The 576716-nt window shown below is 40.4% G+C and overlaps 23 protein-coding genes and 5 long non-coding RNA genes across 55 annotated transcripts in view; 16 read left to right on the top strand and 12 right to left on the bottom strand.

Annotated features, from left to right (window-relative positions):
* The window catches only part of ank1b (ankyrin 1, erythrocytic b), a 63223-nt gene extending 32253 nt beyond the window's left edge, over positions 1–30970 (top strand). For 2 of the 9 annotated variants that reach the window (XM_051072842.1, XM_051072840.1), the window contains exons 6-39: positions 166–351; positions 679–777; positions 995–1093; positions 1244–1342; positions 1785–1982; positions 2243–2341; positions 2689–2787; positions 3374–3472; positions 3681–3878; positions 4027–4125; positions 4722–4919; positions 5093–5191; positions 5591–5689; positions 5905–6003; positions 6889–6981; positions 7198–7270; positions 7462–7482; positions 8880–9003; positions 9133–9196; positions 9555–9667; positions 10762–10986; positions 11330–11484; positions 11681–11892; positions 12633–12837; positions 13028–13124; positions 13254–13482; positions 14092–14220; positions 15680–15799; positions 16241–16325; positions 17496–17570; positions 17662–17793; positions 18045–18203; positions 24061–24712; positions 24849–25470. In XM_051072842.1, the coding sequence (XP_050928799.1) occupies positions 166–351; positions 679–777; positions 995–1093; positions 1244–1342; positions 1785–1982; positions 2243–2341; positions 2689–2787; positions 3374–3472; positions 3681–3878; positions 4027–4125; positions 4722–4919; positions 5093–5191; positions 5591–5689; positions 5905–6003; positions 6889–6981; positions 7198–7270; positions 7462–7482; positions 8880–9003; positions 9133–9196; positions 9555–9667; positions 10762–10986; positions 11330–11484; positions 11681–11892; positions 12633–12837; positions 13028–13124; positions 13254–13482; positions 14092–14220; positions 15680–15799; positions 16241–16325; positions 17496–17570; positions 17662–17793; positions 18045–18203; positions 24061–24712; positions 24849–25203 (5088 nt within the window). In that variant the 3' untranslated portion in view covers positions 25204–25470. The other 7 variants (XM_051072843.1, XM_018680654.2, XM_018680656.2 and 4 more) reach the window with 7 other exon arrangements.
* Positions 30971–31924: 954 nt separating this feature from the next.
* Positions 31925–35073, top strand: LOC108886048 (eukaryotic translation initiation factor 4E-binding protein 1). The gene is made up of 3 exons (XM_018680663.2): positions 31925–32199; positions 34388–34585; positions 34670–35073. The coding sequence occupies exons 1-3, from the start codon at positions 32064–32066 to the stop codon at positions 34699–34701; spliced, it is 366 nt and encodes a 121-aa protein (XP_018536179.1). The 5' UTR covers positions 31925–32063; the 3' UTR covers positions 34702–35073.
* A 155-nt stretch (positions 35074–35228) lies between these two features.
* On the bottom strand, positions 35229–37119 carry LOC108886046 (nodal homolog 2-A-like). Its single transcript, XM_018680661.2, is given in 4 exon segments — positions 35229–36100; positions 36211–36628; positions 36630–36796; positions 36798–37119. Coding segments are annotated over 4 exon segments (969 nt in total). The 5' UTR covers positions 37029–37119; the 3' UTR covers positions 35229–35947.
* Positions 37120–42338: 5219 nt separating this feature from the next.
* On the top strand, positions 42339–59445 carry si:dkey-88l16.3 (low-density lipoprotein receptor-related protein 2). 3 transcript variants are annotated; one of them, XM_018680652.2, is made up of 37 exons: positions 42339–42466; positions 42984–43153; positions 43457–43625; positions 43755–43977; positions 44172–44291; positions 44505–44723; positions 44898–45206; positions 45329–45547; positions 45796–45942; positions 46074–46322; positions 46409–46639; positions 46769–47017; positions 47123–47323; positions 47434–47700; positions 47899–48114; positions 48274–48474; positions 48674–48796; positions 49209–49376; positions 49473–49688; positions 49796–50025; positions 50143–50272; positions 50499–50692; positions 50846–51032; positions 51254–51466; positions 51842–52025; positions 52119–52293; positions 52402–52566; positions 52768–53022; positions 53195–53422; positions 53551–53685; positions 54151–54352; positions 54446–54571; positions 54825–54932; positions 57374–57610; positions 57843–58146; positions 58451–58547; positions 59194–59445. In XM_018680652.2, the coding sequence occupies exons 2-37, from the start codon at positions 43023–43025 to the stop codon at positions 59281–59283; spliced, it is 6918 nt and encodes a 2305-aa protein (XP_018536168.1). In that variant the 5' UTR covers positions 42339–42466; positions 42984–43022; the 3' UTR covers positions 59284–59445. The 3 variants fall into 3 exon arrangements, with proteins under 3 accessions (XP_018536168.1, XP_018536167.1, XP_018536169.1); XM_018680651.2 differs by having other exon boundaries at positions 52092–52293; XM_018680653.2 differs by lacking the exon at positions 44505–44723 and having other exon boundaries at positions 52092–52293.
* A 3048-nt stretch (positions 59446–62493) lies between these two features.
* On the top strand, positions 62494–70346 carry LOC108886049 (tomoregulin-1). 7 transcript variants are annotated; one of them, XM_051072847.1, is made up of 4 exons: positions 62494–62929; positions 64444–64773; positions 65600–65669; positions 67939–70346. In XM_051072847.1, exons 1-3 carry the CDS (start codon positions 62907–62909, stop codon positions 65640–65642), a joined length of 396 nt encoding a protein of 131 aa, XP_050928804.1. In that variant the 5' UTR covers positions 62494–62906; the 3' UTR covers positions 65643–65669; positions 67939–70346. The 7 variants fall into 7 exon arrangements, 4 of the variants coding, with proteins under 4 accessions (XP_050928804.1, XP_050928802.1, XP_050928801.1 ...); XM_051072845.1 differs by lacking the exon at positions 67939–70346 and adding an exon at positions 65882–67446 and having other exon boundaries at positions 62495–62929; XM_051072844.1 differs by lacking the exon at positions 67939–70346 and adding an exon at positions 65849–67446 and having other exon boundaries at positions 62508–62929.
* Positions 69472–71282, bottom strand: LOC108886047 (claudin-23-like). Its single transcript, XM_018680662.2, is given in 2 exon segments — positions 69472–70429; positions 70431–71282. Coding segments are annotated over 2 exon segments (825 nt in total). The 5' UTR covers positions 71178–71282; the 3' UTR covers positions 69472–70351.
* Positions 71283–74420: 3138 nt separating this feature from the next.
* On the top strand, positions 74421–154034 carry tnksa (tankyrase, TRF1-interacting ankyrin-related ADP-ribose polymerase a). Its single transcript, XM_051072804.1, has 30 exons — positions 74421–76138; positions 77638–77753; positions 79667–79775; positions 86469–86565; positions 104596–104768; positions 104977–105013; positions 108177–108252; positions 121490–121584; positions 122161–122227; positions 122423–122609; positions 126231–126352; positions 126460–126551; positions 126841–126919; positions 128357–128528; positions 129394–129473; positions 133311–133456; positions 133680–133845; positions 138453–138672; positions 140375–140484; positions 141771–141959; positions 142848–142928; positions 143256–143442; positions 143595–143674; positions 145539–145659; positions 146249–146346; positions 147399–147473; positions 147895–148000; positions 148975–149161; positions 149752–149908; positions 150083–154034. The coding sequence occupies exons 1-30, from the start codon at positions 75493–75495 to the stop codon at positions 150167–150169; spliced, it is 4158 nt and encodes a 1385-aa protein (XP_050928761.1). The 5' UTR covers positions 74421–75492; the 3' UTR covers positions 150170–154034.
* A 635-nt stretch (positions 154035–154669) lies between these two features.
* On the top strand, positions 154670–161349 carry LOC127142799 (uncharacterized). Its single transcript, XR_007813855.1, has 5 exons — positions 154670–154836; positions 155442–155893; positions 157744–158422; positions 159008–159686; positions 160073–161349. It is a non-coding gene; the product is annotated as an uncharacterized LOC127142799 (long non-coding RNA).
* Positions 161350–161369: 20 nt separating this feature from the next.
* LOC127142798 (uncharacterized) lies at positions 161370–170289 on the top strand. The gene is made up of 3 exons (XR_007813854.1): positions 161370–165125; positions 166245–168823; positions 168971–170289. It is a non-coding gene; the product is annotated as an uncharacterized LOC127142798 (long non-coding RNA).
* A 1422-nt stretch (positions 170290–171711) lies between these two features.
* Positions 171712–175350, bottom strand: LOC127142778 (uncharacterized). The gene is made up of 3 exons (XR_007813827.1): positions 175166–175350; positions 174579–174637; positions 171712–173503 (listed from the first exon to the last, which is right to left on the bottom strand). It is a non-coding gene; the product is annotated as an uncharacterized LOC127142778 (long non-coding RNA).
* Positions 175351–176496: 1146 nt separating this feature from the next.
* Positions 176497–185949, bottom strand: dusp4 (dual specificity phosphatase 4). Its single transcript, XM_018680650.2, has 4 exons — positions 185304–185949; positions 183848–183975; positions 181666–181885; positions 176497–179670 (listed from the first exon to the last, which is right to left on the bottom strand). The coding sequence occupies exons 1-4, from the start codon at positions 185671–185673 to the stop codon at positions 179282–179284; spliced, it is 1107 nt and encodes a 368-aa protein (XP_018536166.1). The 5' UTR covers positions 185674–185949; the 3' UTR covers positions 176497–179281.
* A 16857-nt stretch (positions 185950–202806) lies between these two features.
* On the bottom strand, positions 202807–221663 carry LOC108886041 (putative cytochrome P450 120). The gene is given in 12 exon segments (XM_018680649.2): positions 202807–204162; positions 207971–208058; positions 214515–214642; positions 217230–217340; positions 217543–217687; positions 218400–218523; positions 218885–218930; positions 218932–219025; positions 219176–219211; positions 219699–219783; positions 220045–220122; positions 221212–221663. Coding segments are annotated over 12 exon segments (1287 nt in total). The 5' UTR covers positions 221402–221663; the 3' UTR covers positions 202807–204000.
* Positions 221664–224096: 2433 nt separating this feature from the next.
* Positions 224097–263302, top strand: si:dkey-247m21.3 (5-hydroxytryptamine receptor 4). The gene is made up of 7 exons (XM_018680648.2): positions 224097–224238; positions 237437–237518; positions 237638–237814; positions 238275–238475; positions 238997–239150; positions 240807–241471; positions 261000–263302. Exons 2-7 carry the CDS (start codon positions 237496–237498, stop codon positions 261091–261093), a joined length of 1314 nt encoding a protein of 437 aa, XP_018536164.1. The 5' UTR covers positions 224097–224238; positions 237437–237495; the 3' UTR covers positions 261094–263302.
* Positions 263303–267467: 4165 nt separating this feature from the next.
* slc26a1 (solute carrier family 26 member 1) lies at positions 267468–280934 on the top strand. Of its 2 annotated transcripts, none has more exons than XM_018680647.1 (8): positions 267468–267607; positions 274810–275293; positions 275385–275591; positions 275742–275988; positions 276195–276426; positions 276861–277044; positions 277512–277799; positions 278000–280934. In XM_018680647.1, the coding sequence occupies exons 2-8, from the start codon at positions 274886–274888 to the stop codon at positions 278570–278572; spliced, it is 2139 nt and encodes a 712-aa protein (XP_018536163.1). In that variant the 5' UTR covers positions 267468–267607; positions 274810–274885; the 3' UTR covers positions 278573–280934. The 2 variants fall into 2 exon arrangements, with proteins under 2 accessions (XP_018536163.1, XP_018536162.1); XM_018680646.2 differs by lacking the exon at positions 267468–267607 and adding an exon at positions 269960–270219.
* A 1588-nt stretch (positions 280935–282522) lies between these two features.
* Positions 282523–288125, bottom strand: LOC108886038 (progestin and adipoQ receptor family member 3). 2 transcript variants are annotated; one of them, XM_018680644.2, is made up of 7 exons: positions 287939–288125; positions 287189–287436; positions 286853–287015; positions 285626–285781; positions 285295–285492; positions 285113–285203; positions 282523–284597 (listed from the first exon to the last, which is right to left on the bottom strand). In XM_018680644.2, the coding sequence occupies exons 2-7, from the start codon at positions 287383–287385 to the stop codon at positions 284452–284454; spliced, it is 951 nt and encodes a 316-aa protein (XP_018536160.1). In that variant the 5' UTR covers positions 287386–287436; positions 287939–288125; the 3' UTR covers positions 282523–284451. The 2 variants fall into 2 exon arrangements, with proteins under 2 accessions (XP_018536160.1, XP_018536161.1); XM_018680645.2 differs by having other exon boundaries at positions 287189–287401.
* A 2498-nt stretch (positions 288126–290623) lies between these two features.
* Positions 290624–300312, top strand: LOC108886036 (anthrax toxin receptor 2). 2 transcript variants are annotated; one of them, XM_051072833.1, is made up of 15 exons: positions 290624–290931; positions 291557–291628; positions 292729–292800; positions 292994–293180; positions 293719–293787; positions 294988–295068; positions 295176–295236; positions 295352–295447; positions 296125–296194; positions 297521–297599; positions 297691–297786; positions 297963–298016; positions 298903–298998; positions 299205–299378; positions 299533–300312. In XM_051072833.1, exons 1-15 carry the CDS (start codon positions 290807–290809, stop codon positions 299635–299637), a joined length of 1437 nt encoding a protein of 478 aa, XP_050928790.1. In that variant the 5' UTR covers positions 290624–290806; the 3' UTR covers positions 299638–300312. The 2 variants fall into 2 exon arrangements, with proteins under 2 accessions (XP_050928790.1, XP_050928792.1); XM_051072835.1 differs by lacking the exon at positions 290624–290931 and having other exon boundaries at positions 291567–291628; positions 292912–293180.
* A 300-nt stretch (positions 300313–300612) lies between these two features.
* LOC108886034 (ras-GEF domain-containing family member 1B-B) lies at positions 300613–314466 on the bottom strand. Its single transcript, XM_018680639.2, has 14 exons — positions 314219–314466; positions 307479–308030; positions 307205–307327; positions 306610–306747; positions 305932–306147; positions 305333–305407; positions 303827–303919; positions 303609–303711; positions 303167–303246; positions 302877–302972; positions 302681–302776; positions 302243–302366; positions 302063–302135; positions 300613–301951 (listed from the first exon to the last, which is right to left on the bottom strand). The coding sequence occupies exons 2-14, from the start codon at positions 308022–308024 to the stop codon at positions 301918–301920; spliced, it is 1797 nt and encodes a 598-aa protein (XP_018536155.1). The 5' UTR covers positions 308025–308030; positions 314219–314466; the 3' UTR covers positions 300613–301917.
* Positions 314467–314677: 211 nt separating this feature from the next.
* Positions 314678–351092, top strand: LOC108886033 (chondroitin sulfate proteoglycan 4-like). Its single transcript, XM_051072832.1, is given in 25 exon segments — positions 314678–314751; positions 315195–315263; positions 320428–320563; positions 337633–337796; positions 338516–339622; positions 339758–340168; positions 340260–340381; positions 340876–340984; positions 341287–342615; positions 342796–342888; positions 342999–343496; positions 343681–343803; positions 344036–344218; positions 344339–344521; positions 344692–344868; positions 345148–345216; positions 345219–345348; positions 345537–345668; positions 346303–346478; positions 346586–346781; positions 346930–347101; positions 347186–347567; positions 347687–347839; positions 348219–348800; positions 348967–351092. Coding segments are annotated over 21 exon segments (7347 nt in total). The 5' UTR covers positions 314678–314751; positions 315195–315263; positions 320428–320563; positions 337633–337796; positions 338516–338596; the 3' UTR covers positions 350068–351092.
* Positions 351093–351907: 815 nt separating this feature from the next.
* LOC108886032 (sorting nexin-18) lies at positions 351908–361252 on the bottom strand. Its single transcript, XM_018680637.2, has 4 exons — positions 359955–361252; positions 359221–359514; positions 358011–358393; positions 351908–354394 (listed from the first exon to the last, which is right to left on the bottom strand). The coding sequence occupies exons 1-4, from the start codon at positions 360722–360724 to the stop codon at positions 354171–354173; spliced, it is 1671 nt and encodes a 556-aa protein (XP_018536153.1). The 5' UTR covers positions 360725–361252; the 3' UTR covers positions 351908–354170.
* A 793-nt stretch (positions 361253–362045) lies between these two features.
* Positions 362046–366183, top strand: LOC108886029 (uncharacterized). Its single transcript, XM_018680630.2, has 6 exons — positions 362046–362353; positions 363250–363558; positions 363899–364397; positions 364523–364702; positions 364937–365128; positions 365252–366183. Exons 2-6 carry the CDS (start codon positions 363259–363261, stop codon positions 365557–365559), a joined length of 1479 nt encoding a protein of 492 aa, XP_018536146.1. The 5' UTR covers positions 362046–362353; positions 363250–363258; the 3' UTR covers positions 365560–366183.
* Positions 366184–366307: 124 nt separating this feature from the next.
* Positions 366308–368227, bottom strand: inip (ints3 and nabp interacting protein). The gene is made up of 4 exons (XM_018680634.2): positions 367878–368227; positions 367406–367502; positions 367022–367109; positions 366308–366835 (listed from the first exon to the last, which is right to left on the bottom strand). Exons 1-4 carry the CDS (start codon positions 367900–367902, stop codon positions 366737–366739), a joined length of 309 nt encoding a protein of 102 aa, XP_018536150.1. The 5' UTR covers positions 367903–368227; the 3' UTR covers positions 366308–366736.
* A 791-nt stretch (positions 368228–369018) lies between these two features.
* snx30 (sorting nexin family member 30) lies at positions 369019–383031 on the top strand. The gene is made up of 9 exons (XM_018680633.2): positions 369019–369317; positions 372147–372362; positions 373346–373456; positions 373581–373739; positions 374504–374693; positions 375988–376187; positions 376538–376627; positions 377072–377224; positions 377992–383031. The coding sequence occupies exons 1-9, from the start codon at positions 369183–369185 to the stop codon at positions 378067–378069; spliced, it is 1332 nt and encodes a 443-aa protein (XP_018536149.1). The 5' UTR covers positions 369019–369182; the 3' UTR covers positions 378070–383031.
* A 1150-nt stretch (positions 383032–384181) lies between these two features.
* LOC108886026 (thymic stromal cotransporter homolog) lies at positions 384182–390594 on the bottom strand. Of its 2 annotated transcripts, XM_018680628.2 has the most exons (7): positions 389792–390577; positions 389146–389316; positions 388736–388954; positions 388418–388589; positions 386664–386747; positions 384874–385030; positions 384182–384711 (listed from the first exon to the last, which is right to left on the bottom strand). In XM_018680628.2, exons 1-7 carry the CDS (start codon positions 390263–390265, stop codon positions 384645–384647), a joined length of 1344 nt encoding a protein of 447 aa, XP_018536144.1. In that variant the 5' UTR covers positions 390266–390577; the 3' UTR covers positions 384182–384644. The 2 variants fall into 2 exon arrangements, with proteins under 2 accessions (XP_018536144.1, XP_050928788.1); XM_051072831.1 differs by lacking the exon at positions 386664–386747 and having other exon boundaries at positions 389792–390594.
* LOC127142797 (uncharacterized) lies at positions 386684–388455 on the top strand. Its single transcript, XR_007813853.1, has 3 exons — positions 386684–386734; positions 388069–388205; positions 388359–388455. It is a non-coding gene; the product is annotated as an uncharacterized LOC127142797 (long non-coding RNA).
* A 421-nt stretch (positions 390595–391015) lies between the features above and the next one.
* LOC108886025 (A-kinase anchor protein 2) lies at positions 391016–466885 on the bottom strand. 5 transcript variants are annotated; one of them, XM_051072829.1, is made up of 17 exons: positions 466610–466885; positions 457755–457806; positions 447467–447547; positions 442086–442207; positions 430614–430728; positions 429923–429944; positions 428976–429077; positions 426746–427573; positions 419275–419360; positions 400232–400453; positions 399730–400092; positions 399079–399177; positions 398884–398985; positions 397303–398752; positions 396751–396929; positions 395965–396003; positions 391016–394605 (listed from the first exon to the last, which is right to left on the bottom strand). In XM_051072829.1, exons 1-17 carry the CDS (start codon positions 466651–466653, stop codon positions 394426–394428), a joined length of 4086 nt encoding a protein of 1361 aa, XP_050928786.1. In that variant the 5' UTR covers positions 466654–466885; the 3' UTR covers positions 391016–394425. The 5 variants fall into 5 exon arrangements, with proteins under 5 accessions (XP_050928786.1, XP_050928784.1, XP_050928785.1 ...); XM_051072827.1 differs by having other exon boundaries at positions 428952–429077; positions 466610–466884; XM_051072828.1 differs by lacking the exon at positions 466610–466885 and adding an exon at positions 458029–458095 and having other exon boundaries at positions 428952–429077.
* On the top strand, positions 416830–442077 carry LOC108886028 (uncharacterized). Of its 3 annotated transcripts, none has more exons than XR_001961338.2 (7): positions 416830–417306; positions 417452–417554; positions 421323–421415; positions 433542–433631; positions 434570–434730; positions 435170–435248; positions 440892–442077. It is a non-coding gene; the product is annotated as an uncharacterized LOC108886028 (long non-coding RNA). The 3 variants fall into 3 exon arrangements; XR_001961340.2 differs by lacking the exon at positions 440892–442077 and adding an exon at positions 438076–439334; XR_001961339.2 differs by lacking the exon at positions 433542–433631.
* Positions 466886–489347: 22462 nt separating the features above from the next.
* Positions 489348–533021, top strand: plppr1 (phospholipid phosphatase related 1). Of its 2 annotated transcripts, none has more exons than XM_018680624.2 (8): positions 489348–489713; positions 503129–503238; positions 513409–513597; positions 520870–521002; positions 524409–524659; positions 526358–526534; positions 530831–530962; positions 531343–533021. In XM_018680624.2, exons 2-8 carry the CDS (start codon positions 503179–503181, stop codon positions 531346–531348), a joined length of 948 nt encoding a protein of 315 aa, XP_018536140.1. In that variant the 5' UTR covers positions 489348–489713; positions 503129–503178; the 3' UTR covers positions 531349–533021. The 2 variants fall into 2 exon arrangements, with proteins under 2 accessions (XP_018536140.1, XP_018536139.1); XM_018680623.2 differs by having other exon boundaries at positions 489350–489713; positions 531588–533021.
* Positions 533022–535245: 2224 nt separating this feature from the next.
* On the bottom strand, positions 535246–575979 carry grin3a (glutamate receptor, ionotropic, N-methyl-D-aspartate 3A). Its single transcript, XM_018680622.2, has 10 exons — positions 574577–575979; positions 566217–566962; positions 554898–555567; positions 553945–554328; positions 553268–553413; positions 550235–550350; positions 549248–549399; positions 545531–545692; positions 545098–545168; positions 535246–537266 (listed from the first exon to the last, which is right to left on the bottom strand). Exons 1-10 carry the CDS (start codon positions 575336–575338, stop codon positions 536690–536692), a joined length of 3786 nt encoding a protein of 1261 aa, XP_018536138.1. The 5' UTR covers positions 575339–575979; the 3' UTR covers positions 535246–536689.
* Positions 575980–576716: the final 737 nt, after the last annotated feature.

The following is a 576716-nucleotide window of genomic DNA, read 5'->3' as shown; positions in this document are numbered from 1 at the left end:
TGAGTACAAATAATATATGACTAAATGTCTTTCACTGTAGCTCATGGAAATATTATTCTGCATGGTTTTGTAATTACTTTGGCCCTTTTCCTACCCTCTTCTCTATTCCTCCTTTTGACCTTCCACCATTTCTCAATCTCTTTCACTCATCCTCTCCCTTCTCAGGATGGCTTCACTCCCCTGGCCGTAGCCCTTCAGCAGGGCCACGAAAATGTTGTGGCACTGCTCATAAACTATGGCACCAAGGGCAAGGTTCGCCTCCCAGCACTACACATCGCTGCACGAAACGATGACACGCGCACTGCCGCAGTGCTCCTACAGAATGATCCAAACCCTGACGTACTCAGCAAGGTATGCACTCTATTTTTGTGTATATGGGTGCAATGGTTTACTTAATGTATTTTGACAATGCTGTCAACCAAAAAGAAAAGAAGAAGAAAAAGATTGCATGTGCAGAAAGAAAAACAGATTAACAGTGATGTGCTTCTATGAATGAAAAGAAAATTTTAAATAAAGCACACCATTACAAAATAGTTTGAGGTATTGTCTTACTGTTCTATCTCTGTTCCCTCATGTCCCAAACATGAACTTTGTTTTTTAATCGTGATATGAATAGATAGCAATCATCTGTATTTACACTCTTGTTGGCACTCTCCCTTTGTGTCTCTTTCTCTGTAGACTGGTTTCACACCTCTCCATATTGCAGCCCACTATGAGAATATGAGCGTAGCCCAGCTGCTCCTTAACAGAGGAGCCAATGTAAACTTCACACCCAAGGTCAGTTAAGGAGGAAGGATCAAAAATGACGCCTTAAAAGAGTAATGAATGGGGTTCAAACATTGTTTGTGGAGGAATGATATAAATAGAATCTGTATTTTCCCTATACATGTAGTTGTTTAATAGAACAGCTTCCATTATACTTTTGTCATATTTTCAACAACTACAAGTGATGATGAATTTTAGAACCAACTTATTTTTTCCTCTGCTCCTGTAGAATGGCATCACACCCCTTCATATAGCCTCCAGGAGGGGCAATGTGATGATGGTCAGACTACTGCTGGACAGAGGAGCACAGATTGATGCCAAAACAAAGGTAATGTATGGCTTTTTGTTACTTAATGCATGCTTAATTCTTCTCAGTATCTGTGTAGTTTCCCTCTTCTGTTATGCTCCTTGCTGATTTCTCTTGTGTCGTTTAACACCTCTCCAATTACTCTCCCTCCTCTCCTCCCTCTCTCTGTAGGATGAGCTGACTCCTCTCCACTGTGCAGCCAGGAATGGTCATGTTCGCATTATTGAGATCCTTCTGGAACATGGTGCTCCTATCCAGGCAAAAACCAAGGTAGATGACTCTAATGAAATACAGGAATCAAAGTGGCTGTCTTTTAGCCGTCACTACTGTGAATGTGGAGTATTTTGAAGTAAATCTACTGTGGGAATCTCATGAGTATTTCTGTTCTCAAGGCCATTAGAAAATTAGCATATAAATCAACTTGCTATAGACATGTTGCCTACAATTTAATCCAACTTTGGATAATTAACATGAACCAAGATGCCTGACACATTGGTCTGTTTACTGAGCATTTTAAATCTGAGCCTCATCTCGTCTGAGGGCTCATGACCATAAGAAACTGAATCTTATTGGCAGTGTGCTACATACAGCGTGATACATGTACAGGACCTTATTTTGGCAAGATTTACAAATCTATCTCCAGCTCTTTTTCACTTTTCATTTTCTCTCCCCTTTTCCTTCCTCTCTGTGTCCTCATCTCTGTTTCCTGCAGAATGGTCTGTCCCCCATCCACATGGCAGCCCAGGGGGATCACATGGACTGTGTCAGGCAGCTACTGCAATACAACGCCGAGATTGATGATATTACGCTGGATCATTTAACCCCTCTTCATGTAGCAGCCCACTGTGGTCACCATCGCATGGCAAAAGTCCTACTGGACAAAGGGGCCAAAGCAAATGCACGAGCTCTGGTGAATAACTGCCTCTTTAATTGACTTGCAGTACAAATATACAGGTTACTACTCTTTGCAGTACTGTATTTGATATTCACCATCATTGTGCAGTCAAATGTGAAATTAATATAACTCTGTAAATTTCAATAAAATTTATTTCTGAAACAATTACAGTATAGTCAGAACCTTCAGTATATAACAAAAAACTTGAACTCAAAAGGCCTCTGGACTGTACATATGTGTAGTCTAGTTGTGAACTATTTTCTCTGTGTCTCCAGAATGGCTTCACACCTCTCCATATTGCTTGCAAGAAGAACCACATGCGGTCCATGGACCTGCTGCTTAAGCACTCTGCCTCCTTAGAAGCTGTCACAGAGGTGAGATGATATGACAAAGGATCTGAAGGAATCTGAAAATGAATAAACATCCACTCCTCTGGTGTTAAGAAGAGTTTTGTAAGAAGCATCTGGTGGTTTTAGTTACTGCTTCTTATCTTGTCTATGTTTAAGATCAGTCAATGGCAGGACACATATGGTGCTGTATTTTAAAACTGCTATTTCCCCTGTCAGATGTCAGTGTCATCTGTCTTAAAGTTTCAAAACTGCCTGTTTGATTGACTGCCAGTCAGTCAGATGTTGCTAATGAACTAGATGTAACTTGATGTCTCTGTAATGCATTCATATTCACCTCTGATGCTCCTCTCTGTCTGTTTTTGTGTGTGCAGTCTGGTCTTACTCCTCTTCATGTAGCAGCATTCATGGGCCATCTGAACATAGTGAAGAACCTGCTCCAAAGAGGGGCTTCACCTAATGCTTCCAATGTGGTGAGAACCCCTGTTTTCTTCCCAAAACTAAATAAGCCCATAATTTTTCTTTTAGATCACTTTCCAACATTGCCTATTCAATGAATTATCAGCACTTGTTATCAATTTTAAAGTCCGTTACAAAAGGTTCTCTCTCTCTCGAAAGAGTGGATTCCACACTGGATTCAATAATTAATTACAGGAAAAGATTAATTTTGTAGGTCATAAATTCAACAATTTGCCATAGATTCTTCAAGGTTCTTTTTCACCACCACAGAAAGTCAGCGCTGTTAAAAATGATAGCTTTAATTATTTCTGGATTACTGAAATTAATAGACTGATGTGAACTATGGGTTCTTGTATGAACAGGGTGGATTTAAAACTGGTCAAAAAGTTCTACAACTGATAATAAATAAACATTAAAACAACAAATTTTGTTTTTTCTTTTTAAGTTAGAATAACAGTACCTGAGAGGACAAACTGAACCTCTCAATGCTGAGCAAATATACAGTAACGGATGAATGAATTGAAAATCTCAGTCACATACATTCAGCTGACATTCTAGTATGTAAACTGAGTGAGTTGTTGCTGTGTTTACCCACACCAGAAAGTGGAGACTCCCCTCCACATGGCCTCCAGAGCAGGACACTGTGAAGTTGCTCAGTTCTTGCTGCAGAACGCAGCGCAAGTGGATGCCAAGGCAAAGGTATGAGTTATGTAGTCTTACTTCACTCATCACAACCTGAAACAAACTGTGTTTGTATATTTTATTGCTATTGAGTATTTCTTGTTAAATAAAGTTAAATAAATCTCATGTACTTATTAAAGTTAGCATACATCTGCAGCAGATTCGGTGGGGATAGTTGGCAAGTAGTGTCAAAGTTGATGTCTTTCTCCTTGTCGCCTGTGTCCAGGATGACCAGACACCTCTACACTGTGCAGCCCGTATGGGCCACAAAGAGCTTGTCAAGCTGCTCCTTGAGCACAAGGCCAACCCCGACTCAGCTACAACTGCAGGCCATACGCCCTTACACATCGCTGCGCGTGAAGGACATGTCCACACCATTCGAATACTGTTGGATGCTGGAGCTCAGCAAATCAAGATGACAAAGGTAGAGTAGAAGCTATGGCAAAGGAAAAACGTTTTAAGAAAGTAGTATGGGTTCAGCTTCTAAACTATATGAGAATGATGTAAAATGGAAAGTACATGTAGCAGATGTATGACAAACAGCTCTCTGTGGTTTTCTTTCTTTTGAGCAGAAAGGCTTCACTCCCCTCCATGTGGCCTCTAAATATGGAAAGGTGGATGTGGCAGAACTACTTCTGGAGAGAGGAGCCAACCCTAACGCAGCTGGGAAGGTGAGACAATCTGTGCTTCCCTGTAGTTCAGATCCCTGAAGTACACACAGACAACGAGGCACTCTTTACAAGGCTGTGAGAAGCAATTCAGCCAGAAGTGTGACCTCATAGACATGATTTTAGTACATCAGCTGATTGATTATCATCATATGTGTTTCATATATATATGTTTCTGTGTGTTTTTTGTGTATGTCTGTGGGTTTATATATGTGCACATGTGTATATGTGTGTGTGTTTAACAGAATGGTCTGACACCCCTTCATGTGGCCGTCCATCACAACAACCTGGATGTTGTTAAACTTCTGGTCAGCAAGGGAGGATCTGCACACAGCACTGCTCGAGTAAGATGCTCACATATGTGTGTACTTACACAGGCAGGCCAACACAGCATGCTAACCCATCACTGACACAAATACCAAAACAGGTCAAATGAGTGTGTGGTACTCAAACATACAGTAATTTACATGACAGTCTTTGTACTCTAAAGCACTCTCTCATGACAGTTCAAATTTGAATCTAAAATTGGACAAGACGAATATTAAGAAAAGCGTTGCCCACTCTGGTCTGTGTGTGTATGTCCTTGTTTCTCCTTACAGAATGGCTACACTCCCCTGCACATAGCAGCCAAGCAGAACCAGATGGAGGTGGCCAGTTGTCTGCTGCAGAATGGGGCTTCACCCAATGCCGAGTCCCTCCAAGGCATCACGCCCCTACACCTGGCTTCACAGGAGGGACGACCTGACATGGTGGCTCTGCTCATCTCCAAACAGGCCAATGTTAATCTGGGAAACAAGGTATAATATTAGAATGGATCAAAACCCATCAGTCTCAGAGAGAGTGACTTTTCATTATATACATAGTTTTTCATAGTTTTTCATCATACATAGTTTTTCACCTTCAAATATGATTGTAAGATTTTTGGGGGAAAAATGTATCATTGATCCTGGTGATTCTTTCTGCCTTTTAGAATGGACTGACCCCTCTGCATCTTGTGGCCCAGGAGGGTCATGTGGGCATCGCTGACACATTGGTCAAACAGGGAGCTTCTGTGTATGCTGCTTCACGGGTAAGTTACACCATCACCACTGGTTAAAAAAATGATAAAATAAGTCATTGTGAGTGTTATTAGGTAAGATGAGCTAAAAGGTGTCACTGAATTTGCTCAGTCCACTTTTCTGATGGAAATGTTTAATCTCAAGCTTTGACTGCATGACAAGTTAATGACTATAGATATTTCATTTAAACATGTGGCTTTGTCACACCAGCTAATCCTTTTTTAAGACATCAAATATATGTAAAATCTATCAAATATCTTTAAGACAACATTTGCCATCCTTTTTACAGTTGTGCATGCTCATGTTTGCAAGAGTTTACACATGTCTTCACAAGATCCAAGCTGCCTGTTAGGAGGCATCAATGAAGCTACTGAGCAACAGCCAGCTGTTTCTCTTTCTCCTCACCTCAGATGGGCTACACACCCCTTCATGTGGCCTGTCACTATGGCAACATCAAGATGGTGAAGTTCCTTCTGCAGCAGCAGGCTCATGTAAACAGCAAGACAAGGGTAACCTATCTAAATCTCAGTTGACTTATACTGTATATGACTATATATGACTTGTGCTCCATATGGGCCTTTTGACTAGCTGTGTATTTTTGTTTGTTTGTTTAACCACCAGTAATTAGTTCAGCTGTATGACCAAATTGGCTGGAGCATTAGATGCCAAAATCATTACTGTGTTTCTTGTTTTTCCTGACCATCCTCCCTCTTTATATCCCCAGATGGGCTACACACCTCTACACCAGGCAGCTCAGCAGGGCCATACTGATATTGTCACCCTGTTGTTGAAACACGGAGCCCAGCCCAATGAGATTACTTCGGTGAGACACTTTTAGGAATACCTTACCCTGTCTCCTGTTATAACCTTCTTCTCAACACTGGGCTTTCCCTCTGACTGGCACTCTGAATTCTCTGGGGAAACTATGTGTCCTATAGATAACATGAAAACAAAGGAGTCTTTGAAGGCATCTCTCTGAGACAGCATCTACTTTCTGGTCACTCCTATCACACATTACATGACGTGATTCAAATGGCTTCATGGACACAATTTACTAAAACCAATCAAAGATACAGTTCAAGCTACTGGTGTACGAAGCCACATTCATATGACGGCTATCAGGGTATTTCCTTTTGCCTCTGACAATATTGACTGCCTCCTACATATTCTAAAGGGAGAAGGTCAATATACTTCCCACTGTTATAGCCTTGTGCTGTGATACATTTTGTGCAAGTGCATCCCCTTGTCTCCAGTCACCATTCATCCCTCTATGCTGATGATACTTTATTATATCTTTGTAATGTGTATAATTTTCTCCTGTTTATATAAGGTATATTTTTGACTTAAGTAATATATTGCTAATTCCAAATTTAAAGAAATCACCTTTCCATAGCTCTAATTACATAAAATACTCTGTAGCAGTGTTTTCTCATTAAAAATGACATATGTACACTGTATCTACATTTATTTGCATTTTATTATAATGGTCTGTATATTTTTTCACTTTGTGTTTTGTGTCTGCATTTTGAGAAACACTTAATCTGTAAAAATGACAGCTGCTGTGAAAGCGTTTATCATTGTCGAATACTTTCTACTAAAGGAATGAAATGGTGTTATATTTTTACTATAAACAGAGAATCACATTATCAATAATTAATCAAATCAATGGAAATATTTTGCGTGATATTTCTTGTCTTTCTCTGTGTAGAATGGGACATCTCCCCTGGGCATTGCAAAGCGGCTGGGTTACATCTCTGTCATTGACGTGCTGAAGCTGGTTACCGAGGAGTCTGTCTCCGCGGTGAGCAACACATCATGCGTTGTTCACATGGTTACAACAAAGCATGCAAATAAGTAGTCTTGACACACCATAAGTCAGATGTTCAATAAGATAATTTCCTTGTCTTGATCAGGTTCAGCTCCCTCACCAGTTTTCAAAACAATTCAGCATTTCCCATCTGTTCCTCTCTCTTTCTTCTCCACCTCTCTGCTTCCTCTTGCAACCTGCTCTACACAGATCACTACAGAGAAGCATCGGATGAGTTTTCCTGAGACAGTGGATGAGATTTTGGATGTTTCAGAGGATGAAGGTAGGCTATCTGATTTCATTATGTTGAACAGAAAACTACAGCTTTGATAATCCATTTTCAGCTCTGATTCTCTGTTTTGGTAGAAGACGACTGTTTGGGAGGTACACTAACATATCGAAGTACCACAATGAATTTAAATATATATATATATATATGGCTGTTTATAACACCCTTTTCCATTTGTTTTGTAGGGGTTGCCCAGCTAACGTTAGGTAGGATTGTGTCTGTATCTCTGCCTTGTCCGGTCCGGTGGCTAGTAAATTTGTGCCTTCATTGCAATTGTACTTTCTCATTTTCTCTGTGTGTCACTAATTGTCTCTCTAATCAGTTCTTCTGAGTCTGCTCTCAACTCCAGCCCTGTTTGCGTTTTTCTATCTTTATCTCCTCTTTATCTCCTCTCGCTCGGAGATTTATTTAAAAAAATTTGTCTGTTTTTCATCAGCATGTAGTCACGACATTTTCCTTTTTTACCAGCATTCAATGCACATGTGTTCGTGGACTCATTATTGACAGAACTCCAGTATTTCTGCATTTAAAAGACAAACGGCTTCCTTCCAATTCAGCATCACAATCACTTCTGCCTTTTACAGCCTAATTGATCAATAAGCTGATTACACACACGCTGTGCCCCAGCTGTGACACACTCCTGTAAACAACACACACAGGTGCTGTGTATGCAGTTATCTTTCTGCTTTAAAGAAATTAGGAATTAAATCAAATCACTGTAATTTTAACAACTAATTTTGAAAGCATTCACATGCAAGCTTCATTTTTAATCAGTTTTGTTTGTGTGGCTCTTGTTTAATTGTGTTGCCTCTTCCTTCTTCACCATTTTTTGGTTTAATTGTACAGCTTGTACTAATGTCTGTAAACAGCTCTGTTTTTTGAAGTGATTTGTGGTTTACTATTGTTGTTCTGATCATTATTTCAATATCATTCCTCCTTAATAATTGAGGTATTTTCTCCTACACAGAAACAACCATCACCACATGTGATTTCATCTTTAATGGGCATGCTCACTAAAAAAGCTGTCACCAGGTGCCTTGCAGTTTGCCGTCCATGCAGTCCTATACTGTGTTAATATTCACTGTCTTACCAATCTTCTTCTTTCACTCCTTTGGTTTCCATTGGCTCTAGTTGTTGTTGGTTTGACCATTTGACCATTGCTTGGACTAAATATATCTGAAATTGCTTTGTGGCCATTTTTTCTGTGGTTTCGTGAAGGTGAAAGGATGGGAAGTATGGTGGTGTAACAATTAACTAATTCCACCAAAGGAGAAGTGATTTAAGTGTGACATTATTTTGATTCAAGTGGAGAGATCAGCTGGCAGTTCAAGATACTGTCACTCATTAAAAAAATGCTGAAACAAGTCAAAATGCACTGAGGAAAAAAAATAATTCCATTGGCAGATTATATTAATGAAACATTTTACATCTGAGTGGAAGAACTTGAGAGTTGAGTTCAGCATCATTTTGCCCTGTATTCCCCTGGTCTTGTCCTTCTCTCTCTTAATTCTTTATGTGCTCTTTGCAACCCGTTCTTTGCCAGTCTTCGTTTTTTTCTCTTTCCTCCTTTTCCACATCAGTGACCTCTTTATTTTGCCCACAGGAGACGAGTTGCTCGGGATGGATGGAGCACGCTACTTAAAGCTTGATGATTTCAAGGACCAGGACGATGACTTCCTCTCCCCTAAGAAGACTCTAAGAGACTTTGAGGGTGGCATGGGTACCACGTAAGTGTACTAGCTGATGATGGGATAGGGGGTGGGGGGTCCACAGGTAGTAGTAGACCTGGCTCTTTACTCTTATGTGGAGCACACATTGTCTCCTACCTCATATTATTCTCACTACTTCTGCCACAGGCCGTATTCTCCAGCTATTCCCAGAATCCCTTGTGTGTCCCCAGAGACAGTTCTGCTGGATCAGGTGGGTTTAACTCATAATGTTTTGAACATGCATTACATTTTGGGCACTTTATTGTAATGAGGGTAGATATTTTCTTTCTAATATTAAAAGGTATTATGATATTTTTGTTTCTTTTAGCTTATCTTCTCTTTTTTACTCTGCCTGTTTCTCTCTGTAACTGTCTCTCTTCTCTCTCACTCTTCTCATTGTGCTGTATTCTTTTATATCACCTTTTCTCTCTCTCTCCTCGTCTCTGTCTGCCTCTTTTCTGTCGTTCCCTCCCGCTTCTCTCTGTCTTAATCTTCTCAGTCATGGTTATTTTACTGCCTCTCAGTTTTTCACTGCCTTTTCTCTTTTTTTTCTCCCTCTCTGACCTCAGCACACTCCCATTCCCCTGCCAAAGGAGTATGATGAAGACTCTCTTATCCCGAGTAGTCCTGCTACAGAGACCTCAGACAATGTCAGCCCCGTGGCCAGCCCTATTCATACGGGGTAAGCTAATAAAACACTTCACCGCATGTCAATCCTCATCTCTTATTTTACTTATGTTAAATTGTGATATTCGTTGATGCTGCTTGTCAGGCTTATCGTAAAGACAGGATTTTGGCAGATGTGGTGAGATTACCAGTATTATAAATGTATTCTAGAAGTACAGCACACATACAATGGTACTGGATATTGGACAAAGGAGAAGGGGAAGTCAAAAAATACTCTGAATTTAAGTTCATGTGTATTGTGGGTATTGTTTGGGCATTTGGCAATCTTGGAAGGTCTTGTTAGCATGACTGACAATTCATAACACAAAACCACAAATCTCTTAGGAGGGAAGGCAATTTCAAAATCCCTCATTCAAGAAGTTTGGCTGCTTAGTTAATGCTGCACTTGGCAGAATCATAGGAATGTTTTTATTAGATTTAACCCGGGATTTATATTGTAAATTGGACGATACATAAATGATATATGTTGAGGATCATAAACTGTTGGCTGATCCCTGTTAGGCTTTGTTTATATTGTTACTGCATACAGCACCTGTGATTAAGATATTGTGACAGGCTTCATAAGGTTAATGCAGCATAATGTCACTTTATTATTAAGTCTGCTTAGTTCTAATTTATGCAGAGCACCATGAGTCAGCATTTGAAAAGCAGAATATGAAGTGAGGGTGTATGTGGGGGAAAAAGATGAACTCATAAGAGTCACCCTGATCAAACAGCAAGGGTCTCTCTTTTTTTTTTTTTTTTTTTTTAAAGATCTTTTCCTGTCTTTCTTGCTGCACTTTGTGGCCACTCCAAATGGCCTTTCGTCCCTCTGCCTTATTGAGACAATCAAAAAAGAACGGCACCAGCACAGAGAATTGGTGTCTCCTTTATGAACCACTCTGCATAAAAGCATAAACAGACAAAGACTAGATCAATTCAAAACATCGCAAAAAAATACACAAATGAGTAGTCCTTTCCTGTTTCATTCAATGGGTTTCACTTAGGAAAAGCCATTATTCGTTTTTTTTAATGTAGTGTTCCTGTCCTGTGTTATTTCCTGTGAGCTGGACTTGTTATTAAATCACCATGTCACTGTACGACCATTAGCTTCCTAGTGAGTTTCATGGTGGATGCTCGAGGAGGCTCCATGCGAGGCAGCAGACACCACGGCTTACGGGTTATCATTCCTCCTCGAACCTGTGCTGCACCGACACGCATTACCTGCCGTCTGGTCAAACCTCAGAAATTGACCACACCTCCTCCGCTGGTGGAGGGGGAGGGGCTTGCTAGCCGTATCATCTCCCTAGGGCCGTCCAGTATGCAGTTCCTTGGGTGAGTCAACTTTATAGTTAGTCTATTTACTGTAGTTATTCATCTTTAGAATGCATGGATTGGTAATTTGTCAAGCATGGAGGACAAGCACTTTTTTTTTCACTTTTTCTACATGACTTATGGCTTGATTATTGTGCCATCTAGTGTACATTCTCATTCATCTACATATCTCATGGAGAGATTGTAAATTATGGCATAATTTAACAATAACAGAACAAAACTGGAACTGGATATTCTTGGCTTAAAAAACATTTTTTATATCACAAACTCCATGATGCAGTGCAAGCCTGAAATCAGGATCAAAACCAGATTTTTATGCACGCTGTCTTTGTTTCTTCCACAGGCCTGTAATTGTGGAAATCCCTCACTTTGCCTCACTGGGCCGAGGAGACCGAGAGCTCGTGGTCCTCCGCAGTGAAAATGGCTCAGTCTGGAAGGAACATCGCAATCGCTATGGCGATGAAGTGTTGGAAACTATTCTGAATGGCATGGATGAAGGTCAGTGTGATGGTAATGGGTGTAACGCTCTGTTAGACCTTGCACGGTTGCAAATAAGTCAGTCTTAGTCTTAATGAACCACCCTGGACTTAAAGAACAAGGACACAGGGAGGGGATGTTTTTTTATAGAAAGGTTCTGTAAGCAGTATCTGTCCTTTCTTTCTCTTTCTTCCTGTTCACTCCTTACCATCTGTAGACCTGGAGAGTCAAGAGGAGCTTGAGAAGAAGAGAATCCGTCGGATTATCTCCACTGACTTTCCCCTCTACTTTGCCGTGGTCTCCCGCATTCAGCAGGAGAGTGATCTGATTGGTCCTGAGGGTGGCCGGCTGACCAGTAAGCTGGTGCCCCATGTTGAGGCCATCTTCCCTGAGACAGCAGTCACCAAAAGAGTGAGACTAGGACTGCAGGTAAGAAGAAAAGTCAAAAAATAATAGTAGAAATACAGTAGATATGAGTGAGCAAGAAAGTTGAAAAGAGTCAACAAACTAAGAAAACAGAGAGGTAAGGGAACAGAAGATTTGATTTTTCTCTCATCCAGACCTCCACAGACACGCATATGGGAAGCTGGCAAACACTCATGTTCTCGTCTCATCTCGTTTCACACAACACCTCTGCTCGGCTTTGTTTTCCATGACAGAAAGATTACGGCGGATTATGGGTTCCAAATTTCAGTTTTTCTTTTGGTCACTTCAGTGTACATTGTTTACGTTGTCTGTCACACCACTGATTTATCACGGCACTGATGCTATTTAAGGAAACTGCATGGGTCCAAGTTTTGCTTTGCCTTATGCTCTGTTTATGTTTTCCTTTTATCCAGCCATTCATCACTCCTCAGTTCCCTGATTTAAGTTGTGAGCCACACTGACCGAGCTGATGCACTGATCTGAGTTGGGTCAGGTGTGAAATATGAATTGGTTGCATGTGTGAGTATGGCTGTGAGTTTGGTGTTTCTGTCTACTGCACATGTGTTTCCTGCCTTTTTACTATCCTTCTGGATCACTTTAAGTCAACTTTTATATTGTGTTTGTGTGTGAGTTTAGCTCTCACATATTTATACCCCAGCCTTCTGTTCAACTCTGTATCCATTATTCTGTCTTTTTGGCATTTTCCTGCTCAACAACCTTTTCCTTTACCACTTCCACTTCAGGCACAGCCAATCCCTGATGAATTGCTGACGCGACAGCTTGGTAACCAGGCGACCTTCAGCCCAGTGGTTACCATCGAGCCCCGCCGACGCAAGTTCCACCGCCCAATCGGATTACGCATCCCACTGCCACCATCCTGGAGAGAGAGTCCTCGGGATGCTGGGGAGGGTGATACTACCAGCTTGCGCCTCCTCTGCAGTGTCATTGGTACGATCCACTTAGAAGTTGATCAAGTAGACAATAAGTTTGCCTGCTTCCTCTGTAAAAGAATGACTTTTGTGCTTGTTTGAATTTTATGGATATTTACAAATAAAATGTGCTGTAAAAATCTGTATTCAGGCATCTGTTACCTTGTTTATCAGGGCATGAATGACACAGTATGGTTGTTGTGTCTCAGGTGGAACAGCACCAGCTCAGTGGGAGGACATCACTGGAACCACAAAGCTGATGTACGCCAATAACTGTGCCAATTTTACCACCAATGTCTCTGCAAGGTGAGCACCTCAGCAGTAATCAAGACAAATTTATTGCCAGTCAGCTGTCCTTCCCCGCTCTCTTGCCCACATCTGCATTTTAATCAAGTTTCTATCTGCCTATGCTCTCTTTTCTTCGACTTTGCCCAGATTCTGGCTGGCAGACTGTCCACGCACGGCAGAGGCAGTGACCTTTGCCAATTTGCTGTACCGGGAGCTAATGTCCGTGCCGTACATGGCCAAGTTTGTTATTTTCGCCAAGATGAATGAAGCACGTGAGGGACGCTTGCGTTGTTACTGCATGACAGATGACAAGATGGACAAAACTCTGGAGCTGCACGAAAACTTCACTGAAGTGGCCCGCAGTCGAGATATTGAGGTCAGCTCTGGAGGAAAGGAAAATGTTGCCAAGTTCACAATAAGGGAAAGCTGATAAGGAGATCAGTATGGGTTATGGGAACCTCAAACATGTTTCCTGGTTGTTACCCACTTTTGAGCAGTGGGCTCTTGTTTCTAGTGAATTCTTTATATCATCTATCAGTTTGATAGCAGCTACTTAAAAGTATGCATTAGAAAGCATTAGAAGATGATTATTCTGGTAAATTTCATGGGAAAAACTATTGAAATATTATATTGTAAAAACAGGAAAATTATAGGTATGTTTAAAAATAAGAAATGCAGCCAGTAGGTCAGTAACAGTGTTAGAGAAGAAGTGCACTCAGTTTTTTCTTTTTGTCATGATAAGAAAGATGGTTTACATCACTGCTGGCTTTGCTGGCATTGTTCCCAAAGCCTGCCCATTGTCGAGAGTATAATCCTGCAGGTGCAGTGTTTGCTGCTTTGCAGAGGAGTAGGAGTTAGTGTCTTTTTCAAAGATGTTATGATATCAATCCACACTGTGGCTGTTTTACATGGGTCAAATCATTCTCACATGATCTCTTGGTGTACTTATCTTGTCACCCTTAACAATTTGTGACACTTTCTACAGCTGATGGAGGGCATGCCGTTGCACCTGGAGTGTTCCGGGAACCTAGTGCCCATCAGGAAGGCCACCCAGCAGCCTCGCAGCTTCAGCTTCCAGGCCTTCAGAGATAACAGACTGCCCGTCTCTGTCAAGGTCTGTTTCCATCCAACTGTTCATATGCCTGCTTCTCTATCACTTGCTACGTATTCATACAGCGTTGTGGTTTTGTTTTTTTCAGTTGTTGAGTTCAGTGTGTCAAGGATCCTTTCACCAGTTAGTCAGTTACCCTCCTGAGTACTCACCTGCTGATCACCCAGACAACCTGTTCACATGGTGGTTTTTTTGTGTCTGTTTGCCTTTCACTGTGATATCTGTGAGCTAGACTTTTCAGTTCGTCTCACCATTAGCATGTCAAAGTTCAGATAACAGTGCAGGGCTGCGTTCCCTCTGCAGTCACTCAGCACTACAGAAACACCACACTAAGAAAGTGAAATATACACCAGTTAGTTGCATAATAACAGAATTTAACCCAAATACTAAGTCCAACCTTAAGCTTTAAGAAAAATATCACTTACAACTCGTTCACTCATTACATGTGTACACCAATCAGTCCCTTTGTTTTTGTGGTTGTCAAGCCATTTTTTATTTCTAAACAAGATTATAATTGTCCAAATTTGTACCTGATTTCTAATATAATGTTACAGTGTTTTTTTATGTGTGTTCCTTTGGTTACAGATGCATCACTGTAAAATTTGTCCTTCTCTCTGATCATGATTGTCAGTCATTTTTGTTATTTCAAGCCCTTCTCTTACACAGATTACTGTTTTTCATACTGTGTGTCTATATGTACGTGCTCCATCATGTGTGTTTTGTAATTACATTTATGTAATTTTTTCATTTGTTTGTTCAGTTATTTTGTTTAGCACTTCATCTATTTGTCTGTCAGTGCCTTTCTGTCCATGTGTCAGTGTAACACACACTACTGTTCAGCATCAGCTAGATGAATACTTTGATAAATATCTTTTCGTTATGATGTAGCCAAGCAACAAACAACTTACCTATCTACCTGTCGACTCTCTCGGGTAACTGTTTGCATGTCCTGTGACTCCCTCACTTTCTTTGCCTGCCTTCCTATCTTGCGGCCTTGCCTGTCTGTATGTGTCTGTCTCACTGTCTCTCTTTCTCTCTCTCACGGTCACTCTGTAACTGTCTGGTCTGACAGACGTCCAGGTAAAATGTGCAGGTAAATCTCTCCCTCTCGCCTGCCTGTGGACTGCTTCCATCCCTGTTTCCCCCTGCTTCTCGTCCCATGTTACTGCGCCACATGCTCGAGACATGGTGGAAGGATCTAATACCTGTTTTAATCTGTTTTTTTCCTCCTCTTCCTCGCTCTTGCTCTTTCATTCTCTTCCTTTCTGTCTTTTAATCTGCCTGTTCCTTTCACTTTATTCTCCTCCTCTCTCCATCTCCTCCAAACTCCTTTTTCTCCACTCTCGCCCTTCTCTCTTCCATTCCTCTGTATGCTTTCTCTTTTTTCCTCTATTTCCTCTTTCCGCATTCTCCCTCTTCTACTTTTCTCTTCCTCTCTCCATCTGTCCTTTCTTTATGTCAGGTCAGAGATAGCAACAAGGATGCCACTGGGTTTTTATCCTTTCTCCGGAAGTGCACCAAGTACGAGGACACACAGCATGTACTGTGTAACCTTAACATATCCATGCCACCTTGTGTCAAGGTAAGGACGTTTTTGCAAACACACCCACCGCAAGCACACGTGCACAAACTTTTGTGCTTGAATTTCTCTAGACGTCCATTTGCTTGATGAGACAGATGTCTGGCTACGTGACATTCTTCGAATAAGAAGTCAGTTTTTCTAAAGTTGTTCTATAAGGTTTAACACAATAGCTGATGTCATCATTTGTTGGGCTTTAGTTAGCCATTGCTTGTTGCGCCTGATTGGCTGGAATACAGTAAGACTATATATTCTGCTTATTATTAATGGAGAACCTCTTTTGATAATGTGACTTATCTTAGGTTGAAAATGTGTATAATATCTAGTAATCTCTAGTTTCAAATAAATTGAAAGGGATTCTTTTAGATAATTACTGCCAAAACTGCATATATACAGTCCATTTTAACATGTGATTCAAAAATTGTTGTTTTTATAAATGTTTAGGTTGTTGGAAGTGAGGAGCGCAGGAGAACTCTAACCCCTCTTGCCCTGAGAGAACGCTACAGTGCGCTGAACGAGCCTGGCGTGGGTGAGTCCTTCACTGCCTGACCCTCTGCCCTCTCCCAATATAAATACAGCGGAGATGGGCACTGAATGTTGCACTGCCCCCTTCTACCCACAACCCTCTGCTTCCCACTCTACCCTCTCTATTTTCCCCTATCTGTCTCGCGTGCACGCATGGCACAAAGACTGAGCCTTGGATGCAATGCACTGCTCTACAGTATGCCCCAGAGTTCTTTGCAGTGCAGTTAGAGGAAATCGTATTGAATGCGCGACTAAAAGACAAGCGGCATTCCCCAACATGACCCAAAATGGCTCCATGGCACATGGCAAATTAGCCTCTTCTTTTCTCAGTGTCCTGGTAGCTATGACGACTGATGAATGACTCCTGTGATTGGTTTTGCATGGCGCTGGTGACTCCACTGCGATTTCCAATGGCATGGCAGCAGAAACTGTTAGCATTAGCACTGTAGCTTAGCACTGGGAATGGGCAGGACCTCGCAGTGGAGCTAGACAGAGGAGCCCTTATACTGGCCTATGTTAAATGAAAAGAGTCAAGATGGCCGTTCTGGTCGGTTTAAATGGTGCTGATAGTGGGTGGGGCTTAAGGGGAAAGGTCTTTTCTGTCTATCAAGTACACAGCGCTGCTACATTGCACCTCAGTCCCTCTGTAATGGTTACTGAATGCTACTTTGACTGGTGGGACTAGCACCTGAATGAACCCCAATTATTTCTAACCTCCCCTGCCCATATGGTGTGCTAACCATGAGGATTATATGGGGTGCGTACTGATTATTTCCCTCAACAGAGCAATGCTTTTGTCAAGGTAAGTATTGGTATTAACAGTTATAATAGCAACACAGAGAATTAACTGAAACCAAAAGGGAAAGTGAAAAAAATCTAGTTACAGTTGCCTTTAGTATTTGATTAACATACCAGTCAATTACACATATTTGGATGGTCCAAGGCTGATATGATCTACCTACTAAGTCCAACACTCATGACTACTTCCACACAACATTTTACCACCAAATTATAGTAACTTAAATATCAGCTGAATTGTCCAAATAAAATGTGGCTTAGATCAGTCTTAGAGTCAGAGTTACAATCTCCTCAGTTCAGTAAATGTACACATACTTCTCCTGGGGAATCTGGCTTTGTGTGCAGTTTCTAAACTTGCTGTGTTTCTTCTCTTTAGCCACAGTAAATGCCATGGAGAGGACTGAGATCAAAATCAACATCATATCTGAACAGCTGGGTTTGAGCTGGGCAGGTTAGTCACTTTAAATATAGAAATATCTACTGTATCTGTCTTTCTGTTCTTATATGTATCTCTTGAACTACTTGCCTTGTTGTCTTGGCAGAGTTGGCACGAGAGCTTCAGTTTGGCGTGGATGACATCAATAGAATCCGTGTGGAGAATCCCAATTCACTGCTGGACCAGAGCTCTGCCCTGCTCAACCTCTGGGCCAGCAGAGAGGGCAAAAGAGCCAAGAGTAAGCCCAGTACAACTTTATATCTCTTAGAAATGTTGTAGCATTTGTTTATCAAGACATACAAACTGCTGCAAGTCCCAGATGTTTTGACTATTTAATTGTCAGATTAACAATATTTTTGGAATACTCTATAACTTCCCATTTTCTTTACTTTTTTTGTATGCTTCTCCCTTTGTGTACTCGTGCACAATCTCTCCTCCGTTTCTGTTTTTCTGTCCCCCTTCTCAACCCTTGACATGTTTCCCTCTCAGTGGAAAGCCTCTACACTGCCCTGAAGAACATCGACCGTGCAGACATTGTAACATCTCTGGAGGGTCAGGCTCCGCAGCCACTGCCCGGTTCTTCGGAGGAGGGCGCCTGTCGACTCAGTGACCGCGACTCCACCCTACTGTCCCCCAGTGTCCTCAATGGTAAGACACACCAACATATCAAACATCACACACTCATACAAGACATGCAAAAATCAAATCAGAATACTTATCAATGAGCAATAAATTGACCCACCTAAAGTGGAGTCTTCCTCATTCAAGATATGCGACAAAAAGAATTTGATTGTTAATAAAGTTTTGAGAGGGAACACAAAATATAATAAAAATGAAGTGAATACTCAGGATATTCATGGTGAGACTCAGTTTGATAATTGTCCCATGATGATCTGTCACAGTCAGAAATGGAGGGTTTACAGGAATATCCTGCTCAAGCAGAATCTGAAGGAAAATTTATGGCAACTTCGTTAGAAGAAAATTCACTTAATGAATTAACTTCTCCTTGTTTTTTTTAAATCACTATCATTCTGTCTGTATTTCAGTTCATCCTTAAGGGTTTATTTACTCAAATTCTTTCTCAAACAGATGTGTTAGTCATGACAGTTAGAATAGTCAACACTACTAAAAATCTGAGACAAAATTCTTCAGCACAACAAGGTGAGCTGTTGTTCTCATTTACTTTCCACCTCTGAAAACCTCCCTGCCTTCCTTGAGTCTGGGTAACAGCCATTTTACCTTGTCTCTCTTGCTCCACAAGAGATCACGGACACAAGGCCATCGCGCCTAGTGCACAAGCCTCGAGTTATTAGACCCCCGTTTTACAGAAGGGGTAAGTTGAAGGGAACCTGGGCTGCATGGTGGTTTGCTGCTCATGTACATGATGATAATGATGATGATGATGATGAATCTCAAATCATATTTTTGAGGTCTGAGGAATGGTGTCATTCTCCCACCATGAACCCAGCCTTTTGCAGCATGCAGTAAGGGCACTGGGGCACAAGTCTTTTTGTTTGTTTTGTTTGGTTTTTTTTTTCAGTTACAGTTTTTCACACCTCATATTTGAGCCCTGAACATGATGGTTTCTTATTCTTCTTACTTAATATGAGAAACGAGGATAACTCCCTTTCACCTTTACTGATTAAAAGCAAACAACTCAACACTTAACATAGCAATAATTCCTGATTTTTAACTCTGGATGTTTGGGATTGTTAGATTACATATGTGTGTATGTGTGGCTGTGTGCCACGTACGTGTGTGTGTGTGTGTGTGTGTGTGTGTGTGTGTGTGTGTCTGGGATGGATACACTAGTCAAAAGTGGCACCAGTACACAGATGATAGTGTGCTCTGGGCCGTCATACCTTGTTTCTATTCCTCCCTCTTTCTTTCTGTCTGTCTTTCTCTTTCTTTCCTTGAGAAGAAGACAGAATTACCTGTCCATTTATGCTTGACCAACAGCAGACATTGTCACCTAACTGCAATGTTCTGGTGGCTGTGAAATTTTGTCTTTTGCTCAGGACAATCTCTCTCTCCCTCTCTCTCTGCCCTTCTTTCGGTCTTTCTCTGAACCTATGACATGTCATATCTGCTGCCCAGCCGCCCTGCTCCCCCTCCTCCCCCCTTCTCCTGCTCTTCTTCCTCACAGCTCTTCCTGTCCGACCTCTGACCTCATATGACCTCATGTTGACCTCTGGGCCTCCTCTTCTCTTGTCATCTTATTTTCCCGCGCTCCTCCCTCGTTTCAGTCGAGCGGGGGACCCTCTCTCCTCCTCTCTCAATCCAGCTCTGTGTGTGTACTACAGTTTGTGCACGTGCATGCTGCATGCTTTGCCGTTACAGTATCTGTTTGTGTGTGAGTTTGTGTGTGTGTGTGTTTCAACCCTGGGATGCAGTGAATTATTATTGTTAGTATTCAAAGAAAGCCAAGGAAAAGACTTTATTTAGCTCAGCTTGCAAGGACTTATGTGTATGAATATTTTGTTTTTACACAAGAAGTGTTTGAATTGCCTTGCAAGATAAACTAGATTCAGTGTAATACATAAAAAAATAAATAAATAAAATACATTATAGCCAGATCCACATGAGATGATTTTTGTCTGTACAGTGAAAGGGATGTGTGTGTGCAGTGTCTTGAACAATATAAAGTTTGCTATTTTTGATTATGACATCTTTATGTGCATGGCATGCTTTCAATGTATGAAGTTTCCTTCACAGTGTAAAATGTTTTCTCTGTTCAATGGGTGTATTTCAGTCTTGTTTTTAAATGCTATATTAACAAACAAATGTTTTCTTTTTCTTTTCTTGTAAAATAAATGGTGTGTTCTTTTTTGTTTGTTTTTTTGTGCTACGCTGTAACACATACTCAGCTGCGTAGCACATAAATGTTCAATGCACAATGTTGCTGTGACATTGTGTCTTTCATTCGTGGGCAAAATACGTTAACTGTAAATTATTAACGTTTGATAACTAAGTATGATTTTGTGTAGTGTGTACACATTTTTCCTTAAATAAGAAGTGTATTGTGTAATTGTGTTGCAATTGGCATGTATATAAGAGCAAAAGAAAAATTCACTTTAGACCAATTTACTAATTTACATTCAAATATTTAATGGTTTTCCTAAACTACATTTTGCCCAAGTCTGATGACGAACTCATTGTCAACATTGTCTGAACGTTATCTGCCAGCAGGGATATTGCTGTGAGGTGTGTTTGTGTATCAGTTTGGGTGTGTGTGATTATTTCTGTACATTTAAGCCTCACTTGTGAGCCAAAACTGTGTGTCCTCATCTGTATTTTAATACGAGTGCAGTATTGTGTGTTTGTGTTTATATATGTGTGTGTACATGTGTGTGTGTACAGTGGCAAAGTGAGTAGCGTGCTGTGCAGTGTGTTGTCTTTTGTGTGTCTTTCTTGTGCCATGACAATCTCTGTGGAGTTTATTTGAGCTTCACTACATCCTGTGCCTTTGACACTTTGTGTGTGTGTTTGTGTTTAAATAGAAGGAGTGAAGGGAAAGGCTAACCCAGATTCATCTAACATCATCCTAACTCTCATTCTAATTCTGACTCATTCCTCCCTGCTCACCTCATTCTGACGCCACCTCTCATCATCCTGGCCCTGTACCATCCCAGAAACACACACACACACACACACACATGCATACCCACACTACGGTCCATTAGCGCATAAACTCTGAGAGACAGTTACTGACACAGTAAAGAGGTATTTCACCCATTAAAACATGCTATTTCTTACTGTCCAGAGCTGTTATAGGCTAGAATAAGTTTCCGTTTTTAGACAGTATATTTTTGGTAGCTCAGTGTGCTGGTAAAATTTAAATTATCCTCACTGATTATTTTGACCCTGAGGAATAGAAAATACTCTTAAAGGCAGGTCAGGTAAGGTAGACTTTGCTGCATTGTTATTTCCTGCTCATTGCTGCACCATAATAACTTACTGGATATTTTTATAATGGGTTGTTTGTGCTGAAATCTGAAATCTGAAAAAACAGTACATCAACCTTTCTGAGGAGCTCACTAGAGAACTAACTTCCAGGTTGATCATTCATCATCAGGTTAAGTATTTTCCATTCAGTAAATGTACTGGTAGATATCACTTAATAAAAGTGAGCCTTTTTTGTAAATATAGTTTTAAGTCTAATCATATTTTTTTAAAATCCATTATCAAGGTTAAATAATCAGTTAACGTGATTGTGAAATAAAGTTGCCGTTGTGCTGCCTCAGTGCGACACAGTCATAGGAAGTTGAATTGATTCCCTCAAGCAAATCCCCTTAACCTCCCTTTTTTCTGTCTGATCCATCAGGTACATTAGAAATATTATAAGCAATATTTGACATGATAAATTTGTAAAACCTGCTCAGAAAGTTGAAACTGAAACCTCACACTGTACATTGGGTTGCTTTTTCTCAGCCACAATACTATACAGCCTCTACTTCGTATTCAGATTTTTGTTGTTTTAATCTGCCAGTTTGATTCTCTGTGCTTAACTGAAATATTTTCTGCAGGACTGCACTGCAAATGTGAACACACCCTAACTTAAATTAACTTACATTTTGGGTGAAGTACTCCTTTACTGTTCAATTTCACTGAATTTCATTCATCTGAACTCATTAATGAAACATTTCAGTTGCAGTATTGATTAATCATGCAATCCAAATCTGTCACATGCACCAAAATGTATTATTTTTCTTCCAAATATCGCCTTATAGATACACTTATAGAAAACATTTGTAGTGAATTAGTTTAAATATTAAATATGTGTAGTATTTATTTTAAATGGATACTAAAAATAAATGAGTTTAAAAAAATGATTCAGACAACAACCTAAATTACATTAGAACTAAATATAAGCATCAAATTGTATGGACTAAACTGAAAATGAATATAGCTTTTGATGAATATGAAATATATTATTAATATACAGCATACTTACTTGCCCCTGGAATAAATATTATTAGGAATAATAGACAATTATTAGTATATATAATGTGTCTTTGTGTATTATACAGTGTTTGTGTATGTCCTTGTGTATTTTCTTAGCGTTTTCCCATTGAATAATGTCTCAGTTATGGAACCATGGTAGACCCAAAAAATATTGTCTAGTACCCCATGTTATTCTGCATTAAGTGACAAATAAAGTGTGTGTTGAATCAATTTTTAAAAACACACATCATTGTAATTTAGTCATTTAAATTCTATTCATCAACAACTACCTCAACCTTATAAAGAGACTCAGCAGAATAAAACTAAATAATACATACTGCAACTAGGTGATGATCAATTGAGACCAACTTCCGTTACCAGATGCAAATCAATTATAAAAAATTAAAAAAAAATACTTAAATCTAATAGTTTGTCTAATGTGTATGCGTTTGTATGTGTATGAGTGTGTGTGTGTGCACAGTGATCTTAATTTGGATGCCTGGGATGCAGACGTACAACAGCATGACACTGATGTGCAGCTACAGGAGAATGTGAGAGCGACAGTAACTTGCAATTTCTTCTGCAAGATGCTGCTGACTCCCACCCAGTGGCCTGTAACAAGGGTTGGAACGATAATAGAGACGTGTCTGTAAAGCTTTGATGTATCACACTTGTTGGGATCTAAATTTCTAGAATAGCAACCAGCACCCCAGACTGATTAGTTACAAATATACCCCAAATATAGAAAATACCCTTTAAATATTGCAGTGGCATTAATAAAAGTAAAATAGAATTGAAAAAAATCTGTCTTTTAGGGATTGGCTGCAGCTCTAATGAGCTCCATTTATGATGGGGACACTGGAATCTGGAAATCTAAATTGGAAAATTTTCTCTCAGATTTTACTGAGATGTCAAAGGGGAAGATAAGAATACCTGAAAAACCACTTTTGTGTTAAATCTATATCGTGCCAACCCCACAAATCAAAGTATTACTCCAGACCTTTTTTTCTCTCATCAAGAAACACAATGTATTTCCTTCCTGTATTTCACTTTATTACATGGAGACAAACTAGAGCCCTGCATCATTCACCTCACACACAGTGGATGACACACCAAGCCCCTTTATCCCTCACCCCACTCATATGGCTGTGTCCCAATGACAAAAACCTGAAGTGCCTCATTTGCATCAAAATCAGTCCAAATATTTTTTATACCAAGAAAGACAATGTTTTATTGTTTGCAATAATGTTATTGTGTTCTGCCTTGTAAAGTGAAAGTAATATAAAGCATATTGGCCAGGATTTATTCAGGGTCTTTCTTATCACACTGAATAAAATTAGTTGAAGGATGTCTTAATCCTAAATTAGTGGTCCAAACTTTAGGTGTTTGATAAAGACCAACTCTATTCTTTTTCCTGGTATATTGGGACAGGGCTGAGCCCCACTGTTTCCCATATAGGGTGGAGAAACAGTTGACCCACCACCCCACTCCCCCTTCCTCCCCCTGGCTGTGCCTGCGTGGTGTTAGTCTTTCTCTTGTCTCGCCCCTGTCTTCCCTCCAGGTTATGGGCTGGTGCAGGAAGAGCTTCTGTCCCCAGCCTCCATGCAGTACAGCTTGCCCTCTCCACTGGGCGTGGAGCCCTACTGGCAAGAAGTGTCCAGCCTCGAGTGCGCCCCCATCGCCACCACAGAGGAAGACACGTTAATGGAGATGTCGGACGTTCAGGTGTGGCCAGCAGGGGTCAGCCCCTCGCTGGTCACGGTGGAGGACTCGTCGCTAGAGGGCAGCAGTCGCGCCGATGACTCAGAGGGCGCCACGCTCTCCCTCCCTTGCAGCTTGGGTCGCCCGAGCAGCGGAGCCAGCGGGGCCAGCGGCTCCATTATGGAGCTGGAGGAGGAGGAGGAGGAGGAGGAGGAGGAAGGGGAGGTTGAGGAGGAGGAGGTGCCACCAGAGCTGGCAAGTGTGCTGGCAGAAAGAGACAGGGTGAGGGCCAGTGGTGCTGTTCCTAAGGTCAACCTAAATGGCCAGCTTGGAGGTCAGAGGTCAGATGGGAGGAGAGGGGAAGCCCTCGCAGCAGGAGGTGGAGCAAAAGGAGGAGGTGCAGGGCTGGGTTCAGTGGAAGGGATTTCTGTTGTTGCAGGCCAGCAGGTGTATGCCCATCGGTGTGAGATGTCGGGACTGAGTCGGGCTGCAGAACACAATGGAGACAACCGGTACGTCGGCTTTAACCGTGACTTCACTGTGTGTTGTTTCTCGCTGTCTGTAGTCAACTGGTCATCAACATATCTACTATATCACTGTCTCTCTCCTTTTCTTCCCTTTTTGCCTTATCTGGGTTTTGCCCTGCAGGATGGTGGGAGGCGGAGCATTTCAACCCTATCTACCAGACAAGGACTCCCTGCAGGGCTGGGTGGGCTCAGTGTCTTCGGGACGGGACGGCAGCGTGCCAGGCTTGCGCGTGGCCCAGGAGGCTCTGCTGACTCCGGTGTGTGACACGGGTTACTCTCATGTGCTGCGTGGGCGCCTCCTGCAGGGCACGCAGCCCTTTGACAAGGGGCTGGGCTTCTCTCACCAGGAAGCGGGCCAACATGCTTGGGAACAGGAGCAGAGGCGGGTCCAGGTCAGGTTGCTAAACGCCGACGACCCGCCGCTTTCCTGCGCCCGGAGAGGAAACTTTTTTGTCCATCCCTTTTATCTTTTTTGAATGATCAGATGGGAAGACAAGCCATTCAGTTTGATTTTTTTGCTCACGACCATCAACAGTTTTTAGTCTCACTTAACAACAATCATCAAAATTGATCATTTTGATGAGGTCACAGAACCGGACTAAAATGATGTGTTGTGTGGTGCAACACATGGGAAATATCTGCCATGACAGATGATTTTTGCTTTTGTCTTACATTCTGATTGCAAACAATTTATTATTGTAGCAATATGAATATTGTGAATTTATATTTATATTTAAATGGTTATTTTCATACAGAGAGAAGAGAAAGAAGACTATTCTGCTGAGCCGCAGTTTGTTGATGAACACGGAAGCGTACTCGCCAGAAGGGTGAGTCGGTTGTGTTTTCATCATTTACACTGAGTCATATTCACGCGCAAACACTATACTCAAGCAGGCAGCATTTTCCTGTGAATCAGTCACATAGCCTGGTGCAAAGGGTGGGAAATTAACGACAGCCATTAGCCAAATGTTGGTTGTCCCCATCAGCAGATGTGACAACAAACCAGCCATGATTCAGAGATCATTTACATCCATTATTTAAAAACTGCAACATTTCCTTGCAGAAAATAATAAGTGTTAGTAGAAAACTTAGACATTACCTCATTACCATTTTTAATTTTGATTGGCTGATGGATTACTGGATGTAAAAGAGTAACAGCTGGTGAATTCTGGGATTGCAGCAAGCCGTTGTGGCTGGCCGGTGGACAGACGAGTTAGTTTCCCGCTCTGGATACATGTAGAGGCTAATTGGTCCAAGTGTTGTTTCCTTCCCTCCTCCCTCCCTCCTTGCTCCAGGTGGGGGTGGATGTGAGAAAGGGCGCTCAGTCAGTGCAGCGCACCAGTCTGCGGAGAGTTAAACACTGAAATACACATACTACCCAGTCCTCCAGGTACGGGACACACGACAAGCACTTGCGCATCCCAGTGCTTGGATAGAAGCCACTATGGCAACATACTGGACTCTGTTAGAGCCTCATTGTCTCTCACATGCTGTTCTGTTCAATTCATGTTCAAAATTAGACGCCTAAATTTGGCATTCAGTACACTTTGATAATGTTTTCTGGACGGCCAAAGCAGCATAGCCTTTGTTTTTTGTGCTGATGGCATCTCTCTGTTTTTGTAGGACCGGAAAGCCACTGCCAAAACATCCTGCACAAAAACACAACAAGACCGCAGAAGAAAATGAGCAAGGGAGGAGAGGAAGACTGAGACAAAGACTAAGAAGTTCAAACTACAAAATGACAAACACAGAATCATCCTCAACATGTGACCCATGGAGAATCACAAAACAAAAGAAGAGGAGGAAAAAAAAGAGGAGTTCAACTTGTAGTTTTCTAACATTTGTAAAGAAAAATATCAACTAGACTAAGGCATGATGATTCATTTTTTCTACAAAACAACATAAATGTCAGTAAAATAACCAAGAAAAAAAGTGCAACAAAAAGTGCTTCCTGTGAACTGTAATCGCATGATGACTGCTGGTGCATGCCCTTTGACCTTTTGAACTGTCATTATCTACAAACTGAAGGGGTACAAGGTACGGGGCTGGTCCACATGTGGGTCACGGGCCATTTTAAGGACCTTATCCCCCCTCCCCCTCATCTGGAGTGGTTTGTGTCTGCAAGTGAGAGTACAATAACACTACAGCCAAAAAAAAGTCCCTCAATGGATGGTTCTGTATACAGCTAAGCCTCTGCTGAGCCTACCAATGCTTCTTTCACTGGACCCTTTTCCCCTATTATTCTCAATGTGATATATGCACTCTATGCTACGTGGACATGTGTCGGTGTGTGTATGTGTGCGTATGTGCGCGTGTATTCTTCTCTACCGCATGTGTTTCTTGCTTCTGGCTTGGCGCTGAGCCCTGCCCCATGATTGGCTTATTGCCCCTGTGATGTCACGGCGCGCTCAGTTGCTGGAATGAGAAAGCCGCTGTGCTCCCCTGCTCGTGAGTGTTCTTGTCTGCGTGTGCTGACGTCTCTCTTTTTTTTTTCTTTGTGGATGAAGCTCGCCTCTCGTTATTGGTTTCTTTGGGACCTGTCCACCTCAGTTCTGAGCAATGTTTGACTTCAGTACGGAACTGAATCTCTTTCAATCCCTCGTGTTTTCAAAATGTGTTTTTCAGACAATGGGAATGTTTCCTTTGGAAAGGGGGTTGGTTGCTTGATTGCATTGTGCAGTAGCTCTGCAACACAAAGATTGACTTTTTCCTCCCTCGTGACCTTTTCTACCTTCTTCCGCCATTTCTCCCAGTAGCGCGCATCATCTTGATCCACAATCTTTATCAGTAGCCTCAGTCAATATGCAGTAAAATCACAGGCCGCTCCATCAGCATCTATAGCTCCTTCATCTAATGTTTAAAACTTTGTGTGCTCCCTCTTCTATCTGTTTGCAACGGCTGTAGCGCCTCACTGTCGTATTTCGGTTCATTCATTTGAAACTAAGTGAATGAAATGGCGAAACATGGAGGATCTGATTCATGTGAGGATATAGTGTTTTGGAGGATTTCTAGCAAGTCTAAAATAGCGTTACGCTACAACATGGGATTGTGAAAGGAACTGCGCAACAAGGACAGACAGGTAGCACTGTGATTGTCTTATTAACACTGACCCCAGACTCGTGAACTGTGAAGACACAAAAACATTCATATATACAAACAAAAGCACACCTACACCCAATGCATATACACACACTTAATAAGAAACACATTACATTATTGAGTAATTATTGCCTGGTCAAAGTGTGAGGTAATTTTTGGAGTATGCCACAGCAATAATACTGAACAACAACACAGAAGACGGAAGCCGGGGAGGGGGGGTTGGGGGGTGTGTATATCTACATGAAGGATTTGATACCGAAAGGTTTAAATGACTGAACTCCTCAGTGAAGACAGAAACTCCATCTGGACAAACAACATTCGAGTTTGGCATTGGACAGCTGTGCTGTACCTGGCTGGTTTTCCACCGACCTTGACGTGAATGAGTCAGAGAGGACTCACTGATGCAAGATCAGATGACTCAGCTGTAGCAGTGTGGGAATGCAGAGGCCTGAGAGGGATTGCTTGTTTTTCAGCACTTAACGTAGCAAAATAAAAACCAGGATATGTTAACTTAATACACTGATACCTATTATGGAGTCTGCTGCTGCCGTGAGGTGGAAACCACCACACTCCACTTTCTTTTTGTGAGTAATTTAAGTTGTAGTTGTTAGTGTTTCACTCATTTCACTGGCACCACTGTAAACCACCTATTTTTCTCTTCATCTCTGAAACACTTACTTTATGCAGAGACCTGGTGGCAGCACTATGAAGGGGTCATATCATCGTAGCACACATTTTCCTGGAAATCAAAACACAATAGTTATCCCATAAGTACTGTAAATGCTACTGTAGCCTGAATGAGTGAAACACTGAGTGAGTGAATGAATGAACACATTAGTTACACATCACATACATGCACATATTTTCCATGTCCAGTTCATGCACATGAGAGCCTCATCTGATATAGCACATGTTTATTACATATCACTTGTTTTCCACTGTTACTCCACTCAGGTTTTCAGTTCTGCTCGGTCAGAATCAAAATGTTTTTGTTTGTTTTTTTTTTTAAAGTTGTGATTCCTCCTCTCAAAGACGGGTGCGGGACACAAAGTGAGGGCTTCAATTAGAATTCGGTGTCGGGGTGGGATGGGGATGCACGGGGGGGTTTTGGTGGATGTGTGAAGCAGGGTGGTTTGTGTGTGAGTGTGTGTGTGTGTGTGGTTTGGAGTTCTTTGATTCCAAAAGACCAAAAAGTACACAGAGTATTGAGTGTGTGGTCAGTATACTCAACTCTGTGCCCTGTACATGCAACATCTGTGCCCCACCCCTGTTGGTTGTGTTTATCCTAAATCATTTTTACCAGTGATAAACAAAAACAAACCAAAAAGGTACCGGTGAAGCATTACTCTCTCTACAAAAAACACACCAAGCTAAACAAGAAATTTTGATTAATTTAAAACTAATTTCCTGTCTTTGTTTGCAGTGATCTGTGGGCGTCTAGACAAAACACAGTCAGTGTTTGATTTCAGTTACCTTTTTAGACCTGAACTGTAATCTTACCAAATCAGCTGTTCCCATTAAGTCAAGCCTTTAATTCTCATCTTTGGATGCACCCACCATGGGGTGCAAACAAGACATCCTCTCTTTGTATTGACAGTGTGTCTAATCTTTTAAACTGGTGCGACTGATGCAGTTTATAGCTTTTGGATGAAGGAGAGTGTGACTCTCTCGGTCACTAAAGTGTCGCACTCTCCCCTGACATATTAGTTAGTCCTTACTTGAAGTCTTGTACTGTATCAGCACAAGAGAGGTTGGAATGAGACATGTTAAAGAGAGTAAACTACTTAATCTTGCGTTAAAATAATAATCCTTAAGACTGTCAGTTTTGATTTAACCCCATTTTTGATACTCTTAAAAGTTTTTTTTCCCAGGAACAGCCATTTTACAAATGTGAAATTTGTCTCCTTGTACAGTAATAACTCTCATTGTGGGTGGCAGAGTCCGCCTTTCCCACATGGGATTTAGATTGTGTACCGGTGTGTGAAGGATTCACTGGAGAAGTAATACTGAATGTGACGTAGAAGACAAAAATCAATGTGCTACCATCAACAAAAATGTCTGGAGGTGCAGATTAGAGAAAATATAATTTAGCTGTTACACAGATAATTAAATGTGGCTAGGTTTCTGAGTGTAGTCTGAGGGGTTTGGACCTGAATATTCTTTAAATCTTGGTTACAGGCCTGTTAAAGCTGCCTGTGGTTCGTACGCAACATCTCAAACCTGTATTATTAAAACCGCCAGTACCCACAGGTGACACCAGATTCATCACCAAAATCTTAAGGACTATAATTTAAACTTTAAGTCATAATCCTCTTGTTTAGCTTACAGTTAAAAGACCAGATGTTGATCAGTTTTAAATCCAAAAGTAATTTGCACTTGAACACTAATGTATTAACAGTTTTATGTAAATCTGTTTCCACTCTGAGGTGGATTTTTACAAGTATTATTTGGATTTGCAGTGTGAATTAAACTAGTCAGTGAACCTCGGTACTTGGATAAATTTAACTCCACCATGTTTCTGTTTTATGAACAGTACGTAAGTGTGTGTGTATGCTTGTGTGCGCGTGTGACCGTGCTTGGTTCTATACTTAGTTGGATCAGGGGAAGAAGAGAGAGAAAGTTTTTACCGGGCATGTGACTTGAGAGGACGTGTAACCTAACGACGATGTATTTTAAAAAAAGAGTATTGTAAAATTTTAACTGTTGCAAAGAATAGAGATCACCTATACTCCTTTAGAATGGATACATGACAATGTAAACGCAATATCATATTACTCTATCCTAAGGAATGCAACTGCGCACATGCACAAAAAAAGATGTTTTTATGAAAATATATGTATAAATATATGACAAAATATATTTAATTAGAATGCTATGCACCCTCATAGAGTTGTTATGGATGTTCTTTAAGCATTATCTAGACTAGGCCGACACCCATATCATGGGGAATGTAGAGGCTTTGTAGCTATGACCACTTGTCTTCTTTTCTTTTGTATTGTCCTGGAGAGAGGACAAACAAACGTGAATATGTATACAAGCCTTTCAATCAGAATCATTCTGACATGACAATATGTATAGATCATCTTACCCTGTACACCAGCTCAAACCATTTACAAGAATTAATAAACAAAGATGTGACATAAATGGTGTGTCTTCTGTTCATAAAAAGTCAAATTGGCGCTGGCTTTTTGTTCAAATACTCCCACATGAGCTGCTGTTAATCCAGGTATAAATCTGAAAATGGACTATACCTCATGTAATATGCCTTTTCAGTAATGCTTAATTTTACCTGTCCAGGAAAATTAAGTACAAGGAAGTTTCCTGAAAAGAATCCATTTAAACCCAAGTAAATAGTAACTCATCATAATTAATTAATGGAAATGCTCAGAGTAAAACTATTTAATTAGAGCTGCAACTGCAACAAGATTAGTTTCATTATCAGTTAACCTGCTAATTACTTTCTTGATTGATGAATAGTTTGGTCCATAAACTAATAGTTTTTCTGTTGATCAACTGCATTTTTTCTGCTCTAGTTGTGTTTATAAGCAGTTTTTGGTCACCATATTTTATTTAAAAACGTATAGATGCTGAAATGTGTGCTTGCCTTGAGACAGTTTTCCCAGTTTTGCATTTGCACCTGAGTTAAAGACTCAGATTACTAGATTAGATTACACTGTAGAGTGCTCACAATGGAAGTGAGCCAAATGAGCTCTGTGTTGTCTTTTCCAGGTAATTTATTATTAATCTACTGTTGCGTATCAAGTTATAGGAAAATATGGAGCTCATAAAATAAAGTTTTAACCATCATCTTCTTAATAATAACAGTAATTCTAATGTGTCCTCTAATTTTGCAAATTTGTTTGTAAATATGTAAAAATGTGTTTGAATATTTGTGATCAGTCAAACTGATTTATTCTTTACTTTAGTCTAATTCTTCTTTTATGCTAAGTCTTACCTGTAGTTGGCAGAGCAGCCTGCAGATCAGGAAAAACTACAACTTCCACTCTCTGTGACGCCCCCTGCTTTCAGCCAATCACTGCTCTCCGCTTCACGTGTTGTTTTGTAGGAAGTCCCAGGGTTGTTTTGGATTTGTTCGCACCACGTGGAAGCACAAGGTAACTTTTTTCCCCCCCTGTGGCCTGGCTGTTGTAGCTTCATAGTGCGTCCTCCGCCGCTGTCAGTGACACAACAAGCAACTTTTCCACCTCTCGTCAGTCCACCCGGTGTTTGTGACAAGATGTCAGCGGGAGGTCAGACCACCAGGAGCCGGGAAATCCCAGCCGTGAGACGGATCGCCATCCACGACGCTGCCCACATGCCCCAGGACTACTCCACGACCCCCGGAGGGACTCTGTTCAGCACCACGCCTGGAGGTCAGTAGGAAACTATAAAACACAAGGACAAGGAAAAGTCCTGTAAAATGAGAAGGCACAGTTTAAAAGGGACACTGAAAGGGTAAATTAGAGGAGGGGAAACCTGAGGGAAAATTTACAAGCACACCATGTTGATTTGAAGACAGGCAGTAAGTTATTATAACACAGAAAACCAGACAGATGCCTAGTCCACATTAAATGCACTCTTATCATCCGTACGTTTGCTTTGGTATATCCATTGAAGTGGGTGGGTTGTAAATAAAAAGGATCACACGTTAGTTTATGGGTTTATAACACTAAAAAACAAATACATAGTGAGTAGCAGCCATGCAAACAGCTGAGTGTAAACACTCCTGAAAGCCAGACTATAGGTCTCTTCCACAGCTCTGCCATGCTTTTCTGTTAATATTTGATGGTGTCAGTGCTTTTTGATGTGAGTTCTTTGCACCCTTATCCTGCAGTCTGTGGCTTTCACAGACCTCTCACTGACCATAAGATTGTTTTCTCTCATGTACATTGCATAGACTCTTCTTCAAGCTCATACATGAAGTCACTGTTTTGCCTGCATGGCTTTCCTTCATACAGTCCGAGGCATGTCACTCTCTCCCTGTTTTTGACTTCCATTAACACACCAGTGGAGTGCAAAACATGCATTAACTGTATCTTCTCCACACTAACTTCATGCAGATGTGTTTCTTCATTTACACAGAGCACACAGACATGATTAATTAATTTCAACATAATTTCATGTATGTTTGTCGACCTGCTTCCCTTACTGAACACTCCTGCAGGTGATAGATCTGATGATCACAGGATCAGACACTCTCTACATGCTGCACAAAGTTTAACTGATTTGAGTTTTATTACTAGTCATCTGTGGACAGCAGATGTCTGACTGTCCTGTAGCTTTATATTACTTACACAATCAGTGACTGTATGGTCAAATATAGGAGTGTACTCACTCATATCCTATTTATAGTCTACTTATTCCAGCATGCTGTTGTTGAGCGGCAGCAACATGTTTACTAGATGTGGGCTACTCTCTGTCACAGTGGGTAGATTGAAGTGGAATAAGGAAACTGATAATTGCCTTTATTTTGTTTTTATTTTCTCACATACCAAACACTATTTTTCCTTTCCACACCAAACAAAAGTTAAAAAAAAAAAAAAAAAAGTAAATTGCACACTGTGAAAACACAAATGAACAATGTGGATGATCCAGAAAGTTTAAAAGTTGTGAAAAAGTCATTTTAAAAGGTTTCATTTTATTTCGTCAACATTGAAGAAGCACAGATAGGATGTACAAATCATGTCATTAGTGCCAGTTCCAGTCTCATCAGCACACTCACACAGTTGTTTTCTACAAGTTGTGAGGCCTTGGGAAATCTTCAGTATGGTGATAAAGGTGCAGAGGAAACTGTTTTCCCTCTGCGGTTGTGAGAAAGTTGATGCAGAGCGCACATGTCTCTCTAATGACTGATACTGTGTTCTGTAACATTAACCAGGTGGGACAGATTTACACAGATAAAACAGAACTGGGTCACTGAAGGTGCATTGACGTCACCGATGTGGACAACAACAAAAAAAACAGGCCGTTGGTCATGGGCATGTGTAGGCATGTATACAGTGTAGTGAAGAGACACGGGGAGTTACTGTACTCACTGGGTGTAGGAGTAGTAAAAAAGTGTATTTTTATTTTATTTTATATTGTTAGTTTATCATTTTCAGCTTGTTACGGGCTAGCTACTGTTTTTCTTTTTTAATTTTAAGTCTCCTGAATAATGAGGAGATGTTTCATATATATGAATATATAATTTAATTTTAATTTTATTTTTTAATTTTATTTTATTTTACTTATTTTCTATTGTCAATCCTGTTCAGTTAGTCACAAGTGTTAAATGTTACAGGAGCTACTGAATATTTTATTTTATTTTATTTTATGTTTTTCAGCGAGATACATGGATTTAATGTCAAGATTAGCTGCTGAATTTTAATTTATCTTCTTTTAATTTAGTATACATTTAAGACCAGTTGACACAGCCCAAACAAAAAGTTGAGCATTATCAGTTGGTCAATGGTCAGATCAATGGGTCACCTGAAATTTCACTATCCTGTTTGTTTTGTGAAGCCACACACTGACCATTAGCAAAGAGTTAACTTCAGTTACCGTTGCTGCTGCAACCTGCAGGTACCAGAATCATCTACGACAGGAAGTTCCTCCTGCAGTGTCGGACGTCTCCTCTGACCCGTACGCCTCCCAACCTGCCTGACATCCCAGGAGTCACCAGGCCGCTCAAACCCAACGACTCTGCTGACGTAAACCAGCCCGAACAGACACCGAGCACTAACACTGACCACAACCTGCACACAGAGGAGGAGAGCGCAGGTAATGTCAAAGAAAGAGATGAGCTGCATCCCTTCATGCATTTCCAGCAATCATGTTTTTCCCTCAACGTCTGTTTTTTTCTAGGAGAAGATGCCCAGTTTGAAATGGACATCTGAAGAGAGGCAGCAACGAGGATAAAAATAATTTTTGACATGTTCATTGTTTTCGTTTACTGGGATAAATCAGTAGAATTGAGAAGCCTAATCTTACTAAGCTGTGTAATCTTTCAGATTTGTTCTGAAAACAAGATGGTGTTTTTTGTTTTGTTTTTTTGTAAAACCTAATATGTGTTTAAATATCAGACTCTTATCAAACAACACTAACTGATGCATAAAAGTGTTTCCTCACTTTGTTTGACATATTTGACAAGTAAGTCAAAGTTTTGCTAAAATTAAACTCTTAATATTTTATGTGTTAGACATTTGACAACTTAAAAAACATGTATTTGAAATGGTCAATGTTATACAAATAAAAAACTGATATTATGAGCTGTGCTTTGTAAAGTTACCAGTTAGTTTGATGTATGTAGACAGTCCCATGGGGTTACATAGAAAAGCTCAGGGAAGTGACTGTTAGCTTCTCGTTAACAAAAACAAGTTCATTAGATGTACATTGGCCAAACCAACCTTTTCATCTTCATCCTTTAAGTCTAACTGAAAAACATTATTTGAAAATGCTTAAAAAAAAACATGACACAATTTTTATATCTGTCTAAAATTAATAGTCAGGTGCCTGTGTTTAAACTCATAAAAAACACTGAACACTTACTTCTAGATAAGAAATAATTTATTGTATTACTGTACATAGTAAACATACAAATGGGTCAATATGACCCAAACATCTTAATAAAGTTAAAGCGCTTACACCATTCTGACATCTACATTTGTCATGTCTATGACATTAAAAATGTCAGTCTTTCAACCATAAAAAAACAGCTTGTACATAAGACCTCTTGTGTACAGCTGCTTATGAATCTTCTATAGTGCTTCAGTCAGTGACCATGTTGTGCTATTTTGTTGATCTTGACCAGATCAGTCCTCATAATCTTGAATTACATCTGATTCACTTGCAATCCAAGGCACAACTTAGGTCACCTAATGTTCTACAAAAAGTACTAACAATGTATAACACTAATTTAGAGAGCAGTGTGCAGGATATACAGTAGTTCCCTTCTTGAAAGTCCTGCATCGCAGCAGCAGCCTCTGTCCCAGTGTCAAACTCTCTGTCAAGTGCCTGTGGACATGAATCCACTTTGTGCCTCTGAGTAGCTCAGTTCTGTGGCTGTAGACTCCTCTGGGCCTGCGGCTCAGCAGCTACAGTCCAGTGACTCCAACCTTTTTAAAAGGTTTGCAAGTCTTGTCCTCAGTGGCAGCCGCACTCCTCCACCACCATGTTCTCGTGATGCCTCATGACCATCTTTCCGTTCTCGTAGTACAACATAGAAAGTGGTGCCAGGCGTGTCGGCACACAGGACAGGCATGGCACCTTGTCTGGGTGGTGAAGCTTCAGTAGGCTCTGGAGAAGAGAAGAAAATGGCTGATTAGAACAAATCTGTCCAAATAGAGTTTTATAATAGGTATACACAGTAAAAGTAGTTTGTCTCAGTGATAAAATTTCAGTCTTACCTGCATGTATGCATGGTTGGTTGGGGTGAAGGTCTCGTCTACTGGTGTAGGACAGCTCCCCTCACAGCGATAGGCATTGTAGCGTTTCGGATAAACAATCCACTCGCTCCAGCCGAGCTTCTCAAAGTCCACCCACATGTCCACCTTCCTGCAGAGAGGACCCTTCCTCTCCTCCTCTGTAGGCTTCTCAGCAGGAGCAGCTGCTGCCACCCTCCGCCTCTGCTGCTGGGTCTGGTGGTGCCTCTTGGCCCTGTGGCTCCTCGCCCTGGAGCTCAAGCCGGCTGTCGCCCGCTCCCTGTCCAGGCTGACGTACTTGGAGTGCTCGGCTGTGCGGATGAGCGTCTGCGTTCGCTGGCTCTGCCTTGAGAAGACCACCATCATGACCCGGTCGGCTGTGAGGTGTTGGACCCCTCTCCTGCTCTCCGTCCTCATCTCTCACCTCAGCCTCGTCCTCCTCCTCCATCACCCTCTGGGCGGGGTGCTCCTGCTGCAGCCATCGGCGCAGCACCTCCGTCATGTTGAACACCTTCCAGGATGAGGGGGACACCATCGCACTGGGGTAAACTTTCAGGCGGCCCAGGAACAGTCCTGTTCTCTGGGCACTGCGTGCTGGAGCACTGGTCCCTGTGGGAGTGGTAGATATCAACTGAGGCTCGGGAGGACTCTGTGAAAGCGGGAAGGCGGATGCGGAGCTCGACCAGCTGGACGTTGTCGCTTGCAGATATGGAGGACATGTCAAAGGTGACAGACCACCTCTTGCCAATCTGACGGCAGCCTGAAAAACACAGGAGTAAAGAAAACTGGTTAGAATTATTCATGACTTGAATAAGAGATAGAAAGCTAATACACACAAATATTTGCCAGGAAGACCAATATCTTATGTATTTATCATCACAGCTTTTATGCCCAGGTGGGGGTTGCATAAGTGCTAAAATATCATCATGCACAGTTTGATCAGACAATTGATTAAATTATGGTGAGTGAAATAAATCAACACACATCCACATTGTGTAGATGAGTGTCAGAGAAAACCTTTAAGAACATACTGCTAGAGGGACTTGCTATGGCAATGTTTTCATGATGACGTTTTAAGTGTACACTCCTTTAAAACTGAACGAGATATAGAGTACTAATCCACACTATGTTTTAAATACAATAGCATTTAGCTTATGTGCACTGCATGTCATTTTAGGTGAATACTGTTAAGCCGTACTACCAAAACTCTATTCAAAAAATGTCTAATTTTTCTGTAATGTTGACTACTCACTTTTAGCGACAAGGCTGATCACGGAGTCCGAGTCGTGCAGACCGGGGTTGTCCTCCATCCTGGTTTGGCTCACACTGGCAGCCGGGATCCTGGCCCGGTCCTCGGTCAGCATGGTCCGGTAGAGCTGCATCATGTAGAGGGGCAGCCTGCCGGTCTGCTGCCGCTGCACGTTGCGTCTGGAGGACATCCCACGGAGCAGCGCGTCAGGGGTGCATCCTCGGGAATGGCTGACCCAGAACCAAATCCACCAGGAGAAGAAGTGCAAAAGAGAAATCTAGTCCCTTCATAATTCCCCGCTGTGATGTTGTCTCTTCCAGAGGTAAATGCCCGAATGCTCCAGGTGGGATCCAGGGTCTGAGTTTTATAGTCACACACCTCTCTTCTGACGTCCTTTGAAGAGATCTGTCAATCCGTGGATGGTTGAAAGGCGTGTGTGATCCACGGGAGCTCTCAAAGACTTTAATGTGACAAGGTCGTTGTGTATCGAAACCAATTGGTCTTTGTAGTGTCAGAGGTGTGAAACTGTGTAAGTCCACCACTCTGATTGTTGTTGTTTTGTATATTAGAGATGCCTTTGATAAGAAGCCATGACAATAATATTAGTTAAGGAGATTACGAAAGGCACAACTGCGCTGTGATTAATGGAGAAGCAATGTGGGAGTTAATCAGAAAATCACTTTCTGTGGTGCAGGTCGTGACCTGTTACAGAGCCTGTTGGCACTCAATGAGGAAAAATAACAGGCCTCAAGAGGGCACGTTAAGGTCAACTCCAATGCAGCTTCTCAATATTTTTCAAGCTGGATTTTGCTTGAATTTGACTGCATGTTTTATTACTTTTGAATCAGAGAACATCAGAAACTTACAGATTCAAGATTCAATTCAAGAAACTTTATTTATCCCGAGGGAAATTGCTGGAAATGACAGAAGTTTAATACCGCCATGTTAAGTCTATTTCTTATAGTCCCAGTGCTGAATATAAATAAGTAGAATATAGCATTGAGGTGTTGCTAAACTAAATGTGATTACGTTTTATCCAAATATAACAACAATAATAAAGTCCTATTTTAAAAAAATAATTGAACAGGAGAATATTTGAACATTTGAATGAATATGTCATTAATAAATAAAGACCAAATAAAAGATCACCAATTAATAGAAATAATGGGAAAAACTTCAGGATATTCTTTAAAAACTGGACATTTCCTCCGTAAATGACCTGTTTTGTTTGTTTGTTTAAGGAAATCGTACAATAATATGGAATAGAAACTAGTTTCAACTATTTTAAACATAGATATTTACAAATCTTTGGGTGAGTTGTATGAATGCACAGTCTTGGACACCTCGGATGAAAAGATCATACTTTACAGCACATGTGTCCAAAAACTGCAGTGATAATTGACAGCAGCATTAACGGCACATTAATGACGTCAGAGACTTGCCGGCTGATCGTTGCCCATTCATAAAACAAACTGCACACTTTAATTCAAAAGGCAGAAGAAAGAGCTGATGGCAAATTAAAAAGCTTTGATTCTGTTTGATGAGCATGATGTGTGAAAAGAATAAATACTGAAGAAAATGGTGCCTTTAGTATTGAATTGGTCTTAGTTCTTTGAAATTTCTTTCTTGTCATATCATCAAACAGACTTTAGTTTTAAACTGTAATTTGGTGCATGTTTTGGGAGTTTTGGGTGAAAGTTTTAAACAAAATGAAAAACGTTTTTGGATACTGTTACTAGATAAACAAAATGTCATCGCTTACAACGACAAATAAATAAATGAAATACAATGAAATGCAAAAATACTGTGTAAATTCACTCACAGTTAAGTTACTTTCCATAGAATTTCTTTTATCTAGTTTTGATATTTGGTAACTTCTGAAGTTACTGATGATTCGTTAAAAATCGCACGCGCACCTGCAGGCGTGAGAGCTGATTAAAGCGTTTCCTCTTAGATGACGCTGTTTGTCCCGACGAGCCGCGCGGGCCGACATGGACGTTCACCAGTTCGTTTGTTTGATTTTTCTGGCAGGTCTGAGAATTTCTGGAGGTAACGACGCTTTAACAATTTATTTTCAAGTCATTTGTGTGACTTTATCCAAACTGTCCGAGTGTATCTGTGTGCACACGTGTTCATTGTCATCTAAATGATACGCTGGGCTGTATGGACATTTTGTTTAGATATAAATATGAACGAGGCAATATGGCGGTCACTCTTCAGTCCCGTGGGTTCAGGGACTTCAGTCCAGACATGCAGATGTTAAGGCCTACAAGCTTTATTGAGATTTTAATGTAGTCAGACAGTTTTACCACAAGTGAATCAGTCTTTCTATGGATTTTCAGAATAAAAAAACTAAATGTTGCCCGTACTTTTTAAATGTATGTGTCTGTGGGCTTCTTTAGCTTCTTACCTCTCTTGGAGTTCTTCACTGGCACAGTTGTGAAGGAAGACAGGCTATGTCATAATTGCATCCTTTTCTGTTCTGTTGCATTTCTTATTATTTCTGCATCAGCGCCTCATATGTTTTCAGACACAGCTCCTTAAATCCCCGAACCTTAAAAATGTATAATTTCAGTGACCATTCAGCTTGTCTGATAAAATCAACTCTTTAATCTAAAATTGTCTAATTTTAGACTATTTGTCTGGTCAGTGACAGGCTTGTCATTATTCCAAGCTTCCATCTTATTTTTTGTTTATGCTTTGTCATACTATCTTCCCTTCTCTCTCTCTTTCTCTGTATGTTTGTAGCCCAGCTATTAGGATGCCATCAAGGCCAGTGGCAGTGTGATGATGGAAACTGCATCCCTAATAAATGGAGATGTGATGGAGATGGAGACTGTCTGGATGGATCAGATGAAATGGACTGCACGGGTAGGTATACTTCCTGGTCCTCTACAAAAATATTTCTGGCATTACTACACCATCCAAATTAAAACAACTTGTAATTGATTCAGCAACCATTATAGCAGATAAAATGGGATTCATCTGCCGCCTGTTAAGTTAAAATATAGGCTGTATTGAGTCACGGGTAAATTTGAATGAATGACAAAATGAAATCTGAATCTTCAGTGCGTTTTTGTCCAGTGAATTCATTCTTTTATTATGGCAATTTCCTCTCTCGGTGACTTGTTTCTTTCCTCCAGCACCGCCAGGCTCCCCTGATTGTCCACAAGGCCAGTTTCCTTGTATGGATTCTGTCGGCTGTGTTGATGTGTCGGCCCGCTGTGATGGACAAAACCAGTGTCCCACTGGCTCCGATGAGGAGAACTGTACAGCCATTTTTGGCTGTTTGGACTCGGACTGGACCTGCCGAAACCACATGTGCATCCCCACAGGGCTGCGCTGCAACGGCCTGAACGACTGCACGGACAACTCTGACGAAGAGGACTGTGGTGAGACAGATGAGCGGGTTGAATGCTGTGCTACAGGAGTCTGAGTGTGTGAAGCATGTGTTGACAATATGTGACTCTGTGTCAAAAGATAGAAGACACAAGTAGGTGGCCCCCAACAGATGGAAAAGGTAGGGAAACAATTGAATTAAAGGTAAAATGCAGATTGTCCGTCCTTATACAGGTCTGTGTGGTGAGGATAGTATACAGTGTCCTGACGGGACATGTCTGTCTCCTGAAAAGAGGTGTGATGGTCAGGTCCACTGCTCAGATGGTAGCGACGAGCCTGTAACCTGCGGTAAGTTTGAGAGTGATGGAAAATGCTGCAATAAACTACCTGACACTGCTGCAGCTGATGCTTATCAATCTTAAGAAATGTGATACAATAAAATGCTTCCTGAGTACAGATTTCTGTCATGCTGAGCTGTTTCATGCTTCACATTGTGTGCTTCACTCTTGCAGGTCGTATTTGCTCTATGAACAACGGCGGCTGTAGCCATGTGTGTGTTGATGAGCCCTGGGGCGCTCTGTGTGCCTGTCCTGTTGGATACAAGCTGTCTGCCAATGGAGCAATCTGTGAAGGTGTGGGGGGCATGAAAATAACACCCCATTTTCTTATAATTCTATTGAGGGGGTAACTTTTTTTTTTTTTTAGCTTTTTTTTTGTAGCTGTGTACTGTCTGTTTCCAAGTCATCGCAAGTCTGTTTTTGATGAGCTAAAACCCATTTTCCCTCCCCAGATTTAGATGAATGTGCCCCATCTTCTTCTCCCTGTATGCATCACTGCACTAACACTATTGGATCCTACTATTGCCATTGCAGAGAGGGCTTCAAACTGAGTGGGAGCTCCACATGTCTAGCAACAGGTAACGAGGCAGTCCACGACATTGTTTGTACCAACTAAATCACCGAGTACTACAAGACAGGATGTTTTCTGACACACTGAACAACATATTAGTGCAAATCAAATGCTGGTTAAGTGTAAGAGCTGGTCATAAGCTTAACTGTACAATGTGAATCTACTCTGGATTTAGTTTCACTCTTTGAAAACATCAAACACAAGGTGTACAAAAGGTAATAATTGATATGTTAATAGACTAATGATGTGGCCGAGTAGGTGACAAAAGCAAGAAAAATAACTTCAAAAAGATCAAAGATGGAACTTGTAATTTAAGCAATTGAGGCGTTTACGTAAAAATGGGAATTGCCGCCTTAAATCTTACTGTTAAAAGGATTATAAAATTGGTAAATATTAAATGCGGTGCAGGTCATCCAGGTTATTATATGAAGTTACTTCCCCACGTCAGTAATGAAAGCATACAGCTAGTCGAACTTACTCCAATTTAAACATCAGCGCTAACTGCACCCTTGTGTCCAATTCTTTACATATGCACAGGTAACTCTGCCAGACTGCTGACAGTGCAGAGGAGATCTATAGGACTGTTGAATGTGAACTCTCAACAGTTTGAAGTCATACAGACCATGGTGTTTGACCCTCCAGTGGCCCTGACGTTTGACATCGCCCACGGGTGGATCTTCTGGGCCGACAGCCATGGCAGAATTTACAGGAGTGATGGACGCCAACACTGGACGACCTATACTGGTCAGTCATATTCTAGTTTTCAATGGTATTTCAGTGATGCAGCTGGCTGTGTATATTTATATTACTATGACAAGTGGTGTTCTCAAACCACAGGTTGTGAACCGCTGGTCTGATACAGTAGTTGGCTGATCAGTTGTTTTTGCAACATTTGGATGTTAAAGCTGCACTGGATTTTCATGTCATAGAAAGAAGTTGTCTATAAGTTTCTTTGTCCACAGAAACTGACAAATCAAAACTTAAGAGAGGAATACAAAGGAATTCAGATTTGAGCTACAACCCTTCAGTGGTGGCACTCTTCTGTATTTTATCCATCTCATCTAACCTATCATTTTTGAACATGATACCTTTAGCACAATTTTTAAAAGCTCCAGACTGTGATTGTTGTACAGTGTAGATTTAACAATTGTCCGCGTTCCAGTTGTGGCTCATAATGTAATCCAATTGGTTCACATTAAAATTCAGACCCCAACTGCAGAAGAAACATTCCTAAACTAAACTCCCCCTAATTTTTTAATAGGGGAGCCTGGAATCAAGGGTCTAGCTTGTGATTGGCTGAATGGATACCTTTACTGGACCAATCAGAAGACAGGAGTCAATCTACATGCATTCAGCTGATGGGAACAGTTACACTACACTGCTGAGCAAAAACATCAGGCCATCAGATTTGGTGCTTGTACCTGTGGAGAGGTATGCTTAAGTTTTACTCCTCTGTTACACAGGATTTAAATTTAATGTAATGTAATTTAAGATATTTTGTTAAAAGGGGAGTTGCTTTGCCAAAGGTTAATTATGCCCTCACAGAATGTTAAATTAATTTCCTCTCAGCTTCTCAAGTTAAATATTTTTCCTCATATTTATGGAAAATAAATGAGTTTTACAGTTGTATTGAAATGTTTAATTTTACGGACTCTGCACATGAAAATCCAGCCATCATGGAGAGACGATACACTGGGTAGTGCGTATTTAAATTCACTGGCCTTTGTCTCCTAGCTTGATGTTCTGGATCAATGCCGGCCCAGGTGACAGGGTGACAATAGAGAGATCATGGATGGATGGGTCAGACAGAAGCTCTCTGACAGTCCTCACAGCTCAGTCTGCCCACAGCCTCTCTGCTGACGTGGCTGCCAGGAGGCTGTATTGGATCAGTGACTTCAAGAGGGTGTGTTGAGGAACATTGAGAAACATAAACACAGTGGAGTATAGGAGTATTTTACAGTCTGAATTAATTTTGGAAACCGTTTGTTTTTTGTTACCCTTCATGCAGTAACAATGAGTTTGTTTTATTCAGTCTATAGAGACAGTGAAGGTGGATGGGACTGGCCGTTACTCCTTCACAGGACTGTTCAACAGGAGACCAGCTTTCAGCCTGGCTGTTTTTGAAAGTTTGTTCTACTGGATTGATGACAAAGGACTGTGGCAGGTTCCACCGAACCAACCAAACCAGAGGAAATTTCTTTGGAAAGCTGAACTGCCACTGTTAACTGTTTACCATGAGCTACAGCAGCCTCAAGGTACCTCTTGGATTCTTTCTCCTTCTGAATCTCCATTTATGCTTGAGGTTGAGGGCACAGATACATTCATTTTACAATAAAACCAGTTTTCTAAGAGTATTCACTCTGTCTTAGTGGAGTCTTGTGTATAGATTACAAGTACAGAAATAACTTGCTCACATTTCAAAATATCTCATCTTGCTGTCATCAATCAGGTTCTTCTGCATGTACAAAGACTCCATGCCACCTCTGTCAGCTAACAAAAGGAAACCCTGTCGGATTCACCTGTGCTTGTCCAAACTCCAAAGTACTGTTGGTTGATGGGACATGTGAATGTATGTTTACATACTTTAATGTGTCTTTCATAGTAGCTCAGAAAGTTCGTATAAGCCTTGGTTGTAAAATATATTATCTGCGCTCAAAGATTTTGTGGTGTTGCCCCTGGTACAGAATGTCTCTTGCCATTATGGGATTAATATACTGTATGTAATCTGCAGTCCTGTGATAAGGTGCCATTAAAATCTTTTTTTTTTTTTTTTGTTCCACAGACCCAAGATATGTATATGCTACCATTTCAAACATCACCCTGATTGAGTTTGCAGGCAAAGAGTCCACTATAACCCAGTTGTTTACCACTGATGATGGCATCTTGTCATTTTATCTGGACTGGTACAGAGACTGGCTGTACTGGGCCAACCAAACTGGCCATATCCAACGCACCAGTCTCAGCCAGGTCAAGACTGAGGTGGTTCTAACACCTTTGCCAGGTCTGTGCTTTAAGTTTTTCATGGTTTGTACTGATTTGGATGGCAAAAGTAGTATCATTGGGAAATCAGTTGGAAAAGCTCGATCTATAATGAAAATAATCATTAGTCTCAGCTCTGTTTGATAGACAGCTGACAATGTTTTCTATTGACTCACCTTTTTTGTTTTCTTGTTAGTTTGTCTGATAAAAGTAGACCCGAGGAGTGGGATCCTTTATTGGGTGTCATGTGACCAAAACAACATCGGCAGCACCACAGCTGACAGTCATTACCCAAGGCAGCTTTACCACACGGCAAAAGAGATTCAAGACTTTTATCTGGACTGGCTGAGAGGGGAGATCCTCTGGCTGGAGGAAGAACGAATCTTCACCATGAGCATGATGGGAGGCAAAGCCATAGAACTGCTGCAGTTAGCAGGAGGAGTCAGAGGGAACATCGCTTTTGACCTCAGGGCCAGTAGTCTACTCTGGAACTCAAAGAGGGCAGGTTGGTTACTTCCACAGATCAGTGACTCATTGACTTCAGTTAATTTCCCAAAATATACAAAATCTTTGAGTGCGTCTTTTTATGACAGACCTGTAGAATTTTGGTTCTTGCACCTTTTACAGGCCTGACAACAATGAGTTTGCTGCGAGACAGAAGCCATCAAGCTGGAAAAAGGTGGAACATTTCAGGCTCTGTTGTAGCTGCCTTTGAGCCCTTCCTGTTGTCCCTTTCTGATGATGTCATGACTCTGTGGGATCGGCGTGATGGGAGACCCATCCAAGATGTGACTGTGAGAGGTCACGTGTTCAATGTGATCGCTGCACTTGGGAACGTTCATACAGGTCAGACTAGGTTAATCTGTCGCAGAGGAAAAACATGAATACATGTTTTATTTATTTATTTTTTGTCTTTGTGTACATCCATGTTGGCTGTCATGGCTCATGTTATTATAAGTTCTTTTATTTTAAAACGCAATGCACATTTATATGAAAAGCCACAGATGTTTTTACTTTGGCATACTTCTTAATTTTAATCTTATCTTATTTATATATAATAGAAATCTTATTTCTGTTACAATAACTTTCCATAGTTCCCAGTGCTTCAGTCTGCAATGAATCATCTGTTCTGTGCCGACGCTCATCAGTCTGCCTCTCAAAAGGCCAGCTGTGTGATGGTACAAAGGACTGCCCTGAAGGAGATGATGAGGAATTTTGTGTCACCACATGTCCATCTAAAGGTAAAGTCTAAATATACATACTTGTTATAAATGACAATGCATATCAGTTGTAAACATATTCACTGATAATCTGAGTTTTTTAGTCATGAGAATTTGTAATACCATTTTTCTGCTTTAACTGTTAATCTCAGATGATTTTAAGTGCAAGGACAGCAGAAGTTGTATCGCCAGGAATCTCATTTGTGACGGTCGCTCTCATTGTCACGATGGCTCAGACGAAGTGGACTGTCCAATTGTAGCTCCTCCCACAGTTAGGGCAAATGTCCTGAAGTGTCGCAAGGGCTTGAGGCCATGTGCAGACGGCACAGAGTGTGTTTTATACAGCCACGTGTGTGACGGAGAGAATGACTGTAAGGATGGATCAGATGAACTGGGGTGTGGTGAGTTTCTAAAGACAGAATCTCTTGGGGCATTTTCAGTCAAGTTAATAATAATTTAACCCAACTATGTGATTCTTGTCTTCAAGATGCCACAGCACAGACCATGACTCCAACTAGACCTAATAATGATTCATCAGCTGAAATGCCTCCTCCTACCCCACCACCTGCTCCAATCCTGCCAGCCTGCAGCAGCCCGTCTGTGCTCTGTCCTTCTTCTGTTCAGATCTGCATTTCTCCGAGCCAGTTTTGCAACGGCCGTAAAGAATGTCCTGATGGCTTTGATGAAAAGAACTGCGTGAAAAGATGTCCCTCGAAAAGTAAGCCACAAATCTGGAGTTTTATTTCCAAATTTTATATATTATCATGGTTTCAAAACTTATTTTAGGAATTAAGCAAATGTCCTAAAACTTGGGAAGAAAAATAAATTTCTAACAATTTTTTGGCAGATGATTTTCGCTGCAAAGACCGCCGGAGCTGCGTCTCAAAGAGCCTTGTTTGTGATGGTCGCTCTCATTGCCACGATGGCTCAGACGAGGTTGACTGTCCAAGTGTAGCTGCTCCTGCAGCTCGGGCAAACATCCTGAAGTGTCGCATGGGCTCCAGACTTTGCAGAGATGGGGCCGAATGTGTCCTCTTTAGTCACGTTTGTGATGGAGAGCGAGACTGTCGGGACGGGTCAGATGAAGAAGGATGTGGTGGGTTATTGTAGGATTTAATTTTTTATTTTTTTTGGCAGTTGTTTTAAAATGTAACTTCTAACTTCACTGACTCGTGTGTTCACCAAATTTTATATGCTGCAGAGATTGAAAATCTCAGTTTAATTGAATCCCCTTCACCTGTCAAACCCACAACTCAACCTCCAACCAAGCCGTCCTGTACCAGTCCTTCAGTTCTCTGTCCAGATTCATCTTTATGCGTCAGCCCAACACAGATATGTGATGGAAAGAAAGACTGTCCTGATGGATTTGATGAGAACTGTGTGAAAAAATGCTCTTCCAATAGTAAGTTATGAGGTTATGGATTGATTGAGACAGACACTGGAAAACTGGACAGTTATATTTGTTACATTATTTTGTATTATGTTTTATATGTTAAATGATTTCCTCCTCAGCTGACTTTCTCTGCAAGGACCGTCTGAGCTGCATCTCAAAGAGTCTGGTTTGTGACGGTCGCTCTCATTGCCACGATGGCTCAGACGAGGTTGACTGTCCAAGTGTAGCTGCTCCTGCAGTTCGGGCTAATGTCCTAAAGTGCCGTATGGGCTCAAGGCCATGTAATGATGGCACCGAGTGTGTTTTATACAACCACATATGTGACGGAGAGAAGGACTGTATGGACGGATCTGATGAACAGGGATGCCCAGAAACCTGCAAGCAAGGTTGTTTCATTTAAAACATTTTCTTTCAACTGTTGCATAAAAGCAATGTTATTTTAACCCATTATGTAGATACATGACATAATGAAAATGAAGTACAGACTTTCTGAACACACTGTATTGTAAATAAGTACTTTGGGACTTAGCTGTATTGCTGTTTTATTGAAATTGTCATACTTTATTAATTGTACTCCATCATAGGTGAGTTTCAGTGCTCCCACGGGAAGATGTGCATCCCTGCAGCTCAGGTGTGTGATGGGAAGTCACAGTGCCAGGACCGGTCTGATGAATTGGACTGCTGGGAACGAACCAAGAGCTGCGAGCATCATTGCACCGACGGCAAGCGCTGCATCCCAAAGAAATTCCTGTGCGATGGAGAGAGAGACTGCCTCGATGGCACGGATGAGGTGGGCTGCGGTAAGTCTTCATAAATAATTTTCCAGCATTGATTCATCATTTATAGATTAATTTGGTTATGTTAGTTCTACCACCTATAGATGTTTGGAAGCTTGTATGTATAATGGAATAAAAGAGACCTAATAAAACACTGTCATTAACTCTCATTCTAACACTTAGTTTTCACCTCTCCCGACCCTGTTACTGCTATGACAACAACCGAGCCTCCTGCCCTCACTTCTGCATCAGCTTGCATCACTCCATCAGTCCTCTGCCCAGGTTCATCACTGTGCATCTCTCAAAATCAGCTGTGTGATGGACAAAGAGATTGCCCTGATGGATTTGATGAAAATGACTGTGTAGTCCAGTGTAAAAACCAAGGTAAACCTGAGTCCAGAGATTACCTTCATGCAAAAGTAGCTGCACTCCACCTACCCAACATAGCATCAGCTCGCTGTGATTGTTGACTTTTGATGAAACTTGATGAAATACTTGGATTTCAGGGTAGTTATAAAATTTTCACAGTACTTGTATCTCAATATTAACTCCTCATATTGACAACTTTCTCCCTGCGCATCAGGCGACTTCTTGTGCAGTGACCGGAGGAAGTGTGTGTCCAAGATGGAAGTGTGCGATGGTCGTGCCCACTGTCCCGATGGCTCAGATGAGAGGCAGTGTCAATTAGCAGATTCTTCTCCTCCCTGTAAGAAAACAAGAAAAATACAGTACAAATGCAAAAGATAAATAGCAAGAACTTGTTAGTTATCCACCACAGCAGTTGTAGGCATTGCAGTTGTACAAACATAACACACCCTATTAAGTACACACTTCTACCAACCATCCACCTCAAGTCTTCATGACAACCAAATTGCACATGTTAATAACACAACAGAACACCATAGAAACCCTCAATGCTGCAGCAACTGCCCAGAATACCATAGCCACCACCTAGCTACAGCACAGCCACCACCAAGTAACACCTTAACAACCTACACACAAACTAACCTTTCAATTATCCTCAGCCAGGAAATATACATAATTTAACTGCCCAGCTCTCATAATCTAACCTAACTGTTCTCATAATCCATTAAATTCATAACTTCCTCTCTGTCAAGCCTCCCTCAATGTGCTCAACGTCAGATCAGCCCCTCTGAGGTGCCGCAAAGGTTTCAAGCCATGTAAAGACGGTCTGGAGTGTGTTATGTACAGCCACGTGTGTGATGGAGAGCAGGACTGCCAGGATGGATCAGATGAAGAAGGATGCGCAGCTCAATGCAAAGAAGGTTTGTTTTGGATCATTGGAAATCTGTGAGAGACAGATTTGAAAAATGGCACTTTTGTGTCGACAACATGTGAGATGTTTCTTGGCTCTTCGCCAGGGGAGTTCCAGTGTTCTCATGGGAATAGATGCATTCCAGCAGAGCAGGTGTGTGACGGGCAGTACAACTGCCAGGACCGATCTGATGAAATGGACTGCTCAAAGCTGAGCGAGGGCTGCCATCAGCGCTGTGATAACAACACTCGCTGTATACCAGAGACCTTCCTGTGTGATGGTGAGAGAGACTGTGTTGATGGGTCAGATGAGGAGAAGTGCGGTAGGTGACTTTGAACGTTAATTTTTACAGCAGCTTGGCTCAAGACACACAGAAACCATGTCTACAATCATCAGATGATATCCTTATTCTGTTTCCTCTCTTTCCAGGTTTGGTGGCTTGTGCGATTAACCAGTATCGCTGTGCCAGCGGCCAGTGTGTGTCTGAGGCTCTGAGATGTGACGGCTATGCCGACTGCGGTGATCACTCCGATGAGATGGACTGCACAAGACCCCCGCGCTGCCCGGCGCAGCTCCGATGTCCATACAGCCATGAGTGCTTGCAGAAAGAGTGGCTCTGTGATGGCGAGGACGACTGCAAAGACGGGTCAGACGAGAAGGTAAGGAAGGACGGATAATGTGATGATGTATTACTGAATATTTGCTTGCAAAAAGAAAGAATGAAGGGAATACTTTGTTAGTATCGGATGTAACTTGGTCTCCTCATTTGTATCCAGAACTGTGCAACACCACCAGCAAAGTGCAGGGAATATCAGTGGCAGTGTGGAGACAGCAGCCAGTGCATCCCTCTGTCCTGGAGGTGTGATGGAAAAAAGGACTGTCACAACGGTGTGGATGAAGACAAATGTGAGCATTCGCAGATATTCACTGCTCAGCACAAGTTGTGCTCATTCTCTGTTTCAAACACTTTTGTTGTCACACATCACTGGGTGCATACATACCCTTGTTTTTCTTTTCTGAGTGTATAAAATAAACAGGAAGGGGAAGGCAGGAAATACTTTTCAATACATGAGAATGTATTTTAATCAATGTAGAGCACATCTGAAGCAGCCCTATGTTTCTGCTCTCACAGGCAGCCAGAGAGAATGCCCCTCTCACCTTTACCAGTGTGGCAGTGGTGAGTGTGTGAACCCTGGGCTGGTGTGTAACGGCTTGACCAACTGTGCTGACAGTTCAGATGAGGGCCCAGGATGCTCTCAACGCAACTGCTCCAGCCCATCACCTCCTCCATGTGACCACCACTGTGTCAGCACCCCAAATGGACCAGTAAATACATATCTGCACACACAGCAAATACATATCTGCTTATTTTCTGTCCGAGGTTATTAGCATTGCTTTGCCCCAGATTTGCAAGAATGTCGATGTATACCAAGCTTATTCCTGTCTGGCTTGAAAAAACCTTTTCCCTCTTTTTTGCAGAGGTGTTACTGTGCTGCAGGTTTCAGACTACGGTCCAGCGCTGTGTCCTGTGTGGACATTGATGAGTGCAATGTAACACCCAGTGCCATATGCAAACACGCCTGCCTCAACACCCGTGGGTCCTACGTCTGTCATTGCCACCCTGGGTTCTACTTGGAGCCTGACAACAAAAGCTGCAAGTCGAAAGGTACTGCTGGCACTTTTTTGACTACCAGATTGGTTTCCATTCATTTTGATACAGTATAAATCATCAGTATGTCAGCTTACAAGTATTATACGATGATCACTGAGTTCTGTGGGTATTTTTTGTGTGCGTGTGTTTGTTTTGCCAAACTTCTGCCATGTTGTGGTACTGCATTTGTCACTCCCGGTGCTGTTTTCATACTGTGGTCATGTTTCCATCTCTAGACGAGCCTTTGCTTCTGGCGTCTGTGCAGTCAGAGCTGTTACTACTTGGAGTCCATAGCGGCACCTTGCGTCTTCTCTCCTCTGCCACCCGGCCGGTCTTCTCACTGGATTACCACTGGGCACTACACAGAGTTTACTGGCTGAGCCCAAACTATCAGAGCATACGCTGGGCTGACATAAAAGACTCAAATAACAAAGGGACACTTATCAAAGGTACAGCTGTCAGAGGAACACCACAGTTGTCTAGTCGACTGTGTGAAAGGATTTAAAAGACCCTTTTTTTAAGCTGACATTTTGACATGTGATATCAGGAAAAACATGTATAAGTGATAAAGTGAAAATTTAGATAACCTAGATTTAGATAACCTAGTTCCTGGGTTATTTGAAACATTCGATTGAACTGAGCCATTGTTAACAAAATTAGTTTCTAGTTGCTCTGACAAGTGCAGAAAATGACAAAATGTCTACTGTGAATAGGGTCTGTAAACTCATGAAATGAATTCACTGAATTGAACCCACTCCACAAATCCATTATAGGAGTTTGGACTATGACCTGAATTTATATTACTCAAATGAAATCTGTTACAGGAGTGAAGTCAGATTTTATCGCAGTGGACTGGATCGGTAAAAACCTGTACTGGGTGGACGGACTCGTTGGCCAGATTCTGGCTGTGAAGCTCAGCAACACCACAGTGAGATCTCAGGACTACACCGTGGTCCTGGGTGAAGATCTGGAGCAGCCAAGCTCATTGGTTTTGCTGCCCCACAGAGGGTAAGATGCTCAGTCTGGTTATATATAAAATATGTATATATGATCTTTAATAATCAACATTTTCAGTTTGATGCTGTGGTCTGAGATTGGCAGCACCCCTCAGATCGAGCAGTCTGGCATGGATGGTTCAAAGAGGAAAGTGGTGGTGAGCCGAGGCTTGAGCTGGCCTGTCAGTTTGGCCTATGACCTCCTGGACAACAGGGTGTACTGGGCCGATGAGAAGCTGCGCTACATCGGCTCAGCCTCTCTGGATGGAGACAACGTCAAGGTAAAGAGATATTTGAATGATTAAATGTAGAGATACTTCAAATAGTGGGATAGCAGCTTATCTAGCATCATTATTAAACTGTGACCGTGATACCCTTCTCTTCACTAGATACTCCAGCTAGCTGAAACTCCAAGCCCTTTCTCTGTGGCGGTCTTCAATGACAGAGTCTTCTGGTCCGACACAAAGAGGAGAACCATACGCTCAGCTGATAAGAACACAGGAAAAGATCAGATGGTTCTTCTGAAGAGACCAGGACAGCCATTCGGTCTGAAAGTGAGCATTTAGCTTCTTACTGTGTGGTAATCACTCCCAAACAGCTCTGAGTTATTTAAACATTCATTTTGTAAAGCTGCGTATATCGCTGTTACCTAGAACCATGAAATTCTGAGAGGTCAAATCAAGTTTTTATTTTTTTTATTTTTTTTTTTTTTTTGGACAGGTGAACATTTATATGTATGCTTCCTCTATCCCCAGCTGATGCATGCCCTTTCCCAGCCAGCGATATCTAACCCCTGTGATGAACTGCAGTGCTCCCATCTCTGCCTGCTGGCCCCACCAGCAAGGGGCAGATCTGGTGCACCAGGGTCACCGGGAGCTCCGGTGGTGAAGGGGCTTACGGCTGTTTGTCGATGTCCAAAGGGGCTGCTGCTTTCCAAGGACAAGATCACCTGCTCTCTGCCCACAGAGTCCAGTTTCATCCTGCTTTTGTCTCATACAACAGTCTATCAGGTGAACTGTTTCATTGCAGTGTCAAGCCTGCAGACCTTCATCCCTGCCAAACATGCTTTAGAAACTGAAGTTCTCCTTTCTGATTGAGACTTTTTGATCAATACATTTTTTTTCATCTTTTGTCTAACTCTTGTTGTTTTACCCCTTTTTTATTTTGCCCTCCTACTACTAGATTCATTTGCAATCCATACATCGAGACGGTGTCACTCTTAAAAAAATGCCAAACGGTCGAGCCTTAGCCCTTCCTGGAGTAACTGAGGCCTCGATGCTTGACGTGTCCATTGAGGAGCTTTCTCTGTATGTGGCTGATGCAGGACAAGGATCTGTAGATGTGCTGAAACTGAGCACCTCTAAGTCGAGACAGGGGCTGAGACCTGCTGGACAAATCCTAAAGCTGAAGGTTGGTTTAAAAGGAAATGGCTTAGATGGTTTAAAAAATGTTAAAGCCAGCGGTGTTCCAGTTAAAAAAATAAAGTCACTCCCTGGTGAAATTCAAATTCTGTTAACTGAACTTCTCTGTTCCACAAGGATGACTCAGTCACAGCTCTAGCAGTTGACTGGGTGTCCTCCAACCTCTACTGGAGCAGCACCCAGAGGCCTGATCTACACGTGACCTCCCGCTATCACAGCTACACCACCTCACTGCTGCAGGGATCGCTGAAGGTGAAGCTGACAGCTGCACTGCTCGTCTACCGCTTACATTTCTATGGCTCCTTCCTTCTTACATAAATTTACTTTTACTGTAAATCTGGCTACAGCTTATCTTAGCACCCCAGCTGTGGGTTTTTACTTTCTTCTCTTGTGGGCAGTCCTGATCTCACAACAACTTCATAGTAATTTTTATTCTGAGCTATCCTGCACATACTTGTCATAGGAGTCAGATAGTCTTCATAAATAAAAGAATGTGTAGTCAAGTATAAAATGTCTTGGTCAAGAGACGAGCATAGTTGGATGTTATCTGCAGACTTTGACTAACATCAAAACAAAGGTATTTCTCAGCTTCCTTAGTAGTGTTCTGTTAATGTAAGAAAAGTCAGCAGAGGTATCCATGAGAAGAACAAAATCCCCTCCTTTTCTGCTGCTGACCTTTCTTTTACCTTTCTGTAAAAGTACATTTTGTCCTTCCAGGGCACATCATCCATCGCGCTGCATCCTCCCTCAGGACGACTTTGCTACACAGCAATAGTTGTGGCAGGAAGGAAGAGCCAGACAGAGGTGAACTGTGCCTGGATGGATGGCCGTAACAAAGCAGTGCTGTGGCGGAAGTCGAGCATCCCCACCTCGCTGGCCTTTTCCAACAAAGGAACCATGATCTACTGGGCTGACGCTGGTTAGGAGCTAAGCATCTCATGTACTTGATAAGATAATTTTTTTTTTTTTTTTTACTTGTATGTTTGTACCTGCCTAATTTCTCTTCTCTTAGGTGAGGGAGTAATTAGCTCTATTGGAGTGGATGGATCAGGTTATAAACAGTACAAAACAGGACCAGGTCTGCTCATCTCCTGCACACGCACTGAGAACATCCTACTCTGGGTCACCATGGACAAAGGTCAGTACTTTTTGTTTTTAATTGGTGTATTACTGGTGTATTCTCTCTCTTCCACTCCAACAGTCTGTTCAATCCTGCTTCTGGAGTTCAATTTCTCATCTTTCATCATTTGTCTTTTTCCTCCTCAGGCAGCAGATGGCATCATAGACTAATGTAACAATGAATTATTCAGTCACCTTATTCTTACCAGTCCGTGCTGTTAGACAGTAGCTGCACTGTTTAAAAAAAAATGACTTTTTTTGTTTCTTTGTAGATGTAACCAAACTGTGGTTCACTGACGGGCTCCAGCCTAAACAACTGTGGTTTGAGACAAAGACCAGTGTGGTGGAAGTCAGAGCCTACAGCAACGACACCCAGTCTGGTAGGTATCTGCTTAGTGTGTCTCTATATTGTGGAGAGAGGTTTTCAAAGTGCTTCACAATATACTAAACATGTTAATTTGAACAGTTCTGGCAACAGGGGAAGTATGACCTAAATCCAGATGGTCTGACACAGCAGGCTGAGTAAAAAGCAGTTTACTTGGGCAGTAGGGCTACAGTCTGCAACAGGGAGGCATGTAGAGTCAGGCAAACACCTGCGACGGAACAGGAAATAACACCTTTCAGTCACAATAATGTAAAATAACATAAAGCAAAATAATACACTTCAAATAAGGAAGTGCAAAGGAACACATAATAAACAGACTCTTCAGTATCAAAAACGTGTCTGACTTTACTATTCAGGCTATTGTGGATTTCAGGTGTTTGCTCATATGAGGTTCAACAGAGATCGGTGAAACACCTTTGGGCTAAATCCAGCTGAACTTGAACGGTAGTTTAGAAAAAAAGAGTTAATTTTAAAACTGGAGTTTAATCGAAATAGAAACCAAGCTCCTCAGTGATAGGATCTCATTTCTTTGGATTACAAGTAAAATGCTTGCAGTTGCAGTTTGTAGGAGACTTCAGAACATTAACAGAAAAAAGCATTGCGGTAAACTTAACAAGATGTAAAAGCATTTCATGGATACAAATGCATTTTTGGGACTTGTAAATAAGGAAGCATGACTGCACAAGTTTACATGCTCACTTGCCAAAGTTGATATCACAGTCAAGACCATGCCTAATGTCTGTTAACTAGGACAGTTGTTTTACCAGAACCAAAAGTAAAATTTTGGAAATCTTTAATTTTAGTGATTTTAAAAAAAAAAAAAAAAAAAAAAAAACATAACCTGTGCTGGCCTCAAAGAGCATCATAGAGCCGATGGTCAGGACACCCACAAGTCCTGTCTATAGATAATGAGAAACAAGCTACTTTAATGCTTACGTTGTATGCAACCTATCAACCACAGTGCTGATTTACCAGCAGTTGGTGCAATAATTTCCCAGCCATGATGTGGACATTCTGTTGGATTAAAAGCAAACTGTGTGGTTGGTGAAGTTGTGAAAGTGGCCTGTCAATGCAGTCAATTCATGCATTAATTCCTGCCCAGGTTTGTAATGCTAACCAACAGGCTTGCAGTACACCATCAGCTTAATTTGTTAAACAGCAGCCAAACCAGTTTGTTAGTCATCGTCATCATCAAGAAGTGCACATTTTCACCTCAACTTTGCATTCTGTTTCCTACTGAAGAAAGCAGATAAAAAGAGTTATCGGACACCCTGGGCAGAATGAAAAGACTCACTTAGGCTCAGTTTGAGTTGAATAGTTGAATAGATGGCAGAGTGATGTGATACCTGCAGGGAGATGGGACTTGGCAAGCTGTGAGATCAGAAGCCTGTTACTCTTTGCTGCAGTGGGAAAGACTGATGATGAATGGAGCGTCTAACATTCTCACACACTCGGACACTGTTCCCCCTCACTCATTCTCTTCACCTGTTTCACACTCTAGCAGTATAAATATATGCAAAAGTGGTGCTTCAAAGCAGAGCTTGTCTTTAATGTTAGCTAACACTATATACTGTATGCAGGCACATCTATTTAATGAAGGTTCTAGCTACCAAATATGTTTTCCTTCTAATCACTTTTCTGTATAAAACCAGATAGTGTTAGAAATACAAATGCCAATAGAAGCCACATAAAAACCATGTACAAGACATGTACATATGAGGACTTCTAATACATGTGCATGTTCATTTGCACACACACAGAGGCCCAATTCCCCCTTTCACAATACACAATTATGCACTGGCAGATGCTGACACACCTCTCTTTCACATTATTTGGACACTATCCAGACTCGTTTTTTCTGCCTGCGACCAGAAGTGTTCTTACAGTGCTAAAGCAGATCGTCATTATACACAGCAAGGAGGCCCTGATTTGTGTAAGAGGTGTGGCTGTTAAATAAGAGACAAGACTGGGCTTATGCAAGTTGAACCAGCACTGGTCTCATTTTATAGCCACACCTCATATATAGCCATAACAGACTGATCTGGTCTACCCTATTGTTGTTCCCACATCACTGTATGATACAACCAACCTAATGTAGACATAAGGGAACCTGTTTACCCACAATAAAACATTTCTATGTATAAATATATAAACCCCAGGAAGACTAGCAACCACAAAAGCTAATGAGGATCCTATAAGAAAATAAATGATAAATGCTGTTGACACTTTGAGACCTGTGTTACTTACTTAGAAAGCGGCAAATAAAACCGTACCCACATTTCTATATCAAGCCAGATGAAGGTTACAATGAATATTTCAGACCCTGGTAATTGCCCATGCACCTACCTTAAATAATTTTGATGCCTATTCTTTATTTTATGTACCAAAAGTATTGACCCTTAACTTCCTCTCTTCCTCTTTACCGATCTTCTTCAGGAATGAATAGCTGCTCCAGCAACAACGGTGACTGTGCCCATCTGTGCCTGCCCTATCCCGGAGGTCGGACATGTAAATGTGGGCATGCCTTCCACAGCATCAATGGCACTTCCTGCTCCCCTCTGCCTGACTGCCCCGCTGAAGAACAGTCCTGCTTTGATGGAAGCAAGTGTATCAGCAGTGGCAAGTTCTGTGACGGACAAGTGGACTGTCCAGACCAGTCTGACGAACAGGACTGTGAGTTTTCAACCAAATGGAGAAGAAAATGACAAAGCACATTAGGTTATCTCGCCTTTGACATCTGTGGTGACTTAGTCAGTCAGGAACCCTATCAGCCCCCTGCAGATTTTAGATAATATTCAAAGCTTGCTTGCTTACTTGTCATAGATCACGACCAGTAATGGTAGTACATTTTTAATAATATGAGGCCCTCCTAGTGCATGATCACCAACCTTGATTTGCTCCTCAGGTCCAAACACAGACAAAGCTGATGATGGACATCTTCCCCAGTCTTCCTCCTCATCTCACCCAAACAGCCAAAAAGACTCTGTTCTTGGAGTTAAAAAAGACTCTATATCCTGTGACTTCCAACACTGCAACGGTCACGGCAGCTGCATCACAGAAGGCAAAGTCACTCGCTGCCAGTGTATGGCTGGCTACAAGGGGGAGTTTTGCCAAGAGACAGAAACTGGACAAAGCCATGTGGCTGTCATCCTGGGTGTCTTCTGCCTCATTGCTGCATTGATGTCTGCTGCTTTTATCTTTGCCAAAAGGTATAGACAGTGATAGTGTTTTCTTTTGTACCCTGGCCAGAGGAATTTGCTTTGAAAATGAGTGGCGACCGGAAAAGCATCTAGCGAGATTGTTTTTCTCTCCTGCTGCAGCAACTAATTTCACTGATTGACACAGAGGACAAATTAAATACTGAAGTCAGTTGCTATAGTGTTAGGTTGGAATTAAAACCTAAATAGACTCTTGTACCTCTACACAACTTCAGAACTACTTCTTCTACAAAACTTGGTGACCTATGTATGAGAATAAAATAAATATTTGTCTTGTGTACCTTTGTTTCAACAGGAGAGCCTGGGCATCCATCAGAAACAGATCCACAGAGAAAGAAACTCTTATGGCCAACATGGGACTGCCTTGTGAACACTACGATTCAGACTCGGAGGTAAATACATGTGCATAAATGAGCAGAGATATCTCTGTGTTTATTTTAAGAAAATGAGCCCTGCATGTGGCCTATTTACCTGCTGAACCAGCTGCTCAGTTTGACAACTGAATGACCAGTTTACTCCTGAAATACTGGTCATTATGACATTTAGCCATAAAGATGGAATCAAAATAGGATTCAATTTTAGTGCATTTGATTGAAAAACAACTATTGGTTTGAGTGTAAAAGTTAATTCTTGATCCTTGAAATTGTAGATTTAAGTATACAGAATGCTATTTTAATTTAGACCTATTCAGTTTTCTTTGAATTCTTTAAAGTGACTCAAATTTCCTTTAAAACTGGGAAAAGGACAGCTGAATGCAAGTTTATGAAATAAGTCATCCCTTGAGTCTTAATTGTAGAATTACGGAGTATTTTCCTGTACTTCAATAACAATAAAGGATTATCAGGATATAATGTAATAAATATATTTTATTTTTGTGTTTAAGATTTCTACGCCCTTTTAATGAGAAATATTTCAGATTCTCCTCCTAATCTAATTGTGGTACATTAGTTGGTGATTTCCGAACATTTTTGCTTTTTTTTTTTTTTTTTTTTTTAATATATTACATGAAGAAATTTCTGATCTTTTCTTCTCCCTCAGGAGCTGGAGTCCCCTGTAGACATAAAGAACCCAGCACTTGCTTTAAAGTCTCTCCAGGCTAAATACACTTCTGCATTTGCTGAAATGTGAAAACTTGGTGTCCAGAAAACACCTGGTGGCCAATGCTGGGATTATTACATTACATTGAATCCAATGTCACAAGTAATATTTGAGGATGCATTTCATGGGTCCTGAATATCAACATGCTGATGCAGACTGTTTTGTAATAAACGTGATATAAGACGAACCGATGATCAGACTCTGTTTTAAATTCTCTCTGTCAGTGATAATAACATCTGAGGATGGTCACTAATGAGCAGCTGCATGACATATTATAAGGAACGTTTTCCTTATTGATTTAAGACCAGTTTAATAAAAAGGGTAGATTGCATAGAGGAGGTGTTTAAATAGGTAAACTCAGGTGAAATGGACTGATTTGACTCATCAGTTTTTACTGAACAATCCAACATATTAGAATCGACAAACGTAGAGTAACAACAGAACTAAGGACTTGACACATACGAGACTTACAGCAGACAGAATGTCATCATGTCTAATCCCTGCACACTTGCTTTGTCTGCCACTGTTTAGATCCTCTGTTGTTACTTCAAGTTTCTCTAGCACCTGTATTTGTGTGTGTATTGTATATCCTCCTAATACAGCTGTGGTGACACTGATGCAGTGTTGTCTGTCTACCAGCTGTTAAATGTGTGACTGTGTGTGACGGTCTGTGTAAAGGTCTGTCATATACACCTCTTCAAACATCCCCTAAGCAGGAAGGAAGGATGCCTCATGACTCAGTCTGCAAGTTGACAGTTACTTTTAGCAGATGAGCCTAGTTTAGCTCAATGGATTGACTCTCAAAAGCAGAGAAATGCTATATACCATCCCAAAGTCACGGTTTAATACTTGTGCGCTTGTTAACCTTGCATTATCATTTTCTTTCCTTTCAATTAAAGTGCACTGCTGAAGTGCTGTCACACTTCTCTGTCAGTCTGTATCCTTTTTGTAAACCGATAGCAATTTCTACCAAAAATTTCCTTGTTGCATTCTCGTTCCTGTTTTTCCTCCTACTTGTTCCACAGAAACATATTTGGCATTAAAGGTCCCTTTGTTTATGTACTTCCACCTGTATCAGGTATCACCAGACTGGTGTCAGAGATGGAAAGGACATGTGCATGCATGTTTTTACCACTGTATTTGTGACAGTATCGCATTACAGGCAAAACAAGCGAGATAAAATGAAACTGGATGTAAAAATGACTTGATCTTCACCAGCACCTTCACCTGATACGTTTTCTTGACCCAAAAATGGATGGTAATCTTGTTGAACAAATGTATAGCTACAATTCAGTGAGCCCTTAAGTGAAAATAAGTCCCTATTTTTCACCTATTCTACCACCTAATTCTATCCTACCGGGGGGGCTAATCTCAAATGCCCATTCTGCTGAATTAATGTCATTCCATAAATTGTTACCTGCTGTTGATCTCATAAATGTTATCTTTGTTAGGCTTTTGGCAGACATGCATTATGGATTTCAAAATGTCGTACAATAGCTCACCTTTTCCTTAGACCGTCAGATAAAAAAATGCAACTGCTTCCAGGTCACATGGCTGACAGTGAATATCATGAGAGGTAACTGTATTGACTGTAGGCATTTAACATTACACATACACCTAATATATCAGTAACAAATTTTACTGAAAGAGTGATCACCCACTGTCCTTGAGGTCTTGTTGGAAGATTCCAAGGCGTTCCCAGGATAGATTGGATATCTAATCCCTCCAGCATGTTCTTGTCTGCCTTGTGTTCTCCTCCCAGTTACTTATATAGGAAGCATGTGGAGAGGCATTATGACCAGATGCCTCAGTGTAAGTGTCAAATGTTCTAAATGTTTAAGGGGTCTTTATAAATCTTAAGTATGTAGGTATCAGGTAAAAACAGGTAATGAATATTTTGACCTTATGTTTTGTCACTATATGAATTAACATGCACTCATTAAGTTTCTCGATTGCATGAGCTGAGCAGAGTACACAGTTATGCTGCAATAACCACATGGTGATGACTGTGATTTGTGCTGACTAACACATAAGTACCAGTCACTGAGCAGTTACAGTAACAAAGCACAGCATGTAAACAAAAAATGAAACGGCCTACTCTGAAAGATAGCAAAACATTTTGACAGTAATTTTTATTTATTTTGTCATGTATGAATTATTGAAAAAGATGTACCTGTATTGATGAGAGGAGAGATGGAGGGGTGTGGACGGGGGGGAGGTGGTTGTGTTGTTCTCCTTGGGGCTGGTGGGAAGAGATGGACTGTGGCTGCCAGGCCCCTGTCTTGTGGTGTTGCAGGGGGGCACGCAGGAGGAGGGGGTAGCCAAGGTAACAGGGTCACTGGAGAAGGTTTAGGGAAGTTCAGACTGTGTGACTTGTGACTCAAACCTGCTCAAAAACTGGTGTAACTAGTTTACGCTTCCAATGGTCCCCTCTGAGTTTTTCATGCCAGTAATTCTCCTCACTCCTCATGCAATAATATGTTTCAATCATGGGAGATTTACAGGTAATGTCATTTTAATTTGTCACCAGGTCTAGCTTACCTAAGTAACAGGCCCTGAAGGTAAGTGATGTTTTTGTAATTATTTTATTTTATTTTATTTTATTTTATTTTAAGAAAGCATTGGTTTTTAAATTAAAGTTAGGGGATCACTATAGTCATTACAATTCACTCCTGAGGGACAGGGCCCCATCTCATGGCCGCACTCTGAGCCACAATCTCTCAATCTGATGCTAAAGCCTTATGCTGCTAAAACTGGAAATTTCCTATCCTACCCAAAAGTATTATTTTTTCCCATCCAATCCACTAGGACAAATTTTTTGACAATTACGCAGCAGATGTATTGTGTTGCATGTTACATAGGCATCTCAGTTTTGCCTGTCTGAGTCTTGTTCCAACTTGCCTTCCCGTCCTCCCATCCCCCACTGTCTAGCAAACACACCTCCTGTTTTTCTGTTTAATAGTCCTCAGGTAAGAGGGGGTATCTGTGTGAACATGTGTGTTGTTTAGTCTTTAGCTCTCAGGATTTTTACACATTTTGAATTTACTTTTCTTTGTCATATTTTATTTGGTGTTATCCCTCATGCGGCATCCCATGAGCCTGAAAGGTGCCACCCACCTGAAGTTTACTTTTCCCATGGATGCCAGAGCATTGACTTTTGTGAGTCAGCGATTGACTGAAGCATGTAATTACTCAGCACCCTTCTGAAATGTAAAGTTGCTACATCACTATCAGGGAACTTTGATGTAAACAGGCGCGTGTGTTTGACTAAGCCTATTCAAAGATAAAGCAGTGGGAGGAGGAGGTGATTTTGTATGTGTGTGTTTATGGGGGAAAAAAACAGGCAGGTATTCACAAGTCTCAGTTTTCTTCCTCTTCCCTCCTTCCCTTTGTGGCAGATTCCCTCAGTGGAAGAGGAACTTCACATTCATTTTCAAGGAACCAGGAGCTTCAGCACACATACACCGACGCCTGGTTAACCCTACAACTAAAAATTTAAACTCCACAGTCTACAGTCTATTCCAGGATACTGGGACTTCAGTATTTGCTTTTGTGAGTAGATGGCTTTCATTTCGTCGTATTTTGCTCTTTCATTATATGCCTGCCCTGAAGCCAGTTTTAAACACAATCCCACTGTATGGATGGAAACCTAAATGATGAGATGCTTCGAGAAGAGGTATAACTTCAACACCACTACTAAGATGTTTGGATAACTGTTAGCAGTAGACAGTCTTTTATCTTAAATCTTTGCAGTGGCTTTTCCACACTGATATATTCTGTAGGCGGTGGCGACACAGCACTTTGTTTAGAGGTTTAGCATGGCTGACAGTGGAGTTAGGACATGTTCTGAATTTCACTGATAAGATGAGAATTATCAGCAAGACTTTATGTTATCGATAGCATGTTCATCTTTTAGGCTACTCTATCTACTATGTTAGTGATATTTGTTTTATTAACTGTTTGAGGTTTAGGTTTTTTCTAAAATATCCTGAGTGAGTCTCTGTGAGCTTAATGTTGCTGCTGTTGAAATCAGTATATGTGGAGATGTTAGGAAGAGTACTTACATGCATTTCTCATGTGGGAATTTTGTCATAAAATCTGCAATCCTTAAAAATGTTTCTACTATTGTGTGCCTGCATGCTGTTATGCTTTTTTTAAGGTAGTGATCATTTGTATATGATGATTTAAAAGTAAAATATGTTTGAGGGCGGGCTGCCACACTGCAAGCAGCTCAGGGTTGCGCATATGGGAAATGACATTTCTTTGTAAAAAAAATACACTGTGTATATATCAACTCCTATTTGCCCTACTTACACTCAGTATCTTGTTTCGTTTTCAGTTTTGTTGTTCTTGTTTAATCGGTGTAAAATCAGAAACGTAAAGACAAGACTTTGTGCTATTAAATATGTCAGCTTTTTGCGATGATTAAAAGGAATCGTGGATTTTACATGTAATCTGAATGGGATCCATTTTAATTAAATTTTAAAAGATTATAGACAGATAGATTATAGACAGATAGATTATAAACTGTCCCCGTCATATATGATATGTTTACCATATTCTTTACTGCAAATAGAGCTTGAAATTCTCTTTTTCTACAAGGGGTCTGAAGGCAGAATAGTCTTAAAATGTTAGTTTATGCTTTATGCACAACATACTGCAGACTATTTAATATATATAAAAGGTGTAAAAGGTGCAACATACCAAATTAATATTGGGGAGGGGGCATAGTCATGAAATGTGATTCATTCTGCACATAAGTGAATAAACATGTTCAGATAAAAAAAAAAACAGTCCAACCAGACATGGATAGAGTAGGCCAGTAGGCCAGCCAGTAACACAGTGAGAGCTCACAATGTTATGTCTGACAACATGTGCCAAACCCACTAAGCATGAAAGGCATTTCACCTACAGGATGTTTGCAATGCTTCTTTTGGAAGAGTGTGATAGGTACAGCGTAATGTGTTCCATTTATGATACATATACAAAGAAAATGGAAAAACTGGATGTTGCAGTGCAGAATCAAACAGACATGTCTGACTGATCCTGACCTCAGGACATCTATTTGAGTTATCCCACAGAAAACGCTCTATGCCCTCTCTTTGTCAGGTTTACTTATTGTCTTTTAGGTGTGTCCTGTCTATCCATTCATGTCTCTCCTCTCCTATTCTCCCTCCACTCCCTTACCAGTTCAGCATTTCCTTCCTTCCCTCCTTCCATCCCCTCTTCTGTGATGACCACCCCTTTCCCTCTTCCCCAACCAAGAGGCATCGACCACAGTCTGCCAACCTGCGGAGAGTCTCAGTGCAATGGCCACGGTACCTGTGAGATTCCTCCGGGCGGTGGTAGCGCGCTGGTGTGTAACTGCGAACTGGGCTACCGGGGTGAATCCTGTGAGGAAACGGTCAATGGGGCGTTAAGTTTACCACTGACACTAAGTGTGCTGGGCGTCATCATTGGGCTGGTGATCCTGGCTTTCATCGTTGCCAAAGTGCGACAGAGGCAGAAGAAGAATCGCAGGTACTGAAACAAATCAGGAGTAACATAAACAGGGTGTTTTATGTTTTTCTGTTCAATTTATTGTTCTTGAGGGAATAGGTAATTGTTTATTTGCTTGGGATGAGTGGGATGAGCAGAATGACATCAGTCTCATTTCTTTGCATTAAATTCAGCTCGAGGTCACAGTTAGTCTATCTTAGCATAAAGACCAAAGACTAAAGACTTATTTTAAAAAGGGGGGGAAATATCTAATTCAAAACCAAAATCTGTGATTGCTGAGCATATCAGGCAACCTGTGCTACAGCTTGAGATTTTAGTTGATGTACTTTAGACTGAGCTAAGCTAATTTGCCTTCTGAAATGTAATAACTATTCATTTTAACACTCAATGTCTGAGAACTCTTTCCTGGCAAACAAGATGTGCCTGAAAATGACCTATCTTTGTCACAAACCACCAGTTTTGTGACAAAGAGAGAAAGGAGAACAGGGTAATAGTCACCTCAGCCAAACAGACAGGACTGAGCAGCAAAAACTTCAAACATAAAATCCAAAGAAAAAGATGTCTCAGTCTTGCCCAGTGTTTTGATGACAGGTGGTCATTTTGTCCCCATTGTGTAAATAAACTGTAATGAAGGATTTTGTTCAGATTTATAAACATGTCATCTCTCCTGAACTGAAAATGATAGACCAGCAACAAAGGCAGCTGTTCAAAACCACCCAAAGTGTTCAGTAGAGGCCTGTCAGAGAATGTTTGGAGTGTCTATTGGACAGTGTCTGTATTTATTAACTGGAAGTTACATTAACACAAGATGAGAGACTAATTGTATGTTTTTGTCTGTCGTCAACAGGAGAACTGAGGCAGAAAAATTTGGCTACAATATTGCTGTGTAATGAGGAGAAATCTCCATTGTATCTGAGGTAAGGATATGGCTACACATAATAGTTATTTATTTATTTTCCATGTTTTCCACTGAGCGGAAAAACAAAAACAGGCACCCAGTGTTGGAGTCCAACATAGGCCAGAAATCTTTCTTTACCAAAAAAAAAAAAAAAAAAGAATAAAAGATAAAAGTAATTACTCTCTTATTCTCATTTAGGTCAACTATCCTTCCATACGCTTTCCTCTGCAGTGAACTCTTGCAAAAATGGAATCACATCTACTCCACTAATGTGTCCAGTAATGCCTGACTTTTGACTAGTACTGTATGACACCAAGCTGATGAACTTGGCTGACGGGAGTGGATGACTGACATATAGCATGTTTGCATTTGATATTTGTGGTTATGTTTAGACATTCACGGCACATTTTTAATGAAAGTGCTTTTGTTACCTAAACCCTAACCACAGATGAGACTCTGGTCCCCTGCTGTTAATAATTGTAGTGCTTTGGTCTTTTGCAGCCCCTGAACATGAGCCAGTTTCCTACCAAATGTATTTGCTGTTGCAGTTTTGTTAGTTAAGTTTAAGATTGATGACCACTCAAATCTATTTTGATAGAAAAGAACCTCCATGCCTATGTAGATATCTCAAAATCAAAGGTCACAGTGGTCATTCTATCTCAGATTTACAGGGTGATCAAGTTACTCTACTTGATGCCAATATTATGCTTTTTGTGTTGTATCATCTATTTATTTTGTACACTACTGACTGAATTATTGTGCCTTTTTTGTAATACATGTGATAACAGCAGGCTTTAGCTAGACTCATAACCGTTTTTTATTATCTTATTTTTCTTCTGTGTTGCTGAATTGCACCATTTGTATTTAAACTGACTAAGTGGTTGAACAATTGATCATTCTACTCTGAAGTGATGAGTCAGAATGACAAAGACAATATTCTTTAATGAGTTTTGTAATTATCTGCCACATTTATTTGAGAGAATGACAACAGTAAAAACCAAACCATCAGTAAAAGAGGAAAACATTGAGTGTTAATTTTCATTGCTACTAATAAACACAACATTTGGCATGACATTCTGTCATATAAGACTGTAGGTACAGACATAACTTACCATCACTGATCCTGAAATAAAAATGTTTTTTTAAGTGCACTGACCAAGAGAAAAGACAGTGCTCTCTTTTTGAACTCTGTCAACCACCCGAAACCAAAACGTGTGCGCACACCTTTTCGGATCCTGTTTTACTTCATTTTAAAATTCCTCTGCTGTCATGGATGTTTGGCACAGTGTAGTTTGAATGGTAAGCCGGGCTGTTTTAATCATCTGTTGGCTTGATTATTCTTTATAAATAGATGGTATTTTATTTTTAGGTACTTTAGGCACTTTTGTTACTATGTCTACTGCTGCTGGATATTTATCTCGTTAGAATGATGGATGGATGGATGTTGAACCAACTTTGCAAATGTGGAGCAAGTCTGGGGAAAAACTGATTTCTGTATCCACTTCCGTTCAACAATGTCTGTTGTTTTAGTCTATTTCATTGACATGTATACCTTTTAAATTTATAGTCAGAAGACAATATTGCTTCACTGCTGTTAACCTGCTCTTCAGCATTTTGAATAAGTAAGTCACTGCAGCTGTATTAAATGTATTCAAAATATATGACCATAATACCTCCGTATGCTCTCCAGCTTTCAAATAAAATATACAAAAACCCCAACAAGCTAGTGATTTATATGTAACTACTGTATAAATGCAACATATGTGTTTAAATAAAGCTAGTTACTGACATGGTAAGGTTTGGTTTCTTTTGGTCAGTGCCTCAGGTAAGGATTTTGCAGGTTATTGCAAGAAAAGTAAAGAATGTTTTCTTAGTATCATGAATTATCTGGAGATCTGTTGTATTTTACTCATTTGTTATTGTTAGCAGCCGTGCTGGCTGTTAACTTGCCACAGGTATATTGTCTTCTACAATTATTTTAATGTCTATTTTTTAAGTTTACTATGAACATTTGACATGTTGATAGTAAGTATATTTTATGTCATCAAAAATAATAGTAATAACGATCATCCAGGGTAATTGGTTTGTCACTTGAAAATCATTAGTAAGTTGTTATAATGTTCTTATAGGCCGTCGTAAGGTGTCAGTGTGTATTAACAGTGAAAACAGAGAGTTGTCAGTCTGTGTGTGTTGTGCATACACCAAAACATGAACTGCTACCTGTTTAAACTCTGTTTGGGATCCAGTGACATGGTCGTGTGAGTTTCAGTGTTTACTAAACCCAACAGGAACCAGGACAAGGAATGACTGATCTGCAATCATGCGAGATGGCCAGATACCAGTATTTGTTACGTGAGAAAATGTGTATCTGCTTCAACAAGGAACAGGAAGGATCTGCCATGAGGGTGACACCATGTCAACACCTGTTCTGATACAAAGTGATATACAGGTCTGAGGATGCAGTAATTTGATGTGTGAATAAGAGCCTGAGTGTAATGAAAAGGTGTCATGCAGAGTATTATTTTTTAATAATGAAGATTTGTAGCCATTCGGGAGGATGAGACTATAAATAAAAAACATATTTCATTTGTCACACCCTAAACGCAGCATCTATCATAACCCCACCTATGCTCAACCGTCATATTGTGAGTCAATGCATTTTATGTGCAGTTGTGTGAACGTGGGAAATACACATCTTGAAATCATCCTTTGGCAACTGGCTCAAATTCAGAAATCAGTAAATACATCTTTTTGTCTTGGCGAGGGTGTGAAAGAGTAGATTAAGACTAATATGAACTGCACCTGGCTTACTGCCATTACTTCCCCTGTGTTTATAGTCAGTGGTAATATATTCAGTGCACATACTGATACCTTATCACGTGCTGAGAAGCAGAATGATTCTGAGGTATCCCAGTTTATTTCTTAATTTGCCAGTAGAGGCAGTAGCAACCTATTGTCACTCAAAGACCTGACTCATCTGCTGAAAACAATAAACTCTGATTATTTGACTTGTTGCATCATTCTCCAGTAGCTGCAGCTTTTTCCATTCCATATTTATTTCCATCTGTTGGAGCTGTTGCACTCACATGGCAGTGTCAGTGCTTTGCTGTAGAGTCTGAGCCTCAGAAAGCATAAAAACTGCCAACCTTTGCTTTAAGAAGTCTTACTCTACATTCTAGCTCAACAGTCATTGGCTGTGGTGTGTAACAGGTCCTGCAGGGAGAACTGCATTATGATTTCTTGGAGGCCAGTTTAACTACAAAAGACTTACCAGAAGGACAATTGTTCACTACAGTGTCGCCTTGTTTGAGATGTTAAGCCAGTCTAAACAGAAGATGTAATGTTGTTAGGCAAGACACCATCCTCTCAAACCGGTCAGGCTACATTGTCTGTATACTTATGAAGTTAAGACTGAGCAGACTGGGTGGCAAAGAAAGAAAAACATCACTTTATATTGTAGTCTGACTATATGTGTGTTTGAATAGTGTCCATAATGACCTGTCTCCTTTCTTATATCAATGAATCTCCAGGTGTGGCAGAGCAGGATGCCATCACATATTGTATGGTTAGAGATGATAAAACCTGTGACCTTGTGTCTCAAAAATATGAAGTTATTAAATGCCTGCACTAGAGGCAACATTTTGTGTTTGCATTAGTCTGTATACTTTCAGTCACTGTGTCCTAACTGACTTTCCCTGCAGCACAACCACACACCCTTCTGCAGTAGATTCTGAAATCTTTAGTTAGTTTACTTTTCACCCTTGCCTCCACCCCAAAAAAGGAAAGAGGTGCATTAAGGAAAGAGACTCATCAGTCATCTGTTATTCAGAAACACAGTGCACATTTAATAAAACAGCACTTGTATCACAGAGCAATGAGGACAATATTGATCAACTCAGCATACTTCTCAACAGGCTTCACTGTCCTACAATGTTGTAAAGTGCATAAGAATACAGTATTTACATATAATTAGGGGGGAAAAGGGGATTTATGCATTAGCCAATGAACAGAGAAAAAAAGCATCCTTAAAAATGAGGGCTATTTACAAATGGAGTTCAGCAATATTTGCAGAATGTAACAGACAGCCATGGCAATCTTTTGCTTCGCATCTTATTTTCTTGAGGTTTACAAAACAGTGTCTCTTCATGACATCACTTTTAAACACAGGATCCTTCACTTTTCCACACTTCCTTCACAGCAATCTCTTTCCACTGTAATATCCATCTCTACCTTCATGACAGTAACTGTGCAGCTTGAGGCTCACGTCTGTAATGTATTGCAGTGATGTTCCAATTAATCATAATCAAGCTAAGCCCATAATGAGTCTCATCTGTAGCCACATTTAACACTTAATAGTGAGTTTAGAGCTATTTTATAATATTTAAGGTGTTTGATTTCTTGATACCACTGAAATATTTCTTTATGGTCTTTATGGTGACTGTACTTTATGGTATATGTTTTAGTTATTACTACAATATTATAGATGGTGCAGTTTTGCTGTAATCATTTAGAATATTGTTTTACCACAGTGGTCTCATTTATTTCCTAATGTTATAAAGTCATGTTGTAATTACTGTAATTGCTTCTTCCTGAAATATTTTCCACTCTCAGTTTCTTTTGCTAATGGACATGTCCATCTTCACGTTGTTTTCCTTTTCTAATTGGTTCTTCTTGTGTCTCCAGATGTGGGACATGTGCTTCTCATAGGTCTGCATCATAGGGTCTGCCGCTGTAGGAGGTGTTCACTGACCGGGCTGCGGGACTCTTGGCCCTGGGGAAAGGACACATCATCATCCATGGAGTCCTTGGAGTACGGGACGCTACTGGTGGTGCTCCTGGCCCGGTTCAGGCTCGGCACGCTGCTTCTAGGCGGCGGTTTCTGGTGGGTGAACCTGGTGCCAGTGACCTCCTCGACCCGCCTCTCCCCTCTGTTCTTTCCTCCGCAGCAGCGGCAGATGCCGATGAACATGACGAAGCCGCCCAGGACTTCGAATATCCCGCCGATGTAGCCCAGAACGATGCAGTAACCCACGCGCACGTCCACGAGCGGGGACACCGACGTGACTTCGGTGAGGATGTGGGTGTACCAGGCGATGGGTATGATGGTCATGACGCCCGAGAGAAAGATCAACAGTCCGCCCAGGCCGGCCACCGTCCAGTTAGGACTGTCTTTCCAGCACCGGACCCCCGGGATGGCCACGGCCAGCCCGAGTATTGTCACGATGAGGGATGCTACCATCAAACCCTGGGCGACCTCGATGATCTGGTTGCCAAAGTACGTGGAGTCATTCAGGCCGCACGCCGGTCTCGAGGAGGTTGTGGTGGTCCTGCAGATGTCCCAGATGCCTTGCTCTATGAACTCCTCGGTCGGGGTGTTGGGGATGTTGTGGAGGGTCCTCCAGTTTGGGGCCACCGTGGCGGTCAAGTCCAGGACCCAACCGCAGGGAGCCATGACCATCCCGAAGATCAGGATCCCCGGGGTGCGCAAGGATAACCGGACCCACTCCTGCGTTGATCGCCCCGGCATGATTGCTGCTGCTGCTGCGGCTGTTGTTGTTGTGATGTGTGTTCTCTTACTCTCAAACTTAATGTAGTAATTCAGACTGGAGCGGTCGAGTTTTGACAGCCCCAACAGCTGCTCTTAAAAAACAAGTCCGACTGAAACTTGCGAGTGGGCGGGGCTTTAGCCTTACCTGTCTGCCTCAGCTCCCAAATGGGACAGGTGTGGCGCGCCGTGCGCAGCCGGGGTGAGACCTGCAAAGGCAAAGACGGGGGTAGAGGGGAGTTTCGACGAGGCTGTTATCATGCAAATGTGAGATACTTGATGAAGAAGAGAAAGATCTGGACTAAGTTTTTTTTAGTTCTAGTCGTAGAATACTGTTTAATAACTTAGTCTAAAAGCCATGACTCCACTGAAATGAGTATGAGTATGTCTGCACATAGAAAACAGGCTACCACATAAACCAACAAAATACATGTTTACAGCGGTTTTTCTGACAGATTTTATTGACAGACCACAACATATTTGGATTTAGAGCTTGAAAACAGCTAATCTAGACACGTATGAAGAAGCACACATTTGAGCACAGAGGCTTGTGGGTAATTAATAAAACTTTAATAACCTCTTATTAGACCTCTTACTGGTGTTTCAGCTCAGGAGAATATGCAGTAGTAGCTACTACTCTCGGAGACTGAACTACTTTCTTATTTTGAAGAACTTCATCACAACCAGGTTTAGTAGAGCAAGCCAGACTCAGAGATTTGAACACACCACTGGCGAGCTGTGTGTGAACCATTTTTGATAAGAATGTAGTTCTGCAGGAATCTTCTGACAATAGCTCAAATACCTTTCTGCCTCTTCGTCTCTCTCTGTTTCCTCCCTCATTCTATGAATCTCTATCTGCATATTTGTCTGTTTCTGTTTATCGCTTCTAGGTTTCCCCTCAAGTCCCATGAAAGTGCACAGATTCACAAGTGCTAATAAAGTCTCTTCAGAGTCTCTTCAGAGAGTAAAGATCACGGTGCTCATTAATGATTTTCAATCATGAATCCCAGTTGAGAGCGAGACTCTCACCGTGCCATCGACTTTATCCATCCCACAGGAAAGTGGTTGGGTTTCGGAGGAATTGAGAACAGCTGATTATAATCCCTGAGCCTTATTGTTTAAAGTGACCACTTCTCAGCTTCTAGTGGTCATCGTTCATCATCTCCCCAACAGATTTCCAATGTGACATGTTTTTTTGATTAACTGCTACGCATGAAAGTCACCAAAATAGACACTCCAATGATTTTATTTGAAAAACGAACAAATAATGAGTTGCTTCTTGCAGTGGGAAGGGATGAAACATTGATTTCATAGCATTTACATGCATTACACTGGCAACTGCACCCTCAGTTTAGTTACCAGTGTGTTTTTTCATTTTTTTGTGTATTTTTTCCTTGTAGAAGTTAAGGACACAAAATACTTTGACTGAGAAAATTCAAGCAATCAAGTCTTAGGTTCTTGAAGTTGCTAGGATGGTTTTGTTTTTGTTATGAGAATTGTTTTTTCAGGCCTGGTTTGATCTTTGACATGCTAAGAACGGTTAGAGGAGGTATGAGAGGTATGTCAACCAACCAACCCAAAAGAACGTTTGCATTCTCATCCCCTGACTCCACAGTCTAATTTTATCTCTTCTACAAGCTGAATCACTGTTGTAGCAGCTGTCACAAGTGATCAGCTGGTGGCTGATGTGCACTGATATGTAAACCACAGATCAGTCCTGAAAATATATTTTTGTGTTTAATTGTTAGTTTGGTGCTGATATTACCACCACACCAACCACAGCGCTATGACTACCACAACCACCATTATTACTGCCATTACCTCTATGGCCTAGATGTATTTTATGGTTAAATGAATTATATTATTGGTGTCCCAAAGCATCAGATGAACATATTGTGCCTGTGGTAGTTTATGGGATTCATGATGACATCCACTGAACAATCAGTTGAGCCAAAGTCCCATCTTTGGAAATACTAAATTCAAGATTCTTAAAGTGGTTTGTCTCCTCCCTTATAATGTCTCTGGTTATGCCTTCAAGCAGAGATGTTGACTTTCAAAACTCACCTTCCAACCTGCAGTCAAAACAAAACTTTCTCAGTCATTAGAACTTAAGCATAAGCACTCTCTAGAAAAAATACTGTCAACAGTTTTCCAAGTTCCTTTAAGAGGCTTAACTTTTCTTTATCATTAACCTTTAAAATAAAATAAATGGTAAAATAATACTCTTGTTCTGTTTGTTTGGATGTATTGTTTTAAATTTTTTCTAGACAGTTTGGAAAATCAGTTTGTGCATCTTAAAAGGGTATGAAAAATGGTAAAAGGGTCTATGCTATTTAACTGCATCCTTAGTGACATATCAATATTCTTGTTATAGTTGTTTTAGGTTGTTTATGCCGTTGTTGGACATATTGTTGTCTCAAAGTTTTCTTTGTCTCTCTTGGCCATTCTTGAAAGAGAAAATATCAATCTCAATGAGACTTTTTAGTTTTTTAGTTTTCTCCGTTCCTGTTTTTTTTCTTCACAGTGTCACAGTGATACAGCACCTTTTTTATGTAATCTACTTCAAGAGTTTCATTCATCATGGCATTTATATCGCAGATCACGTCACAATTCATTGCATAATGCATTTACAAGGTACTATGATTGGTGGGTATGATTTGTGGAAACAAACACTTGTACCACTGACACGCAGTAATAGATTCCTCAAGCAATTCTCATCCTTTAGTTCTTTGTCTCATTATCAACCGATGTATGCGCATGTGATCAGTTTGAAATGAAGTATAGAACTGACCCCTTTACCCAGAAGGCTCAGGGTTTAATCAAGTTCACAAAGATAATAAATAAAAATATTATTATTATTATTAAAATAAATGTAAAATTTTGAAATTTTAATCTACAGTGCTATTGACTGTGGGTGCTGAACTTGTTCTTGTACACATGTCCCATATCATTCTTTATCTACTTTATCTACTCTCTAGCATTTATTCAGTCAGTCATCAATGAGAAGGCCCTTAGTTTGAATCACAGCCATCTCTACAGAGTTGTGAAGGTTTTCGTCTGGGTGCTCAGGTTTCCCTCTACAGTTCAAAAACGTGCAGCTCAGGTGAGTTTCAAACTCAACAATTTGTGAGTGAATTTGGAGGAAAAAAAAAGTTCTGTTCAGACAAATTTTCTGCCACACATATGTGGACATACCTGGGGTCTCAGAATGAGTGCTCTCTGAATGGAAGTTTACAGCTTGGATTCCTACTGAAGCCAGAGACTTAGGGTGAAGCTTTAGAAGAGCAGAGGTGAACAAAACCAGTGTGGTCAGAGTGTTATAGCCTGAGTCACCTGTCAATCAATCAAACACACCTTTCTTTAAACATTTAGATTGTTTATTAATTAAAATAATATATGTATTTTGGGCTAATATTTGCATGAGGATAAGTGCACATTTTATCTATACCGTATTGTATAGTTTGTCAGCCATGCCTTTATAATGTTGTATAAAATCTCCACTAAAATATTGATTGTCATGTAAGCCAGAACACATACACAATGTATTGTATGTTCATATATCCTGTAATTACATCTTTTTACAATATACAAAATATTCTTTGTCTTAAGCCTCGGTTGTATGACAGTTCAAGTTTCTGTACTCATTCATTACAAATGGTCTCCACTAGATGGCAATGTTGTTTTCAGTCATCTCATCAAATACATCATAATAGGCTACAATGATTCCCCATATATTAACATTAATATCCATTCTCTCTTTTTGTCCTTCATCCAGATTAGTCCAGATTAGACATTTTTGGTGTATGTGATATCTTAAAAAATATTCATAACTTTAATAATTTTTTTTGTGTCTGCAAAGTAATAACTAGTTCAAAATTCACTGTCCTGAGCCCGTGTGAGTTTACATTCTTACTACTTTGGTGGTGCGGGTTTACTCTGAGTGGTCTGGTTTCTCCCACATTACTCAAAAAACTTGCAGCAACTGGGCAGTGTAATGATAAATAAATCAAATCATTACTTAAAAAAATGCTTTCCTTATAATTTATTGTCAGATCTGTAAATATACCACTCAGACTAGATGAATTAACAGTGTTCTGTTGCAACAGAACAGCACCTGTGCACCAATATATAGACTATGTAAGGACTTTTTACTTGTAGGTAATGTAACAAGTAGATCAAATTATATCACCACTAAGTACCCCTAACCCAGCCACATTAAAACTAGTTCCCAGTTTTAATGTTGTGGCTGAATGGTGTATAGTCTATGTAGGAGTCCCGTCATTTCCCTTTAAGCTTTATGGAGCCCTTATCGAGGAAACAGTCCAGCAAACGTAATCCCTGTAAACCCAAGCGGAAGTTTGGCTTTCCCTGGCAGGAAATTGTCAGCAGTGTTTTTGTTGCTAGTGGGGACTGTTGTGTTGTGAAAATGGCGACCCCTCGTCGCTCCTCTCAGCAGCAACAGCCAAGCTCCCTGCTGTCCTCCCCGCCCCGCGGCTCCTCTGTTCCCGTCACCCCTCCTGGCTCTCCGCCGGCATCCACCGACGATGCCAGCCCACTTTCCCACGGAGCCGCGATGGAGAACGCGGCTGACGGCGAGGCAACTCCGGCCTCTCCCACCTCCACTTCTCCAGCTCTGGCCCTCAACGCCAGTACCAGCAGCAGCAGCAGTAGCACCACTAGCAGCAGCGCTAGCTCCCCGACCACCACCGAGGGTAGCGGAACCAGCCCTGGCTCCACGCCCGACTCAGGCAGCGGCAACCCGGGCAGTAGCAGTGGCAGCGGCGGCGGTGGAAACGGTGGTGGTGCAAACGGGGCTTTCAGGGAGCTGTTTGAAGCCTGTCGAAACGGGGATGTTTCGAGGGTGAAGAAACTCGTGGATGCGGTGAATGTGAACGCCAAAGACATGGCAGGACGCAAATCGACACCCCTGCATTTCGCTGCAGGTAACCATAACAAAAATAACATCTTAAACAAGCTGCAGTCCCTTTTTCAGACTGTTTGTACAGCTGGGGAGCTGCGTTCAGGGGGTGGGAGTGACGAGAAAGAAGCTAATAAACATTGCTCTCAAGCCGAGAAGAGCTATCAGCTGTATGGTTTACCACAAGAAGTTTTCAGGATGATACAGGCAGGCAAAAATCAAAACAACAGATCTGAAATCCACCAATATTTATAATCACAGTTACTCTGATGGACCCACTTATTTCGCCCAAGAACAGTTACCACTGGTCTGACGTATCTCCCTTGTGTGGCATTATGATTTATTATAATTTTAAGCACATACCTGTTTATTTCAGCCCTTAAAAGCAATTTCCCACCCCCCTTTCCAATTTTGAAGTTTCAAATATTGCTGGAACAAGGTACAAATATAATTAAGTCATAATGACTATGAAGATAACACAGTCTGGCTTTGAACAGCTTTGGGGATATTGTACTGTAACCTGTTTGGGACCAAGGCAGACCTGCTGACTGTGCTTCTTGTTTTCTTATTTCCAACAGTGTAGAGGAAAGCATCTTTTGCATTGCTACCTTCCAGTGTTATTACAGATCAGAGCAGTTTGTCGATTTGAGTCACTGGTGCTGCTGTCACTCTGTGATTTTGTTCCCTTTTGTGAAAAAATGAAAACACTAGCAGATGGAAAGATGATTTCCATATCATTTGTTGAAAGTTTTGAAATTATCGTAAAAGTTTTACAACAACAAAACAACAAATTAGGCAGGGGGCTGACCTCTCAGTCTGAGTTTCTCTCCATAAGAGTCATTAGACATTTTGTTGTACCAGTTTATTAGAATAGGATAGACGCAACAACAGACGTGTCGACGTATGGTGTGTATTGAGTCTGCATCAGGTGAAGGCTTTTATATCAGCCAATGAAATTTGCTGAAATTGTTTCAGATAGTTTGCACACGCACCTGCAATAAAGCAACTTAGGCTTATCTATGAATATGACATAACTAATACTATATGCAAACATAATGCCTAAACTATGCCTCTATCAAAATGGAGTGTATTTATAAAGAGAAGACTGCCCGTGTTCACTGCACCTCTTCTGTTTAAGACTTGACTCTTTTTAATTCTGTCATCAGTGCAGACAAAAAAGACTTTAAAATCACACACGCACACGTGCACACACACACACACACACACACACACACACACACACACACTCAGCTGCCTTCCATCACAGGCCTTCCTAATCCCCAGCAGCTTGGACAAGAACAGATTCTCACGACTCCCACAACACATTTGTAGTGAAGACATAACAAGCTTCACACAAGAACAGCACTTTCCCAAACAGCTGTTACAATTGTCTTCCAAAACAAATAAAACAAAAGTAAAAATAGAAATAAGCCCAAAAGACACATTTGAATTAATAATTGATTCTTATCATGAAGTTAAACATGACATAAAACAAACATTTATCTCTCTCTGCTTGTGTCTCAGGTTTTGGGCGGAAAGATGTGGTGGACCACCTCCTTCAGACAGGCGCTAATGTGCATGCCCGGGATGACGGGGGTCTGATCCCGCTTCACAATGCCTGCTCATTTGGTCACTCTGAGGTGAGACCCAACCCAGGGGACTTTCCAGTGTGACTGTTTGTTGATTCTGTCATATTTGTGTTCAAGATGGATTATTTTGTCACTGTTTTTCCTTCTGTGCTGTAGTGATTGAGGCAAAGCCCCAGAGAAAGCAAAAGATCATGCTGTCTAAACATGCAAATCTGCTCCAGGTGTCTGTGAACTATCATGTGCTGCACAGTTGGCCTTAGAGATCACATTGAAAAAACCTCAGCAATTGTTTCCGTTGCTACTTTCATGCTGTGGTCACCCCTCCTGCCTGATGATGTTTTGGATTATCTGTGACAGATGTGCTAAAGCTTTTTTGTCCTCCTGACCATTAACCACAGTGATCAATCTAGTGTTTACACTTGTTTGTAGAGGCTCTTACAGCTTTGTTAGAGAGCGCTTTGTAACATTGTCAGAAAAGTGCTGTGCCAATGCAGCTGTATGATCACAATGATGATTAGCATTGTGAAGAGAGTGAAGAACACTGTCCAAACTGAAACCGGTCACTCAGCAACTACACAGCTGAACTTCTGAAGGAGATTGTTTGCCTTACTTTTATGGGTTTTTTAAAAAGTGCAATTTGAACACTTTAGCCCAAAGTGTAGTGAGTGGCAATGTGAAGTTAGGTGTGGAGGGCCTGGGTCTCAGACTGCAGAGAGTCTCTGCTGGTAAATGGATGATTAAACCCTTCAAGTTGGGAGTAAGTTGCTGCCTGAAGTACAGGCCAGGAGTAACTGGGCTTTTTTTACACGAGTGACGGTAAGAGGGAGTTTAAGATTGTCAGGCTAGTTAGCATTAACAGCTGTTTAAACACCAGTCTAGAAGAAATGTTGAGGGTTGATTATCAAACTTCATTCCTTTACTCACCAAGAGCTGTCTCCAGCAGTGAAAAGCAACACTGGTGTTAACTCTCGTTTTGCTTCTATTTTTTATCACTTTTCTTCTACTGACTTTAACATGCTAACCAGCTAGCCCTGAAGCTCTTTGCAAGTGCTATCAGCAAGATACAGTCTTCGGTTGCAGAGAAAAGTAAATGCTAATATTGGCTATGCAGTAATAACAAAACTTCATACTTACTTCATACTTATTTCATACTTACATATAGTAACCTTAAATATTGAAAGTTCACACTGAATACTTGGTGTGATTCTTTGTCTTGTAAACTTAATCTTCAATCAGATATTCCACTTTTTAAATCAGGAATCAGGTTTATGGAGTGTATTTTACTATATGAGGCCAAAATATACCTATTGCTGCTTTTGTCTAGGCAACATTTAACACTAAAGCATTGACAAGAATATTTTGTTTAGTTAAAATAGTTTTTGTAGAATAAGAAGGTTTATATTCCTCAAAAAATAATTAACAAAAATATCATTTTGGTATCCACTCCATACCAAACTAGAGTGGCAGTAGAGTGCATAACTCTGCCAAGGCCAAACAATCCTACACATGTCTGTCTATCATTTATAATAGAAAAATAAAAGGAAAAGGAAGTAGTTTGATAATCTAAATGACTTATTTGTCATATCAGCCCCATCAGTGGATCCACACCAATATTTAATGGGTTCCTCCCACATGCCCCATCCCTCCACCAAGTTTGGTGCAAATTGGTTCAGTACTTTTTGTGTAATTCTCCCGACAAATAAACAGACATAGGTAAAAACCTTTGTGGTGAGGGTAAATATAGACACTGGTATCTAAGAAGTTCAAATTAGTGTTAGCTGAACTGATATGCTTCACACCATGCCTCAATATAACTGTTTATTATTTGATAAAGGTTAACTGGCCTGAGAAGCATCTGAGGTTTGATACGTGTGTGTGTATATATATATATATATATATATATATATGTTTTTGACAAATGCTGTAAGGTGTAAATGCAGATGTTTCTCATATGTTGTTTGCAGGTGGTGTCCTTGTTGCTTTGTCAGGGGGCCGACCCAAACGCTCGAGACAACTGGAACTACACACCGTTGCATGAAGCTGCCATCAAGGGCAAGATAGATGTCTGTATAGGTGAGTACACAAAAACACACACTATAAATATTGTGGGCCATGTAAACATATATGTGTAGTATGTATTAACTATCTTTATCTTGCACATGATTTGCAAGATGTCTGATGATACTGTGAGTGTCAGTATGTTTATAGTTATTGGTTCCTCCTTAACATTGCTAAATGTTTTATCATTTGTGGGTGTAATGGATTTGCAAATATATAGATATTAAACTCTGTATTGGTTTTGAAGTCAAGTTTGTTTTTGTGTGTACCATTTTTTACCTCCACCACCCAAAATCGCAACCTGGTGTTCTGTATAATCACGCGGTAATTTTAGAAACCTTAATAAACCACCCACAGACTGTATGCTATTATTTTCCATTAAGCATAAAGCAGCAAATAACATGTAAATTGCAATTACAGTGTTACTGCTTATTCTTAAGCCCACACAGGGGACAAAAGAGCATTGATTTCTTTGTCCTTATAATATATGAGCCCCAGCAAACTGAGTTTTAATTTAAAAAGTGAAACAACTCCACAGGCTCGATTCAGAAAGAACATCAGGAGCAGCAGAAGCTAATCTTTAAAGGTGAACTGAGGAATAGAGTGCGGCTGTGTCACTTATCCCAGGGGGAAAATCTGAAGTAGACAAGATGCATGAAAACCGTCTGAGCTGTAGGACAATGTTTACGATCTTAATGGAAAAGCATTGCTCAATATGAGCAGTAATAACAAAAGACTGCAATGATAGTCGGCGTCACCCTGCTTGGAGTGCTGAGAGCAACAGGGAGGAAAAGTTGCGTCAGTCATTTTTATTTCGACAATACCTGCTGCAGAATGTCTGGGCCCCGAATGACTGCATAGCAGCAGGGGGCTTTATGGAGCTCTGATGATCACTGTGCACAAATTTCATCCTTTTGTCAGGGCTTGGAGCAGTTATGGATTTATCAATAATTATGAATGACACTGAAATTGAGGTGAAAGAGCTAATCTTTGTTGTCGTAGTTGTAGACAGAAATGTGCATAAATTGATTTTGCCTTCATTCATTAATTCTTGCCGTTGATTTTGACATGAAAAGCAGCTGAAAAGAACATTTTAGAAATAAGCCAGACAATCTAGAGATATCTGAAACTTAACTTTGAACTCAGACACAGCATGATACAAAGACTACACAATACAAAGAAAAGATTTAACTCAGAATATATAATGACATGCTGTGTTATGACCAGCTCTAAAACATTTCTGGGTTCATAAATTTATTCACAGTGTCGGATTTAACAGTCAGACTGCTGTGTGCAAAACCAAATCTCTCAGTTGGTTTGTTTTAGCTCTGTAACTGCTTTTAACCTTACAGTGAACCCCATGCAAGAACCACTTGTAAGGAAAGATTTTGTAAGGGGAAATTGTGGCAGTCACCAATTCTCTCATACGTATAATTTTTCTCTGAGGGTCAAACGCTATTCACAAGAATATTGTGGTTTACAGACTTGTGGTTTACAGATAGTCTGCCTCTCTTCTCCACAGTGGGCAAAAAAACACTTGCTGGACTCAAGAATTTTAGTGCCTTAGTTCATCATCTATGGAAATTTACTGATAAATTAATAACAACTTTTCTCAAGTTCAGGATTTTATAGGAATATCAGCATAGCAAATTATACATTTTCATATTATTCTCTTGTCCATTTCTCTGAATGTTACATCCCATTGACTGCCTCCCATCATAGTCATGGACCACTTTGGCTTAGAAAGATGTGTTTCTATGTGGCATCTAACTTAATATCAAACCTCTTTATTTCTGTCACAGTAAAGCACTGATGTGATGACACATGGTTAGCAGCTGTATTCATATTTTTCAATTGTTTCAGATCCTCTAAGGCCACTGCGGACACTAAAGTGATACTGAATTCCTCTACTGATTGCCTACTTGAAACTCCTCATTTTCATGAACAAAACTTGCTCATAATTGGAGTGGAACAGGCAGCTATAGACAGAATAAGGGGCGTTTATTTAGGAGCATTAATCGGGCCTGAAATGAGCAATTTATCTCAAATTTGTGCAGTTTGATAAATCTTATTCGGAACACCAGTGTGAGCAAACCTCCTAGAAAAAAGGTGAGATTGAGGAAAAAACATTCCTGCGTGCAGCCCATTGTCTTTAAGTTACAATGACCAGGCTTTGGAAGGAGCAGAGGTCATGCAGAGGATGTGTCTCCTGCCAGCATTTTTTCCAAACACTCCGCTGATTGTTTTTGAGGCCACACTTAATTTAGCTGTGCTCTCCAATGTAATGGTGACTGACATGGACAACTCGAACCGTTGTTATACACTGCTCCTTTTGGTAGCAAGCATGACTGTGTGCTGTCATGTCGGACCGCTTCTGCTCCCAGAAAATACAGTTTAATAACATTTTGCGAGGCAAGAGGATGATAAATATGTTATTTCCCACCGGCTCAAAAGGTAGATAGTTTCAGGCCACGTTACCAATTTGTAGGATAATTTGAAAAGCCGACACCCTCGCTGCTCCCATCCTCTAAAGTCACACATACTTCTTTGCCTGGCCTCTGGCACAAAGAGAAACTTCAATACAAATTTCCACTTATTATTATTCTCAAGTCCTGGATGTGAGCGTCCTTGACTGCAGAAGCAAGGGGACATTTCTCTGCATTACCATGAGAAAACTGACAAAACATAAAGCAGGCTTAATGTCCCACCTTTACAGATTATCTGTCTTAGGCAAGTTTGTGTATGTGCAGGTTTTCATATTGAAATGAGTGGCATCTAATGGCTGCCTGGGATGTAGGAAGAGTCTAAAAAATATGGGGTACGTTGATTATGTTTACGGCTGGGTATCGTTCAAAAATTTTCAAAACCAGTACCGATACCTTGACTTCGATACTGGTTCCTGAACGATTTTCAATACCAATTTTATCAAATCAGTTCTAACAAAAAAATTTACATTACACATTATGGTACAAATCTTTTTTCCAGCATTTTTCCACTCAAAGCAGTTTTCTTGCATAAAAAATACACAATTAATAATTTTCAGTGCAAAAGAACAAGTGACAAGTCAGTGTCTAATGCTCACTGCTGCATATTAAGGACCTTTAAATCTTCGTGCAGTTGAACACGGAGCCACTTTCTGCGTGTAAATTGATTCTGTGCACGTTCAAATGCTTCATCAGATTGGTCGTGTTGCTGGCCTTAGCAACGGTGTCCTTTTTGCAAATACTGCATCGTGCACTATTGGCATCAGTCCTGCTAAAATGAAGACACACATTTGACCTTGGTTGCAATTTTTTAACTGCTTTGACACACATACACACACACACTATAGTTCACAACACAGATACACGTGAACCCTGTCTGTGTGTCCGTGCGTTGAAATATTACTTAAAAATACTGCTCAGTATTATGATCGCAACATGGTAATGCTGTATTCATCTCTCTTTCTTTTTCATTTTTTAAAATCTATTTTCAACAAGGTTCTCTGAATTAATTCTACCAGGGCGTTGACATAATGATTTGCTTTGAGGGCTGAAAATCAGCACTCATCTAGTTACCAGATGTAGGTGTGTGCTTATCCAGTCCATAAAGCTTTTAAACAGTTGTCTAAAGCCAGTGTCTTAACATTTTGGGTAAGGTTAAACCCTTCAGATGGACCTCCACAATCACAAACATCAGCTGTGTTTTTCCAGACAGTATTATATAGGTTTAATCACAGCTTAAGTTTGTTTTGTTTGAGGTGAACCACAGAAGAAAAGACTGGCTTTGCTGCATTTTCATGTCTGCTTTGCAGTCCTCACTGCACAAATCAAAGCATGTAAACAAAAGTCACAACCTCCTCCAGTGGCTTGTTTATTGGACAGAGTTTTGGAAGGCTGTCATCCTGCCAGGTTGGAGATTTGGCAGCTGAATGAGAGTCAAATCAGCTCTGATTCGACTGTAACTACAGCTCAGAATGATGGACGCTCTGCTCCCTCTTCTCTGGTGTTCAGACAACTCGAGTAAGAGATGAATCTCTCATTACCGGACCTGCATCTTTTCAAGCTCAAGGTCTGGAGAAAATCTCATCAACAAACTTGGCATAAGAAGATCTCGAAAATCCTAAGGCAGCCGTACGATGGCTCTGAGTTTCAAAAAGACAGCCTCCATAAATTGCAGTTCAGTACACAATTTAACTGCATCCACAGTTCTCCTCAGTGTAATTTTCATGGTTATGGATGTATAAATGACCTATGAATAAATAATAGAATAATAGCCTGATCATCACATGGCACGTAAACGCCAGTTTTACATGTTGTATATTCGTGGCTACATGGATTCAGACAGTGCTCTGCAGCTCTGCTCAGTTTTTACCAACAGTGACAGCACACGAAAGGGAGTTCCTCTTATTATGTAAGGTGGAGGTTTGACTTTTGCCATGTCAGCGCCTAAAGCTCTTTGCCTAAATGTTAACTTGTGCAAAATGCCACCTAAAAATATCAAAATGTAAATTTAGACCAGCTAAAAAGCCATGCTCATTCCTCGTCACAGAAAGGCTTTTACTGTGAAGCAGCTGCAGGAAGCGTCAGTACTGCTTACACTGCACCTGCTGTTTGACTTGTTGTCTGCTGCTGTCATTCCTCAGCAGCACTTCATACCCATGATGTGATTTTTGTTTTTCTCCCTCTTTCCCAATTCAGCTTACATGCTACAAACCACACTTCAGATCAGACAGGGTGAAAAAAATCCAGATATCTCCGCGTTCATCACAGTTTCATCCTGATTGGACGTGGACATTGCAGATAGTCATAAGATAACTGTTGCAAGTCTGCCACTGTCCTGAAAATTAATCCTGTCTAAAAAGGGATTTAGGTTGTCCAGAGAAGGCTTTTGCAGGTATTACAGACAAGCCGTGGGCATTAGGGACTGAACCGAAATCTGAAAATTAGAAGTTGACTATTGCAAATGAATCAGAAACAGTGCAAACTGCAGAACAAGATTTGTGAACTATTTCAACTGGTATGTACACAAGTTTGTGGTGCTATGACAATATGGCTGTATCTTTATTCTCTCGCTGTTGGGTATCAGTATCAGTGTGTGTGTGCGTGAGAGATGGTTTGTGTGTGGGGGGGATTGGTGCAGAGCTAAATCATATTTTTGTTCAGGGGTGAGTGGGTGACTAAGGTCTGCATCAGTGCAGGCAGAGAAACACACACACACACACACACACAGGTGCACATACGTACACACAGGGCTACACACATGCCTGGTTATCTTCTGTTCTTCTGTTTGTTGGGTTTCAGCAGCGTAGTTTCAAGTGTACATAAGTCAAAGGGCATGTGCACTGGGAGCTGCTCAGCAATCACAATAGTGGGAAGTGAGACCGAGAGGAAGGCAGGCAGAGTGGTGACATTAGTGCCCTCAAAAGAGCTCATTTACCAAAAAACTGAGCGCAGTCAGAGTTTGTAATTCAGCTCATACCTGTTTGGTAGTCGCATGACTCTCTCCTCTCTCATCTCCTCTCTCTTTTCCTATTTTCTTCTCTCTCTTCTCTTTTCTTTTTCCTGCTCTCTTTTCTCCTCTTCATCTCTTTTCCTATTCCCTTTTCTGCCTCTCTTCTCTTCTTTCCTGCCCTCTCCTTTCCTTTTATTTCTTTTCCTTTCTCTTTCCCTTTCCTTTCCTAATTTTTTCTCTCCTCTTTTCTTCTTCTCTTTCCTCTCCATTCCTCTCCTTTCCTTTCCCTTTGCTTTCCTTTCCTATTCAGTCTTTTCATCCTCTCGTCTCTCCTTCACCTCCCTTCTCTTCTCTCCTGCCCTCTCCTCTCCTTTCATCCCTCCTCTCCTCTCCTCTACTCTCCTCTCCTCTGTTTTTACTACTCCCTGCTCTCTCTCTCTCCCTCTTGTCTCTCTTTCACACAAGCCAACACTCTTGTTTTGTTTTGCTCTCCCTCCCCTCTTTTCATCCTCTACCTCTCCCATCCTCTCTGACTCTCGCTCCCTCACTCGCCCCACCATCCCATCCTTCTCCCCTCCTCTCCTCACTCATCTTGCTCTCCGCTGCATCGCTCAGTCAGTCGGAGAGGCGAGAGTCTCTCCACTCGCACTGCCTGCCCGCCTCGTCGCTGCTGCTGCTGCCGCCGCTGCTGCTGCCGCTACCTGGATTAGCTGTAGCTTCCTCGTCTCTCTCTCTCCCTTCCTCACTCATTTTTATTTATCCTCTCAGCTTAACCACAGCCTTCCCTCCCTCACCCATGGAAGTGTGATGTGTTTTGTAGCTGGTCACGTAGCCCTTCTGTAAGCTCCTCTGTTTCTCTGGCGGTGTGGTCCAGCAGAGCTTTTCGCTGTTCTTGTTGTGACATGTCTGTTTACATCAGCAGCATGGCTCGCAGGGCAGGGGCAGCCAGGGGCAGCCAAGGGAGCAGCGCTAGCAACAGAGGAGGAGCAGCTGGAGGAGGAGGAGGAGGAGAAAAATGTGAAGCAGAACTTGCAGAAGGGCTGCCAGGAGAGCCAGGAGAGAGAGCCAGAGGAGGAGGAACGGGGGGGATAGCAGAGGACCAAGTGGGAGAAAAAGGTCCGGGAAGAGCAGTTTACGGAGCAGGATGTGGTTCAGTAGCAGCAGCGGGAGGAGGAGCAGGAGGAGGAGGAGGACTGGGAGGAGGTGTGTGTCGGGGAGTTTGTATGTCAGTCCAAGAGCTCAGCTACTGTCTGTGTCTGCCCTGTTGTTGTACAGTGTTACTGCAGCATGGAGCCGACCCCAACATCCGCAACACCGACGGCAAGTCCGCCCTGGACCTGGCAGAACCCTCCGCTAAGGCCTGTGCTCACAGGTCAGTTTCTTGCCCGTGTTAAGGCTGAAAACACATTTCAGTGTGTCTGTCTTTCTGTCTGTCTTACTATGCAGATTGTGTGTGTTTGTTTATATCTTCTCAGTTTCCTGTTTGCTTTTTTCCCTCCTTCTGCCCTCTCCTCTAAGTCTGCACATTTCCACTGCTGCTTCAACGTTCACATTTTGTCCACAACTTTCAAACCATCATCCGTTCCCTCATTTTGTTGAAGGCTGCAGGCGGCATCAGCTTTTTTTTCTGTCCATCTATCACCCTCTTATTTTGCAAGGCTGTGCCGCTCATGTGCTCACCGCCCTTGTTATTCAGTCCTCTCTTCCAAGGCTGTACGCACATCGGTCACTTCATCACGTTTTCTGCTCCGCGGCCCTAATCAGCGGCCAGAAGTGTTTGGCTCTCTGCTTTCTTTTCTGACTCCTCTGGCTGAGGCTGCACTCATTGATCAGCTACTCAATAAAGTAACTCTCTGTGTTGGATTTTGATTTACTTTCCTGTATTTTCCTTCCTCGCTTCCTTTTTTTGCCTCCTACACTCCTGTCCTGTCTCGCTGACAAATAGAGGTATATTCAAAACAGTGACACAGCAGATCTTTACTGAGCAGTGTTTTGTGTAATACAGCACAATTCTGCAAACAATGAAAATATATTTAAATGCAGTTTGAGACTTCAGGAACCACACATCTCCCACCTCATCCATCAGGTACTGCTGTGGCCTCATGAGAGTCGGGGAAAGCTTTTATCATCATAATCACCATTACCATCATCATTATTCTCCCACCTGGGTCTAACTGATGTGGGACTTTGAGGGCCAGAATTAGTATTTGTAGACCTAAGTCACTGAAATCTACTTGCATTCAAAGGATATAGATTTCCCCCTTTTCATCCCAAAATACTCAGCGTTTCCCCACCATAAAACAGTAGACAGACGAGCCCACAAGCGGAAAAAAAAATCCTTAAACTCATAGGGAGAGTTTTAGTGGCCAATGTGGGATGCTAAAAGTTTGCAGTGAGACTCAGACTAATTTACTGGTTTCTTTCATTGTTACGAGCTCTTAAAGGCAGCAGGACTCATTATACCTATTCATTGGCGGAGGGACCACTGGGACACAGTTACAACTTTTAAATGAGGAGCTAATTAAAAATATATGTCTTTTAAATAAATTATTTTTCGTGTATTTTTTTTGCAGTTTCTCCTTAATTAGACTGAATGTACAGAGAACCTTTTTTTGCAGGTTTTTGCAGGCTGAATTTGCTTCATGTTTTTCATCTTTCTTCTTCACAAATCAGCACTTCTCATCTTTACACTGTTGATGAACTTCTCTGTGTTATATTGTACGTGCATGTGCTGGCTGATGAGTTGTGAGCCATTTTTGTTCAAATGGCAAAGGTTGAAAGAGACAGTTCTTATTGAACTAAATTAGTCTTGTGTTTTTTGTTTGCAGTTGTGGTCGAGTAAAGAGAAATTTAAATTCAAAAATCTCTCTTTTTGTGTTCACTGTGTGCTCACTTTCTCTCTGGGTATCGACGCTGGCTCCAAATCAGTTTTCACAGCACCACTTCTGTGTTTACACTGGGTTACATCATCAATTCCCCTTGTTTGGCCTCTGTGGCAAATGAGATAAACCTCGAGATAAGTGAGACAGTGAGGGGCTGTGGAGTGTCAAAATATGAGGGAGAATTTCACCGCGAGTCACCTTGTGAAAAATTATTGTCCCTGCCAGCTAAGATTGAAAGGATGTTGTTCAGTGCCAGCATTATTGAACATTGCCGTGTGTGTTGCAGTTAGCCCCTTCGCCCCATTTCAGTATCAGCCCTGATACAAGTTTAACAATGGGGTTGTTGGGGAAGTGCAATTTATGAGCAGTAAAACTAAAAGATTTAGCAGAGGAGTAATTTAATTGCTCTCAGTCTATATGTGATAGAAAATCAAACATTTTACTCTTAATCAAATGTGTGTGAGTGAGTGTGTGTGTAATGACTCAAAGCGGCTAATGGTGTAAACAACAAGCTAACTGCGACAGCCTCAAATACAGCACTGCTTTACAACTTGGAGTATATTCAGTGCAGCTTTGTTGTTTGTTTATTGGCATGGGCACACAAGCTGAGGTGGTGACAGGGGGTGGGGTTTGGCAGGATGGGGTAGGATGGAGTTGCAGAGGGATAGATTGAGTCAGAGACACTGTGTGAGGTGTTTTGATCTATGGGAATTCAGTTATTGTAATTTTGCCTGATCATTTGACCCATTTAGTCAGTTTAGTTTAGTTTCAGCAGCTGCAGAGTCTGTGACACACTGCTCGTGGACACAATCAAGGTACTTAAGCTACTTCTTTGAATCATAACTCAATCAAATAAAATCAGTATGACTCACACTTTTCAAGGATATTATTATGGCTAATGTCCACTGTGGATAAATGTCCACTGATCCACTTCGTTGCCAGACATCGTCCAAAAAAGCCACTCATAACTCTAGAACTTTCCTGAAAAACATCACATTTTTAAGTTCTTCAGTATCTAAGTAACTCAGTGATAGTTGTCAGTACATCAGTGGTTACACTGCAAACAGGAACTACTAATAGCTAACTTGTCAGAGGTTTGATGGTGACAGAGTTCACCAATATAAATAAATATAAGCTTAAAAAACAGGGTACAGTTTTGCAATTCTTTTCTGAGGAGCCACAATATGAGACTTATTACCTCAGTTTTAGAACAGCCACATGCAGCCATACAGACAGGACTAATGTGCGAAGAAATCTACAATTTAAACCAGCAACTATGATGCAGAATCTCATTTTGCACTTTTTTTCTAATCCTGCGAGAGCCCACTGAAATCAGGTTTAGTGTGCAGCACACATCACATTCATTTATAAGACAGGGTTTTTCCTGGCTCACAGTGAGGCTGAGGGCATATCTCACCAGTGACCTACTGAACCATGATTTATTTTTAAAATGGAAATTAATTTTAATCAGAAGCCTAGTCCAAAAATTTCATACCTATATAATAAAGAAGGGTGATTTGGTCTTAAAATAGGTTTTAATTTATATAAAATATCAGCTATAATTGACATTTTTCACAGCAGACGTTTTAACTTGTCATAGCAGAGAAAGCGCAGATATAATTAATATCATTAATGACTGTTCTCTTCCATTTAGGTGATTTATTAAGCCATGTCAGGGAGCTAGCATGCACAACACTATGATCCTGGAACTGGATTGACTAACTAGAATGTTTAAAAAGGCCCATTAGAGGGTCACAAAATGCTAAATACAGATAGAGAATAGTGCTTAAAACATACAAAATATCACCGAATACTCATTGTCTCACTTGGCTCCAGAGAGAGCAGATGGGTGTGTTTTGAAATTTTAATGAATAAGACAACAATAAGACATTTACATGAGGAGCAAAATGTTCTCTCCCTGTTTGCAGCATCTGCTGTTTCCACAGGCACCCACCGATGCATTCAGGTGAAAATTAGCAGTTAACAGCAAAACTAGTTGATCCATAACACCAGCACTCTGACTCTGACTCTCTGCTCCATTGTTGGCCCCTTTCCCCTGCAATGGCTTTTCCGCATTGTGTGGCTCAGATTTACCACATCTTGTTAGTAACATGAATTATGCTTTTAATGGCCTTCACTAATTATCTAAACTGTCATCCTGTCTCATTCTCCTTTCACCTAGTGCCACCCTGGAGTGATTCTGCTGTTGTAATCACTGTTGCGAGTGATGCAGTTAATGCAGTGCTCTCATAGATGCATTCGCCTGTATGGTGAGGTTATGGTAAAGGAGGCATAGAATTTGAGCAAATTCTCTTTACAGGTAAAAACCTTTCAAGGGCGTTTATGAGCATATCCAATTACCTGTGTGTGTGTATATTTGTAGCCTCTGTATACCTTTTAACACACAGCATGAGTCTTATCCTTCCTATCCTATATGTTATGTGTCTGTGATTTAGAGGTTCTGCTCTATTCCTCATCTCTGCCGCAAGCCAGCACAGCTTTCAGCTTCAGTCTGCGGTGATGGAAGTTTATATTGACCCATAAATTAGCTCTACTGCTCTGCCACATCCAACAAACTGCTCGCAGAAATGACTCTGTTCCCTGTTAGCTGGGGATGTGACAAGGAAAGACAGAGAAAATCTGTTTTTTTTCAGCCCGCTTCAAACACCTGTCACACTGATCCCATATTTGAATTTTGTTTGTTTTAGTGTCTTGTGAAGCTGTCCATCATACAGTTTGTTGTCCTGATCATGGCGAACAAGAATAGGGCAGAACCGTGTTGATTGTCAGGTCTTTGTTCAGCTTACTGTACTCACCTCACTCAAGTGCTCCCCAGATACGTACACACACAACCAGCAAATCCTGCAGGTTGTTGCTATACTGTGTTGCAAACACAAGACACCACTATTCACACTACACCAGGGGGCAGACTCACATCCACAACTGCACTTCTACATAGTGAATTTGATGACAAAGGCCTAGGCGGTGTGCTTCTCAACGTTGCTTGCAGAAGGACAATGGATGGATGCTATATATAGCATTACTGGTTGGGTGTGTTTTCAGACAGATTATGCCTTTGCATTGGACTCGATGACAGGCTTCATCCAGGCTTCATCCAAATTAGTATGTATAGTAGCACCTGTTAGAACCTGCCTGTGCAGTATCTGTCACTCAACAAATAAGCAATTAAATTTGATAGAAATTCATTAAAAAATACAGGAAGTAAAACTCTCCATTCTGTCTTATAGTGTAAAAGCATAGAGAACTGCAAGTTAATTATATTGTTCCTTATCAGGTTACAAAGGAAGGCATGGACAGATTTGCTATGAGATTAGCCTATCACTAAATGGTCAGGGGCTCCTAGGGCTAAATTTGGACAGCCTGCGCTACACAATGGTTATCAGATGTTGGAGCGAGCCTGGTGCATTTAGACCTGAACTGTAGTCCTGAGTAAATGGCTAAGGAATGCTAGACACCTTTGCATCTGTGATCAAACAAAGTCAGGTTCAGAACAACCTCGAGGCAGTGCTCTCTATCATGAACTGAATGAGAATATGAATTTTTGGAAGCCGGTATAATCAATTATGCACAACATGCTCATATGCAGGTAGTATTTTGATGGACAAACAATTTCACAGAATTCTTTTAAAACCAGTATACAGTGGACTTCAAGGGAGACAATGTGGCGATATTTTGTCTTTCAGAAGTTACATAGTCTGGCTTTAGATCTAACTTTCTCTTAAATTTTACTGTCTACATTCACTCTGCTAATAAACACAGTAATGTTGTGTAACAGTGTTTGAACAGTCACCTCATGTACTGTGTCTCACTCCAGCATCTCCTCTCATCTGGAAATACATTAAAATAATGAAACACGACACCTTTGAAATGCTGTTACCTAATTACTTAAACTGTCTTCGCACTGAGTCATGTTTGTTTGGTTGGGAATCTGTGAAGCCTTCATATCAGCAAACCCAATTGGTGTTTTGATATGTGCTGCTTTAGATCTTCTCTTGAAAGCCACTAGAAAAGGCACGACTTACCTCCACGCATTTGTTGCACAGTTCACTTGATCTTACTGACCAAACACACCAAATCTTATACACATTTATACCAACTTTAAGTAAGTTAATGCAAGCTTAAGCGAAAGCTAAGTGACCATTTTCACTCAAAAAATGTTGTATGTATACATTTTAGAATTCAGACCATTGGTCACAAGAGACATATGTCCTCACTGTCCTCCATAATGTACCAGCTGAATCTCCAAATCCCCATTTTCAAGCACAGTTATGGCCCCTTGATAATCCACGTTGACCCAACTGCCAACGCAGGTTTTTCCAAGGTTCTTGCACCAATGTGTGAGTCTTATTCAAAGCCTGAGGTATCCCTTTAGCAGACTGCAGATAAGTAATTGAGAGAATCATGTGGTAATGATGTGAAAAGCCCCAGAAGACCTAACTTAGGAAACAAAAGGATCACCACAAGGATTTTTCTTTACATCCATCTTTCCTGTCATTGGTGATTGATCTTCCTCTGGCCGGAAAGCAGTGATTAGGACACTTTCATCAAGTTGTGTCTGCCCTTGACGACTCTTTCTCGTCTCCCCTCATCTCTCCATCGCCTAGTTTCTTCACTCCTCAATTATAGCGTTGTTTAATGAGCTTGCAAATACAGCATGTACTCCATCCACCCCTCATCCTTACACCCGCCTCAGTGTCGCTCTCTTTCCCTTTGACACATCATCTGTACTTCTTGTCCTCTTGCCCCCTGCTGTCTCTCACCCGTCTCAAGCTCTGCACCAATCAAGCTCTCCATCTTTTCCTTTCTGACATTTATCATCTATTCTCTTTCTGGTCTCCTCACTTGAAATGTCTGACTCAATGCCTCAACCTCTGTAAATCTCTGACAGTAACGTAATGCCCATAGTATATCAGTTTATGAACTACACATGGATAAGCTTTTGATGCATCAGACATCAAAAAGGTAAAGGTTGCTGATCAACATCAAAAACATAATCAACTAATCCTTAGGACTAAAGCTGTTCGTCCACAAAATTTCAGCTAAATACTTTAAGATCTTACTAACAAATAGACTGGTGAAACATAAGCTCTAAGTAACGTCTCTGTTCGAAGTAATACATGTGGTAATCTCTCTGAGATGGTTTTAATTTCCTCTGGTTTTAAGCTCTCATCGTTGATTTTGCCTGCGTCTTTGGTGTTAAGCTCTTACAGCTTTGTTTGTTTTACGTCTCAAAAAAAGGAAGCAAACTATGTTCAGACTTTTCTATATATGTGTATATGAAAAACTATTGACTGTTTTGAAGAAAAATACCTGTAGAGGAAGAGGAGGTTTTGTATTGTTGATGCCGTTACTTCAGCCTCGGGCTAGATGACGGAACGAGTGACAGATGTGTGGGTTTGAACTTTGAGCCACTGAGGAGGAGGATGGCGAGAATTAACAGTACACTTATTGCACAGAGGTAAAAAGACAAAAACATATTTTGTTGAGACTGAAAATGCTTTTTAAAGTATTGACAACTTTAATATGTGAAACAAAGAATATAGCAGGAAAAACTGAGACAGAGAGGAATAGGTGGGATTTTTTCTCAGTTTAGCATGTTAGCATTAGCTCAGTTGTTAGAGTTGGCACGCTAACATTTACTAATTAGCACTAAATCAGAGTACAGCTGAGGCTGATGGAAACAGCTAGTGAATACAATTACAGCTGCGACTAATGATAAAGAAAGTTTTTAATCTGTCAGTTGACATCTTCAAATTGCTTGTTTTGTTTGACCAACAGTTGAAAATCCAAAGATAATCAGTTTACAATGATATAAAACAAAGAAACTCAGCAAATACTCACATCTGAGAAGCTGCAATGAGCAAATGTTTGGATTTTGCTTGATATCTAATTTGTCTTTGTTAATAAATTGTTCGATGCTGTCACAATATATTTTCAGCCTGAACGTGTCAATAAAAAAGTGGCTTGTCAACAGTTTTGCCGCCAATGATGTTCCTTTTGTGTACTCCAAATTTGTGAATAAAGAAGGCTGCATTCCTCTGCTGCTTTGGAGTGAGGAATGGGACAAAGGTATGAAAACTCACTTAGGCATTGTATGGGGCAGCAGGTATGATGTTGACTCTGTTTGTCTTCAATGCATGTCGCATCATTTACCCTGCTGTAAACCTACTTTAGAAATTGGAGTTTGAAATGTCTTTCTGAAAGCCTCTAGCTTAGGACAGTTAATAGAGAAGGAAAGAAAAGAATGATTATTCATTCACTCCTGTAGACATTATTGCTGCATAATAAAAAGGAGAGAGAGAAACACTGGAAGGAATAAATAGAGACTGAAGAGAGACGAAAGCACAGAGAGTGAGAGGCAGAGTCCATTAGCTGCTATTAATTACCTCTGATTGGTATTCACAGACTGGCTGCTTCTGAGCCTCAGAGAGATCAATTCTCTACCCTGGACCTCGGTCAACACACGCATACTTCACACTCCACACACACACACACACACACACACACACACACACACACACACACACTTGCTTATTCCTTTGGCCTCTCTTGTTTTAACTCTTACTCACACTTTTACACACAAACTTAACTTCTCCGGCCTTCGAAGGAGTGTTGACATTTGTTCCAGCATACAAACTTGCTGCAGCATTGAAATGACATATGTAAGCAGAGTAACATTAGGACAACATCTCTTAACGAGTTGGCTTCATTCATGTCTCCTAGTTTGAGTACCCACCAGGCTGAGGGATAGCCAATTTGGCATCCAGTATCAGGTTTCATATTCGGCAAGTTGTCAGAAGTGTCATTAAAAATCAATGTTGCCCCTTTGATATGAAGCTGCAAGATCACCTCCCTTTAATTACCCTTCTGTGCTCTTGACCTTGTCTGGGATGTACCCAGCATTGTCAAACATGGTTTATGTTTTCACAGCAGGGGTTCTCTTGAGTACGGTGAAATGAGCTGAATTGTCACTTGAAGGAAATCACTGCAGATAATCTGACAGAAGTGCTGACTAGCAGGCACCTGGACAAAGTTTCCGATGTTGTGTCTCACTGTCGTTCATGCTAACGCTGCTCATTCAAGCTGAAAAAGGAAGCCTGACAACTCTCTTGCTTATTTCACATCGATGCAGTTAAATTCCGGTGTGAGCATCAGTATGAGTCCTTTGTACAGCAGGTGGGATATGTCAAGATGTGTGCTCTAAATTGGTATTGACAAAACAAGACTTCAACTTTTTGCAGTTAAAATTGATCTGATCTGAGGGGATGGATTTAAGGCCACCTCCAGTGCCACTGTAAAGACAGCCTTTGATCCTGCTTTCTCTTTTTATTGTTTTTGATGCAAATGCGCCCACACACATGCTCTGTATGGGTCAGAAGGTCCAAGGCAATATCTTTGTGACCTTTTACCAGACTGCTGCTGATAGACAGGTGAGTAAAGGTCCAAGATTCAGCTGTTGGTCCAAACAATGGGCCATAGGCTATATATATATATATAGAAAGTATGATACAGATAAGTGAACTGAAATTGCAGAAGTTTTTTGTTAACAAAAGTGTGCTTAAATCCACAGAAGCAGCTGAGAATAGATGAAGAACATTTCTAAGTGGACACTGTAAATAAATTGATAAATGTGAGTTATATATACTCTCTCTTCCCCATTATCGTCCCTTGATGAATTCTATTACTTTTACGAAATGCCCCACAGAAATCAATTGTCTCATCCATTGAATTCTGCAAAGCGCACTTGAATATTTTCAGCTTTAGATGCTAAGCAATTTCCTGAATTGAGTAAAAAAAAGCATTAGTCTTACTTAAGTCAACATGTGGCCACACAGTCAGATTAAAAACTTAGGACTCGAGGGCTGACTGGAGCAGAACTTGACCAGAGAGATTCTTAAGAGTGTATTTTATTGTCAGGGACGGATTATGAGACAGTGGGCCCCGGGGCAAAGACATGTAAAAGGCCCCGACTGAAAGTGAGAAAACAAACATTGCCAAGTAATTTGCAGTTGTTTTATGGCAGGCTTTGTGCCTTTTTGTGGCAATTTTTTTGTGGCACTTTGTAGTCATTTTGTATCCCTTTGTTATCATTTTGTATCTCTTTGTAGTCATTTTGCATCTCTTTGTTGTTACTTCATATGTTTTTGTAGTAGTTTTGTGTCTCTTTGTAGTCATTTTGCATCTCTTTATGGTAGTTCTGAGGAAGCTTTGTAGCTTTGTAGTTGCTTTGAGACTCTTTGTGGTTATTTTGTGTCTCTGTGGAATTTTTGCTTCATATTCCAGTTATTTTATGTGTTTTTGAGCTTATTTTAATTGACTTTTAAAAAAGAAACCCCTGACTGCTTGGACCCCTGGGCCTTTGTCTGTTTGGCCTGTTCAGTAATAGCATCTATGACAATACGCCTTCTCTCTGTGGTGTAAGTTTTCAGCTCCACCTCCAGTTGTACATTGGATCTCTCCATTGTCTCCAGTCTGTCATGAAGGCAGAGTGTGGAGAGCTTGAAGAGGCTGAGTGATGAAATGTAGAATTAAACAACTTTGAGCAAGTTTTATTTTTTATTTTTTTGGTCAAGAATCTCCCCTGTCATCTTGTCATAGTTAGCTTTTCATCCCCAGGAATGAGTTACAGACAGCAATAATAGGCTGTCACTGACAAAGAAACTGTGGCAGCAAGGATATGCTGATATGAAAGGGACGGGGGGAAAAAATGAATCCACTGAGAATAAAATGCCTTTCAATCGTTTTTGTACGGTATCCCTGTCGTCTTGTCATAAGTGGAACTGGTACTAATCAGATTTTTTTCACTGCCTGACAGGTTTTCATCCCTTGGAATCAATTAGGGTTTGTGTCCATCCTCTGTTACTTTTCAAGCTAGCAGTACTCAGCAGCTTTGGGAAGCACTTGTCCCTGTCCTGCTTTTGCTGTGTGACTAGTAAAAAAAAGAAAAAAAAAACTGTTTGAACTGTAGTGTACTCAAACTGAAATTGTGTGTGAGTGTTTCCATTAAAAGAAGTGTTCTTGCCATGCTGTGTTGAAGACGTGCTGTCAGCAAGCACTTCCACTCTATTGTAAATAAAAAGAAAAAGAAATTGTTGCTTTGAAGAGAGGTCTGTAGTGGGCAGGCTGCTTTAACATAGCAGAAAATTAGCCAGTGCATTCTCACAAGAGCTTGCGGAAAATGATGAGAGATTTAAGAGAGCGAGGGATGTTTGGAGGGCTGGGAGATGGAGAGCGAGTCAATGAATAAGGGGAGGGGGAAGAGAAAGAGCCGGGGTCGGAGAGAACAAGGAGGAGAGCGCGAAGGAAGTGGATAGATGTTGAAGGAGGCAGCAAGTACAGTGAATGGAAGGCAGGAGAGAGAAAGAGTGAAGGGGAAAAGATGAAGATGCTGACTGGCTTTGGTGTGAGACGAACAGAGAGATGAGTTGATGCGACATCAAGTGAATGCAGAGAAACTGAGAGAGAGGGATGAGAGCCCTGATCGCTGTGTATGTTAATGGCCTAATCATGAAGACAAAGAACTGCTGTAGCTGCTCTGAAGGCTTCATCCTACTAATGCAGCAGGGGCAAAGGCAATCTTGCCCCTGTGTGCACCTTTGAGTGTGTGTCTGTGTGTGTGTGAGTGTGTGAAAGAGAGAAAGTGAATTCCTGTGGCTGCAAGGCTAAGCATGTAGCTTTCTTCCCTTATCAGTGACATGCTCATTGATTACCATGATGACTGCTGTTCGATTGGTCCCCAGTGATGAATGAGCCTGAGCCCTATTTCCCCTCAGACTTATACACTTAGAGACACACGCACACACACACCACACACACACACACACACACACTTGAGGATCGCCACATGATTCTGCTTTGCTGTCTTCTAATCTAAAAAACGATAAAATGACCTAGCAAGAGAAACAAAACAAAGTGACTGTTTCTTTTATTTTTTATTTTGTGTGTGTGTGTGTGTGTGTGTGTGTGATGCACTTCCAAGGTTCCCTCACCCCCATTTGAGCCATTTTCCTGCAGCTGAAATTGCCTAGTTTTCCACATGGCTGCACAGCTCCACAACACTGAGTGAGGTAGTGAAGGCAGTCGCCAACTCTGAGAGTAGACTGACAGAATTTGGCTAATGAACTTTAAAAAAAAAAGAGGAATGGAATGGGGAAAAAAGTAAGAAAGCAAGAGCACTCTAATCTGTTTCTTTTACACACTCATATACTCAAAAACAAAATGCTTGAAATGTGTGCATATCAAGTGAGTGTCAGTACTCCAAAATGCAAAAAAATGTGAATATCTTCTTTGAAATCAAACAGATTCTAGTCTGGTTTGCCTTGCAGGAATTTTTTAATCCTTTATACTTTCACAAGTGAATCTTTACTAATCACTGAGGAGCACAAAATAACTAAACGAAGCAGCTTATCCTCAGGAAATGAGCAGTTTTACACTCAAAGAATACTTTGTGCAGAGCAAGCAAACTTATACAATTAAAAAGGAGAAAAATGATTTTAATATTCAGTAACAAAACTGCAGAGATCATACCGTGTTAAAACAATACTGATCAAAGTTACAATATATCTGTCGAACAGTGCAGTAATATGTTTTCATAATCTATCATGAGTCATCGTGTAAAGCAGTCTGGACCAGCCTGTGTGCTTGGCAGACTGCTGAGGATCAGATGCAGAGGAATGAGGTGACTGCAGTCCGTTTTGCTTCTTGTCTGTTAGTTGCGTGACTCCGCTGTTTTGTGTGCCTCACTCAGGACAAACACATGATCTAATCTCATCTATATTAATTTATCTGCAGCTAATGTTTTTGTTGTTGTTGTTGTTTTGTATCATTTTGCTCTTGAAGGGGAGTGGGTGTACTTTGTATCTGTTTAACAAACAGCAAAGAGCATCCATGCTTACATGGTGTGGCTTTTCAGGCATGCTAACTTGTTTTCTGACGCCGTCACAGATTAGCTTTTTTTTGGTTTTGGGTTGTTTTTTTAATGCTATTGAGGAGAAGTGTCTCACAGCTGTCACGGATATTGTTGCTCTAGCTGTTAGAGAAATAAGGTTGTGGAAGGAAAAATTCAAAATGTGGTTTAAAATCAGACGCCCCTGAGCAAGGCACTTAACACACTTAAAACTATTTTGGACATTTACTAAGAAGAAAATTAGAGTTGTAGGAAGATTTTGTCAGATGTTCCACTTAAGGTCTTAAAGAAATCATTGCAAATCAAAGCAAAGTAAGATCCAGAATCCTCTTGTAGAGTGATGCAGAGCAGTGTTATTACTCTAAATAATGACTGTTTCTTATCTTTTTTCTGTAATTTCTTTTTTGCACTGCTTTGCAAACAAAAACAGACTGAGTATATAGAAGAGAGATGAGCATATAGTGTATCTAACAAACCACAATTTTTGTGCAGAGACATCAATGAACCTCATTACATTCATAAAAAATAGGGGCTGTAATTTTGTTTTGAAGGTCTTCAGTCTTGACAATCACACACATGTAACCAAAATAATTTCACCATCACTTCCCACGGTGGTAATAACACAAAAATTTTGCTGGGTCGACATGTCTAACAGGAGAGAACATATTTCAAAGCTACAATAAAACACTGGCATTGATGAAAACCCAACTGAGTGCACCCCAGTTCACCTCCAGCTACTCCCACAGTAAATGGTAATTGCCCTGAATGATCGGAGTGAAAAACACAGTTTAAACAAAGTGATTTGGCTGTGCCCACTCAAGGGCACAGACAGACACACACACACACACACTGACGTATCATGATAAATTACGAAACAGTTTGTCCTCTGGTTTAGAGAAGCATACGCTGACAAACACATCCAGATTCTTATGTTTACCGAACACAGCATAGTGGGAGAGGGTGGAGTGGGTGGTCAAAAAACACAATTAATCCAGAGCAGTTCTCTTTGGTGCACTGTGTGAAACAATTAATCACACAGTTTAAGTGGTGAGTGTGTGTGAAGTAAGCCTAGCCAGCCAGCAAAGGGCCCGAACACCCTCTTTTATAATTTCCGTTCACCTCCCATTTTTTTTTTTTCTTCCCCTCTGATTGGTCTCAGTGCGCAGATCCACTTACAACCTCAGCAGTTGCGACCTTGCTGAGGTTATAAGTGGATCGCTCAACTCCTGACTCAAAGCCAGTTGTTGTATAACGGCGGATAAACTGCTTCTACAATAAATGATATTTGATTTAAACACACAGCAACACACACGCACACGAACAGACAGCTGGGCACTGAGGCGACTCATGGTCCAGTCAGCATCAGTCAGCATCATCTTTGCTTGTACAACCACTTAGTACACACACAGACACACACACACACACAGGATACTGGGTCCTTGCTGCATGGTCAAGATATATATAGGATTGTGATTGTCTGACATTAACTTGTCCTCACCTGTGCACGACCCTGGATTCACACAAATGCATGTGCATACACACACACACGAACACGCACACATACCCGCATGCAAAGAAATGCATGCTTTCAAGCATACAATTGGAATTCAAACAGTGATCGTCAAGTGTCTCCTGCACTCTGCCAAGGGAGTGACACAGAGACACAAACACACACACACACACACTCACACACACACACACACACACACACACACACACACACACACACATACACATAATATCATCATTCAGGAGGCAGCTAGCCTGTCCCGAGCTTTAACCTGTCCTTGTCTCTTCTGTTTGGAGTCAGCAGGATTGTCGACACCACACTCACACTTACAAACACACACACACACACACACTGTCAGACTTGGATGTATTCATACATATTTTAATACATACATCATCCTCTGTCTTGCACCACATAGCTGTAAGAAATGTGCCACTTTTTGAAATAAATGGGTCCAAGCACTGGTATCTGTTGCCACTATTTGAATTGATATTTTCCTGTAAATATGTGACCGTCCCAGTCATCCCATTCTTGTAAAATAAGGTAGAATTTGGTGGTTAAAGGTCAAAGGTCAAGGTGTATCACATCACAAGAGTTTGTACGCTAATTATAAATTTATTATGATATTGTATTGTATGTCCAAAAGGTCAAAGGTCAGCTTCAGTGTGACATCATGGCGTTCTGCAAAAAAACTTTTCTGGCCATTATTCAATACCATAACTCAGGAACAGAAGGGGAGATAATGACCAACTTGACTGGTTGGTGGAGACATGGAGCATGGCTATGAATTCTGTTTCATTTGTTATATAACTATTTGTGTTTTTTGATTTTTTAAAAGTATTTTTTGGGGCTTTTTTGCCTTTATTTATAGGACAGTGAGAGAGAGACAGGAAACAGGGAGAGAGTGGGTAATGACATGCAGTAAAGGTCTGGCCGGATCAGGAGTCGAACCGGGGTCCGCCTGCTCAGACTAGTAGGGTCTACATAGTACGCACCCTAACTGTTCGGCTATGAGGGTGCCCCATGGTTTTTGTTTTTTTTGTATGTGAACAGTATGATTTCGGACACCACCTTTGAACATTTCCTAGATGGTTGCTAGGTTGTTCTGCTTGGTTTTTAGGGTGTCTCCAGGTGATTTTGAATTTTGTAGAGGTCTCCTCATGTTTGTTCAGAAAGTTGAAAGTGTGGTGATTCTTGAAGGGAGCTTCAAAGTTTCAAATGTGAAAGGATGCATGACTTCAAAGTGCAGGTGTGAGCTTTCCTCACTAGCCTTTATTTTAAGTCTCAATGGCAAAGAAAAATGGAAATTAGAATTATATGAAAGCTGATCACTACCAAAAGGAAGAGGTGTTGTCAATTATGCTTTGGTGTGTGTGGAGTAAAGTGGCAGCAGGTTTACATCTAACCTGTCCTCATCTTTGCTTGGCATGTAGGCGACCAATTAAAACTGCTGAATCACAGTTGGTTTTAATCACTTTAGCTCTCAAAACATGAAAAATATTGGAAGCAAACTGTTGCCAAGCAAAAATTATATTTTGTACTGACTGCTTCATTTTTTTATGCCTTCATTTGTACTCTATGTATGACAGAGTGCTCTGCTAAACATAACGATACAGAATATGTTTTCATTCAGGTGTCAGTTTCACTTGAATTGAATTAGGAGACTGAGTCATTACTCAGAACTCAAAACAGAAACATTTGACAACATTTGAGACTTTAAATGAAAGAGGCATTTGATGTAAACTGCATGTTGGGAGGGAGAAAATTCTGGGATATCAGTTACATGTTTTGCTGCTGATGTTAAGAACAACACTAGTGCAGAGAGAGGTTAATATTGCTGATGACTTCACCCACTCTGTAACAGATAACAAAAAAGACTTGGAGCTAAAAGCTTTAACGCTTGATTTTAAACCAATAAAGTTCAAAGTGCGATGACCCGTTTTGAGTCTGAATGAAGTTTAAAGTGTGACAGATTTGTATAAGACTTCAAGCAGGGGCGTGTTTGAGCTTTTCTCACAACTTTTTTCCCATTTTCTCTACAGGAAAAAACAATTTCACATTTCTATGAATTAGAAGATCAGTACTAAAAGTAATATCACAGTTGGATGTATTTTATGTGTGTGGTGCTAAAACTTTGAGAGATGTAGTCCAGTAAAAAGTGGTGTTATAAAGACATATTAAATATGAAAGGTCATTTTATGTGATGCCCAGCAAGCTCTTAAATGGTGGTGATAATAATGATCATCATAATAATAATGATAATATAATACAGCCAGCTGTAAGGACAGCTGTATAATAGAAAAATGATTCTGTCTAAGCAAATAAATTGGCTCAAAACTACAGCATCTAATTTAGTTTCTTGATTTCTCTCTGTACGATTCTCTCTTTTCCCTTTGTATTCATATTTTTCTATCTCTCTGCCTCACTCCGCCCTTCCCTGTCTCCCCCTTTCTTCCTCCCCTGACTGTTCCGCCTTAGCCTCCCTAACACCAATTATACTGTGTCAAATCCATGCATGTCAGTTTCCAGATCCCTAATCATCCCTTCTCTCTTTCATCTGCAAATCCTTTGTTCCTCCCTCCTCCCCCTTTTCCCTTCTCTGTAACCTTTCTTCTTCGTTCCTCACCCTACCCCACCCCTCCGTCTGCTCCATGTACACACAGCCCGTCCTCCTTATCCTCTTTCCATTTATCTGTATCGCATTTACCTCTCCATCTTCCTTTGATTTTTTTTTTATTCTTTAATTTCCAATTTCAATTTTATACCTCTGTCTTCCTCTCAAGTCCCTTTCAGAGATGAACTTGGTTGTGTAAATGTGCTGGCAATTTTCCATATTGGTTTTCATGTCTGAATAAGCCCTCAAGTCACTTTTCAGTAGAAGTCACAAGGCAGTCTTCCTATAGGTAGGACCGTGGCATGCTGTTTTCAATAAAAGAGGATGTTTACCTTGATGATATGTTGGAGGTGTGCTGGGGTGCACAAACAGCAGTAAGAGTGTGTCACCTGCAGCTCATTATGGCTTTGTGTCTTCTTCTTCTTTCTTCTATTCCTCCCTGATCTGCTGACCACATATTACAGAGTATGTCCATGATATGTTGTGTATGCCACGTTTTTTTTTTTTTTTTTTTTTTTTTTAACCAAAAATAGCATTCCTAACTAGGTACCACAATTGCACCTATAGCTTCTTCACAATAAAAGCCTTCCTCTGGTTTGCTAGAAAAAAAAAATTATGTGAAGTAGCACTGGGCTAAACAAGACCTGTGGAAAAAAAAGGCAGTGTGATATTTCCAGCCTGAATAGGGTTGATCTGATGGTAAAGTAACAGAGCAACATAATTCATATTTTTAATGAATGTTTTTTTATTTATAGTAGGTGTTTATATTATATAGATGTAATTATTAACATTAGCCATATTTTACAATCAGATGTTGGTCATTTCCATATATATATATGGAAATGATAAAATGTGCATTACAAACTTGATGTGTGGTGTTTGAAAAAAGTGGTAACATAGGAGGTATTTTGACACAGGAAAGAGAGAGTGGAGCTTAGATTGTTTTGAATTATATTTTAGATCTAAATATAAAGTGCACTTAAAAAATTACTAGTGGATTACCACACCAGACTGATCAGGATTTTTATATGGTTCATAATACATTTTATTTCACATTTTCTTTAATACTGATTCTATGCTTTGAATGCCAAACAGCCATCACTTAAACAGAGAGATAAACACAGCAATGTTACAGTTTCCATGCCTGAAAAGGGCTCATGTGTCCCCCACCCCTGTCTGTTTCCCAGGCAGAGAAAACACATATGGGAAGGTGTGTGTGTTGTGACTGTAGTAGCAGGGGGGCAGGGCTAAGAGAGGGAGAGAGCTGGAGAGAGGGCGAGGGAGGTAGGGGGAGGGGTTTGTTTATTTCTGTTGTGTTTTTTTTTTTTTTTTTTTTTTTTTTTTTATGGTAGCTGCGCCTCCTGAGTCCACAGGGGAAAAAGAAGCAGGGAGACAGACAGAGCAGAGAGAGAGAGAGAGAGAGAGAGAGAGAGAGAGAGATGATGGAGAATGAGGAAAGATGGTTAGCAATATGAACGACCGCCACGAGACAGGAGACAAACGCGGCTAGGGAGAGAGGGATGGACGGACGCACGGATGGATAGAGGCAGAGCGCGTGTCAGTCCGCCGCTCGTCGCCCAAACAATGAACGTGCTGTGGTCGCTGCCGGCAACGCATCGTCACGGCAACCGGAGCCAGAGGGGTGCGCACTGAGCGAGAATGGCAGAGAGGGGGAGGAAAGAGAGAAAGAGAGATGGTGTCTTCCCCCAACAGATAGATCCTTCCTGTGTTTGTGTGTGTCTTTACATGTGTGTGTGGTTGCTTTCTCTCCTTGATCATGTGTGTATGTGTGTGGTCGGTGTGTGTGAGCGGCCAGTTGTCTGACACTATGATCTTCTGTAACCATCTAGGTGAATACAAGAAGGATGAGCTGCTGGAGGCGGCGAGGTGAGTGCCAGACTCTGCATGCTCTTTGTTTTCATTTCCTCTCTTTCTCTCCTTTTTTTTCTCGCCTTATGCTTTTTCCTGCTTTGTGACATCCTGTCATGTTTTCATCCTCTGTTCTTTCTCCTCTTCCATGTTCACCTGCTCTTCCTCTTCACTCATCTCCTTGTCTCCTTTTTCCCATGTTTCATCTCATTTCCTCTATTTTTGGTTGTTTTCTCCTTTTTCTCCTCCCTCCTCTGTTTTCCCCTATGTTCCTGTTCCCTCGTTTCATATTATTCCCTTTTCTTGTTTCATTCCTCCTCTTCCTCTCCTCTCTCATCCACTTATGTTTTCTGTTTCCGGTCCTTGTTTTTTATCCTGTCTTCTCTTGTTTTCTCTTCCCTCTCAGCTCCTCTTGTGTTTCCTGTCTATTCCTCTCATACTTCCCCTTGTTTCCTCTTTTTGATTCTTCCTCTTCTCTCGTCTCCTGTGTTTTTTTTCTCCTTTCATGTTTCTGTTTTTTTTCATTTCCTCTTCTCTCTTGCTTCCTTCTTTCATTTCCTTTTCTTCTCCTCTTCCTCCCCCTTCCCTTTTATTTGATTTCTTCAATTTTCCTCCTGACTTCCATTCAATCATTTTTCCACACTGTCCATGTGTGGCAGACTGTTTATCACTTGTTCTTTCTTTCCCTCCATCACAACCACTACACACACGCACACGCACACACACACACACATGCACACACACACACACACACACACACACACACACACACATACATACACATACATACACATACACACCCTCACACACTCAGCTCCTACGCTAGACAGGTGTTTCAGATCCAGAGAGCTCAGTGCATGTGGGCCAGGATACTTGTGCATTATTTTGGAGGCATGTTATGGTTGCAGGCAGTGCATGTGGGCAATGTGTTTGCATGTACATGTTAGTGCGTGCGTGTGTTTCCATCTCTTGCACATGGAAACAGCATAGCTTTCATTTGGGATTGTGTGTGGGTGGCTGAGCGCTCAATGCCTCAACAGCCTCACTCACTCCCAGCAACCCCACCCACCCCCACCCCACCCCACCCTAACCCCCCCATCTCTTTTCCAGGCACACTCACACACACACATGCAAGGAAGCAGCTGGCCTAGCATCGCAGTACCCCAGTGTATTATGGGGTCAGCAGGCTGTTTAAGTGTGAGCTGTGAACCCAGTGTGCCTCTCTCACAGCTGAGCCACTAACTGGCTCATCACCAATGTCATTTTCAGAAGCATATCTTTTTCTTTTTTTTTTTACTTTCAGTGTTGTGTTTGGTCAAATAACTCCCACGCATGACTTATGGGATATTGTTGTTTCTCTGCTTCTTTTTTTTTCACTTTTTATTTGTGGCCCAGATTGCATCCTTGCACACTGGTATTGAAGGAAAAATAAGTAGAGTTGGTAAAATGGCTCTACACAGTCTGGGAGTAGTGCAGTGTGCATGTACAGCTTCTCCTTAATTAGAGGTAACTGCAGAGGTGAGGTTAGATCTTTCTCCCGCATCCTATTTGTTTAATGTTTTCACTGACATTAATACATTTTTTGGCTGTTAGGGGCAACGCAGCATCCTGTCTACACAACACTGACATTAATAGCATTGTTGGCTGTTAAGCTGCTAAATGCTGCACAGTGTTTTCCAGCTAGTTGCTAAATTTGTTGTTCTGCTTTTTGACGCTGGGCAGGTAGTGTACAGTGGGGTTTATCTGAGATTTTTCACACAAAAAGAACCTGACTTTGTCTGGAAAGCACACTGGATGAGAGCAGTGATAGTGAACCGAAACAGTTATTTAGGGGCCTGTAAAACCAAAAACAGCAAGCTGAAAGATATTAAAGTGCAGTTTTTGATTCTAATTCCTCACTGTGAGCGACCTCTTTCATATAACGTGAAGTAATTTGATCCATTTAAATGTAAATGTTAAGTGGCCACTATACTGTTGTGTATCTTTGCTACTTTCATAGCATTAAACAAGCAGCTGAAGTTATTTCGAGGGCTTTGAGATAAGATGGAAGCTTAGATGTAAGAAGCAGTGAAGCTGCATTTGCATTTACAGAGTTTCACAGAAATGCATGTGATAAATATTAGCTAAATATTCAGGCACGGTTGTGATTGCTGTCCTTTCTGGGTCACTCTAGACCATTTGCATGAGATCAGACCTGCCTTTAGAGCATTAACAACAAAAAGATTATGATTAGAACCATTATTCCATTAAACAGACACGTACAAACACACATACAATGCCATGTCCCTCTCCCCTGTTAAATCCTTGGTATGTTGTTTGCATCAAAATGAAGGCTCTCTTGTTTTTGGTACCAGCAGTGGGAACTGGCTAGTTGAGCAAAAGAAAAGGAAAAGAAGAAGAGGAGTAAAAGGAAGATGCTGAGCAGTGGGTGCAAAGGTGGAGAGGGAGAAGTTGTGGGTGGAGAGCAGGGTAAAGGTGGACAGCTTGGACGAAAAGAGAGTGAGAGGGGGAACAAGAGATAATGGTGTCCAGAGAGTTGGAGAAAAAACCCTGTAAGAACCAGAGGGGAGAGTGAGAGTTCAAACCGGGAGAAGGAGAGGATGTGAATATCCTTTTTGGACGGAGAGTGAAAGATATAGAAACAAAGAGAAGGAAGGAGAGGCCCAACACAGAAAAACAAAAGTAAAGAGAGAGAGGGAGAGGAGGGGAACATAGAAGAATAGAAGAATAATCCTTTTCTTTCCATCTGACAGCTTCTTCCTTTATGGCTGTCACGGGGATGATGGTTGGATAGGCCGCTGCCTTGGCAACACTTCCCGGTGGTCATCCAATGCCAGGGCCGCAAGCCTAAGAACCAGGAAACACTGATCAACAACATAAACAAAACTTTAACTCCTCTGTAGCTAGACTAAATGGTCTTCTCTATCAGATTCTTTTTAGCTTCTTGCAGTCAGGTTTACAAGAAAACACACACACACATCCTTCCATCCATCCCCCAAACATTTCTTAATGTCGGTGTGTTTCTGCAGATGAAATTTCTCTGTCTTCTCCCTTCAGTCTCAAGCTTCTTATCTCATTCTCCCTCATTTTCTCCCCCACACTATCCTGCTGAGGAACAGTGCTAATCCTCTATGGTGGCGGATGTTTTCTGTCTAATGTGTTTGTGTGTGTACATTCGCAGGAGTGGGAACGAGGAGAAGCTAATGGCTTTGCTCACTCCGCTCAACGTCAACTGCCATGCAAGCGACGGCCGCAAGGTAAGAGCAAAGACACGCACATATACCCCCCCCAAACACACACCCACACACACAGTAATGCAGTAACAAGCTCATCACTGGCATTTTCTTTGTGACTGCACCTCAGGAAAGACAACAGGGTTACAATGCCATCCAACTGGTGCTTTAAGGTTTTTATTTTTTATTTTTTTATATTTCAACCAGGAAACTGAAACATTATTATAACATTATTGGCAGCTGTGGGCCTTGGTTGTATCAAATAATCCGAGCACTCTCCAGCAGGCAGTAGCAGCCTTTCTTGTCTGTCAGTCATTAAAATGAATAGATGAAGACACAAACCCTTCAGTGAATAAATTAGCACTCATGCTGAACAATAGCTGTTCATAGCAACACATAAAGACAATGTCAGACTCAGGGATGGCTGTTTTACTGTCCCTGAAACCAAAAGAAAAAGGAAAAACTGAATTTTAAGTGTTTGTTTTTCTGCTTTTTAAATAGATGGAGGAATATACAAAAGTTGGAGATGCTCTTCCCCAGTAAACGTTTAATAATTTATTAAGATGACTTTGTTTTGAATAGTGAGAGGAGCTGACAACATGTCAGAAAGCAAGTGTGTTCAATGATCATAGTGAACAGTTATAATACAGAGAACTGAGTGTGGCATTTCCTTTGAAAGAAGTACAGGATAGCACTATCATCTGTACTGAGGTTCTCTCTTTAGTTAGCCCCCAAATGCTTGGTTGCATATTTTAATAATTTCTGCATAACATTCTTGATTAATTGAGCAACTATCAAAGTAAAAACAAACTCTACATGAGGCATGTATAGGTGAGGTGCTAGGAAGTATGTGACTTCACCTTTTTCCACTTAAGTCATGCCCACTTCAAACCAGTAAAAAGGAAAAAACACATATCTGTCATGTGAAATAACCAAAGCTGTTGGCAGAAAGTGCTGTGTTCATGTGGGAGCCTGTCACTCAGAATAATAAGCTGATTGAGAAAAATGTTTTCAGGACCTGTAAGTTGGCTAAATCTACTTTGAGAATTGTGTTGTTTTTGTCAGTGAATTGGTTTCACACAAGTGCATTACCATGTCTAAGAGCTCACTCAAGTGATAACCTGAAACCGCTAGTGCACATAATGAAGATAAGCAACACCCTGCTTAGCGTCATGTGTGAGTCCACACCCTCCAGGAGCAGCACTGGGCTGTGAGGCATGGTTAGTGCAGTGGCTGCAGTTTGAATCGCTGGGCATGCGGGACCAAAAATACTCTTTTCCATATACAGTTTTTAACAGGGTGAATTAATTTTTCTGAGCATCATTGCTCGTTATCGCAGTCTGAGGCATTAGGTCAAATAGAAATTGAATTAACTTTGATTAGAATAAATGATCATCTTGGAACAGTTCTCTTAGTGCATCTGTGGTGGTGCCAGGGAAAGCCTGCTTAATTAAGAGCCACTCAAGTGTGGGTTCATTTCCGGTGGTGTGATGTGAAAAGCGGAACATATTGAAAGTGATTTAGTGAACTAGAATGAGTTCAATTTCCAGCTCCTCTGTGTTCCTTGTGCTGGTCACGTCCATATTATGTGGAGTGTGTAACCTTATTGTAATTACCTGTATTCCAAACCAGCAATAAAAACAAAGTTAGATCAGTGTATAACAGTGAACTAATGTTTCAGTTGCAAGTTAATGCTGGTCTCATTAGGTTGCAGAGTGTGGAGTGAGACTTAAAGTCCTCAGAAAATGCTGGGCATGCTAAATGAAGTGCCAGGTAACACCAAAAGTACACTGGCCGACAGAGAAAAATGCTGTATTACACCCTGTTCACTTAATAGAAATTATTTTGTGATCACAGCATCGCTTCATGTGTCCTCAGGGAGTCCTGAGCCTCGGGGTTGAGCTCTGCTGTGTTGCAGCAATATGCCTGGCTTGAGACTGATTAGTCCTTTGGATGAATGACTGGAGGAAAAAAATACTCTAGTTTTGTACTTTCTATCTTTAGTTGAAGTAGTCCCCGAAGTCTTCCACACCACTGTTTTCCAACCTGACAGAATCAAAGACTGCTGCTGACCCTGTTTTTCCTCAAGAGGCGAGCGAGAGTGAAGCTTCACTCTGCTGTGGCAATTTTCCAAACACGTTTTGGGACCCTCTCGAGTTCTTGTGAGAGTCTCTTGGGGCTTAAGTCTAAAATATTATTCTTGTCAGAGCAGAAAGGCTTCTGAAGCATCATTTGAGATTCTCATGTGATACTAAAACTCTCAATTAAAAACCCAAATTGGTGACATTCATTCAGAGTGACCTATTGAATGGTGGAGGGCACTTGTAGTTATAATGAGCAGGCTGTTTAATCTAGGTGATCTGATTGGTGGAAGACAGAAAACACAGATTGCTGTAATTTATTGGTCACTAAAGCAGAGCCCACTGTATTTTATGGGTTGCTATGACAACTACGGGGACAACCAGGGAACCAGAGGGAGAGTACTCTTGGTAACTGTCATATAAATGCTATAACAGGCTTGAGGAGGCTTTTTCCTATAATTACAGGCACTTCAGAGTTGTTGATGATGCTCAGCTGCAGCTTGTATCCATCATATCACCGTCATACCCGTAATTGTGAAAGAACATCTTCTAGCTATTATCTGTGCAGGTGGCCTGCCGGGGATGTGATACCCCGAGGGAAAACCGTGTAATTTGAAATTCTATGGAGATGCAGGGGACAAACACAAGAGATCATTGAGAAGCATTGAAATTTAATGGTTCGTAATTAGATGAATGCGACCGTGTCCAGAATATAAAAACTATGTTCAGACATTTTCTGAAATGACCTCTCCCACACACATCTGTATTTGTAATGCTCTTTAATTGCTCAGACTGAAAGCAGTCACGCACAGTAGATGGAATATATTTTCACGCCAGTGCAGTTTCATTCTCGTTATGGTCTTAGAGTAATTTAATGGGGTGATGGGGATTTACTTTCCCACCGCTAACAGAAATTATTGAGTGACTTCTGCTTAATAACTGTAGATATTAGGTGAAACTGAGGGACAACAAAACTTTTTTTACTTGTCATCATTGCTCTGTCTCCAAAGCAGCTAAAGCAAAGCGGCCTACTGGAATAACACGAATAACAAGACTCAAACACACATACAAAGACAAACACAAACAACATGTAAATCTTTAATATGCTGACAATAATCTGATTTACGCTATAAACTAGCTGAGTGCGTACCAATTAAAGTTAGCCACAGACCTAATTGTGGATTTTATTTATGGGCGTTATATTAGAGATGCGATCAAAAAGTTCCAAGACTATTCCCGTCGCAAACTAACAGAGCACAGCACGGTGATGAGCATGCAGCAGCTGCAAGCAATAGCTTTGGGACCTGTGTTATTGGGAGTCTGCAAAGATCTCCATCATCAGGTCTGGGATGACCCAACCTTTATGTCGAGGATCATCACCAGTGACAAAAATTAGGTTTATGGCTACGACCCAGAGACCAAACAGCAGGCTTCACAGTGGAAGACAGAAGAAGGCGTGCGAGATCAGGAACGCGACCAAGAGCATGCTTGTCGTTTTCAGATTCAGATTAAATTTGTGCAGCAGTGCAGGTAATCAAATGTAGACACACACTCCCGTGAACAACTACTTGACTGTTGGCTGGCACACCGAGCATCTCTCAGATGATACACAGACAAATCGTCATGAGGACACCAATAATAATCACGGACGAAACAGAGCATGGCAGAATCCTAATGATTGATAATAATGATGCCTCCCTTAAAATTAGACAAGAGCCCCTTCCTTCTCTTTCTGTCTTTCCCTCTCCTCCTCCTCCTCTTCCTTCTCTCTTTCATTTTAATTAGAAAGGGCACAGGCTCTCTGTCTCTCCCTCCTCAGCCACACACACACGTACACATACATACTCGCACAAACAAACACAGATCTGGAGCATAAATGTTGATTACAGAGGCCTCTTTGGTGAATTGAAACACTCTGCTTGGACACAGCATACACAGGAGGACAGAGGGGAAGCAAATAAGATGGAGAAAGTGAGTGAGAATCGTGGACTATTTGGCCAAGGGTACGTGGACACCCTTGACCACATAGGTTTGAACTGGAACAGTTTTTTTCTTGTTTCTGCGTGGGAGCAAATTGCCACAGCCAGATTCCAAAATCTTGCAGGAGAAACCTTTCCAGAAGAGCAGAGACTGTTTTAAAGCAGCATATTACTGCCATTTGGTTTTGGAATGAGATGTTCAACAATCACAGAGTATATGGGTAGATTTTTGAGGTGTCCACATATATCTGGCAATGTAGTGTATCTAGCCTTATTTTGGGAAACTTATTTTCCCTCCACAGCTCTAATTCTAGTAAGAGCTTCTTGTTTCTACCACACTACTCTATAGTACAGGCACCAGCAGTACACCAGTGAACTCTGTGTGTGTGTGTGTGTGTGTGTGTGTGTGTGTATGTGTGTGTGTGTGTGTGTGTGTTTGTGTGCATATGAGAGTGTGTGCACACACTCTCAGATGATTGAGAGCCCGTCAGAGTGGGATATTATTAACACAGCTGAGTGGAGAGTGTTATCAAGCTGCCTCTATTGAAACCTACCGCTTACTCCCACACACACACGTAGACACACACTGGTTGCGGACTGCACATGCACATACACACTTACCCCTGCAGACATTGCTTCCTCAGGGAAAAGGCCCGTGCTTTGTGACTACCCACTGCAGACACACATGCATGCACCACGCACATTAATTTGTTTTTCCCCCTTTTTTTTAATTTTCAATCTTCGCTTCTTATATGCTTCAGCTAAACTGAGTGTCAGTAGCTGTGCAGGAAACTCAGTTTTCTGTTCATTTTTCAGAAAACACATTTCATGTTTTTGGACTCCGTTGAGCTCCGTCTGTTGTTAATGTGTGTTTGCGTTTGATTGTGTATGTGTGTGTGTTTGTGAATATTGTGAATTTTTGGATCTATATCTTACCAGTGAGAATCATTGCACCCACTCATGTCCTAGCTGGCACAGACATCAAAGAACCAGACAACTGGAGAGCAAGACCAAGATTCAGATTCACAGAGAGAGAGAGAGAGAGGAAAGAGAAGGGATGAAGACTTTCATTGAAGCCTTGTTTAAATGTTGATTATGGGATCTTACCCTGTTGAGGGCTCCAGGCTGACTGACAGTATTCATCATTTCTGTATGTTAAAAAACAAGTATCTCCAAAAGTGAACTTTTCAGAAAGAGAATGTATTTGACCTTAAGTGTTTTTTTCTGGTGTTCGAAGACAACATTATATTTCAGCTTGACAAGTAAATTACTGGAGAATTAGTGCCACCAGTAGTGGCTGGAATCATGCATGAATTTGCATTTTTTTTTGCTCATTTTCTCAAAATTTGTTTCTACATTTGGTTGGAAGTCCTCCTACACACACACACACACACACAGACACACACGCACACACATAAATAAATCTGGACTTGTCAGTTCTCTGGGCATACATGGAAATACATATATAAGTGTCTGCCAAATAGGAAAATGGAGTTGGACTAAAAATAAACTTTGCTAGTGGTGAATAATGGAAAAATGTGAAGCTTCATATTTCCTTTTACAATCCACTGCATTAATTGAACTAACCCATTTTTCATCATGTATTCAACTTGTCTTTCTTTATATTGTCAGTTTTAGGCACTATTACAACTATTACAAAGTTGAAAGCACTCTGCTGAAATCTAAGGTCTGCTAGTGCTTTTACTGTACAATCGAACAAGATTCTTTTCATTCCAGCGCTGTCGTCTCTGTATTGAAAAATGTGCCAACTTGCCCAAAAACTCTCCTCCAACATTAAGCTCTCATTTGTAGGTCTCCTCTGGGATCCTGATGAGTCCGCAGATCAGAATTGAGGCCATCGTGCCTCTTGTCTTTGGCGGAAGTTTGCTCATGTTTACAAATCCAGGCGAACGTGTACAAGGTCGTAAGAATGCCTGTGAATTCTGCTTGACAGGAGATTTTTCACAGCCGAGTCGGTGCGTTTGTAAATGTAATCTGATGCCCTGTCTGAGAGAGATTACACTTCCGCTTCTGTGAAACACAGAATGAATATATCCAGAGGCATTTGTTAACTGTTCAGGTGGCAGATGACAAATAGGGTAAGGAAAAGTTTTAATAAACTTTTGTCAGTGACAAATTTAACCTCTTGCTCCCATGTAAGCCCATGGCATGCTGTTGTTGGAGGAAGATGTATGCAGTTACTGCTCGCTGGTTCACTGGTAGTTTATCACAAAGATTCAGATGTCACAATCTTTGGCTACAAAACCAAAAAAACATTGACTCAAGTGCTGAAATTACAGTTAATTTAAAATCTTCTACCTTGGAACACCTGCTGTAGTTCAGCTGTGAATAATATTGTGATTTAGTAACCTTCCAGTTATATGTATGTTTTATAGCTGAAAATTCCCACTTTTCCTTACAAAATTATACCACATATAAACATCTATATATCTTAAACTGTAGCAGAATGGCTAAAATAAACACCAGAACAACAGTTATGCAGCACCGCGATCTGTTTGCAGCTGAAATGCGTTGAAACAAGTTTTTTTTTTTTTTTTTTTTTCAATTTAGATGGTGGTTAGCAAGTTAACATTTTAACTTGTAGTTTACAGTGCCTTTTTATCTATAGAGACAGGCATTTCAGAGAGTCACACATAGTCCAGAAAGCATCTGAAAAGATTAGTTTTTGCATATAGATCTTTTGTGTAGCCCAAGTTAACTTCCATAGTTGTCTGGATAAACACTGACAGTCAGTCCAGCATCTTTAGGAACAATATTCCTATATGGCAATTAATGTTCTTGGCATCAGCTGCTCATGTGCGCCTGGCTATTAACAGTCATCTTCATGCACCTGTACAGGACATTACAGCCAAACACCTTTCAGTTATCACTCTGCTGATATAAATGCTGCCTTGCTGCCACAGCTCTTTCTCTCTCCACCTCCCTAACCTCCCTCCTTTTGTGCTATTTTTGGTATCGTTGATTTAATGTTTACATGTGTGTTTATAAATGGGGGATTAGTTTTCCCAGAAAGAATCCTCATTGCCGCTCAGATTTCTGTGAGAGCTCCATCAAAAAGCAGAGCCTTCTCTGCCAAATCTAACTGTTCAACCATGTGCTATAAATGCAGAATTCCTTGACACAAGTGTCTGTGATTTAAACACAATTTATTTGCGATAAACACAATCTTTCCCTAATCTTAACCACACTCTAGTTGCTATATGTGGATATTACAAGATTTAAAAAAACCAAAAACAAAAAACATTGGTTTTCAACATAATAATGAGATTGAACATTTGTACTTTGTACTACTGATAAGAATGCACATTCTTTTGGGATATGAGATTTTCTTAACTGAGCAACACACAAACAACAGTAGATACCTAGAAATAAATATATAATCTACAAGTCTATCTGAGATTGAAAGTAAGAAGGACACTTTCTGTTGTTTCCAGGGAGTGTTTTCCTGAAGTTCTACTTTTTCAGCTGCTGGGCTTTAAACTTTCCTTGGAGCCCTCAGCTCCTTGGAAAAGTCAGTGTTTATAGCCGGGAGGCAGAGCACATAGACAGGTGATGGCTGAGATATCAGTGTGTGTGTTACTGTGTGTCTGACTGTGCGAGTGTGCATGGAAAGTATAAGATGAGAAGACTTGCTGTAGGTTATTTATCTTACAAGCTGTTGGCGGGGCTGAGCTGTCAGCATACTGTGTATGTATGTGTGTGTGTGTGTGTGTGTGTGTGTGTGTGTGTGTGTGTGTGTGTGTGTGTGTCAGTCAGTGAGAGGAATAACACATACATGTGTGCGTCAACCTGCTGATGTGCAGCCCTGACCAGAGCACTGGGACAGCCGTAAGCCTTGATATTACACTTTTAATTTTAACATAAATATTTTAATTTACTCTATTTTTAGTTTTAATGATTTTTGATTAACATTAATTACTTTTTAACCTTCTCTTTCAATGTATAATGAGGAAAGTCTTTTAGTTTAATTAGTCACAAGGACCACATGCGGTGAATGATGTGCAAGTGTACAGATCGATTTTGATCAGTCTTGTGGTTCAAGATATCTTTTCAAGAGTGCAAGAAAATGTGTTATGTTAATGTTACTGGTTCTACACAGTGTAATCAGACTTAATTAATATAAGTACAGAAGTAAAATAAAGTATTTTAAAACATCTAGAGAAGCAGTGTCTAGTTTAAAAGTAGTTTAGAAGTTATATTTGAACATTGAGACACAGAATGACTGGATTGCGTCATCCAGGTCGTAAAACTGAAGACATCATTAAGTTGTATAATGAAATTCAGCCCTCAGAAACAACCTAGTGGATTGTTTTAGTTTGAGTTTGACACACAAAAATGCTCTCAGGCTTATTAGTCTGTAGCATGAATTCAAGACAGTGTTATTCCTTCATACAGGCTTTTAGCAACGGATGTTAGTAACTTTTTATCCATTACCAGTATTAGAATACCCATCCACATGTCAATAATGTATATGACAGCTATTATTCAGCATGTCATTATCATGTCTAAAGAATTTCTAGAATCTATTTCTACAGTTATGAGCAGTTAAGTGACCAATGAAGTGGTCTTGGATTAAGTGAATTATCTCACCCTGCTGGCAGAATATATTTATATATATCTTTTGTTTCAAGACCGTGTGAGGTTAAATGATTTGGTTTTATTAGCAGTGGGAGTGTAGCAGGTCTGGAACCTGCAGGGCAGAGTTAAGGAATAATATCAGAGCTTCACACACACACACACACACACACACACACACACACACACACACACACACACTCATTCAAACGACACCAAACAAAATGGTCCAAATGTTGCCCACCCTCCCAGATAGATCATGTCTCATTGCTATGGCAACTGCTGACAGCTAGCAGTCACCGTTGTCATGGGAACAACTTGACAGCCTCGTAAAGAGAGAGAGGAGGGATGTAAGAAAGGTTAAAGGAAAATGGAAACAAAGAAGGGACTAACACAGCAGCAGATTACACACCCCACGTGTTTTTAAACGGAATGTTACATCAAAATGTGTGATTTGTAGTTTCAATAATCTGACTTTGAGACAGTTGTCTTCACTGTTAGATGATCAAATGGGCAAAACCTAGTTAATAGTGTAGTGTGTGCACTTCGAATTTGCAGCTACCATTCAGATGCATGTTTCTATTGAGGGGGAAGGGATCGATAAAATAAAGATAAATGCCACCAAGGGAAGAAAGATTAATATTTTCCATCTAAGCTTGAACATGCTCTCCGCATCTCTCCTCGCTTCCTGCTTCATTCATTTTCCTTCCATATTTCCCTCTTTCATCTTCTTCCCCTCCTCCACTCCTGACTCCCCTCCACCTCACAAAAAGGCTTTTAGATGATTAAAACACAACAGAGTGGGTTTTTTTTATTGCTATTGTTCACTTCTGTTCTGCCTCTTTAAGTGCCGATTGCATCTGTTTGAAATATAGTCTACTAGATTTTTCACTCCAGCGCAACATATTTCATCAAGTCTCGGAGGACTTTATGTAGAGAAAAACAGGAAAAACAAATGTTGAAGGTCACCAAACATAATCTACATCTAGCTACTAACTGGGTCTAACTAATCAACAGTCTCAAAAAACGTTAAATGGCAGTACAAAACCTCACAGGCAGGAAAAACCAAAAACCCTTGCTTAGATATTACAAATACAATTAAATAAAAATAATTATGACAGGCTTTAAAAAACACATTTACAATCCTACAATCTAAGGGAATATTCCATCATTTTGTGAAATACTCTAATTAGGTTCCTTGCCAAGAATTAGATGACAAGATTGGATACCACTCTCATGTTTGTGCTCTAAATATTGAGCTAAATATAAAGCACTAAATATAAAGCTTCATCAGAGACAGGAACAGTTAGCATATCTTAGCGTAAAGAGAGCTAATGTGGCTCCAAAGTTAAATAAAAATCTGTGTAACAGCAATTCTGAAGTTCACTAATTCTATGTAGCTTAACTTTATATATAGGACACATAGCTAAAACATGTAGTGACAGTGCCATAAGCCTGTAAATAAAGAGTGAAAACTAAGCACAAACAGCCCAAGGTTAAAAGTGTTTTGAGTGTTTGAGACTAAATGCTCTCATCCTCACATCTCTTTGTATCTTCAATGCACACTTCACTTGTGTATGCCAGAATACACTGGAGAACTGTCATTTCAAGTAATTGTGTAAACAGCCTAATTTGACCTTCACCTCCCTCACAGTTTTGGCACTGGCAGAAATGTTGTGCTTGTTTTGTTCACTGCACTGTTGCCTTTTTAATTTTTTTTTATTAAAGAGCATTCATTAGAAAAAATATTTACTGTAAGGACTAGCATGTGGTAAAAAAACAAAAAAAAACAAAAACCTCTCGCTTCATAAAATGGCAGTTTGGAGAACAGAAAAAAGAACAGGCTGGAGTAGAGAATAGTTGGAGAATACCTCATGGTGTAGGATGGGTCAGATAGATGATAAATGGGTGATGCCTTTGATTATTAGCACTACTGGCTTGTGGCTGCTGAGGTCAGAGGATCACAATAAAAGTTTCAGCTGGAGCTGCAATTTTATGACTTGACCCCAAATAAGCTTCTCTGTGGAGAATCCAATACAAGACCTACTGAGGCAGTGATGATGTTTATGAGTGGCAGTGATCTCTCTCTATCTCACACACACACACACACACACACACACACACACACACACACACACACACACAAATACGTACATACCCATTCCACACACAGGGTTGACAGATTGAGGAGGTGGAGCTTAAACTACCCAGTCTGACCCTGGCAACGAGATCATGGTGATGCAACAGTACATGCATGTGTGTGTGTGGCGTGCATGTGCAAGGCCTAAGTGATGACTCACTAGTAGCTAGCGGTTTAAGATGTACTCAGGACCTGATTAATGCTTTACACATTAGTGTTTTTTTTCTCTTTATTTATATTCACAACAATTTGGAATAACAAGTACACAGGCACAGACACACACACACACACACAGAACGACATTGCATAATTTAAAATGAGGGTGATGACTGTGTACCATGTACTGCTTCTTCCAAATGCTGCTGTCACATCCTGTAAATACAAGTGAACCATCTGTCCACCCAGCTCTGCCTCTCCGCCTTGCTGCTGCTGCTGCTTCTCAGCTGAGCTCCTGAGCGAGCAGCAGAGATAACCAAAGATGATCTGTTTTGCAAGATCTCCTCTGAAGTCTGAGCGAAATGGGACGTGGAGCTAAATTTTCAAAAACCACTCAGTTGCAACTGCTATTGGTATTTTTCTGACCTAAGTTAAAAAATGTTTCCGTCTTTAATAACAGAGATCCTGTGTTAGTGGATCCATGTAACCTTTTGAAATCATGCCGCATAATTTACACAGTGGGCAGCCAGCAGTGAGAATGAAGCATTTTCTTCACTTGATTTGTGAGAAACCAATTGACAACAAAAAAGAAGCTCCACTTTCAAAGCCAGTGTTATTATTTTTTGTTTCCATGGTTTGGTATCATAGTTTGCCAGAATATTTTTGTTGTTTGCTTAAAGCTGGCTTGCTCAGCTCAGGTTGATGCACTGTTTCAGCGTTTTACTTGGCTTGTTGGATGGAGATCATACTGATTTTTTGTTGTAAAATCTGGGTTAAGTGTGCCACTCGTCACCCCGCCTGAACATCTGAACCCCATCAACAGAAATCACAACACCTGGTCCTCTTCTCTAAGCACCTTCCCCTCACTTTCCCATTGACGTTATCAGCCTGCCGCCATCCCGCAGTCATGAGTTGCTGTTCAGTGACAGCAGAATCACCTGCATTACTACAGTATGTTATGACCATATGCTTGATTAGGAGGAATCTTAGCACTCTGTGAAAGGCCCACTCCGGTAGAGTTCTGGATTAAAGTAAAGATTAAAAAAATGAAAATCAATCTCTGTCAAAGTGATGGAAAGGGGAAAGTGTTGAGAAAAAAGGGAGCAGCTCATGAGCCAAAGCATACCACCTTATCTGTCACACACTCTGGTGGTTCTGTTATGGCTTGGGCATGTATAGCTGCCAGTGATACTGGCATTTATTGATGATTTCACTGTTGATGGAAGTAACTGGATGAACGCAGAGGTATACAGGAATGTACTGTGCATTCAGATTCAGCCAAACACATCAGACCTCATTGGATGACATTTCATCGTTCAGAAGGACAACAATCCTAAACCTATGGCCAAAGCAACCAAAGAGCTTTTCAGGAGGGAGTGGTGAAACTTCCTCGACTGGACACTGAGTCAGTCACCTGAGCTTGATCCAATTAAGCTGCATGTCTATGGGTATAAGACTTAAGACAGTCATTGACTGCAGTTTTCTTAGAAATATCAAATTGCCAATTTTGTTGGACTTGTGTCTTCATTTGTCCAATACTTTTGAATCCCTAACCTTTGGACTCTACGTGTGAAAAGGGCTACAACTCCCACACAGTTGTTTTGATTGACTTGGAATGTAAATGTAGTATCCATTATTTTATTTCAGTGAATTTTATTGTATTGAATCTGCTGAATTACAGTCCTGGACAGTACATGACCCATATGGCATGTGTGAAAAGGACTCTTCAGGCATTAATGCAACTGCTTGCTTTGTGTAGTGGCTTTAATCCCAGTCCTATTCATAGTTTGATCTCTTTCTATTGATCAAGTTCAATAAGACTGAATAATGGGAACATTCTCGCCACAGTAGAATTTCTTCACCAGTCTGGGTGTCACTCTAGCTTGGAGGAAGAATGGACTCTGCTGAGACCATATAGAGAAAAACAGTGCAGGGCTGAGGACTTCTCATCTCAGTCACATCTTAAAGCACTCAGAACTGCAGCTTTTCATCAGTTTTATGGAGGAAGTGGAGTCGGGCTTTGTCACTGTAGACTGATTCAGGAGTGGAAAAGTCCATTTCTTCCCAGAGAGTCCCACCTTTAGAAATGTTCGTCTATCTGTTGCCCAGCAAAAACCTGAATGTGTACATCCTCAACACACTCTTTGTATACATGGCTGATGATGAAATCATGATGATAGGTTGTCATGCTGTAGAGAGAAGATGTGGGCTAACATTTACTTTATTTTTCTGTCTTTTCTTTTCTTCCCACTCTCTGCCTCCTCTTGCTCTCATTATCTCTGTCTGTCTGTTTTTTTCTGCCTCTCCAGTCCACCCCGCTCCACCTGGCGGCAGGATACAACAGGGTGAGGATAGTTCAGCTGCTACTACAGCATGGAGCAGATGTTCACGCCAAGGACAAGGGGTACGTACAAGTAAATAAAAGTAAATTAAAAAGAAGAGTTTAAATGGAGGGAACTTTGGCTGTATTAGCGTTTGCTCTTAGACAAATTATAATACCTAACATTTCAGTGTCAGTAACCTCACAACAAGGTTGGACAGGAGTCTTTTTAAGTAAATTATTATAGGGTGGACAGTGCTCGCCATCACTGAGACATCATCCTTCTATTATTCAAACAGGAAAAAACATGGCTGCCACTCTGATAATGATGTCAGATTTCTCCTAGATCAAAATTGCTTTCTGAATAAATTCTAGGCAAAAGTAGGCCACGCACTTACTGAGGTAAGTGCGGTTGGTCCATGCCCGCCACTTAGTTCCAGACTGACGGACTACATTCAAACTTTGTACAGACATTCATGGACTTTTGTCAAGTGTCTCTGTGTGGATGACATTTGTAGTTTTGAGATAAATACTTTTAACAGTTATTGGAAGATTTGTTACATTCTGCTAGTGTGGTGCAGCCACGCTACCAGACTTTTAGTCTTGTTACATTGTTTTTTTATTGAACTGAAGACATTCTTGTGTTTTTGTCCCTTCCAGTGGCCTGGTGCCTCTACATAATGCCTGCTCTTATGGACACTATGAAGTTACTGAGCTTCTGCTAAAGGTATACAACCACGCACGTAATTAAAGCAGTGGAACGGATCCTTAATTGGTATGATTATATTTTTTGCTTACAACAAAAATGGAAATCCCAAGCAAAGATGTCCAGCTGTCTAAATCCCTTCCCTTATTCAAAATCAATTTAAAAAATGCTCTCTTTCTCTCTGCTCCAGCTTCTGAACCTATTTTTTTCTTTCAGCATGGAGCATGCGTTAATGCCATGGACCTGTGGCAGTTCACCCCGCTTCACGAAGCGGCGTCTAAAAATCGAGTGGAGGTCTGCTCCCTGCTGCTGAGCCACGGGGCCGATCCGACCCTGCTCAACTGCCACAGCAAGAGCTCTGTGGACATGGCACCCACTCCTGAGCTGAAGGAGAGACTTACATGTGAGTGTGGCACTTACATAAACTGCAGCTGCAGTGTACCGCACTTCTAAATGTGTCATGGTGCTGAATTAATGAATAGGTTGTTTTAGGAGGGGTGTATTTACACCAGTCATGTTCGGAGCAGTTGATTTGAATTCATTTAAGCTCTGAGACAGTTAAAATGGGAAGATCTCAGTCTTTTGAAAAGAGAGCTGTTGTTTTTTGAAGCAGAAAACAAGGAATTATCGGTGTGAAGAGAGACAGATGCCAGCATCTGATAACCAGCAGATCTACATGCTTGGAAGGCTTAAGCAGAACAAAATAGTCTCAAAAAGTCTCAACTGATGCTTATATTGAATTGTTTCCTCGTGTGTACTTAACCTTCTGAAACAGCATGGAAGAAGAGAGCATTTCTAACTGCTTAGAGCTGCAACAAGATGTTTGGTTCTTCCAAAATGTCTAATCTGAAAACCTTTTTTATCAAGTAAATGTCATTTTGCAGTTTCTCAAATGTGAAAATTGGTTTCACAGTCTGATGTTGTGAATACATAAAATCCTTAGCCCTCAAATATTATACAACCCACACTTTTTCAAATGTAATTTTCAGAGCAAAACAGTATAGTCTTCTATTTGGGCCAATATGTCATTATCAATACTATCAGTAAAAGAAACCCAGCCAGGACCCAGCCAGGACCCACCCATCTGCAAAGAATACTTCGAAATGTATGTAAAAATGCATGTAGTCATATACACTAGAATGAATACACACGTACATGTACATATTTTGTAGTGCATTTTTTTCTTCTTTCTGACAATCAGAAAATCCATATCAATTATTTTCACACATGACTACAAGTGAGTCGCATTTCTAGCTCCTGCCTTTGAATTTCATTCATAGGAGCACTGCACCTTCACCTGAGAATGCGAGGATCGAGCGGTTTTTCATTTCTTTCCACCGTAGATATCCTTGAACAACTATGCTTCCGCTCCGTTTTGATTTAAAGTTGATTCAGATTGGCACAAGATGTATTTTCAAGTATTTCAGTCTATCTAAAGTATTGATACGCTCTTCTCTAGTGTTGCATTTTGGGATACTGGTTTTGTTTTCTTAGTTTAGAACATACAAGTCATACGTACACAAAAACTGTACATCCACATGCATGTAAACTTTGAATTGAGCATTCAGGGGTTCATGATATGTTAATTAAACAGAACATACGTTAATTAAACAGTAAGAGCAGTATAATTAAATAGATTTTCTCAGAACAGGAGCATTTTCTTTATGTCTGCAGCCACCGCAGAGTCAAACCAGACAAGATAAGTTTGTCTTTGTCTGTGCCAGAAAGCACCCTGCAACTCTCTGGAAGTTAATTAGTGAGTCAGCTCTCTCTCTGCTGCACTTGTTGCTTTATCTTTGTAATGAAGCAGATCAAAACAAAAATCAAATGCTACATGAATCATAAGCCATCTTAAGTTTATGTACTACTGCGCAATAATTATTCCTGTTAGTTGTTAGTTTTCTGATGAGGGTGTGTTGCTGATAACATGTCTCAGTGGGACATTTGCAGCAGTAATGACTCATTACAGGAATACAAACCTAAAATTGAGGGTGTTTGAGTTCATTTCTTTCATTGCTATTTTGAAAAGTATTTTGTATAGTGCTCATCAAATTGGTATGTTTTCTGTTGTTGAGATGAGGCAGGTAGCTGGTGAAAGGGCGGTTTCTACCTAGTTGGAAAATGGTCTATGGGGTGTGTGTCCCTACAGTATTGTATGATGTAGCAATAGATCTCAGGAGTTCAGATACAATTCTGTGCCATTGCCTTTATCTTTTCCTGGAAGAAATCGTTACCCAACCATTACAGACTGAAAAATACGTACCCTGACATTAAGCCTCCTATTGGCCTGAATACAAAGGTGGAAAACAAGTTTTTTTGTTGACAATAGAACATTGATCTATAAAAATCTCTGTCAAGTTTTCTCTGGTGACCAAGACAAAAGAAAAAGGAGTTTAAAGTAACCAGCTTTAAATCAGAGTGAGTTAAGTATAGTGGCTTTTCAAAGCAATAGTTTGACATTCTAGAAAATACAATTATTTGCCTTCCTGCTGTGAGGTTGCCAGGCAACCAGCTCCAAGGCCAGGGAGTGCCCACTTAAAAAAATAGTCCAGAATATAACTCGCTGTAAAACAAAAACTCTTCATTTTTACATTTTGTTTTTTGTAAGGATTAAACAAACGAGATACAGATGAATTAGTGAGCGTTAGAGGTGCTGGAAGGCTGATTCCGTTCACCTTTGAAAAGAGTCTGGCCTCCATTTCCAGTCTTTATGCTAAGCTAAGTTAAACATGTAATGGCCCTACAGTAGCTGACGGTTATGAGAGTGGTATCAATCTTCAGTTATCATCATACAACAACAGGTAGACCTTTCAAAAAAGTCCCATCTGACACTGCATTATGACAATAATGGACCAATAATACCATAACTTAAAAATCAGCTGATGTTCATCTGAAAAGTGTTATACTGGTGCTGAAAGTCAGCTTCTCTGCATCTTGAGATGAAAGCAAAACATCATCTGCATTTAATGTAAAAAAAAAATCCTTAATAAGGATAAATAATCAAAACATAATTATAAAATATTTATATTATAAAATCAAAAATAGTTCAAATCAATGTAGAATATAGGACATTAGTAACACGTGCCTCTAAACATGCTAAACCACCAGTTTTTGTCTTATTATCCTTATAAACTTCATTTTGTTATTATTTGATTAAACCATATACTACCAGGACAAAACCTGAACTCACTGTGCATGTAAAACTTAATTCTGTTTCTGTTTAACAAAAATTTAGTTCATTTTTTCATTTCTTTTCACATTTTTTCCAAATTGTTCTATTTATCTCTGGAAAAACTGGATACTACTACTAACCTCTTCTGGCCTCAGATAGTTCTTCAAATGAAACAAACCCTGGAAGGAAAAATAACTTTTCAGCTGAACTGCACACAATCTGTGTCCATTACGAGGGCTTTAACCTGCAATAGGGGTTCACAAGTAAACGTTGCTTTATTTAATGGGGTCACAGTGGTAAAAATGACTTTCTCATATAAAATAAACTGTAGAAGCTGCTTCTGTTTCCCATTTATCACCTGTTTCGTCGTTGATTCTGACCCTTCAGTCTCGTGACTACATTTCCCAGAGGATGTGACATCTGTGGCACTCTTACCATTTGTCTAAATGACTGATTATAAATGCATGAATGCTGTTGCACTGTCAGTAGACAGACTTGAACAGGCTCCTTTTATGCTGCCCAAAATGCCTCTGAAGCAAAATAGTTTGTTGTTTGTAATTTTCAGTCCCTGGGGGATAATCACTTGCTTCCGCTCCAGCTCCAGCACACACTGTTGCATCACGTGTTATTAGCTCTCTGGTAAAAACTTTGAAGTAATCTTAATGAAGTACTGGTATGCTGCAGGGCCATTGTGAAATAACATATTGTTATAGTTGAGTGAGAACCTTGTAACTCCAGTTTTTGGTCATGTTTTCCATTCGTTTGAAGAACCGGATGCTCCTCTGTGGGTTTAGATATTTTTGCAACCTGTCAAGAAAAACTCACAGTTTGTTTATGTGTGTGTGTGTTCAGATGAGTTTAAGGGCCACTCGCTGCTTCAAGCTGCTCGAGAAGCTGACATGGCCAAGGCTAAGAAGACCCTGGCACTGGAGATCATCAACTTCAAACACCCCCACACACATGAGACCGCACTGGTGAGATAAACACACAAACATTGTAAAACATGCACAGATGTCACTTGTGCAGAGATAATAAATACAATGTTTCTGTGTGGTTGTGTGTGTGTGTGTGTGTGTGTCAGCATTGTGCAGTAGCATCACCTCACCCCAAAAGGAAACAGGTGACGGAGCTGCTGTTGAGGAAAGGCGCCAACGTCAATGAGAAGAATAAAGAGTGAGTACTGTTTTTGCACAAAGTGAGATCGTCATTCACATTTGCATACAAACAAAACACTGTCAATGAAATGATATAACATACATGTTGATTAAAGGCTAATATCAGCTATTTTGGATTAATAAGCAGTAGGAGTGTAATGGTTAGACAAGTCCCAGGTTTGTCTGTAATGCTGCTTGTTTCATAATGAGTTATTTCTTGATAAAATGTAGAAAAACAAAGCCATAAATGAGATGAAGCAACACTAATAATATATTCCCTTGTCTCTCCTCTCTCTCCCTTTCTGTAGTTTCATGACTCCTCTCCATGTGGCAGCAGAGCGGGCTCATAATGACATTATGGAGGTGCTACAGAAACATGGTGCCAAGGTAAACCACAGCCATTTATCATCTGTCATTTCCTTCATTTTTATCTTGTCCATCTATTTATCTCCTCTTTACTTCCACCATAATCCTTAAATATTATGTAAATCTGCGTTTTACATTTTTCACAGCTTCACTGCTCATCAGCATCTCTGCACATGCATACAAATCAGAATGTTTTTATTTTGTCTTTTGTTTTTTTATTCTGCTGTGTATGTGTCCATGTAATGTAATGTAATGGCTGGAAATGTTTCTGCAATGTGAAACATCCGCATTAAGCATCAGGTCTTTTGTGTCAGATCCTCAGCGTTAGAGAGCGAGGGTTTATTTTTAGAGCTGCCATATTGGTCTGATATTCAACAGATATACAAGGTGAACAAGAACGAGACCCTGGGTTTTCAGTGAAAGTAGTGACTCATCGTGTTTAGGTTACTGGAAAAATTTGTTCTTTTGCCCTTACTGTGCTATGACTGTTGATACTGACGCATGTAAGTGTGCACATCATGCACGTAGCATAACCACAGCAAACCCACTGTAACCTGTGTATGATCTAATATCTAAACCCATTATATATATCATTATATAACCCATTTATAACATTATACCTGGTTGTATTAGGCCATTGTATGCAGTATTATAACTTAATGATCAGGACTGCTTTATGGCTATATTGAATTTCCATAATATATTTGAATCACTATGATGAGGTACCTTGATTTGTAAGGTAATTTGTTGGATTAAGCAAAAACATTCTTCTCTGTTTATTTTACTCATAATCAGTTTCTTAATTGATTTTCCACCAGATTTATTGCATTATGATATACAACACATCAGTATCACATGTAAAATCTCACATACTTTGATAGAGGATTCACTCCTACCTAATCTCAATAATTCCAAACATGATCATGAAACTAATTATTTGTAATGTAAAGGCTAAATGTAATGAGCTCTATAGTATTAAAGAATAATCAGCATCTACCAGGATCATATCATACATTTGTACTAAGGCTGTCACACAGCACTCGATGAATTAAAAGTTGTTTTTGGTTGGTTTGCTCACATCAGACGTGCTCTGTTGTGTAATTGGTTATCTTATAATAAAAAAGTTGGGGTTCAATGTAGAAAGAAATTAAAGTATGAAGAAGATCATAACAGTTTTTTTGGTGATCAGTGTCTCAGATCAGAGCATCATCCAGATGTAAACTTATAATTACACAACAAAAAATTGCAGGAAATCCTTACCTGAATCAGACGTACTGTAGATGAGGTATGAGACAACATTTCATCATCACAGATAATGATAATGTAACAGATAATAACAGACTTTAACATTTCCAAAGGTGATTATTTTTATTTATTTTTTTGAAGCAGTTTAGGGAACAAATGTAGTAACTGAAGGTCCACTCAAGAGTTGTTATGCTAAGCTGTCTGTGTTGGCAGGTGAACGCCCTGGACACCCTGGGTCAGACGGCGTTGCACCGCGCTGCGCTCGCCGGCCATCTTCAGACCTGCAGGCTGTTGCTAGGATACGGGGCAGACGCCTCACTGGTGTCACTGCAGGGCTTCACTGCTGCTCAAATGGGAAATGAAGCTGTTCAGCAAATACTCAACGGTATGCCACCCTTTATCTGTGTGAGTGGGTGACTGAGCGGGTGTGCAGATGTGTAGGTGCTGTGTTTTTGTTGCTATGCAGTAGCTGGCAACAGAGAGATTAACTGGTTGCTTTTTAAAGGTCAGTATTGATATTTTCAGACTGAAGGTGCAGATAGGTAAATAGTTCTTAAAGACATGTACTGTTCAGTGGTAGAGGAAATTCCACAGAGCATCACTGCAGAATTTCCATTTTAAAGATGCCCTGTGGAGTTTTCTGCACAGAATCTAAACAAACAAAAAGAAGTTTTGTTTATGTGCTTCTCACCAGAACACACTGTGTGTATCTTTGAAGTCTAACAAATGTGTTGGAAGGATTTCCTGCTTCGTAAAGCCTTTGCTGAACAGATTTTTTTAACATTCTGAAAACCTGCCTGTGAATATTCTCATTCATCCAGGTCATAGTTATCTCAAGGAAAGTTTTAATCGAACGCTAACTGGACTTAGTTATAGTCTAGAAGATGTTCAGCCTCTCATTCAAGAGGCTTCATCAGTTCGTGTTCGCAGCTGACCAGGCTGGGACTGGACTGGAACTGGTCCAATTCTGAAAACCTGCATTTTTTTTTTTTTAACATCTTCTTGAAAAATCTGCAAAATGGCAGCTGTAACTGCACATAACTTCTGAACATTGCAGCAGTGGAGGAACCTCTAGCATATCTGCAGCAATTCACTTGACTGGCTTAAATGAATTCAGCCTAATGTCACCTTTTCCCTTCAACTCCATGTCTTTGTGGAGGATAAATTCACTTTCACTGTCATTCTGTAACTTTTACCAATGTTCGTTCAAAGTTTTTCTAATCCGCGTTTCTCCTTGTACTGCTCTGTAGAGAACGTCCCGGTGAGAAACTCGGATGTGGACTACAGACTTCTGGAAGCTGCTAAAGCCGGAGACCTGGACACTGTCAAGGTGATTTGCTCGTATTTCACAGTTGACATCATACTTTACTTGAGGGTTCAGGATTTCATGAATATGAGCAAGTGGTCTCTGTTATATAAATTAGATTGTTCTCTTCACACACAGTGGTAATCTTGGTAAAGATAATCCAGATAAACCTCATGTCTCAGTCTACAGCTGAAGCATTAGATAGGATATATTATATCTCTCTTCAAACCAGTCTCTCAGTCCAGCAATGTAACAAATCCTTTAAAACTTTATGTCCAAATTAATGCATGGGTCTAACCATTAAATACATCAGTTTGCTTTAGGGGTTGCAGGTTGTTACAGGGTTAGATGAGAAAAAGCAGATAATGCATTCTCTAAACAATCCATATTACCCTAATTTGAAAAATGGAAATGGACATGACCTCAGTAGCCTCAGTGTGTGTGTATTGACATCTATCCTGGGAAGTAATTTGCACTGAGTGAGCAGAAATCTTTTATAATTACCTCATTAAGATTTGGAAATAATGTCTTGTCTGGGAAAATGTGTGCGTAACTTGACCAGCAGCATAATTGAAAATTGAGTTTTATAAAAAAACCCAATATGCCTTAACTGACACTGCACAGGTTATACAGGTTATATCTTGTTGAGCTCAGTGGCTAATAAGAAAAACAAGATTAATAAGTTAATATGTTGTCCTTAAATCTGTACTAACCCGATTGTTTAATCAGCAATTTGTTTATGAATAAGTGAAGCAGTGATACACAACAGATTCTTTATTTTGAAATTAAAATGGAACAAAATGTCTTGACCTTTTCACTGCTCTTGTTGCTCTTATGATAGATATTGTTGTTGTGAATCAAATGTTTTCAGTTCGAGTCTGTGTTGTTGTTGTTCTCATTGATTTTGGTGAAAAATCATTATCCTCGTAAAAGGCCACATTCCCAATCTCACAAGATTTTCCTACCATAACACTATAATCACAGTTCTCTTCTGCAGCTTATTGCTCTGCCACAGATAGTTTGATTTAGTTTGATCGCAGTTTGATTTGCACTGGGGCCCACTCATGTTAAAAATGTAGGCGCTCATCACACACTGTAATATGCTTCGGACAAAACCACCCACTAAATGTCAGAACCTGGCAACATTCGGTAAAGTGTTTGACAGAAGTCTTTGGTGTCGAGTGAAACTCTGTGTGTCTTTACCAGCGGAGACAGACAGTTACGGGTTATCCAGATGAAGAGGATCTGTCAGTGTCTGAAGTGTGATGTTTTGGCAGGTTGGCAAGGGATGTTAGCAGAATAGACAATGATCCCTGGTCTGGCTTTCTCTCAGTCTCTTTTTTTAACCCGAGGCACAGATGCGTTCATGTGCTGATTGACGTTTTTAAGAAGTAACACGTTTTGCACCACCGTTATGCATTTCTTGGCTGATTCCTGTCATCTGTTCAAATGTTGATGAGGTTCAGACTGTGACTGTTTGAAAGATGGTCACTACAGACTACTGGTCAAAGATGATAAAGAAGATAAAGTGCTCTGCTAGTAATTGCCCCACAGTAGCTACTAGTATTCAGACCCCTTCACTTTTTGCAAATTAATAATACTCTATAAAGGCAAAGTTAAAATATTTATTATTATATTATTATTATTATTATAAATGTTCCACATATTTCTAAAACTGAAGACTACAAATTTGAAAATAGAAGAAAAAGTCTGGGGTTTAAGTGATATTACCAGGCTTCTGTGGCCTGCTTGAAGCTAGCAGCTCAAGGCTACATTAGCTGCTTCTCCCATAATACACCTGAATCTGCAAACACACTGTCAGCAGTCAAGCTGCATTTTGGATAACGTGCCAGGTTTTGACAAGGAAGTAGAATGTGTGGAATAAAATGAAGATATCTTTGGTTCTGCTGCATCATTTTTTGGAGCAGGATTTTCTGAGCAGGTGGATATGGAAATCTTTTGCTATAAACTACTATAATTTAAATGTAGCTGTTGAAAGTTACTTCTCTTCAGGACTAGTTTAGGGCTGCAACTAACTGTTACTGTTACTATTGACTAATCTGCCGATTACTGCATGTGATGATCTCCCACAGTTCAACACTCCCAACAGTCAAAAACACAAAGATATTCAGTTTATTAGCATGTAAAAAAACCCCATCAAATCCTAACTTTTGAAGAGCTGGAAACAGAAAATGTTTCTGTATCCATCTTCATCATTTTCTACTGACTCTGGCAGACTACAGTTGCCAGAGACTACAGTTTGAAAAGCTTTTTTTGGAAACCCAGCTCTCATAAATAGCAGCTGAAGTGAGGGATAATGGCTTTAGATTGAGGAATAAGTCTGCCAGCAGGATGTTTCAATTTACGTCCTGTAGAATAAGATCCTAGAGGGTAGAAGGTGGAAGAAAACTTTGAAATAAAATTTCCCTCTCTGTTTCCTTGCAGCACTGAACAAAGGTGTAATTGGGTCTGAAATAACACAAAAGTAGCACTGTTATTTTCTGTGAACAGCGGGGCAGCAGGTGTCGGTCGCAGTTCAGCAGACGTACATTCCTTTTTTTATTTTGCTCCAGTTATTAACTTCAATATTGTTGCTGTTGCTCCCTAAAACCCTTTTTTCCACATATTTCATTCCACAGACATATTTTTCATCATAAAACATGGCGGGTGGGCAGAGGAATAGTATTACTCCTTTCGCTATTTTTGTTTCTCCTCTCTTGCTGTCTCTGAGGCACTGTTTGTCTTGTTTGATGTTTTGGCTGTGTTTTTAAGAGAATAAAAAAATTAAGTTAGTTAACGAATTTGAGCATCAAAGACATGACTGTGTCTGTATCAGCTAAAGCAGATTTAAAAAACATAGACCATGTATATCCTTACCATCCTTATCATTGGCATTTAAGTTATGAAACCTAAAAGCCTCATTCTCAACCTCTTTGAAAAAAAAGTGTTTAAGTATTTTAATTTTGCCAGTTTCAAACCACTTCTGGTGTTCCTTATAGTTTCGCTCTGAATATCTATCATGCACAGTTCAAATGCCATAGCACAAAATATTACATAAACATAAGTTAAACCAGACTCCTGTCACGTACAATTGTAGAATGTATATCATGTTCACCATCTTAGCTTAATATGTTAGCATGCAAACACTGGCCAGTTAACACAAAATACAGCTGAGGCTGACAGGAACATCATTATTTAAAGTATTTCATCATAAACCAAAGTGTTGACTTCATAATGACACAAAATGAAATCACCACAGTTATTAAAATTCACCGTGAGGGCAGGGCATGAATTTCAGAAGCAGATTTCATGCCAGTCCATCCAGTAGTTTTGGAAACTGCTTACTAAAACTAAAAAAGCTGAGATATTTCCATCTGGATCAGATTCTTTCAGGGTAAATCTCAAGTTATTAACATGATGAGAAAATGGCACAAAATGTTTTAAGCAAAGGACAACAGTGACACCAGCTTAAAAGAAAAATAAGAAAAACAAGACTGAAGCTGCAAAACTGAAGGCAGAGGAACAAACAAAGAACAAACTGTTTTTCTATCAGTTACTTTTTTCTTCTTTCAATTGTGAGATCTTGATTATTTATCACAACTGAAAAAGACCATCTTTCTTTCCTCATTGTACTTGATGAAAACCTGGACTGATCTTTAAATCAGAACTTTCCACAGATGAAATGTGTTCAGCTAAATTATAGAGAGAATAATGAAAATACATCTTGGCTGCAATTGCTGCATGAAATTTCATACAGCTTAGATCATAGATTTATCTCTTTGTGTCTCATTGATTAATCAGGTGTTCAAGTTGCAAACAGACTGAATTTTTTCCTTCTTTGTCTCTCTCTCGTCTCTTCAGTCACTGTGTACAGCTCAGAATGTGAATTGCAGAGATCTGGAGGGACGGCACTCCACTCCTCTTCACTTTGCTGCTGGCTACAACAGAGTATCGGTGGTGGAGTACCTCCTGCACCACGGGGCCGATGTGCACGCGAAGGACAAAGGGTGCGGCACTATAAGTCTAAAAGTTGTGGTTAATTAGAAAAATTTTAGATTAAGATTAGTTTTAGAAAAACTAATACAGGCTTATTTACCAAATTTTGGTTTACATCACAGATTAGAAACCCACAGAAAAGGTTATGGAGGGTAATCATTTTAAATAAATTCTGATCCAATAATTTCTGAAAACAAGTTCTGTGTGTTTGTAATTGTTGGTTTCTCTTTCTAGCGGCCTGGTTCCCCTCCATAATGCCTGTTCGTACGGTCACTATGAGGTGGCCGAGCTGCTGGTCAGACACGGAGCCTCAGTGAATGTTGCCGACTTGTGGAAGTTCACACCGCTCCATGAAGCTGCTGCCAAGGGCAAATATGAGATCTGCAAACTGCTGCTCAAGGTTAGACCTGCATGGACCTCTCTGTCTTAATTTTCAGTACCATGACTGCATGTAGAGCTGAAGCAATTGAGCAATCAATAAATTGATTAACCACAAATTATTTGTGGACTGTTATAATTAATATAATTATATGAAATCATTACAATTTTTACAATTTTTAAATCATCTGAGTCACTTTTAAAAAAAGCTTTGCTGGCCGCTCTTCCCTAATGTGTGACTTTGTGCTTGTAAACTGAATATCTTTGACTTGAGTTTAATCAGCAGTATGGACTGGAGTTAGATATAATTACACGCGAAACAGAGGCACTTTCTCTGAAATAACAGAAAACAGAATGATTTCATCAGCCAATCAGAATAGAGTATTCAGTCAAAGGTATGAATTGTGATAAACCCTGACCAATCACATTCAAGGCTGAAAATATCTGTTGTGTAATACCTGATCGTCACATCTCTTTGGGTCTAAATGAGTCCTGTGAAATATTGCAGTTTCACAGCTGAATGTGTTTTTGTTTCTCCAATCATAAACACCTCCAGACAAGGTTACATCACCACTGTCTTGTTGCCATATGGGGCTGCATAAATTAATACTAGATCAACACTGCTGAATTCACATGCGCGCACACACACATGAGCACACACAGCAAACCAAACACACATCAGCAGCAGTGCTGCTTGAAGAGATGATTTAGAGTTAATTTACTGTCATTTCACAGCAAAATTAAGTTTGGCACAGCCTGTATTAGATGCACTGAGGAAAATAAAACCACATAATAATAAAACTTTAAATACTCACATGATGAAAATATAATAAAAGACATGATAAAAATAAGCAAGAAGCAGTTTGTACAAGGACAAGGAGAGAGGTAAAGGTTGTAGCTCACCGTCAGTTCAGTTTTGCAGTAAACAATGTTGAGTGAACTGTCATGTGAGCGTGGAGTGGTGAACAAAACAAAGAGAAATCAGCAGTGAATTAGTGCAACCAGAGAAATTATAGTGAGATTGACAAGGTCAGGCTGGCAAAGTAGTGAAAAAAACAGCACTGCACGCAACAGTTCACAGCAGTTACCACTTTGAGACTAACTGTAATTGCACAGTGCTGGTGAAGTAAACTAGTGATGATGCAGTGGGTGTGTATGGATGTGGTGGATGGTGCAGTAGAGTTGCACGGATGACAGTTATGGTTGATGGGAAGTGGGCAGCAAGGGGGGTGGGCAGTGTTGAGGAAGGTGACAGCTCTGGGGAAAAGGCTGTTTTCTCTGTCTGACTGGGCTCTGTATCACTTTGCAGAAAGTTGGGGAGCAAACATGCACTGGCTGGTGTGGCGTGAGTGATTTCCCAGAGGCAGCGAGTGCTGTAAATAATATTTTAATGCTGGAAGTACAAGTGATTTACTGCCGAATAAAATGCCAATTCTGATAACAAGTAATTGCTGAAGTCATTTATCAAGAAAAAAATGCCAAACATTTGCTGGTTCCAGCTTCTAAAAAGTGAGAATTTCATGCCTCTCTCTGTTATGTCATTGTTAATTAAATATCTTTGGGTTTTGGGCTGTTGGACAGACAAAATAAGCAATTAAAGAATGTCATTTCTGGCTCAGGGAAATTGTGAGGGATTTTTTTCTAATACTTATAACATTTTTTGGACAAAACAACTCTTGATTAATTGAAAAACAAATGAGATTAATCTTCAGTATAATGAAAACAATCATCAGTTGTCCCATAGTGACTGTCAGCACCGTACCATGTTATTTAGTATAGTAGTCTTTAAACTCAGGACCTTGTCCGCCTCATCTCTTGGTCCATACCTTATCTGATGTTTGGGGCTTAGTTGCAGATAGAGCACCACTATACCAGGTTTTAAATGTACCCTTTGCCGGCTGATTAACTGCTGATAGAGATTGGTCTGAAGACAGTTGTATCATCTGCATACTTGATGACTTTGTTAGCTTTGAATGTGAAGAGTGAGAGGAGAAGAGGACCCAGAACATAGCCATGTGGTACTCCAGTGTTTAAAGTCATATAAGAGAAGGAGTGGTTTCCAAACCTGATAGTCCATCTGTGGTCTGCTTGTTATTAAAAGTCCAAAATCCAAGTAGCTCAAATTATGGAGACGATCTTGCTCAGAATAGGTAAAATGAGGTAAATTCTATTACTCAACATTCTATTATAATGTGTGAAAGACATGTGAAATGCTTGCAACCATGGACCTGACTGCTCCATAGAGAAACTAAAAACGATTCACAGCGGGGGAAAGAGGGTTGTTTCCATTTGTCACTTGACTGTGACTGTGGGGGTGAGTGCCACATGGCAACAGTTGTTCAGACTATTAACAGTTGACATTTTTGGCAGTGGAGTACTGCACGTGAGTTACAAATTAAGGAAACACTTACATAAGTGAGCAGAGAAAGGAATGGGATCAGTGAATGGTTTGATGAGTATGAAAATCTTGTGCATCATACGTTATGATCTTTGTAATCATCAGATTTCAAGCCAGTTGAGGGAGACTTTGCACTAGTGACATCATTAAAACACCAACAAAGACTTTTAAAATCTATGTTAAGAAACACAGAAGCCCTACAAAGACACTTTTTGAGTTTTTTTTCTCCCTTTAATTTGTCATCCATCTGTAGTTGCTAACTTGAGGCAAGTGGGGACTTGTACAGTAGATGCCGTCAGACACCATCTGCCTCAGTGGCTTTGTCAGTGTGCATCCAACATAAGGCTAGCGAATTTATAACAAGTGATTGTTCATCCTCGGTGATGGAGTCGTTTTTTTTTTTTTTTCCTTTCACAGGCCTTAAGGCTGTTGTTTTTCCCATTCTGTATTATGGAAGGACTGTTAATAGCTGTCGCCATTAGCCTTACCATATCCCTATGCAGCAGTTGATGTTGAATAAAAAAGATGAAACATACTCCTCAATATCAGTGTGTGAGCCATGTGTAGCTTCGTGTGCAGATAAATGCTAGTCAGTGCTCTCAAAACAGTCCTGGAGTTCAGAGATACAGTAGCTCCCTCAGGCCACACTTTCACAGATCTGATGGTTGGTTCAGCTCTTGCAGTAAGAGGTCTGGAGGCAGGGGTTAGAAACACAGACAGATGATCGATTGTCCAAGGTGGTGATGGTGGTTGTGGTTGGAAAACTGTCATGCTGGTTGGATTTTAAGCTTGCAGTTCATGTGTGCACACGGCGGCGTCCTCCATTTCCCCTTTTAACACACAAGCACACAGAAACACACATGCACACAAGTAACAGAGTGTTCCCGCACTTTGGTGTTAATCTGCCATGGCCTCGGGATGAAACTGTTCTCTCTTTTTGGATAATCTATTCCAGAGTCCAGCAGTAGGTTTTCCTTTGTCTTCTCTGTTTGTTGTCAACTTTCTATTGTCCCATTTTTTCTGTTGGATTTGTGCTCAGAATAAAACTGTGCTGCATTTGCCCCCAGTGCTCTGATATTCTGTAAGGATAATGTGAGGGCTACAAAATGCATATTAGCATTTTCTTTGTCAAGGAAGAAGTGTGAGAACATAATGAATTTCCTCTTAATTAAAGTGGAATCTGTCTTGTTAGCACTTGGCATGAAACGTGTGAGCTCAAATGACTTGCGATCTTAGTGGGATGTCTGGGAGTGACGCATCATCGTCTTGCAAGAAACCAACTCTCAATCAAGCAGTTTCTGTAGATGAAATTTGAGCTTTTTATTTTTATATTTCATGGTGGCTGTCACCATTCATGATAAATACCCAGCTCCTTTTGTGGTTTTTTCCTCTCTGGCTGACTGCTGCAAATGGAAAATTTCTCATGAAGTGAATATAGGCTGAACTCAACAGAGGACTATAAAAACCAACATTTATTTATATGTAAATGTACCCAATTATTTCTATTCTAATTTTCCTGGATAGCGAATTAATTACAGTGAGAATGTGATTACAGCAGCAGCAAAGAGATAATAGAAATGGAGAAGTAGGACAGGAAAATCTCACCGCCGATAGGTTCAAAAAAACCTATCCATATGGCCATGAGAGATGTATAATGGACATTTCCAGGCCAGCAGTGGATTCCTCTGGGAGTGGTCTCACTACATCCAAGTTTAATGAGCGGATTTCAAAACTTACAATGAAATGACAAGTTAAAACCGTAACCTAGGAGACAGTTGAGCGATGAAAATGTCTGTTTCCCTCCCCAATCTCCCGGGTGTGTGGTGTTTTCCACTTCACTGGATGTCCTGTCCTCACCTCTCTACCTCCCTGCGTCTCTCCTCTCTCTTCTGCTCTCTGGTGAATTACCTTCATCCTCCGCTCATTCGTCAGTTGTCATCATCTTGAAACTCCTCCACCGGGGTTCGAACGATTAGGGATTTTGGGGACTGATACTTTTTAGATTGAAGTTAATGATAGCTAATATTTTATTCTGACAGTCGGTGTCCTGAAATTTTTTCGCCTTTTGACTTGGCATTTCACAGAAAAGAACTTTGAGATGGATTAACTTCTGCAAACACTGTCAATAATATAGATGTTTGTGTGCATGAACACCCACAGCAGGTAAATATTCCTTTAACATATCTGCCTGTTTTTAACTCCCTTTCCTTTCCGGCCTCCTCTCTCTCCAGCATGGAGCGGACCCCACCAAGAAGAACCGAGACGGGAACACACCCCTGGACTTAGTGAAGGATGGGGACACCGACATCCAGGACCTGCTGAGAGGAGACGCCGCGCTGCTGGACGCCGCCAAGAAAGGCTGCCTGGCCAGGGTGCAGAAGTTATGCAGCCCCGACAACATCAACTGCCGGGATACGCAGGGACGCAACTCTACCCCGCTGCACTTGGCAGGTAAGTAAGCCTGCAGAAACACAAAACACAAAGCTGCACAGACACATCCACGCATTCACAGCCCATTTTAATAAGTCAACACCTCCCCAACTATGTAAAGCTAACTTTGCAGACACATTAAAATGAAGGCTAAAGCCTGAGGTTTTTAAATGCTGTTTGGCTGAAGTTGGCAGGATTTAAGAGACTTTGGACATGGTATATTTGCTGGTGCCAATCACTCTGGTTGCAGTATCTCAGTAAAAGCCGACCTTTTGGGATTTTGGCTCAGTGCAGTGCCAAGAACAAGGCAAATAACACCCAGACAGCTAGTAAGTCTTGAGGGCAAAAACACCTTGTTCATAGACAGACATGCTGGGACAACTTAAATAATAATTCTAGATGGCAATTCACTGAATCAACACTGCACTTAGGAATTTATATCATTGTGCATAAATGATAAATAAATAATAAAATAATGACCATGCATCTCTCACAAAGTTTATACAGTTTTAAAGTCCCAATAGCAGAGATAACGTAGGTCCTCAAAGGTACAGACAAACACATACATACACACACACACACACAAACACACACTCCTGTATTTATTCTGGATCTGTAATCATGTTAACATCAGCTTCAGGGAGAACAAGAGATACATCATTCTGCTGTAGCAGCTCACAGTTGTAAACACACACAAACACACAAAAATCCATAATGAGATTCACAAACACTGTGCTCATACAATCACCGATAAAAATACACAACACTTGTCTCTCTGTACAAACCACAGACTGTGGGCTGTAGATGCAAAACACAAAAGGGAAGGACGTTTATATGCGTTCTTTTACCACAATAAAGAAAGGTTACATTAACACGATACAATCACTTCTTCAAATGATATTGAAAGAATTCTATATTTATAAGTCGATATTATGTTTATAACCACCTGCTTTCCTTATAATCTCTTGTCAAGATTCTTAGAATGTGTTGTGACAAACACTGACAGTAAGAGCATGAATGTTACATATGTAAACCACAGGTTTCTGTGACAACAGCATGAATGGTACAAACTAATTTCACTTGTTTTTCACATGAAAAGTTTTCTTACAGTTTGCTAACAGCTGGCCTAAGGCTGTGGTCAGGTATTGTCTTATAGTTTTACTGTAAAAGAGGTCTCTCCCTATGGGAAAAGTTATTCACAAGGAGGGAATACTTTGTCTTTCTTGCAACATAATTGTCGTCCTTTTCTGGTGGGGAAGACTGATTTGCCTTTGTGTCCTTATGAGCATTTTTAGTGTATTTATAGAGAATTTCTTAACCAGACTGGGCTTTTGTATAATGATAATGTATATCTTAATTAGAAAATGTTTTTCTAGCAAGTGTGGCACTTTTAAAGTTAAGAAACTGCTGAAAAACACTTTGAAGGGCTGTGCGAATTTTTTATTTTCTTCATAGATATGACCACTTAGACACACACCCACGCACCCTCTGCCTTGATGTACTTGCTTGTAAAAGGAAAAGATGATTATACGCTGCCACGCTGCAGCGGATGTAGGCTGATATGTCTCTCTCTCTTTCTCCTTCGTTCCCTCTCTCTCATTACCTGACTACGTTTTTGTTTCTCCTCTTCTCCTCCATGTGCCGGTCTCTATCTCTCCTCTGTTGTTTTTCTTTCTGTTCTGCTGTGTTTTCCATACAACCCAACCCACACACCGCTCTCTAGCTGGCTATAACAACTTGGAGGTAGCAGAGTATCTGTTGGAACATGGAGCTGATGTGAATGCACAGGACAAAGGAGGGCTTATACCTTTACACAATGCTGCTTCATATGGGGTAAGACACACACACACACACACACACACAGACATATGTATACACACACTGCAGACTTGAGTTCAGCTCAGAGCTGCTGCGCTTATTATTTTTGATAACAAGATGCAACTCCTGTCCAATAAAAGTATGAACTCAGTATCTCTTAAACTTACTGTAATGTTAAAATAATCAGACGCTTAAAGCAATCACTTGATTGATTCACAATTGATTAACAATCAATTCATGGGCTGATGTGAAGATTTGCTGATTTTCTCTCAACTATAAATTGAACTGTACGATAGTAAAGTGAATATTTGGGTTTTTGAATTTGAACATGTCACCTTGGGGCTCTATTTTTCACTATACTCTGGAATTTTATAGACTAAATGATTAATCAGAAAAAATACAATTGACTATTTGACTTCCTTTCAGTTGTTTTCTCTCATTGTGCTCCCTGCGAATGCTGCTTCTTCTTTTTGGCGACCTTTAGAAATCCTTATTTGAGCCTTTAAATCCATATCAATGTGTGATAAATGTGACAGAATTTTATTTTGTAGCTTACATCCACACATATATTTGTAATGGGATTTGAAAACTGCGCCGCTATGCAGCTTTTTGCTTTTCACAGCCCAGTAAATGTCTGCAGATATCTGATATGGGACAGCAAGGAGTCAAGGACTTTAATTATTTTTACTCTGTTATCCCATTTCAATGATTATTATGGTCAAAATAATAACATGTCTCTGAAGAAGTGCATGTATGTGATTTTTCCTTCATCTGAAGTCTCTGGTTGTCTCAGAGTCACACACTGCTTATAGCTAGGCAGCATTCAGCTACTGAAAGAGTCATGAAACACATGTCTGAATGAAAACTTGATGAGCTCTGCATTTTGGGGGCCTGCACACACACACACAGAGACACACACAAATTTAGCATCCCCCACTGTCACCCAGAAACAAGCTACATTGTGTTTGACGTTAAGACAAGAGCTGGAGACAGCTGATGAGGGAAAAGAACAGGAAGAGACAGAAAGGAAGGACCGGCGGGAACACAGGAATCATGACGGAGTTAATAATTCACACAATTTCTGTTCCAGAGAATCCCACATAATACATTTCTTCTGATCACGATTTTTATAGCACTCATTTATCACACTTCACACATTTGTTCTGGTGAAGTGCTTTTATTGCTGTTGTCTTTTTTCCCCCCTCCTCCCTCCTCTCACTACTTCCTCTCCTCTCTGCGTGGGTCATCACCACCTCCACACTCTTCCTCTCCTTCACGTCTGCCTCCTCTCCTCCGACCAGCACGTGGACATAGCCGCCCTGCTGATCAAGTACAACACATGCGTCAACGCCACAGACAAGTGGGCGTTTACACCCCTTCACGAAGCGGCCCAGAAGGGGCGGACTCAGCTGTGTGCTCTTCTATTGGCCCATGGAGCCGATCCCACCATGAAGAACCAGGAGGGACAGACGCCGCTGGATTTGGCAACGGTAAGCAAAAGGCTTTCTCGGAAATCTTTCGCACTGGCGGTCCTCATTTCTTCACACTGCTTATATATGGTTCCCTTGAACTACTGTTTGATTCAGACAGTGGAACACCATGAGGAAAGTTAAGTGGTAATGCAGGCAGCTTCCTAACTCCTTGCACCCTAATGAGGCTTCCTAATAGGGTTTCTTGTTTGACTGTAGGCATCATAGTTTGAGAGTCTTGCCTAGAAAACAACACATCATTGTAGCTGATGAGCACAGGAAGCAAAAAGCAGCTTATAATTCTACCATTAGCACTACCATTAAATGGAACAAAAATACTTCAGTTTTCTCCTTTTCCTTGTTGACTATGATAATATATGTTATGTAACAGATGGGGTGAATAATGTGCAGACATAAAATTTATTGATCATCCAACTAATCCTAAACCAGGCACTGCTAGGGCATTCCCCAGAACAACCTTTATAATCAGACTATTTCTTCATAATGCATGACGGCCTGAGGAACCACTGAATGCTTGACTTCAAAGCCAGCAAAACTCAAGCCTCTTACATTTGCATCCTGGTGTGACTACCAGATGGTTTGTTGGATTGGCTCAGGGTCAGAGAGGATGGTAGCTAGCAGGGGTTAAGTTTGAAAGACCAAAGACTTAAAATTGCTGTTGTCTAAATAACGTATGAGCAAATGTGCTAGGTGACTTTCAGAGTTACTTGCTATCAAATTCTTTCATTTCAAACACTAACCTTATGTGTGCAAAAGTATTGTATGGAAAGGTACAAGCAAAAAGTGAATTAATAGTTTTAGGTGCAAATAATAGAATCATACATAGAACACATAAACAGTACATCTGCCTAAATCTAGTCTTTCTGTCTGACTCTTTGTCTGTTGCAGGCTGATGATATCAGAGCATTGTTAATTGACGCCATGCCACCAGATGCCCTGCCAAGCTGTTTAAAACCGCAGGCTACTGTGGTAAGAATCCTCACACTCTTAATACAAGCACTGCATGTACAGAGAGTGTTCAGCTGAAACATTTCCTGTGGTGGCCAAATTATAAACAAAACATTTAGTTTGAGAGCTTAATTATTTGAGTTTACATGAAAGCAGTTGAATCCTTAAGGTGAAAAAGATGCACCTGTCATTTGAAGTGTTACAACTTCTTGAAAACAGTTTAGCTGACACCTGACAAGCTAGTAAGATAGTTGAAGTGTGTGCACTTTGAAGTAAAATAAGTGTTTGTGTTAGGAAAAAGTGTAGAGTTTTACCTTTTAAACTGAGTCTTTTCTCTCCCACTCTCAGGTGAGTGCAAGTGTGGTGAGTACAGGTGCGTCAGGGGGCGTGGTCATCTCTCCCTCTCCATCCCCATCCTGCCTGTCTGCAGCTAGCAGCATAGACAACCTGACCACGCCCCTCAGTGACATCACGGTGGCAGGGGCCACTGGAACCGCAGATGGCGCGTCAGGGTCCGACAGAAAGGAAGGGGAGAGTACGTCTATACACGTGTTGTGTCTTAAATCAGTGTCTGGTTCTTTTTGAAATGAGAAAAAACCTGTTAAGATGTTGTGGATGTTGTTAATGTAAATATGTGAAACAGCTGATGGTCCTCCGATAACTCTGCCGATGTTACTGTGTCTGCAGCTCTGCTCGACATGACCATCAACCAGTTCTTGAAGAGCCTGGGGCTGGAACACCTCCGAGACATCTTCCAGCGGGAACAGGTACACACACATACACACACTCAGGGAAAGGTGTGACAAAATGAAGGGGTAGAGAGCGAGATTTGCAAATTAAAATTGCAACTAAATATCCAACTTTGTTGCAATATTTTGAGGCTGAAGTTCTTCTGGGGGTACATCTTAATACAACCTCATTTTAAACTCATTTATCACCCTTGTTTTTGCTCCATTCTATATTTCTTATGTCAGTTTTTCTTTTGTAAATGTTAGTTTTAGAAAAGCATAACAAAAAGGAGACATATACAGAATTAGTTAGAGTTGGAAGTACTGTAGACAGAAAGGTTAGAGAGAAGAGAGAACAAGGAAGAAAGATAAAGAGAAACACAGAGAGGCTTGAGGAGAGAGATGGAGAAAATAGAAAAACAGAGAATCAAGGAGACAGATGGGGTGACAGAGGAGAAAACAGACAGGGAGAGAGACAGAAATAGAAAGAGAAACTGAAAGGTGACAGCTGGCAAAAGGCTAAGCATAGAAGGCAGTGTGGGAGCAATACGGAGAGTGTGTGTGTGAATGAGAGTGAGATATGCGTGTGTGTGTTACATTTATTATTGGTCCCAAATGAGAAGCAGTCCTTCACTAATATTCAGATTAAGAGTGAGATAAAGGTGAGAGTCAGCTAGGTGCCAATAGAAAAGTACATTTCTATTTCAGAATAACATTAACGGGGCCTCAGTTACAGAGAAACATATAGAAATTCCACTGATATCACATTATCCCATAGTCTATTTAACATATTTGATTAGTATGAAATCAAACTTTTACTCATCATGTGTCAAAGCTGTAATGGAAATTACCATTTTGCACATTATTGAGCTAAAACTAAATACAAGAAGCACTCAACCTATTTTATCCTTAATCATTTTTAACTTGTATCAACTTTATGCTCAAAGTGTGAATAATCCTCTCCCCTCTGTATAGCCTCACTGGTGTTGTTCTAGAAGAGAATTAATAGAAAAGTTTAACTTGTTTAATGCAAAATATAGCTGGTTCATTTAGCCTGTTATTGCGAACTCAGTCGTAACACAACTCTTGGAGGAATTAGTAGAAGTTATTTAGATAGATGTTTGAGTCAAACACTGTTCCACTGAGACAGATTGCTCTGATGCTGCTTAGGTGAAACTAAGATGTCAGCATGAAGCATCAGCCAGGCTGATGTGTCACTTGTATTAGGTGTTTCAGGTGGCTGCACCACACTGGGTGTGACATTAACTGTTAGAGGTACAGGCTTCTGCAGAAATGGGGAAAAAAAAAACTTGTGAAAAAGTTTTCATGTCTGCTGTGATTCCTGAAACACAGGGGCTTTTAGTATGGGTGTTTAGGCTGTGATGATTTACACCTGTAACAGTGATCACAGCAATACAGAGGGAAGTAGGCAAAGATTACCATTTGAAGAGCGGAGTTATCTCTGCCTCCAGCGTGAATCTCATCTGTGTTCTCCCTGAGCAAACTCACCATTATCAATTTGCATTTCAATAGCTTGATTACTGTCATCTATTCATTGACCTTTTCTTCAAGCTGCTTCTGTCTTACTCTCATGAATATTTGTCAGACCTGTTGTCTCTGCAATATGGCTTAGATCATCAGACTCATTATTATTGATTGTTTACAATTTTGATGATCAGTTGTAGTGTGACCTGCTGTTGTCACCATTAAGCTGTGCTGTTAAACCTGCGCAGAGTTCTACAGTTAAATACGGTACAGCAACATTTGATGTAGTTCACAGATGTATCATTACAAGTATGGCTAGAGTAGTGATTGCACATTATGATTATGATGTGCTATTTTCTCACCACTTTATATTCTTTTGGCAGCAGACTGACGTGACTTGTTTGTTGTTTCTGGGCAGATTTCGCTGGATGTGTTGGCAGACATGGGTCACGAGGAGCTGAAAGAGATCGGCATCAACGCTTACGGTCACAGACACAAACTCATCAAGGGCATCGAGAGGCTGCTGGGAGGCCAGCAAGGTCAGGAAGCACAAACACACACGTACTTCTGTATTTATGAGGACACTCATTGATATAATGCATTCCCTAGCCCCTTACCCCGACCATCACAACTAAAGGCCTGACCACAACCCTAGCTGCAACCTAATTCCAATGCAACACACAATATGCCTTCTTATTTTTTACAATCTTCTGCATGTTAGTACACCGCTGCGCATCCCTGTGTGTGTAACAGACAGAGTGTACGCGCTTTGTGCTCCCTCCTACGTAGGTGCATATTAGTGTTGTGATAGGCCCTTTCTTCACTTTCTGCTGCCTTAAAATAGCAATATGCAAACGATGCACCTGACCACACCTTATTTTAAGACCAACATACCCACGTGTGTTCAAATGGGCATAAGTGTATTTGCTATTGAAATAAAGCGGATGGGAAAATGACAGCCGCATCAGAGTGAGAGATGCATCACACTTGGCAACATGCTTACATAACAAATCAACCAAATGTGGCTTTACTATGATTTCAAATTGTCATATACGACCTGGACTCTTGAAAGGTCAGTGGCATCATGTATTCTTTCCTTGGAATTCCTTTCAAAATGTGTGTTTACAGGTGCAAACCCATACCTGACGTTCCACTGCTCCAGCCAGGGGACAGTGCTGATCGACCTGGCACCGGACGATAAGGAGTTCCAGTCTGTGGAGGAGGAAGTACGCAAACACACTTTTACACACACATAAAACACATAGAAGCTACATACATCTAGATAATGGTGTTTATTTTTTTCCCTCAGCGCCTGCATAAAATTAAAAAAGTTATGTCATAATTTTACTTTTATGCATGTTCACTGGCCAAGGCTGCACCACACTGTCCCTATAGCACAGCAACAGACTGTACAAAGCAGCTCCATATTAGTGTAACTGCTCTGCTCACTGTATTGTTCCTGTAAATGAAAGCGGTAACTGAAGGAGACAGAAGATATGTGTGTGAATGAGTTTCAAATTAATGAGGGCCATCAGATGTTAACAGAAATTTAACAGGTAATTTAAACTGGAATTTTTTACTTGAGAGTTTGAAAAATGACTGACACAAGGTCTCTCTAGTCTCTCGATAATAGCAGGAAACATAGGTTAACTGCATTTGCCTATGCACACAAGAATTTTATTTTATAGCGGTAATTCAGTCATTAGGAGATAAGGTGATTTGTGAAGACAGTAATCACTTCATCCCATCACAGCAACATTTCTTCAAACAGCTCAATCATTTTGTAAACCAGATGCAGCAGTTCATTCTTTATCACTGCTGATGCTTCACTTTTGCAGTTGCATTGCTCTAAATTTCCCACAGGCATCGTGGAGGTTTCTCCTCTGATAGAATGAGCTGCTGCTTCACTTTATCACTGACAAAACAGCTTTTGTAATGCATATCTTTGTGCACATCAGTAGTAGCTGAAACGCCAGATATCAGTCTTCTCAGAATTGAGAAAAAAACAATTTAAAAACTAGTTTGAAGTTAGAATTGTTCACCAAGGTGGTCAGTGGATATCACTTGCACATTTTTCCCTGAGCTGCTGAGGTACAAAATGACTCATTAATTCTGCCTATGCTATCCAGGGAGGTGTATGAATAACACATTAAGATCAGCATATATGGAAACTGGCCTTGCATTAGCATTTTTCATCCCACACATTTACCCTTTTAACTTTTAAAAGTTTTGCATGTGTGTGTAATTTTGATTGTCCTCTGACTGATTTCCTCCTCAGCTGCAGAGCACTATCAGAGAACACCGCGATGGAGGCAACGCAGGCGGAGTCTTCAGCCGGTACAACATCATCAAGGTGTGTGCTCAAAAGACAGGAACACCATCACTGCAGCTCAGAATAACATGAAGAGACTCATATCATATATTCATAACAGTTTCATCAAACAAAAGAGCATAAATACTCAGTGCAAAATTTAATAATCATTCCTGCACTTATTTACTGTAGTTATATCCTCAGCCTGACTTTATTAAATGGAAATTATTTGAAGTGTTTCTTTTCTGTTCTAGTGATTTTTACATTTCACCTTGTTGATATCACTTTTGGACGTCACTACAAACAAATTTACTTGCAAGTTATCAGCATTTCCTCTCAGCAAAGAACTGGATCATTTGTCAGCTTTAAATACAGCGTCTTATTTGACTTTTGCAAACTAATTTTAATTCTTAATTCACTCTTCATTCCTCCCCCGTTCCTCCTCTCCTCCCTCTGACTACAGATACAGAAGGTGGTGAATAAGAAGCTAAGGGAGAGATACGCACACAGACAAAAGGAAATTGCGGATGAGAATCACAACCACCACAACGAGCGCATGCTCTTTCATGGTAAATACCCATCATATACAGTTCACATCCAATGCTGTCACCATTTAGGTATACAGTATATTAAGTAGCATCAATTCTTGTTGTTTTCTTGACTCTGGCACTTTAGCTTAAGCTTGTCAGTCTTTGCACAGTCACATGTGACAGTTTCTTTTGGCTTTCTCACCCGTAAAACTACAGTAAAATCAAATTATTTCCGAGTGGGAGATGCAGAGGACAGATGTCACAAGACTAACTACGATTTGTCCAACCTAGTGACAGTTTTCCTCTTTGTTAAGTTTTGATCACATCTCCCCTGCAGCTTCAGTCATTTCCTCTTAGTTGACACAAGCTAAACGCAGCTTGCACTTTTGCTTTAAGATGCAACCATTCGTATGCTCTGAGATGAACTCCGCTTTGTGCCACAATGTTTTCCTTCCTGTGGCTTGACCGTAAGCTTGAACGAATCACATTAATCTTCCATGTTCCCTTTAAACCACAAGGCCCATTCAGGACACAGCCCCTCAGGACTGCAACCAGGTTCTGTTTCTTTACTTTAAACACTGTGGAGCAGAAAATCTCTGGAAGTTGTCTGGTTTTTCTGTGATGCCTGAAACCGTGCGTCTGCCACCAACGATCATATTATGTATACTAAATCTCTTAGATCATGGGTTTCCCAGAATAACAATGAGTCAAACAGTATCTGAATTTCTCTAACTTGTCTGCATTCTTTATTCTTGTGCTTCATTTTAGCTTCGCAGTCTGGAGAATTGAGCTTTTTGGACTGTTTCTGAAAGGGGGACATTTACCAGTTGCAGGGGATAGTGAGCATAGACATCACATCATAAGAGAAACTATGCTTTTATGCTAATTTTCTCAACAGGGTTGTCAGAAAAAGGAATGATACTTTGTTTAGAAGCTAGGCAGTCTCTTCTACAGGTTTTTAGAGTGAAATGCAAAACGGTCTTTTCTCACTTTTTACAAATTTTTCCTGCCAGGTTCTCCGTTCATCAACGCCATCATCCATAAGGGCTTTGATGAGCGCCACGCCTACATTGGCGGCATGTTTGGTGCCGGCATTTATTTTGCTGAGAACTCCTCCAAAAGCAATCAGTACGTGTATGGGATTGGTGGAGGCACGGGATGTCCCACCCACAAAGACCGCTCCTGCTACGTGTGCCACAGGTGAGGCGTTTTATTAGTTTAGGTTACATTTATTTTTCCTACCAGTGTGCAGTGATCCAGCATGCACAAACCATGACTACAGAACTAGCTCTTTTAAATGGAATACAGTCATTTTTAATGTCATCAGTAACAACCTGTGCCTTTCCTGATATGACGCACCGAATAGGTCTGTTGTAAGCAGGTATTGAGCAAGTACTGTAATTCAATCATACAGCAAAAGTGACAACAGTTAATTTAGATTTTGTTATTTATACAGACTCACTTGATTTTTAAATGTGCTTTTAATGGACTCTAGTCTCCCATGATGCACTGCACAAAGAAAAAAAAAAGCTTTTTTTACTTACATAGCATTTGTATTCCAAAGTCACTGTTTCATTGACATCTGTCAGCGCTCGTGTCGTTTTCCTCTTAATACAAAACAGTAAAGCGCATAGATTTCCTGTACACCAACTGCAAAAATACTAGTTTTACTTTAAGTAACAATAACTGAATAAAACAAATTGATTTTTGTGTGTGTGACATCTGCTTTTGTCTTTTTATGTGACCTTACCATTAACAGCATTGATCTGTTTGCGTCCTTCTGTTTACAGGCAGATGCTGTTCTGCAGAGTGACACTGGGTAAGTCATTTCTTCAATTCAGCGCGATGAAAATGGCCCACGCCCCCCCGGGACACCACTCCGTTATAGGTCGACCCAGCGTCAATGGACTGGCGTACGCAGAGTACGTCATCTACAGAGGAGAGCAGGTCAGCGCACGCACACAATTTTTCGTGACTAGAAAATGTTTATTCTTATCTGTGAAACACCTTCTGTTTTATTGTTGTATGAAATAAGAGGTGCAGAATTTTTCACAAATTAATCTCTGGATATGTGTTAAAATGAATGACACTGGAAGTAAGTCTGACATGTTTGTTTTCCAGGCTTACCCAGAGTACTTGATCACCTACCAGATCGTGAAGCCGGAGAGTCTGGCCACGCCTGCCGCCACAGCCGAGCAGAAGTCCTAAAATAAAAAGGCCACACCGCAGAGGACTAGACGCGCGCTCTGAGAGGACTTGAGCTGAACTAGAAGGTGTTTCAGACCTCTGACCCAAAATTAAAGTCGCCAGAGCTGAAATTGAGGTGGGAGTGGTGGAGTATCGACCAGGCAAGGAGGGCGGACGGTACTCTGAAGCAGACGTGGACATGTCTGAACAGAGGAAGAGAGAGAGGATGAGGAGGAAGTGTCTTTGAGTTCTGGGTAGGATACATGCACAGTCCAAAGCTGCAGACAGCCAAAAAATCCATCAGGCTCTGTAATTAATTGGATCTAATTTTGCAGGAGAAAATGCAAATGGTTCGATCAATGTGTTTGGAAGTATACCCGTAAGCTAATTTTTAAATTCGCAGGCCTGTGCCTTGATCCTAAAAACAATTAAGAGAGCAATTAGAACCGGACACAGTCCAAAGCAAAACAAACACCCCTGATTTTGTACCTTTGCACAGCTCATGTATTCTACCCCCAGTTCTAATGTGTTGTTTTGATATCGTGTCCTCTTTCGGCTTTGTGCATCATCCACAGCAACAAAATAACACCCCGAGGCCACTTCCAGAAACAGCGACTGTCATGCTGAGAGAACAGAAATCCAGCACATTTCATTTTCACCAATGAGGCTCATGTACGCAAGACACAGCCCTCTTTGTTCGCTCATATCCCTCCTGCTGTAAGCAAAAGACGAAACAATGAAACAAGCGTGAACACGGAGGAGTAAGAGAGATTACTGTGGACAAATACCCAGAAGTCAATAAGCAGAAAAACAAACAGGAGACCACAATCTTTCCACAGCAGGACCATCTTCTACAGCCACCAGTCACACTGACCCAGTTCATACCTGTACAGTGAAGAGGTTTTTGGGTTAACTAGGCCAGAAAAATCCACATTTTGGCAGAACTGAGTTGTGACAAGCGAGCAGCAAGCACAATAGCTGAGTATAATAGGCTGAGACACCTGTCAATCAAGCCAACATGCCCTAAACACACCACTCTCTGAGCCTTAATTTCCTGTTAACAAAACAGACATTTAAATTTGCCAGCAGTACACATGAAAAAAAGAAACTTGTATTACTCCACAGAATTTGGAGGTTTATCAATTCAGTTTAATATAAACATGCTGATGCTGCTTGTTTTAGCCCAGCTCTGATTAAGCCAGTTCAGACTCCTTTATCAAAACCAGGAGGACCACAAGGGACCAGACTGTGACACTGTTACATGTACATGCATAAACTTGTGTACACTAATACGCTTGATTCACACTTCTTCTCTTCATTAGTGTTACAGCTCACTAAAAGCTGCACTTAGCAACTCAAACTACGACAAAAACCTTATGGAGAGTTGGTTAAGTACATGTCCCTGAGCTTATGTTCACCAACACAGATCTCTTGTACCAGAAGAACTTAAAAAGAAATTAAACTACAGCACTGAGTACAGCCTTCTCAAGATGGAGCGCTTGGTTTCAGTTACCTTAAGAAATAATTTGGGGACAAATGTTGGGCTTTTGATGAAAGGTCTAAAGCTCCACCTTGTGATTGATCCTGGTTTTGTCCAGTGCAGCTTAACATTCACAGCTCTCTGCTGCTACACCTGTGTGCCACTCATGTACATTTACACCTGAAGCATCTTTTCTTCCTGTGTTTTCTTTTAGAAGAACCCACATTTTCTCTTGAGTTGTTGTTTACATGAACCTGCTGCCTTCTGGCCCCTCTCCTCTCTACCTGTAACTGTTGCCCCCTAGTGGTGCAAAAGAGGAACTGCTGGCTCCCAGTATTGCGTTGGAGAGTGCATACTATATGTACAGTATTATATACAGTATCAGGAGGGCATTTATGTAGGGGTTAATTTCTACACAGTACTATTTATTTGTGTTTTGCTGACACATATTCCATTTTTTCCTTGTGTTTCCTCCTTTTCTGGAGTCATCTTTGTTCTCCTGAGTTTACACTCCTCAAACATTAAGAAAATGTGAAGTGAGCCTTGTCACTGTATCTTAGCGAGCTGTTCAGAGGTCTAGTCACAGGCTGCATAGAGATATTTACATAACCAGAAATCTGCAGGTTGACTTAAATTGAGGATAATGGATCTGTTGTACATAAAGATCACTCATTTATCGTGGCACACTTCAGTGTACAACAGACAACGGCAAGATTAACAAGATTAACTCCTCACACTTTGTACTGTAAGCTTGAACCGATTTTTTTCTTTAACTACACTGACCATGTTTTTCTGATGATAGTTTTATTATTTATTATTCTTATTTTAATTAATGACACTGTACGCTTCACAGGACCACGCACAAGTTAAGCTTCTTTCTCACTGATCACATCAGATCAAGTCAAAGAATGCTGAAAGTCTTGGAAATTCCTTGAAACTACATGGAATGGATAAGAAAATGGCCTTAAAAGTTTTTGAAAATAAAAGCATTGCCTTGAAACCATTTGGAAACTCAAAATGGAGTTTTCCCAAATCACACAGTAGCAAAAGAGAGATAGCTGGTTTATATCTGCTCGTCAAAAGATTTTTTAGACATCAGCTCTGTTTTAATTTGAACACAAAAGACTGACAAAGCTGCTCTGACATTTGATTCCTCTCTATCCCGACATTACAGTGTCAAACTCAGATTTCAGCTGATTTGCACTTTTAATGGAAGGTGAAGATGACGTTGGTCTGAGCCAAGTCCAGACAAACATTAAATCCTTGTTAGAGTGTAGACTGAGCCTAAAATCTTCATTTCAATGAACATAGGGTGTCAGCTCAATGTAGCTGTCATCAGACTGATAAACTAAACATTTTTGTCAGACTGTTTTCAAGCTGTGACGTTTTCACATCAGCATTTTTTTTTCCTCCATTTTGCAGCTCCCACATTCAATAGCAATATTTCATCCCAATAGCAATGGATGATAATAGAAATTATTTGTGCAGCTTCATATTTCAGCAAATTACAAAGTGATTCATTGCAGGGGAACTGGAAAGGAAATGAATTGAAACTGAAAAATTAAACGAATGAGCAGACAGAACAACAACTGTTGAGTAAAGCAGACATGAGAGAAATTAAAAATCTTGAAATTATGATGTAATGCCATGAAGTTTTCAAAAGGGAATATTAGAGAGTTGCAGCACTGGGACACAACACAGTATGTGACCCTATATGAGTTTTTTTTTTTTTTTTTTCAAAATACACAGATCTCAATTTATAAAGCTCAGACCAGCTAGAGTTCAACATTTCCCTGTTTCAATACCTACTGTCATCTCTGATTAGTCTCCGCACTGGAACAGAGGTTTCAGATGAAGTGGCAGCATCACTGTCAGCTCTCTTAGCACAGACAGAGCAGGTGGCGTTTATGTTGTTGACCTCATTAAGGTCAGCCGCACTGTATGATTTATTAGAGCCGTGGGCTTTGTTTTAAATGAGACTGTAAATAAACTAACTCCAGATGGGCCTTTTAATGGGTCTTTTATGGATGATTTTGAGTTTATTTTCTTGTTTTTCCCCCCTTTGAAAGACTTTTCAAAGACTTTTTTATGTGATAACTATTTGAATTGTGTTTTAGCTGGTCTGTCTCTACTTATCTGTGTCAAGAGCCAGTCGGCCATCTTTTTGTAAATAGTTTCAAGAGTGTGTGCGTGTGCTGGTGTGTGTTCAATCAGTTCATGTCTCACCTTCTGACCTGCCTTCTACCAAAAGCCACAAGTTTAATTAACACATTTTCTCATCAGTTGTGTTTGACCTCCTGTTGTACAGATGGTTGTACAGAGCTGCTGACCAGCTAACACGTGGAACAGAGAAACCCCTCACTCTTGAACAGAAGAAAATCCTTAATAAAAGAACTTAATAAAGTGTCTTTTGGTTTTTCTTTCATTTTTCACACAGTATGAGATTCTGATTTTGTGTTTTAGCGTTGCATGTATCAGTCACTCGTCAGCCTTTGTTCTCAAACATTTTTCTATTAGCCTTGTAAGGATTCACTGATCTAACACTGCAGGTGATTTTTCATAACTCAACCGTTTTCTGTAGGGTATTTTAAATTCATAGGGTCACCTGATATGTGATAGTTTATGTGTGCAGTGTCTTATCTTTTTATATACAGTCTATGGTGACTTAAGTTCATTAAACCTCTCATCTGTTCACATTATTTATTCAAGGCTTAAACTGTCTCAGTGTGGTAAATCCTCATCACGTAGATCATGGATGGAGTTGCAGTACCTCCACCTGAAATTCCCGGGGATGCTGATCATGTTCTCCCCAGGCGCCAGTGGAAGACTGTAAAATAACTGTTAGTAACTGTTAAATAATAAAGAGTAAAAAAAATACATATGGTGGATGATTTATAAGACCAATCAGAGGAGGTTGCTAGGCGAACTAGAATGTCCCAGCCAATCACCGTTTTTCTGCCATGTTAACTGACGTATGTCGTATTTGTTCGCGACGTGTCTCGTAATTGGCTACGACCTTCCGAGCGAAAAGAGGCGGAGAAAGGAAGTTCGAAAACAGATTTAAACTAAGTTTCAATGGCTGCTCTTGTTTGCCAGTACTGTGAGCAGGCGTTGTTGCAGAAGAGTTTGGGATGCTAAAACAACCTCTGGAGCTGTTTTTTGTCGAACACGAGTGAGACTGGACGCTTAGCATGCCTGCAGCGCAAAGGTAGGAGAAGCAGTTAGCGGCTAGCGTTAGTATTATCATTTTGCGCCAGTGCCTGGCCTTCCACCCTAGGTGTTAGCATTAGCATATGTGATGAGCGTTAGCGGCGAACGTTAGCATTAGCCCTATCCATTAATACTTTATCTTTGGGGCTTTTTCTTTTTTGACGTTTTTATTTGCGTGGGTTAAAGTGTGAGTGTGTTGCTGTAACTAAGGCGTTCGCGACATGAGTTATAGAGGGTGTTAACTCTTTAGTAGTCATTTTGTTTACAACTCAGTTTGCATCTCTTTACAATTACTTTCCAGACATTTTATTGCTTCTTTGTAACGCTGTGCTCCATCTGAATTTATAATTTGTCGAATAGACTCAAACCATTAATGAAGTTTATTTACATAGTTCAGTAAGCACATTTCAAAGAAAAGGAGGAATTTAAGGATAAAATGAAAATATGTCATTGTATAGTAAGGCGTAAACATGTTTTGTTAAATGCTCTGGTTCAGCTGTAATGTTGAATGTTTTTCTGTTTTCATTGTTGAACTGTTGATAAGAAATAGGTAGTAGTGTATTGATCATTTTCCTTTGTATGTTTCTCTTTGATTTCCTCCAGGTGTCACCACATCATCCACCGCATCGTCCACGAGATCGCAGAGACATGATCCATGATCGGAGAGACATTGTTGAGGATGAGGGAGACATCGTCCACGATCAGAGACATTGTCCGTGATCGCAGAGACCTTGTCAAAGATGAGAGAGACGTTGTCCATGATCAGAGACATTGCTCCATGCTTCGTAGAGCTCTGCGCAAGAATCGGTAGAGACACTGTGGTTCCTCGATTCGACGGCATGACCGCGATCATGGAGATATTTGTCGATGATCACAGAGACGCCGTCTATGATCTCAGAGACATCGTCCACGATCACAAAGACATTGTTCATGATCACAGAGACTTTGTCCATAATCTCAGAGACATTGTCCGCGATCACAGGGATGTAGTCCACGATCGCAGAGAACCATCGTACAATGAAGAAGTTCTTTGAAACCAGGACAGAGGCCTCCAGGTAATTCACGAACAGATTCACATCAACTGTCCAACACAGAGCACTGACATTATTCAGTATTCAGTAAATCAGAAAAGTATAATAATAGAACTAATCTGCGATATAAAAGTAATGTATAAGTAATCTTTATTAATGGAAGTAATGTAAAAGTAATTAGCAGTATCAGAAGTAGTAATGAAATAAATCACAGTAGTAAGACATCAAAAACTGTCAAAAGTCATAATGTAGTAAGACATAAAAAAATGTTATAGTAGGGTGTCTAGATGGTACTCAGCACCAGGCAACAGTGGCAAGAAAAAACTTCCTTTAAGAGGCAGAAACCTTGAACAGAACCAGAGTCGGGGTGGGTGGCCATCTGCCTCGACTGGTTGGGTAGTGAAGTATCAAAAATGTTGTGAAAATATCATAGTATAGTGAGGCATGACAATGTCTTAGTATTACAAGGCATAAACATGTTTTGTTAAACGCTCTGGTTCAGCTGTAATGCTGAATGTTTTTCTGTTTTCATTGTTGAACTGTTGATAAGAAATAGGTAGTAGTGTATTGATCATTTTCCTTTGTATGTTTCTCTTTGATTTCCTCCAGGTGTCACCACATCATTCACCGCATCGTCCACGATCGTAGAGACGTTGTCCATGATCGGAGAGACATTGTTGAGGATGAGGGAGACATCGTCTACGATCAGAGACATTGTCCATGACTCGTGGTGACTTGGTCCCCGATTAGTCGGCATTGCCGGCGTTCAGAGAGACATTGTTGATGATCGCAGAGACTTTGTCCATAATCTCAGAGACATTGTCCGCGATCGCAGTGGGGTCGTCCACGATCACAGAGACGTCGTCCACGATCGCAGAGACATGATCCATGATCGGAGAGACATTGTTGAGGATGAGGGAGACATCGTCCACGATCAGAGACATTGTCCGTGATCGCAGAGACCTTGTCAAAGATGAGAGAGACGTTGTCCATGATCAGAGACATTGCTCCATGCTTCGTAGAGCTCTGCGCAAGAATCGGTAGAGACACTGTGGTTCCTCGATTCGACGGCATGACCGCGATCATGGAGATATTTGTCGATGATCACAGAGACGCCGTCTATGATCTCAGAGACATCGTCCACGATCACAAAGACATTGTTCATGATCACAGAGACTTTGTCCATAATCTCAGAGACATTGTCCGCGATCACAGGGATGTAGTCCACGATCGCAGAGAACCATCGTACAATGAGGAAGTTCTTTGAAACCAAGGACAGAGGCCTCCAGGTAATTCACAAACAGATTCACATCAACTTTCCAACACAGAGCACTGACATTGTTCAGTATTCAGTAAATCAGAAAAGTATAATAATAGAACTAATCTGCAATATAAAAGTAATGTATAAGTAATCTTTATTAATGGAAGTAATGTAAAAGTAATTAGCAGTATCAGAAGTAGTAATGAAATAAATCACAGTAGTAAGACATCAAAAACTGTCAAAAGTCATAATGTAGTAAGACATAAAAAAATGTTATAGTAGGGTGTCTAGATGGTACTCAGCACCAGGCAACAGTGGCAAGAAAAAACTTCCTTTAAGAGGCAGAAACCTTGAACAGAACCAGAGTCGGGGTGGGTGGCCATCTGCCTCGACTGGTTGGGTAGTGAAGTATCAAAAATGTTGTGAAAATATCATAGTATAGTGAGGCATGACAATGTCTTAGTATTACAAGGCATAAACATGTTTTGTTAAACGCTCTGGTTCAGCTGTAATGCTGAATGTTTTTCTGTTTTCATTGTTGAACTGTTGATAAGAAATAGGTAGTAGTGTATTGATCATTTTCCTTTGTATGTTTCTCTTTGATTTCCTCCAGGTGTCACCACATCATCCACCGCATCGTCCACGATCGTAGAGACGTTGTCCATGATCGGAGAGACATTGTTGAGGATGAGGGAGACATCGTCTACGATCAGAGACATTGTCCATGACTCGTGGTGACTTGGTCCCCGATTAGTCGGCATTGCCGGCGTTCAGAGAGACATTGTTGATGATCGCAGAGACTTTGTCCATAATCTCAGAGACATTGTCCGCGATCGCAGTGGGGTCGTCCACGATCACAGAGACGTCGTCCACGATCGCAGAGACATGATCCATGATCGGAGAGACATTGTTGAGGATGAGGGAGACATCGTCCACGATCAGAGACATTGTCCGTGATCGCAGAGACCTTGTCAAAGATGAGAGAGACGTTGTCCATGATCAGAGACATTGCTCCATGCTTCGTAGAGCTCTGCGCAAGAATCGGTAGAGACACTGTGGTTCCTCGATTCGACGGCATGACCGCGATCATGGAGATATTTGTCGATGATCACAGAGACGCCGTCTATGATCTCAGAGACATCGTCCACGATCACAAAGACATTGTTCATGATCACAGAGACTTTGTCCATAATCTCAGAGACATTGTCCGCGATCACAGGGATGTAGTCCACGATCGCAGAGAACCATCGTACAATGAAGAAGTTCTTTGAAACCAGGACAGAGGCCTCCAGGTAATTCACAAACAGATTCACATCAACTTTCCAACACAGAGCACTGACATTGTTCAGTATTCAGTAAATCAGAAAAGTATAATAATAGAACTAATCTGCAATATAAAAGTAATGTATAAGTAATCTTTATTAATGGAAGTAATGTAAAAGTAATTAGCAGTATCAGAAGTAGTAATGAAATAAATCACAGTAGTAAGACATCAAAAACTGTCAAAAGTCATAATGTAGTAAGACATAAAAAAATGTTATAGTAGGGTGTCTAGATGGTACTCAGCACCAGGCAACAGTGGCAAGAAAAAACTTCCTTTAAGAGGCAGAAACCTTGAACAGAACCAGAGTCGGGGTGGGTGGCCATCTGCCTCGACTGGTTGGGTAGTGAAGTATCAAAAATGTTGTGAAAATATCATAGTATAGTGAGGCATGACAATGTCTTAGTATTACAAGGCATAAACATGTTTTGTTAAACGCTCTGGTTCAGCTGTAATGCTGAATGTTTTTCTGTTTTCATTGTTGAACTGTTGATAAGAAATAGGTAGTAGTGTATTGATCATTTTCCTTTGTATGTTTCTCTTTGATTTCCTCCAGGTGTCACCACATCATCCACCGCATCGTCCACGATCGTAGAGACGTTGTCCATGATCGGAGAGACATTGTTGAGGATGAGGGAGACATCGTCTACGATCAGAGACATTGTCCATGACTCGTGGTGACTTGGTCCCCGATTAGTCGGCATTGCCGGCGTTCAGAGAGACATTGTTGATGATCGCAGAGACTTTGTCCATAATCTCAGAGACATTGTCCGCGATCGCAGTGGGGTCGTCCACGATCACAGAGACGTCGTCCACGATCGCAGAGACATGATCCATGATCGGAGAGACATTGTTGAGGATGAGGGAGACATCGTCCACGATCAGAGACATTGTCCGTGATCGCAGAGACCTTGTCAAAGATGAGAGAGACGTTGTCCATGATCAGAGACATTGCTCCATGCTTCGTAGAGCTCTGCGCAAGAATCGGTAGAGACACTGTGGTTCCTCGATTCGACGGCATGACCGCGATCATGGAGATATTTGTCGATGATCACAGAGACGCCGTCTATGATCTCAGAGACATCGTCCACGATCACAAAGACATTGTCCATGATCACAGAGACTTTGTCCATAATCTCAGAGACATTGTCCGCGATCACAAGGATGTAGTCCACGATCGCAGAGAACCATCGTACAACGAAGAAGTTCTTTGAGACCAGGACAGAGGCCTCCAGGTAATTCACAAACAGATTCACATCAACTGTCCAACACAGAGCACTGACATTGTTCAGTATTCAGTAAATCAGACATTAAATTGTTTATGCTCAGTATTTGATCTTCGGTCTGAATGATTTATAATTTTAAAAAAAAAATAGACTTAGTCCATTAATGTTAATGTAAATAACATACAGTTTATTTACATAGTTCATGTAAGAACAGTAAAGGAGGAATGTAACGATAAAATTAAAATGTCAAAACATGTCATTTCATAATAAGACAATGTGTTGTCAAATGTTCTGGTTCAACTGTAATGTTGAATATTTATCTGTTTTCATGGTTAAACTGTTGTGAGGAATAGGTAGTAGTGTATTGATCATTTTCCTTTGTATGTGTCTCTTAGATTTCCTTGAGGTGTCACCACTTGGCCCACAACATTGTCCACGAATGCAGAGACATCATCCATGATCGGAGAAATATCCTTGGGGATGAGGGAGACATTGTCCATGAAAAAATGAAAACATCAAAAAATTTCATAGTATAGTAAGGAGTCAGAAATCATCAAAAAAATGTCACAGTAAAGTAAGGCGTCAGAAATCATCAAAAAACTTCACAGTAAAGTGTCAAAAATGGTCAGAAAATGTCATAGTAATGTGTCAGAAACCATCAAAAAATATAGTATAGCAAGGCTTCAAAAACTATCAAAAATGTCATAGTATATAAGGCGTAAAAAATTGTCAAAAAATGTCACAGTAAAGTAAGGCATCAGAAATCATCAAAAAATGTCAGTAAAGTAAGGCGTCAGAAATGATCAAAAATGTCATAATATACTAATGCGTCAAAAATGGTCAAAAAATGTCATGGTATAGCAAGGCATCAAAAACCATCAAAAATGTCATAGTATACTAAGGTGTCAGAAATGATCAAAAACTGTAATGGTGTAGTAAGGCATGAAAAATGGTCCAAAAATGCTATAGTATAGAAAGGTGTCAAAAACCATCAAAAATGTCATAGTATACTAAGGCGTCAAAAAATGTCATAGTATACTAAGGCGTCAAAAAATGTCATGGTATAGCAAGGCGTCAAAAACCATCAAAAATGTCATAGTATACTAAGGCGTCAGAAATTATCAAAAACTGTCATAGTATTGTAATGTGTCAAAAACCATCAAAAATATAGTATAGCAAGGCATCAAAAAGATCAGATCAGATATGTCATAGTATACTAAGGCATCAAAAATGGTCAAAAAATGTCACAGTAAAGTAAGGTGTCAAAAACCATCAAAAATGTCACAGTAAAGTAAGGTGTCAGAAATCAGCAAAAAATGTCCCAGTAAAGTAAGGTGTCAAAAATGGTCAAAAAATGTCATAGTATAGTAATGTGTCAAAACCCATCAAAAAATATAGTACAGCAAGGCATCAAAAATGTCATAGTATACTAAGGAGTAAAAAATGGTCAAAAAATGTCACAGTAAAGTAAGGCGTCAGAAATGATCAAAAATGTCATAATATACTAATGCGTCAAAAATGGTCAAAAAATGTCATGGTATAGCAAGGCATCAAAAACCATCAAAAATGTCATAGTATACTAAGGTGTCAGAAATGATCAAAAACTGTCATGGTGTAGTAAGGCATGAAAAATGGTCCAAAAATGCTATAGTATAGAAAGGTGTCAAAAACCATCAAAATAGTATACTAAGGCGTCAAAAAATGTCATAGTATACTAAGGCGTCAAAAAATGTCATGGTATAGCAAGGCGTCAAAAACCATCAAAAATGTCATAGTATACTAAGGCGTCAGAAATTATCAAAAACTGTCATAGTATTGTAATGTGTCAAAAACCATCAAAAATATAGTATAGCAAGGCATCAAAAAGATCAGATCAGATATGTCATAGTATACTAAGGCATCAAAAATGGTCAAAAAATGTCACAGTAAAGTAAGGTGTCAAAAACCATCAAAAATGTCACAGTAAAGTAAGGTGTCAGAAATCAGCAAAAAATGTCCCAGTAAAGTAAGGTGTCAAAAATGGTCAAAAAATGTCATAGTATAGTAATGTGTCAAAACCCATCAAAAAATATAGTACAGCAAGGCATCAAAAATGTCATAGTATACTAAGGAGTAAAAAATGGTCAAAAAATGTCACAGTAAAGTAAGGCGTCAGAAATGATCAAAAATGTCATAATATACTAATGCGTCAAAAATGGTCAAAAAATGTCATGGTATAGCAAGGCATCAAAAACCATCAAAAATGTCATAGTATACTAAGGTGTCAGAAATGATCAAAAACTGTCATGGTGTAGTAAGGCATGAAAAATGGTCCAAAAATGCTATAGTATAGAAAGGTGTCAAAAACCATCAAAAATGTCATAGTATACTAAGGCGTCAAAAAATGTCATAGTATACTAAGGCGTCAAAAAATGTCATGGTATAGCAAGGCGTCAAAAACCATCAAAAATGTCATAGTATACTAAGGCGTCAGAAATTATCAAAAACTGTCATAGTATTGTAATGTGTCAAAAACCATCAAAAATATAGTATAGCAAGGCATCAAAAAGATCAGATCAGATATGTCATAGTATACTAAGGCATCAAAAATGGTCAAAAAATGTCACAGTAAAGTAAGGTGTCAAAAACCATCAAAAATGTCACAGTAAAGTAAGGTGTCAGAAATCAGCAAAAAATGTCCCAGTAAAGTAAGGTGTCAAAAATGGTCAAAAAATGTCATAGTATAGTAATGTGTCAAAACCCATCAAAAAATATAGTACAGCAAGGCATCAAAAATGTCATAGTATACTAAGGAGTAAAAAATGGTCAAAAAATGTCACAGTAAAGTAAGGCGTCAGAAATGATCAAAAATGTCATAATATACTAATGCGTCAAAAATGGTCAAAAAATGTCATGGTATAGCAAGGCATCAAAAACCATCAAAAATGTCATAGTATACTAAGGTGTCAGAAATGATCAAAAACTGTCATGGTGTAGTAAGGCATGAAAAATGGTCCAAAAATGCTATAGTATAGAAAGGTGTCAAAAACCATCAAAAATGTCATAGTATACTAAGGCGTCAAAAAATGTCATAGTATACTAAGGCGTCAAAAAATGTCATGGTATAGCAAGGCGTCAAAAACCATCAAAAATGTCATAGTATACTAAGGCGTCAGAAATTATCAAAAACTGTCATAGTATTGTAATGTGTCAAAAACCATCAAAAATATAGTATAGCAAGGCATCAAAAAGATCAGATCAGATATGTCATAGTATACTAAGGCATCAAAAATGGTCAAAAAATGTCACAGTAAAGTAAGGTGTCAAAAACCATCAAAAATGTCACAGTAAAGTAAGGTGTCAGAAATCAGCAAAAAATGTCCCAGTAAAGTAAGGTGTCAAAAATGGTCAAAAAATGTCATAGTATAGTAATGTGTCAAAACCCATCAAAAAATATAGTACAGCAAGGCATCAAAAATGTCATAGTATACTAAGGAGTAAAAAATGGTCAAAAAATGTCACAGTAAAGTAAGGCGTCAGAAATGATCAAAAATGTCATAATATACTAATGCGTCAAAAATGGTCAAAAAATGTCATGGTATAGCAAGGCATCAAAAACCATCAAAAATGTCATAGTATACTAAGGTGTCAGAAATGATCAAAAACTGTCATGGTGTAGTAAGGCATGAAAAATGGTCCAAAAATGCTATAGTATAGAAAGGTGTCAAAAACCATCAAAAATGTTATAGTATACTAAGGCGTCAAAAAATGTCATAGTATACTAAGGCGTCAAAAAATGTCATGGTATAGCAAGGCGTCAAAAACCATCAAAAATGTCATAGTATACTAAGGCGTCAGAAATTATCAAAAACTGTCATAGTATTGTAATGTGTCAAAAACCATCAAAAATATAGTATAGCAAGGCATCAAAAAGATCAGATCAGATATGTCATAGTATACTAAGGCATCAAAAATGGTCAAAAAATGTCACAGTAAAGTAAGGTGTCAAAAACCATCAAAAATGTCACAGTAAAGTAAGGTGTCAGAAATCAGCAAAAAATGTCCCAGTAAAGTAAGGTGTCAAAAATGGTCAAAAAATGTCATAGTATAGTAATGTGTCAAAACCCATCAAAAAATATAGTACAGCAAGGCATCAAAAATGTCATAGTATACTAAGGAGTAAAAAATGGTCAAAAAATGTCACAGTAAAGTAAGGCGTCAGAAATGATCAAAAATGTCATAATATACTAATGCGTCAAAAATGGTCAAAAAATGTCATGGTATAGCAAGGCATCAAAAACCATCAAAAATGTCATAGTATACTAAGGTGTCAGAAATGATCAAAAACTGTCATGGTGTAGTAAGGCATGAAAAATGGTCCAAAAATGCTATAGTATAGAAAGGTGTCAAAAACCATCAAAAATGTTATAGTATACTAAGGCGTCAAAAAATGTCATAGTATACTAAGGCGTCAAAAAATGTCATGGTATAGCAAGGCGTCAAAAACCATCAAAAATGTCATAGTATACTAAGGCGTCAGAAATTATCAAAAACTGTCATAGTATTGTAATGTGTCAAAAACCATCAAAAATATAGTATAGCAAGGCATCAAAAAGATCAGATCAGATATGTCATAGTATACTAAGGCATCAAAAATGGTCAAAAAATGTCACAGTAAAGTAAGGTGTCAAAAACCATCAAAAATGTCACAGTAAAGTAAGGTGTCAGAAATCAGCAAAAAATGTCCCAGTAAAGTAAGGTGTCAAAAATGGTCAAAAAATGTCATAGTATAGTAATGTGTCAAAACCCATCAAAAAATATAGTACAGCAAGGCATCAAAAATGTCATAGTATACTAAGGAGTAAAAAATGGTCAAAAAATGTCACAGTAAAGTAAGGCGTCAGAAATGATCAAAAATGTCATAATATACTAATGCGTCAAAAATGGTCAAAAAATGTCATGGTATAGCAAGGCATCAAAAACCATCAAAAATGTCATAGTATACTAAGGTGTCAGAAATGATCAAAAACTGTCATGGTGTAGTAAGGCATGAAAAATGGTCCAAAAATGCTATAGTATAGAAAGGTGTCAAAAACCATCAAAAATGTCATAGTATACTAAGGCGTCAAAAAATGTCATAGTATACTAAGGCGTCAAAAAATGTCATAGTATACTAAGGCGTCAAAAAATGTCATGGTATAGCAAGGCGTCAAAAACCATCAAAAATGTCATAGTATACTAAGGCGTCAGAAATTATCAAAAACTGTCATAGTATTGTAATGTGTCAAAAACCATCAAAAATATAGTATAGCAAGGCATCAAAAAGATCAGATCAGATATGTCATAGTATACTAAGGCATCAAAAATGGTCAAAAAATGTCACAGTAAAGTAAGGTGTCAAAAACCATCAAAAATGTCACAGTAAAGTAAGGTGTCAGAAATCAGCAAAAAATGTCCCAGTAAAGTAAGGTGTCAAAAAATGTCATAGTATAGTAATGTGTCAAAACCCATCAAAAAATATAGTACAGCAAGGCATCAAAAATGTCATAGTATACTAAGGAGTAAAAAATGGTCAAAAAATGTCACAGTAAAGTAAGGCGTCAGAAATGATCAAAAATGTCATAATATACTAATGCGTCAAAAATGGTCAAAAAATGTCATGGTATAGCAAGGCATCAAAAACCATCAAAAATGTCATAGTATACTAAGGTGTCAGCAATCATCAAGAAATGTCACAGTAAGGTGTCAAAAATGGTCAAAAAATGTCATGGTATAGCAAGGCATAAAAAATGGTCAGAAAATGTCATAGTAATGTGTCAGAAACCATCAAAAAATATAGTATAGCAAGGCATCAAAAACTATCAAAAATGTCATAGTATATAAGGCGTAAAAAATTGTCAAAAAATGTCACAGTAAAGTAAGGCGTCAGAAATCATAAAAAAATGTCAGTAAAGTAAGGCGTCAGAAATGATCAAAAACTGTCATAGTATTGTAAGGTGTCAAAAATGGTCAAAAATTGTCATGGTATAGTAAGGCATGAAAAATGGTCCAAAAATGTTATAGTATAGAAAGGTGTCAAAAACCATCAAAAATGTCATAATATACTAATGCGACAAAAATGGTCAAAAAATGTCATGGTATAGCAAGGCATCAAAAACCATCAAAAATGTCATAGTATACTAAGGTGTCAGAAATGATCAAAAACTGTCATGGTGTAGTAAGGCATGAAAAATGGTCCAAAAATGTTATAGTATAGAAAGGTGTCAAAAACCATCAAAAATGTCATAGTATACTAAGGCGTCAAAAAATGTCATAGTATACTAAGGCGTCAAAAACCATCAAAAATGTCATAGTATACTAAGGCGTCAGAAATTATCAAAAACTGTCATAGTATTGTAAGGTGTCAAAAACCATCAAAAATATAGTATAGCAAGGCATCAAAAAGATCAGATCAGATATGTCATAGTATACTAAGGCATCAAAAATGGTCAAAAAATGTCACAGTAAAGTAAGGTGTCAAAAACCATCGAAAATGTCACAGTAAAGTAAGGTGTCAGAAATCAGCAAAAAATTTCCCAGTAAAGTAAGGTGTCAAAAATGGTCAAAAAATGTCATAGTATAGTAATGTGTCAAAACCCATCAAAAAATATAGTACAGCAAGGCATCAAAAATGTCATAGTATACTAAGGAGTAAAAAATGGTCAAAAAATGTCACAGTAAAGTAAGGCGTCAGAAATGATCAAAAATGTCATAATATACTAATGCGTCAAAAATGGTCAAAAAATGTCATGGTATAGCAAGGCATCAAAAACCATCAAAAATGTCATAGTATACTAAGGTGTCAGCAATCATCAAGAAATGTCACAGTAAGGTGTCAAAAATGGTCAAAAAATGTCATGGTATAGCAAGGCATAAAAAATGGTCAGAAAATGTCATAGTAATGTGTCAGAAACCATCAAAAAATATAGTATAGCAAGGCATCAAAAACTATCAAAAATGTCATAGTATATAAGGCGTAAAAAATTGTCAAAAAATGTCACAGTAAAGTAAGGCGTCAGAAATCATAAAAAAATGTCAGTAAAGTAAGGCGTCAGAAATGATCAAAAACTGTCATAGTATTGTAAGGTGTCAAAAATGGTCAAAAATTGTCATGGTATAGTAAGGCATGAAAAATGGTCCAAAAATGTTATAGTATAGAAAGGTGTCAAAAACCATCAAAAATGTCATAATATACTAATGCGACAAAAATGGTCAAAAAATGTCATGGTATAGCAAGGCATCAAAAACCATCAAAAATGTCATAGTATACTAAGGTGTCAGAAATGATCAAAAACTGTCATGGTGTAGTAAGGCATGAAAAATGGTCCAAAAATGTTATAGTATAGAAAGGTGTCAAAAACCATCAAAAATGTCATAGTATACTAAGGCGTCAAAAAATGTCATAGTATACTAAGGCGTCAAAAACCATCAAAAATGTCATAGTATACTAAGGCGTCAGAAATTATCAAAAACTGTCATAGTATTGTAAGGTGTCAAAAACCATCAAAAATATAGTATAGCAAGGCATCAAAAAGATCAGATCAGATATGTCATAGTATACTAAGGCATCAAAAATGGTCAAAAAATGTCACAGTAAAGTAAGGTGTCAAAAACCATCAAAAATGTCACAGTAAAGTAAGGTGTCAGAAATCAGCAAAAAATGTCCCAGTAAAGTAAGGTGTCAAAAATGGTCAAAAAATGTCATAGTATAGTAATGTGTCAAAACCCATCAAAAAATATAGTACAGCAAGGCATCAAAAATGTCATAGTATACTAAGGAGTAAAAAATGGTCAAAAAATGTCACAGTAAAGTAAGGCGTCAGAAATGATCAAAAATGTCATAATATACTAATGCGTCAAAAATGGTCAAAAAATGTCATGGTATAGCAAGGCATCAAAAACCATCAAAAATGTCATAGTATACTAAGGTGTCAGCAATCATCAAGAAATGTCACAGTAAGGTGTCAAAAATGGTCAAAAAATGTCATGGTATAGCAAGGCATAAAAAATGGTCAGAAAATGTCATAGTAATGTGTCAGAAACCATCAAAAAATATAGTATAGCAAGGCTTCAAAAACTATCAAAAATGTCATAGTATATAAGGCGTAAAAATTGTCAAAAAATGTCACAGTAAAGTAAGGCGTCAGAAATCATCAAAAAATGTCAGTAAAGTAAGGCGTCAGAAATCATAAAAAAATGTCACAGTAAAGTAAGGCGTCAGAAATGATCAAAAACTGTCATAGTATTGTAAGGTGTCAAAAATGGTCAAAAATTGTCATGGTATAGTAAGGCATGAAAAATGGTCCAAAAATGTTATAGTATAGAAAGGTGTCAAAAACCATCAAAAATGTCATAATATACTAATGCGACAAAAATGGTCAAAAAATGTCATGGTATAGCAAGGCATCAAAAACCATCAAAAATGTCATAGTATACTAAGGTGTCAGAAATGATCAAAAACTGTCATGGTGTAGTAAGGCATGAAAAATGGTCCAAAAATGTTATAGTATAGAAAGGTGTCAAAAACCATCAAAAATGTCATAGTATACTAAGGCGTCAAAAAATGTCATAGTATACTAAGGCGTCAAAAACCATCAAAAATGTCATAGTATACTAAGGCGTCAGAAATTATCAAAAACTGTCATAGTATTGTAAGGTGTCAAAAACCATCAAAAATATAGTATAGCAAGGCATCAAAAAGATCAGATCAGATATGTCATAGTATACTAAGGCATCAAAAATGGTCAAAAAATGTCACAGTAAAGTAAGGTGTCAAAACCCATCAAAAAATATAGTACAGCAAGGCATCAAAAATGTCATAGTATACTAAGGAGTAAAAAATGGTCAAAAAATGTCACAGTAAAGTAAGGCGTCAGAAATGATCAAAAATGTCATAATATACTAATGCGTCAAAAATGGTCAAAAAATGTCACAGTAAAGTAAGGCATCAAAAACCATCAAAAATGTCATAGTATACTAAGGTGTCAGCAATCATCAAGAAATGTCACAGTAAGGTGTCAAAAATGGTCCAAAAATGTCACAGTAAAGTAAGGCATCAGAAATCAGCAAAAAATGTCACAGTAAAGTAAGGTGTCAAAAATGGTCAAAAACTGTCATAGTAAAGTAAGGTGTCAGAAATCAGCAAAAAATTTCACAGTAAAGTGTCAAAAATGGTCAAAAAATGTCACAGTAAAGTAAGGCGTCAGAAATCATCAAAAAATGTCACAGTAAAGTAAGGTGTCAAAAATGGTCAAAAACTGTCATAGTAAAGTAAGGCGTCAGAAATCAGCAAAAAATTTCACAGTAAAGTGTCAAAAATGGTCAAAAAATGTCATAGTATAGTAATGTGTCAAAACCCATCAAAAATGTCATAGTATACTAAGGCGTAAATAATTGTCAAAAAATGTCACAGTATAGCAAGGCAAGAATGGTCAAAAAATGTCATAGCATAGTACGGCATGAAAAATGGTTTAAAAAAAAAGGTCATAGAAAGGTCAGAAATCAAAAAATGTCACGTAAAGTAAGGTGTCAAAAATGGTCAAAAAATGTCAGTATAGAAAGGTGTCAAAAACCATAAAAAATGTCATAGTATACTAAGGCGTCAGAAATAATCAAAAACTGTCATAGTATTGTAAGGTGTCAAAACCCATCAAAAAATATAGTATAGCAAGGCATCAAAAAATTGTCAAAAAATGTCACAGTAAAGTAAGGTGTCAGAAATCAGCAAAAAATTTCACAGTAAAGTAAGGTGTCAAAAATGGTCAAAAAATGTCATGGTATAGCAGGGCATAAAAAATGGTCAGAAAATGTCAGTGTACTAAGGTGTCAGAAATGATCAAAAAATGTCATAGTATAGAAAGGCGTCAAAAACCATAAAAAATGTCATAGTATACTAAGGCGTCAGAAATCATCAAAAAATGTCACAGTAAAGTAAGGCATCAGAAATCATCAAAAAATTTCACAGTAAAGTTAAGGTGTCAAAAATGGTCAAAATATGTCACAGTATAGCAAGGAATGAATAATGGTTAAAAATTGTCATAGTACAATAAGGCGGTTAACTAAAGTAGTTAAATGTTCTTTAAGATGTTCTTTAGGAAGAAATGTATTATTAATTTGATTTAGCATAATACTTGAGCTTTGTTGTTGTGTATGTTTACAGTCAGGTTACTGATTAATCCTGGCTTGTTCACACTAGTTGCATGCACTAGATAACCTCTAGTTGCATGCACTAGATAACCTCTAGTGCATGCAACTAGAGAACCTCCCTCTTTAACCTGCCACCTTCTTGCCTGCCTCCTTTGTTAACCTAATCCATATGCCATGAACTATTTTAAAGTAGTCATCTTACCTTTGTTTTCTACAGACATGTATATTTTCACACCACCTTTTTGTGTTTATCATTTCATTTTGGTATTTTGCTGTTTCAAACTGTAATATCAGTACTCAAATTCTCTCAAGTCTGTTAGTATGTAAATAGTCTTGTACATACTGTTATTATGTTACTGTTACATATTGCTTTTGCTATATTGTCATATATTATCTTGTTTTACATATTGATGTGTGTGATGTGTGTTTATAGCATGCCTTTTTCTGTTTTTGCTGCTGCAATGTTGTGAATTTCCCTGCTGTGTGACTAATAAAGTATTATCTTCAAATAAATGCTTCTCAACAATGAATATTTGGCTGGCCTGTTTAATATGGCATGAAAGTAAATAGTTTTATCTGAATTAAGCCATTTATAACCAGAGAATAAGGTTAGGGTTGCAGTTTTTAGCCCCTTTTAGGCAGAGGTTAGGGTTATGGCTTTTAGCCACTTGTAGCTGGAGGTTAGGGTTAGGGTTAGGATTAGGGTTACAGCTTTCAGTCAAAGGTTAGGGTTAGGGTTAGGGTTACAGCTTTTAGTCAAAGGTTAGGGTTAGGGTTAGGGTTACAGCTTTTAGTCAAAGGTTAGGGTTAGGGTTAAGGTTACAGCTTTTAGCCACAGTTAGCCAAAGGGTTTAGGGTTAGGGTTATGGTTACAGCTTTTAGTCAAAGGTTAGGGTTAGGGTTAGGGTTACAGTTTTTAGTCAAAGGTTAGGGTTAGAGTTAAGGTTACAGCTTTTAACCACAGTTAGCCAAAGGGTTAGGGTTAGGGTTACAGCTTTTAGTCAAAGGTTAGGGTTAGAGTTAAGGTTACAGCTTTTAACCACAGTCAGCCAAAGGTTTAGGGTTAGGGTTACAGCTTTTAGTCAAAGGTTAGGGTTAGAGTTAAGGTTACAGCTTTTAGCCACAGTTAGCCAAAGGGTTAGGGTTAGGGTTACAGCTTTTAGTCAAAGGTTAGGGTTAGGGTTAGGGTTACAGCTTTTAGTCAAAGGTTAGGGTTAGAGTTAAGGTTACAGCTTTTAACCACAGTTAGCCAAAGGGTTAGGGTTAGGGTTACAGCTTTTAGTCAAAGGTTAGGGTTAGAATTAAGGTTACAGCTTTTAGCCACAGTTAGCCAAAGGGTTCGGGTTAGGGTTAGGGTTACAGCTTTTAGTCAAAGGTTAGGGTTAGGGTTAGGGTTAGAGCTTTTAGTCAAAGGTTAGGGTTAGGGTTAGGGTTAGAGCTTTTAGTCAAAGGTTAGGGTTAGAATTAAGGTTACAGCTTTTAGCCACAGTTAGCCAAAGGGTTCGGGTTAGGGTTAGGGTTACAGCTTTTAGTCAAAGGTTAGGGTTAGGGTTAGGGTTAGAGCTTTTAGTCAAAGGTTAGGGTTAGAGTTAAGGTTACAGCTTTTAGCCAAAGTTAGCCAAAGTGTTCGGGTTAGGGTTAGGGTTACAACTTTTAGCCAGACATTAGGGTTAGGGTTATGGCTTTGAGCCCCTTTTAACTGAGGGTTAGGGTTACGGCTTTTAGCCACTTAAAGCTGGAGGTTAGGGTTAGGGTTACAGGTTTTATCCACTGTTATCCAGAGGTTAGGGTTAGGGTTAAAGCTTTAGAGTTCTAGCCTCAGTTATACATTTTAACTACAAACTGCAACTAGAGAATATTAAATAAATATTTCTGCATTGCAAAATAATTTTTGTGTAATTAGTTTAAAAATAAAGAAACCCAACTCAAAAGTTAAGCTAGAAGACTTTACTGATTCTGTTCTAGATAATATTCAACAAAGCACAGCAAATGACAGATGTTTGAACACTGGGAGACACTTATTCTCTCAACCGACAATTAACGTAGTTATGAGCACATATAGTGATGTGCTTATTGAAGACTTGGGACATTTCTAAAGAACAAATGCCACTATTACTACATACAACTTTGCATATTCTTGCTTGTAATATTACAAATTACCTCTTACATTTGAAAGACACTGATATTTTCTGACATTGACCACACAGTATACAATGACATTTTTGACAACTTACTAAATGTCACTAAAAATGTGGTAAAAAATGTCATTCAATCATCAAAAAATGTCAAAGTATAGTAAGCCATCAAAATGGTCAACAAATGTCATGGTGTAGTAAGGTGTCAAAAACCATCAAAAAAATGTCATAGCATAGTAAAGTGTCAAAAATCATAAAAATTGTCACAGTATACTATGGCATAAAAAATGTCATAAAAATGTCATAATATAGTATGACATCAAAAATGTGGGTAAAATGTCATAGTATAGTATGGCGTCAAAAATGTGGTAAAAATGTCACAGTATAGTATGGCACTAAAAATGTGGTAAAAATATAATAGTACGCTGTCAAATGTGGTAAAAATGTCATCATATAGTATGGCATCAAAAATGTGAGTAAAATGTCATAGTATAGTAAGCCATCAAAAATGTGGTTAAAATGTCATTGTATAGTAAGGCGTCAAAAATCATCAAAAAATGTCATTGTATAGTAAGGCGTCAAAAATCATCAAAAAATGTCATAGTAGTAAGGCGCCAAAAATGGTCAAAAAATGTCAAGTTGTTGTAAGGTGTATAGTATGACGTCAAAAATGTTGTAAAATTATTATAGTATAGTGCACTGTCAAAAATGTGGTAAAAATGTCATGATATAGTATGACGTCAAAAATGTGGGTAACATGTCATAGTATAGTAAGGCGTCAAAAATCATCAAAAATGTCAGTGTAGTAAGGCGTCAAAAATGGTCAAAAAGTGTCATGGTGTAGTAAGGTGTCAAACACCATCATAAAATGTCATAGAAACACATCAAAAACCATCAAAAAATGTCACAGTATAGTAAGGCATCAAAAATGTCATGGTATAGCAAGGTGTCAAAAATGGTCAGAAAATGTCATGGTATGTAGTAAAGTCATGATGTAGTAAGGCATGAAGAATGGTCAAAAAATATCATTGTGTAGTATGGTGTCAAAAATGTGGGTAAAATGTCATAATATGATGTCAAAAATGTGGTAAAAATGTCACAGTATAGTATGGCGTCAAAAATATCATTGTATAGTATGCCATCAAAAATACTGAATGTAAATGTAAATAGTTTTACATTATTATTACTACAGATTACTTATACATTATGAAGATTCTCTGCGATTGTGGAGGATGTCATTCTGTGATAGTGGGCGATGTCTCTGCGATCGTGGATTACATCTCCTTGATAATGGACAATGTCTCTGCAATCATAGACGATGTCTTTGTGATCGTGGACGGTGTCTCTGTGATCATCAACAATGTCTCTCTGAATGCAGATGATGCTGTCAAATTGGGGAACTCCATCTTTACTGACTTTTGCACATCTCTGCAAGTCATGGACAATGTCTCTGATCGTGGACAACGTCTCTCTCATCTTTGACAAGGTCTCTGATCGTGTATGATGTCGTGGACAAAGTGGTGACACCTGGAGGAAATCAAAGCAAAACATACAAAAGGGAAATGATCAATACACTACTACCTATTGAAGAAGCCTGAAGAAGCAACAACAAATAAAAAAGTAAAATGATTGTTCATTGTGTGTCTATCAACACTGAAGCGATTATGAATGCTACTGTGAACTGCTCAACAATAATAAATGCCACTAGTTAAGTCAATTTTGAATGCAGGATTTTAACTTCTCTTGTTTATCACACTTCAGTAAAAAGTCTGAGTATTTCTTCCACCACAGACGGTCACGTACAGAATCATTATTACACCTCTCAACATTCTACTTATTAACACATATTTAAAATGTTTTTCTTTTGTGTTACGATTGGTCTTAAAAGCACCTTATGTGAAAAATTTAAGTAAATAAGTGTAGAACTGGTTGTTATAAACTGAAAAGGTGTTTTTAAAATCATCCTCTGACAAACAATTAAAATGAACACACTTATGAACAACTCACTCCAGTATTTTATTTGTAGAATTGATATTGTTTTAGACAATGCAGTCTAATGTGTCTAGCACATACAAAGAATTAAGAATTTCCGATCATGTATAATCAAACTGAAGTTAAGATATTTTTCAATCCCATTCTGACTGATCTTTAATAATATCGATCCAAGAAAGAAAATTTGGCATTTGTTGGTTCTGATGTATGTATTATTCTTTGGTAAGAAAGTGAGGAGAGCTACAGTCAATTTGTCCACAGACAAAACACTGACAACTATTCTAATAGATATTTTTTTACAAGAAGATTGTAAAATATTCGCTTCAAGACAGAGGCTTGAGAGGTGAGAATTTAATATACTGCTGATTGAGCAAAACATCTGAAAACGTCACCTTGAGCTCTGAGCAATTACAGTAGTATTTTTTTCTAATTTAATAGATACAATTAATCAATTCTTATTATATACAGTACTATATTCATGAAATACCAAGGTCTGAGCTGGGATTTACCCAGTGACATTAAACAAAAAAACAGAAAGCAATTATTGACTTTGGTAATTCAGCTCATCAACAAATATTTTTCAGACTGGGTAAATTTTCTGGACACATACCTGTTGGTCTGTAAGGTGATGCCGGTGTCTCTGTCCAAGCAGCAGCAGAATTACAACACCTGAAAACAGTGATTAACTACTTAATACAAAATAGCAATGTAAACTTTTAACCACTAAAACCCACACAGTGTAGGAGGACACGACAGTGAAAACACTAAAGCCATGACGATTAAAAATAAAACTTGACTGACCTAAAAGAGAAAGCAATGTGAAGAAAATCTAAAGGCATATATTTGGCTTTAAAAGCTTAAATTTTGGTGTAATGATTCCTAATTGTAATCTCAGTTCATACATATTTCATCAAGTTTTCTTAAGAATAGTGTTAAAATCTAATCTCATCTCGTTCTCGCGAACCCAGTAGTCTTTACAGGTGTAAAGCAGCAAGGTAAAGCCAAATGCAATATAATACAAAATGACCACAAATGGACACAAACCAATAACAACGACACGATTGACCGGAAATACAAAGTTACAAAGAGATGCAAACGTTAGTAAAGTGATTGTGAACAAATACAGTCAAACGATGTTGTTAAGTGAAAGGGCTAAAGCTAATGCTCGCCGCTAGCTAGTTCGCTCCTTAGCCTTACCCTCGCGCCGCAGGTGTATTCAGCGTCTATCCTCACTCGTGTTTGAGGGAAAAAAAGCAGCTCCAAAGCTTGTTTTAACATCCAGGCTTCTTCACTACGAAAGTTTTCTAATAGTACTGACAAACCGAGGAAACGGTTCAAACGCTGGTCTTAATCTGCTTTGCAACCTCGTTTCTCCGCCTCTCTAAGCTCCTCCCAGAACGTCATGACGACACACGTGGCAAATGACAACACGCACAAGCCAACAACTGCAGAAAAAACGCCAATTGCCAGGTGATTCTATTCCACCTAGCAACAGTCTCTGATTGGAGCGGGTGGGGGTAATACCGAGAGACACATATAAAATTGTTGACAGAACACCTCCAAATTTTTAAGTCATTTACCGTATATGTGATAGTTATGTGATCTCTGCAATGTCTTATCTTTTTATATACAGTCTATGGTGATGTAAGTTCATTAAACCCGTCATCTGTTCAAAACAACCACATTTGTTTATTTATTCAAGGCTTAAACTGTCTCAGTGTGGTAAATCCTCATCATGTAGAAGATCATGGATGGAACTGGTCGTGGTAATGCAGTGGGACCTGCAGTGCCTCCACCTGAAGTTCAGAGGGATGTCTTTCATCTTCTCCTCCATTGTCCATAGGCGCCAGTTAAACACATTGAGCAAAAAAGTATAGTTGAGACCCTAAAATCACACTTTTTCCCACTTTTTCGTCACACGCACCAGGCGAGCAATTCTGATAGGACTGAATGGGTTCCATTTTCGATCCGGTATCCAGCTCTAATAGTACATCCATGGGATAGTTATTTGATTGGTTGCTATTTGCGTTCTCACTGCTAGATGCCACTAATTCCCCACACTGCTCCTTTAACCTGCAACCTCCAAGTTCCCAAACTAGTATCTTCACAGCCTGTGCAATTTGAGCTGATACATATTTCCACCACTAGATGGTGGTGCAAGCTTACACTTTATTTCTGTGGGAAAAAGAGTTAAAAAAAAAAAAAAAAAAAAGATTTTTAAAACACAAGTTGAGTTGTGAAGTGAATTTTGTGAACAAATAATACACATGCTGTTAACATCCCCTACTTTATCTTACTTTAAAGGACTTATGTGACTGTATGACTGTAGAGGATTTTTCTGTTCCTAGACCTACTAACTTAACTAAATACTGGGATCAAAGCTATATGCTGCATCTATGCTGAACATAATTTATCTGATTTTAATTTCTAAATGATAGCTCTTCATCAAGCTTGAGTTTGTATCATCATTAATGCTGTATACTGTGTTTATTCAGTTCCACATACTGTTATAAAAAGGCACATACAACTTAATTAAGAACATTGTTTATTCAACAGTGGATCTTCAGTAATAAATAAATGCACAGATCATTCATTCCACAATAAAATTGAGGGAAAATTGTTTTTTATATAAATGTCCAAGTGGAGAATTGATATTGCCATGATGGGTAAACCAGACCAGACAGAGAGACAATCAAGACAGATGGACTAACACAGAGAGGCAGACACACTGACAGACAGACATGTACAGACCACACAGATGTGTACAAAGTATTGCGTTTTTCACTGATTGGCTCTCTTCTCTTTCTCGCTCCCTCTTTTTCTCTCTCTGTCTCTCTCACCATGGACAGAATGTCTTTATGCAAAGTCTAGTCAGTCTAGCAAACATGATTTGCAAATCAATCATAAATTATAAATACAGTATTGCATCACTTCAAAGTGCTACAGAGATAGGTGCCGACAATCTTCAAAAACAGAAAAAGGTTTGTTTTCTTTGAAACCCAGTGTGTGTGTGTGTGTGTGTGTGTATTTGCGAATCTGCCCGTGTGTTGTTGTGTATACATCAGGACTAGGGTACAAAAGCAACCGTGGTAAGACTTTGTGCCTTTGGATGTCTAGCACAGAGTGTAGAGCTCAGCCTGGTCAAAAGCACAAGCAATACAAACATTGTCTCAAATTGTGTTAATGTGAATGTTTTTTTTTTTTTTCATATGGATTGTTAGTACAGTATTGCATGACATCAAAGTGCTATGAAGAGAACTGTGGACAATCTTCAAAAACACAGAAGAGTTACGGTTGTTGTGTGTGTAAAAGATACACGTTGAACGTTTGGGACAACTTTTTAGCTTAAAATCCTTTTCTAACTTGTGTCACAAGTTACAACACTGAGGATCCCTAATGTTTCTCAAGTTGAGTGTAAAAGGGCCCACTTTCGGAGGCTCTGTTGTTAAAAAATCTAGGATGGACCTGTTAAAACATCAAAAGATATCTATGAGAGAAAGTATTGCCATCCAATTTTCTCCAATTAAAAATGTCAGGGTATCTATTTTAAATGATTCGGAACCCAAAATAGTTCCAGGAATATTTCTGTAATGTGTTCAAAGTAACCTGAGTTCTTCACAAATGCAATTTTTCAAATCTAATTTTACCTTAACATGTACAGCATATACACTGTGTGTGTGTGTGTGTGTGTGTGTGTGTGTGTGTGTGTGTGTGTTAGAGAGAGAGTAATGATGAAGAGAGAAGCTTTTGCTCATTTGACATTGTGGAATAAGAGTCTGTGCTGCACTGCTGAAAAGACATTCAGCTATCTGCTTTCTAGCAGCTAAGAAAAAAGTTGTCCCTGGCAAATCCAGGGACGCCTAAATCCATGGAATACCTTTATGTACAAGGCACAAACACCTCAAGGGACCATTTGCTGGCCATGCACATTTTAGCCCATTATCTAAAAAAGAATTTACCATTTTCCAAAGTGTCCAATGAGAGCCAGTGTATTCAGTTCATTTGAGTATACTATGAAAATAAACTTGCAGGAAGGAACTGAAGCCAGTGTTCTCAAAATTGTGTGCTTTGGAAAATGGTCAACAGTAAAGAATACATGATTTAAAATGAGTTCAAATGTACAAAGGTATCAGCATGGTCTTTTAAGTGGCTGTCTCACAGGGCCAGTGCGCTCTAAAATTTGCTCTCTGATCTAACAGAAAAGTCCAGTAAAACACAATGAAAATGTCCTGGACACAATACATTTTCTTACGACTTTTTTCTTTCAGCCCTTTTCATCCAAAACAACCTTTTTTATGATGTAGCAAAGGGAGTTTCCTAGAGTGTTTATCAGGGGCCTGCGGAGGGGTTTCCCAGTCCATTTGCAAGGGCCCTGGCCTTTATTTGGCATCTTATTTTATTTATTTAGCCTCTTCAGCAAAGAGATGAGGAGCGGAGGAGAAGGGGGTGGATGGGGTGAAGATGAGAGGCAGAGATGAGAAGAGGAGTAGGAGGAAAGGATGGAGGAATATAAAAGGATAAAAAGGGGATGAGAGGGGAGGAAGGTGTGTGTATGTGGGGAGGGAGAGGGGGAGAGAGAGAAAGAGAGAGAGAGGAAGAGGACGTATGAAAGACAGGAAGCTCCGGTCGGATTGCCGGCAGAGCACCTGTCACTGAAGAGGCTCCTGCTTTCTATCAGCGTCTCCTCCCCTCTTTTTTCCATCCATCTCTTTTGTCTGGCAACAGGAGAGACACCCAAAGGGGAAAGAGCGGGTGCTTAAAATTCCTCCTTCCTTCCTGTGTCCATCTCCTCTCCTAAAGACCTGTCGTCTCCATAGCAACAGATCCTGTCTTCATACTGAGCTTATTCAGTTGGTAGTCATGAATGTGTGTGTGTGTGTGTGTGAGGCAGAGAGAGAGAAAAAGAGAGTGTTTGCTGCTGCTCATGCCTCTCTGTGTCTGTGTGCCTCCGTGTGTGTTGTTGTTGTTGTTTTTTGTCAAGGAAGAAGGTGTATCTTCAGTAAACACCAGTCCAACACTCAGTCCGAACTCGTTTACTGAAACAAGTTTTGAAAGCCAGTTCATTTTTGGTCAGTTTGAATAAATCTCGTGTTAAAATGGAAGGAGCGTTGGCTGGTTTCTGAACTTTAAAAAAAGTTTTTTTTTCTTTGAGTTTTGAATCAGGCACCATGACGCTTCTCACCTCCCCACCCAGGAAGCATGTACACACCGCAGCTGTCAGTAAGAATGACAGCTCCTCCAGCCAATGCCAGCGTACTCTGTGCTCAGATAGTTTGTTTTTTTTTTTTGGGGGGTGCTGCGATTGGCTATCCATCAGCAGCCAGGTGAGGTTGTGATCGGGCTATGGTGCAGGTAGGCCGGGTTCACCACAGAGACTGGGAAGTTGAAAATGAACGGAGAGGTGGGTGTGGCCGTCGTCGAGGTGGTGGTCGATGACGACTTGGGTCCGAGGAGCGGACTTGCCGTGGCGGCGGCCTCGGCAGCGCAGGAGGTGGCAAGGAGCTGCGACTCAAACTGCAACAGCTGGCCCATGAAGCTGAAGTTGGGGGAGATGATGCTGCGGCGCCGGCGCACAAACTCGAAGGCTTCGTCCAGACGCACACGCTTTCTCTTCATCAGGTAGGCCAGGCAGATTGTGGCGGAGCGGGAGATGCCTGCTTGACAGTGGACAAGCACTCGCCCACTGGAGTCCCGTACTGAGTCTAAGGAGAGAGGGGGGTCAGAGGTCAAAGGTCTGTTCTTTTTTCTACCCTGACTTCATTAAGATATCTCAACATCTATTGATTGGCACCACATTTTGTACAGACATTCATTATCCCCAGAGGATGTACTGTTAATGACTTTGGTGATCCCCTGGATTTTCCTCTAGCACCACCATGAGGTTAACATTTGTGGTTTTGAATTAAATCTCTCAACAACAAGTAAATGGATTAATGTGAACTTTGGTTCAGACATTCATGTCCTCCTCAGGATGAACTGTACCCACCAGTTCATCACTGTGATTCTTAACCATCACCCTAAATATCACATCCATCCTAAATAAACACAACAGATGTACAGTAATGCTTCGCCTCAAACTCCTTTCATTTCCTCTCCTCCACACTTTTATGCCTTCCTTCCCCTCTCTGTACAGTCATATTGGTAACTAACCTCAAAGTGAGAAAGCAGCAAATCACATTTAACTGAGACATGCAAGTGCAAAAAATTGTCGTCAGCCCCTCTTTCACACTTCCTCCCCTGTCCTATTTCTGTCTCTGCCTCTTTCACTATGTTTAGACGCACACTATTACTTGACGTGACTGTGAATAACCAGATTTAGGTAATAGTTTGATTAAAGCGTTTGCAGTAACTCAGTTTTCTGAGCATCCGCAGTTTGCCATGATTAGTTGGAAAGAACTGGTAATGTCCAGACGCATGTGTGGCAGCCTGCAGGAAATTAGAAGCACACAACGTGAAGAAGATAAAAGACTTAATTTATTGTTTTCTCATGTTGAAGAAATTAATCTAATTTCCACCAGTTCTGGCTGATGTTTAAATATAAAATTACTGCGCTAAGTCCAGTTCACTTCATGACTGTTCTGGCAAAATAACACAAGATCAAGGAATGTTTACTGCCATTTCTATAAGCTTCTAGCTTGATTGCTAGCAGGCACATCCCCCATTTCTCACTCTTTGTGTCTTGCTATGTTTTTCAGATGTCTGTATTTTTTCTCTCTCAATCTCTCACTTTCTCACACACATACACATACACATACACACACACACACACACACACACCACACACACAGATTTAAGGTAACTCCACCATAGCGTCTGTTCACCCGGTAACAGTGGATGAGTCAGACTCTAGTCCCACAGCAGCTAACTATGACGCATACCAGTACCTACACACACATCAGAGCACACGCTCACTAACATACACTCACAGCACTGAAACCACAGCATGGACATGAAAGCAAAAGCAAAGCTAACACTTGCCTATATTTTATACACAAACACATATCTGAAATCATGCTGCAGAGAGATGATTGATTAGAATATTTTATCCTTTTGAATGCAATCAATTCTTTCTCCCACAGCGTATTATGTCATATTGGTCTATAATAGATTAATTTGATTAGATTTCGGTAGGTTTTTTTCTTTAATTTTCTGTCTCTGCAAAATCCACCGATTGACAAAGGGCGGCTTGGAAATAATCATTTGCGACAAATTCCATTGAATAAATGTCTTGATTTGTCGTCATCGGCCTGAAAGCTTTTTCCAGTGCAGCTCTTTTCTGGGAATAATTCTCAGATGCCAGACGTGAAGTGATACACTTTACATTTCCGGTTGGTTTGAGATTAATAGAAGAAGAGGACTGTTTAGTTAAACATGAGCAGTGAAGAGCCACTATGGCTGAAACTCAGACTGCATCAACAGAAAATCCAAAGGAAGAAAAGACATCACAGTCCCACTCACTCTGTTTTACTGACAGGTGATTCAGTTTAGTTGTGTCTTATGTCAAGACCTACAATTGATCAGATTGAGAATCAAATTGTGATGTGGATTTTTCCAATAGACACACCATTAATTAAATGGGGAAAATCTGCAGAACAAACCCCATAGAGCATTAAACATGCTGTAGCTTGAGGGAAACAAATTTTACGTGTATTTTCTACCATCAAATAAACACGCATCACACACAGTTACTCACTGACCTATGAACTCGATAGCCTCCAGGAACCAGCAGCTGATGTCTTCTTTATGGTTGTCCTCCACAGGGATACATTTGTACTGGTACGCACCCTCGAAGTGGTTGGGACAGTCGGCCGACACGTTCAGCAAGGCAGAGATTCCTATGGCGTCCAAAACCTCCTTCTTTGAGGCGTGGAGGGCACTGCCAAGGTAGAGGAACGGGAGGATCTCAACTGGGCCGCCCTGGATAAAGGACAGATGGGAGGATGATCATCAATTAAATATTTCTTTATAGCTCAGTCATGAAGCGATAGATTTATTGTTCTGGGGAAGTTTGTTCATAATTAATTGAATCATTTAGTGAGTCTCCATTTGCTTGGAGAGCAATGTTGGCGAGAATTTCCTCAAATGAAAAATGGCTTACATGATAAGACAAAGAATTCACTGTGTCACTGTTCAGCGGAGGCCAGATGACTTCAGTATAAGCATGACCTCGCTTAAATATTTTGCTAATCACATTAGCCACACTTATCATCAGACAGGGGTAGCTTATTAACTGTGTAATTAATACAGAGTCATTTGATATGGGCCATTTAGTTTGTTAGTTTCTGTTTCAAGCCAAGTCATTTCCACATGTGGAAACACACTGAGCAGGGTGAACATGCTCCAACCACAGAGTTCAGTGGAAATATTAGTGTGTTTTTGGTTTATCTTGGTGATCTGCATTCACCAGTCTCTCATGCTTCAGTGAGGGAACCTTGTCACACATTAGCAAGTTCTTCAGTGAAAAATATGCTCCATAGCAAGGTTTCCTCAGAACGTCAGTTCTACTAAAGAACATACTGGAGTTATGAACATGGCATTGACCATTAATTGCAGCAGACTATCATCAACCCTGCCATCATCAAATATTTATGCACACATCACACATTTATAAAATATTCTAGTCTGTAATCCTAGTGTTTATGTGTGTTAATGCTATAATGGGCCAGTTTCTGTTTATTTTGAATCATATCTCAAAGTATATCCTAATGTAAGAGTGAAAGTATTGTTTTCTCTTTCACTAGATCTGGGAGGTCAGGCAGTTGGCAGTCTATACCGGTAGTGAGACTTATTGACGAGGGCTGTGTCTGTTTATGTCACTGCCGCTGACGACCTCAGTACTGCCACAGCGTCAGGAAATGATCAATACTTCTAAGAGATGTAATGTGAGGAGGGGCGGGTGGAGGGCGAGAGGGAAAAATACAAGAGAGGTACTAAACTGGCTTTTACCCAGTCCATCATATCAATATACTGCAACAGGAAGCTACAGCGTTCCATGAATTAAAACTCCACCTGACAGTGTGGCCGGGACTATCAAGCATTTTTTTCTATGAAAACATACAGAGGCCCGATTGTCTGTGTCTCTCTCCTCATGTGTTCCCGGGGGAATTAAACCCCAACCACATGTGACTTTGAGCGTTGCATAAAATCTGCAGGGCTCAAGCATCAGATCACTGACCAACGAAACGAGGCCACCCGGGTCACAGGAAGTGACGAAGAGGTAAATCAGAGGTGAACTATCATGAGACAAATTAGTAAATTAAACAAAAAAAAAATTCTCTAGTATGGCCTAGAGACTGAAAAAACAAGTTTGAAAGTACATATTCGTTGGTTTAAATCCCCAGACTGGATGAGAAATGTGGTTGAATGAATGTGGCAAAGTGAACAACAGTTGAGTTCCACTGAGCAGGGCAAATAACCTCCAGTGTTTGCACCTAGGAACTCTATGTACAAGTGTGTGAAACTGAAGGCAACTTTTACAGCATAAAAAAAACAATTAATCAATTAGCTGACAGGACATTAATAAATGTAAATACTTATAACAGAATATCACTTTTAATCTTTTTTTATCAAGTATAAATAAAATAACATAAAAAACTGCTTGCTGTTTTTCTGTGAAATATTATAAACTGAGTGCAAGTTCAAGACATTGTTATGTGGTCTGGTGGCTCATGACAGGCTTTTGTGATTATTTTATGAATGAAAACACTCATTATTTGCAGTTTTAACAATTAGCTGTACTCAGAAGCTGCTTACACCTGACCTACATTAGTTTGACAACAGTGGATGTTAATCATGCTTTTCTCTTTTCAGTCTGAGAAGCTGGGTAAACTTTGAGTACATGTGGGTCTGCCCCTTGTCTGTGCCATGTCATGCTTTTACCTGGTCGTGGTGTGGTGTCCCACAGGATGAGCAGGCAGAGTCGATGCTGGACTGGCTGGTGAGGGACGGTAAGGATTTGGTCTTTAAGCAAAACTCTGGGTATTCTGTGAAAAACCTGTCGTATCCACCTGTGAAAAAAAGAGACATCACAATCAAACAGGATGTATCACAAGCAGAGTTTTACTTTAGGAAAATGACTGTAGGATGCAGTACATGCGTGACATTAAATCTACTCTACTGAGAACCACTGCTCCAGGAACATTGCAGAAACACAGAAAACACACCACTTGAAGCATACTTAAGGACAAAAGAAGCATGGCAGCCCCCATTTAACATTTCAGCACAATCTGCACCAGGATTTTCTCCTCTGCATCCAGTGAGTCTGACATAAAGTCTATTAAACCGACCCCTGACCTACTCTGTCCTGTGTCTACTGATACAATTTCATCATCTGTTTGCTTTTTTTATACATCTGCAGGCTGACCACTGCTCTCTGAACCTCAGGGATCAAATCAGATTAACTGGGAAATGTCATCTTTATAAGCTACATACATACACTCCTGCACTTCAAGGCGCCTGCGTCATTAGGATGCACAAAAAAGAATGCGCCACAGCTTGCAGCTTGCAGCAAGCTTTGGTTTTCAGATTTGCTGTGGTCTAAATATAGTCTGGTGGGGTAAAATCGAGTTGTTGATTTTAGATTTTACAGCTTCCCAACAGTGATTTACCCCCCATCCCCTGAGACAGACTCTCTCTGAAATGATCATGTGTGTTCTGCGAGTCCCTCCAGTTAGAGGTGGCTTCTACGCATCAGCATTACCTCATTCACTCAGCTCACGGCCATTGGTCTGTGTGTGAATGTGTGTAGCCGTGAGTGACTGAGTGAGTGTGTGTATTGTAAAAAAAAAATTAAAAAAAATAAATAAATAAATAAAGCATAAAAATAGAGCAGGCACAGTCAGCAGGATGTTTCACTCTCTGGTTTATAGGCTAATGATCAGCTACAAAAACAATATTCAGTATCTTTATGGAGGCAGTAAAATAATATTATGTTAGTTAAAAATGAAATGACCAAGTAAACGCTTATTCAAGAGAAAAAAATTACAACAATAGTTAGAGGGGAAAAAATGACTGAAAGATTGTATTGTAGGCTGGTGCTCCCCAATCTAAAGGCTGAACCCAGTAATAAAAGAAATGATTGGCATTACCAAGAAACTGTTGCACTTAAATTGTATTTTTTATAATTTCTAGTTTTCTTACTGTCTAAAATTAAGGTTGGATACAAGAATAAACCGCAGAGCATCAGTAACATTGCGGTTCAATTCTTCAATGGACCTGCTGAGGCTGATTGATGAAATTTTATGACCATATTGGTGCTACTCATTGTGTGTTTCACTGTTACATGCAGCAGCTGACCCATATAAAGGTTAAATGTAATAATGAGACATTTATTTACCTTTCAGCAGGTATATGTGTGTGTCGGAGGAGTCCCTGCACAGCGCGTTGAGCACCAGGGTGACGGTGCTGTCCTCCTTCACCGTCTCGGAGTCCGGCGTCCTCTCGTCGTACAACACCACGGCGGAGTACATCCCGGAGCGGAGGCGGCCCCGCACCTCCTCGTCTCCGGCCAGTACCTGGTCCAGGCTGAGCACGGAGCCCTTGGCTCTGCGGCGCACGATGGTGTTGCAGCGGGCGTTGACCGCGCCGCGGATGTGCCCCGCGCTGAAGGCGAGGAAAGAGCGGCAGTCCAGCAGCAGGCACTTGGCGCTGTCGTCCTTCAGGAGCCGTTTCAGCACCGTGCAGTCCATCTCGCACAGCTCCTCCATCGCACGTCGTTTCAGGTTTCGTGTGTAAGCTTCACTGTCGCTAATCTCCCCCGTCTCTCTCTCTCTCCCAATCTCTCTATCTGTTCCCCCACCGCCTTCCAAACCCGGAGTAGGCGCACGGTGGATTCCCTCTGCGCCTCTCCTCTACCCGCGCATCATCTCGCGCATTGTAACCGCACTACTCTTCACGCACAGTACGGTCATGTCTTTCTTTCCCCCTGTCTCTCTCGGAGTGTTTCTCCTCAGGATTGTTTCGCTTTTTTCTTTTTTTTTTTTTATGAATGGGTGCATGGCGTCACGGCGGAGGTGACGTCAACTGACTGCAGCCTATCGAAAAGCGTCCAGTTTCCCGTCCCATTTCCTCCTCTGCCGTTCATTCATAAAAAAAAGAGAAAAAACAGATATGTTTTTTTTCTCAATGAAACGGGGGGCGATGTGGATGGAGATTAGACTCTTATGACAAAATAAACAGTATTCAGACCCAGTTTCAAAACCAGAATTTAAAAAGGCCAGAGCTCAGTGTTCTTTGTTTTGTATATATTTGGAGGAACATATTATTAACAGAGATGCTCAACTGACTTTTTTATTCATATTTTATAGTAATTGCCTAGATTCAAGGCTTTAATATCATATAATATATAAAAATATAATATCAATTCATTATAAAAGTCGAGCAAAGGTCTATCTAATGTGAGAAATTGATTGTATATGTTGAAACCACCGAGAATTAAAATGCATACATGCAGCGATATGCCTCATTGAGTGTTTTGTTTTCATTCCCACAAATGTTCTATATATTCAGTGTCACCACTCTCATTAAACCCACCAACATTTTCCAGTAAAATAAACTCTCACAAACTAACAGTATGCTACCTACCCTGCACCAATGGGCAGACAGAGGGTTAGCAAAACTAGCTTGTGAAGGAACAAAAGTGTAGCAGCTTAAGTAGCCAACCAGATATTTATCTCAAGGTTTTGGAAACAAAGTTAAAATAACAGTGAATATTGTACTTATAGTTGTCATTTGGCCAGAAATACAAGTGAAAATGAATGCTAATGGTGATTTGTTTCCACTGGATGTGAAATTAGGTAGCTGTTTGCTAACATTTTAGCCATAGCAAAAGTTGAGCAATGCAGCTTTAAGGTCATCAACTTGTCATTTGAACTAAATGACAGAAATTGCATTTTAATTTTAAGCTTTGATGGGACTATTTGATATTTTCTTCAAAGTTTAACACTCTAAATAACTTCTCATGTAAATAATTTCAGTCTGACTGTGGTGTAATGTGCTGAAAATGCACTGGACTGCATGTGGGTGTGCTTACGTATGTGTGCACACGTACATAAATCTGCGTGTGTATATGTCGGAGTGTGCATCTGTGTGTGTGTGTGTGGGAGTGTAATCCTACAAGCGGAAATGTAATTTGCATCTTCTATTGCACAGCCTTGGCGAGCGTGCTCAGGTATTTGCATGTTGATCTCATTTCCATGGCTACGAGAGGAAAGAGAGCAGCGCGGCAGTGGATGAGAGGAGGGAAACGCAGACACCCTGACACAAACAGACTGTGGCTGCAAAATAGGCAGACGCTCCAGCTGAAAGAGACATACAGATAAACAGACTATAACAACAGATCATTTTAATATTGTATAATTCTCAGATATATCTATTATGAATGGGTTTATGTGGGAAGACTTGTGCGTATGAGCATATGGGTAGGCAATACATGTGCATAGGGATTTGTGTTTGTTTGGCTGTTGTTATGCTCCACTCTAAAATATTGCATGTCTGATTTATTTTTAATGAATATCCCAAGGTGTAACTCATGTAATACGAGTATGATCTGACAGCAGTGCTGAAATGATACTTGTAAGCAGACGATCAGTATCAGTATCTTGTTTGTTTCCAAGCAGCCTGAACTCATGGAAACCTCTGTTCATGTCATGTTTTCTGTCTGACATGGTACATAAATGCTACTGTCTAGACTCAACAGTAAACAAATGCCAAACCTCTGTAGAGGAAATGTGGCAGACAGCTCATGGTTATAAGGCAAGAATATACATTTGTAGGTATATTTGTATTTGTCATTCAAATGACATGAAGAAAAATTCAATTTTTGTACAATATAATACAAGATGTTTTCATAGAATACATTTTACTTGGTGTTACTGGCCATGAATATATATTGTTATAACACATTTATCTTCACTTTCAAAGGGTCACCCGAACAATTTAGTACTGCACTTCCATAAAATAGCTGGACATGCAAGAGCCAGATTTAAAAACAGAATGCTCATAAAAACACCAGAATTCTGCATTTTCCATAATGCAGCTCAATAGCATCTTTCATTAGATCTTTGCCCTACAAAATCAGTGGAATGATTTTACATGATATGCAAAGGACAAAGCAGCAACTTCATCGCCTCTTGATAAAGAATTGACAGTCGAAATTTTCTCAGGTGTTCTCAGTTGTGAACTGGCGACTGCAAGGCCACAGTATATTTCATCATTCTCATCAAACTATGTGGAAGCATCTGCATTTATTTGTCCACCATTGTTTGTCTACTCATTTATTCAGGTTTTTTCTTTAATTTGTCACCTGTCAGAGGAGGTTTTGTATAGCCATGCGGTCCAGATCACACAGGAGAAATGCATGTGTGCATGGGAATGTGTGTCGTGTTTGCGATGTGTGACAGAGGCATTGCAGCAAAAACAAGTCATGAATGAAAGGATCTTGAACGATAAGAGAAAGAGGTGAGAGAGAGTGAGATGGAGGATGGAAGACGAGACAGGGACAGGCAGAGCAGAGGAGGAAGAGGAGGAAGAGATGAAGGATGTGAAGGATGACAGATGGGGAGCTGGGGAGAGGGATGGATAAAAAAAAAGACGATTTATTGTGCTGGATTGCAGCCTCTACAGCCCCTTATTAACACACACACACTACTCCGCATTACTACCAACCCCAAACAATGGCTCGCACAGGCGGGATGGTGCTGCTGCCGTAGCAACAAGGGAGCGGTGTGGGAGGGCGGAGACAGCAGGCAGGGGGGCTGCGAGGGGATTGGCTGGGAAGAGACGCTGTGCTGATGTCATCCCTCCCTCCCTCTGGTCTCCCCTGTCCATCCATTCATCCCCTCACATCCCTCGCCCACATGTCGTCATCCATCAATACAGTGGTTGAGCAAAAGAGAGAGAGAGGGATTTTTCACATGTCGGTGATGGTAAGTATCTTTCTCCCTCCTCCTTTTTTTTTACTCCCTCACTCAGCCTCATTTGTCGAACTCCTTCACCCTCATATTCCTCTTTCTGTAATGTTGTCAGTTTTTATTTTTGTTTATTTACAGGTACTGTACATATTACAGTATACATACATTGCATAGTACCCATACAATTAAGCATACTTAATACTTATTACTTAATAAATAATAAAAAGGGAATATTAATATTAATATTAATGTGCATGCTGTGTAACTGTAGTATGTACGTAATAGTAGTTCATAAGGCAGGGTCATGAAAACCCCAACACACCAGAAAAGACAACACACATACAGATGTGTATGAGTGTGTATGCATGTGAGAAGCATGTGTATACACACTCTAAATCTGTCCCGCTCTCTAATCCCATAATCCAGTGGTTAAGCCATGACTGAGTGCCGCTACGTTTTCATGAATGAGTTTGTGTCATTTGTCATGTGTTTATGTGAGTGTGTCAATGACAGAGGGAGAGAGAGAGAGTTATGTGAGTGAAAGTAAAAGGGAGAATTGAAATATGACAGAAAAAAGAGGAGACAGAGACGCTGTGGGGAGAGAGAGAGCAGAAAAAAATAAACAAAAAAAGGTAGAGAGATGAAGAGGGTGAAGGCTAGAGACAGGGTGAGTCGGTCAGTGGGGGTTGTTACCCTGTTTGGAGCAAATCCATTTTTTCTCATTTTGCATATGCTGATGCTCCTGCAATGCAAAGATGAGCTCTTGTGGCTGGCAAGAAGGTTAATTTTTCCACCGGGATGATCATATCTTAGCTCTTTGGGTGAAATAAAAACAGTAATAAAACACATTTGTCAGTGCTACAGTATTTGGGTTGTGGGTCCAGTGCATCAAATGGACAAACAACAAACTGTTTGACCCTGCTATTGTAGTATTATCTGTTTTTAGTCTTTAAAAAAAGTGACAGATGGAAAACTCTTCAACAGGAGTCTCCAAAATGCAACACACATTCAATTCATTCAAGTAGCAATGTGCCTTTCCAGAAACAGTGTCCCAGTTACTTGAGATAGTGACTATCTGCATGGCTTGATGAGGCTGAGTGAGATTTGAGATGAACTACATGGGTTTTTGTTGGCACAGTGCCCTATGTTGCAAAGCGATGTGTACTTGCAACCCCTTGTCACTGAATCTGTGTCAGAGTAAAGTCCGGGCAATGTTTTGATTTCTTAGCAGATGACAACAGGCGTTGCTTTGACTTCTGCCAACTTTAAAATGGAGTTTAACACGAAGGCACTGGGGCGATGCCATGTTTGTCCAGAGCTGTTTGTTGAGACTGTGTGGGTTAATGAGTAATAAAGCTAACGGGTCACCAACTGCTAAGCCCCCATTTCAATGGATCAACTCACAAAACACACACACACACACACACACACACACACACACAGATGCAAGGTCACTGCACTGAATCCCTTCTTGTCTGGCCCTCACATGCTAACCTGCTGAACCTGAGGCTGCAGACACACTGTCAGCACACACCCACGTGCCCTATTGCCTGTTTACTTCCACTCATCATTGTGAATGTGAATTGTAAGCTCTTTATTTGATCGTTGTGTTGCCTACTTCCTCCTCAGCCAAGTGCAAACACTTTACTATTTGATAAGCCATGACTTCTGACACGAATGAGCTTCAGCTTGCAGGGAATGTAAGTTTATTTTTCAGTTTTAACTGTTATTTAACTATGAGAGTTGCTGTTCACAATAACCAATGCAGTCTAATAAAAAATGTACATTACATAAAACAAATCCTTGTTTGTCATGGAGGATTGCATGGACGGCAGCATGACATTTTTAGCCGAAATTCTAGCAAATACACCTAAAGTAAAAGTGACATAACAGTGTAAATAATTTTTTTTCCCCCCTTCTGCCTCCATCTCTTTCTCTTTCACACACTTACAAAAAAGCCAACCATTTATTCAACAGTCAAATCTCTCTAGGTGTTTTGAATAGTCAAATCAGCACATGATAAAACACTGAGATCATATTCAAAGCTATTCATATTTTACTCAAACATCTGCAACCCCGGGGCAAATGTGCAGCCAAACAGTCCTGTTACGGCTACAATGTTGAAACTTTTCAAACTGTGCAGCTAATACAAATATTGTTTTAGTTAATGAGAACAGGAGAGAATTCATGATCATAGCTCAGAGGAAGCTATGGTTTTCTTCCTGTCATAAATACTGTCTCGCAGCTTGGGCACGGGTCCAGACTGCTTGTGTTTTTTTAATATTTCACAGTCTGGGTAATATCCACAGGCTGGTGCTGAGGGGTTTACAGGCAGCAGGCATGCCAAAGAGAAAGGTGAAGGTAAGCAGTCATCATATTTGGAAGATGTGATGACATAAAACAGTGCCCAGCAGCAGTTTGCATCACTTATTGTTAACACTAAAACTATGGTACGGTCACACCAGACACTGGCACAGCAAAATTCATCCGCACGTTTTTGTGAAATATGTGGCTCTGGAAGATTGATCACGTAGCTATATCTTGCAGAGCTGGCAACAAGCTAAACACTAACACACTAGCTAGCTGTGGGATCACCTGCCATTGTTTAACAGCATGAATGAAGCGTGTTAAAACTTAAAAAAAAACTGAAAAAAGCACAGATTTACCTAATCCACTAGAAATAATTGATTTTGCTGCTAAAAAACAAATCCTGACTGAGGATTTCATAGTTCATGCATGAAAGGGTTAATGAGCTCTTTTTAAACACAAGTTTAATTGTTTTTTTCCTTTGAAAATTATTTCCATAGTATTTGCATCAGCGGCTCAGCTCCTCTCAGTGTTTGTGAATGAATGACTATGAATGAAGACTGTCAGGAGGATTATCTGCAGGTCAAACACAGGCAAGACTAAAGCACAACTTGTGCGTGTGTTTGTCTGACATGTGGTAGTGGAAGCAGGACAGTCACAAGGATTAAAGACAGGAAACAGACGAGTTGAGTGCCTCTCCACATCTGTACACAAACACACGCGCGCTGCTGGTTGTTAGTTATCTGTACATTCAATTTATGAATCTGGATGCAAAAACTGTATATTTTACTTTTGATAACATGCACCCAGACAGTCAAACACACACACACACAGAAACCCGGCACTGCACTCTCTCCGTCATCTTATGTGGCAGAGGTGCGTCTGACCTGACACATGTTGACGTCATCAATCTGTCATGTTTCTTGTTTGAGAAACTGTGACAGAGCCAGGAACTGCGGTTACTACGGCAACAAGTGGGGCAAATATGACTGGTGACGACAGGTATAGACAAGCACACGTGCGCACACACACATACACACAAGCAAACAAACACATACGCTATTCTCACAGCATGTATGTATATGTAAAAAAGGATAAACCATACTGAACTCGTGTTGACCTGTGTCTCGCAATTTTTGTGTTCATTTTCCCAGAAAACAACATGAAGGGCAGCTGACCAGTGATGGGGGGGTATAAGAGGAGGAGGGGGGAGGAGAGGAAGACAGGAGATGAATGGGGGAGGAGCGACAGGAAGCAGTGTGTCCTTGTTAATGTGACATGGTCACATTTAAGTGATTGAATTTCCTCTCTCACTGTGTGTGTGTGTGTCTGTGTGTCTGTGTGTTTGTGTGCGAGTGTATAGCCATGAGTCAATTGCCCAATTGCTTGACAGCCAACATGGCAAGAGTTACACAACACACAACTGAAACATTTCCCTCCTCTGTGCCCGCTGGAGGCAAAATGAAACGCGGGGCTTGAGGTGTTATCACAATCTTCCACAGTACTACGCAGATGAATCATATTACAGTATGTACTGTGTGTTGTAATATTTGACTAACTCTCTCTTCCTGCCTGCCTCCTGCTCTCATGTCATACTCAGCTGCAACCATATATGAAGAGTCAAGATTAACTCTAAGATGTGCACTGTCACCAATCTTTCACTTAAAGCTTGTGAAGCTTCATGGAGGATCCTGAGCTATAAAAGCATGTATATGGTTAATGTACCTAAATCTGCTCAGTGGGTTGAATGTCTTGTCTCTTTTCAGCAGGATTACTTGTTTTACTATTTTACACCTGTCTGGACCTTACATTTCCCATTAGTAAATAGATAAGAGATTACCATTTGCTCATCTTTTGTCCATGATTAGTAAAAAAAAACTCTGTCTGCACATAGACATTATCATGTCAGAAGATCAGCTAAGCAATTTGTTGAATCCAGTGTGCCAAGTAGAATCATGCTAGTTGGTAAACAGCAATGGACTTATAATATTACATAACATTCATAACACATTCACTGAATCCAGTAGAATGTTCATTCCAGCAGAAACCTGCAGCAAAATTTGCCTCATAGAGTTCCTTACCAAATTAATGAAATTATTGCCTGAACACGCGTCATGGTGGACCAAACAAAGATCAATACAATTTTTACCTATGTTTTCCTCAAAATAATTGCAGATTTGACAATTCGTTCACATTAGTTGCTCATGTTGTCTAAGGAGCCATGCATTTGAGAGCAAGAGCTGCCATCCACTGCGAAGGGGCAAGAAGCTGCACAGTTTCAAGCCTACTGGCAGTGTGTGTGATTCTCGGGACATAGTTTTAGTTTAGTATTTTTTAAAAATAACTGCATCACATCTCATTGAGGACCTTAAAGCTAATCAATAGAATGACAGATAAAAACAATATAATGACCAGAATGTTTCAGTCAGAATAGTTACTTTAAAGATAAAAAATAAATGAGTGAGAGGGACAAAACAATGTGAGCTAACCCTGGTTATGGAAAAATACCCCCCCCCCCTCATTTGCTCAGCCCTTGCTCTTCTCACATGATACAAGCCTTGGATCAGCAGAGAACTTTCAATCTATACTGGATCCTCACTTAGATGGGTGTGTTTCTACATTTAAAAAATCATGCCTAGTGCAATGTCAAATGGTGCGAGGCGGGTTGGAAAATTGGACTTGAAGCTGGATGATAACAAGTTTGAATCCAAGGCACAATAAAAATACTCCGAGAAGACGGAGGCGAGAGCTGCACTCTCATGACTCTGATGCTAGCATTTTATTTTTAATTCTATGAATCAGTGTTTGAGCACATACTGCCTTCTTCAGGAGAGAAAAAACCCACGGTAGTGCATAGGGCAGGTGATTCAAATATACATACTGGGATGACATTTCCATCTCTAGGAAACAGCAACAAGCCAGCCTCTATGTGGATTATGCAAAAACTCACATCTTCAGTCCTATGAACATGTGTTTAATCAGTGTTATCAGTTGGAGAAAGTTGATTTATCACATCTTCAGAATGTTTCAGGTGATTTCTAGCTTCCTCTTCACATAACATTAAGTATTATATGTTTGTCAGTTTGCAGTTTTATTTGTCTTTTTAACCACACTGGCAGTGTGGCTCCAGGGATGGGAGGGTTGGTCGGTTTAACACTGGCGCACACTGAAATATCGCAACAGCTATTGGATGGATTGCCATGAAATTTGGATATATCTTTAATATTTTTTTTCTTCCAGTCTTTCTTCCAAACATTTGCAAAAGAATGACATTTCCATCAACCGCAGCTGTATTTCGTATTTCATGATAATTAGCAAATGTTAGCTAAACTAGTGAATATGGTAAATATCATACATCCAGGAGATTGTTAGCCAGGAAAAAAACAAGGTATGAAAACTGATGCCAAAAAAAACAACAAGCTGTGGCTTAACTAGCAGGTTATGACTACTTCCTGGCTAGGGGCAGCTTATGCAAAGCTAAGCTAAGCTTAATATTTAACCAGATATGAGTGTGGTCATTATTCTCATCTATAAATAGTTTAAGATTTTCCAAAATGTAGAACTATTCCTATAAATTTGAAGGAACTGGATTTTACTGTCAAGGAGCATACTGCACTTGTTGAGTCAACAGTTCCTCAGTGAATAAAGGTCAAATTGCTCCTCGCTGTCACAGGTTACAGCAACGTCACATTGTCTTGAAATCACATTCTTGTCCTGTTTAATCTAATTGTACACTTCTGCCATAATAACTTCCAACCAGACCACTAAATATCATTATATTTAAGATGTGAGGGTCGAGTCACATTTACTGGACCTCTCAGCTAATCTCATTGTGTTGTGGCTGATATGACATGATATTTTGCTCTTTTAAAGAACACTGCATTATCCACATTGACTTTGCCATACCCATTGTCTGTTTATGCTGCAAGCAATACTGCCCGTGGCCTTTGCTTTAACACACAGCCTAAAAATAACCGCCCCTTGGTAAAGAGTGACTTTTGGGCAATAAGATAGCTTGAGTGATTTTATTTTTTAAAGAGGGCTGTATTATCCATATCAAATATGTCCCACTAACCAGCCCCCATTCTAGCTGCAGGGGAAATGCCTCTTCCTTCAAAATGTTTCCAGTATATTATGCCTCAAGTCTGTCACACGCTTGTCTCAGCATTGCACTTCAATGGAAGTGGACCTTGTGGTTGCCAGGAAACACTTGATAATATTTTGGGCCATGTGTATCTTTTGTTGTCCTCTGCTGGGAAAATTATCCATCATCACTGCACTTGAAGTTCACTTTGTTTATCACACTCTGGAAAACAATACAGTGGACAGTCTTTTAATACCTATTACATCTTCAGATCCTGAAACTATCTAAACCCCAAGAGGAGGGTAAAACACTGGAAAGTTCACTGGAACTGACAGTCCTAACTCCTACTCAGTCCATCAGCCAAACACAGAACTCATTCTTCAGTTCCTAAGAAAACGTGTTTAGTTTTTTTTTTTTTTGGCATGGAAGTGTCTGGACTGAGAGAATTTCGCTGTAACTCCCCATGTTCTAGCTGCTGTTATCTTCTCTAATTGTGCAAAGACAAACATCTCCTACACTCCCACTGGGATAGGTTCTGAGGGAAAAATCACAGCATGGAGGATGCAGGGACGTAGCACTGAACTGAGACAACACTTTTTTTTACAAGAGGTAATTTTGGCTATAAATGAACTCACATTTATAGCAATCAACCCCCATCCTATCATTATCATTATCATTATCATTATCCATCATCAAAAAGTTTTTACATGTTTTTCTGAATTGCAAAATACAATGATTCACACAATTTGAATGTACTGTTTCCTACTGGGATTACATTCATAGCTGTTTATCTGCTCCAATTTAGGAATCTAGTTAAACGTGTGCACTTATACTGCTCCAGTTATCATTACAGTTTGATTATACAGTATAATCCCATGTCTCTATATTCCTGCTCAATCACTCCCACAGTTCACCCATACACTCACTCATCTCTGTGTCTTCTCCTCTGTGGGAGGTCAATGGTTGTGTTCACCCCATGTGTTTGATATCAGCTGCCGGAAAGTTTTAAAGGTAAAGATTGCAGCGTACTCAAAATGATGCATGACTATGACAAAAAATTATGCATCTGAATTCTATTAAATTAGTATATCTAAAATTATACCATCTGAAACTTATTACTTAACATATTTGAGTTCTTGGAACTAATACTAAATACCAACTTGGTTGCTTACTTATATGGATGAACAGCTAAATTCACTGTGTACATCATGGTCAGGAGTGAAAGCAGGACTATTAGAAAAGTGGCCTGACATCTTAATTCAAACTATGTGAGCACAGCTAAAGCTGTAAAAGAAACAGACCTGCTATTGTTGTCTCTATATCTCAGCGTGTTGAACGCCAGCTTTCCTAACAGCTGAGGATAAACATGCTTTTCACAGAGCTCTGTAACACCAAGCAAACAGCACTGATTGAGGGTAAGAATGCTGTGTGTCTGGACGGTGGCCTAGTTTGGCCGCTTGCTCATGGTGTGTCTGCACAAGTGTGCATGATAGGGACTAAACAAGATTTACGATATTTTTTTCTGGAAGGGTTGAGTGGAGGTTAGTTATCCACGCTGACAGCTAAACAGTTGTAAAATACAAGAAGTGTGTGACACTACATCATGTGCTAAATGAGAGAAATCAGTTTCCTGTATTAGGGATATGCTCCAGTCAAAAATATTTGATACTGATGTCAATATAACTGAGTAACAAAAGTTTGATTTAAACCAGGAACAATCTCATCAAACAGTAAGTATACATGATGAAAAACCTAACCAAGTATTCACACTTTACAATATCTGAAAAACTGAATACAACTGAATCAGTATTTAAAAAGCATTGAGGTTGGATACCCAGTATTACTCAACAGGTAAAATTACACAGTAACCTTGTCTTCTAGAAACTATGTTTATGTACAACTATCCTGCAGCAAATATGTTTTGTAGGAAATGTTTTTCCTACATCACAGGGTTTACACCAGAGTCCCGTCTGTGGTTGAGTTTTAACCAACAAAAACACTCTGGGTAAGGTTAGAGAAAGGTCATGGTTTTGGTTAAATGTAACTAAATGTGAAGTGTCTGACGTCAGCGTGAACGTTTTCTGTGTTAAACCAGACCACAATCTTTCCCCGAACTTAGCCAAGTGCTTGAGTAGCTAAACAATCCTTTAGTTACTATGGATACTGCACTGCAAGATGATACACTTTGGTGGGGAAAAAAGCTGTCTGATATTTGTGATTTGTCAAATACATAAATTAAAAGTACATAACCTTGTTACTGTATCAGAAAACACAATTTTAAAGTTAAAATTACATTTTCTACAAAAGGATGTACTTAGAGACACAGCTACAAACTATTTGTTGCTTGGAGATATTTACCATCACACATGCTCAATGAAATCCTAACACTGAGCCCACATTCAGTGAAGCTTTCATTTTTCTGTAGTTGCCTTGTATTTGATCAAAACCAAAACTCTATCTTGCCCAAACATTTAGCAAATTTGCTTCAATGCTGTGGTATTCACACTTTACAATATCAAAACTGAATTCAACTGAATCAGTATTTAAAAGGCATTGAGGTTGGATACCCAGCATTACCCAACAGGTAAAATTACACTTGTCTCCTAGAAACTATGTTTATGTACAACTATCCTGCAACAGCAAATATGTTTTGTAGGAAACGTTTTTCCTAACTGAGCCCCACTAAGCGATCATACCACCTTAAGGATAGATAAGGCTGCTAATATTCTATACTTTTCTTGTTGCCAATAACTCCAATGAAAATACCATAAACCAACAATGTGTTGGTTCATTTCTCAATGTCTCTACATTGTCTGTAGCACTCAGCCCCGAGACAATTGGTTCCTACTGAGGACATACAGTACATCTTTAAAATCAAGCCTTAAAAGTAAAACATCTGTCATCTGGAAGAAACTGAGAAGCAGTTCAGATTAATAGCTACTGGTAAGTTCAGTCCAAAATACAGCTGTTAAATGTCAGCCTTTAGATTTTGATTCCAGCTGAACTTTTCTTTTTAACCTCCCTTTTCCTCCCCTCCCTAACACACCTTCTTTCCTCTCCTCTGCTCTGACCTCTCCCCTCCTCTCATTCCTTCCATCCATTCTCCCTCTCATTGCCTTTCCCTTCCTATTCCACCTCTTCCTCTTCTTCTTCTTCCAGAGCAGACGTCACCGGAGACAGAGCCATTACCCCAGCAGCTAAAAACAGGTCAAGTGTTGTTCCGTGATGTTGAAATTGATGACTGCAGTCCCAAAGAGTGGAGAGGTGCGTGTGTGTATGTATGAGAGACAGAGGAGGAGGAAGAGTGGTTGGGAGTGTTTAAAAGACAGAGTGAGAGTATGTCAATGGCAGAGGGAGGAGGGAGTTTGAAGTGGGATACGCTTATTCAACTGCACTCCCTAACCACTCATCTGGCTCCCCTGTTTCCTCTCCATCTCTCTCAGATTACAATTGCAACATAATGGAACAACACTTGATTTAAATTTTGAAATTATAATGAGAGTCAGAAGAGGATGACAGCTAGTCCTGAAATAGTCTTTGTGCGTAGTGAGCTGTTGAGTTATTTCAGGGTCAGAAGCACCCCGGTGATGATAAGACATTTAAGAGGACTGAAAGAGGCAGTCACATTTGTTTTACTTAACCTTAATAATTTCAGTGGGGTTATTTTTACTCTGTGTGATTAAAACATTTGAGTGTTTGATTTAATATATTCTGAATCAAGAACATTAGAGCTTCTCATTTACATTGTTTTACAGTCAGCCACACTCTCTTTTAAGAGAGTTATTGTAAGATATACAGCATTTCCAATAGGAAACAACGGTGTGTTACCATACTTTCACCCAGTGAGTACTCACATATTCATGTTTCTTGCTGTAAGAGGCCACTGATTAGTACAAAACAGCTGAGAAAATGACTTTGGTAATGTAGAGTACAGAAAACATGAGGGAAAAACACAGGTGAGCTGATGGTGTGAGTTTTTTGTTGTTGTTTTCTTTTAAGCCATGCTAGAGATATAGCTCTACAGATGGCAGTGTAGTTGGCTGGTCTTATCTCATTAATTAGTGGATGGATTGCATTAAAATTTAATACACAATTTCATTTCCCTGCCACAATTTGATGCCATTTGCTAGAATTTTTTTATTTGTCTAATATTTTGTTTTATGACCAAATACCTGAAAAAAAAAGACATTCTCCTCAGCCTCAGCTGTAATTTGTGAGCTAATTAGCAAATGTTGGCATGCTAACATGCTAAACTAAGATGGTGAACATGGAAAATACCATCAGTATGTTGGCATGCTGACTTGAACTATGACTACACAGCCTCCCTTAATTGAAAAAATAAAAATAAAATATTTTTCCTTTCTTATTTCAACAATTAATTTAGGCCATACAGTCTAAATTCACACATGAAGCCTTTCACTCTGACTTAATCTGTGCTGTCAACTGAGGACATGAATATAGATTGTGGGCTGCGTCTGCACATCCATCAACTTCCTCAACAAGTCACAGGAAGTAAATCAATATTCTATGGAACTGAGTGACCTGAAACTCAACTGATGTTACAGTGTAACCGACAACGCTCTGACCACTTTGCAGCCTCTCACGCTTACATCAGAAGATAGAGGCCCACTTAATGCAACAAATGATTATATACTTATATTTGGCGGGGTGCTCTGTTCCCAAGGGCTCCCTGGCGAATCTGAGCAGCAACGTGCAGTTCAGCAACAGAGGGAAGATAAATGAAACAATTAAACAGTGCTTTATGGCACCTCAGTGACTAATGGCTTTTCCTTCCTGCCTGTCTGAGCACAGACAAACACAGTAGTAAGCAGCAAAGAGTGTGTGTGTGTGTGTGTGCTGCACTGACAGGCACATGCTTGCGTGTTTATGTGAGTGCCTATGTGTGTTTCTGTGTGTTTTTGTGACGCCTGAGGTTTGTTGCAGGAATTCAATTGCCGGATAGTCAAACACTTGTAGACATCAAAACAATGAGAGGGAGACCAACTGATATGAAGGCAACATCAAGTCTGTGGCTGTACAGTTCTGTGAATGATCTGGGAACTATGCATAAGAAGGCTACAAATGCTAAACCACTCTCCCAAACAGAGAAGATCTAATCATACTGAAGTGGACTAAGGGACTAGGCCTCACCTAAACCGATAACATGAGAGCATCAGTGTAAGGAATTTATCAAACGATTGTGACGCCTGTCAGGTCATCACAACAAGAGGTTCTGAGGCCAGCAAACTGTTGAGTGTTTTATATCTCATCTCAAGACCTACCATTTTTTTCAAAGGCATTTTATTTACTTGCTTACTTGTGTTTACAGTGACTACTATCTGTGTGTGTGCCAGCATGAGTGTGTGGCACTTGTAGGGGGTGGGGTTTTCCTGTCTTCCTGCTGTATACTCCCGTTGAAGGCCGACAGTCCACTGGGAGTGGACAGATAGGACAGTGATGTGGTAATTAGCTCTGCTCATTAAAACTGACCCCAGGCTTTGTTCTGCCATCTGGACACAGTGCCCTGCCTCCTGTTAAGCATGTGTGTGTCAGTATATGAGGGTGAGTGACATGATTTACTTCTTTCTCATGAGCCTGGATGGAAAATGACCCCACTTGTAGTGTATGGTTTGTATCTCTGGTTATTCTGCATCTATTGATCTGTGCCTTCACATCATGTGGCAGACATATTGGAAATCCTCTGTCCTTGGAATAGAACAAGAGGACACAGTAGAAGGTTGTAGCATTACTTAACTTTTACTGTGTTCGTCTCAACACCACTTGTTTCAACCTTTCACGTGTTATCTGTGACTGTATTGTGAATATGATTTTACCTCACACATCAAACTGTTAAAATCCTCTAGTTACATGTGCAATCACGAACACTATCAGCTATATTAAATGAAGGACCTTGTGCACATAATGAGCTCCAGTTACATCTGAATGAGCTGCATTTGGTTGTAATCCATATGAGAAAAAATGTGTGCCACCTCATTCCTGAGATTCATTAAAATTGCGTTCACGAGAGCCAGTTCACAAGGGCATTGTTTGAGGTTGCACAGTCAAGTGATTTTTAAATTATGTGTTAAAATGAGTGGAATGCAATGAATGTGCCACAGGAAATGCTGATCTGTCTATCAGGTGACGTAAAGGTCTTGGGGTTGAATTCCTGCAACTGGCAACAAGTCCAAATTATATCAATGCTTTATGTGTGAAGTGTGCAGAGAGAGAAATACAGTGGTTATCAGTGGTAGGAGCATATTCTGCATGTTTTAGACTATTTAACCTATTAACCTATATTTCTCACTTTGTGGTTTGTTTCTGTACAATATGAAAATAAATTTGCAGAGTCTACAAAAAGATTATAATAAATAAAACACATTAAAGTATACGTGATTCTTAGATAATGTTAATCCAAGGAGTAAAACATAAAAAAAACATATTAATTATATAGCTTTAAAAAGTAAATGACATGAAAAACACAATAAATATAACAGAGTCAAGTGTCCTTTTGCATAAGAGGATTCAGTCTAAATGCTCTCGCCTGTCATAAATTGTTGTGAGTAGGAGCATCAGCTAATGGACAAGTGTGGGGAGAGGAGTGAGTCATACCACCCTGTTCACAAGAACCCCATTTTCCACCAGATCCTGTGTGAATTATGTCTGCAAGTGTGTGCGCCTGTCTGTGTGTGAGAGAGAGGAACAGAGGAACACAGACAACTGAAGGAGACAAGTGAGAAATGTTGGCAGCATAGTTCAGTGTGTATAGGATGGAATATAGTTGAGTGTGTGTGTGTGTGTGTGAGAGAGAGAGAGAGAAAGAGAGAGAAAGAGCAGCATAGAGAACAGTAGGTTTGTTGAGCAGCTCTCCGCAGGACAAGAGCGTCTCTGAGACACATGCCTATAGCTGATTATGCAGACTGCAGTCAGCATAGTGCACATTTTATACATGTCACACACCAGGGTTTATTCATAATGTAGCTGAACACGTTCTAGTTCAGATTGAACGTATTTCTGTTTTTAAAAAATAAAGAAAATAGTCTGAGGCATGGATACGTTTGAAAACCATATAAAATGCTGCATCAATATATTGTATATTGCATGTGTACATTTTAAAATACATTATTATTATTATTAAGATATGTATTCCATGTTTATTACTATACTATTTTACTGAAGAATACTACTCTAGTATATCTTACGATGAGCTTTAAATTTTCTCTCTTATCTACAGCATTGGTGAGAGCAATTAGAGAATCATCACTTGTTATGGATATGAACAGTTCAACAAAAGAGGGATTTTTTTCTTTGTCTGATTTGTCATTTGAAGGACGTTACGAGGCCTGGAGAGGTGGAATACCTCCGATTTCTCTAAGTAGGAACCCTTTGCACTATAACACCAAAAATCTTACCAAACCCCAAACCAAAAACAAGGCTTGGACTCCTCGGGAAAAGGAATCGCTAGCGTTCAAAATTACAGAATATTTCACCTGTAAATTTTATGAGATAAAGCAAGTCAAGAAGCTAAAATGAAACACTCCAATTTTGACAGTTTTTACTTAAAACTTAAAATAAGAATGTAGCATGATAGGTGAGATGTCATACAGTCTTAAAAACATTACTTGTAGTTTATACACGGGCTCATACACATGAAAGACATTTAAAACTTAAAACATTAAAATGGCTATGCAAGACAAATATATAATTACATATACAACAGAATATGTGCTACACTTTTTATTACTAAATAAGAAAACTAATTTTCAACAGTGTAGCAGGCAGAGAATAAGTCTAGTTAGGTTTATGATTCTTGTGCTAAAAACCATTCAAGTTAGCCAGGTTATTTAAGATGTAGACGTGTGCTCTCAAACGCCCTCTGGCATCATTTACATGTGATTCAGATGGTGTGCGCATCACTGTCGACTGAACGCGTACAAAAATAACCAGGTTAGTGTGTGTATGTGTGTGAGAAAGAGAGAGAGAGACTTGCATACTAAAAGGAGGCAAGTCAGTGTCGGTATGACGAACTGTTGCTAAGCAGTGGTGGTTGCTAGGTGGTGGACGGGGGGGGGGGTTGCAGTCAGTGATGGAATCTGAGGGCTTACCTCTGTGTTTGTGTGTGCACGTGTGTGTGTTCCCTCGGGTTTACTTGGTTTAAACACTGATACTGCAGTGTGGAGGGGGGAAAAAAGCAATTTCTACTTTATAAACACTGTAGTTTTGGAGGTATTTCAAATTTTCTCACACCAATCACCACCATAAAAAACATGAAAAAGGAAGGTGTATCTAAATTCAACCTTGACGCAATGTCTGATGTATAAGACATGTTATTTCAATTAAATTTAATGAGGCAAAGAGTTTTGTGTTTGGTGATTTTTTAAAACTGTAATATACAGTATGACTCATTAAAAAGAAAAGAAGAAATGTTGTCTAGCAGTGTCAGATTCAACAATGGAAGAATGAGTCATTTGTTTTGTCTTCTGTTGCAGATTCATCAAAGAAAGCTGCAGAATATCTGGCAGAGGAACACAGAGAGCGAAAACCAGCACACTCACTCGGCTTTCCCCAGGACGATTCCTGTATTATATGCAGCAGGGGAAAGCCTCACAGATTGATGGCTTCCCTCTCAGTGTGTATATAGAGCAGATATATTCTGGCTTTTTCAGTTTGTTTTCTTTTCTTCTTTTTTCCCAATTTATCAGTAAGTACATCACTAAATATCCTGTGCGTCCCTAGCTGGTGTCACTCTTGTCAGATCTGGTCTGATCCAGTCGGGTGAAAGACATGGTGGGGGGGTTGCTGGGGCGAGACACAGGCAGCCATTTGTACTCAAGGTCCTGTGATGGAGGGTCCAAACACCAGTCGTAGTGCTTTAACAGGTACATGCACGCTTCCTGGCAGCAAAATACACACAAAACAAACAACCCCTTTTTTTCTGAATATGTTGTATTTTCAGTATCTTCGCTGCATCGACATAAACAGAACTTACTTTCTGCCTGACAGATGATATTTTGAGTTAAGAGCAGTGGGGGTGTAAGTTAATTTTACAGCAGAGCAAAAACAAAATGTTAAACTAGAGGGCACTTGGCAGAGCGCGAGCCTCCACCAACGCTGGATAGGTCTCCAACTTGCAAAGCTACAGCCTCCATAACACTTTACGTCTGTTTGTACGTTGTTTTCCAGATTTGGAAATAGCAATGCAACGCAACACCTTTTAGAAGCCAGGCTGAAATGGAACATTGGGTTCTTTGGATTTGGTAGGGGGTGGTAATGACTCAAATTATAAACAATTCTTAGATTTACACACACAAAAAATCTTAAAGTTGATCACTAATTTTTAAAAATTATTCATATCTGTGTTTTGGTAGGGTTCAGTGTATGCAAATCTCATTTTGTGCCAAAGTGTCACCGATAAAAAACTGAACCACGGCACCATAAGACATGAGAATCCTGATCCTCTGTTCTATTTCATTCTCCATACTGAAGTGCAGAGAGAGCTCCATGGCTGGTGATGTCATAACCAGCACCCCCCATTGGCTGGTGCTAAGCCACTGAGCCGACCAATTGCATCCACCAGTAATGGCTGGTTGCCCCACCTCCCTCCCACTTTATGAATGAAGATTTCCCTGATAGAAGGGGAGGAGCAGGATGAATGAACAGGGAAGGAGGAATGGGAGGGAAGAAGTGAGCGAAAAGAGGATGGATGATGAAGGTGGGGTTTGGGGGTGGAGGAGGGGATCGGGGAAGGATGAAGCGAAGAGGCGATGAGTCACATCTCTGACCTAGATCCCTGCGGTCTACTTTTTACTCTGGTCACGCCCTCCTGTGTGTGTGGGTGTGTGTGTGTGTGTGTGTGTGTGTGTGTGTGTGTGGTGGCATGTGGAAGTGGTCAGCCTGCTGAGAGCCAATCACACACGCTTTAAACGGCCAAATGGCAGTAAAATTACAACCCAATCACAGTTTACAGGCCCAGTTCCTGGTTAACCCTTGACCTAACCTACTTGTTCTGGTTGTATGAGCCCACTCATTTGTAGGTAGGCATATTTTAGATGGTAAATGCCCCTTTCCTAATGTGGGTATACACCATTCTATATACCACTACACCTCTACTATTTCCTATGCAAAGAGGGATTATTACATTAAATATAGTTGCAGTTTTCTTTACTAGATCCTTCTCTAAATTCAACCTGCAAGGTGTTATCAAAAGTGATTAATTAATGTGCACCCACTGCTATGAATTGCTATCACTGTGGTACATCACAGGTTAATGAATTTCAACCTTGATTACAGCTCTCTCACTGACTATATAATGGAAAAAAATATGTATTTGAAAAGGGAAGATGACTACCCATTGTCCACTTGGAGAGCAAGAGTATGAGAGCAATGTTGTGCCTAGATTATCCCATTCAGACCATTCGCTTATGCAATAAAAAAACAAAAAAACAAGCACCCTCTGGCTATCTAGAGTAAGTAATCCAGTTTTAAATAATGAGATATGATTGTCCCGCTGAACAATGAGGAGCGCTGAACGAGGAGAGAGCAGATAATTAAACCACTGTGAACATTTCACCTGAGCTCCATTCAATCAAGCCTAACATTTACAATGAGTCATGAGAGTGTGTGTGTGAGTGTGTGTGTGTGTGTGTATGTAGGATTGAGTCATCCCTCACTGTTGCATTTTGGATAGCTTGCAGTAACACCCCCATCCATATTACGTGTCTAGCCTATGCATGTGTTGCTGTTTTTGCTCTTTAATAATCTGTGATGAAAAACATACATATCCTGTCTTAGTGATCTGACCACAGAAGGTTGATGAGTTAGTTAACAGTCTGACTCAACGGATGTGGACTGCTGAGATAAGCCTCTTATTGGCTGACTAGTGCAATCTGCTTCCTTCCTGCTGCTCTCTTGTCTGGTTTTTCTTGCTACGTTCATTGAGAAACAATGAAGCAGCTGACCTGGCAATGAATGAAATCATTCAAACAAGACTGTAACTCAGTGGCTCAAAATAAAACAGAACTACATTTTCTTTTTGTGTATTTCAAATGTTTGACTGCAGAAAACAGCTGTCATTGTTAAATCATTGAGGTAAACATAGTCTACGAGTATGATGTAAAATGCATGTTCTTCCTAAACACCTCTTGCAAAAAGCAATTGTCAATTTACAGCTTAGCAACCATAACTAGGCACAACCAAACTTTGGATTTTTCCACAAAAGTGTAAGAAATCAATTGAACAGTGTATCTGCCCAATGTAAGCTGCTAACATTAGCATGTCCGGCTAACTAGCATGTGCATGTTACATGTAAAAAAAAAAAAAAAAAAACCTTTGTCAATGACAGCACATCAACTTCGTAGTAAAATTTCCCCAAAATGTGGAAGCTGGTCTGTTATATCAGAGTGTAGGCTAACATTTTCAGCTCTGTCCTTCCCTTTTTTGGATTGAGGAAATTTTACACCCCATCAGCCGCAGCCAAACCAGCAACCATTGTAACTTCAGCCAGTCAGCCATCTGCTGAAAATGAGAAGCCTTCTTTTGTCTACCTCTTTCTAAAAGTAAGGACTCACTGTTGCAAAAATTACCAAAGATTTTGAAAGGTAAAGCTTCAACTTAGCTGCCACACTAAACTGTATATGTGTCGTGCAAGAAAAGAAAAAAGGAGGTAATATTCAGTCCCATTATCAGAAGTTTTTAAGCTGCACAGGATTTGGCTGTGAATCCTGAAATTCAGAGGGGATCCTTCCAACCCAGTTCCACAGACTTCTGTTTAAAACCTTGGGGATCCATCGGCCCACAGTGGTTGTTTTCATGTTGGTGTCACCCCTGCTCTCCCCAGTGTCAAGGCTCACAACACATACATACACACTTGAGCATAAACACACCTGTTTCCAGAGAGAACACCCATGCATGGGAAATAAAGCTCTCTCCTTCCTGTTGTCACACCTGTATCACACCTGTCTTGTTGCTCTCCATAGGCTGTGCATGTATCTCTGTGTGTGTCTGTCTACATGTCTCCTGAGTATATACGCAGTGGTGGCTATGGTGAATGTTGCCCGTGGGGAAGGGCAGATGGTTTAAATGGGACAATCTGTACCTGGACTCTCTGTCCGATATCTCTAATGAACACACACACACAGCCAAGCATTTCATCATTCCCATGAGCAGTGCTCTATTTACTGAATGGTTGGGGGATGGTTCACCTCTCTCTCTGTCACCACTGGCTTCTCTCTTATTTCATTCAGTGGGCATTAAGCTTTGAAACTCTGAACTAAGACTCAGGATACAGGATTTATATTTTCAAACATGATAAACTTCACTCACTAATGAAAATGCAGCTTTTTAGGGAATTCTCAAGTTGGCAAGTCTGATTAAAAGTGCAGGTGAGGCGAGTTTAGTTATATTGGTGCAATTGCAGATAAATGAGGACAACCTAACTGGCTGATGGGTGATACTGATAATGCTCTGTGCTATTGCAAATTTTGACCATAAAATTTCCATCAACAGTAGTTCAGTAGACTTCCCTTGAAATTTGACCCAGCAGCGCAAAATGACAAATGCAGAGCTGAGGCTTCTTCTTAGTGTCAGTGTCTCTGGCTAAAAGAACATTCACTAAATACAACAGAAAGTTGCATTTAAAAGAATCCTTTCCTTGAGTCAATCCTATGTATGTATTTATGCATGTTTGTGTGTGACGGTGTTCACCTTAAGGAAGACATCGGTAAGTTTTGATCCAATGCAGCTCCTGGGTCCGCTGCCAAAGGAACACAGGAAGTGCTCCTGCCCTGCATTCCTGCACATACAAAAACACAGTGACATGGTTTCTCAAAAATGCATGTGTGCAAAGAAATCAGAGATGCAGAAATTAATAATCTGACAAAGCTTCAAGAGTTATAGGACCACCAAACATTTGATCTCTATCTGGCACTTGATTTTTTTAAATTATTTTCTACAATTCAGAGCACTCAAGCCAGCATTGGTTAACAGGACTGGATTCCATTCACAGTCATTCGCTCAGCAGAATAATGAGCACTTCATGCTTCTGTTAAGAGCATCTAACAAAACTGAAAGAAGGTGTTGTTATCCACAGGACTGTCAGATGTGAGATCATATGATGATGGCATGATAGGCTGACTTCACTCCAGATGGTCTCTCAATCAATGGTAGGACCCTAGTGGTAACCAGTGGTTAGTAAATCTTGTTCACCGTGGTAAGGGAGGACATGTTCCCCAAAGTAAACAACTCATCCCCTAAATGTTTTTGTAAAGAAACAAAAGTTATATTTACATTCAGTGTTTCTCACCACCTGGCAACAAACATGTGCACCATGCATGTTAAAAACAAAATGGAGACCAACATTACTCCACAAAGGTACAAGTGATCAAAATCTGCGCAGGTCACCTTTAAGGTTCAGAGTTAAAAGATTCTGAAGAGAAACGAAAATGAGTGTGAAGCTGCACAATAAGGCAACATGAACACAAATAAGTGCCACAACTTGACACCTTGTCTGTAACTTCCCGGTGTAACTCCTCTCTAACTATATCTAAAATAAAGAGATGCTGGACGGTTCCAGTCGGCAGGTTTGTCAACAGCCTGCTGATGCAGGCCATCCCTCCCCTCTCTCACCACTAATGCATCCTGTCTTCCTGAAACCTGAGCTCTGATTAAAGGCAAACAGGAAGCATTAGTGGGGTGTATAGTCTGGGTCCAGTGCATGTAAGAGGGTTTGTGTGTGTGTCAGTCAGAGAAGCATAGAGAGAGGGAATATTAGTGTTCTCTGCAGCATCTGTCTAATGGTTTAATGTACTATTAGGGCCCATCCTGAAACAGTAAGACGTGCAGTGCACAATGCAGTCTTGTATCACCGAGGCACACAGAGAGAGGAAGTCCTACCAAGCAGTCAAGTGTAAGGTTATATCAAATATGCCGCGTGGATGGGAAGTGAATTGGAAAGTATAATCTATTGTACTGTATAATTAATTTTTCTTCTATAAAATGGAATGAGAGCACAGTCTGAAAAGTCAAGACTGAACTCTGAGGCCAAGACAACATGAAAATCATACAATTCACTATTAGCTTGAATGGAGGGCTTCAGAAAGACGTGCAGATATTTTTCAGGTTGTTGAACTGAAGAAAATGTTTTAGCGATCTAAAGCATCAATGGTAAATGTCTGGTGTTTGTGTCAGCACAAGGCCTTTTTGGAGCTCCAGCATTTAGCAGTCAGAAAGGAAGAAATGGAGCTGAGAAGACAAACAGCTACACTCAGAGTAGCAAAAACTAGACCTGAGTGAAATGCACCTAACAAGCCAAGTTGTTTTGAATACATGTAATTGATGGACTTGCTAGTTTTACTTGTCAAAAATATGACAAAATAACTTCTTGAATGCTTTGAGCTAGTTCCCAGGTTTGTTTAGCAATTCAAATAGGTCTGGTCTGTCAACTGACAGCTGATTACTGGTTAGCTGGTTAAAGAAACAACTGACCAATCAGATTCTACAAACTGAGATTAGCTTGATGGCTAGTTACTTTTCTAGTTATATATCTACTTCACTACACTCATGAAAAATAGTGAAAGAAAAAGTGTGAATTGGATGAGATCAGTGCAGCTGTGCAAATGGTTTACAGAAATAAAAACTCTTAAATTGTCAGATTTTGATATTTATCAGATCAGCAGAAAATAATTTAGTTAATGCTCATAGCACCTGCTAGTACCTCTTTATCAGCTGCAAATGATGTCAGTATCACTTGCAATTGATTGGTCAGGACAAAACAAAACAAGCCCTGCTCCCAGTAAGATATCAGGCTACTTGAACATTATGTCAGGCTGACTGAATGGAGTGAAATGAAATGTCTGGTCAGTCTGATTACCAGGCTTGCTTTGAGCATCAAAGCTGTTACTGTGAGGGGATCCTCAGTTCATAAATATGTTCACAGTTTGGGGCACCAGACAAGAGGGGCACTTCCTGTTTTTAGGCTAGCAACACAACACGCTGCAGTAGCTCTGATGTTTATCTGTTTGGTAGCATTTCCGATTAATTTCTCTACAGCCAGAGCCTGTGTGGGCGTTTGGCTCATAGGATGTTAACTTGCTAGGTCTACTATTTGCTTCCAAGTGGAAAGGCACACAGACACACACACAGGCTGGTGATATGTACTAAGATGCACACTGTGGGTAATATATACAACAATTGCACAGAAACACACATGCACAAACAGACAGTGGTTAGACTATAGTTATTGTAGGTTGGCTTGTTATGTAACAGGACTGCAGTCATTAAATTAAACAGCCAGGTGGCAAGGAAGGGAGCCAGGCAACTATCAAGGCTGACAGGAAAACAGTCTCCAGGAGGACTGACAGATGGAGAAGCAGAGAAAGAAGCAGGTATAGGAGGAAAGAGAAACAGACTGGAAGATAAGTGGAAGGTTGGAGGAGATTCAGCAAACACAAAGAGACAACAGCTAATTTATTCATCCTGAGGGAAATTCACTAGATTGAGCAGCAATTAAGAGACATAACTAGTATTCACATACTACTGTAACTCTTAAAGAAAATCAAAAATTTGAATGCCCTTCTACAGTTAACCTCTCAACCCCAAGTCCATTGTTTCCCAGTGAAGACATTAATCTTTAAAAATGTAGTATACTGTATAGTTTCAGTTTTAAAAATGCTAAATCATTTTTAAAACTTCTAGGTTTTATTTCATATGATGCCAGTGCTCAATCAACCAATGCAATGGAGTGGTTCATTTTTAAGCTCTACTGCATGGCACAGATGAATAAGCTATGTCAGGCTTTGGCTTCACTGACAATAGTTGTCAGTTAGATAAAGTGACTGTTGGTTTCGATTTTTAATGGCATATAACATTACCAGACTTATCATTTAATGTTCAGAATCCTCATGTGCTTTAATTCTGGCTGTCTTTGACCTTGGCTGAGCTGGCCACTTTCTTAGGAACATCTCTGTACATTTTTATGATGCATTTTCTACATTTTACATCATATCGTCTCAAGGAAAATCTCCTCTGACTCATTCCTTAACCCCATCCCATCCAGGGTGTACCCACACACACACACACACACACACACACAGACAGAAAGCACAGAGGGAATCCCCATTGGTAAAAATGGGTGTGAGGTGGCCAGTTACCATGGTAGCAGCTACCTGTCTATTCATTCATAGATTTCTCTTCTTCAGCTGAGTGCTGTGTTGCTTTTACACACGCTTCAGAAAATTCTGAATGACATCCAATACTATGTTAACACTGTGTTCTGCATAAGTGAGATCATAAAAAACAAATTGTTGAAGTCATATTTTTTCTTTCTTTTTTCTCAGTTTATTTTAGTTTGAATGGGAACTCATGTTCAATAATATTCTTTGCAAGTGATTATAGTGACTAAGATTTGCTTGAGATAGACTTTACAAATCCACAAGGCCATCTGGTAGATGCTGTAGGGAAAATATATATTGTAAATATATATATATAAATAATGTAAATATATGTTGTATAATAATGTTTGCAACAAAAAAAGCTTAACCAAAGAAAATGTCCATGCTTGTTGGCTGTCTCTGACTCTTATTTATCTTCACTGACTTAAACTGTGAAGTTCCAGTAAAAGGGTTTTTTTCTAATGGTGGTTGTATTTAACTGATAAATGGGAAACCCCAAACAAAAAGAGGACATTTCCTGTTTTTGTTCTGAGAGTTACACACACGAGCAAAAAAACAAAAAACAAAAGATCTTCTCTGACTCATTTTTCTATATCTCATCCCACTCCACAGGGCATCATTCTTCCCTTACCCTGCTCACACACACACAAACAAACACACACACACACACACACACACACACACACACACACACACACACACACACAGAGAGAGAATTGGTAAAGATGGTGTCAGGTGACCAGTTTCCATGACAGCAGCTACCTACATACATACATTCATAAATATTTTCCCCTTCTCTGCTTTGTCATCTGAATGAAGGAACATGAATGAGAATAAACAGGTGAATAGAGGAAGTGAGCGAATAGAAAAACAGTCGACTGAGAGAGTGAATGACTGAAGGAGCCAGAGCAGGTTTCATTTCACTGGAGCAGGTAGCAGGCAGAGAGTGAGGGATGAGAACGAAGGATGCTGACCCACAGCTTTTCTTCAACCGCCTCTTTGTGCAGCTCTAGTTGTGTGCAGAGGACCTTTCACCCCCTCAAATGTAATCTTTATGACTGTCTGTGGCTGTATGAGTGAGAGTGATCAGTTCAGATTTGAGGACTTAGGCGTTAGTAATCTATCTGCATCAGTTGCTATGGTAACAATGTAGGCGTGTGTACGTACAGAATGATTTTCCAATACAGAATCATAAATCAAGCTACAGTCTAGACCCCAGACAAAGTAGATTACTAGACTGCCATGTATGGAAGGATCAATATGGCAAAATGAATGAGTGACTGTCTATCTATCTATCTATCTGTCTATCATAATACATGATTTGGGACATTGCCACTCTGCTTCATATTGTTTTGATCTGAACCTCATCTGTTATTTTAATCTCCTAATGCATGGGGAAAAAAAACAGATGCTGTGTTCAGCCAACATCCAAGTGTGTTTGCAGTCAGTAAAACCCATGGTTATAGTATGTCTGTTTCATCACAGGACAGCTGGATTAGATTGCACCAGCTAAATCTGCTAAATCTAATTACTATATTTGTGCATAAAGTCCTTCCTTGGTTCTTAATAACTATTGTCTAGTTTTTAAACTAGTGATTTACTAAATTGGGTCGCAGCATGAAAACTTAAGAAAGCTAATGTAGTCACGCCAACCAGTCGAACACAGTGTAACACAATCTGTGACTTCCAAGAATAACTACCTAAACTGCCATATAAATTGTTTGTACCTACCCTCTGATACCACCCCTAGGAGCATGAATTAGTGTCTATACCGGCAGCAGGAGATAAGCCGCGGATAAACTCAATGTAAAATCAATGTAAATTTCCTTCCCTTCTCTTTTCCTCACCACAAACTCCTTTAGAGATCATCCATCTTACAGAAATCTGTTCATTACTTGCATGGCCATCCATCCATACACATCAATATAAACTCATCCATCACATTCTCTTTCTTCTCTTCTCCCCAGCTTAACCCCTTTTATTTTTCAGTTCTTTATGTAGTATAGTGAACATTAATGAAAAATACTGTATTTTTCTTCTTTTTTTGGTTTTTATGAAAATGGGTTTTCATGACGCATTTCCTCAATCCTTAATGTGTCACGGCACTGAAAGCTTCCTCCCTATCACTCCCTCTAATGGTCAGTGTGTTTGTGTGTTTGAGTGTATCTGTGTGCGTGTCTGTGTGTGACACGACAGTTAACCACAGTGTAAGTAAGCAAGTAAGGTGTCACGGGTTCATGTCCCAGGAACAGTAAATGGGAAAATCTCTCAGAAAAAGAACCTGCATCATGATGATGTGTTTTTTTAAATCACACTTTGTTGACCTATTTTATCAGCCAAGAAAGTTCAGCTTTGAGAAACTCCTTCTTTCATTTTCACTTAATGACTTCCTATTTTATGAATATTTTCCCTTCAGCTGTGGTTTAGATGTGTAGGTCAATACAACAGCGTCAGTTGCAGGAAAGCAACAACGAATGGCAAAATGCTGTCGATTGAACAATCCCCTTTTCGGTCACTTTTTGCAGCGTGTAAGAATCCTACATGCTGCATGTTGGGTTGTGGTAACATTAAGACATGCTGACCACAGATGGATAAAACGTCAACCCACACAGTCTAGGTCAGAGGGTTCATTTACTGCTGGGAATTGGGTTGCAAAACATTCCCCACAGCCTTTGCACAAATACATGAACAAAAACACATAGACACTCATACACAAGTACATGCATATACTGCACATGTACATACATCTCCTCAAGTCATTTGAAAAACTTGGCTTTTAACTGCACTTTTTTGATTGTTCTCTTTCTTCCATTTGCCTTTGAATTACTCCCATTTTTTTTTTTTTTGGTATGTTTTGCTCTTCTTGTCTTTAGAGTTCTTTTTACATTATATGAGAAGCCCCACTTTTCATTGACAAACTCTGGGTCCTGCTTCATTTTCCAATTCATTTTCTTTGTATCTAATTTAATCCTAAACATAGCCCCTGTGCTTTAAAGAGGAAGCACATGGGATACTTTGGTCTATTTTCTGAAACAAGTCCTGAGCTTTCTCGGCAGAAAGACCAAATCTGACATCCTCACCTTCCGTTCCACCTCTCTGGCAGGAAGTCATCTGGCTGCTGGAACACCTCTGGATCACGGTGGACAGCGTGGCTGATGTAGATGGCACCGTAACCCTTTGAGACCTGAAACCCTGCGAGGGTGGAGTCCTACGCGTGCGCACACACACACACACACACACACACACCACACACACACACACACACACACACACACACACACACACACAGGATGGGACATCACATTATTACAGTCATGTCACCATGAGAGTTCACATACATACACGTACTGTTCATTTCCAACAGGATTAAAGGAGGATTATACTGCTCACTGGGCTGAGCTTGGCGTTCGCCTTCAATTTTCAAACTGGAAATTCATACAAATGCTGCCTCACATCTGATACACCCATGTATTTTAACTGTTGAACAGGAGTTTGAGGGTGGCACTGCACACCACCTGCACTGAAAGTCAACTGGGAGCAATTGAAATGACAGCATTGTAGGAACATGCCGTGAATGTCCTTTTGAACCAAAATGAATGGGAGACATTTTTTACCCTAATGTTTTGCTTGAGTGAAAACTATGACTACCCTCTAAACAAAATTTCCTGAGCTGCCTTTCCTGGTGAAAGGAGCCACCTTGGGGCAAAAAGACCACTTACCCAATTGCTGTTCTTTTAATTCACCTTTTCACTACATCCATTAGTGGCTGCGCTAATGGACTGCCAGAGAACACAATCACTGTTTCTCTTTCCTCCACCCTCTCTCTCATTTTTCTCTCTGCCTCTCTCTACTGGAGTGGAAAATCTTATACAGATCTCTTTCTTCCTCACACTTCTCGCTGAAGAGATATGAGTCTCTCAGACACTCAAACACATTCAAGTTGCTAAAACTAGTGCATATCTTTGTTCCACCTGATGGAGCTTCAACTTTTTCCACCTGATTGTGAATACTAATAATCTCTCTCTTTCTTACACACCTTCCTGCACACATAAACATCTCATTAACTCTTTTCAGGCCAGATCCACTACTTCTCTATTGCTTAGTGTTTCTGAGGTTATACAAGAGGAATGGCCGGGAAAGGATTGTGGCAGTGGCAATATATCACCAATTAACTGTAAGTAGTCTTCAAAAGAGCTACTTTTGTACTTTTGGAGGCACCATAGATATTCTAGTACTCTTTCTTCCCCTGCTGACGGCCAGTCCATCTGCACTTACACTTGTTTGTTAATTTTTTGTTGCCCTAGTTTTATATCTCGACCTTTATGGACTTCACAAATCTTACGAAATGCACCTAATTCTCTAAAACCCCACACGTCATGAACCCACTGAGGCCATCGGGAATCAAAGTGCACTGGCGCATTTCCTAGAAGTGAAAAATGACTTTCCACTTGGCTTGGCGGCATCACCAGCACACATCACCCCCCACCCTCCTGCCACCACCACCAACACCGACCCCCACCTCCCTCCCTCCCTTCCTTCCGGCGGAGCGGAGTCAATCAATCACAGAGATGGATCAATGCCTCTGATTGGGCTGTTGCGTAAGGCTGTTTGATGAGGTCACAATGATCAAAGAGAGCTGGTGCAGTGGGAGGCGGAGACGACTAAACACCTCGCTCTCAGAGTTAGCAGCTAGCCAATTTAAAAGATGGGATTTTGATCAAAAGTGTGATTCTATTGGTTGGCAGTGCTGATGTCATACCAGTGTATAGAATAACAGCAATAATTGTAATGAATGAAATGTATATAGTACACAAATTAACACAACAACACAGGTTATACCAGAGTAGAATATTTAACAGTGCAACAATTTTGAAAAAAAAGAGGGTGTACAAAATAACAGAAACACATTCTAACGCAATGACACAGCTGTGCAGTAAAATCCAGTTCAATGAAACTCACAATTTTTAGCTTTCAGGCAGTGACTGTCTGGCCTCCTTGCACCGAACTATACTAGTAGTATTCAATGTAATAAAACTCACTTGTTGTTCTGTCTCAACAAAACTCTTAAATGCTGCAAGAAGAAAAGTCTCAAAACTAAAGAGGCTGTTGAAGGATACCCACTGACACAAGCTGAAAGGTACTTCATGCAAAATGACAAACCTCAAAATGACCATGTAAGACTGCCCTAAATGGTATTTACTGCAGCGCTAACATGCGCTCTAAAATGACCCTGTTATTTTGTCCTGCCTCTATAGGTCTTGGCACTGCACAGTAACAAAGTACCAGAGAGAGGAGCTGACAGTGAGAGTGACAGTGTCATCTACTAAGATCTGTCGCCATCTAGTGGAAGAGAGTGCAACACGCAAAACAGAAAAACAAAATCTTGGACCACTGCAGAAGCATAAATATATATGTCCCATAGCTGCATAAACTAAATCCTGAGCTAAACGAGTAGTAGGATTTATTCACTGCATTTCCTATTGTAAACTGAACCAAAAACAGCTGTCATGTTGTCTTATTAGATGGGTTGTGCTTTAGTTCTCTTCTCTTGCTCTTATTTTGGCTCTTTATGATGCTATTTATATTTTTTTCTACTTTTGTACTGATTGTTGAGATGTTCTGGACAACTGCATCTGCTACAGGTCAGAAATATGATGCATAAAATCAGACATGTTTGATCTGGTGCAAAATTTGAGTCCTCAACTCCCACACACTTTATGATACATTTGCTGGCAGACCAATGCAGACCCTCAAATGAATAGGACAGGTTTCTGTCCTCAGCTTAGCTGTCCTACCTGATCGGCTATTCTGCGTCCACCGATGAAAGGAGGCCAAAGTCTCTGCACCTCCAGCAGCACTCTGTGCAGGTAATCAGGGTCTTCTCTCGCTCGCTGACGTGCCTCCTCCTGAACACGGAGATGGATTTGACTGAGTCTTAATTCAATTCAAAGGAATTCCAGAAGACAACAATCAAAAGACCTACAAAGCCCATGTGGACCTTGGATCACGCAAAGTTTGTGTGTTTCTGTTTACAGGTCAAAAATTTCAGCCATATCTTGTCGTCTTTTTATCCTGTCAACCTGGACACTTCTGTCTGTATCTGCATACCTGTTCGTTTCCACCGAGCGCCAGCGTGAAGGAGGTGAGCAGCGACGCCAGAGCTTTGGGGATCAGAGCGGAGATGAACAGCAGGAGATGCTGAGAGGCAGCACTGGAGTCGGGCAGTGGCAAAGAGCCGAGAGAGCCGACGAAACTAAGAGAAGGAAAAGAGAATTTCATGCATGAGAATGGCAGTGCAACGATGAAGAGCTGTCACTGTTTTCAGTGGATAATGTCATTGTATTTGCTAAGAACCCACGTGTCTGAGAAAGAACTAGACACATTGCCATAAAAAAATCTGCAAATTTCTGCCTGATCTGGATTCAATTAGTATTGTTTTTTTTATCTCTAAAAACCCTGACCTTACTAATACAGTTTGAGAGAGTAGCAAAAGAAGGAAAAGATCAGTAATTCAGTACATTTTCAGGTACCTTATGTTTAGCACATTTCATACCAAAAAAAAAGCAAAAACAAACTGGAAATCCAGAAGTTGGAGTACTGAAAAAGAGAATGGAAACTTTTCACACCATTTGGCATTGTGGAATTATATATTCATAAAAAGTTGTAATTGATGAAGACATATTTCATCTTGCCTCTCTTTCAGAGGTTCATTTAAAACTTGCACAACAATTTCATGGAAACATAACTACTGGTATTTGCAATCTCCAGAAAGCACAAACTGAGAGGGAGAAGCAGAATTTTTGTCAGTACAAAAAGTCTGTGTGTGTGTGTTTGTGCGTGTGTGTGTGTGTGTGTGTGTGCAAGGGGAACTCATAAAGAGAGAACAAAAGAGAGAAGGAGGATGCAAGAGAGTGAGAGAGGAAGAAGAGAAGTAGAGAGATTCAGAGAGACAAGCGCAGTCTCACCCCCGTGTGTCGTTCTCCAGCTTGTCTTTGATGATGTCCATCAGTTTGTCTCTGGCGTCCAGAGCGGTGGAGAAACCCGACGACCACAGAGGAACCTTCACGTTCACCGGAGCTGAGATCAGGCCTGCGGGGGCAGAAAACACAAAAAAAGATGGCCACAAACACAGAGGGGAATATTTACTGACCTGAAACTAAATGGGAAGTGGTAATTTTTGCAATGCCATATTGCAGAACAAGAACACTGACTTACTAAACAAGTCTGCAACAGACAGATTTTGAGAGTGATACCAATGCTGCATTTTGACAAAAGTCATATTCATCATCCACTTACAGAGCAGTTTGTTTGAACGTAACTGACAGTTGCATAAAGAAAAATGCTCAGTATGCACACATCCATACTTGGTGGTATATTTGCAAAAAAACTAATGGTTGTGTGCTGTGGTTTTTCTGTGTTATGTGTATACAGCATATCTGTGTGTCCCTACCATGCCAGTGCTGGGTGCAGAGCTGCATGATTTCCTGGAACAGTTCCAGGCTGCTCCTCTGCTCGTACGTTCAGAAAAAGGCCCAAAACCAACTCCGTCCCCAGGTGCTTGAAGATGGAGTAGACACACTCTGGCTGCCCACTACACATAAGTGGATTAGACAGTTGGATTAGACAGTTGCTTACATTACTTTTACTGCACTAAAACAAGTACTCTGTAATGTAAGTACTCTGTAATGCAAATGTGAAGTAATGAATGAATATGTGCTCTGAGTGCTGGAGGTATACATACCTGAGAGAGAGGTCCTTCAGACAGCGCACACATACACTGTAGAGAGAAAGAAAAACACAGTTTTCTCATTTCAAGGTAACTGTAAGGGGAGTCTAAATATGTCCTGGAAGCTAATTTTACTACATTATGTACATTAAAACAATATGTTAAGCTAAATCACCACATTACAAACAGACAGGGGTTAATTTCATTCATTCGTTTGCTCAAGAGACCTTTGACACGGATGGACACACTACAACTGTTGCAGCAATAAAAGCCCCGCAGTTGCGTCACAAATGTCCTTGCGGTCATCACAGACAACAAGAGGCTGGACACAAATAATGTCTAAATATACAACCTGACTTTTTCAAGAGATCAGTCCATTTAAACTCAACACTGGAAGATGAAACCACATCACTCTCCAGGTCATAAAAACATGAATGTCAACACCATCAAAGGCATCCCCAGCAACAGAATATGAATTTATATATTTATGATATGAATTTATGCTGAAGCACTGTTCCAATAACATTTCTTTCCGTACCTGGTGATATAATCACTTGACGATTCCAAACAACTTCCTGTAAACAGGCTGGTGAGGGACAGACGGAGAAGACATGCCTCCTCACCTGAAACACACAGAGACACGTTACTCATATCTATACCTGCAGATCTGAATTTAAGCACATTTTTACAATTATGATCTTGTATACATCACATGTTACATCAGTGTAAAGTATGTATTGCAGTGAGCTTTGCTTTAAAAATGACTTAAACAACTATCAAGGCTGCTGTTGATTCATTTTCTTCATTTCAATTCATTTGATTGAGTAAGAGCCAACTTAGAAGCTCAGTTTTGTGGTATTTGTGGGGTTGTTGTGTGTGTTTACCATTGGAGGTGACGACGGTGTCACCGTACATGTTGGTCATCAAGTCAGTCGGATCCTTCAGAAACACATTGGTCTTCTCTGAAACACACCAAATTACCTGATTACATACACACACACACACATATATGCATACTGTTCACACCCTTCACACAATCAAACACACAATGTCCATGTTTGGTTTGATTCTGTCTGCAGGTGTGTGTTAACAAAATGACAGGATCCACTAATGCACAAGAAAATGAGGTTCTTTCTTCTGTTGGAAATATTTGCAGTTTGTGTAAATATGAGCCGATATTACTTCTAACACCACATTTTCCTGTTCACAAATATTGTAATATAAAATAAGATATATATATATAAGATCCTGATCTAAATCTGGAAACTTATCTCACTTTATTGTATTTAGGTAAAATTGATGATGCATTGAGGAGTTTTTATATATATTTACATGAATTATTATTCTGTCATATTAATTTAATGTATTGTCTCATTTAACCTCCTATTTTATTCCCTTTTACATCCCTAGATGATTTTCTATAGTTGTTCCATAACTTCTTTTAAGATGTATAACTTATGTTATTAGGAAAATATCTTTTATAACTTATATGTTTATACTGTACACGATAGTTGTTAAAAGACACAAATTTTACTATGTTAAGGACGACGTAACATAATAAGACTACAGTAAAACTCCATGTCAGCTACATCCCCCTCCTCCCCCCTCTCCAGCACCATCACGAGTCTCTCCCATGACAGATCACACTAATCCATGAGTGAATTTTATTCCATATAGAGGATTTTTTTTTCCTTTTGTTCCTTTGTTTCCCGAGAGCAAACTCTGACTCAGTCCCATGGCTGAGGAGACAAAGAAATGAACACGCGCGCTACTTTCGCTGTGTTACCTGTGTAATAATGACACCAACAGGTAGCATAACAGCTAATAAAGCTAAATATATCTCACTGAGCTATCACTCAGATTATAATGTGTAGTTCGGCAAAGGTATATTACTAACATGGTGAAGTGTTTTTCTCACCGGGAGCAAAAGTTTTACCTTAACTGAACTCTGAGATGCAGGTGCACACCTGAGGCGTGCGCACGCACTCTCTCTCACACACACACACACACACACACACGTGTATACAAACAGTCGTACACAGTGAACATACCACACAGCAGCTCTCTCATCCCCTGCGCAGAGCAGATGAAGGCGGTCGGTCTGTTCAGCAGGCGGCACAGAAACACTCTGCTCCGGTGTTTCTCAATCCTCTGCCGGTAGAAACTCACCGGGTCCCGGTAGAAGTCCAGCGACTTGTCCCCAAGCACCGACACACCTGCATTTCCTGGTAGTTTAGACATTCAGGGCCGAGGCTGAGGACACGGTATCGCCGCGTTTGTTTGTCAATAGCTTGCAAAGTGGATGTTGAAACAAACGTTTACTCAAACAACAGTGACTCTAAACTTTATTAAGACTCAGTTCAGGTTCAGATTTAATCCTGCTGTCATCGACTGTTAATCCTTTTAATCCGAGGGGCGGTGAATGAGCGACCTGTGTGTCAAATAACTGCTATCTCATTGTTATCACTGTTTTCTCTGAGGTAACCCAAAGTATCCAGCTACACCGGAGAGTGCTGAGTTCATGTGCTGTCGGGAATTTAGGGTTACTATTACTCTCTGTTAGTACTTCTGCTGCTACTTCACTGCCACAACTGGATCGCCTCCATAACATATATGATACCCCTACATGTTCAGTCTTAAGTGATTTTCAGCCGCTTAATTGTCATTTGCACCCAAACCAGTTAACAGGACTTTCCAAATGATTTTTGGTAACACCATGAAGTTGGCGTTTGTGGTTTCAGGCTATATTTATTTCAGTATTAAATTATTAACCCATCATAATTAATTTAGTATTTTATTTACTACTGATAAAACTAACGGTTTCCTTTTCTTTTCTTGTTTTTGGCAAAAAGTAAACAGTCAGAGAGCCTCTGCATTGCCCAACTGACATGTTAAAATTGAACCTTAAAGTCTGCATGTCTCCATGGCTTTGATGCACTTAAATATGGTCCTTTACAAACATCTAGTGGTTGTGATACACATCTGCAGGTAATTTTGGTCAGTATTACAATACTGCTGTGTAATTTGTTTCCACAATACAGTTAATTCATCATAGTGGTAGAAACTGAAATGTTGGCTATGGTGTCATTACAAATGGTACTGTATTGTAGGATATATCCATCATATTATCAGGACCCTCCTCAAGTGATACAGTTTTGTCAGGAGTATGGAAGAGGAGAGTGATGCAGATGATGAGGATGGAGTAAATGAGGGACTGTGTACAGGAAGAGACAGATGGATTGAGGATGCAGATGAACAAGCTGGAGATAGCAAGTTATGTGGGAGAGATTCAGAGGAAGATAATCATATGTCAGATGAACCAGGTTTGAGGCCCGCAAAAAATAACTGATATGGACAGGGAGACTATTGTTAGGACATTGGTCACAGCTCTCTGTCAGAGAGTCCTATGTTATAGATGTAACACTGCACTTGGCATCAAGGAATTCACCTTTCAGGGGTAAAACCAAAGATGTAGTTGACATCAACAATGGTAATGTCCTCACACACTAGAGGTTGTTTCATTATGATCCACTGGTGAATGAGTATAAAAAATCAGGGACAAAAAAGAGGAAGCAGGCTGACACGTTATCTGAGCTCTGACATTCACAATGAATTCACTGAATTATGTGGCAGAGGAGTTTCGAAAAGAATTCTAAGAAAAAGCGAGGATGCCATTTATTATTTCAGACATTTATCACACTGAGCAGAATGTTGTGCTCATACATTAAGTTACAACAAAGGAACAGATGACTGGGAAATCACTGAACTGGTTTCTTGAATTCAAGGACTTTAACAAAAAGACAGGAAGTGAGACAGCAGAGATGATTGAAAATATGCATCATGGCCAAGGGATAGACATTGGGGACTGCAGATGGCAGGGAAAACACGTCAGGGAAAGTAAGGGGAGTCCAAGTGCACAGTCTCACCAGTGACGCCAGATCAGATAAAGTCATTACTGTGCCAAACACTGATCATGAAGTATTCCAGAGATCTTATGCCTGAATTGCGAAATGAAGTAAGACACATGATCACTGTATATGCTGTTTTATGTATATTTTGCACACTGCCTATGTCTGCAGCTGGTGGTGAGAGAGCTTTCAGTAAGTTAAAAACTATTGAGGACCACTATGTCCTTGGACAGGCTTTGCAGTGTTGCCATGCTGTTCACTGAAAGTTACTTGGCTACAAACCAGGACTCCAGAGACTTGATCAGTGACTTTGCTGGCAAGAGGGCTCAGTGTTGAGCTCTTGGTTAGTGGGACTGAGTAAGAGCCCGGCTGATAAATGTTAAATGGCATGGCTATGGGTACTGGATCATATGATGCACGCAGTTTGGGAAAAATTTGCCATTTAAATTACATTTGAACTGTACAAGATGGCCTTTAGCACAATTCTTCTAGAAGGGTGTCAGTGCATCAAATAGTGAATTTCACCACGTGCAGAATTTTGCATGCATTTCTGTACAGTATTAAATTTTTAGGGTCGGTGTGGCCTGTAGTGGTGGGGCACTGTATGATATCTTTTAATGCGGCCCTAAATCCCTTTAGTGCCCCTTTATTCAGATTACTATACAGTCATCAAAGTGGTATCAATCTTCAACTCTCAGCAAGAAAGTGTATTTTTCCTTTAATGTTACAAGAGGTAGGCCATTTTGTAAGTACTGCAAACAACTCGCATATGATATTCCATATTTGAGCTTCTCAGAGCAGAAAAAAATGTAAAGCATTTTATGCTACCAGCCCATGCCAGTACATGTCTTCTCTGTATTGTTTGCATGGCACTGTGTCAGGCATCACAGCTGTATGTCCTACAGCTGGATCTCCTTCTCCTCATTGCATTTATGCAGCCACAGGATGGCGGCACAGATCACCTCTCTCTCTCTCTCTCTCTCTCTCTCTCTCTCACGTTCTCTCTCTCTCTCTATCAATGGCAGCAGGCGGACTGTAGCCTGGTGTCACTCATCTGCAGCTCATGCAGATCGGATCGATTTTTTTCTTCATTTCAGCCGGAATATGAGAGACACCACCATGCACTGGAGCGTCCTGATCGGAGGAACGGAGGCGTGGAGCCCGACACAGGTGAGTAGGTTACTTGGATTGTTTCTTTTCTTCTTTTTAATTTTTATTTGAAAGTTTGACAGAGATAGGGAAGAAGGGTAAGAGAAATGCTTGTAAGAGTAATTTCAATTTTTAGGATGTTACAGAGATGTTTTGCTGCGACAAGTGCAACTCAATTACTGTCCAGAAGAAAAACTCGATCAGACAGTTTTTTTTTTGTCTCTTTTTACATGTGAGACAATTTATTGTGTTTTATCGCCCACTAAGAGTTATTCATTTTTCCGTACCCACATAACAGTACGTTATTTACTGATTTCTTAATCAGGCTGCAATTATCACATGAAATGTGCTTTAGGTGTGGATAATGTTAATGTGACCATTCATTACTTGAGTCATTAGTAACTTTATTCATCGGTATTTGTTACACAGTTTTGTAGTTTGAACCACAAAGGATGAACATCTACATCTGATGGTCATTATAAGGCAAAGGCATTAGGTTATATATTTCAGCTTCATTTACTACACATTAGTTTGATACTATCACTATGTAAACTATGAATCAACCTCTTAAAGAGGTATGATAATCCATTTTCTTTTACTATTTACCATTTATTATTTTCATTGAATCACAAAAAAGTCAGTCTCCAGCAGCCACCTTTATGCAGACAGACATATAGTGTGCAGGTATATTTTGAAAATGTTATACACAGTGGATACATTAAGGTTTGCTTTAACAAAGAAAAAAAAAGTTGTACACAAGAGGAGAAGTTAATGCACTACAGAGAACTTGTTTCATATTTTGCACATTACGAGAAACCTAGCCCCAGAATAAGTGTTTAAACTGTAGTTGAACTCCCTTTGGCCCAGAAATGTCTTATCACTTGTTTTATGACTTGACTTCTATCACCGGAGTCAGAGGTGTGCCCATCTGACAGTGTGAATGGGTAAACATATGACAAGTGTAGCTGGAGTTTTTACGTCATCAGACTTTTTCCCCCCTCTCAGTGCACCTTGAAAGCAGGTGGATTTGTGCCAGAATTCCCCACTCTGCTTCTACAGCATTCCTAGGTCTTTGTTTTAGCCTGATGAGACATCCAGAAAAAGATTACTGGGAGCTTGTTTCACATCAGTATCTCTAAAAAAAAAAAAAATGTTTGCTGGCTGTCAGGACACATGAAAAGGTCTGCTGTTGTTGTTCAATTACCCCGAACACAAAGAAGTGATGGCTGACATTTCATCGCAGACGCGTTGCAATTTCTCCTTTGTTACATTATTACAGTATAGTTTGTCCATTAGAAATATGACCCACACGCACACCTGTAACTGTATCCACACAGAAGTTCATGTGCACACACACACACACACACACACACACACACACACACATACATGCACATGCAATCTGTTGTTAATGCAAAAGCACTTCAGTAGTGTAGGCGGCTGCTGCTGCTGTATATTTGGCTGTATTAAACTTTTAATTGATTGTAAACATTGTAGTAGTGCAGTACAGTAAGATAAGTTGTCTGATCCACTGTAGATTGTACTGTTTACACTATGTGAGCATGTGAGTGTGTGTGTTTGTGTGCAAGAAAAAGAGATAGGGATGAAAAATGATAAGTTGTGTGTGAAGTTGAAAGGTTGCAATTTCAAAAGAAACCTCAAGCAATCATGGAAAAATACCCATTACAGTTCCCCAGAGTTCAGTGTTATGTTCAACTGTCTTAATTTGACCAACAGTCCAAAACACAAAGGTATTTTGTTTGATGATATGATGATAAAGTTGAAGAATGCAGAATGCAGAACATTCTCACATTTTCTTGGTTAATGAGTGAAAATAATTTTCTATTATCTAATCTATCAATCTACTAATCACCTAATTCAACTTATTGTTTCAGCTCCAAGACTGACACTCATATATTGAGGTATTCTAATAAGTAAGGGTGAAGAAATCAGGCGGGAAATGCACATTCATCTTCAACTCTGATGATGAGTGTTCACACTTTTTAAAATTCTTAACCTTAACCATAAGTACTTAACCATGTTTTTATCATTTATTTATTTCTGAATATTAATGGAAATTCTAATCACACATTATGGGGTTATTTCATGAGATTTCATGAGACCAGCATGTTGTTTTCATGAAGACTGCAGCAAGTTTTTGATAAAGGAGGTATTTGGCTGGTGAACTGGCAGAGGTGGACAGTGGATTTCAGGTCTCATTCACTGATCTGCACTTGAAATATTTCCCATTTTTCAGTGGCGTAATCAAACATGATCAAAATGGAATAGTTGCCCAACAAGACAACCGTGATAACCCAGAGCCCGCTCCTGTTCTGATCGTTTGCCCAGCGGTCTTTGCTAAAGCACAGAGTATTACAGATATTAAGAAGGGATGACTTATATTTAGTTAGACTGGTGCGTGTCTAAGCTATCACACGGGATGCAACATTTTCAAACAAAGCCGAGGCAGTGGTGTCATCCAAAAACAATTCCCTTGTCCACTGTTTAAATCCCCTCTCTCATAAATCAACTTCATTGCTTTCCCTTGTCGTGGCTCCTATTCTCAGGAAATCTTGTCCAAACCAGGATGAGCTTGCCAGCATCTTTTGGCACATCCACAATATGTACGAAACATATTACATGGAGTCCACACTGTATAATCCTTTAAACACACAGCATTGGTCCAATTCAGCATTTAAAATAAGAACCGACAGATCCTCATCACTCATCCTCTCTTAAGTTGTTTCCCAGGAATAAATAGTTTCAATCCTGTAACCTCTGGCAGCATCTGGGAAGAAGACAAAATAAATAAAAGGCAATTTGTAAAAATGAGCAGTCATGGTGATTTATTATTATTAGATATTTTATTGCATGAAAGTTTGAATCTGGATAAGTATTAAATCTGATTTTGATTATCTTTGAAGAAAATAAGCACTCGTGCCTCATCCAGAAATTGAAACCCCCGAGTAGGGCGTTATTCCAACACTGGCCAGTAGCCACGAGCAGACTGATAGCCCTGGCCAGTTCCCAGGTATGAGCATGTGTAAATGAATCAGGCAGGTGAAACAAACTGGTGCTGAGAGACTGTGAGTGTACTCGAGTAACCTGCCCCTGGCAAACTGAGTTAAGACAGTGTGTTAGTCACAGCAAAAAAAGTGATTTTTTGGGGGTGGGGGGTCAGCCCTGGTTTCTGCCTTTACCAGAAACAGTTAACTTCTTGTCCCTGCTATAGCCTACTGTGCTGTCCTTATTAGCCACTCCCTGTAGACATTTAGGAGAGAGCAGCCGCCTTCGGGCTAATTTTAGGCCATCTGTACCAACGCCAACTCATTAGCCTGATTCCCAGGGCCAGCCAAGCCTTATTCATTATCACTGTCACCTCACTCAAAGCAACATATTTGTCTATACTTTTTGCCTCTTGGTTATCTAAAGAGATACGCTATCATATGGGCAGTAGTAAATTCAACATGGTGTAGTCAACACTGATATAAGCTCTTTGTTTTGGTCCTACTGCTGACACAGTATGGAAGTTCTTTTTATTTTTTTCTGCTTTATATTTGTAGTCATTCGTAGCTGTTTATTTCTGTTCAATATGAAAACCGGATACATGACAGACAGCTACTAATACACCATGTTTAGGGGGAATTGCTTCTCATAAGAGTGATACAACGTACAACTAAGATGATTAGCCAGTTAATCAATCAATAACAGTATCAGTGGTCTAACAACCATTAGGTGATTATTGTCAATCAAGAAAGACATTCACCTTCCTATATCTTTTGTCATTGTGGAGTACATCTGAGTTTTGGACCACTGTTTGAACAAAACAAGAAAGTTTATGACATTGCCTGAGGCTCTGAGAAACTGTGATGGGCAATTTTGGGGCAAGTTTTTATAGACTTTTTTCTTAAGTTACTTTAAAAAGTTAGTTTTAATACAAGACATGTCCATTTGCACATTGAAAAGGATTGTCATCACTGTAACTGTTCCTCTTGTCTGTACTTGTCATAAAGGAATCCCTTCCTAATGTGATTTCAGTGTAACTGATCTTTCAAACTTAGTCTTTTTAGTCTCGTTGTGTCCACTCTACCCTTTGGAAAACACAGCTTTTCACACAAACCAATTAAAAAAACAGTGCACTCATTGTCTTAAGAGGTGAGTAGACATTTCTGTAACTTCAGAGAGCCAGTGAGTGTAGCCTTCAAATTCTCAAGGTGAATATCTGCTTAAGAAGTGTCAGGCATTCTGGTTACCTTCTGAAGCATGAACTGAACCTCCTACTATCAGAAAATCACCAAGCTACTTCCTTGTCTGTTGATCTTCAGCTGTCACACTCCGATGATATTCCGTCTCCCTCTGACATTCTCTGATTTCCTCCTGATTTTCCAGCACAAAGCTGGGTTTCCCTTAAACAGGGCTCAGTGGAGAGCACTGAATGCCAAAATGTATCTAAGCAGTGAGCATGGCAAAAATATCTCACATACCAAACAACAAACACAAAGCTCCAGCTCCTCTGGAGCATCTAAAACTTAATCAGCTGTCGTCACTGTTACATAAGTGAAACCTAAACTGTGGTGGGCTATCCCACCACATAGATTATCTGTTGGTATATTTATCTTTTATTGCAGCTAGAATTAAATTTCAGGCTTACACTGGAAATTCCCAAATCATTGTTGACTATCTATTTCTGGACTACAAGTTACTTAGTGAGCAAGTAAAGGCAGGACAGGGCAGGGATTCTTCTCTAGTGGAACAAGTAAGATTTTTCTTTTTTGCCAGGTACATGAGTTGAATGGGACCATTTATTCTGTGAGATGAGGTAAAGTAACCCAGACACAGTTTGTTGCACACCCATCTCTTCACTGGTGTGGAGAAAAACTTGTAGATAACACATTTCAGTTAAATATTATCACAGTAAAATTTTTGTGGAACAAAAACTTTATGTGGACCAGCAGACTATTATTTAAATAAAGTGACTTATTTATATTGAAAAGGAGGCCAGGCAAAGCATCAAGTTAAACATTATACATCTGTGAGCAAGTGATAGAGGGACAACATTTTATATTTCTGCTGCTTTTATTACTTTGATTGTTTAATTTGGCATAATGCTTTATAGGAAGAAACTTTTTGTTGTTCTTTTTTCTTTTTTATTAGACGGCACATAATTGTTTCCTTGAATGTATTTTAAGCCTGATTTCCCGGCAGAGTGTGCACAGAAAGAGATATTGATGTGGACAGTGGTACCATGAGAAAGTGGAAAACTGATCAGTGCTAACTAAATCCATGGGGAGGCACACAGTGTGTGATTGCCCTGGGTAGATGCTTTATTTCCACAGCCTGCTTGTCTTTTGCATTTGCTTGTGTGTGTGCTTTCATGCACATGTTTGTGCACTGGTCACTTTATTCCTCAGTCATTCTCCCTTTACCGCCTTCATCCAGTGAGCTGGCACTCTTATTTTGACGAGCCCAGTGCGCTCAATTACCTGCTCACAACCCATTACCCTCACCCACGCAGCTTTATCCAGAAGACACGCTCCGTCCTCTCTGGGTTGCGTCTCTCTCCAGTCATGAGTGCAGCAGGCCAGTGTGTGATTTAGTGTATCCCTGTGAGCGCGTAGAAAAGTCAGTGCCTCTACACTGAGGAGGTAATTAGGAAAAATGAGGGGGTTTTTGAATATTCAGTAATTGTATGTGACACTATTGATTTGAGGATATGGTTGAGGTTTTGTTCAACCTTGTCTACAGATGTGTTGACGTGGCTTTTCGAGAATATTCTTTATTGTTTATTTTGCTCCCCCATTAGATGTTACCTAGGCAACAATTGCTCTTCCTGGGGTCCACATTAAGAAAATACAATTTAATCACATGCAGTCATGTTCACAAACAACAAAAGACTGTAGCTGAATAAGAATTTATGTCTGCGTATCAAAATTTAGAATAGCTTTGCTCCAGTGCTTAAAACTGTAAATAGTTTTATAAAGAATCATGGAATGGAAGACTTATTAGTAGTATTAATATTCTCTGTCCCATTAGTGTTATCAGTCTTCAAACTTGAATGTGAAGTGTTTTCTCTCTCCAGATGTTACCTGGTTAGATGCTTGTCACACAGACTGGTAGTTTATAAAAACCCTCCAGATTAACTGACATGTTTGGACATCACATGCAACATCTGCAGAACCTACGCGGTGTCAAAAAGACACAAAGACAACTTCCCTCCCCGTACATTAGACCCTGGCTTGAGATAATGAGTTAACTCTCAGCAGACCTTGTCCAGCAGGATCTGTCATTACAGCAACTACTAAGGTTGTGAGTTCAAGGTACACACTGCTGTCACCGCAGAAACATCCTCTTGTCCTGCACCAATAGATAAATTGTCTTTGTGAGGAGTGCAGCGAGGTTAGTCCATCGAGTAGTCTTCTTCAAGCGTAGTACCACTAGTGCTGAACAACAAAGATGGAGAGAGGGTTTTAGGTTTTGGCAGGCTTTAGTGACATTCTGTACACTCTAAATGCTCTTTCCACCACAGACTCAAGAATTGAATGTGTTTTGGTCGAGAGTTTAGTGTTATGTGGAGGCCTTTTCCGACCCAACCAGAAAGAGTGTCTGTGTGTACTGTACTGTATGTGTGTGCTGGTGTTATGGCTGCTTCTGGTGGTGAGAGGTTATTTCATGGTCTTGATAGGCGTCCCAAACCAATTCGTTCTTGAGCAAACTTTACACGTTTGTCAGTTCTCCAATTCTATATTTACTGCTGCTGTCAGTTAACATAATACTGTAGAATTAAAACTTCTTGGCTCAGTGTGGTGTGTATGTGTGTGTGAAACCGGATGGTGGGTTTTTTTTTTTTTCTTCTTCTGGCTGATCATTACTGACTGAAACTGACAGGGGTTCTGCTTTCTGTTTTGTACTCTTTAAGTTCTGAGGTCATAAAAAAAATAGTAGCAAAAATATATTCATCATCTTCCTACAAGTTCCATATCAATTGAGATGAACTCACCAGTGTGTGATATATCTGTTTTCATTCTGTTCATCAAAGTGTGGAAAAATAGAAGTGGTGACAGTCTGATCCCACTGAGCATCAACAGTGAACTGGGAGGAAAGTTTAGGATTTAGGGATGCTAAAAATTTACATTCTGAATAGTTCTTCAGTTCCCCATTTGTTTGTCTGTACATGTTTTGCAATTCTAAGTAACAAGTGAAAATAGGTGGCAGTATCTGTAGTTGATTTGGTGATACGTGGTTTCTCCTTTGACTTTCCTCACAGTAAACGACCAGTTATAACAGCAACCTGATGTGCTAAATTTGAACTTGTGCAAGCTATGAGGATGGCTATCTAAAGACAAACATAATTCTTAGGCACAAGCACACCGGCCTTTTGTGTAAGGCTCAGAGTGCATTCATTTGAAAAAAGAGGTTTAACGTTCAGTGTTGGTTTGCATATGAGTAAACAACACCTCCACCAATGAGTCCTCATCATATCGTTCATTAACATTTAGCAAATGTGTAAAGATGCGCTCCAAAAACACTGAGAGACCCAAGAGAAAAAGCATAAGGGCCTCTCTTCAGTGCCAGCACTCAGCAAGAGATTTATTGTATAAGAGACAGAGAGTCCAATTTATGCACCCACAATAGCATCAAAGTACACCTGAATGCAACACAGCTGCACCAAACCACTTATTTTCCTGACTGCCTGGTTCTTACTGTGCTGTTGCTGTCGCTCTTGCCACCTGTACACACCACATCCATGCAATATACAGTAGGACAAGTAGGAATGAAGTAGAAGTGTACTGGTTTTGGGACAGTGGACCAGAACAAATGAAAATAACAATCCATGTAAGTGCTGTTAGTATGTTTTCCCTTTAAAGGATAATGCTGGTGAAATTCATAAGTTTTGTTATTGTTATTAAAAAATAAACTGAAAAGACCAAAATCCAAACAGAACTAGTCAATTTCTTTATACCTTATCACCTCCTTAGTCTCTTGCCCAAAGTCCATTGGTCAACATGTACATTTTTAAAAACAGGTCATGAATATATACTTATATTTTTAAAATATAGGCTATATCATTTCATAAAACAACTAGGTGCTGTAGACTTTAGCAGACACTGCTCAAAGAAAAGTAGTGTGCATTTGTTGGGGATTACTTTCAGCGACAGATTAATAAACATTTGATGCTCTAGTTAGTATTTTGAGCACCAGGGACTGATATTTGGACAGCAGTGGTGTTCCATGGAACAGAGAAATAAGCTACATCAGGCTTTTGCTACACAGGCAGTTCTTAGTAGGATCAATTCATCTGAAGCTTTTCATGGGATTTACTGTCACATAAAGATAAATAGAATATCCCCAGACCTATCTTTTAATCTAACACTAATCAGCAGCTACATCACACTACACACACACTTTACAGCATGAGAGCATCTGTCCCAGCAGTAGAGCCAGTCTTCCTTATTCAAACATTTAAAATTACAGGAGGATAGGCTGCAGAACATGATACCTCTCAGTCTCCTTGGCAACGGTACCAGAGACTCCTCCTCCACATACAAACAAACAAATGTGCATGTAAGCACAAACACACATGCACACACACACAGGCACGCACACGGTTCAGCCCTCTCACAATCTGAGGTGTGAGATTATGTGAGAAGTATTTACTTCCCACCTGACAAAAAAACAAGTGAGCGGGGAGTTAAAGAGCATTTAATTTGCTGCATTTGTTGTGCTAACAGTGATATAATGACCACAGCACATTAGTGTAATCAAATTTATATGATTTCCAACTTTTAGAGTTTTGTTACTTTACAAATGACCTCTGCATACCCTTCTGGGTACGTTGTCAAGAGTCAGCACATTGCCAATTGGTCTTGTTAAGATTTGTGTACACATAATGGAAAAATCATTGTTTATGTAGTGTGGAATTTTGCTGTGTGTGTGTGTGTGTGTGTGTGTGGAGGTTCTTGTGTGTGGTGGAGAGTGCATTTTTTTGTAAGTCATATTTCATAGTCAGTGCTAAAAGCAGTGCCAGAAATTGAATAGAAACAGGATTACAGAGGAGGACTAAAATGAGCAAAATCAGAAGGACTTAAATAACAAAATACAATTTCAGAAAGGAAGATTCCATGCCCTGATCACATGACACATTTCTTGTGAGTTTGAGACTGTTATACTGTAAGTAAAAAAAGTCCCTTGACAAACTTCACATAATTCAAAACAATTTGTCCACCTTCTCCTCTTCATGGTTGTCAGCATTATCTTTTGCAGTGTCCCTCAGCTGCTTCTAAATCCTATTATTTGAATCACTAAGGTGTGCATTTTCAATTACACACTTTTATACCTTTGATCAGCACCTGTTGTCACCGACTGTCCGCAGAAACCGAGTGACATAGTAGCTGCGGAAGTCAGGGCTAATCTGATTATGATGTGATAACATCCAGAGGAAACTACAGTTTTCTAGTGACAGAAACCCAAACTTTGACACAAATAAAGCCGAGCCAGGTTTTCAGATGTGCATCAGGTAGGCAGATTGTGCAGCCCGGTAGATCAGAAAGTTTTCCAGATGGTGACTGAGCTTCGTCTAATTACAGCTCACATCAGATGAGTCAGTCAGTCCTCCTACATCGTCTGTCTGCATGCTTGTTTTTGTTTATCAGTCAGTACCTGCTTATCTATCTATCTATCTATCTATCTAAACAGTCATATTGATGTGTTAATGTCTTGACTTGAATTTTAACTTATCTATGTTACTCATCTTGCTCCTCAGGACGTGATGTAGTTTATATTGCTGATGGCAGGTGGCAATGTCAGTCTGTCAGTCCATCCACTACTTAGTTCCAGATTGAAATATCTCAACAACTATTCTAAGGACTGGCATGCAATTTGGTACAGAAGCTCATGATCCAGATACGCTCCATCCTGATGACTTTGGTGATCCCCTGACTTTTCATCTAGCGCCACCATGATGCTCACAATTGTGGCCATAGCTGTACTTTGTTTAGTGCTGTTAGCATGCTAGCACGCTAAACTAAGATGGTGAACATAGTAAACATTATACCTGCTGAACATCAGCACGTAAACATTGTCTCTGTGAGCATGTTGCTAACATTAACATGTAGCTCAAAGTTCATACAGCCTCATAGAGCTGCTAGCATGGCTGTAGAGTCTTGTTTCTCTTATTTACTGACATGATGCACAATTTAGCATTAGTGCTCTGAGCAATAATTTTGTCATTAGGAATGATGATTAAAAAAAAAAATAGAATTATAATAAACTTTTTGAATAGTAATGATAACAACTGTGGGCTACATAGCAAATAAAAATAGACAAAAAAAGCAGTCTATTCTCTCCTTGCCCACTGCTCTGTGGAGTTCATTCTGTTCAGTTCAGCTCCGTGTCAGTCAGATGTGAAATGGACACGATGAGCTGTGAAAACACACCTCCCTGGACGCACATCACACAAGAAAACCACAGCAACCTGAAATATTGCTCCTCTCCCTCCTCGCTCTCTCTTTCTTTCTCTCCTGCTTTTTTCCCCCCTTCCTTAGAAAATCATATTGAGCAAATATTTTCTCATTCCTAAGAGTCTGATGTGTGAGTAACCAAGTGAGCAACGAGGGTGGGTGGTGTTAGTTTTGTTGTTCAGTGATGATTTTTTTGTGTGAGTGTGTGTGTGAAAGAGAGACATAAAAATGATAATACTGATTGCAATTTCCTCTACAAACTATTTAAGATGTAAACAGTAATCAGTGAGTTTTTTTGAAACTGGGTATTGTAATGAGAATGCAAGGCTGAATCCAATTTGTGCACCATTGTTGAGCTGAATGATTCCTCCAGCAACTTGATATTTAATTATATTTACTGTGTGTGCAATTAGTGTGTTTTTTGTCCCAGTTGTGGATGAATTACTGAACAGGCACAGGCCAAGATGCCTATAGGGTCAGGAGCCCCTGAAGTTATCACCTGAATATGCAGCTCTGCTCAGCTTCATAGAGCTTTATAGTAAGTTTCAGCTCATTGTTCAGCTGTCTACAACTGCTTGGTTCACTGTTTGGATATTGTTAGGATGTTTTTCCATACAAGACATTCATGGAATTTTCGATGTTTAGGCTGTTTATTTTTCAGTAAATCTGGTCAATGGGAATCACTGCAATTCAGAAATCATAAAACATCTGTGTGAGTACTCGACCACCAAACACGATGGTGGAGCTTTAATGCAATTATACCCAGGGGCTCTATCATTTTCCAATCTGCCCATAGTCCACATCTGTTCAGAAAAGGAACATAGTGTTTTACTGGCCCTTGTAAGTACAGATGGTATGTATGCTCTTCAGCCAAGTACAATGAGGCTTTGGTGTAATCTATCAGCGTTGCGTTATCTCTCTGCTGTCCTCAAGAAAATGGACCCACTGATGAAAAACACCCTGAATTTTCCTCGTCACTTATGTTTTGATTTCAGTTTTAGCTTGAGTGGTAGTAATTTTGTTGGGGGAAAAAAGCGCCACTTATTTTCACTGCCCAGTAAATGTTATGTAGATATCAAAGACACAATGTCTGGACAAGTCAGAACTGGCTATAGATCAGGCATTCTCAGTTCTTTTGGTGCTGGGGACCACCAAACAAATCACGACCAGTCTCGCGGACCAGCACTGTAACTACATTTATTCTGAACTGAGATAAGTCAAATCTTTCTGTGCCAAGATTCAGTCTAGTGAATGATGGATGCTTACAGATTGAAAAAAAGTGAGGAAAAACTAACATCATAGCCTTATACCTGGACAAGATGATACGCAGAAGTGACAAACTGTAAATGGTGACCTGTCTGCAGGAAGTAAGTGTTGTTGGCAGGCTCGCCAGTTGTCACAGTCTGTCAGGCGATGATATTGACCCTTAAGTGCGATAAGACCAGACAGCTGTCATAAAAAAGGAGAGAGACGCAGCAGATGTTGTAATAGGTACTTAAAGCTGATAAGGCATCTACAGTATTGTACTGATGACAGCCTCTCTGTTGGTTCTCAAGAGCAGATACTAAAGATACCTATTTTTAGCAATGTGAGCAGCATGGCTCTCAGGCTGTTGCTCCACCATTACTACTTGAAAAATGAAAGCTATTCCTATCAGCCCTAGCTATCTTTTGTGTGTAGTGCTAATTAGCTAATGTTAGCATGCTGATGATGTCATGGCATCTGATATGCTTCTTCATTGGATATTCTTTTGCAGCTTGTATTTGGGCTTTGTATTTGGGGCTTGTATCTGGGTCTAGTGAATAGGAAAAAAATAGCACTCAGTCCACACAGTGGAAGAAGGGCGGTGGTAACGAACAGCAAGGGGAATATATCATCAAAACTGCTAGAGAAAGAAATAAATTATGATTTATCTTCAGCTTTTTACACACATACCACATTACAGGGAAAGCAAAGATGTTGAAAAGATATAGTTTAGTTCTTTTTTGGTTGATTTTTGGAGCATCCACTGATACTCTTAGACTTATTTAGACAGCTGTAATTAGGCAAACAAAGACATATGAGCTTATATGTACTGATCTGAATCCAAAGGTATTAATTTGACAGAAACAAAGATGGTAAAAGGTAGTCCAGGTGGACAGTAACCCAGAGTTCATACTTCAACCTCTATCATCTGTTTGTAAACTAATTCTCCTCTTGTTACCTCAGGCAGTGTGGTAAAAATAAATATGTTTACCTTATTTACCAGGTTAAATATGGGCCACAGGGTCAGACAGACTGACCTTCAACAGGGAGACTCTGCTGAGTTGCTACCAGCCCCAGAGGTGCTGTTCAGGAACTGATATCTGACCTTTGATCTCCCTTGACAGGAGAATAAGAAAGGAGAATTTCTCTTGTGGTACTCACTAAAGCATGGTATTATTATTGCTTCACAAAGACAAACTAACATGCTGATGGAATCTGGCAGACACAGCTGCTGCCTGCTGCAGCCTATTTGCCCTAGAAATATCACACACTTATAAGCCAGTTACTTATTTGAGGCACAAATATCACATTTTTGGTGCTGGATGGACAAACAACAAGAAATCCAAGCAGATGACATGCGCAAGCTTGCTACTATTTTCAGAAAAATGCAGACTTATTGCAAGAGCCAAGACCATTACATCATGTGTGTGTGTGTGTGTGTGTGTGTGTCTGTGTGTGTGTGTGTGTGTGTGTGTGTGTGTGTCTGTGTGTGTGTTTGTGTCTGTGTGTGTCGACAGGGCCAGAGCATGGGGTGATGTGGACTCTCCTCCGCTGACCTCAGTGCAGATGACCAGTGATGGCCACAGCATCACCTCAACAGTAAGTCATAAATTCTGGTGCTCTCTTGTCATTTTGGAAGGCATGAAAAAACAGCCAATATCATTTGGTATGAGACAAAGCTGAGTTTTTTGTGTGTTTGTTTTAATGTTGTACTGCAGTTTGTTGGATGACGTAATAAACACAGGACAACAACAACAGGAACAACAGCAGCAGCAGGAATTCCTGAGCTCATTGGAGACGATTGTCCTCACCATCTTCCTCGCCATCATTATTATCATGACGGTGTTCGGCAACCTGCTGGTCATGGTGGCGCTCTGCAAGGACAGACATTTACGGTGAGTCTATATATCCTCCTTTCACTACTAGCGGCAATAACAGTGGTCCATTCTGGCTTAAAGCCCAACACAATGAGAAGGGTCTATCTGCAACTGTCAGAATCTGTGCAACACACCTAGCATCAAGGTTCCCCCTAAGTTGACAAAGGACGACTACATGTTCACTGCCATGGAACACCTGTCTTATGCAGATTTCAAATCTGTCTGTACCTGCCTGTAAGGTGAGAAACTGATCTATAAAGTTGCAGTAACAGCCAACAATACTCAGTTGTGAGATCATCTCAGTTATGAGATGAGAACAGCAAAAAGAAGAGACAAAGACTGGGCAAAAACCTAGAATCTTAAGTGAAAAATATGATGTTTTAAAAATTTTATTCAGTTATCGAAGCAGTTTGCAAGGCACTTGCACTTTTAGAGATAATCTCTCGATTCTAACTTCTCTCCTCTCCTCTCCTCTCAGGAAGAAGAAGACCAACTACTTCATAGTGTCACTTGCGTTTGCCGACTTGCTGGTTGCACTGGTCGTGATGCCCTTTGCTGCGATTGAGTTGACCACTGGCCAGTGGCGGTATGGAGAGATCTTCTGCCTCGTCCGAACATCTCTGGACGTCCTGTTAACTACGGCATCCATCCTGCATCTCTGCTGCATTGCACTGGACAGGTTTGTGTGTTTTGTGTGTGTGTGTGTGTGTGTGTGACAGAGAGATGACAGGGATTTTAACCTCATTTCAGGGCTTTGATAAACTACCTTTCTTTCAGACATGCATATCAGACTCTAAGGTGCATACTTGAAACCTAAAATCACAGTCAGTCTATACATAAGTCCAAGAACCTGCAAATTAATACAATGAAAATACAATCCTTTTCCCAAAGTTTATTTTTATAGCCCAATATAACATACTGTTCTTATCGGAACTCAGGCTTTCTAAGAAAAAAAATGGATGGGGGCACTTATTTGCATTGGTTATCCAAATAAATTCTGTGTTTAAGATGTCATATATGACAAATGAGACTGAAAGAGATCATGATCTGATGCTATTTGAAGGGTCAGTTCTTAAGGTGACGAGATTCATTTTGCATCAAAACAGTTTTGATGTCTGTTTTTGTGTTTACAGTATATGGAGTATTACTTCAAAAACTGTACACAGTAGTGTGTGTGTGTGTGTGTGTATGTAATTCCAGGTATTACGCAATCTGCTGCCAGCCGCTGGTCTACAGACACAAGATGACCCCAGTGAGAGTGGCAGTGATGCTCAGCGGCTGCTGGCTCATCCCCACATTCATCTCCTTCTTACCCATCATGCAAAGCTGGAATGCCATTGGCATCGAGGATATTGTGAGTCCTTAGTAGCTAAGATCAGAAACTAAGGAGGGGGCTAGTAATGAGCTTGGTTACATTATTAGTATCAAAAATTAGATTTACAATCCTTCATCAACAAAATGTATAGTATATTTTAACAAAGTATCCCACTGAAGAGTTCATATACCTCCCTCAAATGCCTGAAGAGAGAGATGTTCTTTCTGTGAGGGCAAACACAGCAGAAACCTTTCCAACCTAATATTCTCTGTTTCTAATAACGTCTCCAATCCCTTGAACAATGACACGGTAATGCAGTGATCACAAAACAATCCCAGTCCCTGTGGAGGCTCTCTTGCTGCAAGCAAAGACAGCACTTCAACAAGCATTTTCTGCTGGTAGGGATATGTTTTGGCGTGAGGTTATTTCAGACCTGCCTTGAAATGAGCTGCAGGACTCCCAGAGGCAAACGGGGGATAGATGAATGTATTCAGCCTCACTTAATGAAACACACGGCTCTTTTCTCTGTCTTTCAGTCAGGCAGCATCCAAACAACAATCTTTTTTTAATAGCCGGCTTGAAGTGATATGTCACAGACAAAATTGCAAAGGACTTGAAATGACCTATGTCTGCACATTTAGGCCAGGTTTTAGTTTCTTTTTGTTTAGTAATGTTTGCCTCCACTTCAGTCACTCATTTTCTTTCAAAAATGTCTGCACTCTTGTTCTGCCCCAAAAAGGAATTGTTTGAAACTCAAACTTCTTCTCACTGCAGCTGTCACAAAGCCACAAGAACCGATTAAATAACATTAAATAATGTGGCACAATATGTCTGCTTGGTCTGAACTGTGTCTGCTCCTTTCTCACAAATGAAAGAATGAGGCGCCACACTCCTGGTGACACAGTGATTTGGAACTGAGGAGTCTCCGCCCTCTCTTTTCCTTACACCTAGAAGCATTTAATCTGTGTAATATAGATAGTTTTTAGATGCTTTTCAGTTAGGATTTCACTTTACTCCATTACTCAAAATATCCAATTTATGACCACGCAGAGCTTAGAGGGTAGTTCAACAGTACCCAAGCCCAACTACTATACAAGGGGATGAGAATAAATTCGCTTCTCAGCTTGAGGCATTTCTCTACCTGCATGATTTTCAATTTATTCTGACCTACTCATATTTTAAATTGAGGTCAAATATATAGGCAGCTTGCCAGATAGGCTAAACCTCTTTTTTGCAGTAAAAGAACTTATAAAACATTATAATATATACATGTTATTACAGTATTCATAACACTGTTTAACATATTGCCTCTTTCTATAGCCTAGCATAGCAGGTAGCCTCACCAGAGCTCAAAAATATGCCTAAAATATGCCATGTTTAATTCATACACTAGCACAAAAGTAAACATGACTTTTACTGTTGTGCTAGCTGCTACCTTCACTTACAGTGTTTATGCTAAGCTAGGCTAACCACCTCCCGCCTTGAGCTCCACATTTAAGAACTCTGACTCTGGGAAAGAAGGTGCGTTTCCCAAAATCTTTAACTTTATTTATTTCCTTAAGTTGAGGTCATGAATGATAGTGATGAAATGAGGTAACATAGACAAGCTTAATGTCTAATTCTGACCTTGGTGTATTTTTGATCAATATAAGTTTTTTTTTCTATTTTTGTGTCTGCATCTCTTCTCCCTCCCAGATTGAGGAGAGGCGAGCCTTGACTGGAGGGTCCAACGACACAAGCTGCGTGTTTCTGGTCAACCAGCCTTACGCCCTCATCTGTTCTGCAGTGGCCTTCTACGTCCCATTGGCCCTCATGGTCCTGGCCTACCAACGCATCTACGTCACTGCCATGACCCACGTACGACAGATCGAGACACTGCAGCGCGCCGGCTCTGCTCCCGTTACCGGAACTGCTCCGGTCATCACTGTGAGGTCCTCCACTTCCTCAGATCCCTCAGAGCACTACCGCCTTAGGACAACAATGACTTCCTCCTCCTCAGAGCAGGCCCCTATAGTAAATAGCCGCATGCGCGTTGAGACTAAAGCGGCAAAGACACTGGCAATTATAATGGGTTGTTTCTGCCTATGCTGGGCACCATTCTTCATCACCAACGTGGTGGACCCCTTCATTCACTACTCAGTGCCCTGGCAGTTGTGGACAGCCTGGCTGTGGCTCGGGTACATTAACTCAGGGCTGAACCCGTTCCTGTATGCCTTTCTGAACCGGGCGTTTCGGAGGGCGTTTCTGGTGATCCTCTGCTGTGGGGATGAGCGGTATGCACGGCAGGGGAGCTGCTCCTACAGACAAACCCACCGAGCGTGTTCTGCCGCGTCGGTCAACGGGACGTCTATGGCACTGAGGTAAAGTAAAGTAAAGTCACAGTCACATTTGCACCAATTTTTGTCAACATTTGCTCCATCTTTCCTTCAATTTCATGAAGCCAGTGAGGCTGATAATTTTTTTTCCTATCATAGTTTGAGTTCCAGTTGGGTTTGGCACACTCACAGATAAAGTCAGTCTCTTGACTTTGCATGGTAGATATAGGATTGTGTAATATTACACTCGAAAATGACACTGTACCTTAAATCTGGTGTGAAGTTCAGTAAATGCATGTGTGAGTATAGGGATGTAAATAGGTCTGAGAGAGTGTGTATGTGTGTGTTGTCCTCCTGTTAAAAGTCCAGTCAAAGGAGAAAACAAGGCCTCGGGCAGGAAACCAGCCCCATTTATCTCTCCCTGCAAAGAGAGATGGATGTACACCACCTTCTTGTCAGGGTCGACTGAGTGCCAGTGGCTTATTAGAAAGTCTTTTTTCCTTGTATTTTGATTGTCTTTGGTGCACTTCACCATTAAGTGAGAAGAGGGCAGTAGATCTGACCCCTACATGTTCCTTTGTCTTCCAGTTTGAAACCACAACAAGATTTTGTTTTGTTGCTCTGTTCCTCTGGAAATTGAGAATTTTGAAGTCTCATTAATGTAACCAGGGAACTGCATTTACAAATCACTACTAGGTGGCATTCTGTATACATTACTGATTTGCTGCATATATTAGTTTGCTGCCTTCTTCAAGGCTATAACTGACTAAATATAATTAATTCCTGCATCAAGTAGATCATAATGCCTATTGGTGTACATCACTACCAGCAGCAAGAGAAAATATCATGACTTGGTGCTACCATCATCTTCTTTGAATTAAGTAATTATTTTTAATTTAGGCCATGTGTCACGCCCTAATGTGTAAATAATAGATGTGAACATGCTGTGGCTGCTCCAGAAATAAATGTTCATTATGGCAAAGCAGCTGTGGTTCTCTGCAAATGGAACATTTTACTAGAAAAAAGAAAACTGTCCTGGACTTAAACTTGAAAATGAACGAAAATGAATTTAATAGTCAAATCAGTTACAGTTTTGTTGTGTGTATGAACTCCTACTATGGATATGAAGTCTGCTTGTGAGCTGCGATAGAAAACATTTCTTTCTGTCTCATCTCCCTTCAGGAAACATGAGGTAATATATGTTTTAAAGATAACACTCAGGCTGTGATCCAGAATTTGACATACACACAGCATGTTTTTGAAAACATTCAGATTATTTTCTATTATTATCTTAAACTGTGAGCCTGAACAGTAATAAGGACCAGTTGTAGCTGGGTGAGATGGTAAATGAAGAAATAAGGCAACACAGACAGGAACTTGATATTTAGTTTAGCAATTTAGGTAGCACTCTGATTAAGTAGTGACTTGAAACTAAAGTCTTAATATATTTTAATTAGGCTTTTGTTGTAATGATGCATTTTTTATCCAAGCTTGCTCTAGTGATAGCAGCGTCAGCCTGTTAATCCACCACTTTGGATCAGACTGAAATATGTCAACACTTATAACTATTATTAACTGCTATTTAATTTGTTGAGACATCATTTTTCCCTACATACTGGATAAGTTTGGTTTATCACTTCCAAAAAGTGCTGACATTCCCATAACTGTACCCTGTGTTTAGTGTATTCCAGTCAGCTTTAGCTATGCTCTGTGTTTAGTGCTTATTAGCAAGTGTTAGAATGCTAAAACACTGAACTAACATGTTGAACATTACCTGGTAAATATCTGATCTCAGGTACTATTCCATTATTATCCAGTATTATCCCTGATGTTCAACTTTATTGTCTCTGTATTTGATGTCTTTGTAAAGCCCTCAGTAAAAAAAACAAACAAACAAAAAAAAAAAAACTGACCCACTTTTACTAAATGCTTGTTAGCTTGAAAGCAAACCTTTGCTTCTAAAGCTATGAATCATCTTAAGTCATTTGTCCATGGAGTAGTGAGTTGTTATTTGGAGCCCTGAGTCATCTGAAGTGTTTAAAGAGTAATATGAAGTTCAGGAAGAATGGATAGAATTTTTCCAAATTTGTCTTTTTTACAGATTGGTATTTTTAATGTATGTATAATATCACATACTAGTCCAAGAGTTTTTGTTTTTTTTTCCTTTTGGTTACAGCAGGGTCTCTGTTGACGTTAATGGCGGTGATTTAGTTGACGTCTGTGTTTGTGCTCTCAGCTCCTTCGAGTGGGGAGGATGATGGAGGAGGTGACCTGCTTGTGTCTGCACTGTTTAATTTAAACACAAGTACTTCGCCACCGGAGAGATACAAAGGCAATCATACACACACTTTACACACACATACATGGACACACAGCTGACAAATTAATTCATACAAAATATGTACAAGCTAAGGTATGTGAGAGAGATTGTTATTTTTTTCAGGCTCATGTACACATGACACGTGTGCAGTATATACCCTTAACATTATATATACATTGAGTGATTTCTACAAAGCAATTAGCTGTTCTTTCCTTGTTCTATGGTGCATGTGCATGCGTGTGTCTGTAGTTTGTAGAAAAGACAAGTTGACCTGATATCACCGCTCCAGTCGTAGTGGTTTTTGTTGTAATGTGTGTATAGTCTGTGTGCATTTTTCCGGGGTTTCTGTCCGTGTGTGTAGGAAACAGAAAGGCAAACAGTGTTAACTCCAATCTGATGTCCTCTCTTAAAATCTGTTGGACAGAAAACAGACTCAGACAATCAGATTACAGCCGGCAGGATACTGGAAACTGAAATTACTGGAGGAATCCTGTCGAATTATTTTGTCAGAGAGCTCGAGGCGTTCAGGCGACGTCTGTGGGCGGTGTGGATGGTGTATGTGTTTGTGTGGGGGTTTCTCTGCAGTGTGATTTTTCAAAGTTACAAACAAGTGTCGTCTGTCTCTTCATTATTGTTGTGTGAATATGTTTGTGTACATGCAGGCCAATTTGTTGGACTGATACAAAGCAGATTTGTTTTTTAAATGATCGTGATAATGTTTCTGTATGTTTTAGGCCTGAAACTAAACTGCATATACTTTACATTGAAATGCATAGTTTTAAAAAGTATATGTTTTTAGAATGGCTTTCCTGCTTTCAGTCAACCATTTCTTGTTTTCTCTGCCACTTTTCTCATACTGTAATCTGTGGTGGTTAGTGCCACTGTTTTTCATTTTCTTTGCTGGAGCTTGAAAGGGTAGTTTGTCCACTTTAATCCTTGGTCAAGTGATTTTACTGAAAATATCTGAAAACAGTAACTGCCCACAGTGGAAGAAAAAGTCAACACAGTAATCTGGAACACTGGAAAATAGTCAGCAGCATATAATATTTGAATTAATAGGCAAATACACACAAAACAACCAGTCTGGTCGTATAAGATGAAAATGGATGCAAAGCTGCTCTTCCTGGGGTGACCCCATAGCCAAATTGTTGGGGCATATACTACATGGGTGCAAATAATCTGAGTAGTGGGTCCATTTTAATTTGTCATTGCAAATTAAAACTGGCTAGAACTTATTGATCTTTGACCTCTTTTTTTTTGATAAACCAATACGTTTTTCAATTATTTCATTGTGAATTCCTACTCTGCTGACAAAGTATGGTCATGAAAGAAACAGCATTAATGTGATCTTTCTCCACGATGAAAATCCTGAGGCCATTCTCCTGAGTGGTCCTAACAACAAACAGACAAACACACATGCACACACGCTGTAGACACACACAGTTCCAACAGTGGATAGTAGACACTTGTTTGTGATTAGAGTCATAACAAAGACCCTGTGTTGTGCCCACTGGTAAAGAAAGTAGAAAAGGCATCTAGGCTATCTCAAACAGTTTAAAGCTGTTGTGTAAATATGGCCACGTCCCTTGTGTCCTTGTGTTATTCCAGGCAGAAGATACTGTACAACTTTGTTTTACAGTATTTACACACACATATATACACATTTATATGGATCAGACAAACTGACCAACTGATAGTCAAGGGTCGTTTCATATTGAGAGTGGAATCAATCTTTACATCGAATTTCTGCAGTGATGTTTTCATTCTTTTATCTTTATCTTGTGTTAAATGTCACATGGAAACGTCAAGGTCATGATAAGCATCTGTCCTTTATGCTAATGCTACTGAGGCAGTGACCAGATTCAACACAAGAACTGTAGAATTAGACAAAAACAAACAAACAAAAAAAACAACAACAATACAGAAACACAGTGGTGGATTCTGTCTACATTTGCTTTTTCTACAGTGATGACTCCACTCATCCAAAGTTTAATCTCTCCTCATGTCCTCTGTAGTTTCTCTGTGATTATCTCTGCTCTGTCATCTTCCACCTCTTCCCAAGCAGCTGACATCAGTACCTACTGTAAAACAGCGTGGGCTGAATGTGTGAGCTTGAACTCAAAAATAAAAGTATGGGCGTGAGTTTAACAAAAGAGTGAAATGTGTAATGTGAAAGAGTTTCATGTGCACGGAGATTACAAATTAGCGGCCTGTACCTTTTATGGACAATTACCTATATAAGTACAGTGTAGTTAAACATTTAAGGGTAGTCAAAGTGCTATTATGAAAATTTGTTCCCCCCCCCCAAGGGTCATATGTCTGGTGAGAAAAATAACACGCTACAGCTCAGAATGTCAAACTCTTCCTGTAACAGTTAATCAGGTTCAGTGTGATCTGGCCTGAGTTCACCTTCAGCCCTGCACATTTGAGATCCACAAGTCCTGTTGAATTCGATAAATACAGCCAAGCAGTGGTGTACAATCAGCTGTGATTGTTATGTGATGCAGATTTCTGGCATAAATGCCAAAGCAAAGCACAGCTGTTAAGTGATTTGTAACCAGGAGAATTTGAAATCTCTATGGTTGGTGGGTGGCTCTTCAGGTTCAAGCAATTGTTTCTGTTTTTTTTCCATTCTGAATGCTTCTGTATTTTGATTGTTGAGATAAGATGTAACTTTCAGCTCCATGTAGGGAAATTCAGTCTGTGCATGAGGATTCAGCATTAGAAGAAAATAAATGAGCAGCGAGTGCAAACATGCAATGTAAAATAGCTGTAGAAATGCTACTGTTAGAAAATCAGGAACCTATTAAACACTTTGTGGATGATTGCTGGGTTATATTAAAGGGGTACTCCACCATTTTTTCACTGGCTAAGAGGAGAACTGCTGTGCGTGTTAAAACAAATACACTGTATAATGTCTCAGAGATAGTGATGTCATCAGGGTTATTTCAGCTTGGGCTTGGAGACTGCGATATTTAACAGAAAAGCTGTGTTAAAGACTTAAAGTTTGAGGGATGCAGGCAGGGAGCAAGAGGATGCTACCAAGTTGCATGATGGGATGGACCCATGGTTCTTGGGGCCTGGCCCATTCCAGGGACTAAAGATTATGGTATTTTGGCCTCTGTGGCTTTGATTTTCACCATTTTTTCCTCCCAGGTTTCATAGTTTTATAGAAATACAATACTAAGTCCAGTGCAGGACCCCTTTAATCTGTTAATAGTAATTGTAGATCATGTGATTGATAAGAGACAGAGAAGTTTTGGGCAAGTCATGTCACAAATCTTCATAAGCAAATTGCAGGTCAATTTGAACTCTCCCAGGACTTGAAGTCTTAGCTTTTGAAATTAACATTTATTTGGTTAATTTACTCCTCACATCATCAGGAGAGTTTGACAGTTCAGTTCAGTTTCATTAGTCATATGCAGGTTAATGCCAGGTCAACAGTATAATGAAATGTGCTGGACGAGAAACCAGACCAGAGACCGTATTTGTTGCAAGATGCTAGAGAAGAACAGCCTCAAAAATCAAAAACTACCCAAACCTTGGTGACTATCTCTGCAAGCTTCAGCTCCTCCTGCTCAGATTATGGTTGAACAGGCTGTATCACTTTCTGCAGGTGTGTAAATGTATGAATGAGAAACAGGCCACTGGTGGAAAAAAGCTTGTTTTATCGACCACAGACACTTAGTTTAGACAGACAGGCCAGAGAAGTGTAAACACTCCACTCTGTGATTTATTATGAGACCTGTATGATTTATTATTGTTTGATTGAAACCTAAAATTCTCCAGCTGCTCCTCTCTGTTCTCTCTCTCTGTTTTTTTTTCTCTCAGATTTTTATCTTTTGTTTCTTTGATTCTTTTTTTGTTGAACACTGGTGTGAAATGTTTGTCTTGTTTCTATAATCACCTTTCTTTTCTCTCCATTTCCAGTCTGCTACTTGCCCTCTCTTTACCAATGTGCTTGTGATTATCTTAAAAAAAAAAATCAGATGGAAAGATTTTTTTAAAGATGATTTCTGGTATTTTTGCCAAATTGAGACAATACGTAAGGAAGAGAAAGAGAGGGATTATGTGCAGTAAAGGTCTCTGTTGATCACTGGCTCTCCAGGGTGTCCCTACCTTTCTTCCGTTCTTTCTGATGATGTTTATCATACATTTTTTAGAATAAAAGACCAAAGAAAGGAAAGAAATTGAGAGAATAAAACTTGAAAAACTGTCACATCTGAATAATAATGAATAAGCAACATAATCAAAATGCCAAAACCCAGACTGTTGTCCTGATTGCTTCCTGTTCCACTGCTGTCACACCTCCTCCTTCCTCCGTTTTTTACTTGGTTTGGGTGTTCTGAACTCATCTGTGATCCTAAATGAAACTCATCTCTCCCGCAGTCTCTCCATCCAGCTATGGCTTCACTCTCCTCTGTAATACAAACATAGTTTCCTTGGTGACAAATTGAACCACGAGAATGGACCCACCTGGACAAATCAGCTCTTTGAAATTCAATTAAGGTGGTCTATTTTCTGAGAGGGACAAAAGCCTTGCTTTGTTTCTCGTCCTTAAATATGATTTTGGGCATTGAGGACCTTCTGTGTGATATTTCGCTGACTTGAAACTCAGACTCAGTTTAGCATTTACTGTAGTCAGGCTTTCAAACAAGAGCTGGATTTGTTTTAAAATAATTTATGATACATTAAAATGCGACAGCACAGTACTGTATATTACAGACAACATGCACACTCAGGCTACTGTCTTTATTTCCTCTTAACCTAGGGATTGTTTCATTGCAGTCTTCAAAATCAGGGCAGGAACAAGAGGGAGCCAGATCTCCTGCAGAACTTCACCTCAGATGACTGTTGGCCTGACGGAGTGCCACTGCTAAAAAAAAACGACCAGGAAAATAAGCCCTAACTTTATTTCAGCGTTAAAACATTACAATTGAACTTTGCATCAGATCTCTTGCCAGGGCTCTGATGGGGCTTCTGAGGACTCATGCTATCACAGTTTCCCATCATTCTGTGAGAAGACTCAATCTCTATTCTGAATTGCTAAAGCTGGTTCACTCTACACCTTTCCCAGTTCATGTCACCAACAGCACGAGTGTGATCACACCTGCAAACAGTCCAAACCGTTCTGGGAATGTTGGCTTCGTTGCATTTCGTGCTGCGTTTGTTTCAATTATTTCCTGTCATTTTTGTTGATCTCGTTACTGCTTTTAATTTTCGTGAACATCAGAGTCGGAAACTTGCTGGAAACAATTCCCATATGTCCCAATAGAGTATATGTCCAACTTTACAACAGTGCAATTGAGTTTTAGTGGTGACGTAGTTGCCAGAAGTCTCTGGTCAATCTTTAACTGCTGACCTTGTTTTAGCTTCAGGTGAATCACATACTTTCATTTCTCAGTCTGCCCAAAAGAGAGAAAAATAACCGACTCATGTCTAATGCAGATGATAGAAAGGCTCAGTTTAAATCTGACATAAACACAGGCAGTGGGCATACATTGTGCAGGGTTGATATTAAATTTGGGGATGAGGTTCAGGCATTCTTAGGATTTGTTTGTTCATTTATTGTCACTGTTCTGATCATGTGTTTTTACTTTAAACTCCATCTGCAGAGCAAATTTCCCCCCAAAGGAGCAATGGAGGTTTAATTCAGTTCAACTCAGTTAAATTGTTTTCTAGGAAACTGTTTGGATGTCGTGTTCTCAGTTAGAGCTTCGGTAGCCTCTCCCTGCACGCCAAACATTAAATATGACTTTACTGCCCCTCGTTGCGTGATGAACTATAAACTGTTGCTATCTGAGTGTATGTGTGTGTGTATATGAGGGATGTCTGGTAGTCCATTGCTGTGTTTTATAGGTCGTAAAATGTACAGTTAGATAAATGATGGGGAAGAAATTGCTCTGAGAAAGAGAAACTCAATCTAAAGGGCACAGCGGTGAAACACAAGTTCAGTAATAAGGACATGATGGCAGGGATTGCGTGTTTAAATTTTACATATGACACTTTTCCCTGGATTTCTCACCAAAAGTTACATTTCATTTCGTGAGTGGTTAAGCGAGTGGAGAAGGGAGCACGGAGACTAAGTACACTGGGAGAGGGTAGACACAGGTGCAACACATTAGGGCGGGGCAAACAATCACAGCAGCTGGAAACACACAAGGGCAGGAAGCAGGATCTGAAATGAGAGGGTAGGTCACTGATACCAAAATAAAACAGGAAATACTGCAAACAGTGAAAATAAATGAAACCTGAAGTGTGTTGTTTTCATTTGCCTAGCCATACCCAAATCTTGGCTCTATTTCATTTGCCATGGACTTATTTTATGAATAATTTTCATACTTTATGCCTCCCCTAAAGTTTTAATCTCAATAAAATGTTTAATGATTCGACTGTAACCACCAGGCTGACAGCAACCTACATGTGAGGAGATGCAGACCCGAGGGACTGAGGGCAAGGCCAGACAGGGTCATTTCAGAGATTTGATTAGCATGTGTCATACTTCATTCATTACACTTCCTCAGTATCAGGATGCATACACTGTTCAATGTTCTCAAGTTTGTTTTGTTTATTTGTAGGGGGAAGTTGGACGACATATGTTTGCCACAGCCTGTTTCTCACACCACTACACACATTCACACGGCCCTCTGCCACCCAGCCACTGAGATGCTCGACTCTCGCGGTCACGAGTTCTGCTAAAATGCACATTAGGACAGAAAGAGTACTTCTTGTTTACCTTCCTCTTCCAGATTCTCTACTGCCTGTGTGCAATTTTCTGCGTGATGTAAGCCCTCCAATGAACCAGGCATTTATAGAGATTTTGTTAAAAAAAAAAAAAAAAAAAAAAAAAAAAATTGTTTTGCCCTGAGTGTTTTTATACTTTTGTGTTTCCTTAGCAACGGTGAGCAGGTAGGAGAAATTGGTGAACAGTTTTTCTGAACTCCCAGGTTAGTCATCAAACAAGTCACAGACTGATTTCACTCTAATGTACTTGACAGATGAGACAGAATTACATCTGACAGCCTTTAATTCTAAAAAGATTTATGTCTTTGGGGAAAAATGTCTGTATGTTTAAAGAAAAAATAAAAACTGAGACCAATACGACATCTGGAATGTAAAGAACCATCATCATACCATCAGCCATTGTTTCTAGAATAGACAGTGGTTGTTTTCAAATAATGGTTAATTCATATGTAGTGTGACAAAACCTCATTTATTCAGTCATGGTTGCTAGGTTGATATTTCTGTGTTTAAGTCTGATTTACAGCTTCTGCACATGTTTTTGGCCCTATTAGCTTTTATTTCATCATGTTCCACTCAGATAAGAGAAGGTGTGCTGTGTATCTGGCATTGTACAAAGTATGCCAAATGCCATTTTTTCTGGGTCTATCTCCTGAGAAGTCTCATGAATATGACAACTCTCTCTTTTTTTGCCTTGTGAAACTGGGGTTTCAGAAACCAGTGACCTTCAGATACTCAGATAGATCAGGATTCCATCAGATATTAGTTTGATGCAGCCTGTCTGCAGAGAGCGTGAATGCATCCTAAGATGGAACAATGGAAGATGATGGGCAGCTTGAAGCGAGGCGTCTCCTTCGTTGTCAGATCTGCCATAATCTATCAGTGCTGATGTTCTTCTGCCGCTTTCAAGAAAGATTTTGGCTGCAAACAGCTTCCAACTGTTTCAGCTTTTGCCAAAAGATTGAATCTGGACTGTGTTGTTTTTCATATTTAAGTTATAGCAACTGACATGATTGCCTGTGTTTGCAATTGTATGTGTGTTTGATTGATGGAAACGTAGTTGGGTGTTTTTTGTCATCCAGGTCATGGTTATCCAAGAAGGGTTGAATCAAGTGCCAACTGAACCTTGTTTTCAGATACTTGAAGACATTTCACCTCTGATCCAAGAGATTTCTCTAGTTCTGACTGACTAGGGATTCCCAACCAGGTCTGTGGGGCCATTAGGTTTTTACCTGAAACTTCCCACCAGTCTGAACTGAAGAGGCATCTACAACCAAGTCCAGTTGGCTCTCGATTCAGCCCTTCTGAGGCGTACAGTAGTGATTGCCCAGTCGTTCTGTGGTCCTCAGAGCTTGGTCCAACATTACTGGTGCAGCCAGATAAAACTCTGGGCTAGGCTGCATGTCGATCACCTCATAATTGAGTTTTATTAAATAAAAACAGCCGTCACTTGCGGGTATAAATAGATAGAGCGATTGGATTTCTGAATCATTGAGAAAGACTGACTAAACCTCAGATGGAGGAGCTTCGTGGCAAAGACAGAATGGCTTTTCACTATTATACTTTATGGACTAAAGACAAGAAAAAAAAAAGAAGAAAAAAAAAGGCACTGGTATTTCTCCTCTAATACCAATGCTGTTACTCAAACTCGGGGTATCAGGGTATCAAGTACTCCTGTCTGACTCTTGTCTGATCCAACACCAGAGCTGTCTTTTCCCCAAATTTAAAGTCTGAAAAATGTGTCTTTGCTGCATGAAACTGGTTGGGAACTCACAATTTACATAAGAATTTATGTCAATGAACCTCACGATAAGTGAAGATCTCAGGCTTGTGCATATTTTAATTACAACTTTCCAGACAGTTTATGAGACTGTGTCATTACACTACATCAACCTTGGTTAAATTTGTACTGTATCCTGGCCATCATGTTCATCTTGTTTAATGCATGTGACGCACATGGTTCATGCCTTAGGATTACTTACAAACAGCACTGAGCTGCTGTGAGTCATTAGTGATCAGAGCCAATACTGCACTCACTGTCCTCTGTTTGTTCACAGAACAGCTGAGAGAAGAGGAGACATACGGCCTCATTACATGCCTCTGTAACACTTTCAGTTAGTATTTATGAGCAGCACTGTGTATAACCACCAAATAAAAGGTTCACACACTACAATGTAGATGTCAATTCACCAGTTATGGGTTCAAATTGTTGACAAATACATTAATAAACACTTACAATTACATAATAGACTTTATCATTATAGACATGACAAAAACAAGAAATATAGCAGCCAACTCTGAATAAACATCTAGGCGTCCTTGAATGCACCGCAAATAAAACCCTAGGTGATGTTCATTTTGCCAGATTGAAGTCTTTGTAAAAGTTTGTTTTCTAGTAGAAAATCAGTCTCATCGTTAATCTTAAACTAGTGCAGAAAATAGTTAATTAATAGTCAACAGTGATCACCCTTTACTTAATGAAGTAAAAAAAAAAAAAAAAAAGTACAATACCACTGGTACAGGCTTTGAGGTTTGGTACATTTTACTGAAATTATAGTAAATAAGTTTGAAATATAGAATATGGAGACAACACAAACCTAAAAACAGGACCAGAGAAGATTTGCCTATATCATATTCACTAATAATTTGCCATGAGTTAAAGTTAACATGAGGATAAAGTTAGGTTCAATGCGTGGACAAGATTTCATCTAAGAAAAGGGATATGATGTTAAACTATGCAAATAAGAGGCAATCGATCTTTCATTTTGATGCCACACACACTTAGACATATGCAAACATACAGACATACATAGTCTAAAATAGAAGCAGCATCTCTATCTGGTAGCCCATCTTTGAGCAGGAAGTGAGCTGGTTTAACTTCAATGGGACAGGGGGAGATCAGGTCCAAACCTCAGTGAGATGAAATCATTTTCATTCTTCTCTAACAAAACAAGCTCTGTTTGGAGAAAGGAAGGGATTTTCTTTGTTTTCTTAAAGCCAGCGCTCAGTATATATGATGGGAGTCTGCACAGGCACACAGAGACAGCACTGGAGTCTAGTGTTGTGGAGAAAATTAATATAACATCCATTATAAGAAATTCAATATTGGCATATAGCACAAGCAGGACCACACTAAATAATTAAACTGATCTCATCCCAGTGAACTGTGTAGCCATATGAAGTATGATTTTAACTTTTTTTTGTTGTTCTCATTTTTCAAGATTTACTCAGATTTAGGAGTATCATTTCAGCATTGTGTGACATGAGTGATCAAATCATAAAGCACCAGATATTATGATGCAAATGAAAATGGTATGTTATGCATGCAACAAAGACTGTGCTTATCATAAGCTCTGTTGTGGTCTCAGCTCACTGCATGTTTTTTTTTTTTTCTTCAAAGTGGCTGCACATTCACCCGCAGCAAAACACCAGAAAGCCAAACATGCAACACAGAGGATTTTCTGTCCTAGAAACCCAGTTCACGCTCATAAAGGGGCCACAGGACACCAGTGAGGCGTTTGTGGGGCAGAATTTGTTCTCTGAAGTGCCACAGCTTTTAATATTTAAGCCATCTGAATGTAGTCTTAGTGAAGATTCAACACCTGCGTTCACATTTGTCACTGTGTCTTCTGTGTTTTTCATTTCAGAGAGGCAAAGACACTCCAGTTGAGCGTCTCGGGTTTCTCAGAACACAGTTTGATGTTAGAGGACGAATGAATCTGGCTCAGGAACCTTGTTATCTCTTGAGATGTGAAGTTAATGAGCTTCAGGTATGAGGCGCCACACATAATAACACTAAACTGATTAAACTACAATCATAATCACTTTTTATTTTGGGATTTTCTCATTTGTTTGTGGACTGTGTGAATGCTCAGTCCACCCAGAGCTTTTTGATTAACTATAGTGCACTGTACATTCATAAGCTGGTGCTCTGTTGCGTCTTTTGATGTTCCACTGTGTGGTGTTTGATTCTGTTTAGTCCCGGAGAAATATGATAGCCTTCAATTCGGAATGACACTGGGTTTTGATACAAATATCTGCCTCCGAAATTAGATGGACCTGGATGCAAGAAGCAGATCTTATGCATTCACCGCCAGGTGTGAAAACAAATGTCAGGGAGGAGGGAGCCATATTGTTTCTAAAAGCCTGTGATGTATTATTAATCTGGTTGAGTGGCCAATATGATATTCATAATCTTACATGTCAAAACAAAAACAAATCAGACTTACAAATGACAGGGTGATACCTGGCACAAATGTCTTTTTGTTTACCATGGGAAAAGCTGAGTGGTCACACTTCTGCTTCCTGTTTCTGTGTTTAGGTATTTGTTGTGCTCACGAGATCACATGTCAGCACAGTTCAGGTCAGTTCAGGTGCTCCTAAATCATAAAAACCACATCTAGCCAGTCATAAACACAGACTGATCAAGCAACCCAGCAGCAGAGCTGTATCATTCACAAGTTGGATTTTGGGTCCCAAGTTGCATCCTTTGATTTCCAGTTGTTCTGTCCAACATATTTGTTGCACTAGAAACACTGAAGCCTTACTGGCCCAGATTCTGGGGTATCAGAATGAATTCACACTGCCAACTAGCTGATGAATTTCCCTCGAGTACTGGAGCTGTCCAAGCAATGCTCTAGTCTGTACTTGTTGTTCTCTTTCTATGTGTGCATGGAGGTGTGTGAAGATAGGAAAAACTCTTGGTTATTTATTTAATTGAATAAAAGTAAGAGCTAGTTTGGCATTAGTCAGTTTGTGTGTGACCCCATGTGTTCAGGCTGAAACTCCCAAAATGGTCGTAGCGATGTGAAGTGTACACAGTTTGCAGTTAATGGGCTAAAATGTGTTATTCATCAGTATGGCTTTCCAAGAAGAATTCCAGACAGTAGTAAGTGAATGAAGAAAGAGTAAAACCAGCTCCACCAATATTATGTGACCAACTTGTCAAGGGATCTGTAACTGTGACCCTTCGGTCACAGGCATGCTTGTACCATTCAGGCTAGTACCGCCACCACATCTCGCCGCCCTGCTCCTCAGTGTTCCTGTGGGAAAACATGCCTTATCATCCCTCCCCATCAGTGCTTCCTCACTCCTTCCAGCTCTGAAATCAAGGAGATAAGAGTGAAATTTGATTATTTAATGTCCCTGAAAAGATATCAACGCAAAATTAAAGGAACACAAACCTCTCATCTATCTCATGTCGATCTCTCTTAAGGTCACGTTACGGATCAGATGATGTTTTCGCCCCAGTGACTTGCAGGATAATGAAGTTGTTTTGCGCCTGAGAGGGAGTCAGGGAATTTTTGTAATTGAGAGTAATGCACGAAGTGGAAATATGTAAGGCTGCCTGAAGTATGATTTTTCATTCTGACAGCAACAGTAGGATTGTACCAAAGATTTTTACCCTCGCAAAAGACATGCATTTTATCTGTATTTTTCGACATGGACTGTGACAATGTAATGACAATGTTTTGTCATTAAATTTATTGTAATGATGTTTCATGTTTTCTTAAAAAATGCAAAACTGTTTTTTGGAGTCAAATCCACATATCATTGGAAAGGAGAAAAAGGACTGCTTCCCATCAGAAAACAATAAATAGCCTCAAGCAGTAAAAACTGTTGACACCACACAGCCAGAGGTAGCAGAAACGGCCAACATACACAAACAACTGCATAAACAAAAAATAGAACAACAAATATCGTTTTCAAACCTCATTTGAAATGTCTGCTGTCAGTTAAAATCCTCCTCTTTCCCAAAAAAGAACTAAAATCCTTTAAGAATCAGATCATGGAGGCCAAATTTCCTCCTTTCTCACGATCTGATCGTGGAGCTTTTTGATGTGTGTTTTGATCCACTGTTTCAATTTGTCAGACTGGAATTCAGCCACAGATCAAACTAACTGACAGATAAGCGCAAATCTGGCAGTATATAGATGCCAGATGCAGTTATGAACAGTAAGCTAAATATATGACCTGTACTGGGCTGTTTTTAACTTGCCTTTTTGTCTGCGAGCTGCTACATGGGAAATCATACATTTCCACTGAAAGATCTTGAGTTTGTGGATTAAAGAAAATATAACATATGAATGCTTTTAATAGTACTGAAATGTAGTTGGGTGGTATTATTTTTTAATATCTTTCTTTTTTTTTTTTAAGAAAAAAATTGTAGTGACAAATACATTTTGTTTGATGTAGGTTCTTCGCAATAAAAGCCACCACTTATTGTGTTAGTGTAATACAACTCTGATACAGCTGTGAGTGAGTGAATAGTGATTCAATTCATAAGATAAATTTATGTTTGGTTAACATGCTGTTGCGTTTTTATCTAAATCCCTTTTATATGTAAGAACAGTTTAAATACAGTGCAGAGATGGCAGACTCCGCCACTCAGGCACAAGGAAAATTACTATGTACAGAGGTAATGTGAAGACATCAAAGGGCCATTGCTGAAAAATGCAGACCATAAATAGTGTCAGAAATGGGTGTCACGTACAGGGAGACCCGATAGCCAAATGTTTAGGGTGCATAACTTTTGGGTCCTCAGCAGTCACTGGTTTGACTCCAAACTGGTCGGACTGTTTTCTTCTCTCTTTCCCCACCTTTCATATGAAATAAAGGCATAAAAATGCCCGAGCCAAGAGTTTCAAGTCATGAAAGTCTTGAGTTTAAAATTTCAGTATACATCAGTTCTGCTGTTCTCTTCCCTGTGGTTCAGTTAAGGTCCATTTACCGCTTATAAACTCAGAATAGAAACAAACATTTTCCACATATTTAAAACTTCCCATGAGACGAATTAGTAAAATACTACAAGATGTTTCTCTTCTCTCTCCCTCTCTCTCCCTCTCTGAGCATGCATTTTCACTGTTCTCTACAAGTTTTTCATTTTTATCATAATTGACAGCTGACACAGCATCATAAAATGTTTCACTGCCCACAAAGTACACAAAATGATGGAAAATAACCAAAATGCTCATGTGCTGCAAGAGAAGTCCTTCTCACCTTTTCCTCTTTTTTTCCTACTTGGACAGTGAAAAAGCAGACAGAGAGACAGATTAGAGGAGACACAGGAGGGAAAGCTCTGGTGGGAGTTAACCACTAAACTATCTCTGGACTAAAGTGTTAGCCCTGCAGTTTCATGAAAGTGATGTTATAAGATCTGATTCAACTTGTGGGAAAGTTCCAATACTCTCTTCCCCCATTTTTTTTTTTTTCAAACCTGGGAATGTTGTGGGGGGAAAAATAGCTGTTTCAGTGTTTTTAATGGTACAGATGAGACTTGTCAAATTAAAGCCACAATGCCTGTGGTTAAAAGCTGTTACACTCAATGTCCAAGAGACATGTACCATGCACTGGACTTATATATTTAGTGTGCAAGTATCATATATCAGCTGATATATGTAGTCAAAACATCTGCCCCAGCCTTACGGGTAAGATTTAAGGATAACATGTTCCTGTTTTGATTATGAACAGTACCATATATGTAGGTCCAGCAAAGTGACCTGTACCTCAACTGAATGTGAATTAATTTGAGGTGATAAGAACTATGAACAACATCTTTGTTCTAGCAGTTCTGTGATGCTGTTTTGGTGAAGCTGTACATGTCAATTTAGATGTGAATCAGTCTTAAGCTGCAGGATGAAACTGAATCCAAAGTGCCCCCAAAGGTTAAGGGAAGTATTAATCTGATGATGCTAAATGTAACCATGTATTTGTTTATGACTGAATTAATGCAGGTTTCGTCTTAATCCAACGCAAAGTTGATGCATGTAGTTTTCACATAATGCCATCCATGGGGTCAGATCTCTGGGATAAGCAGAGTTTTGCTCTGCCTTATAAAGAGCAATACATGAAAAAATACAATTGGAAGAGGATCTATTTAAGGATTTCTGCATGACAATTCAATTAAAATAAACTCAATAAACTTCTAATCTTCCTCAAGGCAGTAGGAACAGCTGTTGCTGGCAGAGGTTTGCTGTTGACTTGAGACTTGAGGTTCCAAAGAGAAGCTGCTGCCACCACTATCGTTCAATTTTTTCAGACCACTACGCACAATAACACAAGTTGAATACTTATGCAGATACCCTGTGTACCGAAGATAGTATGTATGCATTTTGTGAGACATTCAATCTCAGGAACTGTTTTGATTTCATGTTTTTAGGTTGGCTATGTAACATCCATCCAGGGAAGACTGATGATGTTTATTAATGTGGACTGTCTGTGTTAAATAACCCCATAAATAATAGATGTAGGATACTTTTGTATGTAATAACCAGGATATGGACATATCTGGGTTTATGTAACTTGGATTTGCAAACACATGAATCAAGAGTGAAAATAAAGTTTAGATGATCACCTCTCCACCTGCAAGAAATGTTAAGTTCAAACCCAATTGTCTCATAAATATCAGTGAATGAGCAACTCAAAGCATGATTACCATTTTTATTGGTATGTTTAGTCAGCTCAAAGCACTTGAAGTTCAGAGAAAGACTGTTGTGGTGAGATGCGTTGACTCTTTCCAGTTTCCAAACATTTTGTCTAATCAACCAGTCCTGGTCTGTATTCTCAGCAGTCCACCTCATGCTCCTCTTTCCTCTCAGTGTGTAAGAACTTAGGACTAAATGGAATGGGATGGAATTGGAACAAAATATTACCAGGGTGCAAAATACATTTCCCCCAAAAACATATTTGTCAATGCAAATTTGTTGTGTATAACTGCGTTTCATCCCGGGCAGCGTTGGATTTTTGTGGGGAGATTTCTGACTTCAGACTCATTCCATATGTGTTTGTAATTGCCTGTTTCCCTGAATTTCCTCTTCAGTATTTCGGGGTGGTATTGTCTAATACTGATCCCTCCTTCTGGCTGGTGGATGTTGGGAATCTTATCTGCGACTGTCTGACGGACGGATGGACAGAGAGGCAGAGCTGTGTTTGGACAGTAAACAGACTCCCTGTACAGAAAACACACCAAACAGAGGAGCAGAAGTTACAGAACATTTCTGTTTATCTTTCCCCCATTGCCTCTTCACCCTGGACATGCCTCCACATCAGACTGTGTGTGTGTGTGAGAGAGAGTGGGTGGCCATTGTAGTAAATGATCTAATAACAATTTGCCAATCAAAGGGACTTACCAGAAGGAATCCACCCGGACTTCCGTTTAGGTGTGTGTTTGCTTGTGTGTGTTTCCTGTTAGTCCCTTTGCTAGTGAGTTGCCTCAGTCTTCTCACGACATAAAAGATGACAAAATTCCTCCAGGGTTAAGGACTTTTTGCCATTGCAAGCAGAGTGTAAATTGGAATGAATGTTAATTTTCAGTTTAACCTTTAAGACACACTATTGGAAAAGGCTCATTACCCATCATACTCTCAGTGGAACGCTGAAATTGTTTGCTCTTTACAGCAACAGCAAGACACTGAAAAACATTTTGCAGTGAACGGGGCTGCATGTCAAAAGTCGTTCCTGTAACTATGAGGAATTTAAACCTCAGCATTTTAAGGGTTTTGTAAACCTTCCACGTATGTTTCTCTAAATGAAGTTCAGCCTTGCGTAAAAATGTATTTGGAGGAGGACGTAGTTTAATTCAGTTTAAAATGGAACATACCCACTCATTACATTGCATAACCATGTTTACACAGCAACATAACAGCTGCTAAGAGTTGAACAACAAAATAACTCCAGGTATGGTTTTAAAAATGAAGAGGTTTTGGCCTTATTTTAGCTGCAGAGGGCAGAAAAGAGAATTAATTATGGGCAATGGTAGATTTACAGTGATTTCCTTTTGTTTAACCTCTGTCTTATCTTTAGTATCAGTTTGATGTATCTGTGATGCCTAATTCAAGTTTATAAAAGACAAAGACAATGTGTAATTTCTGCATTGTTTTTGCACATCACGATTTCTGTTATGTGTCTCTGCCATATTTGGAAACAGTAAAACTGTCATTGCTGTCAGAACATCATGAACAAACATCTATAAATAAATTAATTTTGCTGCTGTTTTCTTGAGCTCCATCTAGTTGGTTGTAAACAGACCAGTGAAAATATACTATACGCCCACTAAATCATTAAATATTTTCATCTTTGCTATGTTATGTGTTTTCATATTTAAAATTTGTACTTTAAATAAACTATCAAATGCCAGATTCTCCTTTTGCCACTTTAAACCATTGTCATCTCCTTGAATCCTTCAGAACGGGTCACCTTTTTTCTTCTGTCTCCCTCCTCCTCCCTCTTTGCAGAGGACTTTGCCACCTACTTTGAGAAAAATGTTGAAAGTGGTTCCCAGTCAGTCTTTTCTCATTTCCCATGCCTCTTCCCTCGTCAATTCCCACTGACCCTGCCACAGAAAGCCATCTTCTCCGCCTGTTCCCGCCAGCAGAGCCATGTCTGCTTTGACCTTAACCTTTTCTCCTAACCTTTATTTTTTTACAATACCAATCAAATCTTTGTTTTTTTGTTTTTTTCTCTTACTTGATTGTTTGCTAAAGTTTACAAAGGATGTCTCTGTCTCTCTTTCAGATTGTCCTTCCTGCCAAATCGGAGCTACAGTGACAACGGGCGGACGATACTGGCCAATGAGCAGGAGTCCCAGGACTCTCTTGGACCACTATGAGGAAGACTTAACAGTTACAGAGCTGTGATATAACCAGCTGATGTGGAGGACCTTTTGAGTTCTTGGCCTCTTTATTCTCAACAGTCTGCTGTGACCTGAACTGACTGGTCCATTTATGAAGATGTTGTCTTACCTGGACATTCACTCTGTGACCCAGCCTCATTGTTTCATGTGACTTTATATGTGCACTGATGCTGTCCGGGGTAATTCAATGGTTAGAGGCACTACTGCTGATGTTGGGGACTTTGAAGGTGTCCTTGTGCCCATGAACTGAAAAACACTGCCAGTTTGTTCCCTGATCTGCTCACATTCTAAACTAAAAAGTTATTCTCAGTCCAACATCTGGATCATAGGACCTAAAGATCAAGTCAGGGCTCCAGACATTAGAGCAAACTGCTTTTAAACCCTGGCCAACAAGATGACAGAAGCAAGGGGTCTCCTCTGCGCTTCAACCTCTCTGATGACATTCCATCAGTGTAAAACTGGCTTCCTTTTTGCGAAGGAAAAACAAGGCATAACACAGCAAAGTGTCGGCTGGTCACACAGGTGACTGCAGGTCTTTTAGATTAAAGATATTGTATTGTATACTTAGCCTTTACTAGCATCAACTGTCTTTAATTGAACTCTTCAACAAAGACAGCACTCTGAAACTGCTGGTTGCAACATAAAAAAAATGACATATTTATTTGTATCCATCAATCCCTATTCAGTTTTGAAACAGCTGTAAACAAAAAACCAAAGACTGAGGATGAGGATTTTTTCCTCACAGGTAGGCATTTTGTGATGAAATACAGCACAATTTAAATGGTTTGTTTAAGTTGCGATAAAATACTAACTAACATTATCTTTTTATGGCACATAAAATATTATTGCACTTAACCTGTGTGGTTTAAAGTTTCAAATCTGTTGCACCTCTGACCACATCCAAAAATAATATGGTGTTGTAGTGCAGCTCTACTTCACTGCAGCAAGGTAGAAATTTTAATTTGCCAGTGTGAAAATTAATGTTTATGGACACCATTATCATCATCCTGCAAGAAGCAACAGTGGCATATGTATGTTACTTTATTGTAAAGTAAAGAGATGAGAAGATGTTGTTCCAAAGCACTGAACATACATTCAAACATACACACTGTACATGTATCTCAAAAAGTAAACATGTAGAATCTGAGAGAGAAAAAAATGTTTTCTGATTAAAAGTTTGTGAAATGAGTGTCCAGTGTCTTTAAATGCAGTAAAGTGCATGAGGGTCAAATGATTCTTTCTCTTCCCACACTGTGGAGACTGAACCAACATTCACCTGTGTTTGACCTGAAAGCCCCTGAAAACTTTATTTGTTATTAAGTGCTTGACATTTAATCAGAAGCATTAACATTCAGTTCTTATGATTAAATAATCAACAATGAAGGTTTTTTTCATTAGGGCTGTGTGGGTGTGGTTTGATCAGATTTGACTGACTGTGGCCTGGCAAGATGAGCAAACAACCCATCAACTGTCACCAAATTTGGAATCAGATGTTCCTAAACTCTGATTGGTGCATGGAAGTACATTGGATCATGATTTTTCAGTTAAGAAAGGCACACACAAAAACAGAAGTCTCTTAAGTGAAATAAGCTGCTCTAACTTTGGCAGATGTTGTGTGTTCATGTAGGATCTCATCACTCATAGTAAGAAACAGATTGAGAAAAAAGCTTTTCGGGGTTTTTAATCCTGAGATTAAGCTTGTCAGATGTAACAGGTTGTACTGATAACAGATCCACTGAAGGAAGAACGGATCATCTACACTTACTGACCTGTTTTCAAGCTGCACCAAGAGACATTTGACCGCTAGAGGGCAGAAAAGCACCAAAACAAACTCACAGAAACACAGCCCTGTCACAAGACTAATGCAAGTTGTATTTCTGGCCACATGATGAGGGAAAATCCAGCATCTTCTCTGCTTTAAGATCTGATTTGGTCTCCACCAACACCTGAGAAAAATCACACGGGTGACCTCTTCACATTAGTCTGAGTCTAATATCTGCATTTTTATGCATTTCTGCATATTAATTCATCTTTTTTTAATGTTCAAGGCACAACATTGGCAGTCCAGCTTTGAAGATGAAGACCTAAATGAATGTCTTGTTACCACATGACAACTTTTAATAGTCCACCATGCCCTGTATGTCGTGTTTCTTGTATGTGATAGACATGATAAATAAACACAGAACTAGACCATGTTTGGTGTTAACTGATTCATTTGTGGGCCGTCCCGGACATTTTAGAGATTTTAGGTTATACCCTTTAAGACTAAATAAACCATTGGACGCTGGAAAAAGCCATTTTGAATAAGCAGTTTGACAGTATCTCACGCCTCACTTATTTAGTTTGGCACGTAAGGAGGGCATTTTCATGCCAACTAGAAACAAACTATAACCAAATAAAGAATTTTATAGCATTCAAAAATTCAATTTGTGACCAGTGGAAGGTTCCATTGCTTATCCCGTTATGGTGAATACTCACATCTCCTTTTTAAGCAAATACATTTTCCCCCACTTCAGGTAGGTGGACTGCTAATTTTGTCTTTGCACATCTTCTGTTGAAGATTAACACATCATAACTTGGGCTCTGTGATGTGCTCCTGTCTTCAGAAAGACAACATGAGCATCACAGACTAATATTATTCTGTGTGGGCCTGAAACACATTTTTAACAAGCCTTTATTATTGTTGGCGGTGGCAGGTGGCAATTACACACAAAGCCTCTCATCAGGAAGCCTATTTGGTAACGGCAAACACGATTATCCCCAATCATTCCCTTCCCCCCTGAAAACAATGTTTGAGCTGATTTGCTGGGATGACTGACACTGACCCTGAGTCTGCGGACCATTAACCAATCAGGGGAAATCCAAGAGGAGGAATTCATTACTCTGTGAACCCTCTCAAAACTCACAGACTCCAACACAATCTCTTGGGGCTTACATCCCGTCGAAAGCACGAAGATGTCAAAGCTTTGCCTCATAGCACAGCAGTGCCAGAGCTGGACCTGGGTTCTCTAAAAGCATCTTGGCTTTAAGATTAATCTGAAATTATTTTTAACCCAATGGACCACAGGTGCAGTATTTTATCCTTCTATGGGTTGCTAAAAATTTGCCATCCAAGTAGCAACAAGATGTTTTTTGTTCCGTGTGAATCCAATCTGATCTGCTTTTCATATCCATTGAAAAAATTATTTACCCCAGGATTTAAAATGTGATTTTATTTTATTTTTTAATAAAGCCCTCAAGTGGATTTATCACTTATCTCCTTCCATGTGGAGGTAAAAGATTAGTCTCAACACCAAACCATAAGCCTGAGCCTTGCCATGTTCAGGACTGTCTCTTCCACTGTGTGGGAGTCAGACCCAGATAGTTCCCATGTAAAAGCTCTGGGAAGCTGTTGTGTGCTGCTCTTTGCTGGAGTTGAGGAATTGACCATGCATTTACCAAATCAACCACTTCATTCTTACTGTCATGGTAAAAAAAAAAAAAAAAAAAAATTAACAATGCAGTCTGAAAATGCTTCTGATTAAGTATAAATGTTATCTTTTTGTCATTTCTTCAAGTAAGTTCACTAACTTTCACCATGAAAGTTAAAAATTGTTTAATTACCTGGCAGCTCGTAGTGACAGGGAGATACTTTTGCTTCCACTCATTTAGCAAATAACAGCAGACAGACAACTAAACATAACCCAGCAACTGGACTGTGTTAGCACCTGTTAGCTACATCCTGCTTACACATACTGTATATGTAACCATTGTTGCAATCATGCAAATAATGTAACAAATAACACACAGCATTGACTTTGAATGTGTGTGTGGCTTACTTATCACATCACATCACATCAGCTCTAACATCCTACCTGCTTGTCTTCATACTACCACTAGATGGAGCTGCAACAACTGCAACTGAATTTGATTGTTACTGGTTAACTCCTCCAGAGGCGCTCAAATTGACTATGACTTAATATTGTGGGGATAAAAATTGCAGCAGTGGGTCTTTTTCACAGAACATATTTTGAGAAATCACAGTGGGAAAAACTGAATGATGACTGAATTCCATTTAGCTGCATCAATTTCTGTGGACCTGGTATTGTTCATGCTGGTTCCTTACAGAGCAGTTGTTAATGTTATCAGAAATACCTTCTAACAAGTCAAAATGTCTGCTGCAAAAATATTACAACTGCATGACGCAATCTTCTGGCACTAAAACTAAACTGTCCTTCGATAGCTTTTATAGTTTAACTGTATAATTTGATTTGACTGTATAATAATTTCTAGGCTATATTGCTTTCTCTTTACTGCTGGCATCAATGAGTCCAAATTGTTAGGAAAAGAGTTATGAGTTCAGCTGCTGCTGGTAACTTTTTAACTAAAACCTAATTATTACACTGTGTTCTTATGGAAGATGTTGTATAATAACCCTGTTACATCTTCCTGGAACACCACATTAGAGCAGGCTGCATGAGAATTAGCGCAAACTCTCACACGCTCCCATTAAATTTAAACTTGGTTCATGTGTGTCACGGGCTGGGAAAGATGCGTTAGCTCTTTCACCTCACTGATTAGTTCTGCTGAGTCAACAGGATGCTTTTTATACTTAACCTCAGTCAACACGTATACCATCTCTTCAGCTTTTATGATGTGACTGGGGTGAGCAACAACTTGACAGGGAGTGTGTTTTGTGTGCATGACTTTTCCTTTGTTACGACTAATCTTCCTTAAACATTTACGCCCCTGACAGGGGGAGAGGTTTACTCTCAAGTTAAGAGTTAATAAGTAGAAGATGGGACCTTGAATAAACTCTGGTGCATAGTATTTTCTGTAGATTCCTTGTAATCCTTGAGGGGGTTGTTGTAGGTGAATAGAAGGTTAAGTGGTGGCATGTCATGGGGGTTATCAGGATGTAAGTTTGGATTTCAGAGGTCCTATCTGTGGTCAGAGAAAGTCTGACAAGGTAGAGGAAGAAACAAACAAGACAACATGAGGTTTGTTCTTTAGTAGCTCAGCATCTCCTACACCTAGGGAGAGGCCTATGGTGAGTGTGGCATGTCACTATGAAATAGCAATTAATTCACTGAAAACTCTTGGAATCACAGTGAAGTCAGGAGTTCTATTTTAGAAGAAAAGGTGCTACTAACCACATTGTAGCAGCTCTAACAAGACAACATGGAAGTTTCTTGTTTTTTATATATATATAATTTTATTTTATTCATTCATTTATTTATTTTTGATGGACTTACATAGATGGAGCTGCTTTCTTTCTTTGTTGGAAAGTTTAAACATATTGTCAGCCTCTCCAACAGTAAGAGGTAACTGTCATGATGCAAAGACAGCAAGGTTGATGTGGAAAGTTGAGGCCTGCAGTTTGCAGCAGTTGCTTAACAGCCCAAAGCATGGTGAAGCATGCCTGCGCCTTTGAGACTGCTGGTTCAGGATATTTGGGTTTGGAAAGTGAAAGAGCAGCACTTTTCCCTCCCTCTCTGAATCCACAGGTGCTCCAGTGGAGCTGCTCAGTGGCTACAGATCAGCAAAATATTCTAAATCAGCCATTACAAAGGCTAATGATATTCTATATTTTTCTTATTGTTAGTAAATCAAGATCAAAACTAAGAATGTATCCAATATTGATTTTGCTATCCTGTCTGTGGTTCTCTGATCCGAGTCTATTCATCCCTAATGAGGACAAAACTTCAAAACAAGTCATGAATATATAGTTTCATTTTTAGAACAGGCTAAATAATTCCCTGAAACAGCAACAAACATTATTATAACAGTAGGAAATTTACTAGGAACTATTTTCATGAGAGGATGCGCACATTTTTTTGCACTAGTGAGAGTCTATGGCAGCAGGATGGTATTTGGTGGGACTCAAGACAAACTATAGTTCCTGTACATCACTGTGAATGTCACCCATCGCAGTAGTATGGCTCACGCACAGTATTAACAATATATCACTTAAATATTATGGATATCTTGGGATGCATCACACATTTTAAAAGGGAAAAACCTAAACATACCAAAGGGAAACTTTTATGAACTGAATATAAAATGTAGGTTTTTTGCATGTTGAAATGTTTTGGTTTTTTTTTAAATTCTTTCATTCCAACATAACTATAAATTAATGTGCAAGAGTGTAACAGTAGTTTTTGACTTTTATCCCGAGAAGACATCATCAATGCACACACACATTAGCAGGAGCTTAGTCACCATGGTAACCATCATCTATAGCCAACACTCCCTCCCTCCATCTCTTCTCCCGTCTCTCCCCTCCCCCTCTCTGTACGGCTTCAATCGGCAGACGGGATCGGGGGGGGGGGGTTGCTGCTCCCATCATGCTTTGCAGAAGGAAACAGGAAGAAGCAAGATGCAGACAGTGAGCAGCAGAGTGGAGCAGAGCATAGAGGAAAACAGACTAATGGTGGATGAGGAGGCGCGAGTCAGTGAGATATGGCTGATGTTGCCTGTGGGTCACATTCAAGCTGCTCCTTCTCTACGGGTGAGTCCTCCAACATTTGACTTATTTTTATCCAGAACAACAAACAATCCGTGTGATGGTGATCAAGCTTGTAGGCGGTGGAGCAAACGTGCAGACAGATGGATGCTGCCGGGTGGATTTAAAGCGGCAGTGCAGTAATCCTCTCGGATGGAACAAGATGACTGGTCTTTGCTTTACAGTTAGGAATCAACAAAGGCAACAGTCTAGACAGGAACCCCTAACATTTTGTGACTGTTTTGTTTTTGTCAGCAGGAAGTGACACTCTGAGCTAACTGTGTAACTACGCACAGACAGACAAACCACACATACATTGTACCAAAAAGCAGCCCCTCTCTTGATGTTTCTGTGGTGTGACAAATGTGACTCCAGCCTTAACTGTAACTGAGTGTATCAGAAGCAGATTAAGAAGTAGTAAAGAACTGCCACAACTCTACACCAACACTGACAATGATGCCATTCAGTCTTGCATATAATGCACACAGGGACCCACCCACATGCACACACACACAGACCCACTTCAAAACATTTCACACACTAAGTTCTTGTAAAGAGCCTTATTCTACATTATATATAGAATATTTTTTCACATTCAGATTCATACTATTTGACTTAAATTTACAGTAGGTAAAAAAAAATGTATCCCCTCATACATAGCCAGCATTTTTAAATAAGTAAAAAGTTAAAATAACAGAAAACACAACACACAAGACAATTGTCAAAGATATGTGTTGTTTTCAGCCTCTGCCCGCATAACCCAGAGAGAGACCTTATTTTATTTATTTTTCCTTAGTAAGTGACTGTATCTACTACTGGAGGTGGAAATTACAAATTGCCTTGCCTAGTTCACACTGTTGAAATGCATTTAAGTGAGTGCATCACCATTTATATAGTCTGCAACTTTCACCACCTATTCTGACTCTCTTCAGTTCAACAATAATGTCAGTATGGAGCACTTTACCAAGTGCAATTGCAAGCTCTATTCATGAGTGTTACGAATGTGTTGATCACTTTCTTTCATTAAATGATGTGTTCATTGGTTGTGTCAGTTATGGGTTTTTAAATCCCAGTGATCACTTTCATGGTATACTTTTGTGTGAAAACTCACTGAAACAGAATTTAGACCATTATATAATATGCTGATGTTTAGCAGGTATAATGTTTACAATGCTCGCATACCAGGCTTATACACACACTGTTTGGTTAATATCTCAGCAGCCACCATTGTTTATGCAGCTGTCATGGTCTTTCAGTAAGCTTTTAACCAGAGAGAAATCATGCTTGAGCTGACAATGGTCCTATCAGTCATCAGTTATGGGAGCTCAGTGACTGGTGAGTCATAAATGTTCCTTTAACTTTATATGTGTTTTTCTATTTTTTTAATATATATACCTTTTAGAATTTTTTTTACCCTAGACGGGCAAGGAACTATATATGGTAACTTCATTGATCTTGATTTTCTACATGAAAATTGAATATCACAAAAGTAAAAAAAGTATTGTAGTGCCCTGCTATGACACTCTAGTTGAAATTTTGAATTTCCAGGTATTTCAGTGAGTGCCCGATAAAGGGTTAAAGATTCATTAACACCTGTACTGAACACCTCTACCCCCAAATGTCCAGACTTTGTCCAGACAGACCGTACCACTGTTCATGCACATTTACTGCAAATCATGTGTATTTTAGTGTTTTGTAGCATTTTAGATTGAATTGGTTTTCCTATACAAAGCAGCTACTGTTTTCCTTAATTTACGATAAAGCGCCAAAATAAATCTTGAAGGTTTCTTGCAGCAGATCTTCCATAATGTTCCTTCATTTTATTACAAAATTACTTTAAGTCAGATTTTGCAAGGGTGCATGGCTCATGCTTCTAATTATGAGATTTCATTCAATTTTCATTTTTAAGAAACATTACACACTTCTAACTGCATGTTACATACATTAGTCTACATACATAGTCTTTATCCAGATACTAATCATTATTACTTTGATTTTTGTTTTATAAACAACACTAAAATCACATCTGATATGTGTATATTTGATAAAAGACACAGATACAGTGGCACTTATTTGCTTGTTGCACCTCAGGTACACCTTATCTTCTGTTTGCATTGTAATCCACTCTGTCTGCAGGATGTATTTAAACCGTATGACACGCTGACATGTGAGTCTGTGCTAATTTTCACTTTGCAAACATGATTGCAGGCCCCAGGGCTGGAGCAGATAAACACTGTGAAGTAAAAAATTGACTTCATTTAACCTCTTGCACAGAGCTATCCTCTTTTGCACACACACACACACACACACACACACACACACACACAGAAATATGCTTTACAGAGTCCCACCCACTCCCGGTGATCAAGCCAATAGGAAACACACAGAGAGGGTGAGCAAAGGGCTGCTCTTATCTTACTATTTATCCAGCGGAGATCACACTCCTATCTACTACTATTTGATGGCTGAGTGACATCAGAGAGACGGAGTGTAAAAGAAAGAAAGAGAGAGAGAGAGGCAGAGAATGAGAAGACGTTAAGGCAGTCAACTGAGCTGATTTTAACTCGACACTTCAGAAACTTGTGGTCCTGTTTGCCCCAGTGGTGGTGACTCTGCAGGTGAGTACATTATCACACTTAACTGACTGGGACAGTGAGTTCTTATTGTTTGGATTAATCTAAGAAAGGACAATTGACTGTTGGAAGATGTCCAAGATGTTTATTACACAAGTATCATACTGATGGACCACAATGAAGAATTGCAGGAGGATTTCCCATTTCAGTTTGCTTTGATTTGCAGTCTGTGATAGAGGCGAAACTGCCTCCACCTCATTGTGGACAGCATTACTGAACTGGAAAGGTGTTGTTTGGTCCAACATGAGATCTTCAATGACAGCTGTTCCTCAAAGTAGTCTTCAAAAGAGCAGGTTCTGTCTTTTTACATGAGTCATTTTCAATGTGAGTCATATTACGTTTACTTTAGTAATATTAAATACTTAGACAAGATATACTTATTTATAGGACTTCCTGTCATTTCAAATCTAAAACTGAAAATGACTGCTTGACTGTTGGCTCTGCAAGTTCAGTTAAATTTGTATCTTTGCCTGTTTAGTTTTTATGGATACATCATGTTGTATCTTTATTGGTGTTTTTTTAAGAAGTCCTGGCTCCAGTAGTTTGCTTTGGAATGACATATATCTGGATATTTTTGGCCAACACAAATATAACAAATTTGTACATGTATTGCACATACTTTCAATACTTATAATAAACAATAGTTTATTATTGCATATTGTATGTGTAAGTAGTATAAGTGCATTGTATTTTGTGTAGTATGGTATAGTGTGGTGTCCTCCATTACACACTTAAACATTACAGTCAAAGACAAAGATTTCAACTTGACACAAAAGGTGGTCATCCCCCCTCAAAGGAAGCCTTCAGGTCATTTCTAAGCAGTGGTGGGGTGCTTTTATGTCATGATTAAAAGGCAGGGAACATTGATTAGAGACGGGTTACAGGAAGCGCTTTTATCAGTTGTTTTCAGTGCTGTTCAGAGTTGACGCTTGAATAAATTAAATGTTTCAGTTCTAAAAAGTTCTCAGTGTGACTCCTGTCGTATGCATCAGTTAATCAGGTGTCTGTGTTTCTCTATTTGAAAGAGAACCTTCTTTAAATGGACAGTTTTTATCTGTTTGGTGGGAGTGTTCAACATAAATACAAGGTAGTTCTTGTATTCTAGCTCTCTTTTTGGAAGATGTTCTTCGGTTTCATGTGTTATAGCTCAAAGCTACAAAAGCTCATTATTTGTCTCCCGTGTCTTCCATCAGTTGTCAGGTGGGATTTATAAAACCCATGTGAAAACAGACTCTGTAATTGTTTGTCTAAAGGGGTTGTTTCTATACAATGTGAACAAACATTGTCCAGCAGTGAAACTGCCTAGAAACAGTGATCAGCAAAGAAAACAGAACGAAAAAAAATCTGAGGTATGTAAATATAAGAAAAACGATCATTCCTTCTGTTATATCAGTACGTGCAAGTTGCCAGGGCTGGCCTCAGGAAGTCTAAATCACAGCACATACCAATGTTGTTGTGATGGCGGAGGCTGATAACATGGCAGTTACAGTGTTTTATGGTTTCTCTGACATGGTTATCTTAGCTGGGACACGGCTGCTACTGAAAAGAACCAGCCTCAGAATCAGCCTGAGAGGCCCTCTGCAATTGCAAGCTCTATTCATGAGTGTTACGAATGTGTTGATCTCTTTCTTTCATTAAATGTGTTCATTGGTTGTGTCGGTTATGGGTTTTTAAATCCCAGTGATCACTTTCATGGTATACTTTTGTGTGAAAACTCACTGAAACAGAATTTAGACCATTATATAATATGCTGATGTTTACAATGTTCGCCATTTTAGATTAGCATGTTAGCATGCTAACATTTGCTAATTATAAAATGCAAAGTACAGCTGAAGCTGATGGGAATGCAGGAACAAGAGTGATGATGGGACAACATGAAAAGTCACCAGAATCATTAAATTCACTGTTACAGAGACATGAATGTCTGCAGTAAACAGCAATCTATTTGTACTTGAAACCAGAGCAGGGGTGGTTGCATATTAAACACGAACTGTTGGATCCTTGAAGGACAAATAAAACACATGTGAACATTTTTTCATGAAACTTCATACCTCATCTTGTATGGCTCTTTTTTTTTTTTTTTTTTACTGTGCCCACCACCAGTCTGCATGTTAATCCACTCTACAGTGTTCATTTCGATTTGCACATTCTGTCTCTTCATTTTCCTCACTTGCCACACTGTTATTTTTCTCCATTTGTTTACAGTTTTGTTTGATCAGAAATTCATACATGTTTTTTATTTGCGCTCAACATTAGCAAACATGAGACTCTGAGATAGCCAAACTACTAACGCTACATGAGTGGGCAATGTTGGCAGATTAATGACAAGCCCCTTCTACATAGAGATGGCACTATATTGGCATATCTGTGACACACCCATGATTATGCCGCCTTTGCTCGTTCACACTTTAAAACATAAAACTGACGTGATACGGGCTTCGTGGAATCAGAGGTGTAATGTGCAACACAGCCCTGTTGGTGTTGGTTGGAATCTGCTGCACCATGCCAACTCTCCTTTTTACACAGTTACCAATTCAGGTCTGTGACTAACTCTGCTGCTGGTTTAAAGGTGGGATGACAATGCTCCCCCAGTTCCCCCTTCAAAACTTTTATACAGAACAGCTGAATATTGGTGCAGAATTTCCATACCTTGAACAGGCTGTATAAAAAACAGCTACAGTTTCTTCCCCTTTAATTCAGTGGCGATATTTCAGAATTTTGTGCGTATTGGCTGCATTAATTATTATCTGCCATGTGAGTCACTAATTAAAGTTTGGTGAGCAGTGAGTATCACTGGACAAGAGAAAGAGGGATAAGTCTAATGTCTATTGTCCATTAATAGCACAAGGACTGATTTCATTGCGATAGCAGTCATGGGTTTTCGTACGGTCCATATATGGATGTTCCCTTAGGTTTCCCATTGCTCTGGCATACTTTTAAAATAGCCCTGTCCTCACTCAACCTCAACCCACATAAGAGACCATAATGCATAAGCACCATAGTATAGATGCTTCCATCCAACCAGAACTAATTGGAATTTATATTTTTTTATTGTACTCGAGGATAGTTGGTAGTGTGAATGGGAAGGATGGACCAACTTTCATGACTAGCAACAAAATTTTTCCTGCAGACACAATTAGTCTGAAAAACCTTCAAGTGCACAAAACACTGGCCCTTGTCAGTTCTCTTGGGGAGTGAAAACAGACCAACCGGTTTGTTCTCCTTCCAAACCTTTTATATCCTGTCACCTGCTGTCTGTGGCCAATCAGGGAGGATCTCTGGAATTAGTGCCACTTTGACCCAGGTGGCATCAATCTCCCCTAATTTGGAGGTAGCTGATATTCAGTTGTACTCTGGCAAAAAGTATAAATCAGATTTTACCCTCTCAAGAGGCATAATCAAAGCATACATATTGTTAGTGAAGTAGACAAACAAATAGACATTCCCTTCTGTGATAAAGACTAATATTTCAGCAGAAAACAAAAGACATTTTAAAGGGGGAGTGAAGTCCTTCTTTGTAAAGGGTCAGGCAGGTCAGAAAATTTAAATCCCTGTACAGAAAACCTATGTAAGCAGAAAAATTAAGCACAAGTGAACAAGCATTTCTCAAACATCACAGGTTCACAGCTCATAAATGTTTGTCAGCTGAGCAGGGGAAATATGCACCTTCCTCTCAGCATACAGGCCAACATTGATTCAAGGAAATTACATACTGGGAACGGAGGAAGTGGGTTCCATGACAACATGGCTAATACAGCTTTCAGCCCACTGACTTTAGACTAAGGTTATCCACACTGTTTCTAAATCAAATTAATTTCAATTTGAGTCATACTCAGACCAGACAAAATACTCTAACACTGTGTGTTTAACATTTACTGTGAGGATGATTTCAGTGATTTTTTTCTGTGAGTAGTTCGAGAGAGATACTCTGCAAAATGTATTATTGCATAACCATTCATTGATGTTTAACAGAACAGATGAATTGTGCAAACTGTTTGTACATTGGGTTGTTTCGGAAATTTTTGGATGTCATTCTCCGTAACAACACTTAATTCATAATCCTGAGTGAACATTCACACAGAGGGTTGATTCAAGTTTAAAGGAAGATGTACCAAACCAAAAGATATCTGTACAGAGGAAGATACACCATTGCACCATAAAACTGGGGTACCAATAGGCAGCAATATTAATTCTTCACTAGAGGTGAGGAATCTATAAAATACTTAAAGTATGTAGGTTGTTCACTTTAGCTCAAGCTATAAAATCAAATAATAAATACATATATATTTTTAATTTTTTGTATGTGATTTGACAAGATAAAAAGGTTTAACTGGTCAGAGTTAACTGGGCAGAACCTATAATCATACCAAGTTAGAGACTTTGATCTAGATATTAGTAATTTTAGTTAAGCAAGAGAAAACTGTTTAAAGGTACACTGTGGAGTTTTTGAACTACTTGTAGCATTATGGAGCAATATTTTTAGGAGTGAGCAACATTTATCTTATCTCCACTGATTTTCTGTTTCCTTTTTTGTTTTTCCCTCTTGTGCATCTTTTTTCCTTCATGTTCTCCTAGGAGCACAGCTGACCACTTTATCCACCTCCCCTCACTCTCCCTCTAACCGTGCTGCCTTTTCTTCCTCCTGAAGACCATGGAGGAGGTCCCCAAGGTCACAGAAACTACACCGTCCCTGCCACCTCTCCTGGAGCGGCAGGTGCGCCAACGACAGCCCAAGGTTTCAGTCCTCAAATCCAAGCTGAAGCAGGGCATGACCTGCTCTGTACCCAGAGTCCGATCCACCCTGACCGGGTTCTTCCCTGTGGTGCGCTGGCTGCCTAAATACAAGCTCAGAGAATACGTCTGGGGTGATGTGATGTCTGGGTTGATTGTGGGTATCATCTTGGTACCGCAGGCCATTGCTTATTGCCTGCTGGCAGGAGTGGAGCCAATCTATGGCTTATACACCTCATTTTATGCCAACATCATTTACTTCCTCATGGGGACATCCAGACATGTGTCTGTAGGGATTTTCAGTCTCATGAGCCTCATGGTTGGACAGGTAATCTGACAACCTATAATTCTGTAGTTCTTGGGTTTTTATCAAACCGATAAATTACAATTTGTTGCTGATTATTTCTGTTTGTATACAGGTGGTGGATAGGGAGGTGTTCCTAGCTGGTTTTGACCTCAATGAGGATTCCAAACCATCTGATCCTGATGTGTTCAATGGTTCAATGGGCACTAACCTTACAGCTGGTGAACTGCACAGCGTAGAGCTAATGGGCCTGCAGTGTGGGAAGGAGTGTTACGCCATCAGTATTGCTGCTGCTCTTACATTCCTGACGGGTGTCTACCAGGTACAGAAACATCAGTTGTACTCCTAATTTACTGCCCCAACGCTTTGCTGTAGATTTTTCCTCTTGTTAAACTACATTTTGACTTCTGTCTTTGAGTTTCCATGTTATATTAACTCCACTTCTCTTTCTACCATGTGATCCCCTCACCAGGTCATGATGGCTGTGTTTCGACTAGGCTTTGTCTCTGTCTACCTTTCAGCCCCCATGCTTGACGGTTTTGCCACGGGAGCCTCATTCACCATTCTGACTGTGCAGGCTAAATACCTGTTAGGTCTAAAGATTCCACGCCACCAGGGCTACGGCACAGTCATCGTCACTTGGATCAGCATCTTTGCCAATATTCACAAGACCAACCTATGTGACCTCATCACTAGTGCCATCTGTATCTCCATATTAGGTTAAGATCTCTTTTTTACATATCCCTCATTGCATACAATATACATTTACATATACATCAACAGTACAAAAAACTGGTCAAGAACTGGAGATTTGCTTTGTCATTTGCAATTGTAGTAACAGACTTGAGTAAAACAAAAAATCAATCAGAAATCAATTCCTTACTTCCCCCTAATATGGAATAACACTATGAACTTTGAATTATAGTGGCGGGAAAAGAAATCCAGGAACGCTACAAGGATCGTCTAAAGATCCCTCTGCCGACTGAGCTGGTAGTTGTGGCAGGAGCTACATTGGCCAGCCATTTTGGAGAGCTGAACAGCGTTTATGGCTCCAGCGTTTCTGGTCACATCCCCACAGGGTTCATTCCTCCCCAGGTGCCCAGCTTTGGTCTGATGTCAAGAGTGGCACTGGATGCCATTCCTCTGGCTGTCATTAGGTAATGTCCAACCTATTTAATACCATGTTTGCTTGGCACGAGCATGTGCTTCTTATCAGGGTTATTACAGATGCAGTTTTGTAGCTTGATTATCATCTGGCAGGGATACATGCCCTGATTTGATTACACAAAATACACACTATTGTTTCCCCTCCCATTGTTTCGCAATCTGCAGAGAGGAAGGACAGTGGCTTATTCAAATAATGCAATCTTTTTTTGTTTCATGCTTTTTAATACTTCCAACACATACTTTTGTTCTTGCAAGACTGCAGTTGAATCTGATTCTTTCAGCTGCTGATGGATGCTAACCCATTACAATACAATCACTGAATGCATGTTTGCATCAGGTCTAATAGAGTCTTCATATGCTTTCATGTGGGCAAAGATTACTTTACAGCCTCAGTTGGTAAACAAAATTTCATTTAATCCCCCAGTTTTGCCTTCACGGTGTCACTGTCCGAGATGTTTGCCAAAAAAAATGGCTACACAGTTCGCCCCAACCAGGAAATGCTGGCCATCGGCTGCTGTAACATCATCCCCTCCTTCTTCCACTGTTTTACCACCAGTGCTGCACTAGCAAAAACCATGGTGAAGGACTCAACAGGCTGCCAGACACAGGTGAATTTAAAATCTTTTTAAAATGGTCAAACTAATTTCTAATGACTGCTCCAATCATTTTCTTTGTTTTGATGATCTGAATGAATTAGAATCAGAATCAGATTATTGCCAAGTAAGTTTGCACATACAAGAAATTTGTCTTGGTATATTGGTGCTAAAGGACAGTTATAGTAAAAGAAAAGAGAGAAGAGCAAGAACTATATTTACAAGGAACATAAATAAACATAACATAAAAATAAAGTGTAAAGTATAAAATGTAGAGTGCAAAAATGTTAGAAGGTGGCAGTGATTGTCCGGATGTGCGTTCATGTAGCGCATAGATGTACGTTAATGTAAAGTATAGTGGGGGGATTATAGTCTGTAAACAACTTTCTTGCTGTTTCCAGTTTACAATTCGTTTACATTTGTATAGCTTTCTCTTTCTTATTCCATCTTTGTCTCTCTGAATTTCTCTCCACCTCCATCAGGTATCAAGTCTGATCAGCGCCCTGGTCGTCCTTCTCGTCCTCCTCTTCTTCGCACCTTTCTTCTACTCTCTCCAGAAATGTGTTCTTGCCTGCATCATCATCGTCAGCTTGCGGGGGGCACTGAGGAAGTTCAAGGACGTCCCTGCCAAGTGGCGCGCCAGCCGGAATGACGCCATTGTTTGGCTGGTCGCCATGTCAGCCACTGCTCTGATCAGTGTGGAGCTGGGCCTCCTGGTCGGAATCGTCTTTTCTATGATCTGCATAATCTATAAGACCCAGAACCCTAAGGTGAGTAGATAGCTTGATGCTGGTTTTTGAAAGCTGATTAAAATGACAATGATTCTAAAGTGTGGAAAGTATTGAAAATGAATTGTGAATCTTAGAGACTAGGACTGCCATTCTATCAGCAATGACTTGCTGATATAAAATATTTAGTGAGGCATTAATATTGACTTTTGGTAATCTCATAATCTGATGTCTGATGTCAGGTCTCTTTGCTTGGCCGGGCCAACAACTGTGATCTTTATGAGGATGTGGACGAGTACAAGAATCTCATGCCACCACCTCGGGTTCAAGTCTTCCGCTTCCAAGCTCCTCTGTACTTCGCCAACAAGGACTCCTTCCTCAAATCCCTCTACAAAGCTGTTGGAGTCGAACCTTTCTTGGAGCTGACTAAGAGGAGAAAGGCAGAGAAGAAGGCCAAAGAGATTTCCTCTAAGCAGGGCAAGGCAAATGGGGAAACAAACAATGGAGAGGTCGTTATTGGACTTGTACTGGAGTTCCACACAATAGTTTTAGACTGCTCTGCCATCCCTTTCATAGACTCGGCAGGCATGGCCACGTTCAATAGGCTGGTTAAGGAGTATAAAGAGATAGGAGTGAGTGTACTCCTCGCCAGCTGTAACACCTCAGTCATTGATACCCTGCAGAAGGGACAATTCTTTGGGAAGAATGACAAAGACATGAGCAGCCTGCTGTTTCATACAGTTCACACTGCAGTTCTTTATGCAAAGAATACACATGCAGCAGCAGAGAGCAGGTCAGAAGACTCTGGAGTGTAGACCAGTTGAAAGAAAAAGGGTTGGTGTTGTGTGCTCCATTCCTATACTATGGAGAAATCTTTTTTTTTTTTTTTTAAAGCTTTGTGCCCTTAAATGCCCAGAGCAAATAAAACCTGATCTGCCCAACAAGCCTTCTTTAAAGCAATTTACCTAAATTTAAATCAAAATTTCACTGAAAAGGATAATCACATAAAACATCTGTGTAGTGGAAAGGCGCAAATATACAACAGGCAGGATCCATTACACAAGGTACCTTCTCTCAGATCATTCCTGTTGTGGGTATATAGGTTGCAGACACTTCTTGCTCCTCCATACATTGCCTAACTCCACCAGCATCATGATTAATATCTGATTCCAACACTGGTATACATTGGTATTTTAATATCAGCTCTATCATTAGCAAGAAAACAATATGGCAGACAGGCTACCTGAGGTTGGCGATGCCCCTCTAATCTTCCTCATAGGCAGGCCTATCAAAATGAGGAAGTAAAGCATGAGGTTTACGCTACACCTCAACAATCTGCAATCTGCATCTTCCACAGGATTTTTGTAGTTGGATGCAGAGAGAAATTTTATGTCATTCATAGACTTGTCTTCCCCACACTACAGCAACAGGGTCTAAGTAAGGCAAGGTAGAGTTAACAAACATATTCATTGATCAACATACTGCCACAGCTGACAAATGACTTCAACTTTTTACAAATTTCCATTTTAGAAAAGTGGAAAAATTTGAACATTTTTCTATATGACAAAAAGTTGTAAAAGCAAATAAGCCAACTTTACAGCCCGTGTATACCCATTTGCTTCATATTTCTTGGTCGACTCAGTTTTCCAGGTTTGTTACACTTTTTGTTGTTACGGTTATTCTGTTTCAACACAAATCTAGACGTGATGATATGATGATGTTTTAAGCTGTTGGCATCATAAATCCATATTTCCAGATTTCACCTGTAATGGACAGTTGGACAACACCTTGGCCAAGCACAAGTAGAGGTCAGGAAAGAAAGGGAAATGAGTTGTTGAAAGACAAATGGAACGCAGCCATGGTTTTTGTACATCAGAGTGTCTGTGATAAGTCATTGACCCTGATCCATAGCATCAGCGATACCATTAAATGTGGTGTGATAACTGTAAATACAGTGAGCAAAGTAATATAATCTGTACCTTCTTGTTCATTTAGTGCTTTATTTCACAGTTGTTTTGGATGAATGTTAGTGTTCACAAATGTGTCTATTAGTTGCTGCTTAATATCTGGGGTTTTCATTCTGGCTTGTATCACTATGTCACAGAAGCTGATTCAACTTATATCATATCAAGCCCTTGGCAAAGTCCATAATGGCCCTTATACAGGAGTCCAGAGTCCAAATTTTCAGTGGTATTTCCTGAAGTGCTACTCAACTATTACCTTGGACCTATTTTATATCATAATCATCAAATTAAATAAACTCTTCCTGATTGAAAGGAGGCACATGTAGTAAGGCTGAGTCTGTACCACGGGGACCTGGATTTGAATCCAGCCCGGGCCCTTTCCTCCATATCATCCCCTATCTCTCCCCAGGCTTTCCTGTCTCTCTCCACTGTCAATGTCAAAATGCCAGAGAAAATAACTTTAAAAGAAGAAGAAGCGTGTGTGTCAGGAAGAAAAGCTTTATGTGACTCGTGAGGACTGCATGCTTTTTCAGCCTCAATTTCACACTGAGAGAGAGCCTTGCCTTTAAACTAGGGCTCATTACAACATACTTGTACTCTTGCCCTGCTCTCTGGTCTCCCAGCAGGAACAGCTTTATGATCTTTACACACATCAGAGATCTCTTCTTAGATGCTGGATGAAGTGTGTCATCACTGGTGCTTCTGAAATATATATTTTCGCTGAGTAAACTGATGACAGCAGGTGATGCCAGATATTTAGTCAAAAAGCTTCACTGCCACTGGTTTGTTAAATCAAATATTTTACAACATGCAAAATGTTTAATCACTGTTTTTCTTATGTGTTTTATCCTGTTAGTGCAAAGCCTGAAGTCTTGATTAAAACAATAACAATTTCATGTAAATACTCTAACTTGAGTCTGTAATAATTCAAAAAGGCTGTATTTTTACTGTCATGTGAATATGTTCATCTCAAAAAGACAAGAGCAGGTGAGTTGTATTGTAATAAGACACTCTTATTTTTTTGTATTTTCATACTTTCTTTGTCATCAAACATTTCCATGTATTAATTTAATGTGAATCATGATAGCGATTACATTTAATTTTTTCAGGGGAGGTCTCCTTGACGTTCATTATAGACATAGTGTTGACATTCAACATCCATATACAAACACTGCCTTAATGTTCAATACTTGAATTAAACTGTTTTTAGTGATGTGTTTGTGTCTGTGACTTTATTACTGCCGTTAGTAACAGACATTATGACATCAGAGGAATATTTACACACAAATATCACAAATCTTACTTATTTTGCTAAAGGTGGGAACAACCCACAAATAAAGTTTAATTTCTTGTTGCTAGGGCACAGCCTTTTGTCACAAAAGAGCTAAAGCTTCATACATATATATGGATGTGTAAAAGATTTTGGAGCTTAATCTATTTTCAAGTCAACTATAGCTTTAAAATCAGAAGTCCTTCCAATGAAAACTGCTTGTTTGCCAAAATGATAATTAGTGTAGAAAACCTGAGCAGCTTTAATGGGTGACCATTAGTCTGTGAGGTAATATAATCATGGTTTTTATTTGCTGACATAATTATCGTACTCTAAAACACTGACTGTGTCTTGTATGGTCAGCACTGCAACTTCGCTTCAAGTTACTGCCCCAACAGAGACATGTACTTACATACACTTAATTTGTAACACATTCAGATGTATTTTGAGAGCACCTCTTTACTTAATAACAGCAGACATGGTAAGAGTAAGCTGTTTGTCTTAGCCAGGATTGTCAATGATTAAATACGATAATGTATGAAAATGTTAAGTCAAGCATATCACAACTACCATATAATGTATGGCTTGTTTCACTGTTGCAATAAAACTGAGAGAAACAGTATGAAACAGAGGTGTTTAGACAGGGAAACGGCTAGCCTGGCAGTGTATTGCTGTTCTTACACTTCGGTTTATGTATGAATTAAAACAACAAGATATAATGTGTTATTCGTGACTTAAGGTGTAGTAGCAATATCGTTACGTGACAGAGTAGATTATTGTTTCACGTTTTATCTTTATGCTAACTAAGATATCTGCTACTGGTTGTAATGAATTTCTCAATAAACTCTGAAAATCAACCCAAAGCCACCTGTAAGATTGGGATGACTTTCTATCATTACTCTTACAAACACCTATTACACAAATATTCATTACCATGTGAGTTGATAAAGAGATGGTATATAATTTTCTAACATAATTCATATTTACAAAACCACTGGGGAGAAAATAACTAGTCTTAGATGATAAAAGCATTGCCATCAGACAGGAATTAAAGCAAAAAACACCTTTTCCCCTAATATTAAAAAAAAAAAAAAAAAAATCTAGAGCAACTAAGCTAAGGATTTTCCACAACAGCAAAGACAGACAATGGAGGCTTTGCTGTACATTTTAAGGCTGTGGCCACTGACAATGTGAGCATGTGATGCGGCCTCTGATCTGCAGAGTCATCAGGAGGCCCCATGTTCAACAACCATGTCACTTTCAATTTGCAATCACTTGAAACTGAGGCAAAAACTCTCCACCCTCAAGCACTCACCTCTACCACCAGAAGATAACAAACATGGCTCCTGTTTGTGGAGACACATTCCTAGAGAGAAACAGGTGAAAAGACTTGAGTGGTCTATGACACAATCCACATTATTCACATTTTCTCTCAACTCATCACCATAAATGGGAAAATTTTATATCAGTGCTGCCCTCTATTGATCAATAATGTCAGTAGCAGTTAACAAAAAACAACCTCAGCAACAAATTATTTCCCAGCATTCTTTATTCATTCAAAATGTTTAAAATATATTTTCACAGAGGCACTGAAATAAATATTATACATCTCATAAGTCAGTGCCATCATACAAATGATATTCAAGAAAAGTACAAACACAGGATAAAACAATCATGAGTTCATTCATGAAGAGATCAAGCAGTTTATGATAATCAGAGGGTCATGTTCAAAAATAAAAATACACACTCGAAAAGGCAAAGTAAAGTCACTTCTTTTTGCACCTACTGTACATTTTCCAGCTCTGTAGTCTGCAACAGTAAGAGTTCTCATCCTGAATTAATTACTCAATCCCAAAATATTAAATCCCACTATTGAAAAGGAAAAAAAAATACTGGCTTTGAGGTGTAACAGCAAAGATGATATGGTCTGAGTTGGATCATTTTGTTGTGGTTCACCTCTTGACCAAAAACAGATTGTAACAGTAAGTGTGCATACAGTACAGGTATTTAAACATAAGGCAAATGAAATACAGAAACAATTGAAATTATGTAGAAATAAACACAAAACATAACACTAAACATTAAAATATGTAACTGTCCCAAAGTATACTCAGGAAAAATAACTATTTATGGTATCTAAACCACTTTACACTGGCCTTATTTAAACATCAGCATCAAGTAGATAACAATCTTTCACATACGAGCCTTGATAGACTTTATAGCAGAAGCCACAGGAATGACAAATGACAGGAGATAATGTATGGCTGATATGCCAGGTAACTGACCAATCAGAGACAGCATAAATGCTACTGTTCATCAAACTGTCAGCTTTATTGTAATTTCATTGTCTTCATGGTAAAACTGAAGCTGTTAAAGGGCCATTTCACACAAATGTAAAAAAAATCTCTTGTCTAGTGATATCCAAACTGTTTTGCTGTTAAACAGTTTAAGCTTTTTTTTTTTTTTTTTTAACAAAGTTTTTGAACTACTTTTTACCAAAAGGCATACAGTAGTCTCTAAATTTAATTCCTAAAAAACACTTTTATTATTTTTGTTCAAACTGGCACCTTATTTGTTCCAAAGACAAAACATTTTTTCAGTTCTGTACCTAATCAGATGTTGCAGACTGAGTGTTGACTGACCCTTAACTATTTATTCAAAAGCTTCAAATACTTTCCCAAATGTTGGATTTTGTTCTGTGCTTCCCACCTTTTATCCAAACAACTCATACAATCTATTCTTTAAAAAAAAAAAAAGATAAGACAACCAAAATTATAGGCAGAAAAGTGTTTGTTCATGCAGGCCATTATGTTTCATGATGTACAAAAATCACAATCTATAAAAACTAAGAGAGAACATGATTATCAATAAAAACACCAAACTTCAGTTTGTTTCTACAAATGAATAGAAATTCCTGCTTCATGCATTGATCTACTGGTTATGATGCAACATCAGGGGTTGCATGCTGTATTTTCTGTCCATCAGGGGGCTTCGTTGTAGTGCAGCTGCACCACTTTTGACATCAGGTCACAGTCCCTGAAGGCTAAACTTAGGAAGGCTAAACTTTTGACGACTAGCCAATTGCCTGGAACCAGTACAGGCTCTGGTCTAGCGTTCCTTTGTCAGGATAATTTTAGTCTCCTAGCTGCTGTTAGCTGATATCCACTGTTAAAGGCCTGCAACAGTAAGGTTGCTGGCCTTTATCAGCATATAAACAGTGATCAGCAACTCAGTATACACAAATACCTACTCATTACTGTCACACTCTCAGTTTTAGCAGCTGATAGTGAGGAGCTTTTGGTATTTAGTGGTTGATATACCTTTAGGTAGTAACTTCTAACCAGCAGCTACTGTAACTGGTTAGAAGGTTATGAATGCATCATTAACATAGTGAGTTTTAATTGTTTACTGACCTACAACTGATCCTTTCCTTTAAACAACATTATTTGATTAGTTTCACTTAGCTGCTGCTGGCGGTGCGGGTCGGGCAGGGCTGAGTGTGCCTGAAGTGCATGATGTATACAGCTGTCTGGTGCCACCAGTAAAACATCACAACCACAAGTATGTGCCACACCTGGTGGCTGGCACCCAGGTAGTTCAACTGGCCTAGGAGAGGAGAGATTTTTAAAAAATGCTCCAAAACTGAGATGAGGGGGGAAAAGCAAATGTTGTGACAGCAGGCAAATTCTAGCTGTTGATAAAGATCATGATAAAGATATGTGATGCTTTTTTCCACATATTCAAAAAAATCTGACTAAGTTATACATCAGCAGATATACTTTAACTTTTATAAATCAAGAAAATTCTACATGCTGCAGAAATCTGCCTTTGAACAAAAATCCTCTGTTTGCCTGCAAAGGGTTCTCTGATACAATAAAATCTGGTGGCATTTAGGTGATTTGTGCAGAACAAAGTAACTGGGTTTAGAATAAATCACAGGGCAGTGGGGTTTAGGAGACCATGTGATTTTGTTCTGGACAACTAAGGTATAAATACATCTTAAACTTTGAACTGCATCTAAGCAGAGCAACAGCCCCTGTGGTTCTTATTAATCTTCTCTTGTTGTTCAGTTCACTAGTTTCTCTGTTGGTTTAACACTATAACAGATAACACAGACTCACCAGGGAAATAGCGTTCAGGGATTTTGGTGACGTAGAACAGGAAGGCAGATCCAGCTATGAGGTACATCACTAACACACGAGGCAGGAACAGCTGCACGCATGACACAAAAATAAGATTTACGTGATTAAGCAATACAGAGTCACGCTTTAACTTTGCTTGTTTTCTAGCTGTAGTTCCTGACCTGTACAACATCAGATGTGAATCCTCCAGTGAGCCAGACCCAGTGGCAAGCAGGAATCACACTGATGCCAGCCACACAACAGAAGATCGCCATTCGTATCCATCTCCAGTCATTGCTGAGGTAACGGGGGTGGACCTGAGCACAGAAGACGGCCAGGATCAGGGAGAGCACTGTCAGCAGGTAGACCTGTCGCCAAAACTGCAAGACAGAAGAATAACATCAGACTAGATCACATCAGGTTATTTTTCCAACTTAATAAAATTGTTCCACAAAGTTCACAAAGGCCTACATGCTATCACCATGGTAGAAACTGCTGTCTTGAGACACCTACAGCGTTACAGTAGAAAGCGTAGAAGATCCCAGGTACATAACAGCCCAAGATGCCAACAGAGATGCCTGCGTAGTCTAACGCCAGCCAGCGACGGCACGTCTTCTCTGACCGGTGGCACGAAAACAGGTGATATCCCACTGAGCACAACATGCACACCTGGGATGAAAACACACACTGCTATTGTTACATACTCCAAGATATTGTGATAGTCATATTTAAGTATTCACAACACATTTATGGTATTATTCTATTCTTCTATGGATGCCATTATTATTTTTTTCTTTTGTGATTATAAGTTAAGTTGTAACTATAATACACAAACTTACCTTAAGATATAATAATTTCTAAGGTCTATCAAAATACTCACAACGTGCACTTATGTGGACATAGAGGGGTTTTAGGGAGAAAGGCAAGCGCATAACATTTAGTACACTATATGCTTCCTGTAAGTGGAATTCACACTGACTTGTCATTTAATTATTTACTGCATTAATAGGTTTCCTAATTCATTATCAGCTGTTACACAATCTAAATACAAACCATATACTGCTAGCACACAAACAATTGACACCGTTGCTACATTGAACAATTTATCAGCTGCCAGTGGGGACTCTGAACTGCACCACCATTCCTATTTCAACCACTGTTTTTACACAATACACTGAACCCAACCTGTGCAATAGCTTACACATCAGAGCAGGTAGAGTTGAACTGAATGCCCCTGTGGCAGGAGATGCAAAAACCTATATGAATGAGTTTGTAAAGCCACATAAATACACAGTAATAGAGAACATTACATGCGTCACTATTCATGTACAAATACTCAACTAATGAAAATGTTCATGATAAACTAGTACTTAAGAACAACTGACAAAAATGAAAAACACAAAAGTTAGTGCTGTTAAAGTAGTAAAATCCCAAACACACACATATGAGCTTATGCACATTCCTCTTGTGGGCAATATTTCTGGCAGAAGTGAGGAGAGAATAAGACAGCACTGCCAGGATGAGGATACAAGGTTCATAGTGTCCACTCAGCCTTTGATGGGGCATCAGCATTAACTAATTATGACAAAATGAAGAGTAGATATCATTTTTAGTTTTACAATGATGAAAAACAAGCCCATTCATGAGTGATTCACACTTGTTTGCCAGCCTGAATAAGTACAGTCATTAAAAAGACTTCCCATCACACTCACACACAAATAAACAGCCAAATAACTTTACCTGGAAGCAGAACAGCCCTATAGCGTAGATGACGTAGTCTTCTCTGTTAGCTCCAGAGGCTGGTAGTACTGAGGAGAGGTCATTGACCCCCAGTGAGAAGAAGAGCAAGAAGCCTAGCAGGTGGCTCCAGATGTTCACTGTCTCATTGGACAGAATAAAAATACTGCAACAGGTAAGAAACAAAAAGGCATATGTGAATATACAACTCTGTGCTGTAATCTGTGTAAACACACACTAACAGTCAACAGCAATAATGTCCACATACTATGAAAATCATAATGTTTTAGGGCTCTTCACTGTTAGAGCCAGAAAACATTTCTGCATGTTTACTCCCACCTCTTAAGGCAGAGCTTGGAGGGCAGGTGAGCCCTGTAGCCGTCTGTGATGTAGGGGTTTTCTTTGAGGAAGAGGGGGATTTGTTCGTAGGTGTACAGCCTTATCCTCTGGGGTATGAGCACCGGCCAGTGTTGGTAGCTGCCCAGCTCTATGTAGTGAGCTGTCTGCAGCAGCTTCTGGGGCATCTTCAGCAGCATCTTGTTCTCGGTTCCTCTGGTACAAGGCAAGCGAGGGAGGGAGGGTTAAGGCTGAGTTTGGAGAGAGGAGAGGAGATGAGAAGCAGCTGGTCGGTATATGTGGCACTGGTTCCATTCAACTCAATTTATATTTAATTCAGAGTATTTTTCTGGCATGGTAATCTAGCTTTTCAAGTGCCAATTCATCAGCAGAAAACAGACACCGCAATATGCATTTTAAACGTGAATGAATTTCAATTTCCGTGTCACTAGCTAAAGCTGCTGCCCCTGCCTGACTTGTCGCTCATCTTGAAGTTTGAATGTTTTGTTTAAGCAAACTGAAACACATTCACAGTATTTTGACTGCTCAGTATAAAACCATTTTCCCTCCGGGTTTGAGATAGAAGCTTTCAAAACAGCAAAACAGACACAGTGACTTCATTAAACTGTACGTCAACCTGTTTTGTTTTTATGAAGCCATGCTAGCAGGCTAAACTCCAGCTAGCTAACGTTACTGCTAACCTTAACGGGCGTTTTATTTTAGCCAGCTAAACTGATTGAAAACAAAGCTCACCATTAGTCGCAGTCCGACCGTCGACGTCCTTGTTCAGGCAGCCGAGCCATGTCCGGATGGCTAGCTAGCTAACATGATATTAAAACACACACAACATTTTTGTAAAATAAAATTTGATAGACACCAGTCAGTTACCCTGGAAAACAACACCAGCAAACCTGTCTTCTTCTTTTTATTGTTGTTAGCAACAATGAAACGACACGTTACTGCCACCTATTGGTAAGCTTGGAGGAATGCACCTGTAGCCATTTAACAAACAATCCCCTGTACTTTCCTGCAAAAATCTCTTTCTAAATCCTAAATTGCATTATTTAAGGGCTCAGAATCAAGTTTCTTCTCTCTGTAAGCATTACATGGATCTTTTATTGTAGTGGTTTTAGCAGAGGTTAATTCCACCATAGCTGAAATGAAAAGTCACGCCCATCAGGTGACAGTTTAATTGTAATGCAGCTTGTTTACTGACACTATAAGCACTTTTCATTTGACAGTCTGGACTTGTGACCACAGCCTAAAAGATTGATTTGTTTTGGATTTGATGGTGGGATTGACTGTGGTCACATACTGTTAAGACTTGTCTCTCTGCTTTGTTTTTCCACTGAGGTCAAAACAGAGCATATCTGCCATATCTGGAAGACACTGGTGATCTCTTACATCAGTTCCTGAAGCCCAGAGGAAACAGAAATCAGTCCTCCTTCTGGCAAATTCACCTATAGTTCTGACGGGAAACCTCTCCCATTTTAAACCTCCAGTTTTACTTTAATTTTCACTTTAAGTAGCTTTAGCTTTGGAAAAATCATCTTGTTCCACATTATTTGACAGTATATATTCTTTATCGTCTTGTTCATGCTCTTTATTTAAGTTAATGTTTACACTGACATATTCATGTTTCATGGCTTCATACGTAAAGTTCAGAAACTTTAGAATCTGATTTTGGGAATTTGATAATGAAACGCATGTTGCTGTGAACAGTGTTTGGCTGCACAGTTTGAGTTTGTACTGACTTTATTGTCGGCAAGACAGTTGGACTGAAATGGTTAAACATGACAGACTAGCTCAGATGGATTGCATTTCTATAGTCATTTGGCACAGATTGGATGATTGGAGAGGACATGAAACAAGCATCCTTGTCTTCTTGTCCAACTACACCCTCAAATAAAATACTGATTACATCATCCACAGCAATGATTCATGAAATATCCACGGGGGGGATCCCTGGCCATAGCACAAGATTAAACAGGGGAGAAGTCATTTTCTGACACAGTGACTTTGACATGTTATTATGTGAGTTGTTTGCTGTCATGACGCAACAGGCAGTCAGTGCTTTGCATCCTTGCAGAGAAGTACAATGATATGTAATTACAACACTAAACCACATATGGACTCCTGGAGTGTGTTGCGTGTCACAGATTAATGATATTTGACAGTGTAAATATTTTTGAAAGGGAATAAGGGTTAAACATTCTGGCAGTGAAGAATTGTGCTTGGAAGAATGAAAAATGTGGTTTTATCACACTATCAAGAGCCCAGTCTGTGCATCTCTTGAGACAAAGGAGTATGTTTAATTTTTGCTTTCAGAAGGCCGCTTTCTGGATCAGACTCATGCAAGGAAACAAATCAATCTGACATACCAAGGGTGTTATGTTAGCCTATTCAATTCTGCTGTCCATCTGCAATAGATTTACAGGAACATGATGCACTTGTTTGTCCTGAAGAGAAAAAACTACATCAGGCCAACAGTATGGATAATTATTGAGAGAGTGATTTATGAGTTAGACGTGCATTGTGTTCAGCCACTGCTGAACTGATCACTGACTGAGGGGCAAACTTTTATTTTAAAAAATATCTAGAGATATAACACCCTAATTTAGACAAATTAAAAGCCTTTTCAGACACTGAGGGGAGGGATTCATCGCCTTATTGAAGGGGGGCAGCTCCACTCACATCTATTCTAACAAATACAGGAATAGTCACTGATCATATGTAGTTATTATAAGTGGTCTGTCATTCTTTGTGTTCTTTTTTTGGTCAGTCACTATTTTTATGTCCCTCTGCCAGCTGCTGTGATAACTAGATGTCAAGTCTAATGCCATGAGCAACAAGAAGATCCTTTACCTTCAAAATAAAAGGCCACATGAGGAAAAATATTTCACAAATCATACATTTTCTGTATTTTGTAACATTACCTTTACCTGCATTACATATTTTCACAATAGGAACTTTAGTTTACTTTTACCTCATACTGATTTACAGTATACTGCTCATTTGTACTTTATATATAGGTGTGTGAAAATATAGACACTGCACTGCACTGTCTCCAGCGTTGAAAAACAAATAATTGAAAATAGTAAAGTAAATTTCATTTATTGTCAGTAGCTACATGGCGTTGGAGCATTATGATCGATAAGATACATATAAAAAATAAGTAAAGAAAGCAATATTGTATAAATACAAAAAAAATTTGCATCAAAGGAAGTAACAACGTCAATATGTATTTATTCAAATCTGTTTTACACGGGCTATATTTCTTAACTGATTACATTTGTAGCAGTATTTTGTTACAATTACACCTACTCTTTAATTTGAAGACTCCTGGGGGAAGTCCGGTCCCGTTGTTATTGCAGCTGTGTTGACATTAGCAGCTGTCTGCCCTGCCCCGTTTATTTCATTATCAGCCTGCACACACACACACTCTTAGAGAAACACACACACACACACACACACACACATGCCGTACACGCCAGTGGTTCAACATGTGAGCTGCTGGGCTGATGCTGTGAAGATGAAGGACTCATAGCTGCACCGCCTGATTTGAGGATACAATTATATGTTTTTTATTTAAACTCACAGCTGATATGAAACGCATGGATTATGGATGGGATATGGATGTGTTGCAAAATCCTACTTTTTGTTTGCGCTTTTGTGAATTCGTCGTCGTCGGACGGCGATGACTCTTCTTGCGATGGAGCGTTTGATATTTATTTCGTCTTAGACAAGTGAGCTGCTGTTAATACTGCGTGTTTTAGTGTGTGTGTGTGTGTGTGTGTGTGTGTGTGTGTGTGTGTGTTTGCCCCGAGGAAGAGAAGGAGCCAACAGGCACAGTCCAACATATTAATCTAATATTTGTTACCTCAGTGCAGAGACAGTCTTTGAATCAGTCCTGTCCATGTAAGGCGGTGTTTAGTTAACCATGATCCTCTGCTGCTTCACTGCAGGTTTGACAAGTTTATTTTAATCCTTTTCTGTTCTGACCGTCGGTGTTTGAACTGTAAACTTGGACAGAGTTCACTATTAAACCTCTTCAACATGTTGTTGTTGACGCTCCAATGAACATATTTGTTATCTGATTATTCTGGTACAAATAAGCTGACAGCAGCAGAATAAACTGACTAACACCCATTCTAGCTTCTATCATTTCATCTGAGTGTGAATTCGTTTTCTGTTTGGATGCTTCTGTATGAGAGCTGCACTGACTTTAGGAAACCAGATGATATGTGACATTATCAAATTCAAATTATACTTATGCTGTTCATAGATAAATCATAAGCTATATAAATGAAGTGGGATCTATTTGATGGATGTTCATCCATCCATTCACCTGTGGCTGTCTGTTTTTTGCAGGTCAGGCAGTGTGTCGGGACACTGGGATGAGATCTATGGATTTGTGGAGCAGCTCACCAGCAGGTTTGTCAGGTGAGTGAAGTGGCTGTTTTAGATTTTATGATGGTAAATCCTCCCTCTCCTCCTCTCATCTCCTCCCTAGAGTTCCAGGGGACTCATACTATAAAAAGTCTGGCACATTAAAACCAAACTAGCTTCATACAGCAGCAATTAAATTAACAAAACAGAGTGTTCACACAGTGAAGAGTCTGTAAAGGTCTTTAAATTACAATACAAACAGTAGTAGTGAGTAGAAAAGTAGGGCACATCTATTTTGGGCAGCAGACATCATCCAAGGCCACCAACTGCTCCAAAACCCCTCTGGGTAATGGTGCTGAGGGTGTGTGTGATATCTTTAGATTTAATAGCTGGTTGCTAAATATGAGAGTAAAACATCCAGCCAGATGTTGAAGGTGGTGCTGACCACAACAGACAATCATGCCCTCCTCCTTTACAGCCTGAGAGGAAGATCAAGGAAGCAAAACTGACAGGGTTGGAGGTTCAATTCCTTCTCTTATGTGGAGATCAGCAGGTGTGCAAGGCGCTAAGATGGGTGCATTGAAAGAAGACATTCAGTCACTGCTCAAGTAATTGTCATGTACATTTCATGGTATAGCTAATTTATGTGTTGCAGCACAGTACCACCTGCTTTGCCATGTTAAATAGTGTTATGTTTCCTTTCATTACAGTACACTTAATACCGGGATAAATGTTATGTTATATGCCTGTGCCCTGTAATGTCATTTCATGCTCTGTTACTGTGTTGTTCTATAAATATATCATATGTCATGGTGTGTGCTACACTTGTCATGTCAGATAACATAACAGTGATATATAGTTTAGCATCTAATCAGGTACAAACAGCTGCCTTAGTGCATATAGAGATATATAATGATAAACTAGCAAAGCCTGGGGAGGTGGACCTTGTGTTGTACATGCACTACACTACTACTTAATTTTCTTACTTATGCAGTCCCATTGCCATTGTTGTTTACATTCTAGTGAGTCATTTATTCTCTGTCCACTCAAAAGCTAATCATTGTGTAGTATCACTTATGAGAAGCCTTTTATGAACCCACTTTATGAACCCACTGATATTTGATAGGTTTTGTGTATGTGTTTGTGTGTTTCAGTCCCAGGATGAGAGTTTCCTACATAGTCTTTTCATCCAGAGCAATTGTAATACTGCCACTAACCGGAGACAGGTACGGTCCTCATTTGTAAAACCTCCCTCTCTTCTCTTCCCTTTCTCCTTCTTCCACTAATCTGTCCTCCTCATCCTCCTCCTCCTCTCTGAAAAACAACACTCAACACAGATAACCAGATGACACAGAAACTGGGCTCTTGTCCATCTTTGTGTAAACTGTGCTGTCCCTGTTCTGTGATCTGGCTGGGAAGGTCCAAAATAGATGAGGGTTTGGCGAAGCTGAGCCAAATCAGACCCGCTGGCGAAACGTTCATGCACGAGGGTGTGAAAGCGGTGTCGGAGCAGATGAAGGCGCAAACTTCGCCATCGTCTACCATCATCATCATTCTGACTGACGGCAAGCTGGAGGTCTTCCCCTTTGAACTTACTGTACAGGAGGTATTTCACACAGACGCATACCCCTACACACTACTGAGGAAGATACAGTAGATGATGTGGACAGGATAGAACATCACGATGAGACACTTTTCATAAGCATACCAAGAGTTTTATTGTTTTATGGCGCCTTACAGACAGCCGCCAGTTTCCAAGTACAGTAGAGAGAGGTTTTGTGGGTTTGTTATTAAGCGTAGTTTATGAATGCGGTGATTTTCAGCTCAGAAAGTGTGGTTAAGTAAACACTCTGACACATGCACATAACTTCTCACATCACTCTGTTGTTTTGCTGAGTTACAACACACTTATAAAAGTTTCAAGGGCATACATGTTGATTTTTTTGGATCATGTTGCGTGAACTGAAAACAGTCACTGCAGGGAAGAAGCAAAATATTTATCACTGTCAAACCTTATCATAACTTGTTGAAAACTGTCGGCTCTGTATGTGTAGAATAAAATGGGTTTGATTTATAGCAAGTAACACATAAAAACCAAAACAATAGTGCTTCACTCACAACTCTCCTTGCACTATGCTTCCCAGGCTGACATAGCCAGAGGGTTTGGAGCCAGAGTATACTGCGTCGGGGTCATGGACTTTGACCACAAACAGGTAGGAGGACTTAATGTTGTTACTCTGCCCCTCTGTACTGAGTCTTGTTGGTTTCTGCCATGCTGCACTGTGAGAAAGAATATTCCTCTCTGTTAGTTACTGATACTGCTGGCTGTTTAAACACTGGGGTTTTATTTGCTTTTCTGTGTGTGTGTGTATGTGTCAGTGTGTGTTAGGTTGTGGTCAGAACTTCAATACGCTGTTGTTTTTATTAACTCACCTTGAACTTGTTGCTTAGTCTGTTTGAGTTCAGCTGAATCCTTCTGAGGACAGAGCAGCAGGCAGCTGGCGGAGGTCTCTAGTTTGTAGTTGTTGTAGTTGCTGCATTCGGTTTATGTAAAGAAAAAAAAAGTGGAATAAATTTGGTAAGGCAGCATGTTTTGATTTATCGTGGGAGAGATTTTGATATCTTCCTGCACAGGTATCGAGTTGTTGAAAGGGAGCAGTGTGTTGTGAATGAAAACACTGAACTGAGGGATGAAACCAAATGTGTCCTTAAAGTTGTTTTTCATGCAGAATAACAATGAACCAAAATGTCTTCTGCTGACTGGAGGACCGGAGGTGATAAGAAAGAAAAAAATGAGTATAAAAAAGTATTATCCAAGTGATTAAGAACAATTGCTCTGCAGTGTTTGCTATGATATGTGATCTTTTCTATAGTCAACATGAGATCTTAAGTTATCCTGAATCAAATTTACACTGCAAAGAAAAAAACTGTAATTACATTTGTTGAGAAATATAATACTGCAATCTGTAATTTAAAGTGGCATCTGTTGTTGCATAACCCCTGCCCTGAATCATTCCTGCATTAGTGTTGTTTGTTTTGCTGTTGCAGCAGCATCTCAATCACATTATTATACTGTGTAATAAGTGTTAATAAGCATGTCTGTGTGGCTTTAAAATTGTGTAACTTCATAACCAGAATGTCTCGGGTGCAAGTGATCTTCTGCTTGGTTTACTGACCGGGCGTACTCTGTGGTCTGAGGAGGAAGTCATGCACTCTCTAATTAAATAATGCCAGGCAAGCTTCCTGTTCTGCTATCATTAAAGCGGGAGATAAAAGCTGCAGCCAGCTGTCCAGAGCTTTCATCTCCTAGAAGCAGCCTTTTCCTCCCTAAATGATGCTGAAGCACTGAACCAGAACAAGTGGAAGAGTCTTGAAATAGTGGGGTTTTTTTTGTTTGTTTGTTTTTGTCACAGCTTGCTGAAATAGCAGATGGCACAGAGCAAGTCTTCCCAGTTTTGTCGGGGTTTCATGCTCTCAAAGACATCGTCAACTCGGTGAGGTCACACCACATATAAAGATGCACAAAAACATGAATGAGCGCACAGTATGAGTGTGTGAATACAGACCTCTAACTTGAGCTGTTGCATGAATCTCCACACAGATCCTGAGGCAGACATGCACAGATGTATTCACAATAGAGCCATCAAGTGTTTGCGTGAATGGTAAGTTAGTAGGAGAACGTTTGTTGTGGTGTTTGTGTCTCTAGGGATGGCAATGGTGGTCTGTTGGTCAGTCAGTCCACTGTGATAGTTGTGTAATGTGTCTAATGTTTTCCAGAATCTTTCAGCGTGGTGCTGAGGGGCAGCGGCTTCAGCGGATCCAAGAGGACAGACAACGTGCTCTGCATCCTCACTGCCAATCAGAACACATACAGTCAGTAAACACCACACTCATGATTTACACAATCAGCTTTTCAATGCCACTGCTAAGGATGCACTTACTGCAACACTACAGGGGATGAACCAGTGTTACAGGTTCATTTTACACTGCACTTCGGGATAACATCGTCTGTGAAGTGAAATGTGATATGATGTGCAGGATCTCCATGCTGCAGTGGAAAGTCGGAGTCATGACGTCCAGAAACAAACAGTGGCTGCTTTTTATTGACTTCAGCTGGAGAACAGAGGAGACATTATGAGACGAGGGCAGAGGGAGGAAGGACATGTTCTCTGTGTCTATTAAAGGATCGATGGAGGTGGGGGTGGGGGAGGGGAGCAGTGTCACTGAGAGGACATGAAGGGATAACCCGTGACCATATTATGTCCTCCTTTTCCTTTACTCACTCGTTTTTATCTCCTCTGCTGGAATTGTTTTAAATTCTTCCTTTTGCTGTCACTCTGTTGCTTTAAATGTTCTTTCCCTGATCCTGGCTGTGATATTTATAATGTTTCTTTGATGGAAAAAAATGAACAAAACTGCATCTAAATTTGAATATCAGTTTCAAATTAAATAGATTCTGGAGATAGCGCGGTAATGTTTTTGAGGCAAAATTCTTTATTAATGGACAGTAACTGTTCTCACAGTTTGTGTGTCTTCCTGTTTCTACTCAGATCAGAAGCCAACAGTAGTTAGAGACGGTTATCTGCTGTGTCCAGCTCCTGTTCTGCATGAAGTTGGCCAGTAAGTCAACACACACGCACACACACACACACACACACACACACACACACACACACACACACACACACACACAGACAGTCTCCTCCTAAGGGCAAAAAACTTTCAACTGTGATTAAAAGTGTAACAACAATTACATTATTGTATATAATTATTGTATATTGTATGCTGTAGTGTTCTGGTCATTGTTATTTAAAGGTAGTGGTGTATACTTGTGTTTATCCACAAAAGAGACAGCTGCCACAAGAATTTGTTAATACACAGCTGTGAAACCACACTCGTGTTTGAACACTGAAAATAGTGACTGAAAGCTTTCATTGTGTCACAGGATTTGTTTTTATTGTGATTTCTGTCTTTTGTTTTTTCTTTTTGTGGTCTCGTGGTTTAAATGAATTATTACCAAATTTGAGTTTGTTGAAAATACTTGCAGAGTCTTGAGCATTTCTGTGCCCCGTCAACCTTCTCTCTCACCGTTGACACATAGAGTCTTTGTTTCCCATAAATAGAAACAGACATGAATCTTTGTGAAAGAAACATTCAGTTCTGGAACGATAGTTGGCATGATATAATTTTATGACATCATTACCCTGGCATTTCTCTGACAACACTGGCTTCAGAAGAAGTGCGTCACTGGAGATACCTGTATGGGCGGATCATCATTTCAATCAATCAACATTTCTCCATTAGGCCTGAGCAAATGCAGCAGGTTGATATTAGAACTAGAAATCTCTCATGTGCGTAAACGGAGAGAGACGAGAACAATGTTTACAGTAAAATCTGTGAACGGCTCAAACAGCTTGAAGTGTTGGATGAACCCAAGCCAGTCCCACCAGAATATCTCTGTGGCATTTAGAGAGCGAGCCAAAGCTGATTTAACTTCACCCACTTCAAACGGCACTCTCTCTCTCTCTTTCTATCTGTATCCACACACCTCTCAGTTTCCATCATGTCTCACCCACTCTCTCACACTCCCCCTGTACTCATGCATAGTTTGATCATTTCTCGGGGACGGAGCAGAAACAATCTCAGCTGAGTTCACTTAGAAACAAATGTGGCAAAGACGGAAATCTGCTCAAAATATGATAAGAATATGAATGGCAGTGACTTCCTTTTTCAATGAGGCAATAATCCCTAAGGCTAGCAGGGAAGCTGACAAGGTTACCAAGAAGAATAGCTATATGGCAGTACTACTCAAACTTTGTAGCCCTGAAAATGAAGCAACAGGGAACTTGTTTTGCTTCATTAAGAGGCTGAACAATGTAAAAAGGTGTGCAGGAACTATTGCCTCTTCCAATGTTGTTTTCACTCATTATGTTGTGATAATTCCAGATCAATTGAAGTGCTGGTTAGTCTGAACAATGGACAATCATACATCTCCAGTCCAATCACCATCCGTGCCACAACATGTGTAAGTATCAATCATTTAGAAAAAAAAAAAAACCTCCTCACTGTATTGTCAGTTTTAGGATGTTCATAGCTGATTCTTGTGTTTGTTGCAGTCTGATGGGACCTGGGTACTCTGGTTGCTGCTGGCTCTGTTGCTGTTACTGGCTCTGGTTTTGCTCTGGTGGTTCTGGCCTCTTTGCTGCACTGTGGTCAGTCTATGTATATGTGTGTGCATGTAAAACTCAAATTTAGGCCTCATGGAAGCACGAACCGTAATTCGGTGCTTTAGGGGAAGTGGCCCACAAGTTCGAGTGTTTCCTCAAGTGAAAGTGCAGCAGTCTGGCCAGGGTTTTCTGAATTAACCAGTCCCGCTTATTTCCTACAGGTGATCAGGGACCCACCCCCGTCTCGCCCCCCTCCTCCACCTCCTCCTGTCACTGTGAGTAGAATAAAGGAGGTTTAAAAACATGTTTCTGTTACATCACCAGTAGGTTTCTGAGGGGGCATTTCTGAAGTTTTGGTTTTACCACATGTTGCTACTGTGGCATTTACATTTTGAAGTGGAGAATGGAAAAAAGTCCAAAGAGGTCAAACAACAGGAGCACTTATAGAATGAATAACAACTTTATAAAGCTTGCAGCTTTCATCAGAGTCATCATCTGGGTTTTCTATTTTTCAGGCTGGAGTGTAATATTCATGATATTCAGCGCATAGGCGGTCTGCTGATACTTGGCGATAGCAGGAACTCTGAATGTAATGCTGGATGAAAAGCAACTCAGCTTAACTAAAAGTCAAAGTTGCCTTTAGTTGCATGGTTAAGATCAGGCTGGTCTGCTTGAAAACACTTTCATACTTTATTGCTCATTATATGATCACTTAAGAGCTACACCTCAAAGGAAAACATTCATTTCCAAAAACTAGGAAGGAACATTTTTTGTGGCAAGTTTTTTGGGAGGAGACAAATTTTTTGTTTGCACTGATAATGTTTTAAAAAAATTACGTACTACAATGGTATTTTCTGTGTCTTATAAGTCATGTGGGATGGGCACTTGTATGTGAATGATATAGTAAATATCATAACTACCCACAGCTGTGTCTGATAGGCTGAGACACATGGCAGTCAAGTAAACATGTTAAGCTCTGGCTTCAGCTTTCACTTGTTTAAAATTATTTTTCATGGCAATTTTGCATAGTAACAGTATTTGATTTTGTGTTAGGATTTTGGTAGAATAAGCTCAAAAAGTGCACAACACAGTAGGCTACTAACTTCTTTATTCCTGGAGCTCACTGTAAAGTTATTTTAATTAAGCTTTATTGTTTTTAAGGAGCCAGAAGAGGATCTCTCACCCAAACACAGGTGGCCCACAGTGGACGCGTCATATTATGGAGGCAGAGGTCCTGGAGGAATCAAACGCATGGAGGTAAATAAGAATATAGAAACAATAATCATACAACACATCCATAGATTGTCCCTTCTACTTAATCTTTAAGCATTTTACCAGTATTTATAAGAGCAAACATCAACATTTTAATGACTAAGTGCTGATGAACACACACACACACACTGGTTATTGTGGAGATCAAGTCTGTGTGAGATCAGTCATCTGAACTCATGTACTTGTTTTAGGTGCGTTGGGGGCAGAAGGGGTCCACAGAGGAAGGGTCACGGCTGGAGAAAGCCAAAAATGCTGTTGTCACTATGCCGGATGAAGTGGAGGAGCCCATCATACCCCGACCCCCACCAAGACCTCCTCCTGTCTACAGCCCCCCAACACAATCCAAATGGTACACTCCCATCAAGGTGAGAATCTGACTGGTCATTACTGCCCACATTAAAGGCCCTTTGCATTAGGTGATGTTTGTGAGCAACTTGAGTGCCTGTTTTATACCTTTCTTTATCCCTATGTTTATGTTCTGTTTTTGATTGACTCATCCTGATTTGACTTGACCTTCAGGGGCGCTTTGATGCGTTGCTGGCATTACTGAGAAGACAGTACGACAGAGTGGCAATCATGAGGCCAACACCTCATGACAAGGTGAGAAATATGTGCAGTATTTGAATGTAAAAAAAAGTTGGATGAGGGAAAACTGCTGCTTTTAGAATTTTTAATTTAGAATTTAGAATACTACTGTCCGCAGCCACCAAGTGGTGATTATAATTTTGCGCCCGTTAGTTTGATTAAAAAATTGATCCACCTTCTTGACTCAACAGTGATTTGATTAGATAATCACAGAAAATAATACAGCCCAGTTTGTCCCTCTCTTATTATGTACCCTAACAGCTTGCCGCATCAACTCAGTTGTTATAAATAACAGACTGAATGCCAACGCTCGCACTGGGTATCATCAAACACAAGCTTGAAAAGGCTCCTCTCTTTTGGGATTGTCTTATTCTTACAGTGTTTACTGATCTGACTTAGAAAATTTATTGTCATGATAACTTGTATTTATTCTAATTCAGATAAATTAACACATAACATGTATCACCTCTGGTTTGTGTGTGTTGTTTTGTATTATAAGCTCAAAAACTGCCACTACATTTGACTGTAATGTCTCTTGTTGTCTACAGGGACCGCTGCATTAACTTCACCAGAGTTCAGAGTCACTGATGTTCAAACATGAAGATTCAACACTTTTCATTTTATTCCCATTTTTGGAAGATGCCTGAGATGTACACTCTTCAGAGATGCAATGCTGAGATTCCATGTGTTTTGTAAATAAACTTTTTACTTATATTCTGTTATTTCTGCATCAGTTAAAAACCAAATCACACATTTTTCAGTTATTCTGTTTATTTGAAAGAAAAAAATATAATTCTCTTTTCACAAAGACCTTCAGTACAAGTACCCAACAAAATGATACACAAAAAAGACTGAAAAAAGCATACATGAGAAACACTTTATAAAACATATGAAACATAAAATGAGCTTTTTTAAAACATAAAAATGGGATGTAGCATCACTTTCACTCATAGGCAGATTTTTTTAAAGGACCACATCACGCTCACATTGTCACAGATGAGATGAAGAGGAGGATGAGCTTCCTGTTTGTATTTAAGCTGCACATATACAAATCAGTTTGTGCCTTATTCAGACACTTATCGGTCATACATGAACTGGTGTATTAAGAAAATAGCTTACCAACACAGAGCCAGCCAACCAGCAACAAGCTCACGGTGAAACTTCAGAGAAAGAACATAAAGAGAAGACACATTTTTTAACCTTCTGATACAAAATACAACTTAATACTGTGTAGAAAGACGCCTTAAAATAGGAGTCACCAAATCCTATAATACAATACACAAGACCCCACTGAAGTGCATTTGATTTGATTTGCATGATGTTGCTGTCACTCGCACAACTTTGCATCACCACTACGCAGCCAAAGTGCACACATCACAAAATGTTTAGAACCAAACAGCATGTGATTGATGAAAATAGTGCCTCTAAAATGTGTTTGGAAATATGTGGCTGATGCACTGACTTGTGTTGTGTTTAAATTAAGCTTGGTTTACTGTGAAACAGCCTGAAAATGGTGCTGTGAGCAAAGTGGGAGCAAATGGACTGGATGTGGCTCTGCTCAATACATTGGCATTATAATCAAGCACTCAGCAAGACAACAAGCAGCAACAACACTTCTAAAAGCAGTTGTTAGCCCATTATTTATAATACAAATCGATGTTCCAGAGTGGATCTCCCCTCTCTCTGTGGGTTTGGATTGAGCTCAGCCAGCCATTCCCACAGAGAAGCAGTGCTAATGTTGCAATGTAAGCGATGAGTTTTGAAGAAAAGGCCATCCCTTCATGCTTCTGCGGTATGAGGCTGTTGTTGCCATGATAGAGGTCCTCTGAATATATAAACAAAGTCCATACACTTTTGACTACCTCTGGAGTCATCTGATATCCTGTAAGTGCTTCAGACAGAGCTGATGATGAAGAGGAAGAAGCAGTCGATAATCCATCAGTAATCTCAGCTCTTCTTGGGAATCATTGGATTTAAAAATGGTTTCAGGCCATGAAGACTCACAAGACAGTAGGTTATAATAATAACTGCAGCACTGGGGGTCCTTTGGCACTGGATGAATTTCATCAAGGACTGTTTCAGTATTTGATTTATAAATCATTTATGCTTCTTGTGATCTCAAAGCCCAGGTAATAGTGTTCTGCTTATCTGTAAGAATGAGGGCCCAGCTGCACTGGTTGTCCTGCACTGTAGATCAATGTCTGTTCAAGACCTACAATGTGGCCACAGGAGTGTAAAAATGTGTTCATAAAGAGGAATCTGTAGCTTTATAAAAATCCTTGTTCATCTACAGTCTGCAGAGCAGAGGAGATCCTTCTCTTAGGACCGATTCTCACGATGTAGAAGGGAGGATCTGGAAAATAGAACGTAAAAAAAAAACAGTGTTACCATTTTAATGAATTTATTTCATGCTATGGTTAAGATGGTATGGTTGTTGCATGCATGGGCATTGTTCTACACCCACCTTAGAGACCTACGACTGTCTTTCTCCATGTTGTTCTCAGGTCCTTCACTCTCATATGAAGCCAGATGCAGCTCTATGGCAAAAACCAAGACAGAGTGAGTTTGATTTGTTTTCCTACTTGGTGGCAAACTGTGTGGTTTATATATGAAGAGATAAATGCAGAGAAGATTGTAAGCTGACCGTCTTCACTGAAGACTGGTGTGGTAACGAGGTACTGGAGGATCCGTCTGTCTCTGTCGAACGGACAAATCACCTGACGCCAAACCAGGAACTCGCTCACCTGCTTTGCCAGCTCCCACAGTTTCTGTTGAGAGAAAACGACAACAGACTTCATTAATATTGATGCCAGTTTAATGGAAGTATTTGGTTGGCTTGTTAACATCCACAAAACTTATTAAGAAAATCAGAACACAACTGCTTCTTGATGTCATCTGAAGAGAAAAGCACTAAGGGGGAAATGTATTGGTCTTTTTAGCCACAAGAGGGCAACACTATATCACATGTGAAAGCCTCTTCTCAAGGCCTGAACAATTACTGTGCAGCAGGGACATCATTTAACTGTAAATGATCAAATCTTACTGTGTTGATTGAAACTAATCTCTTGAATTATTGACTGACCTCAAAGTTGATGTGGCCATTGGCCAGCCTGCTGGCACAGCCTTCATTCAGGAAGTAGATGTCTTTAATGAGGAGACTGAAGAACGGAATCACAATCTGTAGCAAACAAAGACAACAGTTGTTTTACATTCACATTTTACATTTGGGACGATAGGATTTTTTTTTTTTTATAGAACAATCCTGTGTGCTCTCTCACCTTCTCCTGGCTGCTGTGTGCTGTCTCAGACCGCTGGGTGGCGCCACGGAGCGCAGTCCGGTAATTACTGAAGTTGCTGGACGGGTCCATCTGGTGCTGTATGAGATCAGACAAAGGGGGCATTGAGCAAACACAAACATATGGGCATGGACAATGTTTGCACTCAGCCTACATGTGATTTGAACAGAAAACTACACTACTAAAAACATCAAATTGCAACAGAAAATCTTCAAACCACTGGAACACTCTACATGCACCAGTGTATCACTGATGTGTGCAGGTTGTCTCACCTCCAGGATTTCAAATTTGTCAGTGTTGACTTTACTCCAGGTTTTCTTCAGTCTTGAAACAGGACTCATGTTCATCCCAGCTGAGAGACAGAGACAGTATATGAGTATACAAAATATTTACAGAGACAAACCTAAGAAACTGAGCAGGCTGGTCAGCTTCAAGCCTTCAATAATTCTGTTTTGTTCTCCCTTGAACTGATTAGCCTAAACTCCAGCTGGCACTGTATTTGCTGACGTCATTAGATTTGATTACTGGCTAAGAAATAAGAGCTGCAATTTAACTGTAGCATCCCCTACTTCAACAAAAAGCTGTGACAAAGTGGGCTGTGAAATGAAGAGTGAGCACTATGGTGATTCTGCACTGCATTTCCCAGAAATCACCTGTCATTCAAACAATGTGGGGGCGAAGCACTGTCTGATTTTAATTATCTGTTGTACTCACTGATGATGGCCATGAGGGAGTTGAAGTTGCCGATGTTGAAACACTCCTGAGCCACGTCAATGAAGAACTCTATGATCCGAGCTCTGTGTTTCTTCTTCACTGGCTGTAATGATAGAACACGGCAGGAAGTGAATCGATGCTGTCGTGTAACACACTGTACGGGTAAGTTTTAGTTTATTTTTTAGTTTTAGTTTTAGCTTCAAGAAATACAAACGTACCATACAGATCTCAGTGGCCACCAGGTAACTCAGTCTGTTGAACCAGTTGACGTAGGCCTCCAGGTTACTGGTTTTACGCTTCCTAAAGAAACCCTAATAAACATGGAAGGAGGGAGAAGACATGATTAAAAGACCTGATTTAGTCAGAGTACTGAGAAAAAAATAAGTATCAATACATTACAACTGAGGAAGACAATAATATGTGGTTGAAAGCTACAGAAAATGCTAGTAAGTAAACCTTGAGTCAAGATATTTTTTTGAATATTCTTTTCAGATTATTTTTTTGGCACTGAGGACACACTGGGCACATTAATCTTTAACAGCTATCTATTAGCTACTACCTGACAAGATAAATTCGGATTTACTGTATGAATATCTGTGTGACAGACTGCTGCTCCTCTGTAATTTCCTTTGCAAATGGATCTCACACCCACACAACCTTCAGACCACGTCTGTGACGTGTCTATTATTATTTTCTCCTCATTTACATCTGCTTTTGGGCCTTTTGGTTTTCTGCAAGACGATTTATGGTGAACCTGTTTGCAAGAGGCACTTTTATATAAATAAACATTATAAAAGCCTTGTATAAATAAACTTGACTTGGCTGTGATGATGTAATCCCGGAGATTCATAGCTCTATTAAATGCTTACACAACACCGGCAGCCCACTCCACTCCAAACTTCCCCTCTACACTTCAGGACCCCTTACGCTGACTCAACCGCTCTTTTATACAAAGTGGAGCTTATATAACAGGCACAGCAGTGAGACGCAGCGCGGTCGCAAACACAGGCTGAAAGCTTATTCTCAGCTGCACTGATTGAAAACGACCCTTCAGCTGACTCACAGGACCACTTAGGAGGGAAAGAGCCCCTCAGATACACTTAGACATACGTGGCTCTTTCATACTGTGTTTGATGCATTTTCAAAAGCTGCATTTAAAAAAAAGCTGCACAATATCACATTTTATCTGCCAGAGGGATCTTTCATGTGGTTTCTAAACCAAATTAACTTGAAGTGAAGCAGACCACAAATTACCCTCAAAGTAGAAACAAAAAGAAGACACTTCATCAAAATAACAAAGAATGACTTAAAAATGACTACAATCTGTGTCATTTCTTTGCTGCAGATAATTGTTAACAGGTCATCTTGCTATCTTTACACATAAAAATATACAGCAAGCTGCAGCGGTTAGATCTAGCTGTCTGCTAACTCTGCCTGAAATCAGTTAATTCGATCTGGATGACTTTGTGAAATCACCCATTTACTCGTGGAGTTGAAAGATGAAGGCTTTAATCATTTAGAAAACCTTTTAATCAGCAACATAAAATTCTAGACAGAAAAAGCAAACAAGTAATTCTAAGCTACTAGTTTATCATAGAGAGATCATGATTATGTTTAATGTCAAATTGTTTCAAAGGGTTGTGATTGGTAATTGTGCAAAATCTAAATATTGTTAAGCTGAAAAAGCTAATACATGGTGTTTGCACATCCGGACTCAATTGTACCTTATGGTTCTCCAGAGGATCCTTCATGGCAAATGTCTGGATGAACTCCTCAGGACCGATAAAACTCAGTCTGTCCTGAAGGCAAAGAACAGGAGCAGAAAACCATCAGGACAACAATAACAATAATATATATAAGACATAGATGAGGACAAAGAAGGAAGGATGGTGATCTAGAAGAAAGGGAGACTGAAAGCAATTTATTCTTTAAAATAATAATGGTAGTTAAGTTTCTATATGTACCACTGTTGCAAAGCAGATGCAACAAAGTGGTTTATGGAGAAAACAGTAAAACTAAGAAATAAAAATCTGAAAACAAAAATGTAATAAGTCAACACACAAGCAGGACAGCTTGGCTGTTTATCATATATATTATTTACATTACGGCTATAAAAGTGTGTTGTAAAACATTGCCTGTACACCACACATACAATACATTTACTAAATTTAGTTCAGGCCTGCTTAATAGTAACCACATGTAAAGACTTATAAAATTCTTACAACTGTGAGAACACTTTTAATCACAGACAAAGCTACAGACTGTCCTCTGAATCACACAGTAAATAATCACATGTGACTTGTGACAAGATCAGGGTTCTTACCAGTTCAATGTGCGTGAGCTGCTGAGCAAGGATGAAGGGGTCGTCGCACACGCTCAGTACGTCGCTTCTCTGACCCGAGGCCTGTTTGCTTTTCAGGGAAGCGGGCCGCTCCATCGCCACGGCATTTAGCGCCGCCACGGCCTCCTCGTACTGGCCGAGCGCTGACAGGCGTTTGATCAGACGCTGGGTCATCTGCTGCATGGCTCGCCAGGAGTACTGGAAGCACGACACAAAACAACACAACAACACAAATCATGACATGAGATACTCGAGAAAAAGAGTCTCCAGGTTCAGATTTGTCCAGATCACAGCCAAGTCTACAGCCATGCTAGCAGCTCTGTAAGGCTAGCTAAATGAGCTATGAGCTAAATGCTGGCATTCTGGTGTTTAGCAGGTACAATGTTTCCCATGTTAGCCATAGTAGTTTAGGGTGTTAGCATGCTAACATGTGCTAATTAGCACTAAACACAAAGTGCAGCTAAGGCTGACGGGAATGCCAATAATTTTGCATGAATTTTGTCATAAAATATCTGGCCAAATAAAGCCACCATACATAATGTGGCAGTCATATTTGGTGGCATAAAAGAAGTCATAGACTTTCCACACATTAGACAAACATCTTTGTTTAATTTTAATTGTTTTAAAATGTAACTACAGCAGTTAGTACGTGGCCCTAACCTCATCGCCTCTGGCCACGTGGTGTGTCATGTCCTTGAGGCAGCGCATCATCCTCTCGTCCCTGAAGTCATATGGGAATGTCTCTGTCCACTCGGTCAGCAGCTGCACCAGCTTGGGTGCCACCTCGCGGAAACGAATCTAAAAAACATCATATCGCATGCTAAGTGTCACTTAAGTACCCATTAAATCATTTGATAGCATTTATGGATGTAATCTGTCTTGGGACAAAATCTAAACCTCTTGGCCTAGCAACTGCTGTCTGTCTTTCTGAGACAAAATGCTGCTATTATTTGCTCATTTGTTTACTTTATGGTTCCCATGAAATGTGTTCCCTTCACTTTTATTTCCCCAGCGTCAATTTGAATCCCCTCTGTCTGTCTGGAATTTCTTTGCTTATGAAATACTCAATAAATATTTCCACCCAAAAAAAGAATTATGGAGGTTTGTGTGGGTGAGTGTTTCTGTGGGTGAGAGAGTGTGACACTGTTATGGTGGGTGTGAGTTTGTGTGGGAGAGACAGAGTGAAACGGAGAGAAATAATTATAACTGTGCGTGTATGTGTGTGTGAGTGTGAGCAGGTGAGTAATCCACCCACCTTATCCAGCAGGGCGTCTCCGGACCTCTGCTGCTCCACACAGAGGTGACAAACCCTCGTCATGAGCTCGTACGGGTGCAGGAAAAGGCGTGAACTCAGCAGGAAGGTGAACACATACGACCTCTGATGAGGAGGAGACAAAACAGCTCTCAGAAAAATAACAGAGGGCAACAAAGTTCGACACAGACAGACACTAAACTAGTCCGTTTACAAGCACCGGAAAAGATCATGTACTTCTTAAAGCACGAAGAGAGTACACTGTACTATTACTTACATCGGGGTAATAGTCCACTGTGGGGACCAGGTGCTGGATCAAAGCCTCAAGAGATGCTGAAACCAAACTGTTGTCATGGTAACACATCTCGCCATAGCTAGCAGTGATGCCGTGTCCATAAAGTCGAGCTTTTGCTGCAGCGGTGTTGTTACGACAGGACTGCTCGCTGCTGCTGCCACCGCTGCTGCTGCTGGTGGTGGTGGTGGTAGTGTGGCGGTACGCTCGGCCCGGACAGGAAGTGCTGTGCTGTCGGGGGCTGCGAGGCTGCGGCGAGGAGTATGGGTTCTCCGAAACCGCACAGCTGCTGCCATAGTGATGCTCCTTCGCCGTCACAGAGGAGACAGAGGAGCTGCGGTAGGAAGTGTGAGGCTGCGGTATGTCATAGGGGTTTTCTGTGGCAGAGTAGGCGCCGTTGTAGACATTCTCCTTGGCGGGCTTTGGTCCGGTGCTGTTGCGGTATGGGCTGTGAGGCTGAGGATGGTTGCTGTTGTTGCTGTATGGAGCACAAGAGCTGAACTTCCCGGCGTACGGAGTTGTGGGAGGCATGATGACCTGCGGAAAAGACACAAGGAGGAAGTTAGGAGCGGAACTGCAACTAGCAAATAATAATAAATAATTGTGTTTATTAATGTCATTTGTCAATCCGCTAACCCAGTATTTCACTAACAGTTTCAGCAGTGACATTAACTGTGGTACTGTGTGTTATGTGAAAAAATACAACCGTTAAATGCTTTCTACTTTCTAACTTCAGTATTCCCAGCTGTTATGGACTAACCATCTTTTGGTCAACATAAGAAGTCACTGCTTAATCTGCTCTACTGTAGTAAATCAAAAACTCATGACTACAGATGTCTCCTTTATGTTGCGTTATATGCTGTTTTACTACAGTGTGACTCAGCCTCCCCCTCTTGATCACACACAGCAGAGACTTAGAGGTGTCTGTGAAAGTAATTACACTTAATCACATAATTTTACCCCTCCTCTGTTTACTGTTTTGGCTTTGAACTGTTGCAAGATACCTCCTTGTGAAATTCACTTTCTCGAAAAAAAATTATTTGTTGGTGAAATGTTTTACAAATAGGCCTTTTTTCCCCCCATTGTCTCCTGCTTTATTTGCATTTTTGTCATACTGCTGAAGCTTACTTAGAAACAAGGCTGCATGAAGGGGAAAAAAACAGGCCGACAGATGGATGATCTCAAGACAGCAATGATTTTTTTTTTGTCTCAATGGTTAAGATAATTGGATCTGAGGTTGGTAAGCTGATCCCAGATCACCACCAAGGCGTGCTTTAATTCTGGAGCCATCTTTATCCTGCTACTGTTGTCTGTCTAGGAGCCACATGCCAGCATAAATCTAGCTGCATACTCACATACACACACACACACGCATACCCCACACAGCGACGTATACACATGCACATACACTGTGCCAGAAAACAAAACCCTGCAGGGAATCCAGCAGACTTTTGTTTGTCCATCAGAGCGCCGACAGAGGAGTGTCTGCCCGAGCCAACATCTTACACACACACACCCTTGTCCACCATGGCGCCTAGCCCCATGCCGGTATAATCCAAACACACACTCACACATGTCGCACATAAACAAATGACGGCTTGAGCAACACGCACATACACTCTTGTATACTACAGTGCCTGGCGTCACGCCAGAGTAAGTCAGACCAGTGCCAGCCCGTCTTCTGAACTCTGTGATCTCAGCCTGCTGTTCTCCTTCTAACTCGGTTAAAAGATTACAGTGGCTTTACCTTCCTAGAGTTACGATATGTAATCTGGAGAAGTGCAGCTCTGGTGGTCAAGCTGAGATAACAATCTACTGAGTAATATTTACCCCAGATTGGACGCCTTGTTTCTTTCTCTGAGCTTCTAGTTTGCACTGAAAGGTGACCTTAAACAAGAGGAAAACACGTCTAGAACTCTAAAACCAATCTCGGTTTTTCCAGACTGACTTCCTGAAAAGTTGACCCTTTGGATAGTTGCGGCTTCCAAACTGCAGCCCTGAAATTCTACTCTTTCTAAATCATAGGTTGGACTCTCTGCGGACGGTTTAATAATGACGTTGGGAGCATAATTTCATATTGAAAGCATTGTTTACATACTCTTGTTTGTAAACTTCGAAGATTGCAGCCTTACAAAGAGGTCTGATGTGGTGATAAAAATATAGGAAGAGGCAGGAATGTATAGTTTTGTAAGAACATTGCACCAACAAAACCACACGGATGAAGTTTCATGTATACAGGGGAATTGAATGCTTTAAAATACCAGAGAAATACAAGAATTGCATTCTCCCTTTAACCAGCATCCGTTTTGTAATGTGGCACAACAGACAATATCTCCTGTGTTGACAAATGGCACAGACTGTAGCGTGTGTTGCCCAAAATGTCATAACCCGGTTCATGAAAAGGTTAAAACAAATTGAACTTTTGATGGAGCAGCGGGCAAATATCATCTGCTAATGGATTTTAACCAGTGAAATTTGTCCAAACCGCTTCAAAAGGACAACACAGTTTGGTGGTTCCAATGAATGTGACAGTTATCAAATGTCCTAACTGTATATGAATGCCGCCTTTGTCTAGATTTTTAGTTTCCAATGAAAGTCTGAATGCTTCCTCTTAATCCAACAAGGATAAATTAATTGGGGGCAGTGGTGGTGTTCATCCATCTGTTTTTGCGGCTGAACTAGCTTAGTTCTTGTTTCCCTACAGGTTTGCAGATGCTCTAGCAGTGAAACTAACTTCATTCCAGTTGGTTCCAGAGCTTAAAACAACCTTTTTTTTTTTTTTTTATCTTTTCAACCTTAGGCAGACGATTTTTTTTCTAAATCACATAATGTGGTTTTTAAAGGTAGACCAAGCTATTCCGAGGCCAGTTATAACAGGAGGGGGAGAGCGAGGGGGAGGTCTTCAACAATAGAGGTATTATCTATCCTGTCATGGCATTAACAACCGCACAAAGACCCCCAGGAAGAGATCAGAGCAGATCACTGCAGATCAGACACACACAGCAGCTTTCACACACTCTGTTCTCCACCGTCAGGCAGTATGACGCCCTGCCTCTGTGTGAACTGAGGCTGGGATCATTTTCACATCAGTCAAACCAGTACAGCAGACTTTTTCATTCTCCTCTAAGGTGTGAACTCTTATTATAACTTGAAGAACATCATGTACTGTGAGGTCATGCGTCATAAATCTGTTCTTATTTTTTTATAAGTGCAATAAACACACAGGAATCTGAGCTTGTGACACTAGTAAAGGAATATATTGATATATGACATATTGAAACTCACATATTGGCATAAGCAGATAGTACTGCACGTGGCTAGAGTACATATACAGCACACAGTGGACTGTAACAAAACAGTGCAGTCATGCAAACTGGTGTGCAGCTAACTCAGTCATTCTAAATTGTCTTTATTCAAAGCCAATTGACCCCAGTAAGCATCTAGGTATTCACAGGCCTAATAATAGTCAGCACTGAAACCCCCTGATGGTTAACTACAACAGGAGCTTCCAAAGACTCCTGCTTTTTGTGACGTCTAATCAAATTTGAGGCCTTTAAGCAGGGCCAGTGGCAAGAGCGTAATTCAGTATTGCTGTCTTTCAACCATCATGTTGCAGCAAAATTCTCTTCAGTAGCTATGAAGCACGATGAAGCTGTTTAAACTGATTTGTCATGACTAGGATACTGCCCAGTTTATCTAAACACAGACGATGACAATTCTGTTAATTCCAGTGAGGCTCCCAAAACGTGGCACAATCTGCATTCACAATAATGATGCCACACCCTGTGAAATTTACTAACTTGTATAAAGTTCAGCATGTAGGTCAACACAATGTGGACATATGGCATGACAGATAAGCAGTGACAAGAAGCAGTCTTGTTAGGCTGAAGAAACAACCTGCACCTGATAACAGGACCTGTAAAACAATTTCAGAGCAGTAAAAGGCCAATGTAATGCCGTGCTATCTTTGTAGCTTATGTACTTTGACACTAATAAGTTACAGCACGTAAGGAGTATGAGGAGGGAAACCCTTCAGTCTGCCTTATTCCTGACGATATATGAGGTTAAAGTCCAGGCTGTGCTCATATCACCCAGTTGTGGTTTTGTTAAAACTGCAAACTAAATAGTTTCACACAGAAGTTAACCCTTTAAACAGCACTGCCATATAGCTTGCTTATTTTATCATCCTGATGATGAAAACTAACATTAATGAGTCCAGTTTTCTCTACAGGGAGGGCTCACTCACTGCTGTTTATAAGAATTTCACTCTCAAACTTGTGATTTGTTACTTCCTGTGGGAGGAGAAGTGACTAAACTTGACTTCAGCGTACGACAGGCAAAATGAGATGAATCTATGATGTCTCAGTTAACGGTGTGGGAATGATCTTCTCTTAATTTTGTGATGAAATAGCTCAAAACGTGTCATACTCAATCTTTTTATCAGACCAAATTTTTGATGAGGAAAAGTCATAAGACCCTCAACTGCTCTTCCAAAAAACTGCCCTCCCCTCAGCAAAAAGTAAAAGTGCATAACCCTTTTCTGACCCCTCCTTCCCCTCATAATTTTTGTGCAGTCCCTAAATGTGGCACAAAATTTGACCAAGATGTCTTAAAATGTTTGTTTTTCTACCAAATCAGGGACGTAAGAAGGATCTACAAGATTACAGAGGTCAAGCTCAAGACTCAGTGTAGGTATGCAGTGAGGTTTCAGCCGGGTTGTGCTGATGTTTTTTTTCTTTTCTTGTGTAAATGCTGTATATCTTTGTCCAACTCCTTCTGGGACTGAGTCTCTGGTTCATTTTAACAAAAGAATTTCAGGGTTTCAGAAGCAGAAACATCTGACCCCAGTGCACTTACTGAATGGATGTGTCTTCTTCTGTTATGTTCATGCAATATATGAATAAACAGCTGAAAATGAACATCACTCCAGATGTTATTTTGTTCTACTTGGCTGTCCAAGCATGCAAAGCAGTTTCCACCATGTTGCTCCCATAATCCATGTTGTTTTGAGGTTGTTTTCTTGTACTTTCCTAAAATTACATTCTTACAAAGTGAACCACAGCTCTCATCCTCCCAGCACCAGACTTCAAGCGTCATCATCACCTGACCAAACGTCCTAAAACCAAAGTAGATGAGGGGAAAACATCACAGAGCTCAAACAAACTGCCCCACTTGCACTGTGCTCAACCAAGCGTACGGGTCAGATCAGGCCTGCAGCCGCTGTCAAAACACCAGACACTGGGACCCGCTGACCAGTGTAAAAACCCTGCACCTGCACCGAAATCTGATAGTCAAACAGAGCCGGATACAGACAGACACCACACTCAGATTGACTGGGGAGATATGTGGAATACAATTCACCCACTGAAGGACCCGTTCTCATCTTTTTTCCCCACATACACACACACACACGCTGCATTTAAGGATGCATTTCTTTGTCCATAGGCTCTACACAAACAAGGTTGCAAGTGCATGGAGGCAAACAAGCTCTCTCTCACACATACCTGGCCCCTGCATGATCTGGTAGGCTAGTACAGTATTAACCTAGAGTCAGAAAGGATAAAGACACATTATCTCTGCTGCAAGGATATAATAAACCTAAGCTTGTGTAAGGGGTTTTCTCCCTGACACACACACATTTTTTTATTCCTTTTTTAAGTCTATAAACCTACAGATCTCATAAACCTCTGCCTCACAGCACAATGGAAATATTTCATATTGAGATTAAAGTTGGAAAAGTAACTTTAAGAGGTTAAACAACTGGATCTGATTGTGTTTAGACCAGCTGATGTCCCAAATTTTGCTTGTGCTTCCCAGGCTGCATTTCTGTTAATCATTAAATGAGTTTAACCATTTAATTGGACTTGAATTTAAGCAGCCTGTCTTGCCAAGCAAATTGAGGCATTCATTTCAGCAGGTTAAGAGACTGTTGGTTTATTTTTAAAGGCATTTGGACGGTGAAAGAGATGATTCAAGCTTTTTAAAGTCTGTTTGGGCAGAAGTACACACACTTTCTCCTATTCTTTTTTCTTTCCCCTACAGACACATACAATCTGTTATTCTCTCCCTCCCTCTCTCTCTCACACACACACACCTGCACACGCGCGCACGCACACGCACACACACACACACCAAGCCTGGTCTACATTATGAGCTTCTAACTGAGTCATAACACAGTAAAAGTAAAAGCTGACTGTGAAAAAGCCATGCTGTGCAACCACAGTCCCATCACAGGTGCTGGTGAGTAATGTTTGTTTGTGTCTGACAGCCAGCCTAATTATAACACAACAACAACAAATGCTGCTATGAGGAAGATAAAGGACTTCAGGGAAGATTACTTTTTTGCACTGGTTTGTCAAATATCACATGACTGAACATAAGCTTTTGAGTTAACATGATTTTCTGACTTTTCATTTTTCATTTTTTCATTTTCATTTAAGGAAGTTAGGTTTGTTATTGCTGGAGTTAAAATGTAATAATAAAGAGTCTTAGTGATGCTAAATACCTACAAGAAATGAAATAAACACTGTAAGCATTATTTTTGTGACTGTAAACGTTAATTTAGAACTATACAAGTGTGTTATTATGACCCCATTAATTTCCAGGAGTTACATAACAGATTTCAGTTCGGTATAACGCAATTTTCTGGCCATGAACCATAATTTCAACAACAATAAAGTTCATTGTTTCAATGTACAATCTCATCATTCACACGATGAACTTACCTCTTATGTGATGCAGCTCAATGTCCGAATGCAATCTCTCACTGACAGACACGGTTGAAAAAAGCAAAAGAAAAAAAACAAGGCTATCCAAACTATTTGTAGTGTCCGCTGTTTGAATCTGTCCCCACACCAAGATAAATATGCACGCTGTTCAACACGCACATAAGTCTTTTAGCAGTGTGTCCGTGCTGTGCTCGGCTCCATTGTGTGTCTCCGCTTCTGATACTTAAGTCAATTTGAACCAGCAGCGTCCTAATGAGCCACAAAGCGAGGCGTATTCAAATGACTTCCACAGAGCCGGGAAAATCCACCAATGGCTGCGCGAGGGAGGGTGCCTCGAGGGATAGCTCGGGCCAATCGTAGCGGAGGAGGCGAAAAATCGAAATCACCGGTGATTCTGATTGGCTGGCACGCCGTCCGTCGACTCCTTTCTTTTTAACCGCAGCCAGAAGCAGCGAATGTTTTTGTTGGAGAACTGAGATGAGGAAGGTGTAAGGTTTCCTCCCGGAATGTGTTTGTGTGTGTGGCTACAAGTAGGTCTCAGTCACTTAAAAATCAAGAGTTTGTTAAAGTATAATTTTCTAAGCTGCTTTATTGTCTTTTGGTAAAGTTTTATGTTATAAATAATGTGAGAACTGCTAGTAGGATTTCAGATATCAATTGCAACACACTGATTAACTCCACCTGAGGAGAAACATTGGGGTAATTCTTGAACATTTTTTTGTTGGCTCAAAGGTGCTATATGTATATTTTTGATATTGCTATATAGCCAACATTAGCATTCACATTAGCATAACAACACAAAAGGTGAGAATACACTATAGTCAGACTGAGGGCAGACTGGACGCTACAGTGAGTGGTATTACCAAGCAGGATAGGTCAAGGCTAGCTGGTTGGCATGCTAACATCTGTAGATGAAAAGAAGTGATAGAAATAGAGGCAAAACAAGAGTTAATGCTGACATTGCTTTCCACAGCTGGAGACAGCTCTTGGCAAGTAAAGGAATGAAGTTTGATGCTAATCTCGCATCGTTTCTACAAGATTGGTAAGTTCCACTATGTTCAACAGCTATTCATTAACTTAATTAACACCTATAGTTTATGAGAACCACAGAGTTGGCTGATAATTCTCTGTGGGTTTGTAACTGTAAGCACACTGTAAGTCACTGGGACAATTGTTAGTATTTTATATATTGACTAGTGCAGCTTTAATTATTTGTTACAGTTGCATTATTGATGTGTGGTAATGACGTTAAATGTGGGGTTAATCAGTTATTGGTGGTGGGTTGATACTATGGTGGTAAGCTACAACATCAAAGATTTCAGTTAGTTTGTAACCCTGTTATAGCACATGGCACTTTTAGATACATTTAAGTGGGCCATTCATACAGATTCTTGCTCAAGTAATAAAATAAGAGGTATATTAATATATATTAGGTATATATAAGAGGTTGTATCCCCTCACACAAAAACTCAATCTGTAACAGTACCTGACTGAGTAAATCTATAAACACAGATTTTAACTCAGTGGTAGTGTTTACATTATTCAACTCAGCAGGTGGGATAGGCAAAGTGGTAATTTACAGGATTTCTCTGTATTTACAGGAAGTGAATTAATTGCATGTTGTTGTATTATTTTTTTTTTCAGGAATAAGAGATAAGTCTTGATGACAGTAATATCCGATAGGGTTTTGAAAGGATTTCACAAGTCCACAAGGTTTCTAATAAACAATTACTCAACCCATAACACAAAGTTATCCTTAAATTGAAGTGAAAACATGCAGATTAACAAAATTAGGTTTTCATGTAACAATAGGAATGTGAACAGTGACTCCTGTTCTACTCGCATGGAGTCTGACTCGCATGGAGTCAGTATTGGCCTATTTTAGGCACTGGCAGGGTTAAAATAGGCTCACTTGGAGCAAAATTAAGACTTTTTTTTTTTTTTTACCTTGTCAGAATATAAAAACACACCTTCTCCTTTCTAAATCTCCTTTTCTAAATGTTTAGAATATACTCCAAATATATATACTATGCTCTTTCCAACGGTCTAATTTAATCTGAAATATGGTAATTAAAGCAAGGTGGGTGCACACCATACCCACCCCCTCAACTACCACTGCACCGCTGCCATCCACCTTAGCCCAGTCCAGTCCTTTTCATTGCGTAAACATCAAATTACATAAACACAGTGTTAGATTTACAGTACAGCTGGGCCCCGAGGTTGTGGGCGGTGCTCATTTTTTTGATCACTGACGCCTCTTACATTCTGACACATCACCACTCAGGAGAGAATAGCTGATCTTTCAGGCTGCAGGGTTTTCTCATTTCAATAACCCAACTCCTACACCAGGCACCTGAGTGCACAGCTTCCGGCTGCGGTCAGTTGTGTGTGGATCACAAATCCACTGAAACAAAAGTAAGGCATGCACACACCGGCACACACACACACAAGTGTATGCCTCTTCTTCCGGTGGTACTTGACCGTAGCAACGCTCAGTGAGGGCCCTTATGGGATTTGGCTTTTCGATTGGCTGCTTGACGCCCACAGCTGCCAGAGTGCTGTTGAGGATGACTTCCTGTCAGAGTGGCAAATAAAAATCAAGGATGTCAGTCTTAATGACTTGTGGCTAGCATGAAATAACCATCACTCCCACTATGCCCCAAAATATTTGTTTTATGCATGTGTTTGGCATACATTTATTTGTATTTTTTATGTTCTCAGTGGCAGCCATAACTACCACATAAAATAGAAAAGAGAGAATTAGCCATTCTCTGTCTTATTGTATAGTTTAGGTACTTAATTGTCTCAGAGTGTGATAATGGAGATACAGGTTGGTAACATCCTGCAGGGTTCAAAGTTACAAGCTACAAACTCGTGAAATGAAAAGACTGAATTTGTATTGCTTTTGCTGCTCACGTTTTCTACCCAGATGATGGTCAGATAGTGAAGAGAAGAAAAACTAATCTGTGTCCCTATGTAAATGGACAGAGCTGATGTGCAGGCGTTTAGCGTAAAGGTCACTTTGTTTAAGTTTCTCTATCTGCAGGAAATAAACCAGAGAGACACTCATTATCTTGCCTACACATCTCACTCACAGTTGACGCAACAGATGTTCCTCATTTACACATAATTTATCAAAACTACTCATGCAGTCATTGAAAGCATAATCAGGAGGACGAATGTAGGAATCTTGACCTTGATTCTTAGTTACAGCGTCAGTATTGACAGAAAAATCTGATGCAATGCAACTGTAAATTCACAGTAAACCCCCTATGATTAGAAAATAAGTTAGGAACAGACATAGGTGAAATAAAAAATGTGTGATTTTTAAATTTTTTTTGGAGATGTACCTATACCTTGTCTTACAGATGAAGCCTGCACTGACAGGTTTAAGTGGTTGACTTTTCCAGGGTACTGGTCGTGAAATTAACATTTAAATGTCCGAACAATGATCCAACACTAAATTCAGATAATAATAAATTCAACTCAACAGCCATCATGGGAGCATTGAGCAATGAAAGATTAAAAGCATGTAGACAATGGTGGGAAATTTTTGAAATAAGGCAGAGTCAGTGTATGTGTAATCAGCTGTAATATGCATATTGCCTTGTACTGGTGCATAAAAAACACAATTTCCAATTATAAGCTGTACACCTGTGCGATGAAACCCACAATACACCTGTATTATTTTATCATGGCTATTATATTAAAGCAGCTACAGACTCTATTCTTCTCTATTCATCACATGACTCCTTGTGTATGAAAGAGATTGCTCATAGTGATTAATCCAAAAAGAATTTTCACCAAAAACTCTGCAGTTCCCTTCGACTCCATGAAGAATTTTTTCAGCTCATTGTTTTGGTCGCGTGCCACAAATTTACTGTTTTGTTCGACCATGATCATAGCATCAACTTTGGCAACAGCAGGCAGCCATTGTCAAAGAAAAAACTAACTACAAGCAACTCTTTAATGAAGCATTTAGCAGCTGAAGAGCCAGATATTTCCCCTAGGAGTTGGTGTACTCCAGTAGATTCAATAGTAGACTTACATTTATCACATGACCAGACACATGATTTCAAATTAATTCTAATATTGCTCTGTGTCTGCAGGATGTGTAAATAAGAAACAGTTTGACATATCAGCTTAGAAAAAAATCTGTTATTGCAGGTTTATTGTTTTAGGAAATTACTAGTGATAATATCTTGTACTGCATTACATTGAGCTATGTCTCTAATATTTTGTCCATATTTGTCCCATTTATTTAAGCATGTAATCCACAAGGCTTTGTCTGTTGGAAAAATTAAAAGGATTTTCTACTTTCTGCCCCAGTGGCACAATATAATCTTGTTTATTTCCGACTCCGCAGTAAAAATAAAACTGTCACAAAGCCTATCCTTTTGCCTATTTTTACCATGAGCACATTGCTTAACATCAAACCAGAGTGTTCAGAAGCTTCTGACTGGCAGTGTGTTTTGGATTTCAGGGAAATGGTGACATGGACAAAACAAATGATGTCAGCCACCAGCAGCGGCGACAGACCCGTGTGCTGCAGCGAGTGTGGGTGGGATTACACTGTGACAGCTGGGTGAGATCATTAGGGTTTGGGAAAAGCGGTGGGGGGATAAGAAGGGGGCAGAGAGCCCCAGATTCGGGGGAAGGGGAGGAGATGGGGTATAATGGGCTGGGGCGGAGGGGTGGCAGGCTTTTATGGTGACATTCTTTCCCCTGAGGAATGTAGGCGCTTGTATGTTGGAAAAATGCAAAGAAAAATGTAAGTTTAGCAAAGAAGGAAATAATCTCACTGTATAAAGGAAAATCCCAACATGCCTCATCTGCCCTTTTTTGTTTATATACATGAGATGCCAAGCATGAGGACAACTCAGGTTGAGAGGAGTAGTTGATATGTGGGGTATGTGAAGAGAGGAGGGATGAAAGGAGAAGACGGGTGGATTAGGGGGGAGAGGAAGACGGGTGACTCACTGGCTTCCAGTAAGAGGTCTGACTCAGCTACTGGAAGCCCCTTGACCCTGTCTGGAGACAATATGGTGCCAATAATCTGTGTTTTTCACTTTGCTGGAGAATAGAGAGACCCCAAAGGCTGCAGCGAGGGAATATGTAGGCTAACCAACAGCTGCCGCTTCTTTAATTTTTTGTAGAGTTATGGGTGAAATCTCACATAGGTCATCATAACCTAAACAAAACAGAGTTTGAATGATGCAGAGTAAACACATTCTTTTTTATATGTGCATTTCAAAGTTTCACCAGAGATGTGAGATCATCTAAACAACATATTAACACAACTCATTTTTTCCCAGCAGGACTCAACAGGGTGTCTCAGATCTGTTTTTAAGACACTTTGATTCCTCAAAAACACAGTTGCGTGAGTCAAATGCTCTTGGCCCCTTCATCATCACCCCCTCCCTCACCCCCCCCCACCCCATTCATGTGCTCATTGTTTCACTCAGTCACTCACACTCCTCTTTCCTACCAGTGATCTATCTTGCTTTTAAACCTTATGACCTCTGAATTGTGTGTTCCTATAGCGACGCTGAGATGGGAGAAAGAGGATCAATTTCACCCACGGCGACAGCAGCCGTGTAATGACAGGAACTGCTGATCAGAGGCTCCATTATGAGTCAGGCTCGCAGACAGCTGATCTGTGGATGCATGCCAACTTTTATAGTGCACAAAAATGTTCCTTTTTTGCTGGTTACCCTTTCTTTGAGCTTTTATTTGGTGAAATAAAAGGGAAAATGCAGGTGTTTGATTACGTAATTGGTGACTAAGGTTTGAACAGTCGTCACTCGTCATCTGTGTTTGCTTTCTCCTGCTGTTAACAACAGATATGAACATGTGAAGAGGCATCAAACCAAGCGAGAAGAACTGTTGTCTGCAAAATGTCCCCTTGTACCAAAAATCCTTTGTGTTTGGGTGTTCTCTGTACTGGGTATGGATAATGTTCTCACTACTAGGAAACTGCACAGTTCATCAGGAAGAGTTATATAACCCACACTAAAAGAGGAAACAAACAGAATTCAAGTAATCGCACCCTTAGTGAGAAACAACTTTGTAAGTGACTCAAGTTACTTAAATAACAGTCGAACAGCGCCGCGAATTTGAGGGTAAAATTGGTTTAGCCTGCTCTCAGAGTGAAGCCAAAAAGACACCCACTTCTCCTCATCCTCCTCTCCGTCTTTTTACTTCAGGTTTGACCCTCTGCCACTTTGTGCGGGACTTCTGTGATGGTTGCTGGTGATGGATGATAGTCGGACAGAGAGCCTGTTTCCTGGATGTGCCCCTAACTTCCATGTCACATTCACAGATATCCTCTTAGGACGGGAGGTATACACACACACACACACACACACACATATTCGCATACATGACCCACTTTCACATGCACATACACACACACACTTTACATCCTCTTTGGATAGACAAACCTTACATTCCTTACAATGACCCACATCTGCTTTACATTATTGTATAACATAGGTTATAGGAGACTGAAGCGAAACATTTCTAAATATCTGAGGGTCAAATGCCGATTTGTTTGACTTTTTTTCTCTGTTAGAGATATTTTAAATGCCTTACACTTACGGGCATACATTTGACATCATATTACAGCGCAGTGAGCACATAAATTATGAAAAGACGTAAAGCACCTAGTTCCCCTCAGACTAAATGTTCTGCCAAAAACTACACACTGTCTTCCAACAAATCCATGAAAAAAATGTGAATCACACTGCACAGAGAATTGCAATAAAGACCTAACCAGTTTTGCTATAGTGCACTGATGTTGCAGACACAGCCATGACTTGCACTTCTTTGGAAACTTGCAAAATCTTGTGTGGAAGAAATTTTCACAATTGTTCCTGTAGACTTTTGTCAATGAAGGAGAAATACAGATTTGTTTTTAAAGATATTCATATCCATGGTTACAGGGTGAATGAAACAGGTCAACACTGGACAATATGAGGCAGGCACTTTGCTTCATTGACCATGAGAGTTTAAGTAACATGGAATCTGTAGTTTCTAGTCTTGATGCTGGGAAGGCTTTTGAGCCTGTACAATGGGAGCATCTACTCTTGGTATTTCAGTGCTTTCGCTTTAATAACCAGGTAGTTGGATGTCTGAAATCCTTACATTGCTCCCCTACAGCCAGAATGGAAATAAATAGGAATTTATCAGTATTTCTTGAAAGTACACATCAACAGGGATGCATTGGCACAGGCAGTTAGAGAAGCAGAACAAATGTTTATTAGAAGTACTTCTAGCACCAAGTAAAAAAGCAGTAACCAGGAAATAGCTGCACAAAGAGTTGTTAACAATCCCTGACTGGACACAAACAGTTCAGAAAGTTTATGTTGTGGAGTGGTTGATGTGTCACTAAAACCTGTGAAAAACACAGGAAAAACTGAATTTCTCTCAGTGGTAGAACTGGCAGAAGTTTTGTCAAAAGTAGCTTAACTTAGCGTGAGTCAGAGTCATGGATCATAAGGTCCTCTGTGATTTTAAAGGACAATTATCAAAATATAAGATCTACTGACCTTGATACTGTGCTGTAAACAGTTTTCATTTCTTTCCCTGCCTTATACATGATGTTAATCATTTTACCTTAGCTTTGATGACCCTGTCTGCCCTTTAGTTTGTTCTGTTTTTGTTAAATAATTATAATCATAATCAAGTTTTAAAATATTCATATCCAGATATTCATATCCATGCAGGTGCGGCCTCATTGTGCATTTGTACTGTAGAGGTCTGACTCTGGTTCACAACCAGTTCACATCTCATTCTCTGGCATCTATCTCTCTCTCTCTCTCTCCCAGCCTTTCTTGGTCTCAATTATCTCTCCTCTCATGATCCTGTTTACTGTCTAATTAAAGCTGACGACCCATGAAAGGTAAATATTTAGGAGTCAGTGAAACACATATTCGTGTTTTTAAAGACGCAGCGTAGGCACCCTGGCTTTTCTTCCAGCTCTATATCTGTGTGAAGCTCCCACTTTCCTGCCTCCAAATCCACCCAATAAAGCGTTAAACCCAATAGAGGTCTGAGGTGGGATGTGAGCTGCCCACGCTCTTACTAAAAACAAAAGTAAAGATACATCTGGGAGTGAGCGCAGTCTGCGTGTGTTTTGATTTACTTCTGTAATTTCACTGTAGCTCCGGTGGTTTTACTGTAAACCACTCCTACACTGTCTGCAGATGTGGCACTGAATTTAGTGGGAGGGAATGTTAAGTGTATTGTGTGTGTGTGAGTGTGCATGTTCCTCTACACGTCCAAACCGAATGGGATTCTTTCTAAGGAACTGTGTTGGTGTTTTCAAAGCAAACTGACTTCATTCTTATTCACAGTAGTTGATTAATGACATCCTGCAGACTCCTAATAATGACTGAACAATCACAGAAAAAGTGCAAGAAAGTCTGATGCAAGAAACAGGAGATAGCTATATTTTCTTTCTTTACGTAATTAGCAGTGGTTCATGAATGAACATTAAAGCTGCTATCCATATTTCTATGTCTGTGTCGTATGTGAAGGTATCACTCAGAGTGATGAAGCCCACACACAAAACTCTCCAGTTCATAACTCTATGGAGCGCTTTGCATGCTTTGATTAAGGTGTCACATAGCTCAAAATATTAAACCCTCTTTACAATTTCAAAAGGCCATTTATAAACAAATTCTAGAATAGAGAGGGTCCATCTGTAAAGGTCTTGTTGCCTTGCCAACCAAAGTCCAGTGACTAATGTAACAATACTAGGTTTGCTCCATCATGGCCATGGAGGGTATGAGTGACTCGTGTAGTGTTAGTAATAACTGCAGACTAATTTATGGTCAGTATTTTAATCACTGCTCTAAGTTACTGCTCATGATGTCATTAGCTGTATTCAGACGTAACCACAGCATGATTTAAACACATCAGTGACGTCGTTACTTTCAAAAATAGGGAAAGTTTGTGGCTTGTTGTTGATTATGTCACATAATAGGTTCAGCAGAGGGCAGAGTGGCATTCTTTGTCAAGACCTGGTCCTTTAATTTGTAATAAAGTAATAAAGACAGTTTCTCACAATGTAGACAATAAAGGTCCCAACTGACTAATTTCCTTTATTGTGACACCTTATTATGCACCATAAATATTGTTGTTCATTGCCTCAAGAAGACACTGAACGATCTGTTGCACTTTATACATGTTTTTAAAAAACCACATCCAGTCACTGCAGTGTATCCTGTATCACATCTATCACTGTGACCCAGAATCTTTATGTTTTAACAAAGAGTAGAGCAACTGCTCACATTCCTTTCAATCTTCTACATAATATAGTGGATGTAACATCTATATTCATCCCACTGACCATATGTAAACAGTAAACCCCAACTGAGAGAAACGCAAAGGAATCTGCAAGCATCCTGGACTTTCTATTCATACTGTCAAGGATCAGTGAAAAACAAACTTGTTTTCACCCAGGAGCTGTATTGTTTCTCCACATGTGTTGTTGTGCTGCTGATGAATTCAAGCTCCCAGTCGAGTGCCGCGCAGCTGAGGGTGTTTATGTTGGCCTTTAGGTGCAGGTGCACAATTGAACCCCAGGGAAGGAAATGGAGGGGAGGGGTTTGAATGCAACACAAACAGGAAATAAGCCTTGTGTTCCCTCCTGCTAAGTGGCGTACACAGAGGGTTTATTCCAAACTTTGCCCTTGTGCAAGCTATTTTCAGGCTTATCTAACACAATATGCTTTGCCAGGAGCTTACATAACAAACACTGTTGAAAGATATTAACCTACTAAAATCATCTCAGTGTATTTTTCAATTCTCTCATTGATCGTATTTTTATCTTCACCCTGACTTTTGTTGGATTGAATTCAGACCAGAAATAAAGGGAGGTCCTGGCAAAAATACAACTGAAAGTTCAGGAAATGGCTTTTAAATTCAAAAAAGTGATGGAAAAACAAGTTCCTTTTTAAAATGTTCACATTTGTTTTTGGTCAAAGATTGGACAATTGTCCCCCTGGGGCCACTGTTCCTTTTTGACCAGACAAGTCTTCTTAGTGTTCTGAGTGAGAAAATTTGAAGTCATTCGATCCCAAAACAAGCAAATACTCAGCCTGGAGCAATAAAACTGTTAACCCCACATCACCAAAAGTGGAAAAAAAATGCAAACTGATATAAATAACTGGATAATATAAAAGAAAACATCCAATATGGTAACAAAATAAAACCTCTCCAGCAAAGAGCAAGATATAATAACAAACCTCAGAGCTACAAAACTACAAAAACAAGTCACTTCTCAGTTCAAAACATCCATTAAAAAAAGACCAAAATATGCAGAAAATGGCCCCTGAAAAAAAGGTTTCTTTCTTTGCCTAACCCTAACCCTAACCTACTCTGAAGATGAACATAGCATCACTGCTAAAATATAATTTGTATTTCATAATCTTAATGATTACTGGTTTTCATGATGATAAACATTGCCCTAAAATGTTAAAACTCTGCTAGGCTGCTACAGTATGTAGGTCTTAATGTACTGGGAACAGGGTGTATTTTCCTTGTGTGTGGGTCAGAGGGATGTCCTAAACAGTGTGGGAACAGGTCTTGGCTCTGAACAGGAAAGACATTAGGAACAACAAGCGTGTTGGGGGAGAGGGAGACAGACCATTGAGGGGGGGGGGGGGGGCGAAAGGAGAACACCCTCAACTTTTTATTCTTACAACAAAGCCCCTCCCTTCTCAAACAAGTGTAAAGTGGCCCCCTCCCAACAATAACTTCACTGCAGCGTGACACAACAATAAATAGTGCGTCACTAACGAGTCACAGCAAACATTCCTGCCTGTCTGCATTTGTGTGTCATCCATTTATTCCCGCCAGTTTGTTCAGATTTTGAAATGTGTTTTCAAACAGCCACATTATTATGGGAGGGGTCCTCTGTGTCTCTAGCTCTAATTTTCTCTCCAAACAGTTCGGACAGTTTGCTGACTGACTCGGGCATGATTGTGTTGTTGTGTTCCAACTATTATACAATCCCTTGAAATTGTTATTGCCTCAGTTTGACCTGGAAAATGTTGCCTTGCGGATGATTTGTGTGATCCTCTAAAGTAACTGATACTACAAGAATTTCAAGACAGTTTGCGGGTTAAGCAATAGTGCAGTCTGACTGTAACAAATGGTTTAGAAGTGGTTGTTTTATAATACCCGCATATCATCCAATGTCTGGTGGAAACATTACAGCTCTGAAATGTCAGGTTTTCAGGAAATTAAATGAAAAATCTGCTTTAATTCCAGCCAGACTGCCAAGTGTGTCTGAGTTTATCCAACTTGTGTTTCATAAGACTGAAGATGGTCTCAGTTCATAGATGAGCATCTAATCCTTCAATTGGATTGACTGATTTTCACATGAATATCAGGACAATGAGGTTTTCAGATAACAACAGTGACCTGTGACCTGTGATCTGAATCTAGGCCACAAACAGCTCCTCAGTAAACACCAGTGCCAAGAGGGAGGAAAGAGTTTGCTTGTTTTTGGAGTGAAGTGCCACTCCAGCTCCTCTCATGGGAGTGATTCATTCCTGTAGCAAAAGAGAGAGAGAGAGACAGAGACAACATAGAAACAGAAAGAGAGAGTGAGAGAGAGAGATGCAAGCAGGAAACCAAGTGAATATACAGTTTCATAAGTGTAAAAAGACAACAACAAATTTGTTCTTTGAACCATGACGTGGATGCTCCTAACCTCACTCACAGAGGTCCTCAATCCTTAATAGTACCTTAAGTTATTTTAACCCTAACCACAATGGTTCCCTAACTTTGCCAATGTAGTTATTTTAACCATGATCTTTCCTTAAACCCAACCAAATTGTTTCTGTTCTTACACCTAACCAAACCTTAACTGTAATCTTGTCACATCATAAAACCTATTTATTTTTCAGTGCTGTATAAGGGCTCTGGAAGGCTCAGACAAATAATGTTGTCTTGTCAGCAGAAACATCAGATCAGAAAACACTTCTACAGTATATGTTGTTCTTCTCTTTTTCATTTAATTTGGTTGTTGGACATGAGTGCTCTGTGCATGAAAATTAAGAGAAACTCAGTCCCCTGCATAAGGTGAGGATGGAGTCAGGACCAGAAACAGGTCTGCTGTCTTGACATTGAGACAGCAGGGAGATATTCTTGATATTAACTCTCAGAGAAATGACTCCCTTTAAAGGTAAAGGAGTTGCTGGCACAACAGAGCCCACAGAGCTCTCTGAGATGATTTTAGCTAATTTTTTGGTCAGTCTGTAGGCAGCCTTAGCCACTCCATGCCAAATGTGCACTACCCAGTGGGAACGGACAAAGTAAATGAGTGCCTTAAGAAAGTGGAACCAAAGCAAAAAAACAGCAGGGCACCAATAGTTGGTTAACCAAACCAGAGCTGGATGATATATTTGGAGCCTCCTTATGGGTAACAATTGCTAAATACAGGTCACAATTAGCTTCTATGTGACAAACAAGTGGAAATATTGTGCTCAAGCTGTATTTTTCTTACATAACCTCTTTGTAATGGGAGAAAAGTCTTTACATAATATCTTGTATGTATGTAAGACATAATCCAAGCTTGTCTCACAAGGTTTTGACTGAACAAGGAATAATGCTTTAATAGGCCACTCTCAGTTCACTGTGGAGGAGATATAATGAGACAGGAGGAGCATTCACACACTAATTTAATGTGGAGCGTCAGCGTGGTTCCTGGGAATAAGTTCATATAGTGAAAGGTTTTTGTATTGGAGCAAAACTCAAACATAAGCATCAAAATTAGACAGTTTGGAAGGCAACAATAGCTGATTCATATTCTGCTAACTTAATGACCAGGTTGCAGTTTGACCTTCTGACCCCAGTTTTTGTCCATGACTCAGTTGCAGCCTCTTAATTAGTTCAACTTTACAATTGGCTCTTTCATATATCGTTCAGGCCTTGCCTCTCTTCCCAGTCTCGCAGTTGATTTTTAAAAAGACAAGGAGCCAGCTGGGAGATGTTGTACTGGTTGTGCTAGTTTTGCAGGGGAAGGAATCTCTGAGATCCAGGTTTAAAAACAGCAGGAGGTGGAGTTTATTTGAATGCGTAATCAAGATCTTTGTACATCTGCTTATGTCATAGTTGTAAAAGGGCATAAACAATAACTTATCAACATATTGAAATAACTGTTAAACCTGTTGATTCAATTTAGCTGTCAACAAACGTATTTAATTACCTAAATCCAGTTAATTTCATCTTTGCACACTGGTTATGAGGAGTAAAAAAGTGATGAAAAACAGTTTTGTCATTAAATGCTTAATTTAGTGTAGGTTTAGCCAATATTACTGCACCCCAAGGGAATATGCACTTTGCTTGTTTTCCAAGAACCCAAGGTGTTCTAAATTCTGTCTCATATAGTTTAATATTTTGATCATGTTTATAGCAGCATGCTGTCGTTGTCAGCGTTTGTTGTTCCAGGAAGAAAAAAAAAGACACACCCCTCCAACAAAAATAGCATTTGGCAAATCTATTGTACATTGAGAAATAGTATCACCATAGATAATCCAGTTAGACTTTGCATGGGAAAGATCACAGGGAAGCCTCATAGAAACAGATCAGATATTACCTTTGGGTGCAGCACATGATATTCATCACATTTCCTGTTTTTAAATTCACAAACAAATCTGGTCTGTTTTTGAGCCTCTCCAGTGATGTAAAAGGAAAGTTGTGACAGCGCGTTGCACAGTTAAACATCCGTGCCCCGTGCGTGTAATTGATCACAACAGGCATCAGTAAGCATCTCGAAGTCCAGCCTGAGTGAGCGACATGATGAGCTGAATTTGTTATTTCTGTTCCATGCTTTGAACTTGTGTTGTTGTGACTAAGACAGAGGCAGTGACTCAGATGATGTTTTTACAAGTTGTTAATGATGTTAAATTGTCCTGATAAGCTGCACGGTCAAATGGTCTGGTCTGGCAGTGAGTCAGTCCTGCAGCTGCTGGCAGCCATTGTGTTTGGGGGACTGACCTTTGTCACAGCGATGGCGGAGGAAAAGTTGAAATGAGAGCAAAACAATCCTCAGCTGAAAGCATGATATTGTGTCAGGGGAGCGAGGAGTGTGTGTGTTTGTGTGTGTGGGTGTGTGTGAGAGAGAGAGCGAGCAAAATGGTACATGTGACTTGTAAGGGCTTCATGTGAATATCTGCACGTAAGCATGTTCTGTATTTGAGAGCGTGAACGTGTGCTTATTAGCATGTTTCGAGTGTGTGATTGCAGTGTCATGTGCTTGGAAAATGTAATTCAGATAAAGAGCAAGATGTTATTTCCTCTTGATTTTTTTTTTGAGCAAATGTTTTGGAGGACAATCACCACTCTTACAGCATGTATGTGTTTACAGAACACTGAAGACCAAGACCTCCTGACTTGTGATCAGGGTTCTTCCATTTCTTCAACTTTCTTACCATTTTTTTGGGGGGGGGGGGGATCATAAGGTTGTTTCCTCTCATCCCTTCCCATCCTTCCGTCTTTGCACTTTCCCTTCCCGTCACTCCTCATTGTGAGTGCTGATATTGCAGATGTTCCCTGTCTTTGTTTTCTCAGACTTATCCATGTTTTATATGTTGGTAAGGAGGAGAGGAAATGAATAGAATTGTAAGGGATTTGGGGCAATTAATCTGATAAAGTTTTTTTAAGTCTGCAAATTTTTTTATGTCAGAGCTATATTCTGCACTAGTGCACATCAATGCAACGAAAAGGCTCAGTTGTAATATAATAAATGTTGATGATAACATAAAAACATAAATGATGGCCGTTTCAGGATACACTTAGTAGGACATTTCAATGGAGCTGAGCCATTGTTAATGTTATTAGTTGCACCTGCGCTTTTCCTGCAAAGACAAGTCAAAGCGTTTCTGTGACAAAGGCTTGCTGTCGTCACTGAGGATGTGTAGTAACATTTTACTAAAAAAGCAAAACTAATTTCCTATCAGCCTCAGCTGTGCTTTGGTTTGATAAGAAAACAGTAGCATGCTAACACACTAAACATGGTGAGCATGGTAAACGTTCTAAAAAAAACCCACTCATGTCAGCTTGTAATTCCGAGTTGTAGATATGAGGAATTTCTGAGACTGCCGTTATCTCCGTTTTGGTGAAAATAGCTCCAGACATGCCAACAAACTGTTGTGCTGCACCACCACAGTTACATCCAAATAAAATCCAGCGTTAACACTGATACAGTCATTCAGCTAAGTTTATAGAAGCTATGTTTGTTTGTGCCTAGTTTAACCTTGTAATGAGCAGCTACAAATACATAACACAACAAAAGAAGCTAATTTTGGGTGTTTAGCTAAATACAGGGTGTTAGCAATGTAACTGTAAGTGTGTTAGCATTAGCATTGCCCTCGCAGAGTCACTAGCATGGCTGATCAGACAGATAAATACTTGTACATGGAAAATACTGTAGCATGCTACTATTTCATGATAGACTATTTCTGTGTTTATTCTTTGGTAAATAACTTAATTTTAACCTCATATGTTTTATTTTCTGGCCATGTCACTGATGGATGTTATCTCTTCTTGTGTTTTATTATGTCTTCACTCTCAACACGTGAGCTAAATAAAGTAGCTATGACTCAAAGTGACTCACACCTCAGTCACTTTCCTGCGTATGTGGGCAGACACACACATACCCACACTCCCACATACACACAAAGACGCTAAGTTGTCCCCAAGCAAAGGTAGCAGCTGTTCCCAGCATCGCATTGCATGTTTTAAGAGAGAAATATCAAATATCTGAAAAGTTCCCCTAAACATTTGAAGAGGTGCCTCTGGAGATGGGATACACACACCAAACACACATACACACACACACACACACACACACACAAGCACACACACACACACACAGAACAAAGTGCGCTGACTGTGAAAGGTATGGTGTGTCTTACGTCTTAATGCGACTTGTAGCTTGCCAGGGATGGAAAGAGTACACCTAATGAGTGATGGCTGATCAAGCTCTGGCCTTCCTTCCTCACACACACACACACACACACACACAAACATGCACTCGCCCACCAGACAGGATAAAATGTCCTGAGCTGCTCTTTGTTGAGTTCTCTTAAAAATGCCATGATATTTAAGCTAAATGCTAAAAATGCCCAAACCAAAGAAAAACAGCAGCTTGTTAATTATCTATGTCCTTTCTGATTGAATATATATCTGTGGGTCTTGACCCTCTAAATCTCCCTCCGACAGCCTCTTTCTATACTTCTTCTGCATCTCTTTTTCTCTCTGTCTGAAACTCTGGCCTCTCTCTAGCTGCCTTTTTCTCTCTCCCTCCGTTCTTATGCAACCAGCTCATAAATAGAAAATGGATGTGTCACTCAATTACTGTATTTATACTGGAAATGGACTAAAGGCTTGGGCCCAAGGTTTACACCGGAACCCACACAGGATTTTGAGCCTTCTTCCATTAACTTTATTTTTATTTCAGCATCAACACACAGTGACTCATTTATCTCGGCTGTACAGGTGGATAATGTGGTGGGCTTTTTATTCTTTTTTTTATAGTTTATTTAGCAACTCAAAAAAAATCAATAGAGCTCTATCAAACTCGACATGAAAACTGAGGAGTGTGCAAGCATGAGCAAATGCACCAACACATGTAGGGTCCAAAGGTGAGGAAGGAAGGATGAGAAATAGGGAGAGGAAACAAAGAGAGATTATCATCTGCTATTTTTCCAAGAGGGAAGCATGTTTGACTTTCTGTTTTCTTTTCTTTACATGTTCAATTGAACATGCAGTGTTAGTGACAGGGTAAGATGCAGGGACCACTGAGACTCGTTCATCCAGCTGTGCAATGTGTTTTTGTTGTTTTAGCTGCTTCTGCTGGAGTTAAATCAGTCCCAATCCTGCATCTCTCTTCCTGGTCTATGGTGTTTGCCTTACCGTCAGCCAGGTGGTTCCTGTTCTCTACTTTATATTATGCCAGTTGCATAGCTCTCAGAAAACTGCCAACCACTCTCAGGGTCTGTGAACTGTTTTCTGTTAAATATTTGTACACTGTGCCACCTGTTTTACTGTATGTAGTAGCAGAGGATTCAACATAGTTCAGTTTTAGAGAGAAAGAAAGTCAAGATGACAGAAATTCCATGTTGTTGAGTTTTTGTACAAGATATCTTTGCATACAGTTATTCACCTAGACATCGGTAATTAAAAGATATTTCCTTTCATGGACAACTGAGGTGGTTTTGTAGCTTTGGCTGTCATCTTGTCAGTTATTATAACATTTGTCTTACTGCTGCAGCACAGATAGTCACAGGCTTCTCACTTAGCCTAGTGTGGAAAGTGATACAAGCCATGAGAGTTTACAGTCAGACAAATCCCCTCTGTCCAGTTATGTAAACCATTTATGTGAAAGTGAAAAAACAAGACACAAGACCTGTGCTTATAATCATCCACTGCAATGTAGAACTGCACATACACACACACACACTAGTTCAATTTGAAACCTACTGAGAAGTAAGGACATAAACAGATATTAACTAAAAGTAATCAGAGCCAATTAAAACATACTGACAGAAAAGAATGTATCCTGCATTTTATGCCACTATGTCATTGACATTGAAATTAAGGCAAAAATGATTAAAAAAGACTTATTATGAATTGGTGCCAGACACTATGGTTTTCATCAGATTATTCTCAGATAGCTCCAAATGCTAATTCAACATCAGGCCTAAAAGACAAGATGCTAATCCTCTCAGCGTGGGATCCAGGCTCATTAAAAACACACCAGCACCCTCACCATGAGAGGACCCATCGCCAGCTGAACTGTGACCCATTTAGGGTGCGACCCCTTCGTTTAAGAAACAGGCTATAGAGTCTGTTATTCAACTTCCTGGGAACTAAACCGAGACACAGCACTCCCCTCATGTGTGAGCCAAGCCGAGAAGCCGAGCTTGAATCAGTGGCTGAATAAAAGCCCTCATGTGTTCTTTCATTTTAATGGACCAAACTGTCGAACTGCAGCTTAAAAGCACATTGAGTGTGTGTGTGTGTGTGTGTGTGTGTGTGTGTGTGTGTGTAGAGGTGGTAGGTTAGAGAATGGGAGGGGTTCAGGATACAGACAAGGGAGTGTGTCCTGCAGCTTGAACAATCACACCCAAACTTCCACTTTACCTCAATCAGCCACTAGCTATTTCCTGCCTTTAACCTCCCATTCCCCTTTACTTCCTCTCTCTCTCCTCTGTTTTAGCAATTTTGCACCCTTTCTTTTCCTTTTCAGTCATCACATCAGTGTTTTCTTTTTATGTTTTTTTCTTCCTCTGTCCCTCATTCTCTCTTTCGTATCCATCTCTGCAAGTCAGTTCATTTCTTTTCAGTCCAGTTCAGTCCAATGGGTAGAAAGTAACTACAGACACTGTTGTTACTGTAACCAAGTTGCTTTTTCATGTGCTTCTACAATTTGGATTCTGTCATGATTTCTGTCTCAGACCTGTTAATGTTGGCCATTCTGCCTTTGTTTCCTGTTATAATCCTTCTGCCCACCAGATGTCCTCTGACTTTCCTCCTGCTCCCAGCTCCACCTGCTCACCTGTTTTCCATTCCTAATCACTGGAACGTCTCTGCCTACCTACACACCTGTTCCTAATTTTTCTCATTTGCTCCTCTCTATTTATGCCAGTCCTTTTCCCCAGTCAACAGCCAGATTGTTTGACCTGTCTCAGTGCTCTGAGATTTTTGGCTAATTTTATTTAAATGTTTAGTCTACAGCTTTAATTAATATTGTGTGGGTAAAAGCAAAGATCTCCTATGACAATGGAACAATATAGCCTCAAGAAAGTGGTTTCAGTGTTAAGTTAGCACTCTGAGTACTATGCTCAACCCATTTTAGAAAGGCAATGATTAGAGAGTAAACAAGAATTTTACTGTTATGGGTCATGCAGGAGACTTTTCCGTTCATTTGCTTTGCCTCTTTTCCCTTATAAAGCATGATCTACGAGAAACAGTCCTGAATGAGAAAATATAGCATCAATAAATTGTAGAGTGGTTGGCTTGCAGGAAGTTGTACTGTTGTAGCTAGGATGCCACATTGGCTCTTTGAGCTATGAAACTATGTTACTGTTTCAAGCAATGCTGCACTTCAGCCCCCTGATTTAGCATTTATAAGCAATTTATACATGTTCATAGATATAAAAGCATTTAAAATGTTTTTTAATGTGCAGTATTTGTTAGTTGTGACTCTTTTACTATATTGTCATTGATCATCTGCTTATACAGCTGCCTCCACTTATGGATGCCCACAGATGGAGTTAAAGTTGCTGGCAAATACATTAATAAACACTTAAACCCACTTACAACTACATTATAGTGTATCATAAACCACTTATTGAATATTGATTCTGCTTATGAGAGAGGGGTCAAGGTGTAAAGTACTATGTCCCCTTGTTTCTCAGAGTGTATGTCAAAAAAAGCCTTCTATGGGTGTCCATTTAACATAGCAGTTTTATCTGCATACCATGTAGTTGCAACATCCCTGGATCGATTCTCGCTGGGAACTTTTGTTGCATGTCAGCCCCTTCACTCTCTGCCATGTTTCCTGTCTGCCTCTATTCTTAAGTAAAGGCAAAAGGCCAAAGTAAATCTTTGAGGGTGTTGCAAACTTTAGTAGTTTGTAGCACACTTAATCTCACTTGGCTACAATGGAATAAACATTGATCATACATTTATGGAAGAAAAATGGGAACTGAACAATGGTCTATTGTCAGTGCAGCTCATTTTGACGTTTATATGTGACAGCAGCTTATTCTGAGTTTCTCTGAACGCAAGACAGAGTCAGAAAGGTTTTTATGTGTCAGACTAAGGGTGAATATACTACCCAACTTTATTTTTTAAAATAAGTCTCATCTGTATCTTAAGTAACTTCCTAAAAAGACCTGATATCTAGCCACAGTTTTTCTATGAACAAAAATACACACACAGTCTGCTGAAGCACTTGAACACTTTTTTCCTCTCCCTCTGTCTCTGAACGTGTTGTGACACTTCCCCCATGTGTTGATGTTTGGTACTGAACACTACAACAGCCAGCTCTCCTGTATGTGAGCAGTGAGGGGAGGATCAGAGGGGTGGAGCTCTACCTCACTGTTCCCAGCTCACAGGCACAGGTACATTTTTTTAAAGGCTGTAATCCAAAGCCAGCAAAGCAAAGCAGAGGCCGCCTGAAAGTTGTCAGTGGTGGGAATGACATGTAGACCCGGTGCTGTTCAGCAAGGACAATGGATGGCGTAGTCAGGCAGCCAGATGTTGCTCTTAACTGAATGCAAGTTAGATTATAAAGGCCTAACTAACAATGGGGAGTTTTGTGGCTCATCTGTCTCTGCTCCTGCTGATTTCCATGGGACAGGTTTATGGAGGTAAGGTGCTGCAGAGGAGAGAGAATCACTCCAAAGCCATAACTCAGAACAAGTCTGCTACAGTATTATTGTTTAATGATTTGTTGTATGGCTGTAATACAACTGCTAACACTGTAAAACGTATTCTCCCACATAGAAGTGTGTAAAAGTTTAGTTTTTAATGGTTGTTGGTGACAATCTATTTAAGTGAACATTTAACATTCACACACAAGCTGTGGTTGTTAAATTGAAGCCCTGTAAGTGATTTTATACTGGAGATAATGATACAGTAAATGCTGTATTGTTGTTTGTACAATCTGTGATTAAGTTAAAATGTGTCTGTGACAGTTGGCAGCTTATTATTTAATCCAGTCTAATATTGTCTGCAGACATATGGCAATATACTGCTGGATACTGGATTATATTTTGATTGGATGCTTGCAGTATCTTAAGTTATATAAAGGGACATGATTACCTGACCTGATGTCACACCGCTAAGTACTCTCCTAGACTGTAGTAGTACACAATACAATATTTTTACTCTGGTGATGGTTTCATGTAAAGTGAGTTACTCTGGCAAAACTTTGAGTGCAAAAATGAAATATTTTCCTGTGTTTCTAGATCCACACATTCATTTAACACTTCCACCCCAGAGCTGTATCAACTCTGTGAGGGGACTACCTCTCAACCAACCTCTACATATTCTGGAATCAACACTTAATTACATCTGAAAAGTTGTTGCCTGTACAGGAAAATTTGCCTCAGACAGTTGCACATGTGTCTATTATCTCCCTTACACCTGTTCATGAGAGCGCATAGAAGACCTGCATTCATAGGTGTGTCTGTGACTGTAGGAAGATTACTAATAATCCAATGTTCACTGGTATCACAGAGGCAGATTAGAGAGAGATGGATAGACATGGGTTACACTGTGGACTTATAGGCTTTATGCAGAGCGGCATGCTGGGCCAGCCTGCTGACAGAGTACTTCTCTTTGGGACCAGTTGTTTAACACATAATAAAATCCTTTATAATAAACTTAACAGGTAGTACATTTCCCAACCAGAGTTTAAGTAGGAATTAAAGGCAATGAAACAATAAACTATTAACACTAGACTGACAAATTATACCAGTTGCAGGTATTATTAGTATCTTGGCTTCAGTTTTTATTTTAACTGGGGTAAGATACTTTTCAGTCTCGCTGCCAGTTCACATTGCTGTACTATATGTTTGTAGAGTGGTTTAGAGAGTTTTTAGAGAGCGAACCCGTCCCCAACCACACACACATCTCCCTGACCTCTATTCGCTGTGTGTTACATTTTCCATGAAGGGACAGGGTCTTTTGACAGAGTACTCCAATACTGCTGTTTTGTAGGTCAAATCAATCAAAATAAAGACTGCTTTACTTTTTTCATTCACAGATGCGAGTAGTGGGTACACTGGTCTCATTACTAAGTAAAAAATACATTGCAATTACATATAGACATATTTATAAAACCCTAACTGTGCAAAAATATAATGTAGTGAAATGCTTCATGCATTTGTAGCCAGATAGCAGTATAGCTAGGGATGTTAAATTCAAACAGACGGTTGGTCAGAACCACTTTGGTGCCAACTGACATATGGTGCAGACATGCAGTCATGTTCCCTCAACTTTTCATCCATCAACAGGTCCAAATTTAAGTTTAGCCTACTCTTTGGTTTTTGGCCGTGATATTCCCATGAGGTCTGCTTCATGCTAATTAGAAAATGCCAACATGCTAACACACTAAACTAAGTTGACCATGGTAAACATTATATCTAATGAACATCAGCATGTCATTGTGAGCATGTTAATATGTCTTATATGAAAGAGTTGTGAATGAGTACAGCTTCATGTGCCACTAACATGACTGTAGACTGTCGGTCTTGTTTTAACTTTACCTAGATAGCCTCACAAGTTCAAACAAGACAGATAGCTGGATAATTTGATATCTGACATGAAAGTAGAATGTCATGAATACCATGTTATAAATGAAATGCCTTTTAATTTATATTTGGACCATGGGTTCCTCATATGAGCTACATGTGCTTTGATATGTACTTGCAGAGCAGCTTGGCCATTGAGAAATGTTAGTACAACTAAAAGTTCAATCTGTGTGATCTGGGTCAACAGTGAAGTCTAATTAGCATCAGAACATTTCAGGATGACCCACTCCAGAGTGCATTAGTTGTCATTAATTGAATTCAGATAGCAGGTGTAAAGTGCAGAGTAGACACCACATTGACAAAACAATCAATACAGATTAATGGATAGTCTTTGGCATTTTACCAAATGTTAGTTTCAATATCAGTAGATATTTTTGTATCATATATAGCTGAGAATATATATATATATATATATAAGGGGTGAATGTCAACATGGAAAACACTGGCAGCATTTCTTTTAGCCTCATAATAATTTATAAGAAAGCCTGGAATGAGACTGTGTTACAAACCAGATTAATAAGATTCTGACTAGGCTACAAGACAAACATGGTAAATGGACTGCATAGCACTTTTGTGGTCATATTGATCACTCAAATCGCTTTACACTATAGGTCACATTCACCCATTCACACACTGCTTGATCTACACTAATACACACTCACACACACTGACGCCATCAGGGGCAATCTGGGAATCAAACCACTGACCTTTTTTGATCAGTAGGTGACCTGCTCTACCTCCTGAGCCACAGCTACTCTCCCAGTGCAAATGCAACAGTAAAATATGACTTGAACCAGCAATCAGCATCCACAGTCAATAAGCCATGGGAATGCCCCGAATCAGCACAGGTGATATTGTAAACCCCCACTGATTTCAGGATATGAATGCAACTGTTTTGGGTTACTGAAAGCCAGAAATTTTGACATTGGTAGTCATCAATCACACTCTTTCCTCCAGAGACACGTTATGAGTCAATAAAAAAATTCCTTACACTTTTATGCCAAACCACTTAAGCTGGCCACAACTTCAGCCTCAACTTCTCATCTGTCTCCTTTTTCATTGTTGCAGTCTCATTCTATGGCGATGGCTACATCCACCTGCGGACAGTGGAGGCATCTGTCCAGACCGTGCTTCATGTCCGATTTCGAACCTCCAGTCAGGCTGGGCTGCTGTTTTTGGCAGCAGGGCCGAGAGACTTCTTGCTGCTGGAGCTGATCTCTGGGCGTGTGCAGGTAAGCTACAACATATATCAGGGTAGTAGCAAACTTGTCAAAAGTGTCTGCCAGGAATTTATTCATGGATGGAAGAAAGACAAATATGGTAAATGTTGATTTTAAAGGCCACAGATATTATGAGAGGAATGTATCAATTTATGTTTTGGCAAGGCAAACACCATTTGGCTTTTTGGAATGTGGCTACAGATCAAAGTGAATCCTTTCTAGAGGATCTCACATAAAGATGCCTCACACCTTCAAAACAAGAGCAAATATTTGTCCCTTGGGCCATTTGAGCTCATATATATTGGCATTTACTATCCTGAGGAGAGCCTGAGAGGAGACTCAATGCACTCAGCTTGGTGTCAGATTGCTCGCAGAGAAAAAAAAAAAACCCTTTGGCACTGGCTTCATTTCAGAACAAGTTCCTTCATGACCAGGTTAAGAGAGGAGACCACAATAGTTTAATAAAAGCTCCAAGTACAAGGCAAGGGAGTTACTCATGAAAGAGTCTAGTTATATATTTCTTTGTGGAATAATTCTGTATTTGACATTTAACACCCCCTTTGATTATATATTAAAATTTCCACACTCAATATTTAATCACTATGTAATGTCTGTTCTATGTGGTTTGCCTTTTTTGTCTTACAAATTACAGTTTGTAACAGAAAATTTTGATTTCATGTGCCTTGGTTGTTACCTTTTATTCCCTCTTCGCCTCCTCCTTCATCCCTTAGGTGCGTCTAGACCTGGGCTCAGGTGAACGTTCACTACGCTCAGAGAAGGGCATCCACCTTAGTGACCTGGGATGGCACTCTATGGAGCTGACCCACAACCGCCATAATGTCACCATGACTGTGGACCGAAATTCCCACACCAGCCTCCGTATGCCAGGACCAGATCTCGAACTCAGAGTGGAGGACGGTCTCTTTGTTGGTGGAGCAGCTGGTCTGAACCGCCCGTACCTTCTCAACATTACCGGTTTTAGAGGTTGTGTGGATGAAGTTGTGTTTAATGAACATAACCTGCTGTCCAGCCTAAGGCCGTATTCTGGGTACAAGAGCGTCCACGAGGTATCTATGGGCTGCAGTCCGCAGTTTTCTGCGACAGAAGAAGATCCTGTCAGTTTTTTCAGCTCCAAAGCCTTCATCTCACTCCCACCATGGGAGGTGCCACAGGAGGGAGTTTTTGAATGTGAACTTCACCCCTCTGCAAAAGACAAAGATGGTGTGGTTCTGTATAGCTCTGGAAACCAGGGAGAGTTTGTTGCCATAGAGATCATAGATGGTCATCTGGTAGCAACAATAGGAAATGGAGAGGGAATTAAAACTGAGCTCCGTTCTCTGACACAAGTCTACAGTAACTACACCTGGTACCCCATCCAGCTGCACCTGCTACCCTACAGCATCCAGTTGAAGGTAGACAAGGAGTTAATCAAGGCAGACCTGAGTAAGGAGCTCCAAGTCATCCAGCTAAAAGGGCCTCTCCTCCTGGGAGGGCTGGACGAAGAAGCTCGGGAAGAGGCACGGCTGGCTGGGTTGCTCTCTGCCTTGTCAGGAGGAGGAGGAGGCTCCTTTAAAGGCTGCCTCCGAGAAATTAGGGTGAACAGTCAAAGAATGGGCCTCCCTCATGCTGTCATCACCAAAGACATCACTGTGGGCTGTAGGACAGGGCAAGCCCTTGTGATGGTGGCCACAACCAGACCAACAGGCAGTCCTGAGTTTGATGTTACAATCTCTCCTCAACCAATTATCAAAAATAAGAAGAACCCTAACTTTTTGTTTCTGAGAAAGCTAGAGGTAGCAGAAGGAGGCCGGGCGCCACTGGAGCCCAAACACATGAAGGTAGGACTTTTTGACTCCTGACAATCTGTTCTTCTAGTTTTTACTTTATTTATTGGACAGATTTTTTACACATAATAGTAAAAACAAGCTGGAGTTATGTAGTATAAATCTGTTTCTATTTGCACTCCCTTCCAGGTGAATCTGGATTTTCGTAAGCTGGGCATCCATCCTGCCCAGTTAATGTTCCGCATTGAGGAGCAGCCTGTTCATGGCCAGCTCCGGCTGGACCTCAGTCCAGACCCTGATGGGTTGCTGGACATGGGGCAAGAGAGGATCATCACAATAGGAAGCGACGAGAAGGATCGGACTTTCAGCATGCTCGACCTGTGGCAGGGCCGGGTGATGTACGTTCACAGTGGGTCAGAGGACCAGAATGACTTCTTCATGTTTTCAGTCTTCTCCAGCAATAAGAAGGAGCTTCCTGTGTTTCTGAAGGGCAACCGTCTGCACCGGTTCGATATCAGCATCAGTCCTGTTAATGATGCGCCTGTGCTCAGCCTCCCAGAGGGAAACCTTTTTACTTTGCTGGAGAAATCCAAACGACAGGTAGGCACAGCCAAATGGCTGGGTGGTGTGAGTATCTAGGTTAATTAAGTGTAAGAAAGTGAAAATGCTAATACAGCCACAATGTCCCCAGCTGACTACAGATGTGCTGAGAGTGTCAGACCCTGACAGCAATCCTGCAGAGCTGGTGTTCAGCTCCCTTGCAAACCTCAACACTGAGGCTGGACACCTTGAGCACCAGGATTACCCCAGCAGGTTGGTGCTATACCTTGTGAGGCTTTACAGTGCCTCACAAATCTTCTTACAATCAGTCACTGAGGTCTATTGGGGAGGTAGCTATATATATAAGAAGAGGAACTATATATGTAAGAATGAGGATGGAAACCAAGAGATACCCGAAAAAGGTTCTGAACAAAGTTTCACTGAAACTGAGGCTGTTAAATGTTATGTGTTACAGTAATACAGTGTTAATATAGGTGAAACAATCTTAATCTAAAATCAAGGCTGGTGGAACAAAAGCTAGTCATTGACTATGGCTCTCTGTAACAACTGTGTATATACATTTATACCTTGCTAGAAACTATAACTGACCATTCTTTGATATCACAATAATTAGTGAGACCAGTGTGGTGTTGTGTGGCCAGACCTGACCTCCAGTATCTTCTTTTGCAGTGTCAGACAAACAGAGAGTAGGGAGAAAAACTCCAGAAGAGACCATGGAAGTTAACAAGGTTACATTTATCTTCCAGGGCCATTAACTTGTTCTCCCTACAAGATCTGGAGGAAGGTAAGATCTACTTTGTCCACACTGGGGTCTCCACATCCAGGCTGCCACTCAGGGTCAGCGATGGGCAGAAGGTAAGTAATGTAGTAGCTTTCCCAAAATTAAATAAACCAATGAAGCCTTGCAGTTAACTGTTGCCATTTCACTAGTTATAGCAGTAGACTAACAGTGACAAAATCTTGATTAATGGAAATATATGGCTTATTAAAAAAAAATAATCCTCCGGTTACTTCTGCTTAATTGTCTCATATCCTCTCTTGTTTTCCCTTCTCACACTTTTCTAACCTTATCTGTTGTTTTTCCTCATCTTTTTGTTCTTCCAATTCATTCATCTTCCACCTCACCTCTGACATTTCCTTGGTCCCTCTTTCTGCAGTTAAGCAACACAGTAGTTTTGCGGATCATGGCAGTGGCACTCGAACACAAACTGATGAATAACACAGGATTAGAGGTGGACCAAGGCGAGGCTTCCATCATCACCACCAGTCATCTTGCAGTACAAGTAAATGTGGCTGATCAAGCGGCAGAAATCCGATATGATGTGACAGAGTTGCCACAGTATGGTGACCTCCAGCGGTTGCACTCAAGTGGAGACTGGAAACTGACAACCTCGTTCTCTCAGAAACTTCTAGAAAAAGAACGGATCCGATACCTCAGCACGTACCGTGGCCTTCAGGCTCAGAGCAACATCACCGATCAGTTCAAATGTAAAATCAGTATCAGTTCCCTAGTTACTGAAGAGGTTATTTTCCCCATTGTGGTACGCTGGATCCACTTCAAAGTCACACGAAGCAAGATGGAGGTCAATGGTGTTCAGTCAGCTGTTGTCACTCCTGAGGACCTCCACGTAGTTTCAAAGGGTGTCAAACTAAATGAGAGCAATCTCCACTTCAGGCTCCTTACAGTACCAAAGAAAGGTCGGCTATTCCTCGACAGCAAAGTCATACAAAAGAACTCAAACTTCAGCCAGAAGAATATCACAGATGGTCTGCTGAAGTACGAGCTGCTCAGCAGGCTACAGGATGACACAAGAGACACGTTCAGCTTTCAGGTCTTTTCATCACACGCCAACTCAACAAGTTACGATTTCAGAATCAACATCAAATCCGAGTCAACAGCCATCACTGTTGTTAACAAAGGCCTTTCAGTACTGGAAGGAGGGAGTAAAGTCATTACCAAAGACATCCTGTTCACTCACACGGCTAGTAACCGGGAGGTCCAGTATAGTATCATGGTGAGCCCCAAGTATGGCCAGATAAGAAAGGTCAATCTCTCCAACTCAACGTCCATTAACGACAACATTGCGATCTTTACAAATCAGGATATCACGGAGGAGAGGATCATGTACGTTCACGATGACAGTGAGACAAAGCAGGACTCTTTTACATTTCAAATCATGGTTTATAAACCGCATAAACACACTGGCAAGAAGGAGGATAGAAACACGGCCGAACACACCTTTAATATTTCTGTGCAGCTTGTCAATGATCAGAGACCTGTCAGGGTCATTGATAAAGTTTTCCACGTAGCTCGCGATGGCCAGAGGTTGGTGACGCTGAATGACCTTCGCTTCCGGGACGATGATTCTGATTTCGAAGACAGCTGGTTGGTGTACACAAGGAGGGGGATCCCCATGGGAGAGCTGGTGCTGGCCAGCAATCCCAGTCACAGGCTGTATGAGTTCACACAACGGGACCTCAAGCAGGTCAGCACAATTTATATATGAAGACATTATTATGTGTATTTTCTTTTTCTTCATTTGATTTTTTTTTTTAATTTTGGCATTTTCCACACTAGATTTATTTAGATTTAATACTGGCAATTGTAATTTTATTTTTCAATGCTTTTTCCACTCCTGTCATCATCCTTTTTTCTCTCCTCTCAGAAAAAGGTGTTGTTTCTCCACAGAGGAGTGAGTTTTGGACGCTTTGTGCTTTTTGTATCAGATGGGAAACATTATGTTTCCACACTACTGGAGGTGATTATAATGTTTTCATACCTTAACATATTTTATGAGTTTGTAAACCCCATCAGCATCACTGTAATTTACTGCTGTTTATTTCTGACTCTGTTGTGTGGCTATTACAGGTGATGGCCCAGGATCCTTATCTGCAGGTGGAGAACAACACAGGCATCATGGTCCAGCGAGGTGGGTTCACAACCCTGACCTCCGCTAACCTCAGCATCTTCAGTAACCTTGACATCCGAGACCCACAGGAAGTGACATTCGAGGTCTTCCTGCCACCTAAGCATGGTGTCCTCTGCTTCGATGACGGGGATCATGACACGGTGAAAGAAGCAGATGCAATTTCAATATTCACCCAGCGGGATCTGGTGGCAGGACGCCTGGCATATCATCACGATGGCAGCCATGAATTGTCAGATGGGTTCAATGTGACAGCCAGAGCGAGGGAGGAGAGCACAGAGAGGCGACCGGACAGAGGGAGGAGGGAAGTGCATCTGGACATCGGAGTGCTGGTGAAAATCTATTTGGAGAGTCATCAGAGGCCGCCAACAGTCATAAGTAATCGTCCAGTGGTGGTGGCGGAGGGACAGAATGCCTCTATAAGTAGGGAACATTTAGAGGCAAGTCAATAAACATAACACTACATTAGACTCTCTCATCATTTACTGAAATAGATTGTGAGATATCTAGGCTTTGTCCTCCATCATCTACTGTACATAATGTATCATCTTGAGTCCTGTAATAATAAACCTGGCATATCTCAATAGTATTTGCAAATATGTACTTATGTTTTCTTTTAACCAGGTGGTCCATGAAGACAGCCAGCCATCAGAGATAATTTTTACTGTTCAAAATCCTCCCACTCTGGGCTTTCTTCAGAGGATCTCCCCCATCAGTGACGATGGAGAACCGCAGTACCTGTATCAGGTACAGCCAACTTTACAGCTAACTGTTGGTTTATCAGTTTTCTTTTGCCAGCTACACACTGACAGTGGAAACCAGGTTAATGAGATCACAGACCTAGATCAAAGCCCTACAGAGCTAAGGGCAACACAGAGCTGGGTGATACAAGTGAGCCTTGTACTTGAGCATTTCAGGGTCAAACGATTCACACAGAAATAGCATTTGATGGGTTTGCCCTCTCTGTTCATTCCTGCAGGGCATCAGAGAGCAGACAGCCTCCTTCACCCAGGACAACCTGAACCAGGGATTGATCGTCTACCATCAGCGGGCCGCAGGAAGCACCAACGACTCTGTTCTATTGGAGGCAACCAATGGGGTCACAAAGGTCGGACCTATCAGGCTGGAGATCGATATCATTCCTATCCTGCTGCCACTACAGGTACGGCATGTGTCTCTAGATGTTGATGAACCCCTACAAAAGCAACAATTGAATTTTGATTTATCAGTTAGTTGAGAAAAACAGTCAGACAGTACTTTCTTCTGTTGGTTGATTCTGCAGGTGTCTGACTTGACCCTTGATGAAGGGTCGTCCCTGCCGCTGACCCCTGACATCATCAAGGTCGCCAATCATCACTTCTCGGGCATGAACTTCCTGTATCAAGTCATCATTCCACCGCGAAACGGACACTTGGAGCACAGCCGGATACCAGGGATGCCCATCACTGCTTTCACACACACAGAGGTTTGACTTAAGCACACAAGCACACTGTACATCATATTAATATTTCAAATATCACCAACTGGATTTAATGACACACAAGAGATCATTGTTTATATGACGATATATAGGGCCATGTTAGAATCAATCTGTACGTGAATCTTCTCCACCATTTCTCAAACATTTGTTTCCAGGTGGAACGTGAGTATATCTCATATATCCACGATGGCAGCGACACACAGAGAGACAACTTCACCATCGTGGCCAATCAGACAGAAATCAGGAAGCACAGTTTACCCTGCACCGTTCACATCCGTATCACACCGGTCAATGATGAGACTCCTGTCGTCACAGCCAACCGGGGTCTGAAGGTGGGAAGTGGAGAGGAACTTATGATCAATTTTTTTTTTTTTTTTTTTTTTTTTTTTTTACTTTGAGTAAGGCAGTCCCCACCTTCTTCCAGTCTTTATGCTAAGCTAAGCTAACCATCTCCTGGCTATAGCTTTATATTTAGGGTGTTCTCATCTGACTCTCTGCAAGAAAGCAAATGAGCATTTTTGTTAAAAGCATTTTTGTTCAAATGCATTAAGATTCTTTTAATACCTAAATTTTAGAGTCCTTTTCTTCCATCTTTCCTCTTGTTTCCTCAGGTGTGGGTGGGTTCGGTGACAGAAATCACAACAAATGATCTTAGTGCAGAGGACTCTGACACTCCGTCCTGAGGGGCTTGAGTTTCGTCGTCACACCACCCAGCAATGGCCACCTGGCTCTGAAGAGTGCCCCCTCCAGACACATCCTGAACTTCACCCAGAGTCACATACAAAGTGGACAGCTGGTGTTTGTGCACAGTGGTGAGCAAAGCAGATGTTGTGCTGATTAGTTATTTTTTTAATGAAGTATAGTATAGTCGTATAGTAGAGCATAGTGCACATTAACTTATCTTGTACTGTAATTTCTAGTTTTTATGGACCTCTAAGGTAAAAGATGAGTCTGGATTAAAAAGATGGACGTGGCCTTTGTTGGCTCTCTTCTTGTGTAGGTGCGTTGTCAGGTGGTTTTCACTTCCAGGTGAACGATGGCGTTAACTTTGCCCCCCGTCAGATCTTCAGCACGACTGCCCACTCTCTGGTCCTCACTCTGCAGAGAAACCATCCAATGGAGGTCTACCCAGGTACAACGGCTCACTCAGCCACAGTAAAATCAATTCAAATCTCTGTACTTGGATTATAGATCAAAATGCATTGTTTGTTTCTTAATCTCACTCCTCCAGATAATTTATGAAATGAAACCTGAAAAGGAAAGCTTTCCAAATGGACTGCAGTTAAATAACAATGGCACTGGGTGGCATCACTAGTCTAAGCCTTAGCTCACTGTATTACGTTCTGCCTGCAGAGACTGATTAGCCCAGTCAGTGCCAGGCTGATAGTGCCACCTCACACAAGAGTAAAACAGTTCCAACCTGCAAACATACAAACTTATCAGTGGCTAGTCTTTCTGGTGAAGGTTACAGAAGTGATACTATTCCTACAGTGTATGACAGACATATAATTTATGAAATTTGTGTTGGTCACAGTCATGTTGCACACAAACACACAAGGGCTTGATACATCTCATAGCTTTGTCCTGGCATTGTAAAAGCCCCACAGTTACAGCTCAAAAGAACTCAAAGTATTTGTTTCTGACTTGGCCAAGTTTGTGAAATTTTCAGAAAAACTCACCAAAAAGCATGGAGATGTCCACAGATACCACAGATAATTAAGGATCATTCACTGCCTCCTCTCACTGTGTCTTTGTTACCTTTAAAGGCTCTGTGACACCAATCACTGTGCAGGAGCTTCAAGTGGTAACCAATGACGTCAGCAATATCAGAAGAAAACACTCTGTGCTCTTTGCACTGACTGCTCCTCCTAAACTCGGCCGCCTGGTCCGCCGTATGCCGGACAACTCTACACGTGAAATCTCCACATTCACACAAAGCATGGTAGGATGCTTATATAATACAAAATCAGATGGTAACTGTCCTTTTCTGCACCAAAAGCAGACTTTTTCCTCACTCCCTCCTCATTTCTTCTTGTCCCTTGCTCTCAGGTGAATGATGGAGTTATCTTGTATGATCAGAACAAGCCAGAGTCAGTGGGGTGGTCGGCTGCAGACTCTTTCTCCTTCACTGTGTCCTCTCCTCCTGCTTTCCTTCCTCCACACACCTTCACCATCTTAATCTCCTACCAGGCCAACGAACATCATGACAACACTCAACACAAGACCAGACTACTGAACAACGCAGGTGCTTTTCAACTCAACGCTGTTAACTTTTTGGAATCTCCAGCTACAGCCGGATGAATTCTGAAAGGATAAAGCCAGCTTGGTCACACTGACTCTACTTTCTCTTTCACGAGGAAGAATATACAAACAGTTTGTCTCTTGTCATTCAGGTGCTGTGGTGGCAGAGGGAGGCAGGGTTATTATTGACAGGTCTAAACTCGATGCCTCTAATCTCCTGGGGAAGGTTCCACAGCACCACCGGAAAGACCACGACATCCTGTACCGTGTGATTACTCTGCCACGTCATGGAACTCTGGCAATACGAGGACATAATCTCACCAGGTGCTGGGCTTATTTCTCTGTCTCAGTGTATGTTCTAGGAAAAAATATCCAGACTGACCCTTTAAAATTTTCATCCTTTTCCAGAGACCAACCAGGTTTCTCACAGACCACCCTGAACAAGTTTGGCATCACATACATCCACGACGACTCTGAGACAACGACCGACAGCTTCACCTTCCGGGCTTGGGTGGCTCCCATGGATCTCTCATCCGCTTCCTCCTCACCGTCCTTGTCTGCTTTTCCCTCCGATTCCTCCTCTTCCCCTTCCCCCATTCCCCCTCTATCCTCCTTCTCGTCAGCAGACACAGCTTCTCGACGCCGAGCCAAGGACAGACTGGCGGTGACAGAGATGTTCAACATCACAGTGACGCCGGTCAACGACCAGCCGCCACTCATCAGGAGCAGAGCCCGGAGCATGAAGGTGGTGGTCGGGGAGAGAGTTGTACTTGGCCCAGACAGTCTGCAGGTGAGTGCTTTATCTCAATTCTCACAGCCAAAATTGTTTTTGTTTTTTTTTGTTTTGTGTTTCATTTTGTATATTAAATAGTCTTATAAAACATAATCCTTGACTATCTACATGCACAGGTTGAAGATCATGACACCCCTCCAGAGGAGCTGCACTACCTTGTGATCAGTAAGCCCAACAACGGCTACCTGATGCTGGGGGAAAGACCTGAGCCGGTGACCTCTTTCACCCAGTATGATGTCAACCACGGCCGGCTGCACTTTATACAACAGGTGAAAAGTAACTCTGCATCACAGAGACTGGTTTGGTGTTTATAGAGAAAGCCAAAGACAAGCATGTCCAAATCCTACATATATGACCTTTAAAATCCACTTTTTCTTAGTTCATCATAGTACATCATTGGTCACTGGAGTTTAAGCTACAAAATTATAGCCTTGTCTTAAAAAAGTGACATATATATACATACTTAAAGTTTTTCTTGACTTTCAGGCAGCCATTGTTTTCCATTCATTTTTATGTGGTGTAAAAATCAATTTGCAGAGATTTTAAAGCTCCTTGAGATAATCTGATATTCATTAGCAAGTCATTCATGTGTTCATTCCATTTCTACTCTGTTTCTGTCATCCTTCCACCCTGTGTTCCCTCCATCAGGGTGAGCCCTTGACAGGAGTTTTCTACTTCAATGTAACCGACGGTCATCACCGTCCCCTCTACAAACTGTTTAGTTTAGAGGTGATTAAGCCTTCTGTTTCCCTGGTGAACAACACTGGCTTGTCGTTGGTTCAAGGCAAGACCGCTGTGGTCCTGACAACCAATCAGCTGGCAGCTCAGACCAACGGTCGCAGCAAGGCCAACATCATCTACATGGTCGCCACACACCCCCGCCACGGACGCATCGCTATTAACGACCAGGAGGTCATGACCTTCCGCCACGAGGACCTGCAGTCTGGTCGTGTTGTCTATCACATGACTGATCTCAGCGAATCAGAAGACATCTTCCAAATCTCTGTGTCAGCCTCTTCGCCGGGGGTTGATTATGGAAATGTGACGGCACAGACAGTGAACGTAACTGTGCGGCCTCTGGTCTACCTGAGGGAGCCGGTCAGAGTGCCCAGTGGTATCGCTGTGAAACTGGGGAAAGCCATGATTGATGCTTCTGAGCTGGCGAGACTCAGCCGAGTCGACCCGGTCTTTGAGGTTCTGTCTCCACCGAAACATGGAAAACTAGTCAAGGTAAAGCTGCTGATTGTAACCTTTTGATAAAGTTTAAAGGAATATGCTGGTGTTTTTGCATTTTTCAGCTCATATCCATTCCTGCCAAACATTTTTTCAAAGCATGCCATAAATCTCTCCTCTGCTGTGTGTCTGTTCCTGTATATATATATATATATATATATAGATGACTTATGACCCTAACCGAGCATCAGAGGTCCTGAAGTCATTTACATTCAGAGATGTGGTTCAAGGCCGAGTCGCCATCGAGGAGACTCTCAGTGACAGCGACAACCAGCTCAATGACAACAAATCGGCTCTCACAACAGCTCAAGGCCACACTCCGGCCAGACCTCTCAATGATTCTTTCATCTTCCTGGTGAAGGCTGGAAACGTCCAACCAGCAAAGGGTGAGCTTCACTTCACCATCTTACCCCACCACCAGATGCATCATGGTCCGACTGGCTTAAATAAAGCAGATGGTGCAAGTCGCGAACACACCACAACCCGTCTGCCCACACATAACAAGACTACTACTGGAGGAGGAAGAGGAGGTGGACGAGGGGGATCCACAACGCACGGCGGAGGTGAGATGGGTTTGCCCCCCCACATTTTGTCACCTAAAACACACAATAGAACACAACATAAGTTGAGGCCTCACGGCCGCTGGGGGAACCACACACGCGGTGGGAGTCATGGAGGAAGATCAGGGAGCGGTGCAGAGGGAGCTGGAGGGGGTCACAGTCATCCTTTGCAACCCCACCCTCCTCCTTTCTCAGACAAACACGGTCCTGTGAACCCTCCTGACATCCACCCGGTTCACGTCGAGGTCCTCCCTCGTCCAGCCTCCGACCCCCTCCTCATTATCCTGCCGCTGCTGGCCTGTTTGCTCCTCATCATTATTCTCATGGTTTTGATCCTGGTGTTCCGCCACCGCAAGGAGAAGCAGCGGCTGCGGCTCATCCAGGAGCTCGCTGCGGTGACATTACCTGCCGAGCGCAGCCCTTACCTGGGCCAGCCAGAGCGGAGCATGGCGATGCCATCCGTGGTGGTCACCCCGCTTGGCCCTGCAAGCTGCCCTACCTCACCGAAGGTATCCATAAGTTCCAGGAGGAGGAGTCTGGCCCCAGGGATGACCTTCTGGGGGCCATTTGAAGCTGATGGAGCTGATGGGAATATCAGAGGTGGTAACAATAATGAAAGAGAAAATATTACTGCAGGTTTCAAGACCTCTGAGGGCTCTAGGTCCCCTGCTCCATCTCTTAAAGACAACCAGTACTGGGTTTGATGGAAGTAATTCAAAGAAAAACTGTGCCTTTTTAGTGTGAAGGGTATTTATGGCATATGTCTACTCTTCAGGGGACATCTGTGGCCATGAGGAGAAAAATACACACATTAGTTGAAGAAATTGTTCCATTTTTGTAGAAAATGTATGATGGCCATCACATTTAACTAATTTGACTGAATCAACTTGAATTTAACACATCTTTGGTGTAGTAACAACCTACTGACAGTGTTATTTCATCTGTAAGACATTGCCCAGCTACATAGGAGGTGTTAGGTATTATTCAAAAAGTCGATTACTACTGCTTAGGCTGCTGATTGCCATTGTTCTTTTGGATTTTTCAGTTTTTGCACAAATTTACTATAAAAGCGTGACAACCACTATTAGTTCCATTATGTAAAAATAACATTTTTGTAACCAACACTCTCGTACTGATTCCTCAAAATACTGGTTTCAACTTAAATAGTGATGACAATAGCATTATAGTTTTCGAACTGTTGAAAAAAAGAAGTGAAACATAGACTGAGGTTTATTGTAGTTACTGTATATTGTCAGATTTGATGTAGCTGAATTTTGAGTTAGCTCAAATGTGAGTTAGTAGTGTAACTGGTAACTGCCATCTCTCACCTTCGATACTGTAACTTTTAACTGTACAGAGTTGATGTGTTATTTCTTCAGGACCTTGTATGTCAGCTGGTAGATCATAGTGTTGTTTGTACATGTGACTAAACGTACTGTAGATTCAAAATCCTTTTCCTTTTTTATACCATTTACCACTCATGCACAGGTGTCATTCACTACTATTCTGCACTTTTCTCTTACTTTGTCTGATTTTTTTACAGCTCAAGACTGCGAGCTGTCATGTAACTGTGTCTGTCACTACAGTATTAACAATCCATAGTGAGGTATAAATACATAGGAAACTTTCTCAGTTCTGGATCGACTTCAGCATAGGACATGCCATTTTTGACCCTTTTTATGCCTGCATCTGTTTGCCATGCACTGTGAAAGATTTATTTTTAATAAAAGATATTTCTTAAAGTCTAGTGTGTGTTGAGCTCAATCACGCAAACACACTCAATAGCCAATGAAGATGAAAAACTAAGATAGAGGATCCAAATTCATCTTCTTTGACTTGGAGTGGCTGAAGATTTTCATTTTGTGCAAAGTTTTTTGCTCTGTTAATGACTAACAGCAACAAGCTGTCCAAGCAGTTGACAGTTACATAAACCCACTTATAGGTTGTGTGTAACTTGCAAATGTAGGCTTCAGCCAGCAGAGCCACTTAACAGTCGAAGACAAAAGTCCATACACAAAACAACTTTCCAGAAGCTTTTTGACCCTTCTATGCACTGCAACACTTGCAGCATACTGGTTAATTAAAGTCTGGTTAATCAAACAAATTAAGTGGTTGCAAATGTTTCAAATTACCCTAATGATCAGCCTAACCACCAGGTAGTACTACTCTGATACTCTGATACTTAAAACTTCATGTCAGCGTTTGGAGAGTGCAAAAGCAGGAGAGCTTTGTTTTTTGCATGTGGAGGAAAATATGTACCCCCCAATGTTTAGAATATTGTCATGAACAAAAAGAACTGGTTAGTTGAGAATAATAAATACTAATCAATAAAAGTGATTGCTGAAATGAAGTGAAGAAGAAAATTAAAACATAGAGGAGAGGAGAAAGAGGCAAGTCTAAATAATGGAGGGCCTGTGGCTGCAGTAACCTGACCTGCAGTCTGTGAACTCTGGTATCAGATATCAGGGACCAGACTGTTGCTGCCTCCACAGGAAAAACAAGTGATAACATGTTTCGCTAAGGAAAAACTATGCACTGCCGACACACAGAATACAATTTATTTTTTTTACACTTGCCAAACTTCACTAAATATATGTCATATTTAAATAATAATTTTTACATATTTTGAGAAAAGCCAGAGGAATGGCACCCCAGACTTTTTAACAAGTGAGAAAATGAATATAAGAAAATATTACTATTAAATGAACGACACAAAACTGGTAAAGTGAAACTATAAGTTATATTTTAGGAAAACAGTCAACAATAAGCTTGTGTGGAAATAAATGACTGAAACACATTCTACTTTCATGTATTTACTGAAATGTTGTCCCACCATGTTACATTAAAAGTGTTAAGAGACATTTTCATCATAGTAAATTATGTGTTTCTGAAAACAAACAAACAGAGAAAGCTGTTGAGAACAACATCCAGGCTGGTGGTTCACCCTATTATAAACCTCTGAAGTAAACTCCCAGGAGAGGAATGTCAAGTTACACCTTAAATCAAAACATTTACCAGAAATACTACATGAGCATAAAACTGACAGCACTAGATACTGTAACTGTTACAGTGTAAAAACCATTGTAATGCATTCAGTTGATTATCTCAGTTGTCAATGCTTCATTTTTCCTATTTCTTTTGGGAGCATATCGGTTAAATTTACCAGATCATGAACTTCCCTCTGGCTGTTTGATACATGCTCATCTTCAAACTCTCCTGCTGATCATATTAAGGAGCTGCTCTATGAGTGAGGCTCATTAAATCAATACAGGATATTGTCTGTTGAAAGTTTTGAGAATATCACCTTTTACTGAAAAGGCCTGGTTGCTGAAATTTTGCAAACCCAACAATGGTATCTTTTGACAACAAAAATGCTGTAATCAGCTGGTGACTCACGGCAAACTGTGAGCTTATTTTGGTTACTGATTGGTTTAAAAGAATGTTCTGAAGTAGCAGGCTTGCATATAGTGAAGGGAAACCAACCTTAAAGCCACTATGTACAGACAAAAAAATTTCTGACTTTGGCGCCCCCTGGTGGGAGTATCAAAAAAAGACACTGGTACACTATAGAGCAATATCTGCCCCCAATCCACCTCAGTGACACTGACATGAATGAGCTAAAAGCAAGACAGTAACTGCACCAGTTTTCACCATGATTGTCTAATTTTTGTTAAAGAAAAAAGAATGTCCTCAAGTAAATAAGAATGTAGAATACTATAATCAACACACAGTGGCTTTAAACTAGAAGATCTGGGTTCAAAGGCTCCAATGCCAGAAAGCACTGAAGTATCTGTACCCTGAGCCTGACCTCTGACCTCCCTGGAGTGAGGGAAAGCAGAAAGACAGATGTTTTCAGTAAAACATCCCAAAGAAAAAAGAACTGTAGGGCTTCTTCTGAAAACAAGCGGACAGTCAGTCAGAAAAATAAAACCAGTCCGAGCTCAATCCACTATTGTTTTAGGTCAGGCAAGGCACAAAGTTTTTGTTTTCCAAAGTAAAATGTAGAATAACCCTGGGGTTCAAATTATAATGTAGCAAAGATGTGGCAGCATTTGAGTTGTGTGAGAGATGTTAGACATCAGAAGTAGTTCAAATTTCAAGCTGTAATAAAAATCCAACTACTAAACTGAATCAACGGAGTAGAGTATGCCCATTTTGCCTCTTCCCATATTCACAAACAATCACTTGCATACTGTTATGTCCCATCAAAACAATACTGAGCAGGTAATTCAAGTAAAAACAATGACGTATACTGTAGAGATTATAACAAATTAAATTCATTCAGTCCAGTCTTTAAATCTTTAAAAGATCCAGTTTAAGTGATTTACTTATATTTGTATTGGGTTACCGTGTTCCCCGATGGAGGGTTTCCATGAAGTGGTGAGGCAGTGGAGGCATGGAGAGATCACATGACCCTCAAACTGAGAGAGGAGTGCAGTTCCCTCGTAATGAGAGCAGCTGTTTTTAATATCTGCGCAGTCCCGCTGAGTTGCAAGATGTGCCTGGAGTGTCAGCAAAATCCCTGTTACTGGTACATTCATCAGAGCTGTCCAGATAATACAAGAAGTTGTCATTCCACAGTCCAATGGCCTATATTTTTCTACAGAGTGGTATATTTCTTCCAGCACTTGTACCAGGCCCAATATCCATCAGAACACAAGTCTCCAAGGTTTTCTCTCTTGCAGGATGGTAAGGTGTTCTCCATTACTAGAGGACAAACCCATCAATCACCCCTGTCTGCTTCCCTCTTCAGGCCTCCCCCGACTTCCTGAAGGCCTTTGTAGTCCAACTTCTCCCTCTCTCCCTACTACTCGTCGTCGTATCTCTGAAGCGCGTCCTCCAGCTTGGCCGTGATCTTCTGGAAGAAGCCGATCTGCTGACGGAGATGATGCTGCATCTGCGAGCGGAAGTCCCGTACGCGTGTGCGGTGGAAGTGCTGGATCTCCGCCAGCGTGGCGCAGGAAATAATGTTGCAGCGGTCATGGAGCTCACCTTCCTGCTTTGGACAGTCTTTCACCTTGGTCAGTGCACCTGGAAGAGGACAGGGGAGGGAAAGAGGCAGAAGACAGAAATTGTGGCAGGTATACTAGTAAATCTGATCTTATTATTGCTTTTACAGTAAGAAAGCTATTTCATTAAACATGAAGCTAAAGCTAGGACATGGTTAGCTTAACTTAGCACCAAAAAAAGCACAACTTCTTGTTTTCATCTTTTTTTTGTAAAAATTACATAACAATATATAATAACTATAATAATATATAATATATAATAACTAGTAAGCTTTAGAAGTGCTGGCAAGGGGACTTGTTACCTTTGGGCAGAGCTAGGCTAGCTGTTTCCACCTGCAAATGCTAAATTAAGCTAACAGTCTTCTGGCTGTAGCTACATTTTTAATGAACAGACATGAGAGTGTTATGAATGTGCTCATCTAATAAAAAAAAACTATTAAACTATTTCTTTAACATTATCTACCATGAGCAGAGATTTTAACCACCTGTATGTTTTTCTCTTCTGTTAGAAGGGCCTGTAACATATAAAAAGCAAACTGCTGGGCTGGCTGGGAGCTACAGTTTTTTGAATGCAAACAGATTAATTGTTGTTTAATCTTACAGTATGAACAGTAAAGTGCAGGAACACATTTACTTTTTTGCAATACAGCTGAAAGAAATCCTCAGTGCGAGAGCATTCAGATACAGAAACTAGCAGCTAGCCCACAAGTGACGCCGGGAATTTAAAAAGAAATTTATAGGAAAAGAGGAAATGAAAGCAGCAAACAGTTTTTAAATCTTTAAACCAAATTATAAACTAATAAAATCCACAATTAAAAAGATTTAAGAAGAGACAGTTTTTGACCTCCACCCAAATTCTCCAAGCTGACCTCAAGTCTGATAAGGACGTTGTTTTCATACTACAGAAATGAACTGATTATTGCATACTTTTTCCACTTTTTTCCTTAAGTTTCCCAACGCCCAGTTGTGACTCAGACATTTGAGGGGAAGTAGTACAGTTCAGACAGACAAGACAGATGAAAAACAGATGAGGAGGAACATGGCAGCATATGGAGGAAATGACAAGCTAGTTGGTAGCCTGGTATGACTCTCATTCCTAACCTTGTCGACCTACTCTCTAGATTGTAGATTTCTCTCTACATCCCACATACACACACATTGAAAACACACACCAGCACAATCACAGTGGACTGAAATTAACTTGGACTTTGCTCTCCTTGCTGCCAAGGTGATTATGGAGCTGTAATCTGAACTCTTGTACTGTTGGCTGGTGGGAAACTTGTACAGCTCTGTAGCTATCTGAATCCCCTCACACACACATACACATTCACACACCCCTCCCCTCTTCTTCTTCCTTCTTCTCTTCAACCACCAAGAGGAAGGAGGAAAAGAGGGAGAAGAAAAGAGGAGGAGGGGAAGCTAATCCTGAGACTGCTCCATTTTGCATTCCTGCAGTCCCAGGGAAACACAGTACAAGAGGCCCAGGAATCTCCGCTCATTCAAATCAGATGTAGCCTTTGGACCCCACAGAGAGAACGAGCAAAGACAAGATGATACTGTAAAGAGACATTTGGGTCAACAAAGCTGTCCCCCTTAAGTGCCTAGCAACTGTTTTTCTAGCTTTTATGCACTGCAATGTTGCCATGCCTTTGTAATTCTGTTGTTACTGGAGAACTGCTCTGCCCCAGATGAGATAGATGAATATTTGTGGAATGTGGAGCTGCTGAGAGAAGAATGAAGGTCAATAGCTTTGAAAATGTAAAACCTCTGGAATCTAGTTTCCTTTGATATGCTGTGTCAAAAGAGTGTACTCCAATGGTTTATTTAGTTCAGAAAAGCTTCTAGAACAGCAGATTTCTCATTTCCCCTGAGCATTCTCCCAATGAGAGTCCTCCACTAAATCAACTGTTATGGAAACTGTGACTAAACCAGCCATCTTTTGTTAAAGGTAGTTATTTCACAACTATGACAGAAGTGCAGGCTTTGCATTTAGACGATGTGTTCATGGCTGTTACTCCGCAGACACCCGTATGGCAGCAGCGATGGATTACTCAGAGTCTGTGCTTTCATCTTTCAGCCTGGACTGAAATCTGAGCCAAAGATTCCCTTTGTATAATTCATAAACTTGTTTATCAGTGTGTTTGCAACCATTCAGTCGTCCAATATGTTTTTTTCGACTTGTTGGTTAAGTCTACTTTTTGACAGATTTCAAACAGAAAGAAAGGCAGACTGCTGTTCCGCTTCCTACCAAGAACCATATTTGTTTTCTCAAAAAGCACTGGTAGCTAAGGTTTCCTGAAATAAAACCATGCTCTACCCAAGAATGATGACAATGCTTTGTGCGACTATGAAAGCAGAAATGATGCTATCATATCATGTAACATTACTATGAATTCCCATGAGATATGTTTGGTTACGTTTTGGGTCAGTTTCCATGGACAATCAGGTAAAATCATTTCATTTCAGTTAAAGCTGTGATGAATCTATTTGGTGAAGATTCAGGAAAGGTTTTCATCATGTTCTGTTTAGTTATAGTAATAATACAAATCAGCACAAATTTCCCATGAGATCACATTCCACAGAGGTCCATATTAATAGCAATTTCACTTATTACGTAAGTTCAGAAATCTCAGGCTTATTACTCCAAATTCAAATAGTAGGATCAGTGTCTTTCAGTGTAACAGAAGTGAGGGAGATGTTTGTATTAAGAGAAGAGGTCTGTGCTCTCTGGGGGGACAGAAAAACAACATGCTATTTGTCAATCAAAGTAGGTGAAGTCCCGTCAGTCACAGAGACCATTGGGATTCAGGCTGTGTTTCCATAGTTCGGAGCTCTGATTGTATCTAGAGAACAGAGCTCAGCGGACTATAGAAACAGTGCCTCTGGGTTTGGCAAACGTCAGGACTTTGCGTGCCAGGACCAACTCCCTCCTCCCAACCTGCAGGGAACTAACAAGCTAACTCCTCTGCAAGTCCTTTGTATGTGTCTGTGATGAGTGTGTGTTTCTGTGTGTTTTCAAATGAACGAGTACAGGCTCTCGCAGTACCCAGAGAGTTACAATGGACCGGCAATGGGTTTCAGTTTTCGACCCAGATTGACACTGCGCTTTCAGTAAATGAAAACAGATGTTGCCCTTGGTTTGGAAACAGTCAGAATCTGGGTTTTAGTGTATTGTCTGTCCTTTATATGATTAATAGATAGCGAGGCTGTGCGCTGGACGCCTTTTAGAGACATCATTAATTATTTTTTTTAATGCAAGTTAAAATAAATCTGAGAGTCTCTTGTTTCACAGATTACTGTCTGCTGGACGGCGAGAAGCCTGGATTCAAACCCTTCATGACTGCAACCCTCCACCCTGCAGAGGCATCCATGAGTAAGAGTCCTGGCCACTCAGTCCTTACCGGCTCCATTTGAAGCTAACCACTCAAAGTATGCTAGATCCTGCATCTGATTACTTTCTTATAAGCACAGTGGAGCTTTAAGGCATTTTTTTGTCAGTATGTAACTCCTCTCACATATGTCTGTCATTGCTTGTGCAAAATTGCATGAAAATGTGTTCAGTGTCACTCAAAATTCTGTTGGGTTTATGCTACTGTGTATGGCAAACACTGTGTATGAACACACACACACTTTCCCACCTTTTTGTACATGGATGATGTCAGGAAAGTTGGCCAAGTGTCCTCTGTAGAGGTCCAGCAGGTCAGAAATGGGATCCAGGTCCTGGCGCGGCTGCTCAGCGAAATACTCCCCTATCGCCTCGTAGGCCTCGCCAGTGTAGGCGATGGCCTTGTTCAGGCCCGCAGAGTAGGCCTGCTGGTCCAGCTCGAATGCCTGCCCCAGGAGTTTGAAGGACTGTCCCACTTTCTGATACTCCTTCTTGAACCCTGCCATCTGCTTGCGGGCGAACTCGTTGATGGTGGTGTTCACAATGACGATGTTCTCATCCATCCTCTTGGTGAAGGTCTTGAAGCCTTCGATTTTGCTCTCGACCTCCTGGAGGTCCAGAGGGACATCAGGCGTACTGACGGAGCAATGTGGGATAAAGACGTGTCATTTCTGACCTTGTGGCTTCATTTTGAAAGTCCTTAATGAATCATTTTTAACTAATGCATTACATCATTTATATTACACAAACTTGTGAGAGCAGATTATTCCTCTGCTCTGCTTATCTCTCTTTCACTATCAGGCACTCCCAGTGATGAAAGCCTTTAGTTACAGCATACTGAAACAAGGAAAATTGATAACAGTGTCTTTCTAGAGGGCAAATAACCTCAGTGGTTACTTTTATTTGTTATACTTTATGTTATAAAGTGGATGGACAAAATAACTGGAACACTTTATTTATATTTCACCACAAATTATTTTTACCTTGTTGACACACCATCAGCAAAAATATAACATCCCCTGTACATCGCTAATTTGCAATGTTTGGAACATTGTGTAAAGTGCTGTAATGTATTGTTTTGGGTGTACACTTTTCCTCAAGCAGCTCCTTTATACTTCTACTTTAGCTGGTGATTGCCTGCATGTCTCTAGCGATTGTGCGGGACGTTAATACTCAGTGCTTGGTTATAAATGTGGCACAAGCATGTAACAGTGATGACAGTAGAGCCATGGGAATAATGAAAGAAATGACGACCTCAGAAAGAAGAACTACACGCAAGTGCCTGACAAACCTGGTGTTTTAAATGGATCAAACATTTCTGAAATTCAACCAAAGCTGGAAATATCTGGAATCTACAATCATCTACGGCAGTTACTTATTACATTATAGGCTGTGGAAGTCTGTATCAAAACAATGACTCTGAACAACTTGAACCTGCAGCCTCTGCTGTGCTAAACTCCTACCTGATTGTGAGGAAGAAATTGGCACCGACCAGCTCGTCCCTCTCCGCCTTCCTCTTGCCCTGCTTCCAGGCCTTCTCGTCCGCCCCGCATGTTAGGAAGTGCTGGAAGACGTCACAGCGCGCCAACACGGGGTGGCTGGTCATGTGGTTCATCCACCAGATCAGACCCTTCCTCCTCTTAGAGATAAAGTCCTCCTCGAAGCGCCCGGTGGCCTGCTTCTCCGGCAGGTGGGGCACGGAGATGACGGGGAAACGCTCCACGAGGCGAGCGTACAGCCAGTCGAAGTGTTTGTACCTGTGGGGATTGGGGGAAGCAGTGGGACAAGTAGGGGGATGAGAGGGGAGGAGAGGGTTGGGTAAGTGGGAAATGTGAGGTAAGTGGCAGGAAATTGTAGTGAAAAGGGAGGAGGGGGAGCAAATGTAGAACTTTTTCCCAGCAGAGCCAAGTGGAAACTGAAATGTAAGTGAGGAAATGTTGGTTTGAGGTGACAGACCTACTGACAGAAAACAATGTGAAAGGTGCAGAGGGAATCTTTGAGAGGAAAGGGGAGATTTCTGAGGGCTCCAGAGGGCAAAAGGCCACAGTCAAGTCTGTTCTTACTATTCTGTGGGAATAACTGTGGGCAAAGGAAGAACCACAGAAACATTTATGTTAAGTGGATGGGGGGGGGTAAGCCCCTAGAGAGAGAAGAGGAGGATGAGGAGGAGGAGGAGGAGGAGGGGGAGAGCCTGTACCTGCGGTTGACTTGTACATTTGTGTGCGTCGGGGTCAGGCCATAGGACATGTAGCTCTTCATGCCTTTGAACTTTGTCTGCTTGGTGGGGTCATCGATGGTGCATGTGAATGGGTACGGGTCCTCCTGCCACTCTGGCCCGTGCTTCCCCATCACCACACAGATCCTGTCCCCGTCTTTCACAAAAGCAGAGGCCTCCCCGAGCAGGAAGGCCTCCCCTCCAGACTTGACAAAGGTGGAGAACCTGTTGAGGTTCCTCCCTACCGTGGCCGAGCTCTTGGCCTGCTGCTGGTGCTGCTGGGAGCTCCCACGCCTCGCGGGCAGGGAGGTGGTCACCGGGTACAGTGGGGGCGTGCCGCCAAGACCCTGAGGCACGTCGGTGGCAGGAGAGCTGTCGTCCCAGTCATCGTCCCAGTCATCGTCGCTGCCCTGACTGGTGTGGAAGCTGCCTCCGCCACTGCCACCACTGCCTGCCCCGAGTCCCCTCTGAGACTGGGAGTCAGAGGATGTGAAGGAGGTCTGGGTGGGTGGCAGGGCTTTGGTTTTGGGTGAGGAGAAGCCATTGTTGTTGGTGTTGGAGGTGATGTGGTCCCTGATGATCTCCACATAGGAGGCAGGGAAGAGGCCAGCCTCCCCCCTACTGTTCTCCCCCTCCAACCAGCCCTCCAGCTCCTCCTCGCTGAACAGAGTCACCAGCTCATTCTCTGATATGGAGATCTCTCCTGGGTTTTCAGAGTGGAAGTCGTACAACACTTTGGCCCTCAACGCCATAATTTAATATTACTAGTATTACTTGTGTCTTTTTTCTGTTTCAGTGTCCTGTTTTTCACAATAAAGTTGCTCAAGAACTTGCTTTTTGCGGATTAAACCGTTAAGATCTTTGTGGAACTTGAATGAGATTTAGATCACGCAGCGGCAGTAGCGACAGCAAAAAAAGGGACTATTTTTTCCCCACTTCAGTCAAAATCAAACAGGCTTGTCCCCGAGATCCATGCATAAAAGAACAAGAACAGAAACACAGAGCCTTGTACCCGACACCCACCTCCTCTCTCTCCACTCCTCTCTGCGGGTTCAAATATCATTTGTTTCCATACAGAATTTAATCCAAGTCGGAAAACGCAGATGAAACCTGCCTTTACGGGAGATTTTCCTTTCCAGGAGAAGATGCCGGTAAAAGTTTCAAATTGACGAACTTGGCGACGACTGTGTGGCCGCTTTTACTCCTCCACATAAGCCGGGGGGGAGAAGTCCTTCTTTTTCCTCCTCTCCCCGAGATGCTTGTAAGTTAAAGGCACCAGTGCTAACACGTAGTAGACTGGCTGACTAATGGAGGGTGGAGCCAGGAGCAAGTTCAGTCAAGTCACTGAACTCATACATGGAAAAAACCTACATAAACCCCCATTTTAAAGCCCCATCTTCAGACATCAACTTATAAATACGTCTTCTTGTTATACGGTCATTAACACGTCATCAACTGGACAGGAAATCTTTAAATAGCCAAGCTAAAATAGTATACACACACACACACACACGCATATATATATATATATATATATATATATATATATATATATATATTTATATATATATATATATATTATGTATGTATATATATATATATATATAGAGAGAGAGAGAGAGAGACCAAAATTATTATTCAAAGCGGAGTATATTTTATAGCAAAACGTAAAAACGCTCTGCTTTGAAGAGAACTTTAATTATGGTTTTATGCAGCTTTAATTAATCCATGGTCTTACAAATAAATGACTCCTTTTCATCCCAAAATTCCTCCCCACTGAGGTTTATCATTGGTTTACTATAATACAATTAAAGGAATGACTTTAACATAGTACTGAATGGGCAAAATTACCCCAGTACAAATCCAGCTCTCACAGTAAACATTGTCTTGCATTGTCTTGTGACAGTTTTGAAAAACCAATGAAGGCGTTATATGCTGGTAAACTGAGTTCTATGACTCGCTTGCCCCAGAATATGCAGGGTGGATTTCAAACCCTTTATAAATGTGTTCTTTTAAACACGCATGATATAACATCATAGTCATATTGGATGTATTGAGCATGTTCCCACCGTGGCCACTAGAGGTCAGTGTTACACAGTGAGCGAAGACAACAGTTCCTCCTCCTCTCCAGCTGCAGGCAGCAAAGCGACTTTCACGTCGGATTCTAGTGATATTAAACCTTCCAGACAAAGAATGTTATAATTAAACAAATGGACACGTGATAGTCAAGATAGTTCATCAAACCTTATGTGCTTCAGAGCGAGATTAATAATCGCTTCAGTCTAAGGATACATACAGAGTAAAGGAGGACGATGTGATGATGTGAGACCTGCCTTGACTTCACAGCTGAGAGGTTTTAATTTGTAATAATTTTTGAAAAGGTAAACATGAGACACGTTAATGGGCTGTAGGTGCTTTGTTCTTGTGCCTAACGTATTGGGGTTTGCCTGTGGATATGAGGGACATGTCTGATGATGAAGAAGGTATCTATTTGTCTACGAGGTTTGATTGTAGTTTACAGTTTGAGTTGCAGCATGCACGATCCAGTGAGTTAGAGAGAGAGAGAGATTTCAAACAAACATAACATACTTTTAATGTGTGAAACATGACATTTTAGGACAGTTCACTTTGCTTTCCGTATACATGTTCACATGCCATGTAGATGTAGGCCTATTATATAAGGCTAACCATTAATAGCTATGTGTAATTATGCTATGTTAATCACACCAGCATTTTTTGTTCATTGACACTAACTTCCCTAAATTGAAACCAAGGATCGAATATTGTCAGTATGCAAGAACTTACATGTGTCTATTGCAGGACTGTATTTACAAAAATGACTTTTGCAGGCTTCCAATGAACGCATTGACAGGTCCTCATCCAGACCTTAAATGGTCCAACCCAGTATTTATTAGTTTCATTTCTCTATTTTTTTTTCTTCGAGAGAATGGTTGAGATGTCCATTTATTGTAAATGAAAAAATCAAAGAGACAACACTAAAAGATTAACAGTAAAAGTGCTTTAAATAATAAAATAATGTGAAGTGGGGTTTGTCCTGACATCATCATAGACATATACTGTAATTTGTGTAATAACATCATCTAAACTTATGTCATCTGGGAACAAGCAGAACAATAAACCTTGATGAAGTGTTGTGTCATGTAGCCTTATTGGCTGCAGTCTTAAAACAGTAAGCTGTAGCTTGGTAAACCTTTTCTTGAGACTGAACATACAGTTAGTATCAAGTTGCTGTAGAAACCTTCTCTCTCTGCTGTAGGTTTCTAACATGTCCGACCTGGTTCAGACCACCTCTGACGGTCTGTGCAATCTCGTCCGCTGGGCCCACAGCCACGGCACCATCTGCAACCTCATCCCCAGCCTGCAGCACCTCGCCAGGGGTTCTTATGTTAGCATACTGACACCGGAACCCGGTCCCAATGGCAGCGCGGGCCCCGTTGCTGTTTGGGTCTGCGGAGCTGGGCACGCCTACCACTGGCCCCTCAATGACCATAGCAACAGCTGCGGAGGCTCAGCAAATACCAGCCAGGTGCAGGAGAGGCTTGTTAGAGGGGGTCCATCCAATAAGGTAAAGTAGAGATCATCCTGTTTCAACAGGAAATACATCATAGTGCTCTTTAAATACAGTCTCTTCATCTCAACTTTACAGACTTTCAGGAACTTGTGTCCCTTGTGGTCTTCTGATTGTCTCGCCATTCAACAGCAGAAATCTGGTTCATTTGATCATGATAAACTGCATAAACTGAACTGTGCATGTAACATATGTAAAATTGTTGGAATGTCCCTTTAAGTTTCACCCTGATGCATTTACACTGAGCTCTAAGGTGATGTTAGTTAAAGCCTGGTGGACATGGACACAGAGTCTGTAACTTTAATTCCTCATCTGTTTCCCCTTTCTTACCTTTCAGGTGGCAGTGAGGACATCATGTGACCTCTCCTGCAGCGAAGCTGCATCAGAGGGGGAGGAGTTCAGCAGCCGACTGTGTGACATTGCTGCATGTGATTCGTCGGCCACGGACGAGGATGGTGACTACGAGCCCTACCTGTCCAGAAAGAGAGGTGGGCCACCAGGAGGAGCGGTGGCAGGGAAAAAGGTCAAGCAGGAAGTGACCTCAGCAGAGGATTATGACATTGTTGCTGATACAGCAAGCATGGGGCTAGCAGAAACGGACACCATCAATCTTTCACAGGCTTGTCAGGCAACAACAAATACACACTCTCAATTCAGTCAGTTGCCCAACAAACCCCTCCCGCCCTGCTCTCAGCACCAGCATGGACACAATCTGGGGTGTGAGGGGTCAGGGGATCCAGAGGTGGAGCTGCTGGGTGGAGGCAGCTGCACGAGAGGGACCACAGAACAAGGAGAGAGATGCAGCTCCGCCACTGGGACTAGAGAGAAGATTGCAGGTATAGTTGTCTAGTCAGGCTTTGAAAAACATGTAGGACCTGCATCGTAGGTGCATGCTTGCATCCAGTTGTCTACCTTCCTTTTGCTTACCGCTGTATTTGTGTGTTACTTTGTGTGTGCAAAGCTGCAGGCAGCCAGAGTGAGCTGGAGAAGCTGCGAGCGTTACTCTGTGCAGAGCGCAGCCGTAACCAGCAGATGACAGACATGATCTCCAGTCTGAAGCAGGACAAAGAGCTGCTACAGCACGAACTCACTAAGAAAGCTGAACTCATCTGTGAATTCCTGCAGGACAAACTGCGGCCAGGTAGAGTTTGGTTTAAAAATTCACCTACAATGATGATGAATTACAAGACTACGCTAAACTGCAGTGCTTTCAGAATAAAGGCAGGGTAGCTGTTTGTATCAAAATGAAAACAAAATTAAAATGAAAATTAAAGCTCAGTTGGCAAATAATTTTACTCTAGTACTCTAAATTATAATCCTGTCACTAAAATGTTTCTCTTGCTGCATGGCCACGCATATTACTTTTTGTCTCCAGAAAAGCGGTGGCCTCGTTGCTCTAATCAGATGGACCCGGGAAGTTCACACATGACCTCCTCTGATGATGTGGCGGGGTTTGATTCGCCAGCACTGTTTGACTCATTCGAAGAAATGGAGCTTCACCCTCTGGAGCACCACCGCCACCTGAAGATCAAGAGGACCCGGGAAGGAGAGAACACCAGAGTCAGGAGTAAGGACATAACACAACAAAGAAAATTTACCTGTGTCATACTGGATCTATAGAGAGTAAAGTTCTATGTCTAAACCTAATATGCTCTTCCAGTGAATGTTTCCCTGTGTCTCTCCCCTCCAGTGAAAAATGTGGTGGGTGTGATAGCACGCTACATGGCCGCCCTCCAGGAGTTTCGGCGCAGCGTCTCCATGAAGGTGGCCTTCGACCGGGTTGGAGTGGACCGCAACACCATCTCGCGCACGGCGGCTATAGCCGAGCTCAGCCTGGCTGCTCCTGAGGTTTTTCACGGGTTGGCACCGTGGGATGAGAAAGAGGAGACGCTGGCACATTACGCTCACCGTTGTCGACAGGCTATGGATGACACCATTAAGGCCAAGATAAAAATGATGAAGGCAAAAGGAGAACTGTTGCCAATTGTGTCAAAGTGACAGTTACAGATATTGTGTGGACTGACTTCCTATGACTCAGTCAGAGGCCCACAGTGCAATAGAGTCTAACACAAACATCAAACACCTTGTCAGAGAAAAGCCCATCAGTGGATTCTCAGTATTCGATACTGTGGTGCTCAGCTTATTCCAGGAGTTATATTGCAAATCACCATCATCTACATCACATTCTGACCAAATTTCTGCTACTGTGGATATAGAAACACTGTGCAATGGTTGTCTTCTTGTGTAGTTGTGAAAATGGTGTCTCTGGAAAGAATAAGTTCTTGTTCTTGTTCACTGTTTTATAATGCAATCGTGACAGCTCAGAATTCATTGTAACAAATTTCCAATGTGGTTCATTTCCACTGCAGCTTCGTGGGGCAATCTGTAACGGTCACTCAAACCACTTTATAATTAAGTGGTTGCAGTAAATAGTCTGGTCAGCGAGGGACTGTTGACTGAGGGTGTCTTATTTATGCATGGTAATATACATCATTTGTTCTGTTGTGGGTTGTTTTGTGTGCTGCCGACCACTGTTTTACAATAAACCACTACAGACAGAGAGCAATGTGAAGCTAAACACATCTTAAAAACCATGTCCTTGTTCATTGATTGCCTGTGGGCCCTTTTAGAACAGAGGTCTGTTTGCATTTATGCAGAATATGGATCATCTTAAAACATGGATGCAAACAGTCAAGTTTTCTGCCCTTTTGTTGTATTTGAAAACTGAAATTCATTATATACACAGTTGAATGTAACAATTTTATTTATCCAAATATCAATACAAATGAATTACAAATGTAAAAACCTGACAAAAAGTACATTTTATGGAAAGCTGTGTGATTGGCAACAGAGCAGGATAACATTTACAGTATTTCTGTAGAGTTTGTCTTTAGCCCCTGGATGACTTAACTGGATGTTTTCATAGTGATATGGAATCTCTATTCCGACTGTTTTGACAGCTTTCCTAAAATCAGCAGCCAGCTTGTTAGTCTGGAAAATGTAAAACTGATGGATTCACTTTCCCCTGAGATTGTTTACAACATGACAAACAACTGTCCATTAATCACAGACTTAAAAGAGGAAATTGGGAGAGACAGAGGTCTGATGTGCACATATTTAGTTTCAAAGCTTTGTCTCAGGCAGCATGGAATGTAGGGAGATCAGGGGTTAGAGGTCATGACTCGGGCTCCAGGCGTGGAAGGACAGGGAGGATGAGGTTTCCAAATGACGAGTCCTGAGTGATGAAGAAGCCTGATGAGTGTGCATGTGCGTGCTGTAAGAGAAGACACAGTTAGTCAAAGGTTTGTCACTGAATGAGGAGTTACACAATTGAGTGACAAAATCCAGTTTACCAGCGCCTCTAAAACTCAAAAAAATGCTGTCTGCATCAGACTAAAAACTAATTAGTTGTGGTGCTTGCAATGCTGTGAAGTTGCATTTGTATTTCTGTGTATCTCACCTGCAGGGCGGCCTTCTGCTGTGCAGCGATGTGCTGCTGTTCTGCGTTATCCCTGAACTCCTTCAGACTTGGCCTGGACAGTGAGATGCTACAGGATGAGAGGACAAAGGGGTGTGTATAATATTAACATGTAACTAAATACCTTCTCAACTTTTGTTCATCTGAGCTGTTGGAAAAACTCAAGCCTGGTGTCCTCTGCTACATAAGCATGATGACTGCTGACATGGCTGAATCTTGAGTCCCATTTTTGATCAGACTGATGAGACTTAGATGTGAATACTGATTACTCTATCAGTAGTTCACTTTCCCTCATAAAAAGGTTTCTGCAAGGTACTGACTGAGATAATATTTCTGTCATCTTCCATGGCTGTATGCGGTCCGTACCTGGCTCCAGGAGTGTTCATAGACTGACTCTGCATCAGCCGTCGCCTCTCCCTCTCCAGCTCGGCCAGGATCGCCACGCGTGCTTTGTTTGGGTGGGCTGGATGAAAAAAAGAAAAAAGAAAAAACAAAGAGTGAGTCACAATGAGTAACAGCTAACATCTTTTAATTAAAATACTGTCAGGCAACTTTTTGAGGAAATGCAGATGATTGTGATTAGAACAAACCAAAGGCAAATAGAAAAAAGGTTTTACTTTAACTATAGATCTCTTTTAGCTTTCATGCATCAAATCCTGAAAGCACTCAAATATCTGATGAGGGTCAGTGTTGAGAGAGGAACCAGAGAGGCTGTGATGCCTTCAGGGGACACAGAAATTGTAGTTCCACCCCTGGAATCAGGAGCGGATATAGACTCGCTGATAAAGACAAAGAACTTCAATGTCAACATCGTTCACCCTAAAACAAAAATAATTACCTTGTCCAGGAGGATTAGCAGCCATGTCGATGCAGGTAGCAAAAGGCGGGCGAAGATAACAAACCACAGAGCGGTTTCTATTAATGGTTTAGCTAAGTTTTTTGTTTGTGTTTCCTTCCGCCCGGCTAATGTCGCACTGGTGGATGTTAACGTGCAACGATAAAAGCTCCCCGGATGATAAATGTTGCTGAAACTTGTGTTGAATAAGTGACACAATGCTTGTTGTTGAACACCACTGTAACAGCAGGTTAAAATAACGATAAAACTCTCGACTGTGTGCGGACAGTCCGTCTCATTTTACCTCTTGTTTCCGTGTACCGGTTTTTAAGACAGGCAGGGTAGAAAGGAGTTTAAAAAAGACGATGTCTCACTCTGCTCCCCTTTCCGTTAAAACGTTAACATGAACAGCTCAAATGCTGTTAAACTAGCATCAAGAAAAGAAGCTATCTAAAAATAACTTTTAGACTATTTAGACTTTAGATTATGGGCTCTTTAAATCTATCAAAATATCACATCAGGCCCATCTGTGTTCTGTCCAGATGTCATGGGGGCTAGTAAAATAAAACCATAAAACACAAGTCAATTTCTCAAACAAGTTTATATTCTTAGTATCCTTAGCAAAAATTAGTCACGTGCAGATTGATGATGATTATTCAACAGCACAAATAATCGCACAATTTTGCCCCTGACAACTACACAGTTACCAGTAGTTTTACATAAAGTAACTAATGGTTTACTTATTAGGTTTTTGTTGGAACTTTCAACCACATCTTGCGGTCTTCTTCGGCAGATAAAACTTGCTCAGTTGTCATGTCGATAGCTTGACAATGAGCAATCTCAAATGAGCAAAGTATTTTTCAATCATGGCATATGTTTCACAGTTCTGGAGAAAGAACAGACCTTCAGTTAAGAAATGAAGAAAAGAATAGATTTTAATTTCTGTTTCTATTCTATTCATCACAACATCTTTTTAAAAATGGCGATACCTTGTATTTTTTTTCCTGTGTGATATTGATAAAACAAATTGAGCAGGGTTGGCCGTTTTACAGTTCAACGCGCTTGTCAATAGACGATCTTCAGTTTCATTGTTATCACATGATGCGTATGTTTACATCCGGGTTCTTTAGGTTTAACGTCCGCAGCTGCGCAGTGTCAGTCAGCTGACAGTTTAGACCAACCAGCGGATGTAACATCTCCTCGACTGAAGAGACCCTCTGACTCCGTCTCCGCTCACCGTTATCAGCCGCGGAGAACCGGAGAGTCGTAACCCTCGATACCCGGCCACGTCTTCCCGCCTCCCGCAGGATGAGTGTCGGCGCTCCGAGAGGCCTGGCCAGCTCGGGGCAGAAACCCATTACGGAGATCCTCCACCCGCTGTCCGCCGCCGAGGAGCCGATCTCCCCGGGGCCAGATGTCACCGTCAACGTCGGAGGGGAAAAGGTAGGGTCTGCTGGGGCTGTACCGAGACCGGTTCGGCGGTTTGAAAGCAACCAGGTGTTGGAGAGGGGACGGTTAACCCAACTATACTCTGTTTGCTAACCCGTTTCACTTTGGCACCCGTGTGTATAGGCTAATTCCATCAAAGCAAGTAGTGGCAAACTGATGAAAGTTTAATAGAGAATACTGGAAAAAATACAAACAAACGCTTTTTCTGCTTAATGTTAAGTATTTTTCTAAGAATTTTATGGTTTACAACACGTGACTGGAGATTAGACTTGAGGCTGAAACGTCTGAGTTTGCCATTGAATCACTGGCTGAAATATTAATCTTCAAAACAGTACCTCAGCTAGCTACATTTTATAAAAGTACTTACTTTTTATCTCAATACAGCAACAAAACCACTAAAGCACTAAAGAGCCAAACAAGCACAGAACTCACACTGCACACACACACACACACCAAAGGTCACACCATAAGTTATGTGTTTTCACCATTACACCCCTTAAATTGGATGCTGCACCACACTGACCCCTGTTTACACGCGTTTTGGTCAGAAAACAGATTTCCCTCATTATCATCATCATTATCAGCCCAGGTGTGCTGTATCAACATAGGTGGACCATGCAAACAAATTAAGGTTTTTATTCCCCCCTGCTGATGTTTTACATAGGAGTCGTAACCTTAGCAACCACTTTGGTATTGCAGTTAATTATTACCAACAGGAGATGCTATAATCCCTCACTGTCCTTTCAATAACGTCAGTTGTATGGTGCTTAACTTTTAGATTTCAGGCCAAGGCAAAGTCAGAGACTCCCCTTGCAAATTAAAAATGTGAAGTCTTTAAGAGTTCTCCTGAATACTGTTCTCGCCAAAGTTGTAATGGTTCTGGTTCCAGCCAGAACAAATTGTCAACACATTCCAATAAAAATTTGGTGTAGAGTTAAGATCATTGGACAGGAAACAAGTGATTTGTTTTTGGCCTGAGTGCAGATCCCTGTGTGGATATTTTTTGGAAAGATTTGTTGACCTCACATTTGTAATATATATATATTTTTTAAATTGAATAAATCTGGGAAATATATCCTGTGATTTTCAGAAACTTTGTGTAGTTTTATGCTGATTGGATCCAGTTGGAGATTTAACATTTGAAAGTATTTTCTGTGATTAAAATGGTAAATGTAGAGGGTTTTTTCTGAATAACATCTAGTTTTTTGTCACATTTTCAGTATTCTCTCAATATTTTGTATATGCTTCATAAGACGTTAAAAGCACTCCCAGCACTGCTATGTATTCGAGACAGATCTGCATCTCCCTGTGTGATATTTTCAGATTCCTCCTCACGGTCTGTCTGAGCGTGGCTTGTGTTTTGTGGTGGCCTGGTTGTTCATTCACAGTGATGTAGTGATGCAACGCAATGCAATTATCTGAACTGTGATTACCAGTGCAGGTTAGCACCACAGTGTAAAGAGAGCACTTACAACGTCAGCAGCCTGTATGTGTGTTTGTGTGAGTACAGCAGAGAGGGAGAGTGGTGTGAAGAAAGTATGTGTGTGTGGTCAGTGTGTAGAGTGTGTATGTGATGGTGTGACAGAGGAGAGATAGAGGTGCAGCACTTTTCTTGACTTTGACTGAACTGGAAAGTTGCACACTTGCCCACTTCAAGTGATTAAAAAAAAAAAAAGTGCATGTGTGGCAGAAAAAGTGGTTAAGGTTGAACATTAGCTTCCCTGCTTTGCCACATGCACCTTAACCTGTTTCAGGAAGAAAGTATTTCCTTCCTTGTGTGAGAAAAGCCAGTGCTCTAGATGACAATTTGTGAAAAGTATGAGACAGCAGGAGTTCAGGCAAAAGCAAATGTGGCAGCACAGGTTGTAGTGATAGATTGAGCCATTTTATTCTCAGAACCAGTTTCGATGATGCAGCCCTGCTGCCTCAATGTTTTCCCTACCTTCCTGTTGCAGTGTTTACATTTTGGTCACTGTTTACATTTACTATTCTGCCGCCTGCTGTCCCTGCTGCTTGTCCAATTAGATCTTCAGAGTTCATTATGAATGTGCAGCAAAACAATTAAATAATCCATCATAAAATTTTAATGTTTCTACACCTACTTTCTGCTGTAGTAATGTGCTTTTTTAATACCCTTTGGACTTTGGAAAATGAGATTAAATTGCACCCAGAAGTGGAAAATCAACCAGCATAATTCTCTTTTCTCCTGTAGTAACATGTCCAGATCCACAGGTTGTCTCTTCATTTAAAGAAACATTGTCCACAGTTTCCACTTAGGTCCAGTTACTCACCTTTTTTAAAGCTTTTTTGAGCAGACTTGCTGCGTGTGGAAGGAACCAGATACTGATTATATTGATTGATGCAACAAATATCTCTTTGTCTAGAAAACAAGAGGATGTCATAAAGGGCCTGTGACAGGAAAAACTTATCTCTCGTTCATCGTCCGTTAATGGCAAAAACACCAAGAGTTTCTTTCAAAAAATGTGGTCTTTTTGTGTCCTATAGCTGGTGTAACCAGCAGTTGTTTTTCACACAGTTGGTGTTTTTTGTATTAAGACCGTGGAAATGTATCCCCATTCCACAAATGCTCCATTTCTCTCCTCTCGTCCATCATTCAATTAGAAAGACGAGACTAGTGTCAGATGATGCAGGGTGTGCATGCAGCAGCAGCGGCAGCAGCAGCAGCCTCAACAAGAGCACCATTGACGGCGAGAAACAACTGCATCACCATCAGCGTCAATCTATCAGCTCTTTGTTTGTAGCTTTTCCCTGTCGCAGCATCCGAGTTTGATGTCACCAATGGTGTCATTTATGTCCACGCAGGAAGCAGTGCTGACCAACGGCACGCCGGTGGAGACATCGAGCCCTGCCTCAGCGTCCTCGCTCTTCAACAGGCTGCAGCTGGACGACGACCTGGAAGCAGACGCCCGGGACCCCTATGCCTCCATGGAAACACGTGACCTGTTTGTCACAGTGGATGACCCAAAAAAACACGTCTCCACCATGGAGACCTACATCACCTACAGAGTCTCCACCAAGGTTTGCTATTGGCTGGTGTCACACTAATACTATATACCTGGTGTCCTGTGGACAAGAGGGGCTTCATTCACTTTCTGTCCTCAAGGATCATAGTGGTTGTTTTGCATGTTTTAGCCTAACCATTCCCCAAAGCACACAGCTGATATCTCTGCACCATTGTGTTTGATTATTGTTTTAAAACTCTCATTGATGGTATGTTCAAGGCAAGCTTGATATCCAAGAGTTAAGAGCTGGCCAATGAACAGCAATGTATCCAGTGCAAAGAACGTCCACGTTTGTGTTTTTTGTGCTCAATTTTAGTTTAAGTTTAATGGGATAAAACATGCAAAAGTACTAGTATGGAGGGTCTAAGTTTACCTCGAGAATGCATGCAGTACACTCTGTTGATCTGCAATGCCAAACAATGCAGATTTGAGGCACCTATAGGACTGGACAGTAATAGAATCAGCAACAGTTTAGTACCCCAGACATGCCAGTGTCATCTTTCTGAGGGAAAGTGAAAAATATATTTTGGTCAGTGTAGAGTATCAGCTTGGGAAAACAACAGAATACTCAGTCGTAATTTAGCCTGGCGTCATTGCATACAGCAGTTGCTATGTGTAGCACTATAGTGCCTCAGCTCAGAGGCCTTAGACAAATATCACAACCCAATACGAACACAGAGTGTTAATTGAGAGCATGTGGGGGTGTCTTTTAACGCTAGATTGTCAGAGAGAGAGAGAGAGACTGTTTGTGTGTTTGTGTGCATGTGTCAGCTGTATTTCAAGGTCAATACAGTAATCCTATATGGGCTGAGATGAACAGACGTGGCCACCCTCTGGTCTAATGTGTACATATGAATTCAACTGTAGATACATTTATTATTTATATGCAATGAAAACTAATGTTAAATAACTAATCATAAAAAACATACGCCTTCAGATAACAACAAACGTGTGTGTGTGTGTGTGTGTGTGTGTGTGTGTGTGTGTGTTTTCCCTCAGACGACACGGATAGAGTTTGACCTGCCAGAATACAGCGTGCGACGGCGCTACCAGGACTTCGACTGGCTGAGGATCAAGCTGGAAGACAGCCAGCCGACCCACCTCATCCCAGTAGGTCAAATGAGCTGCGACGCAGCCTACTGCCCTCGCTTTCAAATGAGAAACACTTCATTTACATTCTCTGCTCTGCTTCTCACTCTTTTCCTCCTCCTCTTCCATCTCTCTTCGTCTCCAGCCACTGCCAGAGAAGTTTGTGATGAAGGGCGTGGTTGACCGATTTTCGGAGGAGTTTGTGGAGACGAGGATGAAAGCTCTAGACAAGTTCCTGAAGCGGGTCGCAGACCATCCCGTCCTCTCCTTCAACCCGCATCTAAACGCCTTCCTGTCTGCCAAGGTAAGACAGCACAAAGGTGGGAAGTTCACTTTGTATCTTTCATCAGATTTTTCAGGTCGTTTTTTTTTTAAAGATTTTAAGCCCATAATCACTCCTTCACCCCTTAACAACAGCAGTTTCATTTTTCTTCATTGTGGTACTTTGTACAGGGCAGCTTTTCCCTCGTAGTGCTGGCTCTGTGTTGCCACCAACACTGCCACAGGCTGCGTAGTAGTCTGCTTTTTGTTGAAAATTGTTTCATTTTTGTCACCCAGCACTCCGTTATAAACCGTCAGCTGCACAGGGAGTCTAATAAATCAGTTACTGTAAGCCACAGAGGGAAGTAGTCCCACTGATCTATGAATATAGGGCAAGAAATAGAACATGATATGGTAAAATGCAAGAAGGAAAAAGAATAAATATGATGCATGTCCAGTGCAAATTGAAAAGCTCAATCTCAGCAGTGAACTTCCAGCGAAATGCACAACCATAAAATGCACAGCCTCTGCTTCCTAACTTCCTAACTTAGCTACCATCAGTCACAAATTTTGTCTTTAAGTAGCTGAGACAGAAGACAAGACTTTATTGATCCCTGTGGGGAAATGAGGTTGTCGCAGCAGTAAAATAATTGGACTCAGAAAAAGAAAGTAGCACACAAGAACAGTACAAAAATCCACCATGTAAAATAGGTGATGAAACAGTGAAGGTAGTAAAATGGAATAGAAGCAGCTGTGGGGTTTTCTCAACATACAGATCACAGTTGACATCATGTGGGCTGTCTGCAGGATCTGAACAAGCGTCAGGGTCTGGCCCTGCTGACCAAAGTGGGCGAGTCGGTGAAGCACGTGGCCGGAGGCTACAAGCTGCGGGCGAGACCGGCCGAGTTCTGTGCCATGGGAGAGTACCTGGATACATTCAGCCAGAAACTGGGAACCATCGACCGTATCGCTCAGAGGATCCTCAAAGAGCAGTCAGGTACATGACTGATGGAAGGAGTGTGGTGAAACGTGTTGTCATGGTGGTTGGTGATAAAGAGCTTTCCCTCCCCTGTAGACCTGCATTCGCTGTAAGATAAGGACCTGGCAGCGTTGCAAATGGATATAAGCATTTGACTGTAAAGGAGGAGAAGATTTGAGAAGAAAATCAGGTCACAATAGGTTGAAAATGCTGTATACATGTGCAACATAATGCAGCCAATTTAAATTTGATATTTTTTACTCATGGGATGTGGAAATTAACTTAGAAATCAGTTTGAAAATAGGAGCTCAAATCCATTTACTAGTTGCTTTTTTCCTTGGTCTTCCATTTACAAAGTCTATTATTATGTATACATGGCCTTGATCTGGCAAGACTTTGTGTATAAGTCTAAAGATGTAACAAGCATTTTCACTGGCTAGATGCCTGACCACTTCTCCAATGTGCAGTTCTCTCCAAACATTTATTTCAGGCACCAGGATGCAACATTTAGACACAGTGGCGTGTGCTGCTAGCAACACTGCTAGCGCTCTTCTTCTTTTATTAGACCTGCTTATCGCTTACAGCTATTTGTACATGCTACATTTTGCTCGTGGTTAGCTCATTTCTTGAAAGGTGGTTAACGCTAGCCTGTAAGAGTTTATCTTCAGTATTGACTTTATCAGTGTTTGTTTGGAGAAAAACCCACTGACCTTTGGGGCTTCAGGGTGCATGGTTGATAACTACAGCCATAGCAAGTGATCACAAGTGATTCTGCCATGTGAAATCCTCACTCTCACCATCTGTTCAGGTTTTAGAGGCATTGCAGTCTGTGGCCTAAAAATCAGGAGCGTAAAGGAAATGTCCGTGTTTTCATATTGGAGGAGATAAGATGGGAACTCCGGGGGGAGTGACGACTGCAGATAATGAAGGCCTATGAGCTGACACACAGTGTGTGAAAAACCAAATGCCTGGCATGCTTGACTCAGCAGCCTGGCGTTTGGCCATCAACCTCTCTTGTGTAATTTACAAATATAGATTTTGCGGTTGAAAATGCCAGTCCCTCTGTATTGCCTATGAGGAAAGAGTGAAAGTTCTGCTCTGATTTGTTTCCCAGTCCAGCAGTGTCTTGTATTGTTTCAGAATAGTAGCCAGTTGAACCTTAAATCTTGCCACTGAGTGTCCACAGGTCATTAAGAAGTATAAAAAAAATCAGCAGAATTGAATGGTATAAAGGAATGAAGACCATAATCTGCTTTTCTGTAATTCTTGCTCAGGTGTCTTACCTCTCTTTTTCTCTCGCCCCCACCTTTAGAGTACCTGACAGAGCTGCGTGAGTATGGCACTGTGTACTCCAGCTGGGCAGCATCGGAGGAGGAGCTGCGGCGCCCCCTAGAGGGCGTGGCCGGCTGTGTGACAACATGCTGTGGAGCGCTGGAGGACCTGAGTGAGAACATGAGCCAGGACTTTCTGCCTGTCCTCAGAGAGTACGTCCTCTACATAGAGTCCATGAAGGTGAGTGAGACAAGGGCGGTCGTAAACGCTTTCATATTTCTTTGAAAGTAGAACACAGTGATTAAAAATAGATAGTTGGTTCTTGGTGCAGTAAAATAAGTTGTCCTGAAGTAATACACAGTCAAAAACACCCACTGTTTTTAGAGTAGATCCTCTATCCTTTGACACACACAGACACAGACTGAAGGAAGCAGCATCTAAGATTCTGCAAGTGTCACGTCCTGTCCTCCCCAAGCTCCTGATTCAGCATCTCTTTTCTGTCATTGTCTGTTAAATGCTGGCTTTCTCAGTAATACTTCCAGTACCGGTGAATGCCACGCTGACGCTACGTGTTTCCTGTTTGATCACAGAATGTTTTGAGGAAGCGAGACCAGAGCCAGGCGGAGTACGAGGGACGACTAGAAGCAGCCATATTGCGCAAACAGGAGGACAGAACGCCTGTAAGCATCCTCCTTTTCACACGCGGAAGCCTTAAAATTGCTGCACTCACTGTTCACGTTTCCGCCAAGGTCGGTACTTTCCCAAAGGCCACTCCATAGTGTTACTTGCTTTTCCCCGTTGTAAGTGTATGATGTGACTTCTAACTATTTTAAATCTGAGCATTCCAACCAGACGATTATTTACTACATAATTACATTTTAAAGTACAGCTGGTATAAATTTTGGATAACACAGTTCGGGGATCTCACATCTCCGTAACTTGACATAGTGGATTATTTCCAGGTGGCCCTACATGTGTAGCACAGTGTCATGTGTCACTTTGCCAATTCTGTGATTCAACCCTCCCCTCCCGACCCCCCTGTAACTCTAGTCCTGTTAAAATGTAGTCTTCTTTTATGTCCCCTCGAGCCCCCTGTAGCTGTAGTTTTCTCTGTCTCTCTGTAGATGCCAATAGAGGTAGAGAAGTGCCAGGACAAAGTGGAGTGTTTCAACGCTGACCTGAAGGCGGACTGGGAGCGCTGGCAGAGCAACAAGAGACAAGACTTCAAACAGCTTCTCACGGGCATGGCCGACAAGAACATCAACCACTACGAAAAGGTATGCTGGCTGCTGTAAAGCAACATGTTATGACTCAAAAACACTGTGGAAACATGGATTTAATTAGTCTTCTGACCATTGATCAAATTTGTATTCTGTTAAATATGTATTCATACATACAAAATACATAAAAGCATTGTTACTGACACTTAAGAAATGTTTCTAATACTCAGCACTTTGGACACAATTCAAAAAGTATTGATGTTTGATATCAATCAGGTTACTTTATTTCAGACCACAGATCCATAGTAAACACACAGTAACAAGTCAATACTGTTAAATAATCTAGTATCTGTAGCAATCTGAGCTTTGGGACCAGATCCAACAGAGCACCAGCTGAGCTGAAATGAGCTGTTGTTGACCTTTATGCATCCAGTGTAGATTCACTCAAGATGAATCCTCTTTAGCAGAAACACACAGTTACACACATTCGCACCTGGAAGCTGCCCAGTACAACAAAAGTGTTACAGACCAAAGCAGAGAGGACTTAAATGCTTTGAGGGATAAACAAGGGCTGCTTTTTCAGCTACCAGATTTATTTTATCCATGTGGGGAATTGAACTAGCCACATTGAAACACAAAATAAGTGATCTCAGAGAGTCAGAAACAACAGGAAGCTGGTTTCTGGCAATGGTCAGAATGAACCCAAAGCTGGACACGATGAGAAACAAACCCACAAAACTGCCTCTGCCTCTCCCTATTTTTCCCTTTCACCTCATTCTTTCCTTCCGTCGACTGACTCCTTCATCCATCTCCACCCTCTGCAGTGCCAGGCAGCGTGGGAGTCGCTCATAACTCTCCTCCAGGACAAACAGACTGAGGACAAAACGAGCGAGACGAACTGAAACATCTCCTCACGTCTCTGCCCCCAATCTCTCCGTATCACACACATACACATATACACACACACACACACACACACACACACACACACACACACACACTCACACACACACTCACACTCACACTCACACTCACACTCACACTCACACTCACACTCACACTCACACTCACACACACACTCTCATGCCAAGGAAAAGGACCAACCGGGCAGCAGACTGGAACTGCTGGACTTTTGCCCTTGTTCTCCTGTGAGATGATTGTATGGAGTGGGGGAGTTGTCTCTCTCAGTGTTCTGACCTGCGAAAGAGGTAATGAATGGTTGAAGTACAGCAGGGAAAGAAGAGACCTACTATGTACTTTTTTTTCGTTGTTTTTATTGACTTTTTCTACTTCAGATTTCCAATTAACAGTCAGTTGCCAATGCTACTTGTGTTTATTTAACTGCAGTCTCCAAGAGATGCATTTTCTTTCTCTCATCACATTGAGCCAAATGTGAAGGATAACAATTTAGTGTTGCAGAAAACATTTTTTTGAAGGCAGATACTGATATTTTGAGTGGGAGTGAAGTTTCTTAAATTAAAGTAAAACTGCTTGGAGCATCCCCAAGATTTCTTTCCCTGATGGGTTGTTCAAGCCTCTGAAAATGCAACACTGAAACTCTTCAGTGCAACAAGACCCACAAAGTTCTATTTCATCCCTTAAAGGCATCATATTGGCTGTAAATAAGAAGCCAATATTTTATACTTAACAGCCATTGTAGTTTTCATTAATGTTGACCATCTTCCAAAAGTTTGTATACTTAACAGTTTTCTTGCTTTCCATGGAACCGTTGTTACAAATCAGCTTGCAGAGACCTGAATTTGCTTAGGCATCAGAGGTTCATGACCTGGCCTTGTATTTGACCAGAAGGACCAAAACTAGGAGGTGCTGCTACAGAGATCAAAACGAGATCTCAGTAAAGCCTCTGTTATTCTACAAAGGGAAACTTTGAGATTTTATTTTTTTTTGTTGCTTTTTTAAACCACACCTTTACAGATATACCAGACAGGAGGCAGAGCTGCATTTGACCATGATGACACAGGTGTGGGTGTCTGAGTTGAATGATGAGCTTTCTAGTCGAGCTTGATTTGCAATATGCTTTTGTGTTTTGAGCACAGTGCAGCAGCACCATCTGGTGGTCAAACTGCGAATAGTTTCCATACTTTTGAAACTGGTGGCTGAACAGTGTGCTACCTCTGCTGGTTACTCTTGGTATCACATTTCTATCTCCCGTGGCCATTTGTACATGCTGTAGCAATTTCAGCTATTTAGCTGGGGATGCTAAATGGCACACCGGACAGATTTACCTTATGAAAAGGACTCAGAGGGAACTGAGGGTGAGAACTCCATTGGTACACTTTATTTTACTCACAAGTGAAAAGTCAGGTGTCAGTGTTTTTTTAGGGTCATGTAATTTTCTCGCAGCAGTCTGCCTCAGTGACTCATTTACATAAGATCTCTGAAACAAAAACAAAAAAATCACACTGCTTTGGGAACTGTTCGGCATTATCACACCCCATTAATAGAATTTATATCTTGTTTTAAGAAGAGTATATCTTGAATGCTGGATATGAGGTCTTTTTAGTTTGCAGGGTACAGAGTTTAGACCTGTCAGGTGAACATCTGCCTACTTTGAAGTTGGTCAATTTTTTTAAACATGTTCTTGCTGCAGGCTTACAAAGAAACAAACAGCATTTGGGCTTCTGGGAAATCTCAGTTGTTTCATGTAAACACCTGAGAAACTGGATAAATGGTGCTGAAAAGAGCTTTGGGAACGCTCCCTGAAAACTACTTTCAGAGTGATACGGCGGTTGTTTTCAGTAAATAATTTATTTCTCCCAGTATGAATAAATGACTCAGTAATGTGGACATCTTGCAGTTTGGTTCTGTTGAAGCCTCTGATGGAGAAGACGACGTGACGTCGTCTGCTTAGCTGTGACTCATGGAAAACATTTTTAAGAAGCTGTAGTCAGACTGCACTAAGTATGAACAGCTTGTTTGCGTCACACTAGGTTCCTCTTTTTTTTTTTTTCTTGGCTCAAGTTGTTGCTGATGTGGCCGTTAAGGAAAAAGCCACTCCAAAATATTCCGATACACTTAAAGTGTGTAATCTTTGCTGAACCCACTTACTTAGTGATTTCTGACTTCTCCTAAGATGGCTTTTGACCATAGAGGGAGGTACTGTAGGTTGACGGATATAGCAGTGGAGTTTCGCATTTTACCCTCCCATTAAAATGTCTATCTTTCTCTCCGTCCTCAGCTGTACTGCTGGTTCATGACATTCAGCATAAAGTAGCGAAACTTGACCAACGATTCGAGGGCAGACTCGGTTATGTCACATCTTCCCAGAATCATGTTTACAAAAGTTTTAACCTCTGTTCAGTTGTGGCACAGATATCACGTTATAGCCTCGTAAACAGGAGAAAACATTTATTTTTCAGTTACGTGAAATAATAATTTCTGTTTGGTCAGTAGTTCCTTTAATGTCTTTTGATTTATTGCTAAAATTTCCAGAAATAAGGTGCTGATTTTGGGACTATAATCTCAGTTTTATTTAGTTTTTTGTGCCTCTACAGGCTTTATTTTGGCTTTGTTTCTTTTAAATTGTGTCTTTTTTATCTGCTCTTTGCCTCTGATTTTAAGCTGATGTCACTTTACTAAGCCTGCCCTCAGTGTAGCCAAATGCGAGTGCAGTGAGACAGCGACGAGTTGGAAGTGTCTGCTTGCGAGCTGGTTTTAGTTCTTTGTTGGTTCTCTCTCTCTCTCTCTTTCATTCCCCTTAAGCTTTAATAGCATAAAGCAGCCACAGCTTCCTCTTACTACCCAAAGTCAGCAAGTTGACTCATGAATAATATTGTATTTTAAATTGTGGGCACATTAGATGCCACATTAGCCACATTAGATTGTGCAAGGGGAGTAGCTGTGGTGCAGTGTTGAGGCAGCTACAGCAGACAGTACTATGGATGCACTGATGCAAAAAGACTAAATTACTGTATTTGTGTGTCAAAAATATTGAAATCTTGTATGCAGAGCCAGAGTCTGAAGTGTTTCTGTGTTGTATGGTTCTGTAGAAGAAGACCTACTGCTTTAATAGCACAGTTACAATTTGCTCATTTTTGACTATTTCAATCCTCCCATCTTCTATAAATATGCACGGCAATTAAAGATATTTTTTAAAAATGCCTTATCCAAACCTCAGAGGCTTATTCACTATCACTAGCAGCAGGAATTCAGGAAAGGTAATGCACTGAAATTAAGCAAAGTTAAAGGTACCTTGTTGAGTTTTTGACCACTAGTGGTGCTGTGGAGCTGTGTTTTTGTGAGCACATCCGCGATTTGACAAGAGCGTTTTGTTAAGAAAAAATAAATGTAAACATAGATTTGTTTGTTCACAACACAGCACCTTTAAAGCAGATTGGTGTTATTAGACTGTAATGTTTTACATTTAAAAATCACTTCACTTTTTCATTTAATTGCGCTGAACTGGTGAATACCATGAAAAATGAGGTGGGGCGGGGGGCATCAAACTTAATTCCCACATCTTTATAGCAAAAATAAAAATTTCAACCTGTAGCCAATGTCCACTGTAACCCAGGTACATTTTAATATATTGACTCAATAAAGGACTAAGGAATAGAAAATGTAGCAAACATGATGAAAAAATTATATGATACAATGTAAAGAATAACTGATCACTCTTTTCCATTTAGTTCTGTTCTGTTTTATTGTATCAGATCGGTACTTGGCATCTGTTTGTTTACAGCTGAGCACTGTGAATGAGGGCAGCAATTTTTTTTTTTTTCTTCAAAGAGGCATCAGTGCATCTGTAGACTTTTCATGCTTGCTGGTGCAAATGAAGGATCTATACCGACCTGATGACGTGACCTGACCTGAGCATGCACACACAACTTGACTGAATTTTCTTTTTGCTAATGGCAATATTGTATATATTCAGTATACCCCAATGTACAGCTGAATTATATACGGTACAGCTGAGTCTATTTTTGTATACAAAGAAGGAGATCATTGTTTGGGTTCCAGTGAGTATGTGAAGATTACTATAATACATTTAAGAAGGGATTTTGGAGATTTGTACTAACTATGAATCTGGCATAACCAAAATGTGGAAATAAAATTTTATTTTTATTTATGATGCTCATTGGAACCCGGACGATAGTTTTCAGATAAATTTACTCCTACTTCCTTGTAGCCATTGTAAAAGCCCCATCTTATACTGTGTGCCTGCTGATTTACTTTTGCACTATATACAGTACGTAGCTCCACCCCCTGGAAAAAATGTCAAACAAAAGACTAAAACTTGCTTTCTTTCAGTTGCCAATACAAGACAATAAATAGTCTGGTGTCGAGCTGGCTGAAACATACTCTGTGTTTCAGTTTGGAGCAGTCTGTAATGTTAAGAAAGGCATCGCCTGCACAGCTGATTCAGGTTAAAATCACCAAACAAGGATGACTGCGATGGCTGCCACTGTTATGGGCCTATAAAGAAGGCAAATCTTAGGCAAATCATGGGGGGGATGTGAGTTTTGTTCTTCTTTAACATACAAATCAAATGTTTCTAAGCCAAATGTTCCCTTCTTTTCCTCCTGTCTTCCTCACGTATGTTCAGAGAGACTCTGACTTGTAGCACAGGATAAACCTGATCAATCAATCCTGTGTGAAAGGTTAAAAAAAGTCAGACGACTTATGAACGTGTGGACGGAGCTTCGGTCTTTTTTATTTCTGTTCCTCCCCAGTGTGTACTGTTTACGTTCAGAGTCCTTATTGTACATTTGGATGTGAATAACATCTCGTTGTAATTATAAATAAGCTTGTATATTGATGTTGTTTTTGATGCAATTTATCTTTACCTCAATTGATTTTTTTGGATATATTGGACCAATAATAAAAAGAACGAGTTCATTTGATATTTTTCTGCTCTGGTCTGAATTTTCTTTTTGTAACATTTAATTATTTGTTTTCACCAGTTGAAGTGCATTGTGCAAAAGAATTATTATTGAAAAAAAAAGTATAGTTAGCTATAATGATCTTAACAAGAACAAAAAAAGTAGGAACATTTAGATAAATTTAATACTAATAATTACAAAAAATACAATAATTTTTTACTTTTTTTACTTTTTCTTAATTCCTTTATTTGTAGAATTAAAGTGAACTTCGTACTACATTGCAGTAATGTGTAATACCACTGACAGCAACCATTTGTATGTGTCAACATACAGTGCAATAATAAATCAGTGCATAAATATTACATTTCTAAATTTTAAAGTTTTGTTTAGGATGATAATATAATGGCTGTTTACCATACAATAACTCAAACTACTAAACTGTATAGTACCTAGAAATAGGTCAGTGCAGGTGACCTATTTCAACAACTGAACGAAAAACCAAGGAGACTTTAAAAAAAAATCTGAAGTGAATAAAATGAAAATCTTAACACCATATTATGATTTAATCATAAAAACATTTTTCTAACAAAATCATCCTGTGCCAGCATGTCCTGACCTGCAGGTTAAGAAGTCTTGTCAGACTCTATATATCATAAATTGCATATACTATATTTCTAATCTATTTACATATGTTTTCTATTTTTTGATCATGGTCAGTATGTGAGAACTTCAAACGACAACTTACTCAAAATATACTCTTCTACTAAAATTTTGAGTTGTAATGTGATGTGTGACTGGTAATTGGATCTAATGTTATGGGACCATAATGCAAATAACTCTGCAAGTAAATTAACAAACAGAGTGTCAACAAGTCTGTAAACTGTTCTCACGCATAGGAACACTGGAGTGACCCAGCAGAAACTACATGAAGTTAGATCTTGATTCTGATTTGGTCAGGACAACTGATTTTTGGCCACACACTCATAACTAGTCAGGTAACAAATCCACAACAAAGTATAAACTCGAAGACAGCAACAGAAAGCCATTCATAAAGTCGGCAATGACAATAAAACAAATTAAAAACCTCACGGCAAGGCTGAAATCTCTCACCTCCCAATATGTGTCAGAATTGAATAGCATATATTCGATATTTACAAATGAAATAATGTGATCCAAAAAGACAAACTTCATTTAATGCGTTAGGTCAAATCTTTTCACAGTATAAAAAACTTCTCTATTTTAGGCAGCGCTCATGAGGGACTTTTCATGTCTGACGCAGTCACTGAAAAGTCTACATTATGTTGAAATCACTGTGGGTGTATTGTGGACGTGTCACTAATCTCTTTAAGGCAGTTTGGATTAATTTCACCGGCTGATGAAATCCACTGGTTGATGACATCTGCCTAAATCTCAGTCAAAACGTCAACAATTTGAAACTTTTTGTCAGACTGGTTTGAGATATTCTTCCCACAGTACCATTTCAGAAATCATAAAATGCTCATGTAAACATAAATGTTTGTTAAATATAACATCCATGTTTGTTCCTCCTCTGACAGTGCATATGGTTAAAGGAAGCGAGTCTCCTTTTGCTCACTTCACTATTCAGTTTCCGTCTGCCTCGTACCAAAGGCAACTCACAGCTGGTGAGTCAGTCTCTCTGAATCCTTCTGTCGCCTCTGAGGTGATCTGCAGCCGACGATACTGGAGGGAGAAACAACTCCAAGTCAGGTTTTATCACAGAAACAAGTATTTTAAGTCTAAGTTAAGTTTTTATGACTCTTTTCCAATGGTGCCTTATGTATAGATAAACAAACACTGACTGCCAGAAACTTTATTGTCCTGATAAATCTGCTAACTAAGTACCTGATGGGTATCATTCCCAGTACTGTAAAGATGCTGGCCAGCGTGAAGACGAAACCTGGGAACCAGTCCAGGGTTCTCTGATAGATCTTAGTAAAGGCAGGGATGTAGGCCAGACCGGCAAACTTCAGAGCCAACTGCAGGAAGGTGAGAGTGGTGCCTGATGGGAAAGAGAGACAAACAGATTGCTTTAAAGGAATAGTGTGACATTTTGGGAAATGCCCTTATTTTGCTTGCTATCGCAGACAACCAGCTAATGCAGTTTGTGTTTTGTGCACTGTAAGATACATATTTTTATATTTTTTATTTTCCTGTATGTGTGTGAGGACAGGAAAAGGGTTGGTGTGTATGTTTGAATTGCACTGACTACTCAAGCAGACATTATCTCAAAGCAAACACAGGAGGAAAAATCCCAGATAATAAAAATAACACTGGTTCTTTAATCATCAACCAGCGTGTATGTTTGTGTGTTTGTGTGTGTATGGTCCGAGAGAGGAAGCATGACACTCTGACTTGTGACAGAACAGGCTCTTAAAGATAAGTCCTCTAAAAATATAAACCAGTCTGACTGGCCTCACAGTATTTTTCCAGGATACACCACTCCTCTGTGGGTGCATGTCTGCATACCTGTCCAAAAGCTGCTACTGTTCACACAGTGAACACAGGACCTGAAGAAATAACATGACGGGAGCTTGATCAAAATAGATGACTATATTTCTCCCTATAGAAAATTATTGTAGATGGGTGGCCTCAAGTGGCCTCAAAAGCAAACATGTGCTGTATAACTGTATTGAAACAAAATGTTTTCCATGTTTAGGATGTTGGCTAGCCCTGCACATAGTTGTCTGCTAATTCAGGAGTCACTGAGCCAGCAGAGCTCAGAAAGCCTCCTCCCTTCACCATGCAGTTGCACAATAATCTAAGCAGTTGTTTGCTGTGTTTTGGAATGAGTTTCCCCATATTCTGTTTCTCAATATATTCATCCATTAGCTATACTGCTAGTCCTTTGAGAGTCACGAGGTGGGGGTGGAGCCAGTCCCAGATGACACTGGTTAAGTGGCAGGGTACACTCTGGACAGGTCAGCAGTTTATCACTGGGCTGATAATATAGAGACAAACAACCATTCATTCCAGCTGTCCCATTACATCTGCTGTTATTGTGATCTATGTGTTTTTTTAATTGCAAGAAGACATGTAATCACATATCTTTCATCACAGCCACTGCTTACGGTGCGACACAGATATGATAACATATAAATGTAAATGGATCCTCTAGATTTTTTTTCCTCTGAACTGTCATTGACCCTGTGACTGCAAACTCAACTTTCAGGAAGTGTCAAATTGTTGTCCCTCTTCCACAACTTCCTCCTGTCCTAACTTTGACATAATCTGTTGTCAGAGCCTTGATTTATCTTGTGTTGGAAAAAAAATTGAATGAAATTTTATTTCTAAAGGGAAGGTTCACCCAAATTAGAAAAAAAAAAACAAGAACATTTTTTTCTCTTATCTGGCTATGTTTTGGTTTTATTTGCCCAGGTTAAGATGTGTGTTTCTGGTTCCACCCCAGTACAATGAAGGTTAATATAAGTTAAGGTGTTCACAGCATTCAGTAGCAGCTGTATGCTGTAATTTCATGCTTGTACAGTAGTAAAAAAAACCCAACATATTTCTTGATTGCTTTAACTGTTCAATTATCCCTGCTGTTTTTATTACTCATCTGTGGTGCTTTTGCACACCTACACACACACACACACACACACACACACACACACACACAGAGGTTGCATACTCACCACATGAGGACGCTGGCACCTGCTGTGAGAGCAGAGATCTGATCGTGGGCATCGGGATGAGAGCAAACAGGGTGAGCGAGCGAGCTACAGAGAATTAAACACTCATTAATTTTCCTCTCTCTCCACAATGTCCCTTTGTGCACCCCACCACCCACCACTGCCATCCACCTTCTATTTTCTGATTTTCTGTCAGGTTTGTGTGTCTATTAGAGCGGTAGCCAGTTTTGTATTATCTCACCCACGTTGTCTTTAACAATCAGCTTTTCGTGCCGAAGTAACACTGTCATCTGTGGCATTTGCATTAAATATGAGGGTCCATTTTGTTTGTATCTGGCACAGATTTTGAGTAGTTAGATTATATCAGCTTCATTAAGGTCTTTTCGTTTGCTGTTGCTAACAGCTTGTGTATACTAGCTCTTTCCTCTTGCAAAGAAAATGATGGTTTTACATTTCTGCTTTGTTTGGAAGAAACAGTAGAAGTGGGTAGTTAGCATGTGCAACACGAGCGTAGCACTTAGCAGTAAGCATGACGCTGCAGCTAGCACCCAGCTAACTGAGCGTATTACAAGGACTTAGCTTAAGCTAACAAAAAAAATGTCAAGGCTATAGGAAGTGAGCAGAAAAATGGGAAGAAAGGGGGCGTATGAGTACTCGGCGTTTATATGAATTTAAATGAGTTGGGGCGTATTAATTTCATTGGTGAGCTTTAGAGGCGCTGGTAAGCATATTTTATTACTTTTGAATAGAGCCATGCTAGCGGTTTTTCACCTATTTGCTAAGCTAAGTTAGCCAGCCGCTAGCACTAGTTTTATATTTAGCGCACAGACATGAGAGTGGCTTCAGTCTTCTCATTTAACTCTTGGCAAGAGGCTAATAAACGTGTGTCACGTAAACAATTGCAGTAACTTTATCTTATTTCTATTTATGTGACTTTTATCAAGAAAACTTTCTTTTCTATTAAGATGAAGTCCCTGTGGAGCAAATTTAGTACCACTGGATAATTTGTTGATGCAGTAAAACAACAATTGGATGCTAAATGATAAAACATAGGTGGACAAAAAGCTTGTGGTGGATAAAGATGTTTATGGTTTCTACTCACGGTCAGTTCTTTATTTTTGTTCCTATTTTGTGCTGATGACCTAGATCTGTCACAAACTGATACTGTCCTCTAAGGCTTCTTAGTGTTAGATGTAACGTAAGCAATGGTCGACTTTTAAAACAGATAATGTGAGCTCAGTTCTCCTTTCTTACTGACTCAAATCTTAAAAACAAAACAAAAAAAACCATCAACAACCAAGCATGGACACTTTTCTGTTTCTTGTATTGGCTATTTGGTTTAAATGAGAATGAAAGACGAGTTGACTCTGAACACCTATGGGAACTAAACATTGTCTTTCATTTTTAGAACAACCTGTTAAACCACAAGGCCACATGTGAAAGACAGTGAGGGTTTTTTTTTTACTCTGGGAAAACACAGTCTGTCAACATCAACAACACTATGACTGACTATGCCTGGCTTTCTATTCACAGGTCATGCTACATGTGAGAAAAGATGCCTTCATGATTATTATTATTATGATCATTATTATGATTTGCTTTTGCTTCATTTTGTTGAGAGAAAATGGTGGTGGCCTTCTTTAGAGAGTAGCATGAAGATGATATGGCATGAGCTTCATGAATTTCTTTTTTTTTCAGGATGGATTGTCTGTTGGTCCATCACAAACTGTGCCTCACGCCAAGATGCTCAGTCTTACCGAGGTAGAACATGTAGGTTGCTGTGACGAAGGACATGAAGTAGATTCCCGAGGCGAACGATATCATGCCTATCAGGATGAGCATGACGTCACTGATGCAGCGACGGAACAGGATGACACCGAGGAAACTGGTGAGGAAAATTGTGCAGCCTGCTGCATTCCCATAACCAATCTGGAGAAAGAGAAAGGAAGAGAGAAAGACATAAAAAATTAAAGAGAAAAAAGAAAGACAGAAACACACAATCTATGCCTGTGCCCAAAATTCCTGTAATCTGTGCTGCGTCAATATTGCCTTGTGCAAAGAGAGGAAAACTTCACCTGGGTGGCACTCCAGCTGAGTGGCTCTTTCATCACAAAGACGCCAAGTATTTCTATAGCTCCACCCACTGCAAAGTCGTACAGGATGGCAGCCATGAACAGCATAACCACATTCACCATGTTTATCCCAGCAGGAGCCTCAACAACAGCAGTATTATCAGGGGTGTGAGAAAGAAGGTGGCAGTTCTCCTCAGGCTCTCTGTCGGACACGTGTTTCACCTTTAATTAAGATGGACACACGTTTAACATCTGCATGAACTGCGTACTGCTCAGCAAAAATACTAGTTCCCTGCTAAATGTGGGGATAAAAGATAAAAAATGTGGTGCAGACAGTATGAGAACAACCAAAACACATGCATCACACATCTGCACAGGATATCCTCTGTAATATTATACACACACACACTGACCTGCAGCAGGAATATGGAGTGTAGGAGGCAGAGCAGGTGCAGCAGTAAGCTCACTATGAGCAGGATGATTCCTTCTCCCAGGCTGGCTGTGTACAGCAGGAACAAATGACCTGACACCAAACTTCCCACCAGACCTGCCAGCCCATACAGCAGCTCCACTCTCATCATCACCTGCATGGGATATAGACAAATGCTGCTTCTTACAAATTATTACAGTACAAATTAAATCCTTGGTTGAGTTCATGAGTTTGAGTCCATGAGTTTTGTGGAGTTATTTTAGGCCACATTTAGGGCCAAAAATGTTTTTGCATAATTAGGTGTTGCATAGTTTCACTCAGTTCTTTTACATAATTTAGGACATTTAAAGACATATTTTGTCCCGAATGCAGGAGAAAAAATAAGTAAAATCTATTAATACTACTGTCAAAAACAACTCCTACACTGAAAATGATAAGACTGTCCCCAATTTCGTCATACTGTATTTATAGGAAACTCTTGTCTAGTTATTACCTTGAGTGATACTTCCAGGTATAGTTTTTCTTTATAATGATCAGACAATAGCCTATAATTTAGTTGTGTTTTGTATCTGAAAAAGAAATTTAGATTTCTCCGACAACTAACAGCAACACCGTCCGAAAACACTGACCTTGGACCGGTCAGTCGCCGTGGAGCCAAGCGACGCCAGCGTCATCACGCCGGGCCAGTAGGCGCAGAATCCGCCGGACAGCCCGAAGAGAACCGCCGCGCCGAACATCACCTCCACCGGCAGCCGGAATATGACGACCAAGAGCAGGCCGAGCCTAGACAGCACGTACCCGCCCAGGGGCACCACGATGGGGGCTTTCCTCCTGCCGCGGTCGCTTAACTTGGCCAAGAGCAGCGCAGGTATGATCGGAGCCAGCCGGATGATGAGGTTGTAGGCCATGAAGAAGTCCGTCATGGCTTTCTGTTGGCTGTCCTCCCTGGAGAGATCGGGATACGTGGCGTTGGCACACCGGTCTTTAACTACCAACGCCAGAGCGGTGTCGAAAAGAGTGCTGCCCAGCATCTCGAGCACGATAATCGGCTCCACTTGACGGAGCACCGTGAAGGCAGTTTGACACAAGTTCGGCAGCACCATGATTTTCTATTTTTTAGGCTATTCAGAGAATATCGGCACCCCTCACTAAGTAAAACTTAAAGCGAAAAACAGACTAACTGTGGAAAAAGGCTGAAGTTACTGCTTTTCATTACTACTGAATAACTAAATGCATTCAGCCAGGGAGAAAACATCACTGTTACTCCCACTTCCTCTTTCTCACGTGCTCAGCTGGCTTTTTGAAAGAAAGGCGTGAGCTGAAAGTTGTGTTTGTATTGTGAGATTTGGGGAACCACCTGCCACACTCAGGTCCAGGAACATTGGCATGGCAATGCTGCATGGCTGGCCAGTTAGACTTAAATTAATGTTTTATTCCAAACCCATATAATAACCTTTTGTTGTTTTTACTGTGTGTTTTAACCCAATGAGAGATAAAACACATTGTTGAACTCTAATAGGTATGGAAGCCCATTACTGCCAATATAATGAAAAACAATATCCATTAAATTATTATAATGAGAAACCTTCTCAAAATAATGTTTCTCACTGTCTTGCGATACTAAGTCATTATTTCATATTAAAATGACTTACAGGATCTTTTTCTTCATCACATTGGCAGAAATACTTCCATACTAACACACTGTGTGAAATGGTGTGCCAAATGTCATCAGTGTTGCAGGAAGTGGCACTAACCACAGTTTACACTCATAATAGTTGCTGCATCATATGACAAATGTATAATTTCAAAGTGAAAGCATTTTTTTAAATGAACCACTCAGAGATCCAACAATCTACATGTTTTGTTTTTAATGAGAAAATATTCATAATATGTATAGTAGGTGTATAATTGTGAGCCTTACATGTGCTATAAAATAACAAAGCAGAGTATGAGCATACAAGTGGTTAACATAGGGACAAAGGTTATATACTGTATGGTAAGGTTGCTTTGTCACACACATACACAGTGTGAGTCCCCCACACTGAAGCTCTGGTGCTTCTGTGAGGTGAAAACAAGCTACCAGCATTTAAAATGATAAATAAATCATCTCTGCACCATGAATTCAAACAGCAAAAGCATAATAATAATAATCATAAATCACACAATTATAACTCCTCTGAGTGTGCATGATGTCTGTTACCTTTTCAAAAGTGTTATTTAATGAGAACTCCAACAGGTTTTGGGGGTTTGATTGTGTCCTTTGAAGCAGAAATGAGGACAGCGTGTGTTTGTGTGTAATAACACAGTTTAACATGTTATGTGATGCTGCAGCTACAGTAAACTAGAGAAAAGCGTTTTTGCTTCTGTTAATTAAAACTCAAATTGTGCTGTGAATAAAGCTAAGTGGGTGCTCAACTGGCATCCAGAATAGGCCACTGGAAAACAATCATCACAAAGGATCTGTATCAGTTATTCATCCTGAAAAAAGGTCTGTTGAAGCTCATGTCTTCACTACAATCTCATATATATACCCAGTATAACAAGTGCTTTTAGTATTGTCTGACAACTTGAATTATGTTGGTGACGTCTAGAAAAAGCTTTTGTCGTCCTGTCACTGTTTGTGAGCCCAACTGACTTTTTCATTTGTCCCTTTAAATTTTGTAGCAAAGTTAATCTCAAATCAGCATCAGCGACACTGTACCTCTGTTGCATCTGTTGTATCAATGACACTTCTGTCTCTCATAAAAAGGGGCACTAGGCCTTTAAATACTTTTTTTCATTTTATATATTATTAAAAGTGTAAAAAAACAACAACAACAAAAAAAAAAAAACCGGGAACAACTAGGATTCTCTTGAACTAATGTGAGGTTTTTTTTTTTGTTTCAGGGGGAAATGGGTACATCACAGAGGCAGAAGTCCTTGGTTTTCACCTCTGGTTGGTGGAGTTGCTGGCATTACACTTCCTACAGAGAGCATGTTAACCAGACAGCTGAGTCAGACAATTCGCCGAGAGGAGTTTGAAGTCATGCTGGGGCTGTCCCAATAAATACAATACAGATTCATCATTGTCAAGGGTTAGTATCTAGTGTTCTGTAATTTTTTTCCATTGTGAGAGTTTACCTCAGTGTATATTTATATTTCAGGCATTTATCTGAGGATTTTATTCAGTGTGAGAAAACTGGGAGGTCAGTACCTTGCTAAAGGACACTTGGACAGGACACACTGGTGATGAGAACTGTAACCTTTGGTTTACAGAAAAAAAAACTGATATCCTAATGCTGAAAGAAAATCTCTAAGGCTTCAAAATAAAGACTGAAAAGTAGAATCATTTCGCTACTTCTCAGTTAAAGTGGTTCAGAAATACTGTATCTACAGCCATGCTCACACATTTCTACTTTTAATTCCCATCTCAAGACAGTCCTGTAGGCCCCCTAGGATTTACTCTGATTGTGTTTGCAGTGTGTTAAGTGTTTTAATTTTGAAGCTGAACCTTGTTGTCAACACCTGGACAGTCCACAGTATCATTAAACTCACAGATGCCTGTACTGCTGTATTTTTTCATCCATTTAACAAAACAGAAAAATCACATCATCCTGCAAAATCAAAGCTCACAATATATCCAGTAAAAACATCTGACGACGCCAACTTACAGTATGTTAGTGACATAAAGGTGAACAGAAGTCTGTTCAGCTTGCTGTTACTGATAGTCAGTTGCCTTCTTTTTTTGCTGCTTGTTGTGTGCTTGTTTCAGGTTAGGAAAGGAGTGTGATGCCATGCACACAATCAGTACTTTTTTAAAACAGACTTAAGAGCTTAGGCTGAAAGTTTTCTCTAAATAACAACATTCTGTTTTGGTATAACAACTTTTTTTTATAAAAAGCTTTTTCAATATTTTTCATCAAACTTTATCCTCAGCTAGCAAGGTATAGTAGATAGACGGCAGTTGCCCCACTGGAATCTCAACATAGTACATGTTCATATATCAAATACACAGTCCTACCTCAGTATAATACATGAAACAACTGCTTACATCAGAAAGCACAGGTCAACAAAGCTGCGTAGCCAGCAAAGATAAAATAAGTGATTTTTAGAATATAAAACCCCCACCCCAGCCCTTTCATTAATACACACACTGACTGAAGCAACACGACAAACATGACCTGCAGTCTCCCCCACCTCTCTCCTCCTGTCTGCACTTTATAGATTTATAGATCTCTGAAGAATAGTGTTTTGTAGACAGACTATTTAATGTGGTTGCTTATTTTCTCTAAGGTCTACTGCAACCGTAGTAATACAGGATAGGAGAAGATAAAATACGTCATACATATCGTGCATTCAACAACTACTGACAGGTCTAAGGCAAAGTTGCGCCATGATGCTAGTTTTGCGGATTTCCTCACTAGCATTTAACGATTCAAGGAGGCTGACCCTCGAGTCGGCACTTAAGATTTTAATATGGATGCTTGAAAGGAATGCCAAAGCTCCCACCAACATGTTGTCTGTGTGTTATGTCTGTACAGTGGTGTACTGTGGCACTGCAGGATGTAGAAGAAAAAAATTCTACGGGTTTTGATGGTGACGCCTTGGGTCCCGTTCGGCTGAAATCCTGGAAAACATCACTGCCTCCCTGCAGCATCATCAAAGTCAGGTAAAGATTATTTCAAAATTACAGCATCTGAGCATGTGATTAGGCCCCACTCTTTCTCCTTTTTTGATATACACTCTGCGTATACCTGCTTGTCTTTTGCTTTTGTCTTTTTTTTTCTTCTCCCTGTTGGTAATAAAACCCTTCCCACACATTTTGAAGATGTCTCTTATCAAGCGCACATTTCTAAAACCATCATCTTCAAGTCTCTTGAAATAAAATCTTTAGATCTCAGCCCATATTTCAACAATAAAATTGCAGATAAATGAAAAAGTCCTATGAATATTTAAGTCATTCAGCGTCTACCAACTAGAAAAAACCTTCGATCCCAAATAAACTTCTGCTTACTGCTCCTGAACCACCATAAAACCCTTTCAAAGTGTCTCTTGCATCTCTTTCTTCAAACTCACCACAACACTTCAAATGTCTCTCACATACTCAGTCTTTTAACATGCTGTTCCAACTTCAATCCTCAGGTCCAAAAATCATAACTTGATACATCTCCTCGATGAGCCCCATGGGTCATGTGATCATCAGAATACTATGAGTAAAATAAATACTGCTTCCTTTCTTTGTCCTTTCTCTTTCAGTCTCTCCATCTTCCTCTTTCTCCTCCTTTCAACTCAGTCCCTTAACTGTCTCTGAAAGGAGTTGTTTACTCCTCCTCCTCCTCTTCCTCCTCCTCCTCCTCCTCCTCTCTTCCTCCTCTTCCTCTCCTTCCTCATTGGCGTAGATACCGGCCTCCCACTTCAGTGCCATGTCGCTTTTCCTCCTGGTGACCCGAGTGGCCTCCAGAACCTGACAAATACAAAACAGCCAATCAGATGTACGTACATTCATTTTGGCATGAGCTACCAATTAACAAAATCCATGCTTTTTTCCCAGCTCAAGGGATATAATGGCGACACAATCATTAAAAAACACACAACAGTAACTTTAATATGACATGCAGTTTATGTCAAACGCTGAGGGAGCGCTTGGTTAAACCACCCTGCAGTAGAGGTTTCAGGTCTAATAACCTTGAGCAACATTTGTCTAAATAAACCACCAAAATAAAGCGCACCTGCACCATTTGACAATAAAAAAAGGTCATCTTATTCCATTTCAGGGAAGGATTCATGCTTGAACACCAGGGCTGTTTCATAATTCACTGTCCCTCACACACACATGCCAAAACACACACACACTTACAAACACATAAACCCATCTTCACACATGGGGAAGATTTCTTTGTGAGCAGGAATCCAGGGTAATTGAAAAGAGGGTGAAAGTGAAGTGGATCATGGGTAGAGGTGCATTGTTGAGGTCTGATATAATGGCTGCAGTAATGATGATGATAGAAAATGACTCACAAAACTGAGCCCAGTTATGCTGTTGGAAATGGAAGCACTGATGGCCTCAAATTGAGGATAATCAAAACACACATTCACCAAATGTAAGAGCTTAGACTGTTTTTCATCCAAAATTCAGTCATTAACTATTAATCCTTTTGCAGTCTTTTAAAATTATATTTAAAATGAAGTCATCATAGTTGGTACTGTATACATTTGATATATAGACTAAAAGTGTGTGTGGGGGGGATCAAAGGTCACACCAAATCCATGGACAAGCACATGCAGCACCAACACCACAGAGCAGAACAACAAAGCAGTGAGACCACAAGCAGACCTGGGACCAGACAGAAAACTTTTTAGGTTTTCTTCACAGTAACCACCCAGTCTAGGGTGTCTAACAAAAATAATACATTCCCATGTCTGGACAAAGTGAAGTTACGTAGTTTCTATTTCTTACTGCTGACTTTTACAATGTGGTGAACATTTAATAGAGAATAAGAGAGTGAAAATCTCCACTCACTGTGACTCGTCTGTATTTGGTAACTTTCTCTTCTCTTTTAGTTGAACTGAATTAAACCTCACGAAACAGCTTTCTAATCCTACACAATAAATTAATTCATATTTTTTTTCTAATTGTAAGACCAAAGGGTATGTATCTATAAAACTTTAATGGGATGTAAGCCTTTCTTCAACTGCAGAAATAGTTCAAAACATACACAGGAATGTATTAGTTTTCCCTAAGGGATTTTAGTCGAGTCTGACCCAGGTCTTTCAGTAAAGGCAGTTTTAACATGGTGAACAGGTTTGGGACTGCGACAGGTACCTCAGTGGTTACCTCGTTAGCCAGCAACAAACGGGCATACTGACCGACCAGCAGGAGAGAAGCAACAGTACAGTCAACACGTGATGTCATCATGGATGAACAATAAAAACATCAGCAACAACATCAGCGACATTATTTCCTGCTGCAAAATGATCAGTTCAAGATAAATTAAATATTATTATATATCTTGAAAAGGAATGAATGCAGTTTTATATTTGAGTAGGATTTCTTAGCTCACATGTGAAACATGGAGATGTTTTCTGATGATGTAAAAATGCTGTACGCCATTTTCTTATTTTTTGTAGGCCTTTATTTTGACATTTTAATTTGCCAAAATTCAATAGAGACCTAATTCTTAATAGTGAATATTAAAAGACGTATTCAGATACAAAGAATGATAAATGATGGAGTCAGGACAAAAATCCCCCAGAGACTTACTTTCTATTTCATGTCCTGCCACAGACTGGGAAATTCCCAGTATTTGCTCATGCCAGCGAGTCATAGATGGAGACATTAAACCGCGTTGACATATTCAAATTCAAATGAACCACATTACAGCTCAGTAATGTGTGATAAACTATGGTTATCTTTGTGCTCAATTTCACTCACTGAGAAACATTTTGGCATCTATGTTGCATGATTTCTGTGGTCAGAAGTTCAACAAGAATCCAACAAATCTCTCTATGGTTGACAGCTATGAATTCCCTCTTTTTGTGTTCTACATGGAAAACAACTCTCCTTTTCTCTCATTCTGCTTATTTATCCTCTTCAGGTTTGAATACTTACACTGTTGTCCTCCATTTTCTCCCTCCTCTTCACCTTGTGTGTTTCATAGTCTTCCATAAGTGTCTGCATGAAGTTTTTGGGTCGTGATCCTCCAGAGTCCTCGCTGCCGGCATCGGACAGGGCTCCTTCTGAGGGCGAGGGTGACACGGGCGGCGCAGGTCGAATCTTCTCGATCTTTCCTGCGAAATCACACAAACACATGGAGAGTTAGACACATTTGTTGAATTGGCATGAGCGCACCAAGCATGAGTGCTTACTGGCACACTTAAATGGGCTTGTGTTTGGCGTGTTAGCATGTTAACATAGGATGATTGGAATGCCATTTGTATGTATTTTGGTGTGTTGAACAAATAAAAACTTTAACTTGATGATGGCTCTGGATGAAAAGTCAGAGAATCAAGTTATTACATTTTATCCTGAGGGCAACATGAATGCCTGAACCAAATTTCATGGCCACCCATCCAATAGTTCTTGAGAGGTCTTGAAATAGTTACAACAAGCTTGTGCCAGGTATCACAATGAGAAACACCCTTGTGATGCGTATTAACTAACCTGGTGCTGTCCTCGCTGTCAGTGACAGTCTAGTTGGCAGGCTGTTACTTTTCATCTTATCTGCTGGGGAAATGGTGGTTTGCCGCATCCCAGTCCTCACAGGCCCATGACCGCTGCCGGAAGTGCTGCTGGGGCGGACAATAACAACAGGCTGTGCTTCCCTCTGTTTCTTCAGCTCTTCCTCCCTCTGCTGAGCTGCTCGGATCTCCTCCTCGATCATGGACAAAGTTCGCTGCTTCTTGGAGCGCAGGCGGAACGGGCCGCTGGCTGCCTCCACCTCAGGGCCTCGTGTTGCTGCTGCTGTGCTACGCAGTTCAGCTGCCTCTGAGTATTTGCTGAAGTAGCTGAACTCCTGTTTCTCCGGGCTTGGAGGAGAGGGGGGACGGTACACTGGAGTTGGCCTGGGGACAGGAGCTGCTGAGGCAGGAGCTGGTGCTGGAGGCGGAGCTGGGGTTGAGGATGCGAGCGCTCTGGCGTAAGAGGATTGGATTTTGATCCTGGGGCCTCCCTCTTTGGGTCTCTGTGGTGGCGAGACTGGCTGAGAAGGTGGCGGAGAGGGCGTTTCCAGCTGTGGTTGCTGTGCTGGGCTAGAGGCCCGTTGCTGCGGCGGAGCCTGTTGCGATTCTGAGGGCTTCTCTCGGAAAACAACTCTTACCTCTGGCTGCCTTTCTGGCTGAGGGGACGGGTTGGATAGAGCAGGACTGGAGATAGGTGATTGGAGACTTGGAGCTCCACCAGAAGACACAGGGGAGAAAGAAACTGGCACTGGGCTACTTGTAGAAACTGAGGATGGAGACACGGGGGCACTGAGCTGTGAAGAATTCAAATCAGATGGCTGCCAGTCTCCTCCATTCTGAGCTGCCAGGGCATTTTGGATGGCATTTTGGACAAGTACCCCGGCGTGGTACTCCAGCTCATCTTCTGTTGGACTGCCACTGGTCTGCCCGTTGACTGGCGTGGTGGGCTGAGGGGTAGGAGGTGACACTGGGGTAAGTGGCAGTGGGGTAGGGGGTAGCGAAGCCCCACTATCGGAAACATTATCCAAGCTAAACAGTGTAGTGTCCTGAGAGCGGACAGATAACTCGTCCAATCCTGAGTCAGACTCTTCTGGGTGAAAGGATGGGTGGAAATGACCCTTCCCTTCCTCCTCCTCACGCAGGATTGTCATTACAGCTCGTGCACACGTGAATTCTCCTGCAATTCCCTCATCGGACCAGGTCACGTGACTCTCTCCAGTTTCTGCAACAATGTCACTGCTCCCCTGGCTGGCCCTGGATTTTGAAAAGGGTTTGGCAGAGTATATCTGAGGAGCTACGTCCTTCTTGGTCGCCTCCCCTTGCAGAAACTGCTTCCTGGCAGACGAGAAGTCGATCTGCTTCTCCACAATGTCCTCACTCCTGGTTAGCTCTGGGTCAAAGGTCACCATTGTGGGAGGACCTGACATCTGGGACTAGAGATGGGAAGACCGAATAAAAAGGAGACAGTTGGGAGAAGAGAGGTGAGTACTGAAAAGTCACTCTCAAATAAAACATAAAAGCTCATCTTCATATTGTTCATCACAGGTCAAAGAACGGGTGTTACCTGTGTGTGTGTATAAGAATGATTCTGTCTCTGCTGTTTTCTCTCCTGGTATTTCTTGAGAGACTCAAGCTGCTCTGCATCCAGCTGTTCTTCTAAAGGAACCTTGAATGAACCACCCAAAGAACCAATCAGAACCCAGTTTCTCAGGGAGCACATGGAGTTCAAGTTGAAAACAAAGATTTAATGAGAGACTACCTCCTGAGGAGGGTTCCACCAGCGCTGGGCGATCCCAGGGTTTTTCTTCACCGCCTGGTCTCTGATCAGCTCCTGGCGCTCACGCTCCAACTCCTGAACCTGACAGGGAAAACAAACCAGGAGAAGAATATGAGTAAGAATATCCACAATAAATGTTTTATTACATATTAATTTAGTGATTTAGTGATTAGTCTTTCACTCTCTGTAGTGGCAGTCCAATATGTGACATGACTAAAAATTATCTAGTTTTCTATGGGGACTTGTTTTTCAGATATGATGTTTGTTGATTTTAAAACAGTTTCCAGTGGTTACTGTTTCCTTATCTCTGATCAAAATGTGACCACAGCTGACCTTTTGGGCGCTGATGTCACAACCTGTCTTAGTCAGGGTTATGACACATGTTCAGTTTCAAAATGTTCTTCCTTTAGGCTGTAATTTAATTTTATGTTTGATCTGTGTGTTGAGGAAGTACAGTGTAGGCTGTGATTTTGGTCGTAACTCATGGAACAAACAATACATGACCAACATATTGTACCTAATCTTTTGTGATTTTTTTACTCAACACTGTAAGGTTAACCTGTGTTGTTTATGTTACTGTGTATCTGAATACTGTATCTGTTACATCTGATACATTATCTAAGAGCTGTTTACCTCCTCTGAGGGTCGTCTCCTCGTCACCCTGACCTTCTGCTCCTCTCCAGGGGAGAAGAGTTTTGCTGGTCGCCTCTCCTCGTGAAACGCTCTCAGCTCAAACTTCGCCCTGCTGCGCCCCGTCTCCTCCCCTTGCACATGCCCATTGGTTCTCAAAGCAGAGTCCTCTTGGTGAACGAATGTCGTTTGTCTTTGCCCCTCCACGATGATCGGCTGGTGATTGACAGGAGAGGATGCCGACACACAGATGGAGGGAGAGGTTCCGTCGATGCTGATTGCTTTTGTGTGTTCCAGTGGAGAAGAGTTTCCATTAGTGGGTGTTTCAGAGGCTGCGTCTAACACCTGGTCCAGGTAACGGATCTCCTGTAGACACAGACGGTAAAACTGCCTTAGTAGACAGATATTGTACAATAGTGTTCACCAGAACCCTCATACTGTTACAGTAAGAGGGTAAAATGATAAGTCAGTTAGCGGTCACTATATATCATGAGAGCCTGCATACCTGAACCACCTCACTGTCAGGAGTCTCTACTTTCACACCAGCTGCACTGTGGGCTCGGTTACTGGGGCTGCTGAGGCAGCCATGTTGGATCTGCTGGCTCTCCAGTTCCATAGTTGCAGGCCTGTCAGTGATAACGCTGACCGATTCCTGGAAACTGACGCTCTTCAGGGCTCGCTCTCTTGGTATTGTGTCACTGACATCCTCGGCTGCCCGCCACAATTTCTGTGTCAACGAACAAACAGAAAGATGTGCAGTTCAGAGATACTGCATGTAGAAGCTGTATGCTATTGTCTCATGGTCAATCTAATTACATTTGCTCAAAGCAGGAATTTCTAAACAGTTTTATCACAGAAAGGTCAGAATCTTCCTACTCTCTACAAAATACGCACACGCATGCCACACATAAATGTGTCTGTCTGCATTGCAGTAGCACAGTGTATTAAGTTGAACCTCTGCAGCAGGAGTATGTTCTGACTGGTTCCCACCACTAGGGGGGACCAACTCACACACTGCTGTTCTATGACAGACCACAATCAAAACAATCCTCCAGTATCTTTGTTTAAAGACCCTCACACTCATGTGAATGAATCAGTATGCTAATTACTTGGGATTAGAGATAAAAATTTAAATACAGAACGTCAAATATATTCTTTTAATCTATTAAAGACCTAAGTCCGATGGTCCTACTTGTCATCACAGTGCACTCTAATATTAAACAAGTATATCACTGGCAAAGGTCAGTAAAGATACCTAAGGTTCTGCAGCTGTACAGATATTTAAGGTGTGAGATTTTTACATTACACATTCACTCCCTGTATCTTCCCAACCTCAGCTTTTCACTCAGCAGCCTCACAGATGTGTTTCTGTATTAAGTGCCTGGCTCAAGGCCACATCATCAGTGTTTATTAAGAGGGGACGAATATATCTCTCTGATATCCAAAACCCAAATTTCCCTACTGAGTTGGTGACAGAGCCTGTTGCTACTAACTGTATAACTGCCAGACAAAGTAATACATTTTCAAAATGCACTAAAATGTCTCTGTAAATGGCCTCAAACTGAAATGAAACCAGTTAACTTGTTGTAATACACTGTACTCATTATGACGAACACGGGTGACTATAGTTTATTAAATGTGGAACTGTTTTAGCTAGTGATGTACTTATAATATTGACGCATAAAAGTTACACAATATAATTACATCACTAGTACTTAAAGTCACACTTTATCCAACAGAGAAATACACACAAGGAATGAGCGTCGTGTTAAAGGACACACTGGTAGACACATTGGCATGCAAGGATCAAACCTGTGACCCTCTGCTTTTGTGAACCATCTATCCGACACATTCCAGACCCACCATTAGTGAGAAGCTACATGTGCATGATCCTGTCTTTACTGACCTTTCTGCTTCTGTGTGAGCCACTAACAAATACTCTATTGGCTTCCTGTTTTACTGTCTTGTAGTCATTACACCTCTGCTCTCAGGATGTGTTTACTTCCACGAGGAGCTGTTGACCCCAGTCTTTGTAACGTGTGTGCGTGGGGATTTAATTAGGATCACTTCAGTGAATAAGATCACTGTTCAGTTAAACACACACACAGCCATAAGGAGGAAGGCTTGGCTTTTTACCCCGTGTTACACTTAAAGCCTCAGACACACTACCAGACTACTTTTAATGATATTCATGGAACTTTCTGCTGATGTGAAGTATCTAGATGAGGCATTTCTGCACCAATCAAAGGCAGATTTCAGTTCGACTTAGTGTCAACATAAGAAGGGCGACCTCGCCTTAACTTAGATCATTCTCCTTTCCTTATTTACCCCTCTTTCCCTTCCTTTCTCTCCCTTTTAGTCCCTTCTCTCCCTCTTCACTGCTCTCTTCCTTCCTCTCTTGTTTCCTCTCTCCTGTTTGGGATTGTTCAAGTTAAGGAACAGTGGTCAGCGAAGTCACATGGTGGATTATAATACCCTGCCTCCCCTCAAAAAAGCTTGTCTCTCACACACTTCTTGCTCTGTCCTCTTCCTTCCTATTCTCGTGTCCCTCTTCTACTGAGAGAAAAAAATATTCTCTTAGGGCATTTTAGTGACCCACCACATGCAAATTCCTCACGTTATACTGTCTCATGAATGGGACATATACATGAGAATAAACCCAATCTCTTAAAGGAATATTTCACAAATGTCCAATTCATGTCTGACAAAGTTAAAATCTATTAAATTCTAAAGTAAAAAACATTCATTCTGTTTTGGCAGTCTGTGTCAAGGTTGCCTCTGTATCAGCTTCATTAAAGTTTTTAGTTAGTTAGTTAGTATTTGTTGTCTGAACCCAAGAAGTGCTGCATTCCAGGGTGTATCTGCAATTTGTTTGGGTTAACAACAAATAACAGGGTATTTCACCACTGTTAAAGAGAAAATGAAAAAAGGCTATGAATATAGAAAACCAAACTAATAACACAAATACCAATAAACAAAACTAGTCAGGAGACTGCAGCCATGTTAGCAGCTCTGAACCAGTGTAGTATTCTCATGTGGAATCATAATCATAATGGCCAGCTACTTTATCACCTTTTAATTGCAGCAAAAGTAATTCTTAAACCACACTATGACATAAAAAAGAAAAGAAACAGAAATGGTTAACCTGCTGTGCTCTTTTCTCCTGTTTCTTTGTGTTCTTCTCACTCTGCCTCTCAGCAAATCAAATGATTTTTCACCCAGTTAAAGACATTAGTGACCATGTGAGGACCACTTCTACTTACATACACACAAAAATGAGGTCTTCTGTCTTGTTATATTTGACCCATTGTATATACTGTATGTGTATGTGTGTGCACGTGTAGGAATGTGTGAGTGTAGGAGTGTGTGTCCAGCAGGCAGGACAGTACAGAGGGGGAGGATATCCTGTTACTGCCTCAGGAAAACAGTACTACAGTACTGGAATGTCTCATATGCAATGCTATTCTGTTGTGCACACACACACACACACACACACACACATACATACAAATGGAGTGTGTATAAAATTGTAGTTGTGCAGCGGTGCATGCAAGCTTAAGTATGTTCTTTCACGTGTGTGTATTTGTTATGCAGGTGTGTATTCACGTGCATGTTTGTCTCTCTCACTGAGGTGAACTGACATTCCAGGAATAACTGGCTGTCCTCAAGGCTTGGACTTTAATACTTGTGATGAAGGACACTGTGCACCCAGCTTGGCCAGCTAAAGGAGCAAAGTATGTTGTGCTGTTGTATGAGTGTTTTTAAGTGTGGAAGGAAATCATGTAACGAAAAAGGCGAACACACTCCATAATGTCTTTAAAGTCTGAAAAATCAGAATGATTTTAAAGAAAGAATAGACGTAACAGTCCCACACCCTCACCACCATGATGTGTCAGCTGTGTGTGTGTTTTTCCAAAAAGGGAAAAGGGAAAAGTTGAGGGAAATCCTACTTACCAGTCCTGCCTCACTTACAAACCTATGCCAGGGTTTGGACTGTGAGAGTTTAAAATAAGTATAAAATTGGCTAGAGTTTGGTTGAAGAGGTGTAAGTATTAATTTGGTTCAGGTCAGTTTAGGGTTAGGTTTTGGGTGTTCAGTTAAGATTACAGTGATGATTAAATCATTTTATGGTTGAGATTTGGATTTAAAGCTAAGATTAGGGGTAGGATCATGTTTCTTCTGTTAATCTTAAATATTTTAGTTTATGATTATAATGTCAGTCAGTCAGTAGACACTGTTCTGTTAACCACTGTGCCAGTTTTAGTTTTTTTTTTTCAGACATATAAGTCTAAGGAAAAAACAAAATCCAGGGAAAGTCCACATGAACCCAGAGGTTCAAGTGAAGGTTAAATATGTTACTGGGAGTACTGAGGTTAATATTACAAGGGGTGGGAATCATGAAATTCAATGGAAAGTCATCAGGACTACGGTAATACAAATGTGAGTCAGCTAACTATAACGGTCTTATGTTCTAAGTGCTGTCTCATTCTATGCCTGTCTCTGTTCCCATCACATCTGGAAATGCTTACGCTCTGACTGTGATGCACAAAAAATCACAAACACACACACACACATAAACATACACACTTTAAACATACACACTGGGCTGCATGCCTGAGACACTGGGGGACTTAAAAGCTAGAAAACATTTACCAGAATGAGAATACACCCTGACTGGAAATCTATCTTTCTGTTTCTCTCTTTCACACAGGCACATTTACCATGCCTTTAATATCACGTCATACTTAGTGTGCACACTGTGGTTGGAACACATGGCAAATGTAAAACTGAAAGCCTGATGATATACGTCCACAAATACACGTACACACTAACACACTATGCGCCTGTGTAACCCAGTGCAGTCAGCGTTCCCGGCTCTGTTTCCTGGCTAAATATGATCCTGTATAGTAACTGGAGCCCGCTGCTGGTTTTAGCCTGGTGTTCTCATGTCCAAACAGCCTGGATTGTGAACCCAGGCCAAACAGTGCTATCCTGTACTTGATTTCAGTCAGTCTCCCCTCAGGAGAGTTTGTCGACGCTGTTTGTTAACAGCGATAGTATGTCACTGATAAACTAAAGAAGTGGCTGATTTGACGTATAGCTGGTCGGCAGTGTCAGCAGAGACAGGTGGGCTGGCGCAGGGGGCTAACAGCTGGAATAAACAGAGGAATCAGCTGTGTCTTCAGGCCAAAGTGCGCAGTTCAACATAATGTTGCAACATCTGGACAAACACAGCGCCAGCATCTTTGACACCAATACTTACTCTAATACAAAAAGACATGACTACAAAAACAGATCTATTGGGTGTTGGATTGGACTTTAACTATTCTGATACTCCTCCCTTTTCCACCCTCTGTAGCTAATATGTTAATGGAGTTATAACTTAAACAACACATCCAGTGAAAATTATTGAATGTGAACAGAATACTGAAGTGGTACTGAAGCCATAAAATGTTGTCTGTTGTATGTTGTTAGACACAACTTCTCTATCCTTTTTCTCATCAAAACAAAATACAATCTATCTAATAATATAGAAATGCCACAAAAATAGACTAAATAGCAAAACAAAACAGTGTAACAGGGTTAGTACTCACCTGTTGCTCTTACAAGTACTGGTAGATTGATCTATTCTAGTGATGTCAGTTAATCCATGGTGTAATTTTCAAAAGCTGGCCTCCCTCAGTTTTGTAATATTACAATAATTTCTACCATACGCCTATGTGTCTTCTTTTCATACGATATACCCTTTTTCCCATTAAACTCTGTTCACTTTAGTCTAGCCTTGGTCCGTCCTGTTCCAGATAGTGGGAGTGCCGGACTTTTCCCTGGCCAAGCCTTTTCCTCCTCTTCTTCTCCTCCTTTTCCTCCCCTCCCATCTCTTTCCTCTCCTCCACAAAGCCTCTCCTTTCTCAGTAACATTCCTGCCGGCAGCTCGGTAAGCTGTGATGTCATGGGCTAAGTGTGTGTCTGTGTAAGTGTGTGTTTGTGTGTGTCTATGACTGTATATGTGTGTGCATTTCTCCAGATGCCCTCACCCACAAAGACCCCTTCTGTGCAGGTCCTCCTATGCACACACACACACACCAAAAACATCCACCCTGTAGCTCCCCGCTCCTCCCTTCCTGTGCATGACCAAGCCCTCTCTTTCTCCACTCCATGCGTTATGTTGCCCGCCCAATTTCCCTTTAACCCTCAGCTCCTGTCAAAACTGAGGAGACCGGGGATATGGGCAGGCAGAGAGGTGATGATGAAGAGATGATGACTGAAGAAAGAGGAGGAGGTGATAAGGGAATAATGGTATTTTCTTCTGTCATCACCAGTGTAAGACTCAGTCTCATGAGGGTTAGACTGCTGCCTCATCCCACCGTAAAGCCTCTAAAGCCTCAAAGTATTTAATTGGTATTGCTTTTAGAGGAGACATGTTGGTTTTTATGCTGTTTCAGAGGCTTGTCCACAAAATAATGCTAAACCTCTGGGATTATCAAATCTGATGTTGTGACTTTAAAAAGTCACATTAAGGCTAATTGCCTGTGTTGGTGTTGTGTGTGAGTGTGTACGTGTTGGGTCATAGGATCAGGCAGGTGGAAACCAGAGCTGACCTGAGTCATGGTTCACTTTCTCTGCTCACAAACACTACATCGAGGGACGCAATGGAAGTGGAAACACTTTCCTCGAATTTACAAGACCAATTTGCAATATTGTGCAAGCAGCTGCTAAATGATGGAGGACGGTGCCATGAGCGAGGTGCTGATGTCTGAATGCATTTCAGAAATTAGGGCTATAAAGATTATTTTTTTTTACAGCCAAATAAGCAAATGACAAAGCAGTTTTGCAGCAGTATTTGACAGAAAGATATATTACTTCCTCCCTGAGCATTATGTTTGATCTAATTAGCTACTTTCTGCCTCTCGACTGTGAAAACTTGACCTTGTGTTGATGACAAGAAACTGTTGAACACATGGAGGGACACACTGGCCACAGGAAGCACCAGCTTTACTAATTAATGTCTTTGATTGTGGAGGCTTAAATATTACTTTTTGAACATGTATGAAACCATTAGTCTTTTAACTCAAGACTTGTCATTTTGAAGTCATGGTACCAGCAGGGTGGTCCAGAGGTCAGAGAGGTTATCCCACTTTGTAGTCGCAAAGGAAGCCATGCAAAAGCCATGTGAACCGATTGTCAGCTGTGCCTCCTGTCAGACTGTAACAGACTAGTAGCTGTCCCTCCTCATCTAACTGTGATTTTCTCTGGATGATATTAATAACTACAATGAAAAATTAAATGTGAGCTTCTTTAGAGCCCTGTCCCATTCAATTGTCCCTGTTTGAAATGACAAATTACAAGTTCTTAGTGAGTTCCCAGGCTAGAAATAACTTTGAGCCATATGATGAAGAGAAGTCGGTCACAGAAAATTGGGACAGTAACCCAATTATTGCATATCCGCTGGGGTGTTCAATTCCCGGATGGGTTGTAACACACAAAGAGACTTGTGATGGTCACCAGAGCTGGTGATTTATAGAGGGAAGAGCTAATGACTACAATAACGGACGAGGTGTGAAAGATGAAAAGAGATCGGACAAAGAGAGTCACAGATCCAGGGAGACAGCAGGAGTATATGTGATGGTTTGTCATGTGTGTGTGTCCATGTGTGAATATGTGCAACTAGGTCGACGCTTGCTATCCAGTCAATAGAGTGACGCCCAGAGCAGTCTTATGTCATGGAGGTTCATCATGATTGATCAGAAACACAGTGAATGACACGCTTAACTATCCTAGCAGAGGCCAGAAAGACACAGATATTCAGCTGCACCATACACAAGATGCAAATGCAGACAGTTTTAAGTGCAAGGGTTAGACACATACAGTAAGAATCACAGGTGTTGCAGGTTACAACAGAAAAATTAAACATGTAAATGTACTTTTTTAGTAATTAGGTCACGTCCTGAATGCCTCCAGGGTATATAGTTTGTGTCTCCATCTGTGTGTGTGAGTTTGTGTCAATTTAAATCTGTGATCTCGCATACAGTATTAAGAAGACATCATTAGTCAAACACAAATTAGCTTTCAAACTAAATTTCTGCTATCTTAAATCTAATTGGTCCATCCCTCTATGACAGATTACCAAACCCATAGGGTGAAGTTGAACAACTATGACTATCACTTGCAACTACACTGTTAATCACAAATGGCCGACATAAGCTTCTAACCAAGATAAAGGAAGCCATGGATTCAGTAATTTTGGTGAAAATATGTGAGTGTGGAACACACCACATATACTTTTCACCTTTCAAGCGTAAAGAACCTGGGTGTTTCATATTCAAAACAAACCAGCACTTTAGCATTTTTTAGCCCAATCAAATATGCACAATGCCACCATGAGAACCATTCTCCTTATCCTTGGATTTATTTAAACTGATTTTGTGGGATGACCTGTAGGAGACCTGTGACATTTCCAGAGCAGGACAAAAGGGTTCATAATGATGTCTGAGTTGAGGAGAAGAGTGTCAGTCATCTATTTTACAGCGTAACTAATGCAATGTCTGTCTCAAGTGAACTCAAATATAGACACGTTTTTCCCAGGCTATAACATCCTACCAAAAGCAACCCCTTTCACACAAAAGCTGGCAGCTGTTGAGTCCAACAGAGCCTTCAGTGCAAGGTGACACCCCCTTAAATTCTTCAGCCTCGTGCACTTATTTTGACAATAGTGATAACAAGAAAAAGGATGGGCAGTGAACACAAGAAATTAAAACAAATGATGCGGTAAAATAAAGGAAGCAACTGATTGGATAAAAGCCTATCATGAATCACAGGTCATCTAAACAGGAAACCAGGAAGCCACGCTAACTTGTATCCAAGGAAATGGCCCTCAACGCAGGAAATACACCAAAAACTAGAGGCCACCTGTACAAGAACACACACAAAAACACAGACTGCTAGCGACATGCTGTAAAGTTCACTGGGGTCAGCATTTAGCAAAATGAATAGTCTGAGATACAACAAGAAGATCAGCCAAGTTAATACAAAAAGATGAAATCACTGACTTAATAAACAATTTTTCACAGTTTAGATTTAAATATTTAAGACCTAGCTTAATCTAATGAATGATTAGCTGTTAGCAGCATTAAAGCCATGACCACAAACCCACACAAGGACTTCTGGGAGTAAGCAGTTCACAGCCAAGCCAAGCCATACAGACCCTGCTACATCCACAGACACATGAGCACAGTGACGGCAGCAGAATAGAATGATATTAAAAGCGATTTTCACCTACCCAGTGCCAGAGAGCTTGAAACAACAACCAGACTGAAATCATGTTAAGGTGCCTTTTGAGGTTTGAATGTTACAGAGGAATGCAGTGCGTGTCTGGACTTATGGCAACTATTTGTGTCCCTTTCGAAGCCTCTCATGACACCACTCACACACAACCCAGACCCCCTAAGACCCCTTCATGGAACAACAACAAAGGGCCCGACGGGCGCTTCAGTGAGGCTCTACAGGCTGAATACTAATGCTACACTCCATTCACACACACACACACACACACTCTCTTACGTACTCACAGATGGAGGGCTCTTCTTCTTTTAAGCAAAGAGGTCTGTAGTCAGAGAGTGTGACCAGTTCTGTACACAAGCTCTCCAAGCACAGGACAGAGAGCCAGATTAACACTCCCAGCACAAGTGCAGGACTAACTGGGACAAACCACAGACAAGCAGTAACAGCCATCCATTATTACTTATGTCTTGAGCTGAGTAAAGGCAATGCCTGTATTGCTTTTTTTAACTGGAGCCTGGATCTGTGCGTACAATAATATTTCATACTGTTAAAGTAAAAACAGATTGTACTTTGCTGGGCTGGTTGCCCAGGGAAATTGTGCACTATGTGTGAGTGTATTATATGACAGTTAATGTACAGTCGCTGTTGCAAAGCTCTGTTTAAAACCCCTTTGCAAAGTAGAGGTCATCCTCATCACCCTCGACTACCTTATTTGGCAATAATTGCAGGTTGCCGTACCTTATACTGCTTATACACAGCTATGTAGCAAAGACATCAATCATATTGCACAAATTATTGATTAAAAATAATCTTAAGTAATTTACAGATCTCTGCCAACAGGAACCAAGGAACGGCTAGAATATAAAGCCATGAAGTGTAATCAATTAACGAAATGGACCAGGCATCTTAAATCAGGAGTAATATGGTTAGATATTAGAGGCCTGCAGAGCTGTAACTATTAACACAACCAAATACATATAATTTCACAACGTGTACTGTCATTTACTGTTATATGAAAATATGACTGTTTTTCTGGGTATTTTGAGAGTCAAAAGTTTTCAGTTTAAGTGGCCACTCCCCCCCCACACACAGTTATGTAACAGTCCAGCTCTCTCCTGCTGTTAAATCTAGCAGGTCACAGTACATGCTGTCAGCTATCATTCCCTTTGTTTCATATCAGATCACACACACAAACACTCAGTCAACGTGACAATTCAATGACGACAACCATGTCAATACACCACCCTATGAGGCCTTAAAAACAAGTACTTCTCCGGTTCATCTATTGGTAGACTTTGTAACCTTTAACTCCAAAATAAGTCTTTTGCTGGAAAAACCCTCACCTCTTTAGAATCAGACAATGAGAATCTGAAATAATAGAAAGGTCGTGCAGGAAATAAACTAAGGACGGACATGAAGGAACAAGTCTTCACTAGAGGAGAAGGGGACACATGGGTGGCTGAGCATTGAGCATTTCGAGGATGTGGTAGTGAGTGTATTTGTGTGAGCCGGTGTCTGTGTCTGTGTGTGTGTGTGTGTGTGTGTGACAAGAAAACCACTGACCATATAATTCTAATCCTTTCCCGGCATGAATCAGGCGATTTCAGCATTTTATCCCACAGGACTCTCACTGCAGAGACCACACAGTGAGGCTAACCAGCTAACAGGCTATGGGTTGTGAATAAAATGAAGGTGTGAGGCCAGAGAAGCTAACGTGAAAGCTTTTTTGTGAATTTAAAGTAAAGGGAAAAGTGGTCATTTGCTTGAAACACAATCAGAAAAATATATATGATAAATGCAAAGTGTCTTTTTTTGCAGAATCACACAAATTGCAAGATTTCCTTTATTTTCAAGAGAATCTTTTTTGTTGACAGTGTCTTTAGCTATTTTCCTTGTTAGACGTCACAAGTGACAAACAAATCAACAGTTTAAAGTTAGCATGGCCCTAAATGCACTGTTTGACTGAAAGAGTACAGACAGATTAGATTAACGACTTGCATTACGGCACAGCGCTCACTGGAATAACTGCTAGCTATGTTTAGAACACACCTATCAAAACACACCACAGCAAGCTAGGTAGTTAGCTGGCTGGTTATCACTACATGTTGCTAAGTGACTAATGCACCAACAACAAATACAGCATATTTAGATTGTATACCAGAGATAACATGCTTTATAATAAGATATACAGTTAAACACATAGAAACACAAAAGAAAGCTACAATGCTACTGTAATGTACTTATCAGGAATTATGTCTGACCTTATTATCCATCACTAGCGCACTCTTCTTTCCTGAGTTGACTGATCATTTGACAGATTGCGACTTGCACCATTTCTAGAACTAGTATCCCGTTCATGCATTTTGATGGCTAAAGCTGACCCAGCCCCAGCAGCATAAAAAAGAGTTATTAAAATCAATAACTTTAGTTTATTCCCAGCCATCAGACAGAACATATTAACACTGTTTTCCTAGGAGAGTGAACTTCTCCCCAGTGATAGCTTATAGCATTAACTAGCTCTGCTCTGCCTCACACTGAGAAGAGCAGTGTGTTAATCACCTGTCTATTTCCGGAAACTAGCTCATTAGCCTGCAGTATTTAGACAGAGGAAGGAGGATTCACACAGGAAGAAAACAACAAACATGTCTGAGAATTACAGTACAATTACAGTATTTCCCATTTATTTCTGCGTTTATACCAGAAACGAGCTGCTTGCGTACATGCTTCCCCTTGCAGAGACAAATTGTCCCAGCTGGTTCACTTCCAGTAAAACCCTCGAGTGTATATCATCAAATGTTTACAAAGCAAATAACAAATATGCCAGTTTAGCTTCAACATTTCACTTCACCTCTACAAGCCCTGACTGACCTAGTTTTGATCTTAACTCTAAATTCAAGTCTTAACCTTTAGCCAACCTTAAAGGAAAACTCCCCTCAAACTCCTGTTACACGTTCAGTACATTCCAGGAGTTATTTCACGATGAACCGTTGTAATTTACGGTTTTGGTGTTCCCCCTTTCATTCCAGCTATTCTATCCACTTCTGATTCACTTACTGACTCCCCTAAAAGCCTTACAGGAATATCCCTGAACAACTGTCATCATGACAGCAGCAGTTACTGAGAAGAGTGAGTCGTTATAGTGGAAAAAAAGTGAGAGCTTCTCCCTAGAGAACTGTTTTTTTCAGTCTCACACTACTGCCTGCAAGTCTGTCTGCCCCATCCTCACAGAAATATAAGACAAATGTACCCCTAACAGATTCTCCTTCAGGCAGTTCGCACTAAAAATGCATTAAAATGTCATAGATCATGTCCTTGACTCTTTGATAGCTATGAGTCATTTCCCACAGTGACAGATACAAACCAGATGGTTGAACCTCAAACATACATCAAAATCCAAACCCTAAAATAAACCCTTTAAGATGCAGGCCAGAACGACATCACTTCCTAAAAATGCTCTGACTTTGAAGGTCCACGGCTCTGCTCAGCTGAGCTCTCGCAAGCCGAAGAAACGACCCAAACGCCCACACAGATGATGGCACCCGGAGCCCCCCTTCGCACATTCTGTAACACCTAAAACCCAAATGGCAAGCCGACATTCCTGCCTGAATGCGGAATGTGATAAGGAGACTTCTGCGGCTTTTCACCACCAAAACACAACTCTGTTATGAGATGAAGCCCTGACATTAGAGGTCAGCCTCTCTGCTTACTTCCCGGAACTGCACATCAGAAAGTCTCAACTTTAGTTTCTTGTTAACTGTAAATTCTGGTGTGGGAAGAGATGAAGGCAATTCAGCTCACTCCTGTCAGAGAAGTATGAGCCAATTCACACTGATTAAAAGTTAGAAATCAGTTCAAAAGCATTGTCTATGTGTGCATGTTTGCTGTAAACACAGTATTTGTGCAAGCAGGTGGATTGTTCTTCACTTTGTACTAAATGAATGACTTCTGTTGCGTGGCATAACAATAGTCGGTGGATGTTATGGACAATAGTGGGTGGCGGAGGTTGTGTAATGGTGGCCATCACGTGGCTGGGTTGTATTGTTGCATTTCCTGCATCCCTCCAGTTCTCTTCCTCTCTGGAACACAAATACCAAAAACAGTGGACAAAATACTTTTCTTCAATGGAATGTGACAAAATAATGACTCTTTGACCTTGTTAAGTGCTTCATTCAAACATTTTTCTTTCATTGTCATTTTCGAAGTGATATGAGTCTCAACAGGATTTGGCAGTAAAAGCCCTGATTCATATGTATTATTATGGGTTGGGTGGAGATGAAGGTCATTTTAAGGCATTGATCTTGACCTTAACTATACCAAACCTATCCTGGTTCCAAACTTCTGAATCGACTTGTGCATCTCCGATTTTGTGCATCTCTGACAGTTTGGTTTGGCAGATCCCCACTTTCAGAAACAACTGAGCCAATCAGAGTTTTGGATTAAGTATGATGAAGTCATCTTCCTGTGCCATTGCAAACAAAGCTTGGTGTTTATGAGGCTGACACAGCTGCACAGTTTATTAACACATTTTCTTTGACTGATATAACTACCTCACTACATGATGATTGGTTTCAATTTGACAAACCCAACTCTGACAAAAAAAAAACTTGTCACAGGTTAAGATAATGACAAAAGCAAAAATGCCTTTATCTCCTCACATACTGTGCACTCTTCTCTCACTGTGACAAGGTGACGTCTTTATACTGTATAATCAAAGAGGAAGATATGGGAAATAAACCAGAATCCTATGGGCAGTCGCACACAGACACCACTGTGTCCCTTCATCTCTTTGAGCTGTCATCCACTCCCATGGGCCAAACAAAAATAGCCACAAAGTGTCTTTCACACCCCAAAGAACTACTTAAAATTCCAGCTACTTCAGGCATGCACAAACATGAGGAGGCTTTGTTTAAATGCTGGGAAAATCATTTTCAAGGTTCAGTCTAACAGCTGGCCTGAGGGGCACTCACATGATTTTCAATGACAAACACCCAAGCCACATGTCTGCTCTTCTGTTTCTGCCATTGTCAGCTGATAACACACACATTAGAGGCAGCATATTGTACTGTATATCTTCCACATAGGGGTTACAACTGGGATACCACAACCGTGCATCTGTGACATAAATGTCCATCTGAACGGTACCGATTTTACTGGACATCATCCAGTAGCACAAGGTGGAGTATCACTCTCTTCCTGTAAGTCAGCCAATGGAGGCCCATCAACAGATCGGCCACTGAAAGGCCATCGGCCAGTTAATGTCAACAACACTTCGAGCTGTGTGACGCTGAACAGACTTCCCTAATAGCATCCTCCACCTCCCTCCCACCCTCACGTTTTCCTCACTTGCCTTACATTCATCACTCAAGCTACTCCCAACACACACACACACACACACACACACACACCCCTGCACTGTCCTTTATCTTTCCTTGTACCTGCTGCCTTTTGTCATCATGGCGCTCTTTCTCATCCCACCTCTCCCTCAGAACCTCATTCCCATTTCCACCTCCTGTGTACTCTTGGCTCAGCTCAGAAGCTTTAGCATCATAGACCACACAGCTGTTACGTAACCTGTGATTATGTGCGTTTGTGTGTGTGTGTGTGTGTGTGTGTGTGTGTGTGTGTGTGTGTGTGCTTTCTGGGAAGAGGGAGTGGTTTTGGAGGAAGAACACATCATTGATAACTTTGTTGTTCCTGTCAATGTTCTCAGACTATATGGTGCTGAGAGGGTGGAGATGGAAAATAAGCTTCCACCAGACACGCACACAAACGCACACAAACACACACCGTACGAACACACAAACCTTGAGCTACACTAACAGGCACTGACTGTCTCAATGGGACATTCAGTATGTGGCAGGTACCTCCTGTCATTGCCTATCTGATCAAATTAGAGAGCTGGCTGTGATTTTTCTGTCCCCGGGCCGAGCAGAGGTATTGGCAAACACTCTGTCTGAATTGGCAGTTTGCTGCTTCGCTTCGTTATTTCCAGAAGCATCTAGCAATTTCAAATGGTGACCAAACAAAACAGCGAGCACAGCTGATGAGCTAGACAGAGGGCAGTTTTGAATCTTACTGATCAGAATCTCATCTGTGGATTCTTTCTTCTCTATTAATAAAGTTTATAGTATCAAGTGGATACTCCAGAACTCTTCTTCAAATTGCCAACTCTGTGATGAAAAGATGTAGATGAAAACTGATCTGAAACTGTCTTTTTATACTGTTTTAATGTTGCCTTTTGCTTTCTCATACCAGGTGGCTGTGTTTGCCTGTCTTATGGGCACTGCAGTGTAAACTGGAGGCAAAATAAATAAAAGCTTTCAAGTCCAAGATGAACTGGAAATGAATGCTGCAAGAATGTTGAAGCAAAGCATCAGTAAGTCAACGGTTCAGTAAAATCAATAGGAAAACAGGCTCAAGGTAAGTTGTTTTTTTTTTCTCAACACCCTCTCCACCTAGGTTTATTCTGACAGCGAGATTTCATTAAAAACAGCCTTTGATTAGGGTATTTAACTGTAATATCTCTGTACCACGTGCATTTTTAGGATTAGCAGTCATGATGGACTGAGCTGAGAGTCAACGTCAACCTCTGATTAAGATACTTTGTCTAATTTAAAAAAAAATACATCTGTTGTGTTATATCCAGTGCTAAGAGGACTAGAAACACCCAGCAGCTAATTACATCCAGCATGGCAAAGTCCATCCCTAGTTGAACATGAACATTGTTAAAGTCCGTTAGCAAAGAATTGCAAGTTGCTTGGCAACAGCTACAGGCAAAAAAAAGAAGAAAATTCACCACATGAAAATCTGGAGCAAACAAATGGAAGTCTGGCTTCAGGTGGTTTGTTCTGAACATGTGCCAGCTCTCTTCGGTTTGATCGGTTGCTACTCTGTTGACACGCCAGCACATTTGTGACTGCCTCCACTTTTTAAAATGTTAATTCATGCAGTTATTATTCAAAATGCAATCAGTAAGTGCTTTTAGGCAGGGGCGGGGCTGGAGCTGTGTGCACTGCCATTTGACCATGGGTTGAGGTTTTATCATGGGTTTTTACAAGAGCAGGAGCATCTTAACTGTATGTCTGAGTGAGAAATACTACTATAGCTTACCAGTAATTTTAAATGAGTTGCCATTATGACACCCAAGTAGGACTGGCTTGACTGAACAAAACCAATGTGCAAAAACAGCAAAAATCCACTTAAATAGCATTATAATGATTTTTTGGTGAGGTATATGTCAAGTTGTAGTGACAACAGGACTGTCTCTCAGGCTCTGCCAAGTCATTCAGCGTGTGGATGATGAAAACCAGGTTAAGGTCATTCCTATATCTAGGTTAAAGTGATGCAGAAGAGGAGGAGGAGCAGAGAGGCAGAGAGAGAAACAGAGACTACTGCAGCAAGCAGTCTGGTCCACTGACCTCCTTTGGATGTCTCTCTCTCTCTCTCTCTCTCTCAGGACAGGAGGGTGCAGTATCCTGTGTCCTCCCCACTTTTATAAGCCAATCAGTGTAATTACAGGCTCTGTTTCTATTAGCCAGAACACATTCACAATACAAAGGAATACACACACATATAACTAACAGCACAGTTATCATGCAAACAAAGCCCACTGGACACACACTCCACCTCGGATACACTTTAACCGTATATTCCTTCCTGTGAGTTTCCTTTCCTATGTCAAGTTTAAATACATCCTGTTATGTTTAAGCAATACTTTCTTCATTCAGTCTACCTGTGTGAAGAGAGGCGTGTAGCAAATCCCTCCGAGCTCCTTCCGAGCGACTAATAATCGGGATTAGTTTTTTTAACGGCGGAGGCGTACCCGTCCTGCTGACCGCTACTTCTTTTTCTGTTTTTCCCCTTTGTCGTCTTCTTCTTCTTCTTCTTCTTCTTCTTCTTCAGGGGGCACCTCGGAAAAAAACGTGGCCGCAGCTTCTGCACCACCAGCCACGGGATGTCAAATGAAACAAACGGAGAGGAGAGAAAGCGGATCGGATGCTCGTGTGGTCTCAGCAGCGATAATAACGGTGACGGCAGCCTCTAACTGAGATGACATTGAGCTCCCTTTACGCGCCAGCTTTTCCAACCGGCGGTTCCCTCCTCCTCTTCCTCCTCCTCTTCCTCTCCCCCTTCTCTCTCTCTCTCTCCCTCGCTCTCTTTTTTTTCTAGGCACGCGCGCTGAATAATGCAGGGCTCGCGAGGTCCCGGGAGTCTTTTCTGTCCCGTTCCAGAGACAATCGGAGAGCGAGCAGCCAGAGCGAGCTGCAGCCAGGCACAATGAGGCCGACCCGCGCGGATCAGGTTACCGTCGTACTGCCTTTCATTCATTTATTCAGCTGCAAAACAATCTGACTGCAGTCCAGGCAGGCACCCCCCTAACCCCCCCCGGCCTGCTTCTGAACCCCACCTCTCTGTTTCCCCCACCCCCCTGTCTGTCCACCTCCAGCTCGAACCCCCCCCACCACCACCACGCCGCTCTCAAATGTGCTCAGGTGGCGTTTTCAGGGAAACAAAAGCAAACTCCGAACTCTCCAGAACAGGCTATGTTGGTAAGTAAGTAAGCTAGCCTGCATTTACTCAAGTACTGTACTTAAGTACAAGTTAAGTTTGACTTAAGGATAATTAATGCTCCACCAAAACACAGATTTTAACGCACAAAGTTTGGTTACTGGTTATGAGAGGTGCTACAGGAATGACTTCTATAATGTCATTCCTGTAGCACCCAGAAGTTAGTGCCACCCTCGTCCCCGTCACCACTTATTTTTTGCAGAAAATAAGCTCTGTCACAAAGATAAACTTATGATACTTAAACTTTTTGTTTAGTGGGATAAACTTTACACATAAACACACATTTTCTCATTTTTAAGTCTAAATACAATCTCTAGAAGCTAGCTAGGCTATACACGAACTACACAACGGTCGCATGACTTCAACGTCACCACAAGAGGCCGTATACTTAGCTTTCTGAAAGTAGGAATATTGCACTTTTTAAACCTCATTTTCACCTTGTTAACTTGCAAGCTGTGGTTTTATTTATAGAACATATTATCAGTTAACAAAATTTGATGCAATGTTATGTGTAGATAATGTATTAGTTATCAATGCTGAATACAGGATACACAGAATGGAATGGGTGTTGTGGGGTAGAAAGTTTGGGAAATCCTACATTGATATACAAAACAGATGCACCGTATGGGAATAATGTAGTCACCATAAACTTGAAGCTTACTGCACTGAATGACCAGATAAAACAGTCAGTAAAAATATTACAATACTGTATCAAATTGAAATAGTAGATTTAAATGCCCAAAAGTACAGTAAGGTCGCTATAAATGGACTATTTAGTACCTCAGACTCATTATATGTTCCTTTTAGAAATATTATAGTGGTACGACGGCAGATAGAAATGAGAGTGCAGTAAGGTCATATAAAATTTACTGAGTATCATAAAAATGGGTATCTATAAAAATACTATAGAAACAGTGTAGAGGGACATCTTAGCACACTGCAGTCTGTGGAAGCACATGCAGTTCTCTGTGTCCAAATGGAAAAAAACAAATGATTATTTCACAAAGCAAACCCATTTTCAACTTAAGCTCTTTACTACCTCAAGGAAAAAAACTGCCTCAGATGTTCTAACATGGAGGTCATCAATCTGTGACGTTCAGGAATCTAAGGAGTTATTTTGGGACTCAGTTTCTTGACTTGCCCACTTTCCCCTAAACCTGCCTTGCCTAGAAAAATATACATGTTTTCACATTATCAGCCTGAATGTTCTGTACTCAGCTGACACGTAGACAGCAGCGATATTAAAGCAAGACATGTATCATAAAGATTTATCCAGTTCAAAGGAACTCCCTGTCCCAACTTGCCCACATGCTCTTAGAACTGTGACTATCGTGTTCTGAGCTCTCCCATTTAAGTAAAAGAAAATAAACAAACCACACTGACATACACACAGCTAGACACCCACCTATAGTACACACATCATTTTCAGTGAATCATAGACCCAAAAAATGGATAATGGAAATTGCCTCTTGGAAGCCTGTAATCCCCTGTAAAAGGTGAACAGATAGTCCCCTCTTATAACCACATCATGAAAGCTTTCCTGGCAGACAGATAGTCCTTTACTCTTTTGATGTCAAATGGAGCTCTCTGACAAATGTGAGATCATTATGTGAGAAATATCTTGCAGAAAATCTTGCCCTGTCCATAGTTGGTATTTTCGATTTTCATAAAAACAGAGTAGCACACATACACTCTACTCACCATGGCAGTGTGAGGATGTCTGGTTGGAATGGGAGCTTGATAGCCATTTGCTGTTGTCAGGACAACCTCTGGTTTTTGGCTGTAGCCTGTGATAAAACAAAATTTGATTTATTGTTACCACTGTCAACTTTGTTAATCATCATCATTTTTCATATTTATTTGTACCTGTGGGTAACCTATAAATATTACAGTGAACTGCCTTTGTGTATGACCATGTTAATCATGTTAATGTACTGTTATCTGTGAAAAATGTATGACATTTTTCGCAAATTTATGAAAACAGCCCTCTGGCTTGTCATCTGATTTTGAAAGGAGTTTCATATGCCGCAACAGGATGGAATATGCAATCCTGCAAATGAAGTGAAAACATGCAAATCCATCTGTCTTCCATGCGCAAATCTGACACTGAAAAACTAATGATGCAAACACACACCTGACCTGTAAATATATGTGCTGTAAGTATGATAAATTAAGCTAGTGATCCATATTTGCACAACCTGCACATACGCCCTTGTGGTGTTTTCTGACTCAGTCATTCTCTCAGTCAGCATGTGCTTGACACAGACCACAAATCTTTAGTCTTCACTGCACTCTCTGGCTGTATTTTCATATTTGTCATATTCTTAGCTGATTCACTGACCCAGTTCTACCTTGAAATGTCAAGTTCATCCGATTTCATATCTTATCATCCTCAACCTCCTGACACCTACACTCACTGCAGCTGAAATAACAGCATGATGTGAATCTGTCAAAACTGGTTTCTACTCTAACTGCTTTCACTACTCTGTTACTAGTTACTATTATACTGCCTTTACTATGATGCTTCTACTGTTTTATCAGCCACTGTAGGTAGCGCAAATAATAGAGGTAATGGCAGCAGGACCAGTAGAAATAGAGGAAGAAGAAGACATTTCAGAATGAACATTTGTACTTTTTAACATTTTGTACTTATTATACGCATTTATTTACATTTCATATTTAACTATAGCTCCTAGGTGGTTTGCAGACTCAATATTCAAACCATATAATTAATTTGTAAAGAAGTAGAAGTATTTTTATATTGTTTTTTTGCTTCTTAAAAAAAAACTAAATTGTTCTTCCAACTCTGGTAATAGGAACACTAGTGACAGTATTAGTATTAGTTGTAGTAGTGGCTGCAATAGCAGCAGCAGTATTAGTAGCATCAGCAGCGTGAATTAAACCTACTCAAAGGTCACCAGGAAAATGAGACTTGGCTGTCTTGTAGCTCGGCATACTGTATGTCGAAATTCAGGATCACAGTACATTTAGTAGCTCAGCTGACTTTTTCTGTTGCATCTTTATTTACTACCTCAAAAATATATCTGTTTCTTAATTTCTGCTTTAAGGATTTATGTCCTATTGTTGTTTGTATGTAAAGTTTGACTCACAGGAGGAAACCATGTATAATCAGATTAGACCATGAAGTCATTTATTATTATTCTCTGATTCTGACTGTTTTACTTCATCAGTACAGATTAGACTGGACAAGGAGCCTATGTGCTATGATGCATACTCAAAATGATGTTTTCCAGTCTTGATAACATATTGCCATCCTGTCATGAGTGTGCGTGCATGAGAGTGTGTAATAATTATCTGCAGTCACTGTTTCTGTGAAAGACACCAGGCTGTTATTATCAAAGGATAAATCAATTAGTTATTATTATGACAGAAAGCACACCCATCCTGCATGCTGGAGAGAGTGCGTGTGTCTGTATGTGCGTGACCTAAATGCTAGTCCTCCTGTTGTCATGACATCTGTAATATAATCATTTATCTCCTTGTATTATGTCATCTGAGGAAATGTATGTCATGTTTGTGTGATTCCCGTTCCCAGAACCTGTGTGTTATTATTAAAGGAAAGATGACAGTGATAGTTCAGTTGCTACATGCAAAAGGAGTCTCTGTAACACTCTGTAACAGGATAGTGTATTGTGTATACATACATACATACATCAGTGGTATCAGTAAAGTTAGAAGACTATGCATGCAGTGACAATGTTAGTAAACTGTTGCATGATTTCTTGCAGTACCTACTATTGATACCAGGGGGGCGCCTCAGGGTTCCTGCAAAACAAGGGCATGGGAGCTCCTAGACTGATCCAACCATCTGTTTATCTACTGTAAGTACAATCTATCTTTCTTCATACTTCCTCTTCTATATATCTTCTTAAATACTTACAGTCCTTACCTTGCTATGGTCATACCTGCTTAATATTTTTTGCAGTGTGTAAAATTCATTAGTTGCCACAGACACAGCATGAGTCCCTACAGGAATCTTGTAGTAATATTAGAGCAATTTTTCATGAGCATAATTTGCACTGCATCTGCCTCACTGCTGAGCCATCCTTTATTCTTGCCTTTAATATCTCCAGCAAGAGCATAATGGTACCATGGGAGTTTACCCATGTTGAGAGGTAACATACCCACAGTTAAGTTTTAGGCTTCAATCTCATTCTAATGCTTGGATGAGAGCGCCTCTATTGTTAGGGCGTACTGTTACATGTACATGTATTTAACACTGGTAGCAAAAAAGATCAGTGAATTTTATGAAACTAAAGGCCTAATGTCTACATAATAACATACTCTCAATAAGGAAGGTCTATGTGAATCAAAGCAGTAATTGTGTAAACCTAGCTCTGATTTCTAAATCACTGTGACCGGGGTTTTAGTCTTGCTCTAGGTTGTTTGTGCAATAAAAGGTTTGATTTATAGTGTTTGGCAAACACAGAACATACTGTACTGTATGACAGAACAGTGTACAACCTGATTTTGATCGTTGTGGTTGTTGCTGTGGTGCAACTTTGCAGAACATGACTGCAAATGCCTCAACTGACCACAATTGTTTTTAATCCTTTTTTTGGTTTTGAAAATACTGTGCTGAGCCAGTCTTTTACACCAGCTTCCTTTAAACAAAGTTTTATGTTAAACTTAAACAAACAACTCTTATGCGTCTAACGTGGTCATTGAAAACACTCACCTGAATTTAAGTATAAAATGTGCGCGTGTGCGTCACTGCATGTGTGTGCTTGTTAGTGGCAGTGGGTAGTATAACAGATAGGGATGCAGTAAGAACAGCTTGTGATCTCTTTTGTCAGCAGCCAATGAAAAAGTGAATGTTAGAGGCAGATGGAAAGAACAACAAGCAAGAGACGGCAGGGGGGCACTGGAGAAACTCAGCTTTATTGACCAAAGATAGAGAGAAGATACAGACATCAGAGAGAGAGAGTGAGAGAGAGAGAGAGAGAGAGAGAAAGAAAGAGGGAGAGAATGTGACAGAGTGAGTTGTCATTACTATAGAAAGAAGAGAAAGAGAGAGAGAAGTGTGAACAATAGAAAATGGCTCCTTTTTGTTTTAACAGTCCATACAACCACGAGGGCAGGCAGACAAAGAGAAAAAGAGAGACCCCTACATAGTAAGAGGAGTACTGCAGGTGTGGCAGTGGGGCTGGTAAACTCAACAACTCTGTTGTTCTCCTACAGCTCCTTGCATTACATCAAAAACCCAAACAGGCAAACTGGATTGGTCAGGCTCCATCAACTTAAACTCCGCCTTGCTCTTTTCTCATTAAAAAAAAATGTTTTTGAGATTTTGACTGTATTTTGTAAGTACATATAGTAAGTGCTTATTTGCTCATTGCACATTGTGTGTGTGCATCACGCTTTGGGGAAACTAACAATGCACCTTCCAGAATACACTTCTCTGCATAGTCAAACAGTCATGCAATAAATATGTTTTGGCTAATCTGGGTATCTGAACTGGACAAAGTCAGTAATTGTCCCTGGCATACATGAACCTTGTAGTCTGCATGCTGCACATAACTTAAATAAGGAAAAGTAACTGTGTTATACTGCTCAGAGGGACCTTCTTGGCATTTTTTCATGAGATCAGTTGCAGTAAAATCTAACCAAGAGAACAAACTACACGTACAAACATGGACGTGGCAGAAATGACATTGTGAATTTGGTTGTGTTTCAGTTGGTTTGGTTTGTCTTATCAGTGAAATAGTTATTTTCTAGGTGAATGTCAGACTTTAGATGTCTTAATGAATCTTAAAACATTATGCAACTATTTTACCTTAAAATTATACAAAAATCATTTGATTGGTATACTGACATGTAATAGGGAGAGTGGCGTATCTTTCATTACCTCTCCCTGCCTCTAACACCCCCCTACTGCACTGTGTAACTAAGGTTGAGTGGGTACAATCTCCTGCAAGAAGTGCATAGGGCTAGTTCGGTAATTAATTTAGCAACCCCTCGGAGCTCTACAGAATATCATGCAATATAGCATCCTGTGATTACCACTTGTGCCTGCAGAGGCCACTCTTGTCGCTGCTCAACTGAAGTTACATAGTGACGCTTTAACTTGCTTTAACATTCCAAGAAGGTTCCTGTTTGTGGCTGCACTACCATTCAGTGCTAAGCTGCAGTACCTTTGGGCAATCTCAGATAAATCACAAGTGGAGTGTAAGGCTTGACCTAACTGAATGGACAGCAATGGCTGCCTGGGGATGTGTCATAGGAAAACAGTCAGCAAAAGTGTCAAATGAACATGATTTGTAGTTAATGGGATCCCATGCAAATCCATCAGTATGGTTAAATAAGATGCTGTCTCTGCACAGTGTTTTGAGATCTTCAGATGCCTTCAAGGCCAACCCTAACACGTCAGGGAGTGGGAGCAGCCGCCAAGAGTTCAGAGAAGTTGGTCTTGGTTGGGGAGGGGGTTGTTAATCGTGAGGTTACACACAGCAAAGCAGTGAAGTTAGAGAATGAAAATATACAAAGCTCTCGTTTGTGCACTCATACAGTCATCATATGGCATTGTAGGACATCAGAACAATGTCTAGTACCCAGAATAATCAGAATTATCTCTAGATCTCTATATAGATGTGGAAAATAAAATCATCACTAAATAGAATATAGAGTATATTTACATTCTTTATCTACACAGGAAATCAGACCCCGGTGGGGCCTGGTGGTGGCCAATCACACAGCCAGCTGGACTGACTGACAGCAGCAGTGGCCAATACACTAAAGCTTGTATGTCTGAGGGCTGACCTATAGTTCTGCACTGACAGGAAAGTTCAGAGGTGGGATTGTACAGCTGTGCACAGAGCCATGTAAGGAAAGAACCTTTCATTGCTGGAAATGTGTCGTTTGTTGCCAAGGGTTATTGTTTTTGTCTTTCATTCTTTGTATGACCATAACCAGAGTTAGTACACATTATAGATGTTATGTTACAGATGTTATGTTTGAGGGCCAGAGCCAGTAAAGCAGTCAAACAAATAGCTGAAGAGAAAAAAAGAAAAGGTAGTGCACCCTGAAAAAGTGTTGTTGAGACTCTTCAGGTCAGTCCATTCCCATTACGTTAAGTTAGTGAAGTGTTCACTGGCACTTTTTCAGTTTTATTTCTTTTCATCATGATGTGAATCAATCATATTACAACCCAAGAAACCAAGGACATCAATGGTACATGCCTGAGCCACAAAACACCTCTAAAATGTATTATTTGGATCTGAAGAGCCTCTCTAGCCTCTCTGTAAATGTTCGAATGTCTTCCTCAATCACATGTCTGACCCATGTAACTTTATTGATCTCAGTCTAACAACAGGTATCTCTCTATAGTGTACAGTGTTGTCACTAATTCTCCAAAAAAAAAAAAATCAACTCACCAGATGCACACTAAGCATCATCATCCTCTGTGTTCAATGAAACATCAAAGACACTTGAAATGAAGCAAAATCCTTCCAGAGCATCCATTATCATTCCACAGAATGAGGATGATTACTGCTTTTGAGAGCTTTTTCTGAAAACCAGCCTAGAAAGTGTAATATATATGATGTTATAATGACACCCAGGCCACATTAGTTGTAGCACCCTTGTAAACCAGGGCCTGGCTGGTGACTATAGCAAAAGCTGGCAGTGTTTTCAGTCTCTTTGAATTCTAAAGAGTATAATGGATCTCTGGTGGCCTTCTGCAGCAGCAAAGTGAATTTAGTGGACAAAAAGATGAACATAAATTGCACATAATCTTTGTCTAAAAGCTCATTTGAGCACAGCTGTCAAAGTTGTAATTTAGTGACCTGGTAGTGCTTGTTAATATTCATTATTCACATCTTTGTGCCCAGGCTGTTTAGTGGTAACCCAAGTTTGTTTTCATAGCTGCAAATGTGTGTTCCCTTGCTGCCCGAGTGTACTCATTAAGCTGCCGTTAGCTTCCTGTGCTCTATAGCCTTTAGACACACTGGAAAAGTTGGCTGTATAGATCCTACTGGCTGCCAAAAGGTGTTTCTCTGCTTCTTATTGGCTGCTGAGTTAGGAAGTACTAGAATAGGTGGAAATGCAGACAGATCCTCAGCAGTGGAATAGTTGGAGTTAATGGAGAAAACATCAGAGAGAGGAGAGAGAGAGAGAAAGAGAGAGAGAGATGAGGGAAAGAGTGAGAGAGTCCTGTTACTACAAACTACAGTGTCAAAAACCTCAGTTTCCCACGGAAACAGGCGTCCCAACAATTCAATGGCCTTTTAGGTTTCAAAAGAAAAGAAAATGTTCAGATAACAACAGCAAACTGAAATAAGAGTCTAATAGAAACGTCTAATTATCGCTAACTTTTGTTAGGACTACCAGTGTGGAAGAATGAAGAGGCACATAAAGAAACCAAGGCAACAAGTACCCTCCTCTCTGTCCTGGTCAGAGAGTCTGTACAAGAAAGGGGTGTGGCTTGTTTGAGTTGGTAGGTTGGGTGTGTGGTTTGTGTACATGTGCATGTTTGGAGACAACAGGGGAGAATCTGTTGAGGAGAGGGTTGAGACTAAAGGAGAGGGTTGACTGAGTAGAGAAATTAAAAAAATAAATGAGACTGTGTCTGTCTTTTTGAATGTTTTATAAACTGGCTTATCCAAGGTGGTGATCTGGTTGATTGTCCTTAAAGCCAAACATTCTGTTCGGTTAGACAGCATGGCAATGTGACTGATTGTCCGTAAAGTCTTACTGACCACTGACTGGAGGTCTATGTTAGCTGGTTTAAGCTGCTTCACAAGAAACATTAATTTTCTCCAGCTGTCTGTCTGATTTCACCATAAATATAGCAGCATGACAACAGCTTAAAACCTGCATAATGATGTCAATCTGAATTTATGATATATACTGTGATGTTGCAGGAGAAGGGAGGTGAGAAGGCTGAGCAACCATGTTGACAGAGTGGGTAACAAAAGAGCAGAGATGTAGCAGGGATAATGTAAAAAGTCAAAGGTCAGACAAGAGCATGTGTGTGTGCGTGTGTGCCAGCCGATCAGAGTCCAGAGGAGGAGGAAGGCAGGGCTTCTGTTAGTAACCATCCAGAGACAGAGGAGAAGAGAGGGGTGTTGTGGGTAATAATAAAAGGGTGGAAGAGGGAGAAGATTCAGTCACATGAGGATGCAGCACTCGCAGCGTTTCCTCTTGTCTGTACCTGTGGCAGGGGTGAGGCCGGGTGGGGGGGCCGTGTTGGCGTCGGTATTCGCAGGGGGCGAAGAGGTGCTGTCGGGCTCACGGCCATCAGATGACAGTTCCGTGCTGGCGGCCTCGGACGTGGCTGGCCTCCCTGACACGAGGTCAGCCGCCGTGCCGTCGATGACAGATAGATCAGTGACCGTCTTTTCCCTCAGCGATTTCTCGTCGTCTTCATCAATCAGAACCACCTCGGCCTTTACGGCACCGTCAAAGCCCAGCAGTCGCCTGCTCTCGCTCGTGTCCTCAACGTCCTGGTAGCCAAGGAACACCATGGTGATGGGGTGCTCTGTGCTGGCTTGAGGTGGGGAGGTGAGCTCGTTGCCCAGGTGGGCTGAGGAGCCGGGCTGTGTTGTGACAGGAGCAGAGGGGGGCATCATGCCCAGCCGGGTCTCCCTCTGGAGGGTGACCTGGGCTGGAGGGCTTGAAGGGATGGATGGTGGGGCACAGGAGGGCGGGGACAGATCATCAACATCAGCTGGGGAAACGTAGGCCTGCGGGGCAGCTGGGGTCATCATCACCTGACCCCTCCCACCATCGCCTCCCCGTACAACAGGTCTAGCAGCGCGCTGGATGAGCTGGTCGACCTGCGCAGAGCTCCAACCATTCTCCACAGTGGTGGTGGACACGCCCCCAGAGGAAGTGACTTCGTAGACCACTTTTCTGCCATCGTCATAAACTTTGACGCCACGTGATGCCGCATCCAATGGGCTCACGCGGTTGGCTGACAGGATGCGCTGCTCGCCAGTCTGTGGGTCATGCTGCACGTTGATCTCCATGGCAAACATTGCTGTTAGGAGGGGAAGGGAGGGGAGGGGAGGGGAGGTAGAGGGGAGTGAATGGGAGGAGAGACAGGGAGGAGGGAGGGGTAGGTGCAGAGAAGGGTTTGAAGGAAAAGTGAAGGGTTGGGGAGGGGGTGGGGGGTATTGGGAAGAAAAGGTGGAGGGAGTGAAGCATGAGGACGTGGACACAGTGTTCTCTGAAAAACTGATGAGTTTATGAGTTTCTTATTCAAACTGCTATTAATCAGATTAGCACGACAGAAAATGTTACCTGAACATTAGAGAAGCAAACCACAGATGCAAGTCAGCGAAGTAGAAAAAAATGTCTTACTTGTAACCTTCCTTCATCATGCCTGAACCTACTGAGGACAAGTATAGATGGTGCTTCTAATTACATGGGTATCTTGTGCTTTTAGGTCACTTATGATTGCGCTACACTCAGTATACTACTAAACAAATAATTTTGAAAACATGTTGTTGATTCTTTAAGTTCAATTAATCATGATGTAATCTGTGACAATATTTGCTATACAAGAACTCTCTGCCCCTAAAGCTGAGCTTTTATTTTGTAGCGCTATTCCCCAGTGCAAAGTCAGCAGCACTAAATACAAAGAAACAAAGATGATGAACTAAACACAAGCTCTCAGGCTCTTAACTATCAAAACATTTAGCTTTTTCTTTCAACAGATATGAACAGAAACTGTTCTTGTGTTGCTATTACCAAGAATACAGACTAAACTAACACAAATATTTAGAGTGAAATACAAATCCTAAACCCACTAGTACCAAAACTGACTAAACTAAATGCAGTAATACAGTGTACTAGCATTACTATAAGTAAAAGTAATCTAAACCAAACAAAAAATAGTAATCCTATAATGCAGATTATAGTAATATCAATATTTTCCCAAATGCTAATCTGATTTCACTACAGATTATGATACTGCTACCAATAAGAATAGATTTATACTCATACTTACTTACATACTAATTCCAATACTGACACAAATACCAGTAAATCTACAATTTTCGCAAATAAAAATAAGTTATTTGTTAACGCAAACTTTGCAACAGCAGACACTGATCTGGTGCCTGATGTCCATGTGCTTTCAGTATATGTGGATACACACTGGTAAGAATATGCCATTCTGTCTGTGTTGGTTCACATGGACGTGTACCTTTTGATGTTTACATGAGATTTTACAGAATTTGTGCAAACGTGTGCGTATCTGTGCCTGTCCACTCTCCATGTGCGTGTGAGTTTGTCCTGGTTATAATCCAACTTGGCTGCGGCCCAAAAATCTTACCGTCCTCCCTTCCTCCCTCCCCATCTCTCTCTCTCTCTCTCCCCCCTCCCTCACCCTCCTCTCCTCCCCTCTGTCTTACCGGGTCTTGGTATGGCGTGCTCACCAGAGGCAGGTGGGCCGGTCCGGGGCTGCGTGGCCAGGACAAGGTGGTCGGGATCAGGGTCTGTGCAGTCTGAGAGGGGGGTGGACATGCAGCAGGTGGCATCTAGTGAGCAGGAGCACAGGAGGGGAAATGACACATGGTCAGAGGGACGTTAGAGGCTGAGAGGGAGAGACACACACACATACACACTCTAACATTAGTTACATGCTGATACACACTCATGCACGTTGGGTACGCACACATACACACACCTCAGTGATGTCTAACCACACCCTGACACAAAAACACACACACACATACAGCCCAGCCCCCCAACAGAGCAGCTAACCACACCCCTGAGTGACCCTGCCCGCCCCATTTCCACACACACACACACATACACACAAGAACACACACACCATCTAACTCTCCTCGTCTGTTTCCGTGTCCACGGCAACTCTAGCACCCCTGAGGTTCAGTGCTTATACAGCAGAAGTAAGTGTGTGTGTGTATTTGTTGCTGCTTTGTGTGTGTGTGTGTGATATCAGGAACAAAGCTTTAGGGGCTTACAGGGCTTGTTGGTGAATAGGGGGGGATAAAGCCAGTGACTGCAGGCTGCAGAGTCATGGCCTTGTGTGTGTGTGAGCTTCAATAGTCTCGCTGAGCCGGGGCCTGTGTGTGTATGTGCACATTTTAGTGTATGTGTGTGTGTTTGTGTGCAGGTACATTTATGTCTATGTGTGTGTTTGTGGGTATGACTGAGTGTGTGTTTGGGGGTTCAGGAGCGTGCTCTGGCCTGCGCCTCTCCTGCCTCAGCGAGACTATTATCCACACACACACACACATATGTACAGAAATAGAGAGAGAGAGGGACCCCACTGCTGGGAAACAACAATAACTCAGGGGTGGACACCATCCCAGTGAGGTGGTGCGTGTGTGTGTGTGTGTGTGTGTGTCATGGCTCATACCTCCATCCTGGGTCATCAGACTCTGAAAGAGAAACAAGAGAAAATTCATATGAGCCACAGTAGAGATCCTTTTTTGGACATTTTGAAAATAGTGATGACTCAAGACTTTCTATCACAAAAAAAATATACACAGTGTATAATGTAATATATTTAGTAAGGGGATAATATTTCAGAGCGCTGTTCCACAAACCCTTTCTATCTTTCCTCCTTTCCTATGATCTGTTTTTTCATTGATTACAATCCCCTGTCACCACTTTAAAATAACCAGTTGTGTTTGAAAAGTAAATGTTATTAAATTCCATTTGTAATCCTAACCCTGCGTTGGAGCTACTCCTCTCAACATTTAGCATCTGCGGCAATATGATGTATTATGCCAAGTGCGTTTTCAATTAATGTTTTACAGTGCAATTAAAACTTAACAGCTCTGTTTTGTAAACACAAACTCATTTATATCTAGCACACTTGTGTTTTTAATTAGCAGCCAGAGATCTATACAAGACTCCATGTCTTTTTCACTGTTTTATTTGCTCTAACTAATATATAAGAAAAAAAACAAAGTGCTGCTACTAAACAATAGTAAGGTCAGTACTAACTAGATAGAGTAGAATGATTTAAATATTAGCATGATTCTTTCATAGCCAGCAGTAGCTTAGCAGTTTTCCAAGATTCCAAGTAGTTCATGTTCTTATACCTTCTGCAGGTCTTCTATTGAACGCTCTGTCTCTTTCAGGCGTTCTCGTAGAACCTGCTCTTTGGCTGAGATCTGAGACTCTTCACTTTCAAGTGCGCCGATTTCAGACTCCAGCCTGTAAACACAGAAGAGTAAGAGAACAGCCTCTGTCAGGACACTTGAAAAGTTGCAGAAGCAAGAAGATTGTTGCCCTCTGTGCTCTTTTATAACACCACTTGAAGGTAAAAGTTAGGGAACCAACTCCCACCCAAACAAGCTGAGAGGGGAAAAAAACGGGATTACATGACGGGAGCAGATTTGGATCTAGACTGCATCCCAATAAGATTTAAACACATTATATTTATTATTATTTGTACTTGAGTGTGCAACAATCCATGTCCTTCATACATGTTTCTGCTTTAGGATGTTGCTTGCAGAAACAGATGTATTTACTCTGAACTGTACAGTATATCATCTGGTTCAAATATGCCCCAGGCCACCTGGTTCAGACTGTTCTCTGTGACTCTTGGGTGCATTTACACCAGCCTTTTTTGAGTTGGATACAATCCAGATGCTGAAAACATGAAATGACCAGACAGAGATGGGGGATCATGGACAACCATCTGGCCGAGAGCTTTGCTTGATGGAAAAACCTCCATCAGCATGTTCTTCTCAATATAATATTTTAATTATGAGTTGCTCTGTGAAATTGGACTGACTTACATGATTCTTACACTATATCCTGCACTGCTAGTCCTATTGGGGAAGGTGTAGATATCATTGTGTGTAGTTTTTGGAATTTAAATAATCACCTAAATCCTGATCTGAGTTGAAGTCTGAGTTTGATTTGAAGTAGTCCGGCCATATTTGTATCAGTTCCAGAGACACAGCAAAGTTTGTCAGTGCCATCCCAAATTACTGAGGGAAAAAAAAAAATCACCTTCACGGTCAAGGGAAATAAACACTGTTGTTAGGAGACAGATAGAGAATCATGGTCTCTATGGTCAAAGGTTCTGTCCTTTAAGAACAACCAATTCCATCATTTTTTTCTGTTGAGGACAGTCTCAAGACATCGGTACCAATCCTGAAACTACACTTAAAATAGGCCTGTGTACACACTCAAGATCACACACATTCATGCTCACAAGGATATTTAAGAGATGGATGTAACAACAATACTAGGAAGCGGTCAGGGAGGAGGACCAGGGTTGCTTCCTCACCGACTGCCAGCGCTCACAACATTTCAGAACCCATTCCTTTGGGACACAAGGAATTTGTGTGTCACTGTGTGTGGCCATGTGTGTGTTAAAGAGATATTATGGTTCATAACAATGTCATAAACAGTGGGTCTTCCCACAGTGGTCCAAAATCAAGTGCACTCATCATATCAGCATCAGTGACCATGAACAAAGACTAGTACACACTGTCCTGTGTACTATTTAGGGGCCATTTATCTGAAGCACACGTTTGAAGCATGAATAGGCCCAATTCAACTGTCAACTGTGATGATTTTCTAAAGATCTGCAGAGATATTTTTGGATTTTTTTTTGGCTCAAACAAAAGAAACCGGAAAACCTGGTGCCTTGGAGCTGATCATTGAAGTTTAGTTTACACTCATCACGTCGCCATCTGCCAGTGTTTTCGTGTTCATCTTCAGCTGTGTGATGTTTGGATGTTATACAGCTACCTCAAGACTGAACTGGTGCTAGAAACATTTGTTTTCAGAGCTCTGATAACCATAAGGATCAAGTACCCTCCTTAATTGATGTATTTATCCAGACATCTTAGCCAAATGGTATATTGTATAAGTGCACATTGCAGTAGAGGTTGTGTAATGGGTTGGAGCAGCTGTAGGGTTAGTGTGCGGTAACAAGTAAAGCCTTTATTTGCTTCATCTGTCACTGTTGTTTGTCTCCGCTGAACATAATCACACAGTGCTTACATATGAAATCTTGTTTACATCTGAAAATTGAAGTAAAGCATGAGACCAGACCATGAGACCTTATCATGAAATTGGCATCATTTAACTTTGCCCTTAAGCCATTGTCTAGATCAAAATAATCACCAGAGTTGGGGTTGTTCAGTGGTATTTGAAATCAGACGATTCAAGGGTCTGTGTGTTCAAAAACAACAGTGTATTGTCTTTGAATGTAACAAATATAGCAACTTGCAGAACAGCTATTGTAAAGCCACTGTCCATTCTGAAGATTGCCAGCATCTTATCGGCTTGTATTGTCCGTTATAATGCAGCATATCAAGCTCATGGCCTCGACTGGAACTTGATAGCAACTAAGCTGCTTGAGGAAAAATGTATTTTGTTTACGTATAGCATACTGGGGTGGCATTAAGCAGATCAAAGTCACTTATCACAACAGTGATACTTAGACTGATATTTCTAGCAATAAGATTTGAGCATTTTCTCCAACCTTATATCTAAATTTATTTTGAGGTCTAGAAGTAATGACTGTGGTCAGACAGGTTATTTCTAGGTAAAGTATTGCTGGACTGCACATCCTGTATTTAATCCTAGCCTTGTTGGTATCCGAGACAATTACCCAACCCTGGATTGAGTTACAAGGACTGCACTACAATGTGCAATCAGTTTATCTAAGTAGACTACTTGAAGTTTATTTGTCGACAGCAATGGTGTAAAATTAACTCAAGTAAACATGTGATGTCAAATCCTCAGTCTGTCCACTTAGACATGCCCCACAATTGACATATCAGTACGGTGCTACTTGCTACTTAATATTCCAATAAACAAACAACTAACTGCGAACACACAAACAGTGTTTGTCAGTAACTGTGTCGGTGGGGTAGTAGATTATAGATTCCTCAGTTGTGCCTTGTTTTACCTTCACCCGTGTCTTTTTCAACCACTGTTCCCTCCTGTGTGGCTACTCTTCCCTACTCCTCCCTACCTCATTTCCTTTTTTCCCTTTCTGGCAGGAAATGGATTTTACTTGTGCTTCCTGTGTGCTGCATGAGGTCTTGCCATAATGGACAATAAGCAAGATTTGTGACCGGAGGAGGATGCAGGTATTCCATCCTACTGCATTACTCCTTTAGATGCTGTATTATTAAGGATCCTACGGGGCATGACATCATGTCAGCATCTATTGCACATGAATCCTTGTCAATCACTTATATTATCATCAATATCATCTGAAGAAATTGTATTGCTGTCAAAACTGATGAAGGTCACACTTGTACTCCTTTATGGACTCATTCTGTGTCTGTGGTACCTACTGTGAAAATATTGGCCATATTGACTTTAGGAAGAAAGTGTAAGTACGAAATGGATATTGAAATGGTAATGTAGAAAAGTAGGAACCAAAGTTCAAAGGCAAAGAAAGAAACTGTAGCCCAAAAATGATTCCAATTTTGGATCAACACCTCTCAATAAATTCAGAACATCACACACTTTGTAAAACAACATTTTACACGGGACTATCATATTGGATAAGACTGTGTGTGTCTTTGATTGTGCCAGCCCCACAGTGTTGAGAAAAGATGATATTGCTCGTGCTTGTGTCTGGCACCCTCTAGTGATCAAACCAAAACTGTGAGCACAGACAGTGAAGTGACATGATGCAACTGCTTTTTAAATGACCCCTCCTTGGGTAACAACACCGAAATAAGCATGCATGAAGATTATTAGAAGTAGTTCATTATTTAAATGCCAGAACATACTCTATAAGTAGTATATAAACAGCTGTATGTACCCAAACTACAGACCAAAGAAGTCTAGTTTTGCAAAACCATCTAATAAACCTCACATTTCCTCAGTGGCTGTTCAGTACTGCTGAATAGGATGTTTGGCTTTTGCGTGTGTGTGTGTGTGTGTGTGTGTGTGTGTGTGCGTGTGCGCGCGCGCGCGCATATTGTGTGTGTGAGGTGTGGCCATGACCTCACATTGTCCCTCCATCCTCTCTACTCTTTTCTTTGTGTTTTCCTCTTACTTCCATGTCTGGCAGTGTTACTATCTCTGTGGCAATCCTGAAAGAGACCAGTGATGTCACTGTCCCACCCTGTCAACCAACCACAGGACAGTTGCCATGGATACAACTGGGTGGGCAGCAACTGCTTTCCACATCATACAGTAGGAGGAGGAAGAGCAGACATCTGGTTTTATGTGGTGTGTATGTGTGTGTGAGTGTGTGTGCATGAGGGCAAGTCCATGTACACACAGACTGTTAGAGATACAGCGACAGACAAGAGCAATGACAGACTGACGGTATAAAAGAGGAAAAGGTCTAACCACACTGTGAAGACGAGTGTTTATTTATACATTTTACTTCATGTGTGTTGTGTGTGATGGTAGCAAAGTTGCTCTCTAGGTACTGCTTTCAGCTCTTGTCTTGAAGTTTTTCATGTACATGTACCAGATCAAGAGGTTTGCATGTGAATTTTAATCCAGGACAGTTAATTACTCATGGCAATGTGAAAAAAGGAAACACTCAGACACTCCAATATTTGTCTGCATTTTCAGAAGTCAATACACAAAGGTAGAGATTTATATGCTGTTATGGAGTGCTTCTTCCTGTTTCTGTCCTGAGTGGTGTTGTGTTTTCCAGATCATGGACAGGATGTGAAGAGTGACATTTGGCACAAAAACAGATAAGGAGCACCTGCTGTTTCAGTGACAAAGGCCAGGTGAGTGAATAAAGTGAAGCCTGTTAGGCCATGTCAATTTCCCAAATTAAATTCACATCACTCAGGAGGACATATAGGCCTAGTGTACATCATCATCATGGCCTCAAGTTATGATCTTTTTTTATCCACTGCTCACCCAGTCAAATACAGTAGCTGTTCACACGCCTCTGTGTTCCTTCCTACTTCTGACATGGGTGATTAAAATTCACACACAAAACTAAAATAGATACATTATTTATATATCTGTCCCAGGTCTTCATTTGTAACACTGTTTACAGTTTAAAGCCCACATAAAGATAAATTACAGATTGGGCTGTGGGCAACATGACGGGGCAAGATACTAATCTATACACCCAAAGTTCTCCATTAAATTGAATGATAAATGGACCACACTTATATAGCGCCCTTCTAGTCTTAACAGCCACTCAGAATGCTTGTCACAGTCACCCATTCACACACATTCACACACACTCATATCCGATGGTAGGGGCAATTTGGGGTCCAGTATCTTGCCAAAGGACATTTCAACCCGCTCAATCTCCTGAGCCACAGCTACCCCATTGGAGGTGGCAGTAGTCGTTACATGAAAAATACTGCTTAAGCTATAATTTACTTAAGATCAACTAAGTGTTAAACAAATCGCAGTCTAGTATCTCACTGAGAAATGTAGTGGACTATAACTACAAATGTCATCACTTACAAACTATACAGAAGTAGCTCTTTGCTATGTTTCAGCTCTGCTATTATGTGCACTTACATAGCTAAGCTAGCACTTTTACTGTCTATCATAATATCATACTGTGTTTTGCTTTACCTCCTTAAAGTGAAGGCACTTGGTGTTATTAACACATTCAGCAGGCTTAAATAACAATATTCGAGTTTCTGATTGATAGTAGACCTGTCTTTAAGTCCCAGCTCAGTCCCTGAGAAGCTCTATTGAAAGCACTTTACATTGTGTTCTGAGGCTGTGATACTCTACTAAAAGAAGCATTAGCATTTGTACTATAATGTTACATATTTACTGCTCTGGCTGCAATCTAAATACGCATCTAAATCGTCATGGTGTAACATAATTCAATCTCTATTAGCAAAAATAATTAGTTTGATGTCTACCCTGGTAATTAATTGTATATTTTAAGCCTTTAGTTGACTCTTTCATTTAAACTGACTTTAACTGAGAGGAACAGCTTAATAGGCTCAAATTAGAAGACTGTAAAATTAACACAAAAAGAGGGCATATATGGATAAAAGCCAGATCATAAACACTCCACTGTCCCCCAAGGCATGACGAGACATTTGTATTTTGTTCGAACAAGCTTCCATGACGGAGTACAGTACCTTTTCATTCCACTGTATACACATCCTGTTTTGCCTGAAAAGATTTGTTTTGACATCAAGATAGATACCAAATGTATGAGGGTTTTGATTCATGGGAAACTTGAACCAAGCACGTATAGTTCTTGTAAAGTGAGACTTTGGTTTGGAGCTAAAAAGAAACAGGAGGCTCTGTTTGATCTGATAGTTTTATCTACAGTAAATGTCCAACATGACACATGGTTGTGTCATGCTCTGAAATCCGGTCTATCCTAAAATGGTGTCTTGGTCTGATATGTCACATGCTTTGTACGACTAATTTTGAACTTTGAAGCAGTCTAGTTTGTATGCACATGTATTTGGTTCGAGCTAAAATAGTTTCTTAAATGATGATAAGCCCAGAAACAAGGGCAGGTAGACTCTATAAACTACATCGGCACACAGCTGAACTACAGCAAAATGAGCTGAACTGCATCACATGTGCTCTCATACTGCCACTGCAAGGAAAGACAAATATTCTTAGAACGTTATGTAACACGATACAGGGCACTTCAATGGGCTTGTTGCAATAAGTATAGTTTGCTATAGTCAGATTTCCTGCTGGACCTCATGTATCATACAGACTCCATTTGTCTGTCCAGCACAGTTTATAATTAAGAGGTTTTCTGGTCTGGGAATTGATTGATAGTTAGATGAGGTAAGATGAAACGTTATTGATCCCCTGTGGAGAAATAAGGTCACTGCAGTGGCAGGACTCAAGGGAAATTAAGAATAATATTCTTAGCACACACATAAACAGGGAGAAAAAGAAGATAACTTTTTATATGCTGCAAAAAAAGTTAAGGGAATAGTTTGACTTTTCACTTTTTTTGGTTGAGAATTAGAAGTGAAGATCGACACCACTGTGTCTGTGCAGGAAACATGGAGCTACAGCTAGCGGCAGGTTAGCTTAGCTTAGCATGAAGACTGGAGACAGGGAAAAAGTTAGCCTGGGCCTGTTATGTATGGATTTAGACCTGCTTACAGTTATTGATATGGGTAAGCACATGTGCCATACATACAGTATACTGTATGTTAAGTATGAGCAAGTGCTGTATAGTTTTGTGTACACATGGCCTCATCTTGCTGCATTGGCCTAGTTTCTGTCACTGCTGCAAAATATAACTGAGCTCCCTCAAAATGCAAACTTGCATGTTTTAAACAACATTTTCCCAGTCACTTCTCTTGAGAAACTTTGTCCTGTAGCTGTGGCGGTACGTGCTGTGCAGAAACCACACTGCTCCCCTACAATGATGGCAACATCTGCGCGGAGCTGTCTGTGCAACGTGAAACAAGCAATGATCCAAAAGTAGCACAGTGCGGGTATGGGTCGGGTCAGTGCCACATTGTGCCACTGTATCCCTCTCTTTCTGTTTACTTAGCCTGTCCATGTAATGATAGGGATATCTGTAAAACTACCACTGTTGCCGCCACGCTCTCTCATTCTGTCTCCTTCTGTCTGTTTGTTCTCCAGGCTGCAAAGTTAGCATCTCCTCCTGCACACAATGGCTGCTATTTCTCGCTCACTCTGTCGCTCTGTGAGTTCCCCACATTGGGTTACGACAGGGAGGACTGCCACACAAACTGCCTCTCTTTTTTCTTTTCCTCTGTCTGTGCTTGATGGGGTTAGTGACCTTAGGTATTTGTATGAAATAGCCTGCACAAAGATTGCACTGTTGCTCTGTTTCCCCCTCACTTTATGTGATTTCCAGTTTAAGGTCAACAGCAGGCAGCACTTAGAATACCACACAAAGACGCTGCTGTTGTCTGTATGTCTTTGTTTTTTGTTTTTTATAATGTGTTTTCCATTAAGTTTGCATAATTGTATGAATAATATGAAGGGACTCTTGTTCTTTCTTGCTGCTTTTCCTTTTTTCCCCTCTTACATTGACAGAGCTGTTCCTCCTCTTTCTCTCACTCCTGTTTATGTGTTCTCTGGTGCATGAAACGATTTGAGCATCTATAAAAGAGCTGCAGCTTTGTCTTTGTCACTTTCTGTCATTAAAGTGTCCACTAGTGCCTGTGTTATTAGTCTAACAGCCATAAAAGTAGGATGGACAAGACGTCTGGGCTTCTGTACTTTCAGTTACAAACTTCATTGAGTGGAGTCTGTTTCAGAAATGTTTATAGGTGGAGGTAGGTGTAGTTTTCATGGAGATCCAGGTTTATATATAATTGTGGCTTTTCACACACTCGGTTTCACACACACACAGATAATGCCACATTTGTCCCAACTATTTACCTCTGTCCCTATCAGTAGTGGAAAGACTCTGGTTGCCTGGGTTACGTGATATTCTGGGATGTTGTCCCACAGAGTGTAAATATAGATGCCACACCCTCTGCCTGAAATGCACGCATACACACACGCATATGCACACACACACGCACACACACACACAGGCGTGAGCAGTCTATCACTGTCCAAAGCATCTAAATAGAAATATCTCCTGTCCTCACAGCGTGACATCACACCCAAATGAATGACAGCTTTTTAAAGTTTTTCACAATGTAGACTTTATCTCTTCCAAAGGTCGATATTTTGAGGTAGTTTAGTAAAACGATTTTGTTATGGCCTTTCAAGTTCAGGATTTGTGTGACTGAGGGCACTCCTTAAGACTCCCACACATGTGCTCTGTGACTTTATTTTACCCGCCGGACAAGATTGTTTTCCGAAAGCCCTGAGAATTTAATCCCAGACAGCTGAGCTCCTCTTGAAGCAATTTTCAGCACCCATCTGAGACCCTGCTCCGCAATACTAATTGCTTGGAAAACACCACTTCTGCTTATGTATAAACTTGCAAGAAAATGACCAGGTTATCTGATCCTTAGTAAACATTGGGTCTGCAGAGAAAGGGTTCAGGATATGAAATGAGTGAGTGAGTGTGATTGGCTTTCAAGATGATGACTGATATATAGGTAAGCATAATTGTGTCTAAAATGAAACAAGGGATGGGTTTTTATTGATGGGGTTGTATCACAAAGCTTCCACCAACTTTTCGATTTAAAGCTTGGAAAGTACCACATTCAGGATTTTTCTGAGCCACCAAGAGTGAGGCTAACAGTGTTTGTGCGAACTGATCCTTTACCTCTGGGTTCTAAGTTTTGAAAATACAGAATTAATTCAGGCCATCCATGCCATAAAGCTGTTTAGGGGACTCTGTCCATACAGTATTTTACAGCAGCATGATTTTGATTCCCATTTCAAACTGCTTTTGCTTTCTTCTCACTGTCTTTTGATATACATGATTTAAAGCCTACACTGAAAAAAAAAAGTGAACCCACACGATAAACAAAAAACAGCGCAGCACAGTGAAGAGTTATCTTTGTGGTTTTAATTGCTTTTGTAAGTGAATAAAACCACAAACTGTACTATTCCTTCTTTGAAACAGACTTATCAGACAACAGGTCCATTCAACAGCAGCTGAATGAAGTGATTCACACGCAGCAGCTCCACAATCACAACTGTACTTGGTGTCTACAATGCTCTCTCTTTGACCATTCACAGCTGTTCTGTTTATACCGGGGTGAATGTTAGCCTGGCTTTCGTGACGACGCATGATGTTGATGTTATTTCGGAGCTGGTGATAAGTTACAGTAGCGGCTGGCTAACAGAGTGTCTTTCATGCAGAGATTTGATAGCTGAGGAGGTGGAAAGCATGTGTGACTCACTGTACCTCTCTCCACGCGTCTAATTTTCGGGGGGCGCCCTGGCTGCCATTGCTCAAATACATGAAATATGAAATAAGAAATCTGCATTTCACATTGGCTGATTAGTTTTAACTTTACTCCCACTGCTGGGAATTGGCAGAAAGTGTTGAAAAACACTCCATCTTGCACTCCACTTTCGAGAATTTTCCTCAAATAAAATTTAAAATCATTTTTCCCTGATGCAGCAGTTTATATGTAGTTGGATTTCCTTCCACTCTTTCCTACAGTCTTTACTGCTTTAGGCTGTGTACTCACAATTTGTCTTGCCCAAAACACACTGAGGAAAAATCCTATTTCCTCTTCCCCTCCCCCTCCTCTTTTGAGAACTTTCAAGGGCATTCTTGTCATGTACAGTAGATGCATACATTATTAGGCAAAGTCAGCATCTTTCCAGGGCCCTGCCAAACATATTGACTGTTTTTCATAACCACCAGTCCACCAAAAGGCAGGCAAGTTTGGATACACATGCAATTTTATCTTTAACAATAAAAGGCAGCTTTCACTTCATTACTACAATTAGCTACTTTCCCCCTTCAGGAGAAATCAGATAAATCTCCTCAGACTGTGTTTGTTCTGTTTCAGAGAAGACAAGGTGCAGCCCAGCCCGGCTCTCACACCCCGCCAATGGAAAACACTCATGACTGACTGTAGCAAAGCATCACGTTGGCAAGACCTGCCCGACACTTTATTCATAGCACCGATGATCTCATCATGCCCCAACTTCATCAGGGGGAATAAGTGACTATCTCACAGCAATGCTTGACAGGAATCAGGAAGCTCCTCCCAGAGGCACAAATGCAGGAAGTGCACACAGAATCACATCACTCTCTCTCTTTTTTTTTTGTTCTTTTTCAACCTTCTCAATATCAGACTCTTCCTCTACCACTTACACCCTGTTTTCACTTGTATGTCTTGTAACTTCCTCTCTCTGCTATATGAGTTTCCTTTTTCTCTCCCTCCAGTTCATTTTCTCCCTCATCTGTTTTTTCCTTGTGATCTATACTTATCTACACCTGTTTCCTCCCTTGTCAGCTTTTGTCATATCTGTTTTTGAGAACTTACACACAGTAGCTCGTAGTACATACAGTAGCTCCTGGTGTTTGTTTTCACATCAGTACACAAGAGAAATGAAGGTTTTGGTCTAAGGTTACAGAACTGCTAGATTCCAGAGCACCTCTCAAGTTACAGTGTGTGCACCACTGCAGTGTGAGTGTGTATTGTGTTGAGCGGCATTTAGTCTCACAAAATTAGAGCTCTACACTGGGACTGTGGTTAGATGCCTCAAATATGGCTGATGTAATTTAAGTATGCTATTGTTGATGTTCTTAGAGAAAGTTAAAAGTCCCAGTTATTTGATTTGATGTGATGAAGATACTGTATCTAATATATTCTGATCAGTGGACAGGTGGAAAAAGGTGGTTTGAGTGTTTTTAGTATTTCCAACTTGGACTATGAGGACAGGATGTAAAAACCTGAGCCAGAACTGAGGACTAAACATACAGTAAGACTGGAGGAAAAGCCAAGCAGTAGATATGCTTGGTATTTTAGGAAAGAATACATAGTGCTGGAAAAGAAAAGCAGATGCTTGGTAATGAAAACAGATGTGATAACATCTGTTCACTATCAGTTTGATCACACTGGTACTGGAAATGTATTACATCCTACAACAAACTGCAGCACGTTCATCCCAGAAAGAAAAATCCAACATAAGCAGCGACACAAAAATGAGCACAGAGACAAAACAAAGTCCAAATCCCAACAGTGAATGTACCTTACCTATGTATCATGTCCTCCAGACTCTTCCCTTGTTCTTCATCCTGCTCCAGCTGTTTCCGCCGTGCCTCCTCTTCCTCCACACCCATTCCCTGGAGGAGCCATCGCTCGCGCATGGCTTTGGACTGAGGAGGGAAAACAAACAGGTTAGGTACTTACAGAGCAATTAAAATGATATAGAGGAATACAGCATACCACTATTATGTGCACTGACTCTTCTCAAACTGCAACTCATAATGTTTTGTAGTTAAAATAAAAACATCTACTTCATCAGATTAGTCAGACCATACAACAGCACTCTTCAAATAGCCCTTCTTCCCTGAGCCAGTTTGTGATACCGTATTTTTAGACATCATTCAACAGCCAGTGGAGCTCTGTTATGGAGAGTGATTTCTAAGAGACTTGTGAGATGGCTGCCAAGCACAGCTACAACAAATAAATAAACACGTAAGCCCACACTTGGACATAGTTTCTACATAACACACATAAACTCTAAACTCAGCTGTTACTCACAGGAAAACAGTCTTTGATACGGGTGAATACCATCAGGCCAAGAGTACTACAGTCCTCATTAAATTCAGTAAGTTATTCCGTTACCTACACATTTGCATATACAAAAAAGATTTTTCTGATGTTTGACAGTCATATCACCATATACAGAAAAGGAGCAAGGTTGTTTTTCTCAATCCCTGAGCATTTCGATCAGTTTTCTTTTTTTTTCTTAAATTACAAAAAATCTGCCTTGTGACTTCTGCTTCTCTATTAGATTTTATTTTAACTACAGTTCACTGTAAATCTTGTATGTGAGCATTGTGCCCTTTGATCAGTTCAGGGCTGTGTGATGAGAAAAAAATCTGCATTTCAGCTGCCACCCGAGGGTACATTAAAATGTCCATCTCAACAGGAACAGAGTGTAATATCAGCCTTCTCTCACAGTATCTCTTTCCTCTTTTAATGTCCTTAATGCATTGTCACATTTGAACACACAAAGGTCCCATGTGCTGGATAAAGTCACTTTAGGATAGTGTTTATTTTAATAAGATGGGCAAACTAGATTAGGCTCTGCATGAGGTCTCAGAACTATTTGTTTGCAAAATGGTACACTACTACACAAAGACAACAAGGGTGAAAGTACCAGTGGTCTCATTGTGCAGGGGTCACTGGACTTCTTTAATGTTTTAAAGATGAATGCCAGAGCTGTGTGTGTTTATGCTGCTAATGTCTCCGTCTCTGTCTGGAACTGTGTTTTGTTACCACAACAGAGTCGAGCGGGAACACTTAGCTTCACCTTTGGCTGTTTACTGTCAAACTGTTGCTGGCTCGAGGTCATTGAGCTGACAATTAACAGTGTGAGTGCCTATACACACACACACACACACACACCACACAATGAGATCTGCAGAAGTTGGTCCAAAGCGTTTTACCACCTGCTGTCAGAATGTGGCAGCTTGGCTATTTGTTTGTTTGTGTCTGCGTGTGTGGCTGCTGCTGCACACCCACATAGCCTAACCTCACATACATCATGTGCATCATCATGTATTCAGAGTTGTCAGCGAGAAATATTTTGAATGAAACTTAAATTACACATCCTGTCAACTAGTGCGAATGAAGACCGGAAATCTAATTTAATCACTGGATTAATACTTTAACATCACAAAAACAAAAACTGCTTCAGATTTTTGTATTCTACAAGGGTTAGTGTTCCCTGCCAGACCTTTCCTTTTGTAAAAATTTTAGATTGTATCCACACATCAGCATCCTACTGAGTAGAGTTAAAAAGAAACCTTTGCATAGTTGTTTCTGTGCTTGATCGGAAATGGAACATTCTTGGTTAAAAATAGATGATAAAAAATACAATAAGCCTGTCATAGATCAGCTCTTATTTATCAGCTCTAGTTTTCCATCCTTGTCCCAGTTTTAACCACAGAGGTTAACACTAGTGAGGACATATAGACAGCTAGTTGCAAGGACATCAGTTTAAATGTGATATTGACTGTAACCAGCTACCCACTGAGTAACTATGCAGGTGTAAAGGTACATATTACCAAACTTATTTTCACACATGCGGAAGAAGATCTTGCCAAGCAGTGACACAGTCTTGCAATATAATGTACTTATGAACCTCTGTTTATTTATTTTATTTACAAATGTACAATATGTGATTACCCTGGGCTAAACATTGCAGAAACAGTGTGGGTTATTGTATGTGAGAGATAAGAGATGAATCATTGCTTAAGACTTGACGTAATAGTGGGTTTAAGGTCAGATATTGAGTTTAAGGTTAAAGGTGAGGGTAAGCTGAGTTCAGTTTGGGGTTAGAAGTTAGTGGATGAATGGAGTCAATGATGCTGCTCACAGAAAAGCTTAACAAATGTGTGTGTGACACCCATTCATCTCTCTTACTCTACTCAATCCTTCTTTCTTCTTTCCCCTAAACATAGTTCTTGCCTTGACCCTAGAGAGACAGAGTATGCCCATATGCCTTCCTTAACAGTTTTGTTCTGTTCCTGTGAGCTGCTTTTACACGCACATGCATGTGTGTTTAATTACTGGCACGCGCAGATGGACGTGTTAGTCAGTTTCTGGCTGACAGGTAGCCGTTCATTCCATCTTAACATCCAGATCTCAGCGCTCCTGGTGCGCAGGCCTGTTAGAGCAGAGTTTCCCTTGGCTGAGCAAGACCAGCCTGGCTGTTTGCTCCTTTCCAGAAAAACACCCCAATCCAAACACACATAAACAGATCCCCTAATGACTACTGCCAGCCACTACTGGTAAGCCAAGAGTTTGTTTCAAGTAAACACAGATTTGACATTCAAAGTCCTGCGTAAATGGGGAACACAAACTGTTGACAGACAGTTTTCCAAAAAAAAAAAAAGCTGAACAGCTTGCAGGCATCAGTAATATATGTCAAGTTCTTAAACCTTTCAACCAATGAGAAATTTGTCCCTTGACCTCACGCACAAGCTCAGAAAATCACGAGATCAGCCCTGTCAGGTGGAGACACACCAGATATAGCCATTACATACATTTTGAGCACTGATGAATCACATGATATCTCTTAAAATACATTCTGCTAAAGCCTCTGTTTTTGATGGAGGTAAAGATTTCCATTTCCTCATCATATTTTTAGAATGTATTCATGAATCAATGTAGTAGTAGAAGTAATTCTTTAAAATATATATTTCAGTATCTATATGAATGTTTCTACTTAGTTAATTCATAATTCACAAACTCACTGTATGAGTTACACTTCTTCCTGCTGATGTATAATAGCTTCACCTCCAAAAAGAATTGTTAAATCCTACTGCCCTAAATGCTGCACAGATGCCTGGTGGGTGGGGAAGCGGTTGTAGGTACCCATTACATGACAAATATCTACTGTATGGCCAGTTTTAATATTTGCAATAAAAATACATTCCACTCTCTAATTAGAGCCTTTAAACGCACTTAGCGTGAATGAATCTTTTATTAAGTTAAGTTTGATTCTTACAAGCTGGTGTTTTCCAGCATTTAACACCCACTTATGGAAATATGGACAAAAGAGAGACATTAATTAAAGCCATGTGCACAATGTGTGCGTTGGCCATGAAAGCATTATGTTCAGTGCAGAGCAGCTATTAATGAAGCTGACGCACGACTGTTGTACCTGGGTTTGATCTCAGTCTCGATCCAGATATTGTGCAGTCTGTACCTATCTAATCTAACCTTTACTGGTCACTTTAGTGAAACTGCCTGAAACCCAGCACTGCCTGAATTTGAACCCGAAAACTTTATCATTTGCATCTATAAGTGATATATGTTGTTGTGTGTGTCTAGAGTATACTGCTGCATTCTATCGTGCTAGTGTCTGTTTTCTTTTCTTTTCATTTTTGGGCTGCTCTGCATGGAAAGTAGTAATTATAACAAATTACATATGACATTAACTGCTGACATTTCAGTCTACTGCAGTAACTACGCTTTAGACTATTAGCCTGTGTTATTTTGACCAATCAGTGCTGCATTGCAGAAACCCACAGGGAAGCCAACAGTAATAATAAGTACTGACATGCAGCATTTTCATACACAGGAATGGCTGTTTTTTTACTGTACTCCACACACTGGCTGATAATAATTCAACCAATGGTCCAGGTTTTTAATATCATATATTTTCTTTCTTATGGATGGATGAATGGGTAGATAGTTGGAAGTAGAGAGATGACAGGAAATGAGGGGGAGTGTGATGGGGAATAAAATGTAACCAGGGGATCGTCCCTGGAGGATCAGAGATGTTGGGGCCTTAACTGCTAGGCCACCAGGGTGTCACTTAGTGTCTGGTAGCTCCCTGTTTGTGCACCAGAAATGATGCAACCTGCTTTTCAGGAAGCCACAGTTATTATTTAAAAAAATGCAAGGATGTCTGCTTTTTGTATGTATTCTGTGTACTTTCCGAACGAACGATATGATCTGAATGCACCTTAACCCGAACTTGTTAGTGCTTCACTCCATCTGAGAAAATCAAGCCTTTTCTGATCTCCAGAGCCAGTGTACTGCTCTGTTTAGTTTTTCTTGCATACAACACTGGCAGGCTTAAAGTCCAGATGTAATCAGCATCTGGTAACACAGTCCCATTTAATGGCCATTACCTCTGAGTGCCACACAGCCAGGCAGCATGAAGCAGCCTTTGTAGTCTGATCTCCAGAGACATAGTGGCCTGGGAGAGGAAATGGAGACTGGAGCCCAGAGATTTGATAAGAACCTCTGGTTGCTGCATGATCCAAGCCTCTCAGAATGGAGGCGCTGATCTGAGTCTTTGACCATTTCAGCATCACAGTGATTTCGGAGCCAAGTTAACTTTACCCAGCTTTTTCTGCTGAAGCCTTGTGTCCTCAGTATATGGTAATTTTATTTCTCTGGCAATTGGTAAAAAATTGTTACTACACTGATGATCAATAGCACAGCCCTTCTAAACAGCTCCACACCTTCCCTTTAAGAGTCAAGCTCAGTGTGGTTGTGTGTCATAGCTCAACAGGAAATGGAAAGCTGTTAAACAGCGTGAGAGAGAGCAGAGAGCAGGCTGGTTCTCAGAGGAAACAACTGGTCAGTCACCCAGCACAACTTTATTCCTCACTGCTGAGATGGTCCAGCAAACTGTATTGACATGTCATACTATTTTTATATTTGTGATAGCACTTTATTGATATGATTCCACAGAGAGGTCAGAGGTCAGGGTCAGCTACAGGCCAGCATCCTTAAATGAGGATTTCTTTCCCTCACATCCCTCAATTTTGTTATGATTTTGATTTGCTCCGTCGTATATGGAGTTCACTTTAATTCAAAACCCAATTCTTGATTTTAAATTATGTAATTCAAAACCAACATTCTACAGAAGGGAGGAACCAACCAACCTTGAGATGTTGTAGCTGTAGCACCAGGTCATCAAGCTGGCTTCTTTTGTCTTCTATTTCAGCTTGCCGTTTTCGCTTCTCCTGAGAGATGTAAAAAAGAGGGGGGGGGAGAGAGAGAGAGATGAGAATTAATAATCCACTCATGCAGGTCATTTAAAATCCAGTTTTGATTACTGTGGATTGAACTGTCAGTAGTTTCATTTGGAGGGCAGTGAAGAAATAATAAAGCTAGAAAAAGGCTGAGCGTGATGATGCACTAATGCATGCTGTTGTATTCACTGAATGTTTTATGTTAATGCCTATCATCTACGAGACAAGATCCCTTCAGGGCATTTAAAGTTTTCATTCATTCAATTTAAAAATGAGCAAAGACTTAATGGCTTCTTATGTACATTAATATATCATTCAACTCACTTCAAACTGATAGTTTTGTTTAATCTCCTGGTTGGGTGATATCATAGACGCTACATCCAAGTTTTCCCCAAGTCTGTGGGTTCAGCAATATAGCAAGCTAATGAAGCAAATTAGAGGTAAACAGATCTAAACAGGCTGCACACTTAGCAACTACCCACTACAGTGTCCACATATGTAACATTCAATGTCTCACTCTGGAGAGACAGGGAGAAAAATGATCCCTGGTGCAGGCAGGAAGGAAGTGAAGTATTAGAGGGGTTGGAGGTCAGGACTTATTGGGGATTGAGAGGAGTTAGGGTCTACAGGCTATCGTAAGAGGAGATATTAGGCCTTGAAGTCTCTAAATGTAGCTGATGTTGAACCTGAGATGGGGAGAACAATCCTTAACCTCACGTTTGAGATGAATGATGCTGACGTCTGGAGGCTGATGCGGGTGGATTGTAGGGGCGGGGGTATAGAGAGAGGTGATGCAGAGTCACTGTCTTTAAATTTACTTGGATTAAAATGCATGGGAATATAAACAAAGCAGATCCCAGGACAGCCACTGTTTGAGGCTGAAGGGCACGAGATGTGGATGTGGCTTTATCTCTCTCTCCCTCTTTCTCTCGCTCTCCCTCTCAGTGGGAGCAGAATGAGGATTTCTGGGACGTTTCCTGTTTGGCTAAATATATAACCATCAGGGAAAACCCCTAAAATGTGAATAACTGTAAACCATCTCTCAAATGGAGCAAAATTGAGTGAAGAGTGACACATAATAGTATAAAAAGAACTGAATATAGAGAAGAAAAACAAAAGAAAAAGTAGCTGAATTGAATGACAGAATAAAAACAGATGTTTCCAGAAATTAGTTAAAAATTGAAGCAAAAAAAAAAAAAAAACAGGTTATATTGAAGGACAAGGATAGTGATTCTGTTTGACTCTATTTGCAAAGTAATTGCACTTATTTACCTCAGAGGACCCTGACTGATCTGAATTATAACCTGTAGCTCCCCACCATTTTCTACCAGAATGGACTGTCCTCACCAGAAAATTACAGCACTGGTCATGGTGAATGTCGTCCTCTTGTAGCAAGAAATAGACACAACTTTTTGGTGCATAGACAAACAGAACAGAACCAAGTAAAACGACTTGACTTGCTGAGAGAACACACATCACAAAACTGCACACAGGCTGTGAGACATCTGCGCCAAACCTGAGGTCATCTCTCTCTCTCTCTCTCTGTCTTACTGCGTCATACACACACACACACACAAAACCTTGTACACCTATTTTTGTGGTGACGTGCCATTGACACATAGCATTCCCTAGCCCCTTAACCTTAACCATCACAACTAAATGCCTAACTCTAACCTGAACCAAATTCTAACCTTGACCCTAAAACCAAGTTGTAACCCTCAAACAGCCATTTAATAGTATAGAAAGTACATGTATAGTTGGCTCATGGATTTCAGACCCAACAAATATAATAAAATAAATCCCCACACACATGCACACACACCACAGCAACCTACACAGCAGTTCCCATGGCTTGTGAGACACTGTCAGAGAGCCTGAGCAGAGATATGGTCGCCAGATGTCAGGGAGTGTTAAGGACATGTGGTTGAGGAAAACACACACGCAAATACAGTGCAAATCCACAGAAACACACGGGCGCAAATACAGTCACAGATAAGTTGTGTGTATTCTGTGTGGGAGAATCCTCGACTGTACAGAAACATATATACACACAGACAGATGCTCCACATCCTCAGATCAAAGACGGTCTGGTTGCCATTTGGTTTCTGTCACATTCCAGAAATAAAATGTATAGAATAAGAATTCCCACCTGCAGCAATGCTCTGCTTAAAACACAGTACTGTAAACAAAATATAATGGCTTAAATCAGTGGCATATCCTACAGGCCTTTTCAGACTGACAATAGCTGTGCAACAAATATCATTCCTCCAAAAACAGAGACTCCTCGTTCATTTCATGGGGTGGGGGGGTCCACCACAGAGAGAAAACAAACAGGAGGGTATTCTGGGAAAGAAAAAAAAAGGGTTTTCTGCACTGCGCTGGCCAGTCAAATACTGCTCATCCAAACACTCATACTTTCCAGGGTACTATAGGATACCATGTGGTACTTTTCAGCAGTGTTCCAATTTAGCTTTTATCTCATAAGTATCGTGATGGAAAATAATTATTGCTGCTGTGAAAACTTTTTAGAGTGGTACTATCCTGCCTCAAATGGGAAAAACCACTATGTGGTGTCTTGGCATTGATTAACCTATAGCAGTAGCAACAATCTGGCACAAACACATCCATTGCTATGCCATAGTAGTGCTACTGTATGCCTGAACACAGTCTAACTCATCTAGACTTTAGACACAGTGCCAAGCATCTTACTGTGGACTATTCAGCTCCCTGGGGTCACAGAGTTCATATGAAAGAATGTTGGATCAGTTCATAAGTTTGGCTATCACTTCTCAACCAAAACATAAAGTCATTAGCGGGAGGGAATGCCACTGTCTTGCTTGGAACAGAAACTGATAAGCTAATAAAACGATGAAATGAGTCCCTGGCCATGTACCGTTGAAAGACCCTGCGCCATGCTCTGTTCACTGTATTTTCCCTCCTTGAGAGCACATCCTCCTCCTCAGGAAAATATGTTGACATTCTTGGTGACACACTCATGACTTCCCACACTCTGACTCACTTGAGTGTTTGGCCCCACTTGGCTTGCTGCTTATGCTTTAATACAGAGGGCATCACGTTCCGCACTACTGTTGATGCCATCCAAAAACTTTGACACTTGCGCAGAATTTTCTGCGTTCAGTATCTAAAATGGTTGAGCCCCAGTGGAGACTTTTACTTTGTCATATTGTTGTTGGTTTGTTTAACTTCACAAGTCATCCACAGGTCACATGGACTGGACATAATTTAGTAAGCTCTCATTCTACAGGGTTAAAGATTTTTGGCAGTGGAGAAGGGGTCAAAAATTACGGTATCTAATTACAGTTCCCATAAGTGTAAAGTTCAGCACAATGAAGTGTTCTTCTATCCCTAATCCCCTGAGTTTCTGAGTGGTTTCCTGTAGTAGACTTGTGTTCAAGGGCACTCTTGTTAAGAAGACAGACAAACAGCAAATAAACAGAACTAGACTCTGCAAGCAGGTATAGCAGGGTCCTAGCCCCTCCGATTTTAAATGGCTTTTGTTCAATGGGACAAAAAAGAAACAAATGAAGAAAAAGCCTATCCAGACATGACTACTATGAATATAGTCTATGCAGCCTTGAACAAGATACTTCCATAAAACAGGATTTACAGTTATATCACAGGATGTTTGACTGGGACATTTATAATGGTAAACCAAAAGAATATCAGTAAGTAAAGTTTAATGGGAATAAAGGGTTGGGTCTAAAATTTTTGAATGATTTATGACATGTATTTCTCATTGTGGCCTCCTAGTACACACTTAAAGCCAAATAAAGGCCATTTTCCAGGAAGTAAAATGGGTAGTTATACTCCTATTGAAATTCAAAAGGACAGCTTTAAAACAACAACAAAAATAAGTTGTGAATAAGTGAACTTAAACTGACTTGAACTTTATTTACATGTCTGATTGGACAGCTTTTTTTTTTTTTTTTTTTTTTTTTTTTTAAAAAGAAACAAGAAAGTAAATCAGGATTGGTGCATGAAAACATGCAAACATACTCATACACACTAATGAACAGCATTCTGCGCTACTGACACACATCTCACACACCCAGTATGAGGTCACACAGACAGGATTATAATGCGGTAAAGCAGTGATGTAACTGTGTTATAATCAAAGATCTGCTGATGCTGAGGCTGTGAACAGAAGTGGGCTACAGATCAGATGGGTCACATTCTGCACATGCCGACACACCCAGCACAGACATCTCACAGTGAAGATCATCTTCCATTCAGCAAGCGGCCATACCTGAATGCTTAGAGAATAGAGACTGAAATGGACCTGTGGCCTAAATGTCATGGGTTTGATTCCGCTGTGCTAGAATCATCTTTGGATGATTGTGTGAACCATGAGCCATGACCTATATTGTTGGGTTTTGGATTATTAGTTGGATAACAATCTTTTTCAAAATGCTACTTTGGGCTTCCACTATTTTTTAGATTAAAATTTGTTCAATATATTGTTCAAGAGGTAGATTAATTGTACTGAGCACCTGCAGGTCTTTTTTGCTACCAATGTTTATTGTACACAGTGATGCTCTCTTCAGACAATGCTAATTTATTAGTCATTGGGCAAACAGAGGTGCATGAATGATAACCTGTTAACTCTTTAGCCAGCGGTGGTGTCAATAAATGCAAACTTAGCACATTGCCGACATGTCTTGCATGCCGTTGTCATGCGACAGTAGCAGGTGGTGACTACACTCATCATATCCATCTGGAGGAGAGACACACCATCTAAATTTGCATGGAAAGGTACATGGTAAACAAAACAGTGTAATTTTTAACTCCTCCAGACCTCAAAAGTCAACAAGCCTTGCATCTTTGTAATCTGAGTGTATCTGTCATTAGGTAAGTAATGACACTAATATTTTGTTGCATTCATAGCTGTAGCTTCTAAAATGACCTTTGCTGCATGCCCTCTTCAGTATTTCTCTGCCCTGTCACTCTGCATTGTTAATGATCCAATTAAGCTCAAATGTCATGAAAATAATTTTAAAACCAGCAGTGCCCACTAGAGCTGCATTCCAGCCTCTCCTGTCTCAAGTCTCTGTTAACTTTAACCCCTCTTACACACAGAAGCATGTACAACTAGACACGCGCGCACACAAACAAGCCAGAATGTCCAGTAGGTCCCGAGACAGCTGCTGCTAATTTTAGACGGCATGTAATTCCTGGCGTGCCCCGGGCCCCCTACTACCCAATAAACCACACCCCCACCTCTCCCCTCAAAATGACTTTGCCCCGAGCGCACTCCCCACCCCCATAAACTCCTAAAGTCCGTAAACCAAGCCTCCCTGAACCACCTATCCACTCCTGCCTCATCAGGGTCCAATCTGATCTGTTGGCAACACCCACCCTGCCAAATATTCAAAACCTTAGACACTTATTTAGGGGGCCTATTGAGCAATCATATGCAAGCAGTCAGACCTTAACATACACTGAATCTGATGCAGTGACTGTATAGCCAGTATTTCCAATTTCATGGGACAGATGGGGGGAATCTGACCAGTTTTGTCTTTCCAGTCAACCGGACCAAATAAGCATAATCCCATGTTAAAACTTAACAAGAAAACAGTTCTATAGGAAAGACAGATTTGATTTAGCTGCATACAGAGCTTTATAGTAGTTTTTATTTCTATATTTACTTATTTACTCCTTCCTAACTACATGTTAAACACTTGTAACAAAGCAATTTCCCCACCAAGATCAATAAAGTTTTTCTGATTCTGATTCTGAAAAACCATATGTTAGGCAGATGTGTCTGATTGTAAGCAAATAACCGACACAGGTACAAACAGTCTCCCTACAGAGAGTATTTTAAGTCATTCTTGTTGCTCTGCAATACAAAGTTTACAACAGTTTGCAGCAGTTTAGCTAATTGCCATCACCTAGATACGGTAAAATTGCTGCAAATAAAAGCAAATGACAAAAAGTTAGAGGTTAATCTGTAACAAATGCTTCACAGGGAAACTGTAAGAACCACTTCCCTCCTTCAGGACATTCAAAATGTTTGAATTGTTTTAGATTAGCATAATATGGGCGTCATAATTTGGAGACACTGTAAGTGCAGTGGAAAAATCACTTTAACAGGAAAAGGTGCAAGTTTGTTAAAAATGTGATCATGGGTTATTATTAGTAACGCATAGCTGGGTAAAAAACACTTGACTGCATTTTTCCCAACCTCAATCAATATTTTCCTTATGGGTTTTTTAGGGGTTCAGTGCTGCCAATCCGTCAATCTACAAGTAAACAATCCTCACAAGCTTAAATTCCACAAGCCTGCAGGCAGTCCAACCCCCAACGCTATTTACCTCTCTTAACGCAGCCCATTACCCCAGCCATCCACTGCATGCCATGGCCACAAATCTCAGCGTTTGCAAAGGCCTAGCTATATCATCCCCTTCACCTTCACCCTGCCTCACTCTCCTCACGAAGTGGAACCAGAGGACCGTTTCCACGACCACTCTGACTTACACAGATTACCACACAGAGCTCATCCAAAAAAATCAATGTGTGGTCAAATCCAGGAGATAAAGTAAATTCATTACTGCACATTAGTCTTGCAGAATTGTTAATAACTCTCATAAGACAGCAAGAGAGACAGTAGGCATAGAGGTTTAGATTTTGAGCTGAGTTCAGTCTCTGTCTTTCTCATAGAGCCAGCAGCCATCCGTCCCTCATTCTCTGTCTTTCCCACAAGCACACACACACATCACCATCATCTCAATCCTCAAGCACCACTTCCTAAATCCCCTTAGACTTGGCCCCAGACAATCTGCGGCCTTGTGTGTGTTTGAGTGTGTGTTTGGGGGGCAGCTAAGAGTCCAAAGGGCTGAGGTCATCTGTGTAAACACAGAGAAGCCAGTAAATGAGTACATGCAAAGAAACATACAGACACACACATGCACGTACACACACTTTTGTATATGTATTTTACCATGCTGCTTGCAGTCGGCAGGCCACACAGGCAACAGCTAATTAGAAAGATGAAACACTAACCATTCATTGGCTGATCTTAAAACCACAGAGCTTTTGGTGAACACACACGCATTTGCAAAAACACTTGGACACGAACACACACACACGTAATCAGTTTTTTGGGGGAACCCTCACCAGGGAGCGCTCCATCCGACTGCTATAATTACATGTTAATAATACACCAATTACAGGTCTGGATTTAACAACATGACATCACAACTGTTCCCTAATCTGACCAATTAGTTACCATGGAAATCTGTACCCACTGGCAGCTGACAGACCCGTAATCACTATCAGACTATGGGAATCTTGTTTGTACGTGTTGTGGACAAATGAGCCAATTGAGTAATCAACCCTTTGATTAAACACTGGCAAATGTCCTACCCTTTGTTGTACCAAATGATCATTGCTCTCAGTAATCTTATTATGGAGATTTTCTCAGTTTGCATGGCGCTAACTCTCATGAAACTCAAAAGAGAGCCATCTTAGCCTGGTTAAATTTAGGTGAGTTACTGTAAATAAATTGTGTAGGAGTGGAAAAATGCCACACAGGATTCATTGCTCTCCTTGACTATTAGAACTTTTTTTGTTCTCATTAGAAAAGTATAATAGATTATAACATGCTAACAGAATAGCTGTGGCATTTCTGTTGCACATGTAGATCTATATTTTTTTAAAATCATGTTCTCATCTTGTTATTGTAAATGAGACCTCTCCATCAAACTCTGTAATGTCTCACCACACTGTTTCACTCCAGCTGCTGTGATGGAGCAGAAAGGTATGTCGTCCTTTCTCCCAAGCTACAAAAAATGGCTAGTGAATCAGAGCCATTAGCAGCATGATTTATTCATGAGCCACACAGCACGTAGACCTGTCTCCGTGGTAAATGAACATTATAATGACAGCTGCCTGTTCCCCAACAGTGATTTTTTAGGTCTGTCTCAATAGATCAAACATGACAAAGAACCCTGACTTTAGGTCCATATTACATGTCAATCAAAATAAGCGTCAGATATGAGGAGCTGTGTGTTCAGGCGGCTCAGACAAAGATATGACTGGTCAAGCGCTTGGCTCAGATTTTAGGGGAAGCTTCCAATTTGGCTCAAGATCTGCTGAAGTATTGATGAAGTCAGACACTAATGGTGATGATGATGAAATCTCTGAGTATCAATTATTGATGAAATCATAAGCATGTCAGCTGCAGACCGGAGACAGTGTGTCAATGTGAGTGTATGCACTGTGCAGCTCTCTACACGGGGTTCAGTAACGCTTACTCAAAAGGCCATAAAGTCATGTATCACCTGTCTCCATCCTTGCTGAAGACAAAAAAACTTTTAAAGGATTTTGTGTGATTCTGTGTTTTTGGTTTCGCTGAAACGGCCAAAAATTTTGATTGACGGTTGGAAGAGATTGCTATAAAATCCTTCCTCTTCCCTCTGAGATGCTCTGGAAAGCTTTCTCCAGCGTCTGTATTTACACTGGACCTGCACTGCTTGGCTGTGTATGTGGCTACTAGGGTGCTTAGCGGCCTCAGAGAGTTGTTAGTACTATTAGTGTAATAGTAACCCTTCTCTATTTAAGTGCCTGGTAGGTCTTGAAAGCTATTAGTGCTGTTATTGTCTTTGATATAGCGTACACACACTCAGCTGAGACAAGACAGATGCTCTTTTGGATGAGACAGATAGGCTCAAATTAGGTACTTGTATTTAATGTCTATCCATTATTATATGTCAAAGCTCTTGGTACTTACAATAGGATCTCTAATAGCACTTCAGGAGAGAATTGGAGTACATAGAGCATTTTTTGTGGTGTTTAGGTAATGCTGACTGCAGGTGCCAACAGAATATTCTGCAGCATTTGCAGGCCTCAAAGCAAAACTAATTTCATCGATAACACAATCAGTGATTTTGGAGTGTTTTGCCAAATAAATGTGCAAGAGTGATGCAAGGAACAGAAATGCTTCTTCCTCTCCGCTCATATCGTGAGAACTTTCCACTCTCTTCATTTACTTAAGTGCCTGACTGGTTTAAGTTCACACAGCCTGGTATGGCTGCCATGTTTCAACGTGGCCAAAATAGTTTCTCCATCTGCTGCCGCTGCTGCCCCCCCTCCCAACTTGTGTGTATGAATGTGTGTGTATATGTGTGTGTTCCTGTGCCTCTGTGCGTTGAGTGTGTGTGTGTATGTGGTATGCTGTGGTTCCTTGCTGGCGCCAAATTTAGTCCCAGGCACTGAACCCTGGTCTCACTGTTGCTCTGAAGTCCTATCAGCACCAAGCCAAACACTTCCAACAGATGCCTCCCTGATATCATGAAGCGTAACGGCGAGTATATTGAAACACAAACTAGACCACCTCTCGGCTGAGTTTTTCCTACTCTGGAAAGCAGATACACCTAAAAACCTCAGACATCTGGCCAAAAAGAAAAAAAAAATTGATTTTCCACCAACTTTCCTCTGAGTTGGTTTCTCCGGAAACAAAAGGCATGGAAGAGGATGAAAGCTGACATGAACAGCAAGACAGCAGTGGTGCAAGACAGCAGGCTAGTGAGGGAGTAAGTTTATGTCTATTTTAGCTTTGGTACATTGGTTAGCATTTAGCCTCCCAACACAGAACAGAAGCTGAAGCAGATGGCTACTAGCTAACATGGTAAACCCAAAATACACTGTGGACACTAGTTGTCAGTTGTAATGGTTCTGTTTCAGCCCCTAGGTTCACTTGTTATGAAGTTCTTTGGCTTTAAGAACAATCACATTAGACTGCTGGTCTTTCTTCTTTAAGTTTGAGCCCTGGGGTCACCCTGTCATTGAGCACCTCTGCCGGTGTGTTGTTACATTTGGAGCAAAGAAAGTTTCCCACCCTCTAAATGTGTTTGAATGATGCCAGTGGAACATGAATGAAAAATGTGACTCGTCATAGAGTGGCAGAGAGCAAATGAGAGAGAGAGGGAGAAGTATTGAAGAAGCTGAGGAGAGACTGGCAGAGTAGCAGGAGCTCTGAGGTGCGAGACAGTTAGGCGAGATATTGTGCTGCAAATGACAGAAAGAGATGAAGTCAAGGTGAGACAGGGTGGCCATGAAAGCCCTTGTGTTTTACGTCAGCCGTGGACAAACAAGGCAGCAAAACAAACAGACAGAAGGTCAAAGAGACATGAAGAGATGAGCAGATCAAAAGCAAGATGGTAAGAACAGTTTGACTTACCGCCAAGGCCTGCAGCCTCTCTTTGTGGAGCTGAGCCTCCTCACACGACATCCTGAGGGGGAAGCAGGGGAGAGGGGGGGGTGAAAGGAGAACGAGAGGTGAGATCTGGGAAGACAGAGAGCCGGAGTCCCCTCAGTGAAAGATATAGAGGGGAGGAAAGTAGAGGAAAGAGAAGGAGAAGAGGAGGAGGTGGAGGAGGAGGAGTATCCAGATGAGGTTCTTCCTCAGCAGTAATCCAACCAGAGAGAGGAAGACAGTGGGAGAAGGAGCTCACGCCGAGAGGAAGCAAAGATCTCTCATTCACTGGCCATGTGCCTCACACTCAGCCCGCTGCTCGCATTTTCTCTCTCTCTCTGGCTGTGTCACCCACTCTTTCTTTTGCGCTCCCTGTCTCTCCTCCCATTTGTCCCCTCCTTCCCTCCCTCCCTCTCTTTTTTAGGCATGAGCCATGTGTGATTAAACAGCTGGGAGGAGCAGCTGACAGAGAGAGAGAGAGAGAGAGAGAGAAAAGAGGAAGGGGAGGAAGAAAGGAGCAATGGCATGAAGGTAAGGGTGTGTGTTAGAGGAGAGGGAGAGAGAAAAAGGAGTGAGAAAGAGGAAGAGCAAAGTAAATTGCAGAAGTAAGGAAAAGGGAAGCAGCTGAATAATTTGTCATATTTGAAAGCTGTGGGTCTCTAAGAGGAGATGAGATAATGGTTAATTTAACATGAACAGTTTGAAGATTTATTTTTATCTTCTAGTAACTTTATTTTGACTCTGTCAGGAATGTCATACACAAGCTAATCAATTTAGTTATGACTGACTCACAACTGGAAAACCGATAAATCACAGTCACAAAATTTAGTCTAAACTCTGAAACACAGAAATCTGTATGAGCTTTAGACACAAATTATGTAAAAATTGTGTTCCTTAAGCACAAATTATCTTGAGAGAATGGTAGGAAGTTAAAACTGCAATTTTACACCTGAAAATAGATAGATAAATAGACATAGTATCACCCATATACATGATAATACATGATTAAGTTTAAAGGTACTTTATGTAGGTTTTGCTATTGCCACATAGCCAACATTAGCCAACACTTAACCAGTCTAGAAGAAACATTGTGAGTTTGGCATCAAACTTAATTCCTATACTTACCAACAGCTGTCTCTATTTCTATCACTTCCTGTCTTCTACTGAAGTTAGCATGCTACCCAGCCAGCTTTGTGATAGTGAGTCACGGTAGTGTCCAGTCTGCCCTCAGTCCAACATAAGAGTCTGAAGAAGTAGCACTGCCTAGAGATGGTATCCAAATCTTGGGTCTTGTAAACGCTTGCTGAAGCTCATGGTAAGTAAAAAGCTGTTAATGCTAATGCTGGCTATGTAGCAATAGCAAAACTCACATATAGCACCTTTAAAGAAATTCTGTTGCTGTTAGAGCTATTGCTATAACTATGTGCAGCTTTTGCTGCTAACTGCCAATCACAGTCCACCACTGCACTGCAAGCTGAAAACAGACACACATATCTCTCTCATGGGGTGGTCATGCAACATCTTTCTCTAACTTTCAAAGACAAAGAAAGTATTTAAAGATGCTGCAATCTTTTAATAAAATTCTGTGAGACTACAGTCGGTGATGCTGCCCACTCACAGCGAATCCTACAGCTGACTCGTCAGGTTCTATTTCTGGTCACTCTGGTCATATATTTATTCCAGTGTCTTTCGAAGTTGACATCAACAGAAACCTCAGAGGGAACAGAAAAAAAGAAAAGAAAAGGGGGAAGATATTTGTGTCACTCCCTGAATTGATATCTGCAGATCAACATCAGTGGGACATCTGTGGAAATACAAGCTGCACAAGCACCACTTAAAAAGGCACAACGCACCTTCGTACACACACACCCACACAAACACTCATAGACAAAAGCCAGAGTTTAAGTAAATGGGTCATTGTTATCTGTGTCGTAATTTTCTTTTCTCCCTGTTTTAACACTCTAGGTTTACCTCAGTTTCATCCATTCTTCTTCTCTCTCCTCTCTTACACCCCTTTACTTTCTTACTTTCCTCCACTTTCTCTTTCTCTTTTCCTACATCACAATCTATTTTCCCTAGCGCAGTTTTCTTGCATCCCTTCCTCTTTTCCTTCTCTTGTCCCTTCTCTCCTTTTCCACATATCCAACACTTAATCTTCATCTGCCTCCATAAATCTTCTTGCTCTCTTTTTCATCTCCCTTCCTACCTACTTCCCATGGTGGATTTCTGCCCTCCATCCCTCCATACTTCATCTGTCTGCTTTCCCTCTCAGCCCTCAGTCCTCCAACCTCATTCCCCCCCTTTCATTTCTCCCTTTTCACCCCTTCTTTCCTCCATGCCCCCGTTCCTCCTCACCTCCACTCCACCTGTCCCACCTTCTATCTACCCCACTCTCTCCTCTCCCTCAGTTTCTACCCATCTTCCCCTCTCTCTCATTTTTCTCCATCACAGACAGACGTCCTTATAAGGAGAAACAGCAGCAGCAGTCCTGGACAGCTCTTTGGGGAATATAGAAGCATGCAACACACACTCTCTCTCACAAACACACACAGACACAACAGCCACTGCATTACTCCAAGAGAAAAAGTGTATAATAAATAAGCGCAGCTGGAGAGTATCTGTCCTGTAAAGCCACTGGGCAGCTGCAAGACTTGAATAAATCAAAACTGAGTCTTATTCAGCCCTCAGCTATAGCTTCCACATTTGCAAGTGAACTATTAAACGTTTAAAGTTCTCTGGGATTTTGATGTTTTGAGGCTTTAGGGAGCTGTTAACAGTCAAGTCAACCACATTTGGTGACTTGACTTGTGTTGTTACATTTTTTCCAAGCTAATGCACACAGACAAGTCTCTTGTAGAGTTCCTAAGTTTAAGAGTGCTGACACTTTTATTTACTGCACTTCTTCTAGAGCTGTTTGTGCATGTCAACAGTAAAAATGTATTTTCCTCCAGTATTGTATTACAAGAAAAGACAAAAAATTATAAGGAAACTTCTAAAAGATTGTTTTCTTCCATTTCTGTTTTTAAATGTTGAGTATTTTTTATGTTATATACACAAATTCCACACTTTATACTCAACTAATTTAAGAGTAAAACATACTGTATATATTAAGATAAAAGTTATTGCAGAAACGTGGTTGAGCATTTAACCCTTCAGCTAAAAATGAGTTGTGTTATGAGACTAACTTATTATACTGTGTGTCGTGATATTTTTCAGTGCAGCATTTAATTTTTTAATTACTCTGTAATAAGGTAAACAAGCACTACACTGTTTAAAACTGCACTAGTCAATATTTTGTAATAAACAATCGGATATGTGTAAAGTGTGAGGTGTTGCTCATAGGGACAAACCCACAGAGAATTATTACCTGACTGCAGATTCCCTCAGCTTATGGAGGATTTAAACAGCTATAAGCTGATTATTTAGGTTTTACGGCCTATAGCTTTTCTGTTTTGGTTTCCCCTCACTGCAGCAGGTAGCTTTTTTAAGCAAAAAAGCTCTGAAATATTCACTGTACGCTACCTGTCTAGTAGAGACTATCCTCCCACAAGTGCAAATGCAAGCAGTTTATTTTGACCCATGGTAACATTTTATTGTTAGTTGACTTCATGTTAGACAACATCAGTCTTAGGACATAGGGAATAGGTTTTGTATGCTCACCATAGCAACTTCATTAGATGGTAATATGACAATGTTCAGTTTTAGAAATCGTTGCCCTAACTAAATGACCATTGACTCATTTGACATTTATATGCATAATTAGGTGTTACTGTAAGTACAGTCTGAACATACTGCAGCAGGCTTACTGTGTGTTATGTGTAATGGTTGTTGGAGTAGTAGTGCATACTAGAGCGGGAATGGAAATGGAAAATTTTCATTCTTTGGTCCATGCATTCTGCTAGATAAAACCTACAGCACAACTTTAACATACTATAGGCTTACTTGAGGTTCACCGTCAAGATACTAAAATAAAAGCTGCACTGTTTCACCCTGGGTTCCGCCCTCATTAAAACATACTGCTACATCTTTAATGTGGGCACATGCAGGTTATAGACCATGACCTGCTTGGAGTTTTGGTAACATATAGCTTATGAAACCAGGCTCAGTTCTGCAGCTGTTTGACTTTACAGCCAGTTGAAGGTTTAAATCTGGCCTCTCTGAGAGTGTCTGTTTGACCTGGATTTACACCAATCACATCATTATGTTGGCTACTCACACTGTCATTACAAATCATGCTTCCTTGCTAACGTTATTCTACTTTGAAACGTTTTTTGTTTTATTTTCCCTCTACCACACGTTCTCCCCCTTCTGTCTTCAACCCCCTAAAATGCTGCCACCCCCCCCTCGACCCCTTAATTCTGGCGTCAGCTACGTTGGTTGGTTGTCGTTGGAGACAACAGCATCATTGTTCCTCTGCCTCGCCACGACGACACGATGACCTCACTGCACAGCCAGCCCAGCCCCGCCTCCCCCGCATCCCAGCTCAGAGGTAATGGCCTCCAGATGTGGAACCAGAGGCAGGAAAACACACACACACACACACACACAAAGATATATAACAACATACAAAGAGTGAGTAGGAGGCAGAGAAAATGAGCAAATATGGACAAAGAAAGTAAATCAGAAAAACTGCATGTGCATTTGTGTGTGTGTGCATGTGTGTCTGAGTTGCTATGTTAATGCGGCCATCTCTTTTGCCAGCCTTTCCTGAGCTTAGTACTCCCACATTTCAATTCTCCCAAAAATAATTGAAACGCACAGATAGAGCCACACATCTGGTACACACTGGCCTCTGCTGCAGACTGAGTTATTGTATGTGTGTGTGTGACAGAGAGAAAAAGAGGGAGACAGAGAGAGAGGAGGGGAAGAGAAAAAGGAACCCAAACAGACATATTTCTGCTGGTGGTGCTGCCAGATCTTAATCTCATTCATATTTTATACATCACTGAGGGAGGTTGAGTTGTGTTTGTGCGTGAAACTGTCTGTCTGTCTTCATGCACAGTTTAACTAAACACTATTAAAAAGTATGCAATATCTTTTTTTCAGCAGTTTAGAATAGGCAAATCCTTCAGTACTACAGTCCTTGTTGCTTCTGTTTATTTTTCCTGTACAAAGTTGGTATTAAATTTAGCTTAAAAAGTAAGCAGTTATAAAGGGCAGTTTGAGGGAGAAAGGCTGATGACGGCTAAACATTTGGACGTCAGTGGCTTTCAGCATCTATTCAGATATCAGCTCTCACAGTTTTTTCAACTATTGTGACTGTATTTCAGTAATTCAGTATGCCGCACGTCTTATTTTATTGCAAAGACTGCAAGTGAGAACTTTCAAAGCTGACAGTTTATTGTGAATTATCATAAACAACTTCATTAAAAGTAACAGCAAAGCAGTGAAAATCTGTTTTGCCTTTAAAACACTTAAAATAGCTCATGATGGCTACATGCTGTGGATGCAAGCAGACCCCCTTGTATTGGCCAAAGTCATATGAGTAGAATAAAATACTGCATTAAGTTGCTTACATTATGCATGGAAATTTGGTTAGCATATGAATTTGCATCTTTTGTACAGGTCAAAGGGGCTATTTGTGAGTTTTCTTTGCCACTGAATATTGCAGGGAATGGGTAGTTGTGATAGTCACTTGGCAAGGGCTTTGGCCTCATTGCATTTATAGTACAAGAAGTTAGAATACACCCTCTGAGCAGTGCTACTTCTTCAGGGCAGACTGGAGGCTGCAGTAAGTCACTGTTGGAAAGTGAAAAGATGGGCTGTCTGGGGCACAGCTAGCTGGTTAGCATGCTAACTTCAATAGAAGAAACATTGCAGTTGCTTTTCACCACTGGAGAGCCAAGAAAGCTCTGGCTGAAGTTTGATGCTGAATTTACGACGTTTCTTTTCGACTGGTCAGTAAACAACTGTTAATGCTAACGTTAGCTATGTAACGATAACAAAACTTACAAATAGCAGTAAAATGAGCTACCTCATCGCTGTCATTTCATTTCATTTCTGTTGTTTTATTTATGTCTCTCACTTTTATACTCTCAAAGACGCTTTTATATTGGGGGAGAAGAAATCACATGCATGTCCGTATGTAAGAGTGCATGCATGTGTGTCTCTGCATGCATTTAAAAGACAGATGCAAAGATGAGAAGCAGATGTCTGGGCCTACTCTCATTATCAGCACTTCATGTTCTTTCTGCTCCCTCTTATTTTTTTCTTCTACTCTGTAGTTTGCACGTCTCCTCTTATGTTAAGTTTATGGTTTGTGTTCTGGTACTTTTAATTTAATGGAGTGGAGAAAAAAAATCCAAACACTGTGTAAGAAAGGTTCTTGGTTCTTCAAGTTAAAACAAAGTCCTACTCTGTTGTGTTGATTTATTGCAGGAAGGCTGATTAACTTAAGAGGTGGTGTGGGATCTTCACATTTCCAAGAGCACGCAAATTGAGTATCTAGATCAAAGCCCTTTGAACTGCACTTGTATGAAGTTGTGTGAACTTGAACTTCCACCCAAGGTCATAAATACACAAGAGACATAGTGAACTCTAATTTAGTACTGCAGCTAACTTTATTTCATTTTACTCTCAGTGCCCTAAAACTATGGGCAAAAACATAACAATAACTGCAAAAATAGAAATGTTAATTTATTCATTTGATGCTCAGGATAGCCACCCAGTAACATTAGATATGCTTAAGTCATCCCATCAATATTAGCATCTCTTCCCTTTTCAGACTTCCCTGAGTGTGTAATAAATAGCACCAGAGAATGGGCCATCTGCCATTGCGGTTTCTGCACTCTACATGACCACAAATACTACCTCGTCTTTCTGCTGAATCAGTGGACAACCCAGAGAGAGTACAGTGTACATGCTGATTAAAAATGAGCCTGCAAGCACAGAGGAAAACAGACAGACCCAAAGAAAGATGGGACGTGATAGACTGGCTGAATCACACTGTCTCATTTTCCCTATTATAACATTAACTATTGATGTACCAGTGAAGCATGTCTGCTCCATGCCTCACTGCACCTTTTCTGCCTGCCTCATGGGTGCGGCTCTGACAGAGGATGTAAAAATCACTCCAACCTGTCACTCAAACTGCCCGTTGACAGCTGATTAAGACTCACGACTTGAAGATAAGATGCACTATACCATGTTGGTTATCACTCATACCAGCTAACCACTCAGCATCCTTCAGTCTGCAACCTCGATAGGGCTTTTTTTTTTTCTCTTTTAGACTTTTAATTTAGAACCAAGGATGCAGAGGCTGTGTGATCACCATAACAATAGCATAACCTGCACAAGGACATAAACTGCAGAAGCTGTGTAATGTGTCATACAAAGCAGGTATGCCTGCTTCAGATCTGCAAAAATAAGATGCTCAGATTGCACAAGCCTCCAAAACAGCTTTGAATTGTCTCTATTTATTGGGTGGTTCAGTCATATTTCTGTCACACCAATTCTTGGACCAGAGTACACCTGACAGCCTTTTTTTTCCATCTGTGTTTTATTGAAACATTCTATGATAGTGACACCTGACTGTGTCCATACTGCTATTCTTTCCAATTCATTTCTGTGGAAATTATGTCAATCGACCACTTTCCCCTAGTTTCACTCTTCTGTGGCATCAGACTGTGTAACATGAGCCAATGGAAAACTATGAGTTAAACTGAGCTTACTAGAAACTTTTAGAAATTTTTTTGGACCCAATTACTTACCACTTAGTGTGAGGTAGAGACTTGCCAGCCTAGCAACATTAAGGTTACAAACAACCCATAATGCAGCTCTCTTTATGTAACACCTTGCCTGATACTTGCTCCAAAGAGAATATCTGGTGTTATAAAAATATAGAGATGATTTGCACATTTTGTAACACAACCCCCCCACCCCCCCAAAAAAAATGTTCTGTTCTGTAGGATGAACTAAGTTTGACAGATTTACTGTAAAAATACTACTTGTCATATTCTTTTGTTTTATGTGTAATAATATTCTCCTGAAACTGCAGCTGAAGGGTCACATTGAGTTGGGAAGCAACATCAAAGATTTGACAGTTGCCAACTCATCAGCAGCATTTTCAAACAGGTTTCAAAGTGACTCACTCTTCCTGTGACTTGTCGTGCTGTGATTTTTATAAGTTTCAAAGTCTCTTCAGGTTTTGCCCAAGTGAGTTTTCATTTCATTATCCTTATGTCTGTGCATGGGCATTTGTTTCTCATGAATATCAACACACACACAGGCACAAATCACACACAGGAAGAAATGGCCTGCAGCATGGCAGACTGTGCTAACACACAGAGGCTGGGCAAAGCCTGCAGCCTTCACACTATGCTAAAACATGCAACATTACACACACGCACACACACATACATATGCATATGCACATTCACATTCACACACAGTGTATGTACCATGGTGTTACTTCAGGAACCAGATAGGAAAATGAGGAAGAAGGAGTTTAGGTCTGATTATTGTTAAAATGCAGGAAAAAGACAGACAGAGAGAGAGACAGTCATAGAAAGAGGAAAATAGAGCAAGAGAGTAAAGCCACAGAGGGTTGATATGCAGTGAGGTGAGAGCTCTGCAGAGGGAGTGTGAGGGTGAGTGAAGAAAAGAGAGACAGAGAGAGGAAAGGACAAGGCAGGAGAGGGAGGAGTGTACATGGTGTACCGCGTGTCTCCTCTCCAGTCATGACTGAGCAGCAGCCTCACCATGACGGAGCTCCGGTTCCCATGACAACCCAGCTTGTCAGATGGAGAGGAGAGAGGTGGAGGGATGTAGGCAAGGAGAGGAGGGATGCAGGCAAGGAGAGGAGAGATGGAGGGAAAGATAGATGAGGAGCATCTACTTACGGTGCCGTCGCGGTGCCGTTCCTCTGCAGAGGTGTGTCTGACATGGCTGCAACGCCGGACTCCCCTGGTCTCCTTCCCTTTTCCTCTTCCTTGTCCTCCTTCTCCTTCTCCTGTCCTCTGGTGTCCTTTTGACAGAGTTGTGTCCTCCTCTTCTCTCTCTCTCTTCCTCCTCTCCTCCTCCTCCCTCCTCCTCCTCCTTATCTTCTCCTCCTCCTTCTTTCCTCCTGCCTTTTCGGTGTGTGTGTTCGTCACGCCAGGATGTGTCAGAGCAGCTGCTGCCACCGCTCCTGCATCGCCCTGCTCTGCCTGCAGGAGGAGATGGGTGTAAGCATGTTTGTGTGTGTGTGAGTGCGTGTGTGTTTGAGAGAGAGAGAAAGAGAGAGAGCGAGAGAGAGTGGTCACTTGTACATTTGCATGTTACATGTCCAGGCTTTCTGTCTATGAGAGAGAGAGAGAGATGAGGGATTTATAGAAAGCCAGTGAGGAGAATGAGGCAAAAAAGAAAGGAGCCAGTGATGAGAGAAAGAAGGATGATGAGGTAAGCAAGATGAGAGGGCAGTGGGATAGAGAGCAGAGGATGGCAAAGAGACAGCAGAGCGATAGAGAGAAATATAGCCTTAGGGGAGTTACAGTATAATGAAAGGAGTGGCCAACCTGCCTCACTCAGGCTGCTACCCTGAGAACAACCTCTCCCCTCTGAGACTAGGGAGCGATTCATTTAAAGAGGCAGATAGGATTCTTGAAAACCCCTCCACTGTTTAAAAGACAAAAAAACAAACAAACAAAAAAGAAAACCCTCTAGAAGTAGACTCCGTTATTCGAAAATCAGCCCCTGGGCACAGACAAGTAAAAGGTCCCTAACCTCTCCTATAGAGGGATACCCACAGGCTGAAAGTTTGTGTCCCTTTGTGGTCATTTCCTGTCTCTTTGCCATCATTTTCCAGTCTGTTTATGGTCAATTTTCAGCTCTTTGTAGTCACCGTCTTTTGACTCAGCTTTATGACTTACCAGTCACTTCACACAGAGGCTGTGGCCCAGGGGATGGCCCAAAAATTGGATAACATTTAAAGAAATGGTTGGATGGACAAAACTGAATGATACTGAGTGGGACCTGTCAGGAATAAAAGAAGTCTGACAGTTATGACACCATGATGACTGATGTTCAGGATAGTGGAAAAGTCTGAGCTTCTCTGTGAGAATAAAGACATGTCACCATAGGACAGATAACTTGAAGTGGGCTGTGGTTAAGACTCAGATCCTCCACATCCAGACCCAGAGACAGTTGGAGCTGTCATTTTAACATCAGAGTTGGGGTCCTGAGAAATCGGATTATAATCTTTGAGGAATTTCTTCACTGAATTTCTATTATCCTAAACCACAGGTGCTTTGATCTGAAGCTGCATATAAACCATCCACAGTCATGCCATGAAAATCAGTGACCATAGCTAAATATACTGAAATATATATGATCATCTTTCCCTTTGCAATTTTCACTAACCGTCTTGTCAGACCCTGCCACTCCCACCTGCCCTGCAGTAACCCCAGCCCTTCCCGCCTTTCCAGTCATCTAATTTCCTCTGTGCTTGTCTGCTCACCTGTTCCCCGTTCCCTCAGTAGCTCACACTAGTCCATCTCCACCTTCACCTTGCCAGACTTTCTATAGCGTCATCCTAGCTGTACCTTTCCAGCCTTTCCGGTGCTTGTCATCAAATGTGTGATGACACATCTTTTAGAAGTTGGATAGGATTCGAGAAGGCTGCTGTGTGCTCACTTTGTAATGGAGCCACAGAGGATAATCATCAGAGGACCGCTGATCAAACTGCAAAAAATATCTAACGTGTCAAGGGGAGCAGCCTGGAAAATCATGAAGGTACGAGGCAAACACAAACAAACTGTACTGACAGAGAGGAACAGCAGTCACAAGTCGTTGGCTAATGGTTTTTGGCATGCCATTTTTTTAAACAGGTTTTTTTTTTTTGGTCTTGTTCTGAAAATCCTCCATGCTAGACAAGACAAGAATCCAGCTGCTACTGGATCTGCACAGTGAGAACTGTTTAGTCTATGGGGACTTGCCTCAGTTATTTATCCAAACAAGAAGCTTTGCAGTACTTTTATTAGGTCTATAACCTGCTGGTTGAGTACTTAACAGCAGTGACTGGAGGGCAAAGGGAAAGCAAGACCGTCTTCTTCAATCTGTCTTTTTGTCCTCTCTGATTCCTCCCTCCCTTCTTGTCTTTATTCATTTGTTTCCTCCTTTTTTTTCTTTTTCCCTTCCTTTCTCTTTCCCTCTTTGTTTACCTTCTTTCCTTCCTCCCTTCTTTCTTCTCTCTCTTTTTCTATTCCTTATTTTGTATAACTCAATTAGCTTTCTTCTGTTTCTCTTTTATTCATCCAAGCTTCTCTCTTTCTTTTCCATTCCTTCCCTCCTATACATGTTTTCCCCCATAGAGAACCAGTTGGTCCTACACACTTCAGCATGTTTCTCTATAGTAGATTAATGCATACAGCCTGGGAGTGAATCATTGTAACTGCAACCTGGTCATTTATACAGAGCAGAGGTCCAACATTAAACGTACTTTAAATATTTATACATCCATTGTTTATAGATTAATCAGACATTCTTTCTCTTTTGGAGCAAAAAACCTGAAGCAATTGCATTGAAAATGTGCAGGTCACTGTTAGTCATATATATATATATATATATATATAAATATATATATATAATATATATATATATATATATATATATATATATATATATATAGAGAGAGAGAGAGAGAGAGAGAGAGAGATTTAACAGAATCTCCATAGTATATGGAATAAAGAATTGAGTTGAAAAGGAAGAAAAGAGGATTAGATTTCACATAAATGCTCAGTATTGCTAGCAAACATAGCTGAATTTCTCAGTTTTAATCGTTTGTTACCAGCAGTGAAGTAAACAACATGTCACTCCCAGGCTCAAAGGACAAAGTGAAGGTCACATTTCTTAAAGTGCCAAGATGTTTCACGTTCCTGGCTGTCACACACTGAGATGTTTGCACTTGTAGAGACCTTTTCTTCTCAAGCTATCTGCCTTTTCTCTGCTCCCTCCTTCTCTTTCCCCCTCTCTCTTTCCCCTCCTGACAGTTCATGTTGAGCCCATGGTTATCATATTGCTTGGTATGCCAGTTATTCTGAGGCTGGCCCTCAGGTTTAGGTAGTGACCTTAAATGGGCATCACACATGCAGCTGACATCCTCCACACTCTCTCACCCCTTTACTCTCACCCTGCAGGCTGTGTGTTTGAAGAGTTGTAAGTGTGTCTTTGATTAATCATATTGCTGTGTAAGCGACCTACATGCATAATATGGTTATAGTGCAGTTTAATTAATAGTGTGTCATGTCTAACAACTTGCCCTACATATGTAAATCCATTATAATGACAGTGACAGAGGTTAATGTCCTTTTTAAAGTGAGGAGTATACTGCCATCTTGTGGATTTATGAAGCCAATTGAAAATGTCTGATTTTAGCGACACCTAGTGGTAGTATCAAAATAGACACAGGTACAGACAACAGTGACCATGCTGTATGTCTATAATTTACTGATATCAAACTGTTAAACATATTGAGTGTAATGCTAAACAATTATGAATGATGTCCAACACATACCACTATAACTTGACTAACATAAGACAATAACTGTCTTTGCTCTTATCCAAAGGCAGTGAGATGCTCTCATTGAACCATACTATATTTATAAAGGTTGAATGAATGAAAAATTAATGTGTCATATTTTACCAGTGTATATACTGTCTGCAGTACCAGACATGTGCATAATAAATAGGGTATGACTGTACCAGTATTTGCACTGCCAGAGAACATCCAGTAGAGGTCACTGTTAGTCAGATTTTAAAGTGGAGGTACCATGTTAAAGATGCGTTCTCATACTGTTTTTATAGTTTTGAGCCATGATCTCTGTTGATATTTGATGTTTTCTTATTCCTTCACTTATGCTATAATTACATGTGACTAAATGTAACCAGTATAGGAAAGGGAATGCTAGTGGAGTGATCACTGAACAGAGAGGAAGGACATAATGTCTTTGTAAAGAATTTCACCAGAATTTTACAGTATTTAACAGTGATAATGATGCTCACAACTCTTCACTTAATATTTAGAATCTATTCTAAATATATATTCATTGATTGAGTGTCCAAATGCACAGCAATTAGTTTACTATATGTTACATGTTTCACAAGATAAGGTCCCTTTACATTTGTATCAGGAAGCACACAGTTTTGCAGGCTGTGGATGTCTTCAAAGCTGTCAGGTCAGATCCCTGTACATACACAGACAGACGTGTATACACACTTTTAAAAAAAAGTAGACAGAGAGCGAGTGGGAGATGCTTTCTGCTCCAGTGGGTTTTGGTTGTTGATCCAGAAAGTCTGTCAGCTTAGATAAGCCAGCGATACCGCAGGAACCACATCTGGGATTTACTCTGACCCACTTCAGAAGTGCTCCAAACTGTTTTACTATAGCACGTGTTCTTGACGTGTTCTTACATGGGGGACAAAAAGGGCTCAATATTACACAGTTTTCATATGACATCAGTTATTCAGGTCATTCAATTGAAAAACCAGAGAGCTTTCTTTCTTCTGCTTTACTGACACAAGTCACTACAAATACCTTATACTACACTAATCATAACACACCAACCATCAAAAGAAAAATCAGCAACTGAAAACAGAGAGGAGTTAAAATTCACATAAAGAAACATTTCCAGTCAATATACTCTCCGACCTCCTCTGTGACATAAGATTAATGATAGACTTAAAAGATTAGTAATATACAGCAATGCAAAACTGTCAGCTAATATGTTTGTCAATAACACAAACATAAGAGTTATTCCAGAAAAGGTGTCACAAAAGGAGATAGGCTAAGTGAACAACAGTTTCAGGGGCCAAAGCCAGAAATCTAAGTTCTTTTACGCATTAATATTTACAGGTCATTTAGTATGGTGCAGTACTATTTTCTGCTCCTATAAAGGTGCAATGTGTCTTCCTTTTATTATATTTATTTAATAAATAAGCTTACATATATTTTATATGGTCTGAAACAAAGTGAAAAAAGTTGTGTTATATGTAAAAGAACAATTAATTAATTAATCAGCTTTTCACATATTTAGCATATCCCTCGTCTGGAGCCAGATTTATTTAACTTTCACTATAGAGGTCAGTTAAAGAGGAAATATAATGCTAATTCTTCCGTTGTAAAAACAGTTATATATACATATATATACATATATGTGCTAATATGCACACCTATCTCCTTGAAAATGAAAATCAAGTCAAGTCAATAAAAAATACATATTTAAACTACTGAATGCCAAGCTGGGACTTAAACAAAGCAAGTTGGAACATCAGAAAGCAAACTTTTATACAGCCAACAAGGAGTGCGGCTGCATGACCCACATCACTTGCTCAAATACATGTGTTTGCCACAACGGAGGTGATAAACAATTCATTAACATCCTGGGGAGGAATTGGGTGATGATGAAGGATGATCACATCCTCCTTGTCAGGGCAAAGTTATTAAAACAAATGAAAAATTAAACAAAAGACTTCCATTCTTTCATCTGCAGTGCAGCTATGGTTACAGCAGCAGGTAAACCTTACTACAACTCTAAGCAGTCTGTCTGTATTTTTAATTAAGTAGGTATAGGTTTGTGACAGTCAGTGGATGATAAAATAACAGCACATGACATAGACACGTGGGAGGATTGTCCAAGTTTCTGGCATTTCATAGCTGCTGTCTTTGCAGATTTAACCTTCATTTCTACTAAGCACTTCTGACATTATTCAAACAGTTTTGAAAAGGGGTTATTTAATTTCAAGAGGTCAGACAATTTCTTTAATCCAAAAATGAACCATGTCACCCTACAAGTAAAGCAAAAATGTGAAAATCACTATCACTGGAGCTGGATAAAAACTAAACTGCATTGAACAACCACAACATGAGTTGCTGCCTTGTCCATCACTACTTTGAAGTGATGAATGAAGTCCATCTTCTCTGTTGTGACAATTGTCCTGGGTTGAGGTTTTGACACTTAGTCAATAGTGACAAAACAAATACAAATTGGAGGTTCACTTGCTAGCTTTTTCCAGAGCTTTTGAGTATATCCCACGGCCAAAGATCGCAGATCCTATCGTTGTTCAAAGCTTGTCTTTGGTGTTGGATGTAGATGGATTCCTTAATCTTTCTCCAGGTGTTCACTGACTCCTGGTCAGTTTTTTTCACAGATTTTTTTTTTCAAAAGTCAAGAATGACCCTCTACTGCCAAACATATTAAACAGGATATAATCATAATGCAGGTAATGGCCAAACCCCACTCAGTTATAAAAGTGAAGCAGAAAATTCTGCGAATCATTTCTTCCTCTGAAACAAATCAGATATAAATACCTTACGGCTGTAAATGTTCATCATACCACAAGATGACTGACAAGTAAGACATCAACACGAACCTGTTTGGGTGAATTCAAAGACGAGTTCACTGGTTTCTGCTTCCAATTTTCACACTATAATGTCATAACAGCTGTTCGTTTTCTCCTACGTTATGTGCCAGATTCAGTTTCTGTATAAATTACAGACAAAGAGTAGGTCATGTGGTCTCACAATCAGGCTCCACTGTCTAACTACAATGTCTGTTTTAAAGAATTGTTCTCATGGTACAAGGGGCAAAGTAAAACATCATTTAAACCACCCGTCATAGTTCACTGAATCCAGCTGCTTCCAACTGTTGGGCTTAATCGATTCTTGCTGGTTTTTTCCAGGTTAAAGGCTCACAGCAAACTGAGCTTGTGCGCTCAGCCTATTAGAGGCCTAGGTGGAGTTAGTCATCACCAGTGTCCAACGGCGTTTACATTTTTCCATCTATGAGCGATGTGAAGAAACCATCAGAGATGAGTGTTAATTTTTCATTCCAGTTCACTGACTGACCAGCCGGCTTCAGTGAACAAAGACCATGCTAATAGGTCAGTTTAGACCACTGGGGTGGTGTGTGTGTGAGAGAGAGAGAAATATTGTAGAGCTTTCTGTGAAGGGAGGAACAGTTGGGAAAGCCCTTTAAGCATTTAACTGGGAAATCCCAGGCACTGGTGTGAAGGAGGAGGAGGAGGAGGCGTGTGGGAATAATTTTGGGGAGAACCCTGTGCTCAGAGGGTGGAGGGGTGGTGCTGCAAGTGCATACAGTTTGTAGCATGTGCATTGATGAGTAAATGTTTGTTTTATGGGGTTTAATGTATTCATAACTGTGATCTCTGCTGGTCTGTTTGGGTGTGTCTATGTGTGTGTATACTGCATGTGTGTGTGAGCACGTGCACGTGTGTGCGCAGCTGTGGCACGCAAAAGAAGGCCAGGGCCCCCGAGACAAACGTGGCCGCTTACCCGTTCGGTTGCCATGGCGACAGGGAGATGGGAAAGGCTCTGTTGGAATTGCCATTAAAATGGAGAGCAGCACACCACTGCATGCCTGCACACACACACACACACACACACACACACATATACACAATGTGTTCACACGAAGACAAAGCAAGCATACAATGTCATGCAGACACAAATGTGAGCTTGCACGCACTCGGTTTTAGGGTTCCACCGCATTAGTAGCACTGTTGTGGTGTTAATCAAATGAGGGGTGTGATTGGTTTGCTGAAACACACGACCCGGCCACAACTACAACATCAATATCACAATTACTGGCTGGCTATTCCCCTGGGGATATGTGTGTATGTGTGTGTGTGTGTGTGTGTGCAATAATGAGACAATATAAAAAATAGTGCTGTGGAAGAAAGAAAGTAGCTGGACCCAGCAAGATACTTAATGAGAGAGAAAGCTTGTGAATGCTTTCAACAATGCAGTCTTGTGTGTGTGTGTGTGTGTGTGTGTTCTACTGTACTTACATCTTTCTGAGTTCTTCAAGAGTTAGCTCATTTTTGGAAACTAATAATATTTTTGCCTGACCTCACTTCTTCAAAGAACTGCTTGAGGGTCCTCACAAGTATAGAAGTTGGAGGGTAAAACTGATGCTATACTCTGGCATTGTTTCACCTGAAAGCCTTGTTGTGCCCTGACAGACCCATAAAACTTCCCCTTACTACACACACACACACACACACACACACACACACACACACACAACTGAATGTTTGTCAGTTAGACAGCTGGCTACAGTAGATGTATTCTGGACACACAAACTCTGTTGACTGTGCTGAAAATTTCAACTTTTTCTAGCATATTTTATCAGCTGTAGCAAGCTTGCTAATTAAGCTAAATGTTAGCATCATTAGTTGGCTGAAAACGTGGTCTCGGGCCATCTTTTTAATGTTTTTAGTTGGCTCTTTTGGACTCCTATAAGAGGGTTGTAAATATGCACTTGATCAGATTTATTACATTGTGCTAAAAGACTGAGGCCAAAGCCACATGTCCTGGACTAAAAAGTTTACAGTTGTTGATCAGTTGTTGCAGTTGTTGATCCAGGGACTGGAAGACATGGAAATAGCATTGCTCTTGTACTGCAGTGTGGTGCTTTTCAGGCAGTTTTATTATCAGCATGATAAAGAAAAATGTAAGATCAGACTGATTTAATTATTCTTTAATTATTCTTCTTGTTTGGTTGCTTAGCTTTCATTCTTGGACAAGACAAAGGTTAGCTTTATGCTTTATTGCCCGCATTTTCAAATAGAATAGCCTGTTGTCTTGATGATGAGGACTAATAGTCTGTTTAGGGAATGTAGCTCTATCTTAAATTATGAGTTTGCAGTTGCTGGTGTAATAATAAATAATAGCCTAAGCTCTCATATGTTAGAATCCAGGACCAGCTTCAGTGGATGTGCTGTTATGAAGCCAGTTATACAAGCTTACGCTAGAACAGACAAATGCAGTGTGATCAATTCTTTATTTCTTTGCTTGTGTTCCTGGTTTTGAAAAAGTCTATGAACTGTTTAGGGGAAAGGTTTAGTGAATAGTCATTGGTGCTCTTTCGCAATAAGAAATGCCAGTTTAAGTAGGTATAACCCAAGGGAAAAGTAATTTTTCACTTCACCACCTCATTAATGAGAACTATCCTGATGTTTGAATGGTTCTGGGAATGGTAGGTCAGATTGCAGATCACTTGGCACCTTGGGACAAATCCATCACAAAAATGAATGCATTAAATGGACTCTGATGCATCATCCAGTGTGATCTTCAACTAGTGTTTAATGCATCCCTGCTGCGTGTTCATGGAATTGAAAGGTGACCAACATGCATGACCCTGTTGTCCTCCATCAGTGGTTTTCTGTGTCTGACAGTAGAGGAATGACATTGTGCTGGGCTCCTCTAAGGCATGCATTTGTTTGTGTATTTATGGCCTTCGCAAGGGTAATCAGTCTACACACCCTCTGTAAAGAAAGGTTAAACTAAATGTTATAGGAAACCTCAGGGGTAAATGTTTGTTTCTCAACTATTTTCATGTTTGCTCTACTTAAAAATAATCCAAGAGAAGTCTGCAGTCTTGATGTATACTATGATGATGATGATGGTGTTGAAGATGATATTGTACACAGTCTGAGTTTACATAGCAGATTGCTGTGTTTTATATGTATATGCACATAAGTCAGTCTCTCCCTGTGTTTGTGTGTGTTCCTCAGATGGCTGAGCAGACTTAGTCCTAATAGATTCACATTGTTGCCCAAGGCCACAGCTGCAAAAATATGGTTTCATAATACTGCTCCTTTGCTGCCTGCATAATCCTTTTTTTCAGGCTCTGGATCCCCCTTTCCTTCATATCTGCTTTTTTCCCCCGCAGCCGCTCTCCTTTCTTCTTAGATTCTTTCTTCTTAATTTAGGCTGCACCTCCCACTCCTTCTCTCTTGTTGTCATAAATTCTTACAGACAAGGAAAAACTCTTTATTTTTTGCCTCCCTTTCTTCCAGTTTCCTTTTAGTAAGACATCTTACTCTAAGCCACAATATTTAATATCCATCATTTGTCCTATTAACATCTTTTCTCCAGCATTTATCTTATTTATATTTCAATAGGCTCTGATATCACTCATGTAATGTGTATATACATATAATTGTGTCTATAGTGTAACTATGTAACTAATATTATGTTGCAGTCTACTTAAAAAACAGTAGAGTGCATTAGACATAAGCGCATGTCTCACCATGAGCTCATCCAATCAGTTCTCTGCAAAGCTGTGCCCCACTGCATCATCAGCGTGACATCACCAGGAAATCTCTCAACTCATTGTGACTTCACTTGTCATAGTTGACAAGCACATTGAGCAGCTGGGCCCCTCTACTGTATCATATGGTTAATGTGTTGCCACATGTGTACACGTGCTACATCATGTGACCTTTTTGCTACAGTGTTGCAAAGCCGGGCGGCTCCTGATGCTATTGTTGATGCCACTGGCAATTTCATATCACATTATTAGTTAGTATTCAAAAAGAAGAGTCTCTTTCCTGGACATGATAAAGGATTTCCACCCATGTCTTGTTAATCTACTTCTGCATCAGTTACTCTCTGTTGGATAGAAAGTACAAATCAATGGACTTCTCCCTGTAAAGTAAGGTTTAAAATCATTTCTTAAACATCTGACAAGTATAGGAAGTTGTCCTTGGTTGCTGTGGGAAAAACTGTGGCAAACAACAAGGCCTTGGAGGAGGCTGTAATCAACACAGTACACCATCCTTCTGTTGTAAGGCTCAACTTCAAAGGTTTTCATATTTCAGAGGAACCTTGGCAGAACATTATCCTGGCTGCAGGTTTATTTTTAATTGAATTTTTGCTATGTTATTTTGACAGATCATTATCTAACATAAGATATTTGATACTTTAAAACAGATCTATATCAAAGTGTGTGTGTAACAATCACTAAAGCGAAGATGAATAAAGCATAATGGTGTCACAGTAAGCCATAATGATGCCACACTGTCCGCAGTTGGTAGAGTCACCCTGATGTATGAATAATACTGTAAGCATTTTAAAATGATGTAGACAAAGCAAAGTTGGCAGTGTGATATCATAATTATCTTGAAATGATGTCACAGTCGAAAGAAAACTTTACGTCAGACAGTCTGCTGATACAGCTGAGTCTGCTGCCCGGTGACATCGGTGTCTGTATTTTCAATGTGCGGCAGCAGGTTTCATCTCTGCCACCACCACTCCTAGCTAACTCCAAACCTACTAAAGACAGGATGCTTCCATCCACCTCCTCTACTAATCTCATAATGTAGCTTCACAGAGTGGGTTGGAACATAAAGTAGAGTGAATCCAATATAACACAATCAAGGAATCAAGAAAGTTAAGCTAGGTTGGGGTGCTTATAGAATTAAAATTAGCATGTGCCTTACTTTACTTTGAGTGGTTTGTTATTGCTTTGGTCATATGACAAGTTCAACTACTTCTCTCCTCTTGCTGCTGTCACTGTTGCCTGATTCATGCTTTGGCTGCATGAATCAAGGCAGTGGTGGTAACTAACTGTTCTCAGTCTGAAAGCCTCTGTCATCTTTTCATTGTGAAGGTATACGCAAAATAATACCGGTTTCACAGCAGATGAAACTTTTGCATCGTACATCACCAACCATCCACCGAAATCAGCCTCAGAATAAATTTGAATACTGAATACTGCCAGGCAAATGCTGAATCATGTTTCATTTTACAACTGAAACACACTGGGTTATGAAAGACTGTGAGTCACAGCATTGTCCACTGTTTGCTCATTGCTCCTGTATATCTTCTTCTGGTCAGTTCTTGAGTGGAGGACTTAAATCTTCTACAGAAAAATGAACTTCAAGATGTAGTCGTTCTTTACAAGGCTAAATATCTCCCAGTAAATATGTTTATTGTTACACCCTCTCATAGTCTGGAAATGTAATTACCTCAGTGTTGACATTTATAATGTCAGCAGTGTCGCCTCAATGTGTGCATGAGTTAAAACAAATAATTTAGTGCTGCAATCAAACATTATGTTCACATCACCTCGTGGCGTTTATGATGACAAAGTCATTTAGATGAGACAACACTGACCTTTGCAGGGTGGATCAACATCACAGCTAATGAAATTAAAATCTCAACAGACATTGTATTAGATTATATTGCATTGCACTGTATTCCTTTCAGCTCTATTCTATGACACGTGAAGCTTGCAGCGTGCAGGAATATATTTGTGCACAGACAGGTGGCTGTTAGATTTGTATCAGATTTGTACTTGTGCTGTGTTCACTGACCTGTGAGACTCTGTGAGGGGAGGAGAGGCGACAAAACATGAGCAGAGGAAGAGAAGAAAAGGTTGTAGATGCTTAAAGAGGGAGGAGAGAAGGAAACAAAAGCTTGTGTATTATATTATTTATCTCCTGCAAAGTCTACATTATTTATCCTCATGGGCAGCACATTCCTGCTCTGGCCGGCAATAAATTACATTCTTGGCATGGAGGATAGTTATGTCACACTTCAGCCCCCCCCCCCATGTGGAATACACTATACTATACACTTAGAAATACAGATTTGAATCAAACAAACTCTGCAACATATAAAGTATTTCGCTACTTGGATATATTCGCATTTTTATATTTCTCTTTTGGACACTTCAGTGCCCTGAGCAAACTCCATTACTAATGTGTTTGCTTCTCTGTATCCCCAGTGTGTGTGTGTGTGTGTGTGTGTGTGTGTGCGCACGTGTCTGTGTGTGTGTCTGTATGTATGTGTGTGCGTGTTGAGTCACAGTGCCTCCATGAGCTTTCAGCCCCCCTGAGTCTCTAATGGAGATGAATGCCGCCTCCTCCACCTTACAACACTGATTTAATCAAATCAAATAGGCAGCACAACTCACCTTTGTGTGTCTGTACCATGTACATGTGTGTGTGCAGTTTGTGTATATGGGTGCAGGTATGTGTGTGTGTGTAATCCTCTGTCATTGTTTAGGTCAGGCCACACAGTACAGACTTTGTGAGAGAGCACCCTAAGGCCTGTGTATGAAATTGCACTAAAGTGTGTGACAGTGTGTGTATTTATGCGTGTTTGTTTAACAGAGAATGCATGAGAATATTCCCATACTTATTAGGACAGTGTCCTCACAAGATTGGAAAAACCTGAGAGAAAAGGTTTTGATCCTGCTGCATTTTTGGCAAGTTGCTTTTGGTTCAGACTTTGGGTTTATGGATGAGATTAGAATTATGATTAATTTTCCTGAGGTTAGGTTAAGCATAGGGTGTGATTTTATTAAGAAGAGAAGGTAACTACAGATTTAGGATTTGGGTTTTAAATTAAGATATGAATTATTGAAGTTAATTTTAGTTTCTGTCCTGAACAGCTCTATGGTATGGGGAATGAACTCAGTCAGAGAAAGTCCTCAAAAGACTTTTTGTTTGCCTGCATCTTAATGTGTATAACTTAATGGCCATTGCCATGGCAACCATTTATATCCATCCTGTGCTGACATCATAACACCATTCATGCTCCCTGGATAACATCTGCTCCCATTCAGTTGAAATTGTTCACCTCAAGAGGTGACATCTGATCATCTTCACTGCTCACAGACCCAGACCCAGTTTAAATGTGCAGTAGGGAAAATTCAGTGAAGTGGGATATTTTTAATGCTCAGGAGTCAGCTTCTAGCTTTACTTTGCTCTTTAACTGTAGTCACTTGCTTGTGGGAGTCATAGAAAGTACAAAAAGTTAATAATTGGATTTTAATTTGCGACATCCTCGTTTTGATAAATATGAAAACTGGGCCATTGTGTTTTGTCAAGCTTCGCACTCATTGTACTGAAATTGTATCATACCCGAGGATGAATAAGACTGTGCTCCTGCTTCTTTTCAGTGTGAATTCTTTTTTTTTCTAAATCTGTAATTTGAATGTGTTTTGTAAATGTGGCATCAGCACTAAAAACTGGCATTCATGGGCTCTTTTCTTTTGTTTCGAAGGAAAGTGGAAGGTCCCGTTCCATGCTGAGCAATGAATGCCACAAGGACTGTAATAATGGAAGCTTTAATCTAGTCCATGCATATTCTCCTGAATCAAATTCTTCCATATTTTGGATGTAGTTCAAGTGCTGCAGCAAGAGGACAGCTTAAAGGAAATGTTTGAAATGTCAGATGCCTCCACGTTCTCATTCTGTAGGATTTGTTTGAAAAGTTGGATACTAACACATGGCTCTGAAGCAGAACTTTTAGTTTGATTTTATTTGTGTCTTGTGTTGCGAGAAGAGCAGAACACTCTGGAGGCCTTCATTCTTGTGGGATTTCTCTGGGGAAATCCTCCCTCACTGACTTCAAATGGATATACATAGAGAGAGATGGAGACATAGAACGCAGGAAATACACGAGTGAAGCTTAGAAATGGAGAGACGTCGAATGAGTCAGAGAAATGGATGGAAGCTGACAAATGAAGGGATGTGTAGAAATGGACGCAAACAACGACAGAGAGGATTTTCCACCGACTGTGTTTATGATCAAACCGATAAACACAGAATGAAGCAGGACAGAAAAAAATACCAGAGAAAGGGTGTGATGATTTATGGTGGCTCTAGATGAAGAGCTTCAGCTCCCACTGCAGCACTACGCTTTTGTCTTGCCTCACTAATCCTCCCTGCACCCCCTTCTCTCTCTTCCTTAAGCCCACATTTTCCCTGAACGTCCCCAGTCTGTACTTTCCCATCATCCCTCTCACTCTCCTCCAACATCTCCCTGCATCTTTTTTTCCCTTCAAATGCACTTCAACTGCCCTGTACTTTTGCCCCTCTCTCCCCTTTGACCCCTTCTCTCTGATTTCTCTCACTCATTTAAACATCTCCTTCTTCCCTATCGCCCTCTCTCCGCACATCAATCCTGCCCTCTGCACCCATTCGCTTCCCAGCTGTGACCCCCACCCCCCTCCACTCTCCTCTCTCCCTGTGATCTTGTTAAAGCTTCATGTTAGCTTTAGTGTCTGTTCGCACAGTGGTACACCACATATTAAGCCAGACAGCCGTTGTATGAGTCTGGGAGTTGGAGGCAGACGGAGTCTAGGTCGGCACCAGCATCTGTCCGGCATGACTAAAAAAGGGGGAGGAGGTTGGGGGTTAATAATGTGAGATAGTGCTTCTTGTTAGTGCAAGCAGATTGTGCTTTTTTAATGGAAAATGGGAAAAGGAAAACATCAGTGTTGAAAAAATATGTGGCCACTCATACATTGTGTCCATACATGATTGCTGAATATGTTGTTTCAAAACCATGGGCTGCACTATGTTGCTGTAACTGGCTCCAGTCTTCTGGAAAAGACCTTTCCGCCAGATTTTGTCACTTGGCGGCGGGGATTTGCTCCCATTGTGCCACAAAGGCATTAGTGAGGTTTACACAGATGTTGGCTTAGGGTTAGGGTTAGGTCAGGTCAGTCAAGTTCTTCCATTCTAAACTCAGAGAAACATTTCTTTAGCGGCATTGTCATGTTGGGATGAAAAAGAGCCTTTTCCAAACCTTGCAGTTTACAATTAGAATATTATAATTGCGGTACTGTATGCTGTGGCGTTACATTTTCCCATGACAACCAGCACACATCACTTTTTCAACTAATTAAACAAATCAGGTCTATCAATAGTCATCTACTGAACAAATGAATTATGTGAAGACTGTTTCAAGTTTTTGACTCAGAAGCTCTTGACCATATTGGATGCATTATATGGGATGATGTCTCCAACATACTTGCAAATGTAGTAGAATAGCGGCTTGACAGACATTTCCTTTCTACCCTCACTTTCACTCCTCCTCTCTTCTGTCACCTTGTCTCCATGTTGCCTTCTCCTCTGTACTTATTCATGCCCCATCTTCTCCTCTTCGGTCCTCTCCTCATCCCATTGTCTTGCTCTCATTCCTCCTTGATCTTCTTCCAATCCTCTTTCTCACACCCCTTCTCTTCTTTCCTTTCTCAATTCTGCCCTCATTCCTTGTTCTTGCATTTCATTACCAGTCTTTTTTCTCTCTACATCTTCTTTCCTCTCTTCTCTATCTACTCCAGCCTTTTCTCCCATCTCTATCTTATCATTTACATTTTCCCTCTCCTCTCATACCTCCTCTTCTTCTGTATCTCCTCTCCTCTAGCGCTACTCTAGATTTCTCTTTTATATTTCCAGGAATCAGGCCTCCCTTTCTCTTCCCACCCCTCCCCTCGCCTTTACATCTTTGCTTTTTCTCTGCTCGTCCCTCCTCTGAATGTGCTTTCTCTTCGAGAAGCTGAGCGTTCCCACCCTGGCATCAGTTTGTTGGTTGCCACGACAACCTCCTCAGCCAAGTTATTTATAGCAGTGGATCAGCATGACTCCCCCACAATAGAGAATGTGTGTGGAGTGTTTTTTTTGTTTGTTTGTTTACATATTTGTACCTGTGTGTGAACTTTTGGACAATGTAAATCAATGTCAATGTAAATGTATAGGCATGCACTATGTTTCATTGTATTTCCATTTTAGACAAGTAAAGTTAACTATAGTGCAGTATGTTTGCTGTAAACATTTTAGGGTTAAAGGTGCCTTACAGCTGCCACAATCAATATTTTCCCTCAGCCCACACATGGCAATTTAGTGTCTTTCAGCTCACTGTTGTGGTTTTGTGTCCTGCCATTGTTCTGTTATGGTTCAGTCTTACTGCTCTCATTAGTGTCTTTTCCAGATGCATCAGACACTTGTTTACAGCCAAAAAAAAGCTCTGATGCCCAGCACCAGATGGCAAACAGATAAAGTTAGTCACTAACTGGTGAACACTGTGCAGCATTTAGAAGCTAGAGAGCCAGATATTTCTCTCAAGAGAGCAAATCCACAGCTTAAAGGAGAAGGCATACTGGACTTACAATGATACTTGATGTCCATCATATTTTATTAATCAAGAAAACATTCCCCAACCAGGTTAATATCATTGGACCTTTGACTGTTGAACTTTCATTCAGAATGCATAGTCCTACATACTACATTTAAATTTGCAGAATAAAATTGCTCATAATAAAATGTATAGCTGTAAGAAGGATTTGGGCAGATCCTCTATGGAGTTGTTGTCTGTGCTCTCATATAACTGTATATTCACAATATCAGTTTGTCTAGCCAGAAACTGCATTCCTGTGACAAATGAAATAAAATAGCATAACTTTTGTGCTCATTTTAGCAACTAACTAAGTAGTGGCCTTCAATTAACAAATCTGCATGAAAGGTTTCACTACACTGGACAACAAATGGTCTCATAAGTGTGATCGGAATCAATCCAGTTGGGTTTGCACTGGCTACACACTGGCAGTCTTGCATGTGTTGCATACTTATGTTTATTTCTGCTTTAACATGGAATGCTAATGCACTTTTGTTGTAAGTGCTGCAAGCTGTGTTTCATCCTTCCAGAAAGTTAGAAAAGATGACAGCAAAGCAGATGGGGGTTTAAATGACAGAAGATTGTGATGAGTCTGGTGGATCTCTGTTGACTGTTGATGGAGAAGTAAAAAACATGAACAGAGAGTTGTAGCATCCCTTTAAAACTCATGACTGCTGGTAATTTACATTAAGTAACACTTCATCACAGAATGATATCTAAGCAGATCTCAGGGAATATATTCCCTCTAATGCAAGCTACATTTTTAAGTACAGTACTTTCTGTCAATTTAATAGCCTATATAGTTTAATAAAGTGGAGTGGGGGCACTGTAAAGTGATAATCTATTTTGTAAATATACATTACTCCCAGCAGTCATGGTGAAAGAGGGAATCTCTGGGCAGCACTGGAAACAGACAGTAGTACATATAAAACCTCTCCATTGTCTGGTCTTTATGCTGTGTGTACATGTATGTGTGTGTATGTGCATCTACGTGTGTGTGAATGCCCGTTTGCAAGTCTCTCCAGCAACACTGATCACAGCCAAGGCCGGTACTTCGCAGCCAGCCTGTTACGTTACCATGGAAACGATCCCACCGCTTAGGAGCCGCCGAGAAACCAAACACCCTCCGATCAATAAGCTTCTTGAATAATGGGCCCGTAGACACACACACACACACACACACACACACACACACACACTCACACAAAACACATACAGGTTCACACAGCAGTCTCAGTGCAACTCTGTAGCTCCATCAATAAGTAGATAGTTGCACAAATTCAGCCACTTATTCAGATAGAGTACAGTGAGGAGAAAGAGTGAGAAAGAGTCTTTTGAAACCCACTGAGACACTTAACTGAATGCTGGAGAGAGGAGTCATGGCAGCTGGCAAACTGCTGAAAAGGGAGATCTGGAGTGTGACAGTTATTAATCTCATGAAACATAGTGAAATAAGCAGACTCTGAAAAACTGAATACACTCTGTGGACATTTATATTATGTGGCAATAACATGAAAATATAATTGAATTTGAAGGTAATACTGTAGGTAGTTTAGTAAATAGGTTTTAAAAAGGCTGGGTATACTGTAACACCATCACTTTAGACTCTGGCCTTAATTGATTTTGCTATATCATTATGCATCAGTAGGTGTGGTAATTAATAAAACACAGTCTTGTTATTGTGTCGGCCTCCACCATGCTTCTCTCTATTATCTTATTGGTGAAACACTACACGATGCTGTTGGGTCTGCGTGGAGCTTCTTTGGCAGAGGGAGAGAATAATTCCAGGCATACAGTATATGAGATGACAAGCGCATACACTAGGTGATGTAATGAAAGCTGATATTCTTTTCTCTGTGTGTGCATGTGTATAGTCCCAAGAGCAAGCATATGGATGTAGAACACAGGCCTGATAATCAAATGACTCCTCCAAAATATTGATAAGTTCTATCTGTGTCTCATTTTTATTTTTACATGTTTCAGATAGAACAATTTAAGGAGAAATTTAGGGGGAAAATGCTGATATGAATAATACGATTATTTTAAATACAGCTAAATTTAAGTGGTTCCAAAGGCAAGGATGGATCCACAGATTCATGTTCTTTTTGTCAAATTATCACTCTTTTGGGCAAAGAGAGACTACTTGAAGTGGCTCTTAACATTTATTTTTGTGATGTAAATCAAATCACTATAAAGATACTCAAAGCAACTACAGAGAGGTACAAAACAACTACAAAAAGACACTAAATGACCACAAAGAGATAAAAAAAACAAAAAAACAAAAAGACAAAATGTCTCTTTGAATCTGTGACTCTTGCTCTTACATAGGAGGGTTGGGGGACCTTAACACACCTGCAGGGGCCCATTGTCTCATAATCTGTACATGCCTTCCAGCATCATGTTACAACGGGGAGGAACAAGAATCTAGTTATGCAGGAAAACGTTTTCACCCCTGCACTGTTTCTAGATGCACCGAAATGCCCTTCTGCATGCCACCATTACACTGAACTGTTTGTGTACTTATGGCTCAGCTGTTTGTTTGAATAACTCTCATCTGACCTCTCTTTCGTCAACAAGCCTTTTCAACTCTCCCAGGACTGCAGCTGACTGGATGAGTTCTCTCTTTGTCCTTATACACTCATGGCACTTAAAAGCAGAAAAACTAAATTCTGGAACATCTGGCACAAGAAATTAAACTTGGTCCCAAAATTGCTTAATTCACATTTTTCTTGAAGTCTTCTGTGTAGCAGCTGAACCCATTTGAGCCTGTCTTCATGCTTCATATATTCACATTCTTCAGTATCTTAACACCATTTGGTAAATTACAGGATACAAGCACCATTACTTCAGCATAAGCTTTATCTCAGTGAATTCTCTGGCAGAATAATAAACTGCGAATCTGATTTATTAATTTAAAGAGGATGTATTCCATAAATCAACCTACAGGAACAACACATTAATTTCACTGTATAAATAGTTTGTGCTTAGAGTGCCATCAAAATATTAGTAAACACAAACAACTTGATGAATCCCTTTCCCACAGCAGACATTCCAGTGGGAGAACCTTGGGAACTGGAGCTTTCCCAAATACTTTTTCCCCCTTGATGATACTGAGACATTAATAGAGTGAATTTGGCTTCTTGCGCTATAGATGTTATAGTGCTGTTCCTTCTCTTTGGAGCAATTAAACAGTGCTGAAAAGATGGAAAGGATTACATAAGGAGTTGCCTCACATTATAAAATTTATATGAAAAGAAGTAGCCGAGGCAGAGAGGCAGAATTGGAGCAAGGATGTCAGGACTAAGAAAATGAATAGAGTAACATCTCTTCTCCTCACTGACTACTTGCATCAAATTTTTCAAATGTTGCCGTGTCTTCGCAGGTCCATCAGCCTGGCCCAAATTACATTCATTTGTATTTCCTACACTGAAATGTTACCATGGAACATAATCCAAGCAGCCAGATGCCCTACAACAAATTAGAAATATGTAAATTTAATTTCTACAATACGTGGTCGGTCTAATACCTGAGTGGACTCAAGCAGACTCTACTGTGTATCAGCTCTGATTACACAATCATCACATGAAAAAAAATGAGGCAGATGGAGAGTGTGAATTGTGAGTTTCAGAGAAAAACAACACATTGCTACTCTTTTTGACTGGGGCTGCTCATTAATTGTTGGAGCATCAGGCTGCTGCCAGTGTTTTCTCCGTGTTTTGGGTCTGTTTGGGTTAGCCACAGTTTTGAGTCTAATTACCCTTGGGTTTATATGGATCGGATCTAACTGTCCTTAAAAAAAGAGAAAAGTATGCTCATTAAGTTTGGGTTATTTTTTCACATTTCTGCCTCCAATCAGGTTCAAAATTTGTGATCTGTGGAACTCTACCTTCAAGTCTTGACATGCTGTCAAGCGCTGTCAGGAGTATGCCAAACCATTAGATCTGGGACACCACATCAGCTGTTGGTTTGGCTGTTCTTCAATTTGTCACTCTTCAAGGTCCATTCTTTGTTTCCGATGTTCATATTGGGGCCTGATGCTGGAAATTTGTCAGCCATTGTAAGCTTGTGTCACAGTCTGAATTCATGTAGTCTGAACTGCCACGCCTTCTGTGTAGATACAGTACAGTGTAACTTAAAGTAAAGTGCCTTGCTCAAAAACACATTGGCAGCAATTTTTTAAAGTTTGCTACTTCTTTACTTATCCAGATAATATTCTCTCAGATAATCTGGGAATTTATACCCAGCAACCCTCTGGTCCTGAGCCTGATTGTCTTCCTCTAGGCTACTACTGCCCCCATTTAGATCCAGTACAACACCCCAAATTTGGTACCAAATTTATCCATCACATCTTCAGACCACTTCAGCACTATGGTTAATTATAACTTGTGCTGACTGCACATTTTACAATTTTACAGTAATATCAGTTTTTCTGCTCAGTTTGGTTAATGTGACTGAGGGCTACAGATGAGAGAAGGGGGGAGGAGTGAAAGAACTGGGCTGAAAAAGCAGAGGATTGGAAGAGAGGGAGCCTGAGTGCAGAGTGTAATGTACCATGCTCTCTGAATCTAGATCACTGAACACACCAGTGTTTCTTCAGTAATTTCTTGTTGCAGAGATGGGCACCCTGGTTTCACTTGTCTGTCCCAGTTTTGGCAGCGGTGCATTTGTGGCGCTAATGCTACAACTAGCCGAGTCACAGAGGTGGGATGGTAGATTTAGACATCCTTTGAGACAAGATATATTATGCAATAAGGTAGAGCAGCAACTGGATGAAGAAAGGAAAGGAGACAGAGATGACAGTTGGCTAGTTCCACTGGGAATAGGTTTTAAATTCTTGTGTGGGTGTGCAATGCCAGAGTGTGTGGTTAAATGATCATTTGTATTTGAATCATTTGTATTGTGGCTTGATATGACAGCTAAAGAACGCTCCTGTGATTGTACAGTATATGTCTTGTTTTGGTCCCCTTCATTCTCCTTGACTTTAGATGAAATGGGTCCAATTTTATCACCGGACCACAGTCAGACATTTTCAAATCCTATACATAGGCCTTCATAAGTGGCTTTAAAATATAAAAACAGACTTTGAGAGTTATACACTGACAACGTGTATGTGATATTGGTAAAACTGGTCTTTGAAGCATTGATTTTGTACCTATATTTAGCCAGATATAGCACCTAAAAATCCAGTTTTGACACTAGCTTTTTGGAAATTTGACGTGTCTTCAAAAGATTTATTTTTTCTTTCTTTTTGCCTTATTTAAATACAGTCTGAGTTGTCTCGGTGCCAACATCTAGTGGCTGCTAGAGGAACTGCATTTCAAGGCTCTTCCACATGTAGATTTTAACAATAGGGCTTGGCTGGCAGTGGCCTGGTAGTTTGACAAACATCTGATAAAACTTTTATTGATATTGGAATGTTGCTTTTTGGCACCATTCACACACTTTGCAAAGTTTCTCACTTATCTAAAATAAGATTGGAGTTCTTGTATTATTTTGCTTCATTGGGTTCTTGTTCCTTTTTGTGCTCATTACTGTCATCTATTTCTTTAACAACAACAGCAACAATAATAATAATAATAATACTAGTCTAACTGAGAGACATTATTATGTAAAAAAATATTAAAGTAATTTCTTGCAGATAAATTTTAATGCTGTCAGATGTGTTTTGATTAATTATTAATATATAATTAGTACCTCTTTCATTTTAATACATCTCTAATAATATTGAATTTACTCAGCAAACAATGGTATCAGCAGCCCATATCGACATCAGCCTATACCACAACAGCCACAGATCAACAGACCGTTCACCCTGTCTATCTGTGCACGTGAGAGGCACCATGAATATGAAGCAGCCTTGAAAGGACATCATGCTGCCTCTCTGGGACAAGGAAACGCAAAAGAAGGGAGTTTTCCTAGAGGACCTAGAGGTCTATAGGGCTGACTGGCTGGGAATATGCGGGCTAGACAGCCGACTTGCTTGTAACACAAGGTTCCTACACAGAATTAAGTACGCTCCACCGGACCCGAGTACGCGTCTTGTCCCCGCCCCCCGACAAGGCACAGCATCCATCCTCATGCGCTCACACGCTGCGTGATCCCCATCACAAACCGAGAGCGGCGGCTTTACTGAACCGATGGAGTAGTAGTACTAGTAGTAGTGGGAGTGCACACGGCTTCCTTTCGCCCTTATCGCCTCATTGTTCCTTCAATGGATTCGCATTTTCTCCGGAATATTGCTTCATCCCACCGCGGTGAGTGTGTGTGTGTTTGTGATTCTTGCAGATGCTGTGGGGGGAGAAATAGAGGAAACGGGACTGTGTAGCTATTGTCTGTTGCTGAAGCAAGTTCGGATCTTAATCAAGTCACAAAGCAGGACTCTTGTGTGTTATGTGTGTATCCAGGCGCGTAAAAGGAAGCGGTTTGTGAATGGAACAGATTTCACCTCGGATTCAGCGAGAATGTGCGGAGAATAGTGTTTTAATGATTGAAGAGAATCGATATCGGCATTTAGACAGACACCTGTCTCTAGCAGCAACAGTGACCGCCCTCCAGCGCTTATTTACGCTCTCACAAATATCAATTTTTGGCGATAAAGTCTCCTCAGTGTTTCGCATCCCTCACTAAGAACAGAAAACGGAACATTTGCGCAAATGTGTCGCCTCCGTTGCCGAGCAAACGTGTCTTCAGTCCAGCAAATACATTTTTTGGCCCGTCTCCCCGCCCCCCAACCTCAGAGGCTGGCTATTCCTCCTCCACCAGCCCCCCTAGCCATGCACGGCGCAGTTGATGCCTCTCAGATCACTGAAAGACTGAAATCCCATGCTTATTATGATGCCTTGATGAGTGGAGAGGAGTAACCTTGAAATTAATTCAGTATAGCGTGTGTCATCCTCCTCCCCTGATTGCTTCTCCTATCATCATTTTCAGAGACCGGTGCTGTGCATGTGCAGCCTTGGCCCTAGCTTGAGTATAAGAAAAATAAATATAAAAAAATAATACTGAGGTGAACCTCATCTTCTTTTAGTGCACCTGAAGGATAGACCAGCACAATAAGAATAGGTGAGAGATGGATTTATTTGCAAAAAGTGTCCGTTTTGATCCTTTGTAATCTCATCATGCTGCAGCCCTCTGGCATCACAATAGGTTACAATGACTGCAATAAGCTTCAGTTTGCACATAAGGGTCTATAATAATAATAATATGTTAAAAATCAGTTGGGACTGAGACCAAAATCTTCAGAAATGCATCTAATCATTTGTCAATTTGCAGCTGAGAGGCTTTGTAGATGAGCAGAATTGCCCCTCAGACTAGTAACCAGTTGGTTACAGGATCAGAGGTCAATGTTGTGCTGCTTATGCTGAATTACCTGCGCTCTAATGTCTGCTCACACTCCTAGAGACAGGATAGTCATATTGCTTTTACTCCCAGTCTTCTTAACTGCTTTTGTGCGTGATGCCATTTGTATTGAATTCTCCTCGTGTCCCTCGGCTGAGCGCTGAAAATAAAGACAGTATCACCCACCCATATTTCTACCAGCCATTTGTAGCTGGAGCCTGTGCATTTTGCTGTGTGTGTTTTATGGTGTGTTTTATAGTGTGACAGGTGTGTTCATGCTCGCCCCTGTAGTCTAGCAGGCAAATGGTATTATTCAGCAGACAGATGGCAGGTGGCTGGGCATCAGGTGAGCCTTTCCTCGGCTGTCAGCAGGGCCTGCTCAATGCAAGACACCTAGTTGGCATACACCCACCACGCCATTCTACATAATGGCATAAGTGTGAATTTATGCAATGTGTGTGAGTGTGTCTCTATGTTGTCGATTGGAGTAAGTCCACACATGCGCTAATGAATGCACATAGAAGTGTGTTTTATACTGAAAAGCTTATTTTGCCAAAGGGTGTGTGTTTGCCTTTCCTCCTGACCAATCAGATGACAAAGCAAGCTGAGGTCACAATGACATCATTGTGCCTGGCAATGATATAGTATGGTGATGTTAACATCATCTGCAGCATTGATTACGTTTTCTCTAACTAGTCAAGATTGTTGCTGTTATTTATAGCAAAAATATGCTTGTCTTAGCATCCTTAAAGTGAAGGACCATTAGAGGGTTGCTAGCTACAGAGCAGAAGATCCCATGGGGTATGTCAAAATTAAATTTAGCACTAGTGTATGATTGCTTCTTCACATAGTGAACATACATGTGAAAACTCAACATGCCTTTTAAACAGCAGTGAGTGAATGGGCTACTCAGGGGAACCAGATACACACAATTATATTGTGTCTGGCTATTTGGAATACACTGCTGTCTTTTGTAGCCACAAACACACAAAGCTGCTACAGTGCTCTTAAGACACGGGGGAAAAAAAAATCATCTTAGTTGCAAGGTGCTGTTTCCAAAATATGTTACAAATTACAATAATTAAAGGGGAAACACCAGCCGATGCATTATATTGTTTAAAAAAAGAGAGAAAAAAAGAACGCCAGACGGATATATAGTAGTGAGGAGGAAGCAATGACCTCTGAACTCTTGTCTGATATCTAATGCTTCTTCCACTCCCACACTGGAGACCGCCTATTGATCACATGTGCACACACACAAACCTACTCAGACTACCACATGCACACACAAACCCTTTCCATGGTCCATTGCTTGCAGGTATTTGATTACCATTAAAGGTGGCGGGTGGCGGTGTTATTAGTGCAGTGGGGGGTGTCCTGATTGGGCAATAGATCTGTCACTGTGATGTCTCAGGGGAATGATTGGCCCTAAGGTGAGATAAGGCCTGCCTCTGGAGATTGAGTGGCCCTCCTTTTATCTATAAGAAGGCTGATACATACAGGTGATAAGGTATGAGAGGGACAGGAAGAGTGATAACTCTGGCACCACCTCATGAATATTTTTGCTTGATTTGCCAGAAGTCAGGCAATCGAGCAGCAGGTAATGTGGCTAAACATTGATATTTACAAGGATGCTTGATTAATTTGAGGGTGAAGTGGTATGTTGTTGGCTCAAATGGGCGTTTTTATCGCATGCCAGAATGTGGCGTGAGCTTCTCAGCCCAGACTCATCTATATAATTAGTCAGAATGTGAATGGGAGCTAATGGAGAAATACTTACAGTAGCAGCCAAATATTCTTGCTGGCTGCGCACTCCAGTTGTGTTTTGTGTTTTTTATACATGGTAGGTGACCATATATGAGATTACTAAACCTATTTGGGCGGAGACTGAAAACAAATAAGGAGTTAAAACCGAAAACGTAACCTACTACACCACTACACGTGTACATAATTCTATCATCTGTTTGTCACTGCTCATGTTGAATGAATCCTCTACGCTGCTCCAGCTCACCAGCAGATGTTGCAGCAACTTTGGTCGTCAAACGCCTTACCTTTGCCGTGCTCATTAAGCTATTCAGGGCGCATGTAAATTCTAATGTGCTAAGACAGAGGGCAAAGTGAATTTTAGATTGCTTATATAATATATACAGAATATAGTGTCAGTGAAAAGATAGGAGTGGGTGCAAATTTGTTTGGGGAGGTGTGAACTGAGGCAAAGATGCATCTGTGTGACCCTAGGGTTTCATGAATCTACTTCATAGATGTAGAGAGATGAATGGGAAAAGGAAAAATTTGCTTTGCTTTCTGTCTGAACTTACCCCTAAGCAGTATGACAGACCTTGCAGCCGTTCTGTTGTGAAGCTGGCATGTTGTATTGTGCTGCTTAAGCTAAGGAATTAGCTTGTGTGTGTCACACCTGAGTCCAAGTCTGTGTGTCTTTTGAAATTTCTTACCACTAATACTGATATTAATGTACATGAGTCTTGTCAAGTCTTAAATGTTGGTGAATAACTACCAGTAATAATAATGCAAAATTCAGCATTTTTTTTTTTTTAACAAATGAGGTGCTGCATATTTTAGGCGGTGGATTCACAAGGATGTAGTTGGGGTGGATGGTGGTTATACAAAGCCCACCCACATACAAAGCAACTATCACACCAGAGATCCGGGTTTGCATCCACAGTCCTGTGTGAGTTTAGGTTTAGGCAACAAAAGTGTTTCAGTTAAGGTTGGGGAAATATATGTTGTCTTCTTCAAACACATTGTGTCTGAAGTCACTGGGAATTTATTTTTTTTTTTACATTAAAGGAAAACCTAGCCTGGTTCCTGTTTTCTTACCTATAAATGTAATTTCTAGGAGACAGGGCTGAGTTTTTGGCAAAGGCTTGATTTTCCCATGTGGTCACATCCTTTAACTAGCTATCTGTTCTGCATAATGCTAATGCTGCACTAAATAGGAGATATTTGTGACTTGTGGGTGGCAGAAACAGATTTACTACTCCTCTATCTCCTATAAAACTTTTTTTGGCACGTATTAAATGATTGTAAGGATAATGAGAAGCTACAGTAGCATGATATTGTAGAAACACTGAGAAATCTTGTGAGGGAAAGGGTTCCTTATCTTCCGCCGGTTAAAGAGGAAGGCACTACGATGGTTCTGATGGTTGTTATCGGACTGAAAAATAGCTGAACACTCAGAGATCAAGAGCATGTTTGATCTAAATATAGATGGAGATGTTACAAGGCAGCGTAAGAAGAACTTGCATGGTATCACTCAGCATTCAACACACGAAGTGAAAACACACACACACACACACGCAGAAGCCTTGGAGCACTTGTGGAAATGCATTTTCCCAACTTAAAAATTTACATGAATACATATGCAAATTTACCTGAAGCACTAGCAGTTGTTTACTAATGACATTTGTTGGGATGGAAAGTAACAACCACCAACCCTGCTGGATTAATTCACTGCATATACTTAACCAGAACTGTTCATTTGAATATATATAAAACAGATTTTAGAGGAAATTCAATATTACAAAATCTTATTTGGCCTTAAGCCCCCTCATGAACAATCAATAAGTCAATAAAAGTAGATTGTATTGAGAGGGGATAACAAACCACAAGTAAACAGAGAGGCACTGACCCCATTCAGATGTCACCACACTGTTTATTTCCTCTTAGCCCAAATTCAATAGGAGAATTTATAGTGCTAATAAAGCAGCTGATAATAAAATACTGTGTGTCTTTGTGCAGTTGAGAAATGAGCAGACAGAGATATGACATTGAGGATGAAATGATCAAGGCCCTGGCAATGAGCTAAAATGAGCTTCAGAGACAAATGCCACTTTGCTTTATCAGGAAAAAGACGTGAGGGTGAAACTGAGGCCAGCATGTGAGGCAAAGCCTTGATATGTGGAAATACAGAAATGTGTTTGAAGACTTTTGAGACCGTACGTGTTGCTGGTTAGCAGCATCTGATAAAACGAGCTTAATATCTCTTTAGCTCTTCTCCGCTGCTTCTTCATGTCTGGTTTCTCTTGCTGTCATTCTCGTGGGGAAGGTTTTTTTTTCTTTTTGAGAAGTTGGGATTCTTTTCTAAAAGGATATCCCTGATCTTCTTTTACTTTCAACTTTGTTCTATTTCAGATCTCATCTTACTTGTCTCTGTGTTTGACATTCATATGTCCTCCATTGTATATTGGTGTTGTGCAGATTTTCCAGCTAAGCTGTCTGTCACAGAGACCAAAAAGTGATTCCCTAAGTGATCCCTCACAATCAAGTGTTGAAGTAATTTTTTTAAAAACTCAAAGCTGGTACAGACCTTAATTTAGAAATGTCCAGTGGTAGGGACTGAATTAGATGGTAACCTTCATCGTGGCATAACAACTGTGACTTAACATGTATCATAGATGCACGAGTGTTCACCATATATGTTTTCAAAAGGAAGAGTCCTCCATCCAAACAGCTACATAGGTTTCGTGAGGCGACCCTTCGACCTTCATTGTCATGATAAACACGTGGCTAAAGTTGTGGAACAGTCACGGGTTTGTTATATTTAGTCACAGAAAGTACTTGGTTATGTTCAGGGAAAGATAGCAGTGTGGGTTAAAATAAGATCTTTGTTAAAGTTTTGGTCATTGTTTTGGTTACATTAATTAACACACATTTAAGGTTGTGTAATGGTCATGGATAGAAGAAACGATGCTGACCATTGGTTTCAAACTGAAAACAAACAGCAGTCTCCTGTGAGAAAGACCTGTGTTTTGTTGATTCATTCATCCACCCCAACCCTCCACCTAATGCGGACTTTGTTGCTCTATATACCATCACCTGACTTCCTCCTTTACTCCTTTCATACCTTCTATGCAGTGTAATGCAGATATAGCGTAGTGCAGTTGATATGTACTGTAAAAGAAAAGCATCTGGCTGTAGAACCACTTATGTTAATTAAGTTGATTATAAGACTAGTGAATATGAGTTTTAGTCAGCATTTGCTACATAATGGATTGAGACTAGGTCAAAGCCAAATTCAGATTTAAATCCAGAATTCAGGAAAGATGCAGTCTACACGTCTTCCCAAATGTAATAAGTAGTGCTTAAGGGAATGTTTTGACATGATCTTTGGGCAGCTCGTGGTGAGATTTTTTTTTCTGCTTTCACAAGTTATAAAGGCATGATCCCTCACCAGCTTCCAACAGCTGAATACGGGCAATTAATTGTGTTTGCTGGAATGTGTGACCAATCCAAGGGCTTGAACCTGGGGCTTTGTGGTGATGAATGAAAACTTTGCTTTTGCACCATCTGTGTATCAATACAGTTAGTCTCACAGGACTTTTTAATCATGTATTTGTTACATTTTCTTTACTCACTGTTGATTCAGTTTATTTTACTGCAGAAGGGAATTGCACTTGTAATTGACTCTTGTGAAGGTTTTGAAATTAACAATATTGTATAGAGGCTATGAACATTTTCAGTTCAGTAATATAAGAAACAGTATGGATATTTGAAATCCAAATGCTGTATGTTGGCTAAATATAACTTTCCATATGTGCAGCGGAGGCATCAAGAGCCGTGGCTGCCAGTATAAGAGAAACCATTTATGAAGACTTTGCTTGTAACTCCCACTTAAGATGACAAACAGTATCTCCCAGAAGAGAGAGCAAAAGATCTTCTCCCCAAATGAGCCAACTTCTAAACCATGATTTCCGTTTCACTTCATCTTTTTTTCCTCTGCTCCTCTGTGTTAATCTTTCCCATGTCTTTTCCTGTCCCTTTGTGTTTCTCACTCTCACGTCCCTTTTGCTGTGTCCGCTGTGAGTCCTTGTCCTGTCTGATGTTTAGCTCTGCGGGGAAATAGGAGAGAAAAGATGACGGTGTTATTTTATGTTAACACACAGTTGTGTGTGTACAGATCTCTCCACAGCTTCTTTGTGAACAAACTTATTAATATTATTTTCTACAGTCCAAAAAAGCAGATTTACCCCCCTCCAAATGTTTTAAGTAAGCCACAAAGGAAGTATGAAAACAGACTATTTATAGCAACAAAGATGCTCTGTTGGCAAGAGTGGGTAGCCATGGGACAGCTCTGTGTCTGTGAGGGAGTGTGTGTGCACTGTTGTGCAGTCAGCAGACGAGGAATTCAAAATGAAATTTATACACCTCGTTGGACATAAACCTACTCCTAACAGTTATGATTTCAGGAAGAAAAAAGTGATTTTAGTTGTAGAATAAATGTGAAAATAACCATTTGATGACAGCAGGGGCATTTTAAGCACTGTAATCAAATAAAAAAGGCACAGCAGTGTACTGTAGAGTAGATCTGTACACAGACTGACATGCTGAGTTGGCCTGTTACCTAGCAAATATGTTCCTCAGTTTTGATGGAAGTAAATTCAAAATAGCCTAATTTAGGTCTATAACTGTACAAAGAGCTTCAATGAGCATACAACAACAAACAAAAGCAATCATTACGAGCAGTTCTACATCCGCCTATGGAAAGTAGCTAATGTTGTTAATGGTACATTTTTAAATAGGTCTGTAAGACTCAGTCACAGACCTAGTTAACAATGATTCCCTACAGGAAAAAGCAGCAAATACTGACAGTCGGCAGGCTGAAGTGGGCAAATGTTTGGCGTTTTTGCTTAATAAATGACTGAATGTTGAATAGTTTTAGCACTGAGGACATGTCTCCTCTAAACTAAACTAAGGCACATTTTAATTCAGCTAGGTATTTTATGTACGGATGCTCAAACTGATCAAGAATCCAAATAGTTCAGTTACCTTTTGCTACGATTTGAAACTGCTATGTTTTGAAGTGGCCAGTGCTGCTTTAAAATTCTGGCATTTGTGAGAGTTCAATATCTGATGCTCCTCTGTTCAAGTACAGAAGGAGAGAAGGGCACAGGGCTACACCACCGGCATGCTGGCAGTGATAACAGGAGGTAATATTTCATTTTTCCATGCCCGGCTTTTGACTCTCAGCTCTATCACCAGCTCTGTCATCGTGACAGCTTAGTCACATTCAGGCAGTCATCACAGTCAGGCAGAACAACTCAGCTGGATACCAGGAGATGGTCAATCAGATGATATTTCTGGGCTCAATATTTCACAGTCAGCTCCTGCCATCTCTGAGAGGAGAGCAGTCACGTCTAGACAAAGTCATCACTGCCTGGCTGAGTGGAGAGGAGATACTGATGTATCCTGACAAGGCCTGTAGGCTGTTCGTTTGATGAGATCGCCGCTGGGAAGACAGTCTGATCACCTTTCATCTGACTGTAATTAACTGGCTCCTGGAATTGGAAGAAAAATGATCTTTAAAACATCTTTTGAAACTGTGATATCCCGAGGCTGGGGAAAAAGGGAAATCATGTGAAGACCTTACTTTGACTAGGTCCAATTGTTCAGCACTTTGACTCCTCAGAGCTGCAAGGCTGCTCTGGTGAGTGAGAAATAATGAATGGAGTGTAAACTCTTTGACATTGAGTGTGGCCCCCTTAAATTTTCTGATTTGAATCATCTGTCACAGAGCCCCGAGTCAAATCATCAAGCTCACAGTCCAACTGTTAAATTGCCAGTTTCTTTTTTGTCTGTTCCCTCTGCATGATTGCCCACAGAACAGGACCAGAATAAGAGCTGAGACTGCACAGTCTCACAAAAATAGACTACATGTATCAAAAGGTTTAAGGTTTGGACCCACTTTGAACATCACAATGATGACACTTGCCAATCATTTTATGCAAATCACAAGTTCTGGGCTGGGAATTGGAAAAGGAAAAACTGTGAAGAAATGACCTTTTTTTTTAAATTAGTTTTAGATTGCTTACACACCTGTGGTATGGGTCAGTCTAAAAAAAGATATATTATTGCCTTTTTCTGGTCTATTTCTTGTTCAGTTGTATTTATTACAAACAGTCCAGAGTTATATAGGACTGACTGGTAATTCATTTATTGGGCAGTTTTGGTGACTATCATTCTGTGCTACATGGACCAACATGGAGAAATGAAATTTCAGTGACGGACAACAAGTCAATGTAGCACTTTACTGCACCTTATATGTTTTATTTGTCTTCTCTGCTGTCTAAGAACTTATGGAGAATTAACTGATTATGAGCCTTAATAGCCAAGACTGTACCTGAACCTCATATCTCATAAGGACAGATAGAAACAGGAAGAAAAAGAGGTGTCTTGTCCTGTAATATTAAAGGGAGGAATTAATTAAGGAGGAACTACCTCTGTTTTACCTTCGTAATTCTTTGTCATTGGTCAGGGAAAATGTGAAAACATTGACATGCATACTTGTTTCCATGGTTACCAAACGATCTTGCATGATTGCATTGTTTGCTCGGACATCTGTTGGCCAAATGATTTAGACGCACTATATTATATGACAAGCTCAATTCCAGGGGGCTTTTGTTGCATGTTATCTTTTCTCTTTTGTGTGTGTGTGTGTGTGTGTGTGTGTGTCAGGATTTTTCTTCACGTTCACAAAACAGATGTTTGTCTTGTGGTACGTAATGCATCGTACATTCAGGTTATCTGTTAACTATGCACCAGTTATGATATTTGTCGCAGTTATAATCTACTGCTTCTGACCACTCAATGTACAGGAAGCTGTATATTATACAAAATTCAAACAAATCAAATTTCCCTGGGATAGAGATTAAAGAAGAAAAATCACAGTTGGCTACATGAGCTGTTTCCATTTGACTAGCCTGATAAAATCATGGTTCAGTGGAGCAAGCTGCTGAAATTATGAATAATTGATTTCCTGTTGGTGGTTGTTGTAGAGAAATTAAAAAAAATTGCAGCATATCATGGCGTATCAGAAGTACAACAGTGTAAATGTGATTAGTGTGGTCGTTTAATTTTGGGGGCTTTTTTTAACCACATTACAAGCATGACTGCTCAATTTCTTCTCTATAGCTGATGCTTCCCCACCTGCCACAATCTGAAAAGTCACTGAGTCACTGGAGGCCGATTACACTGTTAATGTGCGCTGTGACGGATAGCGGGGATGTCTAGCAGTAGCTTTTTTTAAAGGATTTACTCAGCGCAATTAAATTCACATGGCATGTAAGACTTTTCAGGCAGGCTCTTGCAGTTTTAGCGAACTAGGAGAGACCATCCATCAACCTCCCCTGACAGCTATCCACCCTGCTGGAGTGTACTCAAACAGGAGACACAGAGTTGAAGTTTACACTGATCTGCCTGTAAGAGGAGAGAAGGCTAAACTACAGCATTTTCTTTTGCAGGTAAATAGTGTAAATTGTGCCTCTCCTCTTACCTTCAGTCATTTGTGCAAGTGTTAAAAGCTTTAAGTATCACATAGCAGGGTGGCAGGTCTCTGTGCTGATTTGAAACCGTTGGTTTTTCATATACAGACAACAGCAGACATTTGTTTTGCTTAAGCTCAAGCAAAGCACAGCAAGAGCTGTGAGAGCGACGGTCAGATTGTTGCCATCTAATGTCGCCTTGATTAGCCTGGATTGACTGTTAAATGAGATGGGACAGGCACTCGGGGACTGATTAGACCTGCCAGCCTAACTGTCTGCCAGCATCTAACAACTCAGTGAGATTGGTGCATTTGGTTTCAAAGTGGGTTTACAGTTTGGATCAGAAGAGCTTCATGTGAGGTATTCAGTTAACAAACAGAACTTTACAATCTGTACTTATGATACAGCAACTACAAGCAGCTGTACTGACCGTATTGCAAATGCTGCTACACCTGTGACTAAAAACAGACCAGAAACACTGCAGCTAGAACATAGTTTGGGTCCCTGTGATTTTAGGGACAAAGCAGCTTAACTGAGAAAATAATAAGCAGGTTAATCAGTGGTGAAAATAATAATTAGTTGCGGCCCTAAATACATCCAAACATACATCACTGATTTGAAATGACACATTTAGAAAAACACTCAATGGAGCAACAAGATATATGTGGTTCCTTGCCAAAATACCATTATTTCACCTCTTTTGACTAATGCCATCTAGCTATAACATGCATAAGGAAACCCAAGAATCATTATGTATTAATTTTGAATGAATTAAGTTTTAACCTTTAGTGGTTTAACTGTCTGTTCTGTGTGACTGATGTACAGATTTTTGAGTTTGACAAATCTTCTATTGACTTTCTTGGAAAAAAAAGTGTTGATGATGGGATGGAAGTTGATTTGTAGACAGAGTAGTTACTTAACATACAAATGCTACAGAAAGTAGAGATATGCCTACATGTTTCTAAAAGGATAAGTGTGGGCATTGTAGTTGTTCCCCCTGAGCTGTGTGAGATTCTGACTGCTGCTGTGAACTTTGTCTGCAGGATCACAGCAGCAGTCTTTGCTTTTTTAAATCACAAAAACTCCATGCCTCCATGTTTTTAGGTGGTTCACTGCTATTTAGTAAGGTAGCAATCTTTTCAACATTTGAGCAGAAATATGATGTTTTGATATTCAGCTAAAACTGGCTCTGTCATCTCTCCAGTGGTTGAAATGAGCAGTAGTTGTTCAAAGACAATTCATCATCTGGTGCAAGAAAGAAGGAAAATCATTCAAAGTGTTATAAATGTAGAATTTGAAACACTCCATGGCTCCTTTTTCTCTCTCCAACTTGGCTCTACAACAAACCTCCTCCTCTCCACACTCACTGCCTTTACTCACATCTACACTGTACGAAAAGAGAGAGCTCAAATTGGGAACAATGTTCCTCTTAATGGTACAATTACAGTCCCATAACACATTTATGAACATTAAGCATCTGCAGGGGGCCATAGCTGTGTTGATTAATACCAATAAATCAACAGTTGCTATAGCAGATACTGACATTTCTGGCTTTCCAGAACATTTTAAAAACCCACTTAATCTACACCCACTGAATCTGCACGACACCTCCTACTTTTACTGTCACTGCTCAGAAATTAAAAAACAATGCTGCAAGTGACTGACAAGCCATTTCAGCCCTGGCGAGAGCCAGAAAAAGCAAATAACGCAGCAGTTTTATTTTTTTCCAGTATTTGTCTCTTGACTAGAAATTTCTATTTGACTCGCACTCTCACTAATCAGCTTGCTATTCTCCAAGGGGAAATACCATGTTATTGTTTGTGACAATTAGAAGCCATAATGAAACACAGTAAAACATGATGACAGAGGGTGAAAGCAGTGGTTTCTGTCAGTGTGGTTGTGGCCTCTGCTGGTTGCTTACAACAAGGGGGAGTAAAGTCACGTTAATAAATCTGATATGATTAGAAAAGTATTATCTCTTGAGGGCAAATTTAGTCTTGGAATCAGTGTTGTTAAAAATATGACAAAAGAGGCTTTAACCGACACAGAGAAATGTGTTAGAATACAATCAGGATCAGAACAAAATACCAACATCAGAGTAAAGCTAACAGTATGCAGCTGTTCTTTAGATTAAGTATTACCCAGGGTGTTTAAAGATTTAACAGATACATTTATGAATTGCGTTTTGTAGAGAATAGAGCTTTAATATGGGAACTTGCCAGTTTTCATCACCGAGGTCCACAAAGCCTCAGTCTGCCTCAGGGCTGCCTGTCTCCACCCAATCCCTATGCTTCATCTTGCAGGTGGTGAACTCAGCGGTTAATAAGATTAATGAGATCACTTAAGTCATTTATCAAATACCAAATATAAGGATTTTCTGTTTGAATAACTTTTGGACTTGGATTTGACAATTAATCAATTAATAAAAAATAGATTATTTGATAATGACAGTGATTGTTAGTTGCAGCCCTAACGAGAACAGCTGCTGGTGCCACTACCAGACCCAGCTGTGGCAACTGTTTAGGAATCCTTCAGTCTGCCTCCCTAGGTCATGCTGCTCAGGGTGTTCTTTGGATCCGCCAGAGGGAAGTGAAGGAAGAAGGTCATTTGAGCTGTCACACTTGTCCTTTGCCACTGGGACAGCTGAAATATAGATAGACAATGGATAGGTGAGAGGTGATTTTCCAAATGCAATGTTTTAGACAGATATGGCGCTTTGCTCGTCATCTTTGTGCAGAGTAAATGACAGCAGATTTGTTTTTTTGTTGGGGAAGAAAACCTCGCCTCACTCATTGTCTTTACTCTCTATTCTGTTGCAGATATATGGGAAGACATTAGAAAGTTTAATTTACTGTCACCAAGTCTTTGAAATGTAATAATATGTAATAAAAGTTTCACTCTCTAGCTGTAGGTGGTCAGTTTTCATCAGTAGTCCATATATCAGTGAGTGCCATTAATAACATACATTGACTGTAATAGTTAGAAATGGCGTCAGTGAATTTCTGTCATTATCAGATAATGAGTGCTGACACTTGATGTTCCTGTCTTTACAGAGTGAGCTGCCGTGAATCCTGAGAGGAGAAGTCTCCCGACAGGAGACAAGATGGCGTCCAACAACACCCTGCGCAGCTACTCCATCATCCCATGTTTCATCTTTGTAGAGGTGAGAGACTGTGTGTGTGTGTGAGTGAGTGATAATCTGCCTGCGTCCTTACAAAGTGCAAAATTCATGCCTATGTGCATTTTAATCCTGGTGTAGGGATTGTACATTATGAGCTTGTGTGTGTGTTTTGAGTGACAATTTAACCATTAGCAAATGACCTCCTCTGGAAAATTATTCACAGCTAACCAGAGCGTAAAGTGTTGGAATGAGTGGAGAGTGTGCGTGTGTGTGTGTGTGTGTGTGTGTGAGTTGTGCTGTTCCTCCATACTCCTCCATATTTAATTACCATGTCAGCTGAAAGTCCTTAATCAGAGAGATGTCTCAGGATGCATTGCATGCATTACTCTCCTCTGTCTCTCTTTCTCTTTCACACTTTCCCACTCTTTCTTTCTTTCACACACACGCACGCACACACATGCTTTTCAGAGGAAATATCCTACATAGTGGTCTCAGATGACTTTACTGTTACGCTCTTCTGTTTCTGCCTCTGCCATTATCTAATGCCTTCTTCTCGACTGACCTTTGCGTCTCACTCATATGATGGTGTGTCCTCCAAGATATGTGATTTGGCGAATAACATAAGTGAAATTTGACTTTTGTATATGATCATTTCCCCTTTGATTCGTGATGTTCTACCTTGCTGGTTTTGGAGCAACCTCATGGGATATGTCAATTTTTTTAATTAATTAATTTATTTTTTGCCTGCAGTACTTCCTATGTAAGAATAAGAACCCCCCCAATGCATTGATTAGTCAGATTTCAGTCATTTAAATGGAGTTTTGTGTTATTGAGCAAGGAGAGATAGCAAAGAGTTCGGTCATTATTTCTATTTCAATTTACCCAAAATGTATGTTTGCCATTGATACTTTATCTTTTATATTAGCCCCTCAGCTCTTCAACAGCCTGCCACATTAGCCAGATAAACCTGTTTTTAAAAGGTCTAATATATTGGTTTATATAGTTTAGTACAGACAGATTAGTGGTGTATGGTTTATATATGATTGTGCACTGCCATCACATTAGATCACATATAATCAGTTAAAATGCTACCTTTACTCATATACAGTTAAAGTTAGAAAAGTTAAATTACCCTTCACAGAAAAAAACAGTGTATATGCAAGCACTGTTCTCTCAGCAAAATGTTCTTCTTCTGAACTGTGACACATAATTAATCATCACAAAGTCACCCAGCCTCTGTAGAAAGTCCTTCTGTTGGACAGCTTGTCATCATTGTATAGCAATTTGCTAATTTGTGGCTTTCAAGTTTGTTGGCTGGAACTCAGCGTGAAATGCTCAGTTGGAGATTACTAATCAGAAATGATATAGCTTCATGATCAAAAAACATGCCACCAGGGATAATTGAGGTTGGGATCAATATGACCTGTAACTTTGGCTTTCCTAACTATTCTTTTCATTTGGAATTTGCACGTTTATACTTTATACTGTGACACTGACTAACAGTGAACTGGAAAACTGGAAAAAAATGTGTTTAATCTGTCTTTTAATGATCAGAGTCACTGTTGAACACTACATCATGTACTGTAGCTTGTTCCCACCAGTTTGAGACATCACTGTTACCACAGAGATGTTAACATCTTTCATGTCCCCCATTGCTGGTAGTCCAACCAGAATCAAGCAAATTAGCAAGCAACTGTCATTGGTTATTGATGAAGCTCCAGGAAATTAAAACCATTACAGTTCCCAGTAATGGTTATTATATTGCTTTATTACATCAGTTTGTTTCACTGTGCAATATAAAGGGAGAGGGAATTGAAAACTATTATGTTTAATAACGTTACCCCCCTCTAATGTACTTGAATCTGTTATTAGCTCAAGATTTTAAGTGGTTGAGTGACATTTCAGTTCAACTTTGTCATTAAAGGAACACTCCAACAATTTTATACATCAAGTTCATTTTACCTGTCAGAAAGAGTTTTATTCAGCCTGTCAGTTGTGTGTGTCTCCAGTGGGACCTTTTCTAGTCTGACAAAATCTACCTTCATGATGTCATCAGGGTTATCTCAGCCTTGGAGACTACACATTTTTGTTGTTATTTGTGTGTGTTACAAACTGGGGCCATGTTGTTTGTGAGTGTTTACGGGGCAGGGAGGGTCTGCCGAAAGATGCTATTGAATTGCATTATGGGAAATGAAGGACTCATGGCTTGACTCATACTTGAGATTAAAAGTCAAGATAAACTGGCTTCTGTTGCTTCACTTTTGACTATTAATTTTTGAATCTGTCTCTCACAAGTTCACCAACTTCATGGAAACGCAATGCTAAATTGCTGGAGGGCAAAATAAAAATTACATGTTAATTGTATTTTTATGGTATTCACATACACAGTATATCCCAATATGTAGACATAAGCATTGGTTTTTAGTCACATTTTGCTTGGTATTGCCAGCCTTGTAAAATGATAACACATGAATATATCGTCACAGCATGATACCAATCAAAGTTACAATACTTAATCGTCACCCAGCCCTATTACTTAGCGCAATCTGGTGTTAAAAATGTTGAAGATCAGTCAGACACAATATCCAAAAAAAGTATCAAGCCATGTGTATTTTCTCCATATTGCAGTAGAGCAGAGGACGAATGCTCCTGAGAGAGATACTGTAATAGCCCACTGAGTAGCAAGTTTTTTTTATTTTCATTACTTTATCTTCACTTACTCCCTCTCTTCTTCACACAGTTCTCAAAGGCATCCTATCCATCTCCCTGTCTCACTCTGCTGGTCCCTGTTTTCTCTTTCTCTCCCTCTTTGATGTCTCTGTCACATCCTAACAGCCTCATTTCTCTCTTTTCCCACCCTTTTTCTGTTGAACCTGCTTCCTCCCTCCGTCTCTCTCCTCATTCCTTCCTATTTCTCATGGTGTCACTGAGCCTCTTAATTCCTTCCCTTCCACCTCCATTATCCTGCTCTGTATCGCTCCATCTCGGTGCCCCTCACTCTTTCCCTGCTCCTTTGTTTCTTTCTCTATCTTTTTTTTCTCCCTTTCTGTTACTCACCCTGCCTGTCATGAACAGAGCGAGGCAGAGGGACAGGTGCCGGCACGTGACCGAAACACAACGTCCTGATTGGAGCAGCTTGGGCCTGTAGTTCAGTGCCAGAGGCAGTGTGACAGGGAGGATGTTTATTTATGGTGATTTGTTTATTTAGTCATGAAACTTGTTGCTTATCTTTAACCCATTGCTTATTGTAACTATGAGTCGGAGAAACAGGACTGTGAGATGAAAGAGGATGAAAACAAGAAGTGCATGAGAGGACAGGGGGTGAGTGCAACAGGAAGGTGGGACACACAGGAGGAGAAATGAAAGATGAGATGGGGAGGATGAAGACAGTACAATAAAGCCTGGGGGTAGCAAAAATGGTGAGAAATTAATTAAAGGCATGAGCTGTAAAGGTGAGCAGTGAAGAATGAGGAGAGAACAGATATATCCTGTACCTCCCCCTGGATGAGATTATGTAACACACAGAGCCCCAGGCTTTCATTAATCTAACTGGGACCACGTTGACTTTTCAGGTGTTGTGTAGAAAATTGAAAACTTGCCTGCCTGCGTTCACATCACCTGCGCCAGGCTGTACGGAAAAGAACCAATCTCCTGACTAACATTTGTGAAAATTACCTTTGTCATCCTTAGACATAATTTTCTTTTCCTCTATCTTGCTCAGTCTCCTTTGCCAGTGTGGTGTAATGAATGTTCTAGGCTGTCATTATTTAAAAAAAAAACATCCCCCCAGAGGGGCCGACTGTTTTTGATGTTGCTCTGTCTCTCTCTCTTGGCTGCGCTGACGCAATATGATTTTTACTTGGGGGATTCTAAAAAGGGGCTTTTATCTGGGGAATCACATGTTAAATTTAGTTTTAGAACAGCACACAGCCTAATTAAAAATGCTAGTTTTGTTTATACAGTTTAGACAGGAAGCATGTACTTTAAATCACACTTGAAACCACCTATGGTGTGAACCGTTTTGTCATTTCAGGTCTGTTTTTCATTGTTGCTGTACATCCTGCGAGGGATGAAGAATTAACTACTACAGAATATGATAAACAGCTGTCTGCCCACAAACATTGTGTTGCTGTTGCTTTCTTTTCAAGATGCTGACCAAAATTATAAAAAAAGGAAAAACTTAAAGCAAGACTAATAAATTTTCACTGAGAGGTACAAAACTTTTGCTGCTGTCTGGTAATAATGTATGAAGTTTAGCTCTGTTAATGACAATATAAGTTAGGAATACAGTCAGGGAGATGGTAGCCTGGAACTTAACTCTGTTGATTACAAGCCAGGTCACAAAGGCCTATGAGATAACGAGCTACTGACCAATGAATTACTAATTAATCTAAGGGACTGATAAATGAAAGAAAGCTATTAGAACATGTCTGATAATAAACGTGGTCACTCTAAGTGGGAACACTATGACAAAAATTACTATGAGGTAGTTTACGCAGCTTAGTGTTATGTATGCTATCACTGAGTAAAACTCTAATGTTAGTTTACATTATAACAATCATTCTCCTAACATTAGGATATTGAATCATTCCCACAAACAGCAATCACAGAACAATATAATTCCCTCAAACTGCCATGTAAACACAGTAACCAGTGCATAGTAGAGGCCAGTGTTGGAAGTTGTGTTACTGGTCAAGCTGTCATCTCTGAAACCCAGTGGCTCTTCAATTACTACCCACATGTTTGTTGTGGTATTCTTCCTTTTTGTTCTTCTTATTTTTTACGGTGGCTGGCAAACTATGAAGTGACTTACACCTGCCACCCACTGCTATGGAGTGTGCCAGTGGTGTCTTTGCCTTTTGGTCAGAACCTTTGTTCACACCTTGTTGCTTGGGGACACATGTGATCTCTCATCGGCACATCCGGACTCACCTGACCATTAAGCAACCAAAACGAAAGTAACAGTGGATCATAGGGGGTCGCTTTATGACCAAGAGGCCACATTTCCTTCATCTGCAAATGTGCACTGTGGTTTTTATCGAATTTGTGTCACAATCTGTCTGTGGTTAGCTCCTGATTTACTAACGCAGCAGAAGGAGAGCTCATACTGTAGGCACAGTTCAGCGGTGGGATTTCTTCGAGTTTGCCAAGTCTAGAAAATAGATAAGATGGTGATCTTGACTGCAACTTTTACACCCAACGCAGTCAAATTCCACATAAAAAAGAATGTTATTACTAATGAAAGTATAACATTACAATTAGGACAACTTTATGAGAAATAAAAAAGAGATGGAATAAGACGTACAAAATACACTGGGGTCCAGCAGCTCAGATTGCAGGAGGTGGAGAAGGAGATGGTGTTGATGCAGCTGATGTTTCACTAGAATACTGAGGCAAATGCAATCAAAAACAGAGGAGTACATGAGTATTTGTGCAGTAAGTGACATGCAGTAAGGAAAAAGGCAAACTCAGCTGTAACTCCAGCCTGCTTGATTAATACATCACGTATTTGAGGCAAAATGCATCACATCTGTGCCTGAGGAACAGGCACAAAAGCCTTAGAAAATCTGGCCCTCAATTTTTAGGCAGACCCCACAAAGATTGGATGAGCCCTCTTGAAACCCTGAATATCACAAGATGCTGTACTTAACATATTAATGAGTCTGGATGAGGAGAGGAGCCGTCTTTGTTATAGCTGGGACTTTTTTTTTCTTAAACCTAATTAAAGCAGTGGTTTGTAAGTTCTTTTCAGTGAAGACTGTAAAAGACTGTAAAAGATTCTGTGTCTTGTTTTGGGGCCTGAGCAGCTAACTATTCATCAGTATATCATAGTTTTTATGAGTACATGTTAGAAAAAACAGAAATGAGTAGCTGTCTTCTGTGTCACTTTAAGACAAGTTTGACAACAGAAGCGTAATATCACGGTGTAAAACCGGGCAAGCCAGGCTAAGATGCCCATTTCTGTCAATCTTTTTTTCCAGTCTACTAACACAACATGACAGTGAAATGAAAATCTAGGGCTTGGTGTTGGATTTATATAACATTTTCCTGGTTGTTTTCATGGTGTGAGGGAGGAGATGGGCGGCGGGACTGACAGTAGAAAGATTTTTGGAGTGACGGAGATGAAGAAGAGAAGAGATTAGGAGGGTTGGAGAAACAGGAGTGATGGGTAAAAAAATTATTAGGTTTTGATTTTTATTATGATGAAACTCTGTGTAGAGGGTAATTACAAATACATAACAAAGTCTTTTTTTTTTATCAGAATGGTTTAAAACAACCATGAAAGCAAAAATATCTATCAGAACTATCAGTCTTATGACTTATACTATAGACTTGATGATAGACCTTACACATTTCCAGTACCTACAGGACCCAAAGGACAGTGTCAGGTGATAATGTTACATTATAAGTAGCTATATGATCCAATGTTAATGTGAAAATATTGATTAAAGCAGTTTTTAGGTTGAAAAAGAGGATTAGAAGATTCACTTTCTTGGACACCTATTAATAATTGAATTCTAAATGGTAACACAAGGAAATTCTTGTCCACTCCCCTGAAATGATATTCTTCCCCCAGAAGGCACTGAAAAATGTAGCCTGTTAAAACCTAACAGAGGCAGATGGCTGCATCAAAATGCCCCACCAGACTCTTGGGTAAAAGAGGTGAATTGTACCCTCCAAGGGAGAAGGATAATGGCATGCTGCAGTAACTTTGTATAACCATTTTACGACAGCCAGTCCTGTCAGTCTGCCCTTCACACAGCTAATGCAGCATGACGCAGGCTGCGGAGTGAATATAATGGAGCCACAAGTTATGCCAAACAGAGAAAAGGGACACTTGTCCAGGTGTAGAACTGTCACAGAAAAGCCAGCTCATGAAGAATTTACAGAAATGGGGCGAGTGGCCTCCAGGGATTAGACTGCACCACTATTTTTTTCAACCAAGCTGGCAAACTTCAACATCTTTATCACAAAGGTAATTATAGGGCTGACTCACAATCAAGTCAGGTCTGCTACAGACTGCAGAACAGACAACAGAAGAGTACAATCAGACAGAACAAGCTGAAATTGCTTGTTTCTAGTGGCCTGTTTGGTCATATACCACAGCCCGATGACTTTCCTCATGTCTAATGGCTCACTGGTTGTTTATGGCTTTCCATGATTTATGGTGTGGAGAAGTATAAGGAGGTAGGGTGAGCGATAGAGGATGTATTCAAGCTTTATAGAGATCATAGAGAATGTGACTGGGAGGAATAAAGTAGGGAAGAAATGGTCCAGAACTTGCTCAAGGGCATCTAGATCGTGTGAACTAACTCAGTACTTTCTACCAGCACACTTAACTTTTTAAGCTGCTGCTGAACCCAGGCTGATGAATTACCAAAAATTGTGGTTGCTGTAGTAAATGAGCTTGAGGCACGCTTTAGTCTTTTTTCTAAAAATGCTAATAAGGTGCAGGTCAAAGTAAATGAAATCACAGTAATAATAACATTCAACAAGTGTACCCTGGCGTAGGCCCCTCTAGATAATATACCCAATCCCTGTCTTGGTTCTTCCTTGTAAACCTGACATATTTAGGTATGTGATCACACAAGGTATTACATGGCATTTCTACAAGTGAAGGAATTTACATATTTTCAGAGGAGACCTATGAATAATTTTGTAGCCGATTACCCTGCTGGAACTTGTTTGTGGAGCAACATGAAAACATGAAATTAACCCATATCTGTCTGTCTCAGTAATTTGGCTGCTGTGCGTGGACAAGCTGCTTAAAGACAGGGGAGCAAGAGGATTTTCTATTTGTTTGAGTGTCTTTCCTTTGCTTGTTGCTGTTAGTTATGAGTAACACTGTATGGCGTCCAGCTGAGTATTATGGTTTCTAATACCAGTAGTTATACCAGTAGTTATTAATGTATGTGTAACTGTGTCTAAATGCTCTCCACAGCAGGGTAGCTTCGTAATAACAGGAGAAAGCAAGAAATATCGCTAACTAGCTTAGTGTTAGTCAGAGAGCTGGCATAGAAGCAAATGAAGCATACTCAGGCACACACAAACACAGGCACACACACACCTGGACATCTCTGTGTCGCCATCTGTCACTGGACCAGATCTGCCAACATTTCTCTCCTGTTCTCAGTTGCTTTCTTGCCTTCGCTGCCTGATCCCCACTGGCCATATTGTCCAGTCTGGTTCACACACCCTCAATATTTTTTACACTAAACAACAGTTCATTCTGGCCAGCTAATTTGATTGGACAGGACAATTTGTTAATAATAAGTGAAATAGCACTTATATGTTTTACTTTTATTCTTGTAACTGACTCAAAATCCACAAGGAATCATATACAGATCACTGTGTGCTGCAGCCTATGGCAACATAAAAGTGCTATACCAGCTTTTTACCCCAGCTTGAGGCTTGTAGAACAAGGCTATGAGCTTTTGCTTGAAGAGTGTGTCTGAGAAATCTATCAAACAAACAAAAGCATATTTCTCAGTTCACCTACAATTGACAGTTGACACACTTATTTTTTGTCAATACAGTGAATGTTAACTGTGGTACCTGGTGCTGATGTTAACATATAGCTTCTCACCTGTTTTCCCCCTGAAATATAATACAACAGTGTATCAACAATGGTTGCTTAAATTTACTGAATGAGTCAAAAGCTCTGTTCTGTTATGGGAAGCCTGAGTTTTCAACTTTGCACTTCAGTCACTGGAAACAGACTTAGACATGTTGCAAACTGAAAACTTGGCTTAGTGGACAGAATTGCAGGCTGGAGTTGTGGGCGTCATCAGATATGTGGAAATGCGTGGCCAACCCATGCTTTGTTTCTTTGTTTGGAGTGATGATATCTATCTAGTATGATGCTCAGTCATGTAGACTACCCGTAAAACAGAGTGCAGTATGCTTTCTGCGGATTTGTTTAGATTAAAAATATTTATGTAAAATGCAATCATATCAATATTAAGCAGTCTTAATAAAAGACAGTCTTAATATGGAGTACAGCCCTTGTTTTGTGTAGATTTGTGTTGTCTTCCTTTTTAAGTAGTTCTGATCCTTCTGCAGTGCCACAGCGACACCTGGTGTTGGAGAGAGGTGTTACAAAGAGCTGGGTTGACTGAAGAATCACAGGAACCATTCATAATGTCACTACTTTATGATGTTTTAACAAATACAAACATCAAGCAGATTGCAGTTTTCAGCAAACAAAGGTGAAAGGAGAATCTGACATGTTTGTGGTAGTAAATTGATACTTCCAATGGAAGAAAAAAAAACATTTTATTAATCTATTCTTTCTTCCCGTTAACTAGAGGGAAACTTGCCACATTTCCACTGTGATCACCAGGAGCTGAGTTGCTGTTTCTCTACTACACTTACCTTTATGTGACTAATGTTTAAATTAAATGGCAGTGCTCTTGCCTGACTAAGACATCGTCCTTCTTCCAGTTCCTGTGACGTTGTAGGGCCTTTCTTTTTTCTTTGGCAGCCTCAGCTAGCATTAAAATATGAAAACTTCTCATTACACTGCATGCCAGCAGGTTGGCTGGACTGACGGTATTGTTGGCACATAAGTGGCTGAGTGACACAAATTCAGATGATTTTCAGAAACCACATTAAACGCTATGCAATGTCTTACATTTTCTGTTTCTGTTTCTGGTTCGTCATCAGTGTCTAAAGATACCAAACATATATATATATATATATATATATATATATATATATATATATTATATATATATATATATATTTAAATTGCCTGCAGCTGATTCTAGAAAGAGAGTGAAAGGAGGCCAGAGACAAAAGACGATGTTAGAGGGATAAAAGGATGTGGGGGTGAGGGAGGAGAGGAGGTGGTAAGTGATGGTGGTGGTGCTGCTGCTGGTGATGGTGGTGTTGGTGGGGGGGTTGCTTGTGCACGACCAGAGTTAGCATGAGACGGAGAGAAAGAGAGAGAGAGAGGGGAAAAGAGATGTGGTTTTAGAGGATTTATGCAGTTGTTTTTTATTAAAACCTGTCAGAACACGTCAAAGCTGATAGAGGAGCGGAGTGATGTTCAGGGACAAGCCACAAAACAGCTCATTCAAGGAAATTCCACTTTTTCACTGCTGAAACAGAATCAAGGAGGACAACTAACAACTCTCTGTTTTTCTTCCTTCCTCTTCTCCCCTTCCTCAACTTTCTCCACTCTCTCGTTCCAACATGTTTTTCTTCCAGCTCGTCATCATGTCTGGCACAGTGTTGTTGGCCTACTACATGGAGTGCACGGACCTTTTCAGTGTGCATGTGCAGGGTTTCTTCTGTAATGACGCTGAGCTGATGAAGCCGTACCCTGGCACGGAGGAGTCCAGCTTCGTCCCCCCCCTCATCCTGTACTGTGTGGTGGCTGCTGCTCCCACTGCTATAGTGAGTAAAACCCATTTTATATGTATTTCACGGCAGTGTCTAAAACCAGTGACTTCTGAAATGGTTGTACCGCATGCCAGGCAATAATCTGATGTGGCATACATACTGTACGTTTATTCAGGCTCTTTGCATCTCAGCCTCCTTGCTTTTCTCTTGAACTATGATTTGTTGACTCCTTACAGATTTTTACATCTGAATCCAGTTTTTTTCTTTTAGAAACCAGAACTACTTAACATCTTCATTTACAATTATCATGTGCTGCTAACTTGGTCTACCTTCTCAGTGTTTGAATGTTACCTACTTTAAAGAGTATAGTCTATACCTGCTCTGTATGAAAAGTGCCTTGAGATTACTTTTGTTGTGATATAGCGCTATATAAATAAAATTGAACTGAATTGAATTGAATTGAATGTGCACATAATTACACAAGTAATATTTAATACATAGGCCATCTATACAGAATAGAAATTCAGGCATGTATCCATCCTGTCTGTAAGGTTCTGCAGTTCTCTCTATCCCCTTCAGTTTTACTGGCAAAATATAGAAGAAAATGTCATGGCAAACTGTCTGACTAAAAAGCCGCTTATGGGTTAGCTGAAAGGTTTGGCACCAATTTCACAGACTGAACTATTGACTCCGTATTGCGATCTTTATACAGTATCTCTTTGACTTGTCATTCGCTGTCTGGTACTACAAAACACCATACTGAATGAAGCAGTGAAGTGTGAAGTTGTAAAGTCATGCTGTACAAGGAGCGCAATGATGTGATTTCCTAATCCATGCAAAAAAATAAACACAGAATGACATAATGTGACCATGTAGTATGTCAACAGACATTCTCAGTATCTCCAAGCACTGAAAGGCAAGTGGATTACCTGATGTAGGGGATGTTTCACCATTTACCAAACAGGCTTCATCAGTTCTGGATGAATGGGGCACCCGTGCATTGTTGGAATCTCTTCAACATAAACAGAAAGATTTGTCTTTGACACTGTGCCTGTAGAAATAGTACAGCTAAATTCACTGTCATTTCACAGCTGACAGAAGATATGTCCCTCATCCATACTATATATTAATTCTAAGCAGGTATTGATACTCAAACCAGACATGTGCATACTACGGTCGTTTTATGAGGGTGCTGTTGACGGACACTATTCTCCCTCACTGCAGTGCATGATGAAAATGGACAAGCTAGTCATAAAAATTTTGTTGTTTCTTTGTGAAGTGGCAGTGATTGATGTCCAACGTTGCATGTATTGCATCATTTCCTGTTAGTATAAAATAGTATGTTTCTTTTTTTGTATACCAACTGCTAAAACTGTTTACCGTGACTATTATCCGTGACTATTATTATGTAATGTAAAACAGAAGAATTGGTGCATAGTATGAATTTGGGAAATGCCAAGAAACTTCATTCAGTAGGCCTTTATCATGGCAGACATGACATGACCTTTATTCATGTCATTAACACTGTTAACAATGGCTCTGTTCCATTTAAGTGTCAGCCAGCACACAGTACACAGTGGCAGGCCCTTGACATTAGTAAAGCTACATGGAATATAGCCTTCATTAATGTTACTAATTACGTCTATGTTGTGTTATGACAAGTCAAAATATCTGCTGTGAAAAGGGTCTGTTAGAAATAATTCTCTGAACATTTCATGACTGGTCCAAGCTGTTAATTTGTAAAGCTGCGTGACGGGGTTTAGATAAATATAGAACAGTGTCTACATTATGCAAATGTTATTCAAATGCCTCAGACAGAAGTAGCAACATATAACCACCAGGTGTCAGTGTTGCTCCATGCTTCTTGACTCCAACCGAGCACACCAGACCAGCCACCATATGTCTATGGGCTCCTGGGTCAGTACATTATTAAACCCATGTCAGATATTTTCTGAACACCTCCTGAAGAGTGTTTGCATGTGCCTATTTAATATTAAAAATCTTTTTTTTCCACATTTGAAACAGATCCCAGACTGCAGATATACAGTAGTCTGATATGGTCTGCTTTAAGTAGCTGATACTTAAGGGGCAGACAGGCCTCAATGTGTTTTAGAATCATGCAGTTCATACATGTTAAAGGATGCTGTAGTGTGTGACATCACTTAAGATATGCTTTGCTAGTTGTACAAATGCTAGCTTTGAAATAATCAATTCCACAGATTGCCTTTGGCTTTGACTTCATTTTAACTGAAATGTAAATAATTAGGGATTTGACTGGTGGTGTAGTGGTATTGTACCAGTACGCAGTGTATCCTCCTCTTTTTTTCTGTAGTAAGTCTGAACATATGAATCATTTTCACTGATTTATGTATCTACTCCAACACCAAGTCAGTAGGAGAAAAACTGTGCACCAAGGAGACCGTTATTTTTTGTGATCTGTGTCTTCTGAAGAATGAGCCAACCAGAACCAATCAGCTAAATCTGTCTGTTTCAATCAGCACTCCCTTCCCAGTCTTTCCCGGTGTGAGCGCTGTGCATTGTTACATTTAGCAGGTGAAATTCAGCTTCACATCCTGAGTGTAATAACCTGTTTTTTGGGGTTTTTTTTTCTAACATGTTTTTTATACTGAGAGCTTGACCCACTGCAAGTAAAGAAAAAAAGACACATGTAAATACACAAAACATGATCAAATGACGAAAACACAGTATCAGTTTGACAACATATATGCAGCATAACAAAACATACTATAAATTTAGAAAAGAGAACCAAGTACCTGCTGCAAGTTCCATAGAAAAAGGTGGTACAAAGTCACAAAGCAAAGTTTCCAGGAAGCACCAAAAAATGATGAACACAATTGGGTTGTTGCCATGGTTGTGGTTCGTGGAGTTATTTACTCCATGATGTGATAGAGGCTGTGCTAGCACCATATACACTTCATATTTGTGATACATTAAGTGTATAGTGGATGTCAGCAATAATATCTCAGTAATAGTATCTCAGCAGGCTTTTAGCAGTGTATTTTATGTGTTCCATTTACATATCTCAGTTTTTACCTCCTTTCCCAACAGACAGCTTCCTTTTCTATTACGATGTCAAGAGGCACTTAATCAGGGATGTGATTGTTAAAGATGTCTCATTCATGGACACACACCACTATTTATCTGTTTGTTATGAGATATCGCTGTTCTTCTGCCTTTCTCTGTCCCTTGTTTTACTTGTTTATTATCAGGGACATTTCCTTCTTTGCTCTCGGGCTCTAAACATTGAGTGCTGTTACCGGTGTGTTCCGCTGAAGTAAAATCTGCATTACTGTCTCTTTTATCCAACAAACAAAACAAATTCCGTAGCTCACATTTCCTCCCCTGTAACTAATTGGTGTGGGGATGCATCGGTCCGTCGTGTTACACACCTGCACACAGACATACACACGTATGCCCGCACACACCCGGGCATACTCAATGAAATAAAATAAATTGGTTTAAAATCTGGAAGAGTGCTTCGATTGGCCAGGAAATGTGACAGACAGTATTATTTACAGCTGATTTGGTGAGAGTGCATCTGTGTACGGTTGTGACAGACTCTTCTGCACTGATTACTTCACAAAATAAATAGATAAAAAAATAAAAGTAAGAATAAAGTTATTAAACTAAGTAAAAACTAAACAATCTTTTGTTCCTGCCATTCTCCTTTATCTTTTTAAATCAGTGTGGTGGTCTTTTGTCTCTTATGGTGACAAATTTTTATATTTTTTTTGTGTGTAGTTTTACATAAAACTCATTAAATCCTAATAAGATTAATACTTTCTTGCTTTATCCTTTGTCCCTGATCACACACTCATCCTTGGAATGTGCAGTGTCAGCTGTTCAAGTTTTGTTTAACACTTCTGGTCATTTCCTGTAGTTCTCTCTCTCTCTCTCTCTCTCTCTCTCTCTCTCTCTCTCTCTCTCGCTCTCTCTCTCTCATTGGTTTATATGTGGCCTTTCACAGTCTCTGTCCATCTGTATGCAATCCCAAACTTTTTAATTGTGCCCTTTGAGAGTGCTGTGTCAGGTGCTTAAGTTGTGCTTGACACTGTACTCTATATCGCTCTGTCTCTGCATGCGTCATAAACCAGAGAGGTGGCCAATCAGAATTAATGATGACAGGGCTGGGATGTTGGCCAATTAGCAGAGAGGCAGTAATTTATGTGTAGTGTTCCACATGGCCAGACCAGTGGGAGGCTCTAGAGGTTAGATGGGTCGCCCTCGCGCAATAGTCTATAAACCCGTTCAGCCATGGACAGGCATCTGAAAGACAGTCCTTCACCCTCAGAGCCAAGATAAAGAAAGCATGATGTTGTTCTTGTCAAGTGTGGGTCCAACAGAAACAACCTGTTGACAAATGTCGTGGACCGGCAGCGGCAACCACCATGACAGAATGTAGAAGTGGCTCAAGATAAACTTCTTTTAATAGATGAGCATCAGAGAGGGATAGTGTTGAAGTAAATGGGAAACCTGTAACTCCAAAGCATTTCCTCACTAATTCCACTGCTTTTTATGCATCTTGGTAGCGATACTGAAAATTATCGGCTCATTAAGAAGAGATTAAAACAGCATTAATTACACATCCAGCAGACACAGAGCAGCATTATTATTCATTTGGTGTCACGTTTCTGGCCCCTCTGTAAATGTAGGTCCAATATTCACTCTTTTAGCTCTACTTTTGGTCTCTGCACACTCTTAGGGTGATTATGTGTCTCGTTAGTTAACTGCTCATCACTTGCTAGTCTCTAAGTTTTTCTTTTTGCTCTCAGAGCTTTCCTGCTGTTACTAGAAATAATACTGATGAGAGAGTTAAATTGTAAAAGGTTTAAAACCAGTACAGTGAGCTGAAAGATGCAAAAACACTCCATAAACCTGAGGGACTGTGTTGATCGCTTTGGGTACATCACTACAAGTGACTTTTGAGAGATTGATCAGTGCAACTTTAAACATAGTTTTGTTTGCTGAATAATTAATCAGGCAGTTCTGATAATTGATACATTTTCTTCTATCTCATTATAAATTGAATATGTTTTGGTTTGGGACTGAAAAATAAATCAATGAGGGAAGTAATCAATACTTGTAAACCTGTTGGCCAGCTTTGGATTTTCAGGTTCTGCAAAGGTGTCAGGGAAAAGTTAGCCCAGTTTTCTGATCTGAGTTTTTTTGGTCCTTATGAGTGCTGCTTTAGCTGGCTAGTAGTCTTGCATATTTCTAAATAAATACTCAATATTCACAAATTCTTTTTTATTAAAGAGCACATTTGAGATCATCAAACAATATAACCACATTGTAAAGTACAGCAATCAAGACACATTTTTTGCTGCCTCAGGCTGTGCACTTGATTGTCTCCTGATCAAAAATTCTCTGCTTTTGGCAGTCAGTATGGTGGAATGAACCGCACCATGAATCATTTATGGTCCTCCACAGGGGTGTTGCAGTCACATTTAATGTATGAGTAAAACAAAAAGGTGGTAAAATGCATAAAAAATGGTTATCCAGAATACTGTGGGCAGTTACTGTCAGTGTTTTTTCAGTCTCAGGTGAAGTATTTTATGGATTTTCAAGGGTATTGTGGACCTGAGTGCCCGTAAATCTGTTACACTGGTGGATAGGCAGCATTACTGAGATGGTACATGAACCAGAAGTCTGTTCTTTTCATTTCATGTCAAGCAAAGTACACCCAAGAATTAGGCATCTTATGAAAGATTTGCATGTTCTTTTTCGTGCCTGTTGTTTAACCTTTTCATTTTCTGCTCCAACACCACTGTTGAGTGCCAAAATGATTCTCAGTTTTCTAACGTGGTACGTTTGGAGATAGTTGTTTTCAGTCAGTCTTCATGACATTTGCGTAAAGGAGGGTAGAGGTTACATAGGAGTTGAAATAAGGCGATCAGTCAGAGGTAACTAACCTTTTCAGCGCTGAAGCAGACTCTGGTGAGACAAATACTTCAAGGCAATAACTAGGTGCTTGAAAATGTTAATGTCATCATTTAGGAGAAGTAACAGGAAATGACTCACTGAGTAGCAAGGGCTTGGATCACCAACTGGTTTGAATTGAGTTTATTTAACATTGACAAGTGTCAGAGATAGAGGTGAATTTGAGCTCCAGTCGTGGCAGAACTGACTGATGTTTCAGATGTAGCTGTAGATGTGTCTCTGTGGATTGCATAAGAATAATGTTGACTCTGGTTATGTCATATATACATGAGACCTAAAGGAGGCTAATGAATAATTTTGTTTACATTTAGGTAATTGATTTTCTTGTAAACAACCCAATTTTCAGAACCTGTAGCAGAATTATGTTGTTACATTGGTTCTCCTTTTTGGCATTTCTAAAGTACATTTTGATTTGTCACAATAACTACTCAGATGTACCAAACTACATGCTACAAGTTGCCAGTCTTTTACACTTTCAGTCTATTTGAAGATAAAGGCCTTTTCTGGCTATGTTGCATTTGAAGACAGATGTTTCTGGGTCATTATACATCAAAAGATGGATTTTCTGTCATGATACATTTGATGATAGTTTCGTTCAGTATTTGCATGCTTTATGTCACACATCATCCAGAGGGGGAAAAAAGTGTTTGAAAATATTAATTCGGCTTCCTTCATGCCGGTAAATCCAGACAGGCCTGGATCCAGTGCAAAGCTTTAAAACATTCATACCCCGTTTATGTGAGTGCTGTCAGTCCCTGTTTCTTCTTAGTTTTTTGAGTTTCCCAACATCACAACATCAATTCCTCTTGCTGCTTGCAGTCACTAAGAAAGAAATAGTAGAGTAGAGTAGAGCTACATTCACGAGAATACGTTGATGATTTAAAAAAGAAAAATTCACAAGAGATGAAGGAAAACATGAGAGTTTTGTTACCTGTCCTGGGGCTCAGAACAAACTCTTTTGTGAACACAAACACACGCAGACACCAAAGGCCAAAACCAGATGTGTTACACACATATGCACCTTGTGTGTGCACACTCTCACTTGCTCATAAACACACACATATTTTTGTAGCAGCCTGCATCACCCAAGGCAGCTGGCAAAGAGTTTCATTTTGTGTGTCCAGCAGCGGTTTTTCCATTAGACCTGATGTAATGTCCACACTGTAATGGACCTGAAGAAAGGCTGCATTAAGACACAGTGGTTTATGTACACAGGCCAGACAGAGGCAAAATGTCCTTCCGTCCTATAATGGGATGCCTAACTTCATATTTTTCTTTCCTCTTTGTCTGTATGTGTTTCTTTTGCTCTTTATTTGTGGATCTTTGTGATCTCTTCCTATTTCGGTCTTTCTCTTGTGTGTGTAGATTTTCATTGGAGAGGTGTCCATGTATGTGATGAAATCGACGAGGGAAGCTCTCCTGGCCCAGGAGAAAACCATTGTGACAGGAGACTGCTGTTACCTCAACCCCCTCATTCGCCGCATCATACGCTTCATAGGTGAGAACGTTTTCGAGTCAAATGCTCAAAAACCTTATTGTGTCCAGTAACCGACAACTCCGTGACACTCATCAACAATATGTGTGAGTGCTTTCACATACAGCATGGGCATAAAGTTATGACCTTTTGATTTTGATTATAGAGCTATGTTAAATGTGCAAGTACAGAAGCCACAAAAATCACCTCTTTGAAAACAACAGGAATAAAAATGCAAACTTTGCGGTCTTTCTCAAAATATGTTTTACAGTTTGTATCTTGTGGGACACGCTGGCCATTTAAAGTAAAGAATAATTATGACTAAGTAAAGTTTGGAAGTGCTGGTAAAACAGTTTTTCTCAGGAGACTAATCTCAAAAAACTAAATGTTCATTTCATAAACAACATATTAAAACCTGGCCACAGCAGAAACACCCAGGTGAAACAAAATCAGTGTTTTCTTGACAGTGGTCGGTAAGGAGACGATTCCTAGAATTTTGTGTTGAGAACATTTGATGGAGTACAGGCAGGAGGTTGGTCTCCTCATACCTCACAGGCTTTGAGATCTTTGGTTGCTCGGTGACCCTGCCTGTTAGTGCTTTCCATACGCAAAGATTGTGACGATGACACCAACCTCACGGAGGGAGTGAATTTATTTATTGTGATGAGCACCTTGTGCTGCATTCCTGTAAAGTCCTGCCAATGTTTGCCTGGCGCGTCACCTCGGTGCAGCTGCACTGGGTCAAAACACTACAAAATGACGGATCATTTCACCGACTCGAATCATCTCATTTAGTTCAGTACAAAGACTCATACTCACTGACTGTGTTGTTTATTTTGTTTTGTAGCTAAGAGATCAGATCATTATTCAAATACACATCAGTATGCACTTCAGCGATCACATCATCATTGTGACAAGGTGCTGCTTTTGATAATGCCTGCAGTTTAGTTTTGGATTATCTTAAGTTTAAGTTTAGTTTTCTGCTGTTTCTTGTTGTACAAAACTTCCTGCATCTGTCTTTCTGTAAGGTTTTAATCAGGAGGCAGCAAGCTGTGTATCATGGCTGAGCTGACACTTGAATGTCTGTGCTGTCAGTCACCTGTGAGGGGAGCTCCAATGCAAAAAGCTACTGATTCAAACAGTAACCCTGATGATTCAGACCTGTAGGATTTGGCATTTTATTATTAGTTCTTTCACATTCTAAACACCTCCAGCATAATCCTCAAAAGGAGAAAAGAGGGTGCAAACAATATGCAAGAAACATGTTCATCGAGCAAGCAAAGTTCAAGTGGGCCATTGTGAGGATGGCAGCAGCACATTTTACAGGCTATCACAGACATTTCTGCATTTTTAATATGCAACTACCTAACCCTAACAAGTCTTACATGTACCCATACGTGTAAACTGGAGGTTGTCCAGTACTGTAGAATAAAGTGCAATGTGGTCCTGACTGTGTCGCTTAGAGTTGCATCATTTCATGCCTGTAGTACACACCTGATGTAGCATGCAGACAGTAGAAAAAGTGAAGGTGTTATAGTTGGGATCTGATCCAAGGAGCAAATGTGATAAATTTACTGCTTTTCTAAGGCATTGATGCTCGTTGACACTGGGAAATAGGACAGTTCGGCATCCTGACATGATGATGGGCTTCAGATCCCGCTGCTTGTGTGAAAATCTATTTTATCAATCAGGTTCTTACTATGATAAATTTGGTCGTTGAGAACATGAACACAAAATGTTCTGCCAAAGGCGGTAAGAACTAAGCATCATTTGAATCACTATCTCTTGACAGTCATGCAGTTGTTTGCTTATGCTTATATGCCAGACCAGATCTGATGAAACCACAACCAAACTGTCCTGATGAAGCACATTTTTGACTGTTAAACTCTTAATAAATGCCCCAAACTTTAACTTTGGTTATACTTATATAACAATGAATAGTTAATGTTGTAGAGAGCTTGTAGGGGCTTTATTATTCAGTATTCAGCAGGCATTAGGCTTGGCATAAATCATCCAAGGGCTACTTTTAGTGACATTTGATATATTTTGTATGTGATGGGGCAACAGCTGCAAACACCTCTTGGGTTTTTACTTTGGAATGTGTGGCTTAATTGGGAGCAGTTATATCACATTATGCACCTTGTTTATACTGGACCACATCAACTGCTTTGACTCAACTGAGGTGAACTTGCTGGTTGTAGCTTTTCAGTTTAATCACTGATACATAATTGAATTTAAACATCTTTCTCAATCTTGTTGGCCCATCTCTCATCCAGAGGTTATATATGAAAGATTTCCATTCTTAGACCACAGTTACAGGTAAGGCTTTAAACTCCACAAACCTGTATCACTTAGAGAGTTAAGAGTTAGCAAGACATCCAGCTACAATCTTTGGATTGAAGTTATGTTATAGCCACTTTTCCACAAAGCTTGAGTAGACCTGGGCAGACTGATAGACTCCCTGCTCTCTGTTCCAGTAAAGGAGGTCGCCTGCTGGACTTTCCTGGCATAATCAGAACTGTATTGTTCATTTTTAAATAATACCCCTGCAGTTTATAGAACACTCATCAGAAATTCATTAGGCAGTTCATATGATTTATATTTCCGTCTGTTCCTGAACAATCTCCCACATTTGTAGGATCACTGAGGCTTTTCGTTTCCCGCTCTCTTGCTCCCCTCCCAGCTCCTCTCCTCTCACCCTAATTCCCCCTCTCTCTGTTTCCCTCAATGCCCTTCACACAATCATGTCCCTGTACCCCTCACAGACACCCGAAACGCCATCCCTCCACACCCCCACACCCCCAGCCATCCACAGCCCTCCCCGGATGAGAATACAAAGCAGAGTAATTTCATGGCTAAGCAGGCCAGATAATCAACAGTCATATTTCACAGCAAAAGGAATGCAGATGCAGACACTGGTCAGGGTGGGTGCACTGAAAGTGTCAGTGCAATCACTCATATTAAATGCTGTGTGTTTATGTTTCTTTCTCTGCCTGTTGTCCTCTCTTCTTTCCTTCCAGTTTAACTACATTTAAGTTCAACATTTCTCTTGTGTTCCCTCTCTACCAATGGTAGATTTGTACATATTGCAAAATGGACCAAAAAAGCAAGGAAATTGTGAAGGAATTTTCTGACTGTGTACATTTCCTCAATAGCAATTTGTCAGGGAATAAATGAAGAACCATTAGACGTTCTTGCTTTAGCTCTGCCTAATGACGGCTGGGAGCTTATGTGTCAGCATAGGGAGCCAGATAGTCACAGCCCAATTTAACCCCGAATATGAGGTTATTGCATCATGATCTAAGGCAGAAATTTATGTGAGGCATTTAAAGCTTTGTGTTTATATGTTAGTGTTTCTTTGCTGTGTGTTTTTTTTTTTTCCATGATAGAAATTCTCATTATGCTTTATCTGTATCCCTGTGCACCCCAGGTGTGTTTGCGTTTGGTCTGTTTGCCACAGACATCTTCGTCAACGCGGGCCAGGTGGTGACGGGAGGTCTCTCGCCCTACTTCCTGTCTGTCTGCAAGCCCAATTACACAGGCACAGAGTGTCGCTTTAATCATCAGTTCATCGTCAACGGAAACATCTGCACCGGGAACCCTGTCGTTGTGGAGAACGCCCGCCGGTCGTTCCCATCCAAGGACGCTTCGCTGAGTGTTTACTCTGCTGTTTACCTGACGGTGAGGACAATGAACATGAAGTTTAATGTGAACTTTTTAGAGAATGTTTCACTTATATACTCACATTATGAAGATCACCTGATTGTGTTCTCTAGAAATGACTTAAAAACAGTACTCGTGGGGATTACTGCTGCATAAACTCTGATAAAATTTGTCACTCTAGCATTGGTTGGGTCTGAAGACTACAGGTTTGAAAATGAACAAAATCTGGAGTCTGTGGGGTCAGCAAGAAGTGAGCGTAGCCCTTTCCTCATCTCTGTTTGAGGCTAGTACCTCAAGTTGCACTGTGGGTAATGTAGGTGTCAGGTTTTGACAAGGAAGAAATATGCATGGAAGAAAAAAGACAATATCTCTGGTTCTGCTGCATCCATTTTATCCATATTCATTGAGTTTTTAAATTTTAGCATCTGCATGGTGTCCCAAAGGATATTTGAGGAAGCACTGTCAGGAGCTTTCCTCCCCACTGCTGTCTGCACGTGTTAAATTAAAATATCATGTAATGCATTATGATACAGTTTGAAAAAAACACTCCTGATGTAGCCATTGCTGTATTTTATCTATTTTATTCAGTTTTTATTCAGCCTCCCCTCATAGCACAGGTACTTACTGAACTTACTGAACCAAAAATTTTTGTTTGTTTGTGTTTGCATTTGTTTTTGTTTCAGATTTATTTCTGTTAGTTTAAATTAGTGCGGACGAAACAAATGTTGAGATTTTCTTCAACACAAACTAAGCACAGTTAATTAAAAATCGATGTCAAATGTAACCTTGTGGCACTAGAGTAACTCTTTTGGGAATTTAAGTAATTAGTTTACATCTTGGTGGAAACAAATTATTGAGGGGAAAAAAACAAACAAACAAACAAAAAAAAAAAAAGCCACCCAAACAATCAGAGATGAATAGATCCTTTTAGTTTGGAGAGATTAAAGTTGTAGACTCTATGTGGAATTTGAAAAGACTCTGAATAAAAAAGAATATTTGCTGTAAAGAGGTGCAACATAGGAGGAATTGGCAGGCAGGGACTTCATATTCCTTGAAATATTTCACACACATATACATGGTTTCAGGCATTTTTAGAAAATTGGCTGGAGGAACACACGAAGAATGGCTTTTTGAAGGGCTATTTGAAGAGCTGCTATTTGACGTTGGAATGACGGAGATGCTCAGCTGCTGAAAAGAAAGCAAGCAGAAGTGCATGTTTATGAGCGGGAACAAGAGGAATATAAGGACAGTTGTTGATGAAAAGGGGATTTGATACATACACCTCCTTGGTTGACAGGGAAGGAGGTAAAAGTTCAAGAAGTGAGGACATATGTAGGAAGACTAAGTGTATGATTTTAAATGTTGAGATTCTTCTCAAAACTTTTTACTCACAGTAAGAGATTCCCTTATTAGCTTCATCTTGTCATCTTTTATTCTCTGTGAAAAAACTCTTTGTTTTGGAGAGTTATTTCACCCATATGATGTAAGTTTTTGACATCTTTCCTTAAGCGTTTTTCCATGCAATGGAGGCTTCGTGCTGTCATGAAATGGTAAAAATATTTGACTGCATTTCTGTGGGAACATGCATCAGACTCACTTCAGTTCATACCTACCTAAACAGAGTTGAACTGGGGCTATTATTAATCCTTTGGGATGCAGGAAAAACCTTTTCACATCTTTGCTTTGATCTAATCTCCGTACTGTCCTCTCTTCCAGATGTACATCACCAGCACCATCAAGACCAAGTCCAGCCGCCTGGCCAAACCCGTGCTCTGTCTGGGCACGCTCTGTTCGGCCTTCCTCACCGGCCTCAATCGAGTCTCTGAGTACCGAAACCACTGTTCGGACGTAGTGGCTGGATTTATACTGGGATCAGCCGTCGCTCTGTTTCTGGTGAGGACGATGGATGAATGAAAAGTTTGGGGGAAGTGAAGAAAAGGGAATTAGAAGAGAGGAAAGAGAAGATGATTATTCTGAGGTGAATTCTGGTCATGAATCATTTTCAAATTATAATAATCATTTTCAGCTTCATTTTGGAACTGACCCAAACCATTAATTAAATGATTAATTTAGGCTGCAGCCTGTAATGTCTTGCTAAGCCAGTCTTGATGCAAACTTATGTCCTAAAATTCTTATGCACAGCAGATTTTTTTTGTAGTTATTATATAGATTTTTAATGGCAATAATAAGTGTTGATTGGAGAGGCCATTTGGTGTACCTAAGAGGGTTAAGTAAGCTGTGTGCCATTTCAGTCAAGAATAATGAGTCTCTAAACACTGATTTGGTAAAGAGGCTAAAAAGAATAGCTCATGAAGAGGTGACGGGCGAGAGGATGTGGAACAGGATGAAGCAGAGTTTATACTGGGTTTTGAGGAGGTTCAGATACAGGTGAATTTGGATAGAGGGATGAAGTTGAGGACGCTCTAGTTGATTGGGGGAAAGAAAATACTGAGGTGGCACCTGGATTTCTACTGAGATCAGCAGCCGCCACAGTTTCAAAAGAGCACAGTGAGGAAGAGGTAGAAGGACCAAAAAAGAGAAGAAAGTTGCGGGAGACATTAGTTTTAATTAGTGGTTGTGTTAAATTCAGAGATGATGGAGGGAACCAGCTAAGGTAACCATTAATTCTGGTTCTGTACCCCAGAGGTAAGGGGTCTTGTTATTCGTCTTATTAAAACAAATGTCATAATAATGAATGAATCATGCAGGCTGGACTTGCCTTTCCAAGCCTCCAAGTCTTAATTTAAAGTCAAGACCAGTCTCCTGTGATGTGTTGTCAAACAGCCAGGCTTCCACTCAAAATTAAAAAGGTTTTGTCAACATCAGATTGTTTTAGTGTTTAAATGCAGGGTAGTGATTACAGCTGAACGCCTGAAGTTGTTTTTGGGTTGCAGCGGAAAGCCCACTGAGGAGGAAGGAAGGTGAAGGGAACCCCCCACAAATCAAAAAAGATTTATTTATCAGTCTCTGAGGCTTCATTACTTGTAATTGCCAGTGGGCCCGGAGCGTCAATGCAGGAAGAAGCATGGAAGAGAGGAAAGGGAGGAGAAGACAGGGAGGGAAGGGAAATCAGGGGTTGGTATTTGTGCATTGGTTGTTGGTAGCTGGTTTAACAGGTTTTTAATTTAAAGAGGCAGCTTTGTGACATGTACTCACTAGAAAATTTTTTGTCTAATAATTGTAATCAAAGATGTTACAGTTTATAAATATTATATGGGACTTTACAATGTGGCAGACACCTTTACAATTTTTCTAAGCCAAAAGTTACATTAAATCAGCAAGTAAAACTAAGTAAGTAATTTGACCACCTTGTGTTTACAGACAAACATCTTTTTGGATTGATATATATATATATATTTTTTTTAAATAAAAATAATGACAGTAAACACTAGGAAACATTTTGTCGTGTTGATGGTGGTTGAGGCTATGAGGCTAACTGGTAGATAGCTGATATTTAAAAAAAAAGGCATAAACAAGCCTTAGAGGACCCTAGGGGAAAGGTCAAGGTGTTACTGAAGTCATTATGATATATCCTCTGGGGACAATGTCCCATAAATTTTTCCACTAATCCATTGGCTTGATGTTGAAATATAGTGAAAAGTTTGCCCTAAGGGTTAGCATTAGGAAGGCAAATTCCTGCAGGACAACAGGATGTTCAGATGATGGTAGATTTTGATTGTGATAGATGCTTCCAGGCTAGCTTGGTGAGTAAGGTTGGTGGCAATCATTCCTGCTCTTGTCTTTGCCCTTACGTTGTGTACTTCATTGCTAAAAGCTAATGATCTTCAATGTGGTCAACATGGAGCAGCTTTGTCCTTGGAACATGAGGAGGAGGAGCCAGTGCACCCACTCTTTAATGAAGGATATGAGCTTTCAGTGATTGACCAATAAAAATTGACATACATTGAGTCAATGATCTCCAGGGAAAGATGAACAGAAGAAAGTCAATCATCACTTCAGCAGTTTTGAATCTGCTCATTTCCAGCTTATTATCAGCAAACCATGAACCGAGGAGGGCTGCCTCTCCCCTACACATGCACCTAATGGTCCTGATGAAGCTTATCAAAGTCTTGTCATCTTAGAACTGAGGCAGTTTGATGGACTGCTGTTGAGGGAAATTAATTGGTGCAAGAAGAAGTAAAAAGCAGGTATGGCTTAAATCCCTGTGCTAGTAATGCTCACAGAGAGGCGATCTGAGTGGGCTCATCAAACAGCTACTGCTGTTAGTCTTACAAGAGGTTTGTCCTCTGCCTTCAGATTGAGGGATCACTATTAAGCACTTGGTTGTGGAGCACCAGGATGATGTTGGTAAAATCCTAAAATAGGCGACAGAGGTGTCTGCTTGATCCAAGACAATCTAGAGGTCTATGCTGACACCTGCTGAGTCTGATAAAACCCTTGAAATTTAAAATGACTACAAACTAAATCTCTTTCAGTGTGTATAAAATTGCCATATAAAAAGTATGTTACATCACAGGATAAGAGTCCAAATCCTGTTGTTTTCTTCCTGTCTCATTTGATGCAGATCTTATGTTTAATCTATTTGTAAATAAAAAAAAAACATATCATACATACAGTTCAATCTGAACCTAATATTGTGGTATAAAATTGGATCCTATGGCTGGACAATATACACCTTTTATTTGAAAGCTCAAAACCATCTTTTCACTACCTCTATGGCAGTAAGCAAATTTCACTTTCCTCACCTGAGACAATAGATTGCAGCTGAGCCTGTCTTAGCATGGATGACAAGGCACAAAAATGGAAAGAAAGCAGTCATCCACTATCTGAGGGGATGCAACTGAGTGAAAACAAAAAAAGCGGATGCCATACCGAGATGTATTTGAAACAAGCAGGACGGTAACAGCTTCAATAAATAGGTTGCATCCAAGGGTAGATAAGAACAGTCACGTGAAAACAACAGAAATCAGTGTCAGTGTAGAGTTGAGCACAAAGGTCTGCAATTGAACATTTTTGACTTGCCCATGAGTCAGTCCAATCAACTTAAAGTTTAGATTCAGTGTGACAGACATTTTTTAAAAGAAATATGTTTTTGTAAAACATTGATACCCAGACACTGTGATTCTTTCATTTCCTTGGTGTGGGAATACTAGAAAAGGACTGCCCATGAACTGCCACAAACACGGAAACCTTGAGCATCCTCCAGCAGTGAATTGCCCTGCTTCATTTTCTCCTTTGCCACTGCCTAAGGGCATGGTTGGCTTTGGGGTTTGGGGAATCTCCCTCAGGCTGCCTTGTTTTATTAACTAGTCCATGGAAATGCAGCAGTCTTGGTGGTGCCTCTACTATTAAAAGAACCTGGCCGATGAACAAAAACAAGAATTTACAAGTAAATGTAATTTACAAGAATTTTACCAGACATATAAATGAAGAAACAAGACATCAGTTCACTGCGTCTGCTGGGCACAGCGCCATGCCACAAACTTGAACACTCCAGGGCATCTCATGACTACATTAAATGATGGCTTGACTTTTGTGGTTGCAATTTTTGATTGAATCTTAACACCCATATAAACTTTATATTACAACAATAACTGTTGTGAAGCAGAAAATACATCCAAATCTCTCCAAAACAAAAAACAAAAAACAACAACAACAACAAAAAAAAACCCCTCATGGGTGTGCCTAATTCCCTCTGATTGGAGTTTAATATCTCATTGGCACAAGGGTTTGTAGGCAGTTTGATTAAAGGTTTGAGAAATCACAATTTAATGTAATCTTTTAAGAATAGTTTGAGAATCTTTTTAGACCAGTTATTGCCAGAATGAGTGACATTGTTGTCAGCTAATTAGTAAACATTAGCAGGCTAATATGTTAAACTCAGAGGGTATCCAAGGTAAAGATTATACCTGTTATATTAGCATGTTACTATGCTAACATTGAAATTTAGCTCAGAGCAGCACTTGCCTAAATACAGCTTCATAGAACAGCTAACATGACTATAGACTCTTAGTCTTGTTATGACATTTGTTTGGGGGGATAAAAGTGACATTATTTTGAAATAACAAATAATTTTGTTTAATGTTAAATGAACAATTTGTCATGGATTTACTGATCGCAATCTGTTAAAACCTAATGTGTTTGTTAATGACACACCACCAGTTAAAGTGTCAGAATGTCACAGCTGAAACTGACCTTTTTATGTTGAACTGTCCTCATACTTCACAGGGTATATGTGTTGTGAACAACTTCAAAGGCATCCATAGTGCAGCAGCTAAACAGAAGACTGAAGATTACCGTGGTCTGCCTCTAATGACTTTCCCCCGTGTAGAGAGTCCTCTGGAGACCCTCAGCGCACAGGTAGCTAAAAACACTTAACCTGGAATCCCCAAAACTTTAATCTCTGTGATGCACATTATCTTTCCCCATTAATTGGTAGTGCTCCCGTGAGGCCTTCAGCTTAAAACAAAAATCCCCCCTCCAGGTACTTTTAATTCAGTTTACTGGAATTTGGTTTGTACTCTAACTCGCTGTTAATGTAGTTTTTTTGTAATTTACTTTTTCATGTCCTGCTTCAGTTGGTAATTTCCTACGTTTCTTAGAATTCCTATAGAGAAAGGGTACGTAAATCAACTAAAGGGAGCATTTTCGGTATCAGTCACATATTTGGTTCACCATGTGTTCTTTCTTTCTTTCTTTCTTTCTTTCTTTCTTTCTTTCTTTCTTTCCTTTACATAAAGCAATGACACATGTTCACAAGAACACACAGGCATGACATTTTGCACTACATCCCTGTCCTGCCTCTCAAACACGCAGAAACACAAACAGAACCCCCCACAGAGCACTCCTGACACTGGCTGACAATGATTTCCTTTACCTTTTCATTTCCACACCTTTTCCCTCTCCTGTCTGCTCCCATTTTCTTTGTTCTCTTCATCTCTCTCAATCCCTCTTCCTTCATCCCTCCTCTCACGTCCGTTTTCAGAACCACTCGGCATCGATGACGGAGGTCACATGACTAAGGGGGCAGCACCGGGTCACGTTTGCGTCTCCACAGCACTTCCAGACACAATGACAAGGACGCATGCCACGTGGCTCCGAATGCTTAACAAAAAAACACTCCTGATATATCTGTTTCATTCACCCTGGGGGATAAAATACACCATGTTTGTAATGGTTCTCATCTAGTTGGGCTATGCTCAGTTCAACCTGCCAAGGCACACAGATCGCATGAGTGGCAAAAATATCAAGGCAAGGCAAACTTAAGCACAGAGAGTTTTTTTCCAGATATTTGAAACCATTTGAAACATGGGACATTTTCTTTCCTCCACGGTGCGCTGTTTGTAGTTAGAGGACGGTGTTTTGTACATTTTGTATGAGCGAGTGCTGTAGCCTATCCTGACGGTGTTAAACCTGCACACTTCCTGTCAGCTGACTCACTCTGTTTTACATCACATCCTGTCAGGTGAAATGCCTGGTTGATCACCACATCTATCCCCCCTCAGTCTGAAAAATCTGCTATGGAAAAAATATTGATGTTGTTCTGTGATGTTTGTCATTTGTACAGAAAAAAGACAGAATCCTTCTTTTTATTATCTCTTTCTGTACATTAATTGGCCATGTCAGGTCATATTTTGTAAAGATTTTTGTTAATCTGTATGACTATTATGATCCATTTGGACCTGTTTGCCTGCTGTAAACCTGGATATGTTTTGGTATCAGTTTAAGTGTTTTTGGAGAATGACCCCTCTCCCCTTTGGAGGAAATGACAAGGAAGAGTCAGTGACATCCTCCGAGTCAGAAAATGGGGTTTGGCACCTGCTGTGCCACATTATCAGTCACAATGTTATGAAAATATGATTGGTTGAAACTCTCACTATGAGTGTGTTTCACCCCAATTTCCTGATTCACTGTGATGTTGATAGAAATTTCTCTACAGAGAGGTCCAGCGGGGCTAGCCTGTGCCAGATCTACCTGAAGATTTCGCTGGTGCGACTTCACAATTACATTTAAACTGAAATCCCAATGGAACATCCTTATAAAATTTGTAGAAAAAAGAGACAGAAATGCTCTTTGGAGTGAAACTGAGTGACTTACTTAAGGCCTGGCTAGCCCTTTTAATGGAAACAGGCTAATGACTCCTGCTTCACTTTTCCTCCTTGAGGCACCCCTCCCCCTCCCCAAGCCACCAGTGGATTGTGATGCAATGTTGTGACTCCATTTCCTATTGGAAGTTATGCCCAGCATGAAGAGAGAAGTCAAGATGTTTTATAAATATTCCTGATTTGAATTCTACTCATTATCATTGTGATTATAATTGTCTTTTACTTTGAAAACAAAAGAAAAGCATTTCATTTGAAATGCTGCATATATTTTTTTTTCTTGGTTTGTCCACAAATTAAATAGTCAGTAGCAACAATGTGTTCTCTTGTGTTTTTCATCATGTGTGAGAATGCTTGAGTTTTATCTTGTAAACAAATGTGGCAAAACAAAACAATTGACAAACTGAAATACCCAGTAGTAGGAAATGGAGGCTGAAAGCAGTACATTGCCTTGCTGGAGGAAGTGAGAAATGAGTCTGCCCTTGTGTTTATTTGAATATTCAGAAATTTCTTCTCTTTAGACATCTTTACCCTGAGTTGAGTCTTGCAGTCAAGATGTATAGTGTCTTCTTTGCTGCATACAAATGCCACCTTCTTTGCTGTGATTGGCCCCTAAAATAAGTCATGGCTAATCTACAGCCTAAAGGTATGGTCACATTAGGGTTTTGTCCAGCAAAACTGCCCTATAGTCAGGCCTGAAAAGGGTGTGACGTCATGGTTCTGAAGTGGGTAATGAATAAATATTGAGACAATTGATCAGAAACTTTAGAAATTCTGTGAGACTGTAAACTGTGGTTTTTAGTCTGGTAGTGTAACGGTGCGATGGCACACACAAGAAAATTGACTTTTCCATTCACAAACACAGCAGTGTTTGTATTGGCTGATTATGCACATTCACATAGTTAAACTTGACCAAAGGTGAACTCTGAACCGTGAATCCATCAGAGTCAACCAGGGCGATGCAATGAAGAGAGAAACGTGCTTGAATTTGTCAGTTGCACAGGCTTCGGTTGAAATAAATGGGGACATGGAGTGAAAATTTGCTGGAAGGAGGTGTAATGTGACCGTACCTTCAAACATTTAGAAGGTTCCATTGGGCAGCACAAAACTGGGAGGATGGTGCTTCTCTGAAAGCTCAGTTCAGGTGGAAAAGAAACCCCTTTTTAAATGTTTTTCACATATGTGTTTTAAGGATTACGCTTGAGTTGAAAGTTTATCTTTGGAGAGGGTCATTGCAGAATAATTTCACTAAATGGATTTTGAGTTTGAAGTTGGGGATTCTTGAACAAAAAAACAACAAAAAACTATTTTGTGAACTCCTGACAAATGCTGTATGAACCAGTTCAAAGGGGAAGCCTGCCTCAAGTGAAAAATATGATATTTCCAGGAGCTTATGTTTAGACAGATCTTCAAAAAGCCTCTATGAAAATGACTTTATTCTTGTCTCTTGTACAGTGTCACGTCCTGTGAAACAGCCCTCTCCTCTTCACACCACACCCCTGTCCAACCACACAAGCTACCCAGACAAGCAATTAGAATGAGCATACATATGCTAAAAACCAGGCTCTTATTTAGTTTTTCTGTTGATTCATCATCTTAGAACTGCACTGACTTGGTTGATGTTTATGTCACCGCTAAGCAAGGCACACACACAGATAGACACAAAGAAAGCTGACGGCTCAGCCAGTGCACTTGCTCTTTTGCTCTGTCAGGTATTCATTTCAGCTGGGACAGACTGCACTTACCCTGCAGACACACTGGCTAAATAGATAGGGGCTATTTGTGTATATGTATGTGTGTGTGTGTGTGAGACTGTGTTTGACCATGCCATGTGTTTATAAAATGTCATCCTTGGCTGTTCTTTGAACGTTTCTCTGTCCAACCTGCCGTCCTCTAGCAATAAGAGTGAAGAATACTGCAATAACCAAATATCATTTCAAGGTAGGCGCAAAGCTCTGGGTGGGTTGGTTATGAATAGCTATAGGGTATTTTTTAAAAACCATAATGGAATCTTTTTAGATGGGAGGAAATGAACAACTGCAGGTGAATCTAAATGGCCAACTTGGGGGGGGGGGGGTTCCGGCAAATAATTCCTTGACCCATGGAGTGATTGGTGTGCCCTCAATGTCAGCCATTGTTTCTCTGGTTTCACTGACTCATCTTTGTCTGTCTTACAGGAGCTCATTACCTATCAGATAAAGCAAATCCTTTAAATCCTTGTTAAAAAAAAAAAAAAAATTGCATGATAGTCATCAAGCCCCTGGTCTTCAGTTGAGTCCCTTGGCAGTTAATTCATTTTGTAGCTGGAAACAACAAAACAAAGTTTTTAGAAAAAATATAAAGGAGTCACTTCATACATAACAGTTTCAAGGTTACGGAGGTGTTGTAATTAACAACTGAACTCAGGTTCAACAACGCAAAAGGCTCAAAGATTCTATGGGTGCCATGTTCCGCTTTCTAATATGTAATTGAAATTGTGAAAAGACATGCCAAACATTTTAGGTGAAGTGAAAAGGAAAGGCAATGAATTTAAGTGCAAAGAAGAGAGGTAATTTTTAATAACAGAACACATCCAAACCCAAACAGAAAAGGATGCAAGAAAACAGGTCTCATCACAGAGGGACTGTTTCAGTGTGTTCAGCGGTGAACTGTTCATCATGGTTAAATAACATGTCAGAGTTTGGCGAGTGGTCTACAGAATCTTGATGTTGACACATATGTTTTTCTACAATAAGTTTGTATTAGAAACTCACTGGTAACCCTGTGTTTGTTGTGTCATGATATTACAAGGGCACTGGTATGACATTAAGAGGTTGGGAAAAAAGGTTTTGCTTTGGGTCCCTGACTAGAAAAGCTTTTTTCCCTTATCATTTTATGTGTACCTTATTACTTCTTCAGATGCCGTGTTGTTTATAACCCTGAAGCCATTATGAAAAACCGAAACTTCTAGACCATAACTCAAACTCTGACAAGTTAAATGATGACTTGTAGTTGCAGCTTTCCTGAAAAAACTAACAGTGCATCAGTGAAGTGCAGGACAACATTATACAGTGATCCATAAATAAGATTTTGTACTGTCCTAGATTCCACCACAAGATGCCAACCAGATGTTCTTGATGAATATAGAGGTGTCTTGCCATAACTTTATATCTTTTTTGTTGTTTTTCTACTTGTAACAATAGCCCAACCAACCCTGAAAAGACTAACCAGAAAAAAAATGCCAGAAAAAATTAAACGCACTGTCAAAGGCCAGAAATGTTTAGGCGCCAATGGTTAAATCAACCAATCACCAGCAGTTATATTTCTTCTCTTTCCCCCACAAAGATACAAGGTTTCAGCAAGACACAAGGACATAAAGACTTAACTGGCTGGGTTCAAGCTCAGGTCATTTTACTCTCTCAATGAGTCTCAACATTAGACTCAGGTGAATTAGCCCATTAAGCTTAAATACCAAAGAGTCTTCATATCTATGACCAAGCCTATCATCATGGCAAGCAAATCTGTACCCTTGAAGAGACAAGGCTTAAAGGGAAAGGATGAGAGGGACAAAAGGACGGAGTAGAGAGGAGTGGGAATGGAAATGAAAAAAATTGAGGGATTAGAAAAAGGGTGAAAAGGAGATGGAGAAAATACTAGGAGGAACGTTAAGAAGAGGAAGGGGTTGCACAGCTCTTCAGTGACAGCAACAAGCTAGTGAGAACAGATTTGGTTCAGGATCCCTGGTTCACCTTTGTCCAGTGCCTCTTGTTTATTCAAATCATATGTTCCAGAAGTCAGAAAAATGTCCTACTGAGCAGGATATGACCCCTGGAGAATGTCTCAGTCTGGCGTTCAGGGGAACTCCTGAGCCTAAGGGAGGATTCATCTTCCAGAAATCTGTGAAGGTTCCTACTCCAGAACTCAGGTGAGGATCATTTTCCAGAACCTGTGAGAGGTTTTGGAAACTTGTCCCATGTCTAACCAGGAGAAACAGAGGAGAAAAGCTTCAGAACTCTGGTAGTGTGTTTGTGTGTTGGTTAGTCTGCTGGTGGGACTGGGTATATTGAGCAAACTGGTTAGACTGGAGAGTAGTGGGCTGACTGGGTGCAGTCTGGTTTGCTTGCTGGTTTTCTGATTGATACTGTTCTAGCTCTCTCTTCCTCCTCATGGCTGACTGCAGCTGCTGTTTGATTACGAGGATTTGACCCTCCAGTTCTGACAGCTCCTGAACCAGAGGGTTCCGGCCAACACTTAGGCCGGGGCCGCAGTCTCCCACACCCAAACCCCGGCACTGTGTTAGGCCCTGTCCAGAGGCCCCCTGCCCTGGCCCCAATCCTTGGCCCAGTCCTCGCCCCAACAGGTCTGAGCGACCATTCGAGGTGGTCACTATGGGCAGGTGTTTCTCCAGTAAGGGAAGAGGATGAGGGTGAGGCAGGGGAGAAGGGGGCGGCGGAGGAGGAAGATCCTGGGAGGATGGGCGTTCTAGGTCATTCTGCATCTCTTGTGGAAGGACCCTACGTCTGTTACAGTGGGAGGACTCTGCAGGATTCCAAGATACTGACTGGTTGTTTCCCTCATTGCACCTGGAGAGACAGATATGGAGAGAAATGTATTTTAAGTTTCTTCAGTTCTGTTTCCTTCCTAAGAATGTCATGTGGGAGAGTTGTTTATCTTCTGATTGGATGTTTACATGATGAATCCTACATATAAGATACAACCGTGTGCCAACACTACAAGTATACAGTTTAGTTCCATGCATGATGTATGAAAAACTAGGACAGAACATAAACAGGAAAGTAAAGTGGAGAAAAATGTCCCTTAACTCCTGTGTGGGAAAGTTCCAGACATTATTGTCAAGAGGCTCACATTGTGATTCTTAGAGGAATACAACAACCAGGATGAATGCTTGCCAAGAAATAGTACAAGTGTTCTCCCCCAATGTCCCATTCAATGAAAAATGCCTTTTTGGTGTGTGTCCCCAAGTACACTATATTTTTTTGTTTAATTTTTAATTTTTTTAGCAACACTAAGTCCACCAATTTTGTGATTTCTTAACCTTCCATTTAGCACCATCATCAGGTTAAAATTTTAATTCATCCAGTAGAACATGCAAAACTAATGACATTCCTGTCAGCTTTAGCTGTACTTAGTGCTAATTAGCAAACTGTCATTGCTAATAATATGCTCAAAATTGCACAATGACAAATTGTGAGCATGTTAGCATGGTAATATTAGCATTTAATTGAGTATTGCTCAAGCAAGTACAGCTTCACAGAGCCGTTAGCATGGCTCTAGACTTTTGTTAAAATTTGCTAAAATACTCAAAATAGTTTTGATTTTGATTTATTTACTACAAAAAAAGACCTTGCAGACCTTGACTGTCAAGGCCTACTGGTACACATCAAATTCGTATCCAATTAATTTCCCCTAGCGCCAGTACTGATCCCACCAACCTGGAGGTCTACCTTCATCTTTAACCTAATGAGCACTAGCAGCAGTAATGTAGGTTGAAGGGGTAAGGTGTCAGTTTGGCACAGCATCACAAATGTCATGTTCTATCCAGGCTTAATCACATATCGGCTGATGCCTGGGATCACAACATACCCTTTCTCTTCGTGCTACTCCAGAGAGTGATGGAGAGGCTGAGTGATCTACAGTCAGTGACCATTTTACAGCATTTTGTCCTGCCTCCTCTTCAACTCATTTATCATGTATAATCACATTTCATGTACTGTGGAAGCACCACAAACCATGGAAGAAAAATATAATCTCAAAGCTGTTTCACTGGAGCTTTAAAGCCACACAAACAGCCAAGTACGGTTGTCCTTGGTGATGCATTAGTTCCTTTGATTGCACTGACCAAGAAAAAAATCTTGCAACATGAAGTCACCCTGGACCTTTTCCCAACGCCTCTCCCTTTTCCCCCACTGCACCAGCACATGATAGGAAGAAGACAGAGAGAAAGTGGCATCTGCAATACATGACTGGATATTACACGAGGCTGGTGTCATCTCAGATTTGGAGAAAATACCAGTCAGTGTCCTTGCTTTTATGCTTCACCAAACCATGGAAATGTTTGGCTTGATTCTGAATATTTAGTTATTACTGCAGTGTTTATCCTTTGGTCAATTTGTTGTGGTCTACAACTGCTTTTTTTTTTTTTTTTTTTTAAATACAAACATTATGAGATGTTTTGTTGTGTTAGTGGATTAAATGCCATGTGAGGGCAACTTTCAGAGATCACATCTGGGGAAACACAAACAAACAAATAAATAATAGGCATCTTACAAAAATGATATTCATAAGAATGGTAGAAGAGCAAACAGATTACTATTGGATTTTAATGGTAAAGTCATGGCACATTACATAAAAAATAAAATTTAAAAAACTTTTTATGGATATAAAGCTCCTGAGATCACCTTGTGCTCCCCATCACTGAAAACGCAGAGCATAACCCAGTATATAAAGCACCAGTACAATATAATACATTCTGCACTCCCTGTCATCTCTAATGTTTACTGCAGTCATTTATACTGTAGGATAGTTCTGACTTGCCAAGGAAAAGAACAAAATTCGGTTTCCTCTCAAAAAGAAACTTCTCATATCTATTGGACCAGATCTGCACACTGAAAAATAACCATGATTTCATGAAAGGAGCGGAGAAGACATCACAACATATGAATTGCAGCCTAACTTGAGAACTCTCTGAATCAAAGGTTTTCCCACCAGTGATAAAAAAAGTGACAAGACGAGTCTAATGAGATACTCCTGACATCACAAGAGACCTTAAACTGAAAGATGGGACATCAGAATATAAGAACATGAAAAGAATTTCATCTTAAATTGATACATGCACTTTTTTTTGACAAGAAGGCACCTGTGCTGACATCATGGCTGCAATGAAAGAGAGCTTATTAATCAGTCTTGTTAACATTATCAGTTCTCTTAAGCCTTAAATCTTAAGATACACAGCCCCAATTTCAACATCTTTATAAACGCTGCTTATAAGTTTTAAAACTGTCTTTATAGCATAGATGTTCTGTAACTAACTAAGCTATATCATAGGCTCTCAGGTAGGTCCCTGTTCAGTGTTACAACATCGAAAACAAACACTGGACTGAAAAAATCTGACTAACTTCTAAAACTCACCACTTGCTTTTATACTTAACTGCTCTTGAACTTTTCTATAATATCTTCCTTTCTATGCATTGTTTTGCATTTTATTGATAAATCTAACATTTGTTTTTTATTTATTCATTTTGAAAGCACTCTGTGGTTGCTCTCAAAAGAACTATGCAAATAAAGATGATTCTCATCATTAGTAATAATACTATCCACACTAACGGAAAAGCTTGTAGCACAGTTTTTGCTCTCTTGTTTTTCCATTCAGCCTCTAACTTAATTTCCTTAGTATTGGGAGTTCATGTGGGTGTTACTCCCACATGAAAGAGGAGCTCTTTCAACTTTTCACGATATGAATGGGAAAGATGATTGAGACGGTGCTTACATCATTTCGATTGAAAATAGGTAAACACTAACTCTTTTCCCTGGTAGATATTACCACAGTGCTGTGTCTCTCAAGAAATAATAATATCAAGGTCAGACGGGGAAATGTTTACCATGCAGTGCTGGCAATTTTCTTTAGCAGATGAAAAGCATACTGAAATACGAGTCTTTATTTTTTTCCAATGTCTGGATGTCCTTCATTAATTTCCAACATGGTGTTTAACTCAAGGAATGTGTATTCAGCCTAGTATTAGTCGTTTGTGTGAATGATTATGTGCATCTGAAAGAAAAATGACACAGCTAAGGTTTTAAATGTGAAAGCTCATTAACATCAGAGGGTTCAATGTGTTACATTCTGTTTCTAAAGAAGCCAGAAGCTTATACACACAACTGCAATTCAGACTATTTTTCCTCATTGTTTACAGTGAGATAATTCATTTAGTTTTCACGACTGTTGAGGGTTAGATACCCCTGGTTTTGCTTTTCACAAAGGCCAGATCCCTCCTCCCTCCACCATTTACAGATCTCAGATTCCTCTACATAATTTTCTGATATATCTAGTCCCTCCTACTTCCAGTTTGCAGAGTTGGCAGATTCCTCTCATCAGGATATGCACAATTCTTCATTTCCATTTTCATAAATATTGATTTACTCCATATGTAGTGGTTTTATTCATGTCCTTGCAACCTACTGTGGATCCAAAGTTGTTAGAGACAAGTACAGAATCTAATACTATTACTGCTCACAACTTCCAGCTCAGTGTTAATTCACATTTACCTGCAGCAGTTCTCTATGCTACATCCTTAGAACGCAATTAGCAATGTTTTACCACTGACCACTATTTCCCTACCCATCTGTCAGTACAGATGTTGCTACCGCCAGCCAGTCACAACAAGACATCGGCACAGATTAAAGCATTGCGAATAGGGAGGCTGTCCCTTAACAAGAAGGACACAGATGCAGCACCCTACTGAAGGGTCCTTGAGCAAGATATTGAGTCCCTACCAGGGACTGGCTGCATATGCACTTTAATACTCTTGATAATGCAGATGAAACATTATGTCAATTGTCAAATTGTCTTTGTATTAGACTGTCACGTCTTATTGTTGTGATTACACTTCTTCAAATGAGGACACAAAACAATCAACATCAGCATAAAAAGGAACACAATCAGACTGTAAGCTCTGTCTGAATAACTCTATCTGACAATGTATGACAAGAATAAAATGAAAACAGAAACTGTTTATATATATATAGCACAATACTATATGTAATCTATGAATAGCATACAGCTGGAGTGGAGTACAAATCATAGACCACAATTAAAAAGGATTTGAAAATAGTTCAACAAGATTAGTGACTATAAACTACCAAAATCAAAACTGAATTAAAAATGAAGGATATTGTAGTAAAAAAAATCCCAAATTGAATGAATGTATGACTAGAATAAATGCTAGTGTAACAGATTTGAGCTATTTTAAGTAAAGTTTAGTTAGTATAAACAGAAGAAACACTGGTCCTACCCGCATCTAATTTCTCCATTAAGAGAATGTAGCAGTTGAATCATCACTGATATTATTGATCTATTGGAAGTGACAGATAATCTTATTTTAGCGTGTATGTCGGTTAAAGGGCTTTTCTAGAGCTACATGACTTTAACACTGTGTTTGATACTAAATCACACCATCTTAATTGGCCATCAGAGAGTGTTTCAGGGTATTACTGACACTGCTCCTAATTCTTTCAGTCAGACAGTTCTCTGACGCCTCTGGGTTTTTCTACATCCTTGTTAGCACAGTTAGGAAATGAAATACATTATGGTTCCATACTAAATAGTTATTTTAAATGTAATATTTACCCATATGCTCCATTTGGAAAAGAAAAAGAGAGAGGTGGATATATAGTACTTCTTCAAGATGTACTGCAGTGGCAGCATTGAACTCAAAGGATTTCTGTTGCATTTTCTTGTAACTGACACCAAGCTGGAACCATTTACAGCACAAAACCTCCTCCTATCTCAGTACAGTGCTTGCAAAACAGACATTTGTAACAGACAAGGCTTCTGCATGGACACTGACAATATGACATTAATAAGTTCTGACTCTTAGACAATGTGCAGCCACGATGCAGAAGAGACGATTGAATGAGTGTAATTATGCAGGAGTAGGTAATCTATCCTCATTACCACAGGCATCCCTCACATGGCCTTGGCTCCATAATTATTACGTGTATTTAATCCCCACTTTGAGCGCTCCACCTGAGTGTCCCCGCAGAGTGCATTGCTAAGTACGGATAGATGTGAAATAGAGTGCAGCAGGGCTTTTCATACAGTGTGTAATAAAATCTTTTTGCTCAGCGAAAGGTTGAGGGTTGTTTTGATCTCTCCTTAGAAGCATAAAAAGGAGGAAATTTCCCTCTACATGTGATAGCAAAGAGCAAGCTCTGAAGTGATGTTAAAAATGGCAACAGAGACTGAAGACTGGATAAAAGTGTGTGTGTGTGTGTGTGTGTGTGTGTGTGTGCTTGCTATACCCTGTTTGTGGTGTCAAAATGACTGTGGAGGTTTATATGACTAATCTGGACAAAGTGCACACATGCAATATTTGAAAAGACACTGAAGCTGCCCCAAAAGAAGCTTTCACGATTCAATAAATCTCTCTCTCTCGCCCACTGAGCCAAACAATACTCTGTGACGTCAGCATGAGATTATTTCCTCAATATCCCTTACTGATAATTAGCTTCCAACAGACTGACCATTCTATTTAGTCTCTGATTAGAAAGGGGTCTCTTAACTGCCACTTGGATGTTAATTGGTGTCACTTATTCTCAGCCTGATAATGTGGCCAGTGGGCTGCTGGAAATGCTTCTGTGCATTTGCAGTGTGTGAATACAACAACATATGGGCTCATATGTGATTCGTAATGGTACCCCATGATTCAGCATGAAACCCAACTTAAATCAAGTTTACAGCAGTATATCCTTAGATGTGTAAAATGTGATTCTTAATAAAAGCTCTTTATGAGGAGTGGTTAGTACAGATAGGACACCGAAGTCGCGCTTGCACCGGCTGACTGTCTCTAGCCGCTGACAGTATTCTTCACAATGATTGGCTCACTCGCACCTGTGTAATTAATAGCAACATCCAATCATATTCATTCAGGTGTTCATTGCGGATATTACAACTTGACCCTGACGATCGTGCTCATGTCAGCGTGACAGCGTCTGTTCTTCACGTTTTGGATGACTTGGTTGAGGAGTAAGAGATAACATTTGGCCGCGCTTCTCCGGTTATCAGCTTCCAGTTGACGATGCCAGCCGGGACAGGGGCCGAGTTTTCCGGTGCTTGTTGTCAGACTGCGTCCACTCTGCCAGGGGACCTTCACCAGCTCAACTCGCCATTATACCCGGGGGGTAAGTTCAGTATCCGCTGCTTCTTTTTTCATGTGCTGCCAGTGACATGGCATGTTTTGACTCTGGCTCTGTGCAGGTTGCGTTTCCTTGGCATTGCCAGTAAGCCGGCTATGGCTGCATTGTTGTTGGCTATATCTCGGTTTAGCTTCGCTGCTGTTCTGATTCAATATCATGATAAGCATGGATTACTGGCATTTATGGCTTCCTGCATTGTCGCAGGTGATGTGCTGCTGGCTGCTCAGTTTGCTATTGTGCTGCTGAATCTCTGTGTGTTGATTTGCAATGTATGTGCATTCATTTCAAGTATATATATGTATTTATTTCTACACTGTATGCCTATGTATATTACAGTAGTACTTGTTGCTTCTTGAGTGATAACTGGATTACTGGTGTATGAGTTGAATCAGTCTTGGGTGTATTTTCCCCTCCTGGGTTGAAGTTGTTTTGGAGGAGGTTTTTTTTTTTTTTTTTTTTAGCTTATGCATGCATTAGAAGAATACTTTATTTAAACTTGGTGATGTTTATTCATTTTAGTTGTAAGATATTTCCCTTGTGTCAAAAGATTAGTATCTCGCCATATGTTCATCTGTGAGTAATCAATAATATTGAGTTACATCTCAGATGTGAGGGGCTTTGCAAGCATTCAAGGGAAACTGCTGGGTGCTTGTTGCTTCTCAAAGGTTAGATACATTTAGTTGAGAATGTGTCTCAACTAAACTGTGTCTCAACCTTGTGTTGGGATACTGTTAGTATCCTGATACATACTTGTCTGAGTGAAAGCAGGATGTTTTCTGGGCTACTTTTTAGATGATAGCGGTGTTGCTATCGTTCAAGGGAAACTGAAAGACACTTGTTGCATATTCAGGATAGCAGATCAATGTGGTATGTGCCCCAGCTTATACTTACTAAGCAGGGTGCAGTACTTTTTGTTTTGGAGGAGTAGCACTCTGAGCAGAATCCACATTCCTGCATGGATTCATTGAGAGCTCCCTCAAACAGCAGAGCCTTTTCCCTCTAAATCTAACTGTATAACCATTTGCTATAAATTGTCACTTTCTTGATGTGTCCCTGACTGAAGTAATGTACTGGTAAGAGACAAGCCATTATGTTCTGGTGTTTAAAGACTTGAAGTGGTGGGAAAATAAATAGCCTTTTTAGAGGGTGCAGTGGTTTGATACCTCTCTGAGGAGTAACAGTACACCCTGATAAAAAAGTTAACACCACATCTAAAATATTGTGTCAGCATTAAATCACTTGGTAGGCCCGTTTTTGATGTATCCTTGCATGACAAGAGCCCTTACTCAAAACAAAATGTACTGAATGGGTCATAAATAATTACAACACAACTGGGCTCAGTCGATGTTCAGTTCAATAACTTAAAAGAAATTCCTAAAAAACATTACATTAAGCGTCAGTATATTACACTACTTGTCTGCTGGATTAGTTGGATTGAACGGAAACTGAACTGAGCCCAGCCTTCAATGACAGGGACTGTACCTCTTCTCGGGCTTGGTAACAGTCGGTAGTTTGTCATCAGTGAAGACTGAGTTGAGGGCCCGGTGTAATCTCTGGAAAGCAAGCAAAACATCAGCTGTCAAATGCTTAGTGGAAGTGATATGTCTGTTTTCTGTGATTATTGGCAGTGCGTGTGATGTGTGTGTTTGTGTGTGTGAATGAGAACGAGAGAGAGAGCAGCAATGCATATATCTAAATGCATATGGTTTACTTTACTGGTACACGTTGCTGCTATATGCCTGTGCTTTTACTTTAAAATGTTGACTTCTACTTGCAATTGAGTACTTTTCTGTTGTGTCATGACTCCTTAAAGTAGTCAGTATACCTCCTCTGCATGCAGTGTAGCTATGTGCCTACTCACGTTTGAAAGTGTGCTTCACTGTGGTGTGATGTGTATATGTGTGTGTGCTTGTACCTGACTGGTGTGCAGCCAGTATTTGAAGCGTGGCTCCTTGACCCTCGGGATCACCAGCTTGTACACGATGTGTTCTGCTATCGTGGTCAGTAGAGATAAGGCCACGCCCACGCACAGCATCACAAAGAGACCCGAGAAATGCTTTATGCCCATCTGAAGAGTCTGGAGTGAGACATAATGAGTTAAAGTGAGCCAGGTTGGAAGGCAGGAAAGAAAGTAGAGAGATGGGGAAGAAGAAAGGAGAGAGTAAGCGAGTAAGAGATCAGGGATGCATATCTGTCCTCTGCAATTGAGTAGTTGTTGTCTGAAAAATTCTATCCAGGAAGTAGAGCTATAAAAAGTCACTCAGGTTGTGCTGCAGGGTGGTAAAATTCCTATAGTCTGTGTTTATAGCTGTATGCAAGCCACATCATACAATATATATGAATCTTTTACACAAAGTACAGTAGTTTAAGTTCAGTAGATCCTCTTTTGCAATGACACTGAAATGTATAAGTAATCTTATTTCATTTCACTACTGTCTTTTCTATACTGTCCTTTGTGTTTTGTGTTTGTACTGTAATAAAAAAAAAGTTAATTGAGAACAATACTGAAACTATGCGCTTGAGCAGCCTTATCTTAGTGAAACAGATGCTTTCAGTGGTAAGTGTGGCAGTAGCTTTTGGTTGGTGTACACGCAAAATTGCTTCTCCAGCCAGCACTTTAATGATAACACTAGTGCCATTTTTATTATTATTATTTCGCTATTATTAACCACAAAATGTGTGAACCCACTGATGTATTCACCACAGTCAGAAGTTCTCTCTATACTGCAAGTTTGGCTGACCTCTCGGGAGTCATCGGCTCCCATTGTTTTCAAAATTCCATTTAAAAACATCATGCATTTTTGTATATTTTTTCCCCCATAACTTAACACTGCAATCACTGCAGCTGTAGCTATAAAAGCTTTCTATTAAAAAATGGATGTGAGGAGACTTGAGACTCTGAAAAAGTGGTGTCTTGAAATTGAATAATTAGCATTACAAATGCACTAAAATATTGTAAAAATTGCTGTGCCCATGCACAGTACTGGATCAGACGATGTAGAGAAATAGTTGGGCATATACATCATGAGTTTTATATAAATCACTGAGATTTTTACTATTTTCTGATTCCCCTGAAATCCTGCTCTGAGGAAAAAACCCTCAGTTCGTCTCACTCTGAGATATTGCACTTCTCACCGACATTATGATTTCTTTTCCCCTTCACATCTTGATTTGCACCCATTCTGCTCTAAATGTATCAGTGTGGAGAGAAACCTCTCAGAAATGTGTGTTATCAGTCTGCAAGTGTAGCCATCTCCAAATGTAATATCACACTTTTCTTAATTGAGTACTTGTTGCTGTTGCTGCAGATGCTCGTTCTCATAAGAATCTTTTTTACTGCAGAGTATGGAACAGCTTGTGATACAGCAGCAGCTGCAATGATTGCATTATAAAGTCATGTTGGAAAAAAGGAATACATGATGGATTAAATTCGTCATTGCAGTATTGTGACTTGGTGAGCTGGCTGTCTTGGTAATGAAATTTTGGAGAGGGGGCGCTGATGATTCCTGGGAAGCCGGGCAATACAGACAGTAGTAGCATCTGGCTGCGGGAGAATAAATTTTTAACTGTATCGGGATAGGAAAAAAATTACAGTGGTATTATCCTTTAACAGTAAGACAGGCTTACTGAACATACATGACATTAATCTAATATAATACTTAGCTCTATTGAATATAAAGCAGTGCAAGTTGGTATGTATTAACCCACTCCGACATTCCTCACAGATATGGTTGTTCTTTGGATTAGCGCATTAAACACATATGTTTGTCTCTTTTCACTGTATGCAACCATATGGTGCAATCATTTTTCATAGTGATCTTATAATTCACAACTCCACTATGTTTTTTTTTTACCCTCTTTGGTTCATTACACTCACTGATTAATTGCAAAAACTTGCTGCAAAAATCTGCGAATAACTTCAGTATAGGACATAACACTCATAATCTGCATCCTTTGATCACAATTTATTTCTTGGTAACGTTAAGTTTGGCCCTCTTAATGTTAGCTAATTTAATAATATGTCATTTATTGGTATTGATTTTATTACTTCAAATGGGATCAACTTCTTTGGGGTGACAGAGAGCTGGCCTGATGCCAGTGAGTTTGGCTGTCTCACTGAAGCCAATCCATCAGATTTTTCATCTTTTCAGGATCCCGGGCTTGCTGCTGCTGGTGTAGCAGTCATTCATCGGAATAAAAGATTGCTTAAAAAATGCTGAGCAGGACTAAACTGAGCCAGCCTTGTCAGTAATTCATATACTGCTTATATCACATGAATTTCCCGCTGATGTTGTCCAGTGTCGATTTTGACAGCACATTGTGACTGTGTCAAAACATTCTACTTTTGTTAGACTTTCCAGGTGATGATGAAGCTGTATTTGCAAGTGAGTTTAAAACAAGTTTAAACATCAGTTAAAGGTAGATCATATTCTACAGCATTCAGTATCCAAAACATGAGCATGCACATGATTATCATATTGTGATTTCTGCAAGGCAACTGTCTGATATTGTTGTCTGTAAAATTAGATGACACACAGATGAAGCGAAATACTGGGCAAGCAGCTTTCTCTGCCATCAGTATAGGCAGGCCGAGGCATGATGCTGCAAAATGAAATGTACCCAGAGCAATTTAAATGTCTGCAACTGTAGATAGCATCTGTAACACATCTAGGAGTTACACAGTGGAAAATGGTTCACTTCAGCGACACTGAATGTGTGGCACTGCAATGTACCACCTCTGCTAGTAATATACAACTCATAGGGTGGTAATTTACATTTATGTGTTAGGTACAATATTTAGATGATGTTATCATTCAAAGGTATGCACCATGAGTGCGTAATTAGATGACATTATGAGCAGCCAACTGAGGTTACATTGTCTGTCATACAGTAGCTAATATAAATAATATATAAAATAAAAATAATATAAAATACATAATAAAGAGTAAAGTAAAGCTACAGGAAGAAGATGGGACAGAAGAGGGACATGAGGTTACTGAGCATTTCATGTTTGAGAAAAAGAAGAGTGCCGTCCGTACTGAGCCAGGAGACACTTTTGGGGATTCCACAGTCACAGCTGGGTGGAGAGATGGCTTGCTTTGTGCTTTGTAATAGCAGAACAAATTGGACCATGGGGCCTGGACTGCTTAGGACTGAAGTTATGGGGACACAGCTTGCTTAGCAGCTGGAGGGTCAGAGGCCAGGGTCTGAATTAGAGGGGAGCACTTACTATACAGGGAGGTTGTGGAGGGAGTTCAGGGAAAGCACTCTTGAGAGTAGAGCTAGAAAAATGAAATGAAATGAGGAGCAGAGTCCTTGGGAGGGATGTGTTTGAAAGACTTTGTAAAATATGCTTCCATGATAGTAGTAGATAGTAGACAGGCTTTCTGTACAGTTATGAAATATTTGAAATTACCAGAGAGGAAATGTATTTATTTATTTATTTTACAATAATTGCTATTATGTGTTGACAAGGAATTACTTGTTACTTTTACTGTATATTTGAACCATATCCATTGGTAGTGATAGGATAAGTGGTAGTATGTCAAAACTCAGCATTTAGACAAATATCTTTAACAACAGAAACAATACATTTGTTTCTGTTGCATATAGCAGGTGGTGCTGGTCTTACCTCAGTGACAGCGAAGCTGCGCTTCCCGCAGGGCACAACTTTGTACCATTTGTCATGCAGCATGTCCATGAAGCCATCTGACTTGTACTGACTAACAAGCTCTGAAATGTTGGAGGTGAGTGGAGAGTTCTGGGGGAGACCAATGCCGTAGCCTGCCAGTGGACACGTACAAAAGTGTGCACACAAAAAAACACACAGTTCAGACTCTTCAGCAGTTATTCTTCTGTCACAACAAAATCATTTCCACTTCACAGCCATGTGCTGCCACTACGTTATTCTACTGATTTCTAGCTGTGCACAAGAGCAGGGAAAATACCTGCTGAGCAGAATGAAGGCAGCATTTTTGCCAAAAGCAGGTACTTGAAAATGTCAGTATATCTTGGAATTTCTTAGCATGCCAGAAAAGTGTGACAAATTCAGCAATAGCCAATTACAGAAGTACCTTGCTTTTGCTAGGAAGTACACTGATTTATTTGTATTGTATCCTGAAGGCTTAAGGGTGCATTAAGTAATTAACAACAGCACTGGAATCTGGGACTGTGGTGGCCTGTAATGGAAGCAACCTCCATGGGAACATTTTCACAGTGGGAGGAAGGGGGCTTTGCTAAATGGACCAGAGATTAACAGTAGAGGGTAGAGAATGTAAGCTTCTGAAAGCCGGAAGATAAACTGCTGTGCAAATGTTGAGTGATTGATATTGTTAAATTTTGGGGCTGTCCTAAAACTGCTCATGGTCAGTAGGTCTGCAGTCATGCAGAAAAACCTCTTTATAATCAAGTGATAATTAAAAACCAAAACATATTTGTAATGCCAGAAATCTGACTACAATTTTCTACCACTGAGTAATGACTAATTTTAATCAAAAACTGCTTAGTCAATCAAAAACTGCTTAGTCAACAAATCCACTAAGATGGAACTCTCCCAGATATATATTAAATATCATTTTATGTCCTAAATGAGCAAATATAATAAGCTCCCACAGGTTACCTTCTATTGCAAAGGGTTTTCCAACTGTTAATGTTTTACAGTCTGCATCTATGGAGACCTCATAGTCCAGCAGAGCTTTGTCCATGATGAATGCATCCAGTTTCTGAGGGTCTGCCCTGTAAACATACAGCAAGAGGATATACTAGTAGTGCAGTTGATGGTGCAATGTGAGCACGCATGTAGCAAAAAGAAGTCACACTCCTTGCTTTATGCACTCTTGTTAACAGCAAAGTGATGCTCCAGACACTCAAATTCTGTTAGCTGTTAAGCTATTTACGAATTTCATATTGTGTGTGCTATGTTCAGACAATTAAACACTGTATTGCTAAAACAGAAGCATCGACCTGAATTACAATTTATGTTTTATGAAATCTGATCAGTGGCATTTGAGATTTTACTAATGGATGATGGATGTCATGCTCCCAAATTGTGATGACAAACATAACCATAGCAGTGTAACAAAAACCATATCTACTGGGAATAAACTGCAGAAACGTGCACACAATTTCAAACAACCCTTTGAAATTCACATGAAAAATGAACACCTGCTGCGACATAAACTTAAATGAACCTGCTTACTGTCACCTTACTCTTGCTCTGCTACTCAAAGACTTTTTTTCTCAGCTTTTGTCCACAGATCACTCCTGTCTGTTTAGTAGGTCTTGGGCGTAAACTTTCTATGCTTCCACTTCATCAACACATACTGTAGACGTAACACTACTTAACACAAGAAGAAGTGGGGGGAAAACTGAAATCAGTGAATAAGGCATTAAAAGTATGTAATAATGTATTGTTTTTGCTTTGCTCTTGTGGGCGTTTTTAAAGAGCCTTACAGAGGGCAGTTTACAGCAATCACTAATAATGAGATGTAAATAATTCACCATGTTTCTCTCAATCATTTACCTTGCCTGAACCTCATTTTTCTCAGTCTGGTGATGTCCCTTATTTCCCAATACTTTCTCTGATCACATGGCATTAAAATTACTGCCTGTCTGCCAGTTTTTGCCAATTTATTCGTATTCCTCACTCCAAGCCTGTTATGCAGAGGTGAGATATTAAGTCACAACACTCTGTGAGGCTTTTACAAATCAACTCTAAAATGTCTTTACCGACAGCTAAAGCCTACTGGGCTACAAATGCTACAGAGATTTTTTTTTCCAAGACATGCTTTGAAAACATAGTGTTTTTTGCTTGTTATCAAGGACGGCATTTCAGATCCTCCACTGTCCTCTACCCACAGGCTGGCTGTTCATTATATCACATTGAATTAGCTTGCAGCTTATGTCCTTGGTCTTTCTGCCATAGTATGAAGCTGATGTTATGTATTTAATGACCAGGGCTCTACCCTGATGTCAACCTGCTCACTAACTAATATGATTAAAACATGCACCTGCAGTAATGCTCATAAAAGAAGCTGAATCATGTCTTGGCGTCCCAGTAGCATGAATGGAAAATGCCACTGGTGACAGGGACATGTTTCTGGCTTCATTTTATACAAGATGACGTAAGACACAGCAGCTCCATTAATGTTGAATCTCCGAGGTTGGTCTGGGAAAAGACTTCATCATGAAGTTAAGACTCCATTAGCACCAGGTTGAAAATCCTGTGTAATAAATTGTTTTGCTTTGTATTCAAGGCTGAGCCATGTTCAGTGAAACTCGTTCGCAAATGAGACTATAGTAAGGAATATAAGGCAGCACTTCCAGTATCTCCTGCTCCCCTTTCTTAAGCAAGCCAAAGAAGTACATGAGAGTTGTCTGATGGCTGATAATGCCCCAGTCAGTGCACTCTCTCCAAATGCTATAATTATAAAGCAGTGGTTGTAGTTTGCTTCAACTGCTGCTGTGAAAATATCACTTTCAGTGATTGTCTCTGATGTTATGTGTGCTTTTGTTATGCCTGGCTGGGTGTTTATATGTGTTTGTCATTTTGTTATGTCTGGCTGCGTTTGCTCCTCTTTAATTTACATGCAAAAGGGGGATCTTGGTCTCAATGAGATCACCTGATTTTTAAAAGCGGCGATATATAAAATGTATCTCGCATGTTGAAATTTCTTACCATGAACCAAAATGTGAATATGATCACAATCCTATGTGTAATTCAAAGCCAGAAAATGACTAAATACTTGTAGTGAAAACCGTTCCATGTTGCAGTCAAAATCAAAAGGAAAAGGAAATATATTAACTTGAGCAGTACTGCAGAATTTGTTTTCTTTGATCTATGGAATAACTTCAAACAACACATTCAACACACATATGAAGGTAACCACAGCAATTTCAAAACCCAATTTTGGTGGTGCTGTTCTTGTCAGTGCAGTATAGAGTCATAATGTTATAACATGACTCGCATTAAAACGCGCATGGCATGCTGTATGATTATGTAACTGATAACTAATGCCTGGTCCCTTGGGGAGTAAATCCTGAGCACTGAGTATTCAAAGTTGCATCGCTGCACACTTGTACGTTGTCTTGTTCCCTGGTTGTAATTTTCTAAAGATGACATTTTTCCTTGAACCCTTTAATCAGTATTTTACAAGCTCAGTGAAAAAAATCTTGTTTGATCCATTCAAATTGTGTCCTACCCAGCCTAGGCCTGCAATCCAGCTGCCTTCTCTCACTATATTCTGCTTTACTCCACGGGGATGCCAGTTGAATGTCGAAGCAGCTTAAGATGACAGCAGTGGCAGGGTAAGGAGGAGGGTGAGATCTGAATGTGAACAGGCAGGCTTGCAGTGGAGAATGACGGCAGCAGGGTATGATTTTTTTCCCACCTCCTTTTTTTAAAAAAATTTTGACTCTCCTTGGACACGCAACTTGGATTTCTTTTTTTTTTTTTTCCTCAAAGATTATACAGTTTCTTATTTCCCATCTGTGCAACCACAGAGAAGTTTATTCTAAGGTAAGAGATAACTGTTTGGATAGTTACTAAATATCAGAGGATAGAGGATAGATGACAGGGGAACCTAGTTCAGTGAAGAGTACCATATGTGTACCTGAATATTTATGTATAGCTTTATGTTTAACATCGTCTTACTTGAGATTATGTATGCCATCTGGTGTTGCCGGGACATTGTATCTTCTCATGTACTCGTGCATCTCAGGGAAACTCTTCTTGACGTAGTCCTCTGCACTGCTTTCTCTCACTGTGGCAAATCGGAATCCCTGAGAGGGATGGTGCAACTGCAGGAAAGAAGAAAGAAACTGAGGTGTTTGAAAAGTGTTAATATTAATTAATATTGATATTTTCCATTTTGGGTTTGTTGTTTATCTCCCTTTTTTTGGTTTGCATTTTTAAATCCCCAGATGTAAAAGGAATGCTCTTTTCTTTTCACCAGCTCTCAATATTCCTGCACTCCCGTAATTCCGAGAGTTGGTGAGTTGGCAAAAAGAATTAATTGCCTTACCCCAATTGCCCTTTAATTAAAGAATGTATTTGCTGACTAAAAGACTGTAGAATGGCTCTTCTAAAATTTAGAATAGACACCTGAACTTCTTAAGTGTTCCTCAAGGCCATTTCCAGAGAAATTCCACAAATAGCCTGTTAATCATCATAAAGTCAGCCATGTTTGCAATGGCAGATGGTGTACCAGAAATACATGAACAAACAAATTAAACCTATTCAAGGGCTGTGTGTTTGATCAGATTTGACTGACAGTGGCTCAACCACCCACCAACTGTCATCAGAGTACTGCACCTGTCAGACCTCTGTACCTTTGGGTCATGTATTCCTGACAGTTGTTCGTAGGTCTTCTCCCCAACCATGACAGCAGCCAGATTAGCAGTGTAAGTGGACAGACAGAACAGACAGAAGATGGCCCAGAGATTCATCAGCAGTCGACCCGTCCAGCACTTTGGCGGCTTGATGGCCACAGTTCTCCCAAAGAGAATAGCGTAGCACACGTTGAGCGCTGAGGAGAAGGAGAACACCCGGTCGCGGTTGCGTCCACGTGGTGTCATACCAAATGGGCTGTGCCACTCATACAGGGTGAGGAACACAGCAGTGACATGAAGGGAGACAAAGATGCCGAGCCACATGGACCAGTGGAGAGGCCACATGAAGGCCCCGATGGGTGCAGCTGTGTCACGAGTACGAACCTGGGCGAGGAAGGGACATAGGATTGGAAAACGTTTGTAACTAAGGGTTAGGACTTAAAATCAAAAACAGGAGTGGATGGTATTATTTCTATCTAAAGGGGTTGGGTTAAAGTGTATGGTTATTTTCTTTGGGTGGTTTGGGGTAGGGTATAAAAATAAAACAGAAAGTAGAAACACCCCACTGTAAATAAAACAGTGGTGGCATGTTAAGAGGAGGAGAAGAGAAAGTGATTACCACCATTACTATGCCTGTCAACTAGTGAGACTAGCTATAGTAATTGCAGTAATAGGGTCACCCCACAAAGCTGGTGAGTGTACACCAGGCCAGGCTGGGGAATTTCACTAGATTCCAATAACTTACGACTTGCAGTAATAAAAGTCTGGTATATTGATACTGACTACCAGCATACCAAGCGGAAAGAGTTGAGGTGAGGTCAGTGACAGAGAGCAGAGAGGGATGGGCCAAAGACTAGCATAAGTGAGAAAGGCAAGGGGGAGATAAAGAAAGACAAATCTGTATATAGTGAGAAGAAAAAGAAGTGAGACAGCAAGAGAAGAGCAGGACTGACCAGAATTCCCAGGCTGGTGGAGAAGAAAGGTGAGGTGAAGTCAATGACTTGGCTTCTGGCTGAATTAATGCTAAAAGAAGTGACTGCTAGGTGGGCAGCACCACTGAGCAGATCACCCACCAATCCAGTCCAGCGGCCATTTTTGAACCCCCCATACTTCCCATCGCCAACAATATAGAGGTCAAAAGTGAAGCCCATGTCCTCTGCCAACTTCTCCAGCAGGTCAATGCAGTATCCATAACAACACTTCTTTAGGTCAGTGGGAACAGATCCATTGGGTCCTGCAAGGTTTTGGAAAAGCCCTTGCAAAACTGAGGACTCATTGGTGAGTGGGTCAAGGCACAGCTGGCCTGCGGGACACAACCCGTCCCCGTCCACCTCACGGGTAAATACAAATGGGTGCTCTACCAGTGTAACCACCCGCATGTGCAGCCTTGTGGGTCGACGCCAGTCGCCTCCGCCTCCAGAACCTGAATGGCTTGGCCAGGCCCCCTGGTCCATCAGAACTCTCCCCCTGCGCCAGCGTCCCAAGCGGGTCCAGGTTGGCTGGCCTAGGGGGTCCAGCTGGAGGGACCAGATGTAGTGATGGGCCTCGGAGATGACATTTTGGCTGTGTCTGTCTCTGGATATAAAGCCGCTCTGGCCCTCAAATGATGTGTTGGAAAGAAATCTGAGGGGAATGAAGGGAAAGAGAATAAAAGAAATAAAGGGGGAGAAAGCAGAGGAAGGGGGGGAAGAGTGGTTGAAGGAGGATGGGAGTGACAGGATAGCAGAGGAGAGGAGGAAAAATAAGTTTTAGTTTCTCTGCAATTTTTGTTATCTTGGGTGTTTCATTCCTTGTAGGTATGTTGTTAGAAATAACTGAAAGAAACTGTGGACAATATATAGATCAAGGGGTAACTTTAAGTTAAGTTTCCAAATTTGAAATTGCTGTCAAGCAGCCTGCCAGCACCCTTGCAGACTTGGCATGGTGACAATGAACTTGTCAGACACATCACAATATGTATGACAGAAGTCTGCAAGTGTGGAGATTGGGAGTTCCTATTCACCCAGACTTGGATGTGCTAGTACCACGGACAGAACAAGGTGAACTACTTTTGTCTTTGTTACCCACTAGTGGCCAAATGTAGTAATGCATTGGGTTAATGATTATTAGCCAAATTTTGCCTGTCAACTACAATTTTCATAAATGTGTGGTGTACATGACAGTATTTTGGAGTTTAAAACTAAATTTGAAATAATTTTCTAGCTTATAGTATAAAGAAGTTGGTAGACTTCACACTAAAGTCAATTTGAACATTCTTTCAAACCTTTTAGCCACTATGGCAAGAAAATACATTTGATCAGTGCCATAGATAATGACATATTGATCCTCAATGAGCCACACATTTTGATGTATGATAGTAGCAAACACTGCCACAAGCTGGGCTATATTCGGCTTAATGCCATTTGAACAGAGGCAACACCAGATGCCTTTCTTGAGAAACTATAATGTTTCATTGAACAAACAAGTAAAAGGACCATGAGTTTTGGTTGATTTATCAACTAAGATTGTTGTTTGGGTTAAAAAAAAAAACAACTTGGCTACAGTTGTGGAACAATTATGGTCCTGGTTAAAATAATAATGATTTGGTTACATGTTTTCTTGACCCACTGATCCACCCCAGGCTTCTCTCCAAAATGTTTTGTGGTGCTGTAACAAAATCACGTTACATCTAACTTTTGTACAGGTTAACATAAGTCAGTTTTTGACATTTGAACAAAAGAACAATGGTTCAGTTTTTTTGGTGAAGACAGAAAGAAACCAGAACAGTGATCACAACTTAAAACCACCAAATAGAGATATGGCTGAATTCACAGGATGATTGACAAACACTGCATTCTAATAACTCACTACACTGTACCTACTCCAGAGTCCTTTTTAATAAAACTTGGTATTGTTTAGTCTTGTATCCATGAATGTATCTTCTTTATGCTTGCAGAAAGCTAAAATTCTCACTTTGTTTCTCTATTAAATGAAACACGTGAAGTGAGAGTGCATGGAACGAAGTTCAACTCATACAATCAAATTTACTGAAAGATGCGCAGCAGCTAAAGAAGTTTTCTGCTGGCTTGCTTTTTCATTCATTTGCCAATAAGAATATCACCTTTTCCAGACACCTTGTAGCTGGGATTTACAGGCTTAAAAGTACGATTATGTTTTACCCTTGGTTAGTTTATACAAAAATTCCAATTTAATGGTGTAACACCAGCACCATAGAGGTGTATTATCTTGGTGGCCTCAGCAACTGTCTAGAGCATGTTTGTGTGTGTGTATGCGTGTGACAGGATAAGACTGACCACGGTCCAGTGATCACGCCATCTCTCTCACTGAGCCATGCTACTGGCTGTCTGAGAGTGTCAGATACCAGAGCAGACACACACTCACACCCACACACACACCCACATGTCTGTTGGAATGGATATGTTTGGATGTAAGAAAAAACGCAGGCATCCATTCTGTGCAGGTAGATGCACACCTCTTTGATACGCCTCCAGGAGGTAATGATGTAAATGATGTGACCTTTTCCGAAATGTTTCTTTTGTGTCACCTTGCTCACCGGAAAGTTCCCCTTTCCACCAACCTTGTCTACTTCCCTCCATTTTTAACAGGCTTTAAACCAACCTGACAGCTCAACTAGTCTGTCTGAAGGTCAGTGTCTTCACTGTAGCTTGTAGTTGTTAAGCTACAAGGGGAGTGTGTCTTTCTCCTCAGTGTGCACAATGGAAGTGACATGCTCTTGCATGGTCCTGACAGCGCAGAGGGTGTTGCGTGTTAAAAATGAAATGTCACATTTTAGTAAAAGGCCATGTATTAAAATGGTTAATATTTTACAGTATGTTTAATCGAGACATCGATAACATTTTAGTGTGTTTCATCACTGAAGTTACAAGCAGCTTCAGACACATACTGGCAAGGGATGTCAGCAGAGTGGGGGTGTATAAGGAGGGCTGAATTTCACAGTTTTGCCTGCAGCAGGGAGTTGCTTCTTAGAAAGTCAGAGAGGTTCTTTCAGTCAAAGGTCTCACCAACACTGCTCTTTCTCACTGGCATAACAAACTTTGCATGCTGCGACAAAGTTGAACACATAAGTGCTGTGAGTGTACATGTGGATTTTCATGTGTAAGGGGCTGCTCTGGACCCTTTTTTCTTATGCATGAACAGGGAGGAGAGAAGTTGAAACCCAGAGTGAAATTAAACTGCTGCTACTCCATTCACATAGTCAGAACTCATGGATACTCATTATGTTTGGGCTTGATCTTGGTTGGATCCCCTCGTCAATAAACTACTGAATTCCTCTAATCAGACCAGTTTGCAGTAGTTGAACAGACACACCTATAGACTGTTCTGTCTGCGATGACCTATGATGTTTTTGAACTCAGGTATGGTGTAGAATGGGTTTATATTACCTTTACAATCTAGATGAAGCAGCTGAGGCAATGGCAGCATCCTTTCCTGTTTTGTATTTATTTCTCTTGATAGAATGCTGAGTATATTTGCTCAGGTATAAATGAGGTACTTATGCTTACCTTGAGAATTTCCACTTAATACTTCTACATCACTACAACAGTTATAGTTACTAATTACTCAACAAATTAAGATTGTACAATAGGACAAGCTTATTAAATATTATGCAATTTTATAGATGAAAGTAGGAAAGTAACTTTTATTTTTACTTTACTTGTATATCTTTTTACAATGTTGTGATGCTACTTTTACTGAAGTATCTGTGTACTTCCTCCACCTGTGATGAGTCTAGAATAACTGTTTATTTTTTAGCCAGTTTAAGTCTGAATCATACAATGAAATCAATACTTTTTATTGAGGTCATTATCTTTCGGTATAATTATGTATAGTTTTCATGTGTGTGAAAGCAAAACTGCAAGCGTGAAAAGACTGCAGATTTTTTCAGATGTGGAGCTCTTCAAAAAAGAAAAAAAAAGTTAATTTCGTTGAACTGCTTAAGTTGAATTACTTAAAGTCTAAATTAATGTATGATACTGGGAGATGTGTCCCCTTCAAATTTAACTTTGAACACAGTTAAAGTCTATTTTTTTAGTATCTAGTCACATGAGGTGTAACTTTGCTTTGTTTTCAATGAATAATCAACAGTTGTATTGGAGAAGCTCAACTGATAAGAAGCTGCTGTCTAGTGACAGGACACATACTTGGTGGATACATCAGGTCTCTTCATGATCTTAGACGGTCAAGGATTAAGACAACCCCTACATCTTGAGTTACTAAAAGTACCTCCTACACTCCAAGTCATAACTGTGGTTTAACTTTTTATACAATGCAACATGATTCATTTCCTCCCTTTGAAATGGAAAACTGATGGCATTTGAAGCAGAGGACTCTTGATGGTATTTTAGGCTGAGTGACGTCTGGGTGAATCACATCTTTACACAGCAACATTAATTCAGTTTCTGCCTCATGGTCTTTCCTTATGCATCACCTAAAAAAGATCAAGGATGTAATGTCAGACGTAACCACAGCCTGTGTTTGCGTATGTTCACATCAGCAAATATAAAGGGGAGTGAGCAGAAAAGCAAGCAGAATGAAAGATAGGAATTCCACTTAAAATTTCATATCTTACATAACTTGCCAAATACTCATCAACATTATTGCATGCTGTTTTGAAGTAAGTATCAAAACATCTTGTACTTAACACAGAGAGATAGAGAAATAAGCAAATGCAGCGGACTCTTTAGCTACATAAAAGTGTCTGCCAAGGGCATTCCTCCTTGTTAAACCAATCCCTCCCTGAAGCAAACAGAAAATGTTTTACTTACATTGGTTCAGGGAATACAAGCCTCAGAGGGGACATTTATTATATAGTATTTTCTATCTTCATAGCTCAGCTGGCTGGCACATTCAGGGTACTATACTTGGCATTGGTAGGCATGCATCAATTTAAAATGATTTTTATCAAGAAGGACTGTCTCTGGTGGGAGAAAAAATGAAAAAGATAACCTGCTGAAATTTTTCCTGGCTATATCTTGTCTATTGATACAGGACTTTTGACCCCTGTAGTTTATCTGTGTGTATGCATCTGCAGGGGCTATGTACAGTATTTATGGGAATATCTCTTTCTTTCTCTTTCTTTGTCTTTCTCTTTCTTTCTCTGCTGCTTATATTCTCCCCCCCCACCCCCCGCTTTGTTATCATATCTTTTGCTCCCTGCCCAGTGTCTCCTCCCTCAGCCTCTCAGTCTGGTGGTAGTCTGTTCTTTACACTTTTAACAGAAGGAGCGTCACATGTAGGAGTAAACTTTTAAGCACACCCATTGATATTATTTAATATTACTCTTTACTCTCTTAATTATTCATGTTATCTAGGATGATTGCTATTTTGAATGTATTTGGCATGTATTTATACATGTCAGCTTTGTTAATGATGGTGATTGCCTGGTGATTGCAGGAGACAAAATTCCTGTAATGTGCAATCGCTTTTATGTACAGTATCCTCCAAAGACCCATTCGTACTATTTCCTCTACATAATGCTAAGTGGTGCACATTCAAAGAGTTTTCCCATAGGACCAGATAAATGAATGAATGACAAAAAAGAACAGCTCTGACACTGCTTAGCAAAGGGAGATCAGTGCTGAATAAAAAGGAAAAGGTCTAGAATGTGACCATATGGATGAAGAGTTTATCCATGGTACAGCCTGACCCTTCCTGATCTTTCATGGACCAAAGCCTCAGAAAGCAAATGGAGAGAGAGAGATGAGAATGAGCGTATTAATGAATAAATCAAGTATAAAGCCAAGCAGAATAGCCAGCAGTAACTGATTAACCTTATTTGAAATAAAGAATAATTAATCATCTGCTTTCTCATAATGGAATCTTTCTACATTATTGGATTATTTCTTGTTTCATTTTTCAGCCATGCATTATTTATGTCATTATATTTAGTCTCTAAATATTCTAAAAATGCAGAACAAATTTGATAGTGAGACACTGAGAAATTTCTTCAGTAGAAAGAAATGGCAAGATTTCATAAGAACTGTTTTCAACCGAGGGCACTTTTACACACCATGCAAGCATTAAGCCACAAGTGGCTGATTAGCTCTCCATTCCTGGAGCAATTCATACATACAGTACATACATAGATACTGCACATTACTCTTACATCATTGCCAAATGTTTCAGTTATTAGAGGTTCACAATTTTCACATTTAGAAGTAAACACAATAAGATACAATGAGAAGCAAAATTTTAGCATTTTAATAAAAGAAGCCAATGAGAAATGTGTCATGTTAGTGGGTTCAACTTCTGCAGTGAGCTCTGACATGCTGTTGTTCAAGGGACAATTTATTTTTCTCTTTTGTGATTTGGCACCAGTGTAATTTGGACAAGTAAAGCAACCCTACAGTTTGTCCTTTGTGATTCAGTTTGATACAACAGTTTTTCTCAAATAACGACATGGCCTGGAGCATCCTGATAAATGAAGATCACACACTCGCACATTTTACCTAAAGTCACTTTGTTTGTATTTAAAATTCCTCAGTAACCCCCCTCGTTCATTACATATTCACCATCACCGTGGAAGTCCCGTAGCTGACACCTACTCTCTAGTTTTATCACATAGCCTGGAGAAAAACATCTGGGTAAATATCAGGCCAAATGTTGTTGTATTCATGTTTCTGCTCTTTGACTTGTCACTGATTTCTGCGCAGTAGTGATGTGGATTCTGTTGGATAAATTGGTTGGGCTTTGATCTATAATCTTGATTGCTTTTTTTTATTAAGTGTGTGACAAGATATGTTTCTCATCTGCATAAAAAAGCATTTTAAAATCTTTTTGTGCATTTAATATTTTAATTCTTAATGTGTCTTATGTGATTTATTGCCATTCAAGTAATCTATTTCTAATAGCACTTAATCTCTACATAGTCTGGATTTTTCACATCCTGCTATCAACATATGGCTCATTTCGCTTGGTAACACCAGAACACTGCAAGTTCATTATGGCAGGTGAGGCATTTCTACAACGCATCACCTGCCATAATTCCCTATGACACTACAGTTGTCTGATGACAAACACCTCTATATGTCATCAGCTATTGCCCCTTGTGACTAGTTGATTGCTTGGCCTGTGGCTCTGCTGCAACCATGACTCCATAATAATCATGCAATAAATTCCCTGGAGGGTTTCAATATGCCAGCTTGAGAATTGCTACAGCCTCTTTGCCGCTCATCTGTCACATGGTCTTTGGCTTCAACACTATTGTCGTGACAACAGTTCCCTCCAGGTCAGCTCATCCACCAAGCACCTGATACCATGACTCTTGGCTCTGACGTGAAACCAAAGGCGGTCCTCTTGCAAAGGGAATCTAAAATGACTGGAAAGCCATTGGGTTAAACCCTGTTCAATAATTGGATAGTTTAACTTTCTAAAAAATATTCCAACAAATGATTTTGAGAAGGGGTACTCTTTGCCTAGCTGGTTACAATTTGTAGATAGTTTATGAAAAGAGGCTAAAAATAGATGGTTTCATTTTCAGAGGTCAGAAGCCAAAAAGCTAGGGAAGCACTAGTGTCCAGGAGGTACAACTTTAAATATTTACAGTGTAAACAATGTACGCTTTTTATAGAAACTAGTATAGAAAAAGTGATAAAACTTAAAAATAAGCCTATAAAGGTGTCTTTGAGCAGAGTTGGTCTTTAAATCTTGTCATTTGCTTAAGTTTACCAATTATTGTGAGACTGGTTTCATTTAATGTCTTGCACAACAGGTTTTTAAAAGCCTTTTTAGGAAAGGCTGATTACTACTGAAGTGGGTGGAGGTATAAACATGATGACTTGTCATCATCAGAGAATTAGGAACATTCATTCTGTGTGACAGTGTCATTATCTTCGATCAGCCTAATCTTGGATTGTTAACAAGAGTTGCAAAAGGGAATTCCTATATCTGCAAATACAACAGGCAGAACAATAGAAGCCACACAGGCACTGAGCTTGAGGTTGGTTGATTGATGATTTTCTAATTGCAGTGTCTAATTAGTTCAGTGATTTCCTTTGTTGCGGCGGCACTGTGCTATCACGGCAATTTGCTGGTAACAGGTGGAGAATTTGGAGTCAATGTAGCTTTACTCCTTCCACTTGTGAACACTCACCTGACACACTCCTCCACCATAGCACCTATAAAGTGCATCAGAACATGACTGTGGCGGTGACTTAAACTGTACTGAACAACTGCTACCTGCTCTTTTTTTAGCTTTCGTGCTTTGTCTGTAGGCAAACAAACCTCTATTTGTCAGCTCCTCCTTTCAACACCTGCTTCTCCTTTCACAGAACAAAAATGTGCAAGTGACAACTTATTGTAATGTTTGCTGGTTTTCACAGTGAAATCCTTGGCTTTAACATAAGTTCTAACTCATTATACTCCTTAGCCATATTCCCTGTGTTTGTTATTTGTTTGTTAACATACTATTTTTGGTATTGCAATAGATGTAGAACAATCTGTGTTGTGCCAATCATTGTAGTTGAGTTGTAGCTGTGTAAATTGAAGAATTCCTGAATGGGGCTAAAGGACACAGGCCTGGGGTCCATGGGCCAGAGTCTCTAATGTGGCTGGTAATTTTGTTTGTCGGAAAGTCAATCAAACAGCTACAAAATGATGCAAAAATGACGAAAAACAAAATGTCAAAGGAGATACTGCAGGTATTTGTAGTCCCTTTAAAATCTCCTCATATGCACTATGTCCTTTATTTTTCAAGCTTCCATCCACCTCCTCCTCAGCAGAACTCAGACTTAATAAAAATAGCATTATTACAGAATAATATCAAACTTCAATGTGTCTAAGCACTTCTCCTGGGTCTAAATGTCCAACAGCCCTAAAGCAACAAAAAAGAAGGCGGCAAAATTGCTTTTAAAACAAATATATACTCTGACTTTCAGAAACTTCGATGTGCAAATATCAACTTCTTCCTCGGCAGAACAGGACATTCAACCCCAACCTTTAGCCACACCCTCAACTCATTCATATATCACACTTTACCTTAGACCATTTCTAGTCCCTAAGCTTTCTGCCATTGTGTGGAATATTATGAAACACTGCATTGAAAATCCTTTCACTATGATAAAGACAAAATAAATAAATAAATAAATAAAAAATACAGGTGACTTGGTGTATCTGACCACTAAAGACCCTGTCTTCTACAATCAGATTATAGATTATTTCCCAAAGAAAAGGAAAAGGAAACCAATAAATTTGTCAGACTGCACACACAAATAAATTTCATTTTATGTGGAACCGAAGTTAATGGTAATAGATGATGATCAGGACCCTGATTCAATTTATCGCCAATCTTCATAACCTATATGGAAATGGGAAAAATAATAGTGAGTCAACATCTATTAATACCTGGAGTATGAATATGATCGGACAGTCCCATGGCTTTACAAAAATTTAATTATAAAAAAATGGAATGGCTTTTCTTGGAGAAAACAGCTTTTCTTCGTGTTTGCAGGTTACGTACAAACATACATCCTTTTATTCGCACAGCCTTCACAGCTGATTATAGTGTATCACATATCACTATCTACTACCTTCAGAAATTCCAGAACCAGGGATATGGCTGACTTTTCCAAATCCCCGGCTTGGATTAGACCCAGTATCCAACATGGAGAATTAAAACTCTTCAGGTAAATCCCCTGCCTTCGCAGGGTCAACAGCAGGTCTCTTATAAACCTGGTAAAAGGTCCTGTGACACCTGTTCTTTGTTCTGTGATATGTAAAACACTGGCAGACTAATCAACATTTCATAAGCAGCTTAAAGCGAAGCAAAGAAGAGTAAACACAATCAGAAATCTCCTCTAGCTCCTCCAAGCTCATGTTCAAATAATTCTCTTCCTGGGACGATTATTCTGCTGATTCAGGTGTTTTGAGGAGAATCTCTGTAAGAAAGGTCAAACTCTAATTGTAATGCAGTGATGTGTGATCACACACTCTTCATTGCTCATATCTCAGCAATATAGAGTGGCCCAGCTGCGGATTATTCTACCACACTGCTGCAGTTATTGAGTGTATGTACTGTAGTGTGCACTCCACTATGCTGTGTGCTTGTGCAGGCATGGGCCTCTGCAGATGTGTATGAATTATTTGTTTCAGTGGCGAATTCCAGACTGACATGGCAGCTGGGCTGTGACCAAACATCTGCAAGATGTGAGAGAAATAGATTCAACCACAACAAAAGGATTATAGAGGAGACAAAGTAGAAACATATTGACAACAGCACAGTGAGGATTGTTGGGTGCAGATGACACAAGTTCAGTTCCTAACTTATCAGAATGCCAGTTTTTTTTATTATTCAATAATGACCAGAAAACAAAACAAATGTTAGCACACTATAGCCACACTACTATACATTTCTGCTGACAAGTATATGCAGGTTTAGATGTTTACTTCATACCATTGATGGTATGTGGCTACAATCAATATTTTCACATTAACATGACTACTTGTATGTGAAAGGGCTTGCTTTTAAATTCATCTGCTCTCATCAGCAGGTAGCTGTTTTTCAGCAAAAATGCATAAAAAGCAAAGTTTATCATTTTGCTGCCAATGAGTCACTTATTTTCCTCAGGACTTTTTAGGGGGGTGAGGAATATCGGACTTGCATTAACCAGGTGGCTAGAAACATAACAAATGAATGCTAATTCAGTTGGGTGTGTAAAAAGTATTTGCAAACAAGTTTCCTTCATCAGCTTAAAAGGAGATGTCGGTGTTGTGTTCACAGTTTATTTTGGCTGCCTCCAAGTGGCCAAAAAACATTGAATTTAAACTATTGTGTGGTAATGGACTACAGATTTTTTTTTTTAGTATCTACACTTAAACTGAGGCCCAGTAATGTAACACTAAAATAAATGCGGTCCTGATGTTTACTGTGAGGGACAAGACATCTCTGGTAGGTTTGGAGACTGTGCCAGTAGATTTTCAAACTGTATGGAAATGAAACTTAAAGATGCCTGGCACACAGAAAAAAAATTATTCAGATTTCTACAACACAAGAGCGTCATTTGCAAAATTGCTAGTTGTGATATAAAGTGTGCATGATTTATAGTAAATGAGCTTCAAAGTCCAAAACCAGTACTTTAAACTAAGTTTGTCTTTAACTAATCACTGTCCTTTTCTGACATTGTTTAAGTTGCCCAGTCTTCACTTTAATGTGTTTGCTGTCTTAGCCGACATGCAAAAAATTGTGTGTCATGTGGAAACATAACTGTCATAGTATTAATGTCCACAACATGCATTATCATTTGATGATTCCCTACCTTGCCAAGTATTCCCCTGAGCTCCCATTGCTCTGTTGTACATCCATACAGTTCGTAGTCCCAGGTATGAGTGCCAATGCGGGATTCTCCTGGGCTGCACTGCCCACTGCCCGTGCCACCAGCTCTAATGAGTCATGGACATAGTGATCCAGAGAAGGGGACCCCATGACCCCGTGGGCCAGAAGCCCCAGGGGCAACCCCTCTGTTCTCAGCTCTGCCACATTCTGGCTGTCCCCCAAGACCCAGTAAAACTCTGGGAGCGTCATCCGGGTGGCAAGTGTCCACAGACGGCGCACCTCCCGGATGTCACACCCAAACGTCACCACCCCTGTTGTGGATGAAGGTTCTCTCAGGGCCTCCAGCTGCCTCATGAGAGCTTGCTGCTGGTCAGATTTTGAGGAGGAAGTTGAGGAGGAAGCGGGAGCTGAGGCGACGGAGGATATATAGGGTAAAGACGATGATGAAGATGAAGCATCTGCTCCTGTTGCGACACCTGATGCTGATCCTGACGATGACAGTGAAGATGAAGATGGTGATAAGGTTGAAGTGGTGGTTGTGAGGTTGACAAGAGTGCCCAAGTGGAAGCGGGTGTTGTTTTTGATGAGGAAGAGGAAGTCACTAACGTCCCATTCCTGGCAGAGCAGAACGCTGATGTCCCACCAGCCATTCATCATCAGAAGGGAGTAGAGAAGGCGGGATGGTGGGGCCTCCACAGTTCGCATTGCCATTTGGAAATGGAGAGGATTCTATGAGGCGATAGTAAGAGGGGAACCAGAGATGAATGGGCAGTTGAGTGGGAAAAGTTTACACAATGGAAGGGAAAAAATTGGAACGGTGATAGTGGAACACAGGGAAACAGAGGAACGTGAGATGATTTGAGAAAGGGAGGTAAAAGGTGAATTTAATGAGGAGAGAAGGTAAAAAGTGTATGAGGGGAGGGGGTGAGGAAGATTTAAGAGATTAGGAAAAAAATGGATGAAGGAGATATAAGAAGAGAGCACAGGGAATGGGAATGGAGAAGATGGGATAGTGATGAGGGACATTTAAACAAATAGATGAGGAAATGAAGGGAATGAAAATGTAAGGTTGATGAGAGTGATAAACAAGTGGTGATGGGAGGACAAAGGGTTGGTTAAGGTCAGTTGGATTTCATAGAGGGCAGAGAGATAGGAGGAGAAATAAACCATAAGTGGACAGATTTGAAATGAAGAGTAGGTTGTGAGAAAGGGAGAACCGAGATGGAAAAACGGTGAAGGATTAAGTAAGGATAACCGGAAGATGGTGATAGAGGAGATAGGGCGCAACGTTAAGGAAGAAGAGTGAAGGTTCGAGGAGAATAAGGATGGGGCACCAGGAAGGGGAAAGAAATGTAGAGTGGAAGAGGGTGTAAGAGAAGAAAGAAGGAAAGAAAGAACGACATAAAGGTTATAAATCCAACAGTGGAATTACTTTCTATCTTTGAATTCAATTTGTTCCTTGAGAACAAACACAGTCTGCTGGATATAATGGATTTCAACCTCCACTTACCTGCTCCTATGAATATCATTATTCACATCATAAGAAATAAAGTATAATAAAGTATCTATGTTCATGTGTACTTGCTTTGTATTTTTTAGTAATACCTAAAACCTAAAGAAACACAACTGGGTCCCATTTCGAAAGGGTTTTTCACATACTTGGTCAATTCCACTTAATTTAATTCACACCTTTGAATCACACCTCATGAATCAGATGATTTATGAGGACTGGACGGATCAGTGAGTACAGCATTGCACTGGTGTGTGATTCTCACTTGGACCTCGAATGATAAGTGTGTGGTCTAATTGCACCGTAAAGTGCTGTGATGAAAACCATTGATAAAATGGCCTAATTTTCAAGACCTACTATAGTGAAATATCTGATTAAATTGCTTTGTTTGGAAATATACAAATTGCATTTTGGCAATAGCTTCAACATTGGATGGATAGAATAGGTAAAATATCATTTACATTATTATTCCTTAACTTATGAGGAGAATACATTTCATATTACCACAGATGTGTTAGCCCACCAGTGGCAAGTAGTGTATTTTTTATATTGCTATTGACCATTCTCCAAACTACATAGTGCATCTATAGATTGATTTCCTACCTTCTAGAGCCTCTAAATTTTCTTGAGATGGATAATCCAGAGTGAAATTTCCATTACATGTATTTATTGCTCGATCACAGTAATGTATGGCCAATAATAATGTGAAGTTGTTGTCCAGCAGATGACACTGAAACACCAAATATTAGGTTGTTTTTGAACACACCATCAGAGAGAACTCGAGTATGACATTGAAATTTTACACATGTAGGCCTATAAAATATTGATTTATCATGTTTTAGTTGTTTTATATTTGACAAGGAAAATAATTGGTCCTTGGTCCATAGTTTTATAACCAGGAAATATGTTTACATTGTAGCCTGTAGTGTGCACCTTAAACAATTTTATATTCAAGGAAACAACAGTGTTTAAGTTCCCAGGATAAATTCTTAGAAGTGCTTTATGCAACATTGCAATTCACCTGATGTAACTGAATGATCAAGAATCAAATTGAATCTCATCAGATTGAAATGAATAGATTCTGGAAGTTAGTGCTGATATCCATCCCTAGTGTCAAGCAGTGATTTTCAAACCATGGTGAAATAAATGGAATCCAAAATCTTAATGCAAATCTGAACATTCATCTTAACACTTATTGTATGCTGTAGAAAATGGTTGGCAGTAGTGTAAAATATGCTTGATTTGTTGGCTAAAACGGACAAAACCACCAGATCAGTCCACTGACTCCCTCAGTGCTGTTATGATCAGACCAGTGCAAACCTACTCTCCACGTACAGTGCACTGCACCAACAGAATTACAGTGAGCCAGAAGATCAGAGCAGATACGTTTCAAAGCTGACACAGTCATCCCTGTAATGCTTCAGATAAAATTATTTCTAGCTGCATGATCTGCCAACTCTGCTTCAGTGTACCTTGGCACACTTTACACAGCCCACAACATACCAGTCACCCAGGTAATCAATCAGTCATGCGGTTGCTTGCATGCACTCTCACACACACACACCCAGAACTACACACACTTAAAAGGCCCTCAATAGCTCTGTTTAATTGACTTTACAACTTTTACACAAGCCTTGCACTAAAAGTCCATTATATTTATCTATTGGTTAATTTCATTTATCCCATTAATCACTCTACCCAATGGGCATGCAAATACGACAATCATTACTCACAAAAGCACCAACAAAAGCAATACGACATGCTTTATTTCAGATTCAGAAGTCCTGTTTCAGGGAAATAAATGGTGCTACAGTCCACAGGGCATCAGACTCTCACCACCTCTCATCCCCCAGGAGAATTGGAGGATTTATTCTTAGCTGCAGCACCTCTACACTGTGATCACCATAAATCTGCAACCCTCTCTTTGTTATCCATGTAAATAAACAGAGAAGAATTTGCTAGAAAGTGCGAATGCTTGCTCTCTTACATAAATACAGAGATCTGTTGCTTTCGACGCACCAGGAAATCCCAGGTCTGTTGTCACTGTCACATATTTTTTTTCTTCTGTGTGTTCCACAGCCAAAACACATTTGTTTTAAGTTAAGTTTTGATGCAAAGAAAGTTGCAACCCTTGCTGTATGGTAAAACTGCAGGGACTGGCAGAATCATGAGGCAGTGGACAAATCAAATAAACTAGTAATGACTTTGTTATTGATCTTTTCTTGATTAGATGATTCATTGTGGGGAGAGTGTGAAAACTGATAAGTTTAGTAAACATAAACCACAGCCCTATACTTGCAGTGATTTACAGGGGAAAAAATCTTGCAGGTGTTGCAAAAATTTTTAACGTCACTATTGTTCTTATCACAGCAAGAAATCCCCATGGTCCTGGCCCCTAATTCCACGAGGACCTACCCATAGGGCTTAGTTATTTATGAAGGGGCAAACTCCACTATCAGCAAAACCCTATCATTCATCTATCATCACTGGATAGAAGCTGAGGACATAATTGTACCAATCTCCTTATCTACAAATTAATTTACCATCATATAATTGAAAAGTAAATTCCAGGCTTATTATTTGAACCCGTGTACACAAGTGTGTTTTATTTATCTTCACAGTACAAATACTCCTGACAAAAAAATCCTTCTGGGTTACCACAGTCATCCTTAATTCCCAGAGCCCTCCTGCCCTTACACTGAACTTATTGTGAAATGTGAAGAAAAAAAAAAGACTTTTGTAGTTTTAAAGAAAACACCATTGTTAGATATCGGCACAATGTATCACATCTGCATACCCCGAGGCAAAACTATCAAGAAAAGGGACTTCATTATCATTACTGAAAACGCAGCAAAGGTGGGTCATGTTAGGTTGCTGCATGCCAAGTAGAATTTTCTGCCCGTATCTCATACACTGCATGTCTGCCATATGATATTTGGTAAGTTTTTATGTGCGATCATTGTTCATTTTGTTCAAGAACTTTCATCAAGTGTTGATTTGTAATAGTTGACACTGACAAATTTTGAATGGAATTCAATGTGACTGTGTTGTGAGGCCGTGTTTGTAACATTGATTAAGTTAATCCAAAGCCAATGACTCATTTCTATACATGTGCACACCATTAGTACACTAAAGTAGTTGCTAGTTATACCTGTACAAAGTCTAGTACACTAGTTCTTTGGTGGTAGACACCATCAAATTGAATCAGTGCCTGTCTGACACTGACTTCAAAAAATGAACGTTATAAGCTTTACAGAGATTGGATTTAGTACCAGCTTTCTGTATCAGATTAGACTGTACAAATGTACCTGATGAACTGGTAACATAGTTTGTATATCTTATTTCTCTATCTATGATTAACATTTTACATCTACATATTCCTCACACAGTTCTGTACATATGCCCTTTGACATAATGGGAATATCTGCACCACATTTTAATGCATATATTATAGCATATATTTGAACATAATTGGATTAAGTAGCAACAGATATTTGCATATACACTTCAAGCTGTCAGTGAAGATGCTCTATCTTCATTTTGAACTTGCTCTAGTGTTGTAGGCCGGCATGGGATAGTTTTCCACTAGGCCCTTATATCAGAGTCAACTGGTCTTTTCTTAGGGGTTTCTCAGTCCCTGGTCTTTCATATGTTAAATTCTCCACCACCTGCCGCTTCCAAAACCCCTCACCACTAATTCCCAGCCTCCCTGTTTAGAGTTTACTTTATCTTTTGGTCCACAAGCTTCATGTAGCCTCATTGTTTTTGATACTTGATACTGTGGGCAGATTAATTATTAAAAGTCACCCTCTGATTTATGATATATTTTTTAACAGTGACCTGTAACCTTGCTAAGATAAGGCCAAGGTCACAGAATAAACACTAATAAGATCATCTCAAGACATTTAAAAAGTTTTCACAATTCCAAAAGTCTGTTTTGGAGAAATTACTGTCAGCCCTCAGTCAGGATTTGCCAGCGAAACTAGATTGAGTCAGAGGGGAGTTAAGCCATTTCTCCAAAAGTCACACACAAGCACTGAACAATCTGTTTGTATGACTGTATATTTCCCAGTCATTTTTTCTGCCTGTTTATCCCTCCATCCATCCAACTACCCACCCATTCATGCATTCATCAACTGTGTGCTTGTTTATCTTATATATCCATACCTTTTATTGCACTTTCTAGAACCAGTTTGGACTTTGGACACCTGCTGAGTCCTTACAGCGAAATGCTTCCTTGTGCACAGAGCAGGAAATTAGATATTACACACACACATGCGCGCACACACGTTAGCTCACTAGGTGGCAAGTGTCCCAGAACCCTTCAGTCTAACTAATGGTTCGGGTGTGTGTATCTGTGTGTGTGTGTGCGTGCGAGTGCTGAAAAAAACAATGATGCTCTTTGCCCCTCCCAGGACGGGCGTGTGTAGAAAGTCAAAAACACACACACTCGTAACTGTTGGTCTGTTCTCATTGATATGCAATAACTACCCTGTTAGTGCCACCTAGGCTAATTAAAGAGGTTTACAATATATGGTTACACTAATCATGTTTGTGTATGTGTCTGTGTGGTTGTGTGTAACTGTACTTTTTAACCTGTTCAAAACTTGTAAATATACATACACACACAAATACACTCAGCATGTGTCTTCTACACAGAATGACTATTGAAGAACCATCCCAGTGATGGATTTGGTGTGTTTACACTTTAAACTCATTCTCTCTCCCCCTCATTCTAGCTGCAAACACTGATAATCTTCAATTGGTGTATTTGGCACAAGAGTAGATTTTCAGCTAATGAAACTGACCAAGCTCATCCTGCCTTTTACTAGCAGTGAAGGCTGATTTTCATTAAACATGAAGGAGATCCTTCTTGAATCTTAACCTACCTGTTGCAGTTGCATTTCCACAACCTTAAATCTATAAAGGAGACTGATCAGAGAATGTTCTATCATTTGGTATAGTTGTTGTAGGGTACTCATGACCTGTTTTAATGTTCAGGTGCTGGGAATAGGTTTTTGATGCCCAAAAGACTTCATATCTCAGATGCTGCATAGGTCGTACCTACTCAAACCATTCTGAAGTTGAATTTCATCGACTGAGGCCTGCAAATCAAGCACTTATACTTTTTTAGGTTGACTTTAAATTTTGGGACGGTGAGAGGTTGCTACCGTCGCAGTGTGCTATGCAACAGAGAACTAGACAAAATACGAAGCCAGTAATTTTTTTAGATAGCATCATGTCACCATTTATGAAGATGTGAGGATCAGTTGCACTGAGTACTTTATAGCTCTTGGTTTAAACAAATCACTACAGGAAATAGACGTTGGCCATTGGTTTAAAAAATGGTAATGCCACGGCAGACTTTAATATATTTAGTGATGAAGTTCCTATAATTATTTTCTCCTGCCAAGTGCTTATATTGTTTAGAGAAAAAACTGTACACATAGTCCAGCCAAAGCTATATTGAAGTAATTTTAAGAGCAGGTGGTGAAGAACCTTAATGTATAAGCAGTGAAATGTCCTCAAAATTCCCAGTATAGTTGAATCCCTGTGTGCTATTCAGTATGCATTCACCTCTGGAACAGGCCAGATGACAAAAGTGTTATTAACTTGCGTGTGGCTCTGTGTAAAGTGGTTTTTCTTGTACAGACATAAGAGCAGGCCAGAAGCCAGTCAGAGATTTGACTTTAGATTGATGGTGCTGCTCACTGCAGGTATGAGCCATTCAAGTTAGAAACCACTCATTTGCATCTCAACATGCAGTGTGATTATTAAATATGTGTCTTCTAATTATTAGTGGATCGATAGATAAAAGGCATCAGATCAGTACTGTACACGTCAGCACAACTAGAGGTTACCTTACGTCTTTGTGTGTGTGTGTGTGTGTTTCTGTAATAGGCTAGGCATACTAATGGGGACAAATATCAAACTAAAAACAGGTCATTTGGGAGGAGGAAATGAATTCAAGCCTATGTAATGTCATCAAGAGTTCATCTCAATTATCCAGGTAGTAAGGTGGCAAAATGAAATATAGAGACAAATTTTATGAGCTGCAATTCTAAGTATTTTGACTTCACCACAGTGTTGTGCCCGCTCCCCATGACGCTGAACTTCTGCTTTATGTATACACAGTGGGATACTGAATATCAACAAAGCATTGTTTATGCACATATACCTCAGGGCATATGCTGCTAGGTGTGCATACTGTTCAATCAAAATTTTGCTTATAACCTTGTCTGTGAAAGAAGAGAAAATCCACTCTCCTCCTCCTCCACCTCCTCCTCTGCATAGAGACACTTTGTGCATACAGTAGATTCCAGCACCATGGATAGAACCTGCTCTCCCTCCATGCTCCTGAATTTGATGCCTGATGTGAAAATTGAGAACATCGGCTTGTGTCGCCATTTTAGCTTAATTTGGGCCATTTAACAGATCAAATAAAGATCAATACTGAGCAGGGAAAGAAAAGAAAAATAGAAAATGTTCTGTCCTTCCTCAGACTTGATGCCTAATGCACAGAGAGAAGGAAGATAAGAGGAGAAAGACCAACAACAGGAGGAAGTGTCCCCCACAACCCCCCCACCAAGCTGCTGTCTGAAACGTGGGCCACTGGTGGCACTTGGTGGATTGGGCCTCATAAATCAGGTCTTTGAACTGAAATAAATCAGTTTTGTGTAAATTGATCTGACTTGTGTCCTTAGGTTGTATCTGGTTGTTTCACGTGCTACAGGAAATCCGTGTTTTTCTTTGTCATAACCGTGCAGCTGTTGCTATGCCAGAGTGTAGTAATCAACAGTTAAGCTGTAACTTAGAAATAACTTTTCTTTTACCTCACTGTGGCGCGTGAACTCCCTCTGCACAACGCTGACGACTGGCACCTGAAGCGCCAGCGAGACGAACTCCAGCTTAACTAACTCGTCCCGGTTCCCTGGAAAGGCGATCATGGCGGAAACCCCCTGCACGACCACGGTGTGACACACGCTCTCCACGAAGGACAGCGGGTCCTCGTTCTCGGGGCTGCCCGCGGAGGAGAAGGAGAACGCGGGCAGCTCGCCGAGTCCGGACCCCACGGCCATGACCAGCTCCAGGGACAAATTATAGGGCAGCAATCCGGCCCGGTTCAGATCCTCTGCAGCGAGTAGGATCGAGTCCCGGGGTGTGAACACCCGGTTCTCCCTCGAGGTGTTCTCCTCCCGCTGCCGCGCCTGGCTCCTATTCCTGTTGGATCCCCGCTGGCTATTGACGGCGCCTCTAGTCCTGAGGCTCCCATACCCAGGCGCACTGGCACTTGTTTTAACCTGCTTTTCCAACTTCAGCCGCCGCTCTCCGCTCCCTGTCAAGCCTCCCTCGGCTTCCCAGTCCTCAGAACCGCTGCCGGCAGTGGCGGAGAGCAAGCGAGGCTGAACATGTAGAGCCCCGATGCGAACCGTGTGGCCGATCCGTTTCAGCACCTGGCACGGCTGCGGGTGCGAGTGAGCGCACGGCGGGAGAAAGACGAGGGCGCACAATAGTAAACATATGGGTGGCGAGATCCCGGTGCCTGCCCGAGCTGCCGGGCCATTCATCATCATCATCACCACCGTCTTCATCATCCCCGCTCCACAGCTGCGCCGAATGCCCCGTCCAACCACAGACCGGCCGAACACCGGGGCCGCTCCGTTGGTCCCCCTCCTGGCACCCCACGTGTGGCCCTGGTGCGCCGCTCAGACCAGCCGCAGCCCCCGCTCCAGCTCCAGCTCCAGCTCGCGGCAAAGTTGTGCGTTTCTCCACGGACACAGACAACAGGCTGCTGAGGCGCGAGATTAGGCACGAGCCGCGCACAAGCAAAAAATGATCCCCAAAAGTGCTGTTTTTCATCTCAAAAGATTTTCATCATTCAAGCCTTTTGATCACTAAACAGGTCGTGGAATCAAGCGGTAAATTTCCACATATTCCAGTGGCAGAAAAAAAGAAACATGAAGCAGAGTATGTAGGCAAGCCCAGAGGAGGTCGAAAAAAAAGGTTAATGCGCATCAAACACATTCCAAAACAGTGAAATCCACCACTGGAAACATTTGATGGCTTCGAAGGAAAATTATTCCATTATCATCCAGAGCTCAGGAGCCAAGACAACATTACTTCGTTCCAGTACTCGAGATAAAAAGAAAATGATGTTTTTTCCCTCCCCTTTAGTTAAATACCCGAGTAGAAGCTTTTCTAGAGCGCGCGCGCCGTTTGGCTCAAGTCACCCTCTGTACTGACACTTGTACCGGCGAGACCTCCGGCACGAGAGCGCGGTCTTCTGCGCACGTTCCAATGTGATTTAACCCCATCCTCACTTTGCCCCCACCCACCCCCCTTCAACGGTGTCCGGGGGTGGGGGTTATGAATGAAAAAATTGTGTAACATAAAAATAAACACAACCAAACAAACAAACACATAGACAGATAGATGGATGATAGATGGATGGATACACGGAGAAATAGATGGTAAAAAAAAAACAAAAAACTGATTAACAATAAATTAAACAAAGCAGTGAATAAATTAATATACTTGTCAGATAGAGAAGAAAACGAGAGAGGAGAAAAAAATGAAAAAGCAAAATTGTCTAATCAATTGTCACAGCACAGATCGAACTGAAGGCGAGTCTGGAGAGTCTGCAGAGTCTGCATGCAGACCTGATACATCAGATCACTGGATTTCCACTGGAGGTTTAGCTTTTTGTAGAGCAACAAATATAGTGTTGTTCACAAGTTTATATCAGCCCTATAGCTGACTGAATTTCCTGTTTTATGGAAGTAAAATATCATCTCTGCAAGTCTAGTCAAACTTGACAAGTACTGAACCAAGACCACAGTAACACATTCATTTACAGAGCAGCCATGTGGTGTGTGGTGTTCCTGTTGCTCCCTCGTGTATGTGTGCAGCTAATACAGACAGCCACCTGCTCTTAATAGGATTGTTGTATTTAATCATATCTGAGGACACCCA

The sequence above is a fragment of the Lates calcarifer genome, linkage group LG9 (genome assembly GCF_001640805.2).
Source record: "Lates calcarifer isolate ASB-BC8 linkage group LG9, TLL_Latcal_v3, whole genome shotgun sequence".
Taxonomy (NCBI): domain Eukaryota; kingdom Metazoa; phylum Chordata; class Actinopteri; family Centropomidae; genus Lates; species Lates calcarifer.
Note: the sequence above shows the minus strand (reverse complement) of the source record. Positions and strands in the feature narration are given on the sequence as shown.

Excerpts from the sequence above, each read along its gene's own strand:
- LOC108886048 (XM_018680663.2), top strand. The coding sequence starts at position 32,064 with ATGTCAGCGGGAGGTCAGACCACCAGGAGCCGGGAAATCCCAGCCGTG. Across the intron at positions 32,200-34,387 it reads GTTCAGCACCACGCCTGGAG|GTACCAGAATCATCTACGAC; the intron begins GTCAGTAGGAAA and ends TGCAACCTGCAG. Across the intron at positions 34,586-34,669 it reads CACAGAGGAGGAGAGCGCAG|GAGAAGATGCCCAGTTTGAA; the intron begins GTAATGTCAAAG and ends GTTTTTTTCTAG.
- si:dkey-88l16.3 (XM_018680651.2), top strand. The coding sequence starts at position 43,023 with ATGGATACCTTTACTGGACCAATCAGAAGACAGGAGTCAATCTACATG. Across the intron at positions 44,292-44,504 it reads GGTTGATGGGACATGTGAAT|ACCCAAGATATGTATATGCT; the intron begins GTATGTTTACAT and ends TTTGTTCCACAG. Across the intron at positions 48,475-48,673 it reads AGTCCAGTGTAAAAACCAAG|GCGACTTCTTGTGCAGTGAC; the intron begins GTAAACCTGAGT and ends CCTGCGCATCAG.
- LOC108886049 (XM_051072847.1), top strand. The coding sequence starts at position 62,907 with ATGATGAGATGCTTCGAGAAGAG. Across the intron at positions 62,930-64,443 it reads ATGAGATGCTTCGAGAAGAG|TTCAGCATTTCCTTCCTTCC; the intron begins GTATAACTTCAA and ends CTCCCTTACCAG. Across the intron at positions 64,774-65,599 it reads AGGCAGAAGAAGAATCGCAG|GAGAACTGAGGCAGAAAAAT; the intron begins GTACTGAAACAA and ends TGTCGTCAACAG.
- tnksa (XM_051072804.1), top strand. The coding sequence starts at position 75,493 with ATGGAGCCCTTATCGAGGAAACAGTCCAGCAAACGTAATCCCTGTAAA. Across the intron at positions 121,585-122,160 it reads GTTCACGCCAAGGACAAGGG|TGGCCTGGTGCCTCTACATA; the intron begins GTACGTACAAGT and ends TGTCCCTTCCAG. Across the intron at positions 149,162-149,751 it reads TCCTGCTACGTGTGCCACAG|GCAGATGCTGTTCTGCAGAG; the intron begins GTGAGGCGTTTT and ends TTCTGTTTACAG.
- dusp4 (XM_018680650.2), bottom strand. The coding sequence starts at position 185,673 with ATGGAGGAGCTGTGCGAGATGGACTGCACGGTGCTGAAACGGCTCCTG. Across the intron at positions 181,886-183,847 it reads GGACACCACACCACGACCAG|GGCGGCCCAGTTGAGATCCT; the intron begins GTAAAAGCATGA and ends TCCTTTATCCAG. Across the intron at positions 179,671-181,665 it reads GGAGGCTATCGAGTTCATAG|ACTCAGTACGGGACTCCAGT; the intron begins GTCAGTGAGTAA and ends CTCTCTCCTTAG.
- si:dkey-247m21.3 (XM_018680648.2), top strand. The coding sequence starts at position 237,496 with ATGGCCACAGCATCACCTCAACA. Across the intron at positions 237,519-237,637 it reads GCCACAGCATCACCTCAACA|TTTGTTGGATGACGTAATAA; the intron begins GTAAGTCATAAA and ends GTTGTACTGCAG. Across the intron at positions 237,815-238,274 it reads TGCAAGGACAGACATTTACG|GAAGAAGAAGACCAACTACT; the intron begins GTGAGTCTATAT and ends CTCTCCTCTCAG.
- slc26a1 (XM_018680647.1), top strand. The coding sequence starts at position 274,886 with ATGGAGGAGGTCCCCAAGGTCACAGAAACTACACCGTCCCTGCCACCT. Across the intron at positions 276,427-276,860 it reads ATTCCTCTGGCTGTCATTAG|TTTTGCCTTCACGGTGTCAC; the intron begins GTAATGTCCAAC and ends TTAATCCCCCAG. Across the intron at positions 277,045-277,511 it reads CAACAGGCTGCCAGACACAG|GTATCAAGTCTGATCAGCGC; the intron begins GTGAATTTAAAA and ends CACCTCCATCAG.
- LOC108886038 (XM_018680644.2), bottom strand. The coding sequence starts at position 287,385 with ATGCTGCTGAAGATGCCCCAGAAGCTGCTGCAGACAGCTCACTACATA. Across the intron at positions 285,782-286,852 it reads TAGGGCTGTTCTGCTTCCAG|GTGTGCATGTTGTGCTCAGT; the intron begins GTAAAGTTATTT and ends TTTTCATCCCAG. Across the intron at positions 285,493-285,625 it reads ACGCTTTCTACTGTAACGCT|TTTTGGCGACAGGTCTACCT; the intron begins GTAGGTGTCTCA and ends TCTGTCTTGCAG.
- LOC108886036 (XM_051072833.1), top strand. The coding sequence starts at position 290,807 with ATGGATGGGATATGGATGTGTTGCAAAATCCTACTTTTTGTTTGCGCT. Across the intron at positions 290,932-291,556 it reads ATTTATTTCGTCTTAGACAA|GTCAGGCAGTGTGTCGGGAC; the intron begins GTGAGCTGCTGT and ends TGTTTTTTGCAG. Across the intron at positions 292,801-292,993 it reads CTGCCACTAACCGGAGACAG|GTCCAAAATAGATGAGGGTT; the intron begins GTACGGTCCTCA and ends CTGGCTGGGAAG.
- LOC108886034 (XM_018680639.2), bottom strand. The coding sequence starts at position 308,024 with ATGCCTCCCACAACTCCGTACGCCGGGAAGTTCAGCTCTTGTGCTCCA. Across the intron at positions 306,148-306,609 it reads ACGTGGCCAGAGGCGATGAG|TACTCCTGGCGAGCCATGCA; the intron begins GTTAGGGCCACG and ends TCGTGCTTCCAG. Across the intron at positions 303,920-305,332 it reads ATCCTCTGGAGAACCATAAG|GGTTTCTTTAGGAAGCGTAA; the intron begins GTACAATTGAGT and ends CATGTTTATTAG.
- LOC108886032 (XM_018680637.2), bottom strand. The coding sequence starts at position 360,724 with ATGGCGTTGAGGGCCAAAGTGTTGTACGACTTCCACTCTGAAAACCCA. Across the intron at positions 359,515-359,954 it reads AATGTACAAGTCAACCGCAG|GTACAAACACTTCGACTGGC; the intron begins GTACAGGCTCTC and ends CAATCCCCACAG. Across the intron at positions 354,395-358,010 it reads CATCATCCATGTACAAAAAG|GTGCACTGACCAAGGTGAAA; the intron begins GTGGGAAAGTGT and ends GTCCTCTTCCAG.
- LOC108886029 (XM_018680630.2), top strand. The coding sequence starts at position 363,259 with ATGTCCGACCTGGTTCAGACCACCTCTGACGGTCTGTGCAATCTCGTC. Across the intron at positions 363,559-363,898 it reads GAGGGGGTCCATCCAATAAG|GTGGCAGTGAGGACATCATG; the intron begins GTAAAGTAGAGA and ends CTTACCTTTCAG. Across the intron at positions 364,398-364,522 it reads GACTAGAGAGAAGATTGCAG|CTGCAGGCAGCCAGAGTGAG; the intron begins GTATAGTTGTCT and ends GTGTGTGCAAAG.
- inip (XM_018680634.2), bottom strand. The coding sequence starts at position 367,902 with ATGGCTGCTAATCCTCCTGGACAAG. Across the intron at positions 367,110-367,405 it reads ATGAACACTCCTGGAGCCAG|CATCTCACTGTCCAGGCCAA; the intron begins GTACGGACCGCA and ends CTCATCCTGTAG. Across the intron at positions 366,836-367,021 it reads AGCAGAAGGCCGCCCTGCAG|CACGCACATGCACACTCATC; the intron begins GTGAGATACACA and ends CTTCTCTTACAG.
- snx30 (XM_018680633.2), top strand. The coding sequence starts at position 369,183 with ATGAGTGTCGGCGCTCCGAGAGGCCTGGCCAGCTCGGGGCAGAAACCC. Across the intron at positions 374,694-375,987 it reads GATCCTCAAAGAGCAGTCAG|AGTACCTGACAGAGCTGCGT; the intron begins GTACATGACTGA and ends CCCCACCTTTAG. Across the intron at positions 376,188-376,537 it reads TCTACATAGAGTCCATGAAG|AATGTTTTGAGGAAGCGAGA; the intron begins GTGAGTGAGACA and ends GTTTGATCACAG.
- LOC108886026 (XM_018680628.2), bottom strand. The coding sequence starts at position 390,265 with ATGGTGCTGCCGAACTTGTGTCAAACTGCCTTCACGGTGCTCCGTCAA. Across the intron at positions 388,955-389,145 it reads ACTCCATATTCCTGCTGCAG|GTGAAACACGTGTCCGACAG; the intron begins GTCAGTGTGTGT and ends TCTTAATTAAAG. Across the intron at positions 386,748-388,417 it reads AACCTACATGTTCTACCTCG|CTCGCTCGCTCACCCTGTTT; the intron begins GTAAGACTGAGC and ends AATTCTCTGTAG.
- LOC108886025 (XM_051072827.1), bottom strand. The coding sequence starts at position 466,653 with ATGTCAGACACACCTCTGCAGAGGAACGGCACCGCGACGGCACC. Across the intron at positions 457,807-466,609 it reads AACGGCACCGCGACGGCACC|GATGTCGTGTGAGGAGGCTC; the intron begins GTAAGTAGATGC and ends CTTCCCCCTCAG. Across the intron at positions 396,004-396,750 it reads AGAAAATGGAGGACAACAGT|TATGCCCGTTTGTTGCTGGC; the intron begins GTAAGTATTCAA and ends CTGGTCGGTCAG.
- plppr1 (XM_018680623.2), top strand. The coding sequence starts at position 503,179 with ATGGCGTCCAACAACACCCTGCGCAGCTACTCCATCATCCCATGTTTC. Across the intron at positions 503,239-513,408 it reads CATGTTTCATCTTTGTAGAG|CTCGTCATCATGTCTGGCAC; the intron begins GTGAGAGACTGT and ends TTTTTCTTCCAG. Across the intron at positions 530,963-531,587 it reads TGGAGACCCTCAGCGCACAG|AACCACTCGGCATCGATGAC; the intron begins GTAGCTAAAAAC and ends GTCCGTTTTCAG.
- grin3a (XM_018680622.2), bottom strand. The coding sequence starts at position 575,338 with ATGATGAAGACGGTGGTGATGATGATGATGAATGGCCCGGCAGCTCGG. Across the intron at positions 545,693-549,247 it reads GCAGCTTCGCTGTCACTGAG|ACTCTTCAGATGGGCATAAA; the intron begins GTAAGACCAGCA and ends GTCTCACTCCAG. Across the intron at positions 545,169-545,530 it reads ACTGGCTGCACACCAGTCAG|AGATTACACCGGGCCCTCAA; the intron begins GTACAAGCACAC and ends CTTGCTTTCCAG.